Here is a 465,640-nt window from a genome sequence, read left to right as displayed (position 1 = left end):
ACTGACTGGGGCAGGGATTGGCCAGACCTTTCCTGAAGGGCTAGTGCTTGTCTAGCACGTGTGAAAACTCCCACCCCGCCTGGACAAGCCAGAGGGCTGCTTACGTGCCTCTGGCATGGGGCGCTTCCACTCTCCCCACGGAGCGTTGAGGACAGGAAGCCTGGACACTTGGGCCACGATATATGTGCCACAGGTGGCAGCATCCCAGCCACATGGGCGCTTGGGGTCACCCGACGTAATGATGGAAAAGTCACCAAACCAGGAATCGCAATTGGCTGAACGGCTGCAGAATTACACCAGAAGCAATTAACAGCACCTGCTGCAGAGCTCCCCTGGCCGGCGGGGGGCGCAACTAGGGCACCTGTGTAGGGACACTGTGACATGCCCAGGCCCACACACCATCATGTGGGGCAGCATTAGCAGTCTGCGAACCCAGGATCCCCCAGATGGAACACACGGGGAGTCACCCCTCGCTTGCATGGTGCTGGGCTTGTAACTTTGGTAGTGGGTCTAGCTACAAGGGGGCAACCTGGTCCCCAAAACAGCAAGCCATCTAGCACAGGACTCAACTTCTAGGCATATGCCCGCCCCCCATCTATGCACCCTTTGTCGGTGGCCTGAGGGACACACTTAGGCGTGGGACTGGGGGCCCAGGGACAGTACCAAGCAGTGGTTTTTTGGTCCTATGGCAGGGCTGCCAACCACGGGAGCCACGCTCCTGTCACAGCCCCCAGATGCCCAAGAGCGAGAAAGAAAAACCCACCGTTTCTCACGCACCAGCGTGGACAGCTTGGGCTGGCCTGGGAGTCGGGGCTCGGCCCTGTCCAGCTGGCTGTGTGGATGACCAATGGTGTTGACCACATGCACTGAGCTGGGGGGTGTTAGCCTCTGCTGCAGCTCTCTCCCCACATTCTGCCCTGGAGTTAATTCTCCCCCCAGTCCCACAGCTGCTCAGCCCTGACACCCCCGCACTTTGCTCCTGCTGGACTCCCAGGCAGGAGGGAAGGCTGCAGCGGTGGGGGGCAACCCAACGTGGAGGGGAGGGCAGTGGAAGCAGCTTTAGGGGCTTAGCTCCAGCCTCTGGCCTGTGGATGCCAAGCAGGTGTTTCAAGGGGGAGGGGCAGAGATGCTGTTACTCGCACCTGGGGAAAGAGGCAGCCCCAGCCTAGGAACGGCCATACAGGGTCAGACCAAGGGTCCTGCCAGCCCAGCATCCCATCTTTTGATAGTGGCTCTCCCCCACCCGCCCAGCAAAACCTCACAGCTCCTATTGGCCACACACCTGCCAATGGGAGTGAAGGGCTTTTGCTGGGGGCGGGGGTCATGTGTGAAGCCTCTCCCTCAGGTCCAGGGTCTGCAGCATGGGGCGAGGCTTAGAGGCAGCCCACCCCCCTCGCCCGTCACATAGGCGCAACAACCAGTGCGTACAGGAGATAGCTTTATTGAAATGCCAAGGGGTTAGACAGATGTCCCCAGACGGAGACACGCCCTGTGGTGGAACCAGCTCGGGCAGCAAGAGCTGAGTAGGTGGAAGGTTGCATTTTGCTCTAAGTCTTTATTTTTATTGTCATTATTTTTAAAGCCTAATCCTGGCTGCTTCTTTTTTTTTATTAACTTTAAAACTTAAGTAAAAACAATTCATCTTGGAAACAGTCCAGCTCCTGTTGGTGTCCCATGATTGTTTCCGCAGCTATGTGCAATGGCTGACTCGTGGTTTTTTTGTTGGGTCTACATCAGGTATAAAATGGAGCAAGTCTACAAAGAATCTCTCGGAGAAGGAAAGGAGGGAGCAAAGAAAGCCAGGAGCGAGAGAGGAAAAAGAGAGAACAGTAGAAATTTGGACCAAAATCTTAAGAGAAATTTAAAAAGTGCTATAAAACCCCCTCGGAAGGACCACCATGCATTAAGAAACACAGAACCTCATCAATTACACAGCTCATCTAAAACACGGTTTCATCCAGTTCAGGTTTTTATTCAATAAAAAAAAGGTTGCTTTGTTTTTAATAGAAAAGAAGCTAATCGCCTAAGGTTTGGGCCACCCGGCAGCAGTCGCTAATGGGGCCAGAGCGATGAGATTTTGGCGGAATCCGAAATTCAGCCCCCGCTGTGCCACCCTGGTTGCTGGGTGGGGGAGCGCAGAAGGAAAGGCTGCTCAGCGGCTGGCAGGGGAGACAGCGAAAGGACAGGAGGCCGGCCAATGGTTAGATGAGTTAGTGCAACTCTCAGCCGCCTGCCAGCCGTCCAGCAAGGCCCTGGTTAACTTAGCACCAATGCTCCCCACGGAGCTGTGAGGAACCAGCCCCCTTCTCCCTCTGGCTTGCGCAGGGACTGAGGATGGAGTTCACAGTTTGCCCCCCCCCTTTTCTTTTTTGGCAAATCAGGGGCTGAAGTGAGGACACACCAAAGGCTGGCCCCATATTTCCACCCCTCTGCCCCTGCCCCTACCCTGCAGCATTTGCTAAAGGCAGCTGCCAGCCCGGTGCCCCTCAGCAGGGCTGGAGCATTGGGCCCCAAGGGGTTCGTGCTCTCCTAGCTGTCCTCTCGCGCCTGCCCTGTCCTGAGACAGGGCCTGAGCCTCAGCTGGGGTCAGCCGGCAGAGCTCCACGGAAGTGCCCATGCACCCTGCACCAGCTGAGCCCCTCCTGGCTGAGGCCATTGCACAGACCATAGCCTGCTGGGTCCAATGCCCCCGGCCCCAGCTCACTGGAACCCCCCTGGGCCCATCCCCTCTCATGCGGGGGTTAATTGGGAGTAACACCGTTAAAGGCAGCAGCGTCTCTGCCAGCCGCTGACACTGGGCATGAGACTGGTTTGTGAAAATCTTCCCCGGAGAGGCTCAGCTCAGGCCTGCAGTGGCCCTGACCCGTCCCCACCCAGCCATCCCTAGCACCTGGCCCCTGGCAAGAACCCAGCTGGGGCTCTCGAGGCTCATAGGGATGCACCTGGACTGGGGGCCCAGCTGCTGTTCTATGGAGCGAGCAGAGAGGATATGGCCTTAGGCTCCTTTTAAGGGCTCAGCAGGAGCCAGCGAGACAGGGGCCCAGTCCACCTGCAGCCCAGGCCTGGCAGCCAGCCCAGCCCCTCTGCTGCCCCTTCCAGCCTTGGGAACCCCCTTGGTGCAGCATTGAGCAAATGCGCATTGGCTAAGGCAAGGGGGCAGGTGTGGGAACCCCAGTGTGATGGGCAGGGCTCCTGTCCGCCCCGCCTCCTTGCTCCTGCCCTCTAGCGATTGCTGGGCAGGTGTCTCCTACAATCAGAAACACGAGTGCGCACGGCACAGCTATTCACACCAAGTACAAAAAGGGACAGACGTTGGGGCCAGGCCCCGGCCAGGGACAGCGCTATTTACAGTACGGCCTTACCCCACAGCGGGAACAGAGCAGGCAAAGCAGAGCAGCCCCAGCGTGGCGCCCCAGGCGGTGGACAGATGCTCTGCAAGGTGCCCGGCTCAGAGGGCACCATTGCACCGCTGCAGCCGGGCCGCGGCAAGCCAGACCAGAGACACGGACCGGGGCTCGCCCAGCAGGGGCGCTTTGGCAGAGAAGCCATCCCTGCCTGGCAGCTTGCCGCGTTGCTGGCTGGTTTAAGACACTGCCTCTAGGCTCCTTGCTCAGAGTGGGTGGGATGCACACAGCAGCTGGCACAAACCCACATGCCAGGGCCCCGGGCCTTCAGAAAGCAGCTGATGCCAGCCACCCGAACGGTCCGTAGCCAGCCAGGGAGCTGCAGGGACAGGGACGGCTGGCCCAGGAGAGGGGTGTGTGTGAGAAATTAAGGCCTAGGCCGCTATTCCTCTGAAAGAGCCCCATGCCTCACTCCCAATGGAACGAGGGGGAAAGCACCTCTGCCCTTGGAGGGTCCTGGCTGGCGCAGGCAGGTGGCCCTGGGGCGTGGCAGCCGCTGAGCACCTGTGCACACAGGTCCCTGAAAAGAGAAGCCACCAAGTTGGAATGCAACTTCCAGCAGCTGCCCCCAGTGCTGAGTGGGGTGAGAAAAAAAAAAAAAAATAACCGATCTCTCCCTGGAACAGAAGCCACAGGGCTCCACTGGGGGATGAACTACCCAGCCACTGGAAATCGCACAGGGCCAAAGCTACATCACAGCCCCAGACATCCTGGGCCTGGAATATGACAGCTCCCTTGGCGACAGAGCCCAGCTGTCCATTCCAGCCACGAACCCAAACTTTGGTGGGGAAGAGGTAGAGGAGAGGTGTCAGCCTTGGGCTGTGGGGGCACATCTTTGCCAGAAAGATGCCAAGGATTTTTCTTTGACCGATAGGGCTCAGGCACTCGGCCTTGGCCTCGCAGAGGTTGCACAGCACACAGGGGCTCTGGGGCTGCTTCTACAAGGTCAGCATTGATACCAAAGCCGGGGGGCTGAGAGACGAGCAGCGACCTTGAGAACGGAGCTGGAGCCACGAAGGGGATGGGGAAGAACTGAGATAAAGTGTCGCTGATGTTGTTACATGGCAGCTGAACCAGAGCGGGTCCCTTTTCATTGCCTGCAATGGCCCCACTCCCCAGGGAGAGGAGGGATTCTGGGGTTGAGACAATGGAGTTTTGAGCAGCAAGATGGATCAGGCTGGAGCAGCCGCCCTGGGGCAGGGGGGCAGCGCCTTTGCTGGAATCCCTGAAGCCCTGGGTACCTCGAGTGAGGCCCAGGAGAGCAGAGCCCAGGGGCCAGGCCTGGGGTGCTCCATCCAGTCTTTCTCCAGCTCTGGCCCCACGGATTTGACCTACATCGCTAAGAGCCTTGGCCACCACCCCTGTCCTTTGACCCCCGCCGTGGGCATAAAGCAACGCGGCGACAGCCCAGCGTGACTGCCCTGATCTGCCCCTCGCTGGCTGGGCCCAGCCCATGAGCCGGGCTGCGAGAGGGAGAGCTCCAGGCCACAGAGCAGCCAGAGCCCCGTGCAGCCCCTGGGCTCTATGAACATTAAACCAGCCCAAGGAACCGGCTACAGCCAACCCTCTGCCCCGACTCCTCACTCCCAGCCCTGCACAGGCAGCCCCCCAACTCCCGGGTACTGTGCCAGGGTGGAAGTGACACCGAGCACAAAGCAAGCGCCTTAGATCTGCAGGTCCCCGACAGCAAGCGGCCCAGGAAGGCAGAACCTTGGCCACTTGTGGGTCAGCCCCTCTCGACTGAGGGTGGCAGGGGGCCTGGATCGCGCTCTAGCTGCAACCACCCAGCAGCCTTCACCCTGGTGTGGTGCTGCCCATCCAGCCAGCACCCTCTCCGCCTACCCCCCCAAGATGTCAGGGCTACAGAAACCACTAGGGCTAGGCCCCACCTCTGCCGCCCCCAGCCCCCCCATCACCAGCTGGAGGCTGGGGAGAGCCCACGTCAGCACTAGTGCTCTTCTGCACTCGTGCGGTGTTCACCAGCGCGTGCCTGTAACCACCGCCCAGCCCAGGGCCCCGTGCCTGCGACAGCACGTGCAGCTGGGAGGCCAGGCCGGGCTGGGGGATCACAAGTGTGAAGACACCAGGCTGAAGCAGCAGCTCTGGCTAGGGGTGGTACCCGCTGGAGGGCCACAGGGCCGGAAGTCTGCCTGCAGCCCGACTTGTGGGTTGCCACGGCCATGGGCACATGGGGCAGAGCAGAGTCGCCATCTCCCAGAGCCTTGACAACACAAGGGGGTGTCTCTATCTCAGCCAACCCCCAGCCCTGGCTGGCGGCAGGACTCCCTGGGTGAGGTTCTCTGAAGCCAGGCTGGTAGCAGGAACCTGGGCAGCTTTGGGGCCTGGCCTAGAGCTGCCTGGTTACAGACACTCGTGAGATGCAGCCGCCACATCAAATCTGAGTGCAGTGCAGCTGGGGAGGAGGGGCAGAGGCCAGGACGCATTGCTGGTCCCCTCTACGTCACAGAGCAGGCCATGCTCCGGGGTGGGCCCCAGCTGGACTCAGCACCCCCCAGCGAGAAGCCAAGTTCCTCCCCGCCCGCCAGAGAGGTGCAGGCCAGGGCCGACCTGAACGTACACCAGTGCAACATTTCTGCAGGCCAGGAGCACCACAGGCACTAGCAGAGACGGGGTTAAAGTCACCTGCTCTCCCTTCCCCCGGTGGCAGCCACGTACCCAATGGGGCAGGTGCCCTTGGCTCATACACTGCAGGCGCCCTGGCCCCAGAGGTAATAAGGCAGCGTTACAGCACCATGGTCGCCCCTCCCCCAGCTGTACAATTGCGTATTCCTCCTGCAGGTCTTGGCTTGGGGGTCACAGCGGGGGGTGGGGACGGCAGCACAGAGTCAATCAGCAGCATGAAGCAGGGCAGTTTCCTGCAGCGGCGAAGGGATGTGCCTTTGCCTGCAGCTCAGGCTGAGCTCCCCGCAGGAAAACCCCGCCAGGCTCCAGGCTGTGTGTGTCGTGGTCACCTAGGGCCAGGATCCAAGACCGCCAGCTACAGCCACCCACTCAATACTGGGTGTCTCTCACTCAGCACAGGCGCTGGGGATGCACGACCTGGGGGCGGGGTGGGGGTTGGGGCAGGCGCTCAGCGCCCACGCCAGGAACACCTCCTTCGGCTGCAAGGCCAGGGAGGCTCTGCAGGGCAGGCTCGGGGCCTGCTGGTGTGCAGAAGGGCAGGCACAAAAGAGACAAGCTGGGGCCATCCAAAGCCACGTGGAGCAGACCCCTGCCAGGTAACATACCACCAGCGCCACTGACCCTGCGCCATGGCTGGGCCTAAGCCAATGCTCAACGGTTAGAGCACTGGCCTTGTCATCCCTGGCTGTGAGCTCGATCCTTGAGGCAGCTCTCAAGGGCCTGGGGCAGGTTAGAGTAAAAAACCATGGGCCAGCGCCTGGTGATGGGTCCTGGCCAGGGGGCAGGGACTGGACTCGATGGCCCCTTGAGGTCCCTTCCAGCTCCAGGAGATGACAGCACAGCTGATATGCCTGAGTGAACCAGGACAGGTGCTTGCAGGGGGAGAGGTGGCTGATGCTGAGCTGCTGTGCATGGAGGAAGGAGGCCCACGCACTGCCCACCCCCCAGCTACAAGCCACCTACCACCTCTCAGATCTGCACGCCAGCCACAGCACCAAGGAGCTAAGCCCGCCTGGAGGCACGTCAGGAGTAGGGCCTCCCCTGCCACGCGCTCGCCCGCTGCTGGATCCACAGGGGCTCCGGCTTCCCCCTCGCACTCGAGCTGCCAGCAGTGTGGGCAGGGTTGGACGGCGCAGCAGCTACGGGGGTCACAGAGGCACCGGCTTAGCTCCCTGGCCAGGGCTGGACGCACCTGCGGGCGCCTTGTGCTTATGGAAGATGGGTGTTTGCAGGTGGGAGGCGGGAGTGAGCGCCAGGCCGCCCGGAGCCGCGGAGAGGCGTGTGGTTACTGGACAGCGTCCAGTCAGCACCAGTGTCGTCACTGAGGTGACTCGGGGGATGAGGGGTGAGAAGAAAGCAACAGCTGCAAAACAAGTGAGCCCCTGGCCTGAAAAAGGACTGGATGGCTTGGCCCGGCCCGGCCCGGAGAGAAGAGAACTGGGACCAAAGAAGAGCTGAACTTTGTCCAAATCAAAGGGGGGGAAGGGTAGGGAAAACAATATAACCAAAGCTGGGTTTATTGGGAAGTCCTGGCTCAAAGGAGGGTCATGCAGATTAAATAAGGAATGTTCCAAGACAGCTCCGAGTCCACGGCTGCCTCTTCCCAGGCTGGACTTGGTGGGCGGCCGGCGCGGGAGGTGGTGCTGGGGGCTGGCGGCACAGAGGACTCAGCCGCTTGCTTCGGGAATTCGTTCTTCTCTTTGCCCCGCAGATTGGGTCATTAAAAAAAATCCTCTTGTTCCGGGGGGGGGGCGCCCCACCCTGCCCGAAGTGGTGCCCAGACTCCGCCCAGGCTACAGCTGGACTCCAACCCCCACGAGTTTGCAACAGAGACAGAAAAACCAAGAACAGAAACAAGGATTCTCCTACCACCAGAGTCAGGCTGGGAGACAGGTGCCTCGTGCTCTCTCGGGGGCTCAGCCCTGCTGCCCCCGGGCCCAAAGGGGATGTGCCAGGGCCCTGTGTCCTGCTGCTTTCCAGCCCCGGCCATGCACTGCAGGGAGGCCAAACAGGAAGCAAAACCAGGCGGCAGGGACGCTGGTGGCCGAGGGCGGGGAGCTTCCCTCCCTGGGGCGCTGCAGCCTCACAGCGTTGGCTGCAGGTTGGGATCCACCATAGTTTCTCGGTCCGGAGACTCAATGTAGTTGGCTGCTTCCTGGAGCTTCAGCAGCATGGCCATCTGTGCATGGGGCAAGGCACCGAGAGCAGCTCAGCCAGGCACGTCCACTGCCCCCCTGTGCCCCTCAGCCAGCCCAGGCCACCCTTTCCTCCTGCAGGTGAACTTCCAAGCCTGCCCCATGGCTATTCCACTCTGCCAGTGCCCCCCTCCCACCCACTGAGTCCTCACCCCAAACTCCCCCGCTGTGAGCCCGGGACCGCTTGGTGCTAGCGAGCAGAGGAGGCTGGGGGTGCCCAGGTTGTCGCAGGGATCCCTCGGGTCAGGGGCACACACCAGTCACCAAAGGGTGGCCTGTGCAGTCTCTCCTGACAGCCAGTACCTGGCTGGCCCCGCGGCCGGCGACAAACATGCCTGAGTGGGAGGAGGATGTTGTACATCCGCACTGAAAATCACGGCCTTAAGCCAAGGCAGGAGGGGCCTGGGCAGGGGCCAAGGGGTGAGAGACTCTTCTCCGTCTGAGGTGCCGGTGGGGCATCTGAAGGCTGCCTGTGTGGGGACCAAGCAGGCACCCGCCTGCTTCCCGTGGGCCCCTCGGCCGGGCGTTCCTTGGGGGGGACTGGCCTGGTCCCTAGGCGGCCCTCTATGGAACCCGTCTGTGGGGAGCTGGAGAAACCCAGCAGTGGGCGGCTCCGGCATGGTGCACAGACAGACACAGCCCTGGGCAGCCAGCTGGCCCTGGGACGCCCCAAAAACCCTCCCCCCAGCCCCCTCTGCGGCTCCCCCCACCCTGCCCCCACTGCCTCTGATGCTCCATCCCACAGGCTGGGAGCCCCCCGCTCGCGTCAGCCGCCTGGGTGCAGCCCGTACCAGCGGGTCGGAGTCCAAGGAGCTGGGCGTGGTGTCTTTGACAGTGCGCTCCTCTGGGGGCGAGGCGGTGGTGTGGGGCCCCACGCTGGGCGGGGGCAGGTGGTACAGCTTTGACTGGTCCTGCTGCGCCGACGGCCAGGGGAGGGTGTCCCGGACCCACTCCACAGGATCTTCCCAGGCTGCCTTCTGGCCGTGCACCTGCCAGGGAGCCCAGAGGCTGAGTGAGAGGCTGGGAGGGAGGGGGCGCAGAGCTCAATGTTCACGGGGTCGTGGGCCCAGCGCCCCCAGGGAGGCAGCGGCCTCAGTCCCACTGGTGGCTCGTGAGGCTGAGGCCTGGACGGTCAGGCTAGCTCAGGCAGAGACAAGGCAGCCTTCCTACGCAGGGCTCTGAGGGTGCCCCCACTCCCCCCTGCAGCACCCTCAACAGAGCTGGACGGAGACGTTCTCCTGGCCGTGGGGGGAATGCGGCTCCGGCCCACTCCGCTGAGCACAGCTTAGGGCCCTGCGCCTGGTCAGAGGTTTTGGCTGGGTACCTTTATCCCGTCCTTCGCCCCCTCCTGCAGGTAGGGGATGATGGAGTTATTCCACAGGTCGATGAACCAGGTGCGGAACTCCTCAATGCCGATGGGACAGGACAGGAAGAAGCAGGGACCTGCCGGCGGGAGAGACCAGTGAGCAGAGCAGACACAAGCACCCCTGCCCCACCGGGTTTGCCTCTAGGGCCTGCCCCGCGCCTCCCCAGCTGGCACAGCCCCTCCCGGACATCGTCTCAGCCCTGCTTCCCCAGGCGCGGCTCCCAGCCCAGGACACCTGCCCTCCACCAAGGACTGGGACCAGCCCCAGCCGCCACCTAACTGCAGCGGGGCCGTGAGGGAAGACAGATTGTCCCAGCCTGGGGTTCCCTGTAAGCTGAGCATTTGGGGGTCACCCAGCTGATCAGCAGAGCGCCCCCAGTCAATCAGAGAGGGCAGCGTGTGGTTCTCTGGTGGGGCACATTTACGCCTCTGTGCTCAGAACAAAATTTATTTTACGCCCTGGCCAAAGGGCCAGTCTGCCCCTGTGCATGGGATGGACTCTCCCCAAGCTGTTTGCCCTTGCTAGTTCTGGGGCAGGACCCACGGGGGGTGGGGAGGATGGGACAGCGGCACTGGGAATGCTCCCCAACAACAACAACCTGCCCCCCAGAATTGGGACCCTTCTTCCCAAGGGCGTTCCAAGCCACAGAGATGTGGGCTGAACTGCAGCCACCTCTGGGGTGGGGTGCTGATGGAGAAAAAGGCCCTTGGGCACCCAGGGCAGGGGACCAGATCCCCCTCCCCAGTAAGCACCCTGGACGGCCGGCAGGAGAACAGCAGAAAAACTACCCCGCCCACAAACCGGGGTCATTCCAGGCTGCAGGGGAGCCGTTCCCCCGAGTCCTTCGACATCTCCCAGCACTTTTAAACAATCCATGTCTTTCTCAAAGTCCTGCTTGACAAGTGGGCCTGGGGCACGTGGGGTCACGCCCCACGCTGGTTTCAGGTGACGAGGAGTTTCAGTAACCGGGTTTGATAATTTAGCAGTGAAGTTAATGGGCAGCAGGTTTAAAACAAACACAAGGAAGTTGTTCTTCACAGCACAGAGCCAACCTGTGGAACTCCTCGCCAAAGGAGGCTGGGAAGGCTTAAAAGAGCTAGACAGATCCATGGAGGGTAGGTCCCTCAGTGGCTCTCAGCCAGGCCGGGTAAGGCAAGGTGTTTGTCGGGGGCAGGAGATGGATCGGTACCTGTTCCGTTCATTCCCTCTGGGGCACCTAGTGTTGGCCACTGTTGGCCGACAGGACACCGGGCTGGATGGAGCTTTGGTCTGACTGGCTGTGGCTGCTCTTACGGATGATGTTCAATAGCTGGTTTTGGTAACCATTTTGGTAAGACCGGCGCTAGGAGAGGCCATGCTCGGCAGTGGCTTTGGAGGGAAAAAGGCTGTTTCTCCAGGAAAACACGGCCCACAAGGTCCAAAGACGCACACTTCAGCACCTTGGTACTACTCATCCCAGCTGGGCTCTGAGGCCCCGCCCACCTCCTGGGGGGTGGAGCTCCTGGGTTCTCCCTCACCCCTCATTCTGAAGGCGGTACTTCCTGCTGTGCTGTGGGACCTTAGCCAATCAGACAAGTGCAAGGGGACGGCTTGGTTTCATTTCCAGCTCAGTGATTGGCTGCCCACGGCAAACCTATGGCGGATGAGTGGAGGCTAGAAGACGCAAAGCATTTAGCCCCACCCCCTCCTGCAGGCTCCTCCCCTTTGGGGCATTGGCAAAGGAACGGCTCGTTGGGGAAACACGGCCAACCCCTGGGCACCATGGAGCTGCGCTGCGGTCGCCGCCAGCCGGGCCCTGCCGGCTGCTCACCGATGAGGAAGTCGGAGGTGCTGTGCTTCTCCAGGAAGGTGTGCAGGTGGTACCAGAGCTTGGGCACCCAGTCCAGCACCCGCAGCAGCTCCACCCGGTTGGCGTTGATGTCGCTGTCCGACTCGAGCAGCTTCCGGCGCAGGTAGCGGACCAAGAAGCCGTTGGCTGGCTCCACGTTGTTCGAGAAAGTCAGCATCCTGAGAGGGGGGCGGGGAGGGCTCAGCGCAGCACCTCCTGGCACAACAGGCCCCCCAAACACCTCCTCATGCAGCACATGCTCTCCTCCCCCCAGGAACCAGCATCCCCAGTGCACTGGGCCCCCCAAGCATCAGCCCCTGCGCCCTGCACCCCAGGAACCAGCTCCAGCATCCCCAGTGCACTGGCCCCAGGCATCAGCCCCTGCACCCCAGGAACCAGCTCCAGCATCCCCAGTGCACTGGCCCCAGGCATCAGCCCCTGCACCCCAGGAACCAGCTGCAGCATCCCCAGTGCACTGGCCCCAGGCATCAGCCCCTGCACCCCAGGAACCAGCTGCAGCATCCCCAGTGCACTGGCCCCAGGCATCAGCCCCTGCGCCCTGCACCCCAGGAACCAGCTCCAGCATCCCCAGTGCACTGGCCTCAGGCATCAACCCCTGCGCCCCAGGAACCAGCTCCAGCATCCCCAGTGCACTGGCCCCAGGCATCAGCCCCTGCGCCCTGCACCCCAGGAACCAGCTCCAGCATCCCCAGTGCACTGGCCCCAGGCATCAGCCCCTGCGCCCTGCACCCCAGGAACCAGCTCCAGCATCCCCAGTGCACTGGCCTCAGGCATCAACCCCTGTGCCCCAGGAACCAGCTGCAGCATCCCCAGTGCACTGGGCCCCCCAGCCCTGCACATCTCAGGGCACTGTCCCCCCAGAGTTTCCTGGAGCCCTTTCCTGTGTTACAGCCCCACCCCCATGCACACCCCGCAGGTGCTAAACCACGACCTTCCAGTGCACACCCAGAGTGCTCTGCAGACGTCCATGGGGCTCTGCTCCCCTGGCAGCAGGAGCAGGATTGGGCCTTTGCCACAGCCTCAACACAAGTCACAGCTCCCTCCCTGGTGCAGCAGCCCCCTGAAGCCAGGCTGGGCCTCCACAGTGGTAGCACCAGCAAGGGTGGAGGGGTCAGGGCCCAGGAAGCCTGCACAGCCAGCTGCTCCGTGAGGGCTGGCTGGGTGACTCTCATCCCCACACAGGCCCCAAGCTCCCCAGTACCTGAAGCTGAGGTGCAGGCCGTGATTCGGGCTCATCTTCACGGGCTGGTTGGTCGTCCCGATGATGTAGGGGCTGAGGGGAGAGACAGACAAGGCCACGTGCAGCGGCATGACAGCTGTCAGCTTTGGGGCTGACACGGCCCCTCAGGACGGGCACCAGGGGGAGGAAGGGGGACTGGTCGCCTTGTCCCCTGCACATGGGAGGGGAGATTCGCCTGCTGCCCGCCTGGCGGGAGAGGGGCTCAGAAGCCGGCCCCAGGAGATTCGCCAGGCATGCAGGTGGGGTGCTGGGCCCGGGATGCAGCAGGGTCCGTGGGCAGCGCCGGCACACAGAGCGGGGCTCCTACCATTTGTGGTACTTGCAGGTGAGCGCTCCATTGACAAGCTCGCTGATGGACCCAGCCTCGCTCAGGTCATCGAGGAGGATGACCAACGGCACGTCCCCGATACCCGTCTCCCGGTCGATCTGGTTGGCCAGGTTGGAGAGATACAGCTGCAGGTCCTGGAAGGGAACAGCCAGAGTGAATCGCCCGTCGCAGCAGGGAGGGAGCGGGGTTGGTCGAGCAGCTTGGGGGGGCCCCAAGGCTGGGACAGCAGGGGGCTGCGGGTCGGGACTGAGGGGCACCGGCAGAGCAGCGGTGGGGGAGCCCAGGGCTAGGACAGCAGGGGGCTGCGGGTTGGGGCTGAGGGGCACCGGCAGTGGGGGCTGCGGGTTGGGGCTGAGCAGCACTGGCAGAGGAGCAGTGGGGAGCCCAGTGCTGGGACGGCAGGGGGCCGAGGGGCACTGGCAGAGCAGCAGTGGGGGCTGCGGGGCACTGGCAGAGCGGTGGTGGGGGAGCCCAGGGCTAGGACAGCAGGGGGCTGCGGGGCACCAGCAGAGTGGCCATGGGGGCTGCGGGTCGGGACTGAGGGGCACCAGCAGAGCAGCGGTGGGGGAGCCCAGCGCTGGGACGGCAGGGAGCTTAGGGGCACAGGCAGTGGGGGCTGCGGGTTGGGGCTGAGCGGCACTGGCAGAGCAGCAGTGGGGAGCCCAGCGCTGGGACGGCAGGGAGCTTAGGGGCACTGGCAGTGGGGGCTGTGGGTTGGGGCTGCGGGTCGGGGCTGAGCGGCACTGGCAGAGCGGCGGTGGGGAGCCCAGCGCTGGGACGGCAGGGAGCTTAGGGGCACTGGCAGTGGGGGCTGTGGGTTGGGGCTGCGGGTCGGGGCTGAGCGGCACTGGCAGAGCGGCGGTGGGGAGCCCAGCGCTGGGACGGCCGGGCGTGGCATTCCCAAGCCGTGCTGGCACTCATGCAGCAGGGCTTCAGGGGCCCAGCCCGCCATCCGGGAGCCCAGTACCTTGCACGACTGCTGGTGCATGTTGAAGGTGTTGACGATGCCCTCGGTCACCTCGCGGCCCGAGCGCTCCACCAGGTACTCGGCCAGCCGGTTGGTTAGGTAGGTCTTGCCTGTGCCGCTGGGCCCCGAGAGGATGAGGCGCCGGTGCTTGAGCAGGAGGCTGATGTAGTGCTGCATCATAGGCTTGGGGATGAGCGTCTCGAACACCAGGCTGTCCACACACTTCTCCTTCAGGCCTGGGAGGGGCAGGAGGCATCAGAGCCACCAGCCGTGGCCCTTCCACGGGGACCCCCCAGCTCTGCTAGAGCTCAACTCTCCCCCTGCAGCTGGCGTGAGCCCCCGGCTCCCCACTTGCAGGGCCCCTCCTGGCAGACGGCTCCCCCAGCAGCCTCCCTCCCAGGCCCTGCAAGCAGCCCTGCTGTGGCCAGACCGGCCCTTCCACACATGGCTTCTGGAGCCCGAGCCAGGAACGTGGCAGGGCCGGCTCCCAGGGAAGAGATAGGGCCCAGTGCCCAGCCCAGTCCCCCCTCCCCTCTCCAGATCCCTGGCTGTGCAGAGCTGGGGACGCTGGGCACACAGCAGATGCTGCCGCGGGGAGCTGGCCCCCTCCGCCCGTACTGACCTTTGAGGATCACAGCGATGCTGGTCACGCCCCTCCGGCAGGGGGGCAGCTCGGGGGGCTCCGCGTCCAGAACTCTCTTGACGTGGCTGATGCTGTAGCCGTGCAGGGACTCGGTGCTCAGCCCCAGCGTGGAGGCAGGGTCCATCTTGGTGATGTAGTCCTGGGCAGAGAGGGGTAGCACCGGCGCTCAACTTCCTGACTGGCTGGTGCCTCTCCATCCTGAGCACAGCCCCTGGGCCGCCCCCAGCCTCCCCGCCTGGCCCCTCTGGCAGGTCCCACTCCGCAGCACCCTGCTGAGCCAGTGTGAGATTCCCCTTCAGCACGGGCAGGTCCCCCCAAGGGGGCAGAGCTGCTGGGGGCCTGTGCTGGCCTCGGGCAGCTCTTGCAACAAGTTTTGGGTGCCACTGGCCAGGGCTTAGCTCGGAGACACGGAGGGGCCAGGGCACCAGCGGAGCCGTGGCAGGCGCTTTCTGTGTGGGCTGGGAACGCAGCCCGAGAGAGATGCCCCCGCCAACTGCCTGGGCAGAACGGTCCCTTCTGGGCAGGGCTGCGAGGCACCCCCAGGAGGGGACATGCGCAAAGAGCCAGCACTGCCTAAGCATCACCCCCGACTTCCACCTCTCCAGCACGGGGCCAGTAGCCAAGTCTCTGCTTTTGGCCCTGGCTAGGAGCAGCAAGAGCAGAGCTGTGGTCCTGTGACCCGGCAGGGCGCAAAGCCCAGCTGGCTGGCACCGCAGAGCGCGGAGCCCCAGGGAGAGGGGCAGGCGGGGCCCTTGGGATGTCTGTACCTTGAACACCTGGCAGACGACTTCATCCAGCGTCTTCCAATCCACCTTCCCGCTCACCTTGCTGCAGCCCAGGAAAAATTCCTGCTGCTTTAAGTCCTGAAAGCCAAAGGCCAAGGCGTAAGCGTGGGTGGGACAAGCCTTCTCGCCGCCCCACCGGCGCTGGCCACGCACGGGGTCCTGAGCTCGCCCCGGCGCGGCCCCAGTCCTTACCCCTTTGATGATGTGCTGGGCCGGCACCCGTACCACAATCCGCAGCGTCACCTCGTCCCTCTGGGCGCCGACCGCATCCATTGGCGACAGGTCTGGGGAGGGAGTGGCTGAGTCAGCCCTGCCCGCTGCAGGAAGCCGGCCCCAGCAGGCCCCAGCTGGCACGGCTGCTGCCGCTGCTGTGAGCTATCTGGCCTGAGCCAGACAGGTACGACTCCCTCTGTCTGCAGCAAGGCAGCGGCTGGTCCCTTCTCCCTGGTGCCCAGCAGCCGGCTGGGGACAGATCCCAGAGACCACCCCAGCAAAGGAGATCAGTTTCCCTACACATCAGCCCTTCGCCTACGGGGCTTCTCCCAGGCTCTGTGGGGCACAGGCTGACCGTGTCCACAGCAGGACCTGGGGAACCGAGCCTGCCCAGTGGAGGGTCGCGTTCTGGGCTGCAGTAGGTGCTGTCTCCTCGCTGTGGAGAAGTCCCATTCCCAATGCCCCTGCTCCTTGGTACCTGCATCTGCCAAGCTGGGGCTGAAGGAGTGAGCGAGGGCGAGGCCCAGCGAGCGCCGTGGGGACGAGGCAGCCGACGTGCTGCGGACGTGCCCGGGAACTGAGCCTGGCACTGCCGACGGTCCTGGGGCCACCTTAAGCCGGTCGTTCTCGGCCTTCAGGAGATCCACCTCCAGCTACGGAGAAGACGGGGATTACAGAGCACAGCCTGTGGCCTCGGACCCAGGTCTGGAAGCCCTGACTCCCAAGGACACCCAGTGCTGGGAAAACAGGCCCACGGCTGGGCCAGAGGGGCTCTCGGCTCTCCCCACCCTGTGCTGCGGAGTCCCTGAGCCCAAACGCCACGAAGAGAGCCCCGCAACTCCGCCGGTACGTGCGCTGCACACATGGCTGTGGACGGCCGTGCTCCGTTCTGCAGATACGGAGATGAATGGCGCATCTCCGCAGGCTCCAGCCAGGAGTCCTGCCGGGCCTCTGGGCAGAGCGCAGCCCCACACCCACCAAAGGCGACGGGCCAGACCGAGCGTGCCATGTGCACACCTTCAGCGCAGATGGAGGGGTGGCCCCCCTAGGGAAGAGGGCTGGGACTGGCCAGGAGAGGCAGCCAGGCCCCTCCGTGCGGGCACCCACACCTGCATGTTGTGCATGGTCTCCCGGAGCTGGTCCAGCTGGTGGGCAGAGTTCAGAGCCTCCAGCCGGATGTCCGTCAGTTTCATCTCCTTCTCCCACAGCTCCGAGCGCAGCTCCGACACCTCCTTCTTCTCCGGCTCTTCCTCCTCCTCGTTGGCCGGGAAAAGCCTGTGTCGGGGAAGGCACCCGTAGGCCGCCGCTCACGGCACTCCCCTGGGGGCACGGACATGAGCCGCGACCCAGGGATGCTGCAGGGCGCGAGCGATGCTTTTGGGGGCAGCTGAGCGGCAGCCGGGCCAGGCGATGCCGATGCGCCGACGCAGTCGTGCTGGCTGAGGACCATGAACCCAACCCACAGCCAGGGCTGGGTGCCAGCCGTACTGCAACAGGAAGGGAAGGGGCAGGGTGCCCACCAGGGCCCGGCAAAGGAATGTGAGCGTACAGGGGCCCGTCCCCGGCAGGAGTCCACGCAGCCGCCCCGGGTTCCCAGAGCTGGGGGGCCCCAGGCACACCCCTGCGCCAGCCCCACCCCGAGGGCGGCTCTTACTCAGCGGCATCGATGCCCACGGAGGAGGAGTTGGAGGACTTTATGGAGGGCGAGGCGGTCTCCGTGGAGCCGTGCTGCAGCTTGGGGGAGGACGGGGCTGAGGAGTCGGGGGTGGCAATCTCCTCAATGTCCGAGTAGGAGGAGGCCGACTTGGGGCCCTTTTTGATGCTGAAGGCCTTGTTGAAGGAGCTCCGGAGCTGCAGGACACAAGCAGGGCACCAAGGGTTAACCCCGGACCACGCCAGCTCTGCCCCCAGACATGCCCCTCGCTGGCCCCAGCTCCACCAGCAGCCCACTCTCAGGTCTGCAACGAACTCCCCAGGCGCTCGCAGGGAGCGCTTTGCCTTGGGATCGGCTCCCCTTCCGCTGCTGCGCCAGCCCCCTTGGGGAGCCCGCCTGGCGGCTCTGCCACGACCGCAAGCGCACATGGGACCAGCTGGACTCTGCCGTTTCCTCCTCTCTCACAACGTTCCTCGTGGGGGGTGAACTCACAGCCTGCCCTGCCCCGCCTGCAAGAGCGGGAACTGCTGAATGGGGGCTGCGGCGGAGGAGCCGACCCTGGAGGAGACTGACAGGGTGTCCGATGCAGCCCTTTGCCTGGGCAGAAGGCAAGAGTCATTTCCCCTTGCCCCATGCCAGGGGTTAGTGGCTCTCTGGTCCTACCTCCACCAGCTACTCAGCCAGCCCACCGGGGGAGAGGGACTCCCTGAAGCAGCCCCTCCAGACCCCAGGGGAGATGCCCTGGGCCTCATGCATGGCACAGTGCCCCTACTCTCTCACCTTCATCCGTGTGGCTGCTCAGATCCCTGCCCTCACTTCCTTCCCATCAATTGGGGCCCAGACCCTGAGGGAACTGATGGGCAGGATCCCCAGGGAAGCTAATACGAAGGGGAAAGGAGTTCAGGAGAATGGGCAGTATTTTAAAGAGCTCTTATGGAAGGCACAGGAACAAACCATCACGATGTGCAATAAGAAAAGCGAATATGGAAGGCAACCAGCCTGGCTTGCCAGGGAAATCCTTGGTGAGCTCAGACTCAAAAAGGATGCGTATAAGAAGTGGAAACTTGGACAGAGGAGTGAGGAGGAGTATAAATAAATGGCTGGAGAATGCCGGGCAGTAATCAGGAAAGTGAAAGCACAACTGGAACTGCAGCTACCAAGGAGCGTGAAGGGCAACAAGAAGAGTTTCTACAGGAAGTTTCTACAGAAAATTCTACAGGAAATTTCCACAGAAATTTCAGGACCAGACTCCAAAGAGAAGTTTCTGAGCTACAATTCACCTGCAAATTCGACGCCCTCAGCTCAGGCTTAAACAAAGACGGCGAATGGCTGGCTAAATACAAAAGCGGCTTCCCCTCCCTTGGTGTTCACACCTCCAGAGCAACTGCTGGTAGTGAGCCTCACCCTTGCTGACTGAGGTAACCACAGATGGCAGGTCACGCCGTGCCGGGCTGCAGGATGGCCCGGGGGATCGCAGGGGAGCGTGGCTCATGGTGCGAGGGGGAATGCCAAGCGCACACAAGCCCCTGCTCTGGCGCCCGCCCCACTGAATGCAACGCAGCTGCTCCAACCCACACAGGTCACCAGGGCTCAGGGAGGGGACATACCTGTGCCTCTCCAGCGAGGAGGCGAGCAGGGCTGCTCACACGGGCTGGGCCCCCCGACCCAGACCCCTGCTCGAGCTGCATCCTGGCCACAGCGTGCCACATGGCCACGCCAGGGCACAGCACACCCACACCAACTGACAGCACAGCTGGGGGCCAGGCCACTCTGAAATGGGGGGCGGGGCGGCTGCCTTGCTTGCGGCCCCACGCCTGGCCCCTCTGAAATGGGGGGGGCCGACTGCCTCGCTCGCGGCCCCACGCCCGGCCACTCTGAAATGGGCGGGGGTGGCTTCCTCGCTCGCGGCCCCATGCCCGGCCACTCTGAAGTGGGGGAGGGGGCGGCTTCCTCGCTCGCGGCTCCACGCCCGGCCACTCTGAAATGGGGGTGTCAGCTGCCTCGCTCATGGCCCCAGGCCTGGCCACTCTGAAATGTGGGGGCCTGCTGCCTCGCTCGCGGCCCCACGCCCAGCCACTCTGAAATGGCGGGGGGCGTTGGCTGCCTCGCTCGCGGCCCCACGCCCAGCCACTCTGAAATGGGGGGCGGGGGTTGGCTGCCTCGCTCGCGGCCCCACGCCCAGCCACTCTGAAATGGCGGGGGGCGTTGGCTGCCTCGCTCGCGGCCCCACGCCCAGCCACTCTGAAATGGGGGGGGGGTTGGCTGCCTCGCTCGCGGCCCCACGCCCAGCCACTCTGAAATGGGGGGGGGGGTTGGCTGCCTCGCTCGCGGCCCCACGCCCAGCCTGCCCCCTGGGTACCAGGGGTGTCACCAGATGCCATGGCACAGGTTTTGCCTTTGTTCACCCTGGCTTTGCACCACGCCTGAGACTCGTATGGACCATGAGTCAGGCCCCACCCAGCTCCCATCACAGCCAACGCACGGCTGGGCTCAGCCCAGCAGCCAGAGCTGGCTGGCCCACGTGGGCGGCTGACTAGCGCCGTGCGCCCCGCTGAGAGGCTGGAGGGAGGGGAAAACCAGAAGTCTGGACCTGAAACATTTTGATTGGGAAATGCTGCCCAAGGGCCTCACGTGCCCACCTCCCTTCCTGGGCTGCAGTCCCCAGGGGACTACAATTCCCAGGGTGCACAGGGGCTGGCGCAGCCCCAGGGAAAGACAAGGGGGGTGGAGCTCCCAGCACCACAAAGCTCCCCCCCGACTGCCCCCCACACCCCAACTGGCAGCTGGGATTGGAGCTGGGCAGGGGGGAAATGAAGGTGGAGTGGGTGTGTCACTGGCATGGGAAGATCGGGGGCAGAGTCACAGGCCAAGCACCCTGCGGCTGGAGGGGAACCTGGTGCCTACGGCTGGCTGTGTGGGGAAGGATGGCTCAGTGGTTAGAGCACTGGCCTTGGAAAGCCCGGGCTGCACACTCAGCCCCGGAAGGGCCTTTCAGGGGTCTGGGGCAGCTTAGATTTAAAACAAGCAAAGCTGTCAGGGCTGGGGACAGGTCGTGCAGGCTCACTGCCCTCTCAGGGTCCCCTCCAGCTCTGTGTATCTCCAGGGGGTTGCGAGTTATGGTGATTGCATGGCCACAGTGCATCATGGGAAATGTAGGTCAACAGGGGCGGGGCTGAACCGCAGCCCCACCTCTGTGGGACCTGTCGCAGCGCTGGGTTTTGTCAACAGACGTTCATAGGAACACACCTGTCATGCTGCACTGCTCCGAGGGGACGGAGAGCGACCCAGCTCCCTCCAAGGACGGACTCTGCCCCCCTGGAGCCAGTGAGCTCGTGGAGAAGAACTGGGGAGCATGGGGGAACGCAGGGGAGCCGCCCAAACTCAGGCCTGAGCTTCCAGCCTCCACAAACCTGGGCCTCGGGGGCTGCAGGACGTTCGGCCAGCACCTCCGCTGGGCGTGAGGCACTGCCGGCCACCACCAGCCGAGAGGGGCAGGGACCTGCCTACAGCCCCCTGCGGTCAGGCTCCCCCCACCCCTTCTGACTGTGACTGCCCCCCTCCAAGCGCCAGAGCACACAGCCGTTGGGGTTGGATAATGAGGAGCTCAGAGACCTGAGCCCTCTTCCCATTTGATTTCAGCCGGTTTGGGACGGAGTTGGGCCACCAGCAACCCAGGGCGAGGCTAAGGAAGGGCTCTCCAGCTGGCCTCCCCGTTACCCTGCCTCCCAGCAGGACTGGGATACAGCCTTTGCCGATAACGTATCCTCCTGTCTCCGGGGGGCAGGCGTGTGGAGCAGGGGGCTGGTGCACCAACAGGTGCCGTTTGGTGGGAACGGCGGGCTAGGGTGGTCACTGAGTGCTCTGGGCGTCGGGCTGGATGCGTGGGAAACACGCCAAGGTCTCAGGGCTGGCTGGGACCCGTTGCTACCTGGCCCATCAGCGAGGCCCCCGGGGGCCTGGAAGGCAGGGCAGAGCAAGGTGGTTTGCAGGATGTTAACTAATGCCACTACTGCCCCAGCCTGGCCAGCGGCAACAGAAGGGTCTCGCGTGACCCAACCCAGCCTGTTGCAGACCAGGACACTCAGGCTCTGGGCTCGCTAGGGACCCCCTCTTTACCCAGCAGTGACCGGCCAGCTGGGGCGTCCCGCTTCACGGGGTCCAGGTTCTGGTTACACAGCCTGACCTGCACCGCCCAGGCCAGAGAACCCGTCCCGCGGCTGAAACATGCACGCTGCAGGCAGCTCCCACCCCAGCGTTTCAGGTATAACACTCCAAGGCACCCGCGGCGGCCCCTGGACAACCCAGACTCCCCCCCAGCCCAGCCTCACTCGGCCAGAGCCTGAGGGGGCTGGGGCGTGAGGAGCAGCTGGAAAGCCAAGGCTGTGTTGCCCCGGGGGCGCGCCCCAGATGGAGTGGGCCATGTCGGAAGTGACCACGCTGGACGGGGGCAGAATGGGGGGAGGGGAGGCATATGACTTACCTCGTACACCTGGAAAAAAAGGGTGGTCAGCATTGGGGGAGAGAAAACAGAACAAAGCAAGACTTAATCACGCGCTCCGTTCAGAACCCTGCCTGTACCGAGCGGCTGGGGCCAGCCCATGGCTAGGGAGCCCTGGAGACCGAGGCAGCTGCCCAAGCCTGCTGGGCTGGCCCTTCCCCTCTGCGCCCTGGAAAGAAGGGGTTACTGACCCCCACGGGGAGTCCTGGCCTGGGAGTGCCTCCAGGCGGGTCCCTGCTCTGTCCCCCTGCACCCCTCCAGGCTGCCTGGCGGGGGCCAGAGCGGGAAGGGAGAGCAGACCAGAACGGGGCACAAGTAGAGACCTGGGCTGGAGAGCTTCCTGGGGTGGGCTGAAAGCCCTGCCCAGCCGGCAACATAGCCCCTGGAGCCACAGCCAGAGCCCGCAAAGCACTGCCACGAGGAAGCTCTGGCTCCCCACGGGGTGTACGCAGAGAGCGCCCAGGCCCATCTTCTGCGCTAGGAACGCAGCACGAACAGCCCATCCCTGGCCGGCCCCTGCCGGGACAACCCCCACCGCCCCCCTTCCGCCTCCCCATCAGCCCCCGACCTACCCAGCTCTTCTTCTTCTTCTTCTTGGCCTCGGCATCCTTGCCGCTGCCGATGCTGGAGTGGCTGGTGATGCTGTTGAGGCTGGAGATGCTGTCGGAGGAGTTCTGCCTCTTGATGCGCAGCTCTAGGGGGCCCAGGGAGAGAGAGAGGCTGACAATCCACACGTGGGCAATGACCTCCGCACTGGGGCCATTCTCGCAAGCCACCTGCCCTGCTCTCCGCAGCTCTTGCGCTGCCTTCCCTGGATTTCCCCTCACTTCGCTTCCACTCGCCCGGAGCCGTCGGAGGCACCTTCTCTTCCCCCGGGGGAGGTGTGTGCTTTGAGTTGTTTCTCCCCCGGGCAGGGCCTCAGGCAGGGCACTTGGGGGTGTCTGAATCCTGTGAATGAGCAGAAGCCCAACGCTCCCCTTTCCCCCCCGTCTGGCGAGGGTCCAGGCCCCGACTGGAGCAGCACGCGGCCTGGGGGTTTGGTGCACAGGCCGGGTGCTGGCCTGTAGCAGGGAGGAGTAAAGAACAGCACTGCCGTGGCACCTGGCTCACCTTTGGGTGTGACGTCAGTCCCGTTCAGAGCTCCCTGGATCACAGCCTGGGCCTCCGAGTTCTTCTTCTTCAGGAAGTCGATGGTCTCCCGCAGGTCCAGCAGCTCCGTGTCCTGCAGAGACGGCACAAGGTCAGTACCCCACAGCCCCCTCTGGGTGGAGACCCTGGGGATGCCCACCTGCTACTAAGGTGTACACAGCAAGCACCTCTCCCCAAACCAGCTCCTGGCTCAGAGTGCTCGGTACAGCAGGCAACCAGCCTCCGGGGTCTGGCCTGTGCCCCTGGGCTGGACATCACTGCCTGAGATGACCCTGGCCACTCCAGGGCGGCCAGTACACCAGCTGGCAGAGATCAGGCATGCAAGAGGAGAAGTACAGGCCCAGCGGGAGCATTACATGGGGGCGTCCCTCCAATCAGCTCTCCCAGGGATCGGCCCAAGGCACAGCCAGCCTCCTGCAAGGACAATGGCTGTGCGCGTTTCCAAGAGCACGAGAATGGTCGCACTGGGTGAGCCCAAAAGTGCATCAAGCCCAGGTTCCATCTTCTGGCTGTGGCCAGTGCCCCAGAGGCCACGAACAGCACAGGTGATCCCTCCCGTCAGCCATTCCCAGCGTCCGACGCAGGGAGGCTAGAGACACCCCCGCCAAGCCCGGCCAATGGCCTCTGATGGATCTATCCCTTCAGTTTTCTAGCTCTTTTCTGAGCCCTTCAATATCCTCCAGCAAGGAGTTCCATGGGCCGACCACATGCTGGGCGAAGGAAAATTGCTTTGTGTTAGCTTGAAACCTGCAGCCCATTGGGTGCCCCCTGGCTCTTCCGTCATGGGGACAAGTAAGTAACCTTTCCTTTTCCCCCAATTGTGATTTTATAGCCCTCCGTCCTAGCCCCCCTTAGTCGCCTCTTTTCCAAGCTGAACAGCCACAGCTCTGCACACAGAAGCTGTTCAAGGCCCTAGGAGGATCCCCCACCCCGCAGCTGGCTCTTGGTGCCTGGGCTGTCTCCTGGACCGAGGGGCTGGCCTGCCCATGGGACGGGCGCTCCTTTGGCTGATGTAGCTGGAGGGCCTCATCGGGAGCTGACAGTAACAAGTTCTATCCCCCAGGGCCTACAGCTCGGGGGGGGCGGGGTGGCACTGGGGTGGGGGAAGCACCCCACCAGCTGCTCGTCTTGCCCTAAGCAGCACCCACCTTCTCCTCCGCCGTCTCTGCCAGCTGGCGCAGACGGGACGTCATGTTCACCAGGCTCTGCTCGAAGGCCGCCACCAGGTTCGCCTGAAAGGCAACGGGAGACAGCGGTGTGGTCAGCTGGGGGATGGAGACAGAGCACGGGGAGGAGCCAGTCCCCAGCCGGCCCCTCCGCTCAGCCCAGCGGCCGGCACGTGGCCAGTGCCCGCGTGGGGGTGGCAGGCCCGTGGCACTCCCTGAACCCTCCCAGCCTGGATCAGCACGGCCGTACAACTGACGAGGCCCCTCCGCGCGAGAGGAGGGACGTCGCAGTGGGGAGAGTTCTGGCCACTCGCCCCCAGAGAGGGGCTCTGCCCTGGGAAAGGAGAGGTGGAGCCAGAGGGGAGGGCTGGAGGTGGGGCTGGACCCCTGGAATCCAGGGGAGGTGCCACAGCTGGGATAGGAGGATGCCAGGTGAGGCCAGGCTGGAGGGGAGTGTGTGGTCCCCATGGAGGGCTCTGCTGCAGGGCCTGCTGCTCCGAGCCCAGGCGGGGACAGTGGCCATCTCCACCGCTGGCCGCCTCCTGAGCGCGGTGCCAAAAGCAGCGGTGCCACCCCAGAGCAGCCTGGGGGATGAGCTCAGGGCGGCAGCGAGTCGTCCCACAACACAGAGCAGCGTGCGGCTGCATCTCCCTGTGGAACGCACCGGCCCCAGCTGAGAACTGGCTGCTGCCCGGGGGTGAGCCTTCCCCTCCTGGCAGGGTCACAGACGGGCCCAGCTGCTGCCGGGGGCGGGTGCTCCCGACCCCAGCCTTGTCCCTGGGGCGAGGGTCCCCTCTGCTCCATCACATGCCTCCCATTTTTCCCCATTACCGTGGGACCCCAGCCTGGCCAGCCCCCTGCCAGCATTAGGCCTGGCCCAGGGCTGTGCCGGACTCACGTTGGCCGACAGCTGGGACGTGAGCGTTGCCACCTTCTCCTGGGACGACTCCAGCTCCCGGCGCAGCTTGCGGATTTGCTACAGGAAACGAAGACGGTGTGGGGGTCAAGGGGGGGAATCAACCACTCCCCGCACTCAGGGACCCGGAGCGGGTGGGCAGGGCGGGCGGAGAAGGGGGATCTCACCGTACCTCGGACTGCACCCTCTCCTCCGCCTGGCAGAGCGCGGCGCAGCAGGGAGGAGAGACAGACAGACAGAGAGGGGGGTGAGGGACAGACAGACAGAGGCATGCACAGAACTGAGCCCTGACCCCACTAGGCCATCCAGGCAGCAGCTGGCTGTGCCCTGCCCACCTCTCTACAGCCCCGGGGGGCAGCCTGGCCCCATGCCCCTCCCCGACGCGCAGGGGGGCGGGAGCGGCACCTACCGATGAGTACGTGGACGAAGCGCTGGAGGCCAGGGACAGCACCGACCCATGAACTGCAACAGAACGAACAGGCCCGAGTCACAGAGCCGCCCCGTAAAGGGGCTGTGGGGAGGGGGGCTTTGCCGGGGCTCTGGGGGACGCCACGGCAGGGGAGGACTGGGGAGGAGGGGTAGGTCACAGGCAGGGACCACATTCAGCACAGGCAGCAGCTGGGCAGCCAGCCCTGGCAAGTCGCCTTTGTTGTGGGCCACCACTCAGCTAAGGAGCTCACACTGCTGTAGGGACGCCTCTGAGCAGCCGCTGCCCATCCCAACAGCTCCCCGGCAGGGCTGGGTCAGCATCACCAGCCCTGTTGTACGGTTGGGGAAACTGAGGCACAGGGAGGGGCCCTCGCCCCAGGTGACACAGAGACTCCCAACCCTGCGCCTTGGCCATGGGGGCTCCATCGCCCTCCAGGCAGAGCCCACGAGGCTCTGCATGCCCAGCTGCCCAAACCCCCCTCCCTGGCCCTAGAGCGAAGCCATCCTCCACGCCCACCCGGGGGCCAAGCCCGGGGGTACCTGCTCGTGTGCAGCCCCAGGGCCAGGTTCCCAGCCCAGCTCTGCGCCCAGGGGCCTCTCTAGCTTCACCCTCTCCCAGCAGGGCGGTGCACTCGGGCTGGGAGCAGACAGTGCCTGGGGGGCCCATCGCGCCCCAACTCAGTGCGCTGGCAGGGACCGGGCAGGGCTGCTGCGGGCCTAGGCACTGCTCAGCGGGGGACGATGGCTGCCGGGGAGCCCCACTTACGGGCCGGCAGCGTTAACCCTTTTCCTTCCCCACTGGGGCAAGCAATGCTCCGGTGCTCAGGGGCAGGCTGCCAAAGGCGCCCGGAGGGAAGGGCAGGGCACGTGCAGGGCAGAGCCTGCTGCTCCAGCCGGGGCCCGAGCGTCTCACCATCGTCCGCAGGGTCCCGGAAGGAGCCTGAGCGGATCATGCCCTTGGGCCGGTCGGCCAGGGAGAGGGTGCTGCCCATCGGGGAGGCGCTGTACAGCTCGAAGGCGGAGTCGTGGGTGGGGATGCTGTTGGAGCGGGTGATCCGGGGCGCGGCGGCGGAGGTAGGGCTCACTGTGGGGAGGAGGCAGGGTCAGGAGCAGCGATGGGAGCTAGTCCAACCCTGGCAGATTGTTCGAGAGCCGCTCGGGCTGGCGGGGCCGCTTCCCGCCAGAGCTGGGGGCAGTCAAGCGACACCCGACTAGGCCGGGATCCACCCCACTCACCCTGGGGTAAACCAGGAGTTACCCCACCGGCCGGAGCCCTCACGCTGGTGTAAATCAGGAACATCCCACTGCCGCCAATTCCCCCAGCGTAAGGGAGAGAAGGCCCCACAGCTGCCCTCGGCCCCATGGGGTACGGCCCAGCCCCAGGCAGGCAGCCTGCCAGCACCCTGGCTGCCTGCCCAACGGCCTGTGTGAACAGGCAGCCCTGAGAGCCCGGCTGGGGCAGGTGCCAGAGGCCCCTGGCTTTGGCGGCGTCTGTGGGCAACACAGCTCCGCTCTCGGGGGCACAGAGGCCGGGCTGCGCCCCACGGGCACTGCAGGCCTCCGTGTGCTGATTTGCACTCGCCAGGGTTGCCCAGCCCAGCCCAGGAGACTGACCGATATTTGTAAGCGGCCCTTTCCCGGCCAGGGCGGGAGGGGAGGGTAGTTCCGGCAGGTCGTCCGACTCCGAGGGCCCTCCGATGGCGTGGGAGTGTCGCCGCTCCTTGGCCTCCTCCTGGGACTGGAGCTGGTACCTGCCAAAGCCGAGGGAGCCGTCAGCAGGTGGCCCTGCCAGGAGCTGCCCTAGGCCATTCGCCCCGGCCAGGCGAGACGTGCCCCAGGGCTTCGCGCTGGCCACGGCTCTTGGCAGAGCACTCGGAATGCCAGGAGGTGACCCGGGGCCAGATCCCCACCGGGACGATAGGACGGTCCGAGCCCGCAAGGCTGTGCCCAACCCAATGGCCAGGCGGGGGCTTGGCCTGCCTCTGGGGACTCCCACGGACCAGACGAGGCGTGGGGCTGGGCTAGGCTCCGAGTCCGCAAGCCTTTCGCTTGCCGAGAGGTCCCCCTCCAGCCCCACGGCACATCCTACTGCCCCAGCCAGCGGGATCTCGGCAGGCCCTGCCTGCCATCCAGGGCACGTCTCCTGCAGCGCTGGGGACACCATTCTGCCCACGCTCCCAGCGACCCGCTGTGCTCCCGGCCTTTGGGGCGAGTGGCAGGACGACGGCCCAGTGGCTACAGCACTGGACGAGGAAACACAGGGTCGTTCCCCTAAGCGCCTCAGGTCCCCAGCACCAGTGGAGGGCGAGTGGCCTGCCCCCCGCAACTGGGAGACCCCACAGCGACTCCCAGGGGCCACCCAGACACCCAGGTTTTACCTCAGCCCCTTCTTGGGCAGCGTGTTCCGGTCCCGGCTGGCGCTGGGGAGGAAGAGACACGAGTTACGGTCGGCTCTGGGCAGAGAAAGGGAGGGGCGTCCCCAGGGCAATGCCCAGCCGGGGGCCAGGCCAGTGGCGGTGGGGCCAGGAGGCTGGCTGCACTGGGCGTGGGTACGGGACTGGGACCAGCATCTCCAGGGTGCAGAGGGGATTCTGGCCTGACATCACCAAGCTGCCTGCCCCTAGGGCCACCGGGTGCCCAAGGGACCAGGCAGCCCTCCCCAGGGCAGGGTGGTTGGGGGGCTGGGGTTCTGTGAGCCCCTAAAACTAGGCACGGAGGCTCTGGAAACCCCTCCCTGCCCCTGCTAGCCAGGCCCCAGCACATCTGGGAGGCGGCTCTGTACCTGTCCAGATGTGCAGCTCTGGGGCTGCCGGTCCAGCCCGGCTCACTGGTCTCTTCCTCTGTGCTGACAGGAGGGGCAGGGGCAGGGGTGGGAGCAGGGGCGCTGCCCCCAGGAAAGGCACTGGGCAGGCTGATTGGCATCTGCAGCGACTCCATGCTGCGGTGCAGGCCGGAGAGCTTGGGGTACATCCTGCCCCCCTCCTTGGGGACGCTGAAGCTGCTCATAAGCTCCAGACCCTGGGAGAAGCTGGCAGAGTTGATGTTGAGGATGGGGGCAGGGCTGGGGGTGAAGCAGGGCGTGAGGTGGCCTCCCGCCGTGGGCAGCTCCTGCCGCTTGCTGGCGTGGGGCAGGTCGCTGGAGGAGGGCAGGTCCAGGCTGTTGGAGTTGACCTTGTCCAAGTTGGCCAGGGAAGGGGGCTTCACGAAACTCTTGGCGGGCGCCCTGGGGAAACACAACCGAGCTGAGGGGGTGCCAGGCAGGAGGGCAGCAGAGCCCAGCTTGCCCGGGAGAGCACAGCCTGGAGGGCTGGGCCCCTGGAGACCTGCCCCACCTGCAGGCAGAGGGACAGATCACAGAAAGGGCTAATAAAGAGCAGTGACGTGTCACAGGCCTCGGGCTCAGGGATGTTTCTAGTGTCACCCGCTCCCAGTCCCCACTCAGACACCCCGGAGACCAGCCCCTGTACAAAACCACACGGCTAATCCCCAGCCCCAGCCCCCGCCCCACAGGAGAACCCCGCTGCCACCATGGCCACCCCACAGGGACTTTCCACAAGATCGCTGCTTTGGGGGCCCCAGCCAGAGCTGGGAAGAACCCTCTGGGGGAGCGACTTCCTCAGCCACCGCGAACGCCCTTCTCTGCCCCGCAGGCACGCGGGGAGTCTGTTCCCTTGGGCCGGGCTTCCCCCTTGCCCAGGGCAGCCTAGTGCTGCTCACCAGGCGCTGGTGTGTTCCTGGTCAGGGACAGGCAGGCGGTACCAGCAAAAAAGCAGATGCCAAGCGCTGTGGAGTCAGTGTCAGCGGCCAAGACCAGGGATCTGCCTCTTTCTGGGTCACGTCCATCTGCTGGGTACCCGAGCGGGAGAGGAGGGGACTCAGGCTGAACTGGCCTCGTGTCACCGTCCCCTGGAAACTTCCACTTTTCAGCAGCAGCTCTGAACACTAACCTCTCAGTTGACAGCCAAGGAGATTTCGCTTGGGAGGCCCATTGCCACGCCCCCTAGTCCTGACGGACCCCGGGTTGGACTCTAACCCCGGTCTCACCGCTTGGAGAGGGAAGACATGCCCTGTGGGAGACCCTAGCCATGAGGCATCATGGGAGCTGGAGTCCAGCGGAGGAGCCCAGGCCATCGGGAAGAACAGGGACAGGAGGTAACCAAACTACAATTCCCAAGAGGCACTGTGGCAAACGCTGACACATACAGGCCCGCAGGGGGTTGCTTTCTCAATTGAAAGCCCAGGTTTCCACCAGCACCCTGACTACCGGTGGCAGTGGCACTGGAGCTGGGCATCTCCCCTGCCTCCTACCTGAGTGGAGTTGGGGGCAACTCAGCCACTTTGGCAGCAGGCGGGTGGCTGGCTTGGGCCTTGGGGGTGCTTTCCGGGGAGCCAATGCTCTTCAGCGAGATGCACTCGGAGTCCAGGGCCACAGCCTTGGCCTTGGCTTTCTCCTTCTCGCGGTCGGTCTGGTTCACCGGGGCTGGCGTGCCTCGGCTCGTGCCGATCTTGGAGGGCTCCTTGAGCCGCGACACCGAGATGGCCCCCTGCTTGGTGCTCAGGAGGCTGGGGTCAATGCTGCTGCTCACGGGCCGGTTCCCACCGCGCCCACCCGTCACGCTCATGGAGCTGGATTTGGCCGGCCGCGGCAGGCTCCGGTATTGGATAGCAGAGCGCGCCCCGGGGGCCAGGAAGCCGGGCTCGCCGGCGTTGGAGACGTCCAGGCTGGTTTTCCTTCCGGTGACAGGCTTCACAGGAATGCCTGAGCTCTTTTGCATCTTGCCGAGCGTGGCTGAGCCGCCTGCCTGCATCACTGTAGCGGTGCCGGTGGCAGGAGGCGGCTTCTTGTACCCAAAGGAGCCGGAGGTGGAGGGCCGGGCGAGCCCTGAGGGAGGCTTCTTGGCATCCCCGAGTCTATCCCGGCCGGCGTCGGATGAAGAGCGCTGCAGGCCAGCGTTCTTCACGGCCAGCTTGCTTTTGTCCGGGGCTTTGGCTTCTGCTTTGCCTGGGGGGGAGTAGAGAGAAACCGAGGTCACAAGCAACAGAGGAGCTTGCCCGAGCCCCCTGCAATGGGGCTCACCTGAGACAGACTGGGCTCATGGGGCAAAGGACCACATAGAGCTTCTGCTCTGCAACCAGCCCAACCTGTGCTGACACCAACGAGATGGACGTACCATGCTCTGGTTCCCAGGCAGCATTTCCCAACCATAGATGTCAGAGTCCTTTACCAAGGAGGCCAGAATCATCACCTCTATTGGGCCAATGGGGAAACTGAGGCACAGCAGGGTGGTCATTCACCCAGCAGCACAGCCGGGAATAGAATCCCGGACGCCTGAACTGCAGGGAGGAGCAATAGCTCAGTGGTTTGAGCATTGGCCTGCTAAACCCAGGGCTGTGAGCTCAGCCCTTGAGGGGACCACTTAGAGATCTGGGGCAAATAGGTTAATAATAATAAAGAGAAATGGGAGAGGGTGCCTGGTCCTGCCAAGGGTGCAGGGGACTGGACTTGACCTCCTGAGGTCCCTTCCAGCTCGGTGAGATGTGCAGTCTAGCCCTCTCTGGGGAACACTGTGCAGGGGTTCCAGGCTGCCCCAACCCAAGCTGGAAAGGCCCCAGCGCAGCTGAGTAGGGGGCACAGCCTGCGAGCCATGTCTAAGATTTACACTCCTGGCTTGCACAATAACTGGCACATGTCCTGCTCCCTTCTGTCACCGGCACCCCCAGGGCAGGCAATACATGACTGGGAACAGTTGACCATGGGCCTCGGAGCTGACAGGACTGAGGGGCTCTTTGTGAGAGACAGGTGGTGGAATCTCCATCCCTAGAAGATTTTAAGTCCCGGCTTGACAAGGTCCTGGCTGGGATGACTTAGTTGGGTAGATCCTGCTTTGGGCAGGGGGCTGGACTAGATGACCTCCTGAGGTCCCTTCCAGCCCTTGGGTTATATGAAAGCTTTTCCTGCACTCTGCAAGAGCCCAGCAGCACTGTCCTGGGGAACCAGAGGGATGTGGGGGCCCTGCGGGGACGGTGCCACTGGGGTGGGTGTGAGGATTCTAGTCCCCTGGTTAGGCTGCATGCGTTTCCTACTGTCCTGTAGCAACCTGAGGTGTGTGCCTCAGTTTCCCCAGGCACAGCATCAGTGCACAGTGGTGAGAGGAGTTTCAGTGTGATGATTTCTCACACCTAGGCAATGGCCCTCCCTGCTCTCTGTAACCTAGGCAACCAGGTGAGGCCTTTCTTCCCCCAGAAACAGGCCAAAGGAGGCAGGAGGGGCCTGGCTGGTGTGAATTGGAACTGGGCAGTGGAGTGGGGCAGGCTGGGCTGGCTGGAGAGGGAGGAAGGGGGCCAGGGCCCAGCTCAGGGACCCCCTCTGGGCCCCTCTCCCCAAGATGGATGGTACCAACGGCTCCTGTGCTGACACATCTGTTCTACGCTGTGTCCCTGTCGGCTGATCACCTGTTCGCCCTGCTGAGCGAGTCGCCTCTGCCCGCGGGTGGGGAGCTGGGCTGGGAGAGCCGCACATTGTGGCACAGTCTGGATAGGCCTCACGGTGCTGGCACTGAAGGCAGCCCAAGGCAGAGCTCCCCAGCTGCCCACCTTGCCCAGCGCTGGGGCAGCTGCTTGCGCATGGCCCTGACGAACCCTTGGTGGATTGTGCTTACTCCCCACTTCTCCCTTCCAAGGCCCCCACACCACTCCCTGGGAGGACACCACACAGCTGTCTCCCACCCGACCCCCCGGCTGAACCCCAAGCCCCAGCCTGTGCACCAGCCGTGGGCAGCCGCCCCTCGCCCGGCGCGGCTGGTTGGCATCCCCGTGCCAGCCACCGGAGCAGGCCGTCCTGCAGCACATGGCAGCGCCCCATGGCCCTGAGGCACCCGCTTTGGGCCGAGCCCCTGGCGGCGTGACAGGGAGCGCACCCCACACCTTCCCCTGCTGCCGCCTCACCTGCCACTTTGAGGGTGCTCTGGGCCGTGTGGGTGATGGGCGAGGTCACTCCCACGGGCGGCGTCTTGCCCTTCTTCAGGGAGCCCGGCGGGCCCAGGCTGACGGGTTTCTTCAGCTCCCCGCCCTTGGCGGGGGCCTCGTCGCAGCTCTCGGCCCGCTCCCGCCGCCACTTGGAAGAGCCGTGCTCCAGCTTGAGGCTGCCGCTGTCGTAGTCCAGCTTCTTGGGGCCCTTCTCCTCCGCCTCGCTGTACCAGCTCAGCCCGCTCTCGGCCAGCGAGCGCTTCTCCGAGTCCGTGCGCAGCTGTGCGAGGCAGAGGGCAGGGGTGAGGGGGGCCACACACAGCCAGCTGCACCCACCGCCCGGCCAAGCAACACCGCAGCTCGGGGAGGAGAACGGAGACGCTGGGGACAGTGCAAGGGTTCTATTCCCCGCTCCACTTCTGACCCGCTGCCTGGCCTCCGGCATCACTGCCCCGCTCTGTGCCTCAGTTTCCCCCTCAGCAGCGTGCCAGAAGGCCATGCAGGGAGACCGTGCCATAGCCAGGAAGAGACCCCTGGTACGCTGACTCACACCCCAGAGCCAGAGCCAGAAAGGCTGCACTCATTCTGCTCCTGCGCTGGGGCTGGAGGCTAACTTTCTACCTGCTGGGGAAACAAAGCAGACCCACTCTCTGACGGCGCAGGGCCCTCAACAACCCAGCGCAGGCGGTGGGTGGCATTCGTTGCCTGCCTGGGCAGCCAGGCGTGGGGCTGGAACGTACCGCGATGGCAGAGTTCCTGCGGGACGCCGTGGGGCTGGATGGGAGGGAGTTGAGGGAGGAGCTGGCGTTGAACTCTTCCGAGCTGAGGTTGTCGGAGGCATCGCTAAGGCCACTGCTGATGGAGCTGCTTTCATCCCAGCTGGAGGAGACAGAGAGAGAGAGATTTAGTGCCACTGGGCACAGCCCCACGTGCTGCCAGTGTTATGGGGGAAAGCAGGGCCGCCCCTCCCACCCTACGGCTCCCAGAGGCCACACACAGCCAGCCCCGGGTGGCCATACCCCGCTGGGGAACCCCAGAGCCCCAAGTCCAGGGTCGGGGCTCTGCAGCTCAGACCCACCCCTTGCACCCAGGAGCAGGGAGGAAATTCGGAGAGGAGCAAACGAGTTCCCTGGAAGCCGCCCAGCCGAGTCCCCCGGCAGGGAAGGGCTAGGCGGGAAGCCCTGGGAAGCGCATGCTGTTGAGCAATGCACCCTCCCGCGTGAGTTACGGCTGCCGGCACACGGCAGGCCACAGAGCCGCTCCTTCCTGGACAGGCTCGGAGCTGGGATTCCGGGAAGGACGGGAGAGGGTGGGATGTTCTTCCAAAGGCTTTGTCCTGGGGTAACATGCGTTGACCCCAGCTGGAGCACCCACGGGGACTGGGTGGGTCGCAGAAGGAGACTGACCACAGCCCGCTTTGGAGCACATTTCAGTTTTTAAAGCCACGGGCTGGCAAGGGGCCATGCTGATCACGTGTGATCAGGCCCCTGCAGAAGGGGCCGAACGAAGTTATAACCCAGTTGCAGATCAAGGCTGCCTGTGACCAAACATAGGTTCATCCTGCTCAAACATGGTCATGCATTGTGGTTCAGACCACTGGGTAGCCTTCCTGGAGAGCCCCTGCCGATCCCTCCCAGCCACAGGCCAGCTCCACCATGGGAGCTAGCCAAGAACCAGCGTGAGCTCTGGTGCACTCACTAGGGCCTGATCCTGGCCCTGTTTGAATCACCAGCAGGACACCTCCTGACTTCAGTGCGAGAGCAGAGTGCCCTTGCTGATCCACAGAGGGCATCAGCAGGACAGCACAACGCCGGAGCCAAAGGTTGGTTTTAACAGGGGCTGGCTGGGAAAAGCCCATGCTGAGGACATTATCTCCACGGGGCGGGAGCCAGAGGCAGGTACCCCAGCATGGAGGGCCAGGAAGCGGACAGCTGCTCATCCTGCTACTGAGGAGCACGTTTCACATGGGCTGACAGCTGGTGAAGAAAGCGCCAGGACGGCTGCGTGCTAGGGCGGTGACAGAGACCATCAGTTGGCTGCTGCCTGGCATTATGAGCACAGAATCACAGAACTCTAGGACTGGAAGGGACCTCGAGAGGCCATCAAGTCCAGCCCCCTGCCCCAATGGCAGGACCAAGTACTGTCTAGACCATCCCTGATAGACATCTATCTAACCTGTTCTTAAATATCTACCCTGATGGAGATTCCACAACCTCCCTTGGCAATTTATGCCAGTGTTTGACTGCCCTGACAGTTAGGAACTTTTTCCTAATGTCCAACCTAAACCTCCCTTGCTGCAGTTTAAGCCCATTGCCTCTTGTTCTATCCTCAGAGGCCAAGAAGAACAAGTTTTCTCCTTCCTCCTTATGACACCCTTTTAGATACCTGAAAACTGCTATCATGTCCCCCCCCTCAATCTTCTCTCTTCCAAACTAAACAAGCCCAATTCTTTCAGCCTTTCTTCACAGGTCATGTTCTCTAGACCTTTGATCATTCTTGTTGCTCTTTTCTTGACCCTTTCCAATTTCTCCACGTCTTTCTTGAAATGTGGTGCCCAGAACTGGACACAAAACTCCAACTGAGGCCTAATCAGCGCAGAGTTGTGCCCTGACTGTACAAGCAGCCAGGATCCCACTGGGACTAATGCTCTCAAGCTCCAGGCCCATTACCACCACCCAGAACCAAGGAGAGCAACAAGCAGATACTGTTGACTGCCCTTTGAACTACCGCAGTGTCTCTCAACCAGGGGTACGTGTACCCTAGAGGGGTGCACCAAGGTTGTCCGGGGAACAGCCACTCATCTAGAGATTTGCCTAGTTTTACAACAGGCTACATAAACACACTGGTAAAGTCAGTACAATCGAAGAGTTCATTCAGACAAGGACTTCGTTCCTCCGCCTGACGCTGCAGCTTAAGTACCACGTTTCTGTCCCGATGCAGGTATTTGATAGAGATGGCAGAAAGGCAGCGCGTTGTCGGTAGCGGTGTTCTGGGATATTTTTGTGGCTGTCAGTCAGTCGTTTTTCAGCGAGGCGTAACTAGATGGGATGCAGAACAAACCTGACTGCTGAGAAGGGCACAGCGAGCTGGACGGGCTGAATGGCTTTAAGAGCTCAGATTACCGTAGGGCCACGTTTCCCAGTGGGTGGGATGTGCGCCCTTAGGAAGAGAGGGGGCTTCTGAAAAGGGGGAGTTTACAGAAGAGGTTGAGGAACACTGATCTGACCAGTCCCCTGGCCAGGGTGGCGTCGGGGGCGAGAGGGGACATGACCCTTTCATCGCTGCGGCGGGGGAGACTGGAAGCAAAACCCCACGTCCCCAAGCCCCACAGCACCCACACGCGATCCACACAGGGTCACAGACACGGAGCTGCTAGATGTGGAGTCACTCGGCTGACGCCAGGTTGTGAAGACGCTGCGCCTTGAAGCGCAGAGCAGGTCGGCCTGTCTGCCCATGTCCCGGCCCCAGGAGGAGGACGCTTCGGGGACGCCCGCAGGGATTGCTGGAGCAGACTTTCATTTCCAGCTGACTCCTGCCCCTGCCCCAGCACCCGCATTCCCGCTCACGTTCCCATCCACGGGCAGAGCACGCTTCGTTCTGCGCACCCAGCTGTGTGCCCCACCCGCACCCACCGCCGGCTGCGGCGTTCTGCTCATCGGCCGGCCGGCACCTAGGCCCCAGCTTACACGGAACACGCCCAGCCCCTCTGTGCGATGGGCTCCAGGACAGCCCCATCTCCCCCTGCTCAGCAGGCCTGGGCCACAGGGCAGAGGGGGCAGACTCCTGGCTCCGGTAGCAGCTCTGGTTCAGCTTCAGCACACTCCAAGGTGCTTGCTGGGCTGGTCTGCAGAGCACTGAACTTACCTGCCCCTGCAGCAGGGACCCCCCAGTCATCCAGTCCTGGAGCCAGCCAAGACGCCAACATACAGCCGTGCGCAGCAGGCAGCCCCTGCTAGCTGGGTGTGCCACAAGAGGCCCCGGCCCAGGTCGCACAGCGCCGAGGAAAAGGACCCCGGTGTCCTGGTGCCCAGCAACCAACGGGAGATCACTGGAGAACCTTTCCTAAACAGCCTGGCCCTTGCTTGCAGTCAGGTCCCCCTCTCCCGTCCCGCTGCAGAGAACAGAGGGGAGGGCGAGGCTGCTCTGACCTGCCACTTGCCAACACAACCACCTACTCTGCCCTGGACCCTGCAGGACCCAGCACTGGGACAGGATGCAGAGTCAGGGTTGGCAACCAGCCCTTGGCTCCACAAGCTGAACCGAACCTCTGGGTCCAAACACTCCCAGCTCTGGGCTAGTCACACCCGGGCCTGCTCAGCAGAGGGGGAACAAGCCCATCTTGGTGAACACAGGCACACGCCTGAGCTGGGGGGATGGGATGGCAGGTGTGATCCAGGCCCATAGCTTCCCTAAAATCACCCCGTTGCCTCATTCCTCACCAGGAGTCCTCCTTCACGTGGGCCTAAGCGCACCTGGAGACCTGGATAGCACAGCTCAGCCCTGGACTGTCATCCACCCTGCAGCCCCACCCGGGAGCAATGCTTTTCCCCCGGCCAGGCCTGCCATGCTCACCTAGGTCAGTGTTTCTCACCCCCACCCTTTTTTAAAGCACCCCCCCATACCTACCATTTACAGAGGCAAAAATCCTACCATTGCAAAACGTTCGTTCTAGTGTATCGGAGCAAGCAGCACCGCAGGGCAGCATTACTGGCATGTTAAGTGTTCCAGAACTTGCAAACACGTTTTCTGCATAATCGCCCACGTGTGACAGAGGCGTGGTCCTCAGCCTTTCCAGATCAGCGTGGTCTGATGGGAGCTCGCAAGACCAAAGTTTCGCCTCACTTTTAAAAGCTACTTCCTTCCAAAAAAGCAGGGCTTAAAATACACAAGTGTTGCAACACGCTGTTAGTGACAAATTGCTTCCCTTCTCCAGCTTCCCAGAGGTTATAAAATAAATGAATTTGACTATAAATTTTGTACTTCCATCTGGGGGTGTAAAACACAGAGCTGTACAAACACGTCATTGTATGAAATGGGTTTGGACTGACACTGACAATGCTTTTACCGTAGCCTGCTGCAAAACTACGCAAAAATTGCTTGAAGAGTTGCCGTGTCCCTGGAAGACCACAGTTGAGAACCACTGCCTAGATCATCCTCAGGCAGTCATCGCTCATTGGCGGATTAACCGGCTGCTTGCTCTGTCTACTCGCGACTCTGCGTTCTTGAGGAACTGCAGTGCACAGCAGTGGTGGAAGCCACTCACCCACCACCTTTGCTTGACTCAAAGCCCCCACAAAAGAGCAATGAAAAGGCAGAGGAGGACGCATCTATGCCCTCTGGACGAGGGTGACTGGATTGAGGAAACACCCCAGCCTCAGCTGCAGCAAAGATGGGGCAGAAAGACACCTCCATTAGCACAACAGAGAACGAGCAGCTCCCCAGGCAGAGCCACCTTCCATTACTCCCTGGAACCACCTGCTCACCCCTAAACAAACGCAGTGCTCCTTCTTGAGCCCTTGGCTTGTCCTACAAGCCCCCACTCGTGCTCGGGTGACGTGTTCTGATGTCTGGATTTAAACCCAACACCAGTCCCACTGGGGTTTCATCCTCCCCGTACTGCTGGGGCTCTGCTCTGCCTGTCTCTGGCGCACGGACCCGCCAGCTCCCATTGCCACCCGGAACCCCGATCAGTTCACGCCTCAGGGGGTGGTGGCATCTCTCTCTCCCAGCGGAACCGCCTGACCCTGCCTTACGTGGGCAGTTCTGGTTTGCCAGCCCCAACGTTTGTCATCAGATCTCAGTTAGATTTCGTACCGCGTCTGGTTGCTTAGTTCGTTTGGGTCCCCGATGTGGGTTTGCCCATCAAGTGGGTCACTAGCAGAGCGGTTGTGGTGTGAAAGTGGGGATGGGGAGGTGCTGAATCGGGGGCGGACGAGGGTGGCAGCTTAAAGTGCTGGTTAAACCCAGTCCCTGGAGACCAGAGCACACGAGGCTCCCCGCTCAGCACTGCTGTGCAAACCAGCCTGCCGACGCCAGGGACGTATAAGGGGTCAGCTTGCGAGTGCAGATTAACTGTCCTCTCAGACGTGCTCTGGAGGTTTTGGGGGCAGGGGGTGAATGTCTGAGTTCATCTGATTCTAGCGGGGAGGAGACGGTCCGGGGGCACCCAGATCCTGCCAGATGGCTCCATGGGGAGGGACCCCGCCAAAGGCAGAAATAAAGCTCCATGTGAGAGCACAAGCAGCACACAGAGAATCACACACACACACACACCCCCCACACCACCCGTTAGAGTAACCCCAGTAAATGAGCAGAACCCAAAATAATGGGCAAATCTGGTAACAGCTTCCCAACGCTGCATGGGGAGGACTCAGTGCACAGGGCACTGGGTCCCTCAGTGCTGCCAGCCTCTCTGCCCCCCACCAGGCCCCTCATCGACCCAAGGGCTGGCACCCGCGGTCTCTCCCACACACCCCTTCGGCGCCCACGGGAGTCTCACTGAGTTAGCAATGGTAAGGAAAGCCCCCTCTGGCTCTGAATCCCACGAAGGAAGGGACTTTACCACAGAGCACACCCGGGGAACACACACATGCTGCAGCACCCCTGCCCCTGGCGCGCACACACCCAGCCAGAGATCCCACTCATAGGCCAGCCCTGCTGTACCCCAATAACCCCGCTGAAATCCCTGGCCGGAGGTGCTGCTTCACCGTTCACCTGGCATGCAGGAATCACAACCCGATCTGCGACGGGGGCTGCCCACGGCTCCGTACGCTCCAGGCTGGCTACGTACGAGCCAGTGAACCCCCCAGCCCATTGCTCCCAGTCACAGCTTGGATCTACCCAGCACAGCTGCCCGCACGGCCAGTGCCTGCGACGGGGCAGGGACGAGCTCTGGTGGGCACATGCCCTGGCAGCGCTGACCGAAGGGCTGTTCAGCCAACAGAGCTGAGCCCACCAGGGGCTGGAAATTCCCAAGAGCTCCGCTCTCCTTGGGATGCGCCTAGCATGGGTAAGTGGGCAAGGGCCACAGCAACCAGACACCGCGAGGCCCCTCATCCTCTTACCTCCCCATTGCCTCCAGGATGTCCAACCAGACTCCCCCTACCTCAGGCCCACTCCATCCCGCCAGGCAGCAGCAGCGCTGGGCACCCTGACATCAGGGCACTGGCCTGACCCAGCGGCTGGGCCCCTCCCCAGCTGCTCTCCCTTTGGGGCTGCTTGCCGGGAAGAGGGGAGCCAGGCAGAGCTCAGCAGACCGTGTAGAAAAGCCCATCTCCTCGACGGTCCATCAGCCCTCAGCTGCAGTGAGGCAGGACCGTCCGAGGCTGGGGCACAGCTGCCGTGTCTCCCACAGGCCCTGTGAGGGGGGATCCCAGAGGGGGCCGGACCCTTTCAGCTCAGCAAGGCCCCCACTGGCTATTGGAGGGAGTCAAGCCGGAGATGAGGACAGGACAAGCCTCAGCGACGGGAGCCATGTGGAGATGGGTCTGTGCCACAGCTCCAGCCCCCCACAGCACCGGGGCACAAACAGGACACTGCATCAGACCCCATTCGCAGCCAGCTCAGGCCCCGGGGAGCTGGGGGCTCTCAGGCCAGGCTCCTGCAGCCCTCAGCCAACATCACCCAGCAGCACGCTGCCAACGCTGACCTGTCAGCCCAGCCTGGGGGCTTCCCTGCTCCCGCCAGGCCAGACCTGCAGCCGCCCGCTGTTCCCCAGTCCTGCTGCCGTTCGGAGCTCAGGCGCCTGTGAGATCTAGCCCCAGGCACCTCAGTGGGGTCTGGGCCCCCCAGGGCTGGGCAGGTCCCAGCAAAGCCTTTGCCGGGCGTTGTCAGCACAGCAGTCTGCTTCTCAGCCCAGCTCCCGGGGAACCCTCTCTCCAGTGCCACCGTGCTGTGGGGGGTGGGAGGACAGACCGCGGCCAGACAGCCAGCGCTACTGCTGCCCTTGGCAAGCCTCGGTAAACCCAGGACTCCTGCACAGGATACCCCCGCGGCTCACAGACTGGGGGCAAGGTCTGGATCCCTGCACCCAGAGAACCTCGCGAGGAGGCAGCTCAGGGGAGCTGGGGCAAGGCCCCCGTCTGCCCAGCTTGGCAGAACAGGGACACCCTTCTGCACATGCCTACGTGGGGAGCGGGGGTCAGTCTCCCACGGGAGGGGCTGGGGACCTAGCCAAGCTGCAAGCCCTGCAGCACTGCGGAGCCCAGGGCATGGAGCAGAAGGGGCCATCTCTAGATTCTGTAATGGAAGGAAACTGCTCTGGCCCTTCAGCCTCCTGCGAGGGACCGGGCGACTGCTGGCTGCACTGTGGCAGAGACCCCCCAGGAGGCTGGTTACCCCACAGCTGGTGCCCTTCCAGGCCAGGCAGGCAGTCGGCTGGCTGGCAGGGAGATTCCTGTTGACGGCAGGTCGTTCCATACAGGACAACAAAGGAATCAGCCTCCGCACAAGACGCGCTGCTGCGGGCCAGGTAGTTCCTCAGCACCAGGGGCTCTGCAGCTGCTCCACACCAGCATGGGAGCTCTGCAAGGCTCTCCCCCGTCACGCAGACGTGGGTGGGGTGGTTTCACTTCTCCTGCAGCCGGGACCTGAACTCGTTAATGCGGGGGAGGGGAACTTTTGCGGGTCTCTGGCAGGGGACTGATAAAAGTGAGAACCAATAAATAAAAGGCTGCAGGGATATGACACCCCCCTGCCTCCTCCGCAGGCAGAGGTGGGACCATCCAGCCCCAGGGAGGTCTTACCCCCTAAGCAAGGGAGCAGGAGCAGGCTGAGGGTGGGGGATCTGAGCAGGAAGGATGATGCAGGAGCAGGCTGGAGGTCTGGGTCTGGTAGGCGGTGGTGTTTGGAGGAGGGGGCTGTGATGGGGTTCAGGGGTCCCCCTGCACTGCACCCCGTCCGCTGGCAGGAGAGACTCTCACTCAGCAGGTACAACAGCAGGTTTATTAGGCAACAGATGTCCAGTTTCTCACAGAAGCAACAGCCTAGCAGCCAGAGACAGTCCTTCCAACCTGTCCTGGGGGGAAGACCCCGAGGGGTGCCCCTCTGGGGTGTAGCTTCCCCCTCCTCAGGCTGGCTGCCTTCCAGCTCTCCCTTTTCCTCGCCTCTAACTGCCGCCCCCGATTCAAAAACCCCAGCTCAGCTCCTCCCTGCTCTTTGTTCAGGCAGAGGTGTTATCTGCCAGTTGTAGCCCCAGGGTCATCCTTAGCCACTGGGAGCTGCTGCTTGCCTCAGACATCCAGCCTGACTCACACATGCACCCCCCCCACTCCATCACATGTCTCCCCCCTTCCAGACCGCACTGAGCGGGGTCACTTAGCCAGTGACCCGGGGAAGTTCGGGGCCCTCCCTGCGTGACAGGGCATCGGCTATGGTGTTGTTGTTCCCCTTGACGTGGACCACCTCCATGTCGTAGTCCTGCAGGAGCAGACTCCACCGCAGGAGCTTGGCGTTGGCCCCTTTCATGTGATGTAGCCAGGTCAGGGGTGAGTGATCGGTGTACACGGTGAAACGCCGTCCAAACAGGTACGGCTGCAGCTTCCCCAGCGCCCGCACCATGGCCAGACATTCCTTCTCTATGGCCGCGTAGTTCTGCTCCCGGGGCAGCAGCTTCTTACTCAGGTACACGACGGGGTGTTTCTCCCCTTGGTCATTCACCTGCATTAGCACCGCCCCCAGCCCCACGTCCGAGGCATCGGTGAACACCAGGAAGGGCTTGTTGAAGTCTGGATTTGCCAGCACTGGGGCCCTGACCAGAGCCTCCTTCAGCGCACAGAGGGCCTCTTGGCACTGCTCGGTCCAGACCACCTTGTCAGGCTTTCCCTTTTTACACAGCTCCGTGAGGGGGGCTGCGATGGAGCTAAAGTGGGGCACAAACCTCCGGTAGTACCCCGCCATCCCAATGAAGGCCTGGACCTGCTTCTTAGTCTGGGGTGTTGGCCAATCTCTGACAGCCTCCACTTTAGCTGGCTCTGGCTTTAAGCAGCCGCTGCCCACCTTGTGGCCCAGGTAGGTCACCTCAGCCATTCCCACCTTGCACTTCCCTGCCTTGATAGTCAGACCGGCCTTCTGGAGTCGGTCCAGCAGCTGCTTGAGTTGGGACACATGGTCCTCCCACCTCTGGCTGAAGATGCAAATGTCGTCCATGTAAGCCAGGGCAAAGCTCTCCATCCCTTTCAGTAGCTGGTCCACCAGACGCTGGAAGGTAGCGGGTGCCCCCTTGAGGCCGAAGGGAAGGACCAGGAACTCGTAGAGCCCCACAGGGGTGATGAAAGCCAACTTCAGCCGGGCATCTTGGTCTAATGGCACTTGCCAGTACCCCTTGGTGAGGTCTATGGTGGTGAGGTAACGGGCTCCCCCCAGCTTGTCTAAAAGGTCATCAGGCCTGGGCATGGGGTAGGCGTCCGAGACAGTGATGGCGTTGAGCTTGCGATAGTCCACACAAAACCGAACAGACCCATCTTTTTTAGGGACTAACACCACGGGAGAGGCCCAGGGGCTGGACGAGGGTTGGATCACCCCCAGAGCCAGCATGTCTTCAACCTCCCGCTCTATGTCCTGAGCCGTCCTCCCTGTGGCTCTGAATGGCACACACTTGATAGGGGCGTGGGTGCCTGTCTCTATCCGGTGGACAGCCAGGTCAGTGCGTCCGGGCCTGTCCGAGAACAGCTGTTGATGCGAATGCAGCACCTCCTTGATCTCTGTCTGCTGGGCAGGGGTCAGCTGGTCTGAGAGGGGAATAGACTCCAGCAAGGAGCCGGCTCCAGTCCTTGTGAGTAAATCCACCAAGGGATCATCCCCCTGCCCCTCCCAGTGTCTGCACACGGCCAGCACCAAGTTCTGTCTGTCCCAGTAAGGTTTCATCATGTTCACATGATAGACCCGGTGGCTGTGGGCCCGGTCCGACAGTTCCACCACGTAATTCACGTCATTTAGCTGTTTGACGACCTTGAAGGGCCCATCCCAGGCCGCTTGCAGCTTGTTTCGCCGCACAGGTATAAGGACCATCACTTGATCCCCGGTGGCATAGGCTCGGGCCCTGGCGTTACGGTCATACCAGACCTTTTGCTTCCTTTGGGCCATGGAGAGGCTCTCCCTGGCCAGGCCCATGAGCTCGGTGAGTTTTTCCCGGAAGGTCAGTACATACTGTACCACCGACTCCCCTTCAGGGGAGGCCGTCCCCTCCCACTCTTCTCTGAGCAAGTCCAAGGGTCCCCGTACCCTCCTTCCGTACAGCAGCTCAAACGGGGAGAACCCCGTGGATTCCTGGGGCACCTCCCTGTATGCAAACAGCAGGTGGGGTAAGTACTTGTCCCAGTCATGGGGGTATTGATTCATGAAGGTTCTCAGCATCTGCTTCAGAGTCCCATTGAACCTCTCCACTAGCTCATTGGTCTGCGGGTGGTAGGCTGTGGCCCAGGTGTGCCGGACCCCACACTTGTCCCACAAGCTTTGCAGTAGGGCCGACATGAAGTTGGACCCCTGATCTGTGAGGACCTCCTTGGGGAACCCCACTCTGCTGAAAATGGACAGCAGTGCATCTGCCACGGTGTCAGCGTCGATAGAGGTCAAGGCCACTGCTTCTGGGTATCGCGTGGCAAAATCTACCACTACCAAAATATATTTCTTCCCCGAACGCGTTGCCTTGCTGAAGGGGCCCACTATGTCTATAGCCACTTTCTGGAAAGGCTCCTCTATGATGGGCAGTGGCCTCAAGGCAGCTTTCCCCTTGTCCCGGCTCTTCCCCACCCTCTGGCAGGGATCGCAGGACAGGCAATACAGACGGACAGCTGCAAAGATCCCTGGCCAGAAAAAGTTCTGTAACAACCTTCTCCTGGTGCGGTGGATCCCCTGGTGTCCTGCGAGCGGGACATCATGGGCTAGGTACAGCAGCCTGCGCCGGTACTTTTGGGGAACCACCAGTTGCCTCTGGACCTTCCATGGCTCCGCTTTGCGTCTGGGAGCCCATTCCCGGTACAGGAATCCCTTTTCCCATAGGAATCTCTCCCTGCAGCCCTCCCCCAGCTGTGGAGCTGGGCTGAGACTGGCCAGTTCCCTCAGTTTCTGCAAGGAGGGGTCTCTCTGCTGCTCTGCCTGGAATTCTTCGGCCAGGGCAGGGGCAGAAGCTACTTCCCCATCCCTGCCTGGCTCCAGCACCCCTGGCCTGTGAGATCTGGTTTTTGGGGGCCCCCTTTCTCTCAGGGTTGGCCCCTGTGGCTTTGGCTGGGCCTGTACCCCTGAATCTGGGGAGCGCACCCCTCGTTTTCTTTGGCTACGGGTCAGGACCAGGGCACGAGGGCGTTCACCTTGCCAGTTCTCCAGGTCAGCCCCCATCAGTACATCTGCCGGCAAATGGCTGTGCACGCCCACTTCCTTGGGGCCTTCCTTCTTCCCCCATTTCAGGTGCACCCTCGCCATGGGCACCTTGAAAGGGGTCCCATCAATTCCTGTTATCGTCAGGTGGGAATCGGGTATCATGCAGCCCGCTGCCACCACCCCGGGTCGGGCCAGCGTCACGTCAGCGCCTGTGTCCCAGAACCCCGTGACCTTTTTCCCGTCTACCTCGAGGTGTTTGAGACACTTGCTCCACAGAGGCAGTGCTGCCCCCACTCTGTAAACTGGCCTCTGAGCATTTGGTCCCCCTGAGGAGCTGGTCTGTGGGGCGGATTCGGCCCAATCCGAGTGCCCATTGTCAGCACCACCCGCCTTGGCCGCCAGCCCCTCTGCCTTCTGGGACCCCACCCAGTTGACTCCATGACCCCCCGGCCTGCTCAACCTGTCTGGGAGCCTGGGGCACTGGGCTGCTCTATGCCCCTTTCGCCCACAGCGGTAACAGCCTGGGTCTTGTTGTGTCCCTCGGGCCGGCTGCTCTGTCCGGGTTCTGTTTGGCTCTCTGGGGGGTGGGTGGCTGGCCCCTCTTTCCTGGGCTTGCCCAAGAGGTGGTCCCCTCTGTCGTACAGTTAGGGACCAGTCTCTCTGAGATTCTCGGTTTCTCCAGGACTCCCTCTCCCTCCGGGACTCCCTCTCTCTCCGAGACTCCCTCTCTTTGTGGGGCTCACTTTCAAACCTGGCCCGGCTGTTTGTGAAGTCATCTGCCAGTTTCCCTGCATCATGTGAGTCCCCTGGCTTCCGGTCCACGAGCCACACCCTCAGGTCAGGTGCGCACATCTCGTAGAATCGCTCCACGACCGCCAGCTCGATCAGGTCGTCTACGGACTGGACTCCCATTCCGAACGCCCACTTCTGGTAGTATTGCTTCAGGCGGGCGGTTGTATCTACGTGGGTTTCCTCTGGCCTCTTCTGCGCCTCCTGGAACTTCTTTTTGTACATCTCTGGAGTCAGCCCGAACTTATGCAGCAGGGCCTGTTTGAACCGTTCATAGTCCCCAGGCTGCAGCCCCACCAGCTGGCTGAGCACCGCTGTGCCCTTCTGGCCCAGCAAGGGGGTGAGGTGCTGGAGCCACTCATCTGGGGGAACCTCATGCAACTCACAGGCTCGCTCAAAGGCGGTAATGAACTCGTCCATGTCCCCTGTGTCCTGACACTGGGCCAGCACACGCGTCTCCAAGTGACTGGCCACCCCGATCCGTCTGGCCCTCTCCCCGCTTACCACAGCTGGGGTCTCTTGGCGTCTCGCCTCTGCCATGGTTCGCTCATGCTCCCGCTCTCGCTCTCTCTCCTCACGCTCTCTTTCTCGTTCCTGGCGCTCGTGCTCACGCTCTCTCTCCCGTTCCTGGTGCTCCAGTTCCCTTAATTTCACTTCGAGCTCCAGCCGTCGCAGCTCTGCAGCAGGGGACTCTGCCCGCGATGGACCACCGCTAGCTGAGCGCGACCTGGCGGGCACCGCGTCTGTCTGACGGCGTCGAGCCCCTGCTCCTGTCGGAGAATCCGAAACGCTTCCCGAGGTGGACTGGCCACTTTCTGTCGGGACAGGCTCTGCCCCCCTGGATCGGTCATTCTCTTCCAGCTGTGCCATCAGCTGGGCCTTGGTCGCCTTCCCCACGGTCAGGCCCCTCTCTCTGCACAGCCCCGCTAGCTCTGCCTTTAGGAGTCGGGTATAATCCATCTCCGCGCTGTCTCCCGGGTCATCCACTCACCAGCAGCAGCTGCAGGAATTGCTCTGTTCCCCCTCTGGCTCTTGTGAGACTCCTTCCTTCTCTGGTGCTCAGTCAGCCACTGCTGGGAGCTCATCCGTGGGTGCAGTGCATCCCACTGCTGACACCAGTGTGATGGGGTTCAGGGGTCCCCCTGCACTGCACCCCGTCCGCTGGCAGGAGAGACTCTCACTCAGCAGGTACAACAGCAGGTTTATTAGGCAACAGATGTCCAGTTTCTCACAGAAGCAACAGCCTAGCAGCCAGAGACAGTCCTTCCAACCTGTCCTGGGGGGAAGACCCCGAGGGGTGCCCCTCTGGGGTGTAGCTTCCCCCTCCTCAGGCTGGCTGCCTTCCAGCTCTCCCTTTTCCCCCCGCCTCTAACTGCCGCCCCCGATTCAAAAACCCCAGCTCAGCTCCTCCCTGCTCTTTGTTCAGGCAGAGGTGTTATCTGCCAGTTGTAGCCCCAGGGTCATCCTTAGCCACTGGGAGCTGCTGCTTGCCTCGGACATCCAGCCTGACTCACACATACACCCCCCACTCCATCACAGGGGCATTAGGCTGGTGGGGGGGCACTCACCTGGCACAGCTCCCTAGGGGCACCTGTGACTCTGTGCCCCCCACTGTTCTCATTCTTCCCCAGCCAGGCAGAGCCTGGGGGCCAGATCCAGCCCCATCTTGCCTGGCTCTGGCCCATGATGCCGGTGCTAGCACTCCGGGGTTGGAGACCCAGCCTGGCCTCCCCGCTGCAGAAGGAGCTGAGCCTTGAGCCCCCTGGGCTGGATCTAGACAAGCTGCGGGTCAGATCCGGGCGGTGGGCTGTAGGTTCCCCACCTGAGTTAATGCTGCCAACGTGCTCTCAAACGCGAGCGGTGGGGTGTCCATCCGAGCCTTTCCCCCAGGCTCGGGGCACGCAGGAAAGACCTGTCACACTGACGGCAAAACATGCCCCTGACAGCAGCAGAGAGCCACCCTAGCCATTCCCTGGCACAGCACGCTTGCCCTGATCCTGGCAGCTGGCTCCTCCCCCAGGAACAACGGGCCGAGGACACACCAAAACCTACGCATAGGCATAGAAACAGAGAGGAAGCCGTGCTAGTCTATACACTATCAAAACAAAAAAGCAGCCCAGTAGCACTTTAAAGACTAACAAAACAATTTATTAGGTGAGCTTTCGTGGGACAGACCCACTTCTTCAGACCACAGCCAGACCAGAGCAGACTCAATATTTAAGGCAAAGAGAACCAAAAACAGTAGTCAAGGTTGACAACTCAGCAAAATATTATCAAGGTGAGCAAGTCAGAGAAGAGAGGGGCGGGGGGTGGGGAGAGTCAAGGACAAGATTAAGCCAAGTATGCAAAAGAGGCCCTATAACGAGCTAGAAAATTCCCACCCCGGTTCAAACCACATGTTAAAGTGTCGAATTTGAATATAATTGAGAGTTCAGCAGCCTCTCTTTTCAAAGTGGTGTGAAAATTCCTCTTCAGTAAGACACAGACTTTCAGGTCATTAACAGAATGGCCCATTCCACTGAAGTGCAGCCAGCCAGTCCCCTCCCCATGGCCATCAGAGTCAGGGCGACTCTACCCCTGCAGAAACCAGCACCTCCGTGCACGCGTGGGACACTGACCATTGGGTCCGCTGTCTGCATCATTCTCCAGCTGTACTGAGCACCTCCCAGCCTTTAGGAGACTTGCTCCGTGAGCTGGGTAGTGCTGTTGTCCCTGTTGCACAGATGGGAAACTGAGGCACATGGACTAAGTTACTTGCCCAAGGGAATCAAGAGGTGAGCCCAGGGCTCCTGAGTCCCAGCCCAGTGGCTCTATTCCAGGTGTCAGCAACCCCTGGCACATGTACCAAGAGCGGCATGAGCCGATTCGCACAGGCGCACAAGGCGGGAGATCAGCCCTGCCCTCCTCCTCCATGCAGCCGGGAGCTTGCTCAAAGCCAGGCCGCCTGCAGGTTAACAAAAGACCAGCTAACGATGGCATCTCCGTTTATTGACTGATGAAGCTGTTGTAAGTAGGACTGTGAGTGACTTTAAAACAGATCACCGGCACTCGGACAGAACACAGAGGTCAAATTTCAGCACTCTGCCTCGGAAAGGCTGCTGACCACTGCTCTGTTCACTTGACCACACTTCCTATGCCTACAGCGCCTGAGGACCTCGAAGGCCTGCACCTCCCAGTCTGGGAAACTGAGGCACCAAGAAGGCAAACTCCTTGCTCAACACCAGGGCCAGCAACAGATCTCAGCTCTCTTTGGGTCCGTGCTACCTCTCGCAAGCCAGGCAGCCCAATGCATGCTGGGTATGCAATCTTTTCCCGCTGGGACGCCCTGGGCAGCTATTCCCCCATTGCAAGCAGCCAGACTACACTGAATCCACAGCAGGAACGCCTGCCTTGACGCATGGAGCAGCATGCCAGTTTTCTGTAATTAGAGTGTAACAGAGGCAGCTCTGCATGCAGAAGGCAATTAAGGGAGCAGTAGCCTGTATTGTGAGGAAACACCCAGGTAATTAGGTCTGAGCACCATCCCCAGCAACAACACACCCCCAGATCACACCAACAGCCATGGCATTAACTCTCCCGCTGCCGGATTTAAACCAGTCCTAGCAACTGGGCATCGGATCTACCTGCGAATAGACTGTCCCACCTCTGCCTGCCAGGAGGTCGTGCCCCTGCCTCGGAAGCAGCCGGTGCTGGCTCTGTCTCAGAGAGGAGCTGGGGTACTGGACATGCCTCCCCTTGGCGGCGGGGCCCTTTGGTTACAGGCAACGCAGCACAAAAGCACCAGGGGACTTTCAATGACCTCAAGCGAACCTCCACCCAAAGCTGCCCGGAATCGGGGAGGCCCTGGTTAAGCTTGCTGTGCTGTCTCCAGTGGAATCCCCAAATCACCCACTTCCCCGTGGGAAACTTATGCCAGCTGTGTTAAGGGGCAGGCTGCTGTCGGGGGGAGCACACCGCCCCCTGCTGTGTGGACCAAGAGTGGGGCGCTGAAGTGTTCGCACACCTCACTGGCTGGGTCTGAAAGGCTGGCGGATAGACGACACATTCAGAGCTTTACACACAAGCCAGCACCACTCAGCAGAGCAAGTCCAGCATACAGAAAACGCACCCAGCTCTGGGGCGGGCTCCTGCCAGCCGCCCACAACAGTGCAAGGAACACACGGCCCGCTCCTCCAGACCCCTCCATCCCGCTGGCTCGCACTTCCCCCGCTGAGCAGCTTTCACTTCCAGTGAGCGACACAAACACTAAACCCGAGACTGAGCTGGTTCCTTGCTGAGAAGGTGAGAAGCAGCCTGGCTCGGTGGCCCAACGCTAACATGAGTCCCCAGGAGCAAAAGGAGGCCGATTTGTCACACAGCAGAGCCTTGTGCCAGGAGACCTGGCCAGCCGAATGCAGCAGTGAGGACTGGCTACCTTGGGGTGGCACTACAGGGCTTCCGCCTCCTGGGAGCGTCACGTGAGCACATTCTGGTGCACTGGGGGGCATTCGGGGTCCCCTGCCCCCCACTCCAGTTGTGATCCCGTCCTTATCAGAGCCTCTCGCCGCATAGAGGGGCTTGTGGGCAGTCAGGGCAATGCAGGGCCTGGGGGGGCTTTCTCAGGTGTCTCTACGATGCCATGCACAGGGGGGCCTCTGGTCATGGAAGACCAGACTCCGGCGCAGCAGTGCAGTGAGCAATAGCTCCAATGCAATCACACCCACACAAGCGCCCTGGGATGGGGGGGTTGCGTCTAGACCAGGGCTGGACAGTAAGTGGCCAGAGGGTCGGACACTTCACCAGGGTTAGCCCCGACAGGCCTCTAGTTACCTGCGTGACTGCAGGTACGGCCGCTTGCAGCCCCCATTGGCTGCAATTCGCTGCTCCCAGCCAATGGGAGTTGTGGAAAGTGGTGCCCTGGTCCGCCTTACTTCCCACAGCTCCCATTGGCTGAGAACAGCAATCTGCAACCAATGGGAACTGCGAGCTGCTACACCCACAGACATGCAGGCACAGAGAGCTGTGGGCTAACCCTGGCATGCCTCCTAGAAGGAGCGGTCCTGGACGTGCTCCATCCTCCAGCCCCTGGGCTTCTCCTGTGCTTCCGTCCCCATAAGAGGCGGGTCGATCTGGTTTTGTGTGGACTATCCCAAGCTCAACGCCATCACCATGTTCAATGCCTACCCCACGCCTAGGCTTGACAACCTCATGGGGAGAGCCTGCTACCTCACCTCTATAGCCCTACCAAGGGATACTGGCAAATGCCACTGGGGCCAGATGCCAGGCTAAAGTTGGTTTTTATCAGTCGAGACACTGATGTTCTGGCCGCATGGAGAAGAGCCTGGGCCACAGCTATCCTGTGGAGGCCAGTGCAGAGGGGCGACTGAGCCCCCTGCAATGCCACTAGCGCTAGGCTCGGGTGGGAACGTTTTCCTCCCAGCACTGCACTTTGGTCCAAATCAAACGCTCTGCCTTTAACGCAACGTTTCGATTCACGCAGCGTTTGCTATCCTAGTAAAATACCCCCCTGAACAGCCCCTCGAGTCTGTCACACCCTATAGTATTTTACATTCCAGGGCAGGGTTTTATCTTCACCCTTCAATGTTATCCCAACGAAACTTGGCTGCGCTTCCAACCTGAAATATTCCAGAATTTCTATCCCATCAGGAACTTCACCTTCTCCTGACTGGAATTAAAACTAACCCTGAAGCATCACACTACCGATGGAAAGGAAATTTTATCTTCCGGCCAGCTCAAAACCGCCACGTCCTTACGTGCAGAAGCGATATTCTGAGCTCAGCTGCACTGTGGTCGTGTGCGACGCCATTGTTTGTCTGCCCTTCGCTCCATTTTCTTTGCCTCAATAAGGGAGGGGGCAGGGAAGAAAGGGGGAAGGACTTTTTTTCTCTTCAGTGTAAGGTGGAAGGATACACCGAGGAGGCAGTGCACATCAGAGCATCCCAAAGGCACGGCTATGTTATCCCTATGCAGTGGGTGGGGATGGTGTTTGTACAATACCCAGCACAATGCAATGCCCGCGCTGAGCGAGGCCTGCAGATGACACGGGGCCCAGGCGGGAGAGAGGGATGGGGTTCATGGCTCTTTCAGTCTAGTCCATAATTTTAAGCCGCAAATGCTGCTTGGGTCGAGCTATTAGCACTATGGGGCCTATGACACACAACGTAGTGGTGCTGATCCCATCCAACAGAGGGCAGCAATCTTCGCATTAATCCTTTCCTTAACCTCAGCTGCAGTCTTCTCAGGCTGCACCCTGCTGTCAGCTCTGACAAGGAGCAGCCCTCAGCTGCGGTGGTGCTCCGACGGGGGAACCTACGCAGAGCTGGCGCTCCCCCTCTCCTTTCCTGCGGACGGGGGGGGCAGGGACTGGAGGGATACGTATAAAGCACCTGGAGGAGGAAGGGGGGCTACCTGCCTGCTAGGTGAGTTCACGAGGGCCCAGATTACTGAGGGCATTAGGCCCTAACGCCCATTGAAATCAGTGAGAGTTAGGAGACTCCAGCATGCTGACTGCCGCGGTAAGTGCTTGGGGGCTCTTCAAGGTCGCTCGGCCACAAGGCAAGGACGGCGCTGGTTCGGAGCTGGAGAGCCACCGCCTCCTGCTCCGCTCCGTCACACCCACCCGTCTCCGCAGGCAGACGAGAAGAGGGACTGTCGGCAGCCAGCTGGGGCAGGGCTCCGGGAACACGGCCCGACGACAGCTGGAGCACAGGAGCAGGGAAAGCATTGATGGCAACAATCCTCTCCCAGCCTGGCCACTGCCCGGCAGAGCCGGGGGGGTGGGGGACAAGGAGCGGAGTCACGCGGGCGAGAACCGAGCCAGCCCCGGGAAAGAGGAAGAGGTGGCGAGACAGATGGGCAAGCTCCCCTGCGAGGCACAGCGCCCCCCCCCCCCCCCCCCCCAGCACAGGATGTGCAGCAGTTTGCAGGAGATCTTTAAAGCCCACGGGTACCTGCTAGCAGTGTGCAATATTCGCCTCTATTGGCCGGTGCCCCAGCAGGCTGCAACAGATGGGGAAACTGAGGCACATGCACCTTGCCCAAAGTCAGACAGTGGTCCAGCTGGGAGTAGAACCAAACACACTGCTCTGTACGCTGGACTCGCCCCTGCCTGGCTGGCAGAGTGCCCTGACAGCACAGCACGCAGCTGCATCCCCAGCCACCGCCCGCACCTAGGGCTCAAGGGGAGGCGCCCACCCTGGCGACATCCGCAGAGCCTCCCCAGAGGCCCACACCTGTGAGTGGATCCAGGCCCAGGCCCAGGCCCCTCCTCCTTCTGGGCCAGCCTGTTGTGTGCCGCTCCCTTGGCCGCCGACTGAGGGTCACAGCCAAGTGCCAGACGGTGCCGTGCGGCCCACTGGGAATGGGCTAGGGTGCTCCGAGGGGTCTGACTCGCACGGCTGGGATGGAATGCAGGCTGGGAAGCCACAGGCTGAGTAGTGGGAGTGACACCCGGCGGAGATCTCTGGGCAGTGGGCTACTCCGCCGGTTTGAGCCCCCTCGCGTCAGCTGAGCCAGGGAGACGCTGGAGACTGCAGGAAACAAGCTTGCACCGGTAGCACTTGCCTTAGAGCTGCTGTTAGGAAAGGCAGCACAGCCCAGTGGACAGAAGCCCAGACTGCAATTCAGGAAACCCCTGGCTCTGCTGGAGCCTTTGGGCAAGTGCCTCTGCCTCAGTTTCCCCAGCTCTGAAGCAGGGAGGATGATACTGATTCCCTTTGGGATCTGCAGGCGAGCAGCACTGTGTGTCAGGAACATCCCACGGCAGCAGGAGCTGAGCAACGAGAAAGCCCAGTTCTGTCTTACCACCCTCATACAGAATCATAGGGTTGGAAGAGTCCTCCGGAGATCACTGATCATTTGACCCTCTGATTAAAGCAGGGTCAACCCCGACTAAAACATCCCAGCCAGGACCACATCAAGCCAGGACTTAAAACCTCTAGGGATGGAGATTCCACCACCTCTCTCGGTAACACATTCCAGTGCTTCACCTCCCTCCTGGGGACACAGACCTCCCCCTCTGTAACTTCAGACCGTTGCTCCTTGTTCTGCCATCCGCCACCACTGAGAACAGCCTCTCTCCATCCTCTTTAGAGCCCCCTTCAGGAAGTTGAAGGCTGCTATCAAATCACCCCTCAGTCTTCTCTTCTGTAAACTAAATAACCCCAAACCCCTCAGCCTCTCCTCATAGGTCTTGTGCTCCAGCCCCCGAATCATTTTTATTGTCCTCCGCTGCACTCACTCCAATGCATCCACATCCTTTCTATAATGGGGGGAAGCCTTTTCTGCAGATCTGCTGCTTAACCAGTCGGTCCCCTGCCTGTAACGGTGCTTGGGATTCTTCCGTCGCACTCTGCACTTGTCCTTTCGAACCTCATCAGACTTTTTGGGGCCAGTCCTCCATCTGCCTATGTCACTCTGGCCCCTACCCTACCCCCAGTTTACCCTTCTCTCCCCGGCACAGCGTCACCTGCAGCTTGCTGAGGGTGCAATCCATCCTCTCATCCAGATTATTAATAAAGGTTGAACAAAAACAGTCCCTGAACCGGAGCTCTGGAGTGCTCTGCTCAATACCGGTCACCAACCAGACAGAGACGTTATCTTATCAGGCTCAACAGGTCAGTTCTAGCCGGCTTTCTAGCCACCTTACACTCCAGTTATCCAACCCACACTTCAGCTTGCTGGCAAGGATGCCGTGGGAGACCATATCCAAAGCTTTGCTAAAGTCCAGGCGCACCAGGTCCACCGCCTTCCCCATATGCACAGACGCTGCTCTCTTGCCAGATTAGGCATTCGCGTTGCTCAGCCATGACTTGATCTTGGTGAATCCACATTAACTGCTCCTGGTCACTTTCCTCTCTCCCAAGTGCTTCAGAACGGATTCCTTCAGGATCTCCTCTGTGACTTTTCCAAGGACTGAGGCAAGGCCGACCGGTCCGTAGTGCCCCAGATCCTCCCTCTTTGCTTTTCTGAAAGATGGGCACCACGTTTGCCTTTTTCCAGTACGCTGCACCCTGGCTCTACGCCCTACGTACGGAATGCGCTCTCCCTTCCCAGCCAGCTCCGTCCCCTGATCGGACTCCCAACGCTCCCCTTGGAGCAGGTCTCAAAGCCGAGGGGAGGCTCAAAGTGCCTGTCACTACCAGCTCCTCTGTGCTGACATCCCAATGCGACGATGGCCGAGACAGGTAGCACGTTGCCTGTGGGGGCGGGGAAGGGGTTCTCCATGCCCTGAGCCTCTAGCTTTGATCTCCAGTTCACCCCCTTTACCCCAGCCCAGTCCTGTCCGGCTGCAGCCGTGGCTAGGAGGTGACAAGCTCGTGTCTCTCTCCCGCAGCTGGAAACATGGGCCGTGTTAGCCGCGTGGCCACCAGTAACTGCGGTTGGGTTTAAGCTCTGGCTCAACCCTCGCCCTGATGGCCCCGTACACGGCAGTGCTGCTCGGGCCTGCGCGGAGCTGAATGACGTTCTGCAGGGCGCAGGGGAGCCCTCAGTAGGGAGAGCTCTGGACCATGTGTGAAGACAGACAGACCTCCCTCCCGCTGCCCCACGACCACACGCACTCCCTTGCTCCCGGCCTGCCCCGCGACCTCAGAGCAGCTCGAGCCAGGGGCGCTGTCTGTCTCCTTATGCGTCCGTGGTTTGGAACAGACTCAGCCGGCCGGCGGCAGCAGAACGAGCTGAACCGTATGGAAAGAAAGGTTTGCGGCGGAGGAGAGAGGCTGCGTTGCTGAGCCACGAGTCTTCCAGGCGGGAGCGAGGGAGATTGGTCCAGAAACACCCAAACCCTGGAGGGGCTGGGAAGCCGCCACCCCACACCTAGCGGCCGGAGGGCAGCAAATGCTCGAGCCCATGGGGAGCTCCAAGCAAACCCTCTGGGAATGGCACCTTGCCCAGGGAGCAGGGCGGTGGGGGCACACGGGGTCGTCACCAGGCCCTACGAGCCTTGGCACGGAACGGACGCTTTACCACTGTGTTTGGTGGGTGGAAGCCCTCAGTGTTACACTGATCCTGGGGGCGGAAGAGGCCTTCTGCCTAGATGGGAACTGTCACCCCCATGTGCCCCCTGCCAGGGCTACCCCGGCAGGGAACAGCGACGTTCTTTATTGACAAAGGGAAGCTTTCAGGGCGGCTCAGCCTTTCCCCTGCAGATGCCTAGCTCAGCGGGGGTTGGAGCTGAGGCAGGAAATCCCACTTCACGCAGACAGATTACATTAGGGATAGCGCAGTGGTTTGAGCACTGGCCTGCTAAACCCAGGCTGTGAGCTCAGCTCTTGAGGGGCCATTTCGGGATCTGGGGCAAATAGATCTTTTAAAAAAAAAGAATGGTGCTTGGCCCTGCCAAGAGGGCGGAGGGCTGGAGTTGATGACCTCCTGAGGTCCCTTCCAGCTCTAGGAGATGTGTATCTCCATATAATTATTCTATATTATTACAGGGCTACTCGCTGCAGTGGGCAGACGGGAAACTGAGGCACGGCGTGATTAAGTGACTCTGCCAGCATCACGCAGGAAGGCTGTGGCAGAGCAGGTAATTCACCGCAGGTCTCCCAGGTCATAGGCTAGGGCCCTAAACAGGCCATGCTCCTGAATGCTGAAACAATCACAGTTCTGAGATCAAAGGATTTGTGGCAAGGGTGTTCCCTGATATTTATTATTCTCAGTCAACGTGGGTTCTATACCCACCTCTACCACCAGCTTGTTTGGGGGACCTCAGCAAGTCACAGCCCTCCCGTGACTCAGTTTCCCATCTGTAAAAAATAATTCTGTCTGACCTCCTTTTTGAAGTGCTTTGAGAGCTATTGAGAAAAGTACTAAGTAAGAGCTGGGGGTTACTGTCGTCCCATCTAATTGCCAGAAGCAACCTGCAAAGAGGTTCAGACAGAACACACATGTCACGGAGTGCCGACTCCATACCTACCAGCTGCACGAGCCATTCTGAAATACCGGCTGGCACATGCACTCGGCCTGGGGAACTCCATGCCACCAGATTTCATTCAGCTGGCCAGACAGCAGAGAGACGAGCCCCATGCGACTGAGGGACTACCCAGGCAACATGAAAAAGGACGATTCTGAGCCCTTGGTGACAAGCCCAGGCCGTGGAGATTTGCCACAACTATTCAGCCTGATCTTTGATCAAGAGAACTAGCAGAAAATCCAGTCGGTTTCCAGCTGCTCCCCTGCCCAGAAGTGAGACCAGCTTCAGAATGAACCCAGAGCAGGCCACCAGCCCCTCCCACAAAATGCCTTTCTAAAGACACCAACGAGTATTTGATGGGTGCAAGCGCATACGCATGGCACCTAGCACAGTGCAGCTCTAGCCTAGGACTGGGGCTCCTTGCTCCTGCCATAACACATCGAACAAATAAAGCACAGGGCCCACTGCAAAGGCAGCTTGGTCCAGGACAAACCTGGATAAATGGCCTCCTTTCAAGAGCCACAGCTAGTTGACATGTTCTTAAGCCATGTCAGCATTCACACAGGTACTGGCTGGGCTCAGGCCTACTGCCTGAGCTAGTGGAGAACTTCCATTTGCACCACAATCACAGAATCACAGAACATGAGAACTGGAAGGGACCTTGTCAAGTCCAGTCCCCTGTCCTCATGGCAGGACCAAGTGCCATCTGAATCACCCCTGTTAGATATCCATCCAACCTGCTCTTAAATATCCCCATTGACGGAGATTCTACAACCTCCCCAGGTAACTTATTCCAGTGTCTGACTGCCCTGACAGTTAGGAAGTTTTTCCTAATGTCCAACCTAAACCTCCCTTGCTGCAGTTTAAGCCCATTGCTCCTTGTTCTATCCTCAGAGGCCAAGGAGAACAATTTTTCTCCCTCCTCCTTGTAACACACTTTCAGATACTTGAAAGGTGCCTGCCTGTCCCTCTTCAGCCATCTCTTTTCCAAACTAAACAAATCCAATTCTATTAATCTTCTGTCATAGGTCACATTTTCTAGACCTTTAATCATTCTTTTCTGGACCCCCACCAATATCTCCGTCTCTCCCAAAATGCAGTGCCCAGAACTGGACACAGTACTCCAGCTGACACTTATCCAATACAGAGTAGAATGATTTCCCATGTCTTGCTCACAACACTCCTGTTAACACATTCCAGAATCACGTTTGCTTTTTTTTTTCCCAAATGTCACATTGTTGACTCACGCTCGGCTTGTGGTCCACTGTGACCCGCAGGTCTTTGTGATCATTTGTGCTGACTTACAAGCAACAGCTTTGTCCCACCTTTCGCTTCTTTGAGGTCGCTCAGAAATTCAGGGCTTGTCTGCCTGGATGACTCTCTCTGACTGGTGTGCGTGGGCGTGACACAGACATGAAAGGTGGATGCACAGGTAGGAGCCAGACAAATCCCACAACTGGTAATGCACCTCAAACCCACAGCCCTGCCCCTAGCACCCCACAGCTCTGCCACCCTTCCCCACAGCTCCCTGTCATTTCAGTTCAGGGCCACAACAAATCAACTGACCGCACCCAGCCGGACAGGAGCCCGACGCGCATAGGTCGACTTCCTAGAAATCTACCCCTCTGACTCATTCAGACTGATTTCAATAGTCAAGTGCATCCACACAGGCACTTCCGTGGTAGTGAAACCTCCTCGTGGCTGCAGAGACCCGCTACCGGGCTTGAGGGAGAGAACAGACCACGTCTTTGGGTAGCAGGGCCTGAGCTCAGCCCCTCTGGCTCCCATCTGAGGGGCAGGAGCAACCCAAGAGGCGGGTCAGACAATGAACACGTACGTCATGGAGCACAGACACCCCGTCACCACAGCTACCACCTGGACCGGCCACTCAGGCTGGATTTGATTCAGGCACAAAACTTCTTTGCAGCAGGTCCAGCTATGGGCTGCCGCTGGAGCCGGGGGTCTGAATGGATGGGGGTCCTCTCCCCCTATTCCCACTGGGAGGGCCGAGTCCTGCCCCTGCCCCCAAGTCATAGAATCATAGAACAATAGAGCTGGAAGAGACCTAAAAAAGCCATCGAGTCCAGCCCCCTGCTCTAAGCAGGACCAAACCCATCAGATCAGCCCCCCTCAGGGTTTTGTCGAGGAGAGACTTAAACACCTGCAGGGATTGAGACTCCACTGCCTCCCTGGGGAGACCTTTCCAGTGCTTCACCAGCCTCCTAGTGAAAAAGTTTTTCCTAAAGTCAATGAGTGGAAAGCGACCAGCCCCACAGCTTTGGGATGAGGGAGCTGAGAGGCTCTGGGGACAGACCTGGGGGTGCTGCTGCTCTGGGCTCTTCATGCTAACTAAGGGCCCAACCCGGCACAGTGCTGAGCACCCATGGCCCCCATGAACGCTACTCAAGCACCCCCCAGCGGGTACCTGCTACTGCCACCAGGGAGGAGACAACTGGCCCTTAGCCATCAGAGCAGGGCACCGCACTCAGCCCCTTCTTGCGCTTGGAGTGATACACTGCTACAGCAAAGGTAGCTCCCAGGGTGCCTGGAGGGGCTCCCCAGATCATGAAGCTGCCCAGCTGATACCACGCTGCCACCACAGGGTACCCCCACGTCCAGGGCCTGCTCCAGTGCAGACTGTGCTGGGTGGGGGAGTGGGTCTCACGGGCCGGGTCCCAGACAAGATGCTCACAGTGCAGGGTATCGTATGCACCCAGAACAGAGCCCTGGCCCTAGGTTCTGTTCCCGCCTCCGCCACCCACTCGTTCCTTTGGGCAATTCACAGCCCGAGTCTGTGCCTCAGTTTCCCCCACCTTAACTGGGGGGAGACCACCACCCCAAACTCCCACGCCTGCCCCACCAGCGTCACACACACGAAAGCACTTGCACCTTCCGTGGGGCGCTGAATGCCAGGGACTGCGGAGGGCCCTGTGCGCACCCAGCACATGCCAGGGTCACACCTGTACTGCAGGAGCCCGGACAGCCTGGGAGCAGGAGCAGCCTCGCAGGTCCCAGACTCTCAGATGTTGGCTGGCAGCACATAGCCACCGCCAGAGCCCTCCTTTGCCCATCAGCCTGACCCTGTGCACGGGTTCTCATCTCCCAGAGCGTTCCCCTTTCTCCGCTGAGGCTGGCAGCCTGCTACCCCCTTTGTCACACCAATCCAGGCCAGCCCCCAGCCGTGGCTCCGCCTTCTCTCAGGATATGGCCATGGCCAGACACGCCCACCGTCCCTGCCTGCTGCTGCACCCGCCCCCAGCGCCCAGCATGTCAATGTCAGATTGGGATGGGGGATGACGTGAAAGCTTCTCACCTGACTCCCAGCGCCTTTCTCCAGGAGCGGACCATGCTGATGTCTGGTCTTGTGCAATGCTCGCGTGCTAGAGCTGCTCAGGTAATCCCAGGGTGCACCGGGGCTGGCTGTTCCTTGTCGGGGGCTCGCCTTCCCCTGCACACACCCCCCCCCCGGCACTCTGGCAGGAGGCTTGTCAGCTGGTGCTGCAGAATGAGACAGCTCCCAGGTGCAGGCCAGAACAACCCCACCCGTCTGCCTCCCCAGCAGCGTGGCGGGTGGTCAAGGTACCAAAGCTCCCCACGGGGATGGGACAGGACGAGCATCCACGCCCCAGCTAGTGCTTCTCAGCTCCTTCCCCACATGCCCGTACCTGCCTCTGCCAGGGATGGCTGGAACCCGCAGATCACTACTGGCAAGGAGTGGAGCCCAGTGCAGGGAGCAGGCCCAGTGCGGGGAAGGAGCAGCTGTGCATGCAAATCAGCACCGAGGGGAACGGGCAGAGCTCAGGGCTCAGCTCGCAAGGTGCTGCGGGTAAGTCCCGAGATTCAGGATCCAGGTGCACACTCCAGGCCCTGGGGAGGAACCTGCACAGACTACCCAGAAAGCTCCACTCACAGGAGTGTCGGACATCAAACTTTGCCCAGGGATCCGCGGCCGGGAGGGTGAGGTGCATACCTCGTCCTGCCCGGCCAGAGAGAGACCCCTGCAACGTTCGGTGAGGAGCCCAGGCTGCCCTGGGGAGTCCGCAACTGCAGCTGGACCTGGGCCAAGCAAAGCTGTTCTGGAGCAGGGAGAGCCGAACGGCAGCTGACAATCACTGCAGCGAGAAGGCCCTCGGCCAGCGCGAATGGCAGAGTCCCAGACCCCCCCGAGCGGCTGAGTCTCACCAGCTGGGGGTCTTGGGAGTGTGCATAGAGTTAAATCAGAGCCCAGCCTGGGAGCTGGTCTGCTCCTAATGCTCCCCCACAGGCACTGCAGCTCTTCACATGCCCAACATGGGAGCCGTTTGGTGCCGTTTAACCTCAAACCGCAAGAGTGTCCTTATCCCCATGTGGCAGAAGGGGAAACTGAGGCACGGGACAGGCTCTGACTCAGCCCAGGGAGTCTGTGGAAGAACAGAAAATTGCAGGCTGGAAGCCCCAGTGTGCAGCAGAAAAGTTCAGCAAGGCTGGCCATTGTAGGTGTCAAATTCTTGTGTGTGGCGGGGGATGGTGCCTCCTGGGGGGTAAGGCAGGGCCTCTTCAGGGCCAGGAAACCAGAGCTCTATTCCTAGCTCTGGTCAAGTCACTTTTTTTTTTAAATGGGCCTCAGTTTTCCTCTGCTATAAAATGGGGATAACAACACGAGCCTCCCCGATTCAACAGTCTGATGGTGGGGGTCAGACAAGGGACCCATTGCTACTGGTTATTAATACACACACAAAGCTCTATGCCATTTCCTGGAACACCACACCCTAGCACTAGTGGCAGATTACATATGACTCTACTCCCACGTCTACCTGGAGAAAGTAATCCTTCCACTCAGTGCCAGAAGCGTGTGCTACCAGCACTGAAAGCCCTGGGTTCAAACCACACAGGTAACTCTCGGGGGTGCAACATTAGGGTGGCACACAAGGTCCCAAGCCACATCCTCACCCACTGAGGTCAATGGAACCCTGCTTGTACCAGAAGGCGGCTAGGAAGGGGGCCATGGGCCAACTGCTGGTTTCAAGGTCTCGGCCAGAGCCAAACTCCAGCCATAGGGCCACAGAGAGGCTGCAGACTGAGAGCTCTTTGGCCAGAGTATAGAGCAGGGGTTCTCAGCCGGCAGCCCAATGAGCACAGGGCTGCAGCCCACGTGACGTCCGCCAGGCCACACAAGGTGTATTGGTACCACGGCGAATAGGTTGAGAACCGTGGGTATCACTGTCGGCCACGCCACCCGCGATCCCAAACGTGGCCCCCGCCACCAGCCTCGCTGCGCAGGAGCTGCCTGAGCGGGGCCACCAGCAGAGCCCAGAGCCCGGGGGCTGGACGTCTGCGTTACTCAGCCCAGCCCCCGCGGCAGACGAGAACTGCACAGCCTGCAGTCCCAGCTGGAGCTGCGGCCTCTGGGAAAAGGCGCTCGCCCACCGTCCCTTCCAGAGACAGGGCCGCAGCCCTGGGGGACCAGGCCCCAGAGCTCAACAGGAGCCCTGGCTCCAGCTAACACCTGGAGGCTGAGGCCAGGAAGGAGAACTCCCCTGTGGCTGACAGCTGCCTCGTCACATGCCCCCTTGTCCTGCAGAGCCAACACCTCAGCACTTGCCGAGGGAGCTGCAGAGAGGGGCTCCCTCAGCAGGGGGCGCTGCGGAAGGATCCCTGCTGCCATGAGGCAGCCCCCCCCCCGCCTGCTCAGCAAGGGCTCTGTCAAGGCAAGTGACCTCCAGATGTGAGAATCACCATTTGCAGCCCCTTAGCTCTGGGTTCAAAGCCCCTCCCCGCCACCCAGAGACCCACTTTCTGTTCCCTGCTGCAGAGGACCAGGGCTGGGCCTCCCGCAGCCTCCCTCCACTGCGCACAGCCCAGCTGGGCAGCGCATGGGCGGGAGACTGCTGGGTGAGAGAGGGTGGTTGGCGGGAAATTAGGGTGCAGCTGGGGCGCACAAGGGCTGTCTAATGCCACACAGCTCCCACGGGCACTGCAGACTCCCGCTGGATCTGGGTCCTACGCCCAGGCGCAAAAGGGGGAAGCAAGTGGGCAATGGCCAGAGAGTCAGCCTGCTCCACTCAGGGCTCTTGTGCAGAGGGTGGCTGCAGCGATGGGACCTATGGACTAGCCACAGCTGCCTAGGGAGAGCCCGCACCGTGCCACAAGCCACTGGTCCCCGATGGGCCACCCCCACAGGCTGGGTTCTGAGCTGTCCCCAGGTTCCCCCTTGCAGCGGGCGTGGCACAGGGCCCCTCGCTTCCCGTTTGGGAGGTGCTTGGCTGGGGAGGCAAAGTCTAATTGCGAGTCCAAACGAGTCCTGACAAGGCTGCAGGGAGCGATCCCTCCCCAGCCCTGCAGGGACAGGTTAACGGAACCGCCCCGCCCACATGCATCCCACGCCCGCCAGGCCCCTTCGCAGCCAGGGCCGTTCTCAGCGGCGGGTGCAGAGACATGTGGGGCCCAGCACGGCCTCGAGCCCGGCCCCGGCACACCAGGGTGGCCAGAAAAATCTCCCGGGCCCTCTGGCCTGGCAGTGTAACCCCGCAGCTCCCCCCCGCCCCAAGCCCAATCTGGGCAGCTCTGCCTGCCGGACCAGCGAGCAGCAAGGCGGAGCGCCCCCCCCAGCAACGCAACAACGGCAACCCCCCGCCTGCAGGGCTGGGCTGGGCTGGGCGTCCGCCCGTTCCACCTTCCTTGCAAATGCTGAGCTATTGCATTTCGCAGGAGGAGGGGGGAGAAAGCCCCGCTCTGGGGCCGGATCCAAATGCGCTCCCGGGAAGGGAAGCAGAGAGCTCCCTTCCGCGCTGCAGCTCTGCCTAGACCCCGGAGCCCAGGGCTACACGGGGTGCGTGCCTGCGCGCGTGCAATGCTGTGCAAGCCGTGCAATGGCGGGGGCCGGGAGGAGAGGCCGGGGGGGCGTGCAGTGGGGGGGGGGGGTCGCGCCATGGTGTGCGAGCCGTGCCGTGGGGGATCGGGAAGGGGCCGTCCAGTAGAGCGGGGGGGGGGTGTGCAGTGGTGAGCGGGCCGTGCATTGGGGGGCCGTGCAATGGTGAGCGAGCCGTGCAGTGGGGGCCGGGAGGGGACCGTGAAGGGGGGATGGGGGGGCCGGGAAGGGGCGAGGGTGTCTCTCCGCAGATTGCTCACAGAAATACGTTGGTAATTCGCTCCCTGCCGAGGGATTCGCTGCTCCGTTCCCGGCCCGGCTGGTTCAAACGGGGCTGAACCCAGCGGGGGAATTTCCGCCCGGCAGAACAGCGAAGGGCACCGTGCGAAGGGAAGAAAAGCTCGGGGAGGTCCCGGCCGTTGCCGCACGATGCGGGACGCGCCCCCGGGGGCCACTGCCCGGCTTTGGGGAGCACCGAGCCGAGGTTCCAGCCGCGCAACAGAGGAGTAGCGGGGGGGAGGTCCCCGCCCGCCCGGCCGGGCTGCAGCCGCCCCGCGACCCCCGCGGCCTGTCATGACACCCCGGGGCTCAGCCCGGCTCTGCCACCCCCGGGGGCGAGGGGCACGTTGCGGGTCACCCCGGCAGGGCAGCGCCCGCCCCTTACCTGCTGGCCAGGAGCCCGGTCCTGAGCGCCCGCCCGGCTCGCGGCACCGGCGCGTGGAGCATCGCGGTGCGGTGCGGTGCGGTGCGGTGCGGTGGTACCCGAGCCGAGCCGAGCCGCGCCCGGGCCCCGCGAGCAGCCGCACCAGGCGGCCTGGAGCTCCGGGAACCGGCCCCGCCCGCCCGCCCCCTTGCCCCGCCTCCGCCTTCGCCTTAAAGCCGCAGCGCCGCTTTCCCCCCCTGCGGCCGCCCGCCCGGCCGCGGCCCCTTTAACACCCGGCGCAGGTACGGCAGACAAAGGGGCTGCGCCGCCGGCCCGGCCCCGCTCCCCGGGCCGCTCCAGGACCGGCCCCGCCGGACGCAACGGGAGCCTGGGCCGCGCCCTGGCTGGAGACGCGGCTGCTGCCCCGCCCCGGGGGCCCCGGGTGAGCCCGCGAGGCGGTGCCCCAGGCCCAGGCGGAGATGCGCCCTGCAAGGCACGTCAGCGCCCACGAGAGACCCGTCCCCAGCCGAGGCCAGCGCCCAAGGCCTCCGGGGGTTGAGTTTCGGGGCTGATCTGTAGGCGAACCCGGGGTGTGTAAAGATCAGGGCCATGGAATGAGGGCAGAGACCGGCTCCTCCGCTCCCTGGGGGACACACACACACCTCCTGGGGCTGGAAGGGACCTTGGGAGGCCATCCAGTCCAGTGCAGCCCCCTGCCCTCGGCAGGACCCAGCACCATCCCTGACGTCTGCCTGCCCCATTCCTGGCATGGCCTCCTCAAGGATTGAGCTCACAGCCCTGGGCTTAGCAGGCCCATGTGCAAAGCACGGAGCTACCCCTCCCCCCACTTGTGAGCATGGGGGGCACGGGGAATCCGTGGGTGAGGAGGCTGCCAGCCCCTTCCACAGCCCCCACCACCCAGCCACTGATTGCAGCCCACGTGCCTCAGGAAGTATCTGTTTCAAAAAAACCCTTTTGACACCCCCCTGCCTAACTACCCCGCTCCTGTATCTCCAGAGAGGTGCCCCAGGGAGGGGGTGCGCACACACCTCCTGTTCACAGTGGAAACAAGCAGTTGTGTGGAGATGTGTGTGCACGTAGCGGAGAACTGGAGGTACCTTCCCCTCCCCACTGGAAGGGGTCCCAGGTGCTGCCTGGCTGGGGGGGGCTGGGGGCCGACTCTGGATCTGGGTGGGGCTGTGTGGGTATGCTGCTGAGCCCCAGTCCAGCTCCTCTTTACAGCTATGAAAAGGCTCCTGCTGCGTGGGATTGTGCCTTCCGAAGCAGAAAGGACCCCTTGCTCTGTGGCTGTGTGCTCCGTAGCGGTACATCCCCTCGGCTGCTGTTTATGGGGGTTGAGCTCCGCAGGGTGGAGGGGGTTAATTGTTGTGAGCCTGCAGAACAGGTCCCCGTGGGCTGGGAAATAAGTGATTCCTTCCTTGTGCTTTCCTCTGCTCCCCCTCAGTAGGTCTCTGCTTTGTTTACTCCTGGTCTGGTGAGGCAGTAAAGCGGAAGGGCCAGGCCAGGGCTCAGAGCAGCAGTACGCTCTGGTTTGCCAGCAGCCTGCTCGTGCCAGGGCGTTAAGCATGCGGGTGCATGCACGTCCAGGTGTTTGCACTGGCCTAGGCACGTATCGGATGGGTTGCAGGCTTAGTCTGCGTCCACCGAAACGAGAAGTCCCGTGGCACCTTAGGGCCTTTTTGGAGCATAAGCATTCATGGGCAAAGACCCACTTGGTCAGATGCAATGTAGTGGAGGTTCGAGAGGCAGGGCTGATGAACAGGAGGGAGTCCTGGTCAAGAGAAAGGCCAGAGTTCAGTTCAATCAGGGAGGATGTGGCCCACTTCCAGCAGTGGATGTGGAGGTGTGAACATCTAGAGAGAAGCTGCTTTTGTAGCTGTCCAGCCACTCCCAGTCTCTGTCCAGTCCTCGATTGATGGTGTCAGATTTGCATATGAATTGTAGCTAGGCAAGTGTGTGATGTGACAGGGTACGTGGCTGCAGGAGCACACATGGGTATACCTGCAAGTGGGTGGGAGGTGAGCCCGTAGGCCTGCGTACACACCAGATGTGGGAGCACCTGAGCCCTTGCCTGGGACAGAACATACGCACAGGTGTTGGGCTGCCTGGGTGTGTGAGCGGGTATGTGTGCAAGTGTACTGCCACTGAAGGTGCTGGGGTGACCGCCCAGAAGCCAAGTCCTCACTCGCTGGTACTGCCTGGGGAGTGGCAATGCAAGTTTTCCTCGCACGCTGAAAATACCTGCCTCACTTCAGAGCTGGATAATCCCCCATGGTCCACTCAGCCCTGGGACCCTCTGCTGAGACAGCTAACACAGGGGCCAATGAGGTCTATAATCCAGACACTTGTCCTCCAGAGGCTGAGTTTACCCCCTACCCCCACATTCACAGAATCATAGAGCACTAGAACTGGAAGGGACCTCGAGAGGCCATCGAGTGCAGCCCCCTGACCTCACAGCAGAGCCAAACACTGCCTAGACCATCCCTGCTCTTACGTGTCTCCAGTGATGGAGATTCCACAACCTCCCCAGGCAATTTATTCCACTGTTTGACCACCTTGACAGTTAGGAAGCTTCTTTTTAATGTCCAACCTAAACCTCCCTTGCTGCAGTTTAAGCCCATTGCTCCTTGTCCTGTCCTCAGACACCGTGAAGAACAATTTTTCTCCCTCCTCCTTGTAACCCTCTTTTAGGTACTTGAAAACCGCTATCACGTGTCCTCTCAGTCTTCTCTTTCTCAGACTAAACAAGCCCACCGTTCTGGAAAGGGAAACAGCCGAGCTGGCTTTTATATTCAAATTTGGCACATTAACACATGGTTTAAATCGTGATGGGAACTTTCTGAGTCACTACAGGGGCTCGTCTGCATACTTGGCTCAATCTAATTCTTGACCTTCCCCCCCACCCCTCCACTCTCTGATTTGCTCACCTTGATTATCTTTTTCTGATTTGTCCTCCTTGCTTACTGTTTTTGGTTCTCTGTGCCTTAAATCGTGAGTCTGTTCTGGTCTGGCTATGGTCTGAAGAAGTGGGTCTGTCCCACAAAAGCTCACCTAATAAACTCTTTTGCTAGTCTTTAAAGTGCTACTTGACTGCTTTTGGTTTTGATAGTGTATAGACTAGCACGGCTTCCTCTCTGTTACTAAACAAGCCCAGTTCTTTCAGTCTTCCCTCAGAGCTCATGTTCTCTAGACCTTTACAAAACAAACCGGAAGTTCTGTAGCACTTTAAAGAGTAACAAAATAATGTATTAGGTGATGAGCTTTTGTGGGGCAGACCCACTTCACCAGATCTATTTCCAGATTACTAAAATTATTAAAATTATTCTGTTACTCTTTAAAGTGCTACAGGACTGCCGGTTTGTTTTGTGAAGATACAGACTAACGCAGCCACCTCTCAGTGACTCTAGACCTTTGATAATTCTTGTTGCTCTTCTCTGGACTGTTTCCAGTTTCTCCACATCTTGTGTACAGCCGCAAGGTGGGAGCAGCATCGGATCATGCCAGCTAAGGACAGAGCCCCCCAAAGCTAAACAGCTCTAGTGCCTCCATCCACAGCTTCCCCATGCCAGACAACCCCCTTGGCATGCTGCAGCGTGAAGGACACCACGCTGGCCGTTCAGCTAGTATCAGAGGGGTAGTTGCGCTAGTCTGTACCCCCAAAAACAACGGGAAGTCCTGTGGTGACTTACAGACTAACAAATGTTTTTGGGCAAAGATCCGCTTTGTCAGATACAGCAGAAAGCTCATGCTCAACAAATTCTGTTAGTCTATAAGGCGCCACAGGACTTCTCATGGTTTTCACCTCCAACAAGGCGTTCCAGCGCCACCGGCACTTCCAACTGCTCAGGCACTGGGACGTTGCTAACACCCCCCAATCTCCATTGACGCCGATCGGAACTGCTTCCTACTCACTTTCCAGCTCGGTGCCAGACATCCTCCTGGCGCAGACGTCTCCTCAATCCCCTGGGGCTGATTTAAACGTCACAGTGTGGTCGGCTCAGCGTGCTGCTGGGGTTTGCTCTTCTCTCGGGGCACGTGGCTGTGTGCCGTGTATAGCTGCTAGAGCTGCAGGCAGCAGCTGTGAGACAAGCCAGAGGCAGCAGGGGCCAGTGGCTAAGTGCACAGGAGCAGGAGGAGGAAACTGTTCCCAGCCCTGCTGATGGCCTATTGGGCAGCCTTGGGCAAGTCATGCCTCTCCGTGCCTCAGTTTCCCCTCCCAGCCTGTGTTCACCTTGTCTGTTTTAATCATGAACTATTCAGGGTGGGCCTGGCTCTCACTAGGTTTCTGTAGCGCACCCAGCACAACCGGGCCCTGATCTTTGCAGGGGCCCCACGGCCCAGACCTTTATCTGTTGTAATGCACCCTGCTCTGGTGAGCTGCACTCTCAAGTGGGACAGGGCTGCACAGGAAGTGTAGTTACCTTTCTGTGACATAGCCCTGCTGGTCCTGGGAGGGACAGCTGGCCTCCTGGACAGCTCCTGAATAGTCCCCGCACACTGCCATGTGAAGGGCTGAGCAGCTACCTGCAGAACTCAAAAGCACGTTGCACAGCAGAGCAGGATCACCACCCCCATTTTACAGAAGGGGAAACTGGGGCCCAGGAAGTAACTTGCCCCGGACCACCCAGCAAGCCAATGGCAAAGCTAGGACTAGAATGCAAGCGTCTGGAGTACAAGTGCCGTGGTCTGGCACTAGGACATGCTGCTTCTGTAATGGAGGGGGAGGAGGGAGCCACAGAGGTGGGGGAAAACCCCACCAGGTTTCATCCAGGCCTTCCCCTTGAAGCCCAGGAAGGATTTGCAGGGCTTTATTCAGCCCTCTCTCACGTCTAACCACGCCCCTCCGCATCTTTCCTACCGAAGTGTCCTGCAAATCTCTCCTGCCTTTAATTCCCCCGAAGAGCTGGTCACAAAGTCATTGCTACACAATTGCCACAGAGCTCAAGGCCCCGAGCTCTCGCCTCCAGCCCAGGGAAATGCAGCCACCTCTGGGCAGGGGGGTAGGAGCTATTTCACAGCGCACAACAACGTGGTGCTCCAGTGATTCACAGGAATTGTTGCTCTTTCCCTTTCCCACAGGAGGCTTCTCCGGCATCTGACCCCATTCGAGACCATCCCCCCACCCCGCAGGCAGCCCATCTCCAGCCGTCTGGCTGCGTACAGCCACCCCCAGATCGGTGACCTACAGTGCTGCTCCCAGCCGCTCCACAGGCCAGACATACAAGGCCTGGAGCCAGTCAGGCACAGACATCCCAGAGATTGTGCTGTACAGGGGCTGCAACCCTTCACATTCCCCCAGAGCCGTGTCTCTCTCCCTGCCCTAACATACGGCTCCCAGCACCCGCAAGCCGACATAGGCTGTCAGAGCCTTAAAAAGAGGGTGTCCGAGTCAAGAGGGCCACACAGGCCATGATCTTGGAGAGGGGGCTCAGATAGCAGCTGACAGGGCTAACAGAGTCCTGCACCTTGCAGTGAGACGGGCAGCCGGGCGCCAGGAGAGCTGGGCCCCCGCCCACTCCGGACAGCCACCCAGCTGCCAGACAAGCTGGTGAGAAGGGATTGCTGCCTGGAAGACCAAACGCCGGACTCCACGGGCGCGTCGGCACAGCAGTAAAAAGATGTGAGTCTCAGAACCTTCTTTGCTGGCTCTTTACCTCTCACCCACACCGGTATTTTCAGCCCCCCAGGAGCCTCAGTCAGTTGACTCCGGCTCTGCCAGGTGCTGCTGTGGGGCTTTGTGCGGTGTAGACATACTCAGTGACTCCCCAGAGCTGAACCCTGCACCAGCCTTGTGCTCGTTTACAGCAGCTCTAGTTTAATTTCACACCACTTCCAAATCCAGAGCCGGGACACTGGGGCCCACCTCTGGGCAGACACTCTGGGTTCTATGACAACTGATCTGGCAGGGCTGGTACCCAGGTGCAGGGTGACGGTCGAGGTCCCCTCTGAATGTTTCCATCCATGGTCGGCGCACATTGTGTTCTGTGCACCAAGGGATGTGTGCCACCCAGGACCCCTAGAAACACGCCGCCGGCTGTGGGTGGTCTGCTGACCAGCCAGGCCACACCTGAACCTGTCCTGGGCAGCTCAGCTAGCAGGGAACACAGACTTCAGCTTAGCTTGAAATGTCAGACTGAATATCAGCTGCACCCGAACAGGCCGCTGCTAAAATCCGAACAAAGGGGGAACTGTCCCCAACCAGAACAGCAAAAGGCGTCATTTGACAGCCACTTTGTCACTTCAGCGTGAGGCGCAGCCCCCAGACATGACCGGCCCCTGCCTCAGTTTCCCCATGTGTAACACAGGAGTGTTTAGTAGCACTACACAGCCCAGTGCTTTGATGTGTATCATGTGCAGGATGGTAACAGTCCATCTGAGATCAGGGCCTCACTGGGCAGGTACTGCACAAGCCTGACCCAAAGAGCTTTCAAACCAGACAGATGAGAGGAGGGTAAGGCATAGGGACAGAAAGAGTCATGTCCCTTTGGGGGCGAGTGAGGGAGGTTCTTAGCAGCAGGAGAGGCCGGTCCTGGAGGCCCGCACTTCTGGGTCTCAGGCCAGGGTCTTATGCTACCTCTGCTTCTGCGAAGAACCCCCCTTACTGCCAGCTGCCCTAGGATAAGGAAGGCGACTGGAAGCCCTGGCCTGGCTTAGAGCAGTGACGGTCCCTAGGTGGATGAGCTGATGTGGCCCTGCACTGCACACCCACCTGTGCACCCGAGGAACCCCCAGCCCCACTGTGGTTATTCATTCTGCCCACGTGCTGCTCTGTTCCAGTGCGGGGAGCTAAGCTCATTGTCTGTCTGTAAATCAGCCAGCTCCATCGATCTTGCTCCTTCCCAAGCCGGGGCCTGCTGTGATCTCTTCCGGCGTGTGGGGGAGTAGCAGAGACAGCAGGAAATGGGCTGCGGTCTGCTGACAGCAACCCCCACCCAAAGGCTGCCCTTCGCTCCTAGGCGCACTGCTGAGAGGAACACATGGGGCCACACGCCTCCCTCTGCACAAGACGCCGCCACCTCTCGGGATCTCAGCTGGGGGCATTGGTGACGCTGGTCAGGGGAGCCCCCAGGGATACCCCCCTGCTATATTTGGAGCAGCCAGTATTCTGCCCAACAGCCTCCCATTGGCAGACGGGACAGGGGAGCTGCTGCCAGGCCCGGGCTGATGGGCCTTTGCTCTTTGGAAAGAGAAGCTGCCAGTGAGGTCAGGACCTAGACATTCAGGCTTGTCAGGGACCAGAATATGGGCCCTTTGGTTCCAGCACACGCTCCCACAAACAGCCTGCATTGCAACAGCCTCAGAGGCCCAGGCCCACCAGCCTGCTGCTCCCTCAGAAGTCTGGGCAGGCCATCGTGGGCACTGTGGGTTATGGAGGGCAGTGGCCCTCCTCCCACCAGGCCTGCTCTCCGTCATCTCTGTTGCAGTCAGGGCAGAGGCAGGAGCAATCTGTGGCCTGGAAGGTCACGTACACCCCATCTGCCCTGAGACACGGCCCTTCTCCAGGCATTTCCGAGGACGTGCCCCTCCCCCAGGCTGCTGAAACACAGGTCAGAACCTGAACCGCCTTGGGTGGCCGGAAGCCAGGGTGGGTTTCCACAGCCTCTTGGCTGCCAGGCAAGTATGACAGCTGGGGCATATGGCTTGGGGACACCTGCTCAGCGTGGCCTGGAAATGAAGGGCCTTTGCAGAGAACGCTGTCTGACGCTCAGATTGTGCAGGCACATGTGTGTGCAAGCGTGCGCACGCACGCACGCGCACACACACACACACGCACACACACAGAGAAAGCCTTTGAAAGGCTGAGCCTGCTGGAATGCAGCTTTGCTACACAACATCTCACTCATCCCACAGCCCTATCAAAAAATGGTGAATGAGGAAATGCCCCATACGCAGGGCTCCTTGTGTGTCAGGCAGTGCAGACTCCCCTGCAGGCCCCCCGGGCGTGCCAGCCTCTGGACTGCGTGGCCCTTAGGCCTGGAACGCTAAGATGAGCCCCATCCCTGTGTAGAGTTTCTGCTTGTCTCTGGAAAGCACCGAGCCCTGGCACGCCCTGGAGCGTCTCAAACTGACCATCCAAACATCTGAGCCACCAAATCAGGAGCTGCTTTCCCAGCTGGAGGCTTCAACGCTTCCCACGTGATCAATACGTCAGGCCCAGGACGACGTTTGTGTGCAAGGCAGGGAACGTCCAAGCACACGTTCAGAAGCCCACGTGCCCTGTGAGTCAGCAGGCCCTGCACTGCTAAGTGCCGACAGTGCTCCTAAAAAGCTGCCCCTCGAGCGGAGGAGACCCCAGGGGCTGGCCAAACATATACCCATCCAACTGGACCAGACAGACAAAGGGAAACTGAGGCACGAGGCAGGGCTCTGGCTTCCCCAGGGTCCCAGAGCCATCCGCTCAGTGGCAGAGCTGGAATCTGAACTGGAGACTCGTGACTCCAAGCACTCATCCGTTGGGTTCCACAGCCTCTTCTCCGGCTGGCAGGCGGGGTCGCCACGCCGCAGCGGCACCCGGGGTGAGGTGCTGCCTGCAGCAAACGGGCGGCTTGAGGATTTGGGGAGCGAAAGGGTTAAGGAAGTCTTGTTTGCATTCAAAAATGCTGCCAGGGGAAGGGCTGGAGATGGGGGAGGGGCTGGGGGAGTGGGGCTAGTTTGCTGGAGAGCTGCTAGCTCTGTGTCTGCCTGTTACTGGTTAGGGGGCTGTGGCCTGAGGGAGGGGCAAGTGGGGGGGCATGAGCCCCTGCGACTCATGTTTCTGGCCATTGGCTGAGAGGGAGCCAATCACATTTAAACCCCCAGCTCAGCTGGGCCACCGGAATGCTAGCGCCTGGGGAGGAAGTGCAGAGGCAGCTGGGGCTCTGGGCCGGGGATGGGGGGGACGTGTTGATCTCTGATGTTCCCCAGGGAGGGGATTTGGCTTCTTCTATCCTAGCCCCTGCAAAGCGCTCTGCAATCCCTGCGCAGCCCCAGGCCGGGGGGACATGGAGAAATTCCTCTGCTTTGAGTTGGGGTCTCTTTGGAAACATGGCAGGGCTGGTGCTGAGGCTCTGATTCCGGCTCACGCTGCTATCCTAGAAAACATAGGAGATCCAGACCCACCCTGGACCACTCAGCAATACCAGAACGGCACCCAGCTCCGCCTGCTCCCAAACCACCAAAAACCTGAGAAGACTCTCCTTTAGCTGGTGCATGTATGGGGTGTCTGACCCATGGCTGAGCTGCTCAGATGCCACCCCCTAGCTGTATTACGCACCTAGCACTCTTTCATTACACTGCCACCCGGACGGGCTACTCCTGAACAGGACTAGTCAGGAGTTTTCTGAATGAATGTACTGGTTAGTCAAAACCCAAATCTTCCCGCAAGACAAAGCTCCCGGCTTGTGAAATATGTGGATCAAGCAGCTCGGACAGCGTCAAAATGCCCCGCACTCAAGTTTCCAAATGGAGAAATGTCACGGGATTTGAGCAACATTTGTTTGCGAATGGTGGTAAATGTTCATTACAAAGCAGGACAAAAGATTAACGTCAAAGCAAAACCTTTTGGAATGACCCACGCGAAATGTTCTGTGGAACCGAAATCAAATCCTCCCTGGGATTTTTGTTTTGTGAGAGCAACTTTTGGAAATTTCAACTCTGCATCCCAATTTAGAACAAGAAAAAAACGACACCATGGGAGTGAGGGAATCGTGCTTTAGGGAAGCTAACTCCCCACCCACTGGAGCCCTAATCACCCCCTCTCCCCCCCACACACAGCTGGAGGAGCCCAGGCCAGCCTGCCCCAGCTGCTCAGACCAGCTAGCCCCAGATGCTCTGACTGGCCTCAGCCATCTTGCCCACCAGCTGGTCCAAGCACCAGCCTGAGTTGCCCCTACCTGACAAGCTGACTCCTGGGCTCCAGGCTGCCAGCCCCTGCAGGGCACAGGGGAGTGAGGGAGAGGCTTTGGGGGCACAGCACGGCTGGGGCCCTGCCTCCACTTAGGGGAGGTTTCGCATCCTCTGGCACAGCCCTTGGCAATCCCTGCAAGCAGGACAGGCCCTAGGGGGGCCCTGCCCGAGGAGGGGCAGGTAAGTCACCCCCTGGCTAAGTGTCTCCCTCTAGTGGCTGCTCAGAGAGCGACGCCGCTCCTGCCACTGAGGCTGTGCAGAGGGTTTGTTACTGCCTTGGCTCACAGCGCACAGGCGGGACTGAGGCTCCCAGGTGAGTGGGGTGATGGCCAGCACAAGGCAGGGCGTCCCGTTCCAGATCAGCGGGTGTTGCAGGACACCTGCTTTGAGGGCTGCTTTGCGACTCTGGCCCTGGCATTCTGCTCCTCTCCCTGGCACGGACACGCCAGCCTCTCAAAGCCCCTTTGTGGACCATCAGCGAGGCAGCTGTGTTAGTCTGCAGCCACACAAACAGCGAGAAGGCCTGTGGCACCTCACAGTGGAAGCTTGCGTGGGCCGAGCTGAGGATGCAGCTGATGACGTGGGCCATGAGAGCTTCTGCTCCCTAATGCAGCTGGTCTGTCCAGTGCCCTGGGACTTCTCACTGCTTTTCAGGAGCCAAGAGCCGAAAGGAAAACTTCACTGCAGCAGCAGGGACAGAATCCCGGCGGCAGTGCAAGGGGTGCGTCAGCTCCCGGGGCTCTTTCCTCTCTGCCAGTTACGATCCCTTCACTGGGCAGCAGAACCAGCAGCTCTGTCTATCCGTACTTGTGCTGGGGGCCCTGGAGCTCCAGGGAAGGGGGAGAGGTGGCACCATCTCGCACACCTGCCTCACTTTGTTTCCGCCCAGCCTTCCAGCCAGTGAGAGGAGCCATCAGGTTGCATGTTCTGCCAGGACCTCAGCTTCCCTTCTGTGGGACAGAGCAACCCGCTCCCCTCTGTTCTCAGCCTCAGCCCAGGCCTGATCCCAGCAGCCACCTGGCTCCATCTTCCCTGCTGCCCAAGCACGCCCTTCTCAGCCATTCCCCAGTCTTCTGCCAGCAGAGCTGCAAAGGAGCAGGGCGAGCTCTGTGGGTCAGCAATTGCCCACCCCACCACAGCAGCGTAAAGCATGTCACCAAGGGGATCAGCATCATGAGCCCCACGCGGGGAAGCTGAGGCACAAGGCAGTGTCATGACTTGTCCCCCCAGGAAAGTGACAGAGATGGGACAAGAACCCAGGTCGCCTGAGTCCCCCCCACTGCTCTGTCCCTTGGCCACCTGAGCCTGAAGGAGCTGCCAGGCTGTGCTGCAATTGCCATCCTGGCTGCTGTCACACCGATAACACATCGTCTCTGAGTCAGGCGTGTCTGTGCCTGGCAGGAGCTCTAGTCCCAGCCTGGGCCCCTCACCCCCAGGCCTGCCTGGCTCTCTGTCCCTGCCCCGGCTGGGCCAGCCTCTCTCACCCCACGATCCCAGCCCCCAGTCCTATTTGGCTGCATCCCCACTGGATCCCACAGGCCAACTGGATCTGCGATCCCAACCGGTGGCTACTGCTGCCAGGGTGCTGGGTCCCACCCCACCCATCAGCTCATCCCAGCCGGGCTGAGCTCACTGCAGCCCACTAGAGGACGATGCAGGCCTGGGCAACACCCCCCTGGGGATCTGCCCTCCGTCCCCTGCTCCAGAGCACAATCCCACCTCTCCTGGCAATGCCCAGCTCAGGTCGCAGGAAGCTGCTCCAGCCTGCGCTAAGCCATCTCTGAGCACAGAGCAGCCACAGCTCCCACAGCCGCTGGGAAGGCAGCATCTCCTCCCCTCCCCCTTCCCTGCCCTGCTCCAGCTCCCCGCTGAGGATGGCAGTAATAGCGGGGTCTGATTTCCATGGGGAAGCTCCGGCAGAGGGGGGAGGCCCAGGCGAGCCCGGCGCTTACCCACTTGCGGCCATGACGTCAGTGGCAAATCTGAACCATGCGCCCTGGCCGTAGTGCCGCGCCGAACTGCTGAGGTCAGCGGAGAGCCGGCACCCAGGACAGCAGGAGCCCAGGGATCCTGCGGAGGCACCCGGAGCAGGCCCATCCCCCGCCACCTCAGTGCCCGGATGCAGCCAGGGAAACTGAGGCGCGCCGGGGAGGTGGCCAGCCCACAACACATTAGTGGCAGAGCCTGGACTGCAACCGAGGACACCCCACTGGGAACCTGGCTTGTGCGACTCTCCCTGCAGCCTGCGCCCGGAGTCTCTGCATTTGGCAGCATCGCCCCAGGGGCTGCCCCTGTTCAAGTGCCAGAGGAACAGTGCGGTGAGGGTCCCTGTCCCTGGAGCACCCTTTGCAGAGCCCAGCCAAGGCGGACTCCCCGCTGAGCAGGGCACCGAGCGGGTGCAGGGGTTTAGCTTGTCCGGCTATAAAGTGTCCAGCCCTCCCAGTTTCCCTGCCGTCTGGAACACAGGTTTGTCTCCTGTCTGCACACACTGGGCTGGCTGCGAACCTCCCACTGTCACAGCAACACTTCCCACCCAGAGCTCGCACAGCACTTCGGGGGGCGGGGGGGGACTGAGGCATGGGGACTTGTGCGGCATCACAGAGCAGCCGAGTGAGACTCAGGCTCCAGGGCTCCTGACTCCCAGCCCAGTGCTCAGTCCACTGGACCAAGCTGCCTCTAGCAGGCCTCAGGCAAGCACAGAGCGAGCCGGCTGATGTGGTCCATCCCCCTGCCGTGCGCCGGGACAGAGCTGGGAAGGTGGGGGGCAGCTCAGAAGGCGGGGGGCAGCTGGGAAGGCGGGGGGCAGCTCAGAAGGCTGGGGGCGGCTGGGAAGGCGGGGGGCAGCTCAGAAGGCTGGGGGCAGCTGGGAAGGCGGGGGGCAGCTCAGAAGGCTGGGGGCAGCTGGGAAGGCGGGGGGCAGCTCAGAAGGCGGAGGGCGGCTGGGAAGGCGGGGGGCAGCTGGAAGGCGGGGGGCAGCTCAGAAGGCAGAGGGCGGCTGGGAAGGCAGGGGGCAGCTGGAAGGCAGGGGGCAGCTCAGAAGGCGGGGGGCAGCTGCGAAGGCGGAGGGCGGCTGGGAAGGCGGGGGGCGGCTGGAAGGCAGGGGGCAGCTCAGAAGGCGGGGGGCAGCTGCGAAGGCAGGGGGCGGCTGGGCAGGGGGCGGCTGGGAAGGTGGGGGGCAGCTCAGAAGGCGGGGGGCAGCTGTGAAGGCGGGGGGCAGCTCAGAAGGCGGGGGGCAGCTCATGTTGCAGGGGTGGGGGCTGTCCCTGGACCGTCCCCCTTGGGTGGGCAGCTCCCGCAGCTGGATGGCAGGGTAGCGATTTTCCATCTGCACATCAAAGGGCTGTTGCCCCAGAGGGGACCTCTCCTGATTGGCTGAGCAGCTGGGCGTGAACGCCAGCGGGCGGGCATCCCAAATCACTTCCAGCCTTCGCACTGCCATGAAGCTGCCCGCGCCCTCCCCTGCGCCAGGCCCGCTGTTTGGGTTGGAAGAGGCGGCCGGGCAGAGCCACTTCTAGGAGCTCTAGGACGCGCCGGGGCCAAACCTCTGGCTCCTCCGCTGAACGCGAGCTGACAATGGCAGCATTCAGCAAAGGGCGGCGCACGCCGTAGGCAGGGCCCACGCGGCCTGGCACCACTCAGGGCTCCGTGGAGAGCAGGCGCTGCGAGGAGCGGGCGCCCGTCTGCACCCACGAGGTGCAGGAGCCGACTGCAACAGGGCAGGTGGGCAGCAGCTCCCGCCCCCTTAGACGGTCACAGGCATCAGGGCGGCAGTGAGGACAGGCTGTGGGTCCTGCCTATGGGCGCGGGACGGTCTCCAGCTGGGCCAACATCCCGGCAGGAGGCGGATGCTGCGCAGACGTCCTGCGAGCCCCGACCCCTGCGCTGGCCTGCACCACCCCTGCTGCTCACCCACAGCCGGGCTGGACAGACAGCCGCACTCCTGGCCCCGGCCCGCCGGCTCGCCTGCCCCCGGACGTCTCCTAGCAAGGGCGCACAGTCACTGCCACGCGCAACACGCCCACGCTCGCCCCATGCACCCCCATCCCATGTGTGCCCCCTGCCGGCCACCTGACCTCCCCTGCACCTCCGCGTGCTCACAGCCCCCGCCGCACACCCCTCTGCACAAATCCTGCCGCACACCCCCCGCCGCACACCCCTCTGCACAAATCCTGCCGCACACCCCCCGCTGCACACCCCTCCGCACAAATCCTGCCGCGCACCCCCGCCACACAACCCCCGCTGCACACCCCTAAGCACAAATCCTGCCGCACACCCCTGCTGCACACTCCTCTGCACAAATCCTGCCATGCACCCCCCCGCACACCCCCCGCTGCACACCCCTCCGCACAAATCCCACCACGCACCCCCGACTGCACTCCCCTCCGCACAAATCCTGCCATGCACCCTCACCGCACACCCCTCCGCACAAATCCTGCCGCACACCCCTTGCCACACATCCCTCCGCACAAATCCCGCCGCACACCCCCTGCCGCACACCCCCGCCGCACACCCCTCCACACAAATCCCGCCACACACCCCCTGCCACACATCCCTCCGCACAAATCCCGCCGCGCACCCCCTGCCGCACACCCCTCCACACAAATCCCGCCGCACACCCCCTGCCGCACACCCCTCCGCACAAATCCCGCCGCACACCCCCTGCCACACATCCCTCCGCACAAATCCTGCTGCACCCCCGTCACACATCCCTCCACACAAATCCCGCCGCACACCCCCTGCCGCACACCCCTCCACACAAATCCCGCCACAAACCCCTCCGCACAAATCACACCGTGCACCCCCCGCTGCACACCCCTCTGGACAAATCCCGCCACGCACCCCCTGCCGCACAAATCCTGCTGCGCACCCCCTGCCGCACACCCCTCCGCACAAATCCTGCCACGCACCCCTCTGCACAACTGCTGCGCACCCCCCACCGCGCACCCCCTGCTGCACATCCCTCCACACAAATCCTGCTGCACACCCCTCCACACACCCCCACCGCACACCCCTCCGCACACCTCTCCTCACACCCCCGCTGCTCATCCCCCTCCACACAGCCCCCCCTGCACACCCCTTCCCACAACCCTTGCCACACACCCCTCCACACAACCCCCACCTCACACCCCTCTGCACACCCTCGCCGCACACCCCTCCTTACAACCCACTGACACACAGCCCCCCACAACCCCCCATCACACACACTTGCTCACACCACCCTCACACACACACACACGCTGCCTGTGCCTCATGTTGGCTCCTTGTGCCCTGGCAGCAGCATCCCCTTCGGCCCCTTCTCTCCCCGCCGGGGAGCCGGGGTCCCACGGCCCAGCCTCTCCGCGAAGGCGTCAGACCCCAGGCAGCGCACGGGGTGATGGGCACGGCTGAGCTGCGACCCAGACAGATGGCTCTGCGGGGGGCGGAGGGGAACAGAGCCAGCTGGCTCGGGGCTGGTGCAGCTGTCGACAGCTGTGCTCTCAGGGCCCACGTCACAAGAGAAGTACGCTCTGCCGTGGGAACCGGGGGGTGCAAGACCAGCGCCTCCAGCGAGCTGGCATCCTGCTTTCAGAGCTTCACATCCAGAGGGGGGCTCCAGGGGCCGGGATGGCAGCCTGCCTGTCCTAGTCCTCCTCCTCGCCCATGCAGCGCTCACACCAGCGGCGGCAGCAGGACGACAGCCGATTTACCCCAGCGTGGGTGAGAGAGGCGGACGCGGGGCTTGGCGGTTCCTGTAATAGTCACAGACATTAGCAGTGGCTCCGTGTCCTTTTTCAGCACCCTTCCTGGGAGGCTCTCAAAGCACTTCCAACAACGTCACTGAATTAGCGAATGGGGCAACGGAGGTGACCAAGGTCACCTGTTGAGTCAGTGGCGGAGCAGAGAACAAAGGCCAGTTCTCCTGACTGCAAGTCTCTGGCTGCAGCCTCCAGGCTGCACCACCCAGGAGCATGCGTTTTCTCTGGCTCTCTGTTCTGCAGGATGGAGGGAGATGCACTAGGTGCTGGTCCTCTGTGCCAGCCCTGCTCTCCGCAGCCCATTGTCCTCTCAGGTCCAGCGCCCACTGGCAGCCAACTGCCCCTCCCAGGACCTCCTACCCAGCCCGCGACTTACAGCCTGGATGGTAGCAGCGCCAGGCCAGGGTGGGATGCAAAGGGCTGGAACTCCCAGCTAATCCCAGCTGCTCATTACCTCAAAGTAAATATTTATACAATAGCAAAAATATCCCTGCACATCCCTCCCTGGCCAGCGGCAGCCTGCACAGCTGCATGTGAGCCAGGCCAGCCTACAGCGTGCACACAAACACACCCAGACCCACGTGCAGGGCCACGGCTCTCTGGCCAAGCCCCCTACCCCCAGGGGCTCTCAGCTTTAGACGAAGGCGCCAAATGCTGCCCAGATGGCAGTGACCTCATGGGTTCTGCCGGTGGGAGCCGACTGAGGCCTCACCATGGGGTGTCAAGGGCCAGAGGCTGGAGATGGCGCCCAGCCAGCCGCTGGTGGGGGATCGGCAGGAGAGCGGACACGGCTGGCAGCGAGGACTGCCCCTCCTGCAGCTCAGCCAAGGGCGGCTCTCACCCGCAGGCTGGATTGTGCTAAAACAAGGCTGCAGAGAAGGGCAAGGCTGGCTAGCCGTGGGGCACCACGCCGGGCAACCCGGAGCCCCACAGGGGCCTGCGCTCCAGAGGCTCAACCTCCTGCCCAGACATTTCACCGCACAGACACGGGAGGGTGTCAGCTCCCTAAACTCTCCTTCCCCCGGGCAGCAAGGGAAAAGAGTCTCTGGCTACAAGTCACCCGGTGTCTGAAGGAGCCTCCAAATCCAGCCCAGCCCTGGGGGCTCCTAAGGTGTGCAGGCAGAGCGCTTCCCCAGAGCCTGACAGCAGGTACAGGGGCTGGGGGACCTGCGGCAAAGTATGGGTGTTGGCAAGGGAAGCAGTGGAGAGCTTCGACCTAAGACGGAGCAGAGACCGGGCTGGAGGCAGTAGGCAAGGAAACCACCTGCTGTGGATTTGCTCGGCTGCGTGCAGGGGGACAGGACTCCATATAGTCTTTCTAGACTAACAGATGTGCCAGTAAAGGATATACCAGACTCGTCTGATCTATTTCTCCTCCTCACGGCAACAACCCAGCAAGGCCTCCAGACTGGATAACTGCTTGGACCAGCTGGGCACTGGCATCGCCCCCACCCACTCTGTGGTGGCTCTCCAAATCCTTGCCCTGGGTGGGATGCTTCCCCGAATACCCTGCCCCTGATTTCTCTCCCTGTGCATTGTCTCCCCATGCTGCATCCCAGAGAATCCCCACACCTTCTCCCCAGTACCCACTCTCCCCAGGCCTCCTTCCATCTCCTGCTGGGCACCAGCCGCCAGGAGCAGCCACTGCCCGGGGCACCACGTCGCTGCTCTAGCTGGCGTCTCTGCTTCCACCCAGCCCCTGTGAGTGCTCGCTGGGCTGATGCTGCCTGGGGCTCTCCGCATGAGCAATGCCACCAGTGGGGAATAAACTACAGGGTAGGAATGATCCCAGCTCAGCAATAGCCAAGGGGCAGCCTGGTCCCCACAGCTCCACTGCAACCCAGAGGCATGACCCATGCAGACTACAAGGCCCAGCACGCGCTGGCAGAGCACTGAATGCCGGCGGCTGTAGGCTCTGCAGGCTGCACCTTCCTCTTGCCCAAGAGAGCTATGGCAAGGGCCCTGTTTCTGCCAGTGGCAGTGAGGCCAGCCCATGGCCTGGGGGTGCACTGACGGTGATGCCTCCTGTCCCAGCTCTTGGCCTAGAATGGCTGGAGGCAGTAGGGGATGCTGTGCCCTGGCTTCCTTTCCTTTTAATGGGGAATCAGCTAGAGGGGGGCCCAGAGGGGCAGCCCAGGTCCACACTGGCCTTTGTCGAGTAAACCCAGAGCCCCCACCTCACCTGCAGACACACACGGACACAGACCACCAGCCTCCAGTCCGCTGGTGACTTGGCAAGCCAGCAAGTACAGGCTGCTAAACCACAGTGATGCGGAAGGCGTCACCTCGAGCCCCCGCAGCCTGACGGACGCGGCTGGGTGGGGGTCAGCGGTGAAACGCCGTCTGCCACAAACCTGCCAGAGCTCGGCCAGCTGCAGGCCAGGCTCCCTGCTTCTCCCAGGCACAGAGACGCGGCCAAAGTCGCACAGCGAGGCTCTGACAGAGCCTGAGGGCCACCTCTCTTCTCCATGATCATTATGTATATGACAGGACCCCCCAGAGGCCGGACGGAGCGTGGAGCCTGGCTGTGCTAGGGGCTGTACATAGACTGCCCTTGCCCTAACATGCTCACAATTCAAGTGGAAAAAACAAAGGATGGAAGGGGTTGGCCCTGCCATGAGGGCCCAGGACTGGACTCCATGACCTCTTGAGGTCCCGTCCAGTTCCAGTGTTCTACGATTCTACATGATTCTAAGGGGAAACTGAGGCAGAAAGCAGCAAAGTCACTTCCTGAGGTCACCCAGAGCTGGGAACTGAACCCAAGTCTCCTAAAGCTGAGCCCTGTGACCTACCCACTCAACCCTCCCAAAACCAAGCACGGACCCCCAGTGATTCCGTGCCAGGTAGGTGGCAGCCCTGTGAGACAGGAGGCTCGGTGGGTGGGGGGCTGGTTCCTGGAACTCTCCCTGCCCTGGCCAGTCCCCAGTGGCTAGGCCTTGGAGAAGGACAAAGACAACAATGGGAACAATGCCACTTGGAAACAACGCCAACGCCTGCTTGGAAAATCCTGACCCCGCTCAGCATCTCCGCAGATCCACCTGTATCAGCCTCCGCAGCCCTATGAGCCAATGGTCCCACAACAGCCCGGCTCTCCAGTTACAGGTCAACAAGCTATTGGCTGGAGGAGCCAAGAAGAAAGCGCCCGGGGCATCCCAGGGCCCCACCAATGCCCCCTCTGAATTCCTCCCTCCATGGGTGGAACACATTTTGTTCGGCGCAGCAGGGCACTGTGGATGTGCACCACCCTAGAAACGCGCTGCCGGCTGTGCATAGCTGGGGCGCTCCGCTCGTCAGCTGGGCAGCACCTGAATCTCTCCTGGGCGGTCGCCCAGCGCTCAGCCTGCAGAGAACACAGCTGGGCAGCACCTCCCTGCCCGAGGAACAGCTCGCGCTGGGTCTCATAGGGAGGAGCCCACACCACTGGCAGCACAGGGGCCACCTGGACTCCCTGCACGCTGATGGCTACCTGCAGCAGGGCATCACGCTCCCCTCCGAGCAGCTGGGGTCCAGGGGCCCCTCTCTGCAGTCTGAACCCCCAGCACTGGGAGACTGGGCTCAGGCCTAACTCGCTGGGCATGAGCCATGCTGGGGGCAGAGCACGTGCCAACATCAACAGGTCAGAGGGAAGTTAGCCAGGCTACAGCAGACGGGAGGGACTCTCTGTGCCCTCACTTAGCACATCTACTGAGGGCCCGGAGGGAGTGACGCAGGCGTCCCAGCCTAATTCCCACTGACAGTGTGGTGTGACAGGACAGGCTCTTCACTGACACAGGGAGAAGCAAATGTACGGCATGTGTGCCGCTATTGGAGTGTGTGTGCACGAGCGTGTGCACAACCAGCATGTGCGCCACTATTGGAGTGTGCGTGCACCAGCATGTGCACAATCAGGATGTGCACCGCTACTGGAATGTGCGTGCACCCACGCGTGCACGACCAGCATGTGCGCCACTATTGGAGTGTGTATGCACCAGTGTGTGCACGACCAGCATGCGCACCACTATGAGAGTGTGTATGCACCAGTGTGTGCACAACCAGCATGTGCGCCACTATTGGAATGTGCATGCACCACAGTGTGCGCATGATCAGCATGTGCACCACTATTGGACTGAAGAAGTGGGTCTGTCCCACGAAAGCTCACCTAATAAACTATTTTGCTAGTCTTTAAAGTGCTACTTGACTGCTTTTTGTTTTGATAGTGTATAGACTAGCACGGCTTCCTCTCTGTCACTATTGGAGTATGCATGCACCACAGTGTGTGCACGACCAGCATGTGCACCACTATTGGAGTGTGCATGCACCAGTGTGTGCACGACCAGCATGTGCACTATTACTGGAGTGAGGTACGAGCAGTAGCAGCTTGTGCACTCCTGCTGGATTGCATATGCCCAGTGTCCGCACTACCAGCCTGTGCACCCGCACTGGATCATGTGTGCACTACAATGCACGCACTCTGGTGGAACTGTGGCACACACTTGTCTGACAAGAGTGAGGTGCCAGTCAGGAAGCTGTTCTCCTCCTGACAGATCAGTAAAGGGGCAGTTTGGAAGAACATCAATGAATCAAAGGGCAACTGCCGCCTCCTGATTGGCTGCTGATTTCTCTGACGAGACTAGGTCACATCTAAGGAGCCAATCAGAGGGGGCAGGCAAATCTCTGCTACCTGATTGGTGCAGAGATTAACAACACCTCTTTTCCCAGCCAATGAAAAGCAGTCCTGTAGCACCTTACCGCCTAGCAGAAGTTCCGAGGCAGGAGCTGTTGGGGGCAGCCCCACTTCTTCCCACCTGGGGACCCTGCTGCCGCAGGACTCTTCCCAGCCTGACCTCCACCCTGCTGTGGGGCCAGTGAGGCGTGTTGTAAAGCCCTGTGTGGGGCCCTTGGGCTCATTCAGATGCAAATGCCCAGGAAACTGGGGCCTGTAAGTCACCCCTGGGCTGAGGACAAGTGACAGCAGGACAGGTCCCACACGAGGCTTGGGCCTGGCAGCAGCTGACTCCATTTTGAGGGATGCGCTCTCCTGCATTAGCCTGTAAACCCTGTGCCGTCTCTGTGTGAGGACGGGTGCGTGGGAGCTGCATCTGGAAGTGTGAATGTGGATGCTTATTGAGCCACCCTCCGGAGCCGCCTGTCTGGACAACGAAGACTTGGAGGCTGAAGACCAGTGAGAACTGGACTCTAAGCAGTGACCCACCCGGAGAGGAATATGAAGTCCCATCTGTAGGTGATGAGTCGCACAAAAACCTGGGCCCTGGGAAAGGATCAAACCCGTCTGCCATTGCCTGGGAACTCCTGGTGCCTGGGGCAGTGGGACAGAGCCAGGACTAGGACTAAAAGCTATAAAAGACGCGTGCCCCACTACAGAGCTGGGGTCCTCTTCTCGTCTTGTCAACATCGGCACATTGATCCAGATCAACAGAACCTGGCTCCACGCTCAGCTCTAATCCATCTGGCCAATGGGTCAGAGTGAGCAACCTTGGGTAACTATACGCATCACAAGACAGCATGTGTGTGTGTATGTATGCGCGTGCGCGTGTGTGTGAGTAAACTGTCTCTTATGTGCATATACTAGAATGGTGCTGAATCCTCAATAAACGCGGCGTTCTTGCCTTGTTCCTCTAAAAAGATCCCGTGTGCTTCTCACAAGCGGAACAGCAGGCACTGTCTGTTGGAGGCAGCCAGCCAGCTCCCTCTACGCAGCTCGCGCCGAGGGCTCAGGCTGCTCTGAGCTCGCCTGTGGAAATACTCCATGGAGCCAGGCAGAGGAGCTGGGCTCGGCTTCTCTCTGAACGTTGGCTTCCAGTTACATGAACCTTCGCACACCCCGAGTGCAAGGGGTGAGGCCCTCCGCCTGACTGCACCTGCTGGGCTGCACCAGCCTGGCCCCACGCAGGGCCCAGCGCTCACTCTGCAGCTGTACAACTGGAACATCATTTGAGCCTGAGTTCCCACAGGCCAACTGGAGACAAAACAGAGCTCAGGGCATCCATGGCCCAGGAGCAAAGGTGCCACAAGGAGACCAGGGCTCCATGACTCTGAAACTAGCCCAAGGGAAGCACCAGAGTACCCGAGCGCCAGCCGTAGGGAGGACAGAGAGGACAGCGTGTGGCCCCTGTTCTCATGACAGAAGAGACACTCGCTGCTACTCCCAGGTCTCAGGGCTTAGCCAAGCACCCCAGAATTAGCAGGCACCAGGGTCAGTGCAGGGAAATGATGCACTGGGGCTATGCCACCGCACCTGACCACGTGACGGAGAGCGTGGGGCACTGACACCCCACAGCACCTGACCATGTGACGGAGAGCGTGGGGCACTGACACCCCACAGCACCTGACCACGTGACACAGAGCGTGGGGCACTGACACCCCCTCCCAGCACCTGACCACGTGACACAGAGCGTGGGGCACTGACACCCCCTCCCAGCACCTGACCACGTGACGGAGAGCGTGGGGCACTGACACCCCCCCCCTTGCCTGACGTGTCCTAGATTTAGCCTGATTCACCTGCACGAGCTACCAGTTACGTTTCACTCTGGGGGTGAGGGGAAGTGGGAACACAACCCTCCCCCAAGCTCCAGGGTTTCAGTGGAGCTCTCTGCAATCCCTCTGCTTGTCTTTCACATGGGCCCAGGGCTGGTGATTGCCAGCAGCTGCTACTGGGGCAGAGCCCGTGCACAGAGCACGGAGGGGCACTGGAAGGTGCTGCCCGTGTTACCACCCGTCGTCCCCCTGCGGCGTTACTAGGGCTCCTGGGAGCCAGCAGCCGCAGAACTGGTGCTGCAGGAGAACTCCCTTCATGGTGCCCCGTGGCTGGCTCACGTTCCCCTGCTAAGCTGCCACTCTGTGGGCCAGAGGGGTTTAATCCAGAGCGCAGTGCTGATCCGGTGGGTGCTAACCGCCCTTTCCAGTTCAGGGCAGCAATGAAGCCGAAAGCCAGATGCAGACAACACGGGGGACTGCCCAAAGCAACCAACCTGCGCAGGCTGCAGGCTGGGGCGGTGTGTGGAGGAGGAGCAGCTCTGTGAGCCTGACTGTTGAGGAGCAGGATGGAGCTTCCTGGGCACAGAGCTGGCAGAAGGGCAGGCGAGGCTGCTGCTGAGTGAGGGGAGAGGAGCTCCTACTTCCTGGGGCATACAGGGAATGGGCCTGCCTGTTCCCCCGACAACCAGCATCCATTTCTCCCCTGGAGAGAACCAGTCCTGCAAGGCCCTGGCTACTGGCTACCACTCGGGCCAAGGGGCAGCCCCCTCTCCTGGCAGCTTCTCGGGCTCAGTCTCAGCCATTAGCCTATTCATGGAGGCCCGAGTAAAGAAGGGCACCAAAAGCCCCACGAGGTGCTCCCAAGGCCAGAACTGATACGAGACCCACCCCAGCCCATTGCCAAAGCTCCCAGCTCCTCATCGTTACCACGGCGGGTAGGAGCTGAACCTGTGACCCCGATCTCCCACCACACAGCCAGCCCCTTCCTTCCACCCAACAGCACCTGCCTTTCCAGCAGCTCATGGCCCCATCTATCTCAGCTCCTCCAGCCCCAAGAGCGGACGGCCTGTTGCGGAGAGCCCAGCTCTGTCTCAGGCCAACCCCAGGTGCTGATGGGCTGTAGGTCAGATCTCAGACAGGCTCTGGCTCTCCCAGGGCAGCCTTGGAGCCCTGCCTGGCTTTTGCAGAGGGCGCCCACTGCTTCTCTCAAAGGAGCAGCATTAAAATAGCCTCGATCGGCATAACAGGCAAGTCTACGTCTGCCGTCAGACACCCAGGGCTGGCCCGGGCCCGAGGACTCAGGTCTGGGCTGCGGGGCTGGTTAATTGCAGTGAAGACATTCTGGCTTCTGATGCCACCTTACGGCTACGTCTACACGTGAAGCCAACATCGAAATAGGCTATTTCGATGAATAACGTCTACACGTCCTCCAGGGCTGGCAACGTCGACGTTCAACTTCGACGTTGCACGGCACCACATCAAAATAGGCGCTGCGAGGGAACGTCTACACGCCAAAGTAGCACACATCGAAATAAGGGTGCCAGGCACAGCTGCAGACAGGGTCACAGGGCGGACTCAACAGCCAGCCGCTCCCTTAAAGGGCCCCTCCCAGACACAGTTGCACTAAACAACACAAGATCCACAGAGCTGACAACTGGTTGCAGACCCTGTGCCTGCAGCATGGATCCCCAGCTGCCGCAGCAGCAGCCAGAAGCCCTGGGCTAAGGGCTGCTGCCCACGGTGACCATAGAGCCCCGCAGGGGCTGGAGAGAGAGCATCTCTCAACCCCCCAGCTGATGGCCGCCATGGAGGACCCAGCAATTTCGATGTTGCGGGACGCAGATCGTCTACACGGTCCCTACTTCGACGTTGAACGTCGAAGTAGGGCGCTATTCCAATCCCCTCATGAGGTTAGCGACTTCGACGTCTCGCCGCCTAACGTCAAAGTTAACTTCGAAATAGCGCCCGACGCGTGTAGCCGCGACGGGCGCTATTTCGAAGTTAGTGCTGCTACTTCGAAGTAGTGTGCACGTGTAGACACAGCTTACAGGGACTTAGAGCGTGGATCCTGCCAGAGCACCTACATCCCAATGAACAGGCCCCTTTGCCCAAGCCGGCTGGGAGCTGCCAGCAGTGGGTTCCCCATGGCAAGGCAGACATACCTGCAGGGGCAGCACAGGGACGTAGGGGCAGCCACTCGCAGGAGACGAGGTGACCTGTGCCACGCTGGCGGATGTAGCTAGCACAGCCCTCTGCAGCGTTCCCAATGTTGCTCACCCCCGTGGGCCAGAAAGAAAGGGACCAAGGCCGTTAAAGGGACAGGCCTCCTGGAGCAGGGTAATTTAGGATCCAGGGAAACATACAGTTACTGGCCTCATCCTGTGGGATGGGACCCCCTCCCTGGAAGCTGCAGGCTCCCACCGCACACAAGCAGCTGGCAGGACGACAAGCTCCAAGCAGTGCAATTGGCCAAACAACTCCCCATGCTCTGGGACAAATCAGATACCCGGGGTATTTGTTTTCTTTTGCACTGAAGCAGGAAACCTCCAACGTGCTGAAATTCTGGCTGTGAGTCAGAGGCAGGGGCGGGGAAGAGATTGGGACTGTGGTCTTGTTTAACACAACGTGCGTGTGAGCGTGTGCACACACACACACCCACACACACCAGGCTGCACTACCAGAGCACCATGGGATCAGCATGGGGAGGGCGTGTTTCCCTCAAACACAACACGTGCTTTAAATCCCTGATCTGGGGGCATGGGAGAGGAAGAGGTGAGCTGAGCTGAGCCCCTAGTGACCCCAGACCAGCGAGCGCCACGTCCCGCCTGTCTCAGGTTGGTGTGCAAGAGAAATCTGCAGAGCCCTGAAAACACTTTGGCTGCTGCTTGTCCTGAGATACCAGGCCTTAAAATCACGTCCTTCCGCTCGTCCTTGTGCTCCCTGCTTCACCCACCCCCTCGAGAGGCAGCGGCTCCCTCCCAAAGCACGACAGGACCAGACTCTCCCCTGGCGTCGACCGCACGGCCCCAGCGACGCCGGGGGCTGCACGGCAGACACGCACAGCAGAGGCTTTTAACACGTTCATTTCCTGCCCTAGTCACTGCGAAGGGAGCAGGCGCCGCAGCCGGATCACGGACCTAGTGGCAAAGGCAGCCGGATGGTCATTGCAACACGAAGACCTGAGCGAGGAATGACCAGCTTGGGGGCCATGTGTCGGGGGGGCGGGTACCCTGCCAGCTTCCACCCGGCTACTCAACCCCCGGGTACACTGCACCCAAGTGGTGTTTGTTATCCCTCCGGCTCCACCTGCAGAGCCGCTGGGAGGCACATCCCAGCAGGGATCAAGACTGACGCAGGCTCGCTCCACTTACGCGAGTGTGCCGGAAACAGCAGCACGCGCCACAGCTTGGGATAACCCCTGACTCCAACTCCCCAGCCGCCTCGGGAACATCCTCGGGGGAGCAGCCTGACCTGCTGTGGCCACTCCCGGCAGAGCACCAGCCTGCGCAGAGCTAATGCCGTGTCTACCTGAGCAGCGACCTCCCACCCAGCGGCAGTGCAGCCAACACACACCCCCTGCCCTAGCCAGCAGGGCTGTGTCGGCTCTGGGCCGGGATCTGCACCCAGTCTCATCATGAGCCTCTGCGCCGCCTACGTCCTGTTACAGACACTTCCACGCTGCCCCACACAGCCTGTGATCCTCTCACAGGCATCAGCCTGCCCGGGGACAACAGCACCTAGCAGGGTCCGGCCCCCGGCCCAGGCATTGCAAGGGGCAGCAACCCCACAGCTCGAGAAGTCACCAGCACTAATTATCTCCAGCCACAAAGCACCAGGCCAGCTAGAGAAACACTGGGCGGGGGAAAGGTACGGCAGTTTACAGAATTATCCACCCCCTCCCCATGGGTATCTCCGTTCATCCCCATAGTCCCCATCCACCTATTCATCTGCCCTCCCACAGGTGTACCTGCCCACCCATCCTCACCCTAGGCATCCATCTGCCCATCCGCCCGCCCGGCCGCCCCTCGAGATCTCACAGGTTGAGTCCAAGAATGAAGGGACCATGGTCTGATCTGCACAGCAGGGCCAGAGCCCCGCCCCCAAGAATTCCTCCAGCCCATCTTTTAAACCCCCCAAAGTCTGGATTTTCAAATGCTTCAGACAGACAGACACAGACAGAGAGAGAGAGAGAGACAGAAAGACAGGCAGACAGAGAGAGAGACAGACAGACAGAGACAGAAAGACAGAAAAAGAGCCATCCCAGTCCTTGCAGCAGTTCCCCTGGTTAGACTCTCCCGGTTAGAAACGGCCGCGTTACAAGCTGTCTGGCGCCGGCTGTGGCACTCACCCCGTGGTGATGTCGTCGTCCTCCGTCAGCGTCTTCCCCATCAGGTCGCTGTCACTCATGTACCCGGACTTCAGATCCACGTCGTCAGTGTCCAGCGACTCCACCAGCTCCAGCCGGGAGATGTGGCTCAGCTTGCTGGGGCTGCGCATGGGCATGGTGTGGGAATAGTGGGCCCGCTCGCCAGGCATGTACCAGCTGGGGGTGCCTTCTGCCCGGCAGCTGCCCCCCACCGAGGGCGCGTCCCCCGCCTGCAGCCGGGGGCTAGACTGCCCGTAGCGCCAGGACAGGGGGGAGGAGCGGTTGGACAGGCTAGACACGCTCCTGGCGTTGGCTTCATCGCTGTCGTAGCAGGTCATCTCCAAGGAGCTGCAAGGAAGGAGCAGAGCAGAACTTTAGAGCTGGGGACACCTCGGAGCAGCCTGCGCGCAGCAACAGCCCCAGGCTCCATCCTGCTACTGGAGCTGCAGGTACTCAGCACCTCTGGGAATTCTGTCCAACCGTACTTTGTGCAACCCCTATTTTAAGGGCAGCGCACACAACGCTTCGTAACGCGATGCATGTTTCCTGCGGGACGTTCACAAACTTTTTACATATTCTATTTCCTCACACTGTACGTCTGTGTTTGTACCACTGTCGTCCTGACTTTCACTCCCCACCCTTCTCTCTCTGGAGCACACGAGGGGGAGTTAGCCAACGTTTGGAGGTCACGTATCATTTGCTGTTTAGATCTGAGTTGTTCACTGTTGGGCTTTTAGATGTTCACCGTTTATCAAAAATAAGCAGGAGGGGCTTTTTGACTTTGCAGTTACAGCCCTGGGAGCCACAAAGAAGTCCTTGAAGAGCTGCATGTGGGTCTGGAGGCTGCCGACCCCTGGGCCAGGGGGTAGCATCCCATCCCCTTCCTGCGCCTGTGTTGCAGAGGCAGGCACCGGTCCCCCTCCGGCGAGGGCTCCCTTCCAGTAGAGAGGGTGCTGGGTGTTAACTGCTAAGTGAGGATCAAAAACCGAATCTCAGGTGGGTTAACAGCTCTGGAGAGCTGCCCAGCAGAGCTGGTTCCAATCATGGGCTGACGCACAAGACTTGTCTGATTAGATCTAAATTAAATGGGTGTTCTGCAGCCTGTAAACAGAGGTGCAAAGCTGCCAACCTCTTGCTTTGCGTGGGCTCCTGAGCCGGCTCAAGGGGACCCATCCCTGCCGTCTAGGAGGGAGGGAGCCCCGGGAAATGCATTTCCCTATATAGATTTTAATGAGGCCCAGATAGCACTGCATCTCTGCAACAGACACTCACAGGCAGACACACCCAGACTATGGCAAGCCCCGGAGCTGGGAGCCTGCAAACTCACTTCCATCTGCCTGCAATGGGGAGGAACTTCACACAAACAACTCAGGTGCCATAAACAGGCTCTCTCCTTCCCCCAGCGCTGGGCTCCTGCCCTGGCTGTGAGTCGGCCGTTCCAGCCAGGTGCAGAGCGGGGTCTGACTGCAGAAAGCCAGAGATCTCTGGAATACGGCAGCTAAGAGATGGGGTGGGGAGGGACTGGGGGGCATGGGCAGGGAGACTGGGGCTGGGGCAGTGGCGGGAGCTGCCCAGCTGGACGGGGCATGGGCAGAGCAGTGGGGTGGAGCAGAGACAGCCCAAGGCTGTTCCAGTGGGCAGTGCGGGTTGGACTGAGGGCATCACAGAGCCGGGTCTGGAGGAAGTCACACAGCCCCCACCGTGCACTCAGACCATCCTATTACTTCCCTCCTTTGCATCTGCCAGATTCACCAGCCCCTCCAACCTGCATTGTGCTGTCCACAAACTGCACTGCCCGCTGCCTGCCACTTCCACCAGGGGAGTCTCCACCAAGCAGCCTCCGGACTCTAGACACCTGCAGGCTCCGCAGGCAGGGGCTGCGAGGCTTTGCTGGCTGAGGGATCGTTCCCATTGTCTGTTTTGCTGACTCCGCAGGCGGCACAAGGAAGCGAACAAAGAGAGAGTGGCCTGAAATCCAAGGGCATTTGCTAAGACACAGAGCATTGCCCTGCCCTGCTGGGATCTAGGCTGCTGGGGGGTCCGGGCGCTGGGGTCATTCAGTGCTTAGCTGAGAAGCTGATTGCTTCGAGGTGGAGCTGCATGGTGGGGCGGGGGCTGCGTGGGGACGTAACTCCAGAGCGACACAGCGCAGAGGTCACGGTGCAAGGCCAGAGGAGGGCAGAGCTTCTGGGTAAGGGTAAGCTGCAGGAGTTGGCTCTCCTGTCTGGGGAGCTGCAGCCCAGGCAGCGAGCAAAAGGGCTTCACCAGAACACAGCCACACTCCCCACAGATGAGCTGAGTAGGGGGAGCTGACTCAGAGATCCCAGCGCATGCGCATCTAGGGAGAAGCAGGGCTGGGAGCCGCCGCCTCAGAGGCTGCGAGTGGCATTAGACACCCACCATCGATGCAAGAAAGCCAGGGAGCCCAGGCCCAAACCCTGCACCATTCCCACAGGTCTGCGATACGAGGGAAATTTGCACCCGGCTCCTGGAACGGCCTGTGACGGGGACATGCAGCTCCCCAAGGCAGGGAAATGGCCTTTGCAAGGCAGTAGCCAGGGAAGGTCTTTATCCAAGCCTAGGATAACGGTGTCAAATAGTCAATGAATTCCAGTTCAGACTCTCCCTCTGTAATCAGGGGATAAAATGCTTGTGCAGAAGAATGGCTACTTCTGTGTTCCTGCTTGTTCCGCTCATGTCCTGAACGAGTCACACCCAGCTTACTCTGCTTCAGTCACCAGGCCTCCTAAGGACAGGTCACTTCCTCTTCCTTCTTTTTTTCTGATACATATCCCCCAGCTTCTGCTCTTTCCACCCATTGGATGAAGTGGGGTTTACTATGAAAGCTAATAAACATGTTAACTAGCTAACCAATAGCTCAGAGCCAGCTAACACATGTGTTAGTCTCTAAGGTGGCCCCAGGACTGCTCGCTGTTTTTGATGTTCCAGACCAGCATGGCTCCCCTCCTGCAGTCAGCCCTGGCGTGGCCCTCCTGGCTTGCACAGTGGGTCCCCACTGCCTGCGCACCGGACTCTGCAGTGGGGTGTCCCCTCCCAGACCATGGCTAGTGCCCGTCTCCTGTTCTCTGCACACTGCGGGGCGTGTTCGAGCAAAGCACCATTGGCTGGTGTTTCCTGGGGCCTGGTCACCGTCTGCTGCACCAGCAGCGTTCCTGTGCAGCTGGCTTGTGAGGGCTGCGTGCTTGGCCTCTGCTCGATGTCCAGAAATACAGGCCTGGAAGGTTCTCGAGCTAACCCAGCCCTCTTCCCACAGGGAGGCAGGATTAAGTACAGAATCATAGAACCTTAGGGCTGGAAGGGACCTCAGGGGTCATCTAGTCCAGCCCCCTGCCCACAGCAGGATCATCCCCCACTAAATCATCCCAGCCAGGACCTTGTCAAGCTGGGACTTAAAAACCTCTAGGGATGGAGATTCCACCACCCCTCTAGGCAACGCATTCCAGTTGGTCCCCAGCAGCATCTCCAGACAGGCACATGTCTAATAGGTGAGCAAAACCTTCCACTAAGGGGGACCCCACAGCCCCTCTGGGTAATCTCTGAACTACCCTTGGGTAGGTTAGGCTAATATCTAACCTGAGTCTCTGTTCCTGCAAACTCAAACTCCTTTTGGAGAACAGCTGCATGGTCCTTTGAGGAGTTATCAGCTTCCCCTCAGCCGCCTCTTCTCCAGACTAAACGTGCCCAGTTCTTCCACTCTCCTCCGCTTCTCTAAACCTCGCCTGGGGTTTGTCTCCCACCTCTGGCCTCTCCCCACCGGTGCACGTCTCCCTCTGGGTGCGGTGCCCACAGCTGGACGCTGGACGCCAGTGGAGAGGCCTGACCAGTGCTACACAATCGTTGCTTCTTGCTGCAGGTTTCAGCAGGTTTGGCTCACAGGCCTGTTCCTGCTTTCAGGCGCTGTTCTCTGGGCTTGCCTGGGTACTCGGTGCGGGTGCTACAGGTGGGCAAGTACCCAGCAAGCACTCTCTGCCTGCTGCCCTCGTGCGGCCCACGTGCTCAGCCAACGCGCTCACAGCAGCTTGTGCACAGACGGCTCCTTGCAGGCAGGGCGAGCTCGATGCACTCTGAGTGTGGTGCCGCAGGGAGTAAAGGTGCATGGAGCTGGGCCGTGCCACCGCTTGACAGACGCAGCTGCCAGGCAGCTGTCAATGAGATGGGCTGCAGCCCTGCCCTGCTCCCCTCCAGCTGTGACTCAGCTGGGGTGGGGCTCAGCTGGCAGCTCTCCTACTCCTGTGTGCCCTCACCCGGAGCCAGCTGGTGCAAGAGCAGGCACAGCCAGAGGCGCTATCCAGGCACCAGCTTGCAGGGGGCTGGGGCCTTCCCCTTGACTCCTCCCCACGGTGCACGGCCAGCCGGGGGCGGCGCTCTCAGGGCTGGGAGCCAGGGTGGAGTTATTTATTTTGATGTGTGCAGGAGGAAAAGTTGCTCCAGGGCTCCAGCACCTCTCCACGGCACTGGGCCCAGTGTGGCCAACCCCACCCCTGCAGGGCGAGGGAGGGTCCCACGGCCCTCGCTCTGATAGCCGCATGTGGCTGACAACGGGCAGCCGGCTGCAAGCAGTCGCTTGTGTCCCAGGCCTCTGGGCAGCCGCAGAGGGGGCTCCATTGAGCTACGCCCCATGACACAGCCACAAGGGACCTGGCCGGGAGTCTCTCTGTCTCCCAGCCCCGTTCCAGGCTCCCTGCACTCCAGCTGGCTGCCTTGACCCCGTCTTCCCATCACTGCTGTCCCTGCCGTGTTGCTTGGCCACCAATTCCAGGGACTCAGCGCTGAGCTAACTGCCTGTGGTCCATTCCTCCCCACGCTGGCCACCCCTCCCTGGGGCATGGCCCCGTCCTCCTGCTTTGCCGGCTGGGTTTGCAGCGCCGGCTGAGAATCAGCCCCCGCCCGAGCCCTGGAGAAGCTGCTGTCTCTGCATTAGCTCATCTGGGCCACGGAGCCAGGGAGGGGAAAATCTTACTCAAAGCGGGCACAGCTGCCAGCCCCACGCTCAGAGGGAGAGGAGCATGAGAAGGCAACTCCCCTGGAGCAGCGCTGCGACAGGCCCAGAGCTAGGGGCCAACAGGCCCAGCCCTCCTGGCTGCAGGCCCTGGGGCTAATGGGGCCCCCTTCTTGGGACTGGGCCCAATATTTCACAGCCTGTGACAACACCCTGCTGCCAGCTAGCCAGGGGCAGGCGCTTGGAGGGAGTGGGGGTGGGGGGAGATGTGCTGCTGGCGAGAGCGGGGGGTGTCGTGGTTATTACAAGGGGTGACCCCACAAACTCCACCCCCATGCCACTGTTTGGAGCAGAAATTGTCTCCTTCCCTCCTCAGCTGCCCCCACTCTGCCCTGGCTCTCCCGGGCTGGCTGGGAAGGGTTTGCAGGGGAGAGGGGTCAGAGCACAGCCCAAGTGCTGCTGCGCAGGGCCGGGGAAGGGCAGCCCTGGGGCACGAGGGAGGCGGGCCAGGCCGGAGTGTAGTGCCTTCTCCTCGGGGATGGGCACAGTCAGCCCCACTCAGAGCCCCACGGAGCCTCGTCCTCCCAGCACCAGGGTGGTGCTGGCGGCTTGGCCAGGGAAAGCCCTGTGCCCCTCAGGGCGGGCGCAGGAGCTAAGCGCTTGAGAAATCAGCCCTGGCGGGGGCTGTGACCCCAGCCTCTCTCCAGAGCACTCTGCTCTCCCCCGGCCCTGGAGCCTCCTCCCTTGGCTCGCGCTGCCCCTCCTGGCCTGCGCGGCCGGCCCCTGGCAGACTGCCGGGGCAGTGGTGCTGGTGACAGTGAGCACCCACAGCGCCCCTCCCGGGCAGGAGCATAACTCAAGCGGCACAAAACCCAGGGGCCCTCAGTGCTCCTCACGGAGCCAGACCAGTTCCCCTGGCTCGCACGGGCCGCACACCGCCCCGCACGGCTGCCGGCCCCATTGCAGGCTGGCAGGGCTCCTCCCAGGGCTGGCTTTGGAAGAGCTGGGCCACGCCGCACCGCTGGGGTAACCCGCGAGCTGGCTGTACCATGGCCCCAGGTTCACAGCGGCACGGGGGCATGTCCAACCCAGAGGCTGCACGGCCAGGGGGTCGCCACGCCGGAGACCGGAGTGCAGAGGCAGAGGCAGTGTTGCCTAGGGGTCAAAGCACGCGGTTACGACTCAGGAGTTTACTATGTGACCGTGGACGAGTCACGTCCCCCGTATGTGCCTTGATTTCCCCTCCCCTCGTACATTCCTCAGGCCCCAGACAGCCGCTCGGGCCTCCTCCGTTCGGAAAACTGCCCGTGTAACAAGCCCGGTTAGCGCCCTGCGTCTCAGGCTGTGAGCGTGACCAGCCGCGGTTACCCCGGCCCAGGCCCCCGCAGGACAGGCTGGCCACACGCGGCTCTCCCATGGATTCCTTTGCACCACGTGGGACCAGGTTGAACTGAAGCTCTGCCCCTCTCGGCCGGTTTCATGGCCAAAGTGGGAACCCCGACACGGCTGTTCCAGCCCCGGAGCGCTGCCCCACGTGCCTGGGTCAGGTGAGCTGAGCCTCGCTGCCAGGGTGGGGCTGGGGGCTTGCCCTGCGGACGTCACACTGTGGCTGCTGCAGCCCCAGCACCGCGGGGCCTTGAGCTCAGCTGGTGCCCTGGGGTGCTACCGACATACGCCGGCTAAGGAGCCCCGCGGGTGGAGGAGGAGCAGGAGGGGGAAGAGGAGGCAGCCGGTGCCACGGCCTCACCTGTGAGACACCTGGGAGCCTCTCAGGCTGGACATGGTCTCCTCCAGATTCTGCCGAAGGTCCAGCACGTTCTGCACCGTCCTCTTCCTCTGGGACTCGGGGTCTGCAGCCAGACAGAGCAAAGGCCTTTACCGCCAGGGCTGGGGGGCAGGGGGCACCTGCCCCTTCCACGCGCCCCCCAGCCCCTTCCCATTCCAGCTCCCCACGACAAATCCTGTGCCGCGCGCCCCTCCCCCAACTGCCACGCGCCCCTCCCCCAGCTGGGACACACCCTGTGCCGCACGCCCCTCCCCCAGCTGGGACACACCCTGTGCCGCACGCCCCTCCCCCAACTGCGACACACCCTGTGCTGCACGCCCCTCCCCCAGCTGCGACACACCCTGTGCCACACGCCCCTCCCCCAACTGCCACGCACCCCTCCCCCCAGCTGCGACACACCCTGTGCCACACGCCCCTCCCCCAACTGCCACGCACCCCTCCCCCCAGCTGCGACACACCCTGTGCCACACGCCCCTCCCCCCAGCTGCGACACACCCTGTGCCACGCGCCCCTCCCCCCAGCTGCAACACACCCTGTGCCACGCGCCCCTCCCCCCAACTGCGACACACCCTGTGCCACACACCCCTCCCCCAACTGCAATGCACCCCATACCACGCGCCCCTCCCCCACTGCAACACACCACATGCCCCTCCCCCAACTGTGACACATCCCAAGCCACATGCCCCTCCCCTGAGACACACCCCGTGCCACGCGCCCCTCCCCCAACTGCGACACACCCCATGCCAACTGCCCCTCCAACTGCGAAGCACCCTATGCTCTGTGCCCCTCCCCCAACTGCAACGCACCCTGTGCCATGTGCCCCTCCCCCCAGCTGCCATCCTTATACCATCTGCCCATATGTCTCTTCCCTGCACCCCTTTACCCACATGAGCTCCTCTCTGCTACTCTGGCACCCAGAGCCGCTTCCCCTCACCCCCACTGCAACAGCTGGAGCCCTGGGCACAGCTGGGAGTCTCACCCACCTCCCACCCAGGCCTGTCTCCCTGCCCACAGCTGGCGCCTGCCCCTTGGGGTGAGGATGGCGCACCCTGCCCAGGGCAGGCTGTTGCCCGGCTCCCCCAGAGCTGCTGCAGCAGGTAAAGCTCCCCTGGCTCTGCCCCAGGCCGGTGCTCCGGGCAGGGAGTGTCGCCTCCCAGCCTCGCTCCCAGGACCAGCATGGCACAGGTTCCAGGGCCGGGCGGGTCACTGGGATCCCCTCGTCTGAACCTGCACAGCGCAGGCCTGAATGCCTGGAGCAGAGCTGAGAAACCCTCCCGCCTGGACTGCCAGGGAGGAGAATCCACCACCCCTCTGGCAGCCAGGAACTTCCCTCCTTGTTAATGTGGGCTTATTTCCAGCCTGACTCCAGCCAGCTGCAGCTTCAGCCCCTGGCTCCCGTCAGATCCGTCTCTGCTAGACCCCACCTTTGCTCCCCGGCAGGACACTGGCAGACTGGCATTGTCGCCCTCCACCGTCACATTGTGGGGACACAGGCTTAAAGAGCTCCGTCTGTCACTCTCTGGCAGGCTTTCGAACCCTCCCTTATTCTCCAGGCTCTTCTCTGACCCCTCCCCACTCACCCGCCTCCACCTTGAACAATGGGCACCAGAGCTGGGCACTGGATACCAGCAGCGCTTGCACCACAGTCAAGTACGGCACCAAGATAAAATACCCTCTCTGCTCCCATCCATGCGGCCCAGGCTTGCAGCTGCGAGCAGCATGACTCTCCCTTGAGTTCTGCACCCAGTCCCAGCAGGGACAGACAGGCCCAGGCAGCTTCTGCCCCAGCCACATGAGAACTGGCCCTCCGCACCCACTGCAGTTCATCTTCTAAACTGGCTGCTCCCTCGGGGCCCTGCTCCTGCACCTCTCCCACAGCGGCTCTGGGCCTGGGTGCCCGCTGGGGAGCTGAGCTCTCGTCCAGATGAGCTCCAGACACCGGCATGCTGCGCTGAGCTGCCGAACGCTGGGCCAGGTTCTGAATGGGGCTGAGCACCTGCTGAGAGCCCACCTTGGGCTGCAGCCAGCAGGAGACCGACATGCTCAATCACAGAACCAGAATCCTAGGGCTGGAAGGGACCTCAGGAGGCATCGAGTCCAGCCCCCTGCCCAGAGCAGGACCAACCCTGAGCGTCTCCTGTGTGCAGGGCGAGGTGGTCCGAGCCCCCTCTCCCTTGGGCTGGGCCTTGCCTAGAACACAGGCAGGGCTGTGCCCCCAGCGCTGTCAACATAGCCCTCCTGCCCCGCTGGCTGCTCCTCTCACTGTGACACCAATCCCAGGCCCTGCCTGGCTGTGGCGCTCAGTGGAGCTGATCATGAACATTTCCAGGCCCTGGTAGGGACGGTGCAATCTCCCTCATAGGCTGCTTTGCTATGCACTGAGCATAGGCTGCTGGCGTCCATCAGCTGCACTCGGTGGGGATGCAGGCGGTGTATGGCCAGGAAAGCACACACGCTTCCCAGCTCCTTGGCTCCCCACAGGAGAGCTGCAGCAGCCACAGAGCAGTCCCAGGACCAGCCCCGCTGCACACAGCTCAGCCGGAGGTGGGAAGCCGTCTCCAGACACACTGGGTACCAGAGCCCCTTGGCTCCAGCGGGAGTCAGGGACATGCAGCATCTCACTGGGAGCCCTCCCTCCCCACCTGCTGAGCTGGATTCTGTGCCCCCATGCCAGCTGGGAGGGTCACTTGGGTGGGAGTGGGGCACGTTTCCTGCTGGCTGGGTCAAGCAGGGCGTAATCGAGTATGAAAATTGTCATTTGATTGCCATTCTCTGCCTGGCTGAATGGCTGCCACCCGATCGATGGCCCCATTGATTTTCAGGTGGCAGAGCCCTGCCAGTGGCTTGGTGCAGGCTGCTAAGCCCGACGGGCGTGGCTGGGCAGCAGGAGAGGCTCACCAGCACCTTCCTTTGGAGCAGGGGGTTACCTGCAGAAGGGGCCACCTGTGAAAGACCTACAACCTCCCTCCAGGGTCACTGGTGGCTGCTCCAAGGGTACAGCAAAGCCATGGTCCTGAAGGGGAATAAACCCCACGGGAAAGCAGCACAGCTGGGGCCCCCATAACACCCCGTCAACAGTACACATCCCGCCCAGGTGAGCTAGGGAAGTGCAACGGACTTTGGCTCAGTCTCACCGAGTGCTCCCAGCTCGTGCAGAGCCCACGAGATAGGGCCGCAGAGTCACACCAGTCCAATTCCTGTCTTGTGCCTCCCAGCACTTACAAGCCAGGTCTGAGCTGGAAGTCAGCTCCCACCAATTGCTCATGCAGTCAGGCAGCTTGGTTACCGCCCAGCTCTGTATTCTTGGGGAACACCGCACTCTGGGATGCAGAGCAGGACAGCACTGCCGGCTGGGAAATCTTTGCTTCCACATTGGCCCACGCCCAGAGCAGCGATTACCAGAACTTTAGTAATAAATCCTCTAATGGTACCCGAACACTGACACTGCCTGACTGCACTGTGAGCCCTCAAAGGAGCCCCCCCCAGAGCCAGGAATGAGCAGTGTCTCTTGTCTCCCCCGACAGAGCCACCTTCCATTACTCCCTGGAACCACCTGCTCACCCCTAAACAAACGCAGTGCTCCTTCTTGAGCCCTTGGCTTGTCCTACAAGCCCCCACTCGTGCTCGGGTGACGTGTTCTGATGTCTGGATTTAAACCCAACACCAGTCCCACTGGGGTTTCATCCTCCCCGTACTGCTGGGGCTCTGCTCTGCCTGTCTCTGACGCACGGACCCGCCAGCTCCCATTGCCACCCGGAACCCCGATCAGTTCACGCCTCAGGGGGTGGTGGCATCTCTCTCTCCCGGCGGAACCGCCTGACCCTGCCTTACGTGGGCAGTTCTGGTTTGCCAGCCCCAACGTTTGTCATCAGATCTCAGTTAGATTTCGTACCGCGTCTGGTTGCTTAGTTCGTTTGGGTCCCCGATGTGGGTTTGCCCATCAAGTGGGTCACTAGCAGAGCGGTTGTGGTGTGAAAGTGGGGATGGGGAGGTGCTGAATCGGGGGCGGACGAGGGTGGCAGCTTAAAGTGCTGGTTAAACCCAGTCCCTGGAGACCAGAGCACACGAGGCTCCCCGCTCAGCACTGCTGTGCAAACCAGCCTGCCGACGCCAGGGACGTATAAGGGGTCAGCTTGCGAGTGCAGATTAACTGTCCTGTCAGACGTGCTCTGGAGGTTTTGGGGGCAGGGGGTGAACGTCTGAGTTCATCTGATTCTAGCGGGGAGGAGACGGTCCGGGGGCACCCAGATCCTGCCAGATGGCTCCATGGGGAAGGACCCGGCCAAAGGGAGAAATAAAGCTCCATGTGAGAGCACAAGCAGCACACAGAGAGAATTATCTCTCTCTCTCTCTCTCTCTCTCTCACACACACACACACACGTCCCATTAGAGTAACCCCAATAAATGAGCATAACTCCTAGCAATGGGTAACAGCTTTCATGTGTAGCCTTCCGGCTGTGGGAGAAATGGGGCATTTCCCTATCACTGTTCAGGGGCCTGGCATTGGGGCTGCTCAGTATTTGGTAGGGAAAGTCTGGATTTACAGGCTGCTGGGATTCCCCCTCTTCTGCTCCCAGGCCTTAGGATTCCCACACCTCCTCCCCACCCCAGGACCAGGAACGCGGCTGTGGCCCCTGGCTAGGGTGTGCTGGGCCCCCCCTCTCTGGCTGCTACCAGCCAAGCTGCAGCAACTCAGGCTGTACAGGCTGTGAGGTCAAACTCGCAGAGGGGCTGCTGGGATTTAGCCGGAGAAGGCCCCAAGGAGGCAGCTGGACTGACCGCGACGCCCTCGGAGAGGGGAGGCCAAGGCAGCCAGGTGGTGCTGTCAGTGCAGGACGCTTGCAGGGAAGCAGGCAGGAAGGACTCTTGCTCTGTCCTTGCAGGGCAGGCTCAGGAGTGAAGGTGTCAGGGACCCAGGTACAAGCCAAAGCCCCACAGCTCAGGGAATTGGGGTGCCTGGGGACCCTGACACCTGGTGCTTGGCGTGTGGGTATCACTCACCCTGGGGTGGCCCCAGCACTCCAGGACACAAAGTCCCTCTGGCTCTACAGTGAGAACAGGAGGGCTGGGGGGGGCGGAAGGGCTGGTGTCTGCATGAGGTCCCTCCTCATTCCCCGTGCAGGGGCCAGAGCCAGCTTCCCTGGGGCAGGCGGGATCTGACCCAGCTGGGTCCATGCACAGACCGGCGAGGCTGCGCCGAACGGCCGAGCTGGGCACTGCGCAGGGGGCGGGTGTTTTGGCCCGGGGAAGCGGGGGACTCAAAGCAGTCACGAGGCAGACCCTCCCCTCTGCCCCACTCCACCCCCGCCAGCTGGTAACGACCACCCACCAGCGCCTCCACACACAATTTCCAGCCCTTTCACTCATCCCTGTAGTGACAGACAGGTCGGCGGGGGGGTGGGGCATAATTATGGCTCCAGTTATTGTAATGGGGCAACCACCACTCTCGCAATTGCCATGGTAACGCACGGGAAGCTACATGTAAACACAGGGGATGTTCCCAGCATGCAACGGTGCATCTGCATTGGGAGGCGGAGCGGGGCGGCTCGCCCGTCTGTGCCGGTAAAACAGGGAGTGTTGTGCTTTGCCAGGAGGCCCTGGCAGCGACAACACACACGTGCCTACAACCCACACGCGCTGTAGCACTGGCATATTGCACACACCCCATACAAACACAGCAAGGTACACACACAGCGTAACTCGCTCCCACCTCAGCTCATCCATCACCCATCAGGAGCTGCCATCCACTGGCCTTCTGCCATGAGCCCAGAACCGAGTCACCGTCCTGCACCTTACATGGGTGACCTCTAGTCCTGGTTCCACGGGCACGACCCTGGCACAGGAAACGCACATCGCACAGGTCAGTGCGGACGGCTTCGTGGCGCTGCAGGGCCCTGAATGCTATCAACCAAGTCACGTCACTTCCACCCCTGCTCAAAGCAGCGCTTAACCCACCAACTCCTCGTCTGAGCTCAAGACACCCAGCTCCCTTGAGCAGCCTTGCTGTCACCTCCAGGTTGTGGGCTATCTGGCAGGAACACGCTTCAAAGATGTCCAGTGCCCAACCAGCACTCACAGTCCTGCATGCTGGGTGTGACTGCTCACACCGTCACAGTGCTGCTACTGACCACAGGAGGGCCCTTCGTTTTTTGCTGCAGTGGTCAGATAGTACACACAGGGCACCCACTGGCAGGCTGCACCCAGAGGCGAGAGCAGCCCAGCTCCTTCGTGGACATGCCCAACACCCTTCCCTCCATTTGGGCGTGGGTAAGACACTTGACGGACACCCCATCGTGAGTCGGCATTTTACAGAAATGCATCACAACACGAACAGCGGTGTTTGGAGATAAGGAAATACAAAGAAAGATCCATGCAGACGGGATCGAACTAGAGAACACAGAGAAGGTCACATATCTGGGGAGCAACATAACATAGGATCTAATCTGTAAGAAGGAACTAGCGACTAGAATAGCGAAAGCAAGAGCGAGTTTGAAGGCGATGGATAAGATGTGGAAAAGCAAAGCGATTAGCTTAGCAATGAAGCTGAGCGTCTTGAAAACGTGAACAACAAGAAGTCTTGTGGCACCTTATAGACTAACAGATATTTTGGAGCATAAGCTTTCATGAGCAAAAACCTGCTTCATCAGCTGCATGAGTGGGGGGTGGTTTCAGAGGGGTATTTAAAGAGGGGGGTCCCAGTAAGAGGAAGGGCCAGAGCTGACAAGGTCTATTCAGGAAGGTGGAAATGGCCCAGTATCAATAGTACTTATCAAAAGAGTTAAAAACAAATCAGATCAGACAGGGGGATGTGAGCCTTTGTCAGAGTCTAATGGGGAGATCTTAACACCCACAGCAGAGAAGCTCTTTGTAAGCTGCAAGCCACTCCCAGTCTCTGTTTAATCCTTGGTTAATGGAGTCAAATTTGCAAATAAATTGCAGCTCAGAGAGTTCTCTCTCCATTTGATCCTTGAAATTTGTTTCAGGACTGTCACCCTTAAATCTGCCACTGAGTGTCTAGGGAGAATAAATATCTGTTAGTCTATAAGGTGACACAGGAATTCTTGTTCTCAAAGCTACAGACTAACACAGCCACCTCTCTGACACTTGAAAATGTGTGTATTCAGCATCATGTTGTACGGATGTGAGTCACGGGTGATAACGAAAGATTCAAAAAGAAGAATATTGGCGTTGGAGAGGAGTTGTTACAGAAAGATCCTGAGAATAGGATGGATGCAGAAGGTCACCAATGAGGCATTACACAGGAAGATACAGACGAGAGAAAACCTACTGCAGGAGGTTATACAACACAAGTTACGGCTATTTGGGCGTATCTGCAGAATGAACAATGAGCAAAAAATCAAGACCTGGCATTCGGCATAATGGACGGTTCAAAGAGCAGAGGCAGAGCCCACAGAGAATGGGTAGATGATATACTAGATTGGTGCGGAGCTAGTCTACAAAAACTAAACCACTCTGCACTGGGCAGGGAAGGACGGAAGGAAATAGCGAGGGAGGCATTGGACACCAACGGGCAACACAGCTCTGTTCTCCACCCGGTTTGCCTCATCTGCCCTCTACCTCAATAACTGAATATTTTCTCCCGATTCGCTGATAACGATACAGGCGTTTAACTGGTCGGAAAACCCCGCTGAGCACCACTGCGGATGCAGCTCACCCACGTTAGCTTGATTGGAGCAGGTTACGTTCCAGGTTGGAGTCTAGGCTACAGCTTGAATGGAGCAAAAGGTGTTCAACTGGGGCTTCGCCGTGGCTCCTGTCCAGGTGTGATGTAACAGGTCTTGCTGAACAGAGCAGTGGGCACGAGGCAGTTGGCCTCCACGTGCGTTAAGCTGGGCAAATTGAAATCTGGTCTAGACAAGGCTCATAATGGGGCTAATTGTCCAGACTCACTTGACAAACCCTGAGCACCCTGCTCCTAGCTCCCTGGGCCGCCCAGCCCTTTTAAGCCAGCACCCTTTGTTAACAAGAACCAGACCCCAGGAAGCACAACAGTGCGGAGGCAAAGGTTCACGGCATAGCGTGTCAGAGTGCATCTACTAAACACCTGCCTGGCTTCCATTAAAACGGGTTAATAATTAACTGGCAATTAAACCCCAGGCAATAACTGTCTTACTAAATCTTAATTACAACCCATGCATATTTAAGGACCTTAAGCAAAGGCGCTGGCAAGCAGCAAGGGAGGGGCCCGTCTGCTGGCAGCCCCGGGATGGTTTCACCAGGGAAAGGAAGGGTTTGCCATTTGGCTCCAAGGATCAGTCACTGGTTCACAGCCCTGCTGGCGACGGGCAGCAGGGCCAGGGAGGAATGCCAGCCAGAGGTGCGGCCCTTGGGCACCAGGGAGGCTGTTATCGCATTGCCCCAGGGTTACAGGCTGCAGCGAGATGTGCCTTTTTCTGGGCACTTTCTCAAAGGGTCCCGGCTGCAGGGCTGAGCTTAAAGCTTGAGGAAAACCCAGGCCAACCTTTATATTCCCAGGGGGGTTGCGACGTCCCTTGACACCTCCCCCCCTTGCTCCCCAACAACCCTAACCATAGCCCTTAAACAACAGTGTCCCCTGTCGGGCTGGCGCTGCTCTCCGAGGTTCCTGGAGTTGCCCCTCAGGGCTGTGAGGTGAGGGAGGGGGCAGGCCTGGAACAGCAGAGGGGCTGTGGGTGGGGGCTGAGGGCTCCGGCTGTGCTGTAGCGGGGTGCTGGCACCTGGAACAGTTGGTGCTGTGGGGAGGGGAGGGACGGGTCAGGACAGCTGCGTGCCGGCTATGGAGGGGCATGAGCTGGCGCTAGGAAGCAGGTGACACCGGAGCCGGGCCCTCGGGCCGGTGCATTGGCCAGAGAAGCAATTAGGAGAGATGAGTTCTGTGCCAGCCGGTGATGCTCCCTCCCACCCCCAGCGCAGACACACCCGCCTTGCTCCCACCGCCGCCAGCTGCTAGAGCCAGCCACGAGGTGGCGCTGGCAGACCTGAGCCAGCAAAGCCACCGCCAGGGCTGCCAGGTGCTGCACAGCTGCCCGACCAAGCAGGGATCTTCTGGCCGGCTTGGGGCCTGGCCTGGCGAGGCTCAGGGCTCAGTGGGGCCCGGCTGGGGTTTCACTGGGGAGCAGCCCCTGCATCCAACTCAGCCAAACCATCCCCTGGGCTGCAGCATCGCTCCTCGCCGTGTCCCTGCACCATAGAGATCCCACTCGGCACCTCCTGTCTCCCGCCGGCCCTCCCCGCGCCCATGGTCCCTTGCTGTGCCCCAGATCCAGGCACGCTCCCCAGGGCGCTGGGCAGAGATCACAGCCCTTCACTACCCACCCTGCGACTGCAGGCCGGGGTGTGGGTTCCGAGTCCCACAGCAGCAGCCACCCTGGGTCCCCTGTCCTGCAGTTATGCAAACATGTCTCACAGGGCTGCCGGGGTCCCCCCCCAGGCAGAGGTACCTCAGCAGCCCCACAGGACATTTTTGCATAAATGGGGGACACAGGACTTGTCATGGAAATTTGGGACTGGGGCCGCCTGGCAACACTACTGGGCAGGTCCCGCTGGCTGGGATGAACGGAGCCGTGGGACCCAGGGTGGCCACTGCTGTGGGACTCCAAAGGCGAGCCCAGGCCTGTATCCGGGGTTCCCACGGCTGGGCTGGCGGCAGGGCTCAGTGCCCCACACAGCTCCCAGCCACCAGGCTGCTGGGGTCCCCCCTGCCCCCCGGCCGGGGTTCCCATGGCTGGGCTGGTGGCAGGGCTCAGTGCCCCACACAGCTCCCAGCCACCGGGCTGCTAGGGTCCCCTTGCCCCCCGGCCGGGGTTCCCATGGCTGGGCTGGTGGCAGGGCTCAGTGCCCCACACAGCTCCCAGCCACCGGGCTGCTAGGGTCCCCTTGCCCCCCGGCCGGGGTTCCCACGGCTGGGCTGGCGGCAGGGCTCAGTGCCCCACACAACTGCCAGCCACCGGGCTGCTAGGGTCCCCTTGCCCCCCGGCCGGGGCTCCCATGGCTGGGCTGGCGGAAGGGCTCCATGCTCCGCATACGCTTTGTGAAAATCTAGGCAAACCCACTGCCCAGAGACCAGGGGTCCACCCCAGCTGTGAGAGGGTCCTTGGGGCTGCTTCCTGCTCTCCGGCTGGCCACGCAGCAGGGACCTGCACTCCTCTTGAGGGGCCCTCCCACAGTCATGCCACGTCACTGGGCCTGTGGGGAGATGCTACAAGGGGCTCAGCCTCAGGAGGGCCCAGAGCAGGAGGGCTGTAGATTTAAGTCGGTGTGAGCGAACACAGAGCCACATGAGGGCCACGTCCCCTGCCCAGCACCCAAAACCCGGCACTGGGCCAGGGCCTGCCCGGAGCTGCCCAGGGGCTAGCAGGGGCAGCATGCGCTCTGCCCTGCAGCCTTAGCCAGGGTGGAAGGGGCTGGAGCCCCACTGAACAGCCAGGAGCACAGAGACTGGGGCCGAGCTGCCCCTCCAGTGTGCTCCAACAAAGCCAGTCCCAGTCTGGCCTGTGGCTTGAGGGGCCTCGTGGGAGCCAACTCCCCATGCTGATTTTTGCCGGCAGCCCCAGCTCCAGGGCAGGTAACCCGGTGAGTGGAGACAGGCGACAGGTGTCCAGGGGGAGGTCTGCAAAGAGCCATCTGCCCCCTGCTCAGAAGTTTACGACCGGCGGTGGAGCCAGGACGGTCCAGGCCTGCAGCCAGCCGGAGGGGGTGTTTGGAGGGGAGCCAGCTCAGGACTGGTGCACACCCTGGGGTTGGCCTTGTGGGGGGCTGGTGGCTGTTTGAGGTGAGCAGGGCTGCCTCCTGCAAGGCGCTCGCTTGGTGGTGGGATCCATGCGCCCACCAGGATCCGACTGTCAGAAATCAGGGCTGGCAGGGAGCCGGTTGCTGGAAGAGGCACGGCTGGCCGGGAGCGGGCTGGCGGGTGGGTGTGATGAAACAGCTCCTGAGTTTGCTTCTTCCTAGCCCTGCTCCTGCCTTGCCTGGCTCCAGGGGCCCTGGCCCTCACCCCCAGCTCTGATTCCTGCCTACCCCTCCTGCTCTGTCCTCTGGGCACAGCCACCCTCATCCCTGATGCCGACGCTACAATCCCAGTGCAGCCGGCCCGTCACCTGACTGCACATCGGCTGTATGAGGTGGGAAGCCCCAGCTCCAGGAGTCACATGAATACACCGGCACCACTTTAAATACCCAGTCTCTGCTGGTCTTGGCAGCATGGGAAAGTGTGAAACTGTGACCCTCGAAGACTCCAGTGCCAGCAGGTGAGTACAACAGGGCTCTGGGCTGTTAAGCCAACCTGGAGATTTCTGGGGGCCTGACCCTGGACCCCAGGGATGCTCAGGCCAGACCTCCCTTGGCCACGCCCTGGTGGATGTCACTGCAGCGCGTGGCACTAGGATGAGCACATAGGACCCGATCCTGCGAGGGCTGTGCACACGCGGCCCCTCTGCTGGCTGCTCCCACAAGCTGCCCCTCCTGGCTCCAGGCACCTGCCAGCCCAGCTGTCTCCGTGGGGTTCGGCTCTCAAATGGGGATGCTCCAGCTAATGACCCGGAGCACATGCCCCCCTCCCCCGCCACCCTGATTTCTCTGTTTCCATTAGGGACAATGCCCTGGTACTGCTCCCCGACACCGCCCCGGGGTTGCCATAGCAACCTCCCAGCCAGCTGAGAGCCAGGGGAGGGGCGGGCGTGCGGTGCAGCATCCCATCCCCTGGGAGGTCCCACGGCAGGCGTCGAAGAGCCCAGGGACTAGCCCGGCTGGGCTGGCTCAGTCTCCCTGAGTGGCTGAGGGGTCCCTGACATGGGGTCCTCGGGAGGCCACGGCGCTGCCTGGTGAGTGGAGTAGGACTCACAGTTCTGCTGCACCAAGCCGGCGCATGAAGCCCTCCCGGCATCCCTCAGCCACGGGCCCCCCGCTGCGGGGCTCCCTAAGCGGCCCTGCTAGCTCAGGCTGGAGCGACCCCGCTCTGCCGACGCCCGGCCTTGCGCCCCCTATGCAGGTCTCTGCCGATGGGAAAGCCTGGCTAGTCCGGTCTCTGCCACGGCCCTTCCGTCCTGCTGCTGTCCCAGTCTCCGGAGCCTGCATCCCCCCACCCGCCACTGTTGCTCCTCATTCCTGATCTGCAGCCCCCGTATCCCTCTCCTGCCCCCTCCCTGCTCTCAGCTCTGGCCACGCCTTCCAGCCCTGACCGCGCTTAGCCCACCTGGACCATCACTCCTCCCCTGGGACAACACGACATGGGGGGTCAGGCAGGGAGCGCTGCCAGCACTGTTGGACGTGGTATAAGCCCTCATCCAAGGTGGGGGCACCCCCTGCACCCCCCGTGAAAGTGCAGTGGGAACAGAGCTGCGCCACGGTGAGAGGGCTCATGGAACACGTATTGCCAGCAGAGGCAAACGCCAGGACTTGCAGCTCCGATCTCCAGGCCTAAGCTAAGGGGTCGTTCCGTGGGCAGGCAGCAGTAGGAGGCTTTGCTCCTCTGTGGGCAGGTTTTCACTGCAGAGTTCACCCAGGCGCTGACTTGAGTGCTGCCCCAACGTCCCCACCAGACACACAACACTGCTGGCTTAAGTAGGGTGGGGATTTCTGTGCAGACCAGCCGGCCAGGCTGGGGACGGGTGGACTAGGTCCAGCTTTCGCTGGGGCTGGAAACCGCCCCCCTCACTTTGTGGGGAAGATGCAAGTGAAATCACTGGGGCACCAACAGTCCTCCCATGTCTTCCCACAGTTCCATCTGTCTGTCCTTCTGGGCACACAAGTTCTCCCACAAGTCACTGAATCGGGGGGCTGAGATGCCCCACAGAAGTCCTAGCAATACCCAGGAGGAGCACACCACCAGTGAGGACCCAGTAACTCAGGCAGGGCTGACACCCGTGTACACTAACCCAGGAGCTGATCCCCTGTAATGTCACCTAGGTAGACAGGCAAGCCCTAGCTTCGACCAATAGCACGCTAAACCCGGCAACATAGCCACACCGGCACGGGTGCGGTGACAGCCGAGCTGCATGAGTACAATGGCTTAACTGGCCACAGCATGCTGCCATGCAAAGGATCTTTGCCAGCAGGAATCACTGCACCCACTACAAACGTGCAGCCATCTCTGGTGTGGAACACAGCAGCTGACTAACCACATCCAGCAACACAACAGCTTAGGATGATGGGTGGGGGTTAGGGGACATGCTCAAAGGGAAAGGCAGGCTCAGTAATTGTCCCAGTGGCTCACAGTGCCCAGCAGGGTGAGAGTGAGAATAGATATCCAAGAACCTTGCCGGGAACGATTCAGCAGGGACACTCTTCCTTCTTTCTGGGCATCTGCTGAATGAACGGCCAGCCCAGGGTGAGGGTAAGGCGTGCTCCTTGGTGAGAGGAGCCTCCTACCTTTAGAAAGATTTCCTCCGATGGGGCACAGAGCCCTAGCTCATGACCTGGGCTTTCCTAAGAGCAGGGACGTTAACTCTGGCATCCTGACCGATCACAGAACCTCTCCTCCCACTGCGTCACTGTGCATGGGATTCTTCTGCATTTTCTGTCCTAAACCACTGTGGAGTGCAACTGCAGCTTCAGAGCTCAAAGGCTGGCCAGGTTCCACCCCAGAGATGGCTGCATTTCAGTGTTGAGTCACAGGGTTTAAGGCCAGAGTGGACTACAGATCCCCCAGTCTGCCCTCCTGGGAATCACAAGCCATCAAGCCCCACAACCAGAATGAGAGCAGAGTATTACAACCCTGACCGACCGTGTATCACAGGCTGAAAACAGGCAGGACCGAGGGGGGCAGTGCCCAGTGACCCACACCCCACACTGAAAAGGAACTTGAACCAGCCCCCAGGTCCCCTCAGTGCCCAGAGAGACACATCTCTAAAGCACCTGGGCCTCAGTTTCCCATCTGTAAAACAGGTAATCCTGCCTTTGTCTCACACTGCCTGTACAGCACCTAGCACACCAGGGCCTCATCCTGGCAGTGTTACTGAGATACAGCTAATATCAAACTCTTCCCTGCTGGAGGACGGCCCCATTGTGCCAGGACTGGGGGCCTTGCAGGGTTTCAAGTTATCATAGCCCAGGGGTGATGCCGAACTAAGCCTGGGCAGGGGCGGCAGGCTGGATGTGTCCCGCCTGTGTAGTCTGCCGCTGGGATCGTGCATCTCCCGTTGGCGTGGGGGTGGAGGCAGGTAGGCAGTTCTCACTACACAGATGATCCATGCAAGCTGGCGGTATCGGAAACTGGATCCGCTGGGAAAGAGCAGAGCGTGGGAACAGACGGTGAGCGCTGGATCCTGGTTCAGCTGTTAGGGAGCCTAGGGGCGCCATGTGTGCCACAGCTGTTTGGGGGCTGCGGAGAGCTAGCGGAGACAGCCTGACCCCCACAGCCCTTCGGACTGGGACTGACCCCCGGGCCTGACACCCACAACCCTTTGAGCTGGGCCTGACCCTACGGCCCCTCGGACTGAGCCTGATCCCCGCGGTCCCTTGGACTGAGCCTGATCCCCGCGGTCCCTCAGACTGGGCCTGCCCCCCGCGGCCCTCGGACATGCTATCTGCAATGCAGGTTCATGCCCCACCTGCTGCCTGCAGCACACAACGGCTGGACGGCAGCCCTCGCAGGAACAGACCACCCCTGGGCTCCACTCTGGGGAGCTTCCACCCTCCCTGCCCCCACACCCGCACAGCCCGGGGGCCCCAGGCAGCCGCAGCACTGGCTTGGAGAGCTGAGGGTCCAGCCATTGCTCCACCCCACTCGACTCTGAAAAGGCTGGGCCCCAGCCACGAGGGCCGACATTGGCCAGGGCAGCTGGCACGGTGCCATGCAGGGGGCTGGCGGTCACAGCCAGGGAGCAGCCACTCCCTGCACCCCGCTGTGGGGAGACATCTCTGACCCCACCCACTTTCATGGCTGTGGCCAGCACAGACCTCAGCACCTCCCGCTCCCACGCCCCGGCAGCAAACAGCCCCTGCAGCAGGAGGGCTACCGGGGCCGGACAGCACAGCTGAGCTGTTCTGCACCTGGCCAGTAGGGGGCAGCACTCACAGGCGGCTACACAGCCAGCAGGTGGCACATGCAAAGCAGCGCCGGCCTGCAGCCACCTCTGGGGTGGCTGAGCACAGACGGCCATGGGAAGGGGACGTGCGCCAAACGCACCCGTGCTTTGGGAAAGGGCTACGCCAGGTGACAAGGCCGTGGGGTTTTAAGACCTCTCACCCCCAAGCGGCTCAGGACTGACATCGCACCGGAGCAGGGCTCAGACCGGACGCTTAGGTACAACCGGCGCCATACAACTGATGCTCAGCCTGTGAAACCTCCTCTGTCCGTCCATCCATCCATCACCACATGCCCCTCCACCTCCTTCCCTCCAGCCCCATACGCACCCATCTGTCCAGCTCCACATGCTTCCCCCAGTCCACCCATCCGTTTGCCCAGGACCATGGCACACCACCGTCTCTTGTCCTGCTCATAATCCAGTCCAGTGTGATCAAGAACAGGAACGATGGCAAAAGGCACCCTACTTTTCAATCAGCTAGAGGACATGGATTTAGCTGATGACGTCGCCCTCCTTTCACGCCAACATGAAAGCATGGAAGAAAAGGTCTCAGCATTAGACAAAACTGCCTCAATGACTAGACTGAGCCTTAAGAAGGGAAAGGCCAAGACAATGGGGATCAACCAGTCCAACAAAACCATCACACTGGGAGATGACCTGTAAAATGTGAAGCCGTTCACCTACGCGGGGAGTAGTATGGACAGAGATGGAGGAAAAGATGAGGACATCAATGCCAGGATAACAGCTGGATAACAACAACAGCTGCATTCAAGACTCTCCATCCCGTATGGAGACCACATATAATAACTGGGAAGACGAAACTGCAGATCTTCAACACAGATGTGCAGACTGCGCTCTCGTACGGATGTGAGACCCAGCATTCCAAAACGTCTTCAAATCACAAGCTACGGACATTCATAAACGCACGCCTGAGGCACATCCTTCAGATCCAATGGCAAGACTTGGTCACAGATGAGGAGCTTTGGAACAGAGCAGGACAAGAACCGCTTGACGTTCAAACCAAGAGGAGAAAGTGGGGCTGGCTGGGCCACACTCTCAGAAAACCATCATCCAGCAGCGTCCATCAAGCTCTCACGTGGAACCCGCAAGGCAAACACAAAAGAGGAAGATCTCAGACAACGTGGAGAAGACCTACTGAGATTGCAGGACAACAACTGGGGAACTCCTGGGGTCAGCTAGAAGTTTTGTCTCTAGACAGAGTGAAATGGAAGAGACTTGTAGATGACCTGTGCCCCACTCAGAGTACAAGGGGCTAAGTAAGTAAAGGCACACCACCACCACTCAGGAGCTAGGAGAGGCCAGGGTCATGCAACATAACCTCTGTTGCCGCCAATGGAGCTGCACAGTCACTCCAGCCGAGGAACTGGGTTTGAGTTTTAACCCACCGTCCAATTCCTTTTGCAGCTAAGTGCTCTCCAACCGCAGTTCCTAGCCTGAAGCAAGCCCTGCAGGCAGAAATGTTCATCACAGGCTCATGGCAGACCAGGAGGGTGTGAGGGACTCACTTTACTCCCAGGAGCGGGCTGGGGGAAGTCGGTCAGTTTCTTTCCTTACAACTAGGACATGACCTTAAAAAGCACAGTAAACAAATCTCTGTAAATAACTCCCCTAACTTAGGCCCTACAAATAAACAACATGTAAGCTGCTGGCTACCAAACCAGGGTTGCAGTGCTAGGTTCCAGGATGGGACCTCAAGGCAGCGTTGGAGACGGCTCTTGTAATTACCCAGGATGTCATTTGCAGGGGTAATTACTTGTCCCTCCTGACTTAATGTGTTGCTTCCTAGGAAAATGTATGTTCCACCCTCCTTCAGTGCAGCTGCTAAGTGAGGAGACCGAGTGGGTGAGACCTCTGGGCTTGGAGCAAACGCTTTCTCCTCTCCATCCCAGCATTCAAAGCCTCTGTGCATCTGAGAACCAGAGAGGGGAAGAAGAGACTTTCTCAAGGACTGGGGGAGAGCCTGGAATAAAACCCCGGGGTCCTGACTCCCCCTTGCAGACAACAGTCCCTCCCCCGTGGGCTGCTTGCCTGCTGGGATTTAGCTTTGCAGCTGGTAGTCGGGACGGACAGGGTTAACAAACTAAGCCAGCAAGCCCCTTCACAGTGCCGAGCCTGCTCCCCGAGACAGCTGGATCCAAGTGCCCCACTGCCATCCCCCTTTGCCCCTGCCTGGGCTCCCAGCATCACCCTGGCAATGCTGCGGCACCTTGGTGGAACACTTGGCAAGGAAGTCTGGGAGGCATCGGCAATGGACTGAGGGACAACAGGGGGTGCAGAGTGTTCCCCCGGCACAGAAGGGAGTCTAGAGACGATGGCGTGCGCAGAGGGGTCGTAGGGCCACAGTACGGCCCAGCTGCCCACACTGAGATCAATGGGAGATGCGGCCAGGCGCTGGTCTTCCCACGCTGGGCGTGGGATGGGTGAGTCGGCAGGCGCAGGGCTGGGCAAAGCTGAAACTGACAAATGCTTGAGAATAATAACACGAGGAATAATGAAATAGATTTGGCACAGAGGATCACAGCTATTTTCAAAGGCTCACGCTCCAGTGAAGATGTTCCCAGCTGTTGTCACAGAGTGTGGGGGTCCCCAGGCCCTGCACCCCATCCGCAGTCAGACCTGAGAACAGGCGGGTGATCTGGCGACAGGCACACAGCATAGAACAGACGTGTCAGCACAGACACCAGAAGCCATCAGCACAATCCATCTTGGGGAGAGGGGCCCAAAGGGGTCCCTGAGCCGGGCCCTGGCCCCCCTTCCTCCCTCTCCAGCCAGACAAGAGCCCCCCACTCTACTGCCCAGTTCCAGTTCAAACCAGCCAGGCCCCTCCTGCCTCCTTTGGCCTGTTTCCCAGGGAAGAAATGTGTCACCTGGCTGCCTAGGTTACAAAGAGCAGGGAGGGCCATTGCCCACGTGTGGGGTCATCAGACAGAAACTCCCCTCACCACTGTGCACTGATGCTGTGCCTGGGGAAACTGAGGCACTCACCTCGGGTTACTGCAGGACAGTAGGACACACATGCAGCCTAAGCAGCGGAATAAAATCCTCACACAGCCACTTTGTCACAGCTGTGCCACCCTGACACTTGTAATGGCACAACAGACCCGGGGCATGCACCACGGCATGTGTTTTTAAGTGTCCCTTTGCCTCATGTGTGCAGGCATCTGTGTGAAGATGGCTCATGTGCACGGACATGCAGCAGCAACACTAAAACCTGCAAAACGCGGGTGACAGCAAACGGTCCTAGCAGGAGCGTGATGGTGGCAGTGGTGGAAGTATGTTGCTGTGCATGGACCTGAGTGAATCTGGGCAGCTGTGGTCCTCGTGGGTGTGTGTGTACGTGTCACCACCAACTGGCACACTCAAAACTTGGGTCTGTGGAGCTCCGTACAGGTACTTTCGACAGCTTGAGCTAAAAGGCAGCAGGCCCTCGGCTAAGGCTGCAGAGGGGAGTCGTTCTTTCTCTCTGCAAATGATCTAAGTGCCATTACGTGGGATGGTGAACCACACCCACAGGCAGGCACACACCCACGTGTGTAAGAGTGTGCAATGATGGCAGTAGCATGTGTTTCCCCGCACACCTGCGGGCCCGTTTGCGTGGAGACGGCACATGTGCGTGGGAGCGAAGGTGTGGGCAGCTAAAATGTCCGCATCCATGCATGGCGTGTGGACACGCACATGTGGGTCTGGCCACGTGGGTGCGTGGGATGGTGCCTAGTATGTGTGCGTGGTGGTTTCTACACTGCCCCAGCCCACAGCCTTTGCAGTCTCCTTCCTGCTTCACACACAAATCTAGGCCGGAAACCGCTCCCAGGAAAGCCTCCGAGCAGCCATCAGGAACGAATCAGGGCCGTATCTCAAAGCATCAGGCGTGGGAAAGAGAAGAGAGGTAGAGGGAATTCCCACCACACACCCACGCACACCCCAGAAACAGCAGGCCGAATCCAGGCCGGGGGTAACTCAGCCAAGTAATCACCAGGAGGTCTGGCTGCTGCTAGCCTGGGTCCCAGCTCCTTCCTCCTCCACGCTGTGCTGTTTTCAAGCCTGTTTGCCCAACACAGGATCTGAAACATCTTCCCTCCACCTCCAGCCATGCTGTCTGCAAAGCTGCCACAGTTGCATCGCCCACGCAGCTGGGGCACAGGGCAGTCTTCCCGCTCGCCTGCTGATGGGGCAGGAGCCAGCCAGGGGCAAGACATCACTAAAGCCAGGCCAGAGGATCAGGCCGGCTTGCAAAGTCCTTAGTCTGGCAGAACTCCCAGTGATCTCAAAGGGCAGCGCCGGTGGAAACTGACTCTCAAGGGTGTTTGACAGGGCAGAGATGTGAGGATTTTGCCTACAGAAATCGGGGATGGAAACAGGCCCTCCGAACGTCCCATCCACACTCCCTGGTCCTGTCTCAAGGCCAGCGGCTCCCAGCCGTGCTCCCTGGGCTCCTTTCCACATCACACCCACTGGGTATTTGCTGCCACCCGCCTTGTCCTCGCTGAGTGGGCCTCTCGCCCATTCAGCAGCAGAGAGCCCTTCCGCTGCCCTCAGAGGGGGGCTGAGATTTACTGGGGCCCTGGCCACAAAGAACACTGGGGCCCTCCACACCATGGGGGCACTGGGGTACCAGAACCAGGGGGTCCCCCAATTTTAAAAGGGAGAGAGTCTTGGCTGCTCACTTTCAGCCTGGGCACAGTAGCCCTGGGCAGGAGTGGAGCTGCAGCAGCCTGGGCATATGTTGGGGGGTGCAGAAGGGGCACTGTCCCCTCAGTGGCAATCCACAGGCAGAACCAGACCCCCAGATGGCAGTTCTGTGCCTCTGGCCTGAGCCCTGTCAGAGCCCTGCGTCCTGGGCTGTCCACCCTCTGCCTTAGCGTTATCGGAGCTGCTGCCTGCAGGCCAGGCCCTCCGGCAAATCGAAGGTGTTGGGGGGAGAAGATGGTAAATCACTGGGAGGACGGCAGGCCTGTCTCGGCAGAACGTGCTAGCAGGAGACACGCAGAGCAGGCTCCCTTCTGTGCAAAAGGCAAGTCGTTAATAGGGACCACGCTCACAAACAGCTGGGGAGAGCTGTGCTCCCTGGGGGCCTTCACCTGGGCTGCACACCAACCACAGCACCCACAGGAACATTTTATCCTGGCTCATAAACCCACCAGCCCCTCTGCCCCTGGCGCTGGTGCTCCCGGCATGGATCTCTGCCAGGGTCTGAGCGCTGCTCCCTCCCTGAGAATGCAGCTCATCAGCCAAGGAGCTTCGCACGCGGGTCTCTCTTTTGAAAGGGATTTGCAGATACAGCCAATCACGCACAGAGGTGAAGGTGGTGACGGCTGCGCTGGAGACCAGACAGCCCAACTCTAAGGCCCTTAGCAAATCAGCAGCGCACCAGACCACCACCTCATGCCCTCAGCCTGCAGCTGCCTGGTCTTGGTGCTTGAGAGGAAATGACAACCACTTGTGCGGTGCTGTCCATGGCAGAGGACCGGCCCTTCCCGACCCTGCCTTCACCCTGCAGCACATCATTCACTTCCCGCTCTCTCGGCATCCTGACCGCAGAGCCCCTCCAAACTGAACCAAACTCGACATCTCACGGGGGGAGGGCGGAACCTAAATCCATCGCCAAGCAGGCGCCCTGCACGCCTGCCCTGGGGGCAGCAGCGACTGGCAAATGCCACTCAGGTGGTTTAACAAACAGGGCGCTGCAAGATGTTGGGGTCATCATCGATAAGGAGGGGGGCACCGATGCTGAGGTGAGAGCGAGGGCTGGGAAAGCAAGACCAGCTTTTCTTCTCGTGGCAAACATCTGGAACGCTCAGCAGCTCAGCTCTCAGACTAAGGTCAGGTTATTCAACTCCAATGTCAATTCAGTCCTACTGCACGCTGCAGAAACTCGGAGAACAACACAGGACTGTCTAATAAATCCAGACGTTTATCGATAACGGCCTCCGAAAAATCCTCCCGCTCCACTGGCCACACATCAACGCCCCGTGGAGACCGACTCACCAAGCACCGGCCAAAGAAGAAATCAGGAGGAGAAGACGGGGATGGATTGGATGTGCCCTCAGAAAACCAACCACTGTTGTCACCAGGCAAGCCTGACGTTGGAACCCACAAGGAAGAAGGAAAAGAGGGAGCCCCAGAAACACGTGGTGCAGAGACCTGAAGGCAGAGGCTACAAGATGGGATACACCTGGCCAGACCCGGAGAAGACCGCCCAGGCCGGGGGACGCTGGCGAATGGTCACCAATGCCTGTGCCCCAAGGCGTAGGTGTGGACAAGTGTTACTACAATTCTGACAGCTGCCAAGCAGAACTGTGCTCAGCCCCAACCGCTGACCAGAATCGCCAAAGGCACTTTCAATGGCTGCTGCATGTTTATTTATATGGAGGGGGCTGGATCCTCTGGTCCCCGCTGCTAGTGCCGGCCACAGCCAAGCACCGGCTGTCGGTCTGTGCGCTGGGAACAGACCCCAGGTGTGTGTTGGGCTCCTGGTGCTACTGCTGACCCTTTAATGCAGGGTGTGGAACACACAGCTGCCCGCAGACGCTGCTGTACGCACGGTTTGGCTCACTCTGGGGAGCCCTGCTGGGCTCTGCTCTGCCTGAGCCCGGCCTCACCACACTACGCTGATGGCAGGGTGCACTGCTTAGGCCAGCGATCAGCCTGGGGCTCTGCTGGGGGTGCTGCAGGACCCCCCCGAGGCTGCTGCAAGATCATGCTGGTGTAGCACATCTACTGCAGCCTGGGCCCCGTGCCTCCCTGGACACTTTCCAGGTCATGCTGGGCTTGGCTGGGCTGGGCCATGTTCAACCAGAGCTGTGCCCCAGGCCAGGCCTCCAGGCGGGGCTCTGGCTGGCAGAGGGGTGGAGCGTGTCCCCTGCCACAGAGCCGTCGGCAGAGCCCCAGGGCAGCGCAGCTCACTGGCAAAGCGCTGTGACAGAGACGGCTGGGTCGCTCGGGGCTGGGGTAAGCTCTGCTGCCGGAGGAGCGGGGCTTTGCCAGGGTGGCTGTGACTCCCCAGGGCTCCTGCCAGTTCCGTTCTGTTGGGTGGGCAGCTTGGGTACAAGGCCAGGGGCCGCATGGCTCACACCGTGCCGGGGTCCCAGAGGTGATTGTAAACTTGTAGGTAAGAGCTCAGATTCCCAGAACCCTCTGCCCCAGCAGGACATCGCTGGGCAAGACCACACCGACTGGCAGCTCCCGGCACCACGCCTGAGTCAAGGGGGCAGAGTCATTCCCACCCCCTCACTTTGGTTTAATTGCATAGGGCTCCCCAAGTCTGTTTGCAGCCCTTGTGCGACCCCGCCCCTGCCAGCCCCAGCCGCCTGCCACGCTGCTGCAGCCTGGGGACTCGGTGGTTCCTCCCCATCAGTTACTGACCTTTGTCTTTCCCCTGCAGCCCCCCACCAGTGGGTCTTGCTTCCTTAGATGGGCACAGATGGGGGGTGGGGCTGTGAGCCCCGAATACCATTGCCAATCACAAGACAACTCTTCGCTGCCTGGCTGCTCACGTCCCAACAGAACGGCACGGAGGCCCTGGCAATGTCTCAGCACAGCTACAGCAGAAATGTCCACCGGGCGCTCAGACTGAGAAAGCGGCGATCCTCCCACAGCTATTTCGGTACTTTGCTGAGCATCGGCATGCGCCACATCGTCTCCGCAGGTTAAAGGCAGCACCTTCTGCAACGACAGCCAGACACTGGCTCAGAGACCCCATGGAGCACAGAAGCCGGCAGAGCCAGGCTGGTCATAGACAGACAGGCAGCCCCTGGACAGACAGGCAGACGGTATTTCTGGGCTGGGAGCACCAGAACCCCTTTCACCAAAAGGAACTGGAGACAACTTCTGTTCATATGCTTAACTAAGAGCAGCTCTCTTAGCTGCCTCTCTTTTAACCCCTCCGTCACCTCCGTCCCAAGCAAGCGGGGTGCTCGCTCAGGACTAGCAGCATCAGTTAGGAAGGCAGGACACGTGATGCAGACAAACCCTTAAAGCCATGGAGCACTACTGCCTTCGGTGCATGTCCCCTATGCCTAAGGGAGGAACCCCTCCCGCTTTCCAGCTGCCTGCCAAGGAGCTACCTTGGGAACAGAATATCCATAGGTCGAGCAGACAGAGGCCTAACACGATGCGACGGCACAGAGCTGAACTCAGATGGGAAACAAGGCAGATGATTAAAAAAAGGAGAGTAATGAGCCTCTGGAGCAGTTTCATCCAGGACCATGGTGGAGTCTCCATCACTGGCCCTGTGGAAATCAAGAGAGGATCTGCTCTGAGTGTTGCTTTGGGGCCAGAGCTCTGGCCTGGGTCACAGAAGAGTGCAGAATGGACAGTCACAGTGGTCCCCTCTTCCAGCTCTCTGACCCAGCCGCCGCTTTGTGTTTGGAGCTTGGTCCCCCTCCCAGTCCAGTCCCACCTTTCCCAGCTCTTGGGTGTGGAGGGGAGCCTGGCTTGGCGGGGGGGGTGGGCTTGTGCCCTGGCAGGCTGAGAGGGAGGGAGAAATTAGATGAGAATGAGCTGGAGATAACAGCTGGCCCTAACGCTAGCCGGGAAAGAACTGGGAGTTAACAGCAAAAACTCAGGACTCGGGGGAAATATTTACTTTCAGTTCCATCCCTCTGTCCCATGCAGAGAGGGATGAACTGGGAGGCCCCATGTTTCGCCTTTGGTTTGCTCATCTCGGCTTTGGCAGCACCGTGCCCTGGGCTCCTCTCCACCGTTGGCTGCTGGGGCGGATCCTTTCGTCACAAACACCAGTCTCCATGAGAATCGCAAAACTGGCAGCTGCTGAGACCAGGACCATGGGCCCGTTGTCCTGCAGCCTCTGCCAGGGGAATGCCATGGCCAGCCCAGTGGATCTAGCTAGGAGTGATCGGTCAGCCCTGAAGTACCCACTCAGAGCGCTGGGGGCTGGTACACCTAGCCAGGCTTTAGCTCATTGGTGGAGGAGGGGAGGCCGGGCAACTAACAATTCTGCCACAGCTACCGGGCAGCAAAAACCCGTGAGCCACATCAGCACTTCCTGGGCAGCTACTGCTACTAACTCATGTGCACTGAGAGACCCAAACTTGAACCCGCTCTGGCTTAAAACAAGGAGTTCCTCTCTCAGCCAAACAGAGATGGAACCTTCTTCTGACAGTCCTTTGGGATTCTCTTACCCTAGGTCAGGAGCCCAGCTGGCCTGTGTGCGGTGTTCTGAGCTCAAGGATGCACCACGGATGGACACTTTGAAACACACTGGCCAGAAGCTCCAGTGGCAGCACTAGGCCTGTCTTGTTCCTGATCCGTGCCTCAGTTTACTCCTTTGATTCAATGGGTGGTAGGTCCCAGAGCTGCCCAGAACTGGAATTTTCCAGTTCATGAGAAATTTTAAGTATTTGGTTTTATTCCCAAACTGGAACAGAACTCAAGTTTTTCAAACATTGTCACAAACTGAAATCTTGAGAAGTTTAATTTTGGAATCACTGACACATGGCGTGTCTGAAACAAGACGTGCTCTCCAGGAGCCCGACAACTACCGACCGAAGGCACCGTCTGCCATCGCTGCTGGCACACGCTCAGAATAACAGCGTGAACCTTGGGCACGGGTGGCAGCTTGGGCCAGTCCCCAGCCTCTCCCCTGCAGTGTCGGGTTCTTGTCACTTTCACCGCTGCTCACTACAGGGGAGCCTGGCAGGCTGGACTCTGGCAGATAAATGGGCCAGAAACCAGCTAGCGTTCTGCAGAAGCCCTGCCTGTGACTCAGCAAAAGTCTGGCACCCTCATCTTGCTTCCAAAACCCTCTGTGGGACAAACCCTTCCAGGACCAATGAACCATCACAACCCTCCCTACCTTGCCTTCCTCTCCTAGTGCAAGGTATGGGCGTAACACCAGGAGGGGGGAGCTCCCAAGCCAGCCAAAGGGTAGGGACAGGAATCCAGGGCCCAGGCAGCTGGCCGTTTCAACAGACAGGAGGGGGAAGCAAACCTGGGACCTCTGGAGCTTAGTACTTGCACCCCTCCAGGCTGAGCCAAAAGCCAGCTGGCTCGCAGCAAAGACTGCAGAGGAGGCTTGTTGGTTTCTTTAAGTGGCCTAGATGCCATTACAGTGACCGACGCCCAGGAGGGACGTGGGTTACAGATGCCTCTGGCCTCTAGCATAAACCCAGAGCAGTGTGGGTGTATTTATTAATCCCCGTAGCAAAACGTTCCCTGAACCCACAGTTCTCACTCTGGGGAGACGAAAGAACAAACCACCCAGTGACACACAGCAGTAACATCACGTAACGCAGCAGAGGAAGATGCCTGGGCACGGTGGTGATGGCGGGGGGTACAACACCCCGTAGAGAATGGAACTGGAGAGGGCTCCTAAATGCAAGATCCTAATAACTGACAGGACACAAACAAGCTAATCTGCTGCTCAAAGAGAGCGACCTAGGTACAGACACACGCCCTTGAGTCTGCAGCTGCCCCGCCTCACTCCGGTGGGTGGGGAGCAGAAATCCACACTCAGAGACGGGAAACCCAAAGGAAGAAGGAAGGAGAAAGCCGCCGAATTGCAGGTAACTGCACCCGCAGGCTCTGGAAAGGGGCAGGCGTGTCTGGGGCTGTGCTCCAGAACAGCAGGCTATCCGTGCCCCGGCGACACAAAGGCATCGAGAGGTTGCACGCTGGAAATTCAGAGTTCCAGATGGCCTCTCTTTTATATCTGGGGGTTTGGGTCTCGTTTCCTAGGCAACAAGGCTAGCTGCATCCGCTAGTTGCCATAGCAATTTCACCTGATTCTGGTGCAGCAGAGCCGCGGAAGATAAAGCCAGCCCAGCTCTCTGCTGCCGTAGTCACCGGCTTGGCTGGGTGTGTTCAGAGTTGGATGAATGGGACTTCCTAGTACACTGGCTCTGGGCTGATTCAAAGCGGTGGGAAGGAGGGAATTAAGGTTCCTGCAGCACAAATGGGCCTTCAGTTAATTGCTTCAGCTCTCTCCAGATGTGCCCTGTAGGCTTGGCCAACCTGCCTGCCCTGGCTTGCAGGAGCTCTCTTGCCAGGAGAAGCGCAGGCCAGGCCACCATTGTCTGCTCTGGGTGTTGGACCTGCCCTCTGACCTGGCCTCTTTCAGGGACAAGTGCCTGAGCTGAGGCTCTGTGAGCAGAGGTGGGGCTACGCAAACTCTTTTCTGTCTAGGCTGCTGGCGGGAGCTGTGAGCGCAAGACAGGCCAGATCCTCAGCGCAGCTCCCGGGGCAGGGGAGACATCACAGAAAAGGTCGCTGCCACAGCTCCACTGTCCCTCCTTTGGTGCTATTATCACCGTCTGCATGGAGGTGCAGTTTGGATGCACGAGAGTGCCATTAGACCAGGTGCTATAGAGATGCAGAAACAAAAAAAACCCTGCTCGGAAGAGCTACCAAGCCAGTCAAAGCGTGGGGACAGGGACCCAGTGCCCACACAGCTGGCCTTTGCACAGACAGGCTCAGGATTCATGGACCCAGGAGAGTAAATGCCCATCTTGGTCCCAATGGGCACCTTCCAAGGCAAGGCAGAGGAACACTGACCCTACCCACTGCCTGTCTGTTCCTGTGCTGAGTATAAAGGTGGTCACTACCTGTGGCACTTATTTGGCCTCCATCACCATAGCATTTGGGCACCTTGCACCCGGCAACAGTTTTATCCTCACAACTCCCCAGAGAGGCCAGGCTGTGCTGCTGTCCCTGTTGAACAGATGGGAAACCGAGACACAGAGAAGCTAAGTGACTTGCACAGGGCCACACCGGAAGTCTGTGGCGGAGCAGGTCTGTGCTCAGTGTTCATCGCTTCATCACTGCAGAGCTGTTTGTCCAGCTGCTCTGAAAACACTTTGAGGGGCTGGTAGGGTGATGGCTGGGCAGCTGTCCAGGGCTGGACCCCTCGTGCTGAACAACCAGAGGCTCTGCAGGCTGGGCCGGCGAGGTGAGGAGAGTACCTGCGGGGTTGTCAGCATGCGGGGGGAAGTGCCCAGCAGCCGTCAGTAGGTGAAGACAGTCAATCAGCAGTGTGGGGAGAGAGTGAGGGGGGGGCAGAGTGGTCTCCAGCACAATGGCTGAGCACCCTCTGGTCTGCCTGTTGGGTCTGGGTGTGAGGGGGAGGGGCGTGTGGGTGTGAGGTGTGTGCTGGCCGGGGGGGGGCACGTAGGTGTGTGCTGGTGGGGGATGGGTGTGTGGTGTGAGAGGGAGCGGCGTGTGGGTGCTGGTGGGGGATGGGTGTGTGGTGTGAGAGGGAGAGGCGTGTGGGTGCTGGTGGGGGATGGGTGTGTGGTGTGAGGGGGAGGGGCGTGTGGGTGCTGGTGGGGAAGGTGGGTGTGGTGTGAGGGGGAGGGGCGTGTGGGTGTGTGCTGGTGGGGGATGGGTGTGTGGTGTGAGGGGGAGGGGCGTGTGGGTGCTGGTGGGGGATGGGTGGGTGTTGTGAGGGGGAGGGGCGTTTGGGTGCTGGCAGGGGAGGGGCGTGTGGTGCGAGGGGGCGTGTGGGTGCTGGCGGGGGATGGGTGTGTGGTGTGGGGGGAGGGGTGTGTGGGTGCCCGCAGGGGGATGGGTCCAGGAAGATAAATGTGTAAATAAGGCGCCTTAGTCAGTCTGCCCCTTCCACCCTCTCCACGCGGCTCTGACCTTTACCTCGTCCCACAGACTAATGCCCCACAGCTCGCACGCCAGGCGCGGGTAGGGCTGCAGACACCGAGCGCCACAATGCCAATGACTCTCGGGCAGGGGCGCTGCGTCTGTCCGATGGCTGCTCTGGCTCGGAGCCGCACCCCTATGACAAGCCGACGGCACTCGCAGCACCGTGATTCAAGGCAGACCCGCCCCCTCCTTTGTGGCGGGTGGTGCTGAGAGCTCCCTTGGGAGATGGGCCACGCTCCCCTTGACAGGAGTCAGGGAGAGGCCAGACCTGACTTATGGCTGGCTGTGGAGCTGGACCTCTGCGTACGTGAGCATGAGCCCTTTGCAAATGGGTTACAATAAGGGGCACAGTTCTGCCTGGGGCTGTTTGCTGCAAAGCGGATTTTTCAGGAACGGAGCCCCTTTCGGGGTGCTCAGCCACCTGTGCTGCCACCCGTTCAATGCCCCATTGTTCCCACGCAGCCGCTAAACAGCTGACGGGAACCAATTTCAGCCTGGCACGTGTCCAGGCTCTGCTCAGCTTGGCTGCCTGCTGGCCACGACCCGGGACTCCCTCGGTCGCTGATGGGGCGGCTGAAACTTCTACAGAGAAGAAAAGCACAGGCGGCCTGCCCTGCTTGGCCAAGGTCTTTAGGTGCTGGCCGGTGGGTGTTACAGAAACACCTATGTGAGTTAGGTGCCTAGCTGCCATTGGCCCACTGCCACTGGCAGGGTGACAGCAGCTTGGATAGGCTTTAATGAAGCTGGTGCAGGTAACAATAGCAGTGACAGAGCTGGGCCCCTGTGCGTGCACTCAGCCTGCTTGCCCTGGCTGGGGTCTGGGCCACCACACGGTCACAATCGTCAACACAAGAGGGGCTACGCCTACACCAGTGGCCGTCACACCTCTGACTGCAGGGGAGGCTCTCAGGGTGGTGTCTGCTCTAGGAGCTGGGGGGTGACTCCCAGCTGGAGACATGCTCACGCTAGTTTGCACTGAGCTAGCACACTGCAGAGCAGGAGTGGGCAACAGCTCAGACGAGCTGCCTGAGCACAAGCCCACGGCTTCCGGGTGGGTTTGCATGCAGGGTGCTGGCCCTTCCCGCTGCTCCTCATGCTATGCTTCCACTCGTAACGTGCTAGCTTCATGAGAGCTGGGCATCACACCCCTAGCTCCAAGTGTAGGCGCACCCTTGGTACCACTGGGACTAAAAGACTGCCCAACCCAAGCTCGCCAGTCGATCCCACCAGACGTCCATCTGCATCCTTAAGCTCTAAGCACCTCTGTAAAAAGGGTATTTCCAGAGCGCATGCCTGCTGGGGCCCTTAGTGCATAGGAAGCTCTCTCCTCCCACAGGAGTTCACTGATGAATACTAATCAGAGCTAAAACTCAACCCTGCGGGGATTCACAACCATCGGCAGCAATGCTAGGCAGCCAAACCCATGCCCACCAGTCACAAATAAAGTGACTCAAGAAGCCCCGAGACTGGAAATCGCTGCTTGTCTTGCAGGGATCTGCACAAATCCAGGGCTTTCCCCCATGACACAGCCAGCTGCATTCGCAAACAGGACTGGTTTTCTTTTGCATGTGGCTGTGTCCTGGCCTCCATGCTTCCATATCAGCCCAAGGCTCTTAAGGAATCACTGTTAACGGGTTATGTCCCGCCACATAGCCAGAGTTGTACAGCCAGCCGGTAACAGCGTCTCCTCGCACTGCTGCACGAGCACGGTGTGTGGGAAGGACAGCGCTGTGCTGACAATGCCAGCTTTGCAGACCGAACAGCACCTGAGCTCAGAGGGGAGGCTGCACCCGGGTGATTTCTCCAGCCTGCGTCTTTCAGCATCTCCTCTGCCTTTCGCTCACCATCCCTGAGCAGCACAGCAGCGAAGGTGGGGGCTGACATACTTGTGTTTGCGCTGGATGAGGCAGACAGGGCTAGCCGCTCGTGCACAATACTGTGCGGCAGGAGAGCTGGAAGCTACTCCCAGCTGTGCCATTGCCTTGCTGTAGGATCCTGGCTGAGCAGCTCCCGGTCTCAGTTTCACGGCTGAAAGAGGGGAGCAATGCTACTTCCCCTCCGGTGGTTCCCCGCTGCTGAGCTGGACTCTCACAGCCCCCGGCTACACAGTCTGGACCCGTATTTCCAGATGCAGCTGCCCGCCAGGGTCCCAGGAGCAGATGCGGGACTTGGGATGGGACTGACTGGTCCATTTTCCAGGCTGCTCGCTGCACTCAGACATTTGTCTGTCCCATGGAGCTGGGCAGTGGGGCTCACACTCACCTGAAAGCCCTGCGACTCTTGGGGGCTGCTGCTCTGCCCAAGGGTCAGGCTCAGCCATGCACTGCCAGCTCTGTGCGACAGCCTGGGGGAAGCTGCTACTCGCCATACCCCAGCCTTGCTAGCCAGAGAGCTCTGTTCTGACCGCTCCGCTGGCTCCTGCATCTACGGCACAGGCAGAGAGTGACTGCGGCAGGGCCTCCTTCCCCCAGTCCACAGCAGCCCTCAGGCAGAGCCATCTCTGCAGCAGAGGGGAGGCCAGACTCCCAGCCAGGGAAGCAAGTTACCATTCCTGGGAACTGTGGGCTTTGGATCGGGGGCTGAGACCTACCAAACTCATTCCACACAAGCTGCCCAACGGCTGTTCCCCTGGGCACCACTGTCTTCCCCCCTAAACAGGGCTTGATTTCTCCTGGGGCCTAAGGGGATGTCTACACTCTAGGGAGACGGGTCTGCTCAAGCTCGCCTGCTATTAGTAGCAGTGCAGACATAGGGGCATGTGCCCTGCTTGAGTTCCCCAGTCCAAGTTTGGACTTGGACTTGAGCCGCTGGCCTGAGCCAGCACCTACGCTGCAGCAGAGTCCCTGTGCTTCTCAGCATGCTACCTCGAGCGGGGCTAGCGCACGTTGGTCCGCTCAGGCTGGGAGACCTGCTCCCAGCTGCACTGGAGACTGACCTTGAAGGTCCTTAGGCCCTTATAAACCTCCAGCCACTCCTTCCCCCAGCACCGGGGCCGAGCTCACATGCTAGAGGCAGCTCAGAGGCGCAGGCCGGGCAGTGTTTCTGATTTTGCTGGGAGGGCAGCTCGGAAGCAAGAAGGGGATTGTCAGTGGTGCCAAGCACGTGTACTGGGCAGAACACAAACACGCTCAGGGAGCGTCAGAGTCACACAGAGAGACAAACAATTCCCCTCGCTTTTTAACTGCTGGACCGGCACCCAGTGGGATGCGGGGAACAAGGAGCCTTTTGTCAGGCTCGCCTCATGACTGAACGCTTTGTGTAGAGAAACGCGTTAAGCACAACTGTCCGTGGCCTCGGCCGCGGCTCTGCTATACACTCGCTCTGCCTGTTGGTCAGCAGAGCCGCCAGCGTTTCCAGCTCGCCTCCCGCTCACCTCCCCAGTCACACAACAGGCAGAGGTTCCATTCGCCGAACGCCTTTTGTCTGACCAGGCTCCACACACCACCCAGAAATGCAGCCCCAGCCGTTCGTTCAACAGCGGAGCGCGACAATCCAGCACGGGAAGGCAAAACTGCCGAGGAAATTGACTGAGGTAGAACTGAATTGCCCAGGTTGCGACTTGGCCAGGCACCAGGCGGAAGAGCCCGCTTCGGTGGGCTGCAGCTTCAAGCCCACAGCTGGAGACCCCAGTTCCGCGTCTCAGCCGCTAAGACAGCATTTCAAACAGCAGTTCCCAGCTCCCGACACAGGGCCTTGAGCCCAAAAGTGACTCAAAGACACACGCTTCACACACTCCCATTGCCTCTGGCGTTTCGGCTGTTCCCGGTGCAATCCTTCTCTGTGCCACGCCTGGGGGAGGAAACCCTCCCAGACAGCATGTTAACCCGGGCCAGCCACGCTCGCATCCCCTGATGGGGATGTCGGCCAATGAGGAGCTCTACTGAGCGTCAGCTACCTCCTAACTCTTGAGCCAACAAGCAAACCTGTTCCTGTAGGTTGGCGAGTTTGTCAGTCGAGCATTTCTCTGTCCCAGCCGGCCCCGGCCTCCACATTCAGAACCAGCTCCCATTCTGGCCCCGCAGTAAGGCCCCCTGGTCTCCAGGCCACCGCAGCATGTTAGGGCTGAGCTGCTTGGGCTTTCCCGCCCCGGTGTGGGACTGCACTTGGGACTCTGGGTGAAATCCTGGCTCTGCCGCTGTCAGTGGGAGTTCTGCCACTGGTCCCAGGGGAACCAGGATTTCACCTTCTGTAAAGATACGTCCATTCTGCAGTCAGGGTGTGACGACACCTCGGCGAGCTGCAGGCAAGCGTCAGCTGCAGGGGCTATGGCATGGGCTTGCTGGCCGAGCAGTTACCCTGGGTTCCACAGGCCCTTGTACAGCCCAGGCGGAAGCACGCACTGCCCTGGCATCACTGCCCAGTACCCGAGCTAGCCAGAAGGCTCAAAGTTAGCTCATGTCTGTCCACCCCCTCTGCACACAGACCCTGTACATGCAGGATAAACATACCCTAGCTAATTGGTAGCTAGTCAACTCCAGCAATGCTGCCATGCCTGGATCCCAGGGCCTCCTGGGGTCTGTCCATGACTGGATGGCAAGGTTCCCCCTCATTTTTCCACCATGTGTAGAATAAATGTTGTTCTGTGCACCGAGGCATGTGCAGAAGTGCACCACCAGAAGAAACACACAGTGCCGGCTGTGGGCGCTCTGCTAATCAGCTGGGCAGTATTTGAATTGCTCCTGGGTGGCTGCCCAAGCGCTCGGTTTCCAGGGAACACCGCTGGGGGGCCAGCTCAGAGCTTCAGCAAACCCGGCTGACGTTCCCCCTTCGGCACGGAGGAATAATCCCTGGCTAGTGCAATGAATAGTTAGCTTGAGGATTCTATGGCTGTCACCGCCTACTGCCGGGTGGGGCGGGCAGCGGGAACTGACATGGCTATTTCGATTTCCACCTGGGAAATCTTTCTCCTCTGAAGCGTATCAGAACTCTGCTACTTCTCGGACCATGGGATTAATTGATATTGGTCCCGTTAGGGCACTGACGGGCTCATTCAGGATGGCGGGAACACGTTGTGACACACGCTGTTTGAGCTGCATGAAACTGCCGTTCCAGCAAGGCAGGGACGATCAGCGTTATTAATGTCAAAGGCCGTAGAAACAGGAGGAGGGAGGTCTGAGCACAGCCCCAGGGCCCTTCGCTGCAGGCAGGTCACTAACCAGCCCCTGCGCATTCTGCCCCAGTTTCATCCCCTGCACAAAACGCGCCTTGCTCATTGACGGGAGTTTCGTGCCTCCGGGTGTCAGGTGATTAGCTGCAGGATCGAGGTCCCTTTGCCCTCTCCCCAGCACCCAACAGCCGCCCTATGGGAGGCTGTGCAAGTCCTCCACGGGCTGTTGGGCCTCCCATCTGACCCCCATCCTGCAACTACTCACCTGAGGGCAAAGGGGCTGATAGGCGGTGCTGGTAGGTGGCAGTGATGGGGCCGGAGGGAGGGCTAGGGACAGTGCCCAGGTGTCCTGCCAGTGCTCTGCTCTGGGACACCCTGAAGCTGTGCTGCCTCCAGAGCTGAGCCAGGTGCATGCGGTCGGGGGGGAGAAGAGCTCCAATGGGCGGGGAGCTGGCAGCAGAACTCCCCGTCCCACCTCCCCCAGGGTCCGAGCGTCCATGGGATTGTGCAGCTTGCACAGCTGAGACACATGGGACTCGATAGAGCCTTCTTCTGACATGTTATGGCCACAGCCCAGAGGCTGTCCCCGTGCCTGATCCATGAGGGAAATTCCAGGACCAGTGGTAGGAAGGGGGCCCAGGGCACAGTCACTCGCTGGCCCCGAGAGCCAAGCAGCTGGGGTGGCACAGAAGGCTCCGAATCTGAACCCAGGGCCCTCCCCATATGTTCCCTCTTCCTTCCAGCCCGCCCAGCTCCTAAGAAAACACACATGGGAGCAGCAGGCGAAGCCTGAGAGCTAACCAGCGGGATGTGCAGCTGGGCAGCCAGTGGAGTGCGGTCAGCGGGTGGGGCGTGCCACCACCCCGTAAGGCCACTCCACGTTCAAAGGGAATGCAACGCCACAGGGCACCTGGCAAACGGCACGGCCTCGCAGCCAGGCCCGTGCACGAGAGCTGGCCCAGAGCAAGGGGCAGCGTGCAAATGGGGTGTGTAAAACCAGTTCTCCACAGGAACACCCAGCCTGGGGCAGAGCAGCCTCGGGGGAGAGTCAACAAACACATGCCAGGGCCAGGCACTTAACCACAGCCTGACACCACATCCTCCCCTTGGTTCAGGCCCTGCCCTCAGAGTCGCTGGCATGCCGGTGTCACCGGATTCACAGTGCGCAGGCGTGTGCAGAGCTCCCAGCAAGCAGTGGGAACCCCTGCATAGACAGAGTCCAGCTTTGCCCTGGCGGAGGAGCAGGCAGATCTGGTATGGGCCGTCCCCCCACTGCTGGAGCAATTAGTTCAGAGGCAAGAAAGAGACGGGCACTGGGCGAAGGCCAGGATGCTGCTCAGTGGGACAGCATTAACGCAAATCGCTTTCCCTCCTGGCCACGGCCTGCCCCAGATAACCTGCAGCTCCTAGTCTGCTTCAGCTCTTCATGGGATTTGAGCTCGGTCTGGCAGCACTAAGGAGCTTCCATCTGAAACCCTGCTCGAGAACCAGGCCCTTCTCCTTGATCCCTGGGTCTACAACCACAGCTTCAACCTTGGGCTCAGCCTCCAGGGCCACTGACGCCAGAGCTCCCCTTCGCCATGCACACAGACCGCATCGGTCACTGTCAGCGAGACCTGAGTCATGCCTGCTCCAAGGACCCTGATGCCACAGTCCGAGCGTGCCTGACACCCAACAGCTACAGAGCAGCAACAGAACAGACTCCTGTGCCAGGCTGGATCTGAGCAATACTGTGCCCCACTGATGCCCCAATACCAAGCTGCCAGCTGCCCCCAGACACCAGGACACGCCTGCTCACTGACCTTGTGGCTTCGTCCCTTCTGGGATACCAAACGAGATGCTTTCCTTCTTCCCAGCCACGCCCTGGCTACATCTACACTGAAACAAAACTTTCGAAGATTACTAATGAGGTGCTGAAATGCATATTCAGTGCCTCATTAGCATGCCGCCAGCTGTGGCGCTTCGAAATTGCTGCGTTTCGCTGCCGCGTGGCTCGTCCAGATGGGGCTCCTTTTCGAAAGGACCCCAGCAACTTCGAAATCCCCTTATTCCTCTCTGCTGAAATCCCCTTACTTCTACTGCGACAGGAAAACGCAGCAATTTCAAAGTGCCGCGGCTGGCGGCATGCTAATGAGGCACTGAACATGCATTTCAGCACCTCATTAGTAATCTTCATAATGGCCATTTGCATGGTTATTTCGAAGTTTTATTTCAGCATAGACACAGCCCCTGTACCACAGCCTGCGCCCTACTGTGACATCTGTCACTCATCTCCGCTGGGTGCGGCTTCCCTTCTCTGACCTTGTCCTCATGCTCTTCAACTGAATTGCAGCCTCCCACGCGTGCCCCCGCTGCCATCCCTCCGGGACGGCTCAATTCCTGGCAGTGGAGCTGCACCGAGCAGTGCCCGCTGGGCCTTCTGGCCCCTCGGCAACACAGCCGCCCTCCAGCTGTCCGGGGTTCCACCTGAGCCTGGGGAGGCTTGTCTCCCAGCTCATACCCGTTTCCTATCCATCTGGCCTCACTTCTAGGGAGCAGCCCAGAATACTTCGCCCGCTTAATCTCAAGTGGGTCAAGGGCTGCTCTGCTGAGTCTTTTGTGGAGATTGCACTTTAATTGCTGTGCAGTGCCTCAAGCACCCTTGATGGGGGGCGGAGGGAGCAATAAATGGTCTGTCAGAAGCGCTGCCGTTTTCCCACTGGGAATGGAGGGACAGACTTCGCTGTATTTCTCAGCAGGTTCTTGTCTTTTACTTTGTCAGTTAGTGGCCTATCCTTACCAGACCTCTCCCTCCCTCCTCCCAGCTGAAGCGCTGTTCCCCAAGCACTAGCAAAAGGCTGTCCTCAGGAGGGGCTGCAATTTTTCCATCAAAACCGTTTTTCAAAAGAAAATTGGGGGTTTTACTAAACCAACATTTTTGCGGGAAGTGTGTGTTTTCTGCAGGGAAAAAAACCCCCATGTTCATTGAAAAAAACAACTGCTAGGAAACAGAAATCTCCCAGGTCGGACGTCCCACTGCAGTGCCTCATCGGAGCTGTAATTCAGTTTCTGAGTGGACCGTTCTCCTGGGTGGGTCAGGTTCCCTCTCCAGTGTTGCATCATGGGAAATGTAGTCAGCCCAGGGAGCCAGACCTACAGTGGAAAATGGGAACATGAAGCACCCAAACTAGAATTCCCAGGAGGCCATACTGCAGGATTTCAAAACTGAATGACTTTGGGGGTTGATGCTTTGCTGAAAGGGGGAAGCTGCTTTTTCCAAACAGCTCTTTTAGGAGGAGCTTCAGACAGGGGCCTGAGTTGCTTCCATGCTCCGCACTCATCACAGGTCACCAAAACTTGTGCACACATTCAGCTCTGGAGCGATCCGACTCAGGAAGTACACAGGGAAGGAGGCTGGGGTCGGGGGGACTGAGTCAACACCTAAGTGCACAGGCAAAGCCACATCTGTGGAATGTGCTAGAGACACAAGGGTAGTGACAATGTGCCTGAGGAGAAGCTGGTGCCACACTCCCCCACGTGTGCAGGGAGCGAAGCAGAGTCACCAGTGGTTCAGACATGGGTCTAGTGCTTAGGAGACCTGCAGCATGACACTGGGTCAGTGACTTCGCCTCCCTGGGTCTTGATCTTTCCACCTGTAAATTGGGGATAATGGGTAACCTCCTTGCCAAAGCCTGAGGAGGATCAGTTCCTTCTACGCCTGTCTAAGTCTGCGCTGGTATCACCTCCCCAGTCCCTGACAGAACAAGCAGCCCCTGGGAGAGGGGATGGAGTCTCACAGCAACCAGCTCCTGTCCTGCCCACAGAGCATGAGCCAGCACAGCTTCAGCCCCTGGCCAGTGGCATGGCAGGTAAAAGACTTAATGGACTCTCCCTGTGCAATTCAGGACGTTGAGGACTGTGATGGGGTTCAGGGTCCCCCAAGCTCTGCACCCCGTCTGCAGGCAGGAGTGACTCTCACTCAGCAGGAGAACAGCGGGTTTATTAGCTGACAGGACACAGCATTGTACAGAGGAGTCAGTGCAGCCGGCAGAGACAGCCAGTCAAATCCATGTTGGGGAGAGGAGGCCCCGAGGGGCCCCCAGAGCCGGGGCCTTGCCCCCTCCTTGGTCTTGCTCTCTCTCAGCCCACACTAACTGCTTCCAACTCCCAGTTCCAATTCAAACCCCTCAGGCTCCACCTCCCCCTTTGTCTCCAGTACAAAGGTGATACCTGGTCGTCAAGTAACAGAGAGGAAGCCGTGCTAGTCTATACACTATCAAAACAAAAAGCAGTCAAGTAGCACTTTAAAGACTAGCAAAATAGTTTATTAGGTGAGGAGCTTTCGTGGGACAGACCCACTTCTTCAGACCACAGCCAGACCAGAACAGACCAGCTCGGCTGTTTCCCTTTCCAGAACGGTGGGCTTGTTTAGTCTGAGAAAGAGAAGACTGAGAGGACACGTGATAGTGGTTTTCAAGTGCCTAATAATCGCACCATTCTGGAAAGGGAAACAGCCGAGCTGGCTTTTATATTCAAATTCAGCACATTAACACATGGTTTAAATCGTGATGGGAACTTTCTGAGTCACTACAGGGGCTCATCTGCATACTTGGCTCAATCTAATTCTTGATCTTCCCCCCCCACCCCTCCACTCTCTGCTTTGCTCACCTTGATTATCTTTTTCTGATTTGTCCTCCTTGCTTACTGTTTTTGGTTCTCTGTGCCTTAAATATTGAGTCTGTTCTGGTCTGGCTATGGTATGAAGAAGTGGGTCTGTCCCACGAAAGCTCACCTAATAAACTATTTTGCTAGTCTTTAAAGTGCTACTTGACTGCTTTTTGTTCTGGTCGTCAAGGTTACCCTCAGCAGGAGACCCACACCCTCTGTGAGCCACTCACATACACACAGGTATCCCCCACTCCATCACAAGGACCCATTGGAGAGAGAGGGACTGTGCCTGGAACAGACGCAGCAGCCAGATGAATGTCAGCGCTCCAAGGGATGGGCTCTGCTACGACCTGTGCTCCTGCCACCAGCCAGGCTGCACCTGAGCAGCACAGAGGCCCTGGGCGGCAGGTCCCTTGGAGCAGGACCTACCACAGAGAGGGGCTTGCTTGGCAACACCCCCACAAGGCCTTCCACCTCCCAGGAGCAAGACCTGACCCCCAGCTGTAAGACTGCCCCCATGGGGGGCGGGGAGGAAATGGATGCCACAGACAACAAGGAATTCCCCCCAAATAAAACCAAAGCGCACAAAAGCCACAAAGAATCTCGCAGAACTCTAAGCAGCCTGTCGCCACCTGCGCTCCTCCTCACAGCAAAGAGAAGCCAATTGTCCTGTCATGATCATTACCAAAGGCCAACCCTAACCCTGACTGAGCGGCGAGGGGTCCGCTTGTCATGGGCCGTGTGCCGATAACAATACATAACAATGCCGTTCTCCCCCGGCACCTTCCGGTGGAGAGTCTCAAAGCCTTATTACTTTTGCATGATGGATGGTGAAACTGAGGCACTGAGCGTGGGCGGACTGGCCCAAGATAGATTTTTTCCTGAGACCTCCCTCCAAATTTCCTCTCATTTTTGGTCATGAAATTCAACAAAATTCTGCAGAATTCTGGGATTCAGAAAACGCTGAGCACCCCTGTTAGCAGGGTGTATGCTGGGGAGAAAATACCTTTCTTTGCGGGAGAGAAGGTGGAAATTCACATGTTGCGGGGTGGGGAAGAAGAGTCACCCTGTTTCAGCCAGTGCCAGTGCCAATCAAGACACAGCCCTCCCTCCCCCAGGGCAGGCTCGCTAATGGCTGGAAGAGAGGAGCTCTGCTTGTAAGCATCTCTGATGCTCTTGCCGGCTGCGGTTTTTGCAGCTGAAGCGGTGAGTTTTGCTCTGTGTGTGCATGCTGCATGGATAACCGGGCTGCCTTGGCCTACTTATGGCCATGGAGTCTTTCGAGAAATCACAGCCTAGAAAAGGGTGAAATACAGATGGCCTGGCCTGGACTTTTGCCATAGAGCTGTTTATAGGCGTCGTCATTGCCTAGCAAACAGCCCTGCACAAGACCCTCATGCACCCAGCCCTGAAAACGCAGTGGCAGCTGTGGAATGGACTGTTCCGTTGATGTACAGTGACAGGCCCGTGGCTGTACAGCCCCCAGGCCACGGCAGCTGGGGGAAGGGAACATCAGCTCTCTCAAGCAGTCGTACATTAAACAGGGCAATCGCCCCCCTCCTCCACGCAAAGCACCCTGTAATGACAGGCAATGACACAATGACATAATACCACCCTGCAGGTCAGCGGGAAAGGCCTGACGGGCTCCAGGGGATGGCAAGAACCATTTCAGCGTGTCAAAAACTGGCTGATTGAAATGCCTCTGTTTGAACATCTTGAGCCTCTGCGGAGCTACAGGCAATACAGGCTTCCTGCTGTGCTGAGAAAGCCAAGCTCAGAGTTGTACTGGGATCACCCGTCTCCTCGCACCGAGGCCATGATCCAGCCAAGCCTTCGCATCATTGACTTTAATGGGAGCTGAGCTGGATATTCCCTCTTGGAACCCCATTAGGTGCCTACACATGTGCGAATGAGTCTTGCCCGATAAGTGACGTTCAACAGGCCAGCCAGGAACCCATCAGGCCAGTTGGCTTTTCAGCAGGAAACACACCATTGTCACGTTTCTGATCTCCTCTAAGCTTATTGTCCATGTAATTTCAAGCCAAGCAATTTTGAACCAGTAAACTGATTCCTCCAAAGAGGGCACAGAAGGAACATGACGTCTGCGTCCGGTAAGAACTAGCCAACACAGCCCCCTTCTGAATCTAAAATACTCACAATGAATTGCTCACAAGTGCATGCCTCGAACGACTGGATTTATTCATGAACACTGCAAACCACTCTCAGGCAATTCAGCAAGAGGAAATTTTAAAGTCATTGTAAAAATTACTCACTACAAATTTGCTTGGCTTTGGTTTCAAATATAAATAGGTCCGCTGGGAAATGGCTCAGCCGGACTAAGTGCTACAGCAATGCAGTCTGAACAAATGGAACTCACTGCTATCAGGCATCCCTCAAGCCACGAACTTTGCAGGATGAGGGGCTTGTATGAATACTTAGATCAGCATCCCACTTATATTTATAACCCTAGCTAAAGCCTCCAGCTTCAGAGCACAATCCAATATCTATGTGCCAGAGATTAGCAAGAAACTTTCCTCCCAGGCATGAAATTGTCTGGCTTGTCTACGATAAATCATGTCCTTGTATTACAGGTGCACCTGCGGGCCTTGCTGTGATCAGGACCATGCCAACACCTCGTGAGAGACAGTCTCCCACACAGACCTTACAGTCTACAAGAGACAAAGGACCGAGAAGGGAAACTGAGGCAGCGAGCAGGGTAGCAATTTGCCTGACCAGGTCAGAGGAAGGAACAGACCCCATGTCTCCTGACTCCTAGGCCTGCCTATGAGCTACTAGACCACGCTGCTTTCCTGGTGCTTACTTAACAGACGCCGCAAAGCAGTAGGTGCCGGCCACTGTCAGAGACGGGACGCTGGACTGTATGGGCCCAGATCTGATTGACTGAAGACCGGCCTACATTCCGGTGACTCTCAGGCTACGTCTACACTAGAGGGTTTCGTCGACAAGACAAAACAAAGCCCGAGGAGTGTGCAGATTCCCAAGGAGTAGAGCCAACAGCAAACTGACAGAACACAGCTCTTTTGTCGACAGCCTTATCCCGCTCCCTATGAGGAGTAACGCCTCTCTCGGCAGAGACCTGTCGACAGAAAGCCAGTCCGAGCGTTCCGAGGGCCCTCTGTCGACAGACAGGACTTTCAGGACACTGGGCAGCCCTGTCTGCTGTGCTTCTGGTTGGTCGTTTTGCCAATAGAGAGGCTGGCCAGTCCGGCTGATCTCTGTCAGCAGAGCGGATCGCTCTTGCTATCTGTTTGGCGGGTTGGCTGCAATCTGTCAACAGAAGTTTTGTCAGAAGATATCTTCCGACAAAAACTTCTGCTGACAAATCCCTGTGATCTAGACACAGCTTCAGTCACTCTCTCTAGAAGCAGAAGCGTAAGGACCCTTTACCACAAGGTCTGGCTCAGCTTTAAACACAATGTTCAGACCTGAAACCAAAGGTATCCACTTCCAAACTCTTGGGAGATCTCAGCTTTGGGTCTCCACACAAAAGGGGCTAGGCAGAAAAACTGGAGCCAGCTCAAAACTTCCCCAAAGTCACGAAAGATGTTTGGATTCTCCCTTTGATTCATGACCTGTCCAGAACGAATACCTGTAAAGGGTTACACCCAGAGATACTGGGTTTTCTGCTGGCAGCTCAGCCAAGGGCAAGAGAGAGGGGGACTTTAGAGTTGGAGCAGTTACCTACTGAGGGGTCTTTCTTTTGTGTGGCCAGAGGAGAGAGAGAGACAGAGGTGATTTAAGCCTGAGCAGGCTTGGGGAATCAGTAAATATCCAGGCCTAGGAGATCTGGGCATACAGCTATGCAAGTAGAGCGGAACTGCTTAGTCAGGCGCGATCAGGTTATTGTGTATTTTGGGATTTGTGCAGGACTTCTCAGGCTGGCTGATGTATCCCCCTGTACACTGTAACTTCTATTCTGAATCCCAGGGAAGTGACTCTCTGTGCTTTAACCTGCCATTTTTAGTTGCTCTGTAACACCTCGCAACCAAGAATACTTTTTCACACAACTCTTTTGTTTTGTTAATAAATCACCTTTTTTCAACGCAACGCTTTGACTCCTGTGCCCTAGAGAAGGCTCTGTGTATGTCCACACCTAAGACCAAAAGGTCTCTTATCAGACTGCAGCTTAATGTTGTCCTCTTTGTTTTCAAGATCTCTCCTTAGGGAGGGTTAAGGGATTGGGGTTACACCACAGGGAGACATCCCAAGCGCGACTTCCTGGGTTCTGAAAGGGTTCTCTCGCATGTGGTGGCAGCTACCTCCCAGTGTCAGGGAATCTGTGACCTTGGGAAGTTTTCAAGCAAAGCCTCTAGAAGCAAGGTATTTTTAAGGACTCCTGAGGGCCCCCACCTTGTGAACTCAGTGTGCCCGAGTGGATCAGCCTTGACAGGACCCATCTCCACAGTCAGTGTCACCTGTGAATCCCACTGCTAGCTCCTTGTGAAAATGCTTTCACAAGCACTTGAAAGCATCCAACCACCATCCCTGGTGAGGTGTCCAATGCAGGCTTTGAGCCTGCTGGCTCTCAGAAAGGAGAATGCTCACAAGAGCCCCTTGAGGCAGGGTGGCTGGAAGATGTAGGTGAAATATTTTGATATTATCTCCCATCTGCTGGGCTGGGTTTCACCGCCTGTCTTTTACTGCCTTGAGGCTCTTTGTGAGTCAGGAGTAAGAAATACTGGTGCAAAGCAAGGGCCAGGCATCTAATGTCAGCCATAAATTCTGTAGCAAAACAGAGCGAACCGCTGGTGATCGATGGGAGCTTGGCAGCCTCATCCGTACCTGGAGTTCACCACTAACATTCAAATCCGCTGGCCCTAATTAGTTAGAGTAATTCACTTACCTCCTTCCTTCCGATTTCCCTCTTTCTAGGTATTCCTTCCCTCCTCGTTTCAGAGCAGTGTCTCAGAGGCACTGACTGTGGGATACGGACACACTCGTTTCACATCCAAACGCATGCCAACGCTCGGTCTTTTTTTTTTTTTCCTTAGCAATCACTCAATAATAAGTAGGGCATCTTCATGTCACCCTCCTATTGGCGAGTACGTTGATGGCTGATGAGCCCCATTCTGGAGCTGCAGATCTTCTCACCGAAGTGACAGGTGTTGGCAGCTCTTGGAGGGATGCAGGGCCGTCTCTGGTGTTCTTTTCTTCTTCTCCGCTTCTCCTCCTCTGCACTGCAGTGGGACCTCTCAAATTGCGTCACCCCCTTGTGGATCACTGCTCTCCACCGGGGATGGTCTTGGGCAAGGTTCTCCCATGTGTGAACACCAATGCTGCACTTCTTCATGTGCACCTTCAGCATGTCCTTATATCACTTCCGCTGGTCCCAACGCCCCTGTCCTTCCTCCAACTCGGAAACCAGAATCTGTTCTGGGAGGCACTGAGCAGACATCTGAACCCCATGACCAGTCCAGCAAAATTGCTGATGAATGATCATAGCTTCAATGCTGGTCATGTTCAACTCTTCCAGGATGCTAGTGTTTGTGCACCTATTCTCCCACGAGCCTGTCCCATTGGTGAGAGTCCGTGGAGCACCTCAATCTTTTTGACATTCAGTGTGAGGCCAAGATTCTTGCACACTTCAGCAACGGCACTTAAGATGGTCTGAAGGGCTGCGGGAGCAAAAGCAGCAACCACGTTGTCATCCACTTACTGGAGCTCCATGACCGAGGTTGTGTAAGTCTTGCTTTCAGCCTTCAGTCTCCTGAGATTGAAAAGCTTCCTGTTCACTCCACAGACACCGTGTCAAAGCAATGGGTTATAACACAACTGTGCGGGCCCCTCCCCGCCCACATTATCACAAAGGTTGTTATAATCTAGGACTAAACTATCAAAGAGACACACATCCCAGGATCCCTTTGATAGTTTAGTCCTAGATTATAATGATTCTTGTGACAAGCTGTTGCCTCAGGGCAAATCCAGAGTGACTCCCCTATGTCAACATGTAACAGTTAGTCCAGATTTCAACTGGAACAACGGCAGGTTTCAGCTCCTTTGACAGGCACAAAGATAGGAAGCTTTCTAACACCACCCAGGCAGAGGGCTGGGTCCGCGCTGCAGATGGATGCATTTTCTCTGCTTCCTTTCTCCATCCAGAGCAATTCCTGACATACCTTCTCTCTGTCCTCAGGCAACTCGTGCTCGATCACTGCAGCCAGGGAACCAGCCAACCCCAAAGCGTTCCAAAGTTTCATCAGAAATGACATTTTTTGCTATGAACTTTTGGGAGCCGTTGGGGGGCAGGCCAGAATTCTGTAACACTTTGGTCCCATCCATGCTGGTGGGGGCAGGGTCACAGCCCCAACACGTCAGAACGTGGCAAACGTCAGGCACTGGCCGCCAAGCCTGGATGCTGCCGCTGGATGCTGGTGGAAGCACAGAATGAGGTACTGCATTGATGCTGGTGCATAACAAGATGCAACAGTGTGGCTAGCTCTTGTGACTTCACGGGCAGCCTTGTGAAAGCCGGCACGTGCATGTATCTCAGATGTTATGCTGCCATCTGACCTTAGGCTGTCCACCTGTCGCATCGCCCAGGCTAAGGAGAGCAGGATGGGGGTAAGGAACGATTGAGGACTGACAGAAGAGAATGATTTTGCAGATTCAGTCGGAGAAGTTCGCCTCTAGGTTAATTAAAGGAAGGTTAGGAGGAGGCTGGATCGCCTCCACAAGGCCCTACAAATATCTGAGAATGAGTTCTTCAATCCAGCAGACAAAGGTGTGGCAAGATGTAATGGCTCGGAGTGGATGGCTGCAGGGGCCATGTCCTTCTCTGAGCACCCGGAGCCCCAGGACAGGGGGCTTTGCAAGCTGCCTGCCCCCAGCACAAACTTGCAGCTCCCATTGGCCAGAAACCAGCCAATGGAAGCTGCCAGGACCATGCTCATGGTGCAGGCAGAACACAGAGTATACTCCCCACCCCAGCTGCATGCTGTCTTTTAGTGCTGTCTGCAAGAGCTGCAGACATTAATGCCAGTGTCGTGGCAAGACAGCAGTGTGGGCGATTAAATCCTGCTTGCTTAAAATTCCCCCACACTTCAAGTGGGAGAAGGTATTTACTCCTGCCCGGAGCTGTTAATATTGTTCTACTCTGGGAAGAACTGCTGAATTCTTCACTAAAAGTGGCTGCATTTCAGCTGGGGATGCAATGGATCCTGCGTACAGCTAATACGTCAATTGTTTAGGTCTGAAAATGCTGGAATGGGATGAAAGGCAGAGATGGAAATGCAAGATCATTATCATTATCTCCCTGGAAACATAGTATCAGACCCACTGTCCCTTTTTTCTCTCTTTCTTCCCTCAAATGTACAAATTCTGGCACTGGTTACAGCTCCTGGCTTCGCCTCTGCAGCGTGAGTCCAAAAATGCAAGCATCTCATTTCTAAAATCATTGTCTGTACTGTGTTATTGAGCTGCAGAACACAGCAGATTAAGGATGCAAAATGTGACTCTCATGATACAAAAGGAAGCTTGGGATCTGTCATCTCTGAGGCTTTAGAGCAGCTACATCAAATGGAACTGTTCCATGCAAAGGGAGCTGGGGTCTTAGCAAAACACAAAAATCGACCTCATCATTCCCCAGAATTTAATGATTGGTAAATTTAGAAAATAAATAAATAAATAAAAGGAAATGCAGTTCTGAGAGGATGTCTGACCTGTGCAACTCACTGCTGCAGGATTTCACCCAAGAGGCTGTTTTGAAAATCTGCTAGATAATTTTAAGATACACACACTTAAGTGGCGAGCAGAACAATGGAGAAGCTGATTTATAAATTTTATTTCGGATCTGAGCCCTGAGTTTGATTCACTGCCACCTACAAGCTGTCATTATTTGCAAGTGTTCAGACAACCCTTGCAGGAACATTTTCAGGACTCCCAAGAGTTTCACCACTTTTAGTACCAACAATTATTTCCCTGGAAAGCCACAACAGAAAGTTGATTATTTACTTTTCGCTACTTTCTCCAAAATGTGCCTGTCATTCCCTGTGGAGAGCAGAAAGACAGCCATGTGACTTACGTGATCCAGCCTACAGCATGAATAATGTACAGTAAACAGCTGAAGTGCGGAGTCTTTGAACTCCACATAAGCTTAAAAATGGGTCAGATGCCTCACCCTGCCTAACGTGACTTAATATAGCTTTTCTGTTCCCTTATTTGTCAGGGTGTCAGTATGTGACTGCCAAAGTACATGGCAAAAAAACAGATCTTTTCCCAGGAAATCAGGGTTCATTTTAAGTAAGCAGCCAACCCCAGAAGAAGTGAGACCTCACAGCAGGAATCATTTGGAACCGTATCAGAGACGCCGGAGATAGCAAGATGGGACAAGAACCAAACGTGGCCCCCCAGGGAGCTGCTCTCATTCTAACACCTTTCAACTAGAAAAGCTGCTGTAAGTTGGTTTGCTCAGGAGGTTAATTACATGATTTTTTTAAAAACCCTGGACAAACAAATTCTGTACCACGGAACCCAAAAGCCCCTCCCCAGCTGAGGTCAGAGTTCCGCCTGAAGCGGCACCGCACAGCTGCTGACTTCTAAAAGGAAATGAGTTTCTGACCCTCCAGGTGGGCCAGCTCCCCCACCCCACGCAGCGGGATAGACACGGGCTTTGCCAATGGGTTGCGCATGAGCTAGTGACAGTAGAATGGGAGTTCTCAAACTTCACTGCACCATTCCCCTTCTGATAACAAAAACTACCCCGCAAGCCCAGAAAGGGGGACCAAGGCCAAAGGCTTGAGCCCAAGTCAGGGGGCTGGTAACCAAACCTTTCTGCCCCTGGGCTTTGGCCCTGGCTGGTTGGGCTTGGTTTTTGGCTTTGGTGCCCAGACACTCTCAGCCTCTCGGGCAACCCCATTAAAATGGGGGTGCATCCCACTCTGGGGTCCCGTTGCACAGTTTGAGAACTGCTGCTTCAGAATACTGGAGATCCAGGCTCCCAGGGGCAGGAGGCAAGCCTGGTGTAGTGGTGAGATCCCAAAAGAAGCCAGTGGAGGTGAGGTTTATTTCTGACTCCCCATTCGGCAGGCCTTCCCCTAGACTGAGGATGTATTTAATAGGAACAGCCCTCTCCGATGCCAGCAGCCCGAACAAGAAGGCTGCATCTCGCTCAGTTCACAGCTGTCTGGAATCGCCATGGTAACCAGATCCCATCCTCCAGGCATCAGCAAGGGGCTTAGGGACAGCAGGAAGTTATCCCCCATCCCAACGAGCTGCACTGCAGACTTGGTGAGGTGCATTATGGGGAGAGGCATATCCCCCCCCACCGCGGAGGGGCTTCGCCAAGGGAAGGGAGTGGAACTGGATGAGCCGATGAGCAGAGCTGGCCACGCACTGGTCTGGTGTCACAACAGCCCGCGTGTGCGCAAGTGCCTTCCATGAGCCAGGGTGCCAAAGTGCCCAACAAACTGCAGCCAGATGTAGGCACAGGGGGCCGTATTCTCAGCAGCACGTGACCTCCTCTAGGTGCAGCCGCGGGAAAAGATGGCTCCGTGGTTCCCTAATCTCTGAGGCTGCTGGGGGACCCTTCTGGTCCCCAGTGTGACACCGAACAGCCTCACAGCTGCTCTAGCTTCTCTCGGCTTGTAACAGCCTCCAAGGGGGCATGACGCTGGCTGGGACAGCTGGAGCACAGTGTGTGCTGGCCCCCTCTCTCGCACCCTGATCCAGGGCAGCCAGGAGGATGTGGGGCAGAGCTGGGGGAATCTTACACTGGGAGACTCCTCAGTTCCTCCAGGGCACTGCAATTAGGGCAGAGTGAGGACCAGGATATGGCCTAGATGTTGCAGCCTCCTTCAGTGTCAAAATGCAGTCATTTCTGGGGTGGAGTTCAGCAGTTAACAGTACACAAGTGTGTGCAACAATGTTAGACAGGACGTGGACAAGGAGGACATACCCAACTAAAAACTCAAGGGGGAATTAAATCCACCAAATTGGAATTTGCAGCCTCCCCAAGAGAGCAGGGTCAGCCTCCTACCTCACGTGGAAAGCTCCCTGTTCCCCAAGGACCTCGTCCTTCTGTTCCTTGACCTAAAAGGCAACCAGTGCCATTCTGCCTGCAGCTGAGCAAAAGAGAATGTTGCCTTTCACCGCGGAGAGAATTTCAATCCCAGATGAAGCTGACGTGCATGTTGCTTATAAGAAAAAAGCTTGGAAAATAAAACAATTCGGAGCCATGTGTGGTACCTGCCGTGCTACCCACCCAGCCCCATGCATGCCAGGAAGCTACTGAGCAATCCCCAGGACAATCCAGGCTCTTAGGAAACCGGTTTTGATTGGTATTTTTAAAAAAAGAAGCTGTGGTTTTCAAAAGGCTCAGTCCAAGAGCCCGCAGCCACGCCCAGAAATCCAGCTGCTCAGAAAGCAGGTGGGACCCACTATATTTCTTCCACACACCCTTCTCGGAGTGAAGCCACCTGCCCTGGAAAACCCAGCAGGGCTCTGAAACATTGACTTGGATGGCTCATAAGGAACTCAGCACAGGCTGGCCGGACTCTGGCAGTGGGGGACAGGTGAGGTCCTGCTCCTGGCCATTCACTATAGCAATGAGAGACAGTCAGGAAACCAAACGCTAAATGCCAACAAATCAAGATCCAATTAACTCCAAATCAGCATGCAGCTGGACCTGCAGGTCCGCTCTAGCATCCCCCTTCAGCAGCTGGAGTCAGACTGTTTCCAACTAATGAAGGGGAATAGGAAGGCTTCCAGGACTCAAATTTTCTTTCTTTCTTTGGTGGGAGAAGGGAACAGAGCTGGGAGCTGATTATTTCCCTTCAGTCCTGGCTTCTTGCCTTTGCCTTTTGCTTTGTATGGGTTGCTATTAAATGAGAGCTCTCTTCATGCAAGGCTTGGGGGTTAGCTACTGTCTCCTGCTCAGTGTGATTTATCTAGACCTTCTTTTAACAGAGCTGCCAAGCCAGTCCTCTCCGCCAGCCAAAGCACAGGCACGAGTTAGGAGACACGTCAGCCCAGCCAGAGGACAGACTAACAAGGCCCACTAAGAGTCAGAAAGAAACCCCACTAGGCAAAAGATCATGGCAGGTTCAGCCTTGCCTAGCAGTGGCCCTTGCTCGCTGCACCCTATTTCCACCTGCCCACACAAGGCGTTGCCAAAGAGACCCTCTGCGCTGTCATGTACTGTGAAATGGGCCACCCCCAGGGTTTCTGGGGCCCTACGTTGTACTGTTAAACTGCTGCCCTTGCCCGACAGCAGCCAGGGCGCTGGAGGGGGAATGATTTTTAGAGATGTGACTTTCTAATCTTGAGCAACACCCAAGGTCCTGCAAGGAATTCAGTAACTGACAGGGGCTGGCAAATGCCTGTTAAATGTCTCCATTACCACTGCAACGGCTCTTCCCCGGGCAGCGTCTGCTCATCGCTCTGGCCAGCTATTTCACTTTTAAGTGACCTAGATCCTCTCCGGAGGAAGCAGGGCCAGGAAGAGGCAGGGGGTGGACATTAAGACTCAGCAGTCCCTCAAAGCTTCAGGTGCCCTACACAGCTGCGTACTCTGCGCATGGGTAAAAGCGACCCTGACTCAAAGGGATGGATGGGTGGCCTTTGCCCAGCAGCAGCCCTGGAACGGCAGATACAGATGGATGGGCAGGATGCTGCCTACAAGGCAGCTCCTGCTTCTTCTTGTCTCCTCTGCCCTCTGTTTCAGTCTTCCCCAATGACCATCTTTAGCCTCACCGAGGCTGGGCAGAATCGGAGTGGAGTCCTGGCGCCGTTCGAATTGCAGAGAGGACTGTGAGAAAGAAAGGCCCCCTGGGATGGCTCCACCGTACCCTGCCTGAGCTGCCGTCTGCTTCGCTAACAGCAAGACTCCATCATCCCATTTCAAGGGCCAAACCTTCCTTTCCCCTTGGCGCCCGGTCCCGACTGGAGGAGAGCGACGAACGCCGTGTGACGTCAGACAGGCACCGCACTCTCAGCTGCTGCCGGAGCTCCCAACCCCAGACGTGCACACGAGTTACCCGCTCTGCATCCTCGCTCGGGCCCACCCAGCTGGAGAGGAAACGAAGGAGAAATGCCATGGGAAGGGGAGGGGTTCCAGCCCTGGCTGGCCCGTGGACTCCTTCACCTTGAGTCCCAAAGCAGAAACCAGAAGCAAGCGGCCTGCTGTCACTCACAGACACATCCCATTGCCCCCTGGGCTGCAAAGCAAAGGGCGGGCAGGCAGGGGAGGGGAGAGGAATCAGGTCTGAGACTCCTCGTCAGTCCCACTAAAACCACCCTGGGCACATGCTGTCAGCACACGACGACACCTTTCACCAGCCAGCACCTGGCTGTTCCCTATCGTATCCAAGCCCACTCCCCTCCCGCTGGCTCTCTTCCAGGGCAGACACCAAACACTAGCATACACAGTACAATGCAGTGGCAACACAGCAGCTAGCTAGCATCTTGCATTTTGTTTTGCCACACTTTGGGATCAGACAATTTACATTGTTCTACATTATAACAAAGGCCCCAGGCGTAGGCGAGCTGAAATTCAGATCCAAACCCAAACTTCTCTGAAGCTTGGAAGTGTCTGTCTGATGCACCAGTTTAGACTCAATATAGACACCCTTTACGTCGGCGGGTGTCACCTGGCTAATGCCGGCGTCTGCTGATTGTCATCACCATCGTTATTCCAGCTGTCGCATCAGAGCAGAGAGCTTCCTTCCAGCCATGAAGCACAGGACGTGGCACGGGGTACCACTGCCCATCCACGCCCTTGGATATGTACCCAAGTGGCAGCTGCCCTCCTGCCAGGGCTTAACCTCTGTTATTTGCCCGAGCCAGATCAGAGCTAGCTCCAGTGTGGCTACAGTCACACCTCTGCTCAGGGGGCAGGCATGCTCACCTGGTAGCTGCAAGTGAGTCAACAAAACCATTATGGTGCAATGTCTGCTCGCTGCTTGCTGGGTGGCCACGCAGCCAAACCACGCCACGCACCATGGTGCAAGAGGTCTGAGAACATCATTAGGATCACAAACAAGAGGCATCGAATTGTGAGAACCAGCTAATCGGAGAGCTGTTCTAAGCCATCAGAGATGGCAAATGTTTGCATGTCTATAAATAGCCAGCAATGGTGCGTTCCTGCATCACAGCGTGAAGTGCGATTCAGAACCACTCTGCGAGTCAGAAGATTCGGGCTGTTTAGAGGAGAGATTTAGAAGATCACGTCAGGACATTTCAGGCCCATATCAAAGCCTAGAGGCTGGAATTTCAGAATCATTCCGCATTAGCCTGGGGGAAGGTGACATTGGCACAGCTCCGGGGAGTGAAAAATCCAGATGTACAGCTGCGCAGACCACCTCCAGCGTAGAGGGCAGGAGCAAGCAGCCTTTCCGAGGCGGCGTGCTGAAATTTGACCTTTTGATCTCTATGTACCCGCCAAGTGCCAGTGATACTTTTCAAAGTCACTAACAGTCCCACTTACAACAGCCTCATCAATCAATAAATGACGGTGCCGAGCTTTGCCGGGTAGGTGGTGGTCAGCAGCATTAGCTGGTTTTTGTGAATCCACAGGCAGCCTGGCTTCGAGCAAGCTCCCAGCTCCACAGGGGAGGATGGACGGGCCTGAGCTCCTGCCTCGCACGCCAATGAAAACCGGCTCATCTGCCGCTCTGGGCACCCGTGCTGGGGGTTGCCAGCCCTAGACCTCGATCATCTCTGGGAGATGTCCATTTAACCTGCTCTTAAATATCTCCAGCGATGGAGATTCCACAACCTCCCCAAGCAATTTATTCCACTGTTTGACCACCCTGACAGGTAGGAACATTTTCCTAATGTCCAACCAAAACTTCCCTTGCTGCAGTTAAGCCCGTTGCTCCTTGTCCTGTCCTCAGAGGCCAAGGAGAACAATTTTTCTCCCTCCTCCTTGTAACCCTCTCCTAGGTACTTCCGTGTGGTTTCATGGCAGCATCTTGCATTTTGTTTTGCCACACTTTGGGATCAGACAATTTACATTGTTCTACATTATAACAAAGGCCCCAGGCGTAGGCGAGCTGAAATTCAGATCCAAACCCAAACTTCTCTGAAGCTTGGAAGTGTCTGTCTGATGCACCAGTTTAGACTCAATATAGACAATGGGCAGAGCCACGAAATTTGCAACCAATGCCCAATTCGTACCCTTCTACATGTGCGCCCCTAAACAGGGTACCACTCTCTCTGGAGAAAGGTTGTCTCCGAAGGCCTCAGCTCTAGTGACAAATGCATCTCAGGGCTTGCCTCCGTGGGGGCGTTGTGTGTGTTAGGTGGGGTGCACTCATTTGCTGCTCACTAATTGACTTGTGTAGACCTTGCTGAAGTGCTGTAATGTGGGTATACAGATTATTGGAACACCTAAAGCCACAGGCCCTCATCTGCTGCCACGCTGAGACTGCTGCAGTCATTGGCTGTAACGCAGGGAGTCACATAACTCACATTCCCTCCAAACAGCTTTACAACAGCGTAACAGGAGGCTCTTGAGAAGGGCACCCTGTCTTAACAGCACCCAACACAGCTGAACCGCTCTAGTCCGGCACCTTCGGGACTGGTGCCGAATGAGAGAATTTGCCAGCCCCGGGAGGTTAATATTGCTTCGCAGCATTGCCAACACTTGGTCTGGCCTCATTGCTTACAGGGCTCTTACAAGACATTTAGGGGTAAATTACAGCTAAACAACAGCACTGAACACCAACAGCCAAGACTGGGGGCTGTAAACAAACTTGATAGGACCAGGGGAAACCTGGCCACACCCACAATAAGTGATTGTCCAGCTAACCAAAATCATTCTGGATTACAGATGCTGCCAGACAACAGCAGTTCAACATCTGCCACCAGAGAAAGGAACAGATCTCAAGACGGTTAAAGAAAACTTATTCTGACAGTATTTCATATGGCAAGAAACTCTTTATCAACAGCTGGGGTTGTGGAATCCTCATTCTGTGATTCTGGTCCTCACTTGTCTATCGCTTGTTTGATCTCTGTCTGGTTTTTAATGGCTTCCATCTGATGTGTAATTAATTTTGCTCAGTGTAAATCAACTAAGGTGCTGGGGTCTGATTGGTCAGGTAATTCTGCTGCAGTAAGTTTTAGTAAAATGTTAGTAAAATAATTGGTAAAGGGACAGCTGAGCTGGACTCAAGTTTCACTCCATCTCCAGCTCTGAAGAAGTGGCTCTGCCCCACGAAAGCTCATCCCCTAATAAATTATTTTGTTACTCCTTAACATGCTACCTGACTGCTGGTTTGTTTTGTTAGGATCCAGACTTACACAGCTACCTCTCTGTTTCTATAACCCAGAGTCCAAGAAAGCGATCAGCCGAAAGGAAGGAAAAGGAAGGAAGGAAAAAAAGGAACAGAAGGAATAAGACAGAGGAAAGACCTGGCCCAAGAACTCACCTTCAAGATGCAGGCTAAGGCCAGGACTGCCAAGAGTCCTCTGCATGGCCGTGACATGCAGCAACTAGAATCCAGATGAGATTGATCTTGCCTGGCCAACAGGGGCGGGTTGCCTGCCTTGATCAGGATTGGTGCGCATGGTGCTGTGTGCTTTGCTTGTGTGTTCTGCTTGCTGGGGGATTGTTAATACATAGAGAGTGTTACTGTGTAAGGCTCTTTCACCAGTAAAAGGTCCTGCAAACCTGCAGGACGTTAAGCCCTGAGCCCTAGGAATTAGGTAGGGGTGGGGGCAGTGGGTCTCACGGCTACCACCAGCACCGGGGCAAGGTGGGAAGGGGACCGGCTCAGGGCAAGGCCAAGGGCAGAAGAGGGTGTGACTTAGAGCAGTCAACCCTGGGCCCTGCCCCACACTCACTCAGAGCCATGCATGGAGCACAGCGCCGCCACCTCCCTGCTACTGTGACAGCAGTGGTGTCCAGAGCTCCGAGCCCCTTTGAAAGGCTGGGCCCTGAGGCGACTGTCCCTTTGCACCCGCCATCAGTGGGCTAGAGGGTGGGTATTTAAAGTAACAGGGTTATACCCTTGAGCCCTAGGAACTGGCTACAGGTGTGCACCCCTAGAGGGTGAGAATCACAGAGAATTTTCCGCAGGTGAGAAAATTGGTGGAGAATGTGGGCATCGACCCCACCGCTTCTAGGTCAACGAACATCAGGGAACCTTTCGTGAGCATGGCAACATTTTCACAGACCGAACAACGTGGATCACATTAGCACTTGCTAGAAACCACCTCTAATCCAACGTGGAAACAAGACATCAGGAGGTCTGGGAGCTCAGGCCTGAGGAGTACTCAAACAAGAGCTGCCTAACTGAACCTCTTGGGCCTAAGAGCTCCTATAGCTGATTGTGTCTCTCAGTTCACTCCATAGTTCCAGCTTCCTTATGGATTCCTGGCATTGCCCTTTTGTCCGAGATGGAACCAGGCTCCACGCTACCGCAAAACCAAACAGGGATGGGGAGGGGAATTCTCAAAACCTTTCCCAACCTTTAGACTTGGGTGTCAGGTCAGGCTGGCCCTTATTTTATAGAAACTGGTTCCCTTCTTCCTAATGGCACCTGCCTTGTAATTGCACAGAAACACCACTGGACACAATATCAATTATACAAGTGGCATTAAAGCCACCCCTGCCTCTGGATCATGGTGCAGTTACCGTGTGTCACTGCTCTAGGTCATGCACTGAAGCAGCAGCATTCAAACTGCTGCTCTCAGCATCTCCCTGCTGCGCCCAAGACTGATGGCCAGCCTCGGCCGCTGCAGCAAGCCAGAGATATTTTAAAATGACCCAGAGGCAGATGACCTCTGCGGGTGCGGGCAGCACTTCCCAACACACTGAGCAGAGCAGGCGTCTGCCCTGCAGGCTAATAGGGCCAACGGGCCAGTGGTCACAAGCTTCATCCCCAGCAGCTGGAAGAAGAGCCTGCACCTGGTGAGGAAGAAGCCGGGTTTAATGAGCTATACATGGACCAGGAAATCCTGGGCACTGCTCCTGCCTCTAAAACCTGTGCCTCAGTTTCCCCTTCAGTGAAATGGAATAACCTTTACTTCCCTGCCTTGCTGAGCGGATGGATTAAATAATCACAGGAATGGTCACCCCGTCTGTCCCCTCACGCTGAGGCAGGACCAAGTGACCCGAGACCATCCCTGGCAGGTGTTTGTCCAACCAGCGTTTATAGACCCCAAGATTCCACCACCTCCCTTGGAAGCCAGCTCCAGCGCACGACTCCCAGTGAGAATTTGCTAAACCGCAACCCCCCGTCGATCTCAGCTCTCGGGGCAGCGCTGAGAATGGCCACAGAAGGGCTGAGGACAGGTGGAAATGCACGGAAGTGGGAAGCCTGATTCTCACTGCCCGTACCAGGGCCGTAAGGGAGACTCAGGGTGGTTGATACCTTGTCCTGGGAGGCGTCTGTGTGCATGGGCAGCTTCCCAGCAGTGACAACGAGAAGTCCTGTGGCATCTTACAGACTAACAGATTTATTGGAGCGTGATTTATCTGATGAAGCGGGTCTTTGCCCACAAAAGCTCTGCTCCAATATATCGGTTAGTCTATAAGGTGCCACAGGACTTCTCATTGTTTCTGCGGAGACAGACTAACAGGCCCCCCTCTGATACTTGTAGCAGTGCGGTGTCTGGACTGGTCTGTATCTCTGCAAAGGTGCAGGCAAGTCCCTGTGTGCGAGGGGATACACTGAAGTGTGTGGTGGGCCGCTGGGACACCAGGTGTGTAATTTAATATGCAGGTGTACAATTGCCAGTGGCAGGTGTGTCCCCCCCCCATGGGCACGCCCTGGTCTGGGCCATCCCAGCCTGTCCTTGTGCTGCTGCTGTTCAGGGCTCCCCAGCTCTGTTCCCGCCAGGCACGGAGAGTTGCTAGGTGCACACTCAGCCCCCCGAGAACAACAGAAAACCACACTGGTGCCCCCGCTGGGCAAAGGGAGCAAAGGCACGAGTAAGGGCCACACACTTTGCAGGAACAGGTCGGAAACTGCAGCGTCCCTCCTGCTGTGCTCCCGCCCGAGCTGCTTTCCACCGCTGCTCCCCCAGCACCGCACTGCAGCAGCTCCTGCCTGTCCCTTTGCTGCCCTGTGGTTGGTTCAGCACTCGCCAGTTGCCCCCCCAAGCACGCTGCTCCCCCCATCACACCTGCTCCGCCCTCCAGCTGCTCACAAGTTCTATGCTGGGTGCAGGTGGAACCCACCGCCGCCCTGGGCAGCAATCACACCCCAGGGGAGCCACTTCGCCCCCCAGACAAGGGGCCGCAGAGCAACGGTCGTGCAGGAGAGTGGCCTCATTTTCCATGGCTGGGGACAGTGACCCTGAGACCCCAGCTGGAAAAACCAAGGGCTGGCTCACGCCAGACTGGAGTGACCGCCCTTGCTCAGGGCAGGCTCCGCCCCTGAAGAACACACCCCGCTTTGGCAGTGGCATGCTGGGGTGAACCTGTGCTGGAGAGGCGCATGGTTGTGATGGGGCAGGGCCACAGCCTGGCAGGAGAGAGCCTCAACTGCCACCCAGCCAGCTTCATCGCGCCGTCTCTTTGCACATCACAGCCCGTCACTACTCTCCCCCACGGCACTGTGGGCACCCAACCCAGACCCCCTGCTCCACAGGGCCAGCTGAAGGAGGGTCTCCCTCTGACCAAACCACCTCCTGCCTGTATCCAAGGCAGCTCCAGCTGCTGCAGGTGGCCAGCAGTGCAGGCTTCAGCTGGCCTACCACAGCCATGAGCTCACCAATCGCACGCAGGCACCAGGACGTGAACACGAGCCCTTCGGGCAAGAACCAGCTCTTGTCCCTTGCTACACTGCGCTGCAGGAGCTGCTCCACCGGCCGCTTGCAGCTAGAGCTGGCAGCACTTGTCACCAGCGGTTGGCCTCGTTAAAAGGTTACGCACCTTAGAGGATCTACAGCTCTGCACTGACCTGGAACGAAGGCCCCAAGGTAAAGCAGGCACAAGTGCTGGCTGAGTGCTTCCCTGGAGAGTTTAATGAGACGGGGATGGGGGAGGCACAGAGGTGTGTAACAGCCCTGAACTGTGAAGCATGAACCTGAGTAGGAAAGCGAGGAGGTGGTAACTCAGCTGGACGTGACGGGGCAGGGAATGGGGGCTGGAAGCCAACCTAGGCCAGGCTGGGGAAGGGGATTCCTGTTGGGAACAATGCTCCAGGCACCAACCACCATGGGGGACAGCTGCCCCAAGGAAAATGCCAAGCGCGCAGTGAGAGCTGGACAGTGCCCAGGGATCTCCAGCGCATGGGGGCAGAGGTCACTCCCATCCGGAAGCCCGGCAATGCCTCACTTATGGAGGACAGGCAGCTGAGGTGCATAATGCAGCTTCTCAGAGTTGCCTCACCCATTGCAAAAGTTCTTGGTTTGCATCACCCAAGAGTAGCCTGGCTGGGAGGTCAGGACCTTGACGGGGCCCCCTCTCAGGCAGGGCAACAGCAACACAGAGCAATGCTCAGGTCTCAACCACCCAGCCCCAGGCTTTCATTTCCTGAGCAAGAGAGCCCAGATTCAGAGCTGTCCTCCGACTGGTTTTCCTCCCCTGCCTGGAGGTGGGGCGGCGGCTCTGCTGGTAGCGCTCACGCTGGTGAGGGGGGCTGGGCCCAACTTTTCAGAAATGGTTTTTGGGACCAAAATGGGTTTTCATGAAAATGGACATTTTGGGTGGAAACGCTGAGTTCCAGGAAACCTTGTTAAAACTGCCAATGGAAGTAAAGCAAAATCTGTCCAGACCCAGACTACTAGAGACACACGTGTTTGTCCCCAGAATGGTCGGGTTTGGGGTTTTCATCTTTTCACCAAAACTGTTGGAAGAAATTTTTCAGTTTAATCCTCCCCCCAACCCCATTCAAAGTTTACTCCAAGAGCAAAGCACCGTTCCCAACCACCAGGCTCAGCCATTCCTAGGTGGCACCAGCAATCACCACCCCCCCCGCCAGCACACCCTTCAGGTGCTAACCAAAGGGGCACTAGCCAGCGGGTACCAGCCCACAGGGTATTTCAAGGGAGGAGCCCTACAGGACAGAGGAAGCCTGGGGTTCAGAGGGTGACCAGATAGCAGGACCCTTCCCTGCTCTTCTAACCCATGTCCCAGATCCAGGAGCTTTACAGCAGCTCTGACCAGTGGCAGGACAGAAACGGGCCTCCCTCATGAGCACCGTGGCTCTGGGGCCACAGTGCGAGGAGCACCCCGCTGTGGCTGCGCGAGCCTGGTGCCACGTGGGAGAGCTACTCAGCCTCCTTGCACAGGTGGGGCCGGGTCATTGGCTCGTAAAGCAGCATCGCCACCCCGCCGACGCTGAAGGGGACTGAGCAGCGATAACCGAGGGAGGGGCGGGAGGCAAGACCTCATGGCTGGCCGGCAGCTGAGATGGGCAGCAGAGCTGCTTTGGGGTGCAGCCACCTCGGCCAGCCTCGCCCTGCACCAGCCAAGCCCGGGCTGGGGGCGTTGCGCTGGGAAGGGATGGGGCGGCCAGGAACTGCCCCCTCAGCTGGCCACTGTGCCCTGTCGCCTTCGGAAAACTGCTGGCAGCTTGGCTCCTTCTCCCCCACCCTCCCAGCTCCCTCTGCAGGGCCCTGGCACCTCTCAGACAGGCAGCCTGCTGCCTCTTCAGCTCCCAGCCAGCCCTGCTAGGAAGGGAATGGCCCAGAATGGGGAGCATGGCTGGGTGGGCAAAGCCCAGGCCTGGCAAGCAGGACTCCTGGGTTCCCTTCGGACCAGCTGAGCGACCCTGCCCAGTCACTCCCCTGTCCGTGTCCCTGCGCTGTGAGCCAGAGGCGGTGTGCTGGACCAGTTGGATGTACCTGCGACTCAGGAGAGCCCCGAGGTGCACAGCCCCAACCAGAGCACTGCTAAGGCCGCTGTGGGCTGCCAGCCTCCCACGGCCCCGCAGACCTGCTCCCACTGCTCCTGCAACGTGGGAAGAGCACCGTGGAAGCCAGCTGGGGCAGCAGCACCAGCACTGACTCCCATGGGCCCTTGGCCACGGCTCAGGGATACCCGGAGCCTGAGGCACCTTGTGTCTTGCTCCCAGCCACACCCAGGCAGCAAGGGCACACGCCTGGCCCCTCCCACCTGCCCAGCCCTGCCGCTGCCATTTAAACAGCCGCTGCTCAGAGCCAGCTGCAGGATTGCCAAAGGTAGGACGCCAGCTACCGGTGGGACTTCAAACCACTCGGAGGAGCCTCCCAGGCAGGGCTGAGCTTCTCATGGCAACCGCTGTACGTACCCACGCAGGCCTCCATCCCATCTCTCCTCCCGCAACACACAGCACACCACTCCTGGGCTGACACCCCCGCTACTCTTTGGGACCTAGCCAGCCAGGGGACACCTTTCTTCCCTGGGAAACAGGACAGAGGGGGCCTGGCTGGTGTGAATTGGAACTGGGCAGTGGAGTGGGGCAGGCTGGGCTGGCTGGAGAGGGAGGAAGGGGGCCAGGGCCCAGCTCAGGGACCCCTTTGGGCCCCCTCCCCAAGATGGATTGTGCTGATGGCTTCTGGTGTCTGTGCTGACACGTCTGTTCTACGCTGTGTGCCTGTCGCCGGATCACCCGTCTGGTCCCCTGCTGAGTGACAGTCACCTCTGACTGCCGATGGGGGGCAGGGCTGGAGGACCCCCCACTTCATGGCACGTGCCCACAGAGCATGCACGGAGAGCATACCTGCCTGCAAGATCATCATGTACTGACACAGCCTAGGCACGCACACTGCCACAGAATTCACACACTCCTGCAACTATAGCATGCACTCAGGCACACATATCAGATGCACTCGTGTGTATACCCACACCCACACCCACACAAGCAGCTTCAAGCCATTCCAAACTGGGTTCTCCCACCACGCTGCCCGCATGGTCTCTATCCCCCGGCACTCTGGGCCTGCTGCCAGCGGAGTCAGCAATCCCAGCTCCCATCAAGCTTTGATGAAAAACCTCTGTCTCCAGCTGACATGGAAGGTATAATTTTGCTGTTGGAAATAGTTTCTGAAAAACACATGTGGCTGCTGGGGCGAGTGACCTCTCCCGGTCCGTACAGGCTGCTCCTGATCCATGGAGCTGGGTTTGCGCAGGATGTGCAAACCCTCGGGTGCTGTTCGCTGGGTGCCCCTCCCACCCACAGCAAGCGCAGCACATGGCTGTTACTGAGTATTCCACGTTCTGGCTGGTGTTACGGTCTCGCTTTCCTTCTGCATATGGCCCGTGCAGCAGAGACGTGACATCAGATAGTAGTGAGCAAAGAGCCCTGGGACCACATTGGCTGGTGGTTCCTAAATCACCAGGCCCAAGGGAATGGGTGGCTCAGGACTGTGGTGGGAGGCAGAGGCTGTCATGCAGTCGGCGCTGGCTCGCCGTGACTGAAAGCTGCTCTGAGTCAACACCTGCCTGGTGAATTTCAGGGGCAGCCCTCAGTCTAGCCAAAAATCCCAAAGCAAAGCGCAGCACAACCCAACCCACACTTCACACGCGGGGGGAACCAGCAGCCCCCAGAGGTTCTCCTGCAGCTCTGGCAGACATCCCACGGCTTGGCCCATGCCACGCTGGAGATGAAGGGCAGCTCTCCATCCAGTCCTGCTTCCATGCCCTGTGTGCATTTCAAACCTGGCCTCCCCGGCCGCTTCGATCCAACGGGACCTGCCCGTCCGGGTTTGCCCCACGCCCTATGGCCATTGCCCCTTTCAGTGGAGAGCCCGGCCACGGACATCACCCAGCTGATGTCTGACCTCTGGAGAGGTCACTGCCTGCGGCACGGCTGCTACGGGAATGAGATTTAGATGCCTGAATGCCAGTGTCCATTCACGGGCCAGGCACTCTGGTGGCTGTTCTGCCACTGGAAATAGGCGGAAATAAAACAAGAGATTCGGCTTGTCGCTTGCACCGCTCGTCAGTAATTCGCAAAGAGCTACCAGGGGCCGCAAGTCACAGGTAGGAAACTGAACGATGGGAAGGGATTGGTCCATGGCTATCCAGTGAGTCAGCAAAGAGGACGCAGCTCTCCTGCCTGCCACGGGGCCTGACCGCACTTACATTCTCCTCTTACACAGGAGTAACCTGTACCTCCTGGGACTGAATCCTGAGCCTACCGAGGGCCAGGGCCCAGCTCCGATGGACTGAGCAGAGCCTGTAACAATCTGAAATGAAAACAAATTTGTCGCTCCTGAGGCAGGAGGTGGGAAGGGGTGGCTCAGTGGTTGGTGCATGGGCTTAGGTTGGTGCATGGGCCTCCTAAGCCCAGGGTGGTGAGCTCAGCCCTTGAGGGGCCATTTAGGGATCTGGGGGCAAATGGATTTAAAAAAATCTGCCAGGCGTGGTGCTCGGTCCTACTGTAAGTGCAGGGGGCTGGACTCGATGACCTCGCAGGGTCCCTTCCAGTTCTGTGATGCTTCAGAGCACCCAGCTCAGCTGGTTCACTGCACCAGTCTAGTGGCCGGGATGCCCTTCCAGAGGAGGGTCAGCAGCTCCCAGAAAAGCCATGCTCAGTAACGCAGCAGCTGGCTGGAGCACCAGACACGTCCTGGTGCACCCACCTGGGACTGCAGAGACGTTCCGAGCCTCAGCCCAGTGACCTGCAGATACCAGCAGCCGGCTTAGTGAGCAGCATCCCCCAAAAGAGCCACAGCAGCAGGAATTCATTGTGTCATTTGAGACCGTTCTCACAGCAGGACCACGGAGCCAGCGTTCCACAATGGGTTAACAGCACAGGAGAAACAGCTGGACGGGTTAACAGTTAAATCCCACAGTGCTTTAAATCGCCTGCTGCAAAGAGCTGCAGGAGACCCGGTCAAGAGCCACTTGCAGCTTGTGAACCTCAGTTGGAGTCTCACTGCTGTAGTAATACCCTCGTGTTCAGCAGAGACGCTGCTCCTGCACCAGATGACAGGGCCATGCGAGGGCTGCTTCTGCACCCGCTTCCCACCACTGCAGGGCTTTAGGGGCTCCACTGATGAGAGATGTGGGGCATCTTGGCTCGCCAGGGCCAACCTTTACCAAGGCAGGTGAGAGCTGGAGCCCACTGCCTGAGGCTGGGAATCTAGCCATGCTCAGGCTAGACCCAGCCAGCACCACAAAGGGAGAAGTGCTGGTGGCAGGTGCGTCTCTTGCTGCAGGACTCCAGCAGGTGAGGACAAAGCATCAGAGCGCTGCCCAAGGTACAGCCTAGCACATCACGGGGCAGGCGTACGGACCCCTGGCTGGCCAACCCCACACACTGCAGCCATTGTCTGCCCTTGGAGCAGGGCGAGCAGCCCTCCCTCCTGCTCGCAGATGGCAGGGAACAACTCCCGCCCCAAGCAGCACTGAGCGGCCCCACACTCACCGCAGCACCAACGCGGGCCACTGCCCAGAACCGTGACATCCTGCTGTAACGCTCACCCCCCCCGTCGCTCTCCGCCCTGACGCCTATTTGCCCCGCTCCCCAAATGGCCTCACAACCCTGGGTTTAGCAGGCCAACGCTCAAACACTGAGCCATCCCTCCCCTGAGTCACCTGGGTGCTGGCAGCTGGCCCAGCCTCTCGGCACAGCACCGGCTTCAAACCACACCACGAAGGGCCAGAGAGCAACTGCTGGCCGGGGGTCTGACTGGCATCAGGGAACAGAGTCACTGCCGGCAAGGGGGTGACGCAGGCAGCTGGAGATCAGAGCCCATTACCGTGAGCATAAGCGACAGGCAATGCCGTGCCCCTCATCCAGCCCTGCCCCACAGTTACACTGCCCTGCCCCACATCCAGCCCCGCCTCACAGAGTGACCCTGCCCTGCCCCACATCCTACCCAGCCCCACAGCCTCATCCTGTCCCACTCCACCCCAGCCCATCCCTTTGTGCAGAGCTCACCTCCCCAAAGGCATTATCTCCCCACGCACCCACCTCGGCGTCTAGCCCCGCCCCATAAGCTGTACCAGGGAGTCGGTAGCACTCCTGCCCTTCCAAGGAGTCCATCCCAGCCCTCTCAGCCCCACACTGCCCTCCACACACTGCAGCAAGTCCCACCCGCCCTCTGCGCTGGGATCTGGAGAACCCACGTGGACCCATGCACAGCACCCCCTGCCCCTGAGCGTCTCCCCCCACCCCTGCCCACGTGTGGGGAGAAATGAGACTCCCTGGCCTGCTGTCCCCAAGCTCCTAATGACTTTAAGGGAACTGAGGGTGCTCAGCACCTCCCAGGATCAGGCCCACAAAGCAGGACTAGCCAAGTCCGGCTAGACGTTGTATGGCCCTTACTTGAGACAGGCCCCTGTGGACACACAAGAGCCAGACACCCCTGAGCTCTCCCTCCCTCCCTCCTGCCTGCTCCTGTCCCAGGGGACCCAGATTCAGTTACCCAAAGGGAAACAGGCCCAGACCTGAGATGCGGCTGGGACCCACCACCTCTGCACTAGCCTGGTGCGCCGGGGTGCACAGAACCAGAGCGGCTCTGTTGTATCTATTCACGGCTGGGGATTGAAAGATGAAGCCCATCAGACAGGCAGGACGTGCTCAGCTGCCCAAGCACATCCCACTGCCCGGGGCTAAAACTGCAGGTGCGAATTGTGCAGTGGCTCTCCCAGAAGACCCAAGAACCCTCCGGTGCCTCCTGGATGGGCGGAGGCTGCAGCAGGGTCTCATCTGCATCCCCGTACCAGATTGCCTGCAGTGACCCTGTGCTTCCAGGGGCAACATAAGGACGCCCTCACACAACTGCCACCACGTGCATGGGTGTGGGGCTCAGCCAGGAAGAGGACGCTCCGATCCCAGGGACAGAGCAAGGCCAAATGCTGGAGGACAAACCTGGGCATTCCGCAGCTGCACTGAGAAGCAAGACGCTGCCCCGAAACACAGGCTTATGGGGAAAGAATCAATGTTCCCCAGAGCAGCAACGTTAGAGCAAGGTGGGGAACCAAGTGCCTCTCCCTCCTGCTGTCTTAGTGCCGTGAGCTCCCTGGCCTGGCCTCTCCCTTCCGCCTCTGGGAAGAAGCTGGGCACATTCTGAGTAATGGTGAAAACACCCTGACAACTAACCCACAAGGGTTTCCCTTCCTCTCACCCGCACCCACCGCCGATGCCTGTCTGTGCATGTGCATGACCCCAAAGAGGCGCAAGGCCGGGGACATCCGCCATGGAGGCCAGTGATTTCCAATCAGTGCGCCGTGAGAACTGGCCAGGCGTACCCTGAAATTTCATCAATTTCCCCTTGTTGCAGAGCTCTGTGCAGAGCTCGGGGACGAGAAACTGGTGACCTCATGCCTGCAGGGGTTCCAGTGGCTGCCTGTGGCCCAACTGGCAGGGGAGTTGTCAATTTCCCCTTGCAGGGGGAAGGAGGGCGGCAGGCTGCTGGAGCTGGGACAAGGTTTAAATGCTGCATCCGGGCTCCACCAGGTTGGCGGGGAGGGGACCTGCTCCGGGGCTGCCTCCAGCCGCACTCAATCATGCTACATCCCATTTGATCCTTGTTTTGCTTGTTGTAAACTCTCCCCTGTTGCGAAGCTCTAGAGTAAGACTGTGACCATAGGAAATGTGACGTCTTGCGCAATTGGGCAGCTGAAAAAGGCAGCTGTGCTGTGGAATCGTTCGTCTCAGTGGCGTGTGCCATGTGACTGGAAAGCTTGGGAACCGCTGCTTTAGACAGAGGAAGGTTAAGGCACTGGTCCAGAACACCAATGACCCAGTTCAGTCCCTGTGTGACCCTGTGACCTCTGCACTGCACACCACCCCTGGGGCTGAGGGATTTGGACTTGTGGGCTCAAGGTGCCCCAGCACTGCATTGCAAACTGGGCTTGCAGTGGCTGGGCCTGAGCCTCGCAATCACCCGGTGCCGACCGTCTGACTTGGCTGCGAACCGAGAGGGCTCCGGCTCCAAGACACCCCCAGCAGCGTCCTACAACAGGGTCCCGAGTCACACTGCTTGGCAGGGGGCTGGGCTCAAATGTGGGACAGAGCCCAGGGTTTGTGTGCAGTGCAAACACAGGCCTGATTTCAAAGGGGTTTAGGTGTCTCCTGGGATTTTGCATCTGTGCCTAATTCCCACTGGCTTCAAAATCTCCTTGGGCGTCTAACTGCACCAGCCGGTGCCTGAACACCCTTGAAAACCCCACCCACAGGCTCTCGCTGCAAACCCCTAAACATCAGCAAGCCTCAGATGTTCACAGCTCCAGCAGCAAAACCAGCCGCGTGGATGCTCCTGCTCAGGCTCTGAGGCTCACCTCGCAGCAGGTTTCAGAGCCTGAGCAGGGCTGTTCACACAGCTTCTGGGGCCCCGTGAGCTTCAGAGGCTGATGCTCTCTGTGTCTGTAGAATGGAGATGCCAGCACAGCCCTAGCGCAGCCGGGGAAATGCAGCAAGGTGCTCCCCCATCTTGGTGCTGGAGGCCGGAGAAAGGCCTCACCCAGCTGAAGGCACTGGCATTTCGTAGCTCTCAAAGGGGAGTAGCATCAGCCCTGATTTACAGCCCAGGTGCAGCCAGAGGAGCTGGTCCGTTCCCAAGGTCGTGCCGGGTGCTGTTTGCAGCTATGAATAGAAGCCTGCGCTCGGGTCCAGCCGGATGCCTCAGCCACTGGCCCAGCTGCCTCTCAAGAGGAAAGGGAAGTCATGGCTGCTTTCCCCGTCACCTCCTGCCAGATGATCCCCCTCCAGCTTGTGCTGCCGGCTTTACGCAGGGTCAAGCAGCCAGTCTGAGCCAGGCCTGACCACTCCCGGACCTTGCTGCACTCCTAGCACACCAGGAAGGGGACCAGTTTGGGGGCAGCTTGCTAAGGACCAAACACATCTGGCTTTGAAGGAAACCCCTGGCTCCCACCCAGCTTCGCTTCCTTCCCTGCGCGGTCAGGCCATGTGCTGGGCTGAGCAATAGAGGAACCAGGGTGGAAAAAACAACAGGAGCTGCTGACCCTTCCTGGGCTGGCAGGACCAGCCAAGTTGGATCTTTTCAGGGTGACGCTGTCACTACCACCTGGAAGGATCCACATCTTACAGGGGAGGCTGAGGGCCTGAAGTGGGGGCGATCACCACACTTAAACAAGAGACAGAAGATCTCTTTGGGGAGAGATCTGACTGGAACAAACAAGGGCTCTCTTCCTGTTGCTGCCTCACTGTGCGACCTTGGACAAGAAATGCAGCCACCCCAGCCTCAGTTTTCCCCTCTGCACAATGGGGACACTTGATGTTTCACCTGGGTTGGGAGGTTTAGTTCCTTCACAGCTTCTTTCAGGGACAGTGCTGAGGCCCTGTCCAGTCTGAATAAGGATACATGTGGCTGGATGGGAATCCATGCAGACACAGTACAAGGGCAGAGCCCCCGGTGGTGGAAGTGCACTGACATCAGTGAGTTACAGCCGCTGCGGATCCAGCCTAGACTTTTTTCCAGGGCGTCTCTGGTAGATATCCCCATGACCTTCTCTCCCTGCCCAAAGCCAGAAGAGCCTCAGTCCCACGCCCAGACCCCTCTTCCCCCTTGCATGTGTTCAGGCAACTCCTGCAAATAGGCCAGGAAACTAAACACACGGGCTGATAATATTTCTTCCAGAGCCAGCCTCTACTGCTGCCTTTTGCAAGGTGACTGGGATCTGGGTGTGGGCAGAGCACCTGCAGCCCAGCTGAGTGGGACAGAGGGCTGCCTGGGCAGGGGAAGGGGCCTGGGTTTCCTGGTTGTCTTTTCCTTTCATCTGGGTCGAGGCCCACATGTCTGACGAAGCTTCTGGTTTTAGGGATTACATTCCCCTCCTGGACTGGGGTTCTCGGGCCACATGGAAACAGGATATTCTGGGTTTAGTCTTGAAATCCAAGCCAGTGATGGAGCCTCCCGCCCCGTCCCCAGCTCATGCAGAGCCTTGTCCTTGAACACGGCATCCTTTGTGAACCGCGTGTGACTATCGTAAGCAGAGAGCGGGGGCTGCCTGCTCCTTAGAGCTGGGAAAAGAGCAGCCAGAGGTGGTGCAACTTTCCCCTGCACAGCTTTGCAGATCTGTCTTGCTCCCGAAGCACAGAACTTCCTCGCTCGGTCCTCTGCCTCCCCAGCTGTGCCAGGCACCTTGTAACACCAGCTATTCCAGTCCTAGGCTCCCCTCTCCACAGCTGGACCAAAGCACCCCCGTCTGGCTCTGCAGACCCCACTGCCATCCCAGTGCTGCACCCAGCTACCCACCCAGGACTCCGCCAATGCCCCTCCATCCTCAGCCACTGCACCCCGGCACTGGCCGCCAATCAAATGGCAGGGTGTGCTAATTTGCGTGCTCCAGACAAATACACGTCCGCAGTGTAACAGACAAGGGCTGAGCAGCGCATCTCTGTATCCCCCACCGCCCACTGCCAGGGCAGACCTCCAGCAGCCAATGCCCAGTACCTAACCCACCCAGTCAGCCCCTCCCAGACCAAGCTCTCCAAAATATCCATCTGGCAGCACTCTTCCCACACCCGGCCCCAGCCAATTCTCAGCCCTCTCTCTGCGTGCGTGTGTGTGAGAGAGAGAGAGCGAGGAGTTGCATGGAAACAGGCTCTTCTGAGCTCAGAGGAGATCAGCAGCTCTTGCTCATTCTCCCTGCTCCACCCCCGGCTCACCCCGCTGGGGCGGTGCCCATGTGTGGCAGGGTGACAAGCAGAGCCCAGGACTCCTGACACGGATTAAACCTGCAGCCGATCCACATGGGATCACAGCCACGGCTGTTTCAGACCCGTCCCTAGCACCCCCACCTGGGGGAGGGCAATGGCCACAGGGCTGGGCAGAGCCAGGCGGACCTCGCCTGTCCGGGTAGCAGATGCCCCTGCCTCTTTCCTGGGAGCACCAGTAGTTCTTTGGGCTCAGCAGCTCCTGCTTCTCCTGCTCGGGAGTGGAGCAGACCCCGGGCCTGCAGCCACCCCCCACTTCTCCCCCGGATCACTCTGCGCCCACCTGCCACGGCTACTCACCAGCCAAGCTGCGCCCCACAAACACGCCCGCGCACATGCTCCCAAGAACACACAACCGTGCCGCAGAGCCAGTGGCCAACGGCACGCAGCCTTTCAGAGCTGCACTGTGTCTACAGCATGAGCATCACCCCACCCAGGTCCAGTGGGCAGGCTGGACACCCCCCCTGCAAGCCCGTCCCACCCTGCCAGGAGATCTGCCCTTCCAGGGGAGAGAACCCACAGCTGCACATGGGAGAGCTGAGTCCCTGGCAGTTGCCTGTGCTCGGACGCTTGGTACAACCTGCCAGCCGGGGGCGCGTCCCATGGCAGCTCTATGGCATCTCCCCGCAGCCCTGCCCGTGGCAGTGACAGCAGGACGGGCAGGTCTGTGCACACACGGGGGACCCCCGCCAGGCGCACACCGCTGCGCCCCAGGTCACTCCGCAGCTAAGCCCCCCAGGACATGCGCCCCCGCCGCCGGGGGGGTCTCCGCCTGCTGCCTGACAGCCCCGCTGCCCCCCACATGTGCTGGGGGGAGGGGCTCGGCTCTGCTCTGGCCCCTTAGTCCCGTCCCATCCACGCAGGGCCCCGCCACGCCGGGGCGCCCTCGGCCAGAGGCGCTTTGGTCCGCGGGCGCAGGGGGAGGGGGGCCCGGCCCGGCAGCTGCCTCCGGCGAGGAGCCCCCTTGTGGGGCCCGGCCCGGACTCACCCAGCATCTGGCTGAAGAGCAGCTGCTCCAGGTCCCCCAGCACCGTCACCACCAGCTCCGGGTCCACCTTGAGGTAGGCGCGCTCCTCCGGCCCCTTCCCCGCCGGGCCGGGCACCGCCGGCCCCTCCAGGCCCTTGGCTTTGCTGGAGAGCAGCTCGTCGTCCGACTTGCTGTCCTCGGGGCCGCCCGCCTCGGGCGCCTTGCTCAGCGGCCTCACCTCGGCGTAGGGCCCGCGCGGGATGCGGCTGGGCTTGCCAGGGCCGGGGCCGGGGCCGGGGGCGAGCGGCGGCTTGGCCGGGCCGGGGGCGAGGCGCGCCGGGCCCAGGGAGTGGTCCGACTTGGAGAGGCTCCTGGAGAGCAGCGGCGCGTCCCTGGCTCGCAGCGCCCCGCGGCCCGCGCCCCCCGGCGCCGCCTTGGCCATGTCGTCGCTCCAGCGCGGCTCGTAGAGCTGCAGCTTCTTCTCGGCGTCGGTGAGGAAGGCCAGGTTGGTGAGCGACTTCTGCTTGCGCAGGCCGGGCGCGGGCGGGCGCCGGCTCTCCGCGCCGCCCGCCTGGAAGACGCGCAGCTCGGCCCCGGCGTGCGCCCCGGCCGCCGCCTTGGGCCGCTTGGGCATGGGGCCGGCCTTGCCCTCGGCGCCCTTCCGGTAGCCCCTCAGCTCCTCCGGCCCCTCGCCGCCCAGCTCCAGGCTCGGGAGGTTGGCGCCGAGCATCCCGCCTGCGCTGGAACCATGGACCGGGCCGGCTGCCGCGGGGCGGGGGAGAGAGAGAGAGAGACAGGCGGTCAGAGCGCGGCGGCCCGGCCCGGCCCGGCCCGGCCCCTCCGCGCCGCTCCGCTCCGCGCCGCCGGCAGACTAACCCAGCCCCCGCGCGGCGCAGGGCCCAGCCCTCCCCTCCGCCGCTCAGCCAGCCGGGGAGGGGGCGGGCAGCGCCGCCTTCCAGGGCGAGGGGAGGGGAGGCTGCGCGCCCGGCGTGCGCACGGCGGCTGGGCTGGGCTGGGCGCGGCCCGGCCCCTAACGAGGCGAGGGGCGGCCCGGCCCCCTCCCGCCTCCCTCGGGCAGCCCCAGGGGCGGTCCACCCCCCGCGCCTCTCCGCCCCAGATCCCTCGGGAACCTGGCCCCCCGGAACCCCGCTCCCAAGGCGTTAGCTCCGCCGCGGAGGGTGGGGCGCTGCCAGAGCCCCAGGGGGCAGCGGGAAACGCCTTCCAGACCCCTTTGGGCCAGAGACTGTCTCCCCGCTTCCAGGAGCAGCCCCAGGGCCGAGGGCCGCGCCTAGGACAGTGAGTCCCAAAGCCCCGGGTGGGAGTGGGATGGAGCCCTCGGGCCCTGGTGCCAGGGCACTGCTCCGGGCTGCAGCCCGGGGCTCCCAGCGCCTTGGGAGGCAGTCCAGGCACGCGGGGCTGGAGCTGGGTTTGGGCGCTCGTGGAGCAGGGCTGGGGGCAAGGCTTAGGGTGCCCAAGGGGTGATGCAGGGGGATGCCCAGAGACAAAGCTAGGCCCTGTCCTAGGCCTGGCTCAGGACCGTAGAAGGCAAACCTGGACTTGGTGCACGGGGGGAGCCCCTGAGCGGAAGCCGGGTGCTTCTGTGATGTAAGCTGCCTGCGGGCACTGAGGGGAGGGGAGCCGAGCAGAGCCAAGCCAAGCCAAGCCACCCAGCCATGCTGAGCAGAAGCGGAGCCACTGTGGGTGCTGAGATGATCAGTACCCATGGGTAATGGCGAGAAGCAATCGGTGGGTGTTGAGAAATGGTGCCACCCATGGGTGCTGAAAAGCGAAGTCATCTTATAGGTGCTGAGGAGAAGCAGACCCCACCTGTGGGTGCTCAGGGGAAGGCAGAGGCCCAGCCCAGGAACAGAGAGCAAAGGCCATGAGGGTGAGGTTGAGCTGCCTACTGGAGGAAGTTGTCTCTCAGCCCTGCTCCTTACTCACTGTGGGGCTGGGCTGTGGCCAGCCAAGATAAGGGGCAGGCCCATTTGCGGATGTCAGTGGCTTGGAGTCTCCCTGTGATCCAGCCGCTCCACCCCCTGCAATTTCTGGCTTGCTCGGTCACAGCTGTGGCCCAGCAGAGGCGCTGGCCTGAGTCCCAGCCCCCGGGGGAAAGATACCAGGTTTGGAAGGAGTGTCCAGCCAGAAGCCCGAGGCTCACAGAGACCTTGCGGTGCCCAGGCCCAGTTGCTGCAGGGTGGCCCCCAGGGTGTCTGGAGAGCGAGGCTGGATGCTGCAAGGAGCAGATCACTCTGCTCCCTGCCCCCCCGGGGGTCAGTGGGAAGAAGCCGAGGGGTCCAGCCCTCAGCACTGTGCTGCACTGAACGCAGCACACCCCACGGCCATCCCGCCAGCACAATCTGCAGGGAGCTGGGGTTCTGGGACAGCTTCCCCATGCCAAGCAGCGCCCTGCAGGACGGAGCTCTGCAGACAGCTCCAAGGGGGCCAGATGCTCAGGATTTCCATCTGTTTTCATACAGCACCTGTCTCCATGGTAACTGCTCCCCTTTATCATTGTGGCTCCCTATCCAGAGCACACTCAATCCGCCTGACCCGCCTGGTACCCACTGCAAGGGGCAGGCACGTCTCCACCGGGGCCATGGATAGTGCCTGCCTGTCGCCATCTTTGCATAGTGCTTTACAGTCCTACCTGCTGCCCTGTGCTCAGGGGCAGGCTCCTGAAGCCCCTTCCCAGTCCATACTCCCGATTCCAGTGTCTGAGAACGTGGGTTGTGGCAGGGGGAAATGAGGTAACACAACGGCTTCCCTTTATACAGTTAGAGGAGGTCAAAGAGTTGGAAACCAACCCCCGGAGTCCTGCCTGCCCCAGCTCCGGAGCTAGCTGGAGTACCGAGTGACTCAGCTGGCTTCAGTGCTCCAGACAGCACGTCCAGCCCCCGACCACAGGACTACCTGTGAGCACCTGGTCAGAGCTAGTGAAAGCAGCCCGCCAGCTGACAGTGGGTACCTCTGATCTGTGCCACAGTGTGCTGAACGCAATGGAAGTGCCAGCTGGGTTAGATCCCTATCAGTGCTGTGCTGCCCTGGCAGAGGGAGATGAGAGAGAGATGCCCAAGGCAGCTGTGGCACTTCTGGGAGAGAAGGGGAAATCCTGGCCACAGACAGGCCAAAGCCAGGAGCTGGACTCCCCAGATGCTGACCCTGCTGCGGAAGGCAGGGCCGTGCGACTGTCTGCGCGTCACAGCTTCAGCTGTAATGGTCCAAGTGAATTGAGGGGCAAGGGGGAAGTGGGTTCTGGTTCTCATCATTTTTTGTTAATTACCCTTCCCTGAGGAGCGGGGAATCAATTCTATCTCGTGACCTCACACGGGATTCCATGGCAACCGACGGGCGCAGAAGTATACTAGAGCCATAAGGGAGAGGGTGGAGATTTGGAAAAGCAGAAAAACTTCTGCGAGCAGAGCAGAGCAGAGCAGAGCAAAGCTCCTTGGGACCCAGTTCTGCAGGCCTTTGTTAGGGCAAAATTCCCAGGGAGAGGACGATCAAGCCCTTCACCACTGCAAATGACAGGGAACAGGGACCAAGGCCGTCTGGGAAGCAGATCTTCTTTGGGGAGCAATGTCTCCTAGGGACTGGAGCCTGAGCCGGGAGGCAGGGTCTGAGTTCTCATCCTGACACTGACTCTCTGGGTGGCCTTGGTCATGTCTCTTTCATCTCCCTCAACCGCCCATTCTGGATTTACTTCTCTCCCTTGCTGCGGTACTGCAGAGTGGAGAGAACGAATCAGGCTGCTCCACTTGTCTCCTGGAAGTAGCCCCACGTGTTTCAATGGGAAACAAATCTAGAGGGACCCAAGGGAGCTGCTTGCATGAGTGAGGCAAAGAGGATCTGGGCAGTGCTCTGCCCCAAGACTCTGGTCTGGCTCAGAGAGTCCTAGAGTCCAGGGCCAGAAGGGACCACTGTGATCATCTAGTCTGAGATACTAAACCCAGGCCAGAGACCTCCCCACCCCCATAATCCCCAGAGCAGAGCCTTTACAGAAACACCCAGTCTGGACTGTAAAACTACCCGGGATGGAGAATCCCCCATGACCCTTGAAAACGTCCCTTGTAAACTGTAAATTGTTCCAGTGGGTAATTACCCTCACTGCTAACAATTTCCAGTCTGAATTGTCTAACTTCACCTTCCAGCCCCTGGATCTTGTTAGACCTACATCTGCCATACTGCAGAGCCCAGCATTAAAAACTTGTTCTCCCTGTAGACACTCTCAGACTATAATAATCTCTCCTTCACCTTTTCTTAGTTAAGCTACATAGATTGTGTTCCTCCAAGGCAGCTTTCTAATCCTTTAGTCATTCTTGTGGCTCTTCACTGAACCCTCTACAATCTACCAGTCTTCTGGAACTGTGGATTCCAGCAGAGGTCACACCGCTGCTAAATACAGAGGTGAAATCACCTCTTTACTCTGACTTTAGAGTCTGCTGTTGATACATTCCAGGATGGCTTTAGCTCTTTTGGTCACAGTGCCGTACTAGGAGCTCCTGTTCAGCTGATTATCTGTCCTCACCCCCAAATCTGTTTCACAGTCACTGCTTCCCAGAACAGAGCCCCTATCCTGCCGCCTTTGTTCCTAGATGAATCCATTGGCATTTAGCCATAATAAAACATCTATTGTTTGCTTGCACCCAGTTTACCAAGTGGTCCAGATGTCTGTGACTCAGTGATCTGTCCTTTTCTTTAGTTAACACTCTCTCTCCCAATTTTTGGGTCACCTGCAAACATTATCAATTGTGATTTTATGTTGGTTTTCAGGTCATTTATAAGCTGTTAAATAACTAAGGGCTAAGAACTGAACTCTGCAGAACCCCCCTGGAAAACACACCTGCTTGGTGACATGTCCCCATTTCCACTTACAAGATGAAACAGACCAGTTACCCAGTTTAAAACCCACTTCATAGGTGCCATGTTACTGTAAAATTGTTTTACTTTTTGAATCAAAATGCCATCCACAACCATGTCAAACTCCTTCGAGCAATCTGAGTCCATTACATCAACATTATTCTCTTTATCAACCACACTTGTACTCTTGTCAAAGAGATATCAAGTTATGTTGACAGGGTCTGTTTTCCATAAACCCATGTTGATTTGCATTAATTACGTTTTCCTTCATTATTAATCGTGTCCCGTATCAACTGCTCCATTATCTTTGCCTGGATCAATGCAAAGTTGCCAGAACTACAATTACCCAGGTCATTGCATTTACTCTCTTTAAAAATTGGCACAATATTAGATTTCTTTCACTCTTCTGGAACTTCTCTAGTGTTCTGAGACTTACTGAAAATCAACATTAAGGGGCTAGGGAGCTCCTTAGCCAGTTCTTTTAAAACTCTTTGGCAGAAATTTTCTGGATCTGCTCATTTTAAAATCTCTAACTTCAACAGCTTCTATTTAACAGCCTCCAGAGATACCAGTACAAGGGTTGGCAACCAAAATAGCAGGAAGAGCCTTTTTTTTTCAAGTTTGGTAGAAACCCAATTCAGGAGCTGCAATGAATATGAATATGAGATGGTCCTTAATAAATCACGTCAACCCATACTTTGTGTAACCCCTATTTTAAGACCAGGGCGCACACAATGATTTGTAATGTGACATACATTTACTGCAGGACATTCACAAACTTTTTACATATTCTGTTTCCTCTCACTTTACATCTGCTAGTCTATAAAGTGCTCCAGGTCTCCTTGTTCACAAAAGGACAATTGAGCTAGGCTGGGCTGCGTGGAGTACCTGAATCATCGAGCTTTGTCCAAAAGGCAGCACCTGAGGGGCTTGCTGAGCCTGTGGTAGGGTCCCCTTACCCAGGGCCTCTGGGGGGGAAGCTGCTTTGGTAAACCTTATGGACATTTTGCACTCTGGCCAAGTGTGTTTGTACCACTGACTTTCTGACTTTAATTCTACCAATTTTACTTCATGTTTAATTTCATTTTTCTGTCTTAAAATGCGCGTTGCCCTTCACAGCAGGAGCCCTACAAGATTCCTTTTCCTTTCCAAAATCAAGACTTTATTAGCAACACAATCACCAGAAACAGTCTCATGTCCCACAACACACTGCACGTATTAAAGGGGCAGTTATCCAGTGTTTCAAGGTCACATATCCATTTGTTATTTAGATCTGAGTTGTTCATTTTTGGGCTTTTAGATGTTCACCATTTTTCGAAAAGAATCAGGAGGGTTTTCGTCCTTTGCAGTTATAGCATCGGGAGCCACAAAGAAGTCTTTAAAAGGCTGCATATGGCTCTAGAGCTGCAGGTTGCAGACCTGTGTACCAGAGGAGGGAAAGAGCATTCCCATCACGATATGCTGAGACCACATTTCTTGTTTTTCCCCAAACACAGAACAGAAATTTACTGAACACCTCTGCCTTTTCTGCATTATTGTTGATAAAGTCCATCTAGTAATAGACCAATGACATTGTCAGGACTGGGTTTGTTTTCAGTATATTTAACAAACTTCTTATTGTCCTTAATTCTGCTAGCCATACATTTCTCCTTGAATCCCCTTGGCTTCACTTACCAGTTTTCTACAATTCCTAATCTCTGATTTATATTGATTGCTATCAGCTTCGCCCTTCTTCTCCGGGGTTTTATCTCCCTGTGTTGGCTGCAACATTGTTTGGTTGATTCTTCAGGCCGATATTGTCAGATGCCCAAGGGATTTGGATACCCAGTTCGTTTGGGGCGCCCACAGCCCACAATCAGCAGCTTTGCACAGCCTGGGCACTTTAGCTGCATTGGTTGTCTGTGGCAGCCACCATGTAACGTGCTGGACGCAAATAAACTAATAATCAGTTGCTGCAATGCTGAGCCACTCTCACCAACATAGTCCTTGCCCACTACACCCACCCTCTCTGCCCGGTAGGGAGGGCAGCTCAGTTGTTGTCTGACTGAGGAGAAATGACTTCCTATTCTTTGTTCCCAGAACAGAGCTAGCCCAGGCCTGCAGACTAACAGAGCCCTGCTGGAGGAGGTAAGCCTGGCCAAGGCTATTGCTTTTGGGTTGGGGCTATTCCTTCTTTGGATAACCATAAAACCTTGGTACAGACTCCTTACCCAGGGCCTCTGAGAGGAAGCTGCTTTGATAAACCCTATGCACCTTTTGCACTCTGCCCAAGCCTGCCCTGCACAGCATGAAGCCACAACTGTCTCAGCTCCTTAGCTGGGGCATTTATTGTTTTTGCAAAGTGTACTGCAGGGGGCCTATGGGCAGAGCAGCCAAGAGGTGCATTAATAATTCACACCAGGCTCAGGCAAATAAACCACAGCCATTCTTCCAGGCCTGCTCCTGGCTTTCACCTGCGAATTTGTTGCCAACTGGTCTCCAGCCAGTCATTTGCAAACAGCCCCTCAACACATCCATGGATTTTGTGCATCTCCCTTTTCAGGACCCCAACCTGAGACACCCCAAAATGGAGGCTCCCAAAAATCAGAGGCCTTTGAAAATGTGGCTTCTGGGCTGAGCCCACATCAGACAGGCACCTGCTCCTGCTGTTTGTGCTCCACTGATGAACACTGTTGAGCCCGGCTCACCAGAGAGACCTACCATGCCCACTCATGCTGTGAAAATGAGAAGTCAGTCGTCGGCTTTTCCCTGGGCCTGGGCCTGAGTTCTGTTCCTTTAAAGAATCATTCCAGCGAGAGAAATTTCAGCTGCTCCCTAACCTAACCTCTCCCTTTTCTCCTCTCTCCCTCTCTGTATTCTCTGCACATCCCTGGAGTATCCCACCATCCTCCACTGCAGAGCCAGGTCCTTGCTGCCGTGGCAACAGCCATCCCAGCACTGGTCAATAAAATAGCAGCCCAGCGAGGTCTGGAGCTTTTGTAAGACCAAATTGCAAAGGGATTTTTTTTGGGGGGGGCGGTTTGTCTGATAATTCCCCAAAGGAATTAGATAATTCAATTTCTCCCCCCTCCAAAGCCGCCCCCCCCATATCACTGGCAGCACAGAGCCTGCAGAATACAATGAGCTGGAATAACTGCCTGTGAATGGTTCATTGAAGAATGACTTTGTAAATGCGGAACCAACCATGAGGTTGGAAGGGGGCGACGATGCCAGGCACATGCTGCGCAGAGTGGCTTCTGCCAGGAGGGGATGCATTCTCCTAGCGACCCTCACCCCTCAACCGGACGTAAGGGTCCTCACTGCTGAGTGCACCTGCACAGGGAGCCGCTTTGCTCTGGGTCTCTCCTCCATCACATCCTCCCAACCAGTGGGTCGTTCCTGGAGCTCAAAGAACAAACCCGAGCCAGGGGGCGGGGGCGAAGCCAGAGCAGAGAGCTAGTGATGCTCAGTGCTTGAGCCTGTAGAATACATTGGTGGAATCCAGTCAAGTCATTAGAGGAGGGAAGAGACAATGTTGCTGTATTCTTTCCATTTAACAGGAAAGCCGGGGCTGCTCAGAGCTGTTGAATCTTGGCTGCAGGCTTCCAGCAAGATGTGACTTGCTAAGGAGCATTACCATCTCCCAGCAGAGCACTGGGCTCAGCATAGCAATGGGAGTTAGGCACCCAACCTGCTTAGGGGCTTTTGAAAGTGTTTGCCACCCCGGCACCTGGATCCCTTTGGAAATGGACGTGTCTTAGGCATGTCTGAAAATCTGACCCTTGTTCTCCTCCTTTTGTGGAGGGTGGGAGCTGGGAGGCAGGAGCTGACTGGGCGTGGGCAGGGCCTGCTGGACAGAAGCCCTGGTCTCGCCTCTGCTGACCTCCTTTGGGGTTATTCAATGGAAGCACTCGGGGAGCGGGGGGAGCGCAAATTGTTCAGATGTTTTCACTGACATGGCTCCCTTTCGATGGACATTTCCTCAGATCCAGGGTGGAATTTCTGGTCACTGCCAGAGAGAGACCCACCCACCCACCCAGCATAGCTGAAAGCTCGGGGGGTGGCGCTCACCTAGAGCCAGGTTTGGCGTAGGCACTCTCAACTGGATTTCCCACAGGAGCTTGCTCACGCCCAGGCCGACGCCCCAGCGTCTGTCTGACCTATTGTACATATCACATTTTTACACCAGCCTCCACAAGGGAGGTGGGCTCTGTAGCTCAGAAGTTAAGGAACATGGCTGAGAAAGGAAGACCCAAGGGCAAGGCTCTGCTCTCACCCAGGCAAAGCAGAGGGTCTCTCTGGTATCCTGGCTATGCTGGAATGGGTCTGTAACTCTTCCCACCCTCCACCCTGCAGGCTCAGGCCAGCTTCCCATGCGCAGCGGCCCTGCAGCTGTGCTGAAACAGAGCAAGGAGAAGGCCACCTGCAGGGAGAGCTTGTGATGGGAGAGAAATGGCCATATGTCATCCCAGCGAGATGAATTTCCCGCCCCCCGCCTCCCACACACATACGACGTCAGAAGCCTCAGGATACTGGCAGGGAATCCAAGGGAATCCCATATGGGGAGCAGCGGGTGTGAACGCACCACCCCATATCCAGTTTCTCTCCCTTCTTCCCTGCTGTGCTGCGTGGGGTGGGGAGGGGGAGACATGGTGGGAGAACACAAGACACCCTGGGAGCTGTAGTTCTTTGGCCAGCTCCTTGTCTATAGAGCAGGCCCTGGAGCAGGGAAAGGACTCCATTTCCCAGCATGCCCTTGGCCACTAGGAACCAGAAAGGGAGGAGGATGAAGAAATATTTTTTTTCCCATACGACATTACAGCAAGATCCCAGAAGATAATCGCTATGAAATCTTTATTACCGTATAAATTATTAGTACGCTCTAACAAAATCATTTTCCCAATCATGGTTTTCACTCCAATTTTTCAATAACCTCTCTTAGGCACACTCATTGCAAGACTGTTTTGAACTTCTTTGTATTTAAAAAACTGGTGGTCCGCTTTACACAAAACCCACTCCTCCTGCCCCTGAAATTCCCATGGATGGGCCTACTGGGGCCTGGTTTTCATTCTTTACCCCACAGTCAAGTGCACCTCTCATGCATCCTGATGGATGCCGGCTCAGAAGGGCTGCCCATGAAGTCCATTCCACAGGCAGAGCTCTGTGAGCATTCGGTGCTCGTGGGTGGGGCTGGAGTGGCAGACCGGGATTGCCACAGAGCCCGCAGAGAGCAGCGCTGTCAGACCTGGAGTTGCTCCAGGCGTGAGAGCCCATGGTGAGAGCTCGGTTCCCATGCTGCGGCTGCCCTCTTCACGCCTCGTGACAAATCCGCCCTCTGCCTGAATTCAGAGCTCTGTCAGGCTGGGTAGTGTTACACCCTTAAGGCCAAGGGGCCAGGAGGGGCCGTTCCCAGCAAGAAACTGTTGTTTTCACACTGACTCGGTGAATTAACATCCTCCCTGGCACCTGGAGACGTGCTGCAGCTGGCAGAGAGGAGGCTGTTTTCCCAAGCAGGCCAAGGGCTGGGAACAGCTGGGCCCTGCTGGCACCTGGATTTGCCCGCAGTGGGCTTCCAGCCTCATGAGGACACGAGGAAGGAGAGAGCAGGAAGGCACAGGCAGGCACATCTGGGCTTTCCCAGTCAAAGTGCAGCGTGGGGAGCCAGGTCAGGCCTTGGCTGGGAAACCCCCGAGGAAAGCTGAGGTGCCGGAGCGCTCTGAGCCCACGTCTGCAGTGCGGTGGCTGTCGATGCCCAGAGGCGCTCTGCTGTGTGATGCCCATGCCCTCTGGCACTGTCTGCCAGCATGGAGCACTGACTGCAACCCTAGCCCTTCTCCCGACCCGCCATCCTGCTGTGCTTTCCTTGACATGGGTCAGGTCTCCTGGTCCCACTGCTTATCACCATGGCTGTGGGGGCTCTCACATCATCGCTGCAGCCCCTGGCCTCGCCCAGCACCTGCCCTGCAAGACGGGCCCGGTCCATTACAAGCTGAACCCACACACCACTGAAAGCCATGGGAGGCTTTCCAGCGTTGTTCTTCCTGTCGTTAAGCATCACATTACTGCAGCACCCTGTTACGCCGGCCCTGAAGAACTCACCATCTAAATGGACTAGGGAGGGCAAACTGAGGCACAGAGAGGCTTATTTAGCCAATGTCCTAAGCTCCCAAGCTCTGTTGGTGCAGCAGGGGCTGGATGAAACGGTCTGGCCGGTGCTACACAAACAGTCAGACTGGCTGATCAGAAGGGCCCCTTCTGTCTTTAGAAGCCATGATTCTGTCAGGTTCAGCCCTTGGAGACTCCATGTCCCTGTGCAGAGGAGTGGAGACCCCTCCCGCTGGCCTTCAGCAGGGTGGGGAGTCAGCCGGGGTCCTGCCACCCAGGGCAAACCTCTCGGCGATGCCAGCGGGGCAGGAGCTGGTGCCCAGAGCACGAAGCCCTGACTGCGAGATGGGGACGTAGGCTGGGATTCTGCTGGAGGCGCTGCAGAGCCGTGGTTGGGTGGGGCAATGGGCATCAATCCATAACTCCTACTGGGGCTTCCTAGCTGCACATCACAGTGGGCCGTTAACAGCTTCATGTTACAAACCAGGAAACTGGGGCATGCAGGGCTCAGGGCCTTGGAGCCCGTCAGTGGGAGACACACCCCTGGCTCTGCCAGTCCTTGGCTAATCAGGCAGGGGCCCAGGCTCAGCTGATGACCCATTAGAAGGTTGTGCCATGCCACTCTACTCCCTTAATTACTTCAGCCCCCTCACCTCATCAGCTGGACATTTGCCCCCTAATCACTGTGGGTGGAGGAGACTGGCAAAATAAGCCCCCATGGCCAGAGGGGCAAGGAGAGGAAAGTGACCCCCAGGGCTCTAGCAGTGAAAGGCCAAGTACAGGTGGCTCTCAGGGGCACAGCCACATGCCAGGCAGCTCAAAGGCACCGTGGGCTTGTAAGCAGGCTCTGAAGGAAGGAAGAAATGCCTCCCTGACAGCTAACTGAGAAGGGGCAGAGACCATGGGTGTGTCTATGTGCATCGCGTGTTCTGCTGCTGTGCTGAGACGTGCTTGCTATGCAGCAGATGGAGGGGTATGTTCATGGTAATCAACCTAGTTTGGGACCCAACACCGGCTCTGTTTGTGGGGCTAGCTGAGATCCGGTGACTGGTCGTTATATGTTTGCAGCAATATGGAAATGCAGGTCTGTGCTAACTCCATGCCAAAGGGAAAGTTAGCAGAGAGACCCTCGCTAATGCAGGGGCTCAGTGTCAGCTGTCAGTGAGGGCTAAGAGGACGTGCTTAGGGAGTGATGGTCTCTCCCTGATCTCACTGGTTGCGTTTGCTTTATTTTAGGACAAAACTGCATAGCCATGATGAGATGCTCTTTTTTTATGGTAATGGCGGTGTGTTTTTTTTACCCTGCTTGCTCCCACTTGAAATCAGGTTTCCTGGGGCAGGGGGAAAGAGGGCTGGCACCCTCTGGCTATTCTGTGGGGGTGGGGCAAGGTTGAGGGTCCTAAGTCCTGCCTCTTCTATGTTGGAGATCTGCCCTCCCCCCGATACACACACAAATTGTGACAAAGGAGGTGCTGTTGTCGTCATGAATAGGACAGACTACCGAAAGAAGGCTGCCAGGCAACTTTCTAATAGCACATTCTACAAGCCAGTGTCCCAGGATCTCACTGCGGAATACACAAAGAAACTACAGCATCTGCTTAAGAGCCTCCGTATACAAGCACAAGAACAGATTTACACAGACACACCCCTAGAGCCCCAACCAGGTTTATTCTATCTACTACCCAAGATCCATAAACCTGGGGATCCCAGATGCCCCATCATCTCAGTCATTGGCACTCACTGCAGGACTGTCTGGATATGTGGACTCTCCACTCAGACCCTCTGCTACCAGCACCCCCAGCTTTCTCTGAGACACCACCGACTTCCTCAGGAAACTACAATCCACTGGTGACCTTCCTGAAAACCCCATCCTGGCCACCATGGATGTAGATGCCCTTTACGCCAATATCCCACATGAAGATGGACTCCAGGCTGTCAGGAACATTATCTCCAATGAGACCAAGGCACAAGCGATGGCAGAGTTTTGTGACTTTCTCCTCACCCACATCTATTTTGGATTTGAGGACAATTTACACCTTCAGATCAGTGGCACAGCTATGGGCACCCGCACGGCCCCACTGTTAGCCAACATTTTTATGGCTGACTTGGACCAACACTTCCTTTGCTCTTGTCCCCTAGTGCCCCTCCTCTTCTTGCACTACACTGATGACATCTGGACCCAGGGGAAGGAGGCTCTTAAAGAGATACATGGGGATTTCAATAGTTTCCACCCCACCATCAACCTCAGCCTGGCAAGTCCACACAAGAGATCCACTTCCCGGTCACTACTGTGCAAATAAGTGATGGTCACATAAACACAACCCTATACCAGAAACCCGTGGACCACTGTGCTTAGCTACACGCCTCCAATTTCCATCCAGGGCACACGACATGATCCATTGCATACAGCCAGGCACTAAGGGACAACCGTATTTGCTCCAATCCCTCAGACAGAGACAAACACCTACAAGACCTTTACCAAACTCTCCTGAAACTACAATACTTGCCTAAGGAAGTGCAGAAACAGACTGACAGAGCCAGACGGGTACCCAGAAGCCACCTGCTACAAGACAGGCCCAACAAGGAAAATAACAGAACACCACTGACCACCACATACAGCCGCCAGCTAAAGCCTCTCCAGCGCATCAGCAGTGATCCCCAACCCCTTCTGGACAATGATCCCTCACTCTCACAGACCTTGGGAGGCAGGTCTGTCCTCGCCTACAGACAACCCACCAACCTGAAACAAATCCTCACCAACAATTTTTGACCACAACACAGTAGCTCTAAACCTGGAACCAATCCCTGCAACAAACCTCGCTGCCAACTCTGCCCACATACTTACACCAGCAACATCCTCACAGGACCTAACATCAACCACACCATCAGGGGCTCTTTCACCTGCACATCTACTAATGTAATATATGCCCGCAATGCACCTCTGCCCTATACATTGGCCAAACTGGACAGTCTGTATGTAATAGAACAAATGGACACTAATCAGATATCAGGAATGGTAACGTACAAAACCCTGTAGGAGAACACTTCAATCTTCCTGGTCACTCAGTAGCTCGGCAAGGGCTTCCCTTAAAACGCACCCCCCTCCCGGCAGGCAGCACTCAACTAGACTGGCCTAGCTGGGAGAATCCTGCCTCCAGCTCTCTCCCCACTGCTAACTCAGGGGTGAGATGAAAAAAGAGATGCAGAGTTGTGCTTGTGGCTCTTACCCTGGCATCTTCTCCCCTTCTCAATCTGTCACCCCTATGCCCCCTAACTAAGACAGAGGCAGGCTGGGACTCACTGGACTCCATCTTGTGCGTGCTACCCAGGGTGTTAGCCCATTTCTCTGATGCGAGCCCAACCTGCGGCTTCATCATTCCAGAGCAACCTCCAAGTAACTGGGGTGCAGAAATCTGAGCCAACGGGTAGCGCGTGGCCCAGGGTCCCGCTACTCTTTTCCACCCATGTGCAGAATAAATGTTTTATGTGCACCGAGGCAGGAGTCGTGCGCACCACCACTAGAAACCCACAGCCTAGCAGTGGGCGCTCTGCTAACCCTGTGTGAGCAGCACTGGGATTCTCCTGAGTGGCTGCACACGCACCTGGCTTACAGGGAGCCTGGCCCGTGTTCTCCTGGCTGTTGCAGGATGACTGGACGAACACAGTTTTAAACAGAGGGTGACAAATGACGGCTAGCCCCGAGCGGGGCCTGGGGAGGGAGGACCTCACGAGCCGTCCGCTCTTTGCCACACGGCCAACCCCACCCCCCCATGCACAGCTGTTTGTGGGCAGCAAGCAGGGGAGCGGCACGGCTGGGCTGCGTAGCATTTGAGGGCATTGTCCTACACGCAGGCTCTTTCCAGATCTTCCTGGGCCAAGCCCCGTGGGAGTCAGTGAAAGTTTGGCAGAGACAGGGCCGTGCGACAGCGTCTTAGAGCCAGCTGAGTGGGCGAGGGCTGTACTAATCACCTTGCAGTGCTATCTAGGCCGCATCCACTGAGCTGCTCACTGACCCCGCTTTGCTTTCCTAGCAGGAAGGCAGACTCGTCTGATGGGGCTGTAAGCTCTTGTGTGCTGTGAGCCAGCCCCTCTTTCTCCGCATGCTGCCCCAGCCCTGGCTAATTCCAGCACACAATGGCACCCGCCTAACAGGAGTTACCTTGCGGCCGCTCCCCTGCCAGCCTGGCTGGCTAAGTTATGAGCGGAGCCTAGTGTACGTGCATGGTGGGGCGGGGGGACTCTGCTCTGAGGCAGCCCAGTGTTCTCTGGCACAGCCAGCGGAGTTCAGAGCAACCCTTATGTTGCTCTATTCAATGCCAAGGGCTGATGGCCAGTCCCAGGATCAAACGAGCGCGTGGGTAGGTCAGAGCTGCTCTGGGCCAGCTGAATGCAGCAGTGCAGGGGAATGCAGGTACCTGCAGTGACAGGCCCGGTCCAGGCACCTGGGGGCTCTGCCTTTAGCCCCAAGGATTGAACAGACGTCTCGGGCCCTGAGCTTGAATCTTGGCACGCTCAGGCAGGTTCAGCCATGGCCATGCGTCCCAATGGGGAAGGGCACAGCGTCTCCCCTGGCCCCACTGCAGCTGCTCCCAGTGTGGGTGGCTGGGCAGGCAGCGCTCTGGCTCTACTCCGGCCCAGGTGGTACTGAAGCACTTGGCAGAACCCCCCTAGCACTGTCTCCAGCCCAGCTCCTCTGCTCTCCAAACGCTTCCTTCTGGAGTCCCAGCCTGTCCCTCTGCCACGGCTCTCTCTGCTCCCAGTGTTCAGCCCACGGATCTCCCAGAGATATATCAAGGGATCACTGGCCCCACCTAACAGCTGGGGAAACTGAGGCAGGAAGCAAGACCATGGGTTGCTCAAGCCCCAGGGTCATGCCTTGGCTCAGCGGGGAGTCAGGAACAGAGCTTTGCTCTCCTCTGCCTGCCACGGAGCCGTGCCTGCCTGGCTTTGCCTGGAGCTGCAGAGTTCTCCTCTGAAACACCCCGGACGGTCTTTGCAAGATGGGTGAGGGACAGGAGATCAATCCCTTTGTCCCTTCTTGGACTGGAGTTGGAAGCAGAAGTGTGAGACTGACTGGACACTCTCCGCCCCATCCAGCTGATAACCAGGGGCTGAGCTCAGACGAGGGCCCCGTTCTGACAGCTAGTGATGTCACTGGGTTTGTGCAATAAATCTAAAACCATTTCTGTAACCACCGTACTACGTTGACACCAAATCATGGGCCAAGTGGGCCAAGTGGGGGGTCTCAGGAGAGCTGGGAAAGCTCTGAATCTGTCTGTGCTACTTGCATGTCTGTGCCTTGCTGGCAGGTGAAGTTATGGATATTGGCTCTACAGATGTATTAGAAATGTTTTAGGGCTAAGGGTCACCGTGGCGGGGGGTCTCCTCCTAGCCGGGAAGACCATCTAAACACAGACTCAAACTTCCGTACACACCTCAGGAATTCAGCCGAGACGTGTCAGTGGGGAATCGGCCAATGGCAGAGCTCCCCAAAGGAGCGCAGACAGGTGACCTGATCAGGTGCTTCACCATTGCCTACGTGAGCAGGAGCAGAGAACTACCCTCCACGTGGCACGTCTATAAAGATGACCCTGGCAGTGGCCATCTTGTCCTTCAGTCCTCAGACCACTGCTCCGAGCCTTCCTCTTGGGAGCAGCTCTGCTAAGTACGAAGCCTGTGTGGGCTGGGGATCCGTCCCTCAGAGGATGTATTTTCAGCGACTTTCAGGATAGCCACTAGTCCCATTGGCTGTGGCCTGCATCCACACCTTTGACTGATGTACGTAACTTACCACTTGAACAATTGTTCTCTCTCGCCCTGTTCTTTCTTTCTTTGTTAATAAACTTTTAGATTTCGGGTGCTCAAGGACTGGCCCAGTGTTCTGGCTGGGTGAGATCTAAGTATACATTGACCTGGGAACGTGGCTGGACCCTTTGGGGGCTGGAAGGACCTGTGGGATTTGTTTGTGTAACTTTTGGCTGGCTGGAGGGCTTGGTTTACCTTACTGAGAAGGAGACCCCAGGCTGGGCTGTAAGTGGCCCGCCCAGTTTTAAGCAATTTGCCCAGGGTAGGTTCTCTCAGCTGCGCCCCAGAAACCGCCTATATATTACACAGCTGCTCAGCTCTCCATGGGCGTCTGTGGATGCGGAGAGCATTGACTACCTTGCAGGAGCCTGAGCATGTCCAGGACTGCTGAAATGTTGACCTCCCTGCTCCCAGGCATTCCCAGGGCTGGGGCATCCCAAGGCAGGATCCCCCAGAAGCACCCCCCCTTGGGAAGAGAGGCTGGACCATGCTAGTGTGGGGCGGGGGTCTGTTGTTAGCAGAGCCAGCCCAAGGAAGCAGGGTGAGTCTGGGCACAAACCCAGAGCAGGATTCTGTCCAAGGGCCTATCCACCATCTCCTGAGCCAAGGAGCCACTCTCCTCACCAGGCTCCTAGAGACACACAAGGAATTTCCCAGAATAGACAGTATAATGGAGTCCGGCTCCTATCACGGATGCAAACAAGGTCACAGATCAATGCCTCCACCCTGTGTATTTCTGCAGGGACACGTCAGTCAGGTAACCCTGCCAGGCAGACCAGTAGACTAAGCTCTAGGAGAACAGACAGCAGAGACAGGCTGACCGACAGAGACTCGCCTAAGAGATAGGAGGACGGACAGATGAGACAACTAGGTGCTGGAAGATAGAAAGCGAGATAACGGGGGGGGGGGGGCGGGGTGAGGTCATACATTTTATTGCACCAACTTCTCTTGATGAAAGAGACCAGCTTTCAAACTGACACAGAGCCTCACCCCACTTATCGCTCTAATACCCTGAGGCCAAGCTAGCTACAGCAACACTGCAAATGGGAGGAGGGTGGAAAAAGCACACGGAGAGCTGGAAGGACGGGTGGACAGAGGGGCAGAGGGACAGGCGGGAGGGAGAGCATTTTCAGTGGCCCTTTGGTGAAACTAAAGTATCATGAATATTTTCCATGTTCGGTACGTGACCCCTCCTGAAGGAAGGATGGGCTGAGGGTTCGCTTCCAGTGCCCGGCAATTCCAAGCAGCAGCAGGGTCACAGTTCCAAGAGCCCAGCTCCTACCATTGGGCTCTGATTTTTAGACATCCTCAGGACCTGTCTAGGCACCTACCTACAGGCTAGAGGTGCAGCAGTGCCCAGCAGCTCCTGGTGCGCCCAATGGCGAGGTTTTCACCAGAGCTCAGCACCCAGGACTTGCAGCCCTGCTGAAAATCTGCCTATTCCTTTGGTGCTGGACTGGGGCAGACTCAGCTGAAACCTGTTCCATAATAACTTGCCTGGCCCTGCACAGCCCACCCTTTCAGTCCTCCAGAGGTGCATGCCTAGCCACCCACCACACACGTCTCAGGGAACCAAAGCACCGTCCTGCACATCTGGCAAAATAGGCTGTGGGGGCAGAGTTAAGGGGACCGGCCAGGCAACCTGCCAGCTTCACCTCGTCCTTTAAACCAGGAGAACTAGGGTCCGAGCTGGAAGGGCTCTTCTGCTTGCAGTGCAGGGAGTGCTGGGGGGAGATGGGCTGTCAGATCACTGAGGGCTTCATATCACCCCTCACATACCTGGCAGGCCTGGCCTTCTTCCTTCTCTTGGTATTCTCTAAATCCTGAATCGTGAGCTCCCTGGGGCAGGGGCTGCCAGTGCATTTGTACAGTGTTCAGCCCCCGGGTGCCTTGATTGGGGTCATTCGGCTCTACTGCGCTAGAAATAATTGTACTGGGGCCTCTTTCTAACACCCCATCCCACTCTCACTCGAGTGCCACTCCTCTGCCCAGCAGTGGCAACGTTCTGGGCTCTGCAGGTTGGCTTCCCAGTGGAGGAGAGATTAGTGTCTATCTTCCAAGGGCAACTTGCTTTATTCACACATAAACACCAGTCCCGGAACAGAGGGGGCCAAATAGCATGGAGAGCAATCCCTTCCTCCCGCTGTCTCCAGGCAGCACCAACACCCACTTCCCAAGGAGCTACTCTGCCTCCAGAATTGACTCCCAGCAGAGCTCAGGGCAGAGAGCAGTTTCCTGCCATTCACACAGTTCCCTGTATGCAGATACTTGCACAACTGAAAAGTAACAACATGAACATTTCTTCCCACACTAAAAACTTGCTTGAACATTCGAAAAATACTCAGAAGAGATGTGTAACAGCGCCGCCTGCTGATGCCTCCCACAGCCCCATGTTCTACAAAAAGGGAAAGGGCGCTGCAGAGCGGCCCTGTGACCAGCAGGGCAGACAGCCACCATGGCCACGGTGGGTGGGGCTGTGGCTTCTTGCCTCAGAAGGGGTGGGGGTCAAGGGCAGAAGCGGCGGGGCCTAGAGCATTCAGCCCTCAGCGATGCTCAGGCGGCAGCACTGTCCTTTCCCTCGCAGCTGTGTGCAGCAGCGAAGCCACAGCAATTCAAAGGGACCCTGAGCTCCAGCTGCTGCTACTTTGGCAGTGGAGGCTGGAGTTCTGGGCCCTTTGAAATGCCAGGCCCAGGGCAACTCCCTCTTTGCCCCCCTCGGCCATCGATGAGCTTGGCTGTGGCTTGTCCAAGCCCACAGAGTGGTCAGGGACAGAGCTGGGGTTAGAAGTCCTGCAGGTTGCAGCCGTGAGCTCAGTTCTTTACAGAATCTGGCTTCTGAGCTCGGGCCAATGGGGGAGCCCAGCTCAGCAGCACAGCTGCCATTTCTGATTCGTTTCTCCTAAGGGATGGGTACCCAGCGGTAAAAGTATATACACAGGGCCCAGATCTGGGGGTGGGGGCAGCCCCTCCTCCAGTCGTATTCCCTCCATCTGGCAGATCAGCCCCCTCGCCCCAATGTGCAAACACTCCCAGAAGGCTCTGATCTGAGCAGCTCTCTGTGATTCCAACTCTTTTCTGACCGTGCCCAAAGCCCTTTGGCCTTGAGCACAGGACCCCACAGCTGTATCCAGGAGAAATCCAGCCCTGCTGGCTCTGCTGGGCATGCAACGGCTGACACTCAGCCCAGAGCCCTGCGCTGGTATTTGAAAAATGAGACGCGCTTTCCCAACCAAGCCCGCGGCAGATTCCAATCAGCGCAAAGCAGCTCCCCCACCCCGGGATCCCGTAAATACCCTGCTTGGCGCATGGGCTGGCCAAGGACAGCTGGTCTGGCAGAGGCCTCAGGCTGCGTGGCGCTAACTCCGGCTGGGAGTGAAATGGACGGGAGCAAGAGGCAGAGTGAGTAGCTGATCAAAGCTCTGACCACTAGAGGAACTGGTGTGATTCCCAGGATTAGCAGGGCTGGATTCCTGTCCTCCATTTAGCTGGAGTAAATCCAGTGTCACTGGTTCAATGCGAGGAGTCCCCTGGCATGGTGAGAACAGCAACTGCTCCTTCTCCTGCCACAGGAGCCTTCCGGGCCAAAGGGACATCAGACGCACTGGTGAGCCGCCTTGCCGCTGTGTGCCGTCCAGTGCCCCAGGGGTGCTCTGGGGAGCACAGCGGGGCCCAGAGCTGCAGCAGTTGCAGGCTGCATGGATCTTGGGTGTCATTCCAATTCACACTGAGGCCTGTGCAAGCTCTGTCACTGACGGCCAAGGGGCTGGGGACAGACCTAGTTGCATGTGTTCCCCCAGCCACTAGCTGGGGATTGGAACCATGGGCTATACGATGGATAGAAAGCTGGCTTGAGGGTCGGGCCCAACGGGTAGTGGCCAATGGCTCGATATCTGGATGTCGGTCTGTTTCAAGCGGAGTGCTGCAAGGCTCGGTTCTGGAGCCGGTGTTATTCAACATCTTTATTAATGACCTGGATGAGGGACTGGGTTGCACCCTCAGCAAGTTTGCGGATGACACAAAACTAGGGGGAGAGGTAGATACGTTGGAGGCTAGAGAGAGAATCCAGAGTGACCTGGATAAATTGGAGAATTGGGCCAAAAGAAATCTGATGCGGTTCGATAAGGAGAAGTGTAGAGTCCTGCACCTGGGGCGGAAGAGTCCCAAGCATTGTTATAGGCTGGGGACCGACTGGCTTAGCAGCAGTACGACGGAAAGGGACCTAGGGGTTATGGTGGATGGAAGGCTGGATATGAATAAACAGTGTCCCCTTGTAGCCAAGTAGGCCAAGGGCATATTAGGGTGCATTAGGAGGAGCATTTTGAGGAGATCTAGAGAAGTGGTTGTTCCCCTCTATTCGGCACTGGTGAGGCCACATCTGGATTATTGTGTCCAGTTTTGGGACCCCCAGTATAAAAAGGATGTGGATGTGCTGGAGCAGGTTCAGCAGAGGGCAACAAAAATGATTAAGGGCCTGGAGCACATGAGTTATGAGGAGACGCTGAGGGATTTGGGCTTATTTAGTTTGCAGAAGAGAAGACTGAGGGGTGATTTGATAGCAGCCTTCAACTTACTGAAGGGGGCTCTAAAGAGGATGGAGAGAGGCTGTTCCCAGTGGTGACAGGTGGCAGCACAAGGAGCAATGGGCTGAAGTTACAGAGGGGGAGGTGTAGGTTCGATATTAGGAAAAACTCTTTCCCCAGGAGGGAGGTGAAGCACTGGAATGTGTTACCGAGAGAGGTGGTGGAATCTCCATCCCTTGAGGTTTTTAAGTCCTGGCTTGACAAGGTCCTGGCTGGGATGACTTAGTTGGGTTGATCCTGCTTTAGGCAGGGGGCTGGACTAGATGACCTCCTAAGGTCTCTTCTAGCCATAGGGTTCTATGATTCTATGCGGCCAGGGACACAGCCCTGCCTCTCTGCAGCACCTGCTGCCTGCCCTGTGCATTCAGGTCCTGATTGCCCCTTTCCCAGCACTTGGGGCATTGATCAGACCAGTGACCACGGCAACTTGGCAGCATTTTACATCCACGTGACACTGGCGGAGGCTGCCCTGGAGCCTGGTTACGATCCAGGCAGGTCACACGGGCCCCAGTGGGGCTTCCTGAACCCTCCTCTCCCAACCTGTCCCCCCATGGCAAAGCTAGAACCCAGCCCCATAAAAACCCACTGGAGCTGGGCTCCCCCTGCCTGCTGGTTGCTCAGAGGCTGTGTGCTTGAGGGGACTGAACGCAGGGCTGGACATGGCAGGACTTCCGATCCCAGCTCTGCCACTGGCCACTGTGTGACCTTGCTGCGGTTCTCTTGCCTGTGGCAGAACAGATACATCAGCTCTGTCAAAACGTCGCCAGCCAAGGCCAAGCATGACTCCGCACGGCCTGCTGCCAGCCCTCGCCGAACACCCCCACCGGCCTGGCAAAGACCCACGGGGCTGAGGAAGCAGGTAATGATGCATTGACAGCCAGCCTTGTTTTGAGCTAATTACAGGGCATCTCCTTATGCTGCAAGAGCCAACCAGCTGCATCCTGCTGCCCCTGTAAACTCACCCCGGCCAGTGCAGTAACCTCACAGTGCCACCAGGCCTTGCTGAGAGCTGGACTTGGCCGAACCAGCTCCTAGTCAGTTACCTGAAAACACAGTCCCCGGCCCTGGTGACAGAGCAGCTTGGTCCCGTCTCGCCTGCTGCCCCCACCCGCAGGCCTAGAGGAGCGAATTCGAGGTTGACTCACCCAAGCCTGGGAAGCTCAGTTCGGGCCCGTCTGCAGGGCTGGTGGGTCCCTTACATGTGCGCACCTCCTGGGAGGATTCACTCTTCTCCCTGTCTCCCTGCAGCCTGGAGATGGAGGAGGAAGTTAGGGCAGTGCACATTGCGGCTTGTCCTCTCTGCTGACCCCCAGCAGACGGGAGTCTGGTACAGCCCTCCAGTGGGCTGGCTGGGCTGTTAGCTCAGGCTGTAGCAACTCCTGCTTTTAGCTCCGGAGTCCCTCCTATGCTGGCCAAGCAGACGACGGTCATGCAGCCCCCTGGACGGGGGGGTATGTTTCCCAGGTACTTTGGCTACTGGGCAGCAGACTCACCTGGGCCCATGTTGGTGGGCCTCCCAGCTGGAGGGGACCGTAATGCCAATGGTGAAGTAAGGAGGCAGCACAGAGCACACCTGATGGCCAGGCTGCCTCACCTGCCTGGGAGGGAGGGAACGGCCTCTGGAGTGGGAGTTCTGAGCGCCTCCGGCCCCCCTCATGGCCTTGGGATTTGGAAGTGGGCACAGGACTCACCAAGGGTTGCGGGTGTTTAAACGCGTGTCCTTGGAGGTCAGTGATGTTTATGGGTCTAAGGAGATGAGGGCTTGTGGTGCCTCTCTTACTGACACCAGCGTAACCGCCTCTGGCCCCACAGGCGTTACACCAGAGCGAGTGAGCGGAGAGCCAGGCCCCGGGCAGCGATTGCTTATTTAGGAACATAAGAACGGCCATATTGGGTCAGACCAAAGGTCCATCCAGCCTGATCTCCTGTCTTTTGACCGTGGCCAGTGCCAGGTGCCCCAGAGGGAGTGAGCAGAAAGGTGATCAGTGATCCCTCCCGTCACCCATTCCCAGCCCAGACGTACAGAGGTCAGGGACACCCTTCCACCCACCCTGGCCAACAGCCATCGATGGACCTAACCCCCATGGATTCATCTAGTTCTTTTCTGAACCCCGTTAAAGTCTTGGCCTTGCCAGCCTCCTCTGGCCAGGAGTTCCACAGGCCGACCCTGCGCTGTGTGAAGAAAAACTTCCTCGTGTTTGTTTTAAACCTATTACCCATCAGTTTCATTGGATGACCCCTAGTTCTGTGTTAGGGGAACAACTAAAGAACTTTTCCTTATTCACTTTTCCCACACCTGTCAGACCTCCACCATATTCCTCCCTTAGGCTCCTCTTTTCTAAACTGAAAAGTTCCCATCTTTTTAATCTCTCTTCCTAGGGGACCCATTCCAAACCCCCTCCTCATTTTTTTGCCCTTTTCTGAATCTTTCCCAATGGCATGAGATCTTTTTTGAGGTGAGGTGACCACATCTGTGCAGGGAATCTGAGACGTGGCCGTACCATGGATTTATATGAAGGCAATAAGATATTCTCTGTCTTGTCCTCTATCCCTTTTGTAATGATTCCCACCGTTCCGTTTGCTTTGCCGCTGTTTTCAGAGAACTGTCTGTGATGACTCCAAGATCTCTTTATTGAGTGGTAATAGCTAAATTGGTCCCCATTATTTTGTATGTATAGTTGGAATTAATTTTTTCCAATGTGTGTTACTTTGCATTTATTAACATTTAAATTCATTTGCCATTTTACTGCCCAATCACCTAGTTTTGTGAGATCCTTTTGAGGTTATTGACAGTTGGCTTTGGTCTTACTATCCTGAGCGGCTTAGCGTTATCTGCAAATTTTGCCACCTCACTATTTACCACTTTTTTCAGATCCTTTATAAATATGTTGAATAGAGTTGGTTCCATTCTGAAAAGTGACCATTTACCCTTACCCTTTGTTTTCTGCCTTTTAACCAGTTTTCAATCAATCAGAGAACCTCCCCTGTAACCCCATGACAACTTGCCTCACTTAAGAAACATTGGTGAGGGGCTTTGTCAAAGACTTTCTGAAAATTTAGGCACATTATATCCACTGTATTGCCCTGGTCCATGTTTGTTGAACCCACAAAGAACTGCATGATTACCCTTACAGAAACCATTTTTCTCCAACAAATTATGTTCATCCATTTGTTGACAATTAATAGTTTCAACTAATTTGCCCAGTACTGACACTAGACTTACTAGTGTAATTGCCAGAATTGCCTCTAGAGCCCTTTTTAAATATTGGCATTATGTGAGCTATCTTCCACTCATTAGGTAGAGAAGATAATTTAAAGGATAGGTTACAAACCACAGTTAATAGTTCTGCAATTCCATATTGGAGTTCCTTCAGAACTCTTAGGTGAATACCATCTGGTCCCAGCAACTTGTCACTATTAAGTTTATTGATTTGTTTCAGAACCTCCTCTAATGAGACCTCAATCTTGGATAATTCCTCAAATGTGTCACCTAAAAGAATAGCTCAGGTTTTGGAACCTCCCTAACATCTTCAGCAGTGAAGACCAAAGCAAAGAAATGATTTAGTTTCTCCAAAATGACCTTATTATATTTGAATGCTCCTTTAGCACCTTGATCATCCAGTGACCCAGGCTTCCTGCTTCAGATTTACTTTAAAACTTTTTGCTATTACTTTTTGAGACCTTGGCTGGCGGTTCTTCAAACTCCTTTGTGATCTTCCATCTTATATGTTTACACTTAAGTTGCCAGAGTTTATGCTTCTTTCTACTTTCCTCGCTAAGATTTGACTTCCACTTCTGAAAAGATGCCTTTCTATCTCCCATTGCTTCTTCTCCTTGGTTGTTAAGCTAAGGTGGCACTTTTTTGGGTCTCTTACTGTGGTTTTTAATTCAGGGTATACTTTCAACTCGGGCCTCTGTTATGGTGGCTTTGAAAACTTTCCTTGCACTGGCAGGGATTTTACTCTTGGCACTGCACCTTTTACACTTATACCCTGGTTACCCTAAGCTTGATGCCCAGATTCAGGGCTGTTTGGACCTAGATCTGAACGCTGCCTCTCGTCATGGGAATGTTCTACATTGCTCCACACTTCCTGCCCCCACATAACACTCAGCCACGCGGACCAGGCAGGCTTTTTCCTGGGGAATTCTCTGTTCCATGTGGGCCATCAGGCTCCCAGACACCGACCCCAAGCCTGGGGCAGCACTGAACAAACCGCTACCATCTGGGCACCACGACTTGCCCTGACTTGGGCAGGGAGCCCCTTCCTCTCCCAGTGCTGTGCTCGCTTTCCCCTCGCAGAGCCTTCAGCTTGCGGCGAGGTTGGCGGAGCCCTGGGAGTTCCCACCATTTGGAGGGGAGCTCACCCCACCCACTCACTGTGCGTGCCCAACCCTCCCCCTGCCCACTCACTGCGGGCACCCAGCCCCCCAACTCACGACGGATGTGCCCAACCCCCGCCCCCCCCAGCTAGCACAGCTAGCAGCATGTGCTCAACCCTGCCATAACTTCCGGGGCCACCAATGTATTCGCCCACCCGCCGCCCGCCTGCTGCCCCCCACAATCCCTCACTGGTGCGCCTACCCCCAATGCATGGACTGAGTCTCATGTGCCTCACTTCCGTTCTCTGAGCTCCCTTCCCAAGCCGACCCTACCCGCCAAACGCTCCAGTGCCCCAGCGAGGGACGTGGCAGAGGCGGGGGAGGGGAGCATGAGATGCCCCCGCCCTGCCCAGCCCCCGGGGACTCACCGGTAGTGGAAGGGCGCCACGGTGGCGGTGACCGGGTGACTCTGCTGCGGGACCGAGAAGCTGATGGCTGGCTTCTTACTCTGCACCGGGCTCTGGGAGGTTCCCGGGGAAGTGTCCTCCCCACCGGCTGCCTTGGGTGCCCCACTGCCTTTCCAGGTGGCTTCTGAGGCCCACTGGCCTTTCACAGGGCAGCTATGGGGCCGCTTGGCACCGGATCCTTCCGGGGGGCTGGACAGCCCTGACTCCGTGCACAGGCTGAGGCGGGCTGGGCTCCTCCCCTGCAGCTGAGGGCTCTTGGCCGGCTCGGCTGGGCCACTCAGCTTCCCCAGGCCTCTCTGGGCACCCTGGCTACTGCCGGCCTCTCCTGGCTTCAGGCTGTCCTCTCTCTCGGCCCCTTGCACCAGAGACTTTGGAGGAGCCCCTGTCACTCTGGGCACGGCCTTCACCCCGCCTCGGGGGCTGCTGCCAGGCGTCCGGGCGTTCGGGCCAAGGCCGGGCTCCACCCCACCAGTTCTTTGGCACTCTGCCGGCTCACCCATCTCCTGCCCTGGCCCGGCCTCTGAGGGGGCTTTGGAATGGCTCCTTGGCTTGGAGCATTTGACTGCTGAGCTGCCAGTGCAGCCTGGCCCCTTCCCCAGCTGTGGTAATGCCGCCCGCTGGGATGGGGTCGCCCCCAGGCTGCTCTGCCTCGGGGGCAGCTTGGGTGGTGCCACCAGGGTGTGCATCTTGCTCTGGGGTGTGGTGCGGGGCACTGGGATAGCGGAAGCATAATGGCTTCGGCCTGGTGCATTCACGTTGGCTGTCCCATGCATCATCAGTGGTCCGTGGGCTGCAGGGAGAGAAAGGCAGAGCTCGTTAAGACTGCGTGTGGGGCGAGCAGGCATTAGAGGGGCCTGGGATGCTGCTGGAGGGGCCCTCTGGCAATGCGGTGCCCAGCCCAGGGGGTCAGACTAATGCAGGGGTCTGTCAATCTGCCATTGGCAGCAAGAGCTGGTCCTTGGCCTCAGGGTCCCTTAAAGGTCTGTGCACAAGACCACCCTGCTCCCGCCCACCCACGGGAGGGATCGGGTCCCTGTCAGCTTCTGCCACGGGAAGGAGTCTTTTGGCCAGGGTGTTTCTTAGACCTCGGGGAACTGACTGCAGACTCCCGGCAACAGCAGGGCTGCAGCATCTGCCCAAACACAGCCTGGAGAGAGCATGAACACAGCAAGGGCACTTCTCCTGGGGACCCTGAGCTGGCGTGGCCCAGGGAGCTGGCTCAGGGGCTTCACTTCTCTCAGTAGCACAGGTCCGACTCTCAGGACCCTGGAGTCAACCTGCCAGAGGCCTCACTGCTGCCCTCAGGGTCTGATCTTGTGGCAGTAACAGCAGCTGCCTGCCCGATACAAGGAGAAACCCCGCCCCTGGTCTAACAGTACTTCCCGATCAGCAGTGTGAGGGCTGCTCTGGCATGCTTCTGGTTCAAAGGAGAAGCAGGCAGGACACATCAACAGGAAGCGTCAGAGAAAAGGCAGCAGCATTTAAATATTTAAAATCCATTCGTACAGGTGCTGCCCATCAAACTTTTGGAGGGGAGATAGTTGAGAGATGTGATCTAGGGAATCACAATTTCTCTTAACCCAGTGTCCTAGCTATAGCTACACACCCAATCGCCCACACAGCTCGAGCTTCAGCTTTGTTGTGGCTTGTTCACCAGGGACCATATCCCACCTGGACATGGCACAGCACACAAACACCTAGAGAGTGGGTAATATACTGCAAGCAAACACGGCATCACATGCACCACGCTTCTCCCTGACCAAACCCAGCTCAAACTTTGGAGAGGTCCAGACCCACAACTTGGAGCTGGCCTCTGCCTTTGTCATCCAGATCCCACAGATCTCTGGGAAAGTTGGGATCCAGGCCTGTTGCCTGCAGCCGGGTCCCAGTGCTGATTCTGAGGTTCCCCTTTCCCCATTTCTCTGGCCTGAAGGCGATGGCCATTTCTCAGATTATCCTCTGCTGCTGCCTGGTATGTCCACACCATTCCCTTCCAGCCTGTCCCCTGAGCCACAGTTCAGGGAGATTCTCCCCCGTCCCCCTTGGACCCTTCCAGCTGAAAGCAGCGGCGAGACCCAGCTACACAGAACGCGACCGAGCAGAATTCCTTTCCTATGCCAGGCCCAAACAGGACTGCAAGATGAAACAATTGCAAGAATTCAATTTCCATTCAGAAGCCGCTGGGAGCCTGTCTCGCTCACCCCCAGCACATCAGTCAGAGGACAGGAAATTGAGGTCATGACCCGATGGGGGTTCAAAGCAACAAGGAATCTGAAGAGCCCTGTGTGCAGAGCTCTCCTGCAGTCTTTGAAATCAGCTGTAACCGGTCGGCCAGGACAGGTGAGTGCCACCGGGGCTAGTGCTCCGCTCAGCTCCCAAGCTGCCTGTGGCTACCTCCTGCCAGGACCCTGGCTCGTGCCGAGCAGCTGGGGCCAGCTCCTCCCTGCTCCCTTGGCACAGCTGCACCACAGTGGGTGCAAAAGCATTCCCCATTGCAGCCTTCCATCCCGGAGCCCCCGCGCTGGCCAGCTCAGGCTAAATCGCATCTGAACACACCTCTCCCCTCCCCTGTCTCTGCTGCCAGGTGTCTCTCCTCTCCGCAATACTCAGTATTTAGCTCTACGGCACGTCTGGAGTAGCAGGCTGCACCCACCAGAAAACAGCCTAGTAAAGCCCACGCGGATGGGCACAGCTGCTGGGTAACGGTGGGAGACGGAGAAATGCTCGGCTGGCCGGTGGGTCTGACACGTCCGAGAGAAGCTGGTTGTGCTCTGCAGGGGCTGTTGGGAGATGGGGTTTGGGACCGTTCTGGGCATCTCATGTGCTGCATGTCCCAATTTGCTCGCAGAACCAGAGCTGGGGCAGATGTCTCACTGGACTCAGGTTTCCCCCAAGCTCAGACACAGCAGAGAGGCTGATTGGGATCTCTGATTCCAGGCCACCTGACGCCCACGGCTGGAGACTCCTGCTGTGACTGGCACAAGCCTCACCAGAGGCTGGGTTCATCACAGTTCGGCTCTGACCCAGGCCTGGCCAGCCCCCAGAGACCTGGGTTCCAATCGAGGCATGGCACATCCCCTGTCCCGTGCGGCAGTCCCAGGGCTATAAACCAGCCTCACAGCTTCCTTGACAGACATCAGGCCTCTTACTTAGAGGTGCATCTGGATGGGCACCAATTGGAAATTTGGTCATAGCCCGGCAGGAGGGACAGCTGCAGAACACAAAGGCAGGGATGGTGTTTCTGCCTCCAGCACCCGCTCTGCTTCCGGGAGCCAAGCAAATTCCTGCTGGCCCTGGGAAGTTTTACTTGCTTGTCTCTGGGGACCCAATCCCAGCACAGGCAGCCTCCACCCAGCACAGGCTAGGGAACTGATCCCTCCTCCCAGTTTCCCTCACCCAGGCAGGTCTGCAAGACAGCTGTCAATCATTCTGTGCCACAATTCACCTCAAAAGAGCCTGCCTGGCCCTGAACCCTCCACTGTCTAACCCTGGAGCCCTTTTGTGCTGGCCTGAAGAGAAGCTGACTGCCTTGTGCCCTGGACACCCACCTGGGCGAAGAGCAAAGCAAAGCTAGAGTAGCAAACAGATGGACCCATATCACTTCCATTCCCAGCCTGGCACGCCCCACCGGGCTCTGTCGGACAAGGTCCTGCAAGTGAGAAAGGCCACCCACTGACCTCAGGTGTTGCTCAGGGGACCAGGCTGGCAGAAGAGCTCGGCACCCAAGACGTTGAGAAATCTGACCCGAATGGCCCCTCCACGCCACCCTCCAGCACTCTGCTGCTGGCATTTCTAGGGCCTGTCACCACTGTATCGAGCACCGTGCCTGGAGCAGGCCAGAGCCCGGTCTGGCACTGCTACGACACCTTTCAAGGGTTAGGTCTGGCGTGGCCATGGCGTGTGCTATGCAGGAGATCAGAAAAGGATCCCCACGGCCTGGGACTGCCCAACCCCTGCTTGTGTGTATGTTACACCAGTTCAGACTCCCTGGGGGTCTGGCTACTGGAGGAAGCCACCAGCATAACGTCTGGTGTGAACACAAGTACTCCACACTAAGCTTGTCTGCACAGGACACTTCCCTGTGTTAACTCGCCCCACGACTCACATTCCTCATCTCCCACCAGCGCTCCCAAAGGGCCTGTCCATGCTCCTGGGGTAAATACAGGCAGCCACGTTCCCTGGAACAAAGCAAAGGCTCAATCACACCCCAGAAGATCTGACCCACTGCGTGGCTGCTGCCCAAGCACCCCCAGAGCCGGGTAGCTATGCAGTACCTGCCCCATTGGCCCATCTTTGGGCAGGACTCCCTCCTTCGCTCACAGCCCTGCCTGGGGCCTGGCCTCTGTAGGGACAAAGTTAAAATCCCTCACACGCAAGCAGGAAAGGGAATTTCCTCAGCCACGCAGTGTCCCCAGGCTGGGCCAGGCCTGGCTCTCCCCTCCCAGCTGGGGGAGCCCAGGTCTCTCCCAGAGCCTCTCTAGCAGCCCCTCACACCTACCCCCCAAACTACCCCAGCTCCCTCAGAAGGGACCAGCTGTGTGAGCAACCTCCCCATGCCAGGGGGTTCTGGTTGGCTCCTCTAGCAAGTTTGCACCAGGCCTCCTGCAGGCAGCTCCCTCTGCTCAGCTCTGGGCTCTCGCCTCTGCCCCAGTCACAGCAAACAGGGCAGAGGTGCGGCCACCCAGTCACTTTCCCACTGCTGGCCACGCTGCCTGGTTGTGTCTGCCCAGCACGTGCCTGCTGCCCCACTGCCAGGGACAGAGAGCCCCGCGGCCACGCCCCAAGAACCATGCCAGCACCGCACAGGGCAAGGCAGGGGTCTGCTCTGGATGCAAAGGGACATTAACCAGGCGGAGTGGGGCCAGCCAGTGGGTCTTGAGCCAGCCAGGTGACTGATTACGGCAGAGCCAGGCCCTGCAAGGCGACAATGGAGGAGGGGCGCGTAGCAGGGGAAGCAGCCAACAGAAGGGGGACGTTCTCTGCCTGCGATAGCCTTGTGGGCTGGGCACATCCAGTGGGTGTTGGGTACAGCCCCTGCAGCATCAAATTCAGGTACAAAAGCAACTTCATCCCAAACCAAGGTAGGGCGCGCCCGAGTCTGCTCAGCCGTCAGCGAGATGCAGGCGGAGGCTTGGCCCTGGGGGTTGTTTGGTGTAGGTGGTGTCGGTAAAATAGAGCTTGATAAATTTTTGGAGGTTAGGTCCGTCAATGGCTATTAGCCAAGGGTAAAGTATGGTGCCCCTAGCCTTTAGTCAAAGGCTGGAGACAAATCGCTTGATCATTGTCTTCGGTCCACCCCCTCTGGGGCACCTGGCACTGGCCACTGTCGGCAGACAGGATACTGGGCTGGATGGACCTTTGGTCTGACCCAGTGTGGCCGTTCTTATGTGGGGGAGAGAAGGGAAAGGCAGTGTCAGCCGCACACTAAGCCAGCACTGGCAGTAAAGGCCTGAGGAGAGAGCGTTTAGGCTGAGTACTAAAGGGCATTGGAGAGGAGCCATGAAACCAACACCTGCAGTCACAGTCCTGCAGTGTGTGGGGAAGTGGGACTTGATGGACGTCCTTGTGACCAGACAGGGCAGGCAGAATGGGTAACAGCAGCATGCTCTGCCTTCCTGCCCTGCACCGATGGCAGTGCCGTTCCCTGGAGGGGAGGGAGAGGGAAGACCCTGGCAGCATCGGAGTGCAGGGCTGCCTTGGGCCCACTGTGTCAGGAGGGCTGAGTATGGACCAACTCGCTCCACGTCACCTTGAAACCAGCCCCTGCCACAAGCCAGCTCCTAAGCTCGGCTGGCACGCTCCAGCTGGAAGCCACGCTGGACTCACCCTGTGGCGAGTGGTCCCAGGGCAGCAGGGGGTGTTGTGCTTCGAGATCCCCACGGCCGCATAGTATCGCATTGTGTCAGCAGGCAGGAGCTGGTTTGGGACAGAGCTGGAAAAAGTACCCCAAAAGTTACTTGAGTAAAAGCATAGCTGCCGGGTTGTACTTAAGTACAAGTCACCGCTGCCCCGCTATAAAACTACTTGAGTAGAAGTACACACGCGCGAATGCACACGCTGCATCTCTTTTGTACTCAAGTACCCTGAAGTGAATGCGGCTGCACTTTTACTCAAGTAACATTTGGGGTACTTTCCCCGGCTCTGGTTAGGGACTAAGCATTCGGGGGCAGGCGGTGGGGAGGGATCCTGTGGCCGCCTGGTCTCTCATTACCCTTTGGAGCTCTGCTGCCTTTATTGCTTCTGCTATCCAGCCAGGCTGCACTTCCCAGCCCTGTCCCTGCACTCAGTCTCACACTCATTCTCCTCCAGCCCGGAGGAGGCCGCCTGCGATACCAGGATGGGCTCAGTCCTCTGTGTGGTTATCCCAGGGTGTGGTGTGTGCAAGGGAGGGGGGCTGAGGGACACCCACTGGTCTGGGAGTGCATGTGAATGCAGCAAGGCCAGGACAAGACCCCAGGGATCTCAGTCTGTCTCTGGAACGCGTCCAGCAGGAGGAATCTCAGCATGAGGTTCCCGCCCACTAGGCTGGGGGTGACCTCTAGGGCGGAGAAGGAGGGCAGAGCCCTGGGTCTCCAGCAGAGCTGTGCTAAGGGAGCTAATGGGCAGTGACTGGGGTGTGGTCACCAGGAGCTGGGCTGAGACCAGACAGCTCATTTGCACAGGTTCCATCCAGTGCGTTAACCACATCTAAGGAGGGGAACAAAGCAGGCTATTGTGGAGGCGACTGGCCTCCCACAACCCCTGCAGTGGTGAGTCCCAGCCGGGCAGGCCTGAAGGGCCCTTAGTTCCCTTATCAGAGAGGGAGCCGATTTAGTCTGTATCTTTGAGAACACCAAGAAGTCCTGTGGCTCCTTATAGGCTGACAGATATTTTGGAGCATAAGCTTTCATGGGCAAAGGCCCACTTCATCGGATGCATGAGTGGAGCAGTGGTTTCAGAGGGGTATTTAAAGAGGGGGGTCCCAGTAACAGGGAGGGCCAGAGCTGACAAGGTCTATTCAGCAAGGTGGAAATGGCCCAGTATCAGTAGTGTAGATCAAGAGAGGAGAAAACAAGTCAGATCAGTCAGGGGGGATGTGACCCATTGTTAGATTCTAATGCGGAGGTGTGAACTTCCCGAGCAGAGAAGCTGCTTTTGTAAGAGGCCAGCCACTCCCAGTCGTCAATCTCCCTGGACACTCAGGAACAGATTTAAGGGTGGCAGTCCTACAACAAAGAAATGTCAAAAATCAAATGGAGAGAGAAAGCTCTGAGCTGCAATTCATTTGCAAATTTGACTCTATCAACCAAGGATTGAACAGGGACTGGGAGTGGCTGGCCCATTACAAAAGCAGTTTCTCTGCTCTGGATGTTCACACCTCCGCATGAGCATCTGACAATGGGCCATGTCCCCCCTGACTGATCTGACTTGTTTTCTCTTCTCTTGATCTACACTACTGATAATGGGCCATTTCCACCTTGCTGAATAGACCTTGTCAATTCTGGCCCTCCCTGTTACTGGCACCCCACTCATTAAATACCCCTCTGAAACCATCCCCCACTGATGCATCCGATGAAGTGGGTCTTTGCCCACAAAAGCTCATGCTCCAAAATATCTCTTAGTCTACAAGGCGCCGCAGGACTTCTTGTTGTTTTCATTAGTTCCCTTGTCTGACCTCCTGTCTTGTCATTTCCCCCCTTGCCCCTGGGCTGAGCTCCACACACAGGCTGGCTCTAAAGATGGGAGAGATGGAGACTTCGCTGCTTCCCTGGGGAGCTTGTTGCAGTGACTCGTCATCCTCATGGTTACACCCGGTGCTTTGTCTGGCTTTACTTCCTGCCACGCGGCCTTGTTCTGCCTTTGCCTGCTACATTAGAGAGTCCTGTACGAGCTGCTGTGCACCCCCATCCCCCGACTTCCACACCCTCAGCCCGGCACCGCAGGCTTCTCTCTGAGCAGCTGTGCAGATGGAGCACAGGCAATCTTGCTGTCCGGCATTGGTCTCCGGCCGTTGAATCATTCTGGGGGCTCTTCTGCTTCCGTTTTCCAACGTCTTTTCAGAACCGCTGGACCCCAGAACAGGTCGCATTCTGGTCTCGGCCTGGTAACATCACCTCCCTGCTCCTCGGCTGTGCTTTTTGTCACAGGCTCTCACTGCAGGCCCCGGTCAGCTGCTTGTCCGTTCTGACCCCCTAAATCCTTGTCGGGGTCCCACTGACCGGCATTTCTTTCTCCTTCGTGGGCGACCTTGCATTTGGCTGTGCTAACAAGCATTGGTTTGCCTGGGTCCAGCCACTCTGCGTGGCAGCCCTGTCCTCCACCCAGGCTTCCCCCCGTGCCTTAGCCCAGCCAGGCTCACCTGTCCTAGCGGCCCCAGGAGATGCTGTTAGCTGCAGGGTGCAGTTCCTGCCGTGCCCCACCCCCGTTTCTCGTAGACAGGTCCTGGGGGAACTGCCTGTTCCAGCCTTCTAGCCCCCTGCTGCTGTTTGCTCTACCTGTGCCTGGCTGGTCCATTGCCTAATCTGAGCATCAGCCAGCTGAGATAATGCCCTCCCCTGCACAGGCTGGCAGGGGAACTTCCCCTGCTTAGGACCCTCTTCTGTGACATGGCCAAGCACCGCCCAGGGCAGATGTGCAGGGAAGCCCTCGCTGGGCTGGGAATGCGCTCAGATTACAGGCCTGCGGAGCACAGCTGGCCTGAAGTCACACCCCCTTGTGAGACCTCGGCTGTGCGGTTCCCCCTCCTTTGCTGGCAGACAGTGGGCGGGTGGAGAGGGGCTTGTGGACACCATGTTCTTCCTTTCCCAGCCAAACTCTGAACCTGGGTCTCTGCGGCTTGGATGCTTATCTCTGGTTCTGCAGTAGGGGCGCCGTCGGCAAAGCCCCAGGCTGAATCAGCAGTGTTAGGGCAGCCCGGCTCTCCACTCCAGCAGCACCCAGTGACCCCACCAAGTGAGCAGAGTCCCAGGCTTGGGACCCTAAATCCAGTGCCCTGTCAGTTAGGCCACACGTCCTGCCATGCCTGCCTCTGGATCCCACAGCACCCTGCCCAGCCTCACACCTCTCCGCACAGGGTAAATAACACCCCCCCGAAGGGTAGCCGGGGGGCTAAGAAAAGCCACCCCACCCCCGGTGGAGCACAAAGGCCTGGAGCCACAGCGCAGAAGCTGCTGTTATACTCAGCACTAGCACAGCCCTTTTTGCAGTGGGCAGGTGGGGCTTATCAGTCCCTCATTTTATTGATGGGGAAACTGAGGCACACAGGGCATTGGGAAAGAGCCCTGTCCAAAGTCACACATGAGCAAGTGCCCAACCTGGGAAGCAAGTCTGGGGTCCCTGACTTCTACTCACGCCATGGATGGGCCAGATCCGGCCCGTCAAGCCACAGAATCAGCCCACACACTGCGTCAGCCCACACCCTGAGCAGCCAGCCACTGCTTTAAGCGGCTTCCTGCTCCCTGCAGGGACTCCAGGAGGGACGGGGAGGCTTCAAGTGCTGCTCCTAACCCCTTGCAAGATATCTCAGCTCCCCTGGTACGGTTTCCTGCAGGGAGTAGGCCGCAGTTCTGAGCAGACCGGGGCTGCAGCAGGCAGAGTGCCTGGCTCAGTGAGTAACCCAGGTTAAGTCCCTCAACCAGAGCTGCCTCTGGCACCCAGCCCCTCTGTCCTCCATCCTTCTGACTCCTACCCCTCGGAGTGCCCCCGCATGAAAAGTTCTCGCCTGCCCTGGCTTTCACTCCATCCATTGGACCATGGTGTGTCTGCCACAGCAAGCCTCAGACCCCCTGGGGGCAAGGATAAGGCACCGCATCTCTGGGTATCCAATCTGGTAAAGCATCCTTTTGCACGCAGAGCTCCCCAGTGCTGGGTGACATTGGTACTTGGGGGACACAGGTTCCCCCCACTCCTCTGCGATCCTCTTGGCACAATCCTCCTGCTATGAGCACAGGCTGGAGGGGAGGACACCTTGTAGAGCAAGAAGCCGTGGGACTGCAATTAGCGATGGGTGCGGGAGGGGAAAGGGGGCAGAGTTAAGGTTAATAGTGGCAGCTTTGCTGAACAGGTCCACATGTTCTGACAGTGCTGGGGATGAATGATCTCAGTGTCCCATTGGGCGCATGCTGAAGGAGGGGTGACAGAATCAGCCGGGGCAGGGGAACGTGAGGGTTAGAGCCCCCACAATGGTCTGCCCCCGTGTCAACTTGCAAATGCCTGGAGGGGGAAGGGGCTAGGGTAACAAGGGCTCCCAGGGTCAAGCCAGAGAGCAAGGGGTGGGACCCAGAGGGGCTGGATAGGACCAGCTCAGGGGGAGGAAGTGGCGACTTGAGCTCAGAGATGTCCCCAGAAGAGCTGTAACGTCTGTGCAAATGATGTGCAAGGGCAAGAGGAGATACCCCAGTAAACAGGAATGGCCTGAGAGCAGCAGGCACAAACGCTCAGCCCTAGAATCACAGAATCCTAGGGCTGGAAGGGACCTCAGGAGGTCATCTAGTCCAGCCCCCTGCCCAAAGCAGGACCAACCCCCAACTAAATCATCCCAGCCAGGACCTTGTCAAGCTGGGACTTAGAAACCCTGAGGGATGGAGAATCCACCACCTCTCTAGGCAACGCATTCCAGTGCTTCACCACCTGCCTGGTGAAGAAGTTTTTCCTAATATCCAACCTACACCTCCCCCTCTTGCTCCTTGTTCTGCCATCTGACACCACTGAGAACAGTTTCTCACCCTCCTCTTTAGAGCCCCCCTTCAAGTAGTTGAAGGCTGCTATCAAATCACCCCTAAGTCTTCTCTTCTGCAAACTAAACAAGCCCAAATCCCTCAGCCTCTCCTCATAGGTCTTGTGCTCCAGACCCTTCATCATTTTCATTGCTCTCTGCTGAACCTGCTCCAGCACATCCACATCCTTTTTATTTTGGGGGGCCCAAAACTGGACACAATATTCCAGATGCGGCCTCACCAGTGCTGAACAGAGGGGAACAACCACTTTTCTAGATCTGCTTGAAATGCTCCTCCTAATGCCCCCTAATATGCCCTTGGCCTTCTTGGCTACAAGGACACACTGTTTACTCATATCCAGCCTTTCATCCACCATAACCCCTAGGCCCCTTTCCGCTGTACTGCTGCTGAGCCAGTCGGTCCCCAGCCTATAACAGTGCTTGGGATTCTTCTGCCCCAGGTGCAGGACTCTACACTTCTCCTTATTGAACCGCATCAGATTTCTTTTGGCCCAGTCCTCCAATTTGCATCGGTCACTCTGGATCCTCTCTCTACACTCTAGTGTATCTGCCTCTCTCCCTAGCTTTGTGTTCTCCACACACTTGCCGAGGGTGCAATCCAGTCCCTTATCCAGGTCATTAATAAAGAAGCTGAACAACCTCGGCACCAGAAGTGAGCCTTGCGGCACTCCACTTGAAACCAATCGCCATCCAGATATTGAGTCATTGACCACTACCTGTTGGGCCCGACCGTCAAGCCAGCTTTCTATCCTTCTTATAGTCCAAGGATCCAATCCATAATTCCTTAACTTATGGGCAAGAATGTTGTGGGAAACCATATCAAAAGCTTTGCTAAAGTCAAGGTATATCATATCCACTGACTTCCCCATGTCCACAGAGCTTGTTACCTCATCATAGAAGCCAATCAGATTGGTCAGGCAGGACTTGCCACTGGTGAATCCATGTTGGCTACTTGTGATCACTTTCCCCTCTTCCAAGTGCTCCAGACTGGATTCCTTGAGGATCCCCTCCATTATTTTCCCAGGGACTGAGTTAAGGCTGACCAGTCTATAGTTCCCTGGATTGTCCTTCTTTCCTTTCTAAAACATGGGCACTGCATTTGCCTTTTTCCAGTCAACTGGGACCTCTCTCGATCTCCAAGAGTCTTCAAAGATTATGGCCAAAGGCTCAGCAATGACATCTACCAATTCCCTCCGGGTGCATTAAATCCAGACCCATGGATTTGTGTACATCTAGTTTTTCTAGATAGCTCAGAACTTGTTCCTTCCCCACAGATGGCTGCCCTCCACCTTCCCATACTGCATCATCTAGCACCATAGTCAGGGAGCTGACTTTGTCCGTGAAGACAAAGGCAAAAAAAGCATTGAGTACCTCAGCCTTTCCCACATCATCTGTCACCAGGTTACTTCCCTCATCCAGTAACAGCCCCACTCCTTCCCTGATAACCTTCTTATTGTTAACATGCCTGTAGAAACCCCTCTTGTTACTCTTCACATCCCTTGCCAGCTGCAGTTCCAAAAAGCCTGCTGGGTATTGGCATACAAATGAGCCTACCCAGCCCCACCCCTTGCTTCAGCTCTTCCCTGGCCAGCAGAGAGAGGCTGAGCAGCACTGGCCCAGTCCCCCCCGCCCTCCTGCGGCCTTTGCTTTCCAAGCTCATGGACGGTTGGCACAGCTTGGCCCAGGACTAGGCAAGGCAAGTTAAAGGGATGGTGACCATGCAGGAGACGTTTTCTGATTGCTGCAGCTCACATTGACCCGACGACGACGACAGCAGCAGCATTCTGGCATGGGATGGGACAGAAGGAGGGGCCTGTAGAAAAGGAATTGGACTCAAGATTGATCCCTGGTCCTGCAGGCAAGTCCCTGCGCTCTGTGCCTCAGTTTTCCCATCTGTAAAATGAGAAAACACTCCTCAGCCTGTTGGCACCACCCCGATGGTTCCTGAGCGGCTCACATCTTAGGCTCATTAATGTCACAGAAGAAACGAGGTGAGCAAGGAAGAGAAGTCATGACAGAAAGTCACTTTGTGCTTAATCCCACTGTTGCCTGCATTGCAACATTGCAACCTCTGGGGAGGGAGCTCCCTGCTCCCCAGCTCATCCTAGCCAAGCATCCCCGAGTTGCAGCTCAGGGCTAAGTGCAACCTAAGCAGCAGGCCCATTCCACAGGAGAAGGAGAAAGTGGGGTTGACTCACCAGCGCACTCACACGCTCGCAGCTCCTCACAGGCTGGACGCAGAGGAATGCAAAATCTGGGAGTGCAAATCCCATTTCTCACCAGATGTTTGTTGGCCGAAACATGCCTCCCCAGAACACTGGCTCCTGCTCTGCCTGCAAGCCGGGCTGGGAGTGGGGGTGTTCACTACTGCAGAGTCAATCCACTGGCTAACCCGTCCAAAGCAGCACCGCAGCCGCTTTCATCAACTGCTGCTAGGAATGGGGCTTGTTGGCTTTTGTTTTTAATTCCCCCTTATCACCCTGTCCCCGGTTTAATTCCTGTCCCGCCGCCTTCCTCCCAGCTGCTGTCTTGGCTCTTAGTGCTGGCTCCATCTGGGAGGGCGGGGAGAGCGAGTCACTCTGGAGGAAGCCAGTGGGAACATGCTGAGTAGAGGAACGCTGTAGAGGAACGCTGCTCTGGCTAGTTCACTTCCTCAGATGCGCTTGCTTCATGAGAGCAGACTCAGAAAGCCTCCCTGGAGGGAGAGTGAGGCTACAGTTGCAAGCAGAGGTTCCTGAATTCGGATCCTGGCACTGACTTCCTGCATGGCCACAGCCAACTCGCTTAACTGCTTTGTGCCTCAGTTTCCCCCGTGCAACATTACTTCCTATAACAAACCAAGTGCTCCAGCTACTCTCAGTGGGTAAATCACAGGCATGTGCAACGCTGGGGCTAAAATCCTGGTCCAGCTCTGCAAACACAGCCCTTCACTGCTTGAGATACTGTTGATTTCCCTCAGATAGTAGCGGTAGTAGGTCTCTCATCCTTCTGCTGGTCCCAGCCGATGAGGAAAGCGCTCCTCCCAGCTGCCGTCTTGGCTTTTGGTGCTGGCTCCATCTGGGACAAAGCTGGAGCACTGCGCAAGGAGACTAGCTGGTCACTGATGGCAGAGTCGCCCAGAGGGAGAACACAGGGTTGTTGAGTCAGAGCCTCTGCCAGGCTGAGCATCCCGCCCACTGCCCAGTCCCCTCTCTGGGAGTTTGACTCCCTCAGGGAACTGGGTGGCAGGAACCTTTGGGTGGCTAATCTGAGGGGGAAATGAGTCCAGGAGAGCTGGGTGCATTTTAAAGAAGCCTTATTGTGGGCCCAGGAACACACCATCCCAACACACAGAAAGAACAGCAATTATGGCTGGCAACCAGTCTGGTAAAACAGACACAGACACCTCTGGTGAGCTTAACCACCAAAAGGTTACAGCTTACAGAAAGTGGGAACTTGGGGCAGGACATCTCAGTGGTTTGAGCATTGGCCTGCTAAACCCAGGGCTGTGAGTTCATGGTGTCACAGAGCCCTAGGCCGGAAGGGACCTCAGGAGGTCATCTAGTCCAGCCCCCTGCCTAAAGTAGGATCAACTCCAACTAAATCATCCCAGCCAGGACCTTGTCAAGCTGGGACTTAAAAACCTCTGGGGATGGAGATTCCACCACCTCCCTAGGTAACACATTCCAGTGCTTCACCACCTCCTGGAGAAATAGTTTTTCCTGATACCCAACCGACACCTCCCCCTCTGTAACTTCAGCCCATTGCTCCTTGTTCTGCCACCTGTCACCCCTGAGAACAGCCTCTTTCGAGCCCCCTTTTAGAAAGCTGAAGGCTACTATCAAATCGCCTCTCAGTCTTCTCTTCTGCAAACTACATAACCCCGAATCCCTCAGCCGCTCCTCATAGGTCATGTGCCCCAGCCCCCGAATCATTTTCGTTGCCCTCAGCTGAACCCTCTCCATTGCTGAACCCACATCCTCTCTATACTGGAGGGCCCAGAACTGGATGCAACACTCCAGATGTGGCATCACCAGTACTGAATGGGGGGGGAATAATCACTTCTCTAGATCAGCTGGAAATGCCTCTCCTAGCGCACCCTAATATGCTGATGACTCATATCCACCTTCATCCACCATAATCCCCAGGTCCTTTTCTGCTGCACTGCCAATTGATCCACAGCCTGTAAAAATGCCTGGGATTTTTCCATCCCAAGTACAGGACTCTGCACTTCTCCTCATTCAATCTCATCAGATTTCTTTTGGCTCAATCCTCCAATTTGTCTAGGTCACTCTGGACCCTATCCCGACCCTCAAGTGTATCTACTTGTCCTCCTAGCTTAGTGTCATCTGCAAATGACCCGAGGGTGCAATCCATCCCCTCACCCAGCTCATTAATAAAGATGTTGAACAATACTGGCCCTAGAAGCGATCCTTGGGGCACTCCACTTGAAACTTGCTGCCATCCAGACACTAAACCATTAATCACTGTGGGGCCCGACTATCCAGCCATCTTTCTATCCGCCTTACAGCCCATGTATCCAATCCATACTTCTTACCACCCATGGATCCAATCCAACTTAGGCAAGAATGTTGTGGGAGACCATCCAAAGCTTTGCTAAAGTCAAGCTATACCACATCCATTGACTTCCCCATGCCCACGGAGCCAGTTGCCTCATCACAGAAGCTAATCAGATTGGTCAGGCAGGACTTGATCACTTTCCCCGCTTCCAAGTGCTCCAAAATGGACTTTTTGAGGATCCCCTCCATGGTTTTTCCAGGCACTGTGGTAAGGCTGACCAGTCTATAGTTCCGTGGATTGGTCATAGAATCACAGAAAGGGTTCAATCCTTGAGGGGCCATTTAGGGATCTGGGGCAACTAGATTAAAAAAATAATCTGTCAGGGATGGTGCTAGGTCCTGCTGTGAGGGCAAGGCACTGGACTCGATAACCGCCCAAGGTCCCTTCCAGTTCTGAGATAGGCATATCTCCATATATTATAACTTGGACAGATGACTAAGGAGGAGTATGAAAACATTGCTCGATCATGCAGGGGTGTAATCAGGAAGGCCAAAACCAGTGGTGTCAACAGCCACCCTGGGGCATCTGCCTCCTTTGCCCCATCCCTGTCTGTGGACCTGGCCAAAGCACAACTGAAGTTGTGGCTAGCAAGGGAGGAAAACAGGAAGGATTTTGATGGGCATATGAGCAACAAGAAGGTCAGAGAAGGTGTGGGACTCTTAGCGAACAGGGGAGGCAACCTAGTGACAGATGATGTGGAAAAAGCTGAGATGCTCAATGCTTTTTTTGCATCAGTCTTCTCCCAGAGTCAGCTGCCAGAGCACTGTCAATAGGGGAAGGTCTGAGATGACTGGAAAATGATAAATCCAGTGCCATCTTCAAAAAGGGAAAGGATAAGGATCCAGAGAACTACAGAGCGGTGAGCCTCAAGGCAGTGGGTGTGATGTACCTGGACTTTAGCCAGGCTTTCGATACAGTTGTGATGGGGTTCAGGGGTCCCCCTGCACTGCACCCCGTCCGCTGGCAGGAGTGACTCTCACTCAGCAGGTACAACAGAAGGTTTATTAGACAACAGAAGCCCAGTTTCTCACAGAAGCGACAGCATAGTAGCCAGAGACAGTCCTTCCAACCCTTCCTGGGGAGAGGAGCCCGAGGGGTGCCCCTCTGGGGTGTAGCTTTCCCCCTCCTCTGGCTGGCTGCCTTCCAGCTCTCCCTTTTCCTAGCCTCAACTGCCGCCCCCGATTCAAAACCCCAGCTCAGCTCCTCCCTGCTGTTTGTTCAGGCAGAGGTGTCACCTGCCAGTTGTAGCCCCAGGGTCATCCTTAGCCACTGGGAGCTGCTGCTTGTCTCAGACACCCAGCCTGACTCACACATGCACTCCCCCCACTCCATCACAACAGTCAACCACAGAATGCTTGTCAGCAAGTTAAAGACATATGGATTGGAAGAGTGGACTATAAGGTGGCTCAAAGGCTGGCTAGATTGTCCAGCTCAACAGCTATCAATAATCACCTCAATTTCTAGTTGGCAGCTGATAGCAAGTGGAGTGCTGCTGGGTTCAGTCCTGGGGCTGGTTTTGTTTTTCATCTTCATCAATGATCTAGATGGTGGGTTGGGTTGCACCCCCAGCAAGTTTGCCGATCACACTAAGGTAAGGGGAGCTGTGGGTACACTGGAGGTTAGGGATGGGGTCCAGAGTGACCCAGACAAACTGGATGATTGGGCCAAAAGAAATCAATGAGGTTGAAAAAGGATGAGTGCAGAGAATCCTAGGCACTGCTACAGGCTGGGGACTGACTGGCTTGGCAGCAGCTGTGCACAAAAGGACCTGGGGATTACAGTGGAGGAGAAGCTGGATATGAGTCAGTAGTGTGCCCTTTTGGCAAATTGGGCTGCATTCGTAGGAACAGTGCCAGAAGATCTAGGAAAGTGATTACTTTCTACTGTTTGGTGCTGGTGAGGCTGCTTCTGGAATTTTGAACCCAGTGCTGGGCCCTACATTACAGATGAGATGTGGGCAAATTGGAGAGAGTCCAACAAAGGGCAATCAAAATGATTAGGGCTGGAGAACATGATCTATGAGGAGAGGCTGAGGAAACGGGGATTATTTAGTCTACAGAAAAGTGAAGGGGGGGTTGATAGCAGCTTTCAATTACCTGAAAGCGGGGCAGAGGGGGGTTCCAAAGAGGACAGAGAGAGGCTGCTCTGAGTGGTGACAGGTGGCAGAACAAGAAGCAATGGTCTGAAGTTACAGAGGGGGAGGTGTAAGTTGGATATTAGGAAAAACTCTTTCCCCAGGAGGTGGTGAAGCACTGGAATGCGTTACTGAGAGAGGTGGTGGAATCTCCGTCCTTAGAGGTTTTCAAGTCCCAGCTTAAGAACATAAGAACATAAGAACGGCCATACTGGGTCAGACCAAAGGTCCATCCAGCCCAGTATCCCGTCTGCCAACCGTGGCCAATGCCAGGTGCCCCAGAGAAGGAGAACAGAAGACAATGATCAAGTGATTTATCTCCTGCCATCCATCTCCTGCCCTTGTACTGAAGGCTGGGGCACCATACTTTACCCCTGGCTAATAGCTATTTATGGACCTAACCTGCAAAAATTTATCGAGGTCTTTTTTAAACCCTAATAGAGTCCTGGCCTTCACAGCCTCCTCGGGCAAGGAGTTCCACAGGTTGACTGTGCGCTGTGTGAAGAAAAATTTCCTTTTATTAGTTTTGAACCTACTACCCATCAATTTCATTTGGTGTCCCCTAGTTCTTGTATAATGGGAAAAGGTAAATAATTTTTCTATATTCACTTTCTCCACACCATTCATGATTTTATATACCTCCATCATATCGCCCCTCAATCGCCTCTTTTCCAGACTGAAAAGTCCCAGTCTCTCTAGCCTCTCCCCATATGGGACCCGTTCCAAGCCCCTAATCATCTTAGTCGCCCTTTTCTGAACCTTTTCTAATGCCAATATATCTTTTTTGAGGTGAGGAGACCACATCTGCACACAGTACTCAAGATGTGGGCGTACCGTAGTTTTATATAGGGGAAGTATGATATCTTTTGTCTTATTATCGATCCCTTTTTTAATAATTCCGAACATCCTATTTGCTTTACTAACTGCCGCTGCACTCTGCGTGGATGTCTTCAGAGAACTATCCACTGTAACTCCAAGATCCCTTTCCTGATCTGTCGTATCTAGATTTGACCCCATCATGTTGTACGTGTAATTTGGGTTATTTTTTCCAATGTGCATTACCTTACACTTACCCACATTAAATTTCATTTGCCATTTTGCTGCCCAATCACTCAGTTTGCTGAGATCTTTCTGCAGTTCTTCACAATCCCTTTTGGTTTTGACTGTCCTGAACAACTTGGTGTCATCTGCAAACTTTGCCACCTCACTGCTTACCTCATTTTCTAGATCATTGATGAACAAGTTGAACAGGATCGGTCCCAGGACTGACCCCTGGGGAACACCACTAGTTACCCGCCTCCATTGTGAAAATTTACCATTTATTCCAACCCTTTGTTTTCTGTCTTTTAACCAATTCCCGATCCATGAAAGGATCTTTCCTCCTATCCCATGACCGCCTAATTTACATAAAAGCCTTTGGTGTGGGACCATGCCAAAGGCTTTCTGGAAATCTAGGTATATTATGTCCACTGGGTGCCCCTTGTCCGCATGTTTATTAACCCCTTCAAAGAATTCTAATAGATTAGTTAGACACGACTACCCTCTGCAGAAACCATGCTGACTTTTGCCCAACAATTCGTGCTCTTCTACGTGCCTCGCAATTTTATTCTTTACTATTGCTTCTACTAATTTGCCTGGTACTGATGTTAAACTTATCGGTCTATACTTGCCAGGGTCTCCTCTAGAGCCTTTTTTAAATATTGGCATTATATTGGCCGTCTTCCAGTCATTGGGTACCGAAGCGGATTTAAAGGATAGGTTACAAACCACTGTTAATAACTCCGCAATTTCACATTTGAGTTCTTTCAGAACCCTTGGGTGAATACCGTCTGGTCCTGGAGACTTGTTACTATTCAGCTTATCAATTAACTCCAAAACCTCCTCTAATGTCACTTCCATCTGGGAGAGTTCCTCAGATCTGTCACCTAAAAAGGCTGGCTCAGATTTAGGAACCTCTGTAACATCCTCAGCCGTGAAGACTGAAGCAAAGAAATCATTTAATCGCTCCGCAATGTCACTGTCTTCCTTGATCGCTCCTTTTATATCTTTATCGTCCAAGGGCCCCACTGCTTTTTTAGCGGGCTTCCTACTTCTAATGTATTTAAAAAACATTTTACTATCATTTTTTGCATTTTTGGCTAGCTGTTCCTCAAAATCTTTTTTGTCTTTTCTTACTACATTATGACACTTAATTTGGGAGTGTTTGTGTTCCTTTCTATTTTCCTCACTAGGATTTGACTTCCACTTTTTAAAAGCTGCCCTTTTCTCTCTCACTGCCTTTTTAACATGGCTGTTAAGCCATGGTGGTTCTTTGTTAGGTCTCTTACTGTGTTTTTTTATTTGGGGTATACATTTAAGTTGGGCCTCTAGTATGGTGTCTTTAAACAGTTTCCATGCAGCTTCCAGGGATTTTAGTTTAGTTACTCTACCTTTTAGTTTCTGTTTAACTAGCTTCCTCATTTTAGTGTAATTCCCCTTTTTGAAATTAAATGCCGGAGTGTTTGACCGCTGCGGTGTTCTTCCCAACACAGGAATATTAAAAGTTATTATATTGTGGTCACTATTTCCAAGCGGTCCAGTAACAGTTACCTCTTGGACCAGATCCTGCGTTCCAGTCAGGACTAGATCGAGAATTGACTCTCCCCTTGTGGGTTCCTGTACTAGCTGCTCCAAGAAGCAGCTTGACACAGCCCTGGCTGGGATGACTTAGTTTAGTTTTCAGTCCCACCAGAGACTCACTGTATGACCTTCGGCCACACCCCTGGGCCTAGCCCCAGCCCCAGCTCCTCAATAGAAAGTAAGTACCTAAATCTCTTTGAGGATCTGGACATTAGGGTCTCTCCTCTGCACAAGGTGGGCAACTGCGCTGCCTCTCACCTGGCCCTGAGGCTGGTAGGGGAAAGACCATGAGGTGCTCCTATTGCCATGGAACAGGGGCCCTGACAAGCAGGGAATGTGGGACTAGAATGAAATGCAAGTGGAAGTCAGTCCCTGTGCTCCAGGGCAGGTCCTGCGAGCCAGGCACCAGCCTCAGCTGGCCAGATGGGAGACAGCTCCCTCGCAGGCCCAGCTGCACAGGGAGGCAGAACTTTACTCTCTCCTGCTGTGGAGGGCAGATGCCATCTTATTGCTACCTCATTACCTGTATGAGGCAGCCAGCCTGCCGCATTCCCCAAGCAACGAGCAGATGAAAGTAACCTCCCTGCTTGGAAAGCACTGGAAGCAGCAGAGGGCTGGGCCTGCCAGATGAAAGTAGCTTTCCTGGCACCCAGACACCTTTGCAAATGCACTGAGAGATGGGCGAGATGCTCTGAGATTCTCTACGGACGGTACCAGGGGGCTGAGGTTGGTGAGAGCAAGGGGGCTATATTACAGGAGGCTGTGTTGCCCAGTGGATAGGTCAGGGCCATGCACGAGCAGTTCAGACCACACACACTAGAGGGCAGCGGTGCGCTCAGACAAAGATGGCGACAGCACTTCTGGTTTCAACACAAAGACTTTGCAGAACAAAGTGGTGCGTTGACAGGACTGAACAGCAAGCTGGGGAGGGATGTGCAGAGGCAGAGACACGGGCAGGGGAGCAGACGAGAAGAGAGCTCGGGGACTCTGCAGCAGAGAGACAGGAGTGTCGGGTTAACTCAAACACCTCCTTAGCTGTCTCTTCGGGGGGGCTCTGATGAAATGGAGCCCGGCCCCGCGCTCCTGCCAGGCCTCAGATTAACACAAACTGGTGATGGAGTGAGGAGGAGAAATGTGAAGGGATGAAGCCAGAGAGTGAGGGGCAGGCAGGTCTCCGAGCTGGATCCCCAGGGACCCCACAGAACAGCCTTTCTGTCCAGTGTCTGCGGAGAGGCCCCAGGACAGCACAGATCAATAGCAACTAAGAATACAGCAGCAGCACCCATCAGCAGGCGCTCAGCCCCTCGCAGGATGAAGTCTTTGCTCCCAGCCCCTTTCGTCATCTCTCTACACCCATGCCCACATTTGTTCGTCTCCATGCCCATCCCATTTCCATGCCAGTCAGTGGTGCCAGAGCAACTTGGCATCTCAGTCATCGAAGGCAGAAGCAGCTGAGGTAGCTGCTTGGGAAAGCTACTGGCCTTGGGAAAGCTAATTCCGCTGCTCATTGGCAGTGGCGTATTTGGCCATTGAGGACCCCCTAAGGATGCCAAGCATTTCCAAGGGGCAGGCAAGCTGGGCCTGGCTTCTAGAAAGTGCTGGGCACCCAGCCCATGAACTACAAGCCTCTCTGAGGTGTTGGGCCCCCGACATCACCAACCTCTCGGGAAAATGTCAGCTGATGAGTGTAGAGCATGAGCCCAGCCCCCAACTCTGAGGCTGTCACTGGCCAGATTGAATGCTGCTGGGCACCTCTTTTAAAGTTATGGGTAGGATTTTCCTAGGCACAAGGCACTGCCTTAACTCTGCTCCCTGGAAGTCACTGGGAATCCTGGGAGTTGGGAACAGAGTCCGGCCAGTGCGGCGTGTTCTTGAAACGCTCATGCTACCTTCCTATCATGTGAATGCTGCCTCCTGACAGTCCCTGGAAGGAACTAACTCTGAACTGAGCCAGAGCTCGGCTATCCAGAGCCTATCCAGCTTGTTAGCACATTGCCCCAATTACAGGGGCATGCTGCTAGTGAGAGTTTCCAGGCAACCTCAGCAAGGTGTGGCCCAAGGGGTTTCTTTTATAGCACAGCTGCCTTGAGAACCATGGTGCTTTCTTTTGGCTTCCTGGCTCTTTTCCAAGGGGTTGCCCTCACGACTGGTGTTTCTGCTTTGCCGTATGTTCTGTGTTTTGTCTGTATTTTGCTTTGCAAATATTGAAAAAGCAAATCGATGTCAGACAGCAAATCTACATCCGTCCCCAGGGAAAGCCCGGGGGAGAGAGTCACAGGCACAAATGACAGTTAGCACACAATGCCCATACCTGTCCCTTGGGCCTGAGAATGCCTAAATACAAGGGATAGATAACTACAATCAGGAGGGACTGTTGGGAAATGAACAGGTAACAGCCTCTTGCGGCTGGGAAATGCTAATAGTGGTAAAACCTGGAGTAACCTGGATATCCCTGCTGGTGTTTTAACATTTCAAAAGAAGGTACAACGGCTGTTTGATGTGGCAGGAAGCGAGCTGGACAAGGAGAGGCAATCTGGGTATTTCAGTAGCTCCCACCATTAACCGATAGAAGGGGGGCACCTCCAACAATTTCTAAGGAGAAGTGACAATAATAATTTGACTAGTCTCTGTCAGCCCCAGAGTCATGGATTGATAGAGTGCATATGGACTTGTGCGCACAAGAGCATGTCTGAGTGTGAGTGCGTGCATGTGAACGGGGTGGTGTTCGCCCACAAGTGCACAGAACTTACTGAGTAAAAGGCAGCTCAGAGGTGATGCTCTCAGCCAGAGGCGAATGGTCTCCTGCCCTGGTGGGGATCCCAGGGCCTGTCACAGTGGTGCTGAAAGGACAGCTCCTGGGGCATTGTCAAGAGCCTTGCAAGGGAAGGGGGGGATTTGGGGGCCTGATTGCCTTAGTGCTCAGTCTGAATGTAACACCCTGTGTCAACAGCAGCATCCAGGCCAATGAACGTCCAGTGCATTGTTAAACATCCATTGAGTTTTCCTCATGGATGCCAGGCCTTTGCCATTTTGTTCTCCATTTCTGGGATGGTGACTCAGCCTGCTCTGTCTCACGTCAGGTTCAGTTGCCCGCAGCCTAGCTCAATTGCTAATGCTGCTGTGGAAGAAAGTGTTTATTAAAGCAAGTTAAAGCTACAGTGCCAGGAATAGTGGGGCTTGTTAATCACCCCTTATCCTTCCCTCTGAAAATCAGCCTGCTCCTATCTTGCAACCACCAGAATCAAGGACTTCACACTGTGCTCTGCTCACAAGAGTTCAACAGAGAGCTTGGTGGTGGTGATTTTTAACATTAATAACAATTAATGTGAACCTGCTAGCAACTGATTTTGATGGAGATACATCCAGGTGTCAGGGCTCCTAGCCTGGCTCTGTTATTTGCAGGCTTACTGAACAACACACTGAGCAACAACTTGTCTCTGATTGCGGGGGGGACTGGAACTCAGTCTGCAGGTGGCATTTTTAGGCTTCAAGACTTTAAGCTAAGAAAAAGTGTCTGATGTTAATGGAGAACAACCGGGATGGCGGTGAAAGCAGCTGTGTCTGTCTCAGCCATGCCAAATCCCAAGCATGAGAGCTAGGAATGAGTGCATGAGCAAGGGATGTGATAAACGCCACTGAGTGGGTTGAGGCCCAGTCCATCTCCATTTGATATCAACAGCAGAACTCGCAACCACAATGGCATCAGCACCGGAACCATGGCTGATCTGCATGAAGCATGTCTCCCTGTTGAGCCCTGGTACAGTGTGCAGCAGCCGCTAGCATTCAGGGGCTCCATGGTGAATCAGCTTCCTGGGCTTAATTTACACTTTGGTCACCTGCTCTGCTCCAGACCCCAGTTCCAGGAAGAACACAGTACCAGGACTGAACTGGGTCATGCACCACCCTGGGCATCGCCCCACACACTATGCAGCAGCCAGAGAGCACAAGGATGAGGCATGGTAATGAATATGTTCAGGCACCAAGACTGTCATAGTGGTGCTAAATGCTACGAACCTGTGGTCTGGCAGGCTGCATTCCCCAGTGGTTAGAGCACAGGATTGCGAGTCAGGCCAGGCAGGAGTCATCGTGGGCCAACCTGAAATGTTTTGTTCAGTCTGACGGGGGGTTGTTTTGGGGTATATTTCATCATCTTTGTTTGAAATAAATCTAGATACATTTCCAAATGAAATGTTCAGAGGGCTTTTTTTTTTTAAATGTGGCCAAATCTATTTACTAAATTAAACCTGAATTTATGAATAATCATGGCTGTCCTGTATCAGAGGGGGAGCCGAGTTAGTCTGTATCTTCAAAAACAAGAAGTCTTGTGGTACCTTCTAGACTAACAGATATTTTGGAGCCTAAGCTTCCGTGGGCAAACACCCGCTTTGTCAGATGCACGCTGAATGGTTGTCCTGAAACTCACTTTCTGGCAATTCACATTCCAGCCAGCTCTAGCCACAGAGGGGGCCACCAGATGACCTCATGTGACCTCAGGTATATCCCAGGCTACCACTGCCACACATCCACCCCAGCAACGGACATGAGCTCTCTCTGCACCTGTGTTACTTAGCGACAGTCCTCACCACAGCTTGTGGTGATTAGGGAGCCAGGCAAATTGCTCTCTGTCCATGACTGTCCTAGGAGGCCGGACAGCCGGAGATTCAGCATGAGCACGGCCCTGCGGAAGTACCTCCGGAAGGTGGAGCATGCCTGCAGCAAAGCCAAAAGACACACAGCAGCGCTCCCCGGGCATTCCAGTGGCTGTGCTGGAGGGGAAGGGCGGGGGGGGGTTTGCCGGAGTTAATGGATCTGACCAGCCTTGGATTCCTGTGCCCAGGTCGACTCTGCCCAGCTTCCCCATGTCTCTCCTAGGAGAGGAAGCGCCAGAGAGACAGACTTGGTGGGCTCACGCCCAGGCCATGGCATGTCTCCCACGCCATGGGAGGGTGACTGCAGTGCAGATACTGGTCTACACGACATTGCCCATCTCTGCTCAGGTGCACAACAAACCCTGCATCCATTCCTGGAGCAACAGAGCACATAGCTTCAGGCTCGCTGCTCTCTGCAGAGTGGACAGGACAGCCCTTGTCCCCATTGCACTGTCCAGTGTGGCTGTCATGAGAAATTACACCTGGACCCACCTGCACCCATGGCAGCTATATCCTCCCTTTAACCCCCCTGTAAATCGGGGTAACCCCACCAAAGTGAAGGGAGTTGCTACAACTGGCTTGGGACGGAATCAGACAAGGCTGGGACCTGCCTTCTTCAACAGTCTGGGATGGGCAATACCAAGACCAAGCAGTAAAGTGGGTGAAGTGTAACGGGCACACTCCTGTGAGCACCAGGGCAGCAAGCCACTCAGCCCCTTACGGGTGCAGAGCCCTCCACGCCCCAGAGGATACAAGCAGCACAGCCTAGGGGCACTTGCTCTGGTGCGCCAGCCAGGGTTTGTCATCCTGCCTCTCTCCCCCACCCAGCTGTCTCAGCTCAGTACTCCTACCGAGCCAGTGTCCTGCATTCCTGTACCGCCTTCATCCCGACTCCCTGCCCGGTGCAAGACAGCTCACTCCAGCCAATGGAACGCACCATAAATGCAGGACCAGCGGCCAGGTGGGTGGCCAGCTCACTGCACTCGTGGAGGAGGAGGCAAACATGAGCCTGGGACACGCCCTGGGGTACATGTCTTCTCCCACAAGCAGTACCTCTTGGACTCTCACCTCCAGGCAGAACATGAGCATCCAGGACCTCCCAGCCTGGACTGTTGTGTGTCCTTGCAAATGGCAGCTGCATCCCTGTAGCACGGCCAGGCCCACAAGAATCCAGCCTGGAGGGAAGGGGGACTGGACAACAGGCTTTCTAGCTGCGCGGTGTTAAACAGCTGCCACCTCTTGTCCCAGAGGGGGCTGCACGTCAGTGGTGGGGCAGTGTATGTAGCTTGTGTATTACGCAGTGCAACCTAGGCCGCAATCAGGGGTCCTTTGTAAGGAAATGAAACAGCAGATAAAACAGTAGCAGTTCATGGAGGCCAGAGTTAATTCTGGAAACTTTTACTCTTTGCAACCTATGGGGAGATGGGTGCAGGGATCAGTTTCCTCCTAGGCCAGCTGAGTCCCGCACCCAAAGGAGCTGCAAAAGGCAAACAAGCTTGTGCTGTCTCAGCACGTGAAAGGGAACAATAGAAATGGCTATTTTTGTGCCTCACGTGCACTAAAGCCAGTTTATGTCTGAGTAGCAAACTCCGCCTGGCTCCTGAGTCTGCAGCTGTGCTGGTCGAATTGAGGGGCAGTCACATAGGGGACTGTTTTTCAGAGCCTCCCCAGCTGCAGGCTCCAGAGCCATGTCTGGCTGTCCGCCAGTGCAGCGAGGTCACAGAAGAATCTGTGGCTGCCGCACTGGGACTGACAAAGAAACAGATACCACTCTGCTCTTCTCTAGCCCTATGCTGCAGAAATACATTCTCCTATGGTGTAGGAAAACACTAGTTTAATTTTTTGTATGAGAAACTGATGTAGAGCTTAAGGGACTTGCCGCGGGTCCCTTGGGATGGCAGTGGCAGAGCTGGGCAGCAGCAGGCTTCAAAAGGGCTGGGGCAGATGGGGCTTATTGCAGTGTTGCTAGAGGACCTGCTATCTCTTCTGGGCACCAGCCGGTCTGGACACTGCCTGTAAAGTTGCAAAGTGAGGGGCTTCCGGTGTATTAATAAAGTTAATTATGGGTCAACGTTTTCTCTCAATGAGTCTGTCCACCCTATAAACGGTGAATCTTCGTTATTCTGTTAGCACAGATTCAGAACACCCGAGGGCATTCAGCAAATTCCCCCTTTGAGCAAATAATTAACTCAATTCAAAGATTTCTGCTAAATCAAACAGTTCCACTACGAGACATTCACAGACCCCACGACGACACGTTTTCTCAGGCATGTGCCCCACAGCAAGGGGCTGGAGCAGGATCTGGTGAGATCCGATTGCCACCACGCCAGCCAGGCACAGAAGGGGTGCACTGCTCGCCGAGTAAGTGTGGTGTCATGCTTTGCTACGACAGCGAAAGCTCACCAGGATTCAGACTGACCTAGATAATCAGCCCCAGCCTTCAATCTCTGTTGGTTCTTTTCCAATTAGCTAAAAAGGGAAGTGATTTAGCACTAATGAAAATAAATTAACAACTGTCCCACAAATCGCAAGGGGGCCCAGGCTGCTGCAGTGCCGGCTGGAGACACAGGAAGGCAGGGAGGTGACTCAAAGCAGCACAGGCTAACCCTGCTAGCCGGCCTGCCTGGGGGCAGCAGCTGCTGTAAATACTTGGAGCCCGGTTCCGCACAGCCTTGCACCTGCTGTGTCACTGCAGCAGCACAACCTGAGTCGGACGTCACCAAACCAGATGAGGAGCATTTCACACCCTTGCTGCTTTCTATCAGTGAGAGCAGAGCAACGGGCACCAGGCCTTTGGCACAGAGACAAACTGCAAAGGCAGCTGTGGTTCAGGACAAATCTGCCCTCAGCAGGACTTGAATCCTGGACCCAGAGCACTGCTGCAGGAGTCCTCGAGCTAAAGCAGGGGTGGGCAAAATCAGCCCTGGGGGCTGGATCTAACCCTCCAAGCGTATCTCAACAGCCTGCCTGGCTGATGAGCCAGCTGCGTGTGCAGCCCTTCCACCACCTTGTTCCATCTGCAGCCGAGCTGCTCCTAGGAATCTCCTGCAAGCCCTACCGGGGCGGGGGGGAAAGTAGTGCTGAAGTCAGGGGGTCCCGCTGCCCCTGTACCCCACAGCAGGGATCGGGGAGAGGCAGACACAGGGGAGCTGCTCCAGTTGGAAGCCTGGATGGTCCGTGACTCACTCAGGAGAGCAGAGCAGGGGAGTGGGGGACAACAGAGCAGGACAGATTTCCCTCGCAGACATGGGGCGGCTTCTCTCCAAAACTTACCCAGCAGCAGCCAGTGCTCACCCAGTGTCGCTGCCCCCCACGCACTGCAGCGCACACCCTGGGTCACCGCCCCACACACTGCAGCACACACCCTGTGTCACTGTCCCCCACACACTGCAGTGCACACCCTGTGTCACTGTCCCACACACACTGCAGCGCACACCCTGTGTCGCTGTCCCCCACGCACTGCAGCGCACACCCTGGGTCACCGCCCCACACACTGCAGCACACACCCTGTGTCACTGTCCCCCACACACTGCAGTGCACACCCAGTGTCGCTGCCCCCCACGCACTGCAGTGCACACCCTGTGTCACTGTCCCCCACACACTGCAGTGCACACCCTGTGTCACTGTCCCACACACACTGCAGCGCACACCCTGTGTCGCTGTCCCCCACACACTGCAGCACACACCCTGAGTCACTGTCCCCCACACACTGCAGCGCACACCCTGTGTCGCTGTCCCCCACACACTGCAGCACACACCCTGTGTCGCTGTCCCCCACACACTGCAGCACACACCCTGGGTCACTGTCCCCCACACACTGCAGTGCACACCCTGTGTCACTGTCCCCCACGCACTGCAGCACACACCCTGTGTCACCGCCCCACACACTGCAGTGCACACCCTGTGTCACTGTCCCACACACACTGCAGCGCACACCCTGTGTCGCTGTCCCCCACACACTGCAGCGCACACCCTGTGTCACTGTCCCCCACACACTGCAGCGCACACCCTGGGTCACTGTCCCACACACACTGCAGTGCACACCCTGTGTCACTGTCCCACACACACTGCAGCGCACACCCTGTGTCGCTGTCCCCCACACACTGCAGCGCACACCCTGTGTCACTGTCCCCCACACACTGCAGCGCACACCCTGTGTCGCTGTCCCCCACGCACTGCAGCACACACCCTGTGTCACTGTCCCCCACACACTGCAGCGCACACCCTGGGTCACTGTCCCCCACACACTGCAGCGCACACCCTGTGTCGCTGTCCCCCACGCACTGCAGCACACACCCTGTGTCACTGTCCCACACACACTGCAGCGCACACCCAGTGTCGCTGCCCCCCACGCACTGCAGCGCACACCCTGTGTCGCTGCCCCCCACGCACTGCAGCGCACACCCTGTGTCGCTGTCCCCCACACACTGCAGTGCACACCCTGTGTCACTGTCCCACACACACTGCAGTGCACACCCTGTGTCGCTGTCCCCCACGCACTGCAGCGCACACCCTGTGTCACTGTCCCACACACACTGCAGTGCACACCCTGTGTCGCTGCCCCCCACGCACTGCAGTGCACACCCTGGGTCACCGCCCCACACACTGCAGCGCACACCCTGTGTCGCTGTCCCACACACACTGCAGTGCACACCCAGTGTCGCTGCCCCCCACGCACTGCAGCGCACACCCTGTGTCGCTGTCCCCCACGCACTGCAGCGTGTTCCAGATGCGTGCACTCCAGTCAGGGGGTTCCAGATGTTGCATGCCCTAGCCGAGCTCAGCGTGTTCCAGACGTGTGCACTCCGGTCGATGTCAGCGTGTTCCAGATGTGCCGCACCGTACCCCAGCCGAGCTCAGCGTGTTCCAGACGCGGTGAGCTCCAGCCGAGGTCAGGGAGTTCCAGACATGGCACATCCTGCTGAGGTCAGGTGTTCAGGCAAGAGAGAACAGATCCCCTTCCTCATGCCCCAGGCCAGGAAGGCAGCAACACCGGCTCCTAGCTCACGGGTTCGATTGTGTGGCTGTGTGTCCTCAAGGGGGTGGGCAGCTCCATCCCCCTCCCTCTCCACAGGCAACAGCACAAGTGGCAGATGTCGTAGAGTCGGGACACTGCAGTTTGAGCCGGACCTGATTCACAGCAGGTACTACTTGGTATCAACCCCTTATCCCTGTCTACATTGCAGCGTCTCCCCGGCGGCCCAGGTGCTCTTTGCCAGTGTAATCAAGGCCTTAGATTTGCTGTATTAAAATGTAAAATGTTCACACCCCCCAAAACATAAGGGCACTGGACAGGTGCTGGCACAAGTTTAAAGCCTGACCGTGGAACTTACAGGCCACCTGTAGGAGTCCTGAGTCATTGGGTTAACCTAGATCTAACGGGTCTGACTCTGGTGTAGACTCAGGCCCCTTTCACCCCACTGGAACGTACAGGGGTGTGATTGCTGGCACCTAGGGACAGGTCAGAAGAGCCAATGCGCGGGAAGCGGGCAGAGATCTGGGGACAGCTCTCGGCAGGGGGCACGTGGGGTCGATACAGGCCGTGTGCACAAACCTGGAACTTCTCATCCCCCAGCCACCAGTTCCTGAGTTATCTGTGCACAGACAGCGCTGGGAGCACAGCAGCATTTCCAGCCCCTCTCAATCAAACATCAAGTGCTGGTTCTCCCCAAATCATGAGACTGCCTTAAAAATCAGCGATCTGAATAATAACCCATCTCTGATGTAGTTATCCCCCTTCTGAAGCCAGAGAGTCACATTTGCCAGCTTTTTTCTGCACCAGGAGTGGGAGGGACTGGCTTTTCTTTTAATACAAGACAAGATTTTCCGATAGTCACATGACTCCTGGAGCTGGGGCTTTCAGAAAGCACTGAGAACTATATGAATGGGGGTAAAACTGAGAGCAGGCAACGCTAGGTTCTGGCTACATTCTCTTTGCCTAATGTTATCAGTTCCTCACTCTTCCCTAACACCTGCTATGGGGCTGTCTTCTCCCTGCAGCTAGATTCTTGCCCCTTGGGTACCCACTGTCTTCTGCACCAGACAGGAAATGCCTGGGCATGCAGTGCTCCATTCCCTGTTTGTGCAGGAGGTGTCCTAGAGAGGCAGAGTGGGGAATCTGAGACCTTAACTGCAGTGCTGAAAAGCGCTTCCCCACCCCCCCCGGGGTCAGTAAGAGCTGCTCACAGAGAGCAATGAGGCTTATGTTCTTACACTGTTCATACGTCCAGCTCTGTCCTCAGGTACACACTGCTGCTCCTGTTGGAATCAGCAGGATGGCACCCACCTGAGTGAATTCTTTGAATACGGGTGTATCTTCTAGATGAGAGGCATTTGAACCAGGGCCAGCTCTAGCTCAGATGCAATGCATGGGTGCAAAGCAGGATTGATGGTGGTGTTATTTACATGGGCGACACCAGGAGCAAATTGCATAGTCTAGCTAACTCTTGACAAACACCCCTTTTTAGGCCAGGCTAAACCCTGCCATGAGTGCAGGGGACTGGGCAGGCAGACTTCGCGGGCTCCCTTCCTGTCCCACGATTAATGATTCCCTTCCACTGCTCTTGTGAGGTGCTTGTGCTGTGACAACCTCACCAGTTCTCCAGTCAGCCAAGGAATCTGCCAGGAAAAGCAGGCAGAGAGAGCCCGGACTTGGAACATCCAAAATGAGCTGATATAAAGAGAACCAAGAGCCTCTTGGGAGCTTTCAGCTCTGTCAGGCCCCAGTGATACACCACAAAGGGCCAAGCCAGAGTGGGCCCCCAGGCTTACATCCCTTTCATGGTCACCTTTACGGTGAGGCCAGCCACAGCCAAGCTTGGAGGCAGGGGCTGATCTCGCAGGGGATTGGCTCTGCCCTAGGCTAACTGCGGTGGCTTGGCCAGGCTGCCCAGGCAAGAGGAACAAACGGCATTTATAAAAACCGGCACACACAGAAAGAAATGATGGCTCAGGAGTTTGTTTCCCTTCTCATTTCCAGCACATTATTATGAGACTCACATCAAAGGCCAGAGAGCAAACCTGGCAGGGCACCAAACCTCAGCTCCCAACCACCCGGGGACAGAGTCTCAGCGTTGCTCCATTGGTGTCAGTCTGGAGCAAGCCCTGGAAGTCAAGGCAGCTACCCCCATGGAACCAAGCTGAGGATCCGGCCCAGAGCTGGGATTGGGCAAGACTGTGTAATTCACCCACTCTGTCCTCCCCCCAACTCCCCCAAAGACCAACAAAGAGCTGTTGTTATGCAAGAGACATAAAACTTTCCTAAAAGAAACAGATCCAAGCAGGGAGAGAAAGGAGCCTTGAGAGGAGAACAATCTTCCAATTCAGCCCAAGCCCAGGCAGATCCTCTTAATAATATTAACAGCCCTCCAGCCCCATGTCCCCTCTACGCCTGCTCTCGGGCCTGGATCTGGATGGGAGCAGAGCTGGACCATAGAGCGACAGCACAGGACTCTGGGAGCAAAGAGAGCGGCTGCTCCAGCCTCGGTGAACAACGCTTTCCCAGCCCACTCCTTCATCGCATTCTGGAGCGACCCTAAAGGCTCCAGTAAGAGCAGATCTGCAAGGGACAGTCCAGTGATGCAGGTGCTTAGTAAACAGCCTTTCTGATAGCCAGGCCTGGGTCAGGGAGAGAACTGAGCTAGCCACATCCCGGAGACACATTGAACTTTCCACCGCCAGACTCGGCCAGGCACCCCCTGGCAGCCTGCCCATCACCAGCAAGCACCAGTTTTGCAGCACCAAGGAGAGCAGGACAAGGTTTGGCCAAGTCTTGTTGCTCAGTGCCAATATTATAAAATGCCCATCCTGCTTATAGGTAGGTTCGTAATGTACATGTCGAAGCATGCTGGCCAGGAGGGCTAGGTCAGATGCTTACAGAGGGCTTTGACTCCTGTATTCTGTTGCACCTGGACCCTGACACCTCCCTCCCTGCTCAGGGACCACTCAGAAATGATCAAATCTCTGGGGCAGGGACCCATCCCTGGCTATGTACCTGCTTCAGCCTGAGTCCTGTTCCCTTAGCACTGAGTTCTTCCCCAAGGCTGCTCAAATGCCCCCAGTTGGGTTATATGTGGACCATACACATGAGTGTTGGACAAGGTGGCCATGCATGAGACCCTGGGGGGGTGCTGGATCCAGGAAGGGTGTGCAGAGTATTGGAACGTGGGTGAAACAAGGGCCCACACCACTGAATCGTGTCATAGCACAGCACAGCCATGTTCATTTTGGATCAGAAGGTATGAAGTGGATTTTAGTAAACAGATCTCAGGAAATGAGCGAGATCACAAGGCCGGGACCGCCCAAGGGTTAGCAGCACGGCAGGACACTGACTCCACTGCAGAGAGTCACTCGGGGCACTGAATCCTCATGTAATTTACTAATTAGCTGCTGATCACATGTGTGTACCATCCTGGGGACTCTGCCTATGGCCATAACAAGACCATCACTAATGCATGTTACATGGCAATGAGCGATGCTGCCTGGATGGAAGCCACAGCACCACGCCTCCCAGGGCGGGGGCAGAACAGGGCACTGGCCCCTTTAAGTGAAAAAGCATAGTCCTAAGAAGTGGCCTGTGGGTGGCTGAGGAGCTCAGAGAGGTTTCCCATCTTCTCTGCCCCAGGCACACACTGCTGAAAGTAACAAGAAGCCCTGTGGCACCTTATAGACTAACAGATATTTTGGAGCATGAGCTTTTGTGGGCAAAGACCCACTTCATCAGATGCTGAAAGTATCTCCCATCCCCCTCTGAATGGCAGGCCTGATGGGACAGGGACTCAGCTTGACGCAGCACGGAGCAAAAGGCTCTGAAGTCGGCAGCAGAGAAGCTCCCCAACTCCCACCTCTCTGGCACCCAGGATGTTCCTGGTCCATCTTGGGGGCTGAGAGCTCCGGAGGTGGCGTCATTGCTGGCTGCTTATGCTGCACTACAGCTCTCCTGCACTGACTCCGTCCCAGCTGGGTTCCTGTGGCTTGTCAGTCAGTACATGAGCCTGTTGCACACACAAGTGCAGCTGCTTAGCCAGTGCCAGTCGAGATGCCTGCAATGAAGTGCACAGAGCTACGCCAGTTTACAGGGAATCCCTGAAAACAAGTGGTGGGGGGGGGCTGGGGAAGGCACTGGCATGGGACAGATGCAGGGACAACAGTGAGGTGATGATGGATTCACACGGTACACTTCTGAAGCGTCTTTGGTCATGCAGCATCCCGAAGCTTTTTACCACCTGTTTATCCAAGGCAGGGCAGCTACCTCTGGAGTGAAGCAACGCCTAACTAACACACAGCCCGTCCTGGGGAGGTGGAGGAAGAGCCAATATTAACAAACTCAGAGCAAACACCTGTGAAAGACCCTGTCCTAACCTGACGCAGCCTGCCATGGGATTTACTCTGTGCTCCTACAGAGAGCACCTTCCCTTAGGGCAGAGTTGTGTAGAGGTCTAGAGGAGATGCTGAGGGACAGACCGAGGTGTCCTAGAGGGCTCACAGTCTGAGGGTTTCCACACACTGAAGCAGTACTCACTACTGCAGCAACATCCAGCAACACCTCTGGGTGGACTGTGAGGGGTACATGATGCCTGGTGCTCCCAACCTCTAGAGGGAAACAGCAGCTGTCTTGGACAGAAAGTGGAGAATGCCAGATCTAGAGGACACTGCCAGGAGAAGTTCCACGGCCACCTCCCGAAGGTGCAGGTACCACCTCTTCTAGAGATGCCAAGATTATCAGCCTCCCCGTGCAGGTCTCATTGGAAGTCAGCACTCTACAACCAGCACAGCACTGAGCTAGCAGAACCATCCGCCCCAGACGTCTCCCCTCCCAGTACTGAACCAGCTCAGCTCTGTTTGGCTTCGTCTGACTTGATCACAGCTCTCCTGCCCGAGACATGGAAAGAAGCCCCTGCAAAATACGATTAGCCAGGTCGAGGCGTCAGGACCCAACAAGTTTTTTCCACCCACGCTGCCTGTGACTCCATCACTGATGGCAGAACTCCTGCAGAAATGCCCTCCTTCCATTGTAGGGAGGCTAGCATGCGTTCCCGTTAATTTCACCAGACACACAAACCAGTAGGGTGTGTAAGCGCTCACATGCACGCGCACAGACACACACACACACACACACAATGACTGCAATTTGCAGACTGGCAAAGTAAGAAAAATGCTGCTTGAGAACTAATTCAAGTTTGGTTTAAAGCTATTTACTTGATATTTTTGACCTGGGGTGGTGCAAATTTGTGTTTCGTTGGTTATGCAGCGTTCACTTTTTGAACCTCAGCATCTGCTGTCATTGTGTGACCCCCAAAATTTCCCACAGCTGTGAACATTTAAACTGCTAAAAAATTAAAAAGCTTCGAAAGAAACTGAAATTATCTGTCCAAATAACAACTAGAAATGGAATTCTGCCAGGCCTTGGCACAGGGCTCCCCTGTGTATTTGATATCAGCATCCAATCATCTTAATCAGACGCTCTAGATTGTTATGAAGGATCCCTGCACACCGCAGCCTAGGACTAGCCCAGTTCAGGTGCTGGGTGACAGGAGAGAGTGACGTGAAAGAGCAGCCACTGCCCCAAGGGCGGCAAGTAGCTGAGCCGAAACAACCACCGTACCAAACAGCCGCTGGCAACGCCTGGACACCCTGGCCCCCGGCACGCCCTGGGCAGAGGGGTACCAGATTCCAAGGCCAGGCAGGGAGAGATGGGAGAGGGAGGCGCAGCCTCGGCCAGCAGCTGCAGCAGGCCCTTCGGCAGGGCTGAGGGAGGGGGCTGCGGCCCCCCGGCTGGAAGGGATTCCCATTATGTGCGGGGTTTGCTCGGCAGCTCTCAGCGCCTCCCCCCCAAGACATTGTTCCAGCCCCTGTGACTTGCAGCCCAGCAGCTGCTGAGCCCGGCCAGCTGCCCGGGCACCAGCCCCAAGGGCCCGGCACCTGGGGTCGCTCCGGCTCGGCTGGCTTGGGCGGGGGGCGGCCCGGCTGCTCGGGCCTGCCCCGCCTCTGCTGTCCCGGGATTGGCTCCGCGCGGGCCGAGCCGGGCCGGACCCTGGAGCGCAGCCGCGCCGCGCCGCGCCGCTGGGGGTGGGGGACAGGCCGCTTTGGAGCGCGGGGGGCTGGCCCGGGGGGAGGGGCGGAGAGAGGCTGACATCTACCCGCGGGGGGGCAGGGGGGGAGTCACTCTCACCTCAGCTCGGCCTGGCCCGTCGCGTTGCGTCGTCGAGCGCCCGAGGCCCTTGTCAGGGCAGGGACCGGGCAGGGGGCGGTGGTTAAAGGTGTGTACACGGGTGGGGGAGGGGCAGTGTGCAGAGGTGTATGTGGGGGAGGGGCCATACAGGGGCACGGGAAGGGCTGTGTGCAGGTGTATGTGGGGGAGGGGCTGTGTGCTGAGGTGCATGTGGGGGAGGGGCCATACAGGGGCAGGAGAAAGGCTGTGTGCAGAGGTGCATGTGGGGGAGGGGCTGTGTGCTGAGGTGTATGTGGGGGAGGGGCTGTGTGCAGAGGTGCATGTGGGGGAGGGGCCATACAGGGGCAGGGGAAAGGCTGTGTGCTGAGGTGCATGTGGGGGAGGGGCTGTGTGCTGAGGTGCATGTGGGGGAGGGGCTGTGTGCAGAGGTGCATGTGGGGGAGGGGCCATACAGGGGCAGGGGAAAGGCTGTGTGCAGATGTGCATGTGGGGGAGGGGCTGTGTGCTGAGGTGTATGTGGGGGAGGGGCTGTGTGCAGAGGTGCATGTGGGGGAGGGGCTGTGTGCAGAGGTGTATGTGGGGGAGGGGCCATACAGGGGCAGGGGAAGGGCTGTGTGCAGAGGTGCATGTGGGGGAGGGGCCATACAGGGGCAGGGGAAAGGCTGTGTGCAGAGGTGTATGTGGGGGAGGGGCTGTGTGCAGAGGTGTATGTGGGGGAGGGGCCATACAGGGGCAGGGGAAAGGCTGTGTGCAGAGGTGTATGTGGGGGAGGGGCTGTGTGCAGAGGTGCATGTGGGGGAGGGGCCATACAGGGGCAGGAGAAAGGCTGTGTGCAGAGGTGCATGTGGGGGAGGGGCTGTGTGCTGAGGTGTATGTGGGGGAGGGGCTGTGTGCAGAGGTGCATGTGGGGGAGGGGCCATACAGGGGCAGGGGAAAGGCTGTGTGCTGAGGTGTATGTGGGGGAGGGGCTGTGTGCAGAGGTGCATGTGGGGGAGGGGCCATACAGGGGCAGGGGAAAGGCTGTGTGCAGAGGTGTATGTGGGGGAGGGGCCATACAGGGGCAGGGGAAGGGCTGTGTGCAGAGGTATATGTGGGGGAGGGGCTGTGTGCAGAGGTGCATGTGGGGGAGGGGCCATACAGGGGCAGGGGAAAGGCTGTGTGCGGAGGTGTATGTGGGGGAGGGGCTGTGTGCAGAGGTGTATGTGGGGGAGGGGCCATACAGGGGCAGGGGAAGGGCTGTGTGCAGAGGTATATGTGGGGGAGGGGCTGTGTGCAGAGGTGCATGTGGGGGAGGGGCCATACAGGGGCAGGGGAAAGGCTGTGTGCAGAGGTGTATGTGCGGCAGTGTGGGGAGGCCATTCGTCATTCACAGCAGTGAAGTTGAACCCTTACCCAGGCTGGGCTGGGCTGGGCTCCTCAGGGGCTAGAGGCTCTCTGCCCTTTGACCCCACCCCTGCCACCCAGAAGCAGATTCTGGCAGCCGGCTGGGGGTGCACTGGGCACAGACACGCAGCGGGGGGCAGCTTTGCACGTGGGGTGCACGGGGGGATTTCTGGCTGCCTGCTGTGGTGATTCCTTGTGCACGCTGATGTGTGCCCTGCAGCTCCCAGAACCTCCCCCTTACATCACTGACCCCCTGCGCAGGCGTGGCCGGGGCCCGCTCCTAGCAGCCTTCTGCCCACACCTTGTTCACCTGCAGGCTGCATGGCAGGAGCTGAGCACAGGGGCTATTAGCCACTCAGGACACTCCAGTCATGGTAGAGCCGAGAGAGCCAGTAGGAGAATGGAGGAGATGGGCCTTCCAGTCTCACACCTCCGCTCTTCTCAGTCTGGCCTCACAAGAGCCCGCAGCAGGACACTTCTTAGGGGCAAAGAGAGCCGTAGCCAGGAGCGGGCTGTGAGCATTTGCAGACGTGCAGAGTGACCATTTAGCTTGTTCCATGCACCTCAGACTCATGCATTGGGCATGAGAGAGCAGATGGCTGAGCCTAGGACTCCTGGGTTCTAAAACCACTGCCAAGGTCTGTGCCTCAGTTTCCCCATCTGTAAAATGGGGATCAAGCTAACAGTGTTCTAGGTATTTCATGGAAAAGAATTCTAGCCTGATTCTAAGGGATGCTGGCTCTGTCGAGGGCCTATGGGAGCTAGTGAGTTGTCCATGCTGCTGCCTGGAAGATTGGTGTCGCCAGTTGGCTTTAAGTGCCAGAAGATTCTCCCATGCCAAAATTCTTCTCACCTGGGAGAGCTTCAGAGCACCGTGCAGCTCTGCGAAGGGCCCCTCCTGCCCCGTGTATGCAGCTGTGCTAGCGACAAGGATTGATGCCCTGTCTGCCCTGGGTGGCCCTAACAGGTAAGTGCTCTGGGAATGTCACTGTGGTGGGACACGCAATGGATTCACTGTGTGAGGCTGGACCGAGTCCCAGCCAGTGTCAGAGGTCTGAAGACACACGAGCATTGTCGGCAGTGATTACAGGTGCTTTGTGGATTTGGCCCAGACAACTCTGGCTTCAAGAAGGGGCCCTGGGCCATTTGTAACCACAGCTGCTCCCTGCCTGAACCTTTTGTGTCCTCTGCAAACCAGAGGCACGCTCTCCGCATGCCCCTCTGACTCACCGGGAAGAGCCCTTCCAATTGCCACCCCGCATTGTAGCCCCCAGCTCTCCCTCTCAAAAGCAGAGTGGATGTTGCCCTAACAAAGGGGCTGGAGAGGACAAGCCTGGATTAGCAGCAAGATGATCTAAATGTATGTGGTCACCTCCAACTTCTAGAACGGCTGGTCCCCCTCCAAGCACAAATCCACCTTAAATTAGCATGAGCTACCAGGGAGGGGATTAGATTGGATGCTCCTGCTGTAATGGCAAGTGCCTTGGGGTCTGACAACCACCTGGCCAGAACCTGGTCTCTCCCAAAGCCAGCTGTGGCATGAACGGTCCAGGGACAATCAGACATGGCCACCCCCAGCACATGGGCTAGGGGGAAGAGAAGAGAATCCTACTTAACAGCAGCCAGCCTCCCCTTTGAGATCACAAACCCAGTGGAGCTCAGCAGAGGAATAACCTTCCCTGATTCTGCTCAAGAAGTAAGAATGGTCCCCCTCAGCAGGGGCGGCCAACCAGTTAGAGACGGAGCCAATACAGCTGTGGGTAGAGTGCAAAGGACCACATAGTATATGTTGATGTATGTTTATATTTAATATAGGCTGTGTCTACACGTGCCCCAAACTTCGAAATGGCCATTTGCATGGCCATTTCGAAGTTTGGGGCACGTGTAGACACAGCCATAGAGGTATAAAATAAATGTAGATTGATATATAGTCACATAAAAACAACTATATAATATGTGGCCCAATGCCCACTCACTGCCCTGCAGCCAGGCACTCCCAGGCCCCCTGCTCTAAATAAACACCCTCTTTCAGAGCCAGGCACCCCCAGACCCTTTCCCTGCTCTAATTCCATGCCAGCAACTCACCAGAGCCAACACGGCTACTGCCATGCGCTTGTGCACTGAGCAGGCATGGCACGCCCAGCGCACGGCTCTGAGGGGCCGTATTTAAAGGCACAAAGAACGGCGGGTTGGCCGCTTCTGCCTTACAGGGTGGAGAAAGGAGACACTGTGGCTTTTAATGGGAGGTGTGTGTTCTATATACACCCACATGCGTCTGCGCACTCCTCCACCAAGCCCCTTCAAGGAAGCAGCAGGCACTTGGCATGCTGGGGTGGCTGCCAGCCATTCCTCTGCCTTCACTTGGGCGCTGGTGGCACACGTGACTTTGATCTTGCATCTGCTGGTGCAGCCAGGTTGTGGGACTGCTGCCCAGTGGCGGAGAATGATGTCCCATGTTTTCCCCCTCTGCAACAGCCTCAAGCCTGAGGCAGAGCTACTGTTCCTCTCCCTTCTGCTACCACCGAGTCAGTCTCTGGCGCTGTCCCCTTCTCCAGCCCCTGGGCTATTGTGGCTGGCTCAGGGGAAGGTAAGAGCAGGAGGAAGGTGGTCCCAGGAGCTGGAGGCTCTGGTGATAACAGGTTAACTGGACATACCTAGGAACCTGGATTATGTGTGCTAGCTGGCCCATCGTGGATGAAATGTGTGCAAATGGACAAGAACATCAGTGACGCTGAGAGTGAGGAAGGCGTGTGCAAGGGACGGGGGAGTGTGCAAAGGGATGCACGTCTAGATGTGGGGCATGGGACAGTGAGCAGAAAAGCCTGGGCGAGGAGCTGACAGGTGCATGCCAGGGATGGAGATGAGCAGAGTAACGGCAGGGGAACATGCACATAGAAAAGAGCAAAGAAAGCTCATCACCTAATGAAAAGTATTGGTAGTCTTTGAGGTGCTACAGGATGGCTTGTTTTGTTTTGTGAAGATACAGACTAACATGTCTCCCTCTCTGAGGTTATAATAAAGAGCTTGTGAGCATATGGCTGGGTGGAGGGGAGCCCCATAACCACATTCCTTGGTTCTAGCCCCAGCCACCCAGCATCAGACTTCCCAGTCTTGAACAAGCTCAGAGGCAGCCACCAAAGGTAAATCACAAGCTCATCTAAGTGAAGCAAATCTTTTAGACTCAGCCAAGTCTGGAGTCAGACTTGATGGAGGATCTCCCATCAGCGGACAGAAGGTAGACACAGCGCCGTTCTCATCCTCCCAGACCTCTCAGCAGCCTTCTGCACCGCTGACCGTGGGATAATGCTTCCTGGCCAGAGTGAGGTGAGATGTGCTAACATGACTGGAGGTCAGCTTAAGGATGAAGGCAACTGGCAGAAGCTGAATCCTAGGAAGATGGAGGTGATGCTGGTGGGTGGGGGAGGACATTTTGGGTTGTTTGCAGCCATGATGTTGTCTCCTTTGGTTGAAGATGTACAGCAACATTTATCCACTTCCCTCCATAGTTAGGAGAATGCTGACTAGTCCTTGCTGATGCTCAACTCTCAGAGACCACCCTCCACATGCAATTCTTACTGTCTTCCGTGGCTGGGGCTGGCTAGCACACTTCATCCCCCCCGGCTGAAGACGAGCTGGCCTCTGTTATTCTCACATTTGTCACTTCTCAGCTGGACTACATCATGATACACACGGGCGTGAGGCCTTCAGCACTTAGGAAATTCCAGTGCGTACAGAAGGCTGCAGCATAGGCTAAGGGTGGGCACAGCACACCCATCCTCCACTGGCTTCCCACAGGTCTTCTAGCAAAGTTTAAGGTCTCAGTCCTTGCTTTCAGGACACACTACAGGCTGCATGCAGAGGAGCAAAATGAGACTAAAGCTCCAGGCCAAACACTCCAGTCAACAGCCTTGATCCTCTGGCCCAAAATGTTGATGTGCTCTAAGGGTAAAGCTCATCCATGCAGAAGACAGAACTTTCTCAGGGCCCAGTCCCAGACTGCAGGTGGAACGCCCCTGAGAACTAAGACCCATCATGAACCTCACCACTTTCGTTTCCCAGGTGCAAGGGGCATCTCTGTGACCTTGCCTGGGTCAGCATAAATACAGAGCAGCAGGTGTATTTAAAGACACTTCCCTGCACATGCTTCCCCACCCCACCCAGGAAGGAGATGAGAACACAAACAGTGCATGGCTGACGTTCATCATGTGACTTAATGCATGGCTGGAAGGTGTTCACATACTATGGGGATGAGCACAAGATAAGATTCTGCCTAGAGTTAGGAAGATGACACACATCTTATACCATAGCTCAGGTAGCAAGGGGTCCCCACAAAGCCCTGCCTGGCCTCTGAGCTCCAGTGAAAGCTGTAACTGCCCAAGGGCATGGGTTTCCCCTCTCCAAGTTGTACTTCAGTAGCTAACCCAGAGCGCTCTTCGGAATTGACAGCTGCTGAGTCCTGGGAACAAGCTATGTGTGTAGCCCATGGCCAGTCTGGGAATGGCCCAAAGATGAGGCAGGAGAATTATCCTGGGAAACAGATGGTGCTAAGGGCCTTTGGCATTTCGTGAGACTTCTGCTTTTACCACAGTCACTCAGAGACCTTTTCTGGAAGCTGCTAAGGCTCAGATGTGGGACCAAGGGCCCAGATGTAAGGATGTAGCAATGACATCCAACCCCACTCCTCTACAAAATCCACTGGCTGGTCTCACCAGGTCCAGCCAGCAGGAGAAGGAGAAGCCCAAAGACTCACTGTTTCCCCCCAGTGGCATGCAGCACAAATCCCAGCATCTCATGAAGTGAGTCTGTGCTCACGAAAGCTCATGCTCAAAACTTTTCTGTTAGTCTATAAGGTGCTACAGGACCCTTCGTTGCTGTTTCCCCCCCTGTGGCATGCAGCGCAAATCCAAGGACTGCTTTTCAGGAGGCTCCTTTGCTGGACAGTTCCCCAGTGACAGAACCGCAACAGAAGACAAGCCCCACCCCAGCTCCCAGAGCTGGTGAGCAACTTCCAGGATGGTCAAGATCCATTAAATCTCTCTCTCAAACACCCTCTCTGCTGCGGTTGTCTCCCTCCCAGCATTCAGAAGAGGCAGTGACTTGCCACAAGACCCCACAAAAGGAAACCCAAGTTTCCATAGTCTCAGGTTGTTGATGGCCACAAGCCCCCCATTTCTCTCCAATGAATTCTGATGATTTTGTCAACATTATTTGGTAGGCCAGGAGAAGAACGCTTAGACTTACATGGAGAGGGCCTATTGGCTTGAGCCCAAGGCCACTGAAGTGAATGCAAAGATTCACGCTAACTGTAGCAGGCTTTGGAAGAGGCACAGGCACCCAAGGAAATGAAAGAGATCTTACACAGCTCTACGGGTCGGATTGGGCTTAGAACTGGAATGGAGGAGCCAAGCAGCTGACACATGGTGAGCATATTGGACATCTGTGCAATGGGCAGACCTTTAAAGGGGGGTTTGTCAGTTTCTTTAACTGGGGAGGGGATAACTTCTTTTTAAGGGATTTCCCTCTGAAACTGCTCTTCAGTTTAAAGTTATTCCAGTCTTGGATGGGGCTGGGAGAGCTCCTGGCTCTTCTATATGACAAGGGAAACAAAGAAAATTGAAAACTTTATATATGGGAGCTGACACTCTCCTGTCACAGCGCTTCGGGTTCTCAATGGAGCCTAAGTGAGAGAGGGTGTCCAAATCCCACCGGAATCAATAGGAGCTGGGCGCTGAACTCCTAGAGGGGCCATAGAAAAACCACGGGTGAGGAGCCTCAGGCTCGTTCTAAGCCTGTATTGTCACACAGCTGTACCAATCCGACCCAGTTCAGCACTGTTATCCTCATGCTACCATAGAAAGGGAGAGAAAAGCGGAGCTAGGAGTAACAAGCAGGTCTCTGCACCCTACCCCTCTTGGGACGAGGTAAGGCTGGGAGGGGATAAGAACAAGAGGGAAGAGCAGGGCAGGCAAACAAGCAAAGTACGAGCAGCTGGGGAGGGAGCTGTCCTGGGTCAGCTGGGGCCAGCTGGTCCCACTTAGGCTTGCTTTGAAAAGAACTCTTGCCCAGTAGGCAGGGGAAGCAGAGCAAAGCAAAGCAAAAAAACAAACAAAAAAACCCCAAAAACAAAAGGAGTTTTCCAGAGGCACCAAGAGGAAGAGAGGAGCGCTTAGCCACAAGGGGCTAGAGCCCTGCCCAGGAGGCCCTGAGATTTGGTGTAAGGCCAAGCGGGCTGAACACACAGGAGGAGCCATACCAGGAGGGGGAACAGGCTGCTGCTACTGCCACAGCCACTGCCTGGAGGAGGTACGGGGGGGAGGAGTCATCTGGGGAAGTGACCCGGGGAAGAGCTGCGGTGCTCATAACAAGGGAAGCCCTCCCCCACTGCCAGCAGCCACACAGGGTCCCTGGGCCAGAACCTGGAATGAGAGGGTGGGGCCCCAGGTCCCCCCCAGACCACCATCGCCCCACCTCATCCTCGTCTCAAGGGCAGCGGTGACCTGGCCATAGGACAGTGGACTAAATAGGGGCCTGGAGCCTGGGAGCCAGGCCAGCCTCACCACACTCTCTAGCCATTGTGCTGTAGGGAGATTTCAGCAAGGAATTCAGGGCTGCACAGCAATCACGCAGCAGCTGGCGTGGAGTTTGCTTGAGGTGGGGAGCCATCCAAGTGCTCAGCCTACAGGACACACTGGTCGTTACCCCAATGGAGCGAATTCAAAGAATCCTAGGGCTGGAAGGGACCTCAGGAGGTCACTGAGTACAGCCCCTTGCCCAAAGCAGGATCAACTCCAACCAAATCATCCCAGCCAGGACTTTGTCAGGCCGGGACTTAAAAACCTCTAGGGATGGAGATTCCACCACCTCTCTCGGTAACACATCCCAAAGAGTTTTTCCTAGTATCCAACCTACACCACCTCCTCTGTAACTTCAGCCCATTGCTTCTTGTCCTGTCATCTGTCACCACTGAGAACAGCCTCTCTCCACCCTCTTTAGAGCCCCCCCGTTCAGGAAGTTGAAGGCTGCTATCAAATCACCCCTCAGTCTGCTCTTCTGAAAACTAAATAAGCCCAAATCTCTCAACTTCTCATTGTAGGCCATGTGCTCCAGCCCCCAATCATTTTCTTTGCCCTCTGCTGGACCTCCCCAATGTGTCCACATCCTTTCTATACGGGCAGGCCCAGAACTGGTCGCAATGCTCCAGATGTGGCCTCACCAGTGCCAAGTAGAGGGGAATAATAACTTCTCCAGACCTGCTGGAAATGTTCATTCTAATGCACCGCAATATACCATTAGCCTTCTTGACTACAAGGGCACACCATTGACTCATATCCAGCCTCCTATCCACTGTAATCCCCAGATGTTTTTCTTCTACACTGCTACTTAGCCAGTTGGTCCCCAGCTTGTAACAGTGCTTGGGATTCTTCTGTCCCAGGTGCAGGACTCTTCACTTGTCCTTGTTCAACCTCATCAGATTTATTTTGGCCCAATCCCTCAATTTATCTAGGTCACTCTGGACCCTAACTCTACCCTCCAAAACATCTGTCTCCCCCAGCTTAGTGTTGCCCACGGATTTGCTGAGGGTGCAATCCATTCTCCCATCCAGGCCATTAGTAAAGATGCTGAACAACACTGGCCCTAGAATGAATCCTTTGGGCACCCTACTTGAAACTGACCACCAACCAGACATCGAACCATTAAGCCACCTGTTGGACCTGACCATCTAGCCAGCTTCTATCCACCTTACAGTCCATTTATCCAATCTATGCTTCCTTAGCTTGCAGGCAAGAATATTGTGGGAGACTGTATCAAAAATCTTTGCTAAAGTCAAGGTATATCAGGCTTACCTCCCCATGTCCACAGAGCCAGTTACCTCATCATAGAAGCTAACCAGATTGGTCAGGCACGACTTGCCCTTGGTGAATCCATGTTGACTACTCCTGATCACTTTCCCCTCGTTCAAGTGCTTCAAAATGGATTCTTTTCCATGATTTTTCTGGGGACTGAGGTGAGGCTGACCAGTCTGTAGTTCCCTGGATTGTCCTTCTTTCCTTTGTTTTAAAGATGGGCACTACATTTGTCTTTTTCCAATCACCCGTGACCTCTTCAGATCTCCAAGAGTCTTTAAAGAAATGGCCAAACACTCTACAATGACATTTGCCAATTCCCTCAGTAGGCTTGGAGGCATTAAATCCAGACCCATACATTTGTGTATGTCTAGCTTTCCTAAATAGGTCTTAACCCGTTCTTTCCCCTCTGAGGGCTGCCCAGCTCCCTCCCATGCTGCATTGCCTAGTGCTGTAGTCAGGGAGCTGACCTTGTCCATGAAGACGGAGGCAAAAACAACACTGAGTGCTTCAGTCTTTCCCACATCATCTGTCACCAGGTTCCCTCTCTCATCCAGTAACAGCTCCGCACCCTCTCTGATAACCCTCTGATTGTTCACATGCCTGTAGAAGTCCTTCTTGTTGCCCTTCACACTCCTTGCTAACTTGAATTCCAATTCTGCTTTCACTTTCGTGATTACTGCCCGGCATTCTCCAGCCGTATATTTATACTCCTCCTTCGTCATCGGTCCACGTTTCCACTTCTCATAAACACCCTTTTTGAGTTTGAGCTCACCAAGGATTTCCCTGGTAAGCCAAGCTGGTTGCCTTCCATATGTGCTTTTCTTACTTACTTTCATTCCTCCCCATCCCCTGGCTGCACCCTACAATGGTGTGATTCTCCCTGATGCACATCTGCAGCTCCAGCACCTGGGAGCTGGCCCCTCTCCTGGCTGGTGGGGAAATGCCAGTTCTCTGTATTGGCAAGGTCCCCAAGGGCAGCAGCACCTGCTTCCATGCGACAGTCACATCCTCCCTCCAAAGGTCAGTGAACAGAACCAATCTTGGTGCTCACTAGCCATCTCCACGTCTCTTCCCAGGAATGTTCATGGCGAAGGCACTGATGGGCCAGTTTCAGCAGCGGCTGACATGGTACATATCTCCCCCAGCCAGTGGGTCAGGTCAGAACAGGAAACGACCCAGCAACTGCATTACTTTCAGCCTTTGCTGATCTCCCCAAGCAGTTACTGGCCCAGCCTGATGTTACTGGGTATGAAGGGACCTTCAGCATCAGCCATCCAGAAGTGCTAGTATCTGCACTATGGGACCACACGCGGAGGGTATTGTTGGAACATGGGGTAGTGCCATAACATGGGACAGAACACACAGCACTCAGAGTCCGTGCACCGGGCATTCTCGATTGAGACTGCTGGAAACCACCAGACCCCAGGAGTCTCTCCAGGTGCCAAACTGGCCAACGTAGCCTGGGGGTTAGACTTTTGTTTCAAAGGGAGTTAGGCACCTAAAGGTGCACATGAAAATTCCAATAGGTGCTTTCCTGCCTCTTTAGGCACCTAAATCCCTTCAGAAACCTGGCCCACGCTGCTTTGGGTCAACGCCTAACGCCTGAACGGAGCAGTCATGTGAGGAGTGGCGCACTGCACAGAAAGTGACTTTCTGGAGGATCTGAGTTGAAGGCTAAGAAGCTTTTCTTCTTCTCGGAGACTCTGCTGCTGAGTCCCAGGGCACACTCCTGTTCCATCTAGTTCCACACCCCCACGAAGGCACTGGTGGGAGAGCGGAAGGTGCTGCAGCCGACCGAGCCATTAATATGCCCCACACTGTTAATATGCACCTCTTCCCATGCCCAGTGTCTGGGAAGGTGAGCTGGGTAGGATCCCAGAAGTGGTGGGTCAGTGGGAGGAAGTGGGTTTATCTCTCCCCACCTCCATGGATTCCCTTTACCCATATCTACTCAGGTCCCTCACAGCTGCTGGGTTCCCAGACACAGGCAGTGTGCACAAACCCCTTCCGGGAGCTTTGTGTCCCTGAGACATTGAACCATGCCCCTGGCAGGTGGCTCCCAGGAGGACCATCCTTCCGGGCTTCACCTCCAGGCGTAAGCCCCACAGCAGTCCCCACTTCAAGGCCGCTTGGCAGACTGAGCTATTGCAGAAGGCGGCTGCTCAGCTTACAGCAAGTAATGAGAGCACAGCACCCTGCACTGGCCACCTCGCTGCTTCTGGGGAGCAGAGCATTCAGTGCACTGATGGCCCGGTTGTATGCCAAAGCCAGATGGGCTGGGGCACAGCTAACGGGAGGTTCTATTAGGCTGCTCCTCTGTGCACTGAACAGGTTGTGGCAGGGCACCAGCTGCACTCCCTGAATCCTACCCCAGCATCCACTGAGCTTAGCGCCAAGCCTCCGATGGAGTCTTTATGGAGCAACCCAGGTCTAGCGCAGTGGTGGGCGCCCTGCAGCCTGCGGGCTCAATGTGGGCCATTCGGGCTCCGTGCGTGGCCACAAGAGATTTTGTTGGCTGTGGCCCCCGCGCAGGGCTGCCGGATTCAGCACAGTTTCATCTGCATCAGTTTTTTCCGGCTGGTATTACAAAGTGACCTTCGCGTGACGCAGAAGCCTGTGAAGTGAGGTGTGTGCTGATCGCACACCACACTGGTTGTGGGAGCCGCATGGTCCTGCTGCATTCATGCAAGGCTCTGCCATGGTTCAGGGGCGCACCCCTCAAATTCTAGGTACACAAGTGCAATTAGCACAACTGCCTTATCCAGGGAGAGCACCTGGGTCACAACAATCTTGTGGCCCCCTGAGACAAAGGAGGGCCACCCTTGTGGCCCACTCACTAGCCTAGGTTGCCCGTGTTATGGGGTTCAGGGGTCCCTATGCTCTGCACCCCGTCTGCAGGCAAGAGTGACTCTCACTCAGCAGGAGAACAGCGGGTTTATTAACCAACAGGGCACAGTGTCGTACAGAGGAGTCAGTACAGCAGGCAGAGACAGCCAGTCCAATCCATGCTGGGGAGAGGAGGCCCTGAGGGGCCCCCAGAGCTGGGGCCTTGCCCCCTCCTTTGTCTCTCTCTCTCCCAGCCCAGACTCACTGCTTCCAACTCCCAGTTCCAATTCAGACCCCTCAGGCTCCACCTCCTCCTTTGTCTGCAGCCCAGAGGTGTCACCTGGTCACCAAGTTATCTTCAGCAGGAGCCCAACACCCTCTGTGAGACCGACACATACACACACGTATCCCCCACTACATCATAGGCCGTCACTGCTCTAGAGCGGTCAGCAGCATGGGATGTTTTTAAGAGCCGGGTGGCTGAGGCTGGGAGTAAAGCCCTATGTGTGGGGCCAGCAGTCAGGACGTGGGTCGCAGGGCTGGCAGAGAGCTTCCCCCCACACCCTGGGACGTGGGACCAGCGCCCAGGACTTGGAGCCTGGAGCCAGCAGCAGAGCCCTCAGCATGCAGGGCAGTGGCTGGGCCCCCCACTGGCAGTGGAGGGGGAAGACATGGAGCAAGCCAACCCTGCTGCTTTGTTCTCCTGGCTGTGCAGCTCCAGGGGAGGGGGCACTGCCCTGCATGCCCCAGCAGGAACAAAGCAAGGCAGCAGCTGGGGGAGAAAGCAGGGGGGCTGCCTTGCTCTGCTTCTTCCCCCTGCTGCTGCCAGTGAGTGTGGGAGGGGGCAGACCCCTGCTGCTGGTGCCAGCCCCCAGCCCCAGTAGTGCCCTGGGATGCCTTGGCTGGAGGAAGAGGCAGGGAGGGGAGAGGGGTTGTCCTGGCCTTTCCCTCGGCGGAGGGTGGGGGGACACCAGCCAGTGGTCCCCAGTCTCCATTCACCAGTCACCACTGTCAGGATGACAGCTGGGTCCGTGGATGTGGGGCCAGCAGCAGAGTGTGCAGTGTGTGGGGAGGCAGCCAGGACTCTGGGCACTTGCTGGGAACCTGGGGGTGCTGCGGCTCCCCGCAATTGCCCAGCAGCTCATGCACTTATGAGCATGGGGATCAAGCATGTGGCTGCAGAGGCTGGAGTGGCCGAGGGATCAGTTAGCACAGAACCTGCGTATGCCCAAGTAGCTCCTCGGACATGGCCAGGCGGTCGGCCGCGCCATGCAGCGTCCTGCATTTCCACCCAGGGTGTTGCTCCTTCTCGTCACCGGGGCCACCCTGGGGCCCTCCCAAGGGGAGGAGAATGTTCCCAGTGTCCATGCAGCAAGGGTGAGTGTGGACCTTTCCATCCAGTCTCCATTCCCCACCAGAGTGAGTCTGTCTGGGGATCACACCAGGGCAGGGTGAAGCATCCTGCCAGGCCAGGCCAGGCCAGGCCAGGGCCAGTTACTCCCACTAGTTGCAAAAATGAGAGAGGTCTTTGTGAATTTACTTCCCACTGGCATCTGGTTCCCTTAGTGATTTTTCAACCTCGTGTGGTGTTAACCAGCCGCATACACTCCTGAGACCCCTGGAGCCACTTCTCTCAGCAGTACACAAGGAGACACTATACATGTCGAGGGTGAGGTGGGGAGAAATCACTTGGCTGCTCTCCAGGAGTCTGATCCAAAGGCCACTTAATCAGTGGACAGGCTCACATTGACTCCAGTGGGCTCTGGGACTTGATTTTCAAGCAAAGCCATCATCCCCCGTCCAACCTGTCTGGGAAACTTTGCTTGTCAGGGTGACATCTGGATAAACTTTTGTTCAGAACAAAAATCTCAGAAGCCCACTGAGTCATTTGTTTGTTCCTTCCCTCCTGCCATATTGCTCAATCCCTGGGTGAAGCCAGGGCCTGCTGGCTCAGCCCCGCAAAGGAAGAGTAAACACCACAAAGCTCTTTGCTCCAGAGCATTTGAGAAATAGCAGATGTCCCAATTTATGGGCTTGGATTTGTCTCCCCAGGGCCATCAGGGTGGAAATAGACCTCCTTCCCCTACAAAAGTGGAATGGCCAATTGGCTGATGTGTGCGTTTGGTTTTGGCAAGTACAGAGGGCTGCAGACTGGAGTGCTGTTACATGCAGTCACTCAGCAGCTGCATGCCTGTGTATACAGACGGAGCGGAGATGCTCATGTGATGGGTTGCAGCAGTTATTTAATATGCACGAGGTGGCACCTCCAACCCCCTGTCCTGCATACGCACCTGGTCAGACCAAGCGCTATATAACACAGAGACAGTCGCAAAGGGCTTACATTCGATGCGGCTTCTCATCTCTCCTGCTGTCTGCCCATTCTGAACCTCAGAACAGCCACCCGGGGTCAGACCAAAGGTCCATCTAGCCCAGCGTCCTGTCTGCCAACGGTGGCCAGGTTAGATTTATTCTAATCTCCCAAGCCTATGACCAGCTTCTCACTTCTCAAGAGAAGAACCTGTTAGGGAACTATTAGGTTCCTTCTCACCCAAGTACGAATGGTGCTGTGCTCACATTCCCCTGCACACGCAAGTGCCATCATCTGGGGAGGGAACATTGAAAAGCTGAAATTTGGAGCCTTCCAGCGGGATGCAGTGCACTTGCTTCCAGCTCCTAAGACATCAGACTTCAAAGTCACAGACTTGCAACGCAGAGGAAACTCTACGAGGGGCTTTTCATTAGGGGTTTCTAAACCATCTTGGGTTAAACTTTCACCTCGGAAGTCTGTACGGATGCTATGTCTGCACGGCAGAGCGAGCTCAGTATCCCGAAATAGCTACTCCGTGTCTTTGAAACACGCTTGTTATTTCAAAATATTTTTCCGAAATAATGGGCAAACTATTCTGGCATTCCGAGAGTCCTCGTTGCAGGAGGAATAAGGAAGGGATGCTCTGAAAACAGCGCATTATGGCAAGATTTGGTGCTGTTTAGACAGCCTCAAATGTGAAAATCACTGATTTTGAAATAAAGTCAAAATAAGATATGCAATTCACACTACGCAAATCATATCGATGAACTGCTAAAAGAGGGCCAGACCCTCCCTAGAGTGAAGCCTCTTCAGGCCTCCATTTACCATCTCCAAACAGATGGCCTGGTGGAGAGATTTAATAGGCCCCTAAAGAATATGGTAAGAAGAGTTCCAAATACGGCCCCTCTTAATTGGGACCAGCTGCTGCACTGCCTGGTGTTTGCAGTGTGGGAGTTGGTGCGTTACAGGCTAGATGGACCTTTGAGCTTTAAAGGAGCCACTTACGGCTCTAGGCACGGCCTCTGCTGACTCCTCTTGCGGCTCCTTGTGCCGGCCCCACTGAAACAATTGAACTAAATGGCACTGGTTTCCTGGCCGGTGTTACACCAGTTCAGTCCAGTTCCATTATTTCAGCACAGCAGGGCAGGGAGCCGCCCACGCTGCACATGGGGGAACTGAGCAGGGGATGGGGCGGCCGAGTCTGCCCCTGCTGGAGCTGCCCAGCCACACGAAGGAGGAAGAGGCGGGGGAGACCTCCTGCGGTGCAGCTTCCCTCCCCACGGGGCCAGCGCCTCCTCCCAGGCAGCGCGGTGCTCCCCAGCCCCTGCTTGCACCGCCGCAGCTGTCAGAGCCTAGAGCTGTGCCCAGCAGCACAAGGACAGCTCCCGCAGGACTCAGCCCAGCTCCCTGCCTGGCCCCGGGACCCAGTGAGCCCAGCAACAGCGCCGCTAGGTGGGAGCAGCTGGGAAAGTTGCAGAACGATGGGAAGGCAGGAGGGGACCCAGAGTGCGTGCGGGGCGAGAGCAGACAGTGGGCAAGTAAAATCCAGAGTCAGTGGGCATGTTGGGGCAGGTTAAGCCTGGGGATGGGGGGTGATTTGGTGCTGATAGGGTTCAGCCTGGGCATGGGGGTAAACCTTGGGCACAGAGGCTGGATTTGGGGGCTGAGGCAGGTAATGCCTGGCGATGGGGGTAACAACTTTCTAACTGGTACAAATCATTGTGTGTGTGGCTGGTGTTAAAATAGGGGTGACAAAAGCCCGGTCTGATGCTGTGTATTAAGGATCATCGGGCATTCACGTGCACCGCGGCGCTCGCAGGACTGATTTTGGAACTGAACTTGAAAACAATGGCTCTTCTCGCTGTTCTGGTTGCAGACCCCTGCTCTGGGCTCAGCTCGCACTCAGAGCTGTCCAGATTGCTGCTGGTCTCCCAGACTCTATGGAGAGCTGCCTGGGTTGAGCTTCTGAAAGGAACTGACAGGCCTGCGCCCCACAGCTTCTTTTATAACAGCCTCCTGGGCCCTGGTTGGCTGCAGCTGAGACAGATGCTCCATCCTCCCTGGAGGACCTCTTGTCTGCTCCTCTTGCTGGGATGGGTATGGCAAGGCCTCTGGCCTCCTGTAGGGGTCATCGTGCTCAGTCCACCCCAGCACAAGCCCCATGTCCTATCCTCCATCACTGGCCAGTGCCAGGCGCTTAAGAGGGAATGCACAAAACAGACAATCATCAAGTGATTCCTCCCCTGTCGACCATTTCCAGCTTCTGCCAGACAGAGACTAGGGACACTGGCCTTGGCCATTCTGGCTGAGAGCCAATGAGGGACCTAACCTCTGTTAATTTATCTAGCTTTTTTCCAAACCCTGTTAAAATCCTGGTCTTCACAACATCCTCTGGCAAGGAGTTCCGCAGGTTGACGGTGTGTTGCATGAAGAAATACTTCCTTTTGTTTGTTTTAAACCTACCACCTATTAATTTCATTAGGTGACCCCTAGTTCTGTGCTATGGGAACAAGCAAATAACTTTTCCTTATTCACTCTCTCCACACGCCTATCCCACCATGGTCTTCTCTTTTCTAAGCTGAAAAGTCCCAGTCTTTTAAATCTCTCCTCATATGGCAGATGTTCCAAACCCCTCATCATTTTTGTTGCTTTCTTCTGAACTTTTTCCAATGCCAAGATATCTTTTTTGACATGAGCCGACCACATCCGCACAAGATGTGGGCTTACCATGGATTTAGAGAGAGACAATAAGATATTTTCCATTTTCTCAAATGCAGCCTGTGGGCACCACCAGAGTATATGTATCTAACAATAACCATTTACCACTCCTCAAATAATCCACTGCAGTACAGTGTTTTCTGCAGCTTCTGAGATAACCGTGGTTTGTAAGAGACTGCAAAATTCCACTTGGAGATCTGCACTAATTCAGTTTTCTTGAGTCATGGGCAAATCCTGAAGCTGTCAGACACCCCGACTTCCATGGCAACCACAGATTCTCAGCATCTCTTGGTATCTGGTACAGTGTCAGGCTCCAGACCCACAATTGGGTCGAGGTAGCTGTTCCTTCTGCAGTTCCTTCTGCACCAAACCCATTTCCCTCTTCCATCCCCAACATCCTGATTTTCCTGTATCGCCGAAGTTGGACTCACACCCTTTGGAGACAGCGGGGCCCACCAGCAGAGGGCCAGCTGTGCTGATCCGACTGCAAAACAAAGCCTCATCTAACAAGTTCTCTTCCGCTCCCGCTCCGGCAAAGGGGAGTTTTCCTTCTGCAGACACCAGTCTTGCTAGCTGTTGTCTTAGGAGCAGTTGCTCCGCAAAACAGCCACACAGTAGTTATCTTAATCCATTTTATGGCTTGTTGTTTGCCAAAATTCTGCTCTGTGGCAGTGTCACTATTCTATATTCTCACATGATTTAGCCTCACCCGTCCCTGTAAGCATCTTGCTTTTGCTGAGCTATATATTTTCTTTAATTACACTGTAATTCAGTGCAAGGGACTGTGCAATTTGTTCACTACTGATATGAAATGTATCAATTTTATTCTGTTAGGACAAGTACAATTGACTGTAGATTTTTGGACCTACTTTACTTAAGCACCTGTATAATAAATATTACTGCAAATGACATTTTCCTGTCTCCCAGCCAAAGCTTAGTCACACCAAGTGACTACTGAGCTACTTGCAACTTGCTAAAATTAGCTTAATACACTCCTCGTTAAGCAGCAGCCATTGCCACATGCAATCCTCATGATGAACGCATTTCCTGGGGGCCTCATTCCTCATGAGCAGCTCTCAGGCTGCAACCACGCTGCCGCAGTGCCTGTTTATAGCTGGACTACTGTATCTCCTCCATGGAGAGCAAAAGGACCTTGTTTTCCTTACACAAGCACACAGAATTGCAGGGGCTACAATCCCTTTGTCTCTTGTCTCTAGAATGTCAAGAACAAAGCTGTGTTTCTATTGCAATCTGCATGTTTCCCCCCAAGTTTGTGTACTGCAGTAGCCACAGCACTGGGAGAGGGGAATTTGGCAGTGAGACAAACACAGCCTTCTTGGTGTGAATTGTCCTGGGGCTTTCAGTGTTTCCATGAGACTCTCCTGCAGTGGCTCTCCACCCCTGTGTCCAAATGTGCCAGGAAAGGTCATCAGCTTCCTCTCACCCCTGCTCTTTGCAGAGCCATCACAAGGGGACACTGATGACCTGATGCCAGCTGGGGCTCAAGCAGCCAGTCTGGGGCAAGGTGGGAGGGAGGGCAGGAGCCTGTTGGAGCTGGGGTGTGGTTTACAGGCCACGTCCTGGCTCCAACGTTTATGAGCAATCGATTCAGCTGACACAAGTGGGTGAGCTGCAGAACTGGTTGCCTCACAGAGGTGCGCCGGGTTACCAGTAAAGCTGGGAACCACTGTTCTGGCTACTGGAGCTGGCTGGCAGCCGGCAGGGACACAAACCCACAACAACCTTGGCTTCCCTGCTGAGCCCCAGCGGTGATGGAGCCTGTGCCTGCTGCGCCGTTGCCCAGGGTTTGGAGGGCATTAACTCCCTGCCTGCCCCAGTGCAGGGCAGGGCTAGCGCAGTCCTGTCTGGCACAAAGGATGGTCTGGCATTGCTCCAACCCAGGCTTTGCTGCTGCCGCTCTGGAGGGGGCAGGCCTCACGGCTGCTTCCTCTCCCCCCTCCCGCTTTTTATTGCGTGGGATAGCCACAGCCGGGCCCTTGCAGCCGTGGGGGACAGCAAGGCCACTGCCAGGCTCTCAGCTGCCATGCTCACAACGAACGGTTCCACAGCAGCAGCCTTGAGCAACCCTCCCTCTCCTCTCCCGCAGCCCCCTTCCTCCTCTGCATCACCCTCCTCCCCCAGCTGCTTCCCTCCGCTCACAAGGAGCGACTGACACATCAGCCATTCATGCCAACCCCCAAGTCCGGAGACAGGCCTGCAGCCGCTGAGGGGGACCAGACGCGCACTGCCCTGCTCTCCCCAGGAGGAGCCGCGTGGCCGCCAGCCACACAGCATGGCCACCCACGAGCCCCGGACATGGATGGGGGCTGCAGTGGGAGTGTGACAGGATGTCTGGGCCTCCGCAGAGAGCCGGGCTGGGGTAATGACCTCCTGGAGGAAGCCCTGCAGCTGTTGTCCAGCGAGGGCTGAGGCTGTCTTGGAAAGCGAAGGAATTGAGCCCTCACCAGAGCACTCAGTTCAGGCTGGGGGAGCTCTCCTGCCCAACGACCCCACGAAAGTGAGTGAAGAATGGACCTGACCAGCCCAGGCTCTGGGAGCCGCGGGAGGGGCTGGGAAGGGGAAGGGGCTGCGCGCTTGCTTATCCCTGAGCAGAGAGAGGTTTCAGCTGTCGGCTAACATCGCTTTCAGTTTGAAGAACACATCTCAGCAGCTTCCGGCTGGGGCCTGCAGGGCTCTGGGGAGGTCTGGGCACAGGCTGGAGACGGGACACAGGAGGAGGTTAGCAGCCAGGCTCAGGCCTGAATCACAGGAACCAATGAGACATCACCCAGGACTCTCCACCCGCTCCTCTCGCACGCTAGAGCAAGGTTCCAACCCTGGCCAGTGACACGGCACACCGCAGGGAGACAATTCCACAGCACAGTCACCTGTTCAGCTGAGTCAACTGCTCATGAACGTCACATTGGCTTGCATTTACTCTGGTTACGGCCCTACCAGAGAGGTTTGCAGTGCAGGAGTGCATGCAGCAAGCTAAACAAGGATCAGATGCGTTAATGTTTCAGATCCACCACAGACACACCGTCTTTGACAGGGAGCACAGCCACATTTTCAAAATCTGCTCAATGCCATGCAGGGATGTGGAGTAACCACTGAAAGCAGCTCCCCTCCCCGCCAGCCTGTTGGAGCCAGGACTCAGCATTTAAACCATGTCTCATCTCCAACAGGGTCCTGCCGTCCCTCCCTCCCTTCTCCTTGCCACAGCAGGGAGTGGGGACGGGCTGGGAAGAAGCATTTCAGTTGCCTCCCAGGGCAAACAGGATCCAGCAGGGTCAGGATTTCCCCTCACAGGGGCTCTGCAAAGCCACTGCAGGGTGTGAGTGTGGGGGGTATTAATGAACCCCACACCAGCTGGGACTCAGGCAGCCTGGCTGATTGAGTTCCAACTGGCATGGGGTCGTCAATTTCCCCATCATGGTGGATCTGCACACAGCTCCAGTGAGGGAAAACTGGCAAAATTCCCAGCACACTTGTACAGTTCTCACAGCACACCAGTGTGTTGCAGCTCACTGGCTGAAACCCACTGCACTAGGCAAGCCCACAGCAATGCACAGCTGCAGGAGGGAGCAGGAGGGATGCATTTTCCACATGGCTTTGCCATGGCAGGCACATAGATTTTGCAGCCGCATCCTGCCAAGGCGCCACGTCCGCAAAGACACTGATGCAGAGAACCCACCAGCAGGCACGGTGCCTGAGCGGGCATTGACTGGAAGCCACTGCCACCAGCCATCTGTTCAGCATTGTGGGGAAAGAGTCAGGGGGTCTCAGTCCGGTTCCTGCGAGGAAAACAGCCTCACCACAACTGGCATGAACAGGAGCCTGCTTCAAGGATGCTCTGAACAGAGATGAAGAACACAACTGGCCACAATACTCACAACCACGAGCATTTATCACCTGCAGAGGGGCAAACTGAGGCACTGTGAAGGAAAGGACCTTGGTTAAGATCGCACAGTGAAGCAACAGCAGCAGAAGTGGGCAGAGAAGTCACATGCCCGGCCTCTTGGTTCATGGGTCAGAGCTGAGAACATTGGCCAGCCAGAGCAGGGGGAATGTGTAATTCACCTGCCCACGCTGTGCGCCAATGCTGTCAGTCCAGAGAGGGCATCACAGGAATTCTGGAAAATATTAGAGTCTTAAAGAATAAAAGCCTAACACCCCCTCAGGGGAGGGGTCCCCCGAATTCCAGCTGTGCTTGCACCGTGCACTGACGGAGGAATGGCCGGCAGAGGCTGGGGTGAACCACACAGCAACGAGGAGCCCGTCACTGGAGCTGGAGCCCAGTTCTGGCATCCACATTTTGCACGCTTGGAACGAGTTCAGAGCAGAGCCCCAAGCCTGAGTGGTGGGCGGGAAGCTGCCTTGTCATGAGAGCTGAAACGAGCTCCAGCCGAGCCATTGATCAGCGAGAAGCTTCACTTACATGGTAACATCTAAGGAACTGCCCAGGGAGATGATATCCGATCCTACGTGGCTCTTTAATCCAAGAGACAAAAGCAGAGCACGATCCAGGGCTGGGAAGTTGAAGTCAGCGAAGTTCAAGCTGGAAATAAGCTGTACGTTTTTCGCAGGGAGAGTCGTTAACCCTTGAAGATCTCACCAAGGGAGGCGGCGCATTGGCCACTTCTTCATGTCTCTTGCATGTGGTCGGTGGCTGTCTACAAGGAGTTTCCTAGCTCAGCCCCGGGGCTGGGAGCGGGATGCAGGAATCACTGGGTCTGTGTTACGCAGGAGGGCAGGCTGGCTTTTTCCCACAGTGAAGCGCTCTCCCTTCTAGCCAGGAGCTCCCTTCAAGGTAGCAGACAGGGTGGCTGTTTGGGCAGTGCCACTGAAGCTAGAGCCTCGTCTCTGCTTTTACCTTGCACAGGTGTCTATGACGTGGCCTCTGACACCTGCTTTGGTCCCTGCCTGTCTGTTATCATTCCCCTCACCCCCACCCCCACCTGTTTTCACTCCTCCACTCCTGGAAGCCAGGTGTCTCACAGAAGTGCCCAAGCCCCCTGTTCTCCTGGTGGGAAGGGAACTCAGCCTGCCCTGGGGGTCATGTGTTCTAGTCCTGCAGCATTCCCAGGGACTACTCTGCTTGATGTCTGGCCTCCCTTGCCCTGATCCATAGTTAGCAGCAGAAGGTAGGTCATGTGATCCCTTTTTCCCATTCATAGAGTCCTGGGGCTGGAAGGGACCTCAGCGGTCATCTAGTCCAGCCCCCTGCTTCAAGCAGGATCAACCCCCACTAAGTCATCCCAGGAAGGACCTTGTCAAGCTGGGACTTAAAAACCTCTAGGGATGGAGATTCCACCACCTCTCTCGGTAACACATTCCAGTGCTTCACCTCCCGCCTGGTGAAGTAGTTTTTCCTAATAGCCAACCTACACCTCCCCCTCTGTAACTTCAGCCCATTGCTCCTTGTGCTGCCACCTGTCACCACTGAGAACAGCCTCTCTCCATCCTCTTTAGAGCCCTCTTGAGGACGTTGAAGGCTGCTATCAAGTCGCCCTTCAGTCTTCTCTTCTGCAAAATAAATAACCCCAAATCCCTCAGCCTCTCCTCACAGGTCATGTGCTCCAGCCCCCGCATCATTTTTGTTGGCCTCCACTGGACCCACTCCAATGCAGCCACACCCTTTCTATACTGGGGGCCCAGAAATGGACACGTTACTCTAGATGTGGCCTCACCAGTGCCGAGTAGAGGCGAATAACAACTTCTTTAGATCTGCTGGAAATGCTCCTCCTGATACACCCCAATATTCCATTAGCCTTCTTGGCTACAAGGACACACTGCTGACTCATATCCAGCCCCTCATCCACTGTAATCCCCAGGTCCTTTTCTGCTGCACTGCTGCTTAGCCAGTCGGTCCCCAGCCTGTAACAGTGCTTGGGATTCTTCCGTCCCAAGTACAGGACTTTGCACTTCTCCTTGTTGAACCTCATCAGATTTCTTTTGGCCCAGTCCTCCGATTTTTCTGGGTCACTCTGGACCCTATCCCCACACTCTAACTTATTATCTACCTGTCCCCCTAGCTTAGCGTCATCTGCAAATGTGCTGAGGGTGCAATCCAATCCCTCACCCAGGTCATGAAGAAAGATGCCCATCCTGGGGAGCTGCCATCTTGTATCTAAATTCAATGTACACTGGAAACCTCTGCTAAACGCATAATTTGCTTTTCCTTATGGCCTAAAGCCCAGGTGATTTTAAATGGTGATTGCTTGTGTGCCTGAGTGAGCTAAAGGCAGAACAGGGAGTTTGTCCTCCGTGCAGTGTGCAAGCCAGTTCTAGGCCTGATCCCCTTTTGGGGCTGGTCACTTCTCCCTAGCGACACCCAGTGCTCTCTCTGATTCTGTCTGCTCTGCTCCCAGGGTGGGTCCCGCTGCCCTAAAATAGCAGCAGGCCCGAACATCCGGCACGTCTGGTCACATACACCTGTGCAGCGCGAGAACAGGACTCCCAGTGGACGCATACAGAGCCACTGGGCACAGGTGTGGATTAGTGGACCAGTGGTTCTCATCCAGGGATATGCGAACCCCTGGGGAGATGCAGAGTGCTTCAGGGGGCACATCAAATTATCTACAGTTAACTATGTCATATCAGGCAGCCCCCAGACTGGGAGGTTGCTGGATAGTCAAATATTCTGCATAATAGAGAGGTAGGCCTAGCAATGCACAACGCTGAAGAAAAAACAAGATTGGATATTAAGAAACAAACAAAAATGTCTGCAGAGCATTTTATTTGCCAACAACAGTCGTATTGTACACTGTAAACTGTAGAATGCCGGATATGAAAGAGTTTGCTGTAGTTACTTGCCTAGATTTACAATGAGCTACAAAAGAAGCCCGAGCAAAGTCAGTACAAGCTAAAAGCTCACCCGGACAATGACTTGTTTACGCTGCAGTACACCCTATCCACCGAAAAGTAAATATGACTTTTATGTCTCACACCAAGCTGGGAGGGGTTGCAACTACCTTGGAGGATAGGGTCATAATTCAGAATGATCTAGATAAATTGGATAAATGGTCTGAAGTAAACAGGATGAAGTTTAATAAAGATAAATGTGAGGTGTTGCACTTAGGAAGGAATAATCTGTTTCACACATACAGAATGGGAAAAGACTGTCTAGGAAGGAGTACAGCAGAAAGGGATCTAGGGGTTCTAGTAGATCACAAGTTAAATATGAGTCAACAGTGTGATGCTGTTGCAAAAAAAGCAAACATGATTCTGGGATGCATTAGCAGGTGTGTTGTGAACAAGACACGAGAAATCATTCTTCCGCTCTACTCTGCGCTGGTTAGGCCTCAGCTGGAGTATTGTGTCCAGTTCTGGGCACCCCAATTCAAGAAAGATGTGGAGAAATTAGAGAAGGTCCAGAGAAGAGCAACTAGAATGATAAAAGGTCTGGAGAACATGACTTATGAAGAAAGGCTGAAAGAATTGGGCTTGTTTAGCTTGGAAAAGAGAAGAGTGAGGGGGGACATGATAGCGGTTTTCAGATATCTTAAAGGGTGTCATAAGGAGGAGGGAGAAAACTTGTTCTTCTTGGCCTCTGAGGAGAGAACAAGAGGCAATGGACTTAATCTGCAGCAAGGGAAGTTTAGGTTGGACATTAGGAAAAAGTTCCTAACTGTCAGGGTGGTCAAGTACTAGAATAAGTTGCCAAGGGAGGTTGTGGAATCTCCCTCGCTGGAGATATTTAAGAACAGATTAGATAGATGTCTATCAGGGATGGTGTAGATAGTGGTCGGTCCTGCCGTCGGGGCAGGGGACTGGACTCGATGGCCTCTCGAGGCCCCTTCCGGTCCTAGTGTTCTATGATTCTATGATTCTATGTTCCAAGAGACTGCAACTTACAAGTCAAAAGTGAAGTCGCCATTGCCAGTATCAGCACGCTGGGATGCGTCAGTATTTTTGCGTGTGATGTTGTAAGCAAGCCATGTATAAGCGGGACGGAACTTGGGGGTATACAAGCCAAATCAGGCTCCTGAAAAGGGTCCTGTAGGCTGGAAAGGCTGCGAGCTGCTGGACTAGACAAACGGGCAGGGCAAGGGGGTGGGAACCAGACCCCAGTTTCAAAGGGCTTCCCAGGACCAGAAGTGTATGGCCGATGCATCCTGGACTATCTCCTACATGGAGAATTTTCCTTGTTATGATCATTTTAAGGTGCCACAGGCTGGATTCTGATCTCTTTTACAGCAGGGTGACTCTGTTGACTCCACTGACTTAACCAGAGATCAGAATCAGCCCTGACACAGGGTCTGTCTACACAGCAGCCTTATTTCGCAATAAGCTCTTCCAGAAGAGCTGTTTGGAGATTTGGCAGTAACGCTGCTAGACACAAAACTGCCTTTCCACATAGCACTAAGCTATTTCCAAATACAGTGTCTGCACACAGGGTCTCTTGCGAAATAGGTGGTATTCCCTGTCTACGCAGCCCCTCTTTGAACCAGCTCTTGTGAGAAGGTGCTCTCCACGTAGAATGAGGTTTAGCAATTTCGAAATAAGCCAGCTGCTATTTCGAAATGATTTCGAAGCAGCGGTTGCATGGTGCAGACACTATGAGTTATTTTGAAATAACGGCTGGGTAGACCTACCTTCAGAGTGCCAAAGATACAAGTTCAAGGGTCCTGAAGCCAGACGCTTCATGGTATTTAGGTACCTTGTTTTCGTTTTTTCAGTGGTATTTAGCCAACAAACCCTGTGTAAGGATCTGGGCCTGAGACCTTCAGTCACAGAATCCTGATTACCTGCTTGCCTTTCACACTGTCACTTCAGTCTGTGACCACTGTCTCCAGGACCATTAGGGTTGGGAGCCATGAAGGACAGCAGAGACTTTGTAATCCAAGCTTTCAAATGGTCATGGTGACCACAGATCTACCAACCATCTGCCTCTGGCCCCAGCCACCGGCACTCAAACCCATCAGCGCCAGCACCCACCTTGCAATAGCAGGGATTCAACTAAAACACAGGCCTCCTAACCTGTGCATAAGATAGACAGGAGACTCTCCATTAGCTCTTAGCAGTACAGGGCCTATGCCACACACATAACCAATTCTGATTCTATCCAGTGGGCCTATGTACACAGTACATGAACTACATAATTACAATCTGGCAGTGTGAGTGTGTGTGTCCAGAGATCCCTGAACTCAGAGCTACCCCACTGGCAGAGAAATGTTAATTCAAACCCCCAGCTGCTATAGGGGAGAGAGAGAGAAAACATCCCCCCAGTGGCTGGAAAGTTAAATGGCAGCACAAGAGATCAGGCGCTTTCCCTGTGCAAACAATCGGTGCTTGTTCAGGACTCAGACAATTAGCACAGCTGGGTCCACACGTGGCTTTTCTGGCTTGGGCAGAACACAAACCCCACTGTCTCTGCGCTTGAGAACAGCCCACGCTCAGCAGGAACGGCGCCCTCGAGCAAGTGCTCACAGGCAGCAAATAAACAGAGAACGGCCTCAGGGTCCTTGGGCACGCGCTTGCAGGAGGGCACGCTCAGCCGGCTGCCTCTGAGTGTGACGCCTGGGGTCCGGGTGGGCACAGGGCTGCTCGTTAAGCCTGTGTTGCTAAGTAGACCAATATTATCTTGCATCTTTGGCACAGCACCAAGGCCACTGCTCTGACTAACCAGGATCCTGTCCCCGGCAGCAGAGGAGCATGGCCCCTCGCCCAAGCAGCCAGGCCTGCTCTACACCCCCCACCCCCGGGGCCCACACCCAGCTGGACTGTGGGAGCCCCTGCTGTGTGGGGAAGGGCTGGCGGCTCACACCTCAGTCCCTGGCTCACGCAGAGGCGGCTCACAGCAGCTCCCGGCAGCCCAGACAGGGCTCACCCCAGGACATGCCTGCTCCCCGGGCTCTGCTGTGTGCTTTGCCCTGCCTTCTGCCCCCACCCCCTGCAGCGGGCTCAGGCTATTGGGCACTCAGCACATGCCATCGAGGCACACGAGGGACCCTGCCCCAGCTCGCTACCCAGTTCCTGGCCTGGGCAGAGGTACTGCAGCCGGGGGGCCTGGGCTCTGCAAAAGGCCTGGCTGGGTTTAGCTGTGCACCCTGCTCTCTCCTCCCCTGCGGACGTGGCTCTCCACAGGCGGTGCTGGGGATCAGCCTTCCTAGCTCACCCCCTGTGTGGTGATGTGATGCACCCGCCCACCCCGCCGTGGCCCAGCGCCTGGCAGTGAATGGCAGTGGCAGGAGCCCTTACCGCTGCCAGCAGCCTGCGCTCTCTGGGCACTGCCCCTCTGGCGATGCTCCCATGCAGGTGAGCAGGGCTAGCAGAGGCGACTCTTTAGGTCAGGCACCGGAGGCTCGTGTTTGCCGCTGCAGAGGTCCCAGGTTCGGCACGTGCTGCTGAAGACAGGCTGAGGGTGTGTGTAACTCTGAGCAGGGGGGAGGCTCAGGCAACTTGTGCCCTGCCAGGCTCCTGCCCCTCCCACCGCTTTCCTCCCGCAAACAGACACAGCCTGGTTCAGAGCTCTATGGGCCACCCCGGACACAGGGCCTCGGCTCCTCTGCCCTCACTAAGGATCCCCAGATGCTCTCCAAGGCGGAGGCTCAGGCCCAGCACCTGAGGCCAGGAAGGCCTGGGGGCCAGATGTTTGCAACTTGGCGCAGGGAGACGGCTGCTATCAGCAACAGCTCTGGCTGTATCTCCATGGAGCCCAGGGCACAGGCAGCTCAGATGGCACCTGGGAGGGTCGGCAGTAAATTACAGAGTGCTCTGAACTTCCTCCCTGTGCACATGGGATTAACCTCCCTGTCCCAGCAGCACCGTGCCTGCTCCAGGGCGTCCCAGGCTCAGGGAGGTACCAGTCTGCAAAGACACATGCGTGTTCACAGTCTGGCCTGCACACAGGAATTGTGGGCAGGGTGCTTATTTTGTGAATGTGCCCCCCACAATGGGCCCTGCCTGTTTCCCCACACCCCGACTCTCCCCCTCACACCCGCCCTGCGTACGGGCCTGACAGTCCTAGACATCCCCTCCCAGGGAGGGCTGGGTGGGCAGCAGGAGGAAGAGGAAGAAGCTGATTCCACTGGCTGCGACAGGAAGGCGTTAGCACAGATGGTGGGAAAGAGGAAGCCAAGAGGGTGGGGGAGATCGTAGCACTTGCAGGCAGTCGGCCAGCGCTGCAGTCACGTGCGTCCAACCAGTTGGGAAGTGACTACAGCCCCCCCACGCGCACACACAGTCCAGCCCGTTAGCCACCCAGGTGGAGGAGAAAGAGTCTTCTTGGCCTTGTGGCCCCCCAAGGGGGACCTCTGCCAGCTGGGAAGGCAGCCACCCTGGGTGGAAACGCAGCACGACCATGGCGCTGTGGCTACGCTTGCTCTCGTGAATGGGCTCACAGTGAGAACAAGGGACAGGCCTGGCGGGATGGCCTGTGTTTCTGGGGGGCAAAGGGACTGACCCCCCCACAAGGCTGATCTGTCCAGCTACCCCCCCAGCTGCAGGCGGATGGATTCCTTCCAGCAGATGCAGGATAGGGCACTGCAATGACAAGCCATCACAGAGCAGTGGAGCAGTGGTGGGGACCATGGTGCAGCTCACCAAACGAGAACTACACATGCAAACAGGGACACTGGCTTTTCTAACACTTAGCGCTTTCATGGGGCACACAGCCCTGCTGCCTGCTCATCAGTGAGCCAGAGCCCGTCTGTCCCACAGAGCTCCCAGCTCTCCGCAAAGGAGCATCATCAGCCCCTCTTTGCAGAGGGGGAGATGGGGGAAGGGACTTGCCCACGATCAGGGAGATCCAGGGATCCCAAACATTTGGTGCAAGCTGGAAAAGCAAATTTGGCCCGGTATTGGCATTACCCTTGACCCCCTCACTGACTTCAACGTCCGGCACCATGGAAAATTTCGATCACTGCACAAGCAGCGGTTCAGTCAACCCATCCCCTCATTCAAAGCAAAGGCTCCTTCATTTGCATTATTGATCAGCCCCCACAGCGAAGGGAGACCAACGCGACGGAGACAGATCACCTTGGCGTCTGTTCCAAATTTAGTTCGCTTGGGAGACTTCTGAATGTAGGTCTTTAGGAACAGCGACGTGCTGTCTCTAGGCATGTTTAATAAACAATTCACAGAGCCACAGGGAAAGCACGGCCAGCTTTCCAGTATGTTCGTCGGTAGCACTTATATTTTTTTATTGCATGCATTTGGTCATCCTTTCTGATGTCACCTCTTTTGCCTTAAACATTCCCCGTGAAACCCCTTCCAGAGAGCAAACTAAAGCAGTGACTTTGCGCAGAGCTCCTCTGTTGCTGAACGATTTCACCTGCTGCAAACAGCAAGGGAGAGAGTACGAGAGCACGATTGTCAATGGCAAATATGCCGCAGAACGTTCAGGTGCACAGTTAGACACCCACAGATGATGGAAATATTATTGCTATCTGATAGCTTTCTTTGATAGGATAATGCGGATAAGGGAGAAGCGGTAGATGTGGTATACCTAGACTTTAGTAAGGCATTTGATATGGTCTCGCAAGATATTCTTATCAATAGACTAGGCAAATACAACTTAGATGGGGCTACTCTAAGGTGGGTGCAAAACTGGCTGGATAACTGTACTCAGAGAGTAGTTATTAATGGTTCTCAATCCTGCTGGAAAAGTACAATTGGGGTTCCACAGGGGTCTGTACTGGGACAGGTTCTGTTTAATATCTTCATCAACGATTTAGATATTGGCATAGAAAGTACGCTTATTAAGTTTGCAGATGATACCAGGCTAGGAGGGGTTGTAACTGCTTTGGAGGACAGGGTCAAAATTCAAAGTGATCTGGACAAATTGGAGAAATGGTCTGAGGTAAACAGGATGAAGTTTAATAAAGACAAATGCAAAGTGCTCCACTTGGGAAGGAACAATCGGTTTCACACATACAGAATGGGAAGCGACAGTCTAGGAAGGAGTATGACAGGAAAGGATCTAGGGATTATAGTGGACCACAAGCTAAATATGAGTCAACAGTGTGATGCTGTTGCAAAAAAAGCAAACATGATTCTGGGATGCATTAACCGGTGTGTTGTGAACAAGACACAAGAAGTCGTTCTCCCGCTCTACTCTGCGCTGGTGAGGCCTCAGCTGGAGTATTGTGTCCAGTTCTGGGTGCCGCATTTCAATAAAGATGTGGAGAAATTGGAAAGGGTCCAGAAAAGAGTGACAAGAATGATCAAATGTCTCGAGAACATGAGCTATGAAGAAAGGCTGAAAGAATTGGGCTTTTTTGGTTTGGAAAAGAGAAGATTGAGGGGGGACATGATAGCGGTTTTCAGGTATCTAAAAGGGTGTCATAAGGAGGAGGGAGAAAACTTGTTCTTCTTGGTCTCTGAGGACAGGACAAGGAGAAATGGGCTTAAACTGCAGCATTTAAGGGACGTTCAGGTTGAACATTAAGAAAAACTTCCTAGCTGTCAGGGTGGTCAAACACTGGAATAAGTTGCCTGGGGAGATTGTAGAATCTCCATCACTGGAGATATTTAAGAGCAGGTTAGACAGACATCTATCGGGGATGGTCTAGATGGTGATTGGCCCAGCCATTGGGGCAGGGGACTGGACACAATGACCTCTCAAGGTCCCTTCCAGTCCTAGCATTCTGTGATTCTATGATTGTACGCCACTGGGCTGCTGGCCCTGACCGCAGGCTCAAAAGGGCCTTCTTTTGTTTGCTTGGTAATCCCAGCAACCTGGCCAGGCCCTTTGGCACTGAAGACACAAGCTTCTACCTCTTCAGAAAGAGCACACGTCCATCCTCACTCCCTGCCCAAGCCACTCCTTGTGCATCCTGTTGTGTCCTCATTCTAGGAACTGCTGCTCCCTGCTCCACAAGGGCAGGACATACAGAACAACGCTGTGTTCAGTAGGGGCATTGCTCCACTCCTGTCTGGGGCAGCGGAGCCCTTGGCCAGGCCCGGCAGGGCTGTCGCTCGTCAGAATTGCCAAGCCTGGAGTTCCAGCCTGCAAGCTGCTGAGAGAACAGTTTTCCGTGACCGAGGCTCTCACTGTAGAGGCTGCATGCTGGGTTCATGCTGCGCACAGAGGGACTGATGGAAGCATCGCTGCTCAGGCACAGGTAGTGACCGCAGCCCTTCTACCTGGCCACCTCAAAGAGCTGCCCTTCCCCGACTCCCCAGCGTCCACCCTCCCCTGTGGCCAAGCCAGGCCTGTGTTCATTCTAAGCAGCTAACAAAGGGCCCCTTCCCCGGCAGGCAGTTGGATGCACTGCAACAGAACTGGAGTGGTTGCCTCAGTCATCATTGGCCCAACAAGGCCGGGGAGAAAGGCCTGGTCCCCAAAGCAGCAATACAAGCTGTAAAAGAAATGGCGCATTAAACACAGCCTCCCTGTCAGGGGCCGGGGGATGCTGCTGGCATAGCTGCTGCGAGGGGGAGACGCTAGTAGAAGCCTTGTGATGGCAGCACATGTTGGATCAGGGCGTGTTTTCCCCCAAGGCTGCAGAAGGACAAGGACTGGCCCTTCCAAGAGCAAGAACTGCCTCAGTCCTGGACACTGACCCGCTGGCGTTTGCCGCTCCCGAGAGATGCCACCCCAGGGTGGGACTGTCTCCTTGGACACAGAATCACAGGGCTGGAAGGGACCTCAGGAGGTCATCTAGTCCAGCCCCCTGCTTCAAGCAGGATCAACCCCCACGAAGTCATCCCTGCCAAGACCTTGTCCAGCCGGGACCTAAAAACCTCAAGGGATGGAGAATCCACCACCTCTCTCGGTAATGCATTCCAATGCTTCACCACCCGCCTGGTGAAGTAGTTTTTCCTAGTATCTAACCTACACCTTTCCTTCTTCAACTTCTGACCATTACTCCTTGTTCTGCCATCTGACACCACTGAGAACAGTTTCTCACCCTCCTTTTTAGAGCTCTGTTTCACGAAGTTGAAGGCTGCTATCAAATCACCTCTAAGTCTTCTCTTCTGTAAACTAAACAAGCCCAAATCCCTCAGCCTCTCCTCATAGGTCTTGTGCTCCAGCCCCTTAATCATTTTTGTTGCCCTTCGCTGAACCTGCTCCAGCAAATCCACATCCTTTTTATACTGGGGGGCCCAAAACTGGACACAATATTCCAGATGTGGCCTCACCAGCGCCGAATAAAGAGGAATAACTACTCTAGATCTGCTCAAAATGCTCCTCCTAATGCACCCCAGTATGCCGTTAGCCTTCTTGGCTGCAAGAGCGCACTGTTTACTCATATCCAGCCTTTCATCCACCATAACCCCTGGGTCCCTTTCCAAGGCCCCTTGTTTCTCCCGCAGTCACTGTGCTGGGCTTGTGCCTGGGATGCCAAGGCTGAGGGCTGGAGAGCGGAACTGTGCTGTGCTCAGGAGGCAGAGGGACCCTCCTGCCCACGCTGCTGGGCGGGGCCTAGATCCTGAGTGCCCAGTGCAGACACCTGACATCACAAAGTGGGGCGTGGCTGGAGGTTATTCCCCTGTGGTGCCTCAGTTTCCCTAGGCACAGTGCCAGTGCCTAGTGGTGAGGGGCGTTCCGGTGTGATGACTTCTCCCAAGTGGACAATGGCCCTCCCTGTTCTCTGTAACCTAGGCAACCAGGTGGCACCTTTCTTCCCCAAAGGAGGCAGGAGGGGCCTGGCTGGTTGGAATTGGAACTGGGCGGTGGAATCGGGGGGCTCTTGTCTGGCTGGAGAGGGAGGAAGGGGGGCCAGGGCCCAGCTCGGGGACCCCTCTGGGCACCTCTCCCCAAGACGGATGGTACCGACGGCTCCTGGTGTCTGCACTGAGACATCTGTTCTACGCTGTGTGCCTGTCACCGGATCACCTGTTTGCCCTGCTGGCTGAGAGCCAAAACGCTGCCTGTCCTCAGGGATCAGGGGTCCAACTTCATGTCGGCCCTGCTGCAAAGCTTGTGGGACATGTGTGGGGTCTGGCACACCTGGGCCACAGCCTACCACCCACAAACCAATGGGCTGGTGGAGAGGTTCAATGGGACTCTAAAGCAGATGCTGAGAACTTTCATGAATCAGCAGTCCCATGACTGGGACAAGTACTTACCCCACCTGCTGTTTGCATACAGGGAGGTGCCCCAGGAATCCACAGGGTTCTCCCCGTTTGAGCTGCTGTACAGAAGGAGGGTATGGGGACCTCTGAACTTGCTCAGAGAAGAGTGGGAGGGGACGGCCTCTCCTGAAGGGGAGTCAGTGGTACAGTATGTACTGACCTTCCGGGAAAAACTCACCGAGCTCATGGGCCTGGCCAGGGAGAACCTCTCCATGGCCCAAATGAAGCAAAAGGTCTGGTATAACCATAATGCCCGGGCCCGAGCCTATGCCAGCGGTGACCAAGTGATGGTTCTCGTACCCATGCGGCAGAACAAGCTGCAAGCGGCCTGGGATGGCCCCTTCAAGGTCATCAAACAACTAAATGAGGTGAACTATGTGGTGGAACTGTCGAACCGAGCCCACAGCCACCGGGTCTGTCATGTGAACATGATGAAACCTTACTGGGACAGAGAGAACTTGGTGCTGACCGTGTGCAGGCACTGGGAGGGGCAGGGGGATGATCCCTTAGTGGATTTGCTCACAGGGAGTGGAGCCGGCTCCTTGCTGGAGTCTGTTCCCCTCTCAGACCAGCTGAGCCCCCTGCCCAGCAGACGGAGATCAAGGAGGTGCTGCGTTCACACCAACAGCTGTTTTCTAACAGACCTGGACACACTGACCTGGCTGTCCATCGAATAGAGACAGGCACCCACGCCCCTATCAAGTGTGTGCCGTTCAGAGCCACAGGGAAGACAGCTCAGGACATAGAGCGGGAGGTTGAAGACATGCTGGCTCTGGGGGTGATCCAACCCTCCTCCAGCCCCTGGGCCTCTCCCGTGGCGTTAGTCCCTAAAAAAGATGGGTCTGTTCAGTTTTGTGTGGACTATCGCAAGCTTAACGCCATCACTGCATCGGACGCCTACCCCATGCCCAGGCCTGATGACCTTTTAGACAAGCTGGGGGGAGCCCGTTACCTCACCACCATAGACCTCACCAAGGGGTACTGGCAAGTGCCATTAGCCCAAGATGCCCGGCTCAAGTCGGCTTTCATCACCCCTGTGGGGCTCTACCAGTTCCTGGTCCTGCCCTTCAGCCTCAAGGGGGCACCCGCTACCTTCCAGCGTCTGGTGGACCAGCTACTGAAAGGGATGGAGAGCTTTGCCCTGGCTTACATGGACGACATTTGCATCTTCAGCCAGACGTGGGAGGACCATGTGTCCCAGGTCAAGCAGGTGCTGGACCAACTTCAGAAGGCTGGGCTGACTATCAAGGCAGGGAAGTGCAAGGTGGGAATGGCTGAGGTGACCTACCTGGGCCACAAGGTGGGTAGCGGCTGCTTAAAGCCAGAGCCAGCTAAAGTGGAGGCTGTCAGAGATTGGCCCACACCCCAGACTAAGAAGCAGGTCCAGGCCTTCATTGGGATGGCGGGGTACTACCGGAGGTTTGTGCCCCACTTTAGCTCCATCGCAGCCCCCCTCACAGAGCTGTGTAAGAAGGGCAAACCTAACAAGGTGGTCTGGACCTAGCAGTGCCAAGAGGCCCTCTGCGCGCTGAAGGAAGCTCTGGTCAGGGCCCCAGTGCTGGCAAATCCAGACTTCGACAAACCCTTCCTGGTGTTCACCGATGCCTCAGATGTGGGGCTGGGCGCTGTGCTAATGCAGGTGAATGACAAGGGGGGGGAAACACCCTGTCGTGTACCTGAGCAAGAAGCTGCTGCCCTGGGAGCAGAGCTACGTGGCCATAGAGAAGGAATGTCTGGCCATGGTGTGGGCTGTGGGGAAGCTGCAGCCGTACCTGTTTGGACGGCGTTTCACCGTGTACACCAATCACTCATCCTTGACCTGGCTGCATCACATGAAAGGGGCCAACGCCAAGCTCCTGCGGTGGAGTCTGCTCCTGCAGGACTACGACATGGAGGTGGTCCACGTCAAGGGGAAAAACACCACCATAGCCGATGCCCTGTCACGCAGGGAGGGACCCAAACTTCCCCAGGTCACTGGCTAAGTGACCCCGCTCAGTTCGGTCTGGAAGGGGAGAGAGATGTGATGGAGTGGGGGAGGAGTGCACGTGTGAGACTCAGGCTGGATGTGTGAGACAAGCAGAGCAGCTCTCAGCGGCTAAGGATGACCCTAGGGCTATAACCTGGGCTGGCAGGTGACACTTCTGCCCTGAAAAAAGAGGAGGGAGGAGCTGAGCTGGGTTTGATTCTGGGGGGGCAGTTAGAGGCTGGAGGGGAGAGGGAGCTGGAAGGCAGCCAGCCGGGCGAGGGGTAAGCTACACCCCAGAGGGACACCCCTCAGGCTTCTCTCCCCAGGACGGGTTGGAATGACTGCCTCTGACTGCTGCACTGACTCTTCTGTAAGAAACTGGGCCTCCGTCACCTAATAAACTTCCTGTTCTACCTGCTGAGTGAAAGTCACTCTTGCCTGCGGACAGGGTGCAGTGCATGGGGACCCCTGAACCCCATCACACTGTGCACCAAACACAGGCCTGTCACTGGCTCAATACGGGGTGAACTGGCTGGAGTTCTGTGGCCTGTGTCATGCAGAAGGTCATGTTAGATGATCTAATGATGCCTCCTGGCTGGCCTTAAGAAATAACTGAAGACAACCCTACCCAGTCACTGGTCCAGCTTGAGCTTGCTTAGATTGGGAGAGCTACTTGGCTCTGACCAGACAGGCAACTTGCTCTCCTGCAGCCTTCCTGTAAAACAGTAGGGAAGGCTCCATTTCCTCCCTCTCCTCAGCAAGCCCAGTGCCTCCAGCTCACACCTAGTGGCCACAAGAGGGAGAGGGTCACATTCAATCCCAGGCATGATCAGACACCAGCTCGGACCTGCATTAGGGGATGATTTAGTTGGGGTTGGTCCTGCTTTGGGCAGGGACGCAAATGGCTACGTGAGCAACAGCCCTCGACGGGAGGTGCCGATGGAAGCTTCAGTAACAGGCTGCATGGTCTGGGCCACTGCAGGGTCTTAGCTGCTCAGCTTGGACTCGGTGGCACAAGCAGCGACCTTACTTCTGATCCAGAGCCTCGCTGCAGAGGGACCGACAGCTCCAGAACTGGGACTCAACTCTAGGCTGGCCAGCATCGTGGGCGTCCCATCCAGTCTCTCCATCTTACTCCCATGAGAGTTGTGCTCTCCAGGATTGTGCATCTTGTGCTGTCCAACTTGTGTATGTGTGTTTCTAATCCAGAGTCACAACAATTTCTGGGTGTAATGACTCTACAGTGACACATTTCAAATGTGCTTGTATGAATGCACCTCGGACTGACAAAGTTCCAGGCAGCAGGTGGGTTGCCAGCTGGTGGGCTAATGCTTGGCTTCCTCACTCTGCTCTTACTCATGCAAAACTCTCCTTAAGTCAACAGGAATTTTGCCAGAGTAAAACCTGGCTAGGAACTTCAGGCATGAGCCAAGTAACAGATCCTTTTTTTCCAGGCCTCTCTCATTTCAGAGCATTAATGGTACATACCCACTCGGCCCTGGGTGAGGGGCAAGGACTGTTTCCCCTGTGTTACAGAGGGAGGAAACTGAGGCACCGAGCGGCGCCATCATTTACCTGGGTATTTAATGAGGGAACTGGGAAAAGAACCCAGTGGCCTAACTAGCAGATATACCTCTGAGGAGCGGCATTGGCTGAAGGATTCAAGGGGGCATGGAGGCGGGAGCAGGTGGGATTTTGCTGATGTAGCTATTGTAGCTTATTCATTAATTAAATGGCCAGTGATGGGCCTTCTCTCACCCAGGACAACCACCCACGGTGGCACGTGCAACGTTCCAACGGGGAAGACAGCGGAGATTGCCGCAGAGATGGAACAGTACAAGCTTGCAGTTTTGGGCTTGTGTGTGAGACAAGATAGTTAATGGCTCACAGTCACGCTGCAAGGGCATCACAAGTGGGGTCCCACAGGGGTCTGTTTTGTGACTGGTTCCATTGAATATCTTCAGCAACAACGTAGATACTGGCATGGATAGCGTGCTTCATAAGTTTGCAGATGATCCCAAGCTGGGAGGGGTTGCAACTGCTTTGGAGGACAAGGTCAGAATTCAAAATGATCTGGACAAACTGGAGAAATGGTCTGCAGTAAACAGGATGAAGTTCAATAAGGACAAATACAAAGTGCTCCACTTAGGAAGGAACAATCAGCTTCATACACACAGAATGTGAAGCAACTGTCTAGGAAGGAGCACTGCGGAGAGGGATTGAGGGGTCGTAGTGGACCACAAGCTAAATATGAGTCAACAGTGTGATGCTGTTGCAAAAGAAGAAAATTTGATTCTGGGATGCATCAAAAGGGGTGTGGACAGCAAGACACGAGAAGTCATTCTTCTGCTCTACTCAGCGCTCATTAGGCCTCAGTTGGAGTATTGTGTCCAGTTCTGGGCACCACAATTCAAGAAAGATGTGGAGAAACTGGAGAAGGTGCAGAGAAGAGCAACAAGAATGATTAAAGGTCTAGAGAACATGAGCTCTGAGGGGAGACTGAAAGAACTGGGCTTGTTTAGTTTAGAAAAGAGAAGACAGAGAGGGGACATGATAGCAGTTTTCAAGTACCTCGAAAGGGTTACAAGAAGGAGGGAGAAAAATTGTTCTCCTTGGCCTCTGAGGACACGAAAGGAGCAATGGGCTTAAACTGCAGCAAGGGAGGTTTAGGTTGGACATTAGGAAACACTTCCTAACTGTCAGGGTGGTCGAACACTGGAATAAATTGCCTAGGGAGGTCGTGGAATCTCCATCACTGGAGATATTTAAGAGCAGGTTAGACAGACATCTGTTGGGGATGGTCTAGATGGTGATTGGTCCTGCTGAGAGGGCAGGGGACTGGGCTCCATTACCTCTCAAGGTCCTGTCCAGTTCTAGTGCTCTGTGATTCTATGACTCAATCTGGGCAGCTGCGTCTGGCAACCGGTGAAACCCTCATCTACCCAGGACACGAAGAAGGGAGCACACCGCACACAGAATGTGTGGGCTTGAGGTTATTAAGAGCAGCATCTCATGCTTTAATGGAGTGGACATTACAGACAATGGTGTGGTATCATCACAGCCAGGTTCTGCACCAAAGAGAGGAAGGTATTAATTGTGCAATATTATGCCCGAACCGATGAAGCAGCTGAGGAAGGTAAAACAAATGTCTATGAGAAACTACAAAGTGTTGTGAACCAGAAAGAAAAGAAGGATATCTTTATTTTGATGGGTGACTTCAGTGTGAAAATTGGAAGCATAAATACAGACCACGGGAAAAGGCCTATGCAACATGAATGAAAAGGGAGGGTGCTTCAGTAACTTTTGTTCCTTCATTGGATTGGTGATAGGTAGTAGTGTTTTCCACACAAAAGAGTCCATAATGTCACCAGACCACCAGTCAGAAAACCAGACTGATCACATCTGGATCAGCAGTTCTTTCCGAAGATCCATGCAAGATGTCCACACTAGAAGTGGCGCAGAGGTCGGTTCAGACTACCATTTGGTCATGAGCAAACTCAAATGCAAGCTCGGGGGTATACCACAAAAGCAGCCACGCTGGGATTGAGGTTCAACATGGAGCAGCTGAAGGATATAGCCACACGCGCCTGTTTCCAAGTGGAGCTATCCAACAGATATGCACTTCCAAAAACCTCATCCCAAAAGATGCTACCATGGAACAAATTTGGGAACACACCAAAGCAGCCTGGAAAGAGACCTGTGATAAAACACCAAGACGTCACAAAGAATGGATCTCAGCACAAAAAAAGTGAAGGAGCTAAAGGACAGAAAAGCAGCAATCAACAACAGCAAAACAAGAGCAGCCAAGGCAGATGCCAAGGGAGAAGACAAGAAGAACTTTGTGGAAACCCTTGCACAACAAGCAGAACAAGCTGCAGGCTGGAGGAACCTGAAAGAGCTGTGTGACATCTCACAGAAACTAGCTGGGTCACGGCATACATTGAATCACCCAGTACAGACGAGGAGGGGCGTGTGCTAACGAACCCAAGTGAGTGGCTCAATAGATGGAAGGAACACTTTGAAAAAGCTACTGAGCTACTCTCTGCAAATACACCGCTGCAAATTAACAGCCACAGGCACCCAAAAGAAGAAATCAGAGCAGCCATTGCCCACCTGAAAAGCAGTAAGGCATCCACCCCGGACAGCATCCCCGCAGAAGCAATCAAGACAGGCAGTGAGACATCAGTCAACATGATGTATAATCTGTTTGGGACACTGAAGAGATCCCACAAGACCGGAAACATGGCTTACGCACTTAGGTCTCCTGCCCTTCCCGTGGGCCCCTCTGCCATTGGCCGACTCCCAGATGACACATCTCAAATTCCTGAGATGTGTACGGAGGTCTGAGTCTTTGTTTAGACCATCTTCCTGGCTGGGAGGACACCCACCTTCCACGGTGATCCTTAGCCCTACAACATTTCAATACAGCTGGAGAGCCAATATCCATAACTTCACTGCCAACACGGCACAGACAAACAAGTAGCACAGAGAGATTCAGTAACTCACCAGCTCTCGTGAGACCCCTCACTTGGCCCATGTGGCCCAAGATTTGGGGTAAACTTGGTACGGTGGTTACAGAAATGATTTTCATATTCCAGTAGCATCACAGCAGGTCCATACGAGAACCTTTGAATGCAGCTCTGGAAGGTTGTCCTCCAGAGCATGGGACAGTGTGGACAAGGCCATATAGTCCCAGCTCCTGAGGTCAGGGGATTATGGGAGACTCTCTCCTCTCTTTTAGTAAGAAAGTTCTTATTATCTTGTGGCCGCAGGAAGAGCCTATGCACGTGACTCCTTGGGGCTCACAAAGCAAAACAGACAGAACCCCCCAGTCACGGTTTGGGAACTCCCCTGTTTCTAAAGCCAGCGCCAGGTTCTAAGGGCCCAGCTCCTGATTTGGAGGGCCTGCAGTGAGCACTCATGAGACTGTGCTCCGTGGCCAAGGGGAGGCCTCCCAACGAGCTGTCAGGGGCTGAGCTCTCTTCTCTGCAAAGCACAACCCGCTGACGTGCGTGACAGGCGGGGTGGGGCACAGCTGCCCTCCTCACAGCAGGTCCTTCGCCCTCACCTGGCCAGCAGAGGCTTTCTATGCTTCTCCCCCCTGCTCTTTCCCCTGTGTGAACTGACTGTCAATGAGCTCAAGGTTGCTAACACCTTTGCAGACACTCTGTAGATGCCCGCGGGGCCTGCAGTTCACCCTGTGCTCACCCCTGGGCTTTGCCTGGACAGGTGGGCAGGCCATGTTAGCCAACCCTGTCTGAACACCCAGCGTGGACAGATCTGCACTGCTAGCATGTCCATGCCCAGCCATTCCCTACGTCACTCCAGAGCAAGTCTGGGCAGTTGGTGAATTTCACCCTGGGGTTTCTCATTGCAGGGAAAACAAGCTGTGCTCTTAACCATTTGACCAGGCCTGTGGATCCCAGCCCCTCAAACACGCCCGGCTCCCTGGGATTGCTTTCCACCATGCTTTGCTTTTCCACCAGTCCAGGGCAGGAAGGGATGGGCTGTTGGGAGCGTGGGACAGGCTGCACTTTCCCAGCTGCTGCCTGATAACAGACCCTAATCGGGCGTCCCTCTTGCTGGGGTGTTATCTCTCAGCACAAAGGGCTGGATGCTGCCGCTGGCCTCCTGGTCCCTAGTGGGAGCCTGTGTCTAAGTCCCAATGGAAAGGAGTGTCCAGCAGCGCACGGCTGGTGCATTGGAGCTCCCAGCCCCAATGGGCCAGCACCACCCCTGTGGCTGTAGGACACGGAGCAGGAACCCTGGTAGCAGGAAGCAAAGCTGGGACCTCTCCCCCTCTGCCAGTGAGCCTGAGAGCCACTCCCAGCCAGCTGCTTGCAGCCTGAGTCCTTGAGGCCAGGCAAAGAGCATTGCCGAGTCTGGCCAGCCACAGAGAGCGCAGCTCCATCTCCTTCCAAGAGCCGCCCCAGTAGCGAGGAAGGGACGAGTCGCTGGGGCAGCAATCGAGGCAGTTCTGGGCTCAGCTCCACACAGCAGCACCTGCCCATGCTGGCCAGCACCCGCTGCCTGAGGGCTTCTCTTCCCCTCTCACCAGCCACGGCCAGAGCCCCTCTTCCAGCAGAACTGAATAAAACCTGAGTCGACACAAGCACCTCACAAACTCAGCCCCAGCCCCTCAGAGCCCCTTTCTCTGTCTTACCGTACGCGATATTTCCTGGTGTCTCACGCCCTGCTTTGGAGCCCGAACCTGTCCCTTTAAATCACTGGCAACACGTTGGCTCCCGAGGCAGTGAGAGCTCGGAGACCTGCTAGATGCGGTGTAGTTCCTTTCAGACAAGGCACAGCAGCTCCTACTGCTTTGTGGAGTAAGCCAGCCAGGTCAGCTCTGCTGCAATCTCTGAGTGAGACACATCCTTAGCCACAGCTGCCGCTTGAAGGTTATCCCCAGGCTGTGCTGCCTGAACTTCACACAGGGCCACAGCTTCAAAAGTGTAGGCCTCTCTGCTCGCCTCCCTGGTTCACGTCCCACTGGGCTGGGACAACCAAATGCTCCGTAGGGCCATCCAGACTCAATCTCAGCAGGTCTGAGAGATCAGCTGCAGCCCCCGGCTCCTTGGACGGTTTTCCAGCCTTCATCCGTGCACAATCATTTAGCACCTGCAGGCTCCACTTCCATGTACCAGGGAAATCAAATTCAGTGGGCCTCTGGATGGCCCCTCAAACCTGCAGGCGATCCCAGCTCAGTCACAGGTGCTCTGGGGAAGTCCAGGAACCCAGCCAATGACAGAGCATTGCGCACTGCGAAATGAGACATTAGCCAGGAGGGGAACGTCAAAGCCCTTGGCCCTTCCATCCTGGCTGCCAGGGGGCCTCTGGTGCCAGAGAGACGAGATGGGGCAGCTGCAGGGCAGTGGCCTCACCAAGGTCCAGCTGGCATTGTGCCCTGTATGGGCATCATCACGCTATTGATTCCGCGGGTCAGAGATCCCCATGGCAACTGCGAGTCTCCACAGAGATGGCACAGCAACCTGGACCACGCACACTGCATCCTCAGCTGTGGCCAGGCCTGTCGTTCCAGCCTCGGCAGGGCACGGGGCAGGCCATAGAGTTCGGGGCTGCCCCACCAGATGGGGTGGGTGGCTACCACCGGGCATGCTCCAATCTGCTCGGTGGCCTGTGGAACTGGGAAGGAAATGACAGCCCAGCACCTCTGAAGCCGGGATCTGCTCCCAGCCAGGTCACAACCCCCTGCACCCCGACACGGAGGTGACAGGCTCCACCACAGGAACCTGGCTGGACAGACAGGTGGGGAAGGGGGATGCAGGTTACATTACTTAGTGACTCAGCAGCTCTGCTCCCCTTTCTGGTGAGCCGACCCAGCGCAGCAGGTGACCCAGCTGGTCCCAGCAAATCCATCAATAAACACACTGCCCGGCCTCTGCTGCCTGGGCCATGTGGCAGCGCAGCAGGAGGAGCTGGCAGCTTGCAGCCTGGCTTCCAAACCCTCCAGCGCACGGCTTAACTCCTCCACGGCAGCAGACATCCGCGGGCTCCATTGCTCCCAGCCCAGCTGTGCTGAGACCGGTCGGTCGGGGCAGTTCTGTGAGGCAGCAGCTCCTTCTACCGATCAAGGCGGGACGCTGCACCCCGAAGAGAAACAAAGGCCTGGCTGGGTCCAATTCCGCCCCCCGCTAGTGCCCCCACCTAATGAGCGCAACCAAACAGCGGGCGCAGCCATCGCAGAGCCCCGCTCCGGCCCCAGGCCCTCCCACGCTGGCTCCTGGCACAGGTCCCCCACCTGGGGCCCACGACGCACAGATCCCTGCTGGGGAAGATGGAGGCCATGGGCTGCCCAGCGGCTTGGGCCTCTGAACGCCAAGGGCCACTCCTAATCTTCTCATGCCAGCGTGAGCATGGCCCCAGCTCTGGCTCCATCCCACGCCCCCGAAACACAGTGCAGAGATGGAGGCTGCCTCACTCTCTGGCCAAGCCCTGGAGACAGGAAGATCCATCTGAACGGCTTTACTGTGGGGTGGGGCGGGGGGGCCTGCAGCTAGGGCCATGGCAGACCAGACACTGCTAAGCACTCGGGCACACACCAGTGCTCGTACAGAGCCTGAGTCATTGGGGTTCTTCTGTCCAGTGCTCTACGTGGGGGATTGCTGGCGCAGTCCCCTGGAAGGAGATTCCCTCTGGTGCCAAGGCCCCTTCCCACCTCCAGCACTTGGGGACACTGGCTGGCTTTCAGGCATGTTCTTCTGTTCCGAGGAGTGACGCAGGGGGGCCCTGGTGTCTCCAGCTCCATTAGCTCTTTGTGTACCAGCTGCATGGCTCTGGGAAGTCTGCCCCAGCCACCAGCACCGGTGTGGCCCTACCGGGCAGTGCTAATGCAAAAGGATTCAGGAGGCGGCTGTTTGGTACCGTGCTGGCCCCCGGGCTGCTATGAGCCCTTTGGGCTGGCCCAGAGGCTGTTAGCTCCCGTCCCTGAGGCTTGCTCCCTGGGCGCTGCTGAGGCAGGTGCTTTGCCCTGCTGGGAAGGAGCGAGCCTACAGCTGTCACAACCGTCTCTGCAGCAGGTCCCTGGCTGAGGCTCATCGTCCCAGGGCTTAGTGTGCAATGCCAGGTGCCAGGGCTCAGGCAATTGTTTTACATGCATAACGGACATGGCAAGTCCAGGGGTGCTGGGGGTTCTGACCTGCCCGGCCCAGGGGTGCTGGGGGAATCAGAACTGCCCAGCCCAAGGGTGCTGGGGGGTCTGAACTGCCCAGCCCAGGGGTGCTGGGGCTCTGACCTGCCCGGCCCAGGGGTGCTGGGGCTCTGACCTGCCCGGCCCAGGGGTGCTCAGCCCTGGCAAAGCCTAAGCACTGTCTGTACCAGAAAGATCCCATAAAGCAGCTCAAGTTTCAGCCACCGCCCGCATCCAGCAAGAGAGCCTGTGGGGAGCCGCGCCCTGTGGCTAGAGGCCATGGCGGTGAGGAGCACATGCAGCCCTGTGCGAGGCTGGCAGCTAATCCGCGCTGGTGGGAACAGCAGTGAAACCACCTGGCTCCTTTGATCCGTGAATCAAAGCACAGGCAATGCCCAGCTCAAAACCAGTGACACAGCCGCTGCGGCGTGAGGTTTTGTGCGACCTGCACGCAGCCTGGGAGCACCCAGCATCCCCATCTCAGGGCAGGGCAAGGAGAATGGCACAGACCGAGCAAGGGCTGGGCGACATCTCTCAGGTCCTGGCCCTTCCCAGCCCCATGGTCCCAGGGGAGCGTCCAACAAGCTGTTATCCTGCTTCTAAAGAGCCCTCCCCAGAGCTGGGCGCCGAGGAGGGAGGAGGGTATGTCCCTGCCCCAGCAGCGGTGCCTATCTACTGCCTCTCTGGAAGGTCCCCCCGGCCCAGCACTCCCAGCCTTACACAGTGGCCGGAAACACCTTTTTCCTAGGTGCTGGGCTGCAGCGCAGGGTGGCAGCAGGAAAGAACATCTCTCAGCAGGTTGTTTACGACCCATCTCCTGGCAATCAGGGCTGGGGCCCTGGCCCTGCTAGGCCAGAATTAGACGCGCGGAGCCGGCTAAATGCCGCTTCTGTCATGGGTGCTGGAGTTCCCCGGCCAGGCCCTGCCCCCTGACACCGGGGACGCAGAGGCCAGGGCACCAGGCTGCTAGCGCTGCATGGGAGGTACAGAAGCTGTCCACAGCGGAGTCACAGGCCGGGGGACCCTTCGCCTTTGGGCAATGCTGCATATCAACCATTGTGCCTGGGCCCCTTCTGATTCCACGTGTCCCCCCGATTTTCCCTCTGCCCCCCAATACCCCCCACCTCCTCTGAGCCGCTCTCCTGTCCCCCTGCACCCCGATCCCCTTCCACCCTATCTCAATCCTGCACCCTGCCGGGCCTGGTGCCCTCTGCCCTGCCTGACCTGGCCAGCTTGGGGGCTAGGCCCTCACAGAGATGCTGTTTGCCCCACGGGGCCTGCCTGGCTCAAGGGAACCCCCTTTTTCCCCAGGAGCCACATTTCCTTCCTGGTCCCTGGCCAGTGGAGCCCTGTCCAGAGGCTGCTTGGGCCTGACCTCTGGGCTTAAGCTCAAAGCACCAGTGGTCCCAGGTTTGCTCCCCATAACGCCCAGGCCAAGCACCCTCGAGAGCTTTGCTACAGCTCTGGGCCAGGCCTGGTTTGCCAGCACAGCAGGCCCTGAAGGAAGCTCTGCCCAGAGCCCCCAAAGCAGGTCTTCTCCAACACCTGCCTACAGCCCCTCCACCTCTCCCGTGTGGCCTGGCCAGCCCATGCGAGATCCTGCCACACGTAGCCTTTCGTTTCTGAGCCTGGCCCGTCCTTTCCCAGCCCGCTGCACCCCACGGTTTGCAGGGGCCTGAGCAATTCTGGCCATCTCTACACAGCACCACGGGGGCTGGCCAGGAACAGGGCTGGCCTCCCGAATGACCAGCGCTCCATGGGCCTGGGGCCTTGTCCCTCCCTGTTCCTTTCCCCTGCTCCTGTCTTTTCCATGGCCTGTGAGCTCCTGGGCCACGGCTCTCTGCACTGCAGCACTATGTAGGGAACAATAATGGGCCACTCTCAGTAGGGAGCACTGTCTCCAAAGGGGTCCTCTGCTGCCGGATTTATTTAAATGGGGCAAAACTGACCTGTGGAACTCACTGCCACTGGATACCACTGAGCCAAGAGCCCTGGAAAACTCAGAGGGGGAATGAGGCCTGTATCATGGAGAAACCCCGCAGCATTAGGGCTTAAAAATAGGGTTATAACCCTCCTGTGCCAGGGCCTGAGCCCCTGCTCACTGACAGGGCCATGTAGAAACTCTTCCCTGGGCAGGTTGTTCCGTAATTGTCCACGTGATGGTGGGGGAGGGGGTCCTTGCACCCTCCTTGAAAGCATCTGGCTCCTGAGCTGGATGGCCCTGCTCTGATTTGGGCTGCCCAGGCCTGGGAGCCGAGTCTGGCCTGCTCAGCTGGTAACATATGCAGAGAAGGAGACCTGAAGACAAAGGCTTAAAGCAACCAAGGCAAGTCACCAGCTCAGGCAGGACAGGTGGCACCAGCACGTGGCCCCCTGCATTCCGGGGCAGCAGCCAGGGACAGACGCCACCCCTGCCTGGCTGCTAGGCCACAGCAACACCCAGCCCCCCGCCTGTTCCCCCAAATGTGCTGCTCTGCTCCCACCTGCGGGCAGCTGGAAGCCTCGCAGGCCCCAGCCAGGTGGGGCAGGAGGAGTTCAGCAGCTGGCTCAGCCCAGAGCTCTCCTGGCCAAGTCACAAGCAGATTCTGGGGGTCTCCGTGAGCTTAGAGTGAGCTCTGCAGAAAGCAGCACAGACCCTTGCCCTCTGGGTGCCTTGGCACCTGGCTCAGTGCTGATCCCGGTGCCTGGGAGACCTGCTCCTTCACTCGTCAACCAGGCTAAGAGGCTGGCCCTGACCCTGGCCCTGCCCACCTGGTACTGCACTGAGGCTTAGGAGAACTAGGCTCTTTTCTGCTCACCATGTGTAAGTCACTGCCTCCTCTGTACCTCAATTTCCCCTACCCCAACTTCTCTATTTGGATTGTGAGTGCTTCGTGGCAAGGACCATCGCCCACTTCGGGCAGGGCCCAGCACAATGGCACCCTGATACCCGACTTGGGTGTAAGTCTAAGACAATTAATAATAATGGAAAATGTTTGCCTAAGTGACGTGACCAAGGTCACAGAGCAGCTAGGTGGCAGAGCCCAGGACTCCTGCCTCTCTGGGTCAGGGGAGCTGGGGTATCTGTAAGTTTAAAAACAATCACCTTGGGTGGCCCTTCATTTGCTGTGACTTGATGTCCAGCCTCCTGCCCCTGCGCCCTGCCCCCTCCACTCCTGCTGCCCAGTGTGTGAGCTGGGGCAGCAGGAGGCTGGAAAGGGGGCCCAGGTCTCTGCCTCCCAGGCAGAAGCCACTGGCCCAGAGGCTGCACCGAGGGGCCCACAGGACGGTGCTTGCAAATGGCACAGCTCCTGCAGGTCCAGGGCCTGGGGCTGCCTCCAGGCGGCTGGGGGATGGCGGTGCAGGAGAAGGGGGCTAACAAGCTGCTCTTGGCCCATTGGGAGGCTCTGCAGTCGCCCAGCGTCCCTAGAGCATATCCAGTTACTCAGTATCCTGGCCAATGACTCAGCCCTGCAGCACACTGTAACCTGAGAGAGCCACTTCCCAAGCAGCACCCCCCACCCATCAGCTGCCCTGAGCTCACCCCGCATGGCACATGGGAAGAAGCCGGGACCCCCTGTGGGGAAGCCAGCTGGGGAGTCGGGGAGCTGGCCTCTTTCCCCAGCTGTAAGAGGGGGTGATGGTATGGGCCACATGCCAGCATGGGGAGGGCATGAGGCCCCCATGGGTGGCAGGAAGGTGGTACCGGGGAGATGCGGCCTCCGGGGTGGAGTGGTGCCAGGGCCTGGGCAGAGAGCACCAGTAGAGGGGCAGGGGGTGCCTTTGGGGGGTGGGTTTGCAGGGCTGGTGCTCTCAGGGTATTGCCCAGCTGCGCACTGACCAGTGCCGTTCCCACTGACATCCTCGCCCCACCTCGTCGGGGGCCTGGGGCGTGCTGGGAGCTCCCCGGGTTTAACGGCAGGTGGCACTAATGGAAGCTGAAGGCCGTGTGCTGCTTTCTGGGTGGGGCTATCCCAGGACAAATGGAAGGGAGAGGCCAACAGCCGACAGACAAGCCCTGTATCCAAATGAGGGCCACACTCTGAGAGGGTCTGAACTCCCTGGTGTCCCAGCAGCAACTCCGCAGCTACAACACACAGGGTGTTTGGCCTGCAGGGCATCGGGGAGAGCATTGTGTGGCCTGAGCCTCCAGAGCCAAATGCCCTGGGGCATCAGAAATGCCACTCCAGAGCAAATGTCATGAACAAAGGGCCCAGCCTTGGGAAGCATGGAGGGGTTGGGGGCCAGTGTTCCCTGTAGGCTGAGTGCTTGTGGGCTGCCCAGGGGAGATCCAGGTGGCACCCAGCTGACTAGCAGAGCGCCCCCAGCAGGCAACCTGTGTTTCTACTGGCGGTGCACGTCTGCGCATACCTTTGTGCATGTAATAAAATTTATTCTACCCACAGATGGAAAACAATGAGAGAGAACCTGGGCGGGGGAGGGGGCACAAATGGTATCCAGACAATGTCTCCAGCCACGAGCATCAGCAGACACCAGCCGAGCAATCTGCTGGAGCAGCAGAGGGTGCTCCTGGCAAGCCGAGCAAGGCGTGCCACTGCCCACGGCTCGTGTTCAGCGACAGGAACAGCTTGTGCCACGGCAGCGCTTTTCACCCCACACCACCACGTGCTTTGGCGCAGGACCTCCTGACCCCACCTACCCAGAGGACCTGACCCACACTGGTGCCTGCGACTGGGCACGGCGTGGCTTATGCCAATATTTTCAGGAGCAGCCAGCGATTCTGTGTGCTTCCATTTCTGCACAGCCAGCCTGAACCTCACCATCTGGAGGGGTTTGGGTACTGGGCTGGGGCTTAAGGAAGCTGGGATCTTTTTTGCTGCCGCTATGCACAAGTCACTGCCTCCTCTGTGCCTCAGTTTCTCCTGCCCTGGCTTCTCAATTTGGATTGCAAGCGCTTTGAGGCAGGAGACCTCTCACTTGGGGCAGCACCCAGCACGATGGTGCCTGATACCCAACTTTGGTGCAAGTCTAAGACAATTAATAATAATTGAAAATGTTTGCCTAAGTGACTTGACCAACATCATGGAGCAGCTAAGTAGCAGAGCCCAGGAGTTCTGCCTCTCCCATTCATCTGCTATATCATGCTGCCTCCCCAGTGCCCACAATTAGCTCTGCTGTCCAAACTGTCTCAGCCTCCTGGGCACTGAGAACGTCATTTACTGAATCCAGGTCTCACTTCCTCCTGTGAAAATCCCCTTCCCTGCCTGCTAGGCTTACGTGGTAGCACATCACAGCCCCAGGGACCTGTCCCCTGTGGGGTGCCAGGACCGCGGCTGGTCCCGTCTGGAACACACTCTGCAGAGTCCCCTGGTGACACCAGAAACCTCCACAATGAGCCAGGCTGTGGGCTGGAGCTGCCGTGTGCCCACCCGGCCGGATCCTGGGAAAGGCCCTGCCTGAGGGGCGCTGCCCCAGCACCAGGCGGGGAGCTGCAGGGCCTTGGAAGTTTCTCACTGCTCAGTTCCTGTCTGAGCTCACCCCGTATCTGCTGATCCCCAAGTCCCAGACACAGCACGTGCCTCAGGTCTGGTCACCCCCATGCTGTCCCGGCAGGGAGGGCAGGGCTGCGTGGGCACCGGGGCCAGCTCGCCGGGAGTCAGGGGCTTTCCACCTGCTGAGAGAACCATGCGGTGCAGCGGCTCGCCGTGCGTGGGAGCACACAGGGACTCTTGGGAGGGCTGGGCACTCACCCAGCCCCTCGACCCGGGCACTCCTCGGTGGCTCCATGGAGCTCCCCCCAGATTCACTCTGCAGCCTCTGCATGGGCTGGCCCTGGCCTTGGGCCACGGGGGCCCAGCTCCCCCTGGGCCGCCCAGCCTGCCAGAGGGGCAAGGTGTGGCCAGGGGGGTCCCCAGGGCAGTGCCAGCAGGAACGTGCCTAGAGCACAGAGTTCCTTCCCCAGCACGTCTTCCTGGCTGCAGGGGCTTCCCCAGCCCCTCGAGGTCCCCCTGCCCTTCACGCCCCTGGGCACCAGCAGGGAGTCAAACCCACCCAGCCCACTGGCTTCGAAGGGCAGCCAGCATCTCAGCACTCACCATGCGCCACCCCGGTCACCGCCTCGTCCTCACGCCGGCTGGAGACAGCTGCTCATCGTCGGCGCCCCGAAAGCTCCTCCCCAGGCCGCCCGTGTCGCCGCCAGCCCCGCAGCGCGCAGGGCGTGGGGAGGGACCCCACGCGCCGCGCACAGCCACTCCGCTCCAGCTGGCGACGAAGGAAACCGCCGGCTTCGGCTGCCACTTCACAATGGGAACAACAGCAGCATCCTGAACAAAGTGGCTGTTCCCCCCCGGGACCGCGGCAGGGAGGGGGAGTCACGTGGGCCCGTGCCCCTCAGGCACACGCCAGCTCTTTATGCTGCTGGCTGAAGGGAGGGTGCCAGGTGGCTGTTGTGACGCCACACACACACACACACAGATGGTTATACCCTCCCAAGACAGTCTAGTCTGGACACACACACACACACACACACACACACACACAGACTGTTTACACCCCCAATACAGTGTAGTCTGCACGCGCGTGCACACACACACACACACACAGATGGTTATACCCTCCCAAGACAGTCTAGTCTGGACACACACACACACACACACACACACACAGAGACTGTTTACACCCCCAAGACAGTGTAGTCTGCACGCGCGTGCACACACACACACACACACACACACACACACACACAGACTGTTTACACCCCCAAGACAGTGTAGTCTGCACGCGCGTGCACACACACACACACACACACACACACACACACAAAGACTGTTTACACCCCCAAGACAGTGTAATCTGCACGCGCGTACACACACACACACACACAGACCGCTTACAGCCCCTGCCCCCCCCCACGGTCTGCACACCCCTCACTCTCAGTGCTGCTGCCGCTGCTGCGTGCTCGGTGCCAGTTCACCACACACTTGGGCGTGGGCGGTGGTGTCCAGTTCACTGCCAGACTCTCTCCGCAGCGTTCCCGACGAGCGCTTGCTAACCCTTTCCTCCCCAGGCTGCCGCAGACGCTGACCCTGCCAAGCTGTTGCTCCTGAGTCACGGCTCTGGCTGGAGCAGGCAGGAAGCCTCTCCAGTTCTTTGCTTCCTTTGGTTAAGGGCAATCCCGTCCATTGTCTTTCAGGGCAGGGCAGGGCATGCGGCCTAGGTACTGGGGCCTGAGGCTGAGCAGCCAGGATTTCCGGCGCGCTCTCCAAGCAGGAAGCATGACCTGGTGCTTAGAGCAGGGACTGGAGTGTTACAAGAGGGGTTGCAAAGCAGGACTCCTGGCTCTGCCACCAAGTCACTCGGTGGCCTTTGTCAAGTCACTTCTGCAGGGAGAGGCTTCTGCAAAGGAAAGCTCCTCAGTCAAACACCCCAGATAATCACACAACTCGCTTTGAATTATCTCATCATCTGAACAAGTGCCCGCTGGGTTTGCACTGCCCCCCCTCCAATGGGTGGATGACAGTCACTGCCTCACCTCCTGCTGCAGTGCGACAGTCACAGTAGGTCACAGATCCAGGAGCACTCCACTGAGATCGGGACCCCACGGCGCTCCATGCTGTATGCACACAGAGGAGACAGGGTGTGCCATGAAAAGCCAACAGCCTCGTGAAAACCTGGCAGTGGGTTTGGGGCGAGGCAGCTGGGACTGAGACCCACCAAACTCATCCCATCTAGGAGCCTCCATTATCGAGGAACAGTTTTAGTCCTGGGCACACAGGCTCGGTGTCACATGACAGCCCAAGAAGCCAAGGTCTCTGCAGCCATCAGTGCCCAGGAGACACCTTCGGGCCGGATGCTTGTGTTATTAAAGCCAGTTCTGCCCCTTGGGCAGCTGGCTCAGGCTGGGCCAAACCTCTGGGCTCTGTTTCAAACACGCCCTGTTCTTACAGCGGCAGCGCCGAGGACCTGAACACAGAAAGTAAGACTGGCACAACAAAGAGAGTATTGGCACCACACCCCAAGTCCCTTGGAAACAATTCTACAACATGGACCCATTGTAACGACTGCCTCGGTGCCCATAAGCCCACTGGGCATTACGCTCAACTCAATGGCACGGCTCGGTTTGTGTGTAATGAAAGTGCCCTGGGAGGCTGCCTTCGATTGGGTCCAGATTTCCAGGGGATCTGGACTCCTGTCATGGCAGCCGGGGGGTCCCCAGGCCCTGCTCCCCATCAGCAGTCAGAGGTGACTCTCCCTCAGCAGGGTGAACTGAAGTGTATCAGGCGGCAGGGACACAGCGTAGAATAGACGTGTCAGCACAGACACTAGACACCGTCAGTGCCATCCGCCTTGGGGAGAAGGGCTCAGAGGGATGGAGCCCTGAGATGGGGCCCTGGTCCCACTTACGCCCTCTCCAGCCAGCCTAGCCTGCCCCACTCCACTGCCCAGTTCCAATTCACACCAGCCAGGCCCCTCCTGCCTCCTTTGGCCTGTTTCTGGGGGAAGAAAGGCCTCACCTGGTTGCCTAGGTTACAGAGAGCAGGGAGGGCCATTGCCTAGGCGTGAGAAATCATCACACTGAAACTCCTCTCACCACTGTGCACTGATGCTGTGCCTGGGGAAACTGAGGCACCCACCTCGGGTTGCTGCAGGACAGTAGGACACACATGCAGCCTAAGCAGGGGACTAGAATCCTCACCCCCCACCACTCTGTCACAACTCCAAGGGGCAGAACCCCCTCAGTGCTGCCTCTGTGGGTGCTCTGGGATTCAAGCATCCATGGCAAAATAAGGGCTGCTTAGCCCCCACCGGGCACAGGCTGCTGCTCGGCTGATAAACAGGCCCCGAGGCACCCAGAGGAGCCACAAGCGGCTGGCAGGAGGTACTCAAGGAGGTGGGAGGGGGGAAGAAGAGGGAGAGGATGGAGGGGGGTTAATGGAGCACTGGAGGTGATGCACCCCCAGGAATTAAAAGGCCAGTGCCTGTGCATCACTCTGCTGATTTCTGACTCAGGGGAGCCGGGTTAGTCTGAAGCTGCACAAATAACCAGCAGCCCTGAGCACCTCCCTGATTTCAGGGGCCTTCTGAACACGAGACAAGCCTGATTCTCCCGGAAGCGGCCCAGGCAGGTGGAGAGGTGCCCCTTCTGCCTCCCAGTGCTTCTCTCTGACCCCCGGTATGGGGCCCAGTGTGCTTCACTGGCAGCCCAGCAATGGGGTGGGAGCTGCAGCTGGACCTGTCCAACACAGAGGCCAGGAGCTCAGGCAAACGTCAGCCCTGCCTGGGGTGCAAAGGCCCCTGTGACTGACAGCTTGCCCAGTGCCCCACCTGCTAAGGAAGTGCAGCGCCCCAGCTCCCCTCCACGAGCCAGCCCAGCGCTCACCAGAGGGGCACTGGAGCAGACTGGCTTAGCAGCAAAACCCAGCTCCCCCGCCCTACGCAACAGGATGGTTCCTCTGCTCCTCCCTCTGCCGCCCTGCAACACCCAGCGTGAGGGAGCACCCACTGCAGACCCCCGGCTGCAGGGTGCGCAGAGCCCCAGGAGGAGCAGGGTGAGGCCGGGCCAGCCGGGGCGAAGAGCTGGAGAGGCATATGGGCTTTGAGAGGGACGGCACCACTGACTGGTGCGGAGCTAGTCTGCAGGCACCAAGCTGCTCCGCACTGCACAGGGAGGGATGGAAGGAAATCGGGGGGGAGCCGTCGGACACCCGTGGGCGCTGAGCCCATGGCTGTCAATGGTGATCATGCACCATCGGGTGCCCCCCACCCACTTGGGGTTACCGAACCCAGACCCAAAGATCCCAACAGCCTTTAAAGCAAAAATGGGGTAATTCTGGGGTTGGGCTCCCCGCTTGGAGCCCGGGGGGTGGCCATGCAGCGCACCCCCAGCACACAGCACACTCAGCCGCGGGCAGCGGACCGCCAGGCTGCCAAGCCGAGCCCTGGGACGCGAGGACGTGCTGGAACCAATGGCTGCCTGTCCCTTGCATTTTGATGACATCTTTCATTGCATCAGTGCTGACGAATGTCCCCCAGACCCGACCTCCTTCAGCGCAGGGGATGGACAGTGCTTGGGGAGAGAATCAGGGGTCAAAGGCACCTGTTGTGTGTGCAGCCCCTTCTCTCCCTTGGTCCCACACTCCACCCACAGAGAGAGCACTCCCCTTCCCTCCGCTTCCTCCCTGCAAAGGGGGCACCCGCCACCCCAGAACCAAGAGCGCCACTCGGGGAGGGCTAATCCTGCAGCACGCCCAGCCGCGCAGGCGAGCGGGCAGAGCTCCGCCTGTGTTAGCCACCACATGCTCAATTCCCAAGGCACTGACAGGAGGCCTTGCCTGCACCAGGGTCCCAGGCTCGGGGCCGTGGACATGCAGTGAACACAGGCCACGTGCTGCTTGCTCCAGGTCGCCCCAGGCTCCCTGCCCAGTGTTGCTCTCAAGACACACCCCAGGTGGCTCACGTCAGGGCTGGGGGAGAAACTGCTCTGAAGCAGCCCAGCAGACGCACCTAGAGGTCACTGGCCCACCCTGGCTCACGAGAGGAAACTGGCCACCTCTGGGTGCAGGATGAGCCAAGGGCTGTTTGGGCTCTTCCCAGCCCTCCCTTACCGCCATTGCGCTGGATGGACTGACCTCACCTCCCTGCCCAGGTGCGCCCTTGCAAGGCAGAGCCAGACTCCTCCCGGCCAGGGGAGGTGACCAGGGACGTCGGGTGCAGTGCAGGGGCAGGGCAGAGCGGGCTCCAGCCCTCGGTAGCCAACGCAGCAGCAACGATGGCAGTGGCGGTAAAGCAGGAGGAAAACTCGGGGCTCTGGGAAGCCCTGGAGAAGCCTCATAAAGCCCAGGCTTTCGGGAGGGGGATGGGGGTCCCCAGGCACCTGCGTGTGCTGTGTGTATTGCAATGTGTGTCTGTACGTGCAGCTCCGGGGCATGCGCTCTGCTCCGTGTGTGCCCCTGGCTCAGGGCGGCCCTACGGCGACCAGCCAGGCGGGAGTGCAGGGCTGGGCCTGCTGAGTCACAGCGCCTGGTGACTCATGGAAAGAGTGAGGGAGAGCCCAGGCCAGCCACCCCAGGCTGGAGGGGGAGCGTCTCCCCAGACTGCTCCTCCCCCGCTGGCTATTAACCCCTGCCTCTCCACTCCCAAGCCACTGCACGGAGCCTGGGCAAGCCATGGCCGCCAAGCCCCACGGGGCTGCAGGGCCTGGAGGGAGCTGAGCCATGGCTGCGGGGGAGGCCAGCCCCAGCCCGGCCCCTCCTACTCCTCCCCTTTTATCCCTTCCCCGCAAGAGCCCTCCAGTGGGCGGTCAACGGGAGACTCGACCCCCTCGCCTTCCCTGCCTCCTCCCGACCATGCGGTGTGCGGCAGTCAATGGGTGTGCTTCAACCTCTGTCCAACCAGTCCCGGCAGATGGAGCCTGGGCGCGCCGGGCGGTGGGTGAGTGTAGATGTGCCCTAAGGGAGGCTTTCCAAGGCTAGCCTGGCCCGGTGGTCTCAGGGCTCTCAATGTAGCTGTCATTCTGGGCTCACTCCAGCTGGGCTCAACCCTGACAATGCACCAAGCAACTCAGCCGAGGGGCCTGCTGCACCCTACGCTCACAGCCAGCCCTCTAGCCATTGCTGGGCCCTGACACGCACGTCCCTCCCTGGGGAAACCTGGTGTCGGGAAAATAAAGCCAACAGCACCAGGCCTGAGCAAGCGTCCAAACATAGGGACATACGAATGGCCACACAGGGTCAGACCAAAGCTCCATCCAGCCTGGTGTCCTGTCGGCCGACAGTGGCCAATGCCAGGTGCCCCATAGGGAGTGAACGGAACAGGTATCGATCCATCTCCTGCCCCCCGACAAACACCTTGCCTTACCCAGCCTGGCTGAGAGCCACCGAGGGACCTACCCTCCATGGATCTGTCTAGCTCTTTTAAACCCTGTCGTAGTCCCTAACCCTCACAGCCTCCTCTGGCGAGGAGTTCCACAGGTCAACCGTGCGCTGTGTGACGAACTTCCTTGAATTCGTTCTAAACCTGCTGCCCACCCATTTCATTTGGCATCCCCTAGTTCTGCACAGGTCCCAACATTCGCCAGTTTAACGTTCGCGAATTCAATTGTTTGCGAGCAGCTGACGCTTCCCCGGGGCTGCTAGGGACAAGTGCCGGTGGCTGCTTCCCCAGGGCTCTGAGAGCCAGCCAGGGGCATGGCACGGCCACTGACCAGCTCCCCATGGCCCCACCACCAGTCTCTGCCTCCCCCAGCTGCTGCCCAGAACTGCCCAGGAGTCTGTGGAGTTCCTCTCCCCCCAGCCAGAGCAAAATGATCGTTGTGAAATGCTATCGGTGAGATTCAGCATTTGCGAGTGTTCTCAGCACCAAACCCTCAGGAACGTTGCAACACTACTGTAAATAGTTTTCCTTGTTCACTTTCTCCACTCCACTCATGATTTCATATACCTCCACCATATCCCCCTTAAGTTTCTCTTTTCTAAGCTGAAAAGCCCCAATCTCTTTAATGCCTCTTGATACGGGACCCATTCCAGACCCCTAATCATTTTAGTTGCCCTTTTCTGAACCTTTTCTAATGCCAATAGATCTTTTTTGAGATGAGGAGACCACATCTGCATGCAGTGTTCAAGCTGTAGGCAAACCATGCATTGATATAAGGGCAATAAGATATTCTTCCTCCTCTTCTCTATCCCTTTCGTAATGATTCCTACCATCCTGCGTGCTCGTCTGACTGCTGCTGCACACTGCGTGGGAGTTTTCAGAGAACTGTCCACGATGACTCCAAGATCTCTTTCCTGATTAGTTGTAGCTAAATTAGCTCCCATCATGCTGTGTGTACAGCTGGGGTTATTCTTTCCAATGTGCATTTTCTTACACATTAAATTTAATTTGCCATTTTGTTGCCCAGTCACTCAGTTTTGTGAGATCCTTTTGAAGTTCTTCACAGTCTGCTTTGGTCTTAACTCTCCTGAGCAGTTTAGTATGATCTGCAAACTTTGCACCTCACAACTTACCCCTTTCTCCAGATCATTTATGAATAAGTTGAATAGGATTGGTCCTAGGACTGACCTTTGGGCAACACCCCTAGTTACCCCTCTCCATTCTGAAAATTTACCATATATTCCTACCCTCCATTTCCTGCCTTTTAACCCGTTGTCAATCCATGAAAGGATCTTCCCTCTTGTCCCATGACAACTTCATTTATGTAAGAGCCTTTGGTGAGGGACCTTGTCAAAGGCTTTCTGGAAATCTAAGTACAGTATATCCATTGCATCCCCCTTATCCATGTTTGTTGATACTTTCAAAGAACTCTAATAGATTAGTAAGACATGATTTTCCTTTGCAGAAACCATGCTGACTTTTGCCCAACAAATTATGTTCTTTTATGTGGCTGACAATTTTATTCATTCACCCTGCCATTCCTGTCTTGGGCTCCCCAGACAGCTCTTGGGCAATCTTGTGGGACACCGAATGTGGGTGGTGCCACATGCCCAGTGTGAGTTTGCAGGTGCTGGTGCTCGGTCCCAGTGGCCAAATGCCCACATTGTACAGCTCCTGCTGATACCAGCGAAGAGGACAAGCATAAAGCTACAGTGGAGGAGCTTCAGTCAGGATTGAGCGAGTTGGCAGAACTGGGGTATGGGGAGGCATGGGCTGGAATGGAGGAGGGGCTGCAGGACAGGAGTGAGGGGCATTAGCAGAGCTGGGGTGTGGGTAGCTGAGGGCTGGAATGGGGGGGCTGCAGGACAGGACTGAGGGGCATTAGCAGAGCTGGGGTGTGGGGAGCTGAGGGCCGGAATGGGGGGGCTGCAGGACAGGAGTGAGGGGTGTTAGCAGAGTTGGGGTGTGGGGAGCTGAGGGCTGGGAGTACAAGGGCCCTTTCGTGTGACAGTGCTGGACACCCATAGGGGCCCCTTTGCCCAGGTCAAATGCTCTGATGGGTCCCCACAGGGAGACTGGTGGCTCATGTGGCATGCCCCTCAATCAAGCATGGCTGCTGCGGGGCCAGTGCTCTGAGAGCGAAATCCCCCAAACCCCACAGCTAGATCGAAAGGTGCCCAGTGTCCTGGGAACCTGGGACTGCAGCCAAACGCTCCAGGCCAGGATTTACCTGCCCCAGGCCCCTGAAGACACCTGCCCCTGGTGGGTGTGCTGTGCTGAGGAGTTGGCATGGTGGGGGCTCCAGGCTCAGGAGAGATTGGCGGTCTGTGCTGCCCCCTGCCAGGGTTGTGCCAGGCCACGGGGCGAGCGGCTGAAAAGCATTTAAAAAATCTTCTCGGTATTTCCCACTTTGCCTGGTCGGATCTGGGCCCACTTGTTGTTTTCCACCATTTTGTAACTGAGTTGGTCACCCAAACCGTTTAATTTTCAAGCCCCTGACGCCGTTTCTCGGTAGGAAGATGGCACCTCTGGGTAACAAATTCGGTAAGGAAGTAGGTGCAGAATATTGTAGGCAATGCTGATAAACAGCAGAGACTTTTTGGGCCAAGTGTCTGAAAGCACAGCCTGTTCTTCAGGGAAACCCCCTTTTGCATGAAAAACCTCTGAGCAGCTGCACCCCCGACTCTCTGCTGAGAACTTGGCCCAGCCTCTGGCTGGACAGGGCCACTGGCACAGAGCCGCAGAGAGCTGCCAGGTCACGCCTGTTTGGGCAGGATCAGGCTCACGTGGGGGATTTGATGTTTCACCCTGAGCACGACTCTCCTTTTGCTGCAGGGGAAGGGCAAGGGGCAGCGTCCTTAATCCAGCCGGAACTGAGCATGTGCAGGGTGAGCCAGGGGGGAGGGAAGGTACCTTCCCCCTGCTCAGGCCCAGATCGGTGACCCAAGACAAAGAACAGTTCAAGAAACTAGAAGTGTTCCAAGACATGATTCTTAGCATCCACAGCACCTCTGTGTGAGATCCATCCCCTCCTGGAGCTGCAAACACATCCCAGGCACTGCAAGTCTGGCCTCACAGGTGCTGTGAATTAAGAAGGGGCCATCACTCTGATTCTACAGATGGGCAAACCGAGGCGCAGGACAGTGGAACTTGCCCAAGTCCGTGCCAGAGCTGGGAAGAGAATCCAGGGGCCCTTAGCCTTACCCCGCTGGGCTGGCTGCAGCTAATCCGGATGGCTAGTCAGGGTGAGATGGGCGAAGGCCTGGTTTTATACAGCATTGGCCGCCTGCTCCCCCACCTTACCCCGGGGTGAGCCCAGGCGCCTCCCAAGAAGCAGCTGGCCCCCCACCCCGCACAGACACTTCCAGAGCCCCAGGCTGCTGTCAAGAGCAAGTGTGGGGTAGCAGTGCCACCTGCCGGCATCACAGCGAAAGACACAGGGAAGAGCGGGGCTGGGGACACAGGAGCGGGGCCTCGTGGGGGGCGCAAGGAGGCTGCGTCAGAGAGGTGTTGATTGAGACACCCAGGGGGTGGGGGTCAGCCCATCCTGGTGGTAAGGATGAGGTTGGCCTTGGCGCTGACCTGCCTGGCCCTGTGCCCCCATCCCAGTATCTTTGTGCCACAATCACCCCACACCAGTGGCTAGGCCTTGAGGTGCATGAGGAGCTCAGCGCCCATGGGCAGAGAACTCACCGAGAACAACGGGCGCTCCAGTGTCTGGGGCGGGGGATGCTGGCCAGACCGGCTACGGCACTTTCCAGGCGTTCCTGACATGCCGGAGCCTGGCTGACCAACACGCTCACACGTCTGCGTTCAGTGCAGCTGACACCGGGGTCAAAGCAGACGGGGGAAGGGGGAGGCCCCACTGGAAGGGGTGGGCAGAGGGCACTTCCCATTCTGCCTCGGCGGGTTAGCGGGCCTGCGGGCAGGACTGAGGGGCGCTGGCACGCAGGCGGGGGCTGCAGAGCAGGGTGAGACCTGCCCGGGTAAGTCACATGCAGGAGAAATGTCTCTGGGTCACTGCACAGGGGTTGGGGGTAGCACATGGCACCCCCACTTCGGCCTCCCTGCTGAGCCTGGTCCTGTCCTGGAGAGGTGCGTGGAGGTGGCGGGCTAGTCCTGCCCCGTGGAGGACCGTCAATGGGTGGAAGGGAGGAAATGGGACAGTTGCCTGGGGCCCTGGGCTCCGGCTGCCACTGTGGCTACCTCAGCAGCAGTGGCGGATGGAGTGCCAGGCCCCCTTGAAGTGCTGCAGTGACGCTGTTATGCTGCTATGCAGGGGGGAGTGGGGGGTGCAATACCACCATCTTACAGCCCTAAGTCCCACCCCTGTCCCTGGGCTGTGCCCAGATTTAAGGGTGACAGCCCTGAAACAAAGAAATTTCAAAAATCAAATGGAGAGAGAAATCTCGGAGCTGCAATTTATTTGCAAATTTGACTCCATTAACCAAGGATTAAACAGAGACTGGGAGTGGCTCGCAGCTGACGAAGAGCTTCTCTGCTCTGGATATTAATATCTCCCCATTAGACTCTGACAAAGGCTCACATCCCCCTGTCTGGTCTGACTTGTTTATTCTCTTTTGATAGGTGCTATTGATACTGGGCCATTTCCACCTTGCTGAATAGACCTTGTCAGCTCTGGCCCTCCCTCTTACTGGGACCCCACTCTTTAAATACCCCTCTGAAACCACCCCCACTCAGGCATCTGATGAAGCAGGTCTTTGCCCATGAAAGCTTTTGCTCCAAAATATCTGTTAGTCTATAAGGTGCCACAAGACTTCTTGTTGTTCTCGAAGCTACAGACTAATACGGCTACCTCTCTGATACCTTGAAACACAGTTCCTTCCGTTGCTAAGCCAACTTTTCACAGCAGTAGCCTCTTCAGCAGGCCCAGATAGAACATTTTCATCCTTTGGTATTACGCACTCGAAGCTAAGAAACTGATTGGGAGCTGAAACAGCAGGAAAATGTGTATTTCTATTTCAGTCTATGAATCAAAATGACTTTGGGAGTGGGAAAAAGGAGAGAGCGTTGTAGGAGTTTGAAGGGCACTGAAAATTGAGTGTATTGACTTGTCTCTTACAGTTAATATAATTTGAAAACAGTAATAATGAAAAGAGGTGAAGAGCAGCCCTCAGCTGGCAACTCAGGAGACTGTGCAACTGCAAATGTGAAATATTTATGTAACATTTAATATTTAGTTTAATAAAATATAAATGCTATTATGTTTGCACGTGAGAGAGTAAGTTCTCACCATTCCTAATGTACGGCTGCAGCATCTGCAGCTTGACACACGAGTATTATGTGCTATTATTCATTAAATTAATAAAAATGAAGTGGGTCTGTCCCATGAAAGCTCACCTAGTACATTGTTTCGCTAGTGTTTAAAGTGCTACATGACTGCTTTCATTTTGATAGTGTATAGACTAGCACAGCTCCCTCTCTGTTAACAAAAATGAAGTTATCGTTAAAAATGACATAAAGTATACCCTCTTCAACTTTGTAAAATGCTGCACTGCATTATAAATTACCATGTTTTAATTATAAAATTTGCACTGTTGTTTAAGAAATTTGAAGAAGATCTGTGGGAAACTTGATTTAAATCAATTCTTTTTGTTTTTTGGTGAGTTAAATTGCGATTTAAATCACCTTGATTTAAACCACCCCACTCTGCTCCTGGACACTACCCACCCCAACCAGTGCTTCTGCTCGGACACAGCGCCAAGTATGGATACAAAATTTGCATCCACGTTGCGATCCACAGCCCTGGTTTGTGGATAGAAAGCAGGTGTCTGTGGATTTGCAGGGCTCTACTCATGAGCTTGCTCACCCACAACTGCCACCTCCGAGCTCAAAGTGCTCAACAGAGGCAGCCACCCCACTTTGCAGAGAGTGACCCTGAGATAGCAAGAGGCACGACTCGCCGGGGATCACACAGCCGTGGGCGGCTGCAGCAGAAATGACACCGCGGGGAAGGCTGCCATATGGATTTGCTCTACTCAGCCAAACTTTGCAGGAACCCTCCAACCGCACCCACTGCTCCCCACTGCCTATCCCTGCCCCATAACCTACCCCACAGCCCCACCCACTGCTCCCCACTGCCTATCCCTGCCTGATAACCTGCCCCACCCACTGCCTATCCCTGCCCCATAACCTACCTCACAGCCCCACCCACTGCCTATCCCTGCCCCATAACCAGCCCCACCTACTGCTCCCCACTGTCTATCCCTGGCCCATCACCTACCCCACAGCTGCACCCACTGCTCCCGACTGCCTATCCCTGTCCCATAACCTACCCCACAGCCCCACCCACTGCTCCCTAATGCCTATACCTGCCCCATAATCTGCTCCACCCACTGCCTATCCCTACCCCATAACCTACCCCCAGCCCCACCCACTGCTCCCACTGCGTATCCCTGCCCCATAACCTGCCCCACCCACTGCTCCCCACTGCCTATCCCTGCCCCATAACCGACCCCACAGCCCCACCTACTGCTCCCCATTACCCTATCGCCGGCCAGTGCCCGCCGGCCCCGCCCCGTCTCCGCCCACACGCGAGGGGCCGAGCTCGGGCTGCAGGGACGCGGCCCTGGCCCGGCGATGGCGATGGCGGCGGCGAGGCGGCTGGTGCCGGACGTGGCGTCCGCCTGCAGCGCCGACAGCTTCGAGCTGCGGCACCTGCACCTGGCGCTGCGCGCGGTCTTCGGGCCGCCGGGCCCCGGGCGGCTGGAGGGCTCGGCCCGGCTGGAGCTGCGCTGCCGACGCGACGGCGCTGCCGAGCTCCGCCTGGACGCGCACCCCAGCCTGGCCGTGCGCGGCGTGGGGCTGGCGGCGCCGGGCGGGGAGCAGCGGCCGCTGAGCTTCGAGAGCCTCCCCTTCGCCAGCTACGGCGCGGCGCTGCGCGTCCTGCTGCCCGAGCCGCTGCGCGCCGGGGAGTGCCTGGCGCTGCACATCGCCTACTGCACGGGCGAGGGGCCCGGGGTGAGCGGCTCCTGCTCCCTGCCCCCCCCCACCGGGCCCGGGGTCCCTGCCCCCCATCACCTGTCGGGTCCCCACCTTGCTGGGCCCTGGGGTCCCTGCCCCCCCACCGGGTCCAAAGTCCCTGCTCCCCATCACCTGTCGTGCCCCTGGCTCCCTGCCCACCCTGCTGGGCCCTGGGGTCCCTGCCCCCCATCACCTGTCAGGCCCCCACCCTGCTGGGCCCTGGGGGTCCCTGCCCCCCATCACCTGGCTGCCCTCCCCCCTGCTGGGCCTGGGGTCCCTGCCCTCCATCTCCTGCCTGCTCCTCTCCTGCTGGGTTCTGAGGTCACTGCCCCCCAGGCCCTTAGCTCACTGGCTCCTGCAGGGTCCCAGGGTTCCTGCCCACCCATCCTCTGTCTTCCCCCTCCTGCCTGGGCCCTGGTGTCCCTGTCTCCCTTGCACTGGGCCCTGAGGTCCCTGGAGGCCTCCCCTGCAGTTCACTGGGGTCTCTGTCTTGTAATCCTTCTGGCTGCCCCGCAGTCCTCTGACTGGCCCCCACTGGTCCCTGGGGTTCTTGTCCTCAGTCCCCTTGTAGGCCCCTTGGCCCCTCTGGATTCTGGGGTCCCTGCCACCCCCCTCCCCCTCCGGCAGCCCTTTTTGCTCCTCTGCTCCGAGACCCCCTAATCCCCTTGCTGGTCCTGATGATGCCTCTGTACTGCCCAAGCTCCTGAATCCCTGACTGGCTGATTTCTGCCTGCACCCTTTTCTGTGCCCTAGGCTCCTGATACCCTAGTTCCTCGGCTGCCTCTGCATCCTGGTCCCCAGCTGTCTCTCTGGGCCTTCCTACTGCCTTAGTTCCCTCTCTGCCAACCTCACCCACAGTCCCTGCTGCGCCTCCCGGCTCTCTCTCTACCTGGCTCCCCTCTCTGGGCTGAGATCTCAGTCGGTCAGTTTCCCGAGTCCCCCACTGGCTGCCCGCATTTTTTGCCTCGGACTCACTCCCTGAGTTTGAGACTATCCGCCAGGTCAGCCCCAGGGGAGCTCGAGGGCCGTATTTGTAGCTCTTGCACCAAGCGTCGGTGGTTATAGCGCTGCAGCGTGTCCAAAGCACGTCCCAGGCAGGGGTTGGCATGGAGTTTGCACTGGACACTGCTGGGAGGCAGTGACAGGCCTGGGTTGAAAGAGGAGCTGGAGCAAGCCTGTCATATGTTTAGCCTGGCTCGTCAGTAACCAGGGAAGAGGGGGAGCGATCTGGAAAGCAGGGAGCTGCAGTGAGGACGGAGGGCAGTGAAGGTCCAAGGGATGTTTCAGTGGAGGGGGCACCAGGGTGGCTGTTCAAGGTTTATCTAGCAGACGCGTGCCTGGCCCGTCCATCTGACGCCAAGATTGTGCAGAAGTGGTAAGAGATCTCTGTTGGGAAGTTGTGCCCTTCCTCCAACCTGGCTCCTTTGGCAGAGTTAGCTGCAGGATGCTGACTTTGCTTGGTCAGGAATAGGGCCAGGCAGGAAGGGGAGGTTATGGATTAGCCAAGGTTCAAGCTAGAAGAGAGAAAAAGCAACTCAGTGGAGCAGGGGAAACTCCCCTTTCCCACCTCCTTGTCCTCTCCTCAGATCCTCTGCTTGGGCTCCAACCCTGACCACAGCTACCCGCCTCCTTGCAAATCTAGGCAGTGGCAGGCTGTCAGAAAGTGAGGTGCAAACCAGTGCCAGCTCTGAAATTCCTCCCCCATTGGGAAGCACTGCTTTATAGTAACCCTTTACAAGAACCCAAGACATGGTTTCATTTGAGCTTCTGGTTCCTCTTTGCAGCTGAAGGGTTCTTTTGGGCTGGATCTTGGGTGAGCTTTCTGGAGAGTTTAACTTCTCGGTGGCGATCTCGTAACCACTTTCCCAAGTCCCACCCCATCCTTGGGCAGAAAGGGAACGGGGCGGGGGTAACCTACCCTCAGAAGCCCTGGTCTGCTCAGGGAAATGTGCTCAGCCTGTTGTCACATAACAGGAAAGGTGCATTTGCCACGAATTAAAATCAGTCTCTGTTCCTGTGACGAAAAGTGACTCAGGGTTATTCTGTTGCTTTATTTATGCCAGACCTGCCCAGCACTTGTCTACTTTCAGCAGTAAAGTTGTCCATGAGAGAAGAGCTCATACAAATGGCTGAGCTGTAGTAATTCTGAATTATAAATGCTGAGAATAAAACTGTCCTGGCTAAGAACAGGCAGCACAGCTGGAAGGAGAGAGAAGTGGATCCAAAGCTGTGCTTACGCTTTGAGGAGCAGTAATCATGTCTGACTTCTTTGCTTTCTGTGTGTTTTCGCTTCCTGTTTTTGGGCCGGAAGTGGAAATGCCATGGTACAGCGTGTGAACCCAAAGCTGGCTGGCTGTTTCCAACGTGGTGTGAAGCAAGAGGGGTTACAAATCATCAGCCTGAGGGGCCAGAGTTCAGAGATGCAACTGATTTTTTTTTTTTAGGGTTCTTAGCTGATTTTTTAAGGTTTCCCCTTTGATGGCATCATTTCTGCCTGTCTGGATTCAGAGGCAGACTGCAGACTCATTGAAACAGGATCTAGATAAATTGGTGGATTGGTCCAAAAGAAATCTGATGAACTTCAACAAGGACAAGTGCAGAATCCTGCACTTGGGATGGAAGAATTCCAAGCATTGTTATAGACTGGGGACCGACTGGCTAAACAGCAGTACAGCGGAAAGGGACCTGGGCTGGATATGAGTCAACAGTGTGCCCTTGTAGCCAAGAAGGCTAACGGCATATTGGGGTGCATTAGGAGAAGCATTTCCAGCAGATCTAGAGAAGTTGTTTTTCCCCCTCTACTTGCACTGGAGAGACCTCATCTGGAGTGTTGTGTCCAGTTCTGGGCTCCCCAGTAGAGAAAGGATGTGGATGCATTGGAGAGGGTTCAGTGGAGGGGAGTGAAAATGATTAGGGGTCTGGAGCACATGAGCTGTGAGGAGAGGCTGAGGGATTTGGGCTTGTTTAGTTTGCAGAAGAGAAAAGTGAGGGGCGATTTGATAGCAGCCTTCAGCTTCCCAAAGGGGGCCTCTAAAGAGGATGGAGAGAGGCTGCTCTCAGCGCTGAGGATGGCAGAACAAGGAGCAAGGTCTGAAGTTAGAGGGGGAGGTGTAAGTTGGCCATTAGGAAAAACTCTTCCCCCAGGAGGGTGGTGAAGCACTGGAATGCGTTGCCTAGAGAGGTGGTGGAATCTCCATCCCTAGAGGTTTTTAAGTCCCAGCTTGACAAAGTCCTGGCTGGGATGATTTAGGTGGGGTTGATCCTGCTTTGGGCAGGGGTCTGGACTTGATCACCCCTGAGGTCCCGTCCAGCCCTAGGGTTCTATGATCTCGATCACATTAGCTTAAATTTGAAAGAGTGAATCAAGTAGAGTTATTCTAAGTTTGCACAAGAGTCAGTTGTCAGCCTAGAACAACAGCGGGTGCTCGGCTTAGTTTCTGTTTCCCTTTTCAAAGCGTCTTGTGCACCTAAGTGCTACTTAGCCTTGTCTGCACTAGGCAGGGCTTGCTGGTCTGGTTATACTGGCTGTCTGCTTATGCCAGTTACCCAAACAAAAGAAGTCAACTGGGAAGAGAATTCTTTTGCTGTGTAACTGCACCTGAAGCTGCCTCCTTTGGGAAGGGGTGGGGTTTTTTGCAATATAACTCTGCCAGTAAAACTTACTCATGTTGATCTGGTCCTGATACCTCCCTGGAAAATCGCTGATGTGTGGAAGTGCTTCGGTTGGTGTTGCTTATTTCCTTTTGGGAGCTGTGAGGTGCAAACCCAGCCAAAGGGCTCATGCTGGCGCAAGCTGTGTCTTCGCAGGTGGAGTTCTCCAGTATGGCTAAGCAGGTGTCACTGCTGCCAAACCCTTTCTCGCGGAGACAGGACCTGGCTGTGGGTTGTGCATGCAGAATACAGCTTGATCAGCTTATCTTTAGGTGACAGTCATTGGGTTTGTCCGCACAGGGGAGTGGAGGGTGAGCCGTGGCTGTAGTGATGCTGGAAAAAACACGCACACAAACGCTCTGTTGCACTGCAGTTATTTCACTCGGAGTTAATCAAGCCAGTCTGTTCCTGGGACAGGCCAAAGGGCGACCTGGGCTTTCCCTGTGCATTTCTCCCCGAATGTGTCAGATGCTGATTAAGGTTTGTTAGGGTCTCAGCCTGAGTCAGGCCTTGAGGCTTTGAGCAAGCTGAACTTGAGTCTCGCTGTCTTGTGTGATTTTTACTGACTCTCCCGCCCCTCGTTGTGCCGGCTGCTCCAGGTGTCCTGGCTGGGCTCTTTCCAGCCAGCCCAGAAGGAGACGTCTCTGGCTTTCCTGTGCTCAGCAGGCCTTTCCCCTCGTTTTCCCACTCAGCGGTAAAGCGCCTGTTCTGCAAACACCCAGCTAATGTCTTCCATCCCTCACACAGAGCCCTCTCTCATCTCTCCTTAGGTGTGTTGGCTCACGCCTGAGCAGACTGCAGGGAAGCAGAAGCCTTATATGTACACCCAGGGCCAGGCTGTCCTCAATAGAAGTTTCTTCCCTGGCTTTGACACCCCTTCAGTTAAAAGTACCTATTCAGCCACGATACAGGTAAGCAGGAAAGGCACAAGATTGTGAATTGGATCATTTGTGCAAACCACATTTAGAATGGAAAATTCGTGTATCAAGAGGTCCTCAGTTTCTAGGCATTGGGTGGAGGAATCTCCTGACATCTAACTCATTAGACAACTGGAAAGTGCTATGAACATTTCTCACTCTTTCTGCCTGAGGTTTAGGACGTCCAAACAGCCCTGATCCTCTCACAGAGTTCATTGACGGCTTGGAGCAGAGTCCTCCACATGGACTTTGCCATGTCATGCTGCTCCCAGCTTGTTCCCTTCCTGCTCTGTTTGCCAAGCATAACTCACTGTTATCTTCAGCTCCCTCTTTAGGGGCGCCTTGCAGAGGACACTTGGATAGAAGGATTGTACTTGGAGTCTCCTGGGCTTTTGAAATCTATAGCACTGTTTCCCAAATGCTGTTCTGCGAAACCCTGGGGTTCTGCCAAGTGAAGATAAGGTTTCTGCGAGAAAATGCCTCTGCAGCTCCCTGCCCTGCTGCCGCTGAAACAGCAGAACTAATTAATTAGTTTAATGGCCAGCAGGGCGGTGGGAGGGATCCAGCTGTTAAACCAACTGAATTTAGTTCCATTATTTCAGAGCTGGCAGGGGAGGGAGCCACAGAGAGCCCCTCACTTGCCCGCTACCAGAGCAATCACACCCCTCTGGTGGGCGTGACTCAATTCATCCCCGCCAGCAGAACACCTCCACGCCAGCCCTCCTTCCACTGGGCGCATGTGGCCACTCGGCAGAGGGTCCCCAGCCAGCACCGTGGATGGGTAGCCCCAGGGGCCAGTTTGGGACTGAGGCAAGTTAATCTTGAGGATGCAGGGGGTGGAGAGAAGAGGGTTGGGGCTGAGGGGGGGTTAAGCCTGGGAAGGGGTGACAGGTTTGGGGGCCGAAGGGGGGTAGAGCCTGGGAATGGGGTTCTGCAAAATTCTTTTGAGTTTAGAATGGTTCCATGGCCAAATAGAATTGGGACGCGCTGCTCTATAGGTGTTTATTTCGGAGTGAGTCTCTGTCTGTCTGTGTTGGTGCTCTGCTTTTTCAAGAACTCCTCTTGAACCGTAAGAGCTGCGACCACAAAGTCTGGGACGCAGCTTCCTCTTGTCCTAACGTAAACCAGGGTTAGGGTTTGGTTGCCCTGGGCATGGGAACGGCCTGGACTCCCAGGGTTCCCCAGAGCATGGAAAGGGGGGGGCACAGACAGGAGGGATGCGAGATTGACAGGTGCATCTGGGGACAGCTGCAGCACTGAAAGGCCAGCAGGGCCCTGTGTGTCATCTTGCCTGCCACAAAGCCTGGGTAAGTAGCTTGCCTGCGCCCCGTGGAGAGCCTGTGGGCCACAGAGGGGATGCTGGGGGACAGCCCCTGGAGCCTGGTCCCTCCCCAGACAGCCTAAGCCCATGGAGAGGCCTTTGGAGGGCGGGGCTGCCCCCTGGAGCCTGTGGGCCCCCAAGACAGCCTGCAGGATGTGGGGCAGAGGGAGCCAGCTGGGGACAGTCCTCAGCCTCTCCCTAACTTCAGTTGCCTACAGGTGGTGAGGGGGAACTGCAGGAGGGAGGGGCAGCCCCGAGAACTGAGTCCCCCTCCCCCAGACAGCCTGTAGGCCACAGGAGGCACTGGAGATGGGGGTGTGGGGCAAACACCCACCCCTGGAGCCTGGCTCCCCACCCACACAGCCTGCAGGCCGCCAGGGGGCAGTTAAGGATCTGAGCAAGGCCAGGTGTATCTGCTAGTGATGGCTAAAGAAAGGGATTTTTGTTTGTACCACCTTTTCTTTTCTCCATGGTTAGAAATCACCAGCATGTCATGTCTGGGCTTTCGGAGCTCCCCTGGGTGGGCGTGGGTTGGGAGCCTGCAACTGAGAGCTGAGCTTGCTGAATCCTTGATGCTGAGAGGCTTGATTTGGCATATTTCTCGAGAAGCGCAGCTGGGGTCGCGTCACCCCATCTCTCACTGGCCCTTCCTAGTGGGACTACTGGCTCCCAGATACTTAAAAATAGAAGCAACTGGCTGACTTCCTTCCAGCGCACAGAGCAGTCACCTGAAGGGTTTATGGGGACTCTGAATTTTGCTCATATGCAGTTTGGAGGGAAAGCGAATCCCACGTGCTGACGCCCATGAAAGTTCCCGTGGTGGATAGCAGTGATGGGCGATCATGGCTGCATTGAGAGAAAATTCCCCTGCGATCTCATGGTAGGAAGTTTTGGAGTATCGGGCAGCGGTCAGGATCCAGGGACTGTGCTAGAGGTGCAGTGATGGCCTGGTATTTACCAGAGGGGGTTTTCACTGCCTTGGGAAGCATTAGTTATTTTGAAAGCTTTCACCTCCGGCTTAGGTTTAGTTCCATATCCAGGCTGTGGTTCCATTGGGCAGCGGCTTCAGAGGCTGTAAAGCAGGGCTGGCACAATACAAAGTAGAAAGGCTTTGGGCGTAAGAGTAATGTGTAGTACTGGCCATGGGAGTGGGTTGGGGGCGTTTTCTCCTTGAGGTTATTCTTGGTCGTAACTCAGTTTTCACTGTTCTCTAGAAATAACTAAACCTGGAACGTAGAGGTGCAGGGTGGAAGTGTACCACGATCAGATGCACACGGACTTGCCAGCTCGCAGTCCAGGTCCATTTGGTGTGCAGCGTTCTGTGGCAGCAGATAACGTGGAGGCGATGGGTCAGCTGAGCCTGTTCCTCAGTTTTGCTGGGACGTCTCCAAAGTTAAAAAATCACTCTGCACTGGCTGAGCTTGCTGGCTGCTGAGGCCGTTGGCCCGTCTGCACTGTGAAGGCAGATGGACGAGCACATTCTTCAGACTTTTTCCACCGCGTTACAAGGAAACGTTTCCCTCGATGGTGGATGGAAACACTGATTTGAGGGGAAATATAGCAGAAAGTTGCGGTTGTGCTAAGCAGCTGGTGCCTCGCAGTTTGAGTTCAGCTGACAGTTTCTTCCTGTTGAGTTTGCATGAGAGATGTTTGCCAACGTGTGTACAGGAGGAACTGCCTCATGAATTCTCTTTTGTGCTCTGAGCGTCAGTCACGTCCACAGCAGTAGCTCAGCTGTTTCCTTGGGTGTGTCAAGTGCCACAGCAACTGGTTTCAACTGGCCAAGTTCTTCGTGTCCCAGTAGAGCTCTTGAGTTTTGATGATGGGGACCACTCTGTCTTCGAGTTCTCCATTGTGATCGCTGGCAGTCCTGGGATGACGTGACTGATCTTTTAACACGTTTCCCTCTGTGTTGTTTGACTGTCCCATTGTGTGTCCCCAGGGGCTTGGGGTTTTACAGTCCCTTGGCATTCTGTAAATCTGACTGGTGGCGGTAAGGAAAGAACTTCGTGAATCTAAATGTGCTTTGCCAAAGCCTGTGGTTTACAGTCTTGTCCAAAGTAACAGATGGAGCCATGCTAGTCTATATACTATGAAAACAAAAAAGCAGTCCAGTAGCACTTTAAAGACTAACAAAGTAATTTATTAGGAGATGAGCTTTCGTGGGACAGACCCACTTCTTCAGACCAGAGCCAAATATTGAGTCTGGTCTGCTCTGGCTCTGGTCTGAAGAAGTGGGTCTGTCCCACGAAAGCTCATCGCTTAATAAATTATTTTGTTAGTCTTCAAAGTGCTACTGGTCTTGTCCAAAGTAGATTTTGCCAGTGTGAGGCCTGTTCATATGTAGTCGTCGTTTTGTTCCAAATCACTTCTCGCGCCTTGCAGCTTTTTCTTACAGTCGGGTAGCCCATAGCATTGCCATACTGTTCCTTCGTAAGTGCCCTGGCTTCTCATGCCAGGTAGCACAATTCGTCCCAGTTTTCTCATTGCTTCCAGAATGAACAACTGATACATGACTGTGGTTTACCTTGTCTGCACCCAGCTAGTGATCATGAGATCAGTGTGATCCTTACAGCTTCTCTGTGTAATTCTTTGCCTCCTGGCCACAGGTAAGTGTGCTTGAACAGTTCACCTGCTGCCTGCCTTTGATTGGGTACTTTGTAGCCTGGCCTTAGGTAGCTGCTCATCGCTGGAACGGTTGGATGCTCAGCAAGAGAAAAGAGAATATGACACTAAATACTGCTGCGGTGTTTAAGGCAGTTTTTTTGCTTCCGTTCCGGAGCTTTGTTACAAACGCATCCCTTCGCGGCTGAAAGACTCTGTCTTTGCCTGACCCGGATCTGGTTTTCTTTTGTTCTTGGCAATGGCAACGCAGCATTATCAGTACCTTTAGCCACAGCACGCGAGTCTGATGCTCTCAGGTGTTTAACTGAAATTTGTGAGTCTCATGTCTTTGTTTGTGAAAGGTGGTAGCTGAGACATTAACTCAGGATGCAAAGCGACTGTTTTCAGTAGCTCAGCCAGCATTGCTAATACGTCCTGATAGAGGTTAATTCCTCAGCCTGAAATGCTGCACACACCAGGAAGCCAGTCACTCTGTGTTCACTTTTGATCTCTGCCTGCACGCTCAATTCCATGTGGAAGGGGTGGAGAGGAACTTCGATCAGACAGTCAAACGCAGCTCACTGGAGGGCAGGTGTTTCTCTACCTCCTGCTCGGGGATCACCTGCCTGCAGGGCACCCACCTACGTGAAAATGGGAGCAACAAATCTGACTTATTTAGGGTCTTACAGAGTGCAGCAAGTGCATGAGGTGCTACGCAGAACAGTGCAAGAGCCTCTGCTCTGATGGGCTCATGAGATAAGAGGAGACAGGACAACAGCACAGGTAGAGGGGCCTCAACTGCAGGGAATGAACCCGGCCCCTGGAGGCTTTGTGGGACGGGTGTGTTGAAAGGTGGTCAGAAGGGTAAAGCTAAGAACAAAAGCCATGGGCAGGCTGGTGGGTGTGGGAGGGCAGACGGTTCTGAAGGGGCAGGTTGGAATGGGTCAGGATATGGTCCTGTGATAACTCAGCAGCCCAGCATGGATGGAGCTGCCCCCCTTTGTGCCGTTCATTTGAGTGCTTTTCCAGAGGCGGCGGGGAGGGGCTGAGCTCACCCTGCCAGGAGCATGGTCATGGTTGGCTAGAGCTTGGCTCCAGGAACATTCGTCATGGTCATGGAACAGCTGAAGAGCTCTAGTCCAAGCCTGGCGTGTGTAGTGACTGTCCCCTGACTGAGGCTGTGCCCTGGTGTCTCTGTTGCTAGGTCCCAGAAGGCTTCACGGCTGTGATGAGTGCCACCACCTGGGAGAAGGAAAAGGACAACACCTTCACCTTCAAAATGTCCCAGCCCATCCCGTCCTACCTGATTGCCTTGGCCATCGGAGACATAGTTTCTGCTGAAGTTGGACCCCGGTGAGAGGCTGCCGCATTAGGCATGGGTGGGTGGGGGGGCAGCTCATCAGAACTAAGCCTGTTGCCTTGGCTGTAGGTTGTCTGAAGGGTTTGCGTCCCCAGGTAGGGGGCTTATCTACTGTCCATCCTCTTGTCTGAGGGACTCCATTCTTCCTGTGACCATTGGCTGGCGCTCGCTGGTCTGGACTCTCAGGTTCCGTGGTTTCCCCGATAACCATCTTTCTCACTCTGATTATTGTGCAGCGCGGCTGCTCTCTGTCCTGCCAGCCAGCTGTGACCAAGGGGGTCTCACGTGGAATGGAATATACCCTGAGTTCTTTGTTACTGCAGATCTGTGTCAAAACCAGCCCAGCCATCCAAAGCTGGGTTCCAGCCGTACCGGTCATTAGTGGGTTGTCAGTTCTGCTCAGCGGGAGACTTCGTAATGCCTAGAGTCCAATGGCAGTAGCTGCTCCCTGCCAGTGCTTTCAGAGAGCCACAGATTGCCCGATTCATGCCTCATCCCTGCTCCTCCCCGTCCCTCCCTGAGCTGGAACACCGGGGGTCAGCTGTTCATGGCATTCCACCTCTGGGAGCAAGTGGGAGGAGCAGGTAAGTGTTGGGCTCCAGTATGTGAGAGGGGCACATGGGGGGCTGCAGGTGGAACCCTGGTTAGCTGCAGCCTCCTGCAGCCCACAGAGGTGAAGGACGGCCACTCATGCAGCCCACCCGCTGTTTGTGTCATCCGTCCCTTGTGTAGTGCCTCTGTGGCTTGTCTGGTTATGGCTCACCTCTTGTTCCTTGTCCTGGGCAAGATTTTTTTCTCTTTCTGGGGAGAGGGGACTGCAGCTTGCGAGTGGTGCTGCAGAACGGCACACCTGTGCCTTGTTGTCCAGCTCTGGCCCTTGCTTTGAGTGTGCCCCCCAAAATTGCCTGTGCAGCGATCTCTTAAAACATGTTTACTGATGGGTCTTGAGCACACAGGAGTGTGGCTGTTCCTGGGTAAGGGGAATAAGTCTCTCACTTTTTCCAGCTGCTTTAATTCGTACATTTGTGGATCTTTAGGGCCAGGAAAGATCCCTGAGTCTGACCTCAAAACTTATTTGATCCTTGTTATTAAGGGCTAAAGATGAAATTAACAGCTCCTGCAGTAGATATCTCATTAGCCTCATATATGGCCAGACTTCTATTCTATTTCGGTTTAAAGTCCATTAACTGTTAAAACTTCCCAGTTGTACATGCTCAGCAAATGGCCACAACCCAGCCATCAAATTCCCCCCTCCATGCGGCAGTAGCAGCCCCCAGACTTTTCAGGTGTGCTTGGAGAAAGGCATTAAGGGCTCCGTACTGCAGAGGATCATTCTTTCTGCTTTGTCAGGTAGAAAGCGATGGGGCAATGCCTAGTCAGGTGGTGTTCAAATGAAATTCCAACAGGCGTCCTTAACACCCCAGGAAGTTGTAAAACAACCTGCCGTGAATCACCAGAATACAAGCACCTTGACTAAGGCTTCTGAAGGAAATAAATTACCATGCTAACCTAAGCTTTGACCAAGCCTTGCTACAAATCCCAACTGCGGCTATTAATGGAGAAGAAAGAAATGCTGATTGGGGGTGGATGGATGGCTGTTGTCTTTTTAAAAACCCCAAAGCTGTGAGCGGTGAATCTAACCTGGGTTCCCCAGCAAAGAAGCATAAACAAAAATTCAAAGGACAACCTGCTAGAGTCAAACCAGCAGCTATGCTTCTGTCCCCTATCCAAGCTCTGAGCCAGTGACAGAGTAGACCAGCGTGATAGCTTATGTGCATTAGGCTGGAAACACCATTGCCCAGAGTGTGCAATGGCTGAGATGTGGTTAACGGAAAGGCCAGTCTCTGCGCAGATTTTGTGATGTATCCCTGTGCTAGGGCATGATTTTAGTGGCATGTATACAGCTGCCGCCTGTTGTTCTTCTCTACAGGAATAAGGTAGACCAGAATAAAGTACACATAACATTGGTATAACTTTGCCCATGCTAGCAGCTATTGTACTGATGTACCTAGATTGGTACAGAAAAAAAGCTGGGCAACTTTTGTGCATGGGTAAGGCCTTGGAATGGGGTAAGTTAAATTTATTAATGACGTCGTTGAGGAAGAGGGCAGGGAGACGAGGGCATAGCTGTTCTGGTTATCTAGAAGTGGTTGATGACCAAGCCTCCTGGGGCTTTGGGGAGTTTGACAGCACATGAAATGTTTTTAGAACATCACTTTGATTCTTTTTCCATCCTGCTCATGGCAGGTGGCTGAAGACCCGTGTAAAATCTGGGGGCTGCAGGAAGCAGTATCAGTTATAACCACGTTTCATGACCGCACAAAGTCTGCAAGCTTCAGGCCCGCTAAATTAGCCTGGTCAACTTGCATGTCACGTGTTTCTCTAGACTGGTGATGGGCAGCCCGCAGGCTATCAGGGTTCTGCGTGTGGCCCCCCCAGACATCGTTACTGGTGCCCCCGTGCAGGGCTGCCAGATTCCACTGGTTTCCGTCAGTGTCGTGTTTTTCCTAGCGGTATTACTAAAGCGACGCTCACAGGAAGTGAGGTGCGTGCTGATCGCGCACGACGCTGCTGGTGAGAGCCACGTGCTCCCGTGTCGATCAAAGCTCTGCCACGGTTCACTCGGCACAGCACACGGATTCTACATACACGGGTGCCCTTAGCAAAACTGCCCTAACCGGGGAGACGGGCTTGGCTGTGACAGTCTTGCAGCCTGCTGAGAAGGAGGACCACTCAGGCAGCCCCCCTGGTAACGGGGAAGCCGTGTGCTTACCAGGTCCTGATTACGGGTGGCTTGGGAATGCATTTCGTAGTTGGGGTTTTCCCCTGTGTACTCAGCAGCACACGGGCGAGGGTCCTTTTCACCGAGCTGTAGAGCTCCCTGCCAAAGATGTAACCGTGGCAGTAGCCAGAGTGGAGCTGAGCTGGCAGAGGCCGGCTGTCACTGGGGGGTAAGCCTGACCTGGTCTCAGGGCTGGGCTTGTCGTGTCAGCCTTCCCTGCGGGTCAGGAGCGCACTGGCTTTCCTCCTCCTTGTGTGCCGTGTGCCAGTCTTTGCCGTGCTTCTCCTGGGAGAAAAGATGGCAGAACTCAAGCCGCAAACTGACAACCCCTCCCCCCTTTGCCCCCAGAGCCCCAAACTGCCCCCAGGCATCACACACCCCTGAGCCCCAGCCACTCCTCCCAGCTCTAAATCAGTGCCCTCCGCTTCCCCCAGAGCCAGCCCTGTAATTCAGCCCGACTCAGCAGAGCGGCCGATGGAGCCGGGGAGGAAGGTGTCACCCGGCCCCCCGGGCCCAGCCACAGCTGCCAATGTGCCCCAAGGCTGGGCCCGGCTGCAGGCACTGAAGCAGCAAGCACTGCCCCAGGCCATGGCTGCAGGGCAGCGGTGGGAGGCAGGAGCTGCATGACTCCCAAGTGCAGCTGCAGGAGCCAGGCCGGGATGGGAAGAGCCGGCCGTGTGGAGCTGGCGGAGGGGTGCTCAGTGTGCTGCTCCCCTGAGCTGCTCCCTGCCCCCCCACTGCCATAAACGGGGCGCCCAGCCCAGCCCAGCTGCCCGCGAGCAGGAGCGGAGCCAGGACGCCGGTCTGCGGCGCCGGTTCCTTGTAAGGGCGAGGTGTGGTCGGCCCCATGTTTGTCGCGGTCTGGACGGTTTCTTTGCTCTTCCTAGGAGTCGGGTGTGGGCCGAGCCCTGTCTGATTGAGGCGGCCAAGAAGGAGTACGATGGGGTGATCGAAGAGTTCCTGGCAGTCGGGGAGAAGCTCTTTGGACCCTATGTTTGGGGCAGGTGCGGCTCACCTGGCTTGAAGTCACTGGGGTATTCTGGGCGGCCATAGGGCTGGGACAGAGTCATCCGGGTGTTTCCCAATGGGGCCAGGTGGTTCCCTACCCACTGCTCCACCTTTCTTCCCCAGGTACGACGTTCTCTTCATGCCCCCCTCCTTCCCCTTTGGTGGGATGGAGAACCCCTGCATCACCTTCGTGACCCCCTGCCTGCTGGCTGGAGACCGCTCCCTGGTGGACGTCATTATCCATGAGATCTCCCACAGCTGGTTTGGCAACCTGGTCACCAATGCCAACTGGGGCGAGTTCTGGCTGAACGAAGGCTTCACCATGTATGCTCAGAGGCGCATCTTCACAGCCGTCTACGGTGAGCACCCAGCCCACTCCCAGCCATGGCAGCAGCCCCACCCCGGGCTACAAGAAAGGCACGAGGGACCCAGCTCTGTCATCCAGCCTCGGAGGGCAGTTCCATGTCCTGCCCAGAGGCCCTCCAATGTCACTTTGCACAATGCTGATATCAGCGTCCAGCTGCACAGACCAGAGATCTGGGCCAGGGCCTGTGTTTTGCAGCTTGACACGTTTCCAGGTGGTGGCTGGGGATCTGCACAGGTTGCTGAAATACCTGAGATGCGAGAGGATTATGCAGTGTGATGGGGGGAGGAAGGGGTTGGACCATCTGATGGCTTTTTCAAGAGGGTTTTTCTGGCCTTTTTTAGATTAGAATCTCCAGTCCTCCCCAGTCATTTGGGGGAAAGAATAGCTCAGTGGTTAGAGCATTGGCCTGCTAAATCTGGAGTTGTGAGCTCAGCCCTTGAGGAGGCCATTTAAGGATCTGGGGCAAATAGATTAAAAAAACCTGTCAGGGTTGGTGCTAAGCCCTGCAGTGAGAGCAGGGAACTGAACTCAATGACCTCTGAAGGTCTCTTCCAGTACTGTGAGATAGATAGGTGTATCCATATTACTGTGGCTGCTGGAATATGGCAGGGTTAGTCACACCAGGAAAGGAGTACAACCTGCCTGCAATGGGGTGTGGGTTTTATTCAGATTCTTAAAACAGTCTTTAGTTAATAGCCATTTAACTCCAGGAGCTGCATCTGAGTGCCATTTTGGGGTTGGGAGGGAATTTTCCATTGGGTCAGACTGGCGGAGATCTGGGTTTGTTGGGTTTTTTTTGGCCTGTTTCTGCAGGAGTCGCTTGCAGATTTAAACTGGTGTTAGTGGTGGATTCTCTGTAACTTACAGTGGTAAATAATGACTTGAGGATGTCAGTAACTCGGCCAGAGGCTGGGACAGGAGTGGGCAAAATCAGTCCGGGGGCTGGATGTGGCCTGCCCAACTGATGAGCAGAGCGTGCAGACTTACAGCCAGCTGCATGTGCTCAGCTGCCCCTCCCCACACCTTGTTCCATCTGCAGCCGAGCTGCTCCTAGGAATCTCCTGCTGGCCATATGAGGGGTTGGGGGGGAAGAGTAGCGCTGTAGTCAGGGGGCCCCCCTGCCCCTGTACCCCAGGGCAGGGATCGGGGAGAGGGAGACACAGAGGAGCTGCTCCAGTCGGAAGCCTGGATGGTCTGTGACTCACTCAGGAGAGCAGAGCAGGGGAGTGGGGGACAACAGAGCAGGACAGATTTCCCTTGCAGACATGGGGCGGCTTCTCTCCAAAACTTACCCAGCAGCAGCCAGTGCTCACCCAGTGTCGCTGCCCCCCACGCACTGCAGTGCGCAGTGTGGGAAGGTGGAGGGCAGCCATCTGTGGGGAAGGAACAAGTTCTGAGGTATCTAGAAAAACTAGATGTGCACAAGTCCATGGGTCTGGATTTAATGCACCCGAGGGTACTGAGGGAATTGGCAGAGGTCATTGCTGAACCTTTGGCCATTATCCTTGAAGACTCTTGGAGATCGGGGGAGATGCTGGATGACTGGAAGAAGGTAAACGTAGTGCCCAGCTTTAAAAAAGGAAAGAAGGACAATCGAAGGGACTATAGACTGGTCAGCCTTACCTCAATCCCTGGGAAAATAATGGAGGGGATCCTCAAGGAATCCATTTTGGAGCACTTGGAAGAGGGGAAACTGGTCAAAAGTAGCCAGCATGGATTCACCAGGGGCAAGTCCTGCCTGACCAATCTGATTAGCTTCTATGACGAGGTAACAAGCTCTGTGGACATGGGAAGTCAGTGGATGTGATATACCTTGACTTCAGCAAAGCTTTTGATACGGTCGACCACAACATTCTTGTCCATAAGTTAAGGAAATATGGATTGGATCCTTGGACTATAAGATGGATAGAAAGCTGGCTTGAGGGTTGGGCCCAATGGGTAGTGGTCAATGGCTCAATATCTGGATGTCGGTCTGTTTCAAGCGGAGTGCTGCAAGGCTCGGTTCCGGGGGCGGTGGTGTTCAACATCTTTATTAATGACCTGGATGAGGGACTGGATTGCACCTTCAGCAAGTTTGCAGATGACACAAAACTAGAGGGAGAGGTAGATTCGTTGGAGGGTAGAGAGGGAATTCAGAGGGACCTGGATAAATTGGAGGACTGGGCCAAAAGAAATCTGATGCGGTTCGATAAGGAGAAGTGTAGAGTCCTGCACCTGGGGCAGAAGAATCCCAAGCATTGTTATAGGCTGGGGACCGACTAGCTCAGCAGCAGTACGATGGAAAGGGACCTAGGGGTTATGGTGGATGAAAGGCTGGATATGAGTAAACAGTGTGCCCGTGTAGCCAAGAAGGCTTACGACATACTGGGGTGCGTTAGGAGGAGCATTTCGAGCAGATCTAGAGAAGTAGTTATTCCTCTTTATTCAGCACTGGTGAGGCCACATCTGGAATATTGTGTCCTGTTTTGAGCCCCCCAGTATTAAAAAGGATGTGGATTTGCTGGAGCAGGTTCAGCGAAGGGCAACAAAAATTATGAAGGGTCTGGAGCACAAGATCTATGAGGAGAGGCTGAGGGATTTGGGCTTGTTTAGTTTCCAGAAGAGAAGACTTAGAGATGATTTAGTAGCAGCCTTCACCTTCCTGAAGGGGAGCTCTAAAAAGGAGGGTGAGAAACTGTTCTCAGTGGTGTCAGATGGCAGAACGAGGAGTAAATGGTCTGAAGTTGAGGAGGAGGAGGTGTAGGTTGGATATTAGGAAAAACTACTTCACTGGGGGGTGGTGAAGCACTGGAATGTGTTACCGAGAGAGGTGGTGGAATCTCCATCCCTTGAGGTTTTTAAGTCCTGGCTGGACAAGGTCCTGGCTGGGATGACTTAGTGGAATTGACCCTGCTTGAAGCAGGGGGCTGGACTAGATGACCTCCTGAGGTCCCTTCCAGCCCTGTGATTCTGTGATTCTCCTCAGGTGCTGCTTACACCTGCCTCGAAGCTGCCACGGGAAGGGCCCTGCTGCGCCAGCACATGGATAACACAGGCGAAGATCACCCTCTAAACAAGCTCAGGGTGAAAATAGAGCCAGGTTGGTGCTGTATCCAGGACCTGGTGCGGGAGGGAAGACCGGTCTCTGGGACCGTCGGTGATGTTCTTACTGCCGATGCATTTAACCCGATAATGGCTTGGAATAAACTGCGTCTACAGCATTACTGCTCAGGGGCTGTAATAGTTAGGGTGTGTTGAGGATAGACCATGAAGGAGCATCTGGATTGCATGCAATACAGCTATCATACATGCAATCATGTGTTCCTTAAACAGCAACAAGATGAGTGGCTGTTGATTAATAGCGGTGTTGTTTGTCCAGTGTCCTATGTGTGATCAAACTCCAAACCTTGGTAAGTTTGTAAGCTGAGGGTAAGTTCAAAGGAACAGGCTCGTGATGGACCAGAATTTAGACCATGGATGCCTCAGGTTGGGCACCAAAATAAGTGCCCTGGGTTGTTCGAAGGCTCTGAAGACCTTCAGCTTGTATTGATGTCCTTGACAGCTGTGGCTGCTCAGTGCTTCTGAAAATCGGGCTACCCTTATGCTGGTTCCTTGAATGGAGTAAGCACCCAGTGTGTGTGCTGTGCCTTTACTCTTGGTTTAGATAAAAGCATCAAGTAGCTCTGACGTTTGTAGCACTGAGTGACGGAGCATTTCAGGACGGACAGCTGTTGATAGAATAACGTGGTTAGCAAGACAACCTCAATATTTTTTACCTTCCGTTTACAAGCCGACATGCTACTTTTCAGGAAGTTAAAACAGTCCTGAAAACTTTAATGGGCGTCCATAAAGTCTGAGATTTTGGAGCTTGGTCACTGTAGAGTTCTAGGTAAACAAACAAGACTTGTTAAATTTTAAAACCAGGGTGGATGTTTATACCCAGAACCAGTGCGATCAGTTTCCTTCAGACTCTGGGGGGGAGGGGGGAGCCATTAAATCTCGCTGGCTCAAGAGCAATCTGCAAGTCTTCAGCCAAGAAGAGATGTCCAGCCAGAAGCTGAAAAGTTCATTGTAGAGTAGCAGTCTGGTTGTCTCCTCAGCTTGCTCCATAATTCTATGTAACTGAGTAAATTTCTGCGTCCTCTTGGCCTGCATTTGTGGAGCAAAGGGTGTGGATGGTCTCCAGGAGAAAGGTGGCTGAGCAAGAGGCAGTCAACGAGTAGGGGGAGGGCCACTGCTTAGTGCGTTCGCTCTGTGTTGCCGTGAATTGCATAGTGTGCTTTATATCTGATTTAGGGTGGTGCTGAGTGGAGGGGCCATAGGCCAATGCCCTTTTGTGCTGCTTGTTGGGCAGGGACAGCTTCTGGTGCTGGATGATGGGAATCTAAGGACATTGAATGGTTTGTTTTAAATGGTGGCTGCTTTCATAAAGCTCAGGCCTCTCTCATGTCTCTGACCTGCTAGGTGTTGACCCTGATGATACATACAACGAAACACCCTATGAGAAAGGCTACTGCTTTGTGTCCTACCTGGCACACCTCGTGGGAGACCAGAGCAAGTTTGACACTTTCTTACAGGTGCGGGGTGTGGCTTCACTGGCTTGCAGCTGGGGAGCTCTTTGGGATGGGATGGGCAGGGCCTGGACCCAAGGAAAGTCACTTCTTCCTTCATGCGTGTTTGTTAGCCATGTTTCTTTTCTTCCTGTTGGTACGTAAGTAACAGCATCACGGGTTCGTGGGACTTTTTACACTTGCAATAGCAGAGTCCTGGCTGGGATGATTTAGCTGGGGTTGGCCCTGCTTTGAGCAGGGGGCTGGACTAGATGACCCCAGAGGCCCCTTCCAGCCCGAGGATGGTAGGATTCTAAGAAATAACGTCACCATTCCAAAGCCAAAGCTGTCCTGTGTGCCTCAGGCTGGAACTCTCTTGGGGAACCTGAAGCCCTTAATGGATCAGAATTTAGGCTGGAAACCTAGCATTTATATCCTGCATTAATGCCCAAGCGCTTGAAGTTAAGACCAAAGTCCTCCCACGCTGTACAGCAGACCCCCGATTTACACGATTTTGACTTATACGTTTCTTGCAATAACATGAGTCAAAATTGTGAGCGGCAAGGAACAGAACCGGGTGGCAGCCTGGCTCCCAGCTCCCTGCTGCTTGAAACTGACCAGCGCAGCAGCACCAGTCAATTTCCTGGCTCCTGGAAACAGAGGGGAAGTGGGAGCCAGGACAGGGGAACAAAGGTGGCAGGGCCTTGTGCAGCACAGGTCAGCCAGCAGTAGAACTTACACCTCGAGAAGACTTAGCCCTTCTAATGGGCACTCAGGGTGGCCTCTGCCCTCCTCAGTAAAGTGCTGTACAGCATTTGTCACCCTGACAGATTTTTCAGGCTCTCCTTTTTATTTTGTGCCCTGCCTTCCAGTCTCACTCCTGGAGACCTACGCGTCTGACAGCCATTTCCGTTCTTAGAAAACAACACAGAGAGCATGTTAGGACTGTTGGTGTGGCTTTTTCACGTTTCGAACCATTTCAGTTTTGTTTAAGCCCGGAGGGGAAGGGGAGTGTCTTCAGAAGCAAGTTTAATGCACATTTAAATGCTTTTGCAAAAAGCATAGTAAGCAGCGTAAAGTGCCAAGACAAAATGTTAACTGGCAATTGTGGAGGAAAAATACGCATGCAGGTTATCCTGAAATAAAGTCTGAATGATGGACATTTTTAGAGAGAAATAATTATATGACATTAGTAATAGAACATATGTTGTTAGAGGAAATTGGGGACGACTTAAAAAAGGCACAGGATGGGGGGGGGGGCCTGTAGAACAGCCAAAATCTTTCATCATGTTACAGAAATAACATGAGAAGCTGCAGACAAAGTTTTAAAGCAACAGGAGGGAATGAAAGCCAGTGTTACTGACCAAGTGGCAGGGAGAAGTTTGCATCTAGCGCTAGTCAGAGGCCATTAATTCCAAGACAGTGGGCCTTGGAAAAGCCATGCCCCTTGGCTGTGCCGGTAAGCAGCTAGTCTTTAGACATGATGCAGAAGTGTATTTTTTGAACCATTCATCATGTGCCAAGAGGCGTGGTTACTGACTGTTGGCCTGCTTCAGAAATGCGTCTTTGTAAACACAGAATTAAAAAAGACAAACATTGTACTTAAGTTTTTGTAGCAGTACACCAGCCTTTCCCAAGTTCTGCCTAATGGAAAAGTGCTCTAAAAACATGTAAATTGTAAAAGCAGCTTTAGGTTTTAGTGCTTTGTACAAACCACAGGTAAACAAATGAAAAACCAGCTGGTGGAAGGCAGGGGACAAGCCTTTTTATTCGAGCGAAAATGCACTTTTTTTCTGCCACGCCCTTTTACTTCCTAAACTTACTTAAAATGAAAATGCTGTACAAACCAAGTACAATTATAAATCTTCTACATCGCCAGTCAAACAGAGCACAATGTGGATCCTTCTTTACAAAATGTATGTCCATTTAGCAGATGGCCCTGCGTCTAGTTTTGTACCAGGATTAAGTTACCTCGTTTTTACATAAAGCCATTAGCTTTGTTTTGGAAAGCTGTAGAAAGACCTTTGTGAAAGCTGCTTGCATAGTTGGTTTAGGAAAATGTTGTTCTGGAACACACACCCAACCAAGCCTCCCAATTCTCCCTATAACAACAAGAAATCAAAAAAATTCAAACTGGCACCAGGGCAACTGAAAATACCCAGAAACGAAACTGGAAGGTAGGAAATAAACCAAAAAGGGAGATGTAGAAGCCTGTCAGAATTCTCCTGTGATGAATGCTGCGCTGCCATTTGCTACTGGTCTCGAAAGGCCACTTATTAGGGCATGGGGCAGCTGTGTTCAGAGTCCAGCTCCAATGTCTCGTCTTGTTTTCTGCTGTAGCATGTGGCTTAGAGGCTGTCCCCTCACATGGAGCTTAGGAGCCTGGGGAGCTGATATCTGGGTAGCAGTGTAGTAGGATTGGGCAATGGAGGTGATTAGGGCGTGGGAGCATGTGACCTATGAGGAGAGGCTGAGGGGTTTGGGCTTATTTAGTTTGCAGAAGAGAAGAGTGAGGGGCGATTTGATAGCAGCCTTCAACTTCCTGAAGGGGGGCTCTAAAGAGGATGGAGAGAGGCTGTTCTCAGGGGTGACAGGCGGCAGAACAAGGAGCAATGGGCTGAAGTTACAGAGGGGGAGGTGTAGGTTGGATATTAGGGAAAACTGTTTCCCCAGGAGGGTGGTGAAGCACTGGAATGTGTTACCGAGATAGGTGGTGGAATCTCCATCCCTAGAGGTTCTTAAGTCCTGGCTGGACAAGGTCCTGGCTGGGATGACTTCGTGGGATTGACCCTGCTTGAAGCAGGGGGGCTGGACTCAATGACCTCCTCAGGTCCCTGCTGGCCCAGGATTCTGGGGTTGTGTGACTGTGGTTCAGGAAGGCACAAAGGGGAGAGGACAGAAGCTTTTGAGCCTGTGGCCAGCTTGAGCTTGTGGATGTGGGGGAAGAACCACAGGCAGCTGGAAGGAAGAGGGGGACCAAGACCACCATTGTTGAAGCATGTGCCGCACTGCTCCCTGCCCGTGGCTTGGGAGCAAGAGCTGGCTGAGCTGCACCAAGTCCGTGCAGTTTTGCCCCCTGCTCCGACTTCAGTAGCTCTGGAGAGAGAGAGAAGCTGCGACCAGCTGCCCCACCCACAGCCCTCCAGTGCTGGCAGCCGAGTGGCACCACATTCCCCAGCCTGCCAATGTGTGTGCATGGTCCTGGGGAGCAGGCCACTGTGCCAAACAGCTGGCCCCATTGCTCCCAGCCCCGGGGGCAGCTGGGCACCTTCACCCTGTGAAACAAAAAGACTTGCCCAAGTTTGGGATGTGGGAATCAGAGAACCCCACCTTGTGCCTCTGCAAACCGGGGCAATCTGAATGGGCAGGAGCTCGTTATACGCACAGGGGAGGGAGGCTGGAGAGCCAATGAGTAGCCAGAGGTGGAAACAGCAGTTGTTTGAGTTAAACCCTCTGGGTCTGCCTGCGTGGAGTGTAACTCGGAGCCTGCTGCCCCCACAGGCCTACGTGAACCAGTTTAAGTTCCAGAGCATCATGGCCGACGACGCTCTGGAGTTCTTTCTGGAGTACTTCCCGGAGCTGAAGAAGAAAGGGGTGGACACCATTCCAGGTCAGTATCGTTAGAGAGGCTCCAACCTCCTAGGTGCCTCGGTCTCCTCCCAAGTTCTGGGGACTCGCTAAAACCAGAGGCAAACGAAACGGGGCTCCTGGCAATTGGAGTTTGTTCAGATTGGCCCTCCTGCCTGAGTCCACCGCTGCATTCTCCAGAATTGCAGCTCCGCTTCTGTTGTGTCTGTAGTGGTGGATTCCAGCCCCTTTCCCATTGTTTTTACATACCCTGTGCACATTTGGCTGTCCTTTGTCTGTACGTTACTTGGCCTTTTCCCTCAATCTTATTAGCAGGCGTGACTATTGATTCCTACAGCTTTTCTCTAGTTGGAGATCTGCTGATGTTCCCACCTTGTAATGTTGAAGACTGGTGTAAACTGGCACCTTTCGATTGCCTGTCAGCCGCATGTATTGAATACGCAGCTCTGTCTTGTGAGCGCTTGTGAGACAGGGTCATTTGGGGGTTGGGTAGTTAATTATGTCACAGCTTTGGGCTTTAGTTAATGTGTCTCAGCTACTGTCTTTCCAGACTTGAGGTCGGTCAGGTTTTGCTTTAGTGGCTTAATCCTTCCTGTAGCTTAGGATCATAGAACAATAGAGCTGGAAGAGACCTAAAAAAGCCACCGAGTCCCAGCCCCCTGCTCTAAGCAGGACCAAACCCATCAGATCAGCCCAGCCAGGGCTTTGTCGAGGCGAGACTTAAACACCTCCAGGGATGGAGACTCCACTACTCCCCTGGGGAGACCATTCCAATGCTTCACCAGCCTCCTAGGGAAAAAGTTTTTCCTAATGTTCAACCTGGAGCTTCCCAACCACAACTTGAGACCATTGTTCCGTGTTCTGCCATCTCCAGCCTCTTTGCAGCCTCCCTTCAGTAAGTTGAAGGCTGTTACCAAGTCCCCCCTCAGTCATCTCTTCTGCAGACTAAACAGTCCCAATTCCCTCAACCTTTCTTCGTAGGTCATGTGCTCCAACCCCTAATTATTTTGGTCGCCCTCCGCTGGACCCCCTCCAGTGTGTCCACATCCTTCCTATAACTGGGGGCCCAGAACTGGGCGCTGTGCTCCAGATGCGGCCTCACCAAAGCCGAATAAAGGGGGACAATCACTTCCTTGTTCAGCATTTGCCCAGCGATCTTTAGCAGCACAGCTGGCTCCAGCCCCAGGGGCCCAGCGAAAACCTTTGGAATCGGAGTGGAACAGAGCCAACGCAGAGGCGCTTGCCCAAGGTTGCAGGATCCTGAACCAATCTGCCATGTTAGCTGCCCTTCATCTCAGTGGGGTGTTAATTCAGATGCCCATTGATGAGTTGTGGGTGGAGCTTATGGGAGGCCCATTCCTATGTGTCCGTCTTCGGCCCGGTGTGCTAACGGCTTGTGCTGATTTGCTACATGCTGATGGGCGCCTTCAGCTTCCTGCACAGAGGGCAGATTCTGGGCTGAGTCCCCATACCGCCTTCCTGCCCTCCTCACTGCCGACTCGAGTTGGGCTACTAAGATCCTCCGCAGAACTAACAGCCAACTAGGAGTCAGTAGAGCCGGTGGCAGGTCCCCCTGCAGGTGGTTGAGGGCTGAACCTAACCTGTGATGTGGCTGGTACGTTAGCTGGAAGGACTCAGCTTGGCTCTCGGATCTCAGGCTGTTGACACTGTCACTGGAAGGCTCAGCACAGCTGAGTCAATGGGAGATAAGAACCGTGGAGCTCCTGTGATCCAGTTTTACTAAGGGGTGGTGCACAGAAACCGGCCTCGGCACCTGTCGCATGCGCTGGTGCTCTGTGGGACTGCTTGGTGCAGGGGCCCATGGCAGTCTCCAGCTCTGCGGCAGCTCTTCTCTGCCCTGGGCATCCTGGCTCTGGGAGGTGGTGTGGAGTGCAGAGGCCGTGGCCCAGCGTTCTCTCTCCTCTGCTGCAGGCTTTGAGTTTGATCGGTGGCTGAACACCCCTGGCTGGCCCCCTTACCTGCCTGACCTCTCCCCGGGGGAGACGCTCATGAAGCCCGCGGAGGAGCTGGCTGAGCTCTGGGCAGGCAGCAGTTTGAACCTGGAGGCAATCAAAGCTGTGGACATCAGTGCCTGGAAAACCTACCAGCTAATCTTCTTCCTCGACAAGATCCTGCAGAAGTCCCCTTTGCCAGGCGGTAGGGCCAGTAACCTCCTCAGGGCGGGGCGTGAGTTGGGCGCAGCAGGGGCTCTGCTTGGTGTAAGGCACTGAAACCTTAATGCAAATCCTACAGCTGCGTAGAGGCCCAGGCTTAAGGCTCACTTGCCACTTCGAGTGCAGCCAGCTAGGTGTGGAGCTGTGCCTCCAGCTTCCCTGCAGTGGGGCGTATGCATGCGGTGCCCATTCAGCTGGCCTGTCCCGGGCTGGGCCTTTGCCATCTCTCCAAGAGCCGAAAGCGGGGGAAGAGCAGAGGGGTGTGTTGGGGCATCACCCCCTGGCAAGGATGAAAGTGAAAGGTGGCTGATTGCAAGGCAGGGTAGCAGAACACCGCACCCAGCACCCTGTGGCCTCTGCTGTGTCCAGGTCCTTTCCCAGCCCAGCTGGGAGGCTGGTGGCAGGAGTGGTGAGCACCAAGCAGAGTGTTTCCACCAGTTCTTGAACCCTGTTTGCTAGAGTAGCCTCGTGTGATGTGTTCTGGGGCCGTTCTCGTGGCAGGGGGTTGTAACACTCCACAGCGCAGGAGGCTAAGCTCTGCCCCTCTGTAACCAAACGCTCCCTGGGTGCTGGAGCCCTTTGCTGGTGCTGCAGCTGTGTTCGCATCTCTAGGCAGAGCCCTGAGCTCCTGCTGGTACTGCGTGGGGGGACTCTGTCCTTCGTCACAGCGAGGCGCTCGGTGTGTGCCGTAGGGCTGAGCTCTTCGAGGGCACATGGGCCCCAGACTGCTTGTATGCAGCTCTGCGAAGCTGAAACCAGTGGCGTTTCTGGGTGGTTCTCGCTGGCTCTGCCCGAGTGGTTGTGATGCTCCTTTCCTTGTGTTGAGGCTGGTGGGACTGAGTGCCAGTGTTTGCTTCCCAGGGAATGTGGAGAAGCTGAGTGAGACGTACCCGAAGATCTCCAAAGCCCACAACGCTGAGCTGCGCCTCCGCTGGTGCCAGATCATCCTCAAGAACAACCACGAGCCCGAGTTTGGCCAAGTCAAGGACTTCCTCCACAGCCAGGTTTGTGGGGAAGGCCACTGCCAGCTCCCTGGGGCTGGGAGAGTCGGCACATCAGCCCTGCTTGGGGATGGGGGTGGATGTCCAGGGAAGGCTGGGCTCAGGCCAGAGCCCTGCTGCATACTTTGTTTTCAGGCACTCGACTTGTTTAAGGCAAAACTTGCTTCCCTACGTCCCTTTGGAGTTGGTAGATGTTAAGCTCAGAGTCATAGAACTGGACTGGACTTTGAGAGGTCGTTGAGTTCAGCCCCCTGCCCTGACGGCAGGACCAAGCACCGTCTGGACCGGGGTGTCCAACACGTGGCCCATGGGCCAGGCTCCGGCCCACCAAGCCTTTGAATCTGGCCTGCAAAGCCACAGAAGCCTTGGCCCTGCTCCGGCCCCACCCCTCCCTGGAGGCCCCACTCCTGCTCACTCGCTGCCTGGGCTTTCCCTGGAGCGTGCGGCGTGCGCTGAGGTTGCAGAGGCAGGATGCACTGGCCCAGTCTGGCGCACGTGCGCTGCAGGCTGCTCTTGCTGCCGCCGCTCGGGGGACTCGCAGGCCACAGCCTCCGCGGGTGTCCTGCCTTGTGCGCCTCCTGGGAGCCGCCCCGCCCCAGTGCCAGCTCACTGGGGAAGCTAGGAGAGATGACTGGATAAAGGGAACTAAGCCCGAGTGGGGTAAGAGGGGGGTGTTTGGGCTGAGGGGGTTAAGCCTGGGGACCGGGGAGCAGGTTTGGGGCTATTTTGTGTTTGGTCCCCAGAGCATGTAAAAAATTGCCACGTGGCCACCGATGGGGGGAAAAAAGTTGGCCGCCCCTGTTCTAGAGCATCACCGGCGTTAATCTAACCTGCTCTTAAATCTCTCCAGTGATGGAGATTCCACAACCTCCCCAGGCAATTTATTCCACTGTTTGACCACCCTGACAGTTAGGAAGCTTCTTCCTAATGTCCAACCTAAACCTCCCTTGCTGCAGTTTAAGCCCGTTGCTCCTTGTCCTGTCCTCAGAGGCCAAGGAGAACAATTTTTCTTCCTCCTCCTTGTAACCTTCTTTGAGGTACTTGAAAACTGCTATCAGGTCCCCTCTCAGTCTTCTCTTTTCTAAACTAAACCAGCCCAGTTCCTTCAGTCTTCCCTCAGAGCTCATGTTCTCTAGACCTTTAATCATTCTTGTTGCTCTTCTCTGGACCTTCTCCAGTTTCTCCACATCTTTCTTGAAATGTGGTGCCCAGAACTGGACACAATACTCCAACTGAGGCCTAAAAGCGCTGAGTAGAGCAGAAGAATGACTTCTCGTGCCTTGCTCACGACACAGCTTAATGCTGGTCACATGCGTAATTTTTTGCTGGCTTTGGGCCATGGGATCTGTGAGATGAGGAGGTCTCAAACGTCACTGCACCGTGACCCTTTCTGACAACAAAATTACTCCACGGCCTCAGGAGCGGGGTCCGAGGCCTGAGCCTACCTAAGCAGGGGGGCTTCAGGCCTGGCTGGGAAGGGTAAAGCTGAAGCCCAGAGTCCCCAGCCCCTAGGGGTGGGGCTCAGGCATTGGCCCCATGCCTCAGCAAGTCTAAATACAGCTCTGGTGGCCCCATTCAAACAGGCTAACGACCAACGTTCCCTCTAATCTTTTCCATCCACATGCGGAATAGATTTCTGTAATGTGCACCGAGCAGTGGGTTAATGTGCCACACCCGTGGATACAGAGCACCTGGCTGCAGGCAGGGACAGCCCTGGACTCTCCCCAGAGACTGTACAAGCACACAGCTTACAGGGAACACTGGTCACACCCCACGCTGGGAGACTCTGATGGAGTTTGGGAACCCCCTGGGGGGGCTGCACAATCTCAGACCAAGAGGTGCTGCCCTCCCTGTCTTCCCTGCTTGCTGTAACCCTCGCTCTTCTCACGGGTTTGCAAACCTAGCCTGAATGAGGACTCTTGCGGTCCTGCTGTTTTCTGTGTGGCCCACTTCTGAACAGTGTGGGTTAGCACCAAGGACTAGTGCCCAGGCAGGCCTGGGTGCGTACGCCTATGCATGGGCGGCTTTCCAGAGGGTAGATGCATGGATTTGTGTGTAGCCGAGCCAGAGGGATGCCAGCTAGAGGGGGGACTGTCCGGGGGAGCTGTGGGGAACTGCTCTGCAGCCTGAGCGATGGAGTGGTTCATGGTTCTAGCTGTCTATTGCAGCCTAACCTCCTCGTGGCCTTTGCAATTTGTGCCTTTCAGGGGAAGCAGAAATACACCCTCCCCCTCTACCGTGCCATGTGGAGTGGCTCCGAGTCTGCCCGAGCACTGGCTGTGGAGATGTTCTCAGCCACCGCCCCTCAGCTGCACGTCAACGTCCGGAACTATGTCAAGAAGATCCTGGCTTCGGAGCCCGCGGGCAGCTAGTGGCCCGTCCCAGCGAGACACGGGCAGCGGGGCTCATGCTCTGCTGCCAAAACACCTCTGTGACCCAGGGAGCCTCTCCCCCTTGGTGCTGAGCTCATTCCGTCCCCAGCTGACGCCAGCCTGGTCGCTCCCTCGCTGGCTGGTGCAGACGTGGGTTTATTAAACACTTTGATTCATGTTCTCCCTGGTGGTGCTTGGTGGGGGCTTTTCGAGGGACTCGCGGTCCAGGGTAAAAGCAAACCCCTCGACTGGACCTTCCCCATTCCCACTGCAGCTGTTCTGGGAGATTTGCTCCCACCCTGCAACAGGTCCTGTCGTTCTCTGAAAAGACCCATTAAAACCTGCCCACTCGCCTTCAGTCGGCAGCTGGCCAGTGGTGCCCCTTGCAAGGAGGGCTGGCGGCCGAGCACAGGTGCTGTGAGCGCACAGGGACCTTGCTGTGCTGTGGTGGCCTCTGGCTCTCAGGGCTGTGGGACCTGGCACACAGGATGCAGGGCTCCTGCCCTGGGTGCTGGCAGCCAGCAGCTGTTCTCTCCCAGCCCTGGCACCTCTGCATTTGCCAAGGCAGCCAGCAGAGCACAGGGGCTGGTTGCTGTCACTGCTGCAGCTCCCACCTTGAGGTTGAGGCAGGGCCCTGAGGGGAAGGAGCCCCAGGGAGCTGCCCTGGACTCCACTGAAGTTCAGCCCTGCATGGGAAACGAAGAGATGACACAGGGCTCCGCCGGGGGGCGAGGGGGTTATGGATTCGTGTGTCTGCCCACTTGCCATTAGTACAGCTATAGGGCAGGCTCACCACCTTCTGGATGGGCCAGAGCGGTGGGGGACTCCCTCCCCTGCCCCAACACACAGCACAGGCAGGAGTGGGAGGTGGGCTCCCTGGGCGAGTGGAGAGAAGCCAGGCTCTCGGGCTGGTGGAGCAGTGCAGTAGATGGGCTGGAGCCTGTGCCCAGCCAGGCCTCTGGGCATGAGCCCACCTTCCCCTAGGGTGGAGGTGCTCCTGCCCTACCATGGCACCCCATGGAGCAGGCCCTGCTTGGCTGCTGTTGCCATGAGGCAGGTGCAGAGCTGAGGGGACGTTGGGTAGGGAGCGGGGGCAGTCGGGCTCATTAACCTGACTTGGCTGCCAGGCTGGTCTCCCGCCCAGCAGGGCCAAGGCCACCGGGGGAGGTGGGCCCCCTCTAGTGCCGGCAGGAGTAGTTCCCGTCTCTCTCCCACCCAAAAGGCTGAGCAGGACCCTGGGGCAGAAGGGGTGTCATGGCTCCTTCCCCACTCTAGCAAGACATGCACCAGTGGGGGCCAGCAGAAGTACCTCCAAAACCTTATCTACCAGGTTTTGGTATAAACTCCCCCCCCCCCCCCAAATCCTAAAACAACCTCAGATTCGGGGGATAAAATTCGCTGTCCCCACCCAAGTCATAATAAGGGAACCAGGGAGAGACGACGTGGGAAATCTCAGCCCCAAAAGTAAAAACCAGGACGCAAACATTAACCAAAGCCAGGTTAAGAAAAAGGGAGAACTCTTATTATTACAACAATATTTGTGCTGCGAGCCTCATGCCTGGATGGAAGAGTCACCAAGTAAAACGCATGGGGAGTCTTCACCAGGGGCCTGGAACTTACTTACAAGGAGAGTAAAAGGACATTTCTAAAAAGTGCACGGACATCAGATCCCACTTCCCAAACCATAAAACAATAAAGCCTAATGGACTTACCTAAACTTCACCCAACTTACAGAAGATTGGAGGGCCTGTTCCTGGAGGGAGATATCCTGTGTCTGTCTCCCTCGTGGCTGGAAAGAAGGACCAGAGGACAGAAAAGGGAGGAGCCAAAATGTTCCTTTGTCCCAGTTTGAAATTCTTACCTACATTCCTCTAGGCCAACCCCACCTGGCTAAGGAGGTTAACCCTTTTACTCCCAGGCTGCTGGCTAACCCTCCTGATCGTGATGGGGCCAGGCAGGGTGCCCAGTGGTGCTGTGGAGGAGGGCAGCAGAGTGCCCTGTGGCTGGGGCAAGGGGGCCGGCCTGCCCACAGTGGCCTGGCTCTGCCCAGGCTGAACAGGTGCACAGCATCTTCCCTCTCAGGGTAGCCCAGGGCCTGGGGTCCCTCAGAACCAGAGCTGGGAGCTATTTCCCTCACCCAGGGCCAGGCAGGTGAGGCACCCTGCTCTGTGCCCTGTGCAGCCAGTGAGGACAGGCAGGGCCTGGCAGAGCCTGCTCCCCACGCCTGGGGCTGGTGCACCCAGCGGGTGGGGCCCACACTTGGCAGGTCTGGAGCTGCTGAGCCATGGGTCCAGAGGCAGCAGCAGCAGCGTCCAGCGTGTCCAACCCCCTCCTCCCTGTGCACCATCTGGCCTGGCCTGGCAGCTGCAGGGCCTCACCTGCCTCCTTGCAGGGCTGTGCCCTGATCCTGGCCCATGGCACAGGGACTGCCTGCAGGGCTCATGCGCCTGGTACAGTCTGGCTCAGCCTTCACTCTTGTCAGTTTCAGCATCAGGGTCATTTCAGACCCGAGCTGTTGCTCCTTGACTCAGGGACTTGGGATCCCTGGCCCCAGGGCTGCGGGTGGCTCTGACTGGGCTGGATGGCCCCTTTCCAGGATGGGCATCCTGAATCCCAGCTGAGCAGTCCCAAAGGCAGAGATGGCTCCTGGGAAAGGCCTTGGGCATGCAATGCCAGGGTAGGACCCACTGCTACAGAGCAGGGGCTGGGTGCTGCAGGCCATTCCAGCACCTCAGAGCACTTGCACTGTTAAGCAGCTTTCCAAGCGTCAGCAAGGTAGATGCTACAGATGGGGAAACTGAGGTACAGAAGGGACAGGACTTGTCTAAGATTTCCTCCCCAGCCCTTAGTCTAAGCACTAGCCAGGTCATTACCAGGAAGAGGTGGCCTGGTAAAAGGGGTCCTTAGAATCATAGAGTCCTAGGGCTGGAAGGGACCTCAGGAGGTCATCTAGTCCAGCCCCCTGCTTCAAGCAGGATCCACCCCCACTAAGTCATCCCAGCCAGGACCTTGTCCAGCCGGGACTTAAAAACCTCGAGGGATGGAGAATCCACCACCTCTCTAGGCAACGCATTCCAGTGCTTCACCACACCCCTGGGGAAGTAGTTTTTCCTACTATCTAACCTACACCTCTCCCTCTTCAACTTCAGACCACTACACCTTGTTCTGCCATCTGATACCACTGAGAACAGTTTCTCACCCTCCTCTTTAGTGCTCTGTTTCAGGAAGTTGAAGGCTGCTATTAAATCACCTCTAAGTCTTCTCTTCTGTAAACTAAACAAGCCCAAATCCCTCAGCCTCTCCTCATAGGTCTTGTGCTCCAGCCCCTTAATCTTTTTTGTTGCCCTCCACTGAACCTGCTCCAGCAAATCCACATCCTTTTTATACCAGGGGGCCCAAAACCAGACACAATATTCAAGAGGTGGCCTCACCAGTGCCGAATAGAGGGGAAAAACTACTTCTCGGCTACGTCTACACGTGCACGCTACATCGAAATAGCTTATTTCAATGTAGCGACATCAAAATAAGCTATTTCGATGAATAACGTCTACACGTCCTCCAGGGCTGGCAACGTCGACGTTCAACTTCGACGTTGGGCAGCACCACATCGAAATAGGCGCTGCGAGGGAACGTCTACACACCAAAGTAGCACACATCGAAATAAGGGTGCCAGGAACAGCTGCAGACAGGGTCACAGGGCACACTCAACAGCAAGCCGCTCCCTTAAAGGGCCCCTCCCAGACACAGTTGCACTAAACAATACAAGATCCACAGAGCCGACAACTGGTTGCAGACCCTGTGCATGCAGCATGGATCCCCAGCTGCAGCAGCAGCAGCCAGAAGCCCTGGGCTAAGGGCTGCTGCACATGGTGACCATAGAGCCCCGCAGAAGCTGGAGAGGGAGCGTCTCTCAACCCCTCAGCTGATGGCCGCCATGGCGGACCCTGCTATTTCGATGTTGCGGGACGCGGATTGTCTACACGTGCCCTACTTCGACGTTCAACTTCGAAGTAGGGCGCTATCCCCATCCCCTCATGGGGTTAGCGACTTCGACGTCTCGCTGCTTAACATCGATTTCAACTTCGAAATAGCGCCCGACGCGTGTAGCCGTGACGGGCGCTATTTCGAAGTTGGCGCCCCTACTTTGAGGTAGCATGCACGTGTAGACGCGGCCCTCTAGATCTGCTCGAAATGCTCCTCCTAATGCACCCCAGTATGCCGTTAGCCTTCTTGGCTACACAGGCACGCTGTTTACCAACCTTTCATCCACCATAACCCCTACATCCCTTTCCATTGTACTGCTGCTGAGCCAGTTGGTCCCCAGCCTGTAACAATGCTTGGGATTCTTCCGTCCCAGGTGCAGGACTCTACACTTCTCCTCATTGAACCGCATCAGATTTCTTTTGGCCCAGTCCTCCAATTTATCCAGGTCATGCTGGATTCTCTCTCTACCCTCCAATGTATCTACCTCTCCCCTTAGTTTTGTGTCATCCACAAACTTGCTGAGGGTGCAATCCAGTCCCTCATCCAGGTCATTAATAAAGATGTTGAATAATACCAGCCCCAGAACTGAGCCTTGCGGCACTCCGCTTGAAACCGACCGCCATCCAGATATTGAGCCATTGACCACTACCCGTTGGGCCCAACCCTCAAGCCAGCTTTCTATCCATCTTATAGTCCAAGGATCTAATCCATATTTCCTTAACTTTTGGACAAGAATGTTGTGGGAGACCGTATCAAAAGCCTTGCTGAAGTTAAGGTATATCACATCCACTGACTTCCTCATGTCCACAGAGCTTGTTATCTCATCGTAGAAGCTAATCAGATTGGTCAGGCAGGACTTGCCCCTGGTGAATCCATGTTGGATACTTTTGATCACTTTCCCCTTGTCCAAGTGCTCCAAAATGGATTCCTTGAGGGTTCCCTCCATTATTTTCTCAGGGGTTGAGGTAAGGCCAACTGGTCTATAGTTCCCTGGATTGTCCTTCTTTCATTTTTTAAAGATGGGCACTACGTTTGCATTCTTTCAGTCATCCGGCATCTCCCCTGATCTCCAAGAGTCTTCAAAGATAATGGCCAAAGGTTCAGCAATGACCTCTGCCAATTCCCTCAGTACCCTGGGGTGCATTAAATCCAGACCCATGGACTTGTGCACATCTAGTTTTTCTAGATAGCTCAGAACTTGTTCCTTCCCCACAGACGACTGCCCTCCACCTTCCCATATTGAATTGTCTCGGACCATCATGGAGAAGTTGACTTTGTCCTTGAAGACTGAGGCAAAAAAAGCATTGAGTACTTCAGCTTTTCCTACATCATCTGTCACTAGGTTACCTCCCTCATCCAGTAATGGCCCCACACCTCCTCTGATAATCCATTTATTGTTAACATGCCTGTAGAAACCCTTGTTACTCTTCACATCCCTTGCCAGCTGCAGTTCCAATTGTGCTTTTGCTTTCCTGATAACTGCCTGGCATTCTCCAGCCGTATGTTTATACTCCTCCTTAGTCAACTGTCCACGTTTCCATTTCTTGTATGCCTCCTTTTTGAATTTAAGCTGACTAAGGATTTCCCTGTTAAGCCAAGCTGGTTGCCTACCCTGTTTGCAGTTCTTTCTATGCAGCGGAATGGTTTGTTCTTTTGCCTTCAGTAAGACTTCTTTAAAATACTGCCAGTTGTCTTGAATGCTTTTCCTCTTCGTCTTCGTTTCCCAAGCAATCCTGCTCATCTGTTCTTCTCAGGGATGAGAAGTCTGCTCAGGGATGAGCAGGGATGAGAAGTCTGCTCTCCTGAAATCAAGGGTCTGTATGTTACTACTTACCTTTCTTCCTTTTGTCCAGATCTTGAAATCAACGATCTCACGGTCGCTGCAGCCCAGGTTCCCCCCGACTTCTATTTCTTCTATTAGTTCTTCCCTGTTTGTGAGCAGCAGGTCAAGTTGTGCACAGCCCCAACTGGTTTCTTCAGCACTTGTACCAAGAAGTTATCCTCAACATTCTCCAAAAACTTCCTGGATTGTCTGTGTGCTGCTGTGTTGCTCTCCCAACAAATGTCCGGATGATTAAAATCTCCCATGAGAACCAGGGCCTGTGCTTTGGAAGCTTCACTTAGCTGCCTGAAGAAAGCCTCATCTACCTCATCTGGCGGTCTATAATAGACACCAACTACAACATCACCTCTGTTACTTCCGCCTCTAAGCCTAACCCAAAGACACTCAACTGGATTTTCTCCTTCCTCATACTGGAGCTCTGAGCAATCACACGGCTCCCTCGCACGGAGCGCAACTCCTCCTCCTCTTCTCCCCTGTCTGTCCTTCCAGAACAGTTTATACCCTTCCATGACCGTGCTCCAGTTTTGCGAATCGTCCCACCAAGTCTCCATTATTCCAACCATCTCATACTTGTTTGACAGTGTCAGGGCCTTTAATTCTTCCTGTTTGTTCCCCAGGCGTCTGGCATTAGTGTACAAGTATCTTAGAGAAGGGGCCGATTGGCCCACTTTCTCCTCTTCACCCAGGAAACCCCCTTGATTGTTCCCTCCTCCTTCCCCACTTACCTCAGGGCTTGTGTCACCTTCCCTTGATGAACCTAGTTTAAAGCCCTCCTCACTAGGACACCTGCCCACAAAGATGCTCTTTCGTCTCTTTGTGAAGCGGATCCCGTCTCTTCTCAGCAATCCCTGTTCACGAAAAAGAATCCCATGGTCAAAGAAACCAAATCCTTCCCTGCTACACCACCTACTCAACTATGCATCTACCTCTGTGATTCGACAATCCCTACACGGACCCCTTCCTTCCACAGGGAGGTTAGAGGAGAAGACCACTTGTGCTCTGTATCCCTTGATCTTCCTTCCTAGGGTTCTGTAATCCGCTGTGATCTTGTCAAAGTTGCTCTTGGCTGTTGTGATGAAGTGGGGGATACCTGTGTGTGTGTGAGTGGCTCACAGAGGGTGTGGGGCTCCTGCTGAGGGTAACCCTGACGACCAGGTAACACCTTTGTACTGCAGACAAAGGAGGAGGTGGAGCCTGAGGGGTTTGAATTGGAACTGGGCGTTGGAAGCAGTTAGTCTGGGCTGGGAGAGAGAGACAAAGGAGGGGGCCAGGCCCCAGCTCTGGGGGCCCCTCGGGGCCTCCTCTCCTCAACATGGATTGGACTGGCTGTCTCTGCCTGCTGTACTGACTCCTCTGTACGATGCTGTGCCCTGTCGGCTAATAAACCCGCTGTTTTCCTGCTAAGTGAGAGACTCTCCTGCCTGTGGACAGGGTGCAGAGCTTGGGGGACCCCAGAACCCCATCACACTGGTGTCAGAAGTGGGATGTTCTGCACCCTGAGGATGGAGCATCCAGCAGTAAGTGACCGGGGCCCCGGAAGAAGTGGGGCCTGCAAGACCCAGGTGTGCTGAAGGGCAGTGAGGTGCAGCTCCCCAAGGCGGAGGGGCCTGCGGCCGAACCCAAGCAACTGTGGTCGTGGTCCTCGAGAGGGGGTGTCACACCTGAGGGGTTACTCCTGGGAATCTGTTGGAGTCGGTCCCAGAAGGTGGAGGGGCCGAGAGCCCAACCCCCAGGAACAAGTGACCCCTGAGGAGGCTGACGCTGAATGAGTTCTTCCCAAGACAGTGTGCTCATGGTCCCTGAGAGCGGGTGTCACACTGAAGAAGGGGTTCCGCTGGGAGTCTGTTGGAGTCGGTCCCAGAGGGCGGAGGGGCCTACGGCCTAACCCTGGGCAGCTTGTGACCCGCAAGGAGCCTGGCACACTGAAAGGATTCTTCCAGGAATCGTGGGGTGCAGAGGGCATCAGCCTGAGAGCCTGCAACCACGCTGAGCAACTCCGCTGTGAAGTGGCAGCACCTGGAAACTGAATCGAGATTAAAGAAGCTGGACAAGGCAGCGTGGATGTGCAGTGGCAGAGCTGAGGGTTAAGGAGAATCCTGCAGAGGTGAGCCCGGATCGGGGCAGGGAACCCTGGACTGCATGGAGTTCTGAACCGAGTGGCCTGCCGCAGCTCAAGGAGGGAAGGAGCGATTCCAACCCATCATCTACTAGTGGCCAAGACAGACCTGCGAAGAGTTTTCCAGGCCTGGGCCGAGGAAGGTGCCTGTGTGTCCGTGCAGGAAAGCAGCTTGTCCACTGGGAATGGCAAGTTGTCTGTGAGAGAAGCTGCTTCACCTTCTGTGTGTGTGTGGAGACCAGCCGGGGGGCTGGGACAAAAAGGAGAAAGTGTCTCCCATTGTCTGTCTGTGTTGAACAGCAGCAGCAGCCTGGGGAGAAAGCAGAGCCTGCGTTTGGAAAAGGTGCCAATGAGGAAACTAGCCCATTGTCTGAGGAAGATTCCCCAGCCTGGGGTGGCTGGAGAAGGATCCACCTGAAAAGAGCATTCCAGGTGTGTCTCTGAATCCAGCCATGGGGGCTGGAGCAGAGGGAATGGCTCTGGGATGGGCAGTGGTGTCCCTGCTAAGGACACTGGTCCTTGGTGCAAGAAAAGTGCTTCTGCTTCTGGGGAAGTGAATCCTTTTGCCTGAGCCTGTGGGGGCTCGAGATGGAGCCAAGATCCCAGAGCTGGATCTGAGGGCAGCTGAAGCCCAGATGGGAAGTGGGCCTGCCTCTGTGTCTCTCAGGGGGGATGATGCTTTAACTTGGTCTAATCCAGTTAGGATCATCAGGGAATCCCAGAGACCAGACGATTCTGGTACCTGTTCTTTGCCTGATGCTGAGGTGTTACTGGGAGGGGGTGAGAGGACTCTGTCCTACCAGAGTCATCCTTTCGCCAGGACACAAGAACAGACGGGCAATGGAGTTATGCTGACTGATGAAGATAAAGGAGCTGGTAGCAGAAGGGACGAAAGGGACCCTGACCTTCTGTCCGGTGATACTGGCTGTCTGCCTGGAGGGGGATTATATGGGAATCTGCCTGATGGGCCAGAAGTGATCCTGGGTGTAGGTGAAACCCAGGAGCTGGTTGTGGCTCAAGGGAGCAGTGCCCCTGTGGAGGCAGACAGGGGTGAGTTGTTTGGGGGAGCTCTTGAGGAAGAGAATTTCCCTGAAACTTTTCCTGACCCGTCTGTGGGGACTGCAGAAAATGGGAGTGAGGTGAAGGAGAGTGAACAGGAGAGGTGCTTGTCTGTAAGAGCCAGAGCAACCCTTTGCCTGGGGAGAAGTTTGTTTCAGCTCCTGATGGCCAGGACCTGCCTGAGTGTGAAACTACTGGCTGTGCTCTGGAAGGGTCCAAAGCAGGCAGGGTAAAAGTTTCTCAGGAATTGGAAGCTGGTGCAAGTAAAGTGAAAACTATCAGGTAGTGTGAGCAGCCCTGTGAGAACCAAGTAAAACAGCTGCACAGTCAGTCTCTGTAGGATGCAGGAGAGCGCCAGCAATTCCCCATCTCCAGATGGTGGAAACACTTATATTCTCACACTGGACTCCAATTCTGATTCCATGGGGAGGCAGTAGTTGGAGGTGGAAGGACAAAGGAGCTTTGGGCCTGGTGGGCCAGTAAGGGATAAACAGGGATTCCTTCATGTGGATTCTGCGTCTGGGACTCACAAAACAACTCTCAGAAAGCAGTTTGGTTTGCAAATTTCCAGACTGGCTGGAAGGGGGCCGTCTCCCTGAGATCATCAATGGCCCAGCTCTTGTTAGAAGGGAGGGCACAGCCAGAGAGATCAAATTTCCACCCCAGGGGCAAGAGAGAAGATTAGAACTTGATGGTGCTAAGAAAGGCCTCAGCCATTTGTCCCCAAAATACCAGATTCTCAAGGAGGTTACACAAAAGTTGTGGTCTACCAAAGAGCAACGTAAATGTACAGTTGCAATGGGTTTGTTCTGTTACTCACGCTGACTGCTGTAACCAAGCTGTAGAATTGTACCATGCACTGAATGTTTGGAAAGAGCCATGTGACATGATGACATTGATGTAGAAGCATGAGTTGTATGTTGAAGGAGTCTGTAACTCTGAAATGTCACCATTGTTCCCTGTAACTAGTCTTGCAACCTCTGACATGAGAAGGAACATTCCAAACCTATTGTGTGGCATGGAAGGGGAAACTGAGGCACACAGCCATTGTGGTGGTCTGGCTAAATGCGAAGGATGGAAGCATTTGTACCTTCCGTTACTGGACTGTAACTGAATTCCAGACATTGGCTGGAGCAGCTGTATGGACTGGTGGTCAGATGGGGCAGGACCCAGACCACAAAAGACCTGTTTGATCTGTTGGTGCTGCAGCGAGACCAACCAACCCAAGGGAACTAAAGGAACTTGCCCGGCTGCATCACATGAAAAGGGCCAAGACCAAGCTCCTGACTTGGAGCCTCCCCCAGCAGGACTATGATGTGGAGGTGGTGCACATCGAGGGGAGAACAGAGGGTACAGCCAATGCCCTGTCACAAGGGGAGAGCCCCGAACTTCCCCAGGTCACCAGTTGAGTGACCCCGCTCAGTTCGGTCTGGAAGGGGGGAGAGATGTGATGAAGTGGGGGATACCTGTGTGTGTGTGAGTGGCTCACAGAGGGTGTGGGGCTCCTGCTGAGGGTAACCCTGACGACCAGGTAACACCTTTGTACTGCAGACAAAGGAGGAGGTGGAGCCTGAGGGGTTTGAATTGGAACTGGGCGTTGGAAGCAGTTAGTCTGGGCTGGGAGAGAGAGACAAAGGAGGGGGCCAGGCCCCAGCTCTGGGGGCCCCTCGGGGCCTCCTCTCCTCAACATGGATTGGACTGGCTGTCTCTGCCTGCTGTACTGACTCCTCTGTACGATGCTGTGCCCTGTCGGCTAATAAACCCGCTGTTTTCCTGCTAAGTGAGAGACTCTCCTGCCTGTGGACAGGGTGCAGAGCTTGGGGGACCCCAGAACCCCATCACAGCTGTATCATTGGTTCCTACATGGAGAAGTAGGAAGGGGTAATAGTCTACAGGTTTAACAATTTTTGGCAGGGACTCTGTAGCATCCCAGATTCTAGCTCCAGGCAAGCAGAAAACTTGCCGGGATTCTAGGTCCAGGCGGCAAATGGATGACTCCATCCCTCTTAGGAGAGAGTCCCCAACCACCACCACCTGTCTTTTTCTCTTGGGGTGTTGGTCATAGAACTCCCATCCCTAGGACTGTGCATCCCATGCCTTGGAAACTGTAGGGACTCTTTCAGATCCAATCCCTGTGAGGTATCAGCCCCAATTATCTCCGCCGTATCACCTGTGGAGAGAGGCAGAAAGTGGTTACTTCTCTCCACTGGAATTGGAGAGACCTGAACTGGTTTTCTCCTCCTGGAGGTAACACGCTTCCAGTTCTCCTCCTCGTTCTGGGCAGCCTGCTTGTTCCTGCAGTATTATCTGTTGCCTTCTATCCAGAAAGTCTTCACCCTCTCTGAAGGACCTGAGGGTTGATATTTGCACCTCAAGTCCTTTAACCTTCTCTTCTAAAATGGCGACCAGCTTAGACTTGGTACAGAGAAAATCCTTTCTATCGTTCGGAAGGAAAACAAACATGGCACATGCCACGCAGGTCACAACAACAGACCTCTCACCAGCCATGTCACTGGCCATTTTTTCCCTTTTCAGAGATCCCTTATTTGTTTCCAGTGCCACCTTGAAGGGCACAAGAGAAACACTGCATAAGGTAGGGGGCTTCTCCTGAAGGTGAACTCTCAGGCAAACTCCCTGTTCGCTGCTCACAGGAGCCGTGTCTACACGTGCGCACTACTTTGAAGTAGCGGCACTAACTTCGAAATAGCGCCCGTCACGGCTACACGCGTCGGGCGCTATTTCGAAGTTAACTTCAACGTTAGGCGGCGAGACGTCGAAGTCGCTATCCTCATCAGGAGATGGGGATAGTGCCCTACTTCGACGTTCAACGTCGAAGTAGGGACCGTGTAGTCATTGCGCGTCCTGCAACTTCGAAATAGTGGGGTCCGCCATGGCGGCCATCAGCTGAGGGGTTGAGAGACGCTCTCTCCAGCCCCTGCGGGGCTCTATGGTCACTGTGTGCAGCAGCCCTTAGCCCAGGGCTTCTGGCTGCTGCTGCGGCAGCTGGGGATCCATGCTGCAGGCACAGGGTCTGCAACCAGTTGTCGGCTCTGTGGATCTTGTGTTGTTTAGTGCAACTGTGTCTGGGAGGGGCCCTTTAAGGGAGTGGCTTGCTGTTGAGTCCGCCCTGTGACCCTGTCTGCAGCTGTTCCCGGCACCCTTATTTCCATGTGTGCTACTGTGGCGTGTAGACGTTCCCTCACAGTGCCTATTTCGATGTGGTGCTGCGCAACGTAGAAGTTGAACATCGACGTTGCCAGCCCTGGAGGATGTGTAGACGTTACTCATCGAAATAGCCTATTTCGATGTTGCTACATCGAAATAAGCTACTTCGATGTAGGCTTCACGTGTAGACGTAGCCAGGGTTTGCTGGTTCGGCCCCGCTCAGAACCTTTGCCTCCAATCTAATCAGCCCTTGAAGGCCCTCCTGGAAAGAAGCTTCCCCAATTCACACCTTGCAAACTTGCCAAACATGCTTTCCAACTGCCCCTCCCTGCAAAACAGATGCTCAGGCACACAGGCAGCTCTGCAAACTGCCCCTCACTGCAAAATCAAACAAATGCACAGACAGAAATTCAACCCACCAGTTCACAACGCAGCCCCCCCAATGCCACACTCACCTGAGCTCCTCGAGGATGCTTTCCCAGGCAAACTCCCTGCTCGCTGCCTAGTGGTGGAGGGTGCCTGGCGCTGCGCACCCTGTGTTCCCACGGGGTACAGCGTGTGACTGGAGTAAGCAGCACCCCCTTCTGGGCAGCGCCGGGTTAGCCCCCATTTCCTTGGGGGTGCCACCCAGCAGCTGTCCCCCACTGCTGCCCAGAGCAGAGCAGAGCACGTCTGAGCCCACACCGGGGGCACGAGTAGAGTGAAAGATGGGCTGTCGTGGGCTGCGTGTTGTGCTGAGTCCCTGAACTGCAGCACCTGATCCTAGGCCAGTGAAGCCTCAGCCCAGCCAGCTCTGCCCTGGCCCACGCTCGGCCCAGGGGAGAGTAAGCCCCATCCTGGAGGCTGCCAGCTTGTGGGGGGTGAGGGGTCAGGCTCTGGGTGCATTTGCTTCTTCCCAGCAGGATGTTGGTTGAGAGGGCAGGGCCAGCCCCTGCCCTGGCTGCTGGTTGCTCAGGTAGCAGCAGCGCCTGAGGCTGCCTGTCTAGCTGGGCTCACACCCAGAGCCAGACTTGGGCGTGCTGGGACCTTGCCTCAGGGCCTCCTGCAGCCACCCCGAGCTTGTGGCTGAGCTGGGGGAGCGCAGGGTCCCCAGGGAGGAGCAGCCTACAGGAATGGGGCAGCAGGGGGGCGGTTCATCCCTGGGGGGTCCACAGCTGTGCAGTGCAGCGGAGTGAGCCCCAGAGAGCGAAGTGGAGCTGGGGGACGGGGAGGGGCTCAGTGGTGTGGGGGCAGAGGAAAGAACTGGGCCAGATGCTGAACCTTGTGCAATGGCTGAGCCCACTCCCTCCAGTGAGGCTGTTCTGCCTGGGGCACAGGAGCTCGCACGATCGTGTTCCCTAGTGCCCAGTGCCTCCCCGCCTGCCCCCTAGCCCCGGCCCTGGGGACAGCGGCCCCTACAGCAGGAGGGAAACCACGCACAGCTCTGCCCCCCTCCCCCACCGCTGCGTGACTGGCTGGCTAGAGAGGAGCAGTGGGCAGGCTGCAGGTGGGCGCGGGCAGCGCTCTGGGGCACCGAGCTGGTTCTCCTGCATTCCAGGGAGCCAGCAGCCCTGCCGTGGGGGAGCAGCTGGGCTCCCCAGCGTAGAAGTTCCCACTCAGCCCTGGGTGCAGCTGGGCCTGCGAGCAGCACGGACGGTGCCCCCAGCTGCCAGGTGTGTGCTGGGGGGGATGCAGCCCAGCCCTGCACACTCAGGCCCAACCTGCTGGCGCAGGCGAGCAGCAGCAGCAGCAGCCAACTAGCCAGTCAGGGTCTGTAACAAACTGCCCTGCAAGCACGTAGGCCCCAGAGCCACAGCAGGACTCACATCCAGCCACACACCTCCCCTGGCCCGGCAGAGTGGGGATCCTCAGTGGACACCTGGCCCCTGGCACCAGCCATTGGAGACAGAGTCAGTGAGGGGTGAGATGCCCCACGCTCCCATGGCTCGTGAACCGACCGGTCACATGACAGGCTCCCACCTCTCTGCACCTGCTCCGGTGTGGCCCAGACTGGGCCTGGGGTAGCTCTGCTCAGCACACCTGGGCTCTCAGCGGCACCAAAGGAGTCTGCCCCCACAGCCGGGACTCTCACGCCCACTGTGTGCAATGGCTGTGCTGTGCTGGCTCCCAGCTGGCTCGTCAGCAGCCCATGGAACTCGCTGTCACAAGCTGGGGTGGGGAGACATCCGCCCGGACCCGGGGGAGGCTTTCGTGGCGGAAGTGAGCGAACGAGGGAACACACCTGGGCAGATCCAACCGGAGGTCCCTGGAAGCCGTGCACTTTGCAACCACCCATCCGGTGCTGCCCAGCTGGTTAGCGGAGGCCCCCCCCAGCTGGCAGCATGGTTCTACTTATGGTGCACAGCCGCACCCCCCTCAGTGCACAGCACGTATTGGGCACGTGCATGGAAAAACGAGAGGGAACACTGGCATCCCCGCGCACTCCATGATTGCCCCAAGAGCCCCCTGCAGAGGGCAGGGGGCCCATGGGAAAGGGGCAACACCTGGCGAAGCTGCTGGCCAAGGGAGCTGCCAGGACAAGGGCTGGGGAGTCCTTCCCCCACAATCAAGTATCGTGTTAGTCTGGATCTGTAACAGCAACGAGGGGTCCTGTGGCACCTTAGAGACTAACAGAAAATTTTGAGCATGAGCTTTCATGAGCACAGACTCACTTCTTCAGATGCTGGTCATCAGACCAGCATCTGAAGAAGTGAGTCTGTGCTTACGAAAGCTCATGCTCAAAACTTTTCTGTTAGTCTCTAAGGTGCCACAGGACCCCTCGTGGCTCTTCCTGCACAATGGATCCCCGAGAGAGAGACCAGAAGCTTGCAGCATGGCCCAAGGGCAACCGACCGCTGGGCGACAAGGCTTCCTTGGGACACGTGGGGCACCGGGACTTCACCGTCCGCCCCAGGGCACTGGGAGGCTAGTCGTGAGGGCAACGTGCTGAAGGCCACAACAGCTCTGTGTCTCACACACACGCGTGTGCATGCGTCCCCCTGGATTGCCCACGCCTGTTCTGTCAGGTCACACACACACACACCCGCGCAACTGCTTTGCTGGGTTGCACAAACACACACCACTACCGTGCTAGGCCATAAACACACACAGTTCCTCTGCTGGGTCTCACACACCCAGCTGATCACACATACACAGCAGCAGCTCCACCACCTCCCACTAGTCCTTTGTAGCAAGCAGCCATGAGTGGCGGGAGGCCTAGCTACACACCCCCACTTCAGGTTTCTCGCACATACCCCTCCCCACAGCTGGCCCAGCAGGTCTCTCACCCCCGACACAGTCGGGTGACACTCAGTGCTGATTGTAGGCGACGCCCAGCTGAGCTAGCCGCGGGCTCCCTCCTGCCAGCATCGAGCGTGAGCCGGCTAGGTGACAAAAACAAAACCGAATGAATATGCCAGTTTGTCACCTGGCCCGAGGCACTTCTCCACCACCTCCCTGCATCTCACCTGCTCCCCCGCCCATGCCACCAGCCAAGCCCAGCCATGCTACATCCTTGAGTCGTCAGTCACGGCTTGCACCGCGGTGACCTTGCACCAACAGGCTGCAGGTAGGGGTGCACCATTGGCTGGGACTCCCTAAAGCAAGAGCAGTGCAGAGTGGCTGGTGCAGAGGATCTGGGGATGGCGCAGCGCCAGGCTTAGCATCTGCAGTGTTGCCAGCTCCTGGGGTTTTACTGTGCACAGTGGGCTATTTTGGGAAAGGAGGTCCTTCAAGCCCCAGCTCCTGGAGTCATGGGATTTCATGAGACTCTCCGCTTGCACTTTTAAAATAACAGCCCCCTTTCTAGCCCTTGTGGTTACAAGGAACAGCTTGAAAAGGTGGCTGCAGCACCTGCTACTGGTTCTTTGTAGCAAACAGCCACAAGCTGGGCAGAGCCTGGGAGTGGGAGCCTTGCTCCCACCAGGGCTCCCAGCATCAGTCGCGTACCTGGCTGCTTGCTGCAGTTCCTTGGAAAGTATTTGTTGTTGCTCCAGTGCAGAGAGAAAGCACATTTCAAACCCCTCTGGCCCCAACACACTGACAGCAGCCTCTCCGCACCGGCCCCTGCCTGCATCAACAGCCCTCAGCGTGGCAGGGCCTCTCGGGTGCACAGCTGGGGGCATGTTTTCCACCCAGTACAAATCGACCCCCTTTAAATCCAGGCAGCTGCTAGGGTGCCCCAAAAGGACATTGCCAGATTTGGCCACCAGAGGGCAATGAGGCCCAGGACTTGACAGCTGCACCTGTTCTGCAGGTGCACAAGTGGGAGGAGGTCAGAGATACCAGCACCAGCAGCATCAGTCTGCCCAGCTGTGGCCAGTCTGACCTGCCACGCTGGAGGCCATGGCAGCCCGTGGAACGCCGTGGCCTGGGCAACATTGCCAGACGTGGCTGGGCAGAGAGGTGAATGTCTGTGACCTGAGTGGCTGTCTTGGCATTCTGTCCCGGCGCCTTTCCTCCCATTGCCCGATTTACACCATTCGCCGCTGCCCCCGGGACCCAGCCCAGCTGCAGGCCTGGCTGGGGGAGGCGTGGGGCTTCTCTTGGCCAGTGGAGCTGCCCCCACGTCAGGCTGGCCAGGCAGAGACCTGCCAGCCCCTCTGATGTGCAGCCTGTCACACTCCAGATGGGCAGAGCCCATGTTAGGCCAGTTGCACACACTGGACAGACCCGAGTCTGGCTTCCGAAATTTGTGGGCCGCAGAGCTGGAACGGAGGGTCTTTGCTCAGCCAAAGGGACCTGTGTACTGCTGGGAGCCAAAGGGCAGTTCTGCCCCTTGGCCATGCTGGGCTGGCTGGGCTCCTGGCAGGGAGGCCTGGCTGGCCAGCTCCTCACACGGGCTCTGTGCCTGGCAGGGAGGCCTGGCTGGCCGGCCCCTCACATGGGCGCTGTGGCTGGTGGGGAGGCCTGGCTGGCCGGCCCCTCACATGGGCGCTGTGGCTGGCGTGGAGGCCTGGCTGGCTGGCTGGCCCCTCACATGGGTGCTGTGGCTGGCGTGGAGGCCTGGCTGGCTCCGGGTGCTGTGCCTGGCAGGGAGGCGGTGGCTGGTTAAACTGCTTTTGTGAGCAAACACACACGCGAGACGGGGAGAGAAAAACACGATGGGGGTGAGCTGCGGGCACAGGCTGGGCGAGGGCTCTGACAATCATTAAACTGGCCAGCCCTGATTTCCCGGCAGAACAGCACTGGCATGGGGCCAGGTGGCACCTATTATGCAAATCCGCTGGAGCTGGGAGTGTGAAGGCCTGAACAGGAATTCCCCTAGAGCCGGGAGCTCAGGTTACCGCAGGCCCACGCTATATAAGGTGAGCTGCCCGGGAGCGGCTGCCTCTAGTAGCTGGCGCTGAGGGCTCAGGCACAGATGAGTAGTGGTTAGGTGCTGTGGATTAACGGCTGCTGCCGAGGCGCTGCGGTAGGTACCAAGCTTTCTGGGTGCTGGCGCTCCGCTGGGTTACCCTCCCGCTGGCTAGGGGAGGCTGCTGGTTATTCACCAGGGGCCAGACCTTCCAGGAGCACTGTGGGCACTGGGGTATAAAGCAGCCCCAGCCTCTGCCATCCAGGGCTGAGCCAGGGGCGTATAAAGGCCCAGCTCGCCAGCTTTCACACTCGGGCAGGCTGGGCCAGTCATGTCAGGCTGGGCTGAGAGTGGCGGGGACACGGGCAGCCCCGTCCCGCAGTGGAGCTGCTGGGCTGGAGAAGGGTCGCTGGCCCACCACCCCGGGTTGCACAGGATGGGGGGGCTGTGGCGTGAGTCTCCGCACGTGCTAGTGTGTAAAGCTGCTAAGCAGGACCGTCCAGCCCAACCCTGTTGCACACGCCCAGGCTGGAAAGAGGCCTGGGGACGCCAGGAGCGGCTTGGGCTCTTCGTTGGGCAGCTGGTGGGCGGCGCTGGGCAGGCGGGGACGCCTGTGCCGATGCAGACTGCTCCTGCTCCTTTCACAGTGCCAGGGTGGCAGTGGGCCCCAGGGAAGGAGGGGCCTTTGCAGCGGCGGGTGGCTGCCGATTCCCGCCGGCTAGCAGCGCGCAGGCTGGGCTCTGGCCTGGGCTGTGCCGGCCCCTGAGCATCCTGGGCCGGAGGCACCAGAAGCAGCAGTGGGGGAGGCACCGAGCCAGGGAAGCGTGGCACAGCACAGACCGCTCGCGGTGACCCCGTCTGTCCCTGCATGGGGCTGGCGCGGCCCCGTGCTCCCAGGCGTAGGACCCGCTGGAGCTGTGCTGACAGCCGCAGTTTCTCGGCAGATCTTTATGGCGGGATCCTGTGAAATCAGCAACGTCTTCTCCAACTACATCAGCGCCATGTACCAGCCGGAGGAGGCTCAGCCGCCCCTGGACCTGCTGGCGCCATCTGCAGAGACCACAGGTGGGGCCAGAGCCTGCGTGCCACGGGCAGAGCAGGGCAGAACCGTGCTGTGAGCGCCAGGCGTCAGGGCGCAAGCGACTCGCCAGCAGGGCGTCCTGCCCATGGCTTAGAAAGGAGACTATTGCCTAGGAGACAGCACACACAGCAGGACTTTAGGAGAATTGGGTCCTCCTCCCCCCCCGTGTTACTGGATGACCTGGGGAAGTCCCTGACTTGCTCCGTGCCTCAGTTTACCTCTCTCAATGCTACTTCCAAGAACTCCCCAAGAGGGGTGCCTGCCAGGCTTACTTCATTCACCTGTAGATCCCCCGGGAGGCTGGGCGACTGGTGTTTTGTAGGTGGAAAGCAGCATCATGAACATTTGGGTTTGCCCCAGTGCCCAGGTGCATTACGGGGAGGTGGGTGTCTTGTGGGGACAGGTTTGGCGTTCACCTTCTTTCCCTCCCAACACCAGGGCTTATCTGTGTCTGGAGACGGGAGACTGGCTGGGACTGGCCAGTAGGGCTAGTGGAAGGGGTCCGATCGCTCTTGGGCAGCTGGGATTGGAGGGGAGGGGCTCCTGGCCTCTGGGGGAGCTGCAGAGTCCCTTGGGGAAGGACTGGCTGAGAGCTGCCATCCGCCATTCCCTGGGGCCCTCCCGTCAGGCCGGCGCGGGGAGGAGCAGCCGAGAGGTATACGTGGCCATGCTGCAATGGTGACTAAGCGAGATAACCCCTCCACCACCCATCTGACGCTCTGTGTACACCAGAGCCAGCCCCACCCTGGGATGCAGCTAGCCCAGAGCCCTGCCCCACCGGAGCCAGCACTGGGAGCCAGGCTGCCCTGGCCCCGGGGGCGAGCGGCACCCCTGAGCCCTTCCCTCGTCCCGCAGAGAAGCCGGCGTGGTTCAGCGAGCTCCCGTACCTGTGGAGCAAGGCGCAGGTGCTGGAGTGGATCAGCTACCACGTGGAGAAGAACAAGTACGACGCCAGCGCCATCAACTTCTCCTGCTGCAACATGGACGGCTACACGCTGTGCCACTGCACACAGGAGCAGCTGCGGCTCGTCTTCGGCCCCCTGGGCGACGAGCTCTACCACCGCCTCCATGAGATCAGTGAGTGCTCAAGCAGCGCAGCCTCCCCTGTCCCACGCCAGCAGAGCCCTGCGAGCCAGCCCCACCAGGCCAGCCTCTGCTGGGGACAGGCCCAGCCCAACCGGCCAGCCCCCCGGCAGCTGGGGCTCGGCCCCTTCCTGCGCCCAGGCTCTGGCTGAGACAGCAGACTGGGGAGCATGGCATGGCTCGCCGCAGGCCGACAGCGGCTTTCTCAGCCCCCGGGGTCGAGGGTGGGCCTCCAGCTGGACAAGCTGCGGTACAGCTGGACCCAGGAGGGGGCTCGGGGAAGATAGGGGAGGGTCTTTCCCCTTTGTGCTGGTCAGACACGATTCATCCCTGTCCTTCCCCCTCCTGCAGTGTCGGTCTCGGACGATCTGACCTGGATCATCGACCTGCTAGAGAAAGAGGACATGGCTCTCCACGACGGTATCCTGGACCCCAGTGCCTCAGGTAGGAGACCTGTTCTTAGGCCCCCGCTCCTGTGCGCATGGCTGGTACCTGCCCAGGACTCACCCTTTCTGCCCTCTCCTCCCGTGTCCAGTGCTGGGGAACTCGTGCACGAAGGAATCCCTGGAAGAGATGAAACCCACAAACCCTTTCTACCAGGCAGACTTCAGCTACATTTCCGGCGCCCTGTCTCCAGGCAGCTCTGACATCTCTGTCTCAGGTACAGCCCCTGTCACTCACGCTCAGTATTGGGGCCTGCCTGGCCATGGTGTTTCAGGCCTCTCTCATCAGCCCAGCTCTGCATCTGCTCGCGTGTCATGCATGGGATGGGGGACCCTGGGATGGGGACGCTGCCCTACACTGGGGTCTCAGTTGGTGACCACGGCCTGGCAGCTGTGATGTGTCATGCAGACACCTCCGGGGGAGTGTTTGCTGTGTCCGGCTGGTGGGAAGTTTGTCTGAAGGGGGGTCACTGAAATCCAGCCCCATGTGCCCTTTGCCTCCCAGGAACGGGGATGTCCCACAGCCCCAACTCCCGAGACTCCGGTGGAAGTGACCTCGATTTTGACCCGACAGAAGTGAAGCTGGTCTCCTCTGACGGTGAGCTGCTGCCTCCTCGGCTGGCGGGGACAGAGATGACTTTGTGGATGAGGGAGGCTGGAGCAAAGCCAGGCTCAGAGAGGGAAAGGAAAGGCCCCTTCCCACTGGAGAGAGCTCGGCTGGGTCTCCTGGCTGGGGCGGAAGCTGAGAGAACAGACCCCTACTGAGGCCAAGGGATCTGGGCTTATTTAGTTTGCAGAAGAGAAGAGTGAGGGGCAATTTAATAGCAGCCTTCAGCTTCCTGAAGGAGAGCCCTAAAAACAATGGAGAGAAACTGTTCTCAGGGATGACGGGTGGCAGCACAAGGAGCAATGGGCTGAAGTTACAGAGGGGGAGGTGTAGGCTGGATATTAGGAAAATCTATTTCCCCAGGAGGTGGTGAAGCACTGGAATGTGTTAACTAGAGAGGTGGTGCAATCTCCATCCCTAGAGGTTTTTAAGTCCCGTCTTGGCAAGGTCCTGGCTGGGATGACTTAGTTGGGGTTGATCCTGCTTGGGGCAGGTGTCTGGACCTGATGACCTCCTGAGGTCCCTTCCAGCCCTAGGATTCTATGATTCTAACCCCCACACTCTGGTGGGCTAGAAGAGATGGAACCAGGACAGGAAGTAGCCAAGGATTTGGCTCTGGGTTTTGCCTGGGCTCCTCCATCTGCCCCTGCATTGCACCGAGAGGCTGAAGGAAGCAGTGGGAGGGTTGCAATCTGCCTTTGAGACCCTACACTTCAGCAGCTGTTGGCGGAGCTGTGGCTTTCTGGGGTCCCGGGAAGAAAGAGACAAGGGGATGGAAACCAGCAGCACCTCAGACTTGGCCAAGGTGCACGTCACTCCCGCAGACGGAAACTGTAAACACCCTGGGGCAGGGCCCTTTGGGGACAGCCTGTCTGTGCAGCGCTCAGTGTAATGGGGCAGGCTGCGCTCCATGGTGACCATTCAAGCCCAGATCTTGTCCTCAGGGCATCCTTGTGTGGGAGACGGAGGAAGGGACTTGCCACTGGAGGGGCTACCCAGGGACCACTCTCTAGGCCTGACAGGCCCCAGAGCCTGCAGAGGGGACCCTCGCCCTGGGAAATGACAAAGGGCATCTCTCCTTGTATCTCTGCTTGAGGAAGCTGGTCGAGGAGCTGAGGCTGCTCAGACCCCCGGGGAGGGCGGGGGGCGGATAGGCTGGCATCCCAGACCCACCCAGTAACACATCCCACCTCCTCCTCCACAGACGCCTTTGCCGAGTGCGAGAAAGGGGACCTCAAGCATGGCAAGCGGAAAAGGGGCCGGCCCCGGAAGCTCAGCAAGGAGAACCCCATGTGTGTGGAGCCGAAGAAGAGCAAACACGGTACGTGTGAGGCCAGGGCTTCTCTGCCCTGTCTCGGCCGGGGGCTGAAGCTAATGGCAGCTCTGGGTTTGACCAGGCCAGTGGCTGCAGCTGTGTCTGGGAAGGGGAAGAGGGAGGAGCTCATGGTCCATTGCTCCTGGCTGGCACCTGGCATGATGTAGCCTTCAGGCCCCGGCGACCAACTGCCTTTGATTCCAAGCGAATCTGGGCCCTTGTGACTCACCTGGAGGGCCTGAGCGGCCCGATGGCCGGCCAGCGGTCCCAGTGCTTGGCCCCAGGAGGCGGCTCCATGCAAGCAAGTGCCACCAGGCTGGGGAGACCCTCTCGCCTGTGGAGCAGCCAGTGCCATGGACTATGGCTCAGTGGCCATTACGGTGCTGGTGCTGCCTCCTGAGCTGCAGTGCCCCCTGTTACCAGGGCTGCTGCACCATTCCCAGCCCCGCCCTGCGGGCTGGGGCACAGGTGCCCCTGTGGGGCACAGCTGCCCAGCCCATCTGGGCTGCAGCTCCCGCAGTGAGCTCCCCACTGGGGCTCTGCTGCCTAGTGGACCAGTTGCGCCCTGGAGCAGGAACTGGGGGTTGGTTTGTGCCAGAGTGTGGGGAGCTGCTGCTTTTCTAAGGTAGCTCCCAGCCCTGGGCAGCAGTACCACAGACCCCCTCCCCACCCACCCGTCCTGCCAGGGTCACCTCTCTGCAGAGCCCCTCCATTGACCTGGGCCATCCTTCTCTCTCTGTCCCAGCCCCCAGAGGAACCCACCTGTGGGAGTTCATCCGGGACATCCTGCTGCACCCCGAGCTCAACGAGGGGCTGATGAAGTGGGAGGACCGACGCGAGGGCGTCTTCAAGTTCCTGCGCTCCGAGGCTGTGGCGCAGCTCTGGGGGCAGAAGAAGAAGAACAGCAGCATGACCTACGAGAAGCTGAGCCGGGCCATGCGGTGCGTGTCACAGGGAGGCCCCCATCCCCTGCAAAGGCTGCCAGGCAACGTGGCAACGGAGCTGCAGCCCGGCTCCACCAAAGGGCCATGTGTTGTGCCCTCTGCTTCCCTACCTGGCTCTGGCAGTTCTTCTCTGCCCCCCAGCACGCAGCCTCAGGCTCTTCCCTGCCCAGATAACCTCCAGCCTGGCTCTCTGGGCTGGTCCACATCCAGTGCTGATGTCCGCTCCTTCCCCTACAGGTACTACTACAAGCGGGAGATTCTGGAACGGGTTGATGGAAGGCGGCTGGTCTACAAGTTTGGGAAGAACTCCAGCGGCTGGAAGGAGGAAGAAGTCTTGAACCGAAAGTAGGGTGCCTGGAGGGACCCTATGAGGACACAGCTCTGCCCAGCTGGCCCAGGGGGAGACCCGAGGTGTAATGCACTGAACCAAGCTCCTTGGACAAGAGATTTTATCCTACCTTGGAACCCAAAGCTGCTGTCCTGGGCAGTATGTTAGCCTCCAGCCCCTTCCTGGGGCACAAGTATATGTGCTGGTGGTATACGCGCTGGCACCTAGGTAACTACAGCTGATATTCTGGCTCAAGTAGGTTATTGTAAACCATTATCTCTGTTGTTGAATTGCTGGACTCTTCTTTCCAAGTGGAATTACAGTGACTGGCTGTTCTCAAAGCTTGGGGAGTGGAAGGGACGTGCTTTCTTCTCCCTCATCGAACTGGGGCAATGTCAGACGGCTGCCTGCCTACCGCACAAGGCAGCAGTGGGACAGGAAGTGAGAGGCACCCATGCGCCAGGGCCGCTGGCCTCCCTGTTTGACAGCTGGCGCGAAGAGAACTGGGGCTGGGCGCTCTGTCTCTGCCAGCCGTGCTCTCTCCTTGCCGCCAGCCACGCGGGCTGTGTGCTGGCATGAGAAATCTGCTGCTCTGGGAACGGCCCCCTTCTTGTATCACTGACAAGCCTGTCGGCCCGAGGGGAGCCGGAGAGAACTGTGAATTTCAGATGGTGCTGCGGGACCATGACAATAACTGGGGCATCAGGCAGAGCCTCCCACCATGTTCCTGGAGCACTTGACTCCACGCTTCCCAAATCTCCTCCCCTCCCCCCATGACGTGCTCCCTCCTGCTTCTAATTTATGTAACACAACCAGAAGGCGTATATTGTACGGAGAGAGCTATATTTGCATCAATAAGCCGCTTCCTCTGTGACTGTGACTCTCCTGGAAGCTCTTTGCCTCTCTGAACCAAAGACTTTTCTCTATATATTCAGCTGGACTGAAATAAGGTTCTCCTGGCATGTGAAGATCTCTGAACAGAACGTGGCATTAGTGTGGCTGCTGCTGAGGGCTCGGGCAGCCACACCAGATCTCTTCCTCTTTTGGTAATGAGCATATCAGAAATAAATTGTTGCTTTTTTACAAGTGATGCGAGTCTTCCCGCCTGGGGCTTCTGGGGAAGTGGGGCCAGGCTGGAGCGTAATCACCCACAGGCAGACTCAAACCCAGGAGCTTAGCACAGGTGCCTCTTCAGTTTGAGTTAAAAGGCACCTGGTACTCAGCTAAGGACCCTAGGGCTGGAAGGGACCTCAGGAGGTCATCTAGTCCAGCCCCCCGCCCAAAGCAGGGTCAACCCCCACTAAGTCATCCCAGCCAGGACCTTGTCATGCCGGGACTTAAAAACCTCTAGGGATGGAGATTCCACCACCTCTCTTGGTAACACATTCCAGTGCTTCACCACCCTCCTGGGGAAAGAGGTTTTCCTAATATCCAACCCACACCTCCCCCTCTGTAACTTCAGCCCATTACTCCTTGTTCTGCCACCTGTCACCCCTGAGAACAGCCTCTCTCCATCCTCTTTTGAGCCCTCCTTCAGGAAGTTGAAGGCTGCTATCAAATTGCCCCTCACTCTTCTTTTTCGTAAACGAAATAAACCCAAATCTCTCAGATTCTCCTCATAGGTCATGTGCTCCAGCCCCTTAATCATTTTTGTTGCCCTCCGTTGGACCCTCTCCAATGCATCCACATCCTTTCTATACTGGGGGCCGAGGAACTGGACGCAATGCTCCAGATGTGGCCTCATCTGAGCCAATTAGAGGAGAATAACTTCTCTAGGCCTGCTGGAAGTGTTTCTCCTAATGCACCCTAATATGCCGTTAGCCTTCCTGGCTACAAGGACACACTGTTGACTCATATCCAGCCTGTCATCCATTGTAATCCCGAGGTCCTTTTCTGTGGCTCTGCATTCTTTCTCCATGTGAGTGGGCTACGTTCCATGCCATGGGACAGTGAACCACACCTACGTGTCAGGGTTACATTAGTCTATAGGCTTATTTGTTAGCCTGGGATGGAATTGTGAGTTTGAGTTTTGATAGTCAGCTATCGATGTGTGTGAACAAAGACACAGGGTGTTACAGTCGCCCAGCCTGATAGCTTGGTGAGTATACTGAGAACCGATACAGAAGAGAACTGAAGTGTGGCTGGGGATGTTGGGTCTATTAGTTAATGTACAATACATGTTTGAAGAACAATTTTGGCTCAACCCCCTCTCCAAGAAGAAGGGTGCGGGATGGTGTTGGGTGGGGTGGGAAGAAGGCAGCAGAGGAGGGGTCAGGATGGGTAATGCTAAAAGACCAAAAATTGCCTGTCCCTGCCCAAAGCGCCACCTCACTCTGTGCCCTCCCGTGGGATACAGCAAAGGTGGCACCGAACCCCCACCCCGAGGGTCTCCAGGATGGAGGTTGCATGGGCAGGTGTGGGACCCCAGGTGTACCTGCTAAAAGTGAGGAGCGGGGAAGAGGGGCTCTGCAGTGTCAGAGCAATGGCCATGCTTGCTTGGTACCCCAACATGCACTGCACTGCCTGCTCTGTGGGCTTATGGGCTCCCGCTTTCCGTCTGAGTGACAACAACCAGGGGAGGGTAAAGGAAACCCCCAACAGCAGCCGCAGATCCCAAGGTTCATAGTGACTTGGTGGCGATCCCCAGCAGCCCACAGACACTCTCAGCGAGCGCTTTTTGTCCCCCGCCCCCAGCTAGCTGATCCAGAAGTTTTTATTTCAGGCTGGCCTGGGATGGAGAACCCACCCCCGCCCCCAGTGAGTTGTGCCAGTGTTTAATGACCCCCACTATTAAAACTGTACACTCTGTTGCCAGCCTGAACTCATCTAGCTTCAAGTTCCAGCAATTGGATCATGTCAGACCTTCATCTGGTACATGTCTGAGGCCCTTGCCAGTATTAATGGACTTTGATCAACCCACCCCCACTCTTCTGTAAATTAAGCTAGTTAGATTGAGCTGATGGACCTAGTTCTGCCCCACATCCAGGCTGCGGGGCCCTCAATCCCTGCCGGAAGTCCACCACTCCTCGGTTCTATGGGAGAAGGTTCCCTGGGGGAGCAACCCAGAGGGAGAGATATCCCGGTCCTTCCCGAAGCAGGGCTGGGGGGTGTTTAGCTCTATCAGGGAAGCGTGGGGTGACCCTGTGCCTCAGACGCTTAGCTGTGAAGGGGGGGTCTCTCACCAGGCTGCCCCCATGAGGATGGGGAGGGACTTAGGTGCTGCAGGGCCGGGACTCTGGAGTGGGGTTGAGCAGGCGCAGCTGCCTGCAGCGATACACACGCAGGGTCCCTGCAGTTGCTGGGGTGGGCTCTTGAAAGCCCCTGCCATGTTCTTCGCAGGTTCTCCTACCTTGCCCACCCCTGCAGCAGCTGACAGAAGCAGCATGGCCCATCACCTGGCTGCTCTGTGTCCCTCCTTTCCAGCCCAGGCACTTGCTGTCTGGCTCCAGCCTGCTGCTCGAAGGCGGCAGGCAGGGATGGGTTCAGGGCCTGACCCAGCCAGGAGAAGCCAGTGTGGAGCTCTCTCTGCAGGGACAGAAGAGAAGGGACACCATGGGGAGTTGCAACCCCCTGCTGTTCCCAGGCCCTCCAGGCAGGGGACTCCCAAAGGTGTCCCCAGGGGTGCAGGTCGCCCCCCCCTAGGTTTCCCCAACAGAAGGGGGCCTGTTGCCTGACACACATGCTTGCAGCTTGCACACCCCAGGCCCAGGTCTCTGCAAACCGCTTGCTGGGACGTGAAGATGGGGCTGTGACAGGCCAGTCCCAACGGAGGCCTTGCCCATTCCTGCCTGTGTTACACCCAGTCTGCTCGTGCTCAGGGCTGGCCCTCCTGTGTCCCTTCCTGGGCACGGGCAGAGGTGGGGTGGCAGGGCTAACTGCCCACCGAGAGCAGGGTTGGGCCAGCTGTGTCCTGGCCCAGCCAGACCCTAGAACAGCTTTGGGGGCGGAGTGGGGCCAGTGGGCTCGGCCCAAACATCCTTCCAGCCCACAGCGACTGGCCCCTTTCAAAGGGAACAGGGACCAGTGCACCTGCGACTGCTCAGCTGCCTCCCACTGGGGGGCTGTCAGGAGGCATGTCTGGCCAGGCTCCAGGCGAGGGAGGCTGTTTGGGACCAGAGGGGAGAGGGAGGAGCAGGGGAACAGCTGCCGGGAAGGAGCTCTTTCCCGGCAGGAGCTGGGGAGCCTGCTGCAATGCAGGAAGGTTTGCCCAGGCCGAGGGAAAGCAGCAGCCTGGTGAGTGCACACTGAGCCCAGGAGCATGGGGCTGAGTGTGGGTGGAGGCTCCCGGGAGCAGCCAGTGAGCTAAGAGCTGGTGAGGGCCAAAGCACCAGCCCCTCTTGCAAATAACATCACCCGAGCTCTGACAAAGGCGGGTCCCTTTTTTCTATTGCCCCCCATCACGGAGCACATGGGTCCCCAGGCCCTGCACCCCAGCCACTGTCAGACGTGAGCTCACTCAGCAGGTTTATCAGGCAACAGGGACACAGCGTAGAACAGGTATGTCAGCACAGGAGCCATCAATACCATCCATCTTGGGGAGAGGGGCCCAGAGGGGGTCCCTGAGCTGGGCCCTGGCCCCCTTCCTCCCTCTCCAGCCAGCCCAGCCTGCCCCACTCCACTGCCCAGTTCCAATTCACACCAGCCAGGCACCTCCTGCCTCCTTTGGCCTGTTTCCGGGGGAAGAAAGGCCTCACCTGGTTGCCTAGGTTACAGAGAGCAGGGAGGGCCATTGCCTAGGTGTGAGAAATCATCACACTGAAACTCCTCTCACCACTGTGCACTGATGCTGTGCCTGGGGAAACTGAGGCACCCACCTCGGGTTACTGCAGGACAGTAGGACACACATGCAGCCTAAGCAGGCAATAAAATCCTCACGCCCACCAAAGGAGCAGGTCGGCTGTGGGGTTTAGGTGGAGTGTAACCCAGAGCTACCTCCACTTTTCAGTTCTTACTGGGTTCTCCTTGGTCTCCAGCTTTACCACCAGTAGTTCTTGTGGTGTTAAACAGCCTGAATGTCCTCTCCTGTGGCAGAGCATCCTGTGCCATTGGTTCATCTGATCACCTGCACCCCCCTTCCCCTGGCAGAGTACCCCACTTCCAGGCAGGAGGGGTGAAATCAGTCTATGGAGAGCCCCATCTGCACATGGCCAAAGATTCCTGAGGAAACCCCTCTAACATCTCAGCAGAAGTTAGATCCTGGGGTGTCGTGTCTTCCCCTGGGGGGAGAGCCCTGCAAATCCCCTTTCTAGCCAGGGCATCTGCACGCGCAGAGGAGGCTGCAGCTATGTGCAGCTTGTTTCTGCAGATGCAAATTTAGTATCCATGCAGGCTCTGCGCGTGACTCATCTGAGTAGGCAGAGAGAGGCACAAAGACAATGCCTTGATGCCTTCTACACCTAGGCCTCTCCCCTCTCACGGCTGGGTGGAATTGCCACAGCAAGAATGGAAAGGGCTGGCACAGTGAGGTGCCTTCCCCAGCCCAGAGGGATCAGGTTGGGAAACGGAGTTTCTGTCCTGCCAAAAATGTCACGATGTTTTCCTGGTATTTCCCATCCCAAATGAGGCCAAAACCCCAAACTCCCATCATTTTTCCCAGACTGGAAATGTGTTACAAATGTAGTACCCAGAGGCACTGAGCCCGCATCTGGGGTGAGGGAAGTCTCTGCTCTACAGCCTGGGCTGACAACCAGCTGGCCCCTAGCTCATGTGGTAGAGTGCAGGGCTTTCGACCCTATGCTCACAGGCCCTAGCCTAGGGGCCAGCAACTCAGGTCTGTCGGCATTACACAAACAAGCTGTGCCACTTGCCATTCAGGTCCACACAAAAGCCCGTTCCCAGTCCAAGGCTGCTTTGATCAGAACAATCCAAACAGGCTGTTCTGAAAAGGTCCCATGGGGCATTTGGACTCGTCTGGTGCGGCTTTTAAAAGAAAAAGTCCTCAAACCTGACATGCTCCCAGGGGAAGTTTCAGTTTCAAACAACTGGCAAAAACCACTGTGGGACTGAACCTCGGCCCTGGCTGGCGAGCTCTGCGGGGCTGTGGTGCTGAGGCAGCAGGAATACTCCTGGCCTGGGCCCAGCAAAGTTCAGGGACAGGTCTCTGCTGCTACCCCACCTGCAGCCCCTGGCTGATTTCAAACAGCCTGGGGACCTCACTGCTACCAGCAGGGCTACAGCAGCAGCTGCTGGCACGGCACTGTGGCCCCGGGTGTGGGGAGGTGTCTCTCCCTGTGCCCAAGCGCCCCTGTGGGTGATGGACACTGCAGGAGGCAGTGTCTGTGGGACCAACACATGGTGACCACGATTCTGTTCCCAGCCTAGGAGCTGCTGCAAGCAGGGGGTGCCCCAGATAAATGCTGTACCTGCACCTCATTCCACTGCACTGCCCTCCAGCCTCCAAACTCCCTCCCAGAGCCTGCACCCACTTTCCCCCCAGAACTCAATGCCTCACTTCCCCAGAGCCTGGACCCTGCGCCCAAGTCCGGAGCCTGCGCCCAAACTAGCTCTAAGAACCTGCCCTTCCCCATCCAAACCCCCTCTCAGAGGCTGCACCCCTCACCCTGGCCTGTACCCCAGTCCCCTGCCCAAGTCCAGAGCCTGCACCCAGCACCCAGCCTCCTTCCCAGAGCCTCAGCCCAGAGTGGGGAAGTCTGGGGGGAGGGGTGCAGACGCCGGGTGCTCTAGGCACCACTAACATTTCCACACACTTGCTGCCCTGCCGGTGGTGCCGCAGGCGAGGGCCCAGGTGGGCTGGCCTGGGCTGTGGCGCTCTAGGACAGCAGCAGAGATGCTCAGGCTGAGGCTGCAGCCATAGCTCGGAATCCCTTGAACAAGCACCAGCCTGAGCCTGATCATCTTCGCTGCAACCCAAGCCCCACGAGCCCATAGGGCGCTGCTTGCTGCTGGCCTGGCGCTGTGCCCCAAGGCCTCTGCAGCACCCGTGGGGCACCCCGGCTGGTGGTGCTGGTGCTCCATGCAGCTGCTGGGCCGTGCGGCCAGGAGCACAGCTTGCTTTCCCGGGGCTGGCGACATGGGTTGAATGGCAACAGCCTGCCTGGTGCACCAGCCGGCGGGTCCCAAGGGCTCTCGGGTCCCAGATGCCGGCTGTGACTGACTCAGCAGGAACCACTTTGGTCGGCTCCAGCCTGGCAAGTCAGAGTGGGACCCGCCCGCAGCGAAGTCTGCGACGCCTCCCAGGTCCGTCCTTGCCTTGCCCAGACCAGACCAGACCCGGGGAGAACGCACTGGGCCCATGCTGCTCTGACCATGCTGGAGTGTTGCCCATGTGCTTTCCAGCAGCTGTGCCTCACCAGCCACCCTCCCCAAACCCTGGGTGCCAGGCTTTTTGCCTTTGGAGTTTGGAGCCTTAGGGGTTCACCCAGGCCCCTTTGTCCCGCCTTTTCGCTGGAGCCATGAGGGCTAGGAGTGGCCTCTCTGTCAACGTCAGCAGCAATTTCTTACATTATCACTTGACTCCTGGAGCTGGGGCTTGAGGAACACCACCACCACCGGGCACCGAGGTGGTGACTGAACTGGGGACGTTGACAACCCAGGTCAGCACCATTTGATGCCAACTCAACGAGGCCTTCAGGCGCCTGAGATATGCCACTGCAGCCCCATCTGGGTGCAGCATGGGTGCCCCTGCTGTGGGCCTGGGGCCGGGGGGCATGCTGGGAGGGGTAACAAGGTTGGCTGCAAGGTGGGGCAGCAGTGCAGACCTGCCAGAGACAGCGTGTCTCCAGGCAGAGTTTCTTGTCTCCGGGGAACGGGTTGCTCCAGTGACCTCCCCGGCTGGTGAAGGATCTGTGGCTGGAAGCAGCGGTGGAGTTTGGCTGCACAGAGCTCAGCTGCCATCGCCAGCAGCCGGGCGGGGGGTTGGCTTGTGAAGGTCAACGTGCTGGGGAGCCCTGAGACTCCCCTTGAGATGACTAGCGCCATTCTGTGGGGGTGGGGTGGGGCAAGGGGCTGGCTCTGGGGAGGCACTGCAGGCTCTATCCAGGGAGGTCGAGCTGCCAGTGTAGGTGCCTGACTGGGCCTGGCACTGAGAGGGGAGGGGAGCCGCAGTGTGGGTCTGGCAACAGGCCCCTCTCTTGTTCCTTCTGCATAGCTGGAGGATGAGGTAAAGGAGCCCAAGGGTGTCGAATGGCGCTCTGGAGCCCTGGGGCAGCGCGGGGTGGGTGAGGTGTTTATCCTCAGTCAATAGATAACCCCAGCAGATTGGCAAGGAGGGAATAGCGGCTTGTCACGCATTCGGCCGCCCTGGCAAGTGCACCTTGTTTACCAAGGTGGTTTCATTTCTCCACCGCTGTGGATTGTGTTACCTAACTGGCCCGAGCCAATGTTTAACCAGCTCAGGCAGCCGCAGCAGCCAGGCTGTCTGTCTTGCCTGGCCTCACCCCCGAGGTTTCCACCGCCCAGCCAGCCGGTGTGACCCGCTGGGCAGCATGTGGCCTGGGGGTGGACCCGCGAACTGGGGCAAGAGCTACGGAGGGGGGTTCTGCTTGCAGGCAGGTCCCACAGCTGCGCTGGGCGCTGCCCAGTCGCCAGGAGGGGCTGAGGGCTGTGGGGGGCGGAAGGATCAGTGGTGAGAAAGGCTTCCCCTCCAGAGGCCCACAAGGTTCAGCCACTGCCCAGAATGTCCCACAAAGCCCCTGGGAGAGCTGGGAAGAGGCTGCAGGGCCTCTTCAAACAGCACAGGCAGCTTCATCCCAGTGGCTGAACCTGCGCTGAGCGGTGGCTGGAAGGACAGAGGACCCCAGGAGCTCTCTCCTCCCCTCTAGCCTCCCAGCTGTCAAGGGCACCTGCCCTGTGGGTGGCTGGGATGATCACAGACTCAGGGCTCTTTCGAACCCATCACCGCCCCGGAACGCCCATCTGCCTTGACCCATCCCATGTAGCCCTGATGGTGAGCTCAGAAAGGACCCCGCAGGCAGCTGGACAGTGTTCACACTGGGACTGAGCACAGCATCCCGTCTGCTCTGCAACATGCAGCACCCCGAACACGGTGCCACCATTGTGCTCGCTGCCGAGCTCAGAGCTTGGTGACTGAGAGCCGCCCCAGGAGCGTTATGAGAACAGGGACAGCCAAGCCATGGCCTGAGTTGGGACGGTTTGTGTGTAAAGGAACCAGAATCTTCTGAGTCAGGTGTCGGCTGTGGGACTCATTGCCACTAGAGATCGGCTGTGGGCCTAGCGAGACTCATTGGCTTTCTGTCCAGCTCTCCTTCTCACCCTGGAACTGACATCCGTACAGCACAAGCACAAACAGGCGGATCAAATTACTTACGCTCCCTGCACCGGAGAGGAGAGAGAGACTCAGATTGGCAGTTTGTTATCGTCCGTGGGAGGCACCTCGATACTATGATGATGGATGTCATAAAAATCTGGGGAGACAGGGAGGAGAGACACTATTTCCTTTTCTAGACAGCGGAGAGAAGCAGACAAGCACCACCCACATATTGCGCTGGCGTCTCCTGGCTCAGCCGTGGGCATACACTCTGCTGAGTGCGCGTTGTCAGGCTGCAGTGAATGTTCTGGCCCACGGGTCCCACGGAAACAGTGTGATTGAGTTTTGGCTTTATTTATGAAGCTGGAGGCTCAGATTTTTATCTTTTACTGCATAAAACCCTCGACTGACTGGCAGCCCTGGAGGCAGCGGCTAGGCTGGCTGTTCCAGGGTAGAACTTCTGCGGCAGGGAGACGGGGGAAGGCTCCGCCACAGCGGGGCTGCTCCCAAATTGGCCCCTGCTGCAGACCCTGACTCTGGTGCTGGTGTGGTGCTGTGCTGTGCACCTTCCTGCTTGCTGGATTTCTTCTCTGACATTAGCTCGAGCCACCACAGGGATTCACAACCTGAAATCCCAACGCAGCCAGATCCTGGGGCTTGCCCTCGCAGCCCTTTCAGCCACCCGCTTCTGGTTTCTCTGCCACAATGGCTGAGCTGGTGCATTCCTGAGGAAACCCACACATTCAAAGATGGGGACGTGATGCGTGAAGGGTGTCACAGAGTGGAGGGGTCCCCGGGCCCTGCCCCCCATCGGCAGTCAGAGGTGACTGTCACTCAGCAGGGGAACAGACGGGTGATCCGGCGACAGGCACACAGCGTAGAACAGACGTGTCAGCACAGACACCAGAAGCCATCAGCACAATCCATCTTGGGAAGAGGGGCCCACGGGGGTCCCTGAGCCAGGCCCTGGCCCCCTTCCTCCCTCTCCAGCCAGCCCAGACGGCCCCCCAGCTGTCTAGCTCAAATTCAAACCAGACAGGCCCTTACCCCCTCCTTTGTCCTGCTTCCCCTAGGAAAAAAGGTGTCACCTGGTTGCCTAGGTTACAAAGCACAGGGAGAGCCATTGCCTGTGTGTGAGAAGTCATCACGTCGAACCTTCCCTCACCACTGTGCACTGATTCTGTGCCTGGGGAAACTGAGGCACCCACCTCGGGTTACTGCAGGACACTAGGAAAGACGTACAGCCTAAGCAGGGGAATTAAACCCTCACACACCCCACTTCATCACAAAGGGTTCCAACAACTGGCCCCTGCCTGTGTGAGGCCAGCTCCAGGCAGCAAGAGGAGCCTGGTCAGGCCCACTCTGGGGCCCTGTGCCTTTTAAAACTCAACCACCGGAAAGGCAGGGCATTGGGTCTGGCCATCCTGCACCGTCTTCCCCTCTCTCCAGCTCTGCCTTGGGAAGGGTCACTTGGTTCTAGACACACTGGGCTCACGTTACCCCTCTTCAAGAACAGGTTAGCACCTCCCAGTAATTCACGGCATTGCAGGCCAGCAGGGACCATGCGTTCCCCCCCGAGAACTCTGGCTATTACATTCCCCTGCGGCCCTGGGTTAAGCTCAATATCTTGGTCAGCTAGAGGGCATCTCTCCCGGAAAGGCTCCTATCCAGCTTTGGGTGCAGTAGCTTGGGGACCCGTGGCGCATTGGAGCGGGTCCAGTGAAGGACAATGAAAATGAGTGGTCTTCAACTTCCTGAAGGGGGCTCTAAAGAGGATGGCGAGAGGCTGTTCTCAGTGGTGACAGACGGCAGAACAAGGAGCAATGGGCTGGAGATACAGAGGGGGAGGTGTAGGTTGGATATTAGGGAAAACTATTTCCCCAGGAGGGAGGTGAAGCACTGGAATGTGTTGCCTAGAGAGGTGGTGGAATCTCCATCCCTAGAGGTTTTTGAGTCCCGGCTTGACAAAGTCCTGGCTGGGATGATTTAGTTGGGTTTGGGCTTCCAGCATGGGGTTGGACTCGATGACCTCCTGAGCTCTTTTCCAGCCCTAAGTTTCTGCGAGGGGTCCCCAGCAGACTCAGCTCTGGCTCCAACTAGATCTGGTCACAAATTCTTTGATGAAAAGGTTTTCCTGCCAAAACAGAGTTTGTGAAAAGCACACTCTTTAGCCGTGTCTACACGTGCACGCTACTTCAAAGTAGCGGCACTAACTTCGAAATAGCGCCCGTCGCGGCTACACGCATCGGGCGCTATTTCGAAGTTAACTTCGACGTTAGGCGGCGAGACGTCAAAGTCACTCACCCCATGAGGGGATAGGAATAGCGCCCTACTTCGACGTTCAACGTCAAAGTAGGGACCGTGTAGTTGTTGCGCGTCCTGCAACGTCGAAATTGCCGGGTCCTCCATGGCGGCCATCAGTTGGGGGGTTGAGAGACGCTCTCTGCAGCCCCTCAGCTCAATGGTGGCCGCGTGGAACGGCCCCTTAAAGGTCCCCTCCCCCTCCCTTCCTGTGCAGGAAGCTGAGGGATCGTGCAGGCAGCAGCCCAGACACGCGGCCAGCCTGCACGTCCCTCAGCCCCCCCCCCAGCGGCGATGGCCGCCCGGCAGCCCCCCCCAGCGCCCCCAGGGGACCCCCCCCAAGGGGAGCCAGGGCAGCCAGCCCAGCCAGGTGGGCAGCCAGGCTGGCAGGCGGCAGCGGGGCCCCTCCTGGACGGAGGCCGAGCTGCGGGACCTGCTGGGGCTCTGGAGCGAGGAGGAGGTGCTCCAGGTAATGGGGAGCAAGAGGCGGAACGCAGATGCGTTCGCTCGGCTGGCCGAGGGCCTGGCTGCCCGGGGTCACCCTGCCCGCACTCCGGACCATGTCAGGAGTAAGGTGAAGGAGCTGCCAGCCAATCTGGTGCCGCCCCCGTCACTTGCCCCTTTTACAGGGAGCTCAGGGACATCCTGGGCTCCCGGCACACCTCCTCCCCTCCGGCCACCCTTGACACCTCGGCCGACGAGCCCCAGCAGGCCCTGCAGACGGAGTCCGCCCCGGAGGTAAGCCCCACACCCCGGGGGCCCCCCCTGGAGCCCACCCCCGGGCCATCACGGCAGGAGGAGGAGAAGGAGGAGGAGGGGGCTCCTCCTCTGCAGAATCCGGGCTGCAGATCCTCCTCCTGCCATCCCGGAGCAGCAGCAGGGCCTCCGCCCCCCGGGGATCTCCGGACCGTGGGAGCGGACTGACAGGTAGGTACCCCCCTCTGGTTTACACCCCTGGGCTTGAGGGGCAGGGGTAAGAGATATGTGTCCAGGGCCCCCCACATGCTCACATGGCCATGGCCCCAAGGACACCAGGGCCATGGCCCTCACAGCACTGCATCAGCCCCCCACCCCCCCGCCGCACGACAGTGCCATGCCCCATCCCCGGGGCAGGGGGGAGTGGAACCTCGAGGGGCCCCCGGGAGGAGGGGGTGGGACACCCCACAGCAGCAGCATGTGATGGAGTGGGGGGAGTGCCAAAGGGAGACTCAGGCTACATATGAGCAACAAGAGCCGAATAGCTCCCAGGGCCAAAGGAGGATCCTGGGGCTACAGCTGGCAGGTGACACCTCTGCCCTGAACAAAGAGGAGGGAGGAGCCGAGCTGGCTTGGAATTGGGGGGCGAGGGCGGGGGCCACAGGTAGAGGCTAGGGGAAGGGAGAGCTGGTAGGCAGCCAGCCTGAGGAGGGGGAAAGCTGCATCCCCGAGGGGCACCCCTTGGGGTCTTCTCCCCACGACGGGTTGGAAGGACTGTCTCTTCCAACAGCTGGTGCTGTCACTCCTGCCAGAAACTGGGCATCTGTGGCCTAAGAAAGCTCTCCTGCTCTCAGACCCTGAGGGGTGAAGTGAGAGTCGCTCCCACCAGGGGACGGGGTGCAGGGCAGGGGGACCCCTGAACCCCATCCATCACAGCAGCATCTCCCGGGGACGGGGATGGGGAACCTGCAGCACAGGACTGGGGGGACAAAGGCCACGGCTCGGGGCCCACACTAACGCCTGTCTCCATTCTTCTTCCCCCCCTCCTCTCCTGTGTCCTGCACCTGCACCTGCACCATCAGAAGGACCGGAAGAGAGCGCCGGCGAGGCCTCAGTTGTCCCGGAGAGCCCTCCGGGACCCTCGCTCCAGGCCAGCCCCTCGGCCGAGGACCAACCAGCCCCACGGCGGGCTAGACGGCGGACCCCGCACCACCACCACCCGACGGCGACGGACCCCCAGCTGCTGGCCATCCACCGTCGGCAGCTGGAGGTCGCGGAGCAGCACCTGCAGCTGCAGGAGCAGGTGCTGGCCTGGCGCCAGGAGGCATGGGGGGCCTACATGGAGACTTTTAACCACTTGGTGGATTACCTGGCCCCCCATGCCGCGCTGGCCGCCGCATCGCCCGCCCTGCCTGCTCCAGCAGCCCTACCACCAGCTGCTCCGCCCGTCGCGTCCCGTCCGCCGTCGCCCCGCCACCCACCACCGAGGGCCGGAGCGCCGAGGGACCCCTGGAGCCAGCTGAGACTCGCCGGGCATCCTACCTTCCGGTCCGGCCCGCCCCCAGCCAGCCCCGGACAGGGCTGCGACCGCGGCGGGGCTCCCGGCCACCAACGCCCAGTGCCGGGCTATAGGGGCGAGGGGTCCGGGACGTGGCCCCCCCCCTTGTATATAGTTGGACCCTCTTATTTGTTGCCCCCCGTTTGCCCCGTCCCCCCCATGTAAATAGTTCTCCCCTTTATCCTCCCTGGTTTTCTTTTTATTATTGAGGACACTTGTTTGTTTGTATTGTTTTATTTTTGTACATATTAGTTTGTTTCCACATGTTTGTAGATAGTTTGTTCTTGGTTCATATATTTACAGTTAAAAAAAAGGGTTCTGAAAGAAAAAGCAGTTTAAGTTCAGCCACAAGTGCGTGCTGTCATTTGTCCAGGAAAAGTGGGAGGGGGGTGCGGTTGGGTGCTCCATGGTGTGGGCATTGGGGCAGGAGTGTGGTGGAGGAAGGGGTGGGCAGTGTGGGGCCTGGGCAGAGTTCACCCCGCGGCCTCATCATTGAAGTGGGCCCGCAGGGCCTCCCAGACCCGGGTCCCTTCAGGGTCCACCTGCCGACTGGGGGCAGCAGGTGGCTGGACGTCTGCCCTGCCAGCCTCCGCAGCCCAGCCCTGGAAAAAGGTCTCCCCCTTGCTCTCCACCAAATTGTGCAGGGTGCAGCAGGCACCCACAATCGGGGGGATGTTGTTGGGGCCCGCATCCAGGCGGGTCAGGAGACATCTCCAGCGTCCCTTCAGGCGGCCAAATGAGCGCTCCACCACCTGGCGCGCGTGCTTCAGGCGCTGGTTGAAACGCTCCTGGCTAGCGGAGAGATGGCCCGTGTACGGGTGCATGAGCCAGGGCCGGAGGGGGTAGGCCGCATCTGCGATGACGCAGAAGGGCATGGTGGTGTCCCCCAGAGGGATCTCCCACTGGGGGATGTAGGTCCCCGCCTCCAGCCGGCGGCACAGGCCCGAGTTCCGGAAAACCCGGGCGTCGTGGGTGCTGCCAGGCCAGCCCACATAAATGTCCTGGAACCGTCCCCGGCTGTCCACCAAGGCCTGGAGGACGACAGAATGGTAGCCCTTGCGATTCAGGTATCGTCCTCCACTGTGACGCGGGGCGCGGATGGGGATGTGAGTCCCATCCAGAGCCCCGAAGCAGTTGGGGAAGCCCAGGGTGGCAAAGGCCGCGATGGTGGCATCTGGGTCCCCCAGCCTCACGAGCCTGTGCAGGAGCAGGGCGTTGATGGCACGCACAACCTGCAGAGAAAGCACAGGGGACAGCACCAATGAGGGGTGAGCAGGGTGTGCGTGGCCCTGCTCTGCCCTGCCCTCCTGTGCCCGGGCCCCCCTGCCCTGCCCTCCCCTCCCCTGCCCTGGCCTCCCCTCCCCTCCCCTGCCCTCCTGTGCCCGGGCCCCCCTCCCCTGCCCTGCCCTCCTCTGCCCTCCCCCGCCCTGGCCTCCCCTCCCCTCCCCTGCCCTCCTGTGCCCGGGCCCCCATCCCCTGCCCTGCCCTCCCCCCGTGGGTTCTCTTACCTCCGTGAGGACAGCCCCGACGGTGGCCTTGCCAACACCAAACTGCTGCCCCACGGATCGGTAGCTGTCGGGAGTGGCCAGCTTCCAGACAGTGATGCAGACCCGTTTCTGCAGTGTGAGGGCACGCCGCATGGCGGTGTCCTGGTGCCTGAGTGCGGGGGTGAGCCACTGGCACAGCTCCATAAATGTCTGCCGGCTCATCCTGAAGTTCCTGAGCCAGCGGTCGTCGTCCCACTCCCCAAGCACCAGCCGCTCACACCAGTTGGTGCTGGTGGGGTAGCTCCACAGCCGCCGGCGTGTGAGGCGGGGGTGGGGGCGGGGTGCTGCAGGGTTGGGGGTTGAGCCCTGCTCCCCTGGGGGCAGCTCCTCCTCCGGTGTAGCAAGGAGGTGCTCAGCTGCCTCCCGCATGGCATGGATCAGGGCGAGCCCTGCTCCTGCCAGGAGGGCTGGGTGGACCTCTGGCTGCTGCTGCTGCTGCTGCTGCTGCTGCTGCTGGGGGTCCATGACTGCGGCGCCCGGGGTCTGTGTGCCTATGGCTCCGCAGACCGCGTGCTGTGCAGGCTGTGTGTGTCTGGGAGGGGCCCTTTAAGGGAGCGGCTAGCTGTTGCCCCGGAAGTGCTAGTCCGCCCTGTGACCCTGTCTGCAGCTGTGCCTGGCACCCCTATTTCGATGTGTGCTACTGTGGCGTGTAGACGTTCCCTCGCTGCGCCTATTTCGATGTTGGGCTGCGCAACGTCGAAGTTGAACATCGACGTTGCCAGCCCTGGAGGACGTGTAGACGCTATTCATTGAAATAGCCTATTTCGATGTCTCTACTTCGAAATTAGCTACTTCGATGTAGCGTGCACGTGTAGACGTAGCCTTTGTGTGCCAAAAACAAAAAGCAGTCAAGTAGCACTTTAAAGACTAGCAAAATAGTTTATTCGGTGAGCTTTCGTGGGACAGACCCACTTCTTCAGACCATAGCCAGCCAGTGTCACTTTCCTGGAAATTTGGGTCAGGGACTTCTCTAATGGAACGATGTGTTTTTTCATTTGTGTCCGGTTGAAACATTCCTTTTGGGTTTGCACAGAGAAAGCTTTTCAAAAATTTTGATGCCGCCCTGTCCCCTCTTTAACGCCACCTTTGTTCTTTTTTGTGTGTATTTGAACGAAGCATGTCTAGGATGTGTTTCCCTGCTCGCCCTGCCTTCACTCTGCTTTTCACTGTGCACTTGTCACTCTGTAACTTTCCAGATGATCACAATGGACATCTGGAGGTAGTCCCTGAGCTTCGTTTTCCTTTTGCTGCTCTGGAAAGCTTCCAAAGATGGAGATGCTGTGAAAAGTTACAGAGTGGGGAAAAAGGAAAGACGAATAAAAGAAAAAAAAATGTGTTGGGGGAGTGTTAACCCAGGGGTCAGCAACCTGCAGCTCCTGAGCCACATGGGCTCCTTAAGCACTTCTTTGTGGCTCCCAACACTGTAACTGCAAAGTAAAACCCCTCCTGATTATCTGACCAACGGTGAACGTCTGAAAGCCCAACAATGAACAACTAATATCTAAATAGCAAACAATATGTGATCTCCAAACATTGGATAACTCCCTTTAATACATGCAGTGCATTGTGGGATGAGACGGTACCTGTGGTTTGATCGCGTTACTAACGAAGTCTTGATTTTGGAAAGGAAAAGGAAGCTTGTGGCGTTCTTGCTGCGAAGGGCAACGCACATGTTAAGAGAGAAAACAAACTAAACGTGAAGTAAAATTGGCAGAATGAAAGTGGGTTCGGGAGTGAAAGTCAGGAAGTCAGTGGTACAAATGCACACAAGTAAAGTGCGAGGAAAGAGAATATGTAAAACATTCATGAGCAACCTGCAATAAGCGTGCATTGCATTACAACTCATTGTGTGTGCCCTTAAAACAGGGGTTACACGAAGTTCAGTTTGATGCTATTCGTGTGCCTTGGGGCTTGTGCATTTTTGACCATTTGAGTTTGTTACCAATTGGAAAAAAGGGCTCTTCTTGCTCCTTTGGTTGCCATCCCCTGCCTTAACCAGAACCCCCCGGCACTGAATCATGTCAGTGCAGGTGATGGCAAAAAGAAAGTAAAAAGGAGAAAGTAGGGAGAATAACCTTCTGGTTTCGAGAACCACATTGAAAAGGAAAAGGTCTGTTAAGTCAAAGGAAACAAACATGTGGATCTGCTAAGATTCAAAATAAAATTTTTTATTTTTCATTCTACTTTGAAATTTTGCAGCCAAAAAAAAAAAATCAGTGAGGAATCCTGCCACACCTGACACCTCCCTGATCTCTAATTCAATCTCTTCACCCTTAAGGTGCCCCCAGACTCCTCCCTGGTTTTGCCCGGCTAGCTGCCCCTCTGAGACATGCCAGGAAATAATCTGAACATTTTGAAGAAACAATGGCGGATGAAAAATGCATTGTTTGAAATGTTGGGTCAGGGAAAAGATTGAGTTTGTCAGCTAGTGACTGAGTCTCCCTGGGTCAGCCTGGGAAGCCTCAGCTGGCAGGTAATATGGCCAGAATAGTGGAGGCATGGACTCCTGAAGAGTTCCCCCACCCAGCTGCGCTGAGCGGACCCCTGACCCTGCCCTGAATTTGGGCTGCAGCAGGTTTGCTGGATTCCAAGATCGTGCTTTTGGCTGACCCAGATTCCCTATGCTGGCATGCAGAGCAGAGAGCCCCATGGAGCCGGTAAGCGATACGAAAACCAGCTGCGTGATTCTGCCTGCAAACCGGTCCAAACTTGTTTAAGGGACCTGAGGTTTGCCAAGGGAGCACAAAACAAGCCAGACGTGCTGTGTCGAGGCTGGGCTGTTTCAATGAGCCCAAAAATATGTAGGAGCGTGTCCAAGATGCGAGGACTCCTCAAGCTGCATTTAGATTCACAGGTATCGGGGTGATGGGGGAGGTGGGAGGGAGCCACCCTCCTGATCTCACAGCTCTGGGCTGGAAAGGTGCTGGGTAATCAGGAAGTGGGGGGCCCTGGAGTGGTAGCATGTCACCGCAAGTGCTTACATATTAAGTGGCTCATTTCTTCTCTCTCTCTCTCTCTCTCTCTCACACACACACACACACACACACCCCTTCTCCAATTCCCTGATCAGAAGCACATGGCCTGCAGGATGGTTCTGTGTTGGGCTCAGATGTCACCTGAGAATTCACAGACACTGCCCAGGGGTTTGGCAGGGGACAGTCTATGTACACAGGGACAGCATCAGGCTCAGTGGGAACAAGCTAGAAGCCCACAAGTGCCTCTTTGAATGGTCTTAGGACCACTTTTTCCTTTGTAGCTGCCAACAGACTGGCCTTGATCACCTGTTCACTTCTCAGGCCTGATGTGCAGGAGACATGAGCACCCACCACTAAAACAGACTTCTTGTGACCTGGAGGGTCCTCAGGCCCCTAAGGATTTCAGGGTGTTGCTCAAATCACCAGTGTTAGAAATATCTCCTCCTGATGCCCCCTTGCTCAGGAACAGGAGCTGTCTTATACAGGGCAGGAATTAGCATCACTGGGGGTTCTGTTTTATAGGGCAGGGGTTATTACGGTGGCCACCCATCCCTTATTTGAAGGGGCATCTCTTGCCTCTCTTAGTTCATCACTTTGTTTCCTGGGAAGGGAAGCCCAGAACCATAGAATCAGAAGGAACCACAAAAAGTCATCAAGTCCAGCCCCCTGCACTCCTGGCAGGAAGGGGAAGTGAACCTTGCAGAGTGGCATTAAGCAATGCAACTGTTGATTAAACTGTGGTTTCAGTGTAGAGTTCAGCCTGCAGAAACTTCGCCTTTTGTGTTGTCCTAAGACTGCATTCCTCAGGTCGAAACCAAGACTGCGGCTTCTTCTTTGACATGTCACCAATTCAATATCCAGAAATGGGTCCCTCACAGGCCTCTTCTTTGCAGTTGTCACCAGTTAAGGAAATGCTGGGAAGATATTTTGAAAATTTAAGGGCAAAGTTCATTAATGGTTGAGTGAACAGCAAATTTTTGCCACATGTGGGCACCGGGTTTTTTTTATGGCAAGAAATTTCAGTGAGTACTATGGGCTGGGGCCTGGGCGGCGCTTTGAAATATGGTAGCCAGCTCCCAGTCTGGTAAAACTGCTGGAATTTATGATGCCAAGTGGTACCTGAAATGCAGCAGGCACAGGCGTATTTCCTGGTGTAAACAGTACAGAAAACTGCACAATAGTGATTTGTTAAGGCTGCGCATCACGTTCAAGTTCATTTCCTTTGCACACAGAAAGTGCGTGAGGTGCCAGAGGGCAGAAACAGAAGGAACCATATGAAAACTGAGCAGTAGTGCACTATTAAGTTTGCAGATGATCCCAAGCTGGGAGGGGTTGCAACTGCTTTGGAAGACAGGGTCAGAATTCAAAATGATCTGGATAAATTGGAGAAATGGTCTGAGGTAAACAGGATGAAGTTTATCAGGACAAATGCAAAGTGCTCCACTTGGGAAGCAACAATCAGGTTCTCACATACAGAATGGGGAGAGACTGTCTAGGAATGACTACAGCAGAAAGGGGCCTAGGGGTTATAGTGGACCACAAGCTAAATATGAGTCAACAGTGTGATGCTGTTGCAAAAAAAGCAAACATGATTCTGGGCTGCATTAACAGGTGTGTTGTGAACAAGACACGAGAAGTCATTCTTCTGCTCTACTCTGCGCTGGTTAGGCCTCAGTGGGAGTATTGTGTCCAGTTCTGGGCGCTGCATTTCAAGAAAGATGTGGAGAAATTGGAAAGGGTCCTGAAAAGAGCGACAAGAATGATTAAATGTCTAGAGAATGTGACCTGTGAAGAAAGGCTGAAAGAACTGGGCTTGTTTAGCTTGGAAAAGAGGAGATTGAGGGGGGACATGATAGTGGTTTTCAGGTATCTAAAAGGGAGTCATAAGGAAGAGGGAGAAAACTTGTTCTTTTTGTCATCTGAGGATAGAACAAGAGGCAATGGACTTAAACTGCAGCAAGGGAGGTTTAGGTTGGACATTAGGAAAAAGTTCCTAACTGTCAGGGTGGTCAAACAGTGGAATAAATTGCCCAGGGAGGTTGTGGAATCTCCATCGCTGGAGATATTTAAGAACAGGTGAGATAGATGTCTGTCAGGGATGGTTTAGACAGTACTTGGTCCTGCCATTGGGGCAGGGGGCTGGACTTGATGGCCTCTTGAGGTCCCTTCCAGTCCTCCTGTTCTATGATTCTGTGATTCTATGATTAAATATTAAACTGAAGCTTATCATCATGGCACTGTATGCTGGAGGCTGTAGAAATGCTTGCTTCAGAGAAAACACATGATCTGCTAAGGGCCATGGAGGGTCCTTTAATTTGACTCTCAAATAAAGTGTTGTCCTTTATCTTCTGTGTAATTTTCCATTATTTCCATGCAACAAAGACAATCCCCAAGGGCCATGATAGCCAACCAGTTCTGAAGCAGTAGCCATTGCTGTAGCGAATTAGCCACACTCAGCTGGCCCTATGGCCACGTGTGGCTAGTGGCTAGAGTGTTGGACACCCTGGTGCAACGGTGAGCGCTGACAGGGGCTGCCTTATGCAGCGGGAGGGGCTAGCATAGCTGGGAGCTGTGTTACGCAGCTGGACTGTGGCCATGCGAAGCTCACAGCTGAGGTGTTTTAGATGGGGGCTGGTCACCAGCTTTCCTCCCCCCGTGTTCTGTCCATGCCCCACTCACTCACACTGAGCCTGCTGGGCAGCCCTCACTCAGGGCAGAGCCACCGTTTCCCCTGCCGGTGGGAGTCACGCTCCGGAGCTGCTTTCGCCAGGCTGTGCTGCTAAACTGCCCTCCCCTGTGCTAATCGGCTAGGCAGCATTACAAACCCAGATGGGTCTTTTGCCAAGAGCCTGGACCAGTGCTGGGAATTTCTCTGGTCTGCCCACGGGGTGGTTAGTCATTAAACAAGCCTGCTGCAGTCACTCTGTTCAAGAGGGGAAACCATGGTGATGGAGCACGACGTGCTTCACCAGCCTCCTGGCAACTGAGCCAGCGCATGCTTGGGCCATCTTGCCCCGTGGCCATTTGGCACTCATTGACAATTCTCACGCAAGTATCAGAGGGGTAGCCGTGTTAGTCTGGATCTGTAGCAGCAACGAAGGGTCCTGTGGCACCTTATAGACTAAGAAAAGTTTAGAGCATGAGCTTTCGTGAATTAACTCACTTCTTCAGATGCTGGTCCTGGAAATCTGCAAGGCCAGGTATAAATAGGCCAGAGTAAGGCTGGGGATAACGAGGTTAGCTCAGTCAGGCAGGCTGAGTTGTATTGTCATCAGTAGATCTGGAGGTGTGAACTCCAAGAGAGGGGAAGCTGCTTTTGTATTTAGCCAGCCATTCACAGTCTTTGTTTAATCCTGAGCTGAGGGCGTCGAATTTGCAGATGAATTTTAGCTCAGAAATTTCTCTTTGGAGTCTGTTCTTGAAATTTCTTTGCTGCAGGATAGCTACTTTTAAATCTGCTACTGTGTCCTGGGAGATTGAAGTGCTCTCCTACGGGTTTTTGTATATTGCCATTTCTGATGTCTGATTTGTGTGCGTTTATTCTTTTACATAGAGACTGTCCAGTTTGTCCGATGTATATAGCAGAGGGGCATTGCTGGCACATGATGGCATAAATTACATTGGTAGATGTGCAGCTGAATGAGCCCACGATGGTGTGGCTGATCCGGTTAGGTCCTGTAATGATGTTGCTGGTGTGTATATGTGGGCAGAGCTGGCAACGAGGTTTGTTGCATGGATGGGTCCCTGAGATAGAGTGACTGTGGTGCGGTGTATAGTTGCTTGTTAGGATTTGTTTTAGGTTGGCAGGTTGTCTGTGAGCAATGATAGGTCTGCCTCCCATGAAAGTGGGGGATCATTGTCCAGGATGGGTTGTAGATCCCTGATGATGCGCTGTAGAGGTTTTAGCTGAGGACTGTAGGTGATGGCTAGTGGTGTTCTGCTGGTTTCTCTCTTGGGCTTGTCCTGTAGTAGGAGGCTTCGTGGCACACGTCTGGCTCTGTTGATTTGTTCGTGGCACACGTCTGGCTCGTTGCCAGCTCTGCCCACATATACACACCAGCAACATCATTACAGGACCTAACCAGATCAGCCACACCATCGTGGGCTCATTCAGCTGCACATCTACCAATGTAATTTATGCCATCGTGTGCCAGCAATGCCCCTCTGCCATATACATCGGACAAACTGGACAGTCTCTACATAAAAGAATAAATGCACACAAATCAGACATCAGAAATGGCAATATACAAAAACCCATAGGAGAGTGCTTCAATCTCCCAGGACACACAGTAGCAGATTTAAAAGTAGCTATCCTGCAGCAAAGAAATTTCAAGAACAGACTCCAAAGAGAAATTGCTGAGCTAAAATTCATCTGCAAATTCAATACCCTCAGCTCAGGATTAAACAAAGACTGTGAATGGCTGGCTAAATACAAAAGCAGCTTCCCCTCTCTTGGAGTTCACACCTCCAGATCTACTGATGACAATACAACTCAGCCTGCCTGCCTGAGCTAACCTCGTTATCCCCAGCCTTGCTCTGGCCTATTTATACCTGGCCTTGCAGATTTCCAGGACCAGCATCTGAAGAAGTGAGTTAACTCACGAAAGCTCATGCTCTAAACTTTTCTGTTAGTCTATAAGGTGCCACAGGACCCTTCGTTGCTGCTATTCTCACTCAGTGGCGCGTCTCTGCCTGCTAGTGATGCCAGCTGCATACCCCTCCTCCTGGGTTAGGCTCTGTTTGTCCTCCTCTCTAGCCAGCGGCAGCCTTTTGTCCGGGCGGTGAGCGTGGGTGGCCAGCTGCGAGCATGCCCCGTGTCTCACCACGGCAGCGGGAAGTGCCTGCCTGTCTCGGGGGATGTCGGCACTGGAGCTGGAGGTCGGATTTCCAGCCATGCCCACGCTAGCATGCTAGAGATGGCAGCATATTCACAACAGGCTCCGCCCCAGCATGTACCCAGAGGCTGGGCTGGGCTTCTGCTGGCGTCAGTGCACAAGCCTAATCAGCTCCAGTCTAGCATGGATGGATCCTTGCTCAGTTCTGGCCCAACCCATGACCATTCGTCAAACTGCATGGACGGGTTCCTTCCAGAAGTAAGCAGGACTCAAATCCCGCTGCCCCATGCAGCTCAAGCGTGCTAGCTGGGCCCCTCCGGGGCGGGGAGCGGGGATTTCGCCTTTTGCTGGGGAAAGAACAGGTTAAGAGCTATTTAGAAAAGCTATCAGAGGGGTAGCCGTGTCTGTAGAGCAACGAAGGGTCCTGTGGCACCTTATAGACCTTATAGACCTTATAGACTCACCTTATAGTGAGTTAACTCACGAAAGCTCATGCTCTAAACTTTTCTGTTAGAAAAGCTAGACATACACAAATATTTGAAAACTCATGGGGATTGGGAGAGGTCCTGGAAGATTGGCGAAAGGCCCATCTTTAAAAAAAGGAAACAAGGACAATCCAGGGAACTCTTCTCCAGTCAGCCTTACCTCAGTCCCTGGGAAAATCGTAGAGGAGATACTCAAGGAATCCATTGTGAAGCACTTGGAAGAAGGGAAAATGATCATAAATAGTCCACATGGATTCACCAAGGGCAAGTCCTGCCTGACCAATCTGATTAGCTTCTGTGATGAGGCAATTGGCTCTGTGGACATGGGGAAGTCAAAGGATGTGATATACCTTTACTTTAGCAAAGCTTTTGATATAGTTTCCTACAATATTCTCGCCCACAAGTTAAGGAAGTGTGGATTGGATACATGGACTGTAAGGTGGGTAGAAAGCTGTCTAGATGGTCGAGCCCAACGGGTGGCGATCAGTGGCTTGATGTCTGGTTGGCTGTCGATTTCAAGTGGAGTTTCCCAAGGATAGGTTCTGAGGCTGGCCTTGTTCAATATCTTTACTAATGACCTGGATGAGGGGATAGATTGCACCCTCAGCAAATTTGCTAGGGGGACAGGTATATAAGTTGGAGGGTAGGAATAGGGTCCAGAGTAACCAGTTGGAGGATTGGGCCAGAAGAAATCTGATGAGGTTCAACAAGGACAAGTGCAGAGTCCTGTACTTGGGACAGAAGAATCCCAAGCACTGTTACAGGCTGGGGAGTGACTGGCTAAGTAGCAGGGCAGCAGAAAAGGACCTGGGGATTACAGTGGATGAGAGGCTGGATATGTGTCAACAGTGTGCCCTTGTAGCCAAGAAGGCTAATGGCATATTGGGGTGCATTAAGAGGAGAATTTCCTGCACATCTAAAGAAGTTATTATTCCCCTCTACTCGGCACCAGTGAGACCACATCTGGAATATTGAGTCCAGTTCTGCCCCCCACCCCCCAGTACAGAAAGCATGTGAATGCACTTGAGAGGGTTCAGTGGAGGGCAGAAAAAATAATAAGGGTCTGGAGCACATGACCTATGAGGAAAGTCTGAGAGATTTGGCCTTATTTAATTTGCAGAAGAGTGAGGGGTGATTTGATAGCAGCCTTCAACTTCCTGAAGGGGGGCTCTAAAGAGGATGGAGAGAGGCTGTTCTCAGTGGTGTCAGATGGCAGAACAAGGAGCAATGGTCTGAAGTTACAGAGTGGGAGGTGTAGGTTGGCTTTTAGGAAAAACTACTTCACCAGGAGGGAGGTGAAGCACTGGAATGCGTTGCCTAGAGATGTGGTGGAATCTCCATCCCTTGAGGTTTTTAAGTCCTGGCTTGACAAGGTCCTGGCTGGGATGACTTAGTGGGGGTTGGTCCTGCTTTGGGCAGGGGGCTGGACTAGGTGACCTCCTGAGGTCCCTTCCAGCCCGAGGGTTCTATGAAAATGGAATGTTAATTCCGCAGGGCTCTGTGCAGCTTGTGACTGTAAAAAACTGGCCTTCCTGGAAAAGCTGTTGGAGCTGACACATTGGCAGACGTCTGTCAGTTGAGCGGTATCCGTGGACACACAAGGCTGTATCAACAAAGGGCAGCTTAGCTCCAGTGTTACCATTTCTCTGCTCCAACTTTGCGCCTCTGCAAAGAAATGTTTCAAGTTCTGAAAAATGTTCCTGTCTCCACCATTCAGGCTCTAAGGCAAACATCTTTCCTTGAATAGTAACAGAGAGGGAGCCGGGCTAGTCTATACACTATCAAAACAAAAAGCAGTCAAGTAGCACTTTAAAGACTAGCAAAATAGTTTATTAGGTGAGCTTTCGTGGGACAGACCCACGTCTTCAGACCATAGCTGGTCTGGTCTGGTCTGTCTATGGTCTGAAGAAGTGGGTCTGTCCCACGAAAGCTCACCTAATAAACTATTTTGCTAGTCTTTAAAGTGCTACTTGACTGCTTTTTGTTTTGACCTTTCCTTGGGAGATTCCCACCCTGTGACCATCCTGCAGCATTAACCTGTTATCAAAGATGGCAGTTAAGAGCTGTGCATCGGATAGGAGATCCCTTCCAGCCATCCTGCTAATGTGTTAAGCCCTTAGCTGAAGCCAATGACAGCCCTCAAAATTTCTGAACGGGAGCCCACCGTTGAGTAAGGAAGCTCAGAGCACCAAGGACGACATGCACATGTTGAATTCAGGTTTCTCAAATATTTCCCACCTGCTCTCTACCTAGGTACTGCTCCATAGCACCTAACTACCACCCCTCCCCCGTTCATCATTAAATCTTGTGCACGAGCGCTCTCTCTCTCTCTCCCTCTCTCTCTCTCTCTCTCTCACACACACACACACACACGCACACGCACACACAGAGACAGATCTACTGTCTGCTTCTAGCTGGCCAGGTAATCCTATGGACAGGCATTTGTACTAGGGGACCTGGCTCAGCATCATTTCACTCCATTGGTGTGACTCTGATGGGTGTCTTGGTCCCTGACCGCAGGGTTGCTTTGCCGCCATAAACTGGAATAACACAGCCGGGATTCGGGGTGTTGTCTCACACAATCAGGAAGCTCAGAGCCATGGAAGAAGTTTGCCTGTAGATCAGTAAAAGTTCCTTTCAGGTTAGGGTCATGCCCCCGTTGTTTCTAAACCTGTCACGTCAGCATTCATGACGTTCTTGCTGCTTGATGGGAATTTCCAGGGCTTGCTCTCACTCCCAGGGGCCTCGCTCTGGCTTTTATTGTAGGGCCTGCAGGCAGATACATCTGAGCTCTGGCTTGTGCTGTCCTGACCCTGCAGAGAGCTAGGGGTGTGTCCCAAAGGATCTCACTGCTCCGGGCCTTTCTAACGTGGATGAGTCAAGTACGTCACCCACTTAGCAGGTATCACCAGAACTGCTGCAGTTACATAATATGCATCTTGTTTCTAAATGGGAAAACAGGCTGAGTTGGCGTCACCTGGTAACCCCACACGGCAAAGGTAGACATTACCCCAGCCCTGAGCCAGTCTGGGGTTGACAAACTGTTAACCTATGTTGTGGTGCTGAAGTGTGGGTCTGAGCACTGGCAGGGCTAGAGCAAGCTGGACAGAGGAGATCTGGGCTTTGCAACCATCACTGAATCTGACCCTCATTACCAGAGCATCTGATTTCCTCGGTTGACCTCACGCCTCCCCAGAGGCAGGGCAGTGTGAGAATCCCAGCGCTGCTGAAGGGAAACTGAGGCACAGAAACAGCAAAAATAAATGACTTGCCTAGAGCATCAGTGGCAGAGCCACGACTGAATGACGCTTTCCCCAGTCCTATGTTAATGCCCTAATCTCTGGCCCAGATGTGGCCTCTTTGCAGAGCAGATCAATGTATCTCGTATCCTGGCACCCAGAGACCAGGACCTGGCCTGCCTCTCCCAGCATCCCTCACTCCCTTGGAAGTGTTCTGCCACTGACGACAGGCGGGAAATGAGTTCTCCTTTGGGGCAACGTGGGGCATTAGCAGATCTGGGGGCGCACACTGGGACTAGGCTCAAGGGGGGCTATTCGCCCGAGGCTACAGCACCTGCCCTCCCCTCCAGGTCTCAGACACTGTGGCCCTCCACCCACCAGGGACAGGCCGTGCATGTGGTAGCTAAGGGTTGCAGCTGCACAGACCACTCCCCAGCAGGGCTAGCAGTGACTCTGGCTGTTGGGGAGCTGGGAGGTCTAACCAAGGGGCCCCCAGCTCGTCTCTCATGGCCCAGGCGTGTCTGCTCAGGTTCTTAGTGGGCCTCCCCCGCCCCGAGGTGACTGGCCAGTGGGGAGAGCGGGGGGGCCGGGGCTGTGTATTGGAGAGGGGACAGGGCACAGGGCAGGGCAGGGCAGTCAACCACCTGCCCAGCTCTCCCTTCCCCCGCGGGGTGGAGCTAGTGGAGCTGGACGGGGAGGCCAAGGTGCGAGGGGGCAGGAGAGCCGAGAGCTGTAACCACAGCCGAAGGGTTGGCCGTGGATTCACGTTCCATTTCCCAGCCTCGTCCAGGGGTCAGCAGCGCCTGGTGATACCTCTCCCCAGTGCCAGACAGGCCCTGCCAGGGCAGTTAGTGTGGAGTATGTGGGGACAGGAGTCACCGTCCCCTTCCCCACCTGCCTCTACATTGCACACACGCCCATGGAGCCGCTCTCTTGCGCCCATTACCGCAATGACCAGGCACCTCGCTACCTTTCCCGTACCTCCTTGGTGTCCCCTCTGCCCTGTGCCCCCCTTGGACGCGAGGGGACTGCGGTGTAGGGAAGAGTATGGCTACTCTGCAAACCACCCACACGCCGGCGGGCAGCAAGGGTCATTACTGGGGCTTGTGGGGTTCGGGCTTTCACTTCAGCAAGGGGGCAGCTCTCCGAGCCAGGCTTCAGGCTGAGCAGCCTCAGCTACACTGCGAGCCCCGGCCAGCTGATGAAGCCTAGGCCCGAGGTCTGCCAGGGAGCCTGCCCGCTGTTTGGAGACAGGCTTTGCTCAATGACTCATGTCAGAGGAGAGCGAAACCAACTCTCTGTGGGCTGCTCCCACCGCTCCCCGAGGGCTGGGAGTCGCCATGTCCTGCTCTCACGGAGCCAGCGTGCCTCAGTCGCTCAGCCGGCGGGCAGGAGTGAAGCCAGTTCAGCCAGGGTGACAAGGGAGGGCTGGGAGCTGCTGTGGTGAGAGGAATGCGGAGGGGTGGTTGCGACGGGGGCATGTTCGTGCAGGAGTAGCAGAGGCCGAGACTGGGGCATTGCCCTGTGGAATCGAGGCTGGTCTGTGGGGCATGGGGGAAGGAAGGTGTGGCCTGAGCATGAGCAGCCCTGAGCGGGATGGGAGGGGAGGCTGGTCTGGTGCACTGCAGCCCACACCCCGAATGGTAGCAGAGGTGGGCTGGCTCCTTACTGCTGCCAGATGATTGCACATCACACAGCAGATATGGTCCCCCCAAGCTGTGCAGCCTGACCCCAGCCTCACAGCGCCGTCTGCCAAGGGGCAGGCGATGTCACTGCCTGGGACCCCGAGGCTGGGCCATTTGCTGGTGGCTGGTGCTGCAATATCCCTTGCCAAAGCTGTGTCAGAAATGTGCCCATTGGGGTTACTTTGGCTTCGCTGGCTTGTGAGGGGCACAGGGGCCAGTTTTCCTCTGGCAGCTCCCAGGCGGGCGAAGGGGGGCATGGGGCAAGCATGGGAGGGGAACAGCAGGGGTGAGGCTGGGTGTACAGCAGGCAGGCCCACAGATGGGGGAGCGGAACCAAGGGGGCAATGGCCTCGGGACCCCTGCTGCAGGCCCTCCCCGGCCCAGGCTGCACGCTGGGGCTCCAGTCACAGCCAGGGCCAGGCTGCGTTTCAGGCCTGGCTGCTTTGGCCTTGTTGGAAGCGGGATTGGCGCGTCTCAGCTCGCTGGGGAAAGGCAGGGTATGAAAGGTGGCAACTGGCTGGCCGCCACCTTCCGACCCCAAAGGCCTCTGGGCAGAGACGGCCTCTGCGGGGCCAGATGTGGGGGGAGCCCCCAGCTGGGGGTGGGGAGAGCATAACAACAAGCAGGGCCCTAAAGGAGGGCAACCATCTGGCCCGGATTGGGCCGGACGGTCCCGTCTTTGGGGTGCCAGAAAGGTGTCCCGACTTAGTTTTCAAAAGGGACGAATTGTCCTGTACTTAGACCCTCGAGGTCTGGGGGTGGGGTGGGAGCACCCGCGGCCGCTGATTCCCTGGGGCTCCAGGTGGAAACGCCCGCGGCCGCCGATTCCCCGGGGCTCCAGGTGGAAACGCCCGCGGCCGCCGATTCCCTGGGGCTCCAGGTGGAAACGCCTGCGGCTGCCGATTCCCCGGGGCTCCAGGTGGAAACGCCTGCGGCCGCCGATTCCCTGGGGCTCCAGGTGGGGAGCGCCCCTGGCCGCCACTTCCCCAGGGCTGAGGGGTGGGGGCAGCCCCCGGGGGTTGGTGCAGCTGGGAGGAGCCGCTCTCCCACCCCCATATCTCCCTGTCCCGTATGTGGGGCAGGGAGATGTGGTCGCCCTCCCCTAAAGCCCCATGGGAAGGCGCTTTCCTTGGGGTGTGGGGGCTGTCTGTAGCCAGGCTGAGCACAGAAACAGCCGAATTGCCCTCACGGTGGCAGCCAGCAGCCCTGCCAGGTGAGCAGCAAGATCAGGGTCCGTTTCCACCAGCCTCACCATGGAGTAGAGCAGCTCCATAATGTCCTTCCAGGGAAGCCTGGTGGTCTGTGTGTGAGCTGTGCAGGAGCTGGGGACCATCCCCCATGGGCCATGTGGGAGCTGAGGGCCAGACCCCTCCATAGCGGCTGTGTGTGCCCAAGAGCCAGCGTCACACACGCAAACCTGGAGCTGTTCTGGGTGTCCCTGGCTCCGGGAGCCCTTGCTGGCGGGGACGGAGACAGTTGCCTCCAGGGCCCATGAGCGTCTCTTCAGCAGCCCAGGTGAGAACAAAAAGCTTAGTGAACCTGTAAGGCAAATTCCTGCTGCCATTGTTTGTGGCCAGCCTGACCCAGCCCATTCTTCTCTGCTGACACCCTCCCTGATCGTGAGTGACGGGGAGACAGGGCCTGCTGGCCACTGCCCAGGAACACCAGTCTGACCAGCAGGGTGTCGGCACTGGGCTGGATCTGGCCCTGTCTGGTGGCTGCAGCCTTCACAAAGCTGCAGCACAGCAGCTGGCTTGGCCAAGCAGGGCAGCAAGCAACATGCAGCGCCCACCCCCAGTGCTGGCCTGGCCTCTGCCCGCTCTGACGGGCAGGGCCACTCACTGCCCAGCGCTCGCAGTGCCACACACACATGCCAGGGAAGATTTCACCTCCTGAGTGCCCAGTTAGAGCAACCACCACTCCTGGGGCCTCTGCGGGGGTGCTCTGCAAAGTCACAAAGGCACTTTGGTGCCCAAGTCCCAATGGCAGCCAATGGGAATTGGGCACCTCCCTGTTCCTTGAACCTGGAATGTCTCCCCTTGAGATCACACCCCAAACGGCCTCATCCCCAAGGCAGTGGGGCTCTGCCTTTCCCCTTCTCAGCTGTGATTCAGTTCCACCTCACAAGGCTCTCGTGCCTTTACATGTGGGCACCCATAAGCATCCTGGACTTCCTCAGGCCAGCGTGTGAGTTCCCAGCACTGCTAGGGTCTGTCCCCGTCTCAAGGGGAACGCAAACATCAGCACAAACCTCAGTGAGACAAGGGAGAGGTAGCAGGGGATCATTCCCCCCACCACTGAAATGCACCCCCTCTGGGGCGGAAGGTGCCTGTCTTTAACAGCTGAGAGCAACGTCACACATGGTACGTCTCCTGACAGTGTGGGCCGGGCTGGCTGCAGGAGGCAGATGGAGTGGGTCAGGAACGTTCTGGAACCCATCTCCCATCGTAAGAGGAGAATAAAATCCCATGTAGTGAGAGGTTCGGTGGGTTACAGGTTGTTGCAATAAGCCAGTGTCTGTTCAGTCCATGACTGGCAGTGTTCTGCAGGTGTCCTTGGAGGATGAAGATGGAGGTCAGAGGTCAAGCACTCACTCTGTGCTACTCTTCTCTTTATCATTTTTCCCTGAGAGTTTCTTGGAAAGCAGAGGGATTGTCTGGTTTCACCCAGAGAGTCCATTCAGTGCTCTGGTGGAGGCACCCCACAAGTGTGGGGCTTATGGATCTTAAGCAGTGGGCTACGGCGGGGGGAGATACACCTGCAGGGTTTGCATCTGTTTTTCTGCTCAGAGATGGCACGTGCTGGTCTGTGGGGAGTTTGCTTCTGATGCCCTTGGAGATGTGGGGGCATTGCTTGAAGGTCAGAAAAGGAGGACCTATTGTCTTTCTTCTTTCCCAACGTGATGGGCCACTTTGCCTGGAAGGATCCAGTGAGGTGTATGTTAACTACCCTCATCCCTCACTATGGCTACGTCTACACGTGCAGCCAACATCGAAATAGTCTATTTCGATGAATAACGTCTACGGCTACGTCTACACGTGCAGCCAACATCGAAATAGCTTATTTCGATGTTGCGACATCGAAATAGTCTATTTCGATGAATAACGTCTACACGTCCTCCAGGGCCAGCAACGTCGATGTTCAACTTCGACGTTGCTCAGCCCAACATCGAAATAGGCGCAGCGAGGGAACGTCTACACATCAAAGTAGCACACATCGAAATAGGGATGCCAGGCACAGCTGCAGACAGGGTCACAGGGCGGACTCAACAGCAAGCCGCTCCCTTAAAGGGCCCCTCCCAGACACACTTGCACTAAACAACACAAGATCCACAGAGCCGACAACTGGTTGCAGACCCTGTGCCTGCAGCATGGATCCCCAGCTGCCGCAGCAGCAGCCAGAAGCCCTGGGCTAAGGGCTGCTGCCCACGGTGACCATAGAGCCCCGCAGGGGCTGGAGAGAGAGCATCTCTCAACCCCCCAGCTGATGGCCGCCATGGAGGACCCAGCAATTTCGACATTGCGGGACGCGGATCGTCTACACGGTCCCTACTTCGACGTTGAACGTTGAAGTAGGGCGCTATTCCTATCTCCTCATGAGGTTAGCGACTTCGACGTCTCGCCGCCTAACGTCGAAGTTAACTTCGAAATAGCGCCTGACGCGTGTAGACGCGACGGGCGCTATTTCAAAGTTGGTGCCGCTACTTCGAAGTAGCGTGCACGTGTAGACGCAGCCTATATGAGCACAATTGGGTCCCAAATTTCTGCTCATAGGTGAAAACTCATAAGAGCAACACTAAATTCCCACTAAAATACATGTAAAAGTCTCCAATTTGTTCCAAGGGCTCGTAACTTGACATAAACCAGTTGAGTCCAGGTACTTTTCTGAGGTGTTTGAATAGTTTGGCACCAGAAATCATAGGTATGTAGAGAAGGATTTGTATGTATGTACAGAAGGATTCCTAACCTATGGGTTGGGACCTAAACATGGGTCCCATTAGATTTATTATAGATCGCCAGCTGGGCAGTTCCCAGCTGCGTGTGGCTGTTAAAGAAGCCATTTGCAGTTTCTTAACACTGCTGCCTCAGGTAAATATCTATCAATAGCCATAGCTGCTGGAGATGGCAGCTCTCTCTGTCACTAAGGACAGCAGTTACCTTATGCCTATGTGCTGAAACCTTAACACTTTGAGTTAATTGCTGGGAGCAGGAGGGCTGGGGGAGCCACCCAGCCTAGCAGCCTTGGTGAAGAGGCTGCAGGAGGAGAAGTGTCTAAGGCTGGGGCTGTTGAGGGAGGCGGGGGGGTGTCTAAGAGTGGGGGCAGTTTGAGGCTGCAAGGGGGGTGTAAGGCTGGGGGCAGTTTCAGGCTGCTGGGGGGCTCTAAGGCTGGAGGCAGTTTGGGACCTTAGAGGGGTTAAAACTTGGCTGAGGGTGACGTCTGGTGGGCAGGCAGCAGGACTAATACAGTAAACCCTGGAGTTACCCAGGGGCTGTTCTGCAACCCCTGCATAACTTGAATTTTCCTGCAAGGGGAGGGGAGCCAGGAACTACCAGGGCTGGTCAGTTTCCTGGCTCCAGAGTGGCAGGAGCTGGGAACCAGGGGCAGGCTGCTTCCAGTCTCCCCATGGCTTGTGGGGCCCGGAAACCAATCAGCTCATGGCTGGTCAGTTTCACGTTCCCGCCAGCGCAAGGGAGGGAACCAGGCTAAGAGCCTTCTCCTTCTCCCCCCCAGCCGCAGGGCTGTCAGACAGCTGCATGCCTGAGGGAAGGGAGGGAGAAGGCTCCAGCCGTGGGGCTGGAGGTCTCCCCGCCCCCAGCCAGGGACCCTGTTCATATAAGCGGGGGAAGTTCACTCATGTGGTGAATGAAGGTAGGAAGATGTGGTCCTCGTTTTAGCGAGTACTCGTTAGTAAAGTACATGTTCAAGGAGGGATGAGTGTACTTAGCTAAACAATCCGTCCCACCGTGCAGCCGGCTGTGATGCTCACGGCCCTTCAAGAGGAGCTCTGTGCAGCTCCAAAGCCTGTCTCCCAGCCAGAACTGCTGACGGTGTGTGTGTGTGTGTGTGTGTGTGTGTGTGTGTGTGTGTGTGTGTGTGTCAGAGAGAGAGACCCGAGCCTGGGGGTTTACATTGCCACTGGAGCCCCCCAGCCACACGGAAGGGCTGGAGGGGGCAGACTAGCCCCCCGCCCTGCCCCTGCTGCCTGAGGCCCGTGCCTTGGTTTGGCAAAGTATCTCATCAGCCCCACTCGCAGTGACAGGAGTTGGTCCAATAACATATTCCCTCTCCCCAGGGGTGTGTCACACTGTGGGTAAGAGACAGTCTGGCTGGGGGTGGGGCTCTCCATGGCCCCAGCTCACCCAGGCTCCAGCCCTCAGATGAATGGGACGAGTGGTTCCCTCCACCCTGGCCAGCCCAGGGATCCAGCAGCCAGCCAGTGTGGTTGCTGTATTCCCAGCCCCATGTCCCCCCTGCCCTGCCCCCTGCTTTGACTCCTGTACACCCCACACCTCCCAAGCCATTGCCCTGACTCTTGCGCCCCCCCCCCCCACCCTCTCCCCTGCCTTGAGCCCCTGCACATCGTACCACACTGAGTTTCTTACCGGGACTGGCCTAACACAGCCTCTGCCAGCCCCTGCCCACAGCGGCCGAGCAGAATTCGTTTTCTGTTGTGCACGGAACCCCTCCCGCGCACCTCCCAGCTGGCCCGTGTGGCACAAGCAGGTCCAAGCCCCAGGGGACGCTGTGGTTGCGATCTCTCCGACAGCAGCAGCATCCAGCGCTGCGGCAGGGGCAGGGAGACGCGGGGACCTGGCCTGGTGTCGAGGATGGGTAGAGTGGGCAGCTCAGGAGACAAGGACAGAACTGACACAGAAAGTCTCTGGCACTTTACGGGCACTAGGGCCAAATTTCTGCTCCCAGTTTCACTGGGGAAGACCTGGCTTCACCCTGTTGTTTTCAGAAGAGTCACTGGGTGCGACGGGCAGCAGTGTCCGATTCGGCCCTGCTTTGCTGCTGGGGAAGCTGAAGCGCATGTGAGCGGTGGCTGAAGCTCACAGGCACGGCATGCAGGCCTCCGGCGGGCATGACGGTAGGCAGCTCCTCCTTTCCTAGCACGGCTTCTCAGTGACCCTGTGTCCCTTTGCTGCAGGGCCCATGATGAGCTCATTTTGCTATGGTAACCCGTCAAAGTGAATGCCAGGTGCTTAGTCATTAGGGGATAAAGGAGGAGAAGGAACAGGTTGTTCAGGATCTGCTTGGCCCAGGGCGAAAGCAGGAGAGCAGGTGACTGCTTGGCTCTGCCCCAGCGATGGGTGTGTTTGGGGAGCTGCCCCGGCTGGCCTCCATGGACTGAGAGGCAGGCAAAGACGCAGGACAAACTGGGCTTGCTGGGCAGGGCGTGAGCCTGCTGGCCAGTCCCATGACAGGCTGGGGGCACTGGCTGATCCTGGGTTGCCCAGGGAAGTTCTACAGGAGTTCCTGACTGGGCAGTTCTGTCCCTGCTCACACCCAGCCAGGCGGCTTTGTCTGCATCCTGCCCAATGCAGCAGAGAAGTTCATAGAATCATAGACCCCTATGACTGGAAGGACCTTAGGAGGTCATTGAGTCCAGCCCCCTGCCCGAAGCAGGACCAACCCAACTAAATCATCCCAGCCAGGACCGTGTCAAGCTGGGATTTAAAAACCTCTAGGGATGGAGATTCCACCACCTCTCTCAGTAACACATTCCAGTGCTTCACCTCCCTCCTGGGGAAATGGTTTTTCCTAATATCCAACCTGCACCTCCCCCTCTGTAACTTCAGCCCATTGCTCCTTGTTCTGCCACCTGTCACCACTGAGAACAGCCTCTGTCCATCCTCTTTAGAGCCCCCCTTCAGTAAGCTGAAGGCTGCTCTCAAATCACCCCTCGCTTTTCTCTTCTGCAAACTAAACAAGCCCAAATCCCTCAGCCGCTCACAGGTCACGTGCTCCAGCCCCTTAATCATTTTCATTGCCCTCTGCTGAACTTGCTCCAATGTCTCCACATCCTTTCTATACTGGGGGCCTAGAACTGATCACAATACTCCAGATGTGGCCTCGCTGGTGCCCAGTAGAGGGAAATAACCACTTCTGTAGACCTGCTGGAAATGCTCCTCCTAGTGCACCCTAGTGTGCTGTCAGCCTTCTTGGCACCAGGACACACGGCTGACTCACATCCAGCCTCTCATCCACTGTAATCCCCAGGTCCTTTTCTGCTGCACTGCTACGTACCCAGTCGGTCCCCAGCCCACAACAGCGCTTGGGATTCTTCCATCCCAAGTACAGGACTCTGCGCGTGTCCTTGTCCTCATCAGATTTCTTTTGGCCCCATCCTCCAGTTTGTCCAGCTCGCTCTGGCCCCTCTTCCCACGCTCCAGTGTACCTAGCTCTCCCCCAACTTGGTGTCGTTTGCTGAGGGTGCAATCCATCCTCTCAAGGACAGTGGGCAGGGGAGGGTTTGACCCATCGTGGCTTTGTCCCTGTGCCCCCTCACTCTCACAGCATGATGCCAGAGACAGCCTCAGACCTGCCCACCCTCCTTCAGCCAGGAGCCGAGAGGCAGGGGAGGCTGAGAAGGCCGTGTCGGTCCTGTCTCCCTGCCTGTGCCACAGTGGGTGGTAAGCGGTCCCGCTCGCTAGACAGACGCCCCCAGAGGTCGGAGGTGGGCAGAAGGCCGTGTCTGGCTGTGTGTGAGGGACTCTGGCGTGGCGTCTGAACGTGGCACCTGCAGGCATCGAGCATGGCGACAGCCTGGGTCTTAGGAGAAATATGTACACTGCGGTCTGTCGCCGACTCTCCGCAGAATCGGGCTCGTCTCCTCCCGCTTGCCACCGAGCTCGCTGGGGGCCAGGCTGAGAGGCTCAGGGGCGGGTTTGAAGGCCTGGTGGCACAAGGGCTCGGGCAGGGCTCTGCCCACTGGGGCTGCCCAGGAGCTGAAGGGCGCGCACACGGCTGTGCCAGGGCTGAGCACTGACTGCATTGCTGGGCTTCTGCACCGCCCGCCTCCTGCTCCACGGAGGCTGATGACATGGGTCTGGCCCTGCAGTGGGCACAGGGCAATCTGTGCCACACCAGCGCCCACCCACAGACACACTCACTCGTTGTCAGACAGCCCCCACGCCTCCCTCCGTCACAACATATGCCTTAGCGCACACACACACACACACACACACACACACACACACACCCATAATACCTACACTGGAGCACAAGTGTGTGCAACCACACCTCAACGCCATACACAAACCCCCACCCCATCACATCCACCCCACATCATGCCCCCACACCCCCTACACACACCTCACCCTTCACATCCACACCCCATCACGCACCCACACTCCCTGACCACCACATCCATACACCCCCTTCACACGCCCGCATCCCCCACACACACGCTCCCACCCCATCACATACACACCCCATCACACACCCACACCCCCTACACACACCCCACCCCATCACATACACACCCCCACACCCCCCTACACACCCCCCAGCCCATCACATACACACCCCATCACACCCCCACACCCCCTACACACACCCCGCCCCATCACATACACACCCCATCACACCCCCACACCCCCCTACACATCCCCCAGCCCATCACATACACACCCCATCACACACCCACACCCCTACACACACCCCACCCCATCACTTCCACACCCCATCATGCACCCCCACCCCCACACCCCATCACATACACCCCCCACACCCCCCCCACACACACCTTGCCCATCACATCCACACCCCATCACACCCCCCCACACACACCACCTCATCATATACACACCCCATCATGCACCCACACCCCACCCCAGCACATCCACACCCCATCATGCACCCACACCCCCTATGCACACCCCACCCCATCAGATCCACACCCCATCATGCACCTGCACCCCCCTACACACACCTCACCCCATCACATACACACCCCATCACGCACCCACACACACCCCACCCCATCACATCCACACCCCATCACACACCCGCACCCCCTACACACACACACTGCACCCCATCCCATACATACACCCTACCGCACTGTCATACACAAGCCCCACCTCATCACGCACCCACCGTTCATGCACACGCCCCACCCCATGACACACACATGCTGTGTCATGCCTGTACGCACACATGCCCGTTCCCTGTCTCTCTCTCTCACACACACACCCCTCCCCATCACATACATGCCCCCCAGCACCCCCCCGTCATACCATGCCCCATACACAACCCCCTCGCCATCACACAGACATGCCTGGCACGTGCACACACCCATGTACGCACGCCGGGGCCAGGCACTGCCCCTTACTGTTCCGAGCCCTCCCTCTCTTTCAGCCCCACTCGCTGCCATTGGGGTCTCCAGGGGAGGGAGGTCCCTGTAGGGCCGGGGTTGTGGCTGGGCCTTGGCCAGGCGGGGGGCTGTGCCCACACTCTGCAGGGTGGTGCCCCAGGGGAGGGTGGGGTGAGGGGAGCTGTGCCCTCCGCGCCAGGCACGGCCGGGGACTAGACACCAGACATCATAACCGCGCCGGCTGTGCCCATCGCAGCCAACCCTTGCCAAGGGCCCGCCGGGGAGATCACCAGCCAGTGGCACTGGGGGGTTGGGGGGCTGCCCCACAGCACATGCCATTGTGTCTCCTGGAAGGCCGGTTGGATGTCCATTGGCTCCCCTGGAAACCTGGCACCGTGTGCTGTGCGTGAAGAGGTCGGGGGCCTCAGGCTGGGCTTGGGGGAGACACAGTCCCTGCAGGCCATGGGGGCCCAGGGCAGGTGCTTTCCTACTAGCCTGCTACTGGGCTGTGCAGGGCGGGACGGGGCAGTGCCAGGGCCGGCGGGATGCGACGGCGGGATGCAACGCTGGGCATTCACGGAGGGCGCCAGGCAGCCAGAGGCCTTCAACCGGCACAGGGCTGACTGGCATAAGCCCTCCCTCTGGAAGGCTGGCCCCGGGTTACCGTCCTCCCCGCTGCATCCCCCCGCAACCGTGCCCCATCCCAGGGTCCCCAGTGGCTGGCTGCGAGTGGAGACATGCCCAGGCCTCTGGGCCCATGCGGCCGAGCAGTTCTGGGCCCATGTCCCTGTGCTGAGCAGGCCTGGACAGGGGCAGGGGCTGTCCTGTCCACACCCTAGGTACAAGGTGCAGGGAGGGGCTGTGCTGGTCTCCAGTAATATGGCAGGACGCCCTTACCCAAGGGGCACTTGGGTGACGGGAAGGCAAAGCCAGTTAAGGGTGCCAGCTTCCTCGGCCTGGGGCTTCTCCCACCCTGTCCTGTCTGCCACCCTTCCCCCTCGCAGGCTGGGCCCAGACGTCCCAGGTACCGGGGCAGGTCCCTGCAGCGCCAGCGACAAAGGGGGTAACGGGCAGCCCTCCCTTGCACCCTGCACTGTGGCAGCCTCCTGCCCAGCCCGGAGGGACCGCCAGGCGTGCCCACGCACTGGCTCCAGAGAGCGAGGGCCCAGCTCGGCCCAGCCATGCCATTTAGAGCCTGTGCCCCCGCTGGCTTCAAGCCACCATGGACAGGCACTCCCCTCCCCATCTGAGCTGTTAGAGGGGGGACTCAGCTGCCCGCTGAGGGTGGGGTGCTACCTGAGCACCGCATGGGTATCTGTGGGTGCATTCAGGGGTTGGCCGGAGTGTACCTGTGGCCTGGAGCTGAGCACAGGACGTCACATCGGGGCGTGTCAGCCGTGTCTTTGCAAACAAACTGTGGGGTCATAAACTAACTAAACTGTTCCCAGGAGTTTCTTCAGCTTCTGGCTGCTTGAACAATGCCTGCTTTATGTGGGCTGTCCACAGGGCAAGACAGCCCAGCAGAAGGGACCCCACCGCCACTTGGCCTGCGCCCAACTGCTCAGCCTTTTTTTTTTTAATTAGAAGGTCATCTAGTCCAGCCCTGCCCTCTTGGCAGGAGCAAACACCATCCCCAAGCCTTAAACGGCTGCCTCAAAGGTTGAGGCTACAACTCTGGGCTTAGCAGGCCAATATGCAAACCACTGAGCTATCCTTCCCAAAATGCACCAAAGGTTGGGGGCGGGATTTGAACCCAAGACCTCTTGCACCCAAAGCAAAAACCACACCACTAGACCAGCCAGCCATCTGCTATAATTTGGTTTTATAATTAACATACAAGGCATTTGCTGACTGGGAATTGAACCCAGGCCAGAGCAGCGAGAGTACAGGATCCTAACACCTAGACCCACCAGGGAGCTTGCTCTACTATGATTGGGGTGCTCATCTCCCAGAACTGGAAGGGGCCTTGGGAGGTCATCTTGCCCAGTCTCTGCTAGCAAGGCCAAGCACCATCCCTGGCATCTATTTGCCCCAGCCCCTAAAGGGCTGCCTCAAGGCTTGAGCTCAGAGCTTAGCAGGTCAATGCTCAAACCACTGAGCTATCCCTCCCCCATCAGGAAGCTTTACATGGGGTGTTTGAATTCCCCAACCAGCCATCCCCACAATGCAGCCAAAACATGGCTTTAATCACAAGAGCTGGTGATGCGGCTGGTGCCTGGGACACAGGGCTAGTGGGGAGCCCTGGAATAGTTGGTAGGCTGGACACGGCTGGCTTCGCACTAGGCAGACAAGGCTCCGGGCTGGCCTCTGCATGGGGGAACAGCAGGACATGAGTCCTGCAGCCGCTGACGCCACTGAACGTGGTGTGGGAGGAAGCAGCCTGGCCCTGGGGACGACCGCCACATTCTGCCTCTTCCCAGAGTCCCACTGCAGAGCCGCTAACACCACCAGGCGGATGGGCCAGGCAGGCCCTGGAGGCCATGCACCAAGGTGGTTCTGACAGCAGGGAAGAGGGGCCTGCTTCCTGTTGCTGCAGCCTTGCTGGGGAGCACGAGACTGCTGCTGCTTACGTATCTAGGGACACCTCCAAGCATCGCCACCCACAGCTCTGCCTGCCAGTGCCCCACAACCACAACAGGTAACGCAGCAGACAGTGAACTTCCAGGTCACCCCAGGCAGACCTCCTGGGCAGAGGCTGCTCACGCTTCCCCTGGAATTTAGTGCTCCAGCCCCCAGCACTGCCTTGGAACAGGGCCCTCCGTCTCCCCATGCTTCTCCCCAGCTCTTCCTCTTGCAGTTCTCTCCCAGTCAGTCCCCTCCAGGCAGGGTCTGAAGCAGTGATCTCCTGGAGAGGGGAAAGGTTATAGAGCAGTGGCCAACGGGTCCCTCAAACCAGCACTGGAGCAGAACTCGTAGCCACCACCCCAGTCCAGACCCCATCCCTGAGCTAGCCACAGCCTGGTGCCCTTCCTTGCAGCAGCTCAGAACACCCCAGGCAGCTTCCTAGACCGGGGAGCCCCCAGGTGTCCATGCAGCCCTCGGCCAGCTCCCCACCAACGGGGACACCCACCAGGTGCACTCTGCAGCTTTGCTGTTCACTGCACACATGGGACAGCTGGCCCAGGCTAGCACCGATGCTCCCTCGACACTGCATGCCGACTCAGAGCACTCCCCGGGGGCCTGTGACTTGTGGAGAAGGCCGAATGTTGCTGTGCATTGACTCAAGGTCAGGACCATCAAGGGGAGCTAGGATCAGAGCCCAGAACTGGCTGTGCTTCATTTGGGCCTACAGGAGGGCACCTGCCCCACACAGGTGGTGAAAGGATTAATGGGAGCCTGGAGGCTAATGACCTCACCCAATTGCACCCAAGAAGAGCCAGATCTAATTAACAATGGAACCGAGCTGGGGCAGGTCTGCGAGGTGTTATAAAGCACCACCCCCCTTTTCACCCCAGCTTCCTAAATAGCCCTCCTCAAGGATTGAGCTCACAGCCCTGGGTTTAGCAAACCAACCCTCAAACTACAGAGCTCTCCCTGCCCCCTTTATAGGGAGGCTTCCATTGTGCCAGTTGGGGTGTCCCGGTCTGAGCAGCTGCCCTCCATGCTCTCATGGTCCCCTTGGGCTCTTTAACGAGCGGTGTCTGTGGGCAGACATGGCTCATGCTCTGTACATTTGCAGGGTGTGAATCAGCTGCCCTGCAGACAGCACTGACCTGATGTCACTGCATGCTCTCTGAAGTGTAGGGGGCTAACTGGACCATCTGCACAGGGTTGCCTTTAGGGCGACCTGGAGCCCTTTGCTTCTTTCTGACAGAGGAGAACTAACAGGATTAGTTCCCCTCAAGGGTTTTTCCCTCTTGCCCGAAGCCCCGGCTCCACATGACATTGTACCAGGTCAACTCCAAGTGGGCTTTAAAATCGGGTTTGTTACACAATTCCAGACGTCTGGAACTGGATTTAAGTTTGGCTTTGTATGTTGAACTCCTAAAAGACCATCCTGTACCAGCCCACAAGGGGGTTAAATTATGCCACTGCTGTTAAATTTAATCTTTTAGCTTATTCCACTATAATTTAGCAAACCGACTGTTAGGAGTCACTGAAAAAGGGACAGAAAGAAAGACAGAGGGGATCTATTGCCTCTGTATAAGCCCATGGTATGCCCACATCTACTGAGTGCATGTGATGAGGGTTTTGGAAAGGCGCCATATGAAGCAAGATTAAAAAGACTGGGACCTTCCAGCTTAGGAGACAGCTGAAGAAAGCAAGTTTAGAAAAAAGCTAAGAGGCGGATATGATAGAGATCTATAAAATCCTGACTGGGGTGGAAAAAGTGAATAAGGAAAAGTTATTTATTTGTTCTCATCACCTAAGGGTCACCCAATGAAATTAATGGGTAGCAGGTTTAAAACTAACAAAAGGAAGCTTTTATTTATGTTGTGCGCAACAGGCCCGTGGAACTCCTGGCCACAGGAGGCTGGGAAGACCAGGACTTTAAATGGTTTAAAAAAAAAGAGCGAGATGGGGGTTAGGTCCATCGATGGCTGTTGGCCAGGGTGGGTGGAAGGGTGTCCCTGACCTCTGTATGCCTGGGCTGGGAATGGGCGACAGGGGAGGGATCACTGATCACCTTTCTGGTCACTCCCTCTGGGGCACCTGGCACTGGCCACGGTCAGAAGACAGGAGACCAGGCTGGATGGACCTTTGGTCTGACCCAATACGGCCGTTCTTATGTAACTTTCTGCAGCAGACACAAGCTGCTGGTGAAATTGGTACAACCTTCACGTGAAGATGTCTCCACGGGGGTCTGCCCTGGGTTAACAAAACTGATTTAAAACCTGCCAGCTGCTGCAGCTCCTGGGGGGGACCTGGCTGTAGGAGTGTTCAGCTTGGTGTTCTCTGTGATAGCTGGAGCAGGGCTCGGCGGGTGGGTGTCTCTTGGGCGTTCATATGTCCTTCCTGAAAGGGCCAGTGCTTACCCACGGAGTCACACAACTGTCATTACAAGGTGCTAAGGAAATAATCCACAGCAAAGTTCTCCATGCAGCTCCTGCACAGGAGTAACTGTGTCAGCTGGGGATGGGGCTTTCTACCAACACAGTTTAACTGGAGCCTGCCCTAGTGTGGGTGCGCTTGTATGGTATCCATATGCCTTATTCCCATTCCCATACAGGGATCTCGGTAGCCATATACGCACCTTTATAGTGGTACAGCTGCAGCCGTGCTAGGGGGCTAACAGTGACGGTCCCATTTTAACTCCACCAGTTTTGGTGTAGGCCAGGGGTGAGCAAACCTCTTAAAGCAGGCCCCACTTTTCATCCACGCAATTGGCAGCTCCCGCTGCCCACCACCACCTGGCTCACGTAATCCACACCGACAGATTTCTGCTCCATCCGTATGAGCGGGAGAGGGAGAGAACAGCAGGTGTGAGAAAGTCAATACGTAGATCGGAGTTTCCCACTTGGTGTCCCGCAGAACCTCAGGGTTTCGGGAAGTGAAAGCCAGGGGTCCGTGCTCAGGAGTCAGCAACTTGTGGCTAGGGTGTCACGTGCGGCTTAAGGAGTCATTTCTGTTTCTTGACGCTGCTGCCTCTGACTCCTCTGTGGCTCCCTGCAGCTCACTGCCCCGCCGGCCCTCAAAGGGGAGTCAGACAGGTCCTGCATCATCCTGTGCCAGGCCCTTGGGACTACAGTCGGAGGAGCAGAGGTAGATTCGTGCGCCATGTTGGGTGAGGTATTTGGGTGGTTTGGGACTGAAAAGGGTTAAGCCTGGTGGTGGGGGTTGGATTTGGGGCTGAGAGGGGTTAAGCCTGGGGGTGGGGGGGTGGATTTGGGGTTGAGCCTGGGGGTGGAGGGGGGTGGATTTTGGGCTGAGAGGGGGTTGAGCCTGGGGGTGGGGGGGGTGGATTTGGGGCTGAGAGGGGTTAAGCCTGGGGGTGGGGGGGGGTGGATTTGGGGCTGAGAGGGGTTAAGCCTGGGGGTGGGGGGGTGGATTTGGGGCTGAGAGGGGGTTGAGCCTGGGGGTGGGGGGGGTGGATTTGGGGCTGAGAGGGGGTTAAGCCTGGGGGTGGGGGGTGGATTTGGGGCTGAGAGGGGTTAAGCCTGAGGGTGGGGGGGTATGTGGGATCAGGGATAAAGCCTAGGGATAAGGGGCAGATTTGGGGGCTGAGGGCTGAGGAGGGTAGAGCCTGGAGATGGGGGGGGTTTGAGGGCTGGGGGGGGGTGGAGCCTGGGAATGGGGTTCCACAAAATTCTTTCGCGCTTCAAAGGGTTCTGTGGCCAAATAAAACTGGGAACCGCAGGGCTGTAGAGTGAAACCTTTCTGAACGGGCACAGAAGGGTGAATCCACAGATGCAGCAACAGTCACAGATTTCAACGTTTATAATGACATGGATCAGCCTGAGAGCCACTAGTGCTGCCCCCCCTTACGAAATCACACACCCCATGGAGGAAGCCCGTCCCCCACTTTGCTCACCCCGGTTGAGGCAGTGGCTAAGAAACTCGCTTCCTGATTGGCTCTCTCTCCAGGCCCTGCTGTCCCCACCCTGCTTGGTCTCCCAGCTCCTCCAGCCTTGACAAGCTTTGCTCTGCTTTGCTTTGCTTTGCTTTGCTTTTTTCTTTCAGTGCACAAACAGGAGGCCTAGCGAAGCTTTCTAAAGGAGCGCCGTCAGGCCGCCTTCCCCCATAACAAGCACGCGCCCCAGCTCCCTTTATTGGAAGGCTCCCTTAAATAGCCATTTTGTCTCCCTAACCTTTGCTCGGAGGTCCACTTCCGACTCAAATACTAACGGCTTTGTGGCATCGCTTTGCCACCTATTGCGCTGGCAGAAAAACAAACGCAGGTGAGCTGGGCCTGACGAACCACCGCACTACACCCAGAGTGGGAGTAACACACAGGGAGACCTTCTCAGGGCTCTTCACATTCACAGGCACACACAGCACTCCCCTTGCCAGAGAGGAGACACCACGCTGCCAAGGCTGCCAGGCACTGGTTCTGTGGTTTGAACAGTGCCATGGCCACCTGTGGCATCCCTAAACCCTAGCCTGGATTCAGCAGCGCTGGAATGGGCAGGTGCCTGCACAGGAGTACAGTAGAACCTCCGTGTTACGAGCAGCTCGGGGCGGCGGTTGATATAACTCTGAAGTGTCGGTAACACTGAGCAAAACATGGTGCCTGGTTTTCGGAAAAGTTACAGCTGAATGTCAGGGGTGGGCTAGATGGTGCTTATCTTGCCAGGAGTGCAGGGGACTGGACCTGATAATCTCTGGAGATTCCTTCCAGCTCTGTGATTCTATGAACAGCTTTGAGTCTTAATACAACTTTGAAACTTTGCTGTGCTGAGAAGAAGTGCGGCTTTTAACCATCTTAATTTAAAAGAAACAAGCACAGAAAGTTTTCTTACCTGGTGAAATCTTTCTTTAAATTGCCCTTTATCTTCCTAGTAGTTTGTTTAACATAGTACTGGGCTGGATTAGGTTTTTTAAAATTGTTTTTGCTCTCTCGTGATTGCATACTTCCAGTTCCAAATGAGGTGTGGGGTTAACTGGTCAGGTTGTGACTCTGGGGTTTGTACCTACTGGATATGTACTTATCTGGCTCCCTATTACCATAGTATCTGAGACTCTGCCAATCTTTTCTCTTTTTCTATTAAAGTTTAATTATTATATAAATATAACAAACTATATAAAGATCTTATAATAAATTAACCATTTGCTAAATTAACCTGACTTTAGCTATATTTGAAACATTTAAAGAGTGATATTTCTGTTACACAGTTTAGAAACAAAGAACATGTGTTCATAAAAATCTAGTTGCAAACACAATTGTTAAGCTAAACTAAAGACTAGATGTAAAGTGTTGAGGAGGACAATGGAGACGGGTGGAAGGAAGTGGGTAGAGAAGACAAAGATGCAAGGGTCAGGGCTGGACGTGGAAGGTTATTTGGCTATGTCCAAGAAAGCATCCCCTACCCTTCGACTTTTTCCGGAGCAGTTGTTACAGTGCACAAACCTTTCCTTGGTGACCAAGCTTGTGCTATCTGCCAGCCACCCTACAAGTGTTGGTCACTTTCTGGATTTCCAGTTGTATACTGTAGCTGAACCTCTCTAGTCTGGTACCTTCGGGACCTGACTGGTGCTGGATGAGAGAATTTGCCAGTTGATGAGGGGTTAATAGCACATTACCATCGCTTCCACTGCTTACTGGGCTCCTAAAAGGCCTTTAGGGGTAAATTCCAGCAAAATAACAGCACAGAACACTGAGAGCCTGGACTGGGGGCTGGAAATTAACTTTATGGGACCACGGGAAACTTGGCCACTCCCGTGATGTCATCATCTGGCGAACTCAAATCAAACTGGGGAATGGAGTTTGCTGAATGAGAGAGTTCCGGATTAGAGAGGTTCAACCTGAACTTACCTCTCAGCTGTGATTAAGGCTCACCTAACTCAAGTATTTCAGATTTATACAACTTCAGATCACCAGCTTGAAGGTTTAAAATTACACAGTGAGCTTGAAACACAGCTGTATCTGATTAGGCACTTTGGTTCTGCCCAAAATGTAGGCATACCAGAGTATCTAGTAACAGAGAGGAAGCCGTGCTAGTCTATACACTATCAAAACAAAAAGCAGTCAAGTAGCACTTTACAGACTAGCAAAATAGTTTATTAGGTGAGCTTTTGTGGGACAGACCCACTTCTTCAGACCACAGCCAGACCAGAACAGACTCAAGATTTAAATAATGAGTCTGTTCTGGTCTGAAGAAGTGGGTCTGTCCCACGAAAGCTCATCACCTAATAAACTATTTTGCTTGTCTTTAAAGTGCTACTTGACTGCTTTTTGTTTTGATGGAGTATCTAGGTTGAGTGAGCAACTGCTGAGTCACAGCACCAGCATTTGTCAGGCTTGGTGGCTCCTGTTGGGAGCAGTCAGAGAGGGGGCCCCATGTGATTTTTCTGCTGGATTAATCTTAAGACAAGATCCCAGTAGGAGCACAGCTTTATCCTGGTGTAACCTCCAACAAGTACACTTGAACCTGGGCCCTCAGCGTATGAGCCTGTATGGTTTGGCTAAGAGCCTGCAGGTGCCCAGCCAAGGCTAGAGAGGAGATTTATGCTGCGTGAGTGGTCTGGGTGCCACTACCTGGGCTGGCGAACCACACCCAGTAGGTGTGTGGGTTGCGCTTGCACATCCAGGTGGGCAGAGCAGTGCTGCAGTCCCCGTCCTACAAAGGGAGCACAAAGTGCAGGCAGGCAGAGTCAGACAAATGGGAGCTTGGTGCCTAAATACCTCCGAAGAGCTGGGCCTGCTCTGGCCAAGGTCGTACAGGGAATTTGCAGCAGAGTGCCCTCGAGGACAATGCAGAGGCCACTGTCTTCCTGCAGCTACGGCCCGGCCACTGAGCACCATGGAGTATGGAGCATTCGGTGGCCTCTTTGACTTGGGGGGTTGGTCTCAGCCCAGTTCCTAGCAGAACTTCCACAGCCCTGAAGACACCATCCCAGTTAGCATCCTCTGGCCCTGCTTGTGTCAGCCTGACCAGAGCGAGGGCCGGGTGGGCCTGCACCCCACCTCCATCCCCGACTGCCATGGCCTCACCAACGAGCCCTGAAAGTTGCTCTTGGCAATGCATGTTCCACTCTGGCAGCTCCAGCACAGGAGCCCTGGCCCCAAGGCTGACGGGGCAGTGCCTGGGCCTCATAGTAGCCTATGTGCCAGGGTGGATTTCGCACAGTCTGCCAGGGACGTGTGGGAGGGGGCTTCTGCCTGAGATCTGTTTGTTACCCTCGGTCACTTTCCATGGCCCCCCGCCATGGTCAGTAGCCGGGACAGAGCAATGGCCCATGCCAGAGGTGATGCCACCCAGGTGGGACTGAGGCAGATTCTGTGTTCTGTGACGGGGGTCCCTGGAGTGGCCAGCTTCACCCCCAGGTCCTTTCCACGAACAAAGCCAACCTCTCCGCTGTCCTTCGTTTGCAGGAATCCCTGGGCAAATGGCTTACCCAAGGCGGCTGTGGAGAAGGAGCTGCTGCTCTCCAGCACTGTCAGCTAACAAGGGAGTTCCCTCCAGACAAACAGTGCCTCTCCGCTGACCTCTGTCCCTGCAAACCCGCCCTGTGGCTCCCATCTGTGCCTTGGATGCGGCACGTTGCTGGCAGATTTACAGCCGGCCGTGGGCCATTGACGTCAGCGGGGGCCCTCCCCCCGTCCCCTTTGCAAATATTGTCACTTCCCCAGGAGTCAGGCTGTGTGTGGTGGGCAAGGAGCCAAGACAATCCATTGGAAAGGGAGAGTATGTGCTTCGGCTCTGGGGACTGCAGTGCATCAGGCCTTCCAAGTCAGGAAAGATGGACAGCCCAGTGCAGGTGGGGTCACAACCTACATGAACTTCTACTTCAAACTGGCACTGAGCTGTGGATTGACACCAGAAGGTCAGGTTCCCTCTAGCTCCGGAAATTGTTCATCATTTTCACTGCTCCTAGAGCCCATTGGGGGATGGACTGCAGACCACTTTCAACAAGTTAGGCTCTTCTGGGATCTCAGTCTGGTTCTGCAGGCCCACATGGTTCACAGGAATTCCTCTAACTCCCCATCACATTTGTTTTACCTTTGAAAACACAGACCCGGATAGCTGAGAGCTGAACAGAACCAGCAAGCCACCACTAGAAACAGTGCCTGTCACACACAATGATAGCTATCAGAGGGGGAGCTGAGTGAGTTTGGATCTTTAAAATAACAAGAAGTCCTGTGGCACCTTGTAGACTAACAGATATTTTGGAGCATGAGCTTTCGTGGGCAAAGACCCACTTCATCAGATGCATGAGTGGGGGGTTCCAGTAGAGGGTTTAAAGAGGGAGTCTCAGTCAGAGGAAGGGCCAGCATTGACAAGGTCTGTTCAGTCACAGAGGATGTGACCCATTATCAGCAGTTAAAGTGCATTTGTGAACATCAAGAAAGGAGAACTCAAGTCAGGGCAGTCGGGGGGGATGTGGCCTATTGCCAGTAGCTAATGTGGAGGTGTGAACATCAAGAGTGGAGAAACTGCTTTTGTAATTGGCCAGCCACTCCCAGTCTCTGTTCAATCTTGGGCTGATGGTGTCAAATTTGCAAATGAATTTCAGTTCTGTAGTTTCTCTTTGGAGTTTATTTTTGAAGGATTTTTTGTTGTAGGACAGCTACTTTTAAATCTCTTACTGAATGTCCAGGGAGACTGAAGTTTTCTCCTACCAGTTTTTGTATGTTACCATTCCTAATGCCTGGTTTATGCCCATTTATTCTTTTACATAGAGACTGTCCAGTTTGTCCAATGTAAATTGCAGTGGGGCATTGCTGGCACATGATGACATATATTATATTAGTAGATGTGCAAGTAAAGGAGCCCCTGGTGGTATAGTTGATGTTAGATCTTGTGATGATGTCACTGGTGTAGACATGTGAGCAGAGTTGGCAGCGAGGACTGTTGCAGGGGCTGGTTCCAGGCCTAGGGTCACTGGTTTGTAATTTGCAAAAGCAATGAGGGGTCCTGTGGCACCTTATAGACTAACAGAAATGTATGAGCACAAGCTTTCATGGGCAAAGACCCACTTCGTCAAATGCAGGTTTGTGATTTATAGTGGCTGGTGAGGATTTGTTGAAGGTTGGCAGGCTGTCTGTAGGTGACGACAGACCTTCCTCCCAAGGTCTGTGAGAGTGAAGGATCATTGTCCAGGATGGATTGCAGATCACTGCTGATGCGCTGGAGAGGCTTTAGCTGGGGGCTGTATGTGGTGGTCAGTGGTGTTCTGTTATTTTCCTTGTTGGGCCTGTCTTGTAGCAGGTGGCTTCTGGGTACCCGTCTGGCTCTGTCAGTCTGTTTCTTCCCTTCCTTAGGTGGGTATTGTAGTTTTAGGAAAGCTTGGTAAAGGTCTTGTAGATATTTGTCTCTGTCTGAGGGATTGCATCAAATGCAGTTGTACCTTAGTGCCTGGCTGTGAACAATGAATCATGTCGTGTGCCCTGGATGGAAGCTGGAGGCGTGTAGATAAGTGTAGCGGTCTGTGGGTTTTCGGTATAGGGTGGTATTTATGTGACCGTCGCTTATCTGCACAGTAGTGTCCGGGAAGTGGATCTCTTGTGTGGACTTGTCCAGGCTGAGGTTGATGGTGGGGTGGAAACTGTTGAAATCACGGTGGAACTCTTCAAGAGCTGTTTGCTGATGAAAGCTTATGCTGCAAAATATCGGTTAGTCTATAAGGTTAGTGTATAAGGACTTCTTGTTTTTAATGATAGCTACACACTTCACAGGGAAAGTTCAGCTGGAGGAATTTCAGCAGATGTTTCAGTCAGCTGATTGTAGGGCCAAATATAACACAAGCATCTAGTTGTTTGAATTGTGTGGGGGTGGATCAAGCCAGCTCTGTTCAGTTGCTAAATATTTCTGTTTGGAAACAAATGTGGAATCCCAGTGACCTGAGCATTTTCCAAAGTGACAAGTGATTGCAAATGCGTGACCTGAGATGCCTTAAATGATGTGATTTTGAGAAAGTGGTGGGTGCGCATTTCTGGGAATCGGGCCCCTTTGAGTGTCTCTGCTTGGGCCCCCCCAAAGCACTCATTGCTTTGGAAAATCTCTAGAATCACATTTATTCTTGCCATGCATTGGAGTGGGTCCAGTGGAGGGCAACAAAAATAATTAGAGGGCTGGAGCACCTGACCTATGAGGAGAGGCTGAGGGACTTGGACTTGTTTAATCTACAGAAGAGAAGACTGGGGGGCCTTCAACTTTCTCAAAGGGGGCTCTACAGAGGATGGAGAAAGGTTGTTTTCAGTGGTGTTAGACGGCAGAACAAGGAGCAATGGTCTGAAGTTACAGAGGGGGAGGTGTAGGTTGGATATTAGGAAAATCTATTTCCCCAGGTGGGTGGTGAAGCACTGGAATGTGTTACTGAGAGAGGTGGTGGAATCTTCATCCCTAGAGGTTTTTAAGTCCCAGCTTGATAAAGTCCTTGCTGGGATGGTTTAGGTGGGGTTGATCCTGCTTTAGGCAGGGGGCTGGACTAGACGACCTCCTGAGGCCCCTTCCAGGCCCAGGATTCTATGATTTAGTTTTAATTAAAGTGCTTTATATAAAGTGACAACTCAAAAAACTGCAGCTCAGGACTCACATGCAGGATGACTGCAATCCACCAACCACATTTCCCAGCTTTACACTCCCCTTGGGAGTTAACGCTGTCTTCACTTCTCACTATCTGCCCACGTTAAACGGACCTCCTCAGGTCAGGGACCTTGTGTGACCTTGTGACTGCAAAAGCAACATGTGACTCCATGGACAGGTACAAATAACTAAAGATCTCCTTAATCAGAGTGCAGGGTAAGCCCCGGTATCTGGTTGATTTCTAGATAGCCATCACCCATGCGCTACTTGGCATTTCGGAGACTGCGCTCTGGTCAGCTATCCTGGTAGTTGAAATGGCCGTAGAGCCCCTCCAGCCAGGGGAGGGGTAGCTTGTTGGTTCGAGCATTGGTCTACTAAACCCAGGGTGATGAGCTCAATCCTCAAGGAGGCAGTTTAGGGGTCTGGGACAAGTAGATTTAAAAAAAAAAAAAAGTTGCCAGGGATGGTGCTTGGTCCTGCCAAGAGGGTGTGGGGTTGGACTTGCTGACCTCCCAAGGTCCCTTCCAGTTCTAGGATATGTGCGTCTCCACACATTACACTATATCAACCTGGCAGGGGGCCATGCTGGTACCTGTGGCTTGGTGGCAAACATCACCTCAGTGCCTGGTGCGTGTGAAAGCTCCATTGTGTGCAGCAGTGAAAGCTGCCCTCCCTGCCAGCCTGTTGCACAGCCTGAGCAGTGTGATCTCTGCTGAAGCGTGATGCCCAGGGAGAGGTAGAGAGGAGTGGGTGCTTCCTAGCCCCTCCTGAAGGGTTGCTCCTGCAGATGGTGGCCATCAGGGTTCCTGCTGAATTTTTCCACCCATGGGTAGAATAAATTTTGTTATTTGCACTCAGGCATGCGTGGTATGCACCACCCATAGAAACACACATGGGCTGTGGGCACCATGGGTGCTCTGATAATCGGCTGGGCAGCGCCTGAATCTCTCCTGGACAGCCGCCCACTCACTCAGCTTACAGGGAGCACGGGTGGCCATTGTACTTTCAGCCAGTGTCTGATGGGCACTGCGGGCTTGGCGGGTATTTAAGGAACAGCTCAGCAGCAGCCAGTTCCCAATCAGCAGTGGACATTGTGGTGGATGGTCCCAACACCTCTGAGGCCACCCATGGAGCTGCAGTTAATTTTTACCAGAAACTGCAGTACGTCCTTAATGCAACTCCCAAACCAGATGCCAGCATGATCCCGGACGACTTTATGGTGATGGTGGAAAAAGATAACAATGCCTGGGCAAGTATGGAGATAGGGTATCAGGCAGAGGAACAGGAATTGGCAGACTGCTAATGACAAGAGGACCTCTGATTTGCTCATCCATCACCCAGAAATTAACGAGTAGGCCTGGTACAGCCCAGAGGGTTTCACTAGGATGGTTACCACATCCTCAGCAGTCATGGATATACAAGCTCCCAGAGGTGCCCAACTTAACACTGACCATCAAGTGTGCCTCTGACTTTAACAGCTTGTTAACAAAACAAAAAAGGCGTCATGTAGCTCTTTAAAGACTGACAAAAGAACTGCGACTTAGTCAGATTCAATCTAAAGTTTGTATTACAGCCCAGCTATGGGACGGCTTTCTGATCTGAATGGTGTAAGACCACTGAAAGGGAGATGGTGGAGGCTGAAGTCTCATTCCATCTGGAGGAGGATACACTGAGGGGAAGACACTCCTTGGCTGCGTCTACACGTGCACGCTACTTCGAAGTAGCGGCAGTAACTTCGAAATAGCGCCCGTCACGTCTACACGTGTTGGGCGCTATTTCGAAGTTGAAATCGACGTTAGGCGGCGAGACGTCGAAGTCGCTAACCCCATGAGGGGATGGGAATAGCGCCCTACTTCGACGTTCAACATCGAAGTAGGGACGTGTAGACGATCCGCGTCCCGCAACATCGAAATAGCGGGGTCCTCCATGGCGGCCATCAGCTGGGGGGTTGAGAGATACTCTCTCTCCAGCCCTTGCGGGGCTCTGTGGTCACCGTGGGCAGCAGCCCTTAGCCCAGGGCTTCTGGCTGCTGCTGCTGCAGCTGGGGGTCCGTGCTGCATATACAGGGTCTGCAACTAGTTGTTGGCTCTGTGTATCTTGCACTGTTTAATGAAAGTGTGTCTGGGAGGGGCCCTTTAAGGGAGCGACTTGCTGTTGAGTCCGCCCCGTGACCCTGTCTGCAGCTGTGCCTGGCTCCCTTATTTCGATGTGTGCTACTTTGCCGTGTAGACGTTCCCTCGCTGTGCCTATTTCGATGTTGGGCTGAGCAACGTCGAAGTTGAACATCGACGTTGCCAGCCCTGGAGGACGTGTAGACGTTATTCATCGAAATAGCCTATTTCGATGTCACAACATCGAAATAAGCTATTTCGAAGTTGGGTGCACGTGTAGACGTAGCCCTTGTATGTCAACTGCCAACACTCAGGGTGGACAGGAGGTTCCATCAGAACCACTTTCCTGCAGCCTGGGTTGCTGCCTTCAGGCGGGAGTCTGGGAAGACACCAGGGTTTGTAACATCAGCCCCAAGTAGCTGAAGTCAGGTAGGAGTATTATTGTACTGTGGCTGTGTGGCCTCCAGACCATCTGGTGCCTTAGTACCATCCTTGGTGACTGGGAGAAGGGACTTGTTCTGCCTCTCTTCGAAAAGAGCGATAAGGCTGACCTAGCAAGCAGAGCAGTCCTGTTGTGTTGTTGGTTCCAGGGAAAGTCTTCACTCCTATGCAAGGGTCTTGAAGCGACAATGTACTGGGTAGCAAAGTCTGGGATACTCCTTGTGACTTTAGATCTGCTCCTTCCACTGTCGACCAGAAGCGGTCCCAAGAAGACAGTGGCATTTCATAAGCCATGTGCAGTTCCTATGACTTCTGTCAGGCCTCTGAACCAGGGTGTTGAGCAAGTCTGGGAAAGCTGAGAGAAGAGCTCTGGGGTGGGGCTGAAGGGCAAGTCTGTGGCAGAGACACAGCCTAACTTCCTGTCTCTGTGGGTGTTTAATGGACTATGCGCCGTCACCACTGATGCTGCGGCTGGCAGATAAGCTTGAGGAGGCAGCTGGGGGTGGTTGTGGAGCTGAAATACAATGATACTGTCTTGTTGGCTCAGTTTGGTGAATCGCAGAAGCTGGTGGCTGACTCGATCGTGCAAGTAGCAGCCGCCCTGGTCTGGTTACTAATCCAGATACAGCTCGTTCCCTGGTCATTACCGCCAAAGAGCCTCCAGTTCCACATGGCAATCAGCTCAGTATTCACCTGTCCGGGTGGGAATGAGCGGCAGCTGTCACATATACCGCAGAATACTTGACAGCAATGGAAGATGCTCCTAAGATGTGGCTATTCAGATAGAAACAGCTGCAGCCATGTTTGGGCCCTTCAGTGGGTTCTGGAGACATCAGGCTTATGAAGCTGGGGAGCTACAGAACCCCAGTTGTACCAGTTCTACTGTAGGGAAGTGAAACCTGGGCACTTAACAACACTGGGTTGATGTCTGTGACTCTTGGCACTTCTGTCAGTGGTGCCGTAAGAAGAGGCAGGACATGACTGGATACGAGGATGGTCAAAGCCAAAGCAGCAGCCACCTCCATCCACGCCGGCTCAGTCTGGGGGACTTTCTTAGACACTTGAGAATGGAAGGTCAATAAATTCTGACACGTGTGTGGACACCAGGGTGCACCTTGCCAGCGTGTGGCACCCTCCGCTTCAGTGGCGCACCACGATTGTACCGTCAGTTTGTACCCATCGTGGGCAATCTGACCTCCTTCAGCACCTCAGAGGGGGCTTGATTTGCCTGGAGGCCGTGTCCCTTTGGCATGTGCTGCGATAGCGGGGAGGAGCCTGTTGCAAGCCTGTTGTCCAAGGCAGTGGGATCTCTTCTTAACCCCACTGTAGAACTGAGGGTGGTTGGAGACCACCCAGCTAGTCTGTGAGCACTACCAGGCCCTGCCCTGAGACTGGCAGAGACCAACGGGTAAGCGGCACATCTCTCCAAAGCAGCTTGAGCCCTCCCCCAGGCAAAGTGGGGGTGGAAATGCTCCCGTCCTGCCCGGGAGGGGTGTTCCACCCCCTCTGCTGTTACCTTGCCCGGCTGCTAGCCTTCCACTTGCGCAATGGCTGTGTCTTTGTCGCCAGTGGAGCAAGTGGCGGGTGGGACGTGTGCCCTGCTATTTGCGAAGCCACAAGCCAGGGGCCAGGCTTTGACACGATCCGAGACGTCCTGTGTTCTCCTGCTGGTATCTGTGCACAGCCGGGTGTGGCAGGTGCTGATGACGCCGCTGTCCAAAGTCCATGGCAATAAACGGCAGCACAGAAACGGGGGCTGGGATGAATCCCTGACCATCTGCAAAGGGCGTGCGGCTGACTTCAGACCGGAGACGCTCAGAGCACTTTGGCTCCAAGGGCAGATCTCTCCTCATCCTCACTGCAGGGGGCAGGGACCAGGGATCTGTCTGCCAGACATTATTCTTCGGCCCAGAGTCACCCACTCGGTGTGTGTGGTCACCAGGGGCGGCCAGGGCACAGACTGCACTGAAAGAGACTTTGGCCCCATCTGGAGAGGCACAAAATAACTGCTGAGCGCTCGCCCTGAGTGCCCCTGGGCTGAAGGAGTCAGGGCGAAACCCTCCATGCACAGGGGGCTAGCCCTACAGAAGCCTCGAGGCCACAATGGTTGGGCTCGTTCTCACAGCGCAGCCTTGTGAGCACTGGGCTCCCAGCATCACACTAGAGTGATGCCTGTATTGGCTGTGGTAGAAGGATAACTCCAATCCTGGTCCCCCTGAAATCAACTGCCCAGTGATGTAACAGATCCGGTCGCAGCGCCCCGTCCCTGTGTGTTGCCAGCAGGGAGGCTCACGGGGGACATTCACAAACACACACCCAGAGGGAGCCGTGCTCGTCTGTACCTTCACAAAACACACCAGCAGCCCTGCAGCACTTCAGAGACTAACACAACAATTTATTAGGTGATCAGAGCTCGCCAGCTCTGCAGAACTGGGTCTGTCCCACAAACCCTGCTAAATCGTTGTGTTCATCTTGGAAGTGCGGCAGGGCTGCTGGCTTGTTCTACAGCTGTGTCTGTTAGCGTTCGGTCTTCCCAGTGCCTGCCCAAAGCAGCTCCAAGGTCTCAGAGACAGGAGGCTGGGGCCAGGGCAGACCCAGAGCTGTAGGCGGGAAGCCAAGGACTGGCAGGGTGGAGGGCCTCTGGCCAGCACTGAAGAGCAGAGGCAGAGCGGGCGCAGGGCATGGAGGGTGTTGTAGGTAAGAGCTTAGGTGGAGCAAGAAAGACCCCATTGCTGTGGTTCAGGGATCTGATGGGCTAAAGATGACAATTTTCGGGCACTGATTTATGTCTGTTTTGCTGCACCCAGGGAACCAGCACCCCAATCCCTACTGAGGCCTCGGTGTGACCCCTCAATAGACGGGCCACCCACCAATGGCACAAGCGTAGCTCGAAGCACCAGCACAGCCCTGGGGGGATCTGGCTGTCTGCTTCACTTGTCCTAAACTCCTCGGGCTCAAGACGCCGGAGGAATGAGGGTGCCTCTTCGCCCAGGGCTTTTGTCACCTGATATAGCGTGGCCCCCAGGTGTGAATGTGCCACAGAGGGGTCGGACTGGTGTGTGTACATGCACACTGCTGTGCAAATTCTCCTCTGAGTTTTCCAGCAGGCGCCCTCCCACCCCCACCCAACAGTGTCTCTTTGTTGCCATCACAGGGTCACTGATCGCCTCTCACCCGCTGCCCCGGCCCCCAAATTAGCATGAAGCTCGTTTTCCCCAGCGGGGTCTTGGAGGGCAAGATTGCGGGGGTAATTGTAGGGTGTTGCCTTTTATGATAGACCTTTAGAAAGGGATCTGTGACCCAGCCGCCCGGGAGGCCTTTGATCTCTGCCTTGAAACACTCGAGCCCTGGTTACGGAGACAGGTCCTGGGTTTCCAAGGTTGATGTTTCCATGTGGGAACAATGGGCCCTTTATTGAGCCAGCCTGGGCTGGAGCACCCCTCCCCGAACGCAGTGTCATGTGTGCCGGCTGGGGAAAGTACAGGCTCCGGATCAGAGTTCAAGTCAACCTCTAGACACGAGATCCGCTCTCTGCAAGCAGAGTGCCCGGGAGGCCTGATGCTCCACATGCCGCATGCAGATAGGATGGAGATGGGGAGGTGGGGCAGTGGGGTGAGGGCACAGGTGGCCCTTAATGGGGCACAGGCCCCACTTCTCTGCGCTCCCTGGAGGCTGCTAGTGATGCAGGAGGAGGGAGGATGTGGCCAGGATTGTCCTGGCATCTTTCTCAGTTTGTGATGCCTGGATGGGAAGCATGTGCCACTACCTGCCCAAGTCGTCTGTGGGCCAGGCTCCTGGAGACACGCCTGCCCGAGGCCTTCAGGACCTGACATCCCAGGGGTCCTGGGCTGGCCCAGTGCCACCTTCTGCCACTCTGACCTCAGCCAGAGAGAGAGGCTCCATGGTGGGGTGGGCACCGGCCACCCGGCCGTCAGCACTCACCACTGCTGATGTGCACAGAGCGGATCGGCCCAGCACTGTCGGGAGTAGCCCCCGGTGGGGACATTTCCAGAACAGTCAGACCCTGGATCATTTCTCCTGGGGCACACTGGGGATGGGCCTACATGGGTCAATGTAGCCCGGAGAAAAGCGTGATAACTCTGGGCAGGAAACTCCTGTCTGGATCCCCAGCTCAGAGATGGCCCAAACCACACAAAAGTCAGGCTGGCCAGCACCTCGGGGAGTCATTAAGTCCAGCCCCTGATGCTGAGATAGGACCAAGTAAACCCATCCCAGCTCTGGCAGGTGTGGTAGAAAGATTCCACGGCCTCCCTGGGAAGCCTGGTTCAGAGCTTAGCTACCTCGAGAGTTAGAAAGTTTCTCCTGGTCTTTCCCCTAAGTCTGCCTAGCTGCAGAGCCAGCCCATCACTTCTCTCTGCCTTCACTGGCCATGGAGAAGTGTTGATTGGTTCTCTTTATAATAGCCCTTCACAGAGCTGAAGACTGTTACCAGCTCTCCCAGGTTTTTGAACCTTTCCTCATAGGTCAGGGTTTCTAAACCCTGGTGTGTTGGTGTGTTGTGAACAAGACACGAGAAGTCATTCTTCCGCTCTACTCTGCGCTGGTTAGGCCTCAGCTGGAGTATTGTGTCCAGTTCTGGGCACCTCAGTTCAAGAAAGATGTGGAGAAATTAGAGAGGGTCCAGAAAAGAGCGACAAGAATGATTAAAGGTCTAGAGAGCATGACCTGTGAAGAAAGGGTGAAAGAATTGGGCTTGTTTAGTTTGGAAAAGAGAAGATTGAGGGGTGACATGATAGCAGTTTTCAGATATCTAAAAGGGTGTCATAAGGAGGAGGGAGAAAACTTGTTCTTCTTGGCCTCTGAGGTTAGAACAAGAGGCAACGGACTTAAATTAGAGCAAGATAGGTTTAGGTTGGACATTAGGAAAAAGTTCCAAACTGTCAGGGCAGTCAAACACTGGAATAAATTGCCAAGGGAGGTTGTGGAATCTCCATCGCTGGAGATATTTAAGAAGAGGTTAGATAAGTGTCTATCAGGAATAGTTTAGACAGTACTTGGTCCTGCCATGAGGGCAGGGGGCTGGACTCGATGGCCTCTCGAGGTCCTTCCAGTTCTAGTATTCTATGATTCTATGATTCTAAACCTTAGATCACTTTGGCTGCGTCTACACGTGCACGCTACTTCGAAGTAGCGGCAGTAACTTCGAAATAGCGCCCGTCACGTCTACACGTGTTGGGCGCTATTTCGAAGTTGAAATCGACGTTAGGCGGCGAGACGTCGAAGTCGCTAACCCCATGAGCGGATGGGAATAGCGCCCTACTTCGACGTTCAACATCGAAGTAGGGACGTGTAGACGATCCGCGTCCCGCAACATCGAAATAGCGGGGTCCTCCATGGCGGCCATCAGCTGGGGGGTTTCGAGATACTCTCTCTCCAGCCCTTGCGGGGCTCTGTGGTCACCGTGGGCAGCAGCCCTTAGCCCAGGGCTTCTGGCTGCTGCTGCTGCAGCTGGGGGTCCGTGCTGCATATACAGGGTCTGCAACTAGTTGTTGGCTCTGTGTATCTTGCACTGTTTAATGAAAGTGTGTCTGGGAGGGGCCCTTTAAGGGAGCGGCTTGCTGTTGAGTCCGCCCCGTGACCCTGTCTGCAGCTGTGCCTGGCTCCCTTATTTCGATGTGTGCTACTTTGGCGTGTAGACGTTCCCTCGCTGTGCCTATTTCGATGTTGGGCTGAGCAACGTCGAAGTTGAACATCGACGTTGCCAGCCCTGGAGGACGTGTAGACGTTATTCATCGAAATAGCCTATTTCGATGTCGCAACATCGAAATAAGCTATTTCGAAGTTGGGTGCACGTGTAGACGTAGCCTTTGGTTAATTCCCTCTGGACTTACCCACACCTCTCATAGAGCTCAGTGTGAGAACTGGTCACAGGCCCCATCAGAGGCCTCTCCCTTCTGAGTAGAGAGGGACAGTTACTTCCCATTTCCAACATATGTCATGGGCAGGACCAGCACTGGCAGTGTAAGAGCTCTGGCCTAGCTAGGTGGCTACCAGCTGATGGACCGTGAGGATAGACTGGGTGCTGGTGGCAGGACTGAGCCAGCCCCAGGGGGCTTACTTGCAAACCTCCTGAGAGTAGAGAAGAACCAGGGAAGGGAGCTGGCTCCATGGCCCCTCAAATGAGAGGTGGTCTGCAGCAAAGAAGGGCATTGTGTTAAAGAATAGTGACTCTGTGCTGAGCTGTTACCAAGCAGTGTTAGCTGCACGTGGCTAGCACTGTGTTTGAGGTGCTACTTTCCCCTCCATAGACACAGATGAGACCTGACTTTCCTGACCTGACAAAATGCCTCTGTTAGCTCTGAAGGCATTTTGTGTCTCGGTTAGGAACAGCTCTTCTGGCCCGCATGGCCTCAGCTCAGCAGGGTCGGGCTGGAACCACATGCAGAGGAATTGTGGGGGATTGTCTTGGCCAAGTGTGTGACCATCCCCAGTTGCCCAGCTCTGACCTGCAGGGTGTAAAACCAGCACCAACCCGTGGAAGTTGGGAACTGCAGTGCCAGGTGGGACGGGCTTCAGTTGTCATTGGTGCTTTGACTCCAAGGCCAGAAGGGACCGTTGTGGTAATCTTGTCTGAGCTCCTGCAGAATGCAGGCCAGAGAATATCCCTGAGCTAATTCCTGTTGGGACCAGAGCACATCTTTCCAAAAACCATCCTGTTGTGATTTACAAACACCCAGTGATGGTGACTTTATCACAGGCTCTTGGCCAGTTGTTCCGCCATGTTTGAAATCTGCACCTTACTGACAGGTCGAATTCATGTGGCTTCTGCTTCCAGCCATTGGATCTTGTTAGAACTTTGTCTGCTGGACAGAAGAGCCCATTGTCTAAGTCCTGTGATCCATGAAGGTACTTATAAACTGTGATCAAGTCACCTCTTAACTGTCTCTTGGTTAAACTAAGCCCACAGAGCTCTGGCAGTCTCTTGCTATAGGGGTTTTCTAACTCTGTGATCATTTTTGTGGCTCTTATCTGAGCCCTGTCCTGTTTATCAACATCCTTCTGGAATTGTGGGCACCAGAACTGGACACAGGATTCCAGCAGCAGCTGTTGCATCATTGCCAAATACAGAGAGAAAATAATTTGTCTGCTCATTCTCAAGATTCCCTCCTCTAGACATGCAAGGATCACATTGGCCCTTTTGGCCACTCCCTCACACTGGGAGCTCTTGTACAGATGATTGTCCACCAAGATCCCTATGTCTTGCTCACAGTCTCGGCTGCCCAGGATAGGTGCCCCCTTCCTGTAAGTGTTGCTGACAGACATTCTTGGTTCCCGGATATGTATCTTTGCATTTGGCTGCACTGAAACGTGTATTATTTGTGTACAGTTTTCCAAGCAATTCCTGGTTTCTCTGCAGCAGTGACTAGTCTTCTTCCTTGTTTTCCTCGGCTTGCAACTTTTGTGCCATCTGAAAACTTTATCAATGAGGATTTTATATTTTTTCCAGGTCATTGATAAAAATGTTAAATAGCCAAAGGCCATGGGAGCCCAGTTGGTGAGCCAGCACTGACTGAATACATTTAGTAGATGACTTAGAATCATGGAATTCTAGTGCTGGAGGGGACCTCAGGAGGTCATTGAGTCCAGCCTCCTGCCCAAACAGGATCATCCCCAACTAAATCATCCCAGCCAGGACTTTGTCAAGCCGGGACTTAAAAACCTCCAGGGATAGAGATTCCACCACCTCTCTTGGTAACACATTCCAGTGCTTCACCTCCCTCCTAGTGACTTAAACCCTTTCACTCTGTGTGGAGCTTAGGTCATCTACAAGTAGCCTCCACTCCACTCTGTCTTGGGACAAAACTTTTAACTGGCTCCAGGAGTTCCCCAGTTGTTGTCCTTCAGTCTCAGTAGGTTTTCTCCATGTTCTCCAAGATCTTCCTCCTCTGTGTTTTCCTTGCAGTTTCCATGTGAGAGCTTGATGGGTTCTGCTGGATGATGATTCTGTTCCCCCACCCCCACCACATTCCTTGTTGTGATGAAGTGGCCTGTAGAAAACCATGCCAACAGGAGCCAGCGGCTCTTGGAAGGGTCACCCAAGCTGTACAAATCAAAGAGTGGAGACCAGACGAATTTGGATCCCCTCTCCCAGAGGCAAAAGAGGTTGGTGTAGGGTTAGCAAACCTATCTGTAAAAGAACAAATGTTACAAAAACACCTACAAAGAAACCTACAACTACGTTTAGTAGCTGCCATGTTGATTTTTTTGCATTCTAGTTTCTTAGTCAAAACACAAACTCATTAAACAGGACAATGACTTCATTTGATGGGTTCTGTTTTCCATGTTGAGTGGTATGGATTATATCACCTCTACTTATTCACGTCAATCAAATCCCATCCCAGCTGAGGTGTTCTGAGGTGGGGAAAGGCGCAGAACAGTAGGTTACCTTCTAGCATGGTGACCTCACTACTGTCTGCTCTGATGCAGCTAGTTCCCACTAGATGGGGTTGCAGACCTGATCCCCCCACACACTTTCTTTCTCTGTAGACACCTCTGGAGCGGAGGAGGGAAGCTGCCGTATCTCTCAGCTGCTGACTCTTTCAGAGGACCTGAAACAGAGAACGCATGTGCCAGGAACTGAAGTTAGGTTTAGGTCATGTCAGAAGAACGTAGGAACGGCCACACTGGGTGAGAGTATAGGTCCATCTGCCCTGTCTTCCGACAGTGGCCAGTACCAGGTGCCAGAGGGAATGAACAGACCAGGGAACCATCCAGTGACTCATCCCCTGTTGCTGGTTCCCAGCTTCTGGTATTGGGTCTGTTGCTTTGTTACTTGAGCACCCTTGGTTGGGGCCAGGGATGACCGAGCAGGCAGCAGAATGCCAGATCTCCTAGGGGACAGGATTAACAACATCCTGATGTCTCTCTCCAGGGGATCTATGGAAACTCATTTCTGGCCTCGGTTAGGGATCACTTTCTGCCTTGCCAGGTTATCAGTAGTGGAAGCTGCAGAAGGCTCCAGTGATGGTGACTCCGGCGTTAAGGCAAGTCGCTTCAAACGACCATTTGCTTCCAAACAAAACTCCCATGGAAGCCTGAGGCTGCTTCACAGAGCACCACGTACCGGAACTGGACTCCGCGTGGGACACCGCTTGGGGCAGGTTCATAGCTCACTGCATAGCAAGCCCCACATTGGCCGGCTTTAAATTCAAGAGTTGGGACTGCCCCGGAGATTCTTAGACCCGGATCCTCTGAACTCAGTGTGGAGGGCGAATGCCTCACTGTGCGCCTTGAGGCGTGAGCAGTGCTGCAGTACCGTCAGGTTTGCACCTGGCTTCCCCACACCTGGGCGCTGACCCCACTGCTGCTCTGCCAGCCCCAGGTTCCAGCCTCTGGGTGCTCTGGAGCTCTGCCAGCCCCCCAGGTCCCATCAGCCCCTCAGGGATCCTGCCACCCACCTGCCTTGCCACAAATTCTGCCGGTGCTCCCCAGGTCTCTCCACAGCCCTCTGGCCCCACCAGCACTAGAGGTCCTGCAGCTGGCCTAGGACTTTACAATTACTCACAGCTCCAGCCTGCGGGCAGAAGGGTTCCAGCTCTCCTGGACTGAATGAACTGGGGGCCATTTGCAATAACGGAGTCCAGTCCGTTTGCTCTGGGAGAGTTGGCAGCCTGATCTCAACAGGTCGAAAGGTGGGGGTGCAGCTCAGCACCTCCACTCCAGGAACAGGTCCCGTGCCCCGGGTTTGCACAGAGAGTTTCTGCAAAGCTGCGGCAGCAGAGCAGGCCAGTGTCGGCAAAGGCAAAGGGCCAGTTATGGCATAACTAGCCAATGAATGCACACTTCTGGTGACTGCGCAGCTGTGGCACGTGTACGTTTTGCAGTTTTCATTGCAGCAGTGCCCGTCAGGGACTGGGGCTCCTTCAGACCAGCGCATTGACACCGTGCACGCACTGGTGAGATACAGTAATGACAGGCACGGTGGACAGCCACAGGAGAGATTTAAATCTTCCTCTGACTAGCTGAACACACCCTGCCTGTGCTGGGCACGCATGGGTAGAAATAAAAAGGAGCCACACCAGTAAACTGGGCTCAGGCAAACAATACGCGTTGTTATAGGGCTAAATGAAAATGTGTGCAACTGGGAAGGCAGAAAGTAGGCCATGGGGTGGGGGCTGAGTTCTGGAGTGTCTATTTCTGGCGCCCACAGTTCAAGAAGAACGTTGATCGATTGGAGAGAGGGCAGAGAAGAGGATCGGAAAACCTGCCTCTGCGCAACAGACTCAAAGAGCTCCCTCAACCTAACTCACCAAAGAGGAGGTTCAGGGGTGACTTGATTGCAGTCAGTCTGTACCCACAGGGGAACAGAGACGGAGCAAGGGGCTTGTCGGGCTAGCAGAGACCAGGCTAAGGGACAATGTTTACCCCAGAGCTCGGAAGTCACTCAAATATGCAATTGAAGAGCTACTGACTGGAGTACGTCACCTCTCACTTAAATCTGCATGTGCACCAGATGACTGAGAATAGCAAATGTGCCACTGCTTTTGAAAAAAGGTTCCTGAGGCAATGAGAGGTTGGTAAGTCCAACTGCAGTGCTAGGTAAATTGGATGAAATTACAATAAAGAAAAGAATTGTCAGGCACAGAGAAAAACACAATATGTTCATAGACTCCTGGGGCTGGAAGGGACCTCAGGAGGTCATCTAGTCCAGCCCCCTGCCCAAAGCAGGATCAGCCCCCACTAAGTCATCCCAGCCAGGGCTTTGTCAAGTCAGGACTTAAAAACCTCAAGGGATGGAGATTCCACCACCTCTCTCGGCAACGCATTCTAGCGCTTCACTTCCCTTCTAGGCTGTGTCTACACTAGCAAGGTCTTTCAAAAGATCTTACAAAAGAAGGGGCCCTTTCAGAGGAGCCCACAGAGCGTCTGCACTCAAACATGCTCCTTTCGGAAGCGCTGTCCCCTCCCGGCTCAGGAGGAGCGCCCTCTTTCGAAAGACTTTCAAAAGCAAATGCTAAAAGTAGACACTCCACAGCAGTCCTCCATGGTGCTGGCCAGCTGGTGCATGGAGACACACTGGCCAGCATGAACGGAGCTCTATGCTCCCTGTGTCCGGCCACCTTTAAAGACACAGGGGCCCCGAGACCCTGCTGCAGGAAGCTGAGAATGTGCTAGCAGCAGGGAGGACACGAGCTGCCGCCGGCACACCCTGCTCCTGAGGAGCCAGTGCTGGTGAAGCTACCCCACAGGCTCTGAGTGGTGGGACCGGCTCATGATGGGGGAGTGAGAGGTCCACCGCTGGCTCCAGAACCTCCCCATGACCAAGCAGATATTTCTGGAGCTGTGCCATTGGCTGTCCCTTGTCCTTCAGCACCACAACACCTGCAGAAGGCCTGCACTGCCCCTGGAGAGGCGGGTCACCGTCACAATCTGGAAACTGGCCACCCTGGACAGCCACCGGTGAGCTGGGCACCAGTTTGGGGTGGGCAAGGCCACCACTGGGGAATTCCTTATGGAGGTAAGCCAGGCCCAGGTCACACGCTCACCCTGGAGAGAGAGTAGCCCCCCACCCCAGTCAAGGGGTTTTCCCGGGGTCAGGGCCCCTGTGGGGGCAGAGGAGGGAGAAGGAAGGGGGCACCAGGGGAGGGGACACATGAGGTGGGGACTGGGGGACCCAAAGCACCCTGCCATGCACTCATGGGTGTGTGTGCCCTCCCCAGCTTGCAGGTCATCCAGGCAATCAATGCTGTTCTCCTGGGGAGCATTGTTTGCTTTGGGGATCGAGGTGCTGCCCTCATGGGATTCACCACCCTGGGGTTCCCCTCGTGTTTTGGTGCCTTGGATGGGATGCACTTTGCCATCCAGGCACTGGACCACACTGCTGGAGGGTACATCAACAGGAGATACATGGAGATACACCTACCTCATACAACTGGAAAGGACTTTCAAAGGTCATTGAGTCCCATCCCCTGCACTCACAGCAGGACCTAGCACCATCCCTGACAGATTTTGTTTTTAAATCTATTTGTCCCAGATCCCTAAATAGCCCCTCCAGGATCGAACTCACAACCCTGGGTTTAGCAGCGTGTGCAGGGCGAGGGGGTTGGGGAGGGGCCCGTTAAGGGAGCGGCTAGCTGCAGGCTGCGCAAGGGCTCGTCGGCCATGTGACCCCCATCCCCGGCATTTCCTGGCCTGTTCTTTTGAAGAAGTTCCCACCGCTGTGCGGATGCTCCTTTTTGAAAGAATGGGTCAGTCTTTCAAACGAGGGGAGCGAAAGCTCGATCTGCTTGTTGCATGCCTTTGGGAAGATCGCCTTTCAGAAGTGCACTGCAGTGGAGACGTAGCCCCAGTGAAATAGTGGTTTGTAATAGCCAACCTAGACCTCCCGCACTGAAGAGCCAGGATAGCTTTTGTAAGGGGAAATCATGCCCCACCAATCTACTAGAATTCTTTAAAGGTGTCAGCAAGCATGTGGGCAAGGGGAACGCAGGGCAGAGCATGTTCTTAGATTTCCAGAAAAATGGAGTCCAGTCAAGTCCCTGACCAAAGGCTCCTAAGTAAAGTAAGGCACCTTGGGCTGGGAGGGGAATTCCTCTCACAGATCAGTGACTGGATAAAGGGTGAGGAACAAAAGGTAGGCGTAGATGGTCAGTTTATTCACAGATTCACTCACAAGGGCATAAAAGGGAGGTGGCACAGCGTGCAGCCGCTAGAAAAGAGGGGGTGCCTATGGGCTGGAAGGGGGAGCACAAGGGGTGGGAGAGCATGAATATTCAACTTTCTTGCCGGAGAGGCAGCTTTGGTGAGCCTGCTGGTTTGCAGAGCTTGTTCTGTCCCACACACCCACCACAGATTCCTGCTGCAGGGTGATGCCTTCGGCATTTGCAAATCAAATAAGGATGGGGCTGGCCATTGTCCACACCCCGAGGAGCCAGGGCCTGGGGAGCAGAGTGCAGGGCCCCTCATTTGCCAGTTAAATTACTGAGGGAGAAGGCGCTGTGCCCAGGAGCAGGCTGGGGCGGCACAGCCGTTCCCTGGGTCTTAACCAAGCTGAGGGGATCTGGCCTGAAATGGATTAGCAAACAAGTCTGAGTTTTGAAACACCTTCCCCTGGCCGATGTGCTAGGCCTGGTCAGCCAGCACTGGTATCCAGCAAAGCTAACCCTTCGCTGGCGCTGGGACCATGGGATCTGGGTCACCCCAGCTGGCCTGGCCAGCTGCCTCCCTGAGCGCTCACCGGCCCCACTGCCTGCACCTCCCCTGCCCAGCCTCGGCCTCGGCTGCTGCTCGAGTGTCCAGCCCAGCCCAGCCCAGCCCAGCCATGGCTCAGCCCAAGCTGACCTGACAGCTGTCCGGCACCCAACGCTGGCGCATGCAGCAGCCTCTCCATGGAGCAGCGAGGGGGCTCTGGGGAAGTGATCCCCAGCCTGCGGGAGGAAAGTCTCCTGGAGAGAGACTCCAGTGCCAGCAGCTCTGTGATCTGGCCACTTGCCCATCCCTGTGCCGGGGCTACAAGGGGGGCAGAAACATGCGCCAGTGCTGGGGGCATCCCCTGGGATCATCTCCTCCACCCCAGGCTCCTGCGTGTGGCCAAAGTGGGACAAAGAAGCTGCAAAAGGCCTGCACCTTTTTAACCACCAGGTGCTCAGAGCACGAGGAGGTGTTTGGGCATGTGTGAGCCTGGATGTGGACAAGCCTGGGGGCGTGGGCCTGTGAGCGTGGGTGTGGAGACCGGTCTGTGAGTGTGGGCGTGGAGTCTGGGCGTGTGGACAGGTCTGTGAGTCTGGGCGTGTGGACAGGCATGTGAGCGTTTGTGGTAAGCGTGGGCCTGTGCGGGTGGCTGTGTGGGTGGGTGTGTGAGCGTTTGTGGTAAGCGTGGGCCTGTGCGGGTGGCTGTGTGGATAGGCGTGTGAGCGTTTGTGGTAAGCGTGGGCCTGTGCGGGTGGCTGTGTGGACAGGCGTGTGAGCGTTTGTGGTAAGCGTGGGCCTGTGCAGGTGGGTGTGTGGACAGGCGTGTGAGCATTTGTGGTAAGCGTGGGCCTGTGCGGGTGGGCGTGTGGACAGGCATGTGAGCGTTTGTGGTAAGCGTGGGCCTGTGCGGGTGGGCGTGTGGACAGGCGTGTGAGCATTTGTGGTAAGCGTGGGCCTGTGCGGGTGGCTGTGTGGACAGGCGTGTGAGCGTTTGTGGTAAGCGTGGGCCTGTGCGGGTGGCTGTGTGGACAGGCGTGCGAGCGTTTGTGGTAAGCGTGGGCCTGTGTGGGTGGCTGTGTGGACAGGTGTGTGAGCGTTTGTGGTAAGCGTGGGCCTGTGCGGGTGGGCGTGTGGGTGGGCGTGTGAGCGTTTGTGGTAAGCGTGGGCCTGTGCGGGTGGGCGTGTGGACAGGCGTGTGAGCGTTTGTGATAAGCGTGGGCCTGTGCGGGTGGCTGTGTGGACAGGCGTGTGAGCGTTTGTGATAAGCGTGGGCCTGTGTGGGTGGCTGTGTGGACAGGCATGTGAGCGTTTGTGGTAAGCGTGGGCCTCTGTGGGTGGCTGTGTGGACAGGCGTGTGAGTGTTTGTGGTAAGCATGGGCCTGTGCGGGTGGGCGTGTGGACAGGCGTGTGAGCGTTTGCGGTAAGCGTGGGCCTGTGCGGGTGGGCGTGTGGACAGGCGTGTGAGCGTTTGTGGTAAGCGTGGGCCTGTGCGGGTGGCTGTGTGGACAGGCGTGTGAGCGTTTGTGGTAAGCGTGGGCCTGTGCAGGTGGGCATGTGGACAGGCGTGTGAGCATTTGTGGTAAGCGTGGGCCTGTGCGGGTGGGCGTGTGGGTGGGCGTGTGAGCGTTTGTGGTAAGTGTGGGCCTGTGCGGGTGGGCGTGTGGACAGGCGTGTGAGCGTTTGTGGTAAGCGTGGGCCTGTGCAGGTGGCTGTGTGGACAGGCGTGTGAGCGTTTGTGATAAGCGTGGGCCTGTGCGGGTGGCTGTGTGGACAGGCATGTGAGCGTTTGTGGTAAGCGTGGGCCTCTGTGGGTGGCTGTGTGGACAGGCGTGTGAGTGTTTGTGGTAAGCATGGGCCTGTGCGGGTGGGCGTGTGGACAGGCGTGTGAGCGTTTGTGGTAAGCGTGGGCCTGTGCGGGTGGGCGTGTGGACAGGCGTGTGAGCGTTTGTGGTAAGCGTGGGCCTGTGCGGGTGGCTGTGTGGACAGGCGTGTGAGCGTTTGTGGTAAGCGTGGGCCTGTGCAGGTGGGCATGTGGACAGGCGTGTGAGCATTTGTGGTAAGCATGGGCCTGTGCGGGTGGGCGTGTGGGTGGGCGTGTGAGCGTTTGTGGTAAGTGTGGGCCTGTGCGGGTGGGCGTGTGGACAGGCGTGTGAGCGTTTGTGGTAAGCGTGGGCCTCTGTGGGTGGCTGTGTGGACAGGCGTGTGAGTGTTTGTGGTAAGCATGGGCCTGTGCGGGTGGGCGTGTGGACAGGCGTGTGAGCGTTTGTGGTAAGCGTGGGCCTGTGCGGGTGGGCGTGTGGACAGGCGTGTGAGCGTTTGTGGTAAGCGTGGGCCTGTGCGGGTGGCTGTGTGGACAGGCGTGTGAGCGTTTGTGGTAAGCGTGGGCCTGTGCAGGTGGGCATGTGGACAGGCGTGTGAGCATTTGTGGTAAGCGTGGGCCTGTGCGGGTGGGCGTGTGGGTGGGCGTGTGAGCGTTTGTGGTAAGTGTGGGCCTGTGCGGGTGGGCGTGTGGACAGGCGTGTGAGCGTTTGTGGTAAGCGTGGGCCTGTGCAGGTGGCTGTGTGGACAGGCGTGTGAGCGTTTGTGATAAGCGTGGGCCTGTGCGGGTGGCTGTGTGGACAGACGTGTGAGCGTTTGTGGTAAGCGTGGGCCTGTGTGGGTGGCTGTGTGGACAGGTGTGTGAGCGTTTGTGGTAAGCATGGGCCTGTGCGGGTGGGCGTGTGGACAGGCGTGTGAGCGTTTGTGATAAGCGTGGGCCTGTGCGGGTGGCTGTGTGAACAGGCGTGTGAGTGTCTGTGGTAAGCGTGGGCCTGTGCAGGTGGCTGTGTGGACAGGCGTGTGAGCATTTGTGGTAAGCGTGGGCCTGTGCGGGTGGTCGTGTGGACAGGCGTGTGAGCGTTTGTGGTAAGCGTGGGCCTGTGCGGGTGGCTGTGTGGACAGGCGTGTGAGCGTCTGTGATAAGCGTGGGCCTGTGCGGGTGGGCGTGTGGACAGGCGTGTGAGCGTTTGTGGTAAGCGTGGGCCTGTGCGGGTGGCTGTGTGGACAGGCGTGTGAGCGTTTGTGGTAAACGTGGGCCTGTGCGGGTGGGCGTGTGGACAGGCGTGTGAGCGTTTGTGGTAAGCGTGGGCCTGTGCGGGTGGCTGTGTGGACAGGCATGTGAGCGTTTGTGATAAGCGTGGGCCTGTGCGGGTGGCTGTGTGGACAGGCGTGTGAGCGTTTGTGGTAAGCGTGGGCCTGTGCGGGTGGCTGTGTGGACAGGCGTGTGAGCGTCTGTGGTAAGCGTGAGCCTGTGTGGGTGGATGTGTGGACAGGCATGTGAGCGTTTGTGGTAAGCGTGGGCCTCTGTGGGTGGCTGTGTGGACAGGCGTGTGAGCGTTTGTGGTAAGCGTGGGCCTGTGCGGGTGGGCGTGTGGACAGGCGTGTGAGCGTTTGTGGTAAGCGTGGGCCTGTGCGGGTGGCTGTGTGGACAGGCGTGTGAGCGTTTGTGGTAAGCGTGGGCCTGTGCAGGTGGGCATGTGGACAGGCGTGTGAGCATTTGTGGTAAGCGTGGGCCTGTGCGGGTGGGCGTGTGGGTGGGCGTGTGAGCGTTTGTGGTAAGTGTGGGCCTGTGCGGGTGGGCGTGTGGACAGGCGTGTGAGCGTTTGTGGTAAGCGTGGGCCTGTGCGGGTGGGCGTGTGGACAGGCGTGTGAGCGTTTGTGATAAGCGTGGGCCTGTGCGGGTGGCTGTGTGGACAGACGTGTGAGCGTTTGTGGTAAGCGTGGGCCTGTGTGGGTGGCTGTGTGGACAGGTGTGTGAGCGTTTGTGGTAAGCATGGGCCTGTGCGGGTGGGCGTGTGGACAGGCGTGTGAGCGTTTGTGATAAGCGTGGGCCTGTGCGGGTGGCTGTGTGAACAGGCGTGTGAGTGTCTGTGGTAAGCGTGGGCCTGTGCAGGTGGCTGTGTGGACAGGCGTGTGAGCATTTGTGGTAAGCGTGGGCCTGTGCGGGTGGGCGTGTGGACAGGCGTGTGAGCATTTGTGGTAAGCGTGGGCCGGTGCTGGTGGGCGTGTGGACAGGCGTGTGAGAGTTTGTGATAAGCGTGGGCCTGTGCGGGTGGCTGTGTGGACAGGCGTGTGAGCGTTTGTGGTAAGCGTGGGCCTGTGCGGGTGGCTGTGTGGACAGGCGTTTGAGCGTCTGTGATAAGCGTGGGCCTGTGCGGGTGGGCGTGTGGACAGGCGTGTGAGCATTTGTGGTAAGCGTGGGCCTGTGCGGGTGGCTGTGTGGACAGGCGTGTGAGCGTTTGTGGTAAGCGTGGGCCTGTGCGGGTGGCTGTGTGGACAGGCGTGTGAGCGTTTGTGGTAAGCGTGGGTCTGTGAGCGTGGGCGTGTGGACAGGCGTGTGAGCGTTTGTGGTAAGCGTGGGCCTGTGCGGGTGGCTGTGTGGACAGGCGTGTGAGCGTTTGTGGTAAGCGTGGGCCTGTGCGGGTGGGCGTGTGGACAGGCGTGTGAGCGTTTGTGGTAAGCGTGGGCCTGTGTGGGTGGGCGCGTGGAAAGGCGTGTGAGCATTTGTGGTAAGCGTGGGCCTGTGCGGGTGGGCGTGTGGAAAGGCGTGTGAGCGTTTGTGGTAAGTGTGGGCCTGTGCGGGTGGGCGTGTGGACAGGCGTGTGAGCGTTTGTGGTAAGCGTGGGCCTGTGCGGGTGGCTGTGTGGACAGGCGTGTGAGTGTTTGTGGTAAGCGTGGGTCTGTGAGCGTGGGCGTGTGGACAGGCGTGTGAGCGTTTGTGGTAAGCGTGGGCCTGTGCGGGTGGGCGTGTGGACAGGCGTGTGAGCGTTTGTGGTAAGCGTGGGCCTGTGCAGGTGGGCGTGTGGACAGGCGTGTGAGCGTTTGTGGTAAGCGTGGGCCTGTGAGCGTGGGCGTGTGGACAGGCGTGTGAGCGTTTGCGGTAAGCATGGGCCTGTGCGGGTGGGCGTGTGGACAGGCGTGTGAGTGTTTGTGGTAAGCGTGGGCCTGTGCGGGTGGGCGTGTGGAAAGGCGTGTGAGCGTTTGTGGTAAGCGTGGGTCTGTGAGCGTGGGCGTGTGGACAGGCGTGTGAGCGTTTGTGGTAAGCGTGGGTCTGTGAGCGTGGGCGTGTGGACAGGCGTGTGAGCGTTTGTGGTAAGCGTGGGTCTGTGAGCGTGGGCGTGTGGACAGGTGTGTGAGCGTTTGTGGTAAGCGTGGGCCTGTGCGGGTGGGCGTGTGGACAGGCGTGTGAGCGTTTGTGGTAAGCGTGGGCCTGTGCGGGTGGCTGTGTGGACAGGCGTGTGAGCGTTTGTGGTAAGCGTGGGCCTGTGCGGGTGGCTGTGTGGAAAGGCGTGTGAGTGTTTGTGGTAAGCGTGGGCCTGTGCGGGTGGGCGTGTGGACAGGCGTGTGAGCGTTTGTGGTAAGCGTGGGCCTGTGCGGGTGGGCGTGTGAGCGTTTGTGGTAAGCTTGGGCCTGTGCGGGTGGCTGTGTGGACAGGCGTGTGAGTGTTTGTGGTAAGCGTGGGCCTGTGCGGGTGAGCGTGTGAGCGTTTGTGGTAAGCGTGGGCCTGTGCGGGTGGCTGTGTGGACAGGCGTGTGAGTGTTTGTGGTAAGCGTGGGTCTGTGAGCGTGGGCGTGTGGACAGGCGTGTGAGCGTTTGTGGTAAGCGTGGGCCTGTGCGGGTGGGCGTGTGGACAGGCGTGTGAGCGTTTGTGGTAAGCGTGGGCCTGTGCAGGTGGGCGTGTGGACAGGCGTGTGAGCGTTTGTGGTAAGCGTGGGCCTGTGAGCGTGGGCGTGTGGACAGGCGTGTGATCGTTTGCGGTAAGCATGGGCCTGTGCGGGTGGGCGTGTGGACAGGCGTGTGAGTGTTTGTGGTAAGCGTGGGCCTGTGCGGGTGAGCGTGTGAGCGTTTGTGGTAAGCGTGGGCCTGTGCGGGTGGGCGTGTGGACAGGCGTGTGAGTGTTTGTGGTAAGCGTGGGCCTGTGCGGGTGGGCGTGTGGAAAGGCGTGTGAGCGTTTGTGGTAAGCGTGGGTCTGTGAGCGTGGGCGTGTGGACAGGCGTGTGAGCGTTTGTGGTAAGCGTGGGTCTGTGAGCGTGGGCGTGTGGACAGGCGTGTGAGCGTTTGTGGTAAGCGTGGGCCTGTGCGGGTGGGCGTGTGGACAGGCGTGTGAGCGTTTGTGGTAAGCGTGGGCCTGTGCGGGTGGCTGTGTGGACAGGCGTGTGAGCGTTTGTGGTAAGCGTGGGCCTGTGCGGGTGGCTGTGTGGAAAGGCGTGTGAGTGTTTGTGGTAAGCGTGGGCCTGTGCGGGTGGGCGTGTGGACAGGCGTGTGAGCGTTTGTGGTAAGCGTGGGCCTGTGCGGGTGGGCGTGTGAGCGTTTGTGGTAAGCGTGGGCCTGTGCGGGTGGCTGTGTGGACAGGCGTGTGAGTGTTTGTGGTAAGCGTGGGCCTGTGCGGGTGAGCGTGTGAGCGTTTGTGGTAAGCGTGGGCCTGTGCGGGTGGGCGTGTGGACAGGCGTGTGAGTGTTTGTGGTAAGCGTGGGCCTGTGCGGGTGAGCGTGTGAGCGTTTGTGGTAAGCGTGGGCCTGTGCGGGTGGGCGTGTGGACAGGCGTGTGAGCGTTTGTGGTAAGCATGGGCCTGTGCGGGTGGCTGTGTGGCCAGGCGTGTGAGCGTTTGCGGTAAGCGTGGGCCTGTGCGGGTGGGCGTGTGAGCGTTTGTGGTAAGCGTGGGCCTGTGCGGGTGGGCGTGTGAGCGTTTGTGGTAAGCGTGGGCCTGTGCGGGTGGGCGTGTGGACAGGCGTGTGAGCGTTTGCGGTAAGCGTGGGCCTGTGCGGGTGGGCGCGTGAGCGTTTGTGGTAAGCGTGGGCCTGTGCGGGTGGGCGTGTGAGCGTGTGTGGTAAGCGTGGGCCTGTGCGGGTGGCTGTGTGGCCAGGCGTGTGAGCGTTTGTGGTAAGCGTGGGCCTGTGCGGGTGGGCGTGTGAGCGTTTGTGGTAAGCGTGGGCCTGTGCGGGTGGGCGTGTGGACAGGCGTGTGAGCGTTTGTGGTAAGCGTGGGCCTGTGCGGGTGGGCGTGTGAGCGTTTGTGGTAAGCGTGGGCCTGTGCGGGTGGGCGTGTGGACAGGCGTGTGAGCGTTTGTGGTAAGCGTGGGCCTGTGCGGGTGGCTGTGTGGCCAGGCGTGTGAGCGTGGCCATGGCAGTGTGGGTCTGCGTGCTTGTGACAGGCAGAACCAGAGCTGGGGATGAAGCCAGAGGGCGGGAGCAGAACCACTCGGAGCAAAGCCCCAGAGCTCTCTGGTGAGCACCTGCACAGAGGAGCTGCTGGCCTTGGGAAGTGCAGACAAGGCAGCACGTCCGGCCCCAGAAGATGTGGAGCGCAGAGCTCGGCACTGCCAGGGCAGAGCCCCTCCAGCACCCGGGGAAGGCTGCAAGGTGCCAGCCCATTGCTCTCACTTGGCACTCACGGGGTTATGGCAGAGTTGTGGCTGGGCCTCTGTCCCCGGAGGACGCTGTGTTTCCAAGCCCTGGCGCGTTCCGTTGTGTAAGGTGATAGTGTTGGAATCAGCCCCGCGCCACAGGCCTGGCGCGCCAGCTCTCACACGCAGGCTCTGCCTGTAATCACATCAGCAGAGAGCCTCTGGTGGGGAAACCGAGGCACAGAGCATTTTAGTGCCTGGCTGAGGGTGTGCAGCCAGCAGGAGAGCCAGGCGCTGAACCCAGGAGTCCTGACACATCACACGCTCGTGTGCAGCAGGCAGGGCCATGCGCCACACGGCACGGAGGGACTGGAGGACATGCCCAAGATCTGACAGACAGTCAGAGGCAAAGCAGGGTCACTGTTGAGCCCTCAGCCCAACACCTGCCCCAAGCCAGGCAAAGAAGGGCCCCCTCTTGGGAAGATTTGGGCCTTAGCAGCTCTGTGCCTCAGTTTCCCCCTCTGGCCGCTGAAGACAGCAGTGCCACCTGCCCCAGCAGGGTGGATGCAGGGCTTAGATGGGAGGTTGATGGGGCCAAGTAGGCACCGGTGTGGTTGGAACCCAGGCATTGTGACCCCCTGCTCGAGCCCCATGCCCAGTCGGCAACTGCTGGGACCAGCCCCAGTGCCTTGGCTGAGGCTGGGTGTCTGCTCTGCAGGTGGCCAAGGCGAGAGAGCCAGGTGCATGCGGGCAGGCCCAGGGAGGTGCCGCCAAGGGACGGTGACAGGCAGAAAGCCCGGCCCGGCCTCCCGAGCAGAGCTGAGCCACCGCAGCAAGGAACCAGCCTCCTTCCGAGAGCCGCCAGTGGGAGGACCAAGCAGAGACCCACCCACCTTGCAAGGAAAGTCCAGGCTCCTAGGAAAGGGCTGTACCCTGACACAGTGTCCCCTGGGGGAGACCCCAGTGCCTCAGCCCCCCCCGTGCAGCAGGACACAGGCACTTGTCCTAAGGGAGCATCAACCTCTGCTCCCCCTCGACAGACCAACCCATACAGCTGAGCCCCCTCCCCAGCACAGAGCCCCGCTGGGGGCACACCCCACTTCCCCCAAGAGGGACCCTCCCCCCACGCAGTGGCTGCAGCTCTTGGCGTTCGCTCTGAGCCTCACAACTACCCGTTGCTGTTTTCGTAAAGCCCCAGATCCTGGAGTCAGGGGATGACAGGCAACTCTCGGCTTTGTGGTGCTGCCCCAGAGATCCCATCAGCGAGGCAGGGTACTGGCCTCACCCCTGCACCCCTGCAAGGAGCCTAGGCAGCTGCCCATCAGTCCGCTCCTTGTGCACAGTCCCAGGCAGCTGGAGCCAGGCTGGAGACACAGACCCTTCGGCCTGGACGGCGAGTGCCCTGTGCAGCCAGGGCAGCTGCTGCTGCAAGCATCTTCCACCTGGAAGACCATAGCCAGTGCCTGCATCTCGTGGGTGCCTTGGAGCCATCTCTGCCTGGGCACAGGGCAGGCCTGGCTGTGTGCCAGGTGGCGCTCACTGCTCTGGTCAGACGTGTGGGTTACAGCCCCAGGTCAGAGCCTGGCTCTGCTGCCCAGGCTGGGAGGCGCCAGGGGCGTCCCTGAGGGCTGACAGTGACCCAGGAGGAGGCTGTGCTGGGGAGATCAGCTCCCAGGAGGTATCACCCAAGGGGAGCCAGGCAGGGGTGCTGCTTCCAGCCTCTCCCAGGGTTGGTGAGGAGAGCCCAGTGCGGGGCTGGGCTCCAGGGGAGAACATTTCCCCCTTTGTTCCTGTGCAAACAGGGCGTTTCATTCAGTGGCGCCCTGGAGCCTGGCAGAGCTCACAGCTGCGCCCTGTCATGCTGCAGCCACATTCATGCCCAGTGCTGGGGGAGAGGGAGGGCTCTGTCAGACCTCTGCCAGAGGTCGTGCAAGGCTGGGACCTCCCCCCGGCAGGGAGTTGCCTGGTGGCACTTCCCCTCCTACTGCCCGAGAGGACAGGACACTCACTGGCACTAGGGCTGCGCCAACGAGCCAGAGGGTGCAGAGCTGTTATTTGCAGTGTGGGAGTCCCATGTGTGGTTGCAGCCACCCTGCACTAGGCACTGGATATTCAGGGAGAAGCAGCCCCTGCCCTGAAGCACTTACAGTCATAGCAGGGGAAACTGAGGCACAGACCAGCACTGTGACTTGCCCAAGGTCAGGCCAGTGGCCAGGTCAGGAAGAGAGCCCAGCTCTCGCGCCACTTGCCCACACGGCCGCCTCGGTGACTGGCTCTGCTGGTGTAACGAGCTTCAGGACCAGCAGCAGAACTCAGGATGGGACCTGGCTCCCAGTTGTGGGACCAGATCCAGGAGCTGGATTGGTGCCAGGGCTCTGCTTTTGTGCCACCTCTGGGAGGTGCTGGGCAGGGCCCCGTTCTGCCTGGCTGCTCTTTCCTCACGGGGCTCACTCCCCTGCCCTCGCAGCGCCACTGGAGACACCCGGCGTGGAGAATGGAGCTGTCACACAACCAGCACGGCTCTGTCTGGCACAGCAGTGCCAGTGGGCCTGCCTCCCACGGGGAGAGCGGGGGCGCTGTCCCAGTTAGGCCCAGCTGGAATGCCTCGTGTTTAGTACTGCCTGAACTGGGACAGGAAAACAGAAAGGCCAAAAAGGGTCTAGAGAGGGCTGGGTTGCCACAGCATCTGTGGACAGGAATGTGCAGCCCCCCCTCACCACACAGACCACTCCCCAGCCCCACGGCTGATCCCTTCTGCAAGGCGGGAGAGTGGCAGCCCTGAGAAACGAGTGGTGCTGAGTGCCCGCCCACCCTGCCCAGCTGATGTAAGTATGGCTGGGGCTGACACGCCGGCCCCCTCCCTGAGAGATCATTCCTGGGCCTGACCTGACCTGAGTCATCCTCACTCCGCCCTGGGAGGCAGCTGAGGTGTGAGATCCACCTGCACCAGCTAGGGACACTGAGGCAGTGAAGGCTTGTCCAGGGCTAGAGATCATTTCAGGGTGAGCTCCGGGCCTAAGACATGTTCCTGGGGCCCAGGTCTGTGCTCAGAGCCACCCTGTAGGGATGTGCTGCCTGGAGGCTCCTCACCTGGTAGATTTGGAGCACTGCCAGCTCCTCGCAGGTGGCCTCACTTCGTTTGCATTCGTTGTGGACTCATAGGGTTGGCTGCAGCTGGTGCCCACTGTGGACCTGGCACTAGGGTGCTGTGAGCAGTAAATCTGCCATTCTGGGGCACAGGAAGTGAGGCCAGTGCCATGCCAAGAGCAGCTTTCCACAGCATGTTGGCTTGGAATGGGCCCAGGCTCTCACCAGCCAGTCCAGCTTTTGCAACCTGGGCTGGTTTGCCAGCTAGGCCCTTGGCTGTAGGACCCTGTGGTTCCCCAACCCTCCAGGCACAGCTCACTGAGAGGCACCCACCTGGGCTCTGTGCCCAGCTCTGGCAGTGAGTCTTGGCCCTGTCTGGGTCTTCCTCCCTCCACCGCAGGCTGTGAGAAGATTTGCCCCTGCAGACCTACCTGAGATCAAAGCCGGGGTGAGCTGTGGCCTGAAATGCCATCCAGAACTCTCCCAGAAAACCCAACCCAACTCCCAGTCTGGCAGTTCAAGTCAGCTGACGGTGGCCCACGACCACAGGGGAGACCGGTGTAGAGGCTGAAGCTGGTGTGATGTGAGCTGGATGGAAGCAGGATGCGTGTCGGTAAGAATAGCAGTCAGTGAGCTTCCAGTACAGGGTGGTGTTACGTGCCCATCACTGATTTGTACTGCAGTGTCCAGGAGATGGTTCTCTTGTGCGGAAGGGACCACGCTGAGGGTGCTGGGGGTGGGAATTGTCGAACTCCCTGTGGAGTTCTTCCAGGGTCTCCTTCCCACAGGGCCAGATGATGAAGAAGAAACAGAAGCGCTTTACAGTTTAGTGGAGACCCAGGCCAGGATGGGATAGCTACTGACTTCAAGCTTTCGCCTGACAGACGACCCTCTGTTTAGGGCAGGAACTGCACATCACTAGACCTGTAGGGAAGAGAACTAGTGATGCATTTCCCTTTGTTCATTTTGGTAGGTCACTTCGGACTGCCTGTGTTCTCAGAATCACTTAAATCTGACTGCTGTGTCCTAATCCGAACCCTCTCATTTCTAATCAAGCCCAGGGTAAATGGTGATTACCAGGGGAGGGCTGTCACTGTGCTTATCTCCCTTTCATTCCCTACTGAGCCCGCCCTATGCAAATCTTTTGCAGAGCTGGATTTAATTGGCGTTTTGATCTCTTCTGGGGGTTGATTTGCTGGGTGCTGTGCCCTAGAACTGCACCCATCCTGGCTCTCTTGCAGATGAAGATGGACTGTAAGCTGGGCCCGGGCACGGCCAGGGCTCCACACCCATTACTAGCAGAGGGAAGTGTGGCCCATAGAGACTGGCAGGCAAGAAAGGGACAGCTTGTCTAGAAGCAGGTGCTGGTTGTGACAGTGCTGTGGCCAGCAGCTAGCACAGCACAGACCGCTCCCCCCGCCCCCCAGCTCTGAAGCTGGGTCAGAATTTTCCTGTGCAACATTTGTGTATCAATCTGTGGTTTGTTACAGCTGAAACTTACCATGGGAGCGTGTCGGCCTTGGTGCAATTGCTTTTAAAAACTACATGAAACAAAGCGTTTGAATGATGTCACTTTGAATTTATAATATAATATAATATAATATAATTTTAGCGTGGGTCTATCTGTTGGTGCTAGAACTCCTCTTAAACTGTAAGAGCTACGACCACAAAGTTTGGGAGGCAGCTTCCTCTTGCCCTAATGTCAACCAAGGTCAGGGTTTGGTTGCCCTGGGCGTGGGAACGGCCTGGACTCCCAGGGTTCCCCAGAGTGCGGAAGGGGAGGGGCGGAGGGAGGAGGGAGGCGCAGGGGACAGACTGCGATATGGAGAGGGGCCGCTGGTGGCAGCTGCAGCACCGAGAGGCCAGCAGGACTGGGGCTCTGCTATCTTGCCTGCTACAAAGTCCAGACAAGTACCTCCTCTGTCCCAAAACACAGAGCCTACCCCTGTGGAGACCCTGCAGGCTGCAGAGGGGGCTGCTGGTTGGTGGGGCAGCCCTCTGAATCTCACCCCACCCACACAGCCTGCCTGCTATGGAGGGACAGCTGAAGGGAGGGACAACTGCAGGAGGCAGCTGGCGGGGGGCAGCTGGAGAAGGGGCAGCCCCTGCAGCCTGCCCCCCCAGGAGTGTACCTGGAGAGGTGGTAGCTCCCCAGAGCCTGTCTCCCCGTGCAGGATGGAGAAGTTGCGGGAGCCTGGGAGTAGCCCCCAAAGTGCCATCTCCTCCAGCCTGCACAGCCCTGCCCTGTCCCCACCAGGCTGCAGCATGGGATGGACACTACCCCCAGCAAAGACCCCCCTGGGGAAGCTGCAGGCCTGGGAGGCAACTGCAGGCCAGGGCCAGACTGCAGAGCTGCAGCTACCACCCACCCCCAGGAGGAGTCACTGGATGGGGGCACAGCTCTGGCCCCCTCGGGAGGACAGGCGCATTAGGGAGCGCTGCCCTGGCCCCTGAGAGGAGCTGCCACCATACCAGTGTCAACCTCACCACCCCGGTAGCCCTAGAAACTCCACTTCCCAGTCCCCTACCCTGGGACCCCCATCCTAACTTCTGCACCCCCCCCGCCCTCAGCTGCCCAACCCAACACCTGACCCCACACTCCAGCCTCAGTATCTTCATTTCTGAGAAGTGCTATCATTGAAGAAAGCATGTATATTTCTCACTTGTCTTCAGAAACACGCTTCAGTTAAAGAGCCAAGCAATGGCACGTACATCTGCTTTATATTATATTATATTATATTATATTATATATAAAAAGCTGAAATCAAAAGAAAACATTCAGTTGGACCCAGAACAAATTTTTATTCAAGTTTCTTTCTGTGGGAAAATTTGCAATTCTTTGTCTGAATTCAGAACAAATCCTCATTTTGAAATTCTGAACTCTGCCCCTGGCAATGGCAATTCCTCATCAGGTGAGAACTCATGTAACTGGCTGAAGTGAGCGTCATTGCCCGGTCTGGCACAGCTCCCCTGGAAAAGGTCAGCCAGCGTGGTGTGGGGGGGTCTCCAGTTACAACAACGGCTGCCTTCCGGCATGGTGACAAGCGTGTCTGCCTCCCCTAGCCGCCAGCGAGGAGCGGGGCAGCTCGTAAGAGCAGCCCTTTCAGTAATAGGTGGTTGGACCTGCTGACCAGCCTCTCTGGGATGGGTGACAGTTGAAGGAGCAGAGTGCTAGACCTGTGACCTGTACTGGGCTCAGTTCCCGCCCTCAGGCTGTTGGCTCATTGAGGTTGCCAGCGGTAGATGAAAAGCAGCCCCCAAATTGCTGGCGCCCTCGGGTGGTGTAACGAGGAGGAAGGGGAGAGGATGCAGGCATGCAGCACTGCATGGAAACAGGGCTGTGGGACTCACCCCAGGCCAGGCCTGGGGAGTTACTATTACAGTTTGTTTTGAGGTAGCTTCGTGTCAGTGATGGAGCAGGACCCTGCGGTGCTAGGAGCTGGACATGCTTTGGCAGGTGTGTCATGCTCGCCTGGAGGAGTGCCCACCGCGGAACAGGCAGCAGACAGATAGACACGGTGGTCCCTGCCCTTACTGTACCTGGGCTCCCTGCTCATCTTGCAGAGGTTTCCTGCATCTTTAAAACAAAGAGTGGGAGGGTCCGTCTGGAGCAGCGTCAGGCGCCATTGGGAACCCTGCACTGCTCTTGCATCCCTGGGGTAGATCCTCAGCTGGAGACAATCACAGTAGTCCCAGGGGAGTCAATGGCATTTTCCTGGCTTGCCCCAGTGGAGACTCTGGCCTGATGTTGTTTGCCTTGTGCACCAAAGTATCTCAAGCCTGCTTGGCTTCCCATGCAGCCAGGCCTCAGGCTCTGAGAGCCTCCACATCTAGAGGCTCAGTGTGAGAGGCCAGCTGTGTTTCCCAGAAGCTTCACCTCCAGCAGCGTGAATGGCTCTGAAAACCTGCAGCATTCCCCAAACACAGCACACCCCAGAATCCAGGGGCTGGGCTTGCTCACAGCTCAGCTTTGGCACCAGCCTGAGCCTTGGGGCTCTGCAGTATTCACTCCCAGCTGCCATGGGGCATCGGGTTGAGGTGCTGAGATCCTGGAGGAAAGCTCTCTCCCTAAGCCTGGCTCCACGCTTGGGGCTGGGGGAGGGCAGAGGCAGCAGATCTCTCAGGCAGCCATGTGCTGCACCGGTGGGCACAACAGCCATGAGTGAATTTACATTCATGCAACGGCTTCTGTCCGGCGCGCGCGAAGGTGCACCCTGCCCTGATGCTGCAGAGCGTGATCTGCCCTGCTGAACCCAGTCTAGAACCAAGGCAGCCTCAGCACGGGGAACCAATCATCTCCATGCCTGGCCTGTGCTGCAGCTCAGCCCGCCACTGATCCTCTATACATGCTGAACCACCAGAGACAAGTGAACTCTGGGCCAGGCCAGCTTGGCAAGGAGCCAGGGCTGGGCCGATTGAGGTGAGGTGCACAAATCCCATTGATTTCCAGGGTGCTGGGAGGAGACCCGTAAATAATCCCCATTTCCATTCTCGGTGATCTGTGCCATGGCCCAGCCCTGTGCCTGGTTTCCTACTCTCCCCCCGTCTGCTCCCCAGCCACCCAAATGTGTCCCAACCTGTTTAGCGCTAATCCCCTCCAGCTCAGCTGCTGCTCGATGGCTCCTGAGATAAGGAGCCTCTTCCACAAGAAATACATTCCTCTGGCATGTTTATTCCAGTAGCGGGAACTTAGGGCAAAGTTTGACTTTGCCTAATGTACCTGTAGTACTGAGAGTACATGGCTGCCCAGAAAACCAATGATGAGTTATCAGGGATGGTGAGTTGTGCACAGCCTATCTATCTATCTATCTATCTATCTATCTATCTATCTATCTATTCCCTCCCACCCATCTGTCTATCTATTTATTTATCTGTCTATCCCCATGCACCACATTTTCTCTCCCTTCATTTACATTTTACTGTATTAGGTCTCTCTCTGGTATCTGCACCATTGCAGTATAGAAGAGCAGATATTGATAACAGCTTTGAGTCAGCACCGATGTCTAAGGAAATACTCATACTGCAGGTCGGCCATGAAAACCCTCTGAAAGGACCCTTGCCACTCCTGGGCATTGCCAATAATTAGGGTGACCATCCAACCCGGACTGGGTGGGATGGTCCCATATTTGGGACACCAAAAAGGGGTCCCAACTTATTTTTTAAAAGGGAGGAATTGTCCCACATTGGGCCGCCCCATCCCCCCTGCAAGCCTTGGGGAAGTGTGGGCAGCTGCTGCTTCCCTGGGGCTTCAGGGATCGCCAGCAGCTGTGGCTTCTCCGGTGCTCGTGGGGATCGCCGGCAGCTGCTGCCTCCTTTCCAGCTCCCTGGTGCTTGGAGGAGCCGACCCTCCCCACCCTTATCTCCCTGTCCTGCATTTGGGAGAGGGAGATATGGTCGTCCTACCAATAATGATAATTACTTGCTCTTTTGGACATTAACTCCCTGTATCTAATGGTCTTAATACAGTTTACAAAAACGGGAAATATCACAGAATCACAGAATCCTAGGGCTGGAAGGGACCTCAGGAGGTCATCGAGTCCAGCCCCCCGCCCAAAGCAGGGTCAACCCCAACTAAATCATCCCAGCCAGGACCTTGTCAAGCCGGGACTTAAAAACCTCTAGGGATGGAGATTCTACCACCTGTCTCGGTAACTCATTCCAGTGCTTCACCACCCGCCTGGGGAAATAGCTTTGCCTAATATCCAACCTACACCTCCTCCTCTGTAACTTCAGCCCATTGCTCCTTGTTCTGCCATCTGACACCACTGAGAACAGCCTCTCTCCATCCTCTTTAGAGCCCCCCTTCAGGAAGTTGAAGGCTGCTATCAAATCGCCCCTCAGTCTTCTCTTCTGCAAACTAAATAAGCTCAAATCTCTCGGCCTCTCCTCGTAGGTCATGTGCTCCAGCCCCTTAATCATTTTCATGGCCATCTGCTGAACCCGCTGCAATGCATCCACATCTTTTCTATACTGGGGAGCCCAACACTGGATGCAATACTCCAGATGAGGTCTCGCCAGTGCCAGATAGAGGGGAATAATAACTTTTGTAGATCTGCTGGAAATGCTTCTCCTAATGCAGCCCAATATGCCATTAGCCTTCTTGACTACAAGGACACACTGTTGACTTATATCCAGCCTCCCAGCCACTGTAATCCCCATGTCCTTTTCTGCTGCACAGCTACTTAGCCAATCAGTCCCCAGTCTGTAACAGTGTTTGGGATTCTTCCATCCCAAGTGCTGGACTTTGCACTTCTTCCTCCTTGAACGTCATCTGATTTATTCTGGCCCAAACCTCCAATCCTCTAGGTCACTCTGGACCCCATTCCTACTTTCCAATGTATCTACCTGTGCCCCTAGCTTAGTGTCATCTGAAAATGTGCTGAAGGTGCAATCCATCCCCTCATCCAGGTCATTAATAAAGACGTTGAACAATATGGGCCCTAGAACCCATCCTTGGGGCACTCCACTTGAAACTGTGACCGCCAACCAGACACTGAGCCATTGACCAGTACCCATTGGACCCAATCATCTAGCCAGCTTTCTATCTATCTTAAAGTCCAATTATCAGTTGTGACAGGGTTAGGCCAGAAAGCTGCCCCAGTGAGATAGAGGCAACACCTGACAAAGGAACAGAGGGGTACCTTAGGGCAGTGAGGAACAGCTGAGCTGGGGAAGCAGCCAAGGAGGGGCTGCTGCAAATCAAAGCCAGCTGAGCTCACTTGAGGCTGCCCTAAGACTGTTGAAAAGGTCTCACATTCCGAGAACAAGGGGTGGGGGGAAGGTGTAGCAACCCTAAATAGATAAGTATATTTTAATAGAACCTTTCCATTACCATGTATTTTTGTATTGCCCTGTATTGACCCGCATCTTTTAACAGGAGCTTTGTACCACTTTGTATCTAACTCTATATTGTACCTAAGACTCCATTTTGAGGGATGCGCTCTCCTGCATTAGCCTGTAAACCCTGTGCCGTCTCTGTGTGAGGACGGGTGCATGGGAGCTGCATCTGGAAGTGTGAATGTGGATGCTTATTGAGCCACCCTCTGCAGCCGCCTGTCTGGACAACGAAGACTTGGAGGCTGAAGACCAGTGAGAACTGGACTCTAAGCAGTGACCCACCCGGAGAGGAATATGAAGTCCCATCTGTAGGTGATGAGTTGCACAGAAACCTGGGCCCTGGGAAAGGATCAAATCCATCTGCCATTGCCTGGTGACTCCTGGTACCTGGGGCAGTGGGACAGAGCCAGGACTAGGACTAAAAGCTATAAAAGACATGTGCCCCACTACAGAGCTGGGGTCCTCTTCTCGTCTTGTCAACATCGGCACATTGATCCGGATCAACAGAACCTGGCTCCACGCTCAGCTCTAATCCATCTGGCCAATGGGTCAGAGTGAGCAACCTTGGGTAACTATACGCATCACAAGACAGCATGTGTGTGTGCGCGCGCGCGTGCGTGCATCTCTGGGCAAACTATGTCTATTATATGCATATAATACAATGGTGCTGTATTCTCAATGAACATGGTGTTCTTACCTTGTTCTTCTGAGAAGATCCCATGTGCTTCTTATTAGCATAACAAAGGGAAGAGGAGGTTGGAGTGTTGTGAACAGAGAAGGAAAGAGTGAGTTAGCAGAGGAAGAACTTCAGAGGTGCCAGAGATAGCAGGGGAAGGGAGGAGTCCTTACAAGGAGAATATTGGACCCGCTCTCCCCAAGTAACTGAGGTAGTGGCCTATGCCCCAGCCCTTTCAGACCCTTCAGCCCCAGAACGTTGGGGCGAACCACAGCTAGAGTATGCGGGGCCTGGGCTACCTGCAGGCTGTTGAGCAGAGCAAGGGGGCTGGAGCCCAGGAATGAGGCTGACTCTACCACACAATCCATACTTCCTTAACTAGTGGGCAAGAATGTTGTGGGAGACTGTATCAAAAGCTTTGGTAAAGTCAAGGTGTATCACATCCACTGACTTCCCCGTGTCCACAGAGCCAGTTACTTCAGCATAGAAGCTCATCAGGTTAGTCAGGCACAACTTGCCCTTGGTGAATCCATTCTGGCTACTCTTGATCACTTTCCCCTCTTCCAAGTGCTTCAAAATGGATTCCTTGAGGATCTCCTCCATTATTTTCCCAGGGACTGAGGTCAGGCCGACCGGTCTATGGTTCCCTGGACTGTCCTTCTTCCCTTTTTCAAAGGGGGGCACGGCACTTGGCTTTTTCCAGTCATTCAGGATCTCCAACAATCTCCATGAGTTTTCAAAGATAACGGCCAAAGGCTCTGCTGTGACATCTGCCAATTCCCTCAGTACCCTTGGATGCATTAAATCCAGACCCATGGGTTTGTGTATGTCTAGTTTTTCTTATCTGTTAGTCTATAAGGTGCCACAAGACTTCTTGTAGCTTTTCTAAGTAGCCCTTAATCTGTTCTTTCCCCACTGAGGGCTGCCCACCTCCTTCCCATACTGCATTGCCTTGTGCCGTACTCTGGGAGCTGACCTTGTCCATGAAGACTGATGCAAAAGAAGAATTGAGTACTTCAGCTTTTCCCACACCATCTTTCACCAGGTTACCTCCCTTATCTAGTACCAGTCCCACACTCTCCCTGACAACCCTCTTATTGTCAACAACCCTGTAGAAACCCTTCTTGTTACCCTTCACATCTCTTGCCAGATGCAATTCGAATTGTGCTTCCACTTTTCTGATTACCCCCAGCATTCTCCAGCAATAGATTTATACTCCTCCTCACTCCTCTGTCCAAGTTTCCACTGCTTATACACATCCTTTTTGAGTTTAAGCTCGCCAAGGATTTCCCTGGTAAGCCAAGTTGGTTGCCTTCCATATTTGCTTCCCTTACTGCTTGTTGGGATGGTTTGTTCCTGTGCCTTCAATAAGGGTTTTTTAAAATACTGCCAGTTCTCCTGAACTCCTTTCCCCGTCATATTAGCTTCCCATGGGATCCTGCCCATCAGCTCTCTGAGGGAATTGAAGTCTGCTCTTCAAAAATCAAGGGTCTGTGTATTACTGCTCACCTTTCTTCCTTTTGTGAGGATCCTGAAATCCACCATCTCATGATCACTGCTGCCCAGGTTGCCACCCACTTCTATTTCGCTCACTCATGAACTCCAGTTCACGCAGCTCCCACCGTTCACACTCACAGTTCACATCACACAACTGGAGTTTATGCTCAAATTATCACTTGGTCTCAACAGAGGTAGCAATTATCTCATATCACCTGGAATCTTTCCCGTCCTTGGTATTCGTAATGACCTCAGGCAAGATGTTTGTATCTCTTCTGCTTCCTCTCCCCCTTCAGTTCTACGTATCTGATTTGTCAGTTTTTATTTCATTTTTTTGGACCTGTGTGCTACATAACTGTCACTCTGTATTGCAAATGCTATTTATCTGAAGAAATGGCTGTGTCCCATGAAAGCTCATCACCTAATAAATTATTTTGTTAGTCTTTAAAGTGCTACATGACTGCTGGTTTGTTTTGTGAGAATACAGACTAACACCACTACCTCTCTGTTATTAATTCTTCCCAGTTTGTGAGCAGCAGGTCAAGCTGAGCATGGCCTCTGGCTGGTTCCTTCAGCACTTGTACCAGGAAGTTATCCCCAACATTCTCCAAAATCTTCCTGGATTGTTTGTGCTGCCGTATTGGTTTCCCAACAGTTGTCTGGGTGATTAAACAAAACAAAGCAACAGAAATGCAGCACTTTAAAGACTAACAAAATGATCTATTTGGTGATGAGCTTTCATGGGACAAACCCCAAGTCTGTGACTAAAGTCTCCCATGAGAACCAGGGCCTGTGATCTGGAAGCTTCTCTAAGCTATCTGAAGAAATCCTCGTCTACCTCATCTACCTGACCTGGTGGTCTGTAGCAGACACCAACCACAACATCACCTCTGTTGCTACTGCCTCTAAGCTTAACCCAAAGACTCTCAACTGGTTTTTCTCCCTTTATACTGGAGCTCTGAGCAATCACACTGCTCCCTCACACAGAGCGCAACTCCTCCTCCTTCTCTCCCCTCCCTGTCCTTCCTGAACAGTTTATACCCTTCCATGACCGTGCTCCAGTTATGCGAATCGTCCCACCAAGTCTCCATTATTCCGATCACCTCATACTCCTTTGACTGTGCCAGGGCCTCTGCTCTTCCTGTTAGTTTCCCAGGCTTCTTGCATTTGTGTACAAACACCTTAGTTATCTGATTGACCTGGTTTCTCCTTTACAACCAGGGGTCCTACTTTGTTGTTCTCTGTGGCTTGATGTTGCGGGCAGTAAGATCTGCTCTTGTCTAAGATTCTCTCTATATACAGCCCAGCAAAGCTACTCCTTTGAAGAAGTTTCTCTGTGCATTCATGGGAGGCTATGAGACACTGTGTCCTACCATTGCACTATGAAGAGAAGGTCTTGAATGGAGGCATGCAGAGCTTTCAGGCGGCAAATGCTGTCAGCAGGTCATAATCTATTGGCCATGACCATCCCTGCAGCAGACACAACTCATGGTAAGTCCCACCTCATGAGATCTGACAGGCATCAGCCTCTTGACTACTGATTGGGTTATATATATATATATATATATATGTAGGTCATGACTGTTTCTGTACTTGAATTCCTGGTTTCAGCCAAGGCTTGACTCAGCCATCAGGTTCCAAGCTACGTTCTAACGCCTGGTTTGAATTCTGATCGTGGGTATCAACCCCAGAGGAAAGGCTCATTTCCAGCCTGCAATTTGCATGGAATCTTTCATAGATCCCCCGCAGAAAATGAGGCTCTGATTGTTACCTTTATGCGAGCTCATCTCCAGCTGGCCTAAAGAGCAAGCAGAGGCTGCTACACCGAAAGCTGGTCACTAAAGCAGGGCTATTGCTGCTTAGCTCATGGGAGGGGGCCAGTTTCATGCATTTTCAACTTGAAAATCTCTTTGGGGGTAAAAAAAGGTTTCAAAACTATATAAACATTTTCCTCACACTTTCAAAATGAAATATCCCATTTTCTCGTTCAAATGACTCCTCATTAAAAATTTAAGCTAATTATAGTAAAATGAATTTATGAAAATGAAATAAAAATGGCCACATGAAACATTTCAGTTGATCCATACCCAATTATGAGGGGGAGGGATTTGAAGGGCATGTGAAAATTTTAAAACTTCTTGTCCTGATTTAGAATGGGAAAAATTTTGATATCTCAAAAATATTTGTGGGATGCGAAAGCTGTTCCACACCCATCTCCAGCTACAACAGATGGCATCAGGAGTGACCCTGCAGGAAGATCAGAGATCAGTGCCTGGTTTTTACATTCAGACTCTTCTGTGTTCCTCTCTGAAGAAAATTCTTTTATATTTCACCATGAATCCTCCCTCAGATGGTCGTGCTGGGGCTGGTTGAGCCTCCTGTGCTATCTTTCTGCTAAAATCAATATAGACGTGGAAATCCAGCATCATCTTGAGCTGTGCAAGCTCTGTGTTCACCCACCTGAGACAAAGGGCCTTTGAGAACTGGGACATCCATCCTAACACGAAGCTCCTTGTATACCACACAGTGGTTGTTCCAGTGCTACTGAACGCATGTGAAACCTGGACAACATACAAGCATCATTTGAAGGCACTTGAACAATATCATCAACGCTGCCTCAGGAGAACCCTCAATCTCTCTTGGGGGCACGAACGCTACTGTCCTGGAAGAGTCGAACATGACCAGCATTGAAGCCATTATCATTCATCCGCAACTTCTCTGGACTGGTCACTTGGTTCGGATGTCTGATCAGCACCTCCCAAAACAGATCCTGGTTTCTGAGTTGGAGGAAGGACAGAGGCACGTTGGGGGCCAGAGGAAGCGATATAAGGACGTGCTGAAGGCACACGTGAAAAAGTGCAGCATCGGCACTGATGCTTGGGAGAACCTCACCCAAGAATGTCGCCAGTGGAGAGTGGCAATCCATGAGGGGGCAGCGCAATTTGAGAGGTCCCACCGCAGCACAAATGAGGAGAGGAAGAAAAGAACTGCCACGTGCTTCTCCAACGGCTACCAACCCTCGCCCCTTCTGTGATAAGCTCCGCGGCTCCGGAATCAGGCTGGTCAGCCATCTTGGGACTCACAAACAGGGGGGTGACATGAAGACGCTCTACTCGTTATCAAGTGACCGCCAAGGGGTTTCAGTGAGTTTGTTTAAATTTCAGCCAATCAGACACCAACTTTTACATGCCAAAAAGTGTATTTTAGCAATAAAGCCTCATGTTGATGATTGATTGTTTCTGACTGGCTTAAACTCAGAACACGTGTAGCTTTAGTTCAATGGTTGTGCAGAGCTCTGAGGCCAAAGCATTTATTGTCAGAGAAAACTATTTTCTGATTGGCTGCTTACTTGGTCCTTTTAGCTCTTTGGGTCCTTAAAGTGTGTCAGCCACAGAGAGGGGCAGCTCTGTGTTCCTTGTTCCAGGCATCAGTCCAGCTGGAGAGCCTGCTTCAAAGGCCTGCTCTGCAGAAACACATGGAGATATGCCTACCGCTTGGAACTGGAAGGGACTCTGAGATGTCATTGAATCCACTTCCCTGCACTCACAGCAGGACCCAGCACCATCCCTGACATTTATTTTTTTATCTGTTTGCCCCAGATGCCTACAGGGCCACTCAAGCATTGAGCACGCAGCCCCTGGTTTTGCAGGCCAATGCTCAAACCACTGAGCTCTCCCTCCCTGCTCCCGGTGGCACGTCACTCAGCCTCCCGGAGGAGATGTCCTGCATTCACTCTGTGCACAAAGCCAGCTGACTCCTCCAGACTGTCCATTCTGTTGGACTGGGACTGGGCCGTGGGTTTTTGAAATGACAGCCTATAGGCAGCATCAATGCAGAGTGCCTCTTCCCAGATGGTCGAGTTGGGGAGATGGTTTCAGAGAGGTATTTAAAGAGTGGGGTCCCAGTAAGAGGGAGGGCCAGAGCTGACAAGGTCTATTCAGCAAGGTGGAAATGGCCCATTATCAATAGTATATATCAAAAGAGGAAAAAACAAGTCAGATCAGGCAGGGGGCTAGGAAGGGGACGTCTGTCTGAATCTGTGCAAGTTTTTTCATGAGGTTGATGGATTTCCACTCATTACGGCTAAATGCAGTGCCTTGCAAGGGGACAAGTGTCAGAGAGGTCACCGTGTTAGTCTGTAGCTTTGAGAACAACAAGAAGTCCTGTGGCACCTTACAGACTAACAGACACATGCTCCAAAACATCTGTTAGTCTGTAAGGTGCCACAGGACCTCTTGCTCTTCCCAGCTGGGAGACTAGGAGGCCCGGCTCTGCCCCGTGGGGAGCTGGTCATAGGAAGGGGTAAGCGCAAGACTTTAGCTTAGAGAAAACACAAAAGCAGCCCAGTGATCCAGACCAGATCCAGTGATCCAGACCAGATCCAGTGATCACCTAAGAAATTATTTCGTTAGTCTTTAAACTGCTTTTGTGGTTTCGTAGTATGTAGACTAGCCCAGCTCCCTCTCTGCGACTAGCTTTGAGACAGTGAGCGTCTCCGTCGAGTGGCGGACCCCAGTAAGTATAACACCTGCTGCTTACTCCCAAGAGAAAGTGTCCTGTAAACCAAAGAGCAGCAACTTGGGCTTTGGGGGCTGAAGGTCTTGGATGCAGACGAAGACAGCAGATGTGGCTAACGCCCTAGGTGTGGCTGGGGAGTATGCAGGGCTGTGCACAATGTGTCTGCCACTCCTGGCGGAGGGCAGTGACTTATAGAATCAGGCAACCAAGGAATTTCCTTGCTTGCCAGCATGTGGCTCACGTGGGTATGCAGTGAGTAGGCTAAACCATCTGCCACTCAGGTGGCACTCCCAGGACCAGTTCTTGAGCAATCTACACCTGGACTCTCCTCTGAGCAAAGCCCAGATCCTGCCAGAACAAAAAGCCAAGCGCGTGGAAAATTACACCTGCCTGCACTCTCGAGATGCTTAGACACTATCTGGATTTCCTAAGAGGCAGTTCCATGAAGTGAGACCTGCGTGCGGCCCCAGGCCAGCCGTGCTAGAAAGCACTCGGGAAGGCGTGGATTTGGCAAAGGGCAGAACAAAGGTCACAGTAAACACAAACTGCGCAGGATTATTGGGGAAATTAGTGCCTGATGTCATCCACTTGCTGGTTTTGCAACTTGGTCTATTGTACCTTGCAGGTTTGTGTGTGTAGCTGAGTCAGTTACACTGTCCAGCCCACAACAATGGCGAGGGATTGCTTCTCTCCTCGGTGCACCTGAGCCCCGTTGCTACACTGCCTGCCCCAGTCTCTTCAAGGGCTTCTTGCACCAGACCATTTGTTGGTCATCTCAGCAGAAACCCGTCCTAGCGTGGGCCCTAATGCCATGGAAGTGGTGTGATGGACCCAGGGCAGCTGGCTCCACTTGTTTGGTGGAGGGCAGCCATACCTGGAGCAGGATGAGTGGTTTTCTGTTCCCCGAATAAACTACCAGAGATCAGGGCAGGCTGACCCCCGGTGCTACTTAAGAGCTAGCATGAACAGCAGGCTAATCAGGCATCTGCAGCCAATTAAGGTTTTCTGGGGTATCTTAAAAGGTTTGCCCTCCGGTAACAGGGGTGGGGGGAGAGGGAGTGAAGGACTGAGAGGAGGAAGTGTGTGGCTGGAGAGCTGAGGCGGCAGGGCTGGTGCTGGACGATTCACTCAGGAACCAGGGAAGAAGATACTAGGGGAGCATTCGGAGAAGTGCCCAGGGAAAAGGCTGCTGTACTGGGGCCAGGGAGAAAACCCCCTTGTTGCCATTGCGTAGGGTCCCTGGGCCAGCAACCCCGAATAGCGAGCACGGCTGGGTTTCCCTCAAGCTCCTCACACCACAAAAAGTCTGCTCCTGGAAGGTGGGGTCAGGGTTACAGAGGGGTTCCACCCAGTCCTTTGCCTGTGCCAGTGATGAGGCCAGCTCAGTGAGCTGTGACCCTGGCCTTCAGCAACAGGTAAGAGGCCCTGTGGAGGATCACCGGGAGCCTCTCAGGCAGACACGACTGGACTGTCTAGAAGCACGGCCAGAGCTTTGTCACAGCAGATTAACCCTCTGCTCCCCTGACTGCCTATCTTGTATTCTGTGCATTCGTTTCGAGAGGGAGGTTTGCTGAGAATTTAGCACTGGTGCCAGGTGCTGGGCTGTTTGCATTACGGGTGGGTAGTGAATGGCACAGAGCAGGTCTCTCCCTCCCGTGTGACTCCCTCCGATGCAGAGCCCACTCTAGCAGTGTCCTTCTCCAGACGCAAAGAGGCCGTGTGATCCTGATGCTTTTAGTGGCATGGACTTATACCCACAAAGAAGTGGATCAAAAGCACACAACAGCAGTGCCTCCTGGTCAGTGCCAGCTCAGCCTTGGCTCCCACCACTGACATCAACAGTGTGCTGACTGTTTATCATGATTGCGCTAATGCTCTAAACCACCAATCGGGGTCGGGCTTCCCACTGTGTTAGAGGCTGAGCGTGGTCCCTGCCCTGATGCTCTTTTGTACCTGCCACATCTGACCGGGGGGTTATGGTGGGTGAGAGGCCGGATGTGAGTCAACAGTGTGTCCTTGTAGCCAAGAAGGCTAACGGCATATTGGGGTGCATTAGGAGGAGCATTTCCAGCAGATCTAGGGAAGAGACTATCCCCTTTTATTCAACACTAGTGAGGCCACGTCTGGAGTATTGTGTCCAGTTCTGGGCCCCCCAGTATAGAAAAGATGTGGACACGTTGGAGTGGCTTCAGCAGAGGGCAATGAAAAGACTAGGGGGTGGAGCACAAGACCTATGAGGAGCGGCTGAGTCATTAGGGGTTATTTAGTTTGCAGAAGAGAAGACTGAGGGGTGATTTGATAGCAGCCTTCAGCTTCCTGAAGGGTGGCTCTAAAGAGGGTGGAGAGAGGCTGTTCTCAGTGGTGACAGGTGGCAGAACAAGGAGCAATGGTCTGAAGTTACAGAGGGGGAGGTGTCGGTTGGATAATAGGAAAAACTCTTTCCCCAGGAGGGAGGTGAAGCACTGGAATGTGTTGCCTAGAGAGGTGGTGGAATCTCCATCCCTGGAGGTTTTTAAGTCCTGGCTTGACAGGGTCCTGGCTGGGATGAGTTAGTGGGGGTTGATCTTGCTTTGGGCAGGGGGCTGGACTAGGTGACCTCCTGAGGTCCCGTCCAGCCCGAGGATTAAATGACCTGCAGAACGCAGCAGTCAGATGAGGAATGAACCGTAGTTGCCCACAAGAGGACGTATTCCCTGTCAGCTGTGTGCGTGGGCGGCACCCGCTGGGCAGCGATTCCATGCCGCCCAGCTGATCAGCAGAGCGCCCGCGGTGCATTCCGCCCGTGGACGGAGAAACGAGAGGGAACCTGGTGAGGGTGTGTCTTGAACCCCTCTCTGGAGCTGCTGGTGCTGCTGGGCTCCGTCAGAGATGGGTGGTGGTCTGACCAGCCGGGCAGTTTCTAGCTTCCTGCCTGCTGCAGGCGAGCGTGTGCTTGGGCGCTTGGCAAGCAGCCAGCACTGCAGCTCACCCCACGCAGCTGCTCCGTGACACGGCACAGATCTCACCCGCCCAGTGGGCTGGGCCCCTCTGGCCCCAGAGCAGCATCCCAGCGAAGGAGGCTGTGATTGTGCTGGCGAAGGGCTGGGGAATCACAAGATTCTTACAGTTCAGTCCTAATGGGTCACTGACTCGCTGGACACCTGCTGGCTGAGCACTGGCCTCCTGGGGAACTGAGTCAGGCAGGGGGGCTACGAACCCCGATGCTTCCCTCTCCGTAGCTCTCCCCGGCCACTGCCCCAGTGCAACATTCCATGTCAACCACAGAGCCTCGGCCTCTGGGGATCGTCCGGATTGCCCAGGGGAATTCAGGCTGTTTCCCAGTATCCTCAGCCCAGCTGCCCTCCCCGTCCACCCCAGAGCCAGGATGGCCAGTCCGGCCGGCACATCCAAAGCTTGTCTGCGTGGGGAAAGGTGGCAGAGTGACTGCACCCCCAAGCTGCCCCCTAGCCCTGCTGAACATCTTCCGGCCCAGGGGGCTGGTCCTCCGGCTCAGCGTGTCCCACCCCATAGCAGCGCTGGCAGCAGGCAGGTGAGCAGACGGGCGACTGACCAGGTCAGGTGCGAAGACGAGGGTGAGGACAGATTAGCACACCGAGGACAGAGGCACCTGACCCCAACCCTAACCCAGTTCACTGCACTGCACCGGGTCTGCCGCATTTCCCTTTGCATCCCAACCGCCCACTGCCAAACCCAGTGCGCCAGAGGGAGCCGTGCCGCACAGCCTGGCACTGGGTCACCCGGGGCTCAGTCCTGCTCCCTCGGCAGTGCCAGGAGCCCGATCGCCGGGGGAAGGAAGCCAGCTGCGGGGCAGGGGCGAATGTGGGCTGGCAGGCTCCTGGGTCTGTGCAGCTGGGCCATGCAGAGCCTTCGATTCCCAGCACGGTCGGCGCTGCTTTGAGGGGCTGTCCGGGTGCCTGCAAACTGCCAGGGCCCCGCTGGCTGCCGGCAGTGGGGGGTGAGGGGCAAGCTGCAGAGCCAGGCAGCTGTGTTGTGCTGGCTGTGCTGTGCACCAGTGGGCCCAGAGCAGTAGCCCTCCCTCAGCCAGTGGGCCTGGCTTGCTGTGTCCTGCCCTCCCTCCCTCTGTGCTCAGGGCCCCTCTCCGCTGCTCATAGCACCAGCACAGCTCTCCTTCCCCTCTGCCTGCAGAGCGGGCTCAGAGCCCCCTTCCCACAGAGAGAGGTGCCCTATGTCACACAAGCTCTCTGGGACACAGAACACCATCAGTCCTGTTTGGTACAGCACCTAGCGCAACAGGGCACAGCCTGAGGGGGGCCCCAGCCTGTGCCTGTTAGATGGCACCAGCACTAAAGCACTGCCGTAGGCACTGCGCTGCGGGGGGGTATCTGCTGCACAAGGGCGTGAGTCTTGGGACTCCAAACTCCCCTGCACCCCTGAGGGCTGGTGCATTGGTGAGGCCTGGACCCGCCGCTTGCAGGCTGGCTTAGGTCTACAGAGAGAGGACGGCCTTGCCCACAGCTCTTCCTCCAGCCTCTCCCCCGCAGTGCAGTAGGTGCCTTTAACATGCCCAAGATTTCACTCTGCTGCGCTCTGCTGCTGTGTCACTGAAATCCACATGCACAGGAATTTGTGTCCAAAGAGTAGCCACTGGGTCCCAGAAACACAATATCTGCAGGGGGTCTCTCCCTGCACCGGCCAGCTCCCCCAGTGGAACAGGGACAGGCGCCAGCCCTGGCCAGTGCACTTGCTTCCAAATGGTGCGACTCCTCTCTGCCTACTTACCACTTCTCAGGTGCCCCTCCGCAATAGCCAGGTGGTGTGAGTAAGGGGAACCCTGCTTGCCAGCCACTGCCAGCCTGGCTCTCCCTGGCCTGCCTCCAGCATGTCCTTGGTGGCCAGAGCATGTCTGGGTACCTGCCTACTTGGTGTGGCACCTTGCAAAGGATGACCTGGCAGCGCATGGCTGTGTCACCGGGTGACTCCTGAGTCAGAGCTAGTGCAGTGAGAAGCCTTCCTGGTGGTTGGCTCCTGCTGGGGCGGGACAGAAGGGGCCTCCCCAACTTCTGTTCCCGAGACACTGTGCTTGCCACCCGTGGGGCAGATGGCTGTGCAGGGAAGTCAGCCCTGTGCTGAGGGACATACCCCTCAGGCTCAGTGAGCGGGGAACATAAAAGTTCCTTTAACAGCTCTGTCTCACCCAGCCGAGTGCCGCCACACTGGGCAGGGCAGGGCAGCCCTCTGCGTACCCCAGTGATGGGCTCCTTAAAGGATACAGAGCCCGAAGATGACTAGCAGTGCTGCAGCATACGTCACTTTCTGAGGGTCGTACTTTTGCTAGACTAAGGGTGTTAAAGCTGCACTTGAACCCCCTCTGGGGACCCCGTGCTCTGCTGGTTTGTCCTTTGACCTGTGTGAGTTGGGAGACGCCCCCTCAGACGTCAGTGGATTTTAAGATGAACATGCAAACCACTATTGCAACCACCGTCCTACGTTTGCACCAAATCGCGTGCTAAGTGGGCCAGCTGAGGTCTCTAGTGAAAGCTGGTGATTTGCTGAATGTTTATACTGCTCATAGGTTTGTCCTGTTTTTCTGTGTGGCGTTATAAGTGCTGGCTCTGGGCTTATATTTGAAATTTTAGTTTCTAGGAGACCACAACAGGCGGTGTAGAAAGCTGTTGTGAAAGGTTCCTGGTCAGGTGAAGCTTTATCAGATCACCTAAAAAGGACTTGGACAGGTGACACTGCTGGCGTGACAGGCTCCACCTCAGACGTGCTTCCACACAGGGGGAGCAATGGAATTCCCTCCACGGGGCCGAGGGGTAAGAGGGCCCTGAGGTTCTGCCATCTTTGTCTTCAATCCAGCTCCTTGCTTGAGGAGCAGGTGTGCTAGGTACCAAGCCCAGAAGGATCATTGACCTGTCCTAACAGAGCATGTACTCCAGAGACTTCACATAACAGCCTGCCCCCCTCTGCTTCCACCTGCACCAAGGACGTCGTGATTGGCGTGTGGGATTTGATCGAGGGTAAAACGGTGAAAGTGCAGTGTTCTGCCATTCTATTAATAAATCTTTGGAGCTCAGATGCTGAAGGATTGGCTCAGCTGCTCTTTTGGGTGAGATCTGAGGTACACACTGACTGGGAATGTGGCTGGTCCCCTGCGACTGGAAGAACCAGTTCAGATTTGGTGGGACTGGTTTTCATAACCTCATGTGTGTGTAAGGAGGGGACTGGTTGTGGCCTAAGGAAAGCTGGAGCGTGCAAGGGCTTTGCTTGTGTGACCTCTTGCTTACCAGTGTGGCAGCCGCAGGGCTCTGGTGCGTGAGGGGTTTGGTGCCTCACGTGGAGGACCCCCATCTTGGGCAGTAAGTAGCTCTGTTTGAAGCAATTTGCCCTGACTGGGGTGTCTCAGCAGTGCCTGGAGAAACCACCAACATTACGCCCTCGGCTGCACAGCTACCGCTGGCCTCGCTCGCAGGGCCCAGGGCACGCGGTCAGCAAACTGCCAGAGCACCCGACGCCCCCAGGTGCCAGGACCATTTGTCTGGTCGTGGGCTGGGTGCTACTGGACCCAGCTGTAGCCCTTGTATATGATGGAAACGTGTCCCAGCCGGGGGCATGGCACCCACCGCACACCATTCCCAGCACCTCTGCCCAGACCTCCTTGGTCCACACAGGCTGGGCTAGGGAGCCCATCACTTGCACACCTGACCTGGGGCAACCCAGCAGCCTGGTGCCAGGCCTCCAAGGACCTGGGGTTTGTTACTGGCACTGCCCTGGCCCACTGGGTGCTGTCTCCTCCCTGTGGAGCAGCCCGAGAGGTTTAGATATGGACTGTCCTGGCAAGCGCTGCCCGTTAGGCCACTGCTGTGGAAGGCCTAGGAGTGATTACCAGCACGGGCTGGGCTCAGCCGAAGCCCTGGCCCTGACCGAGCGCTGGGCTCTGTCGGAAAGCCTGACCTGGCTGAATCACGGCGTACGCAGCAGCACTGTTGTGGTCCTTTCCTGGGGCTGGGGGTGAGGAGCAGTCTCAGCTCCCCTCTGTCTCTGCAACGTGCTCGGCCGGCGGCCGGGCTGGACCAGCCAGGATGCGTGGGATGCTACCCTCAGAACTAGAGGGATGTGCCCCATTCACAGCCGAGGGGCTCCCTTGGAGCATCATCTTGTAACCCACACAGCGACTGAGGGTGGGTCGCTGGCCCAAGCCAGGGCACTTGCCCCATGCGCACAGAACGAAGGCGTCTCCTCTACAGGCTTAGCTAGGAGCCAGCAGGCGACTCCTGTCCTAAGCACCGGAGGGCCCAGGTTCAGTTCTGCCTGTAGGCGTTAAAGCCCAGCCCAGCCCCTTGGGCTCTGTGCAGTCCCACCATGCCCCTGTGGGGACCGGCAGGCTGAAAGTGCCAGTGGGTGCCCTGTCTGTGCACGCCTGACAGGCTGGGCTGGAGAAACTGAGGCGTGCCCAGGAACCTGCTTCTGACCCTGGCCTGGAGCAGAGGTTTCAGAGCAGGGGGAGAAAAGGCCCCAAGTCCTTCAGCCCAAAGGAGGATTTGCCCATGTTTGTCAGTGCACAGGACAAATGGGGCTGAAATGGCGATTCCCAGGCTGCAGCAGGGACAACTTCCTCCATCCAGGCGACTGCGTTCCCCGGGGCAGCCATGCTCCCCACTGGGCCTTCCCCAGACTTCCCTATGCAGGGGTTGCAGTGCTGGTCTTGGGGGGTGGGCAGGGGCTGGATGTGTGGGGCCTGTTGCGGGGAGGGGTTGGCAGTTTGGGACCCAGTAAGGAGAGGGGATGGGGGTGTGCATGGGGGAGAGGCTAGCTGTGTGGGGCCCGGTGGGGGGTGGGGAGGTGCCTGCCTGGAGCCCTGGGGGGGAAGGGATGTGCCTGCCTGGAGCCCTATGGGGGGAGGGGCGGTGGCTGTGCGGGTCCCTGTGGGGGGAGGGGAGGTGGCTGTGCAGGTCCCTGTGGGGGAGGGTAAGTGGCTGCCTGGAGCCCTGTGGGGGGAGGGGAGGTGGCTCTGTGGGGCGGGGGAGGTGGCTGCCTGGAGCCCAGTGGGAGGTGGGGAGGTGGCTGTGTGGGGCCCCGTGGGGGGAGGGGAGGTGTCTGCATGGAGCCCTGTCGGGGGAGGGGAGGTGACTAGGCGGGGCCCTGTGGGGGGAGGGGAGGTGACTAGGCAGAGCCCAGTGGGGGAGGGGAGGTGGCTGTGCCGGGCCCTGTGGGGGGAGGGGAGGTGGCTGTGCCGGGCCCTGTGGGGGGAGGGGAGATGGCTGCCTGGAGCCCTGTGGGGGGAGGGGAGGTGGCTGTGTGGGTCCCTGTGGAGGGAGGGGTTAGCTGTGCGGGGGGAGGGGCGGTGGCTGTGCGGGTCCCTGTGGGGGGAGGGGCGGTGGCTGTGCGGGTCCCTGTGGGGGGAGGGGAGGTGGCTGTGCAGGTCCCTGTGGGGGAGGGGAGGTGGCTGCCTGGAGCCCTGTGGGGGGAGGGGAGGTGGCTGTGTGGGGCCCTGTGGGGCGGGGGAGGTGGCTGCCTGGAGCCCAGTGGGAGGTGGGGAGGTGGCTGTGTGGGGCCCCGTGGGGGGAGGGGAGGTGTCTGCATGGAGCCCTGTCGGGGGAGGGGAGGTGGCTGTGCGGGGCCCTGTGGGGGGAGGGGAGGTGACTAGGCGGGGCCCTGTGGGGGGAGGGGAGGTGACTAGGCAGAGCCCAGTGGGGGAGGGGAGGTGGCTGCCTGGAGCCCTGTGGGGGGAGGGGAGGTGGCTGTGCGGGGCCCTGTGGGGGGAGGGGAGGTGACTAGGCAGAGCCCAGTGGGGGAGGGGAGGTGGCTGTGTGGGGCCCTGTGGGGGGAGGGGAGGTGGCTGTGCGGGGCCCTGTGGGGGGAGGGGAGGTGACTAGGCAGAGCCCAGTGGGGGAGGGGAGGTGGCTGTGCGGGGCCCTGTGGGGGGAGGGGAGGTGACTAGGCAGAGCCCAGTGGGGGAGGGGAGGTGGCTGTGTGGGGCTCTGGCTCTTTGGCTCGATTTGCATGATCCGGAGCAGGGATTTTCCCAGCTGTTCCCGGGCTGGCAGAGCCGGACGTTCTGTTGGGTGACCTTGGCCCCCAGGGGAGGGAATGCCCAAGTGTCCCTGGCAGGTGCCCAGCGTTCCTGCCTGCAATGCCCCTCCCGGCACCCAGGGGTGCAGGAGAGCCCTGCCGTGGCCAGGGGCGTCCCAGGCAGCCTGCCGCAGCCCGTCTCCCTGCATGGCCCTGGGGCAGGAAATGCAGAGGATGGGCTTGTGTGCCAGGGACAGAGCACACTGTACTCATTGGACACGCATATCACACACGTACGCCCCACGTCTCCGCACTCTTCTACCCACACAACACACACACTGCACTTAGCCAGCTGCGTAACTCAGCGCACACACCCACTTGCACCGCACACGCTCACACACCCACTAGCACAACACTCTCCCACCCAACCATACAACACACGCACACATCGCCAGCCTCACACACACACACACACAGAACACACATCCAGCCTCACAACACAGAGCGCACCCAGCACAAACTCATGAAGCACTGCAGCGTGACCGACACACTCCCAGCTCTCACACGCACACACACACACACACACACAGCACATGACCCATTATTCAGTGGGCCCCACAATGTGCCCTGCTGCCCAGATTCACTCCTCTGGCACTGCACGGTGTGGGCTGTTTGCAGGCAAAGCAGCCCGTTCCCAGCCGGTGCACAAACCCCGCCTGCGGGATGGGAAGGGACAGAGCCTCTGGTTCAATGACAACCCAGCTCCAGCGTCACCCCGTCACCACTGCCCCCTCCCCACGTGGGGACAGACTTGGCCCTGGGCCGGGCATTCTGCATTCAGGCTCTGTCCAAAGAGGCCTGTTTGTTTGGAAACTTGGAAACAATCCCCTCAGCTGCGTCTGTGCTCTGGCACCAGCCGAGCAGAGCGGCTGGCGAACCCGGCCCTCCCTTTGGGGAGTGACCCAGGGGGCCACAGAACACCTCTTTTGTGCGGCCGGTCGCTGGCAAGCTTCCACCCACACCCCCCTGGAGAACCTTTGCTTCCGGCGGCTCAGCTGCAGCCCAGCCCTTGCCAAACAGGGCTCACGACACGCAGAGTAGGGCCAGTGGCTTCCCCTTGCTCTGCAAACACACTTCTGCTGGGGGGCCATGGGCTGCCAATGGGCTCCATCAGCACGTGGGGGAGCGTCTGAGCTGCACTACCTAGGGCAACTAGCAGGAGACACTGTGATGAACTCACTGCCCGATGCATCAGTCCCTCCCTGCTTCCCCGTTGCTCTTGGCTGCTAAGTACTGGTCTGTGCTGGCCACAGGTGGCAGCACCCCCGCCCCACCCTTTCAGCTGCACTGTGGTGTGTGGAGCTAAGGCAAGGGAAGACAAAGCCAAGCAGGGCTGGGATCTGCCATTCTACCGCAACATTTCAGGAGAACTTTTGTGCCCAGTTGGAAAGAACTAAAATGTCTTGGGAAAGAAAATGTGATGTGTGAAAGGACTATGGGCACCACCTGTCCAAGGAGCCCACTGGTCCCACCCTTTAAAAGAACCACTGAAACCGCCTCTCTAAAGGGGCCACTGCCACCGTGTGTCTCAAATGGGCGTCTTCGGGCAAACCAGCTAGGTCTTGCTAATTGCAGTTGCTGGTGGAAAACAGGTCCTTTGACTCTGGTTGTTTCCCTTCGGGCAGCTCCCTCTGGTGGCCACAGTGCTGTTGTTGTGGACAAAAATACGGAAACCGTTCATCGCTGATTTGGGCAATCAGTTCAGTAAATCAGCTGGTCATGCACAGTGGGTTTCCGCCTCTACGTTTTCAGAGTAGTTAGAATGAGATGAAGTTAAAAATATAATTCAGACTTTCAGCCCCAGGTCCTTGGATGGAGAACTCCAGTTCCTTTCCTCGGCCTTCAAGAGGGTCTAAGTCCATCTGTGGGTCTTGGAGAACGCACAGCTGGTTAGAATATTAATAAATCCAAATTGCCTGCAAAACCAGCAGGGTGAGAGGGGAGCTAGGCTGACCATGGGGCGGCTGGAGCCAGGTGAGCACAGGCTCAGACTCACAATGGCTCACACTTGTGGTTCTCAACCTATTGAGCCTTGTGGGCCCCATATGTGACCCACAAAGTGCTTTTTGGGCCTCAGGCTGAAAACCACAGTGCCTCTGTGATGGGGTTCTGGGGTCCCCCCAAGCTCTGCACCCTGTCCGCAGGCAGGAGAGTCTCTCACTCAGCAGGAAAACAGCAGGTTTATTAGCCGACAGGACACAGCATCATACAGAGGAGTCAGTACAGCAGGCAGAGACAGCCAGTCCAATCCATGTTGGGGAGAGGAGGCCCCGAGGGGCCCCCAGAGCTGGGGCCTGGCCCCCTCCTTTGTCTCTCTCTCTCTCCCAGCCCAGACTAACTGCTTCCAACTCCCAGTTCCAATTCAGACCCCTCAGGCTCCACCTCCTCCTTTGTCTGCAGTACAAAGGTGTTACCTGGTTGTCAGGGTTACCCTCAGCAGGAGCCCCACACCCTCTGTGAGCCACTCACACACACACACACACACACACACACACACACACGCAGGTATCCCCCACTCCATCACATCTCTCCCCCCTTCCAGACCGAACTGAGCGGGGTCACTCAGCCAGTGACCTGGGGAAGTTTGAGGCCCTCCCCTCGTGATTGGGCATTGGCTGCCCCCTCAGTGCTCCTCTTGATGTGCACCACCTCCACATTGTAATCCTGCTGGGGGAGGCTCCAACTCAGGAGCTTGGTATTGGCCCTTTTCATGTGATGCAGCCGGGCAAGTCCCTTTAGTTTCCTCAGGTTGGTTGGTCTCCCTGCTTCTGTCTCTGGTCCATCAGCCACGTTCTCAAATCGGGCAGGCAGAGCCCATACAGATGCTGCAGCACCAACAGATCAAATAGTTCTTTTCTGGTCTGGGCCCTGCCCTGTTTGACCACCAGCCCACACAGCTGCTCCGGCACATGTTTGGAATTCAGTTACAGTCCAGTAACGGAAGGTACAAATGCTTCCACCCTTGGCATTTAGCCAGACCACCAAAATGGTTGTGTGCCTCAGTTTCCCCTTCCATGCCACACAATAGGTTTGGAATGTTCCTCCTCATGTGAGAGGTTGCAAGACTAGTTACAGGGAACAATGGTGACATTTCAGTTACAGACTCCTTCAACATACAATTTATGCTTCTACATCAATGTCATCATGTTAAATGGCTCTTTCCAAACATTCAGTACGTGGTACAATTCTACAGCTTTTGGTAGCAGCACCCCTTGGTTACAGCAGTCAGTGTGAGTTACAGAACAAACCCATTGCACCTGTACATTTACATTGCTCTTTGGTAGACCACAACCTTTGTGCAACATCCTTGAGAATCTGGTATTTTGGGGATAAATGGCTGAGGCCTTTCTTAGCACCATCAAGTTCTAATCTTCTCCCTTGCCCCCTGGGGTGGAAATTTGATCTCTCTGGCTGTGCCCTCCCTTCTAACAAGAGCTGCGCCATTGATGATCTCAGGGAGACGGCCCCCTCCCTGCCAGCCTGGAAATTTGCAAACCAAACTGCTTTCTGAGAGTTGTTTTGTGAGTCCCAGACGCAGAATCCACATGAAGGAATCCCTGTTTATCCCTTACTGGCCCACCAGGCCCAAAGCTCCTTTGTTCTTCCACCTCCAACTACTGCCTCCCCATGGAATCAGAAGTCGAATCCAATATGAGAATATAAGTGTTTCCACCATCTGGAGATGGGGAATTGCTGGCCCTCTCCTGCATCCTACAGAGACTGACTGCAGCTGTTTTACTTGGTTCTCACAGGGCTGCTCACACTACCTGATAGTTTTCACTTTACTTGCATCAACTTCCAATTCCTGACAAACTTTTACCCTGCCTGCTTTGGACCCTTCCAGAGCACAGCCAGTGGTTTCACACTCAAGCAGGTCCTGGCCATCAGGAGCTGAAACAAACTTCTCCCCAGGCAAAGGTCTGGCTCTGGCTCTTACAGACATGCACCTTTCCTGTTCATTCTCCTTCACCTCACTCCCATTTTCTGCAGTCCCCACAGACGGGTCAGGAAAAGTTTCAGGGAAATTCTCTTCCTCAAGAGATCCCCCAAACAATAACTCACCCCTGTCTGCCTCCACGGGGGCACTGCTCCCTTGAGCCACAACCAGCTCCTGGGTTTCACCTACACCCAGGATCACTTCTGGCCCATTAGGCAGATTCCCACGTAATCCCCCTCCAGGCAGACAGCCAGTACCACCGGACAGAAGGTTAGGATCCCTTTCCTCCCTTCTGCTACCAGCTCCTTTATCTTCATCAGTCAGCATAACTCCATTGCCCGTCTGTTCTTGTGTCCTGGCGAGAGGATGACTCTGGTAGGACAGAGTCCTCTCACCCCCTCCCAATAACACCTCAGCATCAGGCAAAGAACAAGTACCAGAATCGTCTGGTCTCTGGGATTTCCTGATGATACTAACTGGATCAGACTGAGTTAAAGCATCATCCCCACTGAGAGACACAGAGGTAGGCCCACTTCCCATCTGGGCTTCAGCTGCCCTCAGATCCAGCTCTGGGATCTTGGCTCCATCTCGAGCCCTCACAGGCTCAGGCAAAGGATTCACTTCCCCAGAAGCAGAAGCACTTTTCTTGCACCACGGACCAGTGTCCTGAGCAGTGACACCACTGCCCATCCCAGAGCCATTCCCTCTGCTCCAGCCCCCATGGCTGGATTCAGAGTCACACCTGGAATGCTCTTTCCTGGTGGTTCCTTCTCCAGACACCCTAGGCTGAGGAATCCTCCTCAGACAATGGGCTAGTTTCCTCATTGGCACCTTTTCCAAATGCAGGCTCTGCTCTCTCCCCAGGCTGCTGCTGTTGTTCAACACAGACAGACAATGGGAGACACTCTCTCCTTTGTCCCAGCCCCCCGGCTGGTCTCCACACACACACAGAAGGTGGAGCAGCTTCTCTCACAGACAACTTGCCATTCCCAGTGGACAAGCTGCTTTCCTGCACAGACACACAGGCACCTTCCTCGGCCCAGGCCTGGAAAACTCTTCGCAGGTCTGTCTTGGCCACTAGTAGATGATGGGTTGGAATCGCTCCTTCCCTCCTTGAGCTGCGGCAGGCCACTCGGTTCAGAGCTCCAGGCAGTCCAGGGTTCCCTGCCCCGATCCGGGCTCACCTCTGCAGGATTCTCCTTAACCCTCAGCTCTGCCACTGCACATCCACGCTGCCTTGTCCAGCTTCTTTAATCTCGATTTCAGTTTCCAGGTGCTGCCACTTCACAGCGGAGTTGCTCAGCGTGGTTGCAGGCTCTCAGGCTGATGCCCTCTGCATCCCACGATTCCTGGAAGAATCCCTTCAGTGTGCCAGGCTCCTTGCGGGTCACAAGCTCCCTGGGGTTAGGCCGTAGGCCCCTCCGCCCTCTGGGACCGACTCCAACAGACTCCCAGCGGAACCCCTTCTTCAGTGTGACACCCGCTCTCAGGGACCATGAGCACCCTGTCTTGGGAAGGACTCATTCAGCGTCAGCCTCCTCAGGGGTCACTTGTTCCTGGGGGTTGGGCTCTCGGCCCCTCCACCTTCTGGGACCGACTCCAACAGATTCCCAGGAGTAACCCCTCCTCGGGTGTGACACCCCCTTTCGAGGACCACAACCGCAGTTGCTTGGGTTCGGCCGCAGGCCCCTCCGCCTTGGGGAGCTGCACCTCACTGCCCATCAGCACACCTGGGTCTCGCAGGCCCCACTTCTTCCGGGGCCCCGGTCACTTACTGCTGGATGCTCCATCCTCAGGGTGCAGAACATCCCACTTCTGACACCAGTGTGATGGGGTTCTGGGGTCCCCCAAGCTCTGCACCCTGTCCGCAGGCAGGAGAGTCTCTCACTCAGCAGGAAAACAGCAGGTTTATTAGCCGACAGGACACAGCATCGTACAGAGGAGTCAGTACAGCCGGCAGAGACAGCCAGTCCAATCCATGTTGGGGAGAGGAGGCCCCGAGGGGCCCCCGGAGCTGGGGCCTTGCCCCCTCCTTTGTCTCTCTCTCTCTCCCAGCCCAGACTCACTGCTTCCAACTCCCAGTTCCAATTCAAACCCCTCAGGCTCCACCTCCTCCTTTGTCTGCAGTACAAAGGTGTTACCTGGTCGTCAGGGTTACCCTCAGCAGGAGCCCCACACCCTCTGTGAGCCACACACACACACACAGGTATCCCCCACTCTATCACAGCCTCTGCCTAATCCTTCCCCACAGCCCCCGTGCCTGGTGCCCTAGAATCATAGAATCTTAGGGCTGGAAGGGATCTCAGGAGGTCATCTAGTCCAGCCCCCTGCTCAAAGCAGGACCAACACCAACTAAATCATCCCAGCCAGGACTGTGTCAAGCCAGGATTTAAAAACCTTTAGGGATGGAGATTCCACCACCTCTCTCTGTAACACATTCCAGGGCTTCACCACCGTTCCTCTTAGTATCCAACCTACACCTCTCCCTCTGTAACTTCAGCCCATTGCTCCTTGTTCTGCCACCTGTCACCACTGAGAACATTCTCTCTCCACCCTCTTTAGAGCCCCCTTCAGTAAGGTGAAGGCTGCTGTTAAATGGCCCCTCACTCTTCTCTTCTGCAAACTAAAATAACCCTCAGCCTCTCCTCATAGGTCACGTGCCCTTTGCTCCAAGACCACTCCACAACCATGACATCAGCGTGACCCTGGACCCTGATCGTGCCATATGGGGCTGGGTATAGATTGGCTGCCAAGGGGCAAAGGGGCAGCAGTTTACTGCCAACGGGTAATCCCAGAAATCCTAAGGATGGCCCTGCCACCATCCCCGCTCCGAGCTCGCTCCTTCTGTTACAAACACACACACACGCCCTGCATAGAAGTCGCTGCAGGATCATCCTGGGACAATCACACAACTACCTCAGTCTATAGTCTGCCACCACAATTACCCAGCATGCCCTGAGCCTGGCAGTGGCGCTTAGCACACCAGGGTACGCAGCCGAAGTGCAACGAGCAATCGACGAAGCTGCATCCAGGATGGGTTCCAAGGCTCCGCTCTGCTCCTTTATGAGACAAGCTAGAAACCATCTTTGCATTTGTACCTGCCCTGGGGGGAGTGAGGGCTGGCTGGCAAGGTGGCAATGAGGTGGGTTTCCAGGGTCTGGGATGGGCTGTCAGGGGGGCAGGCTGGCCCACCAGCTCCACCCAGGGGCTGCTTCCTGCCAGGGCAGGAGGTGGCCATCGCTCCAGGGGTGGGTGTCCCCAGAGGTGTTGTTGTGGAGGATGTTGAGCCGAGATGTTCTGTGAGGCGAGCTGGGACAAACGTGCCTTGGGAGGGGGTTCAAGGATGGGGTGCTGCCCTGCCTTGCCCGCTGGGACTTCCCTCCCCTTCCCAGGATCTGCCCACAGGCACCATCTGCTGATGCCAGCTGGGTGCAGCCCATAGCACCCACCGGGACTCCCAGCACCTTAGCTACCTCCATTTCCTTCCAAGGCTGGGCCTGAACCAGCCCTGACACCGGGGGAGCCCACTGGATCCGTGTCTGATCCTGGGCCTCTGACAGATTCTTTCACTGGCTCCCTTGAGGACCTCTACAGGCAAGCAGCAGCCCTGAAGAGCACTGGGCATTTCTCCACTGGAACAAGGGCTCCTTGCAGAGCTAAGCCACACCAAGGCAGCCAGTGCTCCCTGAGGGCAGAGAGCAACTGTCCCTGATGTCTATAGACCCTGTTAATTACTCCCCTCCAGTCACTTCTTTCTCTGCACCATGGGGCAGGTCTGAGCCATGAGCCATCAAACACAAAGGCCCACTGGGGGCTGGCTCTGTTGGTGCCACACGCCAGCTGTGAGTGTTGGACAGCAAACGGGGCAGTCCCCCATGGCTTTAGTTTGGAGGAGCAGGACAGGGGTCTGCTGCTGTCAGGCTGTTTTCTCCACCACTGCAGGAATATCCAGGATGGGTCACCCCATTGCTTTGCCTCAGCCCTTTCCTGCCCAGGCTGATCAGGCTGTTGGGAGGAAGTTGTTTTCCCTCAGAAAATGCTGATTTGTGAACACAGAAACAGCCTGCACCAAAACGTTCCGTGGGAAGTTTTCTCAGGTCCGCTGTGGGATTTCTGCTCACACAGGCCAATACAATGGCTGGGAATGTACCTGTGATCTCGCCGACGGCTCTTCAGACCCTCACCCTGCCAGACATGGAGCAGGTGTTTGACTCCAAGTCAGCTGGGGGGCAAGGGGTGTCTTAACTGGGCCTGTTTAGTGCTGAGAAAAGACTGTCACCCTCGGGACTCAATAACAGCCTTCAGAACCGCTCAGGGCTGTTCCAAAGAAGACGGAGAACAACCTGCATTAGGACAGCAATGGGCTGATTCTGCTTCTAGGGAGAGTCAGGCTGCAGGGCAGGGCCCCTGGCTAACGCCAGGGTGGTTCACAACAGGGTTCCAGGCAGGGCTCCCTGTCAGCTGGCCGTTTGTACAGCTGCTCAGGAGAGATTCCAGTTCTGCTCGGCTGACTAACGGAGCACCCCCAACAAGGTCTGCATGGCTCCTGGCGGGGCACAGTTGGGTGTGCCCAGGTGCACATTAAGGCCGTCCCCCACTTCACACTCCCAGTGCAGAAAGTGAGGTCCTGCAAACACCTAGACAAGCACCTTGTCTATAAAAGGCTTTGCATTAAAAATATCCCCAAGGTCACAGATTCCCTGACCCTGGAGGGTGCTGCCACCACCCAAGCAGAGGAAAAAAAAAAATCCTTCAACCCAAAAAACAAACTTGGGAATGCCTCCCTGTAGGATAAATCCCAGCCTCTCTCCCTCCCTTTAGAGCTGTAATTTGGTAGCAGACCTTTCAGTCCAAGGCATGAAAATACAGACTTTTTCTTTTTCTTGGACACAGGGATGAAATCATTTGCTTAAAACAATTATTCCCATAACAAGAGAAAATAAATTATACCTGTCGCAGCAAAGAGAATTACTTCCCTGGGATTTACTTGAGCACTTACAGGGGAAAGAATTAAGTCATTACCAAAACCACTGAAAAATGATAGGTCACACCAAATTCCAAACCAACCATAACCTGTTTGTGTCAAAGTGCACATTTGCCTTCTACTCACACATCTCTGGCTGAGTGACAGGCGGCCAGGAGCAGTACTGGGCTCATTCCAGCTGCTCAGGAGCAAGCATCTCTCGCTGCCTTTGCCGCATCTGCCACACAGACAAAAGAGCCCTTAGACTGCACTTGTTCTCAGTTTAAAAAAGTCTCTCCCTCTCATTGGCTTGCCTAAGAGCCCCCTGCGGGAGCTGCCCCTGTCAGGGTTAACCCTTTCCCTGCATTCATTCACAACAGTGCACGTAAGAAAATTTATTCCACGCATGGAGGGGATAAAACGCACATGAATGGAAAAGCTTAGAGGGAACCTTGGCCCCAGGAGAGGCTGTGGAATCCCTGTCATGAGTGGCGTCTAAGACCAAGGGGGCCAAAGACCTGTCAAGGCTGGGCTGGGATTACTTGGTTCTGCCAGAGGGCAGGGGAGTGGACCGCTCAGGAGCCCACCCTGCCTGCTGTTTGATCCCAGGGGAATGCCCAGCCCCCCCGGCTGTAGTGACACTCCTTCCACCTGGCTCGGCTAATGAAGACTTATTGGTGCAGAGTGGAACAGCTCCACCAGCACTGGTGGGGAGCTGGAGGGCCCAAGACTGACTCTGGAGTTCATGGCTAGAGCCAGGCCACCCCCCCAAAACGATGTGGCTGGGATGGGAGGGATTCCCCTGCAAACAGGCAGCAGCAGTTCCAACCCGTACTCTGCAGACCCTCCAGGATCTGTCTCCACTGATGCTGGAGAGACACGTTGTCTCTGCTGAGCTCCAGCTCCTTTCCGGTGCAGCAGCAAGGTGCATTGTCACGGCGAAGCTGCATCTCAACAGACAGACGGGCCTGTGGTGAGGGCCCTGACCTGTGCCACCAGGGCGCTGACTGTCTGCCAGCCTCAAGCCTCAGTTTCCACCTGTGCAGTGGAGCTAAGCGCACCCCTTTGCCAGCTCACACGTGACAAATTCTTTCTCATTGGCCCTAGCACCAGGTATTCGGAAAGCCTGGCGGGCAGAGCCAACCCTGGCATAGAAAGCATGGCTGCGGATCTTGGAGCCTTGCTTGCAGGGGCACTGGGCCCCAGCAGGGTGGCGCCTGGGCAGGACAGGGCTTGCACATCCAAATGGGAGCAGCTCAGAGTGCAGGGCGTGGCTGTGCCCTCGTTAGCTCGCGTGTTTGGAGGGGGTCCAGCTCAGGAAGCGGTCAGTGAATCCTAGTCTGTCCGAGCTGGGCAGGCAGCCCCATAGCCGGGGGCACAAAGAACCCTCCCTAGCGCGCCAGCAAAGGGGGGCATTGTTCAGCCAAGGCCACGCCCTGCCAGGGTCCACCTCCCGTTCCCACTCTGAGTCTGACGTAGAACTCTCTGCAGAGCCCGCGGCACCTGGCGGGTAGCAGGCGCCAGGGAGAGGGGCCATGGGCACAATGCCCCTCGTTAGCCCAGATTCCTTCCTGAGCAATCGGCCAAAGGGCCTGCCCCAGAGCTGGTCACCAGCTGGCCTGGTAACCACAGAGTTAACCGCAGGCCTTGCCTGGCACAAAGCCTGGGCGACAGGTTTACCCAGTCCTCCTCCTTCCCGCCCGTAGCCTGGGCAGGACACCATCCCCGCGGGCATCGTGCCACCTGCACTGGGCCACAGGGCCTGGCTGAGAACCAGCTGCTGGAGAAGGTGCCAGTCACAGAGCAGAGGGACAGCCTGGCCGAGTCCCAGACTCCGAGACAGGGGAATGTGACGTCCCGCTCCAGAGAAGCTCTCAGCACTAATGGGAGAGAGCAATGGCCTTCAGGGACCTGAGGTCTAGTACCAGCTCAGCCAATGGCGTTGCTGTCTTAGTCTGTGCCTCAGTTTCCCTGTTGTTCAGTGACTGGCCCGATACCCCATCAAACATTGCCCAAGCCAAGGACGACACTGCACGGGACAGGGGAGCACAAACCCCCAAAAGCTGGTACTATAAAGTCACCAGGGTGCTGGCCTGACTAGCTCAGCGCTGATTTTACCAGCGATCCCCACGAGCGACATCTGCTGACGATGGGATTCGGGCCAGGCTGGGACCAGGAATGCTGAGCCACCGAACGGTCACCTGCCCGCTCGAGCCCTGCCGTGCCCTGGGCTGCGTCATGAGAGAAATCCCATAACACATCAGGCTGTTGTGTAACCACCGACAGGAGGCTAAAAATAGCCTCTCCGGTGCAGGAAATTACCTGGGCAGAGTTACACAATGCCAGGGTCACGGATGGGCGAGCAAGCCCTGGGCCTGCCAAGGGTCATTCGGCGCAGCTGGGAGAACGGTGGGTCCTCTCAGAGCGTTCGAGGTCACAGAGGCTGACCTGAATCCCTGGGCCCTGACTCCGCTCTGCCCCAGCTGGCCACCCTGCTCAGCTGTGACTGCTGCCAGCCACATTGCTAGCCCAGCCCCTTCCCAGGGTGCGAGGGGCCTCTCCCAGGTGGCGTCAGACTGCTCCCCAGCCAGGCATGTGTGAAAGCCCCCAGCACGCTGCATCCGCCCAGGCCTGGGACTTCTGGGCTCAGCCCCTTGGTGCCCTGCACGGACCCTTCCCCATGGCACAGAGGGGACTGCAGAACAAGGCAGTGGGCCTTCCTGTGGCTGCTGCTGCCAGTTCAGTAACAGCTCTGAGGAGGCTCTGGCAGCTGGCCCAGCAGCCCCTCTCGTGGGCAGGCCTGAGGGGTGCTAAAGGGGCTCTTGTCTTACCCCGGTGTGCCCCCCGCCCAGCTGTTAAAGGCACAGCATCCTGCTCAGTGTCTACGCTGGTTTCAGTTTTCCTTCCCACAAGGCAGTGCACTTTGACCAATAAAAGCCACCCGGCCACAGTGCAGAAATCACAGGGCTCAGCACCCGTTAGCCCTGTACCAAGGGAGAGTGGTGTCCTGAGCGCCCTTTCCCAGGGGGTGGGACTTGCCCAGGGACACCCCATGAGTCAGTGGCAGGGCCAGGAGAAGAGCCTTGCTCTAGCTCCTGGCAGAGGAAAGATAGCCCAGTAGCTAGGGCACACACCAACCATTTGGATTCTCTGCTCCGTCCCCGATGCCGAGTGAGCTCTAACACAGGGGTGAACAACTGGGGGGGGCCCAGTGTGATCGGCCCCTCCCTCCCCTCAGCTTCTGCTGTGTCACCAGTGGCTGGGGCAGCTGGTTCCCGGCAGCAGGGGCCAGGCTGGCTGAGGACACTCAGGCTTCTCCCACAGCACCGCAGCCAGCCCGGCCCCATAGCACTTCCCTCATTGCCCAGCGCCCGAGTCCCCAGCCAGCACAAGCCCCCACCTGCATCCCTTCCTGTGGTCCAGCCAGGGCTGAAGGGGGTTTGCTCACCCCACTGCGCCAAACCACCGCTGTGCTGTCAGGTTGTGGCTGCAGCAGTGGAAAGGCACTGGTGGCTGCTGGCTTGTCTGTGACCCACCGCAGACAGGTGTGGGGAAGCTGTAAGCTGGAGCCCGCCTGAGCTAACCCAGGCGGACAGCCCGCAGATACCGCCTGAGGCCTGGGGCCGAGTGATGCAGCTGAATGAGGGGCCTGTCAATGGACTCCACCGGGGCTTTGCAAATGGCCTGACTGGTGGAGAAAATGAGCGGAGGGGCTGGTCTGTGCTCAGCCCTTCAGGGGCCCTTACGAGATGCGGTGAGAGGAGCAGCCACTACCCTTGCAGAGACACCCAGACTGATGTGCCAGCGAGGATGCCTGACCACAATTGCTGCACCCACCGGGTACACGGAGATCCTGCTCTGTCAGGGGCCCCTCGCCATCTGCCGCCTGGCCAGGCTTGACTGGGATTGGGAAGGGCACAGAGGGTTGGAGGGTTGCATGTAGAAAAGGGGTGGGATGAGCAATGGGGGGTGGGAGGGGTGAGGCCAGGGAGAGCTTTGTAAGCTTACAGCCTAGTTCTGACCCACCTCGGCGACGGGGCTTAGCAAGACCCAGAGAGGAAGCCAGCACTGGTGCTGGAGGATCTGGGGGTGCATCGGATATGGGGGTTTGCCGGCTGCTGCCCCCAGGCCTGAGGCAGTGAATGCTGAAGCCCTTGGTTAGGTAGAAGGGCAAGCAGAGAACGTTGAGTTAAAACCAGAAATTCCTCGGCTGGAAGGGTTCAGGGTGAAGTGAGTTTATTTTTCAGACTCCAGAACAAAAGCACGCAAGGGAGAAACCAGAAAGCAACAAAACAGGCTGCTCTACCCCGAGGCCTCCCCACCATTCCACCTCTTCCTGGCCCCTCAGCTCCCTGCCCACTCTTCTTCACCCACCATGCCTTTTAGCAGCTGCAGGCAGCTCCGCCCCAGCTCCAACGCCCACCGAACAGCTGATTCCAAGCTAGTCCCAGGGCTGCTGTGGTAGGAGGGTGCTGAGGGCACCCCTATCTTTCCTTTGAGAAATGCCAGCAGGGGGGCTGTGTGTAGCTGGCACAGGGTGCCAGAAGGGGAGTGTGAGGCTGGGCGTAGGGCAGCAGGGTGCTGTGCACTCGAACAGAAACGCCACTCCGAACCCATACACCTTGCACAAGAGCTCCCTGAGAGAGACACGAGCTGGTGGGCCACCCAGGGGTCACCTCACCAGTGTGCTGTCTGCAGGGCTCAGCTACGTCGGGGTGAGGGTCGCAACGCCTGCAGACGCCAGAGCAGAGCCGAGAGCGCCAGGCAGGTGTCAAACCAAGGCCCAGTCTTGTCTGCACATCCAGGGATGCCGGCAGGGCCTGAATAGGGAGGGGTAGCTCAGTGGCTTGAGCACCGGCCTGATAAACCAGGGTTATGAGCCCAGTCCTTGAAGGGGCCATTTAGGTGCCTGGGGTGAATAGATTTTCTGCCTGGGGTGAATAGATTTTCTGGACTTGGTGGCTTTTTAGGTCTCTTCCAGCTCTATTGTTCTACGATTCTGTGATAGCCCATGTGCCCGCGCTGGCCTCCTGCTGCGCTTGGTGGAGAGCTCCCCTCTGAACAGCGGCACCGTCCCCGTCCTGGCCAGCTCGCAGGAGCACAGCTCGGCCTTCGGCTCCATTCGGGGGTTGCCCTGATTTCCTCGCTCCGTGCTGGGGTGTGTCCTTACCACGGGCTATTTGCATCTTCCTCCCACGTGGCATGGATGGATGGATGGATCCCAGCTTGGCCTGCGGCTGCGCGTCTGTCCAAGAAATGGGGAGATCGCCGGGGGGTGGCACAGGCTGCCTGGCTGGGCTTGGCCGAACTCCCGCACCCCTACAGCAACAGCCCCGGACCCCAGAGCCCCCCTGGCGGCGCAGGTCGGGGTCAGGCGGTTGCTCTGGTGAGTTGCATTGCGGCCACCAGAGGGCCTGGGGCTCCAGCACGGCCCGTGGCGAGGGGGAACCGATTATTATTCCGGCCGGAGCGCGCCGGAGAAGCAGAGCAGCAGCTGGAGCTGGGGGCCAGGCTGCGGCTGCGGCTGCTCTGCCTCCTGGCACCTCGGTGGGCTCGCGGGGCGTTGGAGCTGGTGCAGAGGGAGCGATGCCTTCGCCTTGGTCTCTCCTGCTGTCCCTGCTGGTGCTGCAGCCCCTCGGGGCCATGGCAAAGCCGGGCAGTGCCCCGCTGAGCCAAGGGGGCCTGGCACAGCCTGGGCAGCTGCCTGGGGACAGAGGTGCTCCGGGGCTCAGCCTACCAGCCGAGGGGCTGTTGGGGTCAGCCAGGCAGGCGCGGCACCCAGGGGACGGCCGCCGGGTCCTGCCAGGCACAGAAGAGTGGCTGACAAGGGAGCGGCTGCGCAGAGGCGCTGAGGACGAGGACTCCAAGTCCATCCAGCAGTACATGCCCGGCGTCCGCGTCGAATTCCCCCGACCCATCAACTCAGCCAGCCTGCGGCCCACCAAACCCCTGGTGCTTTCCAGCACGGACCCTGCTGAGCAGCGAGAGGGGAGCCGCACCGCCCTCCCCACGGCACCGCACACGCGGCTGCAGCTCCAGAACCCCCTTTACCCGGTGACGGAGAACTCGTACAGCGCCTACGCCGTGATGTTCCTCTCCCTCGTCGTCTTCGCCGTGGGCATCATCGGCAACCTGGCCGTCATGTGCATCGTCTGGCACAACTACTACCTGAAGAGCGCCTGGAACTCCATCCTGGCCAGCCTGGCGCTCTGGGACTTCCTCATCCTCTTCTTCTGCCTGCCCGTGGTTATCTTCAACGAGCTCACCAAGAAGAGGCTGCTGGGGGACGTCTCCTGCCGCATCGTGCCCTTCATGGAGGTAAGGGGTTGCCAGTAGGCGGCATGTGCCAGGTCCTGGGGTGCCATCTGCCTGGTGCAGGGACCCAGGACAACCCCCGGCTGCCACGTCCCTCCTCGGGATTTCCCCCAGGCCACCCACCAGGGCTCAGGCGCCCAGGTGCAGACAGCACGAGAGGGCCAGGCCCTGAATGGAGCGATCACAGCCCCAGCTCACCTGCCTGTGGGCCCAGGGTACAGGGTGAGCAAAGGGGGGGTGAAATCCCCCTCGTCCTGCCCAGGGCTCCGCGCTCGCTAATGGACCAGAGCCCTCCTCTCAGCACCTCCATAAGGCCTGAATCCCGTCAGCGTGGGCCAGCCAGCCCCCCGGACACCAGGGCCCAGGCGCCACAGGGAGGGCCTTGGCACTCAGCACCCGGCTGCAGTGCTGTAGCCAGTAGCTTGGGCTGCTGCCAACCTTGTCCAGCTGCAGCCGAGTTAACCCCCATTCTACCCCTCTGAATCAGGGGGGCGAAGGGCACAGTTAGACAGGAGAAGCTGTCGCTCACATGAGACCAGACCCTGGGGGGGGGGGGCGCCAGGGGGCAGGGGGAGCTGGGGAGTCACTAGGGTGTAGGGGGAGTCTGTGGGGTGCCACGCAGCAGAGGGAGTTGGGGGGGGCGCCAGGGGGCAGAGGGAGTTGGGGGGGGGTGCGCAGTGATATCAGACCCCAATGGGGCACCCGGGGGCAGGTGGCATCTGTGGGACTTCAGGGGGCAGAGGGAGCTGGGGGGGCACAAGAGGGCAGGGGGTATCTGTGGGGCTCCAGGGGCAGAGGGAACTGGGAGGGCGCCAGGGGGCAGGGGGCGCCGGGGAGGGGGTTTGCAAGGCACTTGGCTGTGCCGGTGACCAGCTGTGTAGCCGGCCCAGCTCCCTGCGCTCGGAGCGAAGGGCCCCACGGCAGGGCCGCCCCATGTCCCCCTCGGCGCTGGCCCAGCGCGCTGGCAGCAGGCGGGAGCACAGAGCCGCTTGCCGGAGGTGCTGCCACGGGGCCTGAGGGAGGGGAGAGCCGAGCCGAGCCGCCGGGACAGCCACGTTTGGGGGCGGGGGGGGGCGAGAGGCCAGAGCCGAACCTGAAGCCCCCCGAAGCTGGCCCCGGAGAGAGGCCAGGGCGCTGGGCTGCAGAGGGAGCAGGTCACAATGCCATTAGCTCAGGCCCCTTCGCCTGGGACCGCACCAGGCAAAGGGAGAGGGGGGCGGGGCACTGGGGGGTGGGTCCCCCAGAGACGGAGCTCCTCACCTGCCTGCAAGCCCGGGAAAGCCCATCCCCCCACCAAGCACCCCCGGCCCTCTGCACGGCCGGCCTGGGCGTCCCTACGGTGTCTGGGCTGGGAGCGCGGGGAGCCTGGCTGCCCCCTCCCCGACAGCGGCGCACGGAGCCGGGGCTGGTGCCGGTGAGGTCCAGAGAGCCGCAGCCGGGCCGCAGCTGTCGCCATGGCGAGGGCGACCGTCGCCCCGGGCTCCCGGGACGGGCCCTGATCGAAGCTGGCTCGCCGGCGCCCCGGCCTTGCTCAGACAATGGCCGAATTGTCCCGTCGGGCGTGGGGCTCCTGCTCCCCAGCAGCCGGTGTCTTGGGGAGACGGTCTCCGCTGCAGGGCAGCTGCTCGATTCCCGGTGCCCTGTGCCTCGGGGCGCCAGCGCCTGGGGCTGCACAGTCCCCACCCACAGTGCCTGACCGTGGGCAGCAGCCCCCCTGGCTGAGGAGCCCTGACATGGGACAGCAGAGCCCCCGGAGGGCCGTATGGGCTCCCTAGTCATGTGAGGGGCTGCAGCCAGATCACAGCTGGGCCTCTCCGCTGCATGGGGGGCCCAGAGCTCCCCTGGAGTCATGGGCCTGGATCCCCACCAGCCATGGGGCAGCTGCAGCCTCCCTGGGGCGAGCGGAGCCCTGCGGCCACGCTCCCGCTGGAGAGCTGCCCTGAGGCGTCCACGCTGTTCCTGCTGCCCCACCGCAGCCGCTGCCTGCGGGGCGGCAAAGGCCTCCTCCGTCCCAGGGCGCTTGGCCGGGAAACCCCCTCCCCACAGCGCAGCCCCCAACCCTCTGGCACGTCCTTGCACAGCGGTGCCTGCGCTGAGCGGCCAGGCGGGGGGCACCTCAGCGTCCCTGCTGGCTGGGCCACGGGCACTGCCAGGCTAGGCCGGCGCCGGCTAACGCCTGCCGTCCCCCGCATGGCCTGTGAGCCAAGCCGCCTTCTCCCGTCACCGGGGAGGATTTATGGCCAAGGCAAGTTCAAGGCCCACCCCCGCTGCCCCACGGCACTGCCCCTCCTGTCAGCCGGGCCAGGAGATTAACACTCTGCTGCAGCCCCCCTTCTCCTGACCCCCTGCAGCTCAGCCGCTGCTGCCCACGGCCCATCCCTCGGCATGCGTAGCACAGGGCAGGGCCTGGCTCTGTACAGCCCCTCACACAGCGTGCTGCCGCCTGTACTGGTTTGGCTCTGCAGGATGGGGCTGGGCCAGGCGCTGCTGCCTCGTGCAGTAACGTGGGGAGAGGTGACCACGTGGGCCTGCTGGGGGGATCCCAGCCCTGCACTCATGGAGCAGGGGGCTGGAGGTGGCTGCGGATGGGGAGGGGGTGCGGCCCAGGTGGCAGAGCTGAGCTGCGAGGCAGGCAGGGCCGGCAGCCCGCGGCCAGGCAGTAGCAGCAGGAAGGACAATGGCCGTGGTGTTCGGCTGTCAGGCTGACGCGGGCGTAGCATGCGCTGGGATGGGCACTGGTGCACCCGTCACCAATCGCTGTGCTGGGGCCACCCCAACTGGGCACTGGGGTGGGCGGGGCTCACAGGCCGTGCCAGGCCTCTGGCTCACCCTGCCACAAGGGCTGCATCTGGCCACGCTCCCACCACCTGCTCCTGGTGGCACCTGCTAGAAGTGCCAAGGCCCTGGCCAGAGCTGGGCCTTTGGCAGGCTATGGGCTGTGCAGTGCTTGCCGGGGCGGAAGTAAAGGGCCTGGATGGGTTGCTGGGCCTGGCAGGGGATCAGCGCCTCCAGAGCGCAGCTTGCAGCAGCTCAGAGCAGGGAGGTGCTGCAGCAGCCGGCACGCTCCAAGGCTAGACCCCAGGAGCTGAGAGGGGCTGCCCTGCCGAGCCTGCAGCGCGGTGGGTGAGAGCAAGAGACATCCTTCTGCTGGCTTGTTCCAGCCGGTGCCGATAACAATAGCTGCGAGGCTGCGGCAGCCGGGGCTGGCTGAGTCCGGCCGGCCCCTGGCGCTCCACTCGGGCAGCTGGGCTGGTGATGCTACCCGCTCGATGCCAGGAAAGGCCAGGCCCTGGCAGGGGGAGAGTTGGGGGTGCAGGCCAGAGCAGAGGCATGGGGGCTGGGCTCCCATGTCCCAGCAGCCAAGAGCTGCTCCCGCTCGTTGCAGCTGGCGGTTGTGGCTTCGGCTGCAGATGGGAATGGCCAACTGGGAAGAGATCAGGCTTGGTGCAGGTGCAGCCTGGGGTGGACACACCGGTTCCGGTTCAAGAACGTGCACCTGGGGGGCGGGGGCTGCACTGATGTGTCCCAGTCTGGGGCCAGGCAGATCTAGTCCACCTGGGGCCATCGCTGGGGCTCGGTGGGGTCCCTAAAGGCACCGCTGTGCTCCCAGCTTGAAGGGGCCCCCCAGGCGCCCCAGCTGTGCTGAAGCTGGCGTTAAAGACAGCCGCACGCACCCAGCTAGCCAGCCTGGTCCCATCCCGCCAGCCAGCCTGAGCCACCTTGCTTGGCCTGGCACGAGCCTGTCTGCCCGCACTGGGAAGTGCCCTCGCGAGAGCTTTGCTTCTCTGGGCCCCATGGAGAGCACCACGTTATCTCTCTGGCTGAGTTAGACCGGGGCTGCGGGGGGGAAGTGGGGGGGCAATAGGCTGGGAGAGGGGTGCACCCCCCCCGAAATACTGTGGGGGCCCGAGCTGTGTTCTGCTGCCCAGCGTGTCCTGTCCTGCGCAGGCCGGGTGGGACCAGGCAGGGCCGCAGGAAGGACTGGGGGTGGTGGGCTGGGGCGGGCTCAGCAAGAGACATGCCCCAATCTCTCCCTCCTGCACCACTGCCCTCACCCCCAGTGACTGCTTGCCACTCACAGGTGTGTGTGTGTGTGTGTGTGTGTGCGCGCGCACAGCGCCTGGCACAAGGGGGCCGTGATCTGGTGTGGCCACCACCGTCACACCATGCCAGCAGCGGGGGGCGCGGCCAGGTTCAGAAAAGGGCGACTAAGGTGATTAGGGGCTTGGAACGGGTCCCATATGGGGAGAGGCTAGAGACACTGGGACTTTTCAGTCTGGAAAAGAGGCGATTGAGGGGCGATATGATGGAGGTATATAAAATCATGAATGGTGTGGAGAAAGTGAATATAGAAAAATTATTTACCTTTTCCCATAATACAAGAACTAGGGGACACCAAATGAAATTGATGGGTAGTAGGTTCAAAACTAATAAAAGGAAATTTTTCTTCACACAGCGCACAGTCAACCTGTGGAACTCCTTGCCCGAGGAGGCTGTGAAGGCCAGGACTCTATTAGGGTTTAAAAAAGAGCTCGATAAATTTTTGCAGGTTAGGTCCATAAATGGCTATTAGCCAGGGGTAGAGTATGGTGCCCTGGCCTTCAGTACAAGGGCAGGAGATGGATGGCAGGAGATAAATCACTTGATCATTGTCTTCTGTTCTCCTCCTCTGGGGCACCTGGCATTGGCCACTGTCGGCAGACGGGATACTGGGCTGGATGGACCTTTGGTCTGACCCAGTGTGGCCGTTTTTGTGCCAAGGGCTCAGTGACCTACACAGCAGGGGACTGGCAGGGAGGTCCAGGAACATCCTGATGGTAGAACAGCCAGTGTAGGGGTACCGGGCACCCTGGGGCACAGTTGGGCCAGGTGATGGGGGGGAGCTGGCAGGAGGGCGGAGCGCTGGACGGCAGTGGGCCTCACTGCTGCCCAGATGGGCCTGTGCCCGAAGCACCAGGGATGTAACGGTTTAAAAGTACCGAATGCTGTTTCTAGAGAAGCGGCTGGGCCGCTGTTTGCTGAGCGGTGAGAATGTCCCTGGGGTGGGGGGTGTGCGAGAGGCCACGGCCCTGGCAGGGCTGTGCCTGCGGCTGGCACAGCGCCCAGCTCCGGGGTACGGGGGTGGCTGGTGAAGGATGAAGAAAGAGGCTGATAAGATGGGGAGCGGTCAGACGATTTGCACGCTGGGAAGTTGGCGGAAGCCCCCCTACTGCAGGCCCCTACTCCAGGGGGACACCAAGCAGCGAACCCTGGCCAGCGCCACCGCGTCTCAAAGCCGTGCAGGGAGCCGGTGGCACTGCCCACAGGAACTCTGCTTGGATGTGTGAGACAAGGGAGCAACGGCCATAGACCCAGTCACAGAGAGGCTGGCGAGGTCCTGTGCCTCCATCCCCAGCCCCAGGGAGGTCCCCGGGAGGGGAGAAGTGCAGCCGCAGGCTCAGGAGGAGGCACCAGAACGGGCTGCAGCCTGGTGCACTCGAGGCCGGCGTGTGCCAGGTTCTCCCTCACGCCGTAGAAGGGGCAGGCATTTGGGGTGGGGTGAATCACGCCGGGCACGCCCCCGTGCTCATGGCTCCGGGAAGGAGCTGCCAGCTGGCGTCCCTGCGGCCCCCGGCACCAGGGCAGAGCAGCGACTGACCCACTGGGTTCCTCACCCTGCGGAGGGGTCAGAGAAGCGCCGAGGGGGAAAGGCGCCTTGGAGCGAGAGACACAGGGAGCTCGGTCTGCGTAGTGCAGCAGAGACGGTTGAGGGGTGGCTCAATTCAGCCGCAGGGGTGGGGAGGTGGGTAGATACACCACATCCTAATGGGCTCCTCTGTCCAACAGCCAAAGGGCCAAGACCAGCCGGGGCTGGCCGACACGAGCCGGCTGGGACAGCTGTAATTTCACCAGGAGGGGGATAACCCTGGAGCCGCTGACCATGGTGGTGGCAGAGTCTCGGTCCTGGTAGAGGTGTTTCTGACAGCTGGGCAGGCCTCCCAGTGCTCCCTTCCAGCCTGCATCCCTGCTCCAGCCGGTCAGGGACCGGGAGGTGGCCACGTTCTGAGCACGAGGGCGGTGGGCCAGGCTGCGAGCGAGTGGCTGTGCTGGGGCAGGGGCTGCCGAGCGGCGGCTGCTGCTTATTTTCATTCCAACCCTCCCACAACTTGAGGTTTTATTTCTTCCCAATTGTGTCCTCTTCCTCTGGCAGGCGGGAGGGCTTCCTGGGCTTCTCAAAGCAGCGGAAATGCCCTGGGGCTGGGTTGGCTTGTTCAGCACATGAGCCGCCCGAGAGCTGAGGCCTGGTGGCCGGCGAGGGGCTGGCTGGTGTCTGAGGCACGCAGCCACTCCTGAGGCTGCTCCTCTGGTTTTCTGCTGCCACTTGGCCTCAGCGAACTTCCAAGGCCTGCTCCCCGCCAGGCACGCTGCGGCCCCTTGTAGTGCCCGGCTGGAAGGTGCAGTCACTTCCGTCCCTGGCTGTGGTCACCGCTGCAGCACTTGGGATGCACAGTCACGCACTGCCGGGTTTGTGGCTGCGCTTCCCCTGCCCCCAGGGCTTTGCGCCCACACCCGCAGGCTGGGCTCTGTTGGGATGGGGGTGGGTGACTCCTGGGCGGTTGCATTAGAAATGCAGCGTTTTGGAACTGGGAACTGGGCGCTCAGGGGCAGACGGGGCAGCTTTGGGGCATGAGCCCCGGGAAGCCCTGCAAGCTCTGGCTCAGCAAAGAGCTGCCTTGCAGACTTCCCTCTCCCGGGCTGCAAAGAGCCGTGCGATACCACCATCTCCCCTGCAGCGCACCCAGTGACCCCAGCCTGTCTCTGCTTTCCATGTCCCCAGGTGGCTTCCTTAGGGGTCACCACCTTCAGCCTCTGCGCCCTGGGCATCGACAGGTTTCATGCCGCCACCAGCCCCCAGCTCAAGGTGCGGCCCATCGAGCAGTGCCAGTCCATCATTGCCAAGCTGGCCGTCATCTGGGTGGGCTCCATGACTCTCGCGGTGCCGGAAGTTCTCCTCTGGCAGCTGACACAGGACACGTCTCCTGTCTCCGGGGTGGTGACCGAGTACTGCACCATGAAGCCCTCGGCGGAGCTGCCTGAGTCCCTCTACTCTTTGGTCCTCACCTACCAGAACGCCAGGATGTGGTGGTACTTCGGCTGCTACTTCTGCCTGCCCATCCTGTTCACCGTGAGCTGCCAGCTGGTGACCCGCAGGATCAGCAGCACCGAGAAGGCCGAGTGCCGTGGCTCCAAGCACGGCCAGTGTGAGAGGCAGCTCAACTGCACGGTCATAGGCCTGACGGCGATCTACGGCCTGTGCGCCGTCCCCGAGAACGTCTGCAACGTGGTGGTGGCCTACCTGTCCCCCGACATGGCCAAGCAGACCTTGGACCTGCTCAGCCTCATCAACCAGTTCTTCTTGTTCTTCAAGTGCTCCGTGACGCCCGTGCTGCTGCTCTGTCTCTGCAAGCCGCTGGGGCAGGCCTTCGTGGACTGCTGCTGCTGCTGCTGCGAGGAGTGCAGCCAGGACCTGGCCTCCAGCGAGGGCAGCAGCTCTGACAGCAAACTGAAGACCGAGATGTCCTCCTCCATCTTCTTTGACAAGCCCAGAGAGTCGCCTCCCCCAATCCTGGCCCTCGGCACTCCCTGCTAAGCTTCGCCAGCCCCGGGAAAGTGGTAGTGATTGTTCCTTTGGCCTATCCCAAGACTTGCTTAGTCTCAGCATCTGCACAGGCATGACGAGCGGAGAGGGAGCAGGGCACTTCATGCTGCCATGAGCTTGTTTGATACCCAACCAGGGTGTTAGTGCTGTCACCAGCTGATGTGGCTTCTTAGGCAGCTCTCCAGCCTTTGCTGGAGGGTCACCAAGGCCATAGGCATCTTCCCTGGCACAGATCCCAGGGGTTGCTGGTTGGGGTCAAGGAATGGTCCCACCAGCCGCACTTCAAGGGCTGAGAGTTTCCATGGTGTCTCCTAGAGGACGTAGCGACTATTAACCTGTCCGGCGTCTCCTGCAGCTCTGGCCTCCTTCGCCCCAAGTCCCACCTCCAAACGGGGACGTGGCTGAGTGAAGAGACTGCTGTAGGATCTAAACTCCCCCTGTCCACGTACCAGGTCCTCAATAAATGGCTAACCCGGGCGGAACGCAGGGCCAATGGCGAGGCTGGTCCTTTGATGCGGTCGCTCCTGGCTGGGCTCTCAGCTGCCCAGCTCACAGGCCTCCCATGTGTGCTCACTCCACCCCAGGCAGGGGCTGGGCGTGTGACGGGAGACGTCAGTGAGCTGGCTGGGGAGGCCCTGAGGCTGGGCACTGAGGTCGTCTCGGCTCCCACATTCCTGGGGCTGGCAGGAACTGGCCCCGGGAGTTGCTGGCCCATTGGGGGCTTGCTGGAGTGCAGGGTGCTGCTCTTCCATGGGGCGGGCCCCGATGCATCCTGGACGCCAGAGGGGCAAGGAGCAGCTGGTGCAAGCTGGCTGCATCCCCGGCTGGTTCCGTGCTAGCGGGAGATGTCCCTGAGCCACAGCACCGTGGCGTAGTGCTACAGCCCCAGGGCACAAAGCAGCCAGACGGAGCCCAAGGATCACACCCCCCTCCAGTCTACGGCAGAGGGAGAAAAGTACCAGCCCATCAGACCCCTCCCAACCCCAATCCCACTGGGGGGGCCGAGCTGGACCTACCTTGGGGGGAGGGCCGCATAACTCCAGTGAGCAGAGGTGGTTAGCCCCCAGCGCCCCCCCCTCAGCCCCATGGCAGGGCTATGGGGGGGAGCGGAAGGGGGGCTGGGCATTCCAGGGGGGAAGCTCAGGGGTTAGAGCTTAGGGGGAGCACTTAGGGGCTAGGGGTTAGAGCTCAGGGGGAGCACAAGGAGAATTACACAGGGACAGGGGTTCCAGGGAAGGTGTGTGGAACCAGGGACGGGGGTTAGATAGGAGGCTGAAGTCCTGGGGGCAATCGGGATGGGGAGAGAAGGGGGTTAGAAGTTGGGGGACCTGGGGTTGGTCAGGGAGTGGGGAGCAGGGGGTGGATAGGGGGCAGGAGATCCCAGGGGTGGCCAGTGGGGGGAGCGGGGGGGACAGGGGGCAGGAGATCCCAGGGGTGGCCAGTGGGGGTAGCAGGGGTGGCCAGTGGGGGGGGAGAACAGGGTGGATGGGGGCAGGAGGACTTTGGCTTTTCGCCCTGCCCTGGCAGGAGACCTGGGCAGCCACCCGGAGAACCACCTGTGCCTGCGCCCAGCTCAGCCGGAGCCGCCAGCGGCGTCACGCCCCCGGCCTGCAGCAAGACAGAGGTGGTGCCCAGCTGTTCTCCTGGCAGGCCTGATGCAGCTGCCCCAGCAGAAGCCCAGGCGGAAGGGGCGGGGGCTGGGAGCTGGCGCCCTGGGGGCTTTGCACCTCACCCAGCACTTGGTGCTCTCGCCTGAGCACACGCGAATGGCTGACTGCCCTCCCGCTGCCCCGGGGGTGACAGCCATCGCCGGCACCGGCTGCGGCTGGCCCAGCAGCGGGAGGCTCGTGCCAGCCACTGCCGCCTGCCTCCCTCCGGGCCCCCCGGCTCCATGCGGAGTCCCAGACCCTGCCACCGCTGGGGCGAGCCAGCGACGTTCCAGCTCAGGCGGCAGGACCCATGGCTTAGACAATGGGCGTGTTGCCCCAAAGCATCCGTGCCCGAGCCAGGCAACGGAGCCCGCGGTGCCCAGGCCCAGCTCGGGCACCTGAGCCGGGACAAGTAGCAGGTGCCTGGGCCCAGCGGTTGCTCCAGGGGGCCGGGGCTGTGCCGCAGGCCCAAGGACTGGCCAGGCTCTGGGGCTGCTGGCCCCCATCCCTGCCGCGCTCCTGGCCCGGCTGCTTGGGGATGTTAAAACTCCTTGTTCCCCAGCTCGGGTGGCCACCCCCGGCCGGTGACTGATGCGGGGAGGGGGACGCGGTTGCTAAGGGACCGGCTCAGCCACCAGCTCAGGCAGGGCTTTGTCCTGGGCCTGACACCCACCGGTTTCCCGTGGCCGTCACCAGGGAGACCACGGCCCCGCTCTTTGTTTAGGGAGCACAGGACTGACCCCCTCCCCCACGCGGCAAGCGCGCCAGGGCCCGCTGGCAGCCGACGCGCCCGCTCGCTCCCAAGGAGACCAGTGCTGGCTGCTCCGGCGGGGGCAGCCCTGGGGCCCAGCCCAGCCCAGTGTGCGTACGGGGAGAGGATGGAGGTGCCTCTGCAGCCAGCACCCCGGGGGGGGGGGGGGGTACAGCACGACTGTAGGGACCCCGGGGGCGAGGCTGCCAGGGCCCAGCGCG

At 57.3% G+C, this 465,640-nt stretch overlaps 4 protein-coding genes and 1 long non-coding RNA gene across 9 annotated transcripts; 4 read left to right on the top strand and 1 right to left on the bottom strand.

Moving 5' to 3' along the window:
* Window positions 1-1,427: 1,427 nt before the first annotated feature.
* On the bottom strand, window positions 1,428-276,938 carry NAV1 (neuron navigator 1). Of its 5 annotated transcripts, none has more exons than XM_074977505.1 (32): window positions 276,760-276,938; window positions 191,116-191,944; window positions 187,513-187,616; window positions 165,060-165,800; window positions 97,107-97,209; window positions 90,382-90,747; window positions 33,153-33,291; window positions 32,392-32,692; window positions 29,755-30,448; window positions 28,229-28,669; window positions 27,825-27,866; window positions 27,061-27,197; window positions 26,360-26,530; window positions 25,427-25,479; window positions 25,190-25,213; window positions 25,000-25,077; window positions 24,084-24,167; window positions 22,897-23,008; window positions 22,359-22,480; window positions 17,289-17,485; window positions 16,744-16,909; window positions 16,113-16,287; window positions 15,614-15,705; window positions 15,404-15,499; window positions 14,616-14,775; window positions 13,994-14,229; window positions 13,006-13,160; window positions 12,660-12,731; window positions 11,420-11,616; window positions 9,567-9,685; window positions 9,034-9,231; window positions 1,428-8,226 (listed from the first exon to the last, which is right to left on the bottom strand). In XM_074977505.1, exons 2-32 carry the CDS (start codon window positions 191,928-191,930, stop codon window positions 8,131-8,133), a joined length of 6,486 nt encoding a protein of 2,161 aa, XP_074833606.1. In that variant the 5' UTR covers window positions 191,931-191,944; window positions 276,760-276,938; the 3' UTR covers window positions 1,428-8,130. The 5 variants fall into 5 exon arrangements, with proteins under 5 accessions (XP_074833606.1, XP_074833607.1, XP_074833605.1 ...); XM_074977506.1 differs by lacking the exon at window positions 276,760-276,938 and adding an exon at window positions 204,067-204,209; XM_074977504.1 differs by lacking the exons at window positions 25,190-25,213; window positions 276,760-276,938.
* Window positions 64,264-72,996, top strand: LOC142001877 (uncharacterized). The gene is made up of 3 exons (XR_012642580.1): window positions 64,264-64,411; window positions 69,019-69,559; window positions 72,872-72,996. It is a non-coding gene; the product is annotated as an uncharacterized LOC142001877 (long non-coding RNA).
* Window positions 276,939-289,087: 12,149 nt separating the features above from the next.
* On the top strand, window positions 289,088-317,373 carry RNPEP (arginyl aminopeptidase). Its single transcript, XM_074977427.1, has 11 exons — window positions 289,088-289,516; window positions 293,941-294,081; window positions 299,217-299,365; window positions 303,042-303,158; window positions 303,286-303,521; window positions 306,495-306,608; window positions 307,973-308,085; window positions 311,560-311,668; window positions 313,579-313,803; window positions 314,682-314,824; window positions 317,029-317,373. Exons 1-11 carry the CDS (start codon window positions 289,136-289,138, stop codon window positions 317,191-317,193), a joined length of 1,893 nt encoding a protein of 630 aa, XP_074833528.1. The 5' UTR covers window positions 289,088-289,135; the 3' UTR covers window positions 317,194-317,373.
* A 17,305-nt stretch (window positions 317,374-334,678) lies between these two features.
* ELF3 (E74 like ETS transcription factor 3) lies at window positions 334,679-341,526 on the top strand. Its single transcript, XM_074977388.1, has 9 exons — window positions 334,679-334,752; window positions 335,580-335,700; window positions 336,572-336,793; window positions 337,151-337,243; window positions 337,335-337,460; window positions 337,748-337,840; window positions 339,054-339,170; window positions 339,910-340,105; window positions 340,346-341,526. The coding sequence occupies exons 2-9, from the start codon at window positions 335,586-335,588 to the stop codon at window positions 340,455-340,457; spliced, it is 1,074 nt and encodes a 357-aa protein (XP_074833489.1). The 5' UTR covers window positions 334,679-334,752; window positions 335,580-335,585; the 3' UTR covers window positions 340,458-341,526.
* A 113,021-nt stretch (window positions 341,527-454,547) lies between these two features.
* Window positions 454,548-463,354, top strand: GPR37L1 (G protein-coupled receptor 37 like 1). Its single transcript, XM_074977588.1, has 2 exons — window positions 454,548-455,383; window positions 462,198-463,354. The coding sequence occupies exons 1-2, from the start codon at window positions 454,652-454,654 to the stop codon at window positions 463,008-463,010; spliced, it is 1,545 nt and encodes a 514-aa protein (XP_074833689.1). The 5' UTR covers window positions 454,548-454,651; the 3' UTR covers window positions 463,011-463,354.
* The last annotated feature ends 2,286 nt before the right edge of the window (window positions 463,355-465,640 follow it).

The sequence above is a fragment of the Carettochelys insculpta genome, chromosome 26 (assembly GCF_033958435.1).
Source record: "Carettochelys insculpta isolate YL-2023 chromosome 26, ASM3395843v1, whole genome shotgun sequence".
In the NCBI taxonomy this organism is placed as follows: Eukaryota; Metazoa; Chordata; order Testudines; family Carettochelyidae; genus Carettochelys; species Carettochelys insculpta.
The sequence above is the reverse complement of the archived record's forward strand: the minus strand, read 5'-3'. Positions and strand labels throughout refer to the sequence as shown.

Excerpts from the sequence above, each read along its gene's own strand:
- GPR37L1 (XM_074977588.1), top strand. The coding sequence starts at position 454,652 with ATGCCTTCGCCTTGGTCTCTCCTGCTGTCCCTGCTGGTGCTGCAGCCC. Across the intron at positions 455,384-462,197 it reads GCATCGTGCCCTTCATGGAG|GTGGCTTCCTTAGGGGTCAC; the intron begins GTAAGGGGTTGC and ends CCATGTCCCCAG.
- RNPEP (XM_074977427.1), top strand. The coding sequence starts at position 289,136 with ATGGCGATGGCGGCGGCGAGGCGGCTGGTGCCGGACGTGGCGTCCGCC. Across the intron at positions 289,517-293,940 it reads GCACGGGCGAGGGGCCCGGG|GTGTGTTGGCTCACGCCTGA; the intron begins GTGAGCGGCTCC and ends ATCTCTCCTTAG. Across the intron at positions 314,825-317,028 it reads AGGACTTCCTCCACAGCCAG|GGGAAGCAGAAATACACCCT; the intron begins GTTTGTGGGGAA and ends TGTGCCTTTCAG.
- NAV1 (XM_074977505.1), bottom strand. The coding sequence starts at position 191,930 with ATGATGCATGGGACAGCCAACGTGAATGCACCAGGCCGAAGCCATTAT. Across the intron at positions 187,617-191,115 it reads GTGGCGCCCTTCCACTACCG|GCTGCAGGGAGACAGGGAGA; the intron begins GTGAGTCCCCGG and ends CTCCATCTCCAG. Across the intron at positions 165,801-187,512 it reads ACTGAGCTTCCCAGGCTTGG|CCGGCCCGGTCCATGGTTCC; the intron begins GTGAGTCAACCT and ends GCCCCGCGGCAG.
- ELF3 (XM_074977388.1), top strand. The coding sequence starts at position 335,586 with ATGGCGGGATCCTGTGAAATCAGCAACGTCTTCTCCAACTACATCAGC. Across the intron at positions 335,701-336,571 it reads GCCATCTGCAGAGACCACAG|AGAAGCCGGCGTGGTTCAGC; the intron begins GTGGGGCCAGAG and ends CTCGTCCCGCAG. Across the intron at positions 336,794-337,150 it reads CCACCGCCTCCATGAGATCA|TGTCGGTCTCGGACGATCTG; the intron begins GTGAGTGCTCAA and ends CCCCTCCTGCAG.